Source organism: Protomyctophum bolini (assembly GCF_963924005.1).
Source record: "Protomyctophum bolini genome assembly, chromosome: 7".
NCBI lineage: Eukaryota > Metazoa > Chordata > Actinopteri > Myctophiformes > Myctophidae > Protomyctophum > Protomyctophum bolini.
The window spans coordinates 37,176,330-37,753,045 of NC_137868.1; the positions used below are offsets into that span (position 1 = coordinate 37,176,330).

At 43.0% G+C, this 576,716-nt stretch overlaps 25 protein-coding genes across 39 annotated transcripts; 10 read left to right on the top strand and 15 right to left on the bottom strand.

Annotated features, from left to right (window-relative positions):
- Positions 1-35,636: 35,636 nt before the first annotated feature.
- On the bottom strand, positions 35,637-43,602 carry tent5ba (terminal nucleotidyltransferase 5ba). The gene is made up of 2 exons (XM_080769107.1): positions 43,066-43,602; positions 35,637-37,674 (listed from the first exon to the last, which is right to left on the bottom strand). The coding sequence occupies exons 1-2, from the start codon at positions 43,219-43,221 to the stop codon at positions 36,646-36,648; spliced, it is 1,185 nt and encodes a 394-aa protein (XP_080625233.1). The 5' UTR covers positions 43,222-43,602; the 3' UTR covers positions 35,637-36,645.
- Positions 43,603-71,339: 27,737 nt separating this feature from the next.
- Positions 71,340-98,723, bottom strand: zdhhc18a (zDHHC palmitoyltransferase 18a). 2 transcript variants are annotated; one of them, XM_080768857.1, is made up of 10 exons: positions 98,012-98,723; positions 95,298-95,458; positions 93,378-93,527; positions 89,906-90,043; positions 89,225-89,276; positions 86,924-87,026; positions 85,957-86,069; positions 82,389-82,494; positions 79,034-79,107; positions 76,368-76,497 (listed from the first exon to the last, which is right to left on the bottom strand). In XM_080768857.1, exons 1-9 carry the CDS (start codon positions 98,272-98,274, stop codon positions 79,066-79,068), a joined length of 1,128 nt encoding a protein of 375 aa, XP_080624983.1. In that variant the 5' UTR covers positions 98,275-98,723; the 3' UTR covers positions 76,368-76,497; positions 79,034-79,065. The 2 variants fall into 2 exon arrangements, with proteins under 2 accessions (XP_080624982.1, XP_080624983.1); XM_080768856.1 differs by lacking the exon at positions 79,034-79,107 and having other exon boundaries at positions 71,340-76,497.
- Positions 98,724-100,827: 2,104 nt separating this feature from the next.
- Positions 100,828-109,427, bottom strand: pigv (phosphatidylinositol glycan anchor biosynthesis, class V). The gene is made up of 5 exons (XM_080768023.1): positions 109,010-109,427; positions 106,904-107,192; positions 106,053-106,260; positions 104,159-104,831; positions 100,828-103,449 (listed from the first exon to the last, which is right to left on the bottom strand). The coding sequence occupies exons 1-5, from the start codon at positions 109,076-109,078 to the stop codon at positions 103,192-103,194; spliced, it is 1,497 nt and encodes a 498-aa protein (XP_080624149.1). The 5' UTR covers positions 109,079-109,427; the 3' UTR covers positions 100,828-103,191.
- Positions 109,428-119,788: 10,361 nt separating this feature from the next.
- On the bottom strand, positions 119,789-154,635 carry arid1aa (AT-rich interaction domain 1Aa). Of its 8 annotated transcripts, none has more exons than XM_080769089.1 (23): positions 153,398-154,635; positions 150,170-150,394; positions 149,281-149,913; positions 147,689-147,784; positions 145,361-145,601; positions 143,178-143,267; positions 141,906-142,076; positions 140,635-140,974; positions 139,947-140,095; positions 139,390-139,472; positions 137,243-137,452; positions 136,851-137,055; positions 136,320-136,452; positions 135,190-135,359; positions 133,442-133,637; positions 131,160-131,288; positions 129,345-129,441; positions 128,499-128,789; positions 127,590-127,949; positions 127,004-127,229; positions 126,452-126,582; positions 122,726-124,509; positions 119,789-122,436 (listed from the first exon to the last, which is right to left on the bottom strand). In XM_080769089.1, exons 1-23 carry the CDS (start codon positions 154,367-154,369, stop codon positions 121,641-121,643), a joined length of 7,728 nt encoding a protein of 2,575 aa, XP_080625215.1. In that variant the 5' UTR covers positions 154,370-154,635; the 3' UTR covers positions 119,789-121,640. The 8 variants fall into 8 exon arrangements, with proteins under 8 accessions (XP_080625215.1, XP_080625216.1, XP_080625214.1 ...); XM_080769090.1 differs by having other exon boundaries at positions 135,190-135,353; positions 137,243-137,455; XM_080769088.1 differs by having other exon boundaries at positions 137,243-137,455.
- A 2,918-nt stretch (positions 154,636-157,553) lies between these two features.
- On the bottom strand, positions 157,554-168,435 carry gpn2 (GPN-loop GTPase 2). The gene is made up of 6 exons (XM_080768056.1): positions 168,379-168,435; positions 167,063-167,604; positions 165,873-166,029; positions 165,000-165,160; positions 160,091-160,221; positions 157,554-159,013 (listed from the first exon to the last, which is right to left on the bottom strand). The coding sequence occupies exons 2-6, from the start codon at positions 167,480-167,482 to the stop codon at positions 158,941-158,943; spliced, it is 942 nt and encodes a 313-aa protein (XP_080624182.1). The 5' UTR covers positions 167,483-167,604; positions 168,379-168,435; the 3' UTR covers positions 157,554-158,940.
- A 341-nt stretch (positions 168,436-168,776) lies between these two features.
- Positions 168,777-176,196, bottom strand: gpatch3 (G patch domain containing 3; the record flags this gene model as incomplete). Of its 2 annotated transcripts, none has more annotated exons than XM_080768081.1 (8): positions 175,948-176,196; positions 175,059-175,208; positions 172,032-172,498; positions 171,090-171,264; positions 170,675-170,734; positions 169,925-170,046; positions 169,079-169,206; positions 168,777-168,957 (listed from the first exon to the last, which is right to left on the bottom strand). In XM_080768081.1, the coding sequence occupies exons 1-8, from the start codon at positions 176,192-176,194 to the stop codon at positions 168,777-168,779; spliced, it is 1,530 nt and encodes a 509-aa protein (XP_080624207.1). In that variant the 5' UTR covers positions 176,195-176,196. The 2 variants fall into 2 exon arrangements, with proteins under 2 accessions (XP_080624207.1, XP_080624206.1); XM_080768080.1 differs by having other exon boundaries at positions 175,059-175,211.
- A 14,112-nt stretch (positions 176,197-190,308) lies between these two features.
- nr0b2a (nuclear receptor subfamily 0, group B, member 2a) lies at positions 190,309-191,589 on the top strand (the record flags this gene model as incomplete). Its single annotated transcript, XM_080768973.1, has 2 exons — positions 190,309-191,041; positions 191,348-191,589. Exons 1-2 carry the CDS (start codon positions 190,516-190,518, stop codon positions 191,587-191,589), a joined length of 768 nt encoding a protein of 255 aa, XP_080625099.1. The 5' UTR covers positions 190,309-190,515.
- A 3,481-nt stretch (positions 191,590-195,070) lies between these two features.
- Positions 195,071-208,265, bottom strand: kdf1a (keratinocyte differentiation factor 1a). The gene is made up of 4 exons (XM_080767132.1): positions 207,853-208,265; positions 205,974-207,121; positions 200,228-200,302; positions 195,071-196,158 (listed from the first exon to the last, which is right to left on the bottom strand). The coding sequence occupies exons 2-4, from the start codon at positions 207,037-207,039 to the stop codon at positions 196,082-196,084; spliced, it is 1,218 nt and encodes a 405-aa protein (XP_080623258.1). The 5' UTR covers positions 207,040-207,121; positions 207,853-208,265; the 3' UTR covers positions 195,071-196,081.
- Positions 208,266-211,096: 2,831 nt separating this feature from the next.
- On the bottom strand, positions 211,097-213,928 carry tpbg1a (trophoblast glycoprotein 1a; the record flags this gene model as incomplete). Its single annotated transcript, XM_080768311.1, has 3 exons — positions 211,097-212,090; positions 212,735-213,033; positions 213,908-213,928. 3 exons carry the CDS (start codon positions 213,926-213,928, stop codon positions 211,097-211,099), a joined length of 1,314 nt encoding a protein of 437 aa, XP_080624437.1.
- On the bottom strand, positions 213,532-222,544 carry LOC308318154 (transmembrane protein 222-like). Its single transcript, XM_080767574.1, has 6 exons — positions 222,415-222,544; positions 220,618-220,702; positions 220,255-220,286; positions 220,067-220,163; positions 218,783-218,913; positions 213,532-215,723 (listed from the first exon to the last, which is right to left on the bottom strand). Exons 1-6 carry the CDS (start codon positions 222,534-222,536, stop codon positions 215,636-215,638), a joined length of 555 nt encoding a protein of 184 aa, XP_080623700.1. The 5' UTR covers positions 222,537-222,544; the 3' UTR covers positions 213,532-215,635.
- Positions 222,545-226,875: 4,331 nt separating this feature from the next.
- wdtc1 (WD and tetratricopeptide repeats 1) lies at positions 226,876-244,703 on the bottom strand. Of its 2 annotated transcripts, none has more exons than XM_080767462.1 (16): positions 244,564-244,703; positions 242,282-242,435; positions 241,513-241,596; positions 241,344-241,390; positions 240,130-240,241; positions 238,002-238,189; positions 237,369-237,551; positions 235,210-235,304; positions 234,513-234,628; positions 233,707-233,782; positions 232,022-232,115; positions 231,737-231,907; positions 231,038-231,273; positions 229,983-230,154; positions 228,768-228,960; positions 226,876-227,676 (listed from the first exon to the last, which is right to left on the bottom strand). In XM_080767462.1, exons 2-16 carry the CDS (start codon positions 242,327-242,329, stop codon positions 227,479-227,481), a joined length of 2,013 nt encoding a protein of 670 aa, XP_080623588.1. In that variant the 5' UTR covers positions 242,330-242,435; positions 244,564-244,703; the 3' UTR covers positions 226,876-227,478. The 2 variants fall into 2 exon arrangements, with proteins under 2 accessions (XP_080623588.1, XP_080623587.1); XM_080767461.1 differs by having other exon boundaries at positions 229,983-230,157.
- A 557-nt stretch (positions 244,704-245,260) lies between these two features.
- cep85 (centrosomal protein 85) lies at positions 245,261-260,579 on the top strand. 2 transcript variants are annotated; one of them, XM_080768563.1, is made up of 15 exons: positions 245,261-245,372; positions 246,373-246,431; positions 246,584-246,715; positions 250,510-250,702; positions 251,337-251,943; positions 253,032-253,162; positions 253,547-253,664; positions 254,371-254,556; positions 255,083-255,235; positions 255,494-255,648; positions 256,057-256,174; positions 256,857-256,907; positions 256,996-257,103; positions 257,606-257,840; positions 258,334-260,579. In XM_080768563.1, the coding sequence occupies exons 2-15, from the start codon at positions 246,392-246,394 to the stop codon at positions 258,495-258,497; spliced, it is 2,391 nt and encodes a 796-aa protein (XP_080624689.1). In that variant the 5' UTR covers positions 245,261-245,372; positions 246,373-246,391; the 3' UTR covers positions 258,498-260,579. The 2 variants fall into 2 exon arrangements, with proteins under 2 accessions (XP_080624689.1, XP_080624690.1); XM_080768564.1 differs by lacking the exons at positions 245,261-245,372; positions 246,373-246,431; positions 246,584-246,715 and adding an exon at positions 249,025-249,308.
- A 3,921-nt stretch (positions 260,580-264,500) lies between these two features.
- LOC308318688 (NADH dehydrogenase [ubiquinone] 1 alpha subcomplex subunit 9, mitochondrial-like) lies at positions 264,501-265,652 on the bottom strand (the record flags this gene model as incomplete). The annotated part of the gene is made up of 1 exon (XM_080768312.1): positions 264,501-265,652. One exon carries the CDS (start codon positions 265,650-265,652, stop codon positions 264,501-264,503), a length of 1,152 nt encoding a protein of 383 aa, XP_080624438.1.
- Positions 265,653-269,413: 3,761 nt separating this feature from the next.
- LOC308318689 (fasciculation and elongation protein zeta-2-like) lies at positions 269,414-283,261 on the bottom strand (the record flags this gene model as incomplete). Its single annotated transcript, XM_080768313.1, has 9 exons — positions 269,414-272,091; positions 273,004-273,069; positions 273,857-273,932; positions 274,550-274,630; positions 277,495-277,757; positions 278,411-278,543; positions 280,105-280,221; positions 280,888-280,999; positions 282,606-283,261. 9 exons carry the CDS (start codon positions 283,259-283,261, stop codon positions 272,075-272,077), a joined length of 1,521 nt encoding a protein of 506 aa, XP_080624439.1. The 3' UTR covers positions 269,414-272,074.
- A 1,224-nt stretch (positions 283,262-284,485) lies between these two features.
- Positions 284,486-292,305, top strand: ubxn11 (UBX domain protein 11; the record flags this gene model as incomplete). The annotated part of the gene is made up of 14 exons (XM_080768314.1): positions 284,486-284,553; positions 284,667-284,707; positions 285,442-285,549; positions 285,665-285,765; positions 286,836-286,887; positions 286,974-287,053; positions 287,422-287,551; positions 288,271-288,488; positions 288,916-288,993; positions 289,389-289,515; positions 290,064-290,167; positions 290,350-290,417; positions 291,038-291,187; positions 292,140-292,305. 14 exons carry the CDS (start codon positions 284,486-284,488, stop codon positions 292,303-292,305), a joined length of 1,491 nt encoding a protein of 496 aa, XP_080624440.1.
- A 1,669-nt stretch (positions 292,306-293,974) lies between these two features.
- On the bottom strand, positions 293,975-329,202 carry LOC308318263 (kinesin-like protein KIFC3). Of its 2 annotated transcripts, XM_080767749.1 has the most exons (21): positions 328,874-329,202; positions 325,170-325,205; positions 320,993-321,156; positions 320,154-320,253; positions 319,584-319,741; positions 317,860-318,130; positions 314,095-314,309; positions 312,035-312,100; positions 311,812-311,949; positions 307,665-307,862; positions 306,752-306,925; positions 302,461-302,608; positions 301,808-301,938; positions 300,921-301,032; positions 299,679-299,860; positions 298,360-298,464; positions 297,641-297,771; positions 297,315-297,435; positions 296,806-296,935; positions 295,897-296,126; positions 293,975-295,602 (listed from the first exon to the last, which is right to left on the bottom strand). In XM_080767749.1, exons 3-21 carry the CDS (start codon positions 321,086-321,088, stop codon positions 295,477-295,479), a joined length of 2,832 nt encoding a protein of 943 aa, XP_080623875.1. In that variant the 5' UTR covers positions 321,089-321,156; positions 325,170-325,205; positions 328,874-329,202; the 3' UTR covers positions 293,975-295,476. The 2 variants fall into 2 exon arrangements, with proteins under 2 accessions (XP_080623875.1, XP_080623876.1); XM_080767750.1 differs by lacking the exons at positions 325,170-325,205; positions 328,874-329,202 and adding an exon at positions 321,382-321,444.
- A 2,011-nt stretch (positions 329,203-331,213) lies between these two features.
- Positions 331,214-342,504, bottom strand: ccdc12 (coiled-coil domain containing 12). Its single transcript, XM_080767790.1, has 7 exons — positions 342,328-342,504; positions 339,247-339,329; positions 334,420-334,499; positions 334,212-334,273; positions 333,881-333,915; positions 333,657-333,733; positions 331,214-333,036 (listed from the first exon to the last, which is right to left on the bottom strand). The coding sequence occupies exons 1-7, from the start codon at positions 342,409-342,411 to the stop codon at positions 332,957-332,959; spliced, it is 501 nt and encodes a 166-aa protein (XP_080623916.1). The 5' UTR covers positions 342,412-342,504; the 3' UTR covers positions 331,214-332,956.
- Positions 342,505-345,303: 2,799 nt separating this feature from the next.
- nbeal2 (neurobeachin-like 2) lies at positions 345,304-455,417 on the top strand. Of its 3 annotated transcripts, XM_080768903.1 has the most exons (59): positions 345,304-345,904; positions 367,966-368,054; positions 369,507-369,674; positions 371,777-371,858; positions 373,602-373,714; positions 375,086-375,168; positions 377,675-377,760; positions 380,700-381,048; positions 382,077-382,183; positions 383,724-383,810; positions 385,567-385,650; positions 386,890-386,988; positions 388,588-388,815; positions 389,253-389,725; positions 390,089-390,221; positions 392,192-392,311; positions 392,963-393,347; positions 393,944-394,026; positions 394,140-394,232; positions 395,025-395,205; positions 397,529-397,662; positions 400,077-400,236; positions 402,581-402,683; positions 403,695-403,848; positions 405,920-406,075; positions 406,972-407,131; positions 407,460-407,548; positions 408,140-408,297; positions 409,967-410,561; positions 414,096-414,289; positions 415,263-415,419; positions 416,014-416,157; positions 419,321-419,665; positions 422,918-423,067; positions 423,460-423,617; positions 424,699-424,823; positions 425,569-425,686; positions 426,571-426,728; positions 427,303-427,436; positions 428,310-428,417; positions 428,704-428,799; positions 430,397-430,521; positions 433,545-433,685; positions 434,878-435,008; positions 435,309-435,418; positions 436,731-436,848; positions 437,137-437,234; positions 438,829-438,942; positions 439,450-439,533; positions 439,791-439,900; positions 441,213-441,385; positions 445,624-445,718; positions 446,045-446,161; positions 447,204-447,362; positions 448,877-449,025; positions 451,813-451,951; positions 452,183-452,925; positions 452,971-453,192; positions 453,228-455,417. In XM_080768903.1, exons 1-57 carry the CDS (start codon positions 345,824-345,826, stop codon positions 452,288-452,290), a joined length of 8,691 nt encoding a protein of 2,896 aa, XP_080625029.1. In that variant the 5' UTR covers positions 345,304-345,823; the 3' UTR covers positions 452,291-452,925; positions 452,971-453,192; positions 453,228-455,417. The 3 variants fall into 3 exon arrangements, with proteins under 3 accessions (XP_080625029.1, XP_080625028.1, XP_080625030.1); XM_080768902.1 differs by having other exon boundaries at positions 452,971-455,417; XM_080768904.1 differs by lacking the exon at positions 383,724-383,810 and having other exon boundaries at positions 452,971-455,417.
- A 3,898-nt stretch (positions 455,418-459,315) lies between these two features.
- On the top strand, positions 459,316-476,286 carry nradd (neurotrophin receptor associated death domain). The gene is made up of 6 exons (XM_080767361.1): positions 459,316-459,756; positions 466,730-466,862; positions 467,502-467,867; positions 470,425-470,719; positions 471,969-472,108; positions 473,640-476,286. The coding sequence occupies exons 1-6, from the start codon at positions 459,718-459,720 to the stop codon at positions 473,960-473,962; spliced, it is 1,296 nt and encodes a 431-aa protein (XP_080623487.1). The 5' UTR covers positions 459,316-459,717; the 3' UTR covers positions 473,963-476,286.
- A 26,988-nt stretch (positions 476,287-503,274) lies between these two features.
- Positions 503,275-535,894, bottom strand: setd2 (SET domain containing 2, histone lysine methyltransferase). Its single transcript, XM_080769027.1, has 22 exons — positions 535,484-535,894; positions 533,080-533,201; positions 532,112-532,133; positions 527,440-531,527; positions 527,193-527,324; positions 526,616-526,744; positions 525,982-526,105; positions 525,788-525,865; positions 525,384-525,481; positions 524,475-524,619; positions 522,090-522,224; positions 519,874-519,993; positions 518,271-519,422; positions 517,755-517,803; positions 516,647-516,989; positions 514,460-515,321; positions 513,673-513,798; positions 511,388-511,524; positions 510,739-510,850; positions 506,668-506,742; positions 505,972-506,073; positions 503,275-505,064 (listed from the first exon to the last, which is right to left on the bottom strand). Exons 2-22 carry the CDS (start codon positions 533,106-533,108, stop codon positions 504,903-504,905), a joined length of 8,220 nt encoding a protein of 2,739 aa, XP_080625153.1. The 5' UTR covers positions 533,109-533,201; positions 535,484-535,894; the 3' UTR covers positions 503,275-504,902.
- A 4,759-nt stretch (positions 535,895-540,653) lies between these two features.
- On the top strand, positions 540,654-545,447 carry LOC308318295 (RNA-binding protein 12B-like). Its single transcript, XM_080767792.1, has 2 exons — positions 540,654-540,844; positions 543,123-545,447. The coding sequence occupies exon 2, from the start codon at positions 543,145-543,147 to the stop codon at positions 545,170-545,172; it is 2,028 nt and encodes a 675-aa protein (XP_080623918.1). The 5' UTR covers positions 540,654-540,844; positions 543,123-543,144; the 3' UTR covers positions 545,173-545,447.
- A 2,024-nt stretch (positions 545,448-547,471) lies between these two features.
- rbm12bb (RNA binding motif protein 12Bb) lies at positions 547,472-551,444 on the top strand. The gene is made up of 2 exons (XM_080768421.1): positions 547,472-547,610; positions 549,126-551,444. The coding sequence occupies exon 2, from the start codon at positions 549,148-549,150 to the stop codon at positions 551,146-551,148; it is 2,001 nt and encodes a 666-aa protein (XP_080624547.1). The 5' UTR covers positions 547,472-547,610; positions 549,126-549,147; the 3' UTR covers positions 551,149-551,444.
- A 2,342-nt stretch (positions 551,445-553,786) lies between these two features.
- Positions 553,787-559,382, top strand: gra (granulito). The gene is made up of 6 exons (XM_080767607.1): positions 553,787-553,949; positions 554,875-554,960; positions 556,186-556,241; positions 557,797-557,890; positions 558,191-558,300; positions 558,407-559,382. Exons 2-6 carry the CDS (start codon positions 554,876-554,878, stop codon positions 558,440-558,442), a joined length of 381 nt encoding a protein of 126 aa, XP_080623733.1. The 5' UTR covers positions 553,787-553,949; position 554,875; the 3' UTR covers positions 558,443-559,382.
- A 2,008-nt stretch (positions 559,383-561,390) lies between these two features.
- On the top strand, positions 561,391-566,285 carry upp1 (uridine phosphorylase 1). Its single transcript, XM_080768067.1, has 8 exons — positions 561,391-561,496; positions 561,945-561,983; positions 562,500-562,611; positions 562,736-562,894; positions 563,429-563,543; positions 564,287-564,496; positions 564,634-564,780; positions 564,946-566,285. The coding sequence occupies exons 2-8, from the start codon at positions 561,949-561,951 to the stop codon at positions 565,101-565,103; spliced, it is 936 nt and encodes a 311-aa protein (XP_080624193.1). The 5' UTR covers positions 561,391-561,496; positions 561,945-561,948; the 3' UTR covers positions 565,104-566,285.
- A 1,176-nt stretch (positions 566,286-567,461) lies between these two features.
- stmn2a (stathmin 2a) lies at positions 567,462-573,242 on the top strand. Its single transcript, XM_080767513.1, has 5 exons — positions 567,462-567,540; positions 570,653-570,748; positions 572,039-572,211; positions 572,360-572,551; positions 572,981-573,242. The coding sequence occupies exons 1-5, from the start codon at positions 567,522-567,524 to the stop codon at positions 573,038-573,040; spliced, it is 540 nt and encodes a 179-aa protein (XP_080623639.1). The 5' UTR covers positions 567,462-567,521; the 3' UTR covers positions 573,041-573,242.
- Positions 573,243-576,716: the final 3,474 nt, after the last annotated feature.

A 576,716-nucleotide genomic window follows, 5' to 3' on the forward strand; every position in this document is an offset into this window, starting at 1 on the left:
GTGTGCTATAGTATGCCGTACGGTAGGGGCTATAGCCCATGTTCAAAAATGATGAAAAATTAGGATAACATTTTTTTCAAAAATTCAAAAAACAATGGGCTATAACCCATGTTTTTTGAAATTTTGAATTTTCTTCAAATCCTCAAAAATGATGAAAAATGGCGTGCTATAGTATGCCGTACGGTAGGGGCTATAGCCCATGTTCAAAAATGATGAAAAATGAGGATAACATTTTTTTCAAAAATTCAAAAAACGATGGGCTATAACCCATGTTTTTTGAAATTTTGAATTTTCTTCAAATCCTCAAAAATGATGAAAAACGGCGTGCTATAGTATGCCGTACGGTAGGGGCTATAGCCCATGTTCAAAAATGATGAAAAATGAGGATAACATTTTTTTCAAAAATTAAAAAAACTATGGGCTATAACCCATGTTTTTTGAAATTTTGAATTTTCTTCAAATCCTCAAAAATGATGAAAAACGGCGTGCTATAGTATGCCGTACGGTAGGGGCTATAGCCCATGTTCAAAAATAATGAAAAATGAGGATAACATTTTTTTCAAAAATTCAAAAAACAATGGGCTATAACCCATGTTTTTGAAATTTTGAATTTTCTTCAAATCCTCAAAAATGATGAAAAACGGCGTGCTATAGTATGCCGTACGGTAGGGGCTATAGCCCATGTTCAAAAATGATGAAAAATGAGGATAACATTTTTTTCAAAAATTCAAAAACAATGGGCTATAACCCATGTTTTTTGAAATTTTGAATTTTCTTCAAATCCTCAAAAATGATGAAAAACGGCGTGCTATAGTATGCCGTACGGTAGGGGCTATAGCCCATGTTCAAAAATGATGAAAAATGAGGATAACATTTTTTTCAAAAATTCAAAAAACGATGGGCTATAACCCATGTTTTTTGAAATTTTGAATTTTCTTCAAATCCTCAAAAATGATGAAAAACGGCGTGCTATAGTATGCCGTACGGTAGGGGCTATAGCCCATGTTCAAAAATGATGAAAAATGAGGATAACATTTTTTTCAAAAATTCAAAAAACGATGGGCTATAACCCATGTTTTTTGAAATTTTGAATTTTCTTCAAATCCTCAAAAATGATGAAAAACGGCGTGCTATAGTATGCCGTACGGTAGGGGCTATAGCCCATGTTCAAAAATGATGAAAAATGAGGATAACATTTTTTTCAAAAATTCAAAAAACGATGGGCTATAACCCATGTTTTTTGAAATTTTGAATTTTCTTCAAATCCTCAAAAATGATGAAAAACGGCGTGCTATAGTATGCCGTACGGTAGGGGCTATAGCCCATGTTCAAAAATGATGAAAAATGAGGATAACATTTTTTTCAAAAATTCAAAAAACGATGGGCTATAACTCATGTTTTTTGAAATTTTGAATTTTCTTCAAATCCTCAAAAATGATGAAAAACGGCGTGCTATAGTATGCCGTACGGTAGGGGCTATAGCCCATGTTCAAAAATGATGAAAAATGAGGATAACATTTTTTTCAAAAATTCAAAAAACAATGGGCTATAACCCATGTTTTTTGAAATTTTGAATTTTCTTCAAATCCTCAAAAACGATGAAAAACGGCGTGCTATAGTATGCCGTACGGTAGGAGCTATAGCCCATGTTCAAAAATAATGAAAAATGAGGATAACATTTTTTTCAAAAATTCAAAAAACGATGGGCTATAACCCATGTTTTTTTAAATTTTGAATTTTCTTCAAATCCTCAAAAATGATGAAAAACGGCGTGCTATAGTATGCCGTACGGTAGGGGCTATAGCCCATGTTCAAAAATGATGAAAAATGAGGATAACATTTTTTTCAAAAATTCAAAAACAATGGGCTATAACCCATGTTTTTTGAAATTTTGAATTTTCTTCAAATCCTCAAAAATGATGAAAAACGGCGTGCTATAGTATGCCGTACGGTAGGGGCTATAGCCCATGTTCAAAAATGATGAAAAATGAGGATAACATTTTTTTCAAAAATTCAAAAAACGATGGGCTATAACCCATGTTTTTTGAAATTTTGAATTTTCTTCAAATCCTCAAAAATGATGAAAAACGGCGTGCTATAGTATGCCGTACGGTAGGGGCTATAGCCCATGTTCAAAAATGATGAAAAATGAGGATAACATTTTTTTCAAAAATTCAAAAAACAATGGGCTATAACCCATGTTTTTTGAAATTTTGAATTTTCTTCAAATCCTCAAAAATGATGAAAAACGGCGTGCTATAGTATGCCGTACGGTAGGGGCTATAGCCCATGTTCAAAAATGATGAAAAATGAGGATAACATTTTTTTCAAAAATTCAAAAAACGATGGGCTATAACCCATGTTTTTTGAAATTTTGAATTTTCTTCAAATCCTCAAAAATGATGAAAAACGGCGTGCTATAGTATGCCGTACGGTAGGGGCTATAGCCCATGTTCAAAAATGATGAAAAATGAGGATAACATTTTTTTCAAAAATTCAAAAAACAATGGGCTATAACCCATGTTTTTTTAAATTTTGAATTTTCTTCAAATCCTCAAAAACGATGAAAAACGGCGTGCTATAGTATGCCGTACGGTAGGAGCTATAGCCCATGTTCAAAAATAATGAAAAATGAGGATAACATTTTTTTCAAAAATTCAAAAAACGATGGGCTATAACCCATGTTTTTTGAAATTTTGAATTTTCTTCAAATCCTCAAAAATGATGAAAAACGGCGTGCTATAGTATGCCGTACGGTAGGGGCTATAGCCCATGTTCAAAAATGATGAAAAATGAGGATAACATTTTTTTCAAAAATTCAAAAAACGATGGGCTATAACCCATGTTTTTTGAAATTTTGAATTTTCTTCAAATCCTCAAAAATGATGAAAAACGGCGTGCTATAGTATGCCGTACGGTAGGGGCTATAGCCCATGTTCAAAAATGATGAAAAATGAGGATAAAATGAGGATAAAATGAGGATAAATTCAAAAAACGATGGGCTATAACCCATGTTTTTTGAAATTTTGAATTTTCTTCAAATCCTCAAAAATGATGAAAAACGGCGTGCTATAGTATGCCGTACGGTAGGGGCTATAGCCCATGTTCAAAAATAATGAAAAATGAGGATAACATTTTTTTCAAAAATTCAAAAAACAATGGGCTATAACCCATGTTTTTTGAAATTTTGAATTTTCTTCAAATCCTCAAAAATGATGAAAAACGGCGTGCTATAGTATGCCGTACGGTAGGGGCTATAGCCCATGTTCAAAAATAATGAAAAATGAGGATAACATTTTTTTCAAAAATAAAAAAAACGATGGGCTATAACCCATGTTTTTTGAAATTTTGAATTTTCTTCAAATCCTCAAAAATGATGAAAAACGGTGTGCTATAGTATGCCGTACGGTAGGGGCTATAGCCCATGTTCAAAAATGATGAAAAATTAGGATAACATTTTTTTCAAAAATTCAAAAAACAATGGGCTATAACCCATGTTTTTTGAAATTTTGAATTTTCTTCAAATCCTCAAAAATGATGAAAAATGGCGTGCTATAGTATGCCGTACGGTATGGGCTATAGCCCATGTTCAAAAATGATGAAAAATGAGGATAACATTTTTTTCAAAAATTCAAAAAACGATGGGCTATAACCCATGTTTTTTGAAATTTTGAATTTTCTTCAAATCCTCAAAAATGATGAAAAACGGCGTGCTATAGTATGCCGTACGGTAGGGGCTATAGCCCATGTTCAAAAATGATGAAAAATGAGGATAACATTTTTTTCAAAAATTAAAAAAACGATGGGCTATAACCCATGTTTTTTGAAATTTTGAATTTTCTTCAAATCCTCAAAAATGATGAAAAACGGCGTGCTATAGTATGCCGTACGGTAGGGGCTATAGCCCATGTTCAAAAATAATGAAAAATGAGGATAACATTTTTTTCAAAAATTCAAAAAACAATGGGCTATAACCCATGTTTTTTGAAATTTTGAATTTTCTTCAAATCCTCAAAAATGATGAAAAACGGCGTGCTATAGTATGCCGTACGGTAGGGGCTATAGCCCATGTTCAAAAATGATGAAAAATGAGGATAACATTTTTTTCAAAAATTCAAAAACAATGGGCTATAACCCATGTTTTTTGAAATTTTGAATTTTCTTCAAATCCTCAAAAATGATGAAAAACGGCGTGCTATAGTATGCCGTACGGTAGGGGCTATAGCCCATGTTCAAAAATGATGAAAAATGAGGATAACATTTTTTTCAAAAATTCAAAAAACGATGGGCTATAACCCATGTTTTTTGAAATTTTGAATTTTCTTCAAATCCTCAAAAATGATGAAAAACGGCGTGCTATAGTATGCCGTACGGTAGGGGCTATAGCCCATGTTCAAAAATGATGAAAAATGAGGATAACATTTTTTTCAAAAATTCAAAAAACGATGGGCTATAACCCATGTTTTTTGAAATTTTGAATTTTCTTCAAATCCTCAAAAATGATGAAAAACGGCGTGCTATAGTATGCCGTACGGTAGGGGCTATAGCCCATGTTCAAAAATGATGAAAAATGAGGATAACATTTTTTTCAAAAATTCAAAAAACGATGGGCTATAACCCATGTTTTTTGAAATTTTGAATTTTCTTCAAATCCTCAAAAATGATGAAAAACGGCGTGCTATAGTATGCCGTACGGTAGGGGCTATAGCCCATGTTCAAAAATGATGAAAAATGAGGATAACATTTTTTTCAAAAATTCAAAAAACGATGGGCTATAACTCATGTTTTTTGAAATTTTGAATTTTCTTCAAATCCTCAAAAATGATGAAAAACGGCGTGCTATAGTATGCCGTACGGTAGGGGCTATAGCCCATGTTCAAAAATGATGAAAAATGAGGATAACATTTTTTTCAAAAATTCAAAAAACAATGGGCTATAACCCATGTTTTTTGAAATTTTGAATTTTCTTCAAATCCTCAAAAACGATGAAAAACGGCGTGCTATAGTATGCCGTACGGTAGGAGCTATAGCCCATGTTCAAAAATAATGAAAAATGAGGATAACATTTTTTTCAAAAATTCAAAAAACGATGGGCTATAACCCATGTTTTTTTAAATTTTGAATTTTCTTCAAATCCTCAAAAATGATGAAAAACGGCGTGCTATAGTATGCCGTACGGTAGGGGCTATAGCCCATGTTCAAAAATGATGAAAAATGAGGATAACATTTTTTTCAAAAATTCAAAAACAATGGGCTATAACCCATGTTTTTTGAAATTTTGAATTTTCTTCAAATCCTCAAAAATGATGAAAAACGGCGTGCTATAGTATGCCGTACGGTAGGGGCTATAGCCCATGTTCAAAAATGATGAAAAATGAGGATAACATTTTTTTCAAAAATTCAAAAAACGATGGGCTATAACCCATGTTTTTTGAAATTTTGAATTTTCTTCAAATCCTCAAAAATGATGAAAAACGGCGTGCTATAGTATGCCGTACGGTAGGGGCTATAGCCCATGTTCAAAAATGATGAAAAATGAGGATAACATTTTTTTCAAAAATTCAAAAAACAATGGGCTATAACCCATGTTTTTTGAAATTTTGAATTTTCTTCAAATCCTCAAAAATGATGAAAAACGGCGTGCTATAGTATGCCGTACGGTAGGGGCTATAGCCCATGTTCAAAAATGATGAAAAATGAGGATAACATTTTTTTCAAAAATTCAAAAAACGATGGGCTATAACCCATGTTTTTTGAAATTTTGAATTTTCTTCAAATCCTCAAAAATGATGAAAAACGGCGTGCTATAGTATGCCGTACGGTAGGGGCTATAGCCCATGTTCAAAAATGATGAAAAATGAGGATAACATTTTTTTCAAAAATTCAAAAAACAATGGGCTATAACCCATGTTTTTTTAAATTTTGAATTTTCTTCAAATCCTCAAAAATGATGAAAAACGGCGTGCTATAGTATGCCGTACGGTAGGGGCTATAGCCCATGTTCAAAAATGATGAAAAATGAGGATAACATTTTTTTCAAAAATTCAAAAACAATGGGCTATAACCCATGTTTTTTGAAATTTTGAATTTTCTTCAAATCCTCAAAAATGATGAAAAACGGCGTGCTATAGTATGCCGTACGGTAGGGGCTATAGCCCATGTTCAAAAATGATGAAAAATGAGGATAACATTTTTTTCAAAAATTCAAAAAACGATGGGCTATAACCCATGTTTTTTGAAATTTTGAATTTTCTTCAAATCCTCAAAAATGATGAAAAACAGCGTGCTATAGTATGCCGTACGGTAGGGGCTATAGCCCATGTTCAAAAATGATGAAAAATGAGGATAACATTTTTTTCAAAAATTCAAAAAACAATGGGCTATAACCCATGTTTTTTGAAATTTTGAATTTTCTTCAAATCCTCAAAAATGATGAAAAACGGCGTGCTATAGTATGCCGTACGGTAGGGGCTATAGCCCATGTTCAAAAATGATGAAAAATGAGGATAACATTTTTTTCAAAAATTCAAAAAACGATGGGCTATAACCCATGTTTTTTGAAATTTTGAATTTTCTTCAAATCCTCAAAAATGATGAAAAACGGCGTGCTATAGTATGCCGTACGGTAGGGGCTATAGCCCATGTTCAAAAATGATGAAAAATGAGGATAACATTTTTTTCAAAAATTCAAAAAACAATGGGCTATAACCCATGTTTTTTTAAATTTTGAATTTTCTTCAAATCCTCAAAAACGATGAAAAACGGCGTGCTATAGTATGCCGTACGGTAGGAGCTATAGCCCATGTTCAAAAATAATGAAAAATGAGGATAACATTTTTTTCAAAAATTCAAAAAACGATGGGCTATAACCCATGTTTTTTGAAATTTTGAATTTTCTTCAAATCCTCAAAAATGATGAAAAACGGCGTGCTATAGTATGCCGTACGGTAGGGGCTATAGCCCATGTTCAAAAATGATGAAAAATGAGGATAACATTTTTTTCAAAAATTCAAAAAACGATGGGCTATAACCCATGTTTTTTGAAATTTTGAATTTTCTTCAAATCCTCAAAAATGATGAAAAACGGCGTGCTATAGTATGCCGTACGGTAGGGGCTATAGCCCATGTTCAAAAATGATGAAAAATGAGGATAAAATGAGGATAAAATGAGGATAAATTCAAAAAACGATGGGCTATAACCCATGTTTTTTGAAATTTTGAATTTTCTTCAAATCCTCAAAAATGATGAAAAACGGCGTGCTATAGTATGCCGTACGGTAGGGGCTATAGCCCATGTTCAAAAATAATGAAAAATGAGGATAACATTTTTTTCAAAAATTCAAAAAACAATGGGCTATAACCCATGTTTTTTGAAATTTTGAATTTTCTTCAAATCCTCAAAAATGATGAAAAACGGCGTGCTATAGTATGCCGTACGGTAGGGGCTATAGCCCATGTTCAAAAATAATGAAAAATGAGGATAACATTTTTTTCAAAAATAAAAAAAACGATGGGCTATAACCCATGTTTTTTGAAATTTTGAATTTTCTTCAAATCCTCAAAAATGATGAAAAACGGTGTGCTATAGTATGCCGTACGGTAGGGGCTATAGCCCATGTTCAAAAATGATGAAAAATTAGGATAACATTTTTTTCAAAAATTCAAAAAACAATGGGCTATAACCCATGTTTTTTGAAATTTTGAATTTTCTTCAAATCCTCAAAAATGATGAAAAATGGCGTGCTATAGTATGCCGTACGGTATGGGCTATAGCCCATGTTCAAAAATGATGAAAAATGAGGATAACATTTTTTTCAAAAATTCAAAAAACGATGGGCTATAACCCATGTTTTTTGAAATTTTGAATTTTCTTCAAATCCTCAAAAATGATGAAAAACGGCGTGCTATAGTATGCCGTACGGTAGGGGCTATAGCCCATGTTCAAAAATGATGAAAAATGAGGATAACATTTTTTTCAAAAATTAAAAAAACGATGGGCTATAACCCATGTTTTTTGAAATTTTGAATTTTCTTCAAATCCTCAAAAATGATGAAAAACGGCGTGCTATAGTATGCCGTACGGTAGGGGCTATAGCCCATGTTCAAAAATAATGAAAAATGAGGATAACATTTTTTTCAAAAATTCAAAAAACAATGGGCTATAACCCATGTTTTTTGAAATTTTGAATTTTCTTCAAATCCTCAAAAATGATGAAAAACGGCGTGCTATAGTATGCCGTACGGTAGGGGCTATAGCCCATGTTCAAAAATGATGAAAAATGAGGATAACATTTTTTTCAAAAATTCAAAAACAATGGGCTATAACCCATGTTTTTTGAAATTTTGAATTTTCTTCAAATCCTCAAAAATGATGAAAAACGGCGTGCTATAGTATGCCGTACGGTAGGGGCTATAGCCCATGTTCAAAAATGATGAAAAATGAGGATAACATTTTTTTCAAAAATTCAAAAAACGATGGGCTATAACCCATGTTTTTTGAAATTTTGAATTTTCTTCAAATCCTCAAAAATGATGAAAAACGGCGTGCTATAGTATGCCGTACGGTAGGGGCTATAGCCCATGTTCAAAAATGATGAAAAATGAGGATAACATTTTTTTCAAAAATTCAAAAAACGATGGGCTATAACCCATGTTTTTTGAAATTTTGAATTTTCTTCAAATCCTCAAAAATGATGAAAAACGGCGTGCTATAGTATGCCGTACGGTAGGGGCTATAGCCCATGTTCAAAAATGATGAAAAATGAGGATAACATTTTTTTCAAAAATTCAAAAAACGATGGGCTATAACCCATGTTTTTTGAAATTTTGAATTTTCTTCAAATCCTCAAAAATGATGAAAAACGGCGTGCTATAGTATGCCGTACGGTAGGGGCTATAGCCCATGTTCAAAAATGATGAAAAATGAGGATAACATTTTTTTCAAAAATTCAAAAAACGATGGGCTATAACTCATGTTTTTTGAAATTTTGAATTTTCTTCAAATCCTCAAAAATGATGAAAAACGGCGTGCTATAGTATGCCGTACGGTAGGGGCTATAGCCCATGTTCAAAAATGATGAAAAATGAGGATAACATTTTTTTCAAAAATTCAAAAAACAATGGGCTATAACCCATGTTTTTTGAAATTTTGAATTTTCTTCAAATCCTCAAAAACGATGAAAAACGGCGTGCTATAGTATGCCGTACGGTAGGAGCTATAGCCCATGTTCAAAAATAATGAAAAATGAGGATAACATTTTTTTCAAAAATTCAAAAAACGATGGGCTATAACCCATGTTTTTTTAAATTTTGAATTTTCTTCAAATCCTCAAAAATGATGAAAAACGGCGTGCTATAGTATGCCGTACGGTAGGGGCTATAGCCCATGTTCAAAAATGATGAAAAATGAGGATAACATTTTTTTCAAAAATTCAAAAACAATGGGCTATAACCCATGTTTTTTGAAATTTTGAATTTTCTTCAAATCCTCAAAAATGATGAAAAACGGCGTGCTATAGTATGCCGTACGGTAGGGGCTATAGCCCATGTTCAAAAATGATGAAAAATGAGGATAACATTTTTTTCAAAAATTCAAAAAACGATGGGCTATAACCCATGTTTTTTGAAATTTTGAATTTTCTTCAAATCCTCAAAAATGATGAAAAACGGCGTGCTATAGTATGCCGTACGGTAGGGGCTATAGCCCATGTTCAAAAATGATGAAAAATGAGGATAACATTTTTTTCAAAAATTCAAAAAACAATGGGCTATAACCCATGTTTTTTGAAATTTTGAATTTTCTTCAAATCCTCAAAAATGATGAAAAACGGCGTGCTATAGTATGCCGTACGGTAGGGGCTATAGCCCATGTTCAAAAATGATGAAAAATGAGGATAACATTTTTTTCAAAAATTCAAAAAACGATGGGCTATAACCCATGTTTTTTGAAATTTTGAATTTTCTTCAAATCCTCAAAAATGATGAAAAACGGCGTGCTATAGTATGCCGTACGGTAGGGGCTATAGCCCATGTTCAAAAATGATGAAAAATGAGGATAACATTTTTTTCAAAAATTCAAAAAACAATGGGCTATAACCCATGTTTTTTTAAATTTTGAATTTTCTTCAAATCCTCAAAAATGATGAAAAACGGCGTGCTATAGTATGCCGTACGGTAGGGGCTATAGCCCATGTTCAAAAATGATGAAAAATGAGGATAACATTTTTTTCAAAAATTCAAAAACAATGGGCTATAACCCATGTTTTTTGAAATTTTGAATTTTCTTCAAATCCTCAAAAATGATGAAAAACGGCGTGCTATAGTATGCCGTACGGTAGGGGCTATAGCCCATGTTCAAAAATGATGAAAAATGAGGATAACATTTTTTTCAAAAATTCAAAAAACGATGGGCTATAACCCATGTTTTTTGAAATTTTGAATTTTCTTCAAATCCTCAAAAATGATGAAAAACAGCGTGCTATAGTATGCCGTACGGTAGGGGCTATAGCCCATGTTCAAAAATGATGAAAAATGAGGATAACATTTTTTTCAAAAATTCAAAAAACAATGGGCTATAACCCATGTTTTTTGAAATTTTGAATTTTCTTCAAATCCTCAAAAATGATGAAAAACGGCGTGCTATAGTATGCGTACGGTAGGGGCTATAGCCCATGTTCAAAAATGATGAAAAATGAGGATAACATTTTTTTCAAAAATTCAAAAAACGATGGGCTATAACCCATGTTTTTTGAAATTTTGAATTTTCTTCAAATCCTCAAAAATGATGAAAAACGGCGTGCTATAGTATGCCGTACGGTAGGGGCTATAGCCCATGTTCAAAAATGATGAAAAATGAGGATAACATTTTTTTCAAAAATTCAAAAAACGATGGGCTATAACCCATGTTTTTTGAAATTTTGAATTTTCTTCAAATCCTCAAAAATGATGAAAAACGGCGTGCTATAGTATGCCGTACGGTAGGGGCTATAGCCCATGTTCAAAAATGATGAAAAATGAGGATAACATTTTTTTCAAAAATTCAAAAAACGATGGGCTATAACCCATGTTTTTTGAAATTTTGAATTTTCTTCAAATCCTCAAAAATGATGAAAAACGGCGTGCTATAGTATGCCGTACGGTAGGGGCTATAGCCCATGTTCAAAAATGATGAAAAATGAGGATAACATTTTTTTCAAAAATTCAAAAAACGATGGGCTATAACCCATGTTTTTTGAAATTTTGAATTTTCTTCAAATCCTCAAAAATGATGAAAAACGGCGTGCTATAGTATGCCGTACGGTAGGGGCTATAGCCCATGTTCAAAAATAATGAAAAATGAGGATAACATTTTTTTCAAAAATTCAAAAAACAATGGGCTATAACCCATGTTTTTTGAAATTTTGAATTTTCTTCAAATCCTCAAAAATGATGAAAAACGGCGTGCTATAGTATGCCGTACGGTAGGGGCTATAGCCCATGTTCAAAAATGATGAAAAATGAGGATAACATTTTTTTCAAAAATTCAAAAACAATGGGCTATAACCCATGTTTTTTGAAATTTTGAATTTTCTTCAAATCCTCAAAAATGATGAAAAACGGCGTGCTATAGTATGCCGTACGGTAGGGGCTATAGCCCATGTTCAAAAATGATGAAAAATGAGGATAACATTTTTTTCAAAAATTCAAAAAACGATGGGCTATAACCCATGTTTTTTGAAATTTTGAATTTTCTTCAAATCCTCAAAAATGATGAAAAACGGCGTGCTATAGTATGCCGTACGGTAGGGGCTATAGCCCATGTTCAAAAATGATGAAAAATGAGGATAACATTTTTTTCAAAAATTCAAAAAACGATGGGCTATAACCCATGTTTTTTGAAATTTTGAATTTTCTTCAAATCCTCAAAAATGATGAAAAACGGCGTGCTATAGTATGCCGTACGGTAGGGGCTATAGCCCATGTTCAAAAATGATGAAAAATGAGGATAACATTTTTTTCAAAAATTCAAAAAACGATGGGCTATAACCCATGTTTTTTGAAATTTTGAATTTTCTTCAAATCCTCAAAAATGATGAAAAACGGCGTGCTATAGTATGCCGTACGGTAGGGGCTATAGCCCATGTTAAAAAATGATGAAAAATGAGGATAACATTTTTTTCAAAAATTCAAAAAACGATGGGCTATAACTCATGTTTTTTGAAATTTTGAATTTTCTTCAAATCCTCAAAAATGATGAAAAACGGCGTGCTATAGTATGCCGTACGGTAGGGGCTATAGCCCATGTTCAAAAATGATGAAAAATGAGGATAACATTTTTTTCAAAAATTCAAAAAACAATGGGCTATAACCCATGTTTTTTTAAATTTTGAATTTTCTTCAAATCCTCAAAAACGATGAAAAACGGCGTGCTATAGTATGCCGTACGGTAGGAGCTATAGCCCATGTTCAAAAATAATGAAAAATGAGGATAACATTTTTTTCAAAAATTCAAAAAACGATGGGCTATAACCCATGTTTTTTTAAATTTTGAATTTTCTTCAAATCCTCAAAAATGATGAAAAACGGCGTGCTATAGTATGCCGTACGGTAGGGGCTATAGCCCATGTTCAAAAATGATGAAAAATGAGGATAACATTTTTTTCAAAAATTCAAAAACAATGGGCTATAACCCATGTTTTTTGAAATTTTGAATTTTCTTCAAATCCTCAAAAATGATGAAAAACGGCGTGCTATAGTATGCCGTACGGTAGGGGCTATAGCCCATGTTCAAAAATGATGAAAAATGAGGATAACATTTTTTTCAAAAATTCAAAAAACGATGGGCTATAACCCATGTTTTTTGAAATTTTGAATTTTCTTCAAATCCTCAAAAATGATGAAAAACGGCGTGCTATAGTATGCCGTACGGTAGGGGCTATAGCCCATGTTCAAAAATGATGAAAAATGAGGATAACATTTTTTTCAAAAATTCAAAAAACAATGGGCTATAACCCATGTTTTTTGAAATTTTGAATTTTCTTCAAATCCTCAAAAATGATGAAAAACGGCGTGCTATAGTATGCCGTACGGTAGGGGCTATAGCCCATGTTCAAAAATGATGAAAAATGAGGATAACATTTTTTTCAAAAATTCAAAAAACGATGGGCTATAACCCATGTTTTTTGAAATTTTGAATTTTCTTCAAATCCTCAAAAATGATGAAAAACGGCGTGCTATAGTATGCCGTACGGTAGGGGCTATAGCCCATGTTCAAAAATGATGAAAAATGAGGATAACATTTTTTTCAAAAATTCAAAAAACAATGGGCTATAACCCATGTTTTTTTAAATTTTGAATTTTCTTCAAATCCTCAAAAACGATGAAAAACGGCGTGCTATAGTATGCCGTACGGTAGGAGCTATAGCCCATGTTCAAAAATAATGAAAAATGAGGATAACATTTTTTTCAAAAATTCAAAAAACGATGGGCTATAACCCATGTTTTTTTAAATTTTGAATTTTCTTCAAATCCTCAAAAATGATGAAAAACGGCGTGCTATAGTATGCCGTACGGTAGGGGCTATAGCCCATGTTCAAAAATGATGAAAAATGAGGATAACATTTTTTTCAAAAATTCAAAAACAATGGGCTATAACCCATGTTTTTTGAAATTTTGAATTTTCTTCAAATCCTCAAAAATGATGAAAAACGGCGTGCTATAGTATGCCGTACGGTAGGGGCTATAGCCCATGTTCAAAAATGATGAAAAATGAGGATAACATTTTTTTCAAAAATTCAAAAAACGATGGGCTATAACCCATGTTTTTTGAAATTTTGAATTTTCTTCAAATCCTCAAAAATGATGAAAAACGGCGTGCTATAGTATGCCGTACGGTAGGGGCTATAGCCCATGTTCAAAAATGATGAAAAATGAGGATAACATTTTTTTCAAAAATTCAAAAAACAATGGGCTATAACCCATGTTTTTTGAAATTTTGAATTTTCTTCAAATCCTCAAAAATGATGAAAAACGGCGTGCTATAGTATGCGTACGGTAGGGGCTATAGCCCATGTTCAAAAATGATGAAAAATGAGGATAACATTTTTTTCAAAAATTCAAAAAACGATGGGCTATAACCCATGTTTTTTGAAATTTTGAATTTTCTTCAAATCCTCAAAAATGATTAAAAAAAACGGCGTGCTATAGTATGCCGTACGGTAGGGGCTATAGCCCATGTTCAAAAATGATGAAAAATGAGGATAACATTTTTTTTTTAAATTAAAAAACAATGGGCTATAACCCATGTTTTTTGAAATTTTGAATTTTCTTCAAATCCTCAAAAATGATGAAAAACGGTGTGCTATAGTATGCCGTACGGTAGGGGCTATAGCCCATGTTCAAAAATGATGAAAAATGAGGATAACATTTTTTTCAAAAATTCAAAAAACGATGGGCTATAACCCATGTTTTTTGAAATTTTGAATTTTCTTCAAATCCTCAAAAATGATGAAAAACGGTGTGCTATAGTATGCCGTACGGTAGGGGCTATAGCCCATGTTCAAAAATAATGAAAAATGAGGATAACATTTTTTTCAAAAATTCAAAAAACAATGGGCTATAACCCATGTTTTTTGAAATTTTGAATTTTCTTCAAATCCTCAAAAATGATGAAAAACGGCGTGCTATAGTATGCCGTACGGTAGGGGCTATAGCCCATGTTCAAAAATGATGAAAAATGAGGATAACATTTTTTTCAAAAATTCAAAAAACGATGGGCTATAACCCATGTTTTTTGAAATTTTGAATTTTCTTCAAATCCTCAAAAATGATAAAAAACGGCGTGCTATAGTATGCCGTACGGTAGGGGCTATAGCCCATGTTCAAAAATGATGAAAAATGAGGATAACATTTTTTTCAAAAATTCAAAAACAATGGGCTATAACCCATGTTTTTTGAAATTTTGAATTTTCTTCAAATCCTCAAAAATGATGAAAAACGGCGTGCTATAGTATGCCGTACGGTAGGGGCTATAGCCCATGTTCAAAAATGATGAAAAATGAGGATAACATTTTTTTCAAAAATTCAAAAAACGATGGGCTATAACCCATGTTTTTTGAAATTTTGAATTTTCTTCAAATCCTCAAAAATGATGAAAAACGGCGTGCTATAGTATGCCGTACGGTAGGGGCTATAGCCCATGTTCAAAAATAATGAAAAATGAGGATAACATTTTTTTCAAAAATTCAAAAAACAATGGGCTATAACCCATGTTTTTTGAAATTTTGAATTTTCTTCAAATCCTCAAAAATGATGAAAAACGGCGTGCTATAGTATGCCGTACGGTAGGGGCTATAGCCCATGTTCAAAAATAATGAAAAATGAGGATAACATTTTTTTCAAAAATTAAAAAAACGATGGGCTATAACCCATGTTTTTTGAAATTTTGAATTTTCTTCAAATCCTCAAAAATGATGAAAAACGGTGTGCTATAGTATGCCGTACGGTAGGGGCTATAGCCCATGTTCAAAAATGATGAAAAATTAGGATAACATTTTTTTCAAAAATTCAAAAAACAATGAGCTATAACCCATGTTTTTTGAAATTTTGAATTTTCTTCAAATCCTCAAAAATGATGAAAAACGGCGTGCTATAGTATGCCGTACGGTAGGGGCTATAGCCCATGTTCAAAAATGATGAAAAATGAGGATAACATTTTTTTCAAAAATTCAAAAAACGATGGGCTATAACCCATGTTTTTTGAAATTTTGAATTTTCTTCAAATCCTCAAAAATGATGAAAAACGGCGTGCTATAGTATGCCGTACGGTAGGGGCTATAGCCCATGTTCAAAAATGATGAAAAATGAGGATAACATTTTTTTCAAAAATTCAAAAAACGATGGGCTATAACCCATGTTTTTTGAAATTTTGAATTTTCTTCAAATCCTCAAAAATGATGAAAAACGGCGTGCTATAGTATGCCGTACGGTAGGGGCTATAGCCCATGTTCAAAAATGATGAAAAATGAGGATAACATTTTTTTCAAAAATTCAAAAAACGATGGGCTATAACCCATGTTTTTTGAAATTTTGAATTTTCTTCAAATCCTCAAAAATGATGAAAAACGGCGTGCTATAGTATGCCGTACGGTAGGGGCTATAGCCCATGTTCAAAAATAATGAAAAATGAGGATAACATTTTTTTCAAAAATTCAAAAAACAATGGGCTATAACCCATGTTTTTTGAAATTTTGAATTTTCTTCAAATCCTCAAAAATGATGAAAAACGGCGTGCTATAGTATGCCGTACGGTAGGGGCTATAGCCCATGTTCAAAAATGATGAAAAATGAGGATAACATTTTTTTCAAAAATTCAAAAAACGATGGGCTATAACCCATGTTTTTTGAAATTTTGAATTTTCTTCAAATCCTCAAAAATGATGAAAAACGGCGTGCTATAGTATGCCGTACGGTAGGGGCTATAGCCCATGTTCAAAAATAATGAAAAATGAGGATAACATTTTTTTCAAAAATTCAAAAAACAATGGGCTATAACCCATGTTTTTTGAAATTTTGAATTTTCTTCAAATCCTCAAAAATGATGAAAAACGGCGTGCTATAGTATGCCGTACGGTAGGGGCTATAGCCCATGTTCAAAAATAATGAAAAATGAGGATAACATTTTTTTCAAAAATTAAAAAAACGATGGGCTATAACCCATGTTTTTTGAAATTTTGAATTTTCTTCAAATCCTCAAAAATGATGAAAAACGGTGTGCTATAGTATGCCGTACGGTAGGGGCTAGAGCCCATGTTCAAAAATGATGAAAAATTAGGATAACATTTTTTTCAAAAATTCAAAAAACAATGGGCTATAACCCATGTTTTTTGAAATTTTGAATTTTCTTCAAATCCTCAAAAATGATGAAAAACGGCGTGCTATAGTATGCCGTACGGTAGGGGCTATAGCCCATGTTCAAAAATGATGAAAAATGAGGATAACATTTTTTCAAAAATTCAAAAAACGATGGGCTATAACCCATGTTTTTTGAAATTTTGAATTTTCTTCAAATCCTCAAAATTGATGAAAAACGGCGTGCTATACTATGCCGTACGGTAGGGGCTATAGCCCATGTTCAAAAATGATGAAAAATGAGGATAACATTTTTTTCAAAAATTCAAAAAACGATGGGCTATAACCCATGTTTTTTGAAATTTTGAATTTTCTTCAAATCCTCAAAAATGATGAAAAACGGCGTGCTATAGTATGGCATGAATTGAACAAAGGGCATTGTTCAATTCATCAAAACATTTAGAGACAAACAAATAGACACTTATATGTAGTTAAAGCAACAGAGTTAAGCAACAGAAACAAACAACAATGGATTCTACAGTGTAAAGACACCAATTTAAATGTCAATAAAGTTGAATATCTAATAATATCAATTTAAAATGTATTATCCAATACAAATTTCCTTACCATTTTTAATGTTTTAGTTTTGTATTGCTATTTTTATTTGCTAATTGTAGATTGACCTACTTTTTGTTTCTGGCATTCCGCTGCTTGTTTTTTTTTTTTTTTTTTTTCATGTGAAGTACTTTGAGTTGCATTTTATGTATGACATGTGCTATATAAATAAAGTTTAATATGTGAAGTACTTTAGTTGTCAAGGATGCAGACAGAGTTGAACCCAGGAGCAAAGTCACAACAAACTAGAGTATAATAATAAAGTATTTAATAAAGAATTACGAGATATCTTACACAGGGGAATGCAGGTAGGAATCAGGCATGAATCAGAATGACATCAAAGTCAACACATGAACAGGCAGGACATCTGTGACACAGGTTATGAACTGACAATGAGTGTTTGTACTGAGTCCAGTTTTATAGTGAGCAGGTTGATTGGAGAAGTGTTCACTGCTGGGCTGATTAGGTAGTTGACAGGTGTGTAAATGGAACTGGGTGTGCTGGAATGGGATATGGGAGGCCAGTGTGGAGACTGAGGGAGAGACAGAATGTGACAGAGTTGCATTTTATGTATGAAATGTGCTATATAAATAAAGTTTACACCACTGACTGTCCCTCCATATAAAATAAAGGCGAAAGTCACAAAAGAAAATTGATCAGTTACAATTCCAGACTATGAAGAATCATTTAATAAAGGAATACTTCCAGATTCAGTTAAAGATTAGCTACAATAATTGTGATATTAAAAGTTAAATGCTCGTCATATGACATAACAGAGAGGAATGGGCCGGACCCTGAATGGTGTAGGAGGAACTCCCGATGGTCCTCCAGCACCTTGATGTCATGACATGGGACTTGAACCGGCCAACTGACTGTAGCAGAGGCAACGGGCCAAGCGCTCCACACCATTACGCCACGGCACCTTTGGGCATTCGGCAGATGTCTCCGGGTGCTTTTGAGTTTTTATTTTTTATTCTAGCCTTGAAAAGTTCAAATTACTGCAGGATTGAGCTGTAGGAGGAACTCCCGATGGTCCTCCAGCAACTTGATGTCATGACATGGGACTTGAACCGGCCAACTGACTGTAGCAGAGGCAACGGGCCAAGCGCTCCACACCATTACGCCACGGCACCTTTGGGCATTCAGCAGATGTCTCCGGGTGCTTTTGAGTTTTTATTTTTTATTCTAGCCTTGAAAAATTCAAATTACTGCAGCATTGAGCTGTAGGAGGAACTCCCGATGGTCCTCCAGCACCTTGATGTCATGACATGGGACTTGAACCGGCCAACTGACTGTAGCAGAGGCATCAGGCCAAGCGCTCCACACCATTACGCCACGGCACCTTTGGGCATTCAGCAGATGACTCCGGGTGCTTTTGAGTTTCTATTTTTTATTCTAGCCTTGAAAAGTTCAAATTACTGCAGCATTGAGCTGTAGGAGGAACAGGCCTTGAACATGGAATGTCTGTACTGAAACCCTGATGATTAGACCACTGCACCATCAGTCAGACACTCCCAGGCAAAGTCTCCTGGTAATTTTGAAGTGATCTTTTGTTCGTTAGCCTTCAGTTAGTAAAGTTTAAATAACACAGCATCATATTAATCAGATCTTTCTTAGCGCTGTTGAGGTCTTCTTTTGTATGATAGTGTAACAGCCGGGAATCGAACCCTGGTCTCCCACGTGGAAAGCCAACATCTTAACCACTACGACAATTGGAGTTATCCTCCTTTCTCATCATTTTGGACGATGGGCTATAGCCCATATCGTACGGCAGGATTGAGCCGCTATAGCCCATGGTCCAAAATGATTAAAAACGAGGATAAATGCCAACACTCCGCAATTCCTCCGCAATTTTTCAAAAAAAATCTAAAACCGATTTTTTTTTTTTTAACACTCCGCAATTTTTCCGCAACACTCATTTTGCATTTGCTAATGTTTCTCATCCTCCGCAACATTCCGTAATTTGCTAATGTTTCTCATCCTCCGCAACACTCAATTTTTCCGGTAAATACAACACATTGAGCAGGGCACTGCAGGGAGTTGAACCCCGTTCCGGTAAACCAGAAGTCCGACACCAGTGCCTTAGCTTTTGTGTATTCAACTATTTGGGTAACATGTGAGCTTTATCCTCTAATTCATGGGCCTGGATTTTTTTTTTCAAAATTTCAAAAAACATGGGCTATAACCCATCGTTTTTTTCATTTTTTCATTTTTTTCAAATCCTCAAAAATGATGAAAAACGGCGTGCCATAGTATGCCGTACGATATGGGCTATAGCCCACGGTCCAAAATGATGAGAAACGAGGCTAACTTTTTTTTTCAAAATTTCAAAAAACATGGGCTATAACCCATCGTTTTTTTTATTTTTTTATTTTTTTCAAATCCTCAAAAATGATGTTAAACGGCGTGCTATAGTATGCCGTACGATATGGGCTATAGCCCATGGTCCAAAATGATGAAAAACGAGGATAAATGCTAATGTTTCTCATCCTCCGCAACATTCCGCAATTTGCTAATGTTTCTCATCCTCCGCAAAAGTACCGTTTATACGTGTGGTGGGGGGCTCAGAGTGCGTCCACTAATGACACAACCCGCCTTTGTTTTGGTGAGTAGCAAAAACGTTCTTTTTATTTACGCCAAAGAGGAGAGGCTGGTCTGATTTCGATTTGAGATTTAAAACTGAAAGTCCCATAGCCTTACTGTGCAGGGCAGAAGCGTAGAAGCAGTAGAAGCCTATGGACCAGAGCTATATGACTACATAATGTGTGGGGTTTTTCATGACTCTGAATCCATTAAAAGCATTACTTTTGCACAAAAAGCACTCAGGGTGACACTACAGCTCTTTTTGCGAACGCAGTGAGCACTAACTATGAGACCCTGCAGATCATGTCTGTCTGTGTGTCTGTCTGTGTGTCTGTGTGTCCCGCTGTTACACCACCCACCCGCCACCAGAGGGCGCAGCTGTATCACACACAAAACACACACACACACACAAAAAAAAATAATAATTTAAAAAAAAATCTTTAAAAAACCCAAATATGTACAAGCTGCCTTCGCTTCCTGCGTTTGCACATCTTACTTGTCATGATTTCTGGATACAAAAAGCGATCATATTCACCACAATTGCCCAAAAGATGGCTTATTGACATCCCATTCCTCCTGGATAGATGGTTGTGTTATGGCCTCTTGACATCCCACAATCACAATGGGAATGGCAATAGGCCTGCTTGATTGCCATTGTGTTTGTTTGATTGCCAAGTGTTTTAAAGTAAACATTAGTATTCTCTAAAATTGCTATTCAAATATTGTGACTAGTAAGTAACATTACATTGTTGAGCCAAGGCAATAGGCCTATGTTGAAAAGTTACAGAGAACATGCCATTACAATGGATGTACTTTGATTAACTTGTAAATGTAAAATAGGCTACTGTATGTATTTGGCATTTTGTATGAAAAAACAAACAAACATTAAAATAACAGTGACAGATGCATTAGGCCTATATGCAAATGTTCCAGATGAGTACAAACACTATATAAATGCACTATATAAATAAGATTTGTGTTGTTAAACTTTTTTTTTTGCTTGAGGCAGGCGGGCCACATAGAATGACATGGCGGGCCGTAGTTTGGTGACCCCTGCTCTAGTCTCTACAGGTATATAGCTCTCTGGTTCTGTCTCGTCTCTCTACAGTGTAGAGACAGATGGACAAGAGAGGACAGCTGCTGCTCTACCTCAGGCAGTGTGGCGTTTGGACGCTGGGTGGAGGGCTCAGGGCAGGACAGGAACAGGAGCGGGTGGGGTGGAGTGTGGACCACTGGAGGGCACTGCCCCCCTCGGTGGGTGCACTCCAGAGTAGACACTGCAGCCATTCAGCTGGCCTCAGTGCTCTGGGTATAAAGTTAGGATTGTTTGTCAGCGGCCTGCAATGCCAGGAATGCTCCTCACTGCATGGCTCCCCTCCTCTTAGGATGAGAGTGTGTGTGCGTGTGCATGTGCATGCGTGTATCTCTCTCTCTCCTCCCCCCCCCCCCCCCCCACCCACCCTCCCAGCAGTGGAAAAAGTTAAGTATAAGTATCACAATATAAAAATGCATTGGTGTTGTATTAATCTAAACAGTAAAGCTGTCAAATAATTTGGAGTAAAAAGTATAGTGTCTCTGGTTTTATATAATAAAGTGTTCTGGTGGAATAAAGTATAAAATAATAATAAAATGTGTAAGTACCCGAGTAAATATACTTAGTTACTGTACACCCCTGCTCCACAGAAGTGGGGCAGGATCCCCCCCCCCCCCCCCCCCCCCCCCCCCCCTTCTATCTCTCTGAAGTGAAATAACAGATTCTATTTCTCCCCTGTGAGCTATTTTGGTGCCCCCCCCACACACTCCCCCGGAACCCCCACCCACCCGCCCTTTCCCAATCTCTCCCCACCCTCCTTCCTTGCAGCACCCAATAGAAGGGGCTCTGTGTGTTTGTCGATAGCGTGCACTGCCATTTTCCAGCACGCTCCGTCAGCTCTCATGACATCACCCCTCTTCCATGCACCCGTGCTGAAACACAGACAGATTAGATAGATAACATGGTGCTGCTTTAAGTGGTTAATTCTGGAAGTCTTAACACGTGGGAAGGGTTTATTTTTTGGGGGGGAGGGGGGGGGGGGGACAGAGAAGTGTGATGGAATGTCTTGACAGTTTTGGCGCTGACAATAATAGGCTATGGCTCCCTGCAGCTGTACGCTGGCACAGATGAACCCACGGATTCCCTTCCAGACACACTGCTGCTCACCAGAACAGACCAGTCGCTGTCGGGAAGAAACCTCTCATCTCCATCTTTGTCTTTTATTCTTTTTGTTTTGTGAATTCACGCCCTACTTGCATCATCACACTAACTAAAGCATCCAAAGTAGGCTATAGCAGATCCACAAGCTCGAAACGGTTCAAGCTTGTGGATCTGCTACTTCTGCCGTTTTAGAATTGTGAAATCAGCTTCTGTGAATTCTGTCACAGTTTTGAAGACGGAGTTTTCAGACATACGGTAGGTTTCCACCCGACAGATATATTATACCATGTTTTGTTGTTTCACAGATAGTGCAGAGAAATCATACTGTTACCAAGTGGGATTGTAGGCCTATATCAGCTGTTTATCAGTGGAACAAAAACCAGGAGGCAGGCTTGCAGGTGAAAAATAAAAGGTGTTTCAGGCCTGGATAACATATATGAAAAACTGGACAACTTAGGAAAAGGCAACTCAAACATAACTTACAGTAAACAGCGAGGCACAGGTGTCAACATCTCCCCAATCCCCATGGCATTGGCAGCCTACTCTCAACTGAACCATTTCCCCTCTATATAGACTACTGACTCCACCCCTGGCTAAGTAATCAGCAAATCACAATGTACTAGCAATCCACCCATCAATCAGCTCTTCAGGCATCACACCCCACTACACAGGCTTCAATCAAGGAAGCTTCCCAATAACAGCATCTGCATAGATGAACACAAGTATTCATGTCACAGCAGAATGTGCACCTTCTGTGGGACTGAGAATCAAAAAGTATGATCATAGGGCATTCTTTACAAGAAAGGTAAAATATGGGGATAAGAGAGGTTTCTGCCCGACTGCAATGATATTCTCACTCTCAAGTCGTACTACTGTATAGTGACGAGCTGGGGCACAATGTGACCATGTGGGATCTGTTGTGACGCCATGGGATCCCTGCCTGTCACATTGCCTTCTTCCACTTCCTCTAAGACAGTAGTTTTCAAACGTTTTCAAGTCAAGGACCCCCGAATTGATACGTATTTGGCCCCTCATCTGAAAATGTATTGTATTGCCTTCCTGGCCTGTGCGTGCTTTTTACTTTATTCGTTTATTTAGTCGGGACAGTGTATATTGATGAACATGAATTACATAAAAAATGCAGTGTAAATATACCAGATTTAGCTAAACATGCTAATTTCCATCTGCAGTCCCCAGTGCGTGTGTGTGACCCCAATGCAACCCCAATCCGTTGACTGCTCAGTGTGAATTGTCCAGCTGCAGGGGTCAATGGGTCATGCTTATGAGTCAGACAGACAGACATACACACAAAGTGTCTTAAGGAGGCGGTGGCACCGCTCAAAAATAGGCTAATAGCAGATGTACAAGCTTGTAGATCTGCAATTTTTGAATAGCCAACATATACATGGATAAAGTGGTTAAAATTATTGTGATACTGTACGACACTACGTTAACTTGGACGCCCTGGAACACCTCCCTCAAGGACACCCCTGGGGGTCCCCAGACACTGCAGCTTGCGGACCACTGCTCTAAGAAACATTTAGCCTAAAACAGAAGCAGATTCGAGCCCTGAAACAATGTGAGGCATCTCCCTCCGAGTGAGTAGGCGGGGCTGAGCGATGTGAAGTCTGCTTCTGCCCATCCAGCACCTTTCGAGTTGCATATAATATAGGCAGAGTAATGGTAAATCATCAGTCCTCGTCAACGTGAGACGTCGGGACACGGGACCGCTCCCGTCACGTAAAACGGATGCCGCATGGTCATACTGACCTACTACCTAGCCTTGACGACCATGCAGTCTTATGCAAAGGTTAAAATGTCATTTAGATAGACAGATTCTGGGTTTGGTTGATGATCTGGCATCTTAGTTTGTCTAGTAGTGTGTATATATATTTATATATGTATCTATAGATTATAAATTGATATTATACTGTTTACATTGATGCTAGGTTATTGGGTTACCATTAGTAAGGCACAACACTGTCTATGAATTGGATGTATGTGTTTTATCTTGCTTACTGTAAATTGCTCTGGATGAAGAGCTTCTGCTAAATGCCTAAATTGTAAATTGTTACTCCTGTCTCAACTTGTCACCCGTTGGGCGCACCCTGATCATATAAAATAAAATCCACCATACTAAACTGTGTGATCAAGAACTTCTCTGAGCTACACTGTGGATGATCAAAATAGTAAAAAAAAAAAAAAGGCAAAGAGGTTTAGGGATAAGGGGTTTAGCGGTGACGAAAATGGAGCCCTTAGACTGTGAAGATGTCAGAATCGATAAATACATCTACGAGAGTCTAAATCATAGGCTACTGCAGTCCCATGAGGTGAGACATGTGTTTCCCCTTACCCCCCCCCCCCCCCCACCCCACCAAGATGATGTCACGTCCACGGACCCATGTGCTCACCAAAACAAAAGGCTTGATTAAAAACAGGTTCTATCTGAGAGGTCCAATTTGGTCTGGATTTGGGGTCTGTAATAGTTTGGCAAGGTTAGGCCTCGGAGCCGCCGTGTGCAGCAGACCGTTTGGAGGGCAGCAGCATGCAGCGAGGGACAGACAGACTCCCATGGATAATGGCTGGTGGGAAATTATAATGGCTGCCTTTTGGCTAAATAAAATGAAGCTAATGGTACAGGTACTAAACCAGGTTAGTTTAGATATGTGTTGTGGCAAGAAACCGGTGAATAGCTGTCATTACTGGGTTTCTGGGCTGTCATCAATCTATGCCCACACGCACGGTTGCACGCATGCACGCACGCACACACACGCGCGCACACGCACGCGCGCACACACACGCGCGCACACACACAGTGGCACAGTGGCACACACATTTGTCTTATTATACTTCTGAGGACACATCAACATTTTTGGAAGGCAATTTAGTCAAATGCATATTTCAATGTTTTGACCTTTTTATCACCGAAACAAATTATGTAACCTCTAAGTGCCTGATCCAAACCCTGACCAACTCGAAACCTTTTTCCAATTGTAAATCTAACTAAAATAAAAAAATCGAAAAATCTATTTGAACCATAATACAAAGATTTCTCTCGTGAGTGACGGCCAGGGCGAAAGTTGTCCTCTAAAGTTGTTTCTCTAATGCTGCTATATAGTCCCACACACACACTCACACTCACACTCACACTCACACTCTCTCTCACACACACACACACACACACACACACACACACACCAGATCTCAGCCCACACACGAGCACTTGCACGGTGAACACCTGAAATGAAACGTCTCAGAACAGCGTTTACAGTGTGTGAAGGGGCTGGTGGGAAATTAAATGTTATGGCTGCATGTCTACTGCAATGGGTGTGGTCATATCTTTATGTACGTCAATGGAATTAAATCTCATTCACTTCATTATAATCGTCTCTGTTCGGGTGGAAAAAACTGTGTGCCAAAACTGTTATACTTTTCGGTATTCAAATTCAAAACCAGTAAAATGCTACGAATGGCACTAGGTGTCACATGGACGGATCGCATCAGAACTGTGGACCTCCATGGGGACCTACCACGGGTCACGGACAAAGTCAGAGAGAGAAGGATGAGGCTGGTAGGGCACTGCGTCAGGCACACAGAACTTGAGGCAAGTAAATTGACCCTATAGGAGCCAACCCAGGGCAAAGCCAGGAGGGGAAAGAAGCGTACCACCTATGTAGACGTGCTGCGGCGCGACAGCTTGGCTGACAACACTGCAGAGCTCAAGAACCTGATGTTGGATAGGAATTTGTGGAGGGCAGCGATCCAGGAATCCCGAGTTGGTGTTGGCTAGACCTCACTCTCGCAGCAAGAAGAAGAAGAAGAAGAGGTTTCAGTCTTTCAGATGATATACAGTATGGAGCAGAAATGGGAGACAGGGTTCATGTATTTGTTAAAAGCCTTAAAGCTCTTTTGATACAATCACTGCTAGAGTGTTGGGGGTCTCCTCATCTTTCAGTAAAACAGAAATTACATTTTCACGTGGGACACCAATTTCATCCAATCAGAAGGCAGAACCATCATGTGAGCTTATGAGCGCGTTCGGAAAGACCGCACCGGAGCGCACTGGCCTATTAGTTTGCATTGCACAGTGGGCTCAGTGCGCTATTTCCGAACGCGCCCTAATAGTGTTCCAGTTCCAATATTGTATCCCTTCCAGTTTCACTCGTTTATGTATCCTGCATGAGCTCTCTCTCCTGGTTGGATTTGGAAATCGTATGCTGACCCCAAAACATAGGCCTATATCTTTATGTTTCCTTGAGGTAACATAAAGATAAAGACATAAAGAGGATCTCCCCATTTCTGCAGCTCTTGAGAGCTGCAGAAATGGGGAGACACAACAACAACAACAACAACAACAACAAATTGAAATTGGCAACATTCTGTACTACGTTTTGTTCCAACCAATTTAGACAAATATTTCCAAAGTACTCCATCTACATCATGTTATTATGATCGCTAATACAGATTTGTATTTTTATTACAACCTGACAAGGGTATTAAAAGACTTTCCAGTGTTTTTTTAAGCTTTTTATTCCTACTGTATAACCTTTGATTGAAAAACCTTGTAAGGGCTTAGGAGATGGAAGGTGCACGTCTCCTGTGTTTTGCAGTGCGGTCCTTTGTCAAATGTAATATTGCTGCTGTCAGGCAGAAACCTCCTATCTCCATATTCTAAAGTTTTGTCTTTTCTTTCTCGTAAATTCACGCCCTATAGGCCTACTTGATCATCCTACATCGTCACACAAAAGTAGCAACAGTAGCAGATCCGCAAGCTCAAAACGTGCCGTGAAATGACGTGTTTTGAGCTCGTAGGTCTACTACTTTGGCTGTTTTTGAACTTGAATCCTGAAAAGGTTTCCAACCTCTGAGGTTTCCAACCGACAGAGACGATATAATGTAACTGTCCTGAGGAGAAGCCAGTTGCTCCAGGAAACTGCCACTACTCGTGAGATTTAGTAGGCTATGGGTATACAACCTTTGTCTGTACACGGCTTTCCCAAGAAATGTGCATCCTTTCTTCCACTTTCATGACGCTCTGACAAAACCTTGAGATCCGCCTGTTAAATTGATGTACAGTATAACAACACACGCAATGCATGAACAGAATGTTGGACTTGGCGCCAAGACAAGCACGGTCAGAAGCAGTGACAGATCGTCCAGAATGTTATCCTGGAAGGAAAACGTGTATCAGGATGATCTATGAACATTTTCCCAGTGTGTTTACTTCTAAACCGTCGTACATACACCCCAAAATAATCACGCGCTCCGTTAGACTTTACTGCTCTCCAGACAGTTCAGCCTTCAGCCCAAGGGACAGACTAGCAGAGCTAGGGACAGACCGTGTCTTTAGTGTAGGAAAAAAGAGCAGTCTAACAGTAGAATGGATTATAGTTCTTAGCATAAAGGTAATAGTCAGTCATGCTCTCTAGGTGCATTCGAGCTGTTCTGGATTTCATTTTTTTTGCAGTGTGTGGCGGTGGGTAGAGGAAATCCGAATAGAGAGATCACTGGATGTGGGGTTGCCGTTTGAGCAGCAGAGCTGTCATCACCGTCCCTAAAATAATGACATGGCAATGGAACTAAATTTACATGGCCGGGAGTTATGAGCCTGAACATGGCTTTACTGCACAATGTGTGCCACTCTTGGCACAGCCTTCAAAGGATGAACCTGAAGCACTTTGAAAGAGTGCAAGTTCATACGTACGTACAAGTTGTCATCCAGAAAAGAAGAGAATAGGAGAAAAGAAAGTTATATTATTCACATTGTGAACTAGAATATGCTTTCATGAGGTAATATTATTACCTCATAAAAGACTCCCCACATCCAACTTTGACCATCTTACGAATGCGTGAGCATACATGAAAAATAAATCTACACTTTAAACATGCAGTGGGTGAGGGACTGACGGGGAAGGGGGACGGGGACGGGGGCGATGATGTGCGGAAGTGATTGTCGATAGATACACTCAAAATAATAATGGGGACAAACAGCATGAACAGTGGTTCTGTGGCTCATGTGCTAAAAGGAGAGAAAAAAAACTAAACAACGTAAATTCCTAGAAAGCGAGAAGCTATCGCGAGAAGCTATATGCCGCGCATTGGTTCCTATCGTAAAGGTGCTAAAGGTGTATCTGACCTTTGTCAGATGATGGTGATATCTAGAAACATAAGAGAGGTGCCTAAACTAAGCTGACGAACCAGAGGAACCTCTAAAGAGCCATTCAGGTGCTAAGATCATATCAATACTTACAGTAACAGTCCAACTGAAAACTGAGTAGGAGCCGGACATTTAATTTAAAAGATGTCACAAGAAACAATCATGAGACCATTAAAGCAGCACTATGTAACTTTTTACTAAATATATACCGTAGCAAATTACAGGGGGGAGTTTTCCCGGCCGGATGTAGCACGTGGAAGGAACACGTTATTCCGACGAGTTCCTTTCCCCTCCATCAGGCGCCCTGGCTGGCCAGGGAGAGGTAGTTTAGAGCAGGGGTTCCCAAACTTTTTTGGACCAGGTACCCCTTTTGGGGTAGATATTTTTCCAGGTACCCCCTCATCCTCGCAACACGGATAACAAATAAATGTATACGTCTAAATGTAGACGTTTAAATGTAGACGTCTAAATGTAGACGTATAAATGTATACAGACGTCTACGTAAATGTAGACGTCTAAATGTAGACGTCTAAATGTGTACGTCTAAATGTAGACGCTAAATGTGTACGTCTAAATGTAGACGTCTAAATGTAGACGTCTAAATGTGTACGTCTTCTCTTATGGGGGTCCCTGGCATATCTTTTCAAATGGGGGTCCACGGGCTAAGTAGTGTCAATTTGGGGGTCCTTGACATGAAAAAGTTTGGGAACCACTGCTTTAAACACTTTAGCACTTTATGAACATGAACAAAATAGATGGGTCCCCCCTGGAACTCCCTCAGGTACCCCTGGGGGTCCCCGGACCCCACTTTGGGAACCACTGGTTTAGAGCATGTTTTTTGTGAGGGTTTCTACCCTAGGGGACAAGGGGAGAACATACAAACTCCACACAGAAAGGCCCTTTCGCCAACCCCACCTCGGGTATGGGCACTGATGGAGTGGAGGAGAGAGCACGCCCCCAGCACCCTCAGCGTCCCCAGCGGGAATCGAACCCAGGACCTTCTAGCTGCGAGGCGACAGCACTACCGATTGTGCCACTGTGCCCCCACCTACAGTACCTGACCTTTGTCAGATGGTGGTGATATCTAGAAACATTAGAGAGGTGCCTAAACTAAGCTGACGAAACAGGGGAACCTCTAAAGAGCCATTCAGGTGCTAAGATCATGTCAGTCCAACTGAAAACTGAAGGGTAAGAGCCGAAAATGTCATTTAGAAGATGTCACAAGAACCAAACAATCATGACACCAGGCATTAAAGCAGCACTATGTAACTTTTTAACAAATATATACCGTAGCAAATTATGTCCCACAAAATTATAAAGTTACATGTTTAAGCAATAACAATCATCCTTTCATAATGTATGGGTCCCTGCTATATAGCTTGACAATATTACTATGTATAGGGGAGACAATGAGTTTCATCCTAGCATTTGCCAAGGCACCAATAAGGCAGAACTGCTGGTCAAACCGAAGACTGGCCAATCACAATGTGTCCTCACATTACAAGACATGCTTGCAGACTCTTGGGTAATGAAGTGAAAGACGTGGGCTGTCATGCTATTTGTGTCCAAAGTAACCACTGATACCTCAAACTAAGTAGTGCTGCTTTAAGTGTCTTTAGGAAGTTAAAAAAAAAGGTTCCTACACTTCTTTGAATGCAGTTATTGTGCTGTGGGATAGTGTCTGCACTGCAGTATAGCGTGTGCGTGTGCGTGTGTGTGTGCGTGCATGTGTGTATGTGTGCGCAGTGTTTTACAAACCCATGCCCAGGGGCCCACTGTCTCGTAATCTACCTATAGGCTTAACAGGTTCTTTGTACAGTGGCAGTGCTGTATAGCACAGATTCCATCCCAATGAACAGCTGAAGAAGAATCAGTGTTTTTGTGTGAGAGAGGGAGTGATACAGGAACCACAAGAGAGTTAATTCAGTTCAGAGAGGGCTAACTATAGTAACCTGTCTCTGTCTTTACTTTGTCCTACCTTGGTGTCACTGCAGTCAAACAGCAGGATGGATTATACATTCTTAGCATAACGGTAATAGTCATGCTCTGACTGTAATGGACTGTAATGGATTATTCTTTGCAGTGTGCTGCGGTGGGTAGAGGAAATCCGAATAGAGACAGCACTGGATGTGGGGTTGTCATTTGGGCAGCAGAGCTCTGTCATCACCATCCCTAAAATAATGACATGGCATCAACAAGCTCTGTGAGCTTGTAGATATGTCTATTAGCACAAAATAAGGCATTATGCTCTCATCAGCAGACCGGTACTTCAAAGAGAAATGGGAAAGAAAGAAAGAGGTGCGTACTCTCAAACATACAGTAGCATATTCTTGCAATTCCACAAATGTATCCTGTATCCTATAGGTGCTTACTCTCCTTGTTTGTGTTTTGGGATCCCGAGCTGAAAATGCATTTTCCGTTTACTTAAAAAAAAAACTGGAGAGACGGGGGGAGACCACTGTCATGTCAACTGAACACTCATTAGCAAAGATTATGGGAATGTACTAAATGTAGAGCGACTTATTTTAACATACAATAAATATCAATTGCAGCAAAAGGCGGCGAAAACACTGGAGCAGCTTGGAGAGTTTAAGTATTTTATTCAGGTACAAAAAACAATGAGTCATTATTATTTTAGCGTGTATCTGAATACAGCTTGAACTGTCAGAGCTGCTCCACCGTCTCCTTCTTCTGCAAAGTATTGTCCCTGTTCCTGTTGTTCTAAAATCACTTACAGCACCTTTAGACATGGCATGACGGGGTGTGCGGCGCGTTCGTGCGTGACTCGTAACAAAACGAATCATGCGCATTGTCCCCACCCAGTAATGTGATGTGCTCGATCGTCGTGTAAGGCCCTATGTCAGGCAGTAAGCTGAGAAAAAAAACAAAAAACATTTTGGTCATATGGCACATGATGGCAGTAACGCAGAAATGTATATTTTAAATATTGACACGAAACAACGTGGCTGTCATTTCAGGCAAATAGGGATTGCGTTTCCACCGGCAACATGGGTGGGAGAACAGGCCAGCCTTTGTTGGAAGCTTTAGTATCAGAGCAGAGAGAGAGGCCATTGTGCTTTTAGAAAACTCTCCTTATGGTTCATGTCCTCAAGATTGTAATGGATCCTCAGACCCAGTTTAACCAATGAAGCTCACTTCGGCCGACACTCTATATGCATTTCCATGGGTTCCCCGCTCAGTCGTTCAGTCTCAATCCTTTTCATGTCAAGGAGTCTCCCTCAAATTATTATGGATTAATCCCAGCACCCCATCTGAAAATATAGTGTGCCAGGGCTTCCCTCATACATACATAATATAACATTTGTTATATATATGGCCCGGGTGGGGGAATAGCCAATGTAAAAGCTTGTAGGGAGGGGACTGCACAGTAGTGCGTTTGGTCCGACATACCATTGGTCCGAACGACAACCTACCTCAAACCCTCACCCTAACCCTAACCTCCCACGGGGCAGCACATCTAAACCTAAACCTATAACCCTCTCCCGACCCTTAACGCACCTCGGACCAACCAATCAATGATATGCCTCCCCATTAGTCCAACATCCTGTTAGTCTGACTACGTGGCCGGTTAAGACTCACCCTGTGGCTTCTGCGTACGTTAGGGATAGGGTTAGTAATGGGTCAGACTAATGAATGACCGGAACAATGAGACATTACCTTAGGCCTGCTATTTTCAAATAGCCAAAGTATAATAGGGTTATATTTGTTCAACTGATTCGGATGCTTTTTTTATATGAACTAATGTTGCCGGGGGACTGAGCTGTGTTTAGTATGCCACCAGTAAACCGAGTAGCAGATCAAAGGCAGACCGCTCTTAAAGCCACACTGTGTGATCCTGTTAGTGTTAGTCCAGCTCTGAGACTAAGTTTAATCGGTTAAACTAACAAACATGGATTATTTAGTCTTTCTAGGTAGAGGTTGGTTTCAATACAAAGCAGCTCACAGGGTCCCTTAAGTCAATCCACCCTCCAATAGATGCAGCTGTACCACTGTCTGGTCACGGACAAATATAACGTCGCGACTCGCTTGAGTGTGGATGAGATGTTTAAAGAGGGAGTGCCACAATTTTTGTATTTTTCCAGTTTTTCATGTGTCTATGTCGTGACAGTACTTCATTATAGAGCACCGAAGTCCTGACGTAACTCGCTCATCCCGACGATTCCCCTGGTTCGCGGAAGTAATTTCTCTATGGAGAATAACATGGGGTGATCTTAATATCGTCTACTATAAGCGTTGTGGTCCAAAAATAAACAAGCTGTCTCGGCGTTATTGTTAGGGAGGTGTCTCTGTATCGTTTGCAACAGTCAGTCACTCATATATGATACAGTCTGCTTCTAGCAAAAATCTAACTAATTCAGCAGCAGTAACATTAGCGTTTTCTCTCAGTCAGTTGATTCTTCATATCCATATGAGTGAAGCGGCCGAGATGACATGTTTATTTTTCAAACACAGTTGTTATATGAAGCAATCTAAAAATCCTCCTATGGCGATTTCAATGCAACTAAAAAAATACATGAACCTGGGGACTGACGCCCTCTACTGAAAGTGACGTCAGACTTCGGTGCTCTATTAGACACCCTGGAGTAGTTTTTATGTGCAATGTTGTATTAACTTTGTATTTAGGGTTTTTTGTTTTAGGGTGGAAAAAAATCACGGCACTCAATCTTTAAAATATGCAAAAAGTAGCAGTAGGAGACCACAGAAACGTGTGTGAATCAGTTTTAAACTTTTAATCAGCCTTGCAGTTAATTTATTTTAATTTAAGAGAAGCAAATGTTTGCTTCTCTTAAATTAGCTCTCGTAGCCTGTGGCTTTTATTCGGTTTTAGTGAAAAGGAAGTTCCGGAAGATTGATGACTACAAAACAATACTACAACATGACGTAGCGATATCATCCACTCCCGACCGGATTATAAACCCGAAAAGGAATGCTGCCCAGGCAAAAAATGTCTGAGCCCAGATACAGCAACGTGCAGCTATCCAATCGCAGTGCGGGAGGCGGGAAGTGAGGAATAGAATTTCCGAGAAACCAAAATTTCTAAAATAGATTAAAAAATATTATTATTTGTCCCAGATTGTCTGTGACCAGCTGCGTCTATTGGAGAGTGGATTAACTTTCAAGGGACCCTAGGGTACCGCCGTCGAAATTGTAGGATTTGAGGCATTGCATTCTGTTCGACTCGCTTCCACAAATACACAATACAATACACAATACAAGCTCACAACCACTGGCAGAACAAGTCAATACCAGGTCGAGGGGACAGAGAGCATGAACCCCACCCACCGACCCACCCACTATACGACACGATGGTACGATATAATAACCCATCAAAGCTTGACATTACATGGCTTTAAAACAAACACATTCCGCAACTACGGGTCTTACAAGCCTCGGCTACTGCAGTTTTCTCACACAAATTCAAACCATTTGAGAGTTCAGAGTTCAGCACTACAGTGCACGGTGGACCCTAGCTCTGGTCCATATCCTTCTACTGCTTCTACGATTCTGCCCTGCAGTATAAGGCTATGGGACTTTCGGTTTTAAATCAGACCAGCCTCTCCTCTTTAGCATAAATAAAAATTACGTTTTTGCTACTCACCAAAACAAAGGCGTGTTGTGTCATTAGAAAGCCTACTTTCCTTAGTGGACGCACTCTGAGCCCCCCACCACATGTATAAACGGTACTTTTTGGCCAGAAAGGGATTTTCTTTCACCGGAGGAAAAATATTCTATATGAGGCAGTTCTCTGGGCAATATCGGTAGAGGGCGCATTGGATTAACAAAGTATTTTTTTTCCCGGTGGAAATCCCCTTTTGGCCAAAAAGTACCGTTTATACGTGTGGAGTATAAACAGAGAATAAAAAGAGTGCGTCCACTAAGGAAAGTAGGCTTTCTAATGACACAACCTGCCTTTGTTTTGGTGAGTAGCAAAAACGTTATTTTTATTTACGCTAAAGAGGAGAGGCTGGTCTGATTTCGATTTGAGATCTAAAACCATAGAAGCAGTAGAAGCCTATGGACCAGAGCTAGGTGGACCCACTGTTTGGCACAGCGGCCAAGTACAAGCTCTATTCAAGGGCATGATATAACATCACATTCTTGCAGGCAGTGACAGTAACAGCACTGTAGCCTACCTGTTAATGTTTTAGGGCAGCTGTTGTTGATGATTTTACCAGCATGAGACTTTATACAATGAACTGAAACTCACTTAATGCCGCAGAAGTTCCATGTTTAAGGTACTTCCAAAGTGTGTACATTGTTAAGTCACAGACACAGATGCATGGTTTTCATATTGTAAATATATGAACTTTGGCCAATACCGGCAGTATAGTTACACTCTTGCAGGCATCATAACAACTTGTCATGGCAGCTTGGCTACACCCGAAACAGACTTCCTCTTCCTCTTCAAAATAAGAGCAACTTGTAATGATTAGTCAACACTATTTGTTCCCCCACATTATCTACTTACAGGACGTAGATAGACATTTGTAGCACGCAGATAATGCTTGGAATGGGCTGCTGCCTGCTGCTGTACTAAATAAGAGGCAGGGTTTACAAAGTGCAACCAAGTAAAGGTCTGTGACGTGACTGTGTGATCGTGCGATCATCGGACAGCTGGGAGGCTGGGCCGCCCATCTCCCCCTGATGGAACGCACCTGCTCACAATACGAGCCGCTGCATGTGAGCTTGTATATCAGCTACATTTTCAAAATATTGTGTGTCTTTCTTATATAATATGGAATGCCGTGATCCCCCCCCCCCCCTCCTCTAAAACATGATCATTGGGTACTATGATTAAATTAGGAGAAAGAAAGATTATTATTATTATTATTATTATTATTATTAATAATTGTATTTATTTATGTGTAGGCCTACAGAAAGTGTTCAAATTATGTTTTTATGTGGCTAGACCCACCATTTCATTGAGTATGCCTGGATTGCCTGGTGGGTGGTGATGGTGGTGATCAGCCTGAACTGAAGCACCCACAGCTGTTGTTGTATGATAAAGGGAGAGGTGTGATAATCATATCACAATATCATCATATACTGTCATATATCACTGTCATTTTGATTGGGACTTTTGACCTGGGCCTCGATTGGGCATTTTGAGAAACCAAAGATACACAGGGAAGAGAAGACATTTTAATATTTAACAACACCTGGGGGTCTATTAGAGTAATGTTAACTCCATAGACACATACAAAACAGAAAAAGTATTTTTCTTTAAAATTACGGCATTTATTTGGCCAGATTACCTTTAATCCAGTAATGGTCTTGTTAATGTGTCTATTCGTCTCTCAGTGTTGGTTCAGTAACATGGGTCTACCCGTCTCTCAGTTTTGTTAATTTTTTGGTCAAAGAATTTACCAAATGGACCCGTTTTACAGGTCCATTAACAATCTCTGGGTTGCAAATGAAAAATTGACACTCGGGATTGGGGCTGTGTATTGTTCATTTTACAGGGAAGTATAGAGTCTTCAGAATATAGACTATTCAGAGGTCAGCAAAATAAGACAATAAAAAAACTGGGGTTTTGTCTTTTTTTAATCTCAACAAAAGGAAAAATGAATGCCTCTGTTCCTGAAAAGAGATTTGCGGTAATCTAGGAAACAACATGTCTTATTAAAAAAAAGCACACTTCTCACATTACACATGTGTTTATAACATTTCATGGTTGGTTTTTAGGCACTTGGAATCATGACAACATTCCCTTCTGAACAACAAAATACGTCTTTGGTCCTGTGTGTGTAATTTAAAAAAATAGTCTGGCCGCAGTAAGAAAATTCCTCAAAATTTTGTTTTTCCTCTGAATTTGACAAGTACAAAGCTTCATACGTCGTTTTTCTTTTACTTAAATACAAAAAAGAGAGAGAAGAAAAAAAGATTCTTGCTACATCTGAGAAAGGACCAGCTGTCTTGTTTAGCAAGAGGGAGGAGAAAATAAAAAAATAAACATCGGCTCAAATCACATATACAGCAGTATAGGATTGTTTCAGTCAAGTCACATTTGGCAAAAAAAGGATGCATTTCTCTTCTTTTTTCTGTGTATTTTCAGCTCCTTTTCGTTTTAATAGCTAAAGAGCAGTGCCACCGTTTGGCCAGATCCTCCTCTCATCACTTATAAGAAAGAGAGAGAGAGAGAGACACGGGGAGAGAGAGAGAGACAGACAGACAGGCAGACAGACAGATCCGCCTCTTGCCCCTCACCCCCCGGTGCCGCGCACAACAACACATGCTAGGCGAGGGTTCAGTTGCAGGGCAGCCAAGTCTGGTACGTGTTACCGCACGCGCGCACCAGCGGCGGCTGCACGTGCGCTATGTAATAGTTGCTGAAGTTGATGTCCTGCACGTAGGGCGCCGGCTGGTAGTAGCACGTGACGTTGGTCACTGTGGGGATGGCGTTCTGCTCGGCCAGCGCCCGGAGCGCCAGCATGGAGATGAGGCTGAGAGTCTGGCGCCGCTCGTGGCCCATGAGGCACACGGTGCTCTCGTTCACCACACGGTGCAGCGTCATCAGGCACTCGTATCGCTTGTGCTCCATGCCGGCGAAGTGGTTCTGCAGGTACGCCTCCAGCTTGCGCCGCTGCTCACAGATGTCGGGGAAGTCGATGAAGAACCGCGAGCACATGTAGCGCTGCAGCCGCTTCATCTCGGCCTCGCACAGCGGCCGGAACCCCCGCACCAGCAGGTGGCAGTACTTGAGCAAGCCGCCGCCGCGGATCTCCTCCGGGCTGCGCGTGGCGATGGTCCGCCGGCACAGGTGGCCCACGGCCTCCTGGAAGTCGCCGTACACGCTCTCCCCGAGCACGGTGGGGTGGAAGCTCTCCGACATGGGCGTCTCGGAGCAGCGGTCGAACAGCAGCAGCGAGTCCAGGCAAATCTGGAAGGAGTCCACGCTGAACTCGAACTGCCGCCGCAGCGAGTCCACGAACTTGAGCTCCACGTTCTTGCCCGTGTTGTTGGACAGCGAGATGAGGCTCCAGCGGTCCGTGTCGTTGCACACCTTCACCAGCTTCTGCACGTACGCCTCCCTGAGCGTGAGCGCCGTGATGCGCTCCTTGGACACGCCGGCGGGCAGGAAGTCCAGCAGGCAGTCCAGCACCACGTCCTTGACCAGGCGGAAGGCCTGGTCGTCCCGCAGCGACACGCCAAAGATCAGGTCCAGGTCCTTGTAGCCCAGCCCCGTGTCCTGGTGCAGCACGTGGCTGGCGGCCGAGCCGTTCAGCCGCACGTCGCGCACGCACACGCCCCGCGCCTCCAGCCTGGCGCGCACCACCTAGGAGACAATAGGATATAAACATGTATGAGAAAATGGGTTTCTCAAAAACGTTGCCGTTTCAAGGACCCCTACAGTTTTTGAGTGGTGCAACCACTCCCTATGTGTGTGTGTGTGTGGGTGGGTGGCTGGGTGAGTATGACCCCCCCTTAAGAATGTCTATGAGCGTTTATACATTTAAAAAGGGGACGGGGGGAGTTGGAAGGAAAGGAAACCTTTTTTTTCACATTCTCTTTTTTTGTCTGTTAAACTCAAAGAACTCAAGCGATCTGATCTGAACCCTTTAATTATACGACCGCAAAGAATGGTAAAAACCTGCATTCAGTACACTATACTCCAGTGTTTTATTTTTTACTCTCAACATTTCCCAACCTGCATCTTCCACATGGGCCTCAGTCTCTGTGCGTGCGTGCGTGCGTGCATGCATGCATGCGTGCGTTTGTCGTGTGCGTACAGTATGTGTGTGTACTGTAAGTGGGTGCTTGTCGATAGGTCGATAGTTTTGTGTAGGCAAAATCAATACCGCTGCTCACAAAAGTTCATTTCATCAGCGTTAGCTTCAGTCCGGATGAAGACTAAGGTCTCAGGACGAAGTGCAGCAGGCGCCAGGTCTGTCTATCTGTCCGACACCGGGGCTCCACCGGGCACGTCAGCGTCGCGCGTCTCCGTCACCGTCAGGGAATGTTCCCTTTTTAATCAATGAAGGGTGGCTCCACTGCCCGCGTTGCGTTGTGTTGCGTGACTGCATTCAAATTGCCCCGGTTCGTTTTTTGACGCACGCGACGGAGACGCAACACACCGCTGGAGCCCTGGTGTGAGGGTCCAGTACGGCCCCCAGGTCTGTCTATCTGTCTGGGGGTCCAGTACGGCCCCCAGGTCTGTCTACCTGTCTGGTGGTCCAGTACGGCCCCCAGGTCTGTCTATCTGTCTGGGGGTCCAGTACGGTCCACTCCCTGTATGTCTATCTGTCTGGGGGTCCGGTACGGTGGTCCGGTCCACTCCCTGCCTGTATGTCTATCTGTCTGGGGGTCCGGTACGGCCCACTCCCTGTCTGTCTATCTGTCTGGGGGTCCGGTACGGCCCACTCCCTGTATGTCTATCTGTCTGGGGGTCCGGTACGGTGGTCCGGTCCACTCCCTGCCTGTATGTCTATCTGTCTGGGGGTCCGGTACGGTCCACTCCCTGTATGTATGTCTATCTGTCTGGGGGTCCGGTACGGTCCACTGCCTGACCCACTGACTGCACTGCAGGTCCCCATGCAGACCCAACGTTGAGAACCACTGATCCACTACTGCTGGGCAAAGCTGAGAATGTGCCGAGAATGCCAACAGGACCCCTGGCACACCGACATGCAGGCAAAATATAGCAACGACATCCAAACATCCTGTATTCTGGATTCCCATCCAGTAAACTGGTCACGCTTAATAGGGGATAAAAAGTTGTTAAACCTCAATCCACTTTGGAAGTCAGTCCTTTTTAAAGCATTTGGCGAGAGATCCGAGTTTTCCGTCAGAAAACCCCCTGAAATCCAAGTAGCATGACATCCCCATATGCATCGACTGGCTGCAGCTCAAACAGTCAGATTCCATTGCATGTTTGAAGATAGATTTTTGTTATTGTATTTAGGCTATTTATTTTATTGTCTGACGCAAAAGCCTGAGTTGACTAGAATATGCAACACATAGCTAAGGTTAGCATGAGTGATATTTGTGTGAAAAGGTTAAAGATCTATGTTGTAATTGTAATCATTGCTATCGAGTGTTTGTTCAGTAACATGGGTCTACCCGTCTCTCAGTGTTTGTTCAGTAACATGGGTCTACCTGTCTCTCCGTGTTTGTTCAGTAACATGGGTCTACCCGTCTCTCAGTGTTGGTTCAGTAACATGGGTCTACCTGTCTCTCAGTGTTGGTTCAGTAACATGGGTCTACCCATCTCTCAGTGTTGGTTCAGTAACATGGGTCTACCCGTCTCTCAGTGTTGGTTCAGTAACATGGGTCTACCCGTCTCTCAGTGTTGGTTCAGTAACATGGGTCTACCTGTCTCTCAGTGTTGGTTCAGTAACATGGGTCTACCTGTCTCTCAGTGTTGGTTCAGTAACATGGGTCTACCCATCTCTCAGTGTTGGTTCAGTAACATGGGTCTACCTGTCTCTCAGTGTTGGTTCAGTAACATGGGTCTACCTGTCTCTCAGTGTTGGTTCAGTAACATGGGTCTACCCATCTCTCAGTGTTGGTTCAGTAACATGGGTCTACCTGTCTCTCAGTGTTGGTTCAGTAACATGGGTCTACCTGTCTCTCAGTGTTGGTTCAGTAACATGGGTCGATCCGTCTCTGGTATCCCGACCTAAAAATAAATGTTCTGTTTTCCGTCAAGAGATGGGGAGTACCCTGTTACTGAACTAACACACTCTATAGCAATGATAATTATCACAATTTAGACCTATTTAACACTTATTAAATACTCTACTGTACATGTAACAGCATTAACCATGCGTTTACCTGACTAATAAAAGCAACAGCCGGTTTCAGTTGCTCAATAAGTTGACTGAGAAAGCCACCACAAACTGAACACAAAACAAACACACAAAACGGAACATCCTTAGTCACCACTGCACTGCACTACTAACACCCCACACACACACACACACACACACACACACACACACACTCACTCCCTCACCACACACACACACACACACTCACTCCCTCACCACACACACATACCCTCACATCCACACCCACCCTGTCACTGTCTCTCACCGTGCGCACGCACACGCACACACACACACACACACACACACACACACACACACACGCACCCCCCCCCCCCCCCCCCCCCCCCACAGATGCAGTAAAGCTGTGTTGCGGTGCTGAGCAGCTTACGGTCAGTGTGGGTATAGTTAACACTCTCTCCCTTGGTCATCAGATAATAAGCTGGCTCTATTTTTACGTACGGGGTCAAGCCACACAGACGCAGACACACACAACCACATCTTGAAGAGAGGTGATGCATTGAAAACAATATCATATAGCCTAGTTGCTGTCGGGCAGAAACCTCTTATCTCCATATTCTAATATTCTTGATCACTACGAAAGCATAAAGAAATAGCAGATCCACAAGCTCGAGTTTGTAGATCTGCTAGTTTTGTCGTTTTTGTTTTTGAATTTGAATCCTGAAATGTTTTGGACGTTTCCACCCGACAGACGATCTACGTACCATTTTATCATAGCAGATAACAGCCTGTCACAGTGGACACTTTCACTGAAAGCCAATAAAAGTGTGCTCTGATTGGGTCCAAATTCCATTCTGGAGCGGGTATTACTGTCACTTATCACCTGTCCACCTGATATCGTCTCTGTCTGGGAAACCTCATATGTTCAAAACGTGTTACTTTTCGGGATTAAAAAAATTGCAAAAGTAGCAGATCTGCAACTTTGTGTGACGCTGTAGTATGATCAAGTTGATAATGCAAAAAGTTAAAATATGAGATATAGGAGATAAGAGGTTTCTGTCCAACAGCAACAAGCATGCTACAATATAGTGTGAATGGTGGTCACCGCCAAGCAGAAACCTCATATCTCCATGTTGCAAATTGTTGTTATAAATTAATGCACTGCTTCATCGTGACACACTAAAGTAGTGGAAATAGCCGATCAGCAAGATCTTCAAGAGCTTGTAGATTGGCCATTTTGTTTTTATAAATAATAAGGAACAGTGTTTGGGACACGCAAGGTTTCCACCCGACAGCAACGTGTGAGGACTCTCGGTTCAAGTCCAAACTAGAGCTCTGGCCTATAAACTTTGACAGACCTGCAGACCTTTCATCCTCCTCAGTCCTCACCCTCAAGGAACTCACTTTGAGACTGACAGGCCGATAAGCTTTGCCATAATTAGGCCACATAGCTCTGAAATGTGAAGCAATTAAGAACACACACACACACACACACACAGGGTAATCTTACGTCATATACAGTAGACTATGGCCAGGGGCAACTCCTTGGATTCCAGGACTTTTTTAGAATGTCAGTGACCCATTTAAACTTTGTTTTCCCTTTTCTTCCCCTGCATGCTGCTCGCTGCACGCCTGCCCTCTCTCTCTCTCTCTCTCTCTCTCTCTCTCTCATCAGGCATTTTGTTCAGACAGGGCGCATAATGTTCTCACTCACACAGGAGCAGACTGTAATGTTGCTGTTACAACTCTGTCTGTCTGTCTGTCTGTCTGTCTGTCTGTCTGTCTGTCTGTCTGTCTGTCTGTGTAATACAATCTCTTGGGCAGATGGAAAACTCTCTAGGCTGGAGGAGGAGAATTAGACGGATGGAGAGGTTTCTAGAAAACAGCTAGGGGAATATGGAACTAAGTCAGTCACCACACACACACGCGCACGTGCACACGCACATGCACGCACACACAGCACACACAGCACACACACACACACACACACACACACGTGCAGGGCTCCTCTCCGGCCTACGTTCAAGTCTCCTGCTTACTCAATGGAGCATTCATCTTTCCACAGACCGCAAACATGAGCCCAGCTATAGGCAGAAGTCGCTGTAGTATAACCAGTGAATCTTCTCCTCTAAGCAAATAAGTGAGCAGGGAAAAAATGACTGGAGAATAGATCAACTCACCGGTGACTAAGTATTCAAATATTAATGTAATGACCTAATGCTATTTCCTTCTTCGCATAACCTTTGATTGAATAACTGCCCATGTGTCTTTAGAAAGTGAAATGTGATCCAGCAGCATTTCAGAGAGTCCCATGGGGATGGGAATGGTATATAGGTGCTATAGTCTAGTGTGGGCCCCATTCCCTTGAAGATGTATAGGCCCCATATAGGGACTCAAATTGTTATTGCATAAAAATAAAGTTTATCATGCGTGCTTTCATTTCATGTAGGCTACATTATACATAAGTCCCGCTTCGATTTGATTAGCTATACTGCACTGGCAAGTCAAGTCTAAAATCGGACCCTTTAATAACACATAATAATTGCATCTAGATGGAGATGACAATCAAAATAATAATAATAAAAAGTATGTTTGTTGATAAAAAAGGAAACATTTTACGAGATGTGAACGAATTGACGATTTCCCCACAAAAAAGGTCTAAGGGGATAATAACTGTGAAGAGAAATGCTATTTATAAAGTTGCGGTTATAGGCTGAGTAACGTTAGTCAAAAATAGACATGATGCGTAACTCCGAGAATCAAATGGACCCGGCACGTGCAGTCCATTTGATTCCATTTTCTACACTCTCGCACTCGGAGTTAAATGAAGACTAAAAAGGATTTTTTTATGTGAATAGGCTATACAGTCAGTCGGTCCCTCGTCAGATTATAGCGTGGCGTATATTGCCCCTGGGAACGGACGGTGCATGTATGTATACCTGGACGATCTGCCTGGGTTGCATGGATAGCGTGGGGAAGTTTCCACGGCCGTGGATGGGGATGGCTTCCCCCAGGATGGAGTCCAGCCGCTGCACCTGATCCCAGGACAGCACGCAGAACCGCCGCGTCCCGTCCGAAGCATCACCGCAAGACATGGAACTGATGGAAGCGATGGGACCACAACTCAGCAGAAAATAAAATAAAAACAGCAGCAATCTGGTAGCGATGACAACAATATCCTCCTCTCCTCTCAGTACTGGAAATGAATGATCTTTGAATTGAAGTGTAAAAAACGCGAAAGATTTCCTGGGATTCTTTTCTTTTCTTAATTTCTTCCGTCGGTATGGTCAGGATGGTCCAATAATAAAAAATAAAAAATAAATAGAATAAAATATAGCTTCCCACCCCCGTTGCGTGAAACGCAAAATGACACCTAAATAATTAAGGTGAGAAATAGATGAAGCTGAGAATAAAGGGACTTGTTTAAGGCAGACAGTGGGTTGTTGTAGCTGCAGCAGGCTGTCTTTCTGGTCCGCTTGCAAAGAGCACATTCATAAAATCTGTCCAGAGCAGGAGTTTAAAGGGTCTCCGCCAGCACGGCCTCTCCGATTGGCTGCTGATTGTGGCTTCTGCGTTGACTGACTGTAGCCCCGCCTCTTTGAGTTCTCCCTTCTGTGTGCGCGCTGCAGCGTCCCATAGCTCAGAGGAACGGCCGGTCAGCTGGTTGTCAACTGTCAAGACAGCCATAGTCTTATTTCTGAGGTATCAAACAGTTAATCAAACGAATTGATTTATCAATTATGCTATTTTTAAAAGATGATTTAAAAAAAAAAAGGATTTGAGGAGAAATGTTCTTATACTAGTGGGGCATGTCATTATCTTACAATAAATGCACCACGTAGGCCTACTGTGTGTAGCCTACAGTGTCTGTAATCTACGTAACTCGAGAACCCTTCACCCCACCGACTTCAAATTCACGCGTTCCACACCACAAGGTGTGCAGTGCCAGGCCTTCGGATACATGGTTGTCCAGAACCAAAAAGTCTCTGTAGGGCTCTCCCAGTTGACCCAATAAGCCAAAGTCTCGACACCTGTGCAATTTCCAGCCTCTGCCTGAGCCAATTGATTGCCATGGCAACCCCACACCTGCCATTTGATTACTTAAATCAGTCCACTTTTCACAGTCAGTTTGCATTCTTCAGACACAGGCAGACAGACATGTGATACAGAGAACTCCATATAATATATGGAGCACTCGTTTTAACCGTCTGTCTGTGTCCCTTTTGTCCCCATATTATGGGACAAAAGGGACACAGACAGACGGTTAAAACGAGTGCTATGACAACGGGTATTGCATACTATAGGTGCCCAACTTGCATTGTTCACAAGTAGGCCGATGGCCGACAGGCACAGGTCTAGTAGAAGTGAATTTTCCATAATCCTATATTTGCGACCGAAGGTCACAGTTAACCATGGAATTGTGCATTTCCCGCCAGTCAGTCATTGTATCACTCAAAATCCCCATATATGGTGCCCAGGTCTCGTGACATCACATGACATCATCAGCGATGGAGATCCCATGATGTCATAGTAAATGCGACCTGCTGTCGCAATTAAGCACATATATTGAGATCCCTGATGTCACCAGTGGGCGTACCACGTCGTCACACTCATGTCCCCATGACTCAACTATAACCACATATTAAGGAGTGCAATGCAGCTATATGCCCAGTATGGAGTGTGTCCTCAAGGCAAATCAGTCAGCTCCATATATGGGCATACTGATGACATCAGGGATCTCCATATATGGGCATAAAAGAGACAGTGACTGACAGATAGACATCTCCATATATGGGCATAAAAGGGACAATATATCCATATTACCGGTATATGGACAAATCAGTCATATTGGCGGTGCGACATAGGTGTGAGGGCCACATAGCGGCATGAACAAGTTTTCAAAAAGAGAGGAAATAGCAGATCTACAAGTTCACAACGCGACGTGATACAAAGTGTTGTGAGTGTGTAGATCAACAATTTGGGGTATGTTTGTGTAGGCTAACACTGTTGTACGATGAAGTATAAAGCCTTCTAGATTAAAAAAGTGAAAAAGTAGTAGTAAGTAAAATAATCGATAAGAGATAGTAGGCCTATATATACTGGAGTCAATCATAGTGTGACCCAGTGTCCCTCTCGGCTATGGGATCTCACTGCTGAGAAGCAGTAGGCTCTAATAGTCAGGCAACGCCTTCAGTGTGACAGTATAGTTACACATCCTCCTCTCCTTTCCTCTACTATTCACATTCTACAAACTATGTTTAGAATAGATAGAGTTCAACAACTTGGCCCAATGTTAGGGAATTCATTTTTTGTATTATCAACACAATTAGTATCAAAGTCTAAGTCAAATAATCAGTCAAACGATTTCAGATAGCATGCAAATTATACTGTGATGTAATGTGATATTTGACAAGTCAAATATTCTTGTCATGATACATTTTATTTGACCTTTATTTACCCAGGCTGTGTTTGCAAAGTGGGAAGGCTCTGTTGCGGCTACGCCCTCGCAATCACATAGTTATGCATATATGCAAAGCTCCGAGGTCCCCAAAGACAACCATCATTTTCTCCTGATGGGAGACTTGAATGGTTAGTGGTGGAACTAAACACCTTGTTCCCCTTAGTGATTAAATGCCTTGTTCACGGCTAGTCCAGCAACTGTTTGTAGAGGGAGGAGGGGTGGAGGAATACTCACATTTACTTAACGCTCTCTCATGCACTTTGTGTTAAGTCTTATTTTGTCCAATCTGGTAGACTAGAGTATGTTATAAGAAGTCTGCACACCTGAGACTATTCAGAAGCTCCTAATCAAGGCTTTATTGATTAATAAGTGCATTTGAAAGCAGGACTTTAACTGAAACAAGAGTATTCCTGAGTCTCCTGCACAAGTAGTAGAAAGAAAACAACAAATGATCCGGGCACTCAAAGGTAAAAAGAGGAATAGCTTTTATTTAATTAAAAGGTGAAACACTGCCAACATGTTTTGACCATGCAAGGTCTTCATCAGGGCGAATACATACTATTTTTTTTAAATTGCAATAAAGTTATATTTATAGGGCCAACTATTGTGTTATTACATTGTGATATTACAAGGGACAGATGCCATTAGTGTAGTAGGCCTACATTTGACACACTGGAAGATTCGGTGTGCGTCACATGGAAACAGCAAAACAAAACAAAACCAATACAGACAGAGAGGGAATGTCATGCAGCATGCAAGGGCGGCCGGGCCTACAGGTGGGATTCGAACCTTCGGCCGGCTGCAGCGAGGTCTGAGCTTTGACATGGGTGAGCTACCGGGGTGTCCCATGACAGTATATATTTTGAAAAGTGACAAAGTCTCTCTACTCTTGCAAAATCAGTTTGCAATTGCACATAATCTCCAGTACATTGGCCTATTTGAAGTAGATATGGCATAGAGTCGACTACTATCATTGAAAATGAATGGCTGTGCCTGATACAGGTAGCCGTTATCGCTGCATTGTTGTTTGAGCAAATCAGTGGAAAGTTAAAACCCACAACCAGAGCAATAAACGTTTTGAATGTGATTGTGCAGGTGCCAGGAATGGCTCTTGATCTCTCTTTGATTAACAATTAAAAAGCCCCACGATAACACCCGATACCCAGTTTTCCATTTGCCTTTCCATGCAATGAGTTTGGCTGCATTATTGCCACTTTTCTTTCCACCCTGCCTCCTTATCGGGCAGATAAAAAAAGAAATTCCACCGGTGGGAAGAGAGGATTTGATAGCATTTATTTATTAAGTTCACCGAGGACATCTGAAACATAAATCTGAGAGGAGCCGTGATGTACACTACAGTAAAATGATGTACAGACCATGGAGCGTGCCGGGCTCACTTCCATGCCCTCTCTTCTGTTCTTCAGCTCAGCCTCAGAATCGAGAGCAAAAGACTGTTGTTTAAATCATATCTCACTGCTGCCTGGCTAATTGTTTGCGTGTGTGTGTGTGTGTGTGTGTGTGTGTGTGTGTGTGTGTGTGTGTGTGTGTGTGTGTGTGTGTGTGTGTGTGCGTGGTTTATTGGGCATAGCACTGTTAACGCTACTTGACCTGAGAATCCCAGTGTTTTATAGTGTTTAACAGACAGTTCATATCACACATGTCATGTCAGTGCACCTGTAATATTTTTTATAATTGTTCAAAGTTCATGTGCATGTTTGACTTGTGTGTCTCTCTGTTTAGTGGTGCAGTAGTAACACAGACAGACAGACAGACAGACAGACAGACAGACAGACAGACAACCATATATCTGACCGACTCAAGGCTGGGCACTGCACTCCATGTGGTGGTGTGGAACATGTGTGTGAAATTTGAAGTTGGTGGTTCTCGAGTTACGTGGATTACAGCGTACATACAGAGACGTGGTCCATTTATTGTAAGATAATCTAACTTGTTTTTTCAAATAACAACACTCCTATGATGCCACTTCTGCTATCCTTACTTTATTGTACAGCGACAGCAGTACATCATCCTGCTACTGTGATAAATCATTCTGTACATTGGTGTGATGTAAAGTTGTAAAATGTAAACCACCTCATTTCCACCTCATGTAAATCAGTGCTTCCTAATCGCCGGTTCTGGATCACGGGCCACTTGAAAATCTATAAAGCGTTCGTGGTCCACCCATCATGACCTCTTAACACGGCAGCCGAATTTAGTTCAAATGGCCGATATGTCCTCCTAAGTAGGATGAACGTTGTGGTTGTGGAGTTGGAACGCAGTTTCTAGCTAAAAGTATGAAGGACTAGTTAAGGATCAAAAAACTTGTGGAATAATTTTAGCAGTGGGAATAACATTAGTGTGATCGCCTTAGCGATCCCACAACAATGCATTATAAAAACCCATGAAAATTTACTAAACCCATAAAAAACCCAAAAATGTACCACTAGCAGTATCCTCATGGCCCACCGGTGGGACCATTGATTGGTTAAATCAGAGGTTTTCAACTGGTGGTCCGTGGACCACTGGTGGTCCGTGAAGGTATTGCATGTGGTCCCTGGCCATGAATTTAGTATGTTTTTTATCGACCACTAGTTGGGAAACGAACTAGTTCATTAAGTGACCTGGTGATGTATGACGACATCAATGTCAGTTACTGGAAAGTCGGATGTCAAGAACTTCCACAGAAAGGGAGTTTGAATTTCAAGGGAAAGTGAACCGGATTGACTGGTTGAGTCTATTAGGAAATGTCAAATGTGCCCATATAATCATGCAATCGCATGTGTCTGCTATCTATGAGTTTAATACGGAAGGTTAAGAGAACAGCTAGTAAGGGCAACCATGGGAAAGGAATAGCTCCGGACGACTAGCATATGCCAGTTAAATTACTGACTGTTAAGGGCTTGATTTAATTCACCTCAAATTAACAAATTTGATATTAATTTTAATATCCCCTCAACCAACTCAACAGTGGTCCCCAGGTTGATTCTTAGTCAGGGTGGTGGTCCCCAGGTTGATTATTAGTCAGCGTGGTGGTCCCTGGTTCATTATCAGTTGAAATCCCCTGGGTTAAATGAATACCTTATTACCGGTAGTCAGAAATGTAAACAGCATATGTGGTATACTTTCAGGCCAAAAGAGGACTTGTTTCCATTGTGATCCTATACAGTATGCAAAAAAAAAAGTGAATGACACCTCCTTTCAATGAGTTAACATTACCTCCCTTGTGGTCTACTGATGTTTTTTCAGGCCACAGGTCGAGTTCTACTGATATAAATAAAGCTGAAGGGATGGTGTTTGACGCAGAGGGCAGTAGGTGACCGCAGTATGGTGATCATTATGTATAACATGTTATCCATATTGATGACGTGTTTATCTGAACATGTTGACAGACGGCCTGCTCCAGGCTGCAGCAGCAGGTTGTACTTGTACATGTTTGGTTTGGGTGGAAAAAGAGAAGACGTACTCACATGTTTTACTTAAGTTAGAAGTAGCAATACTACAACGTAGAAATACAAGTAAAAACTAATCCTGTTGTAGGAGCCAAATGGGGTTTACATTTGTATTTCATGTGCTCTGGACTGGGCCAGGATTGGATAATTGATATGTAATAGATGTAGGCACCACATTGACACTTTGATGGTGGGAGTGTCTCTGTGGGTGACCTCCCAGGATTGACTTTTTGGGGGTCGCGATCAGCCGCTATACGTTTATTTTAAATTGTTTACTTGAGTAACAGTATTGGCATCAACATAGACAGTAACAATGTTTTGGGCTAATGTCGCCGCAAAATATGGATGCGGAGTCATAAAAGGTCATATGGACTTTGTTAGGATGGATGGCTTCAACTTGTGCAACACTGTAGGCTATGTTGTTTTAAAGTTGTGCAATGTGAGACAGGTATGCTAAATATGATGATGTCACTAATGGCACGTGAACATATAGTACAGGGGACTATTCCAAAGTTTAGGGGCAGCGACCGTGAAAGCTGAGTCACAAAGGTTTTTAGTATGTACATATGTACAGCATACACGACATAACACACGTACACACCAAAAAAACTTGACTCAGCTTTCTCGGTTGCTGCCCCCTTTGGAATAGCCTAGTCTCCCGTCCCACATTAACAACTGTAAAAGCATCTTGTGTAGTTTTAGATTGTTGTGTTGCCTATTCAAAAATAGCACATACAGTATACGTATAAGTGTGCAACGTGTCACTTCGTGCCACGCTGCAAGATTGTACTGCTATTTTGCCTAATAGAAATGTTCAAAACATTTCTAAAAACTAAATTGAAAGCACTGATTTAGGCATTCATAGAATTGGCCGACACTACAGACAAATTTAAATCAAATCTAAAGTAAATACTATGTCATTTATTTTTACTTGTATGATCCTCCTGATCTTTTAGTTTTAGTTCTTTTAGTTTACTGAGATATACTTATTTCTATTTGTATATGGCTATCACATTGTTGCTGCATAATGTGCTGCACTCTGTGTATTAAATTGAGAACGATATATTTTCTTAAACGCCATGCAGCGACACAGAGACCAAGACCTGTTTTTCCATGAGGGGACAATAAAGTGTGTCGCATATCATTATGGTGTGAGTGCGTGTATTTTCCGAAACGTCCCTAAAACAACATTGCCGTCTCACCTAGGTGACTCACAGGGTCCTGAGTGGCTGACCGCCGCAGCAGGGCCGGGGCGTGGAACACGGATCTCCTGTCTGTCGCCATGGAAGACCATTTCAAATCTTCATGATGTCAACATAATCCTGTTCCCTTGGCAACAGCATCCACGGTTGTCGGGCAGCCGGGGGGACAGAGGCGGCATATAGGTCCTACCAGGTGCCGAGGTGAGACACCTGCGTCACCGCGGCTATAAATAACCAGTCGCCATGTGGCACTTCCCCTGAATCTGAAACATTTCGAAATGGGGGGGTGGGGGGGAGAGTAAAAACAATAAAAGACGACTAAATGTCAAACCACTTGACATTCTCAGGTTCCCGTATAGCTCACTGCCTTGTGTATCAGTGGGAACACACTGCATGGGTTACTCTGGGTTATGGCTCCATTTATACGGCCCTGTGATGGTGGTCGCTCGCAGAAAAACAACCAATTTATTCAGTTCTTTTCAAACCTACTCCATTGTGCAACACGTTATAAATTTGACGTCATGCCAAAGGTCAAGACGGGATTGCTGCTGTCAGGCAACAACAACAGGTCCTACCAGGTAACAATATTGCTATCTTACCTGCTGTCTTATCTTCATATTTTAACTTTTTTTCGTAATTTAACACCCTACTTGATCATACTACAGCATCACAAAAGCAGCAAATCTGCAAGCTCGAAACTTTGCTACTTTTGGATTTGAATCCTGAAAATAAACCGTTTTGGACATGGTTTCCACCAGACAGAGATATGTTTTCAGTCTCAATCTCAAACATTTCCGTGTGAATTAGCATCTTGGTCGGGTGGAAACCTTATGTCCAAAACTGTTACTTTTCATGATTGAAAAAAAAAGCATCAAAAGTAGCAGATCTACAAGCTCACACTGCGTTTTCAGCTCGCAGCTCTGCTGCTTTTGCTGCTTTTGTGTGATGCTGTAGTATGATCAAGTAGCGGGTAAATTTACAAAAAAAACAGTTAGAATATGTAGATTTCTCCCCGACAGCAACAATATAAGCCCCTTATTACTTTTGCCAACTAATCTGAAGCTCCATTAATTGTGAGCTTTATAATGGATTAATCAGTATTCACACAGATCCTCCGTGTGAAGCAAAGTCCACATCCCACACCGGCACGTTGTGGCGGTCTAGAGACTCTCTAGACTGTGAGTCTAACAGGTAGAGCATGGAGGCTTTTGTTTGATCACACCTTGAATAAATTATGTGCGAGGCGGACCCCTAATCCTGTTCCAAACAAACACCAAACAGTAGGCTAAAGCCTGTTCCAAACACCAGGCTTATTAAAGCCTGTTCTAAACATCTCACCAAACATCAGGCTAAAGCCTGTTCTAAACATCTCACCAAACATCAGGCTAAAGCCTGTTCTAAACATCTCACCAAACATCAGGCTAAAAAAGCCTGTTCTAAACATCTCACCAAACATCAGGCTATTGCCTACAAATATAAGGCCTGTACCAAATGGAAAACAGCTATGAGGCTGAAGTGCAACGCTGAAACACTGTGCTGTAGGCCTACTGGTTCATCCCACTTTGCATCCTGTATTGATTAGTTACAAACGTTGTGTGTTACAGTGTTTGTGACTTCAGTGAAACAACAAAAACAAAACAATAAAGTAGCGTTACAGTATGGAAGCGATTATTTGTCTGTCTTCTTAGCTGTCCAGTAGTGGATGAAGTAGTCCAATTCTTCCTCAAGTAAAAATACAAATACTCTGTTAGTAAAAGGCCTGCATTTATTTGAGTAAAAGTACAAAATTATATTGGCAATTTGGCATCAAAATATACTTAAAAGTACGAAAGTAAAAGCACTCACATTTTTTCAAAATGTGTAAAAACGTTTCTCCCAGATAGGAGGAGGGGGAACATTGGCTGCATGGTGGACATGAACGTCAGAGAGCTGTAAAACCCAGGGCAGTAAATAGATAGTTACCAAACACAGAACACGCTCTCACAATGACTAATCATGCAGAAGGCAGATAACACATGTTCAACGTCACGCCTAATGGCAGCAGGCCTGCGGAAGGAAGGAAGGAAGGACACATGGACGGAACCACTGGAAGACACTGGAAGACTGTTTCTATGTTAAAGACCATACTTTTGCTTGTAATTGTACAAAAATGTTTTTTCCATCACTGCACATGAACGAAGGACGGAGGAGCGGACAGACGCACGCACTAAAAGGACTAGTTCACCATAAAATGAATTCAATTAATCAATTACACACTCCATGAAGCCTTGAATTGTTTTTGTCGCATTCCTGAGACAATAATTTGATAACCTGTGGAGGAGTCCGTTACTGACCAGTGACCAGCCACCTGGTCATTGAATTCTTGGCTCAGGAATGCAACAAAAGTGAGGGGCGCCCACTATGGCTGCCATATGATGTCACTGCTTAAAGCAAACAAGTCCATAGACTTGGGCGCCCGCTGGCCTAGCGGTCCAAGCTAGTGCATTCCACATAGACTCTGGCCTGACAGCATGTGTGTTTGAAACCCTGTTCATGACGACCTTTGCTGCATGTCTCTCCCCGTCTCTCTTTCCTGTCCATAGACTTGTCTGTTTTTGTTTAGTTTTGTTTTTGGGGGGTATGCTTAAAGACAAACATTAAAAGTCCATTAGACTTGGCTGCCAGCCTGCCACATGACGTCACTTACTCACTTCTTAAAGCCAGACGTTTGGAGGGGCTATAGCGCCCCTAAAAATAATTCAGGGCTTCATGGGGTGTGTAATTGATAGAAAGTAAGTGTTCTTTTTTTTAATGCATTAATGAGTTCTGTTTTTAAACCACTTAGAACCCTATGCTTCAGTTGACCGGGGTCCCACAGGGGTCTATGGAAGTTCATACTGAGAGACATATAGCTATCTTAGAATATCGTCTCTGTCAGGTGGAAACCTCATGTTACTTTTCAGGATTCAAATTCAGCAATAGCAAAAGTAGCAGATCTACCAGCTCAAAACGTGCCGCTTGTAAGTGCCGCGCTTCGAGCTTGTGGACCTGCTACTTTTGATGCTTTTGTGTGACATTTCAGGCTGGAGCATTAATCCACCATTCCTTCATGGGGTGAAAACAACACAGCTTAGACTGCCATTGGAATTTTCTTTTCTCTTTTTTTGTCATAGCGTGGTTTTAGTATTATAGATAGTGCAGGTAATTGCAACAACCACCGACCAAAATGAAAACGGGACCGCCAAATATTCTAAATTCTGACATTAATAATATTCTTTGAGACTGCACATCCGAGTTTTTCCATCATCAAACAAGGGAATCACGTGACATTGATCCCCTTCCCATATTCGCTCACTTTCGTTAATTATTTCTCCACTTTAATACTACCAATTGGTATTGTATTTTATATCATATTAATCGTTGATTAGTCACCTTTACAACGAGGTAGATTGTAAGGATCAGGTGTTCGTGCAATGAGCAACACAGCTAAACGCGTGGGTAGCGACTCCAAAAAATGTGCCCGACAGCAACAATATGGACTCTGACTCACATACCGTATGTCCTTACCGTTTAAGATGCTAATAATAGAAAGTATAAATGAGTTGTCTGTTTTTAACCACATATATGCTTCAGTTGGCCCCACAAGGGCTATGGAAGTTCATACTGTCAGTTCATAGAGTCATACTGTAGCTATGATTAGAATATGCACAGAGAGCAGCCATGTGTACAGTACTTATATGTAACTTAACCCTTACCCTGCTGTCAGCGACGGCGTTGCCAGATTTTGTTAGAGAAATAAGCAACCAGGTCTATGAAAACAATCTTAAAAGAAGAGGCCGCAAGAGCAGACGATGCACAGAAATGAGCACTATTGGCCATTATAAAATAGCCCAATACAAGCTCACAATGTGCCACGATGCGACACATTGGGAGCTTACAGATCTGCTACGGGACTTATTTTATTATAGTATTGCTACTTTAACTTGAGTAAAAGATCAGAGTACTTTCTTCCATCACTACCCTGCATGCTGTAAGAGTTGGGGTAATCTGAGTGCTGGTGTGGCAGCTGCTAGTGCTAGTGGATTGAGTGTCCTGCTGTGAATTAGAATTAGAATAGTGGTTTTCAACCTTTTTCATAGCAAGGCCCATTATTTATTCGGCATTTGAGCCGGACTGACCATCTGATGAGATTTAGCCTCTCAGACCCAAAACGAAGGAATATTTTGTTATTTTGGATAAGGTTTGTCCACAATTCCATATTGATGTGATACCATAGGAGAGATAACAGGCAAACATTGCCCAAGATAACAATCATTTTACATTCTCTAAATGTGTAGACTTCTTGTAAATTAAGTAATGCAGATGTTTAACATAATGAACCCTTCTGGGTTAACCCAGAAGGGTTCATTTGGTTTCATTTTACACTCTCAAGAGTTAAAGATCTATAAGGGTCAATTAGGTTACCAAATACCAACCTTCCATAATTTAGCTGGGGACCACCTGGGCCACTATTGGTCCCCAGACCACTGGTTGAAAACCACTGAATTAGAATAAAAGCAAGTACACACTGCAAATCACATACAGTACATGGTCTGAGACACCAGCACATGTCCAGGGAGACAAAGCTGAGAGTCTACAATGCCTCTGCCTCCGTCTCCCTCCTCCTGTACGGCTCAGAAACATGGCCGCTGAATAACATGCTGGCGGCCAGGCTCGATGGCTTTGAGCCCTCAGGAGGATCAAAGGCATCTCATGGAGCCAGCATGTCACTAATCAGACTTCAAGACTGCTAACCCAACAGCTCCCTGCAGCATCTCACCTTGCAGCAATGCGGCGCATTGGTACGGCCACGTCATCCGCCTGCCAGAGGATCATTCAACACGCACCATCCTGGCCTTCAAAAGTGTGATCATGTATGGCGTCAATTTACGAAAAAACACAAAAAGTTAGAATATAAGACGACGACCACATCATGTTGCTAACGTACTATGGGAGAAAGGGGGATATTTTTGTAACAGTACAATTGCACATATTACATGAAAAGTGTTCTCTGCGGTTAACACAGTGTCAGACTTTATTCATATCATGCTTACTCCCGTTGCTGCTATACGAAACCTTAACAGGAATCAATAAACATCTTTCTTATATCATCAATGTTTTTCTAGCCTGCATCTGTTTAGCAGATTGTCTCTGATGTGATGTGCGCTCTCTACTTGCGTGCTCCACTACCGTATGGTGTCTTCTAACGTGCGTGACGTCAGCCATCACTGAAGCCAAACGGTGACTTCATCAGAGAAGTCGACAACTTAAGTCCTTTCTGATTTCATCAGACTTGTTTGTCAACATCAAGTTCAGTCTCCCGTAGCGACGGGCGGCTGGCCAATGTTTTGCGTGCCAGTCGGTGTTACACCTGCCTGGCAAAGATGACCTGCTGGCCTGTTAACCCTGCCAGCGAATGTGTGATAAGAGACCAGCCTGCTTATCTACAGCACATGAGTCCAGCCTACACTAAAGGACAATGGTGGAGCACAGATAAAAGGACAACAACACTTTGTTACAAGTAAAAAAGGCCTGAATTCAAAATGTTACCCGAGTAAAAGTACAGAAGTATTGGCATCAAAATATACTTAGGCCTCCAGCACCCAATAATACAATTAACTTGTAACTAAAATTGACTAGTTGGGTCCAGGTAGAACTAACTTTAAAGCCCACATTGGCAAAACCAGGTGGGACCCACATGGACCCTGCGGACACTTGGGGCCCATATAGAGGGTAGAGCGTGTGACATCATCATCATACCGGGAAATGATGCAGGAATGCCCACTGAGTGGCAAAAAAAAGATATCTGGCCTTCACAGCCCATCCAAACAGAAAAGAAAACGCAGTTAAACTCACTTTGCAACTTGATTTGCCACCATCACCATCTATACATATGCATACAGTAGTTCAGCCCACCTTGAAACCATATTTGCCTATGAAACATATAGTGAATTAGAAGCATAAAACACTGAGAAATGGACATACAGTATACTCAAATAAAGTCAAATCAAAATTGTACTGCACGTAAAATGTACTCAGTTCCATTCCACTAGTGGCTGATAAGAGGGCCGGCCTATCTTATCAGCAGCACTGCACAGCGTGCGTCCATCCAGCCTATAGGAACAGAGGAACAGAGGTTATACGCAGAGGACCAGCTGGGCTGACGTCAAAGTGTCTCTTCTGGCCGCGTGCGTTGCGTGAGTTATTACAGTAGCACTGTGCTCTGCTCGGCGGAGCACAGCAGTGTTGTGTGCTCCTGGGGCAAAGTAAACACTGCAAAGCACACTCTACGTATGTGTGAGTGTGAGTGGCATCGTATTGTGTACTGTATGTAATGCCACTCTGCTACAGTGAGTGCGTAAAGCTCTCACATGGGCAGGTTGGTCAGTACATTGAAACCTGGGCCTTCAATTGGGGGTCCAGCAAGTTTTTTTTTCCTAGGATGGCTGCGGATTCGAGGAATTTTGGAGCGCTGTGATTGGTTGTCAGTGGAGTAGGAAGCACTGGGCTGTGTTTTGGACCACACACAAGTATTTATGCCTACTAGTACTGTGACTACTATGACTAGTACTAACCCTATCTCTAACTCTAACCTAAACATAACCACAAGCAGGGGAGCAACGCATCCCTCACCAACCTTAATCCAGTCTTTTTAATGCACCCCGGGCCATCACCAAGGTTCACAAACCTTTTCATGTGAAAGAGCACCAAAATAATATGTATTTTGCTGCAGAGCCCCATCTTAAAAATATTGTTGTGTCAGGGACAGCCAGAAGCATAGCATAGAAGATAGATAGATAGATAGATAGATAGATAGATAGATAGATAGATAGATAGATAGATAGATAGATAGATAGATAGATAGATAGATAGATAGATTCACAGACACACGTGCGGACGGACAGGGTGCAAAGTATAGTCTCTGCCATCCCTTCGGCCTGGCGGAGACAAATATAATTAAAGTGGTTAAAATGATTGTGAAGCTATATTCACACATTTTGTTGGGTACCCCCTGGTACTGAATTTGCACAACACTGATGACAGTGCTGTCAAACAAATCTATGAAGAAGTTTAAGCTTAATCTCTTTCTCCTGGTCCTTGGCCTAAAAACGTTGAAGACCCCTGATCTGGAACATACAAAAGGACCCCCACATATAGGTTACTAAAGGCCATTCGAATCAGTAACTGCCGCTTTACAATCAAACCACAACGACTTACTGTAAGTCACACTATAATATATTTTTAGTTGTCTACCATGTCATCATAATACGCGTGTCACCAGCAGATGTTAACTTTGGCTAGAATGTATTTCTGCATGTTCAGCCAGCTGGAGGCCTCGCTCATCTGACAAAATCAATTTAATCTGCTTGTCTTATTTCTCTCTGTCTGCTGCTGCATAATGTGAAGGGAAACCGTTGGTATTTTGAATGTTAGGAACTGCACTAAATGAACAGATAAGTCAAAAGGTGTTACTGAAAGGATACAGTACGTGCTAGCATGACCATCAGCACTATGAGTTTATTTGCATATAACATCAGCTAATCTTCCTGGGGTCCACACATAGTAACTCAACATGTCAATATGCTTTCTTTCAAAACATATAGTCTCTGTCGGGTGGAAACCTCATATGTCCAAAACTAAAATACTTTTCAGGATTTAAATAAAAAAAAATAGCAAAAGTAGCAAATCGACATGCTCAAAATGTGTCGCTTCATGACGCATTCCAAACTGGATCTGAACTATTGAGGCTTTTGTGTGACCCTGTAGTAAGTAGGGCGTTAATTTACAAAAAATAAAATAAAAGTTACATAAACATACAAAATCGGTCATAGTCCACTATTGATCTACTACATTCACAGTAGCAAGAAACTGTGTTCATTCAGTACCCGTGGCCTTGTCATCATAATACAGTGTGTCACCAGCCGGATGTTACTCTGAACTTATTTCTGCTGGAGGTCGAAAGTGAGTCTTCATTAAAAATGGTGGCTCAAGGGTTGGAAACCACTATCATGTGGGGTCATCTTCCACATGTATTGCACATGGTGATCATCATCCCCACGCCCCACGAGATCTGCAGCACAAGCACATGGTGGTAGTCTATTTAGATTACCGTACTTGTGAAGGAGAGAGTGTAGTAGAATTTGTTTTATCATTAATAAAATATTTGGGGAGTTACAATTAGGGAAAGGATTAGACATTCTGTGGTTGGGTTTAGGGGTTAGGAAGGGTTACACCTGATTTATACTTATAATGTCCTCACAAGCATACAGCAGCAATACAAACGGGTGCTTGTGTGTGTGTGTGTGTGTGTGTGTGTGTGTGTGCGTGCGTGCGTGCATGTGTGACAGAGAGTAAGGACGGACGTGCTCAGGCAGTGGCACAGACCTTTGAAGTTCAAAGGTCACATATACTGCAGTGTCACACTTCTAGTTACATAAGGATCTCTCAGCTCGACCGACAGCTGGTGTGTGTGCTGGTGTGTGTGTTTGTGTGTGTGTGCCGTGTGTGCTAGAAAGAAAGCTAGAAAGCAAGATAGACACAGTAGTCATAATAACAATGACTGGGGCGTCTGACTCACAACCAAGGTGTGAGGCGAGAGTGAAAGGCAATAGAGTGAGAGATGAGACACAATGTGCTGAATGTGGACAAATATATGGCTTGTGCCAGCGGGCCAGATAAGAGAGCTGTGTACTTGTCCCATAAATCAAAAGTGAAGCTGAAAGGTATAAAGAAAGTGAATAGAACTGGACTTTCTTGTGTTGTGTGTGTGTGTGTGTGTGTGTGTGTGTGTGTGTGTGTGTGTGTGTGTGTGTGTGTGTGTGTGTGTGTGTGTGTGTGTGTGTGTGTGTGTGTGTGTACACAAGGGTGTATGCAATAAGCTCATGTGCACGCATTTGTCTGCGTCATACTTGTGCATAAAGTGGAACTGGCAATTCGTCTCTGTCTGGATTATGTTCAAAACTGTATACTTTTCAGGATTAAAATTCAAAAATAGCAAAAGTAGCAGAAGTACTTCATAGCACGCATACTCGTATAGCCATGCTACAATGGTTTCCATTATACCATATTAATTTTCCAGGAATAGAAAGCCTGCAGTTTCTACAGTATCAGATTCAGATTCCCCATTGATTTGTTCATTTGAAGATTGAGATTACAGTAAGGCATTTGATACAGTCTGGAGGGATGCCCTTTGGTATAAACTATCTAAAGTAAGCATCAAAGGTAAATTTATGGATATAGTAATGAATATGTATAAAAATGTTAAATCGTGTGTTTTTGTTAATGGCATGAAAACAGTTTTCTTTGAAAGTTTAGCTGGAGTAAGACAGGGGGAAAATCTGTCACCATTACTGTTCTCATTGTTTATCAACGACCTGGAGGATTACCTTATTCACAATGGCTGCCAGTCTATTAATTATGACGACCCACTTATCGATAGCTATTTCCAGCTTTTGTTATTATTATACGCGGATGACACAATTGTCATGTCAAATACAAAGGAGGGATTGCAGAAGGCAATAGACCTGATGTGTGGTTTCTGTGAAAAATGGAAATTGAAAATCAATAGTAAAAAAACAAAAGGTCACAGTCTTTAGTCCTTAGTAAATGTAGATCATTTGATTTACCAGTAAATGTTGCACTAGATCTTTGACAAATTGGTCTCACCAGTCATGCACATGTGAAATCTGGGGGTTCGAAAAACTAGAACAATTACATCTTAAATTTCTCAATTATATCCTAAAAGTTAAAACAACTACCTGTAGCAATATGGTGTATGGTGAGCTGGGGAGGTACCAATTAGTATCGCTGTTAAAAAGAGACTTATCGGGTACTGGGCCCGGTTGATCGAAGGAAAAGAGAGTAAACAGAGTCGAATAATGTACGACTGCCTGCTTAACCTGTTCAACACAGGTGCCCATGTGTCACCTTGGGTTGGGTTAACCTGTTCAACACAGGTGCCCATGTGTCACCTTGGGTTGCACAGGTGAAGAAAATACTGGATGACTGTGGTATGTCTTACATTTGGTTGGCCCAGAAATGTAATAACATTGACTGGTTGAAGCGAACTGTTGAACAAAGGTTGAAAGACCAGTTTTTGCAAAAGTGGCAAAGTGAACTCAATAGTATGACATCATGTGACATCTATGTTGAATACAAACAAGAGTTCAAATTAGAAAAATACCTCCTATGTGAAAACCGTAAGTATAGACAGGCTATTTGCAACTTTAGGCTAAACAACACAAGAATTGCAAAGGTCATCGGTAGATATAAAGGACTGGAAAGAAGTCATAGGATTTGTAACCTATGTAATGAAGCCAGAATTGGAGAGGAGTATCATGTTTTGTTGGAATGTAAGAATACTGGCATTATGAATTTCAGGCAAAAATACCTGCCAATTATTTTTTTTACCCACCCTTCTATGTTTAAATTAATTGCATTACTAAAATCTGAAAAACAAAAAGTAATCTATAAATTGGGTGCTTTTCTGAAAAATGTTCTTCCACTGTACAAATATGGAAAGCCTTCCGATATGTCTATGTATATCGAGTAATCTGTAATGTATTGTATACTTTTGATTGTACTTACGTACGATGCTTAAAAGGTCTTTAAATAAATAAAGCACAAAATGCCTATGGGACAAATGCATTGCGATTCCTTTCCTGGGCCACTCGTTTTTCTGAAAGGGGGAGGGACTGCGACGCTCTATAGCGCCCTACCCTCAATGGTTGTGGGCTTTGCTTCCTCACCTCAGCCCTCTACCATATTGCCAAGTTTAGCAAAATACTACTGCACTGTTAAACCAGAACTGCTATTTTTGGCAGAAAAAAAAAACTTTTTTTGAATGAGCTGAGCCATTTTGGACTGATTGTCCAGTCATTCATATATAATGGTGGCATGTCAGATGGCGGATCGACTAATATTCATATAACTTTTATTTTAGTATTATATTTTTTATTTTATTTTGTCAAATTTTGTATCCCATTATTTCCCTTAATTTTTGTCTTGTCTTGTTGATTTCATTTCAATTTTGTGTCAACAGTATTTTGCTTTGTCTGTGTATTGCTTTAATGTTATTGCTTATATAATCTCTTGATCACTTTCACCTTTTCATGTAAAAATGGAACAGATTGTGGAGGGATTTTTTTTTTTTTATAAAAAAAAAAAATATATATATATATATATATAAATAACGGAGATTATACGAGGTTTCTGCCTGACAGCGATGTTATGCAATTTCACTAGTACATCCAGTGGGACATGGCCTGGCCGAGTCCCATCACCCAAAGAGTCACCACAAAAGAGCAAAACTTGGCAAAAAGATCTGTATTGTTATGTTTAGACTGTAGTGCTTGACGCCCTGCCCTGTCAACGTCTCCATAAAGAGCTTCCTTTGTTACTTTCTTGAGAACTGTGGGTTTCGTTTCCCTTGAAACATTGATGTGGGATGATAATGCTCCATTTGTCTGTAGACCAGAATCAGCTTTAAATGTTGTCACATCGCAGGTTTACAGGTGTATCACAGTATGGGTGAAATAACTGAAATTATTTATTTATTTATTCGGTGCATGCTCCATCCTATTGTAGAGAAACAGTGAGAGCGAGAGAGAGAGAGAATGAGACACTGCTATGGAATATGAATAAATATAAATAAATGAGATAGACACTATATGGAATATGCTACAGGCTAGTGATGCACTTTAGATTACTGTTTTTATGGTTTGAAATGTGGGATTTTAAGTGGTTTTCAATGTTTTGTATTTTGTAGTTCATGTGACGTGCAGCGTGCTACAGTATGTAATGTAGCCTATTGGTCTTATGTAATGTATTGGTGCTATATATGTAATTTATTGGACTTTTGTTTTATTGTGTGTTGCAGTTGCATAACCACTTTGAAGTGTTTTATTATGCTTGTATGTGTATATCCTGGGTTTAAGTTTTATTGTGTTTACTCGTATTTATTTTACCAAAATCAAATCAAAATGTTCAAATGAAACATATCTCTGTTGTCTGACTCCAAAATAGCCGATCTACAAGCTCACAACACGTCGCTTGGTACAGTTTGTGAGCTTGTACTATATGTTATATGTTTACTAGTGGTGGGAAAAGTTTTTTTCTTTTTTTACTTAAGTAAAAGTACCAACATTGCAATATAAAAGTACTCTGTTACAAGTAAAAGTCCGGAATTCAAAATGTACATTGAGTAAAAAGACATTTAGTAAGTATTCATTATGCAGAATGTCGCAGAATGTTACATCTTTTGAAAACGGCTATTTTCAAATGTATATAGGGCTGAAGTGGTTAATATATCTTTAATCTTAATCTTTATTTCAGACAGTAGTATTATCACATAAGATCAACGTAAAATAAATCACACCCGTGTGAGTGGTGCAACCCCCCCCCATATCTCTCTCTCTCTGTGTGTGGGTGTGGATGTGCTGAGCGTGTGAGAGCGGTTTTGCTTGTTTGATATTTTTTCTCTACGGAGAGTGCTTTTTCAAACTTTTCTGTTTTCTGTTTGTTTTGTTTTGTTTAGTTGTTTAGTGTTTGTTTTATTTTTGACCCAAGTTGTATTGCTGTTTTGTTTTCTGTGGGCCAGCGTTAGCTGGTCGGCTTTGTTGGCTTTTGTTTTAACACGAAAGCACGGTGTTAAGTCCGTGGACCCTCGTTTATATACATGGGATGCATTCCATAGCAAGTGTTACGAAAGCACTAATCTTAGCCCATATCCCATTGCAACACAACAGTGGTCCCCAGGTTGATTCTTAGTCAAGGTGGTGGTCCCTGGTTCACAATCAGTTGAAAACCCCTGGCGTAGTGTATTCTCTCCATGTCATTATGTCTAGAATGTGCTTGAAGCCCTGTCAACGCCTCCAGATAAAGAGATTCCCTTGTTTCTTTCTTGAGAACTGTGGGTTTGCTTTGCCTTGAAACATTGATAAGAGATGATGATAATACATTCTGTTATTTTTCAATTAGCTTTACATCGCAGGTGTAAACTTTACACCTGCGATGTAAAGCTAATTGATATCCACTTTACACCGTCCTTTACTTTCTTTACACTGTAAAAGAAGGTACTTTTACTTAAGTAAAAAAAAACTGTACCAAGCGACTCGTTGTGAGCTTGTAGATCGGCTATTTTCACTGCTTCTTAAACATTTATGTGAATTACTGGATTTTATTTTTTCTATTTCCTGAAAAATGAACATTTTGGAGTCAGGTTTCTGCCAGACAACAGAGATATGCATCTTGATTTGTTTTATTTGACCATTTTGATTTGATTTTGGTAAAAGAAATACGAGTAAACACAATAAAACTTAAACCCAGGAGAATATACACATACAAGCATAATAAAACACTCCAAAGTGGTCCTGCAACTGCAACACACAATAAAACAAAAAGTCCAATAAATTACATAAAACCAATAGGCTACATTACATACTGTAGCACGCTGCACGTCACATTAATTACAAAATACAAAACACTGAAAACCACTTAAAATCCCCAACTAATTTCAAACCATAAAAACATGCTTTCTGGTCTAGAGGGGTGGGCGCGCATGGAGCAAGCTCTGGAGAACTGTTTTTCAACTTTTTTGAGTGGTGCAACCACTCCAAGGAACAGCAATGTCCGTGTGGGTTAACCTATGTGTTGGTTAACCTGTGACTTTAACCTATGTGACTTTAATGAGCAACAGTAGGGGCGCTGTTGTGCCAGAAACAGAGAGAGAGAGAGATAGTGCTTCACTGTTGCCTGCTAATGAGAGAGATAGAGAGAGAGAGGAGGGGGGGGGGGGGGGGGGGGGGGAGTTGCACCACTCAGTTCACACGGGTGTGATTTTATTTTAATTAATGTTATATTATAATTAAAATCTCAGTGTTTTTCCAATTATTTGGGGTCCCACTAGCAGTATCCTCAAGGCCCACCCGTGGACCCCGGTCCACACGGTGAGCATCACATAGTACACCCACCCACACCATCCAGGGACACATTAGCACATCATGAACTCTATACATTCCATGCACTCACCAGCGCCACACTGCATGACATGACATCATGCGCACCTCGTTGAGGACTGCAGTGGAAACGAGCTGGAAGCTTTTTTTTGGCATTATCCTTTCGATCATGGTGGGCCAGATCAGATATACGTACCGGTATGTTACATGTGACATGTGTTATATCTCATGATCAATAAAGATAACAATCAATCAATCAATCAATTCAAGCCTGTGCTAGTGTATTCTCTGTATGTTATTTTAGAATATGCTTGGTGCCCTGCCAATGGCTCCAGATAAAGAGCTTGCTTTGTTACTTTCTTGAGAAAGTAATTCTACTAGTCAGTGTATTCTGTGCAGGTCTTTGATCTGTTTAGGGGCAAGCTAGGCCACTTGGCCTTTGGTCTTGTACATTTTTTGATGCCAGGGCAGGACATCATCTAGGCCAACTTCTAAAATCATGATATTAATACAACTGACATAATTAATTGATTTTAAGGTTTAAGCATTCATTTGTACTGTATTAGTATTACTGTATAGGCTATAGGGTGCTGGGTTGCTGCTTGCTCATCACTGTGTCCAGCCTTTATTGTTGCATAACACAACAAATGTACTTTCTTCAGCAGTACAATAACTCAGATGTGAGTGTATCAACTTGAAAATAAAGTTATTCAATCAGAGATGGACATTTAGACAGGTATGTACAGTACAGTAGGCCTTTTAACATAAAAATAAATAAACTTCACAAACAAAACTTTCATACAAAAAGAATTAACTACTATAAAAGGCCAGGTGAAAATAAGACAGTACATACCAACGCTGCTACGACGAGTGAATTGAGCAGGTACAAAACACAGGAGCTCTAGTCTGCATGTGTCATGAAATGTTTGCAATGGAATCTAATGCACTTCCTGAAAGAGGTCACACGGTGTGTCACATGACACAACTGAAGCCTATACTGCCTGCCATTTTATTTTTTCAAAATAAAACAGAAACATGAATTTAAATAACGTAACAGAACACAGGGGGAGTTAAGAATTCAGGATCTCAATAAAAGACACTGGTGATAGTAACAAGAACAATTACATAAATGTCAATTATTGTCTTCGCCAGGCCAAAGGCATGAATCAACCCTCCGAGGGCCTTGGCGCTATACACAAATCAAAAGGCCCAAGAGCAACACTTTCAAAATGTCATCATGCTTCATCTAGCATGTGACGTGTCAAACTAGGGGTTTTTCATGACGCTGAATCCATTGATCCATTGCAAGCATTAGTTTTGCAAAAAAACACTCATTGGGCTTAAAACGGCCATGCCCACTTGCCCAAATGTGCTGACATCATCAATTTGTTATGACGGCATTGGCCGTTGTTGTTAATGTCACATATTATGCCAATTATGAAAATTGCTCAACATATGCAAGGTAGCATCCGGGGACCCATACTAAACATTTCTAACATAAAACCTTGGTGTACTCAACATGTCCGGGTTCACAATGGGGCTCTATGGGCTGGCTACTAGACTAATGGTGGCCTCAGGGCAGATCATCTTTTGAGGGGCAGAAGGCCAAACTTAGGGGCAAAGGCGGCCTTCATAGCCTCTACAAAATTCCTGCCCTGATTCTGTAAAATCATACGTGCTGCGGTTTTGAGCGGCAGGCCGAATGGCTACCCCTGTTTTATTTCAATGTACAGATTCCATGGTTCCACGTTGAAATCTCTCAACGCCATGCTGAGTCGACAGATGCCGCCGGTGTTTGGAAAAAGCCGTTAAATGCAAACATGCTGCCTTGTAACTTTCTCTTGTCACCTTGTAACATGTGAATAACATGTGGGTCTCGTTTGGCTATAGGCCGCATAATAAAAAATAAGAAGGGAAGGGGAACGAACAGCCTCTGCATTTCCTCGAGCCATTTACCAGAAATCTGGTAAGAAATCTGTGTGTGTGTGTGGGGGGGGGGTTTAGAGATATACGTTTACAATTAGAAAAATATTCCCGGTTTGGGTGTGTAAGGATTAGACATATAGATGTTTGTTTTTAGGGTTTAGAATGATGCCTGATTTGTTGTGCGGTGGACCGTGGTGTCGTGCAGCAAAATAATTGCTGATCTAGAAGCTCAAAAAGGGGCTTGAAGATTAAGTGGCATTCATTAAATCACCGTCCTAAAACTAAGTATAGTAATACAAACCTGTGCGTGTGTGTGTGTGTGTGTGTGTGTGTGTGTGTGTGTGTGTGTGTGTGTGTGTGTGTGTGTGTGTGTGTGTGTGTGTGTGCATGCGTGAGTGCGTGTGCATGCTTTTTTCACACTAAGCTCTGATTTCATTCCCAGAAATCACCTCAACCCCCTCCTGCATATCCAGTAGCTACATGGAAGGAAGACAAACAAAGCAGGCTTCAGCGTGGAGGAGCGTCATGGTGAGCATAATTATACTGTAGCAGCACATTGGAAACACATTGATCGGAATCGGTCGGGGGTTCATTGTATCGACCCAAAGGAAAGCTCTGAGGCCTGGCATGCAGCAGCTTTTAGTGTACATAAACTACATAATACTCATGTACTGTACCTAAAGGGCCATTTCACTGCATGCTGCTGGAAGAAACTGCAATCACTCAGAGTTAAATAGTATTTGTAGCTAGATAACAGTAGCACAATTTTAAATTTGCACTCTAAGGCCAGAAGAATAACGAGTGTACTGGATTGTTGAATTCCTACAATAACCATGAAGCTTTGGTGTACTTGTGGAGGGGAGACACCCCATGTGGGCTGTCTTACTGAGACAACATGTAGTCCAGGAAGGAAGTGAGAATACTTTAGGATGCATGAAACAAAAGAAGAAGGGAAAAAAAGTCTTGTTTTAAAAGAAATAAGAGTGGTAGCAGTTTTCTAGGAGTTTGTTCCAGATATGTGGTGCAAGAAATTAGTTCATACAGCATCACAATCATTTTAACCAAGTATATGTTGGTTATTCAAAAATAGCAGGTCTACGAGCACACTGCGAGCGTGTACATCTCTACTGGCAGTCTTAATTAATCTACTGCCAATGACGTCTATATACAGTATGTCATTTAAAATCTGGCGTTTTCAGTGTTTACGATAGAGGGTACTCCTTCGCAACCTGTGAGTTAATCTACGGCTTCCAGATGAGGGGGAGATCAAAGCAAATTGATCACGAAGAACATTGTGGAACTACATATTGCCATATTGGTCCAACAAACCTGGGTTCCTGACATTCAGTTTTTATATTTTTTCGTAAACGAATGCTCTGCTTTATCATACTAGACTAGAGTGTTGCACACAAGTTGCGAAAATAGCAGATCTACATGCTCACAACGCCTTGCTACCGCTGTCATAAATGTATGCCAATGTACTGTTACTTTGACGATATGTGCTTTGTAAATGTGTTCACCAACGTCTGCCATGAGTTAAAAAGATGATCTGTGTTCCGGTGGAGGTGAGATTTACAGTAGGCAGCGGGTGTAACTGAAAGCAGAGGCAGCAGGGTGGCACTCATTATTACGAAGCACATGGCCAAAGGCTGTTCAGTTTGCATAGCACACATCCTAGAGCCACCAGCCGTGGCATGCATGCACATAGGCCTTATCCAATGTATCCTGACAGCTCGTTGCGGGTTCGAGTCCCAATCCTGACACACACACACACACACACACACACACACACACACACACACACACTTTTCTATACTGTACTGTATCTGTCCTGTGTCTCCTTCTTTACTGCTGTAACTGCCATTGACAATTAAATGTCCCCCACGGGATCAATAAAGGTTTGTCTACACGTACGGACGCACGTACACACACACACACACACACACACGAGTAGTTAAGTCTACAGTACATGTCTGGGCTAATCCCATGACTCAGAAGCCACTATGCATCTGTGTGTGTGTGTGTGTGTGTGTGTGTGTGTGTGTGTGTGTGTGTGTGTGTGTGTCACCGTGGTCCAGCCCTCCCCTCTTCTCAGACACACAACTTATCAGTGCTTTTATTGCTTTAACCTGGGCCATGACCGCATGACTGTGGGTTCATCCTGGCTGGTTTCATGGAAATCTGCCCATTACAGTTTTTGAGACACTGACTCAGCGGTCGGTCCCTTGGGCCACGGCCACTTCTGTTTTTTGGGGGGATACCTCTGAAGGGGGGCCTTGTGGGATGTCATCAGACCCGTCTTGAAGCCACTGACTTCCAAATCGACACACTTGCTTTCTCCAGCTAGACCTTTTCACCAGAGGTGACATGGCAGTGCATGTGCATGGCACACAGCAGAGCCAAACCCTCCAATGCAGTGGCTCTCAAATTGAAGGAGTTCCAAGCAGTCTAAATTAGTTGATGTATAGCATGAACATCAGTTTAACCACTTTGTACCCTTTATACTATGTTTGGCTATTTGAAAATAGCCAAACATTCAAGCTTGTAGATCTACAATTTTCTAAAAGTTTTGGAAAAACCTAGAAACTGTTTGAATACATGGCCTCTCAGCCAGGGTCATCCCAATCTGAGAACCCATCTGAAAATAAAGCACCCTCTTTTCCTTTGAATTAGTCAATAGTCTGATTGGAGAGACTATAGGGTCGTACAGACCAGGAACCAGCTGGGTCAGCGTCATTCCCATGATTGCTGGACTGAACAAATAAACTTTATTTGGGGAGCACATATACTTATGTAAAGTAGCCTAACCAAGTCGCTAACGATGGAAGTTGGAGATCCATGCCCCAACCGGCTATGTAATACGCGTTGTACCCGTGTCAAAGTACCCGTTCCACCCATCTATCTGTGTCCCTTTTATGGCACACTGAGCAATGCAAATTAATAGGTGAGTGAGCTCCGGTGCGATATTTCCGAACGTGCCCGGAGTGTGATGTCAGAACAGGCCAGCTCCATATGGACACTGGGCAGTGGGCAGGGGCTCTGTCCAGGCGCCTTTTGTGGACCCACGGTGGACAACCGTGGGTCCGACCGACTCGACACTGGGCACTGCACTCCATTACAAACGTACACACAGACAGACATACAGAGATGTGGTGCATTTATAGATAGAAGATACATGTTTGAGCAGCAGCCCTAGAAAGAGTCAAAAAGTGCTTAGTAAGGGGTTACTGTGCTAGCTAGCATGACCATCAGTACCATGAGTTTATTTGCATAACCTCAGCTAATCTGGGGCCACACAACATGAAAACATATATGACTGAACAAAATATGCAGACGATATGTACCGGTATACCCTTTTCTTGAACATACATCGTCGTTCATAGTCCACTATTGATCTACTACATTCACAGTAGCCAGAAACCGTGTTCATTCAGTAGCCTTGGCACACTTACAGTGTATGTGTGTCACCACCAGCCGGATGTTAACATTAGCTTGAACTCTGAACTTATTTCTGTCCAGCCAGCATGGAGGCCTCGCTCATCAATATTGTCTACTCTTCTATCCATAATGTGAAGGGAAACTGCTGGTATTTTGAATGTTAAGAACTGCACTAAATGGACAGGCATGATTTATCATTCCAAGAGTCACACCTCTCTCTCTCTGTTAAATGACCTTTCGACTCATTGAAGAATGAAGCCCAACTACAAGCTCACTAATCCAAGTCCAAGTTCCGGTGTCAAGGTCAGCCTCCTTACAACTGAAGGAGGCCTTGAACTGGTCAACATACATAGATATGAAATATTGGCTATAGCCTATCTATCTCAAAATGCACCACGTCTCTGCACGTCTGTACGTACGTCTGTACCCCACGTAACTCAAGAACTCAAATTCCACACACCACCACAGGGAGTCCAGAACCAGCACAAAAACCACTGCCTGGGCTCTGGACCTGATCACCCCTATATCTCCATATATGGAGCTGGCCTGTTCCGACATCACAACACTTCAACTTTGGCCATGCCTGACACCAATGTTGATTTCGTCGACTACCTTTTTCCACTGACGAAAACTAAGACTAAATATACTGACAATTTCATCAACAAATAAATACTACACTAAAATGTTAGGACAAGAGATCCACTATAAATCATTTTACAATTAGTTGCATGCTGAAAATAGACGATCTACAAGCTCACAACGCGTCACGCTGCGACGCGTTGTGGGCTTGTAGATCGGCTATTTTCAGCAAGTGAAAAAAAAACAGTCATTACTATGGCATCAAGGCCCGCCAAAATACATTTTGTTTGACTAAACCAACTGTAGATTTAGTCGACAAAAATCTTATATTTTGTCGACTAAAACTAAACTAACACCAAGACATTGCAGGTGACTAAAACTAAATTAATACTATTCAAGAGACTATGACTAAAACTTGCTGCCAAAAACAACACTGCCTGACACAGAACTCCATATATAGGAATAAAGGGACGCAGAGACACAGATACTGAAATCTCCATATTAAAAGGGACACAGACAGATGGGTGGAACGGGTACTCTGACGCTGGTACAACAGGTGTTACATACTAGCCAGGTGGGCCTTTGGATCTCCAACTTCCATAGTTACCGACTCGGTGCCGAGTCTACAGCCAGGCACTGGTCTAGTTTCAACTAATTATCCATCAATTTACATCTGCGGATTAGGGTGTGCCTCTCCTGTGGAATAGTCCCGAAAAGACTAGGCTGGAAGCATAATTATGCAAAATGCATCTTTAAGCAAATGCATAAAAATGGTTGTTGTAAGCTACATTGTAGATAATCTTCCCACCCCCAGAGGTAGATTAATATCATTCATCAGCATAGCTGTGTGGTGTTAAGTATGGAGGAAACCTCATGTTGACGTTTTCCTATTACAGGTGTCACTTATACTCACTTGGATTATGGATATAAATGCTCTTTCATATTGAAATAAAAACAAATAACGGAAAAGAGCCAATCTAGAAACAGGTTCACGGCATGACGCACCTTGATCCTAATGTCTATTTGCGGTGCATGACTTGTTTCCATAGAACTTTTATGGAATCCAAATGATGGAAATCAGTTGAGGTGACTGACTGAGAAGTTCATGCAGAGTTACACTAGCTACGATACGTATTTTCTAGTCCTATATGGTTCTTGCAGGAAATAAACAGAAATAAACCCAACTCACGGTTTACAAAGCTGGTGAGTTTACTGAGCAAAATGGTACAGTTCCACTGTTTGATATTCATTACAATCTACAAAATACAAAACCTCAGAAACAAAGACAAATCGCATATGCTCATACAAGCCCTGCTTGTAATTTGTAACGCACACTTGAGTTAACCCGTGGCTTTTAATTCTCTATTAAGGTGGGGTCCAGCCGTCCAGGCCTGGACAAATGAGGTGCCCGGTCACCTCATTTTTCCTTGAGGGGGTTCCAAATGGACCCTTACAGGTCTGCAACTCTGAGTGTAGAAATGAAACCAAACGGACCGTTTGGCTCAATTTCTACACTCCCGAGTTACAGGTGTCCTTGAAATAAAAAATAAAGTTTGAGAACAACTGATATACCGATACCGTAGATGCATAAAGACTACCACATAGTGGGTTTTCACAAACTATCTACAGACAAAGAAGCAAAGGGCCCTTCTAGACATATTGTTTGACATTTCTAGCATGTGGCGTGACCACTAGTGTGATCCACGATTGTAACGATGGTGGACTCTGCCCCCTTGTGGTACCTGCAGTGTACTGTCACAGCTGTGTACTACTAGAAGAGGATCACATTTCATGCCACTAGGCACTAGCATAGGCAAAGGTCACATCTAGTGTGACCTAACTTACTAGAACATTACTCTGGCTTCAAACATGTTATGTCCAGTGGTGGACTCACTGTACAGTAGTAACCAAGCACCTTGACTCAAGTAGACTCAAGTGCAATTTTGATACTTTATTACTCCACTACATCTCGTAGTTATTGGGGGGGGGGGGGACCCTGTAGAAGTTTTAGTTTAGATTTTAGATTAGTACAACACGCCTGAGGGCAGATTTTAAAAACGCCTTCTGAATTCAAAAATGTGCTATATTTTATTCCAAACAATTAAAATAAAATAGTGTTGCTATAGTAACATCTAAAATGACACAGATTACTGGTTTTAAAGGTATAACAGCGTAGGCTATAGGCTTTCCTATAGCCTACGTCATAAGTCATAATAATGCGTCCGCATCAGCTATCTTGTAAAGATTGTGAGAAACATTTAAATCTTTTGAAAGAAATGTGTGAAATGGGACAATTCTGAGTATATCTTGATGCCAATACCTTCGTACTTTTACTCAAGTCAAATGTTGAATACAGGCCTATATAGTTGTAACAGAGTATATACAGTGTTGTCTCTGTCGGCTGGGAACGGGTCCAACACCGTTGGAAAATAGCAAAAAAATAGCAGATCTACAAGCTCAAAGCGCATCGCGCCTCGTTTTGAGGCTTGTGGATCTGCTACTTTTGGTGTGATGCTGTAGTATCATCAAATAGAGCGTTCATTTGTGGGGGGGAAATTAAATCACAAAAGTTTAAATACGGAGATAACAGGTCTCTGCTCGACAGCAACGATATTCATATCGTGCTATTGCTATTCATACTTGAGTAACAATGCAGTACTTGGTCCACCACTGGTCACATCTAGCTTGTTTCCCTACTAAGTCCACAATCTAAACAGAATACAGTGCAGCACAGACAGTAGTACAGTGAATGTGCATCGAAATAAACAAAACAAAAATAAACAACGCTATACTAACTCGTACAATAATAGTTGAAATGAATAGAACACAAAGTCACTTATAAATACTGCAGTCTGGGATTTGATTCTTTGATTGGAAGCAAACCCTTTTGTTGAAATGAAGATAATTATGTAACATAATAGAAACCCACAGCGGTGGCAAAATGTTCATGATTCATGTGCCATAAATGTCACGACAGATTATTATCCACAAATACCTGAATAGTTCCACAGAAATTACTTTTCAACAAGTATTCTCTGCGTCATCGCAGCTCCGCCCCTCCCCCACACGATGCACCCTTTATGCCAAAACAAAACAGAAAGCCAGTCAGTGTTCAAATGGACGCAGCGCTTCTCAACGTCGGGTCCCAGTCAGTGTTCAAATGGACGCACCGCTTCTCACCAGTCAGTGTTCAAATGGACGCACCGCTTCTCACCAGTCAGTGTTCAAATGGACGCACCGCTTCTCAGCGTCGGGTCCCGGGGGGGGGGGGGGGGGGGGACCACCAGGGGTTCTCTAACGTTTTGGGCCGTGACCCCCAAAATAATCAAATTTTAACTGATAAATGTGTGGAAAATAGCTGATCTACATGCTCACAATCAGCTATTTACCAATGTTGCTCATTTCGTTCATTACTTTTGGTGTAGTAAATAATGCTCAAAAGTAATTCGTGTGCATATAATTATATTGAGTTAGAAAACAATGTTGCACATTAAAGTCATCTGAGGGTGCCCCCAAAATAAATGTGGGACCCCCTGAGTCCCAAAACACACATGTTGAGAACCACTGCCTTACAGGTCTGTAACTGAGACTGTACACGTGGATCCATTTGGTTCCATCTGCACATTCTCAGAGTTAAAGGGAGGATTTTACTTATCTATTTTACTTTATCCAAGTGTTCATTTAACTCAGTTACAGACCCTGTTGGACAACCCATTGAGAAACAGTACTCTTAACACACAAGACACATACAAAGAAAAAGAAACAGCAGCAGTGACAGTATTACAGCACGCTAAACCCGACTGCACCCATCCGTCCTCCTTTGACCTGAACGGCAACTCACTGGCAACACTGCTGACACGAGATCCACAAAATGACCACGCTGGGATGACCTGGATCCACAAGGCATGAGAGGACTAGAGCCCGACCAATATATCGGCCATCATTTGACCTTTTCCCTCGCTTTTGCGACGCGTTATGTGAGATTGTTGCTCAGGTATCATTTGAAGAATATTCCATAGGGCTCAATATAGAACTTAATATATTCGACAGGGTTAAATAAAATAAATTAGTACAAATAGTACAAACTTTACAAAAACCTTATGTTTTTCAAATTGATACCGAAATATCAGTCAATATATCGGTGGTCTAAGGACTGACAAATGTGACAAACTTGTTGGCCAATAGAGTGCCGAAGTCCTGACGTCACTCGTTCATCCCTTGGGTCATGGAAGTGTTTCTCGATGGAGAATAACATTGGGTCATCTTAGAATCGTCTCTCATAAGAATTGTGATCCAAATATAAACAAATTGTCCTGGCGATAGTGTCAGGGAGATGGCTCTGTATCATTCGATAGTCAGTCACACTCATATTTGTTTCTGGCAAAAAAAAAAGACTAATTCAGCGGCAGTAACATTAGCGTTTTCTCGTCGCCAGGACCATTCGTTTCTTTTTGGAACAAAAATGCGACCCAGGTAGGAATGTGTCACGACTTTGGTGCTCTATAATTTAGTGTATTGTTTTTACATAGTGAGAACAGTAGGACTTCCAAGTGACACCAAGGGCAAATACGAACACTGTTTCCTGACTCTCACACCTGCGTGTCCATGGTGGGTTTGCATAAGATTGGGGGACTGAACCCAATACTGTACATCACTGGCATCAAGCGGTTAAATAGATTTTGACGTTATATTACATCAACTCATTTTGCTTGGGGGAACGCCTCATTGACCAGAGGACCAATGATGTTCATAAAAGGTGAAGATGCTTCCTTTTCATTAGCCATAAACTGAACTTTGCACCCAGAGTCTGCAGCTAATGGGTTATTTACACCCCCCCCCCCCCTATCTAAGACTTTGTGCATTAAAAACAATGGGGGATAATGGACTGGTGCAGGAAACGGACGGTATGCCACCTTCTGAAAACTGGTACAACAGTTACACACTTAGCCCATTGGGGGGGGGGGCACTGTTTTCTTTTTTAGACGGAGCAGTAGAATCAATGCTCCGATGCCATTTCTATACATAAAGCACACACGTGCGTATCCGACATACGCCCCGGGTACAAATAACATGGTTGGCTAACGGACATCTGGGTGCCGACACGTCAGTGCAAATACTGTAGCATCTGCCTTATAAAAAAAAAGAAGGAAAAATAATAATAATATGGAGTTATAAAATCTTTTTGTGCTCGACAGCGTTACTAAGTTTTAACAACCCTCTTTAATTAACCATCAACTAACTATCAACTCAGCAGCAGAACAGAATCCTGAGGTATAAAAAAGTCGGCAGTCTGAATAATACAAAAAAGGGGCTCTCCTCACAAAATCCAGAACGGTCCCCTTGGTGACGACAATCAGGGTTGTTGGGGATTCAGCGCTGGAAAAATGGCTCTTTTCGACTACGAAAAGGATGAACCCAGAACCTTCCAGAAGCCATTTGTTTTCGATTATATAACCACCCTGAAGACGTCATAAAAACATTTTAAAAAGCAAAAATAGCTGATCCAAAAGCTCACAACGCATGTCATGACTCGTGAGCTTGTAGGATCAGCTATTTATGCTCGTTTAGAACTTTTTACAAGTACAAGTTGAGTTGTGGATTGTCCGTACTTGTCGGTTCTCGTCTCTGTCGGGTGTAAACCTCGTATGTCCAAAAGTGTTACTTTTCAGAATAAAAATACAAATAATAGCTAAAATAGCTGGCGTTTTGAGCTTGTGCACCAGCTATCTTTGCTACTTTTGTTGTGACAGTGTAGTAGTATGAACAAGAAATGTAGAAATACGGATACAAGAGGTCTCTGCCCGACAGCAACGGTCCTGAGAACCACATCGGAAGGCGAGCCACAGTGTAACAGAAACAAACCCAGAACCCGCGGATGAAATACATTACGCGGCAGCGGCGGCGACTCCTCAGCTCACTTGGTCTCGTAGTCGACGAGTCTTAAAATCTTCCGCCGTGACGTAGCTTTCCCCACCCCGCTCGCTCACTGCAGTGGGACAAAGCCCATGTCGGGAGCGTCCCCCAGGACCAGGGGGCCGCCGCGGTGGCTGAGGGAAGGGGAGGGCGAGGCCAGGCGGAAGGCAGGGTTGATGGAGTGCAGCGAGGCCCTGGTGTCGTCGGTCCTGCCGAGCTGGAGGCAGGGAGCGCCGCCCGTGTTTGTCCGGCAGCCCGGAGAGGAGGAAGAGGAGGAGGAGGAGGAGGGAGGAGGCTCCTCCCCAGAGATGGAGGAGACGGACTGGTCCGGGCCCAGGGGACTGGTCTTGGGAGCTCCGGGACAACACAGGCTGTGGACGTCGGGGGAGCGGAGCATCCTCTCCAGCAGGTCTTTGGTGCTCTGTGTGCACTGTTGGGAGGGAACGGGAGGTCAGAAACAGGAGAGGTCACGGAGGGGAAGAGGCGAGATGAGCAACGTGTGTGTTAAGGCAGCCGAGAGATGGAGTTTGTGTCTGTCACCACGATGACATTTTAACGGAGCATTCATTCTCCTACAGATTGACTTAATTTGTGTTTTTCGGAATTGAACAGTAGTGCAACATAATTATAGATTTTTTAGGTTTTGACAATTGACATAACTGACCATGCCCGGTACCAATAATAAAAATATACTAAGGCCAAAACATGCCATAAATATGTAATCTTTTTTTTTTTTTAAAGCAGTGGAAATTGACCGATGTACAAACTCACAGCGCATCGCGAGCTTGTAAATCTGCTATTCCCGTGGCTTCCGCCAATTTGTGAAAATGTTGAAAATTCATGAAAAATGGTAAACAGAGGAATTTATCAAAGTCTGTCGGGTGGAAACCTCATATGTTCCAAAACAGCTACTTTTCAGGATTCAAATTCAAACGCAGCAAAAGTAGCAGATGTATACAAGCTCAAAGCGTGTCGCTTTGCAACACATTTTAAGCTTGTGGATCTGCTACTTTTGATGCTTTTGTGACACTGTAGGTTTAATTAGGGCATTCATTTACAAAAACATTAAAATATGATGATAAGAGGTTTCTGCCCGACTGTAATGTTATACAGATGAATGGAAATTAATCTGATGATTATGCTCAAATAAATGTGATTCATCTTAAATAATTGTGATTAGTCGTCGATTGCATTACAATGGTGACAGTCCGAGGAACACGACAATGGCTGCAGCAGTGACACAGAGTTAGTGAAAGCACAGTGAAACAGCCAAGGGTGCTTTTGATGTGAATGAAGAAACCCAAGGTTAGTCCAGCATGGTGGTGGTGAGGAGGAGAACAATGGCAGGTGGTCAGTGGGTTAAAAGTTAAAACGAGGTTCAGTAGCACAGAGGAACAGTCAGGTAATGTGGGAAAATAACATTCACACAAGGCAGTGATGTGAGGGAGGACAGATGAGAAAATAAGAACTGGAGATTAGGAGAACGGAAGCCCTTTTTTCCTCCTTCCCTTTCCTGCATTTGCTCGAGGGCTGATGGCAAAAGACGGAACGGAAGGGAGTGTTACATAATATTAACAATGGCTCACCAAGCAAGACAGCAGAGGAGCAGAGAGCGGAGGATCACTGATCATGTGACTGCAGTCACTGCACACTAGTGTTGGGATCCTTTAGGATTCTGGCCATTCCCTGTTCCTAACAATTGCATCTTAGCTGTGACCTGAGATCAGATTCTAAAAATGTCTTCTACATCCTGACAGTTTTCTGAAAAAGCCATGTTTCCATGTCAGTCGTTCTTTGATTTTTCAAAAATAGCAGACCTACAAGCTCGTAGCGCGCTTGTAGATCTGATCCGACTTTAAATTAGACACACGTTCCACGCCACCACAAGGGGTGCAGTGCCCAGTGTCGAGTCGGTTGGACCCACGTTTGTCCAGAACCACCACAAAAAGGCCTCTTCCCGGGCTAGGAACAGGGCCCCTGCCCAGTGTCCACATATGGTGCCTGACAAAGAACTCCATATATGGGCATAAAAAGGGACACAGATATAATATCTGGGTGGGGCATGCATTTCCAGCTTGCATCGTTCCAAGTAGGCCAGTGCCCAACAGGCGCCGCTGTAGAGGCTCCAACGGGCACCGCTCTAGTTCTCTAAATATCGACATCAGCCGCTGAAAAGCCATAAGCTACCGGTTCCAAATGTGATGGAACCGATTCTGGTTCCTCACTGTTGGATCCCGTTCCGAATCCCAACCCTACTGCGCACAGGACAAACGTGTAAGAAAAGTGAAGCTTCATCCAACACTGAAGAGAGTGAGTCAATGTTAATGAGAGGCAGAGAGAGAGTGGAACCGTGAAATGAACCATGCACATTTCAGAAGCCAAATCACCCATCCAGACCACGGCCTCGTTCAGAAACCATCCACTACATCTCTGCCCCACATTGCCTTCCTTGTCGTATACATGTGAAAATGAAAAGCACCCAATGTGGTTATTTTGAAATACTCGACGGGATTAGAAATACCGTAGATCATCACTGTCGGGCGTAGTAAACCTTTGCATGTCCAAAACAGTTACTTTGCAGGGAAATGGGAAACAAAATAAAGAACCTGGGTTCCAATGCATCCAATGTGCAAGGGATAATTGACTGTCAGCCGCTCATTGTTGAGAAATAAAAACCTGACAGAACAATGACTGGCTATTAGACGGCTACATAATAATACATTAATTCATAAATGCACCCAGAGCAACAACAAAACAAAGTATTTCCTTACTTACGGTAATGAAAGTATTCTGCTATTCTTGCCACTTTGGAATTTGAACGCTGAACAGTTTTGGACAATGTGAGGTTTCCAACCAACAGCAACGATATATGGTGGGTTGACATTTACTGATAGTCATGCCACACGACAGATGGCGAGGAGGGGTGAGATGAGTGCGACGGGTTTGAAGCCCAACCCAACTCTTACCATATACCGTCTACACAGCAACAGTGCCCCCTTCAGGCTGTGCAGGACAGAGCAAAATCCTGACAGTTCTCCTCCTGCCAGGATGGAAGGCATTCATTCATTCATCACTAAAGCACAACATAGACCCAGTCTGATAGCTACAGCAGCACAGGGGCACACTGGTGGGCCGCGACGATACTGCAAGTGGGCCCCTAAATCATTTACAAAATACAAACATTTTAATGAAGATATAAACATAAAAAGGTAGGTTAAATGAAGGTTAAAAAAGGTTAAATCCCTATAGATGGTATGCGAGTGACATCATCATCATCATCATCATATCCGGAAGTTATGCGGGAACGCCTGCTTTCTGGCCTTGACAGACCATACATCCAAACAGGAAAGTCCTATTGGATTGCATTAAATGACGTTAAAACTCACTTTGCTACTCAATATGCCACTCACTTTAATGCATACCCTTTATATTCCGATAGTAGTCATTGCTATGGAGTATGGACTAGTGTTTGTTCAGTAACATGGGTCTCCCCGTCTCTCCAGCTCTTTAATAAACCGATTTTCAGGTGGGTTGTCAATTTCAGCCAATCCTTATCAGCTTAAAATGTAGTGTTCCTGTTCCAATTTTGTCTGCTCATTTCTTCCAATTTCATTTATTAAATCTGTATGCTGTGTGAGTTCTCCATCCTGATAAGAATTGGCATCCCGACCGGAAAATATATTTTCTGTTTATTAATCAACTGGAGAGACGGGGAGACTTATTGAACAATCACTACAAACACACTATAGCAATGGGTACTATCAGAATAGAGACCTATACAATATTTGTTTTAATTTAAAAACCTTAAAAATGGGTTAATCTTTGCGATACCGACAAATAGGAACTTAAAAGCATTCTACGTTAGTCCCATTCATTGATCCAAGTCATTACAATAAGCTTGCTCTGAAAATGCAGGCATCGCAGCCCACCCATCTGACCACTTAACGGCTTAAGTGGTCAGATGCTTCAAGGACACTTCGACACTAACTCTGGGGGAGCCCGGGTTCGAGCTGGCAAACTTGCGGTTACCATCCGGCCACTCTACCCCTGAGCCACCGCTGCCCCAAAGCTCTACTATTGTCAAAAGATTATACATTTTAAAACTTGCAAAGGGAGATTCTGCAAAAGCTTTTACTTTTGGCACTTAATGTACAATTAAAAATGAAAATGAATGCACCGATAAAAAGTGTACTCTAATGGATATTATGTATGATCTGATCTGAAAGATTGCGACGCGAGTTTGTAGATCCGCAATTTTATATGAACTCAGGCTTAACCCATTTAGGCCTGACCTCGAAATTAAAAAAAAAAAAATCTAAATCCTCCAGTTTTCTGAAATAAATATTTTTACGGTTTTTCAAAAATAGCAGACCTACAAGCTCGTAGCACGCTGCAGCTTGTAGATCTGCTATTTTTCAATAGCTAAATTATAACATAATGTTTTATGTTCCCGCCCAAAATGGGTTAATTGATATAACTCGCTCATTTCATGAAAAACCACGAACATGCTTTATTTTTTTATATCAGGAATCATTTTTGAAAGAACTTTTACATTTAATTCTGGAAAGAACTTGTTTTCATATTGATCATTCTAATCTAAACTAGACCCTCTGCTCCCGATGAGATTTACCAACACAGGCAAAAATGTTGCCAATTGTCTTACATTTATGTGCAATCAAATAAGTAAACTTAAAAACTGATTTTTTATTTTTATTCAAGACATTAAACACTGTCCTTAAATAGTTTGACGTATAATCTTGCATCTGGGAGCTGAACGGACTACACCCAAAATATTTCAAACGATAAGAGGTTTGGTGTGGATGACTAACACATTCAAAGCATTGTAAAACGAGAGGTGCTAAAGTGCTTTTTTTTAAAGAAAACAGTCATACCTGTTGTTCCAAAATACTATACATATGTGCCGAAACAGAGAAATAATCAACAGCATCTTTAGGACTTTTGTATACCCATTCAAACTCAGATCCTTACAACACATTACACAACTCAAACTCAATAAGAGGTAGGTCAAAGAAAAGGCACAAGTAATAGAAGCTAAAAAAAATTACAACTACAAGCTCATAGCGTGCCACTGAGTGGCGCGCTACGAGCTTGTAGGTCTATTTTTGAAAAATCGTTAAAATGTCAAATCTTTCGGAAAATTGTCATGATTTAGAAAACTTTTTTTTGAGTGGTGCAACCACTCCTACATCCAGCAATGTCCGTGTACCTGTTTGTTTTTTTTTTTTAAATTCGACGTCAGGCCTGAATGGGTTAAAAAACCTTACCGGAACCAGAACACCATTACCAGAATAATATACAATATATAGAATTATGATGTTTTAGGTATCATCATCCTAAAACGTTGTTCCTGCTTGTTCTACATACAACCAACCAGTTGAAGAAACCACTTACGGAAGACGCTTCTGAACATCAATTTACAATTAAAGCAATAGAACATGTATTCTGAAAAAAAATAAGAAAAACAGAGAAGACAACCAGGAGCTCAAAAACGAGATAAAACATTTAAAAAGGATACCGTGATGCTTCTAGGATAACATTCCTAGCAACTCAGACAAAAAGTGTAATAGAGGACATTAAACTAAAGAAGATCTTCATCAGTTCTTGACCAGGCTAGTCACAATTATTATTCACCTCATCACATTTATTCTTTTAATGGAAATAGATCTACAAGATCAAAACACAACACGTTTTGAATCTTTTTTTTTAAGTATAAAATAATTAAATATGCAAGTTATTTGTACATATCTGTGCAACTTGCCAACTTTGTAATTTGTATTCATTCAAGCGGTAATCACAGTTATTGACAGCGACAAGTAAATCGCCAAGCCAAAAGTCATAATTGTGCCCTGGTCAAAAAAATGCCATCTTTAATACATTAAAGGTTACTTTTAATTCAGCATCCTATGCTCCACTTTTTGTCTGAGTGTTTGGATCTTAATCCTCTTTTTTTGTATTCTGTATCCATGTATAAGCCTGAAAACTGTGAATCCATGCAGGGACACGGCTTCAGTGTGTTCTGGGGTCTAGCAGCAGATAAACGTTCAGGAAGAACCTGAACACAGACCAACCTACAGTACAGGGAAGTCTCTCTCTCTCTCTCACACACACACACACACACACACACACACACACACACACACACACACGCACACGCACGCAGGCAGGCACGCACACAGTGCGGCCGGGGCTGGGCAGGAGGACAGGTCACACACAGTACAGGGGTTGGAACACTGGGAGCTATATACCATCAGGTTAGTGGTGGGGGAGACGGAGAGGGGACCACAAGGTGTCTGATCCTACCATGTGAGTGTCGTTCTTGGCCATGAAGGGCGGCAGCTCGGCGTCTGAGCAGGAGGTAGTGGGGAGCGCCGCGTCGGGAGGCAGGAAGCCTCTCCTGTCGATCAGGCTGCGGGACAAAAAAAGGCCAGAAGAAGAAAAGAGGATGTCAGAGTGATACTGATACGCCCCCCCCCCCCCCCTCCTTGACATCCATTGTCCTTGAACCACTGATATTATAGCAACACACGTTTTTCAGAAAACCGTTAGGATTCAGAAGACATTTTGTAGAATCGGCCTCAAGTCTTAATGGGCTAGTTGCCATGGACATTCTATTCTAGACATTGGTACTGACCTTGGGAACATGGTACTGACCGTGGGGACATGGTACTGACCGTGGGGACATGGTACTGACCGTGGGGACATGGTACTGACCTTGGGGTGGGCCCACATAGTTACATTGGTACTGACCTTGGGGTGGGCCCACATAGTTACATTGGTACTGACCTTGGGGTGGGCCCACATAGTTACATTGGTACTGACCTTGGGGTGGGCCCACATAGTTACATTGGTACGGACCTTGGGGTGGGCCCACATAGTTACATTGGTACGGACCTTGGGGTGGGCCCACATAGTTACATTGGTACTGACCTTGGGGTGGGCCCACATAGTTACATTGGTACTGACCTTGGGGTGGGCCCACATAGTTACATTGGTACGGACCTTGGGGTGGGCCCACATAGTTACATTGGTACGGACCTTGGGGTGGGCCCACATAGTTACATTGGTACGGACCTTGGGGTGGGCCCACATAGTTACATTGGTACTGACCTTGGGGTGGGCCCACATAGTTACATTGGTACTGACCTTGGGGTGGGCCCACATAGTTACATTGGTACTGACCTTGGGGTGGGCCCACATAGTTACATTGGTACTGACCTTGGGGTGGGCCCACATAGTTACATTGGTACTGACCTTGGGGGCATGGACCCACATAGAGTTACATTGGTACTGACCTTGGGGTGGGCCCACATAGTTACATTGGTACTGACCTTGGGGTGGGCCCACATAGTTACATTGGTACGGACCTTGGGGTGGGCCCACATAGTTACATTGGTACGGACCTTGGGGTGGGCCCACATAGTTACATTGGTACTGACCTTGGGGTGGGCCCACATAGTTACATTGGTACTGACCTTGGGGTGGGCCCACATAGTTACATTGGTACGGACCTTGGGGTGGGCCCACATAGTTACATTGGTACGGACCTTGGGGTGGGCCCACATAGTTACATTGGTACGGACCTTGGGGTGGGCCCACATAGTTACATTGGTACTGACCTTGGGGTGGGCCCACATAATTACATTGGTACTGACCTTGGGGTGGGCCCACATAGTTACATTGGTACTGACCTTGGGGTGGGCCCACATAGTTACATTGGTACTGACCTTGGGGTGGGCCCACATAGTTACATTGGTACTGACCTTGGGGGCATGGACCCACATAGAGTTACATTGGTACTGACCTTGGGGTGGGCCCACATAGTTACATTGGTACTGACCTTGGGGGCATGGACCCACATAGAGTTACATTGGTACTGACCTTGGGGTGGGCCCACATAGTTACATTGGTACCGACCTTGGGGTGGGCCCACATAGTTACATTGGTACTGACCTTGGGGTGGGCCCACATAGTTACATTGGTACTGACCTTGGGGGCATGGACCCACATAGTTACATTGGTACTGACCTTGGGGTGGGCCCACATAGTTACATTGGTACTGACCTTGGGGTGGGCCCACATAGTTACATTGGTACTGACCTTGGGGTGGGCCCACATAGTTACATTGGTACTGACCTTGGGGTGGGCCCACATAGTTACATTGGTACTGACCTTGGGGGCATGGACCCACATAGAGTTACATTGGTACTGACCTTGGGGTGGGCCCACATAGTTACATTGGTACTGACCTTGGGGGCATGGTACTGACCTTGGGGGCATGGACCCACATAGAGTTACATTGGTACTGACCTTGGGGGCATGGTACTGACCGTGGGGACATGGTACTGACCTTGGGGGCATGGTACTGACCGTGGGGACATGGTACTGACCTTGGGGGCATGGTACTGACCTTGGGGGCATGGTACTGACCGTGGGGGCATGGTACTGACCGTGGGGGCATGGTACTGACCTTGGGGGCATGGTACTGACCGTGGGGACATGGTACTGACCTTGGGGGCATGGTACTGACCTTGGGGGCATGGTACTGACTGTGGGGACATGGTACTGACCTTGGGGGCATGGTACTGACCGTGGGGACATGGTACTGACCTTGGGGGCATGGTACTGACCGTGGGGACATGGTACTGACCTTGGGGGCATGGTACTGACCGTGGGGACATGGTACTGACCTTGGGGGCATGGTACTGACCGTGGGGACATGGTACTGACCTTGGGGGCATGGTACTGACCTTGGGGGCATGGTACTGACCTTGGGGGCATGGACCCACATAGAGTTACATTGGTACTGACCGTGGGGGCATGGTACTGACCGTGGGGGCATGGTACTGACCGTGGGGACATGGTACTGACCGTGGGGACATGGTACTGACCTTGGGGGCATGGTACCGACCGTGGGGGCATGGTACTGACCGTGGGGGCATGGTACTGACCGTGGGGACATGGTACTGACCTTGGGGGCATGGTACTGACCGTGGGGACATGGTACTGACCTTGGGGGCATGGTACTGACCTTGGGGGCATGGTACCGACCGTGGGGGCATGGTACTGACCGTGGGGGCATGGTACTGACCGTGGGGACATGGTACTGACCTTGGGGGCATGGTACCGACCGTGGGGGCATGGTACTGACCGTGGGGGCATGGTACTGACCGTGGGGACATGGTACTGACCTTGGGGGCATGGTACTGACCGTGGGGGCATGGTACTGACCGTGGGGGCATGGTACTGACCGTGGGGACATGGTACTGACCTTGGGGGCATGGTACTGACCTTGGGGACATGGTACTGACCTTGGGGGCATGGTACTGACCGTGGGGACATGGTACTGACCTTGGGGACATGGTACTGACCGTGGGGGCATGGTACTGACCGTGGGGGCATGGTACTGACCGTGGGGACATGGTACTGACCTTGGGGGCATGGTACTGACCGTGGGGACATGGTACTGACCTTGGGGACATGGTACTGACCTTGGGGACATGGTACTGACCTTGGGGGCATGGTACTGACCGTGGGGGCATGGTACTGACCTTGGGGGCATGGTACTGACCGTGGGGGCATGGTACTGACCTTGGGGGCATGGTACTGACCGTGGGGGCATGGTACTGACCTTGGGGGCATGGTACTGACCTTGGGGGCATGGTACTGACCGTGGGGGCATGGTACTGACCTTGGGGGCATGGTACTGACCGTGGGGGCATGGTACTGACCTTGGGGGCATGGTACTGACCGTGGGGGCATGGTACTGACCTTGGGGGCATGGTACTGACCTTGGGGGCATGGTACTGACCTTGGGGGCATGGTACTGACCTTGGGGGCATGGTACTGACCTTGGGGGCATGGTACTGACCTTGGGGGCATGGGCCCACACAGAGTTGCGCAGCAGTTTGTGAAGATGCTGTTGTAAGTGTACGGGTTCCCCGTCTCCTCTGCACCTCTTTTTCCCGACCAGGAGCCCTTTATCTGTATCATGGGAAACACGGCACGTTGTTACAGTTACGTATAAACAGTCTTGCAGCTGAACTAATCGATTTAATCAATTATACAAAATAATGGATTGCGTAAAAAGAAAATCCATTCATGATCTATACCGGGCTAGTCGTTATGGGTGAAGGTTTCATGAAATGTGTTCACTTCACTGCTTAAATGGGTAATCAATATGTTGATAGATAAAAACGAATAGGGAATCGATAGAATAATCACTCATAGAATAATGAAAAATCTTGAAACGGTCATAAAAAAAGTATTAACACAAATCTTCTCATCTGGGGGTCTCCCTAGCAAAAAAACATTTCAGGTGGGGGTCCGTGGCGGCCATATATCAATTTGGGGGTTCTTTGGCACGCAAAAACTTTGAGAACTAGTTTTTTAGAGGGCATTTATAGGATCGTCCTCAGGTCTAAATCAGTTAGGCCAGGCGACAGACAGATGAGCGAGTGCCTGCACAGAGAAGTTCAAACTCAGCGCCGTCCCAACTTGCATAACGGTATAGGGTGGGTACCAGTTATGAAATATTTTTGAAATGACAAAGTTGACAATGAATCAATCAATGACACATAATGAGTCAATATATAAATATATATATTTCACAAACGTTAACGTCCCAACCCATCTGTGATTTACAGAAACATAACATGCCAATATTTTTGTCCGCCATTAAAAGGTAAATAAAAGCCGTAGACTGTGATGCATTATGACACACTGTGCTGTCCAAATAAAGGCAGCATAGCATAAAAAAATATATCGAAAATAAAAAATACGTACAGTGTCATTGTAGGAGGGGGGTGGGGGGGCTGCTAACTGTCCCATGTACTTACGTCTTCGTTTGTCGTGAGGTTGGAGGCAACCAAGTAGGTATGGAATCCAGAGAGGCCCAAAACTGACCAGATGGAGAAGAAACAGATGACCAGCTCCACGACAGTGAAACAGAGATCGTCAAGGCAACGTACAACACAAACGCCTTGTGGCTGCATGACACAAACTAGTGGTTCTCAACCTTTTCAGGCCGCAACCCCCCCCAAAAGAATCATATTTGAACTGGAGATAAGCACTTGGAATGTATGAGGAGTTGAAGCATTCCATTTAGTTTGACTCTGTTCCACAGATTAACATTGTGAAAATAGCAGATCTACAAGCTCTAACAGCTTGAGCTTGCAGATTGACTACTGGAATTTTCCAAAAGTTTGCCTCCTTCACAATTTGGCCAATGCCCCCCACAAACCCCACCCAATGCCCCCACAAACCCCACCCAAAAAAAGAAAGAAGAAATCAGTGCGGTCTTGAGCCAGAGGTTGAGAACCACAGGTGCAAACAACACACAATCAGCCAGCTCTGTCTGTCTAGCCAGTGACATCGTATAGACGCCATATGGACGTGCCATGACAGAACAACACAACTGCCTCCGATAGAAACAAAAGCCATCTGCCTAAAAGCAGTGTGTGAGTGTGTGTGTGTGTGTGTGTGTGTGTGTGTGTGCGTGCCTCTAATCCTATTAGCTGCTGGCTTAGAGTGCTAAGGCCTGTTAGGAACGTATGGTCAACAGTGTTGCTAGTTCTGCACGGCTACACAGCATCTACTGGCTGATCATCATCATCATCGCTGTCGGGCAGAGAACCTCGTATCTCCGTATTTATTTCCAACTATTTATGTTTTTAAATTCCCTTAATTCGTCATACTACACTACAGTGTCAGACAAAAGTAGCAAAAATAGCCGACGTACAAGCTCACGCGACACAGTGTGTATAGTGAGCTTGTAGATCTGCTATTATTGCACACAAAAGAAAAGGTTAAGTGAAAGTGTGTCTGACTGTGGGTTTTATAAACATTGAATCAATGAAAAGTCTTAACAAGAGCTTGTGACAAAAATAATAACTACTTTGGATCCATTGGAACAGTTAACACCCCGAACGCCCGGGGGTATTTAGGACCATTAAGTCAGAACGCCCGGGGGTATTTAGGACCATTAAGTCAGAACGCCCGGGGGTATTTAGGACCATTAAATCAGAGCGCCCGGGGGTATTTAGGACCATTAAGTCAGAACGCCCGGGGGTATTTAGGACCATTAAGTCAGAACGCCCGGGGGTATTTAGGACCATTAAGTCAGAACGCCCGGGGGTATTTAGGACCATTAAGTCAGAGTGCTCGTCGATTTGCAGCAACGGAGCACATTTGGAGGTGTACCAGGCACCATCTTGGATGTAGCTAGATGTAGCTAGATGTAGCCAAAACACCCCCGAGGCGATCGACAACGGGAGGTATGATTAACACCCCGAACGCCCGGGGTTATTTAATCCATTAAATCAGAGCACCCAGCGATTTATAGCAGCAGAGCACATTTAGTGACGGACCGGATGTTATCCCGGATGTAGCTGAAGTAGCTAGATGTAGCCAAAACACTCCGAGGCGAACGACAACAACGGGAGGTATGATTAATACTAACGCGACTAGCGACGGGACTGCGATGGGCCACATAATCTTTGATTAGAATTGGACGGAATGAGTTATTCACGTTTTAAGATTTTCGATCTCATCCGCTAAAATGGGGGGGGGGGGGGAACATTTTCGATGACGTCCCACCGGGATGTTGCACAACAGACGCTCCCAGCCTGTGGAGCGATGCGATCGGTTTTGATATCAATAATTTATGTCCTTTTTTATCAATCTCCGTCCTGAGTGCTGGGCGTTACTAATTGATTGAACGGAGAACTCTGTCCTTGCCGCTCAGGGTGTTAATTCTAACGCGACCAGCGATGGACTGTCAAAAACCTAATCTTTGGTTAGAATTGGACGGATTGATTTAGATCAAGAGTTATTCGCGTTTAAAAAATTTGGTCTCATCCACTAAAATGGGGGGGGGAACATTTTGGATGACGTCCCAACCGGAAATGACATCGAATGTTGCCCAACAGGCGCTCCCAGCCTGTGGAGCGGTGCGCTCTGCTATGATATCAATAAAGTTCCGTCCTTTTATTAATTCCGCCCTGAGCGTTACTATTTGATAGGACGGAGACCTCCGTTTATGCCACTCAGGGTGTTGACTGTTTAGTTTAGGGATACACAAGGTTTCCACGCGACATCGATGACGTTAAGCAGGAATGTTGTCTGTACAGAAAGGATATCTGGCAGGACTCTCCGTGATGGCTTGGATAAGGCCTCTCCCTTCTTGGGAACCTGTGGGGAGAGAAAAGATTACAGGCAACTCACACACCTAAAACAGCCTCTCATTAAAACCATTAGCACCGTAAAAAAAAAAAAAGGAAAGAAAAAGAAAAACAACCTCAGTGTTCATTAACAGGGTTTCTGCAGGCTTTAAGACCTTTTTCCAAGACCATTATTATTATGGATGTAATTTAAGACTTAGCGGGAATTCATATCCGATATGAAGGAAAGTCAGAGTTCCAGATCTACTTGCAAAGTAAATTAATTTAAGCTATTCAAGGTTGAAAGTGCATTACCTACTGGTAATTGGTTCCATGTCATTTTGTAGTTTTGTTGTAGTGTGATTGTTATGTCACAAGAAAGTGACAAAGTGAAAAAATGTTTCTCCAAAACACGTGCAACTTCATAATCCAATCTATTTTTAAGACTGGACAAATTCGTATTTCCGATACAAGACCATTTAAAAAGGCTTGCATTTCAGATGATTGAATTATACACTTTTTAGGGACACCCAGAAACCCTGATTTAGTGGACTGGTTCCATCTGGACACAGAAATTGACAAAATAACACAGAGGGATCAAGTCCCAACGTGTGTGTGAGAGTGTGTGTGTGTGTGTGTGTGTGTGTGTGTGTTACGTACGCAGGGTGAGGTGAGTGACGACACACCCAAAGATGAACGACGTCAGAAAAGACAGAGAGATGATGAAGCTGTAGAAAAAGCGGTAGTTGCGCTTCCCCACGCAGTTCCCCACCCACGGGCAGTGGTGGTCGAATCGCTCTGAAGAGGACAAAAACAGAAGAAACATATTACACTGAAGAGATTAGGAGTAAATGTACAGCAGTAAGTGGGTAAGCAATCATCTCCCATACACCAGTATACTGGTATTATGTTAAGCACTTTAACCCATTTAGGCCCGAGATCAGATTCTAAAAAGGTCTTCTACATCCTGACAGTTTTCTGAAAAAGCTATGTTTCTATGTCAGTCGTAGATCTGCTATTTTTCAATAGCTAAAGCATAACATAATGCTAACACCAAAAGGGGTTGCCGCCCAAAATGGGTTAAACCTGGCATCCCTGTTTTGGGCATGTCAACATTTAAAAACAAGCCCAAATTGATTAAATCAATGAATTACCAGCTGCATTATTATTATTATCTGTGGGGGTCCGCTATAACTGCCTCGGTGTCAGTTTGTTTAGGGTGGAACCATTACCAAAATTCTCTAAGGCGGAACTATTGTGTTCCGAGTCGTTCGTATATATTTGCGGTGCGCACATACATCAGCCAATGAGAAAACCAGTTGGACTATAAACTGGTAGAAAAATTGCAGTAATAGAATACTACAAGCTCACAAGTAAGCAAGCAAGTAACCTTGTGGCCCATACAGTAGGACAGGTGGTTCAACATGTAGCAGGGATTTACTTCCAAACAGACCCTTGATTCCGAGTTAAGACTTAAGAATGTAATGATAAGAATTCATTCTAATCTTCTTTTTTTTTTTTACTTTCAGACCGTAGGACGTGTACAAACGTCATATCTCCATGGTTTTGACCAAAAGACCATACTTCTGTCTTCATTTCTGACTTCAACATGCCTCTCGTTTAGAATATTAATGCTTCTAGAGAGACGTTAGCGTAATCATCGCGAGGTAAGCAAGCAACATTATGCCACCCGGTTTTTTGGGGGGGAATGGAAGGCGGGGCTTTTCAGAGTAAAATCTCCCATATCTTCTGGCACTATAGCACCTTTATTTTGAAGAAAATCCCGGCACCGATTGCGTTTATGAATTGAAGAACAGAGATCCAAGATTAAACAACAGCAACACACTTTTAAAGGTCAATGTATAAACTCCAAAACAACTCTCACAGTACAAGTATGTATTCACTCTGTGTCCAAAATACTTTCAAGACAATGCATTTTCGCTCTATTTAAAACGTTTGCGGTACAAACAGTCTCATGCGTGAACAAGGAACGTGCCTGGGCGTGCACGTGTGGTTCAACACAAGCCGAGTTCATATGCACGCCCTGGCATGCACCCTTTTATCCCAGAAGTGTTTTGAATAGTACGATTGCATATAACGTGCTTTACTTTGAAGTACACAGACTCACTGGATACATTTACTCTGGAGTTAATGAGTACACAGACTCACTGGATACATGTATACAATTCACTTGGATTATACCGCGAGGGTTGATTTGGCATTTATATAAACAGACTTATGATATACAATAGTTTTGCCCCATTTTCTCCAATTGATCCATTACACTCTTTTTTCTGCAAATGATTCACTCACTGTGAAACAAAGAATGTGTAATGTGTACCAACTGCTGCTGCCAAGAACCACCCAAAAGCAACCCAATGTGTTTTCTTCAAAAGGTTGAAACGTTCAGTTTTTTTTCCCCCGGCCCTGCATTTTGGCAAACAGAAACACAGGAAAGCAGGGAGAGGTGACATGCAGCCAACATCCTCGCTCCTCGGCCAGTTGCAAGGACTATTTAGCCTTATTCAAGTCGTATGGGCTCTTACTGTGAGCCATAATTATTTAAAAAATATTCAAATAAGTAATATTTTTAAACATCTGAAAGGAATGTCTCTATGTGGCTGTAATAATGCCTGACATTTCCACCCTCACAGGTCAATTATCCGTTTGCCTGTTCAGGGGTTTCACCCGTCTTCCATTTGTTGTCAGACATGCTGCTCTGTTTGTATCACACATGGCCCTATCTTGATGCAAGGACTGGAGGGAACGAGGGAGAGCGAATGTCCTTAATATTGACACATTGTATCTTTGCAATGTGTGTATATATTGCCACCGCTCAAATAACAAAATGCTATTGCAATAGCAATTACAAAAATAAAACCCATTGTACAGTTCCGCAGATACTCTCCAGCCTATCAGCATTGAGTGTCCCCTCTGGACCAACACTATTGAATACACCTGGTGGACCAAGTACGCACGGGTCCAGCTTTATTGAATACACCTGGTGGACCAAGTACGCACAAGTCCAGCTTTATTGAATACACCTAGTGGACCAAGTACGCACGGGTCCAGCTTTATTGAATACACCTGGTGGACCAAGTACGCATGGGTCCAGCTTTATTGAATACACCTGGTGGACCAAGTACGCACGGGTCCAGCTTTATTGAATACACCTGGTGGACCAAGTACGCACAAGTCCAGCTTTATTGAATACACCTGGTGGACCAAGTACGCACAAGTCCAGCTTTATTGAATACACCTGGTGGACCAAGTACGCACAAGTCCAGCTTTATTGAATAAACCTGGTGGACCAAGTACGCACGGGTCCAGCTTTCTCAGCATTAACTCGCACTCTGTGACAGTGTGTTTCCGTGGACAGTCGGATTGCTGAGCAGCTGTTGTCAGAGCAAAACTGTTCCTTCAATTCAAATTCACAGTGTGAATCGAGCGATGCTGTGGCTGTGTGTGTGTGTGTGTGTGTGTGTGTGTGTGTGTAATTAGCTAGGAATGGCCCGACATCTGCAGGGGTCAATAGGTCGTACTCTCTGAACAGCAGGGTTAATAGAGGGTCGCAGGGCGCAGAACGACGAGGGCCCAAGAAATAATTCCCTGTTCATTTTCCCCATAGACTTTTCAAAAAGTATATATTTAAAGACGTTTACGCCACAGACAAAGCCAACTCTTGTTGTGACAAAACATGACAACACACACAATGTTTTGGGCAGATCATCAAATAATTAGTAAGAAGGAGATAAAAGGCAGCAAAAATGAAACGTTCATGGGGAAAATAAATGGGGAATTATTTCCTGGGCCACTCGTCGTTTCTGAAAGGGGGCAGGACTGCGACACAGGGACTGACAGACAGACAGACAGACAGACAGATGGATAAGGCCCTTTAAAGGAGACGGTGTGCACCGGTCATAAATAGCAGATCTACAAACTCAAAAGGTGCCCCCTTGTGAATCTGCTACTTTTTATGTGTGACACCGTAGTACGATCAAATAGTTCACGGGGAGAAAAACACAAAGTGTTACCAGTATAACTATATAGAATTATGGAGATAAGAGGTTAGTCTATTGTAAATGTAAACATTAAAAAAGTGAAGCAGCGTGCCAGTGTATGTTCATCTTACCCACACAGTTGTCACACAGGCTGCAGTGGGAGGTCCGCGGGGGCCGGAACATCTTGCAGGTGAAGCAGTATTTGAGCTTCACCACCTGCTGGTTGATGAGGATCTCCTTGGTCCGTGGAGGGGGCCGGTACGTGGACGACCCCGAGGTGTCTTCAGTTACAAATACAAAACAGAGGGGGACTGAGTCACAGGCTCCATAGCAACACAAGAAACCCACAAGAGGCAACCGACGTGGTTTCATTTCAGCATTGAGAAATCATCTAGTAGGGGATTCAAGAACAATTTAATGCACGTCAAAAAAGCTGTGAGTGCAGTGAAATCATACTCTTTGTGCTCCAAACTTTATTAATAAAAAATAAACTGACAGTTTGTCGCTGCTGGTTCTATTCCATAAAGTTTGGAGCACTGCAATCGAGTTGTGAGCCCCTCCCTTTCTTTAAATGCTCTGAGGGAAACACTTGGCCCCGAGTGACTGCTTCTTGACACTGACCGATAGTAATCTGCTTAGGTCAGCACCACAACGATGCCCCCCATATGACAAAGCTTTCTGATCCCATCTGTCCAACTAGTGCAGTCCGTCCCCCCCCCCCCGCTCTTCTTGAGTCTACTGCGTCACACAAAAACAGCATAAACACAAGCGCGACACGCTTTGAGCTTGTCGTTCTGCTACTTTTGCGGTATTTTTGGGGGTTTTTTGAGGGGCGACAGTTTTTGTCCCGACACGTCTCAATATTTGCCATTGACAATGAAAGGAGAAATTAGGTCAAATGTCCGGTGTCCGCCAAATATGATGTAAATCTTGTCCCCACACGTCTCATATTTGTGGGGGTGGAGAGGCACTGGGGAAATCTTTTGATGAATTAATTCAATAAGATTTATTTGTATTATTGCTCTTGTATTGCCATTGGAGACACTGGGGAGGCACTGGGGGGGGGGGGGGGGGGACACTGGGCAGACACTGGGGAGGCACTGGGCAGACACTGGGGAGGCACTGGGCAGACACTGGGGAGACACTGGGGAGGCACTGGGCAGACACTGGGGAGGCACTGGGCAGACACTGGGGAGGCACTGGGCAGACACTGGGGAGGCACTGGGCAGACACTGGGGAGACACTGGGCAGACACTGGGGAGGCACTGGGCAGACACTGGGGAGGCACTGGGCAGACACTGGGGAGACACTGGGGAGGCACTGGGCAGACACTGGGGAGGCACTGGGCAGACACTGGGGAGGCACTGGGCAGACACTGGGCAGACACTGGGGAGGCACTGGGCAGACACTGGGGAGACACTGGGCAGACACTGGGGAGGCACTGGGCAGACACTGGGGAGGCACTGGGCAGACACTGGGGAGACACTGGGGAGGCACTGGGCAGACACTGGGGAGGCACTGGGCAGACACTGGGGAGGCACTGGGCAGACAGACACTGGGGAGGCACTGGGGAGGCACTGGGCAGACACTGGGGAGGCACTGGGCAGACAGACACTGGGGAGGCACTGGGCAGACACTGGGGAGGCACTGGGCAGACACTGGGGAGGCACTGGGCAGACACTGGGGAGACACTGGGCAGACACTGGGGAGGCACTGGGCAGACACTGGGCAGACACTGGGCAGACACTGGGCAGACACTGGGCAGACACTGGGGAGGCACTGGGCAGACACTGGGCAGACACTGGGCAGACACTGGGGAGGCACTGGGCAGACACTGGGGAGGCACTGGGCAGACACTGGGGAGGCACTGGGCAGGCACTGGGGAGACACTGGGCAGACAGACACTGGGGAAATTGGTGTTAATGGGTCAAAAGCCCCTTTCTACCGGACGTATAGAAACGCCATCTATTCACATGAGGAGCGCAGTCAGTGCACCCCACTGACCCATGTGGGTTCGCGGCGGGCGTAATGTCCCCGCCCCTTTACTGTACCTATCTGCCTCTCAATGTCTGCAGCCTCGTCCGGCGTGGCCCTGGGCAGAATGCCCGGGTCCGTGAAGCTGGTCTGCAGGAGGGCGATGACCACGAAGACAAACAGCACCCCGCCGATCACAGGGATGAAGACGGTCAGGTGGTCCACCAGGAACGGGCAGCTGCAGTGAGACAAAAGACAATCCATGATCTTGGTTTGTTCTCTTCCTAGACACATTACATAGCTCTTCGTCTTCGTAGGTATGTTACATACATAACGGAGTAAACTGTTACTTAATGTACATTACCCCTTTTATAACACTCTGAGAGTGCACATACGGGTAACCAAGTGGTCCCTCGCGGGTGCATTTGATTATGTGCGCTCCCAGGTTTATGGGTGTAAAGAAGAAAGTTTGTGTCATATGCCCGCTGCATCATTTGTAGTTTACAGAAAAGGAAGCACAAAGATGGAGATAGAGCAAGGAGAAATGGCGCAGGATATAAACAGGTCAAAAGTTAATCTCAAATATATACACAATACAGTATGAATAGGGCTGACACCCAAAACATTTATATTCAAAGCTTTGTTCGATGGCACGAAATTCAAAAATGAAAAAAATATATATTTTATTTAAAATGTTTTTTCCCCCTTTTCCCATATTTTTTTTATCAAAATAGCTGATCTACAAGCCCACAACACATTGCAGCATGACATGTTGAGAGCTTGTAGAACTGCTACCCTTCAAAGCCATGTGCATGAATCGAAGCTTTGAATTCAGCTGATTTTTAGGGCTAGAAGTTTCGACTTAAAAAAAAACCAATCAAAAAGGTCAGCCCTAATGTATAATAGCATGAATGAAGCTGGCCTAGCGGACCAGGCAGTTAGGCTTATTGTAGCCTGACAGTGCGTTGCGGGTTCGAGTCCTGAGTCCGACGGCCTTTGCTGCGTATCATTTTCTGTGTCTCTCTCCTCGTTTCCTATCTCTCTTCGCAAGTAAGTAAGTAGCCTTGCTGAGCCATGAGGCCCGTAGGGGCAGGAGCCTATCTCCTGTTTCTGTAGCGTGAGGCAGCTTGATGTACAAGTACACCCCCTGGACATGACGCAGGGACTTACCCCCAATCCAACCCTTGATGCTGAGTGTCAAGCAGGGAGTCACTGGGTCCCATTTTGAGAGTCTTTGGTATGACCCGGCCGGGGATCGAACCCCGACCTCCCAGTCTCAGGACGGACACTCTAACCACAAGGCCACTGAGCTGGTCGCTTCACTAGTACTATCCAATAAAAGGCAGACAAAACAAACCCCTTCAGCAGCAGGTGAAGTACATGAGTCACAGCACTAGGACAACGGGACATTTCCGTGCAGAAGGTCAGAACTGTATTGCAAGGAAAGCCCCTTAAGACATTTTCAAGTCAAGAATAGAGAAAGTAGGGTACAACACGATATCCAGGATAATGGATAAAGATATTAACATTTAACACCCATTTCAAAATTGGCCTGATAAAACATCTATTAGGAGGCCAAAAGAGGAGGAAACTTTGTGTAATAGTGCATTTGTTGATGATCTGTATTATTATTTTTTTTTTTTTTTAGCTTTCGCCTTTTTTCTTTTTATTGATAGAGGGATAGATGAAAGTAGGCTGACAGGAAATGTGGAGAGAGAGAGATGGAGGGAGACACGCAGTAAAGGCCTGCGGCACACTGCCAGACTGGATTACCAGCCAAGGTGCCCAGACAGCTACGCCAGCCGCCCGGAATGACCTGTATTATTGTATGATTTTTTTTAGTGTGTGCTATGTTGATGAATCGAATACATAGTTACTGTAGGACCACACAATGGAAACAAGTCCTTGGGACATTTTTTTTAGCTTTAACGTGATGTTTGCATGTCTGACTAATAAAATCAGTGGTGCAAATAGCCTACATCATTATGGCCAAACCACACACCAATGGGTCGCCATGCAACTCGTTGCGAGTAGATGCACATTGGCGACCCATTGGTGTGGTTTGGGCGATTGAATTAATCAGCTTGGGTCGACATGCAACAGGACATATCACGCTGGGAGTCTGGGACGAACGCTAAAACCGTTTCGTGTCTTGACCCTTTGGTGTGGTTTGGGCTTTAGACTCAATAAATTGAGAAAGGACGCAATCATGTCAGATGTCACCCTCTGGGGGTCCTGGGATGCAAATGTACTCAGTGCTGTACTCTAATGTCGTTGAAGTAGGACTCATGAAAAGTTCATGGGACCCATCTAAAAGACCAGCTCTTTTTACATCACCTCTATTTACAGTACATAATCAAGTATTCAATCAAAAACATTGGTGTGTAATGTAACATTTACTCAAGTACTGTGCCCTTAATTGTGAGTACTTTTACTTCTACTCCACCAGATCTTGGGGGAAAATATTGTACTTTTACTCCACTACAAGTATTTTATAGAATTTTGTAGTTACTACTTTGTAGATTTTGATTACACTCACTTCAGCCATTTGAAAATACAAGCTCATGCGTCATACACAATTTAGAAAACTTGTGAAATGGGACATCCTGCATGACGAGTACTTTCTGTTAACTTGTGGTACTTTTAGTACATTTTGACACAGACAGTACATCATTCCAGACTTTTGCTTGTCACAACAAAGTATGTCTAGACTGCAGTGTTGATACTTTTACTTTAGTAAAACATGCAAGTACATTTTCCACCACTGATCATAAAGTTAACAACAACTCACTCGAACGCAAAGAAAAGGCCACAGGTGACGACAACAAGGCCCAGTGTGAGAGGCAGGACGCCGCTCTGCCTGGCCAGGATGATCCGTCCGTCGCAGTAGAAGCGGTTCTTCCCCGGGAACACTTCCCACTTCCTCCGCCCCGACGCCGTGGGCCGCGGCGGCGGCAGCAGAACGCCCTCCTTCCCCCCGGAGGAGGCTTGAGCCGAGGCGGCCGTGACGGTCAGAGCCCGCGGGTCGATCTGCTGGTACTCACAGCTCTTCATGGTTCGTTCTTCACGAAATGTAAACAGTGTCGGTGAACCAAAACAACACAGAACACAACACAGGGGAAGAGGTAGCTAAAAAGGCACGTCGATCTGATGATGATGATGATTCGCACGTTTTAGGATGACGACTCATCCACTCTATTAGTTCTATATTAAGATAATTAATGAATCAGGTTGGTTGTTGTTCAAAGTTAGCGTTAGCTTTGCAGTTAGTTCCCCATTCTGTGGTGGTTAGCTAGCTAGCTAGCCAGCAGCGAACCAGCCATTCCACCTCCCCGCCGTCGTCCAATTTGACCAAGCTGCTTTTCTTAACGACCATTTTTGGTGGTCGCCAGTCCTTTCATAACGGCTAATATGACTAAAGACAATTAGTAATTGTCCGACTTTTCGCAACAAAAAAAAGAAGAAAAGAACCCTACGGACGGGTCCTCCTTCCCTTCATCATCAGCAGCCAACGAATGAAATGAATGTCACGGGTTTCAGGTTGACGTATCCACTCCGTTGAAGGACGGTGTCACATTTTTCGCCAAGAAGAGCAGATCTAAAAGCTATCCACGCGTCGCACCCCGATGCGTCGGTAGCTTATAGGTCTGCTCTTTGGTAAGCGACACCCTCGGTCACTCACTGGTACTAGAATACACTTGACTACACTAATGACTATGAGATACAATACATCCATCCATCACAAAAAATCACCAATGTGTTTGTGAAGGTATCTAACTATCTAGTAGTACTGTAGTAACACATCTCACAAAGACTGGATAGGAGAATCTGTGACAGCTACATACATGCACAAATTTAATTGTAGCATGTGAGGGCTGAGGTGTCAAACTAGAGTTTTTTCTCATTGTATGGATTCTGGCTAGGCCAGAAATGGATTTGGACAGGCGGACGCCTGCCCTCGCCTTATTGTAGATACGCCTCTGCTGCATGGGGCCCCCAGTGGCCCCCGAGGGGTCATGAGTCTGAGTCTGAGAGAAATAACTTTGGGCCAAATTAAGCAGTGTAATGAAGCAGTAAAATAGAGACAAAGAAACTTCTATGGATGGACTTATGTTTGCTCTCCTGAGTCATTAATGAATCGCCCTTCCTCCAAATAATTTCAGACTGTTTTTAGGTAACAGCGAAGTCTGCATTCACAATATAGAATTGCTAAACAAAAGTCTGCAAACACCTAAATCACGATCCACCGGTTGAGAATCACTGATCTAGTATACTTTCCAGAGGTTACGGATCACCACTGACCTCTAAACACCCGGCAGGTTGAGCATCCCATTGAGTTTCCAGTGCCTTTTGGATTTCCATATCAAAAAATTGATCACGACAGACAGTGCTCATCCCAACTAGGTATTCCCTTGTTTTGTTTGATATTCAAACTGATTTCAAACGTACCTCAATTTAATTTCATGTTGCGCAAAATTACTTGATATATTCCAGAAGTAAGTTTGTGCAACATATATTAAATTGAGTAAATTGAAAGTTGAATTGAATTTAAATTACCGTCATTTTCACAAAGGGATGAATGTCCATTCCATGTATCCATCCATCCTTCAGTCTGAAAACATTAAGGATGCATTTTTTTCCAGTCCAGTTTTTATTTATACATTATGGATAATTCGTGTGGACTTAAACTGATATTCGTCTCAACTGCTCATCATACGTTTACAGGTTACATTATATTATCAAGAGGTGACATTGCCTGCGAGATATATACAAAACGAGTTCAAGTGCATGTTAATGCCACTGGGGGGCACTGTTGCAGTGGACTTAAAAGCCCTATCCATCCACATCACTTATTTTGCACTGCCTAAAACGTAATCTAGGCCACCTATGTTGACTAGGCAATATGAGGGGGGGGGGGGGGAGAATTGCCTTAGTCATGTCCATCTAATCTGCGGCAGAGAATCTACCTTTATTTATTTCTGCTCTTCTAAATGGAAGACGCTTTACATAGATTTTGCATTTACATTCACCCTTTCACACACCAATGGTGGCGGAAAAGATGCAAGGCACCAACCTGCTCATCGGCAGCAAAGGGGTGCAGTGTCTTCATACTTAGACAAGGACACTTCGACACTCTGGGGCAGCCCGGGATCAAACTGGGAACCTTCCAGTTTCCAATATGGCCACTCTACCCCTGACCCACTGCCGCCACTGCTGATTCATCCTGCCTATATGTCCTCAGCTCAGTCTATCAGAATGCTTGTTTTTGAGCTCTGTAGTCTGGACTCTGGACCATTACCATTATCTCATGAAGCCAGAAGCCCTTTACATCCATTATTTCATTTCATGTTCTCCCCCACACGATGGCCATATCCACCCTCCCAACATAACAGTGATCCCCAGGTTAATTCTCAGGATGGTGGTCCCTGGTTCGTAAACAGCTGAAAATCCCATGCTCTATACAGCAACGATTGCTATCAGTATATACAGCTATTTTATTTAACACTTATTTTAACGTACACAATATCACTTATTGAACATTTAAAAGGAGAATGTAGTTTTTAAGACCTGTGATATATAGCAACAGCATTCCCATAGCCTGTTTTTTATTTTGTATTAACCATGCAGTGCCATCTTGAATACAAAGGATTCATCAGAATATTGCAAGAATTCAAGTGTTCTTAAAAAGTCGTTATTGCAAACATAGTTCTTCTTCCCAGCACTCACATACACACTCTTTACTCAGTTTGGCTAAAATATGCAAATTGACTATATATACCTTTTTACTACTGCATTCAATACATCTCCATTTGTATATAAAATGCAATAAAACTTAATGTCAGAGTAGCATTTACATTACTGTCTTTGTATAATGAAAGTAGGACTGGGTGATAGATGATCTTTTTCCTGTTTCAGATTCTATAAAACAATTGGACCGTATTCAGTTTTGACATTGCACATTTCACCATAAACATTCTTTTCAAAGTCTTTAATTTGACCCATTAAGAACTGAAGCCGACTCTAAAAATGTCTTCTACTGTATATCCCAACAGTTTTCTGAAAAACGTACAGTACAGTATATTGCTATATGCTATCTCTTTTTCATGTCAAGGATCCCAAAATTATGTATTTGGCCACCGACCCCCATCTCAAAATATTTTGTTACAGGGACCCCCAGAAGCAAAGATTTGAGTAAAAAGTGTGTGAGTGTGTGTGTGTGTGTGTGTGTGTGTGTGTGTATGTGTGGGGTCGGGGTCCTTGTTTTAGAAAAGCATTTGTAGACTCGGCCTCAGGTCTTACTGGGTTGAAAACACATATCTACACAGTGATCCATACTACCGTACCTATCTCCAGTCAGAACAACTTGAATGCTACAGAGAGCCTGTAACTGCGCCTCGCAAAAAGGTGCGACAAGAAGCCAAAATCCCAAGTCTTGCTTAATTTGAAATTCCCAGCAGTGCACACAATCCAGAAAATAAAAGAAAAAAAAGTCTTACCTGACAAAGACCTGAGAGTCGACACGCGTTGGTCTTTTCGTTTGCCTTGGTTAAAGAAATACATATTTAATATATTCACCTGAAGACTAGTGGGCCCCATCTTGTGCACCGCCTTGCCTCGTATGACTGAACCTTCAGGACATTATTTGCTATTTTAAAAAACACTTTAAAATAAATAAAATAGCTGATCTATAACACACTGTGAGCTTGTAGATCGTCTATTTGAACTATTTTAAAATGTTTTTCAAAATATAGGAAAATAATAATAATCCTAAAAGGTTTTTCAGAAGGGTAAGGCGGCGCATAAGATACAGCCCAGAGTGCCTTAAGGCCAGTACATGCTCCTTTTCTCAGAACTCGTGCATCCTCAGATTTCCTGACTCTCCAGTAGGAGCATGTATGTATTGGCCTTTAGATGTTTTTCCTGGGTTTTTTCTGCACCACTGGGGGGGGGATACAAAATCATGTAATAAAATCAAGCACGATTTCTATATAGTTTAATATACCTTTCACTAAAGAACACCTATTGAATTTTCATTTCAGCTAATCAGCAAGCGAGACAGGCTTAGACTAATTTGATTTACAGTAGACTTATTTGTGCGACTGCAAAGGCGAAATGGAAGTGGGGAGGAGGCAGTACATCCTTTTATTTCTTGCTGATTTTCAGTGTTTCCCATGTACAGACTGTTAGGCTGAAGCACTTGAGAACTGTGCGAGTCAAGTTCAACAGTCTGTCTCTCAAGACACTAGATCCGTACTAGCCTGGAACGCATACCGTTTTTCGGGAGTGGATAACTTACTTCATGTAGTAGTCAGTGGTTTGTAGTCATCAGACCGGAACCACCAAACCGGAATCAGAATTGCCCCAAATAATTCCCTGCGGTCAAGGGCATCATCATTTTAGGGCCAGGTTTCTTGGAATAGTTTGTTTTGTATATCCATATTTTATTAGAACTCGTAGCGACTAGTGAGACTAAAAGCAAACAGGGAGGACCAAAACAAAGAGACACCGAAAAAAACGGAAAACCACCTTACCAGAGTTTCTTTTTTGTCTGACTTTCCGTGAGGTTAATCTGTGCCAGTGCGCCTCAAATGAGTGAGTTTCTCAACCAGCTAATCTGGACCAAATAATGGGTCGCAAGAGGTCCAATCAATGTTCCAAACAATCGATGTTTGAGACTGCCATGAAAATGTTTCAAAGTCTAACTCATCCCTAGTATGAAGTATGAACCTGGTTGAGAACAAAAGCCTTACCCAGTCCTACATGAAACGTATTGCATCCAGTGCACAGAGGGATCATATCAAGTTATAGGTCCATTTCACCAATTTTCAACCCATCTCCATAGGCAGGTTTCGGAACTAACCAATGAGATGCAGAGTGACTACACAGATCATTATGTGATCTTATAATAATGAGCAATAGACGAGGGAGGACCCATGAAGATACGGTTGAAAACGGGCAAAGTGTTCCTTTTTAAGTCCAAGGCAAGAAATTGCAGTGCAGCGCCAGCCCCAGCAGCCAGTAGGAGATGAAGTATCCCAGGATGCACTGCGTGGTCAGGGAGCACTGTCTCCAGTGTGGTAGCAGTTCAGTGATGGGGTTGATGAAGGCCGTGTGCTTCCATCCGTTCCTGGGAGTCCGCCTGTGGAGGAGCGGCTCGTTGAGCAGCAGCAGGTGGGCACTGATCCAGAAGGGGACGGGAGACGAGGACGCCATGAATCTGGTTAGAACCTAGGGGTTCAAAAAAGTGATATTTATCGGATAAAACTTACTTAACCCATTTTGACCTGAGATCAGATTCTAAAATTGTCTTCTAAATCCTGACCGTTTACTGAAAACTGAATTTTTCAAAAATAGCAGTCCTACAAGCTCGTAGCTCGTATGAGCTTGTAGATCTGCTATTTTTCAATAGCTATATTATAACATAATGCTAACACCAAAAACTTGATCATACTACAGTGTCACGCAAAAGCATCAAAACAACAAACATTAAATGCCATTGACAATGAAAGGAGCATTTACGTCATGTGTGTCTGAGCAAATGGGCTAACCACAGTGTGATGTACAATGATAAGAGCGCCCCTCACTTCACGTGTGTGATTCTTTTTTCTTTCAATTTGAATCCTGAAAAGTAACAGTTTTGGCGTTTTGGTTCAATATTTAGAGAGTCTGTTCCATAACAGGGGTCTACTCTCCTCGTCTCTCAAATATCTTCAATAAGCATAAAATACATTTTCAGGTGGTTGTCAATTTTAGCCAATCACGAGAGTACCTATTCATCATGTCATTTATCCATTATATTTGAACAACTTTTCACGACAGCGTTGTGCTGCAAAGTATAAAACAATACTGAAGTGCTTAATGGGTTAATCAAAATAAACAGTAATCTATAGAATAATCGGCAAGTAAATACTTGATAGTTGCAAACCCCGTTTCCTACCTGCACGTGCATACACAACGTTCCAAACCCCAGCAGGGCCGTGGAATGCACGACGTACACAAACACCCGCGGGTTGAAGAACCCCGGCGTGGGCTTGTCCAGCCGCCGTTTGGCGCCCGTCTCCCAAAGGCCCAGCCTCAGGCACATGTCCGGGTTGGCCTGGTAGTACCCGTAGGCCGCCGCGATGCCCAGGCTGGCCATGGGCAGCGCCAGCAGGAAGTTGGGTATCTGCCGCAGCTGGAAGTAGCGCAGGAAGCCCACGTCCCAGTAGACGTCCTGGATGTGGGAGTAGAGCAGCGGGAGGGGTCTCATGCACCACAGGGGCGGGGGTCCGTTCTGGTCGGGGAGGCGGTAGCCCTTCCTGCCGGCCAGCGACAGGAGAGCGGGCGGAACGCTCTCCAGGGAGAGGGACGGCATGCAGAACGTCTTGTAGCCGTAGTACTGGAAGGCGCAGAAGGGCAGGGCGATGACCACCGTTCCCAGGAGAGAGGTGAACAGGAGGCGGACGACGGTCCAGACGTAACAGAAGATCTTTCCGCCGTAGCCCTTCCCGGACGCGCGGCAGGCGCTGATCCGCGACATGGCGTGCAGCGACGGCAGGTACAACAGGAAGCCGATGTTCACCAGACCGTTGGATCGTGCCGCGGTGGCGATGCCGAGGGCTAGGCAGGCTCTGAAAGTTAGGGTGCAAGAGTTAATGCAACTCATTGATTTAATAGATTATTTAAACAAAAAAAGGTTATGGATAATTTAATCAAATTAAAATTATCAATACATATTTTGGCCATATCATAAATCTTAAATGTAAAAACAAACAACAACAACAACAAAAAGTCAAACAAGTTCTCATCTACAAGCTCATAAACGTGTCACATGGTGACGGGTTGTGAGCTAGTAGATTGCTTTTCATTACTTTACTTAAATGGCACCCTGGGCAAGACCTACGCTGAAAAGACTATCTAGTTGCGGGATTTTAGCAGAAGTATTGCCCAAGGAAATTACGTTGATGCTTTACAAATCAGTTTACATTCTCCGCGAATGAAACAAGTGTTTCATTCAGCGATTGGTCGGGAAAATATCGTATCCGGGGGAAATACATTTGACGGATGTTCCGGAGGATACATCCGCCGATAACTTCTCTACCTTACGTTGTGACCAGGCTTTTCTTTTCGCAGATAAGTAAGCCTGGGACCGAGGCTACTTAGCAACTATTTTGTTGCTATATAACCTTGTTCTTGGGCAGAAACCTTGTATCTCCATATTTTAACTTTTTGTGTTGTGTCGTAAATTAATGTCCTACTACTACAGCTTCACACAAACACATCCAAAGTAGCAAATCTGCAAGCTCTACAAGGTTTCAAGCTTGTAGATCTGCCATGTTTTTGGAAATATGAGATTTCCACCCGACAGTCAGAGACGATATAAGAAATGTGGGGATAGCATAGCTGCAGCCTAGCTCTGATCCATAGCTCTAATGCCTTCATTAGAGCTATGGAACTGTTACTTTTCCCACGCTCGCATAAATGCAGACCAGCCTCTCATCTGAAGTGTAAATATAAAAAACGTTTACAGACGCTACAGAGGAGAGGCTGGTCTGTATTTCATGCGAGGGCTAGAAGCAAACAAAGAGTGGCAGAGCCTTAATGCAACGACAGTAATCCTGCAGTGCTATGGACCAGAGCTAGCTGCAGCCCTATACCTGAAGGTGAAGCCTTTCTCCAGGAGGAACAGTGCTATGGACCAGAGCTAGCTGCAGCCCTATACCTGAAGGTGAAGCCTTTCTCCAGGAGGAACAGTGCTATGGACCAGAGCTAGCTGCAGCCCTATACCTGAAGGTGAAGCCTTTCTCCAGGAGGAACAGTGCTATGGACCAGAGCTAGCTGCAGCCCTATACCTGAAGGTGAAGCCTTTCTCCAGGAGGAACAGGCCGCCGAAGGTGAGCGCGGCGAACAGGCTCTCGGAGTAGCCGGCCAACATGAAGACGTTGGCAGGCGTGAGGCAGTAGAGCAGGCTGGAGAGCAGAGCCAGCCGTCTGTCCTGCAGAACGGCCCTGCTCAGGGCGTACAGCGCCACCACGCTCAGCAGGAAGAGGGCGCTGTTACCTGAGGAGGAGGAATTGTGATTAAAGTCCAATCAGGGGGTCTTCAACAAGGGGTCCGGGACCCCTAGGGCGGCGGGCCAGGGGGTCCTCAGAGTTGCTACAGGCCAGGGGTCTGCCAAATCTTTGTGTGATAGAAGGTTTTTTTTTTTTTACATAAAAGCTCACAACACGCCTGTGTCACAGACGTGTTGTCAGCTTGTAGAATCTAGATCAAAGTGCAGAGCAAAGGGTCAAGTTTACAAATGTCTGAAACACACACATTTAACATGAATCCAATACGTAGTGGGGGTGCCTGCTTCATCTCTCTCTCAGCCGAGGGGTCCTTGGTCTGAAAAATGTTGAAGACCCCTGGTGTAAATGTTGAAGACCCCTGGTATAAATGTTGAAGACCCCTGGTCTAAATGTTGAAGACCCCTGGTGTAAATGTTGAAGACCCCTGGTGTAAATGTTGAAGACCCCTGGTGTAAATGTTGAAGACCCCTGGTGTAAATGTTGAAGACCCCTGGTCTCAAGTGGTTAAACCGACAGAAAATTCCAATTATAGATATTCGGAGCCCACCCCTGGACTGCCATCACGGCACCCAACTTTTAGAAACCCCGGACCAAAAAAATAAACAAACATTGACCAATGAAACGTCACGTACCCACGGCCACGGCCAGCAGCAGGCGGCCCCGCACCGTCAGCCAGGAGCTCAGGGGCCACAGCAGGGTGTCCGCCAGGCCCCGCAGGATGACGGGGAGCAGCGGGAAGAAGGCGAAGTTGTGCTCGTACAGGTAGCCCCTCTCGGCGATGAAGAGGAAGTGCTCGGCGTCCCAGTGGGCCAGGCCGCCCAGCAGCCCGTCCACCGCGGAGTCCAGGTAGCGCGGCTCCTCTGTGCGCGGAGGGCTGAACGCGTCCGCCTCGTGGTCGGGGATGGCGGCGTTGAAGACAGCCTGGGAATAAATTTGAGTTGAGGGGTACTCTTTCTTATCGTCATACGTCACATTCCATGCTCGGCCAAACAAATCATGGACACAAATGTCATTCCGGCCAGTCGTGTTTGGCGTCTTCACTTTTCTGCCCTCACTTTTTGTCCTCAATATTATGTACTTTGCTCAGCCAATCAAATCATTGCTATGGGGTGATCAGCCAATCAAATCATCAGTTACTTTTCAGGATTCAATTTATTAATGGAAAAAATAGCAGATTGACAATCTCAAAACCTTCAAGCATGTAGATGTGCTATTTTTTGTACATTTTGTATACATTTTGACACACACACACACACACACACATATATATATATCCATCAGTCTCACGCAAAAGTAGTGAAAATCTACAATCTCACCGCAGTAGATATGTTACTGCGTTATCCAGGCCTTTGTCACTAACCACCTGGACTACTGCAATTCCCTATTTTCAGGCCTTCCTCAAACCGCAATAAACCGCCTCCAACTGGTCAAACATACTGCAGCTAGGGTTCTTACGAGAACCAAAAAATATGACCATATTACCCCGATCCTGGCCTCACTCCATTGGCTACCTGTGGCCCTTAGATCAGTATTATTTGTTTTTAAAGCACGGAATGGCCTTGCACCTGCTTATATTTCTGACCTTGTGACCTGACCTATGCGCGTTCTACTAGACCTAGCTGTACGTGCCCGTCGGCCACTGGCCTACTTGAAAACAATGCAATTTGGGAACCTGATAATACCATAGATATAGCATAGCATAGATAATACCCGTTAACTTGTCATAGCACCCGTTTTAACTATCTGTCTGTGTCCCTTTTGTGCCCATACTGTATGTGTATATGGAGATCTCTGTATCTGTCTGTCTGTCTGTGCCTGAACTTAAGAGTGCAAACTGAAAAGTGGACTGGTTAAGTAAGTAATCATTTGGCAGGTGTGGGGTTGCCCATGGCAATCAATTGGCTGAGGCAGAGGCTGGAAATTGCACAGGTGAGGGAATTTAGGCTGGTTAGGCCTAAATCCGACCGACTTGATACCGGGCACTGCACTCCCTGCGTGTCAGTAATCATTGCTAGTGTTTGTTCAGTACCAGGAGTCTCCCCTCTCTCCAGCTCTTTATATTCATGAACAGAAAACACATTTTCAGGTGGGTGACAAAATGTCAGCCAATCAGGAGAGAGTACAGACATGTATCAGCTTCATTTTTATAGTGCTCCTTTTCCAATCAGCTCATTTATTTTTATCATCACTTCCAATTTGACTTATTTAATCTGTATCCTGAGTTCTGAATAAAGATCTGGAGAGAGATGGAGATGCTATTGAACAATCATACTTTGACTGTGTGTGTGTGTGTGTGTGTGTGTGTGTGTGTGTGTGTGTGTGTGTAGGCTACAATGATCTGTACACCTTTACTATGCCTTACGCAATGGTGGATCTCGGGGGACCTTGAGGGGGTTCCAGGGGGTCCCACCGTCCCAGAACCATAAACGTATGTAGGTCTGTGCTACAAGAATAGAATAATACTACACAATGTGTGTGTGTATATAGGCTATATTAGCTAACTTTTTGGGGGGTACTCATTTAAATAAGTTGCGGATTCGGCAGCATAACATAAGTAGGCTACAAACTGGTTGAGAGATGTGATCCATATTTTCAGGTTTCAGGGGAAACTTATAGGCTACTATGTAAGAGTTCTGGTTTGTAGTGCGTACAAACACGGCATGGCTGATAAGAGGGAAATTGTCGCTTAAATAGTTGTATATAGCTATAAATAAAATACAACAATCAATCTATCTGACCTGCAACAGCAGGGACAGGCCCCTGGTGACAGTGGCGAACTGCACAACTGTTCTGACATCCATTGTCATTGAGGAGGTGACGCCGGGCGGCAGGAGAACATCAGGCGAACATCAGGAGAACAGCAGGAGAACATCGGGAGAAGTACGCCGGTGCCACGGGAGAACATTGTCGTTGCGGGCTAACAATAAACACTGAGCTAGGACATATGCTCCATGTTATTATTGTCCCATCATCATCATCATTGTTGTTATTATTATTATTATTATCTAACACCAGAGGTCCAAACTACTTTTAATCAAAGGAAGGCGGTGTTTGAGTTCATCTAAATTAATTGTACAGAATTACACGGGAGTGTAAACATTAAATCCATTATTATTTATGGCGAATCTCTCTTATTGATTGTGTGGTTGGTTTCGGTCATCACCTTCTGTTTTTGCTGCAGCGGCACACACACTTGATTTGATTGGTGGACGTTTTACTTCCGGTGTCATTTCGGGGGTAAGTTTCCAAATAAAAGCTCCTCAATGCGGGCACTTTAATCAAGAGTTTCTCTTCCACTTCTATTATTCTCTTAATTTTCACCAGTCTTCAATTTGGCGTCCATATTTTTGGGACTGTCTAGACAGAAATACAAAACATTCTGTTTTGTATTTCTTTTCAAAAAACAAAAACATTAGCCTACTCAGCTGTGAACACAGAAACAATCATGCACATTCAAATCACATCACTCCAAAATTAAATAAATACAAATATTAGCCTAATAATAATATAATAATAAATAATAATAATAATATTTAATAATACATATAGCTGCAAGCAGCGATAAGACCGGGTCAAGCCATGAAAGCAATAGCCCAAAGAAAAATCACACCCGTGTGAACCGAGTGTTGCAACTCCCCTCTCTCCCCCCCCCCCCCCATCTCTCTCTCTCTCTCTCTCTCTCTCATATTAGCAGGCAACAGTGCAGCACTGTCTCTCTCTCTCTGTTTCTGACAAACAGCGCCCCTACTGGTACTAATAGTCATATAGCCTACTGGTGCTCATTAACGTACACATAGGTGAACACAGACACACGGACATTGCTGTTCCTTGGAGTGGTTGCACCACTCAAAAAGCTATGTGTAATGCCCAGGATTCGAACGCGGGCCTCCCGTGTGAAAGTCCAACATCTTAGCCACTAGACGGTAGACCAAAGGGATATCGGGAGAAATTAGACTTTTGAGGCCATCAGGCAGAGGCGCTGAGCCACTGTATGCACAATGTGCCATAGATACACTTGAGAGAATTAACAAATGATTGCTTAAAATAGCTGGTTGGACACTGGAGGTCACTTAACTGTTTTGTTACGCTGATTGGTTGTCCATAAACGCTATACTCCCTCAGCCAACCATGCAAGAGCACTGCAGGGTCCAGCCTCCAAACAAATGAATGGAAATGCGATTTCAAGGGGGAGTGGTTAAGCAGGCTACGAAATTCTTTGATGTCACTTTCTTGACGTTGTCAAAAGTGTATCGAGAAAATCATATCATTGACTCATTGGGATATCTAAAGGTCAGAGGTCATTTAACGATTGACTGTGAACTTCAGTTCTTGAGCGATTCTCACAACCCTCTACTACCATATTGCCGAATTTTGTGGAAAACGACAACGCAGAACTGCCAAAACTGTGAAAAATGGCAGAACCCGTACAAAAATAATAAGGGGTCTTCGCCCCTTCAGGCTTGACCCCTAATAACTAAAACAACCATCATATATCCTCTAAGTTCCGCCAAACATTGTGTGCAGAGAGAGAGCAGAGTGTACACTCAGTGTATTGCACAGAGTGTTAAATAGGCCTACAATAATTGTATTTAAAAAATCCCACTCGTGTGAAGCGGGTGCTCTTATCATCATACATCATCATCACATTCGGTGCTCAGCCAATGAAATCACGTTCCATGCTCACGGACATACACACAAAGCTGTGCATATAGCCCCTCACAAAAGGTGTGGAGTTCTTGATTGCACCACCTGTCCATTGGGAAGATCAATTTTCATATCATATCATAATTTCTTTTAGTCCCAAATTGTGATTGGCCGTAATGAAATTGCATGAATGTACAAGAGTGCCACCTCCCTTCACACAGGTGTACAGTTTGATTATTGAATCAAGTACGTAATTATATGACGTCAGCAATCTCCTAATGAGGCAGTATATAAATCAATTTACAGTTCACTGCTTTTAATTTAGAGCAACATTTCTATTGTGCTGTATAGTACACAAGGAGGGACAATGCCAAGCAATGGAGGTACTAAGGTTCCTCAGGCGAGGAAGAAAGGGGACGAACAGAAACAGTTAGACGACATGGACGTCATGAAATACAAAGCAAAGATGGAGGCTATCTCAAAAATCAGGTCCCAACTCAAGAAGATCCAGGAATCAGGGGAAGAAGACCAAAGAAAACTATTAGTGGATATAGATGAGGAGAAATATCAAGTGCAGGTCGCAAAGGTCAAGGCTCAACTCCTGGACATTAAAGAGGCCATTGAGGAAGAACAAAGACAATTAGTCAACGTGGAGGAGAACAAATATCAAGCACAGGTGGAGGCCATTGCAAAAGCCAAGGCGCAACTGAAAAGGATCCAGGAGGCCAATGAGGAAGACCAAAGGAAATTGGTCGATTTGGAGCAGGCCAGATACAAAGATCCGGCGGATCACGAGGATAAGGAGATTCTGACGATAGCCAAGTCTAAGATGTTTTCTAATAGTGAACGTGTCCAGAAATTACACAGGGCACTCTTGCATACTCAGGTTCTGAAGGAGAGGGAAATACAGATTAAAACGAAGAAGAAAATACAGAAGAGACTCGCAGTGGAGGGGAAGAAAGAGGCAGAGGCGGAACTCAAATTATCTAAGGAGCTTCATCTTCAGCAGCAAAATGCAGCAGAACAACAACGTATCGATGAAAGACGATACTGTGACTACGTTTGTCAACAGCAAGTGGCTGAAAAACATGCTATGGCCCAAAAACAGAGGCAAGACGACCGCGATTATCAGGACAAATGTATAGAACGTGCTCTTGCAGAGGAGAACGAATTCCAACAATATGCAGACCTTGTGATCAGTACGGCAATAGACGACAAGCAGAACCTCCGTCCACTACTTGTGGCAGCCAGGGAAGGAGTTGGAGAAGGCCATGGAGACCTTTGGGGTGGATTTAGACCTAGTTACCAAGCAGTTACAGGTAATGAGTTGGATCATGTTGGTCGTGTCAAGGCACATGACTCAAAGGAAAATCTCTGTTTGATCCAGCCTTCAGTTACCCACCCGCAATGGAACAAGAGACTCAAACCTGGCAAGAAACCGGTCCCAAAAAGTATTCCAAAGGTCAGTGAACTGAAAAGTAAACTGAACTTGAACGGAGACCAGACACTGAAGTTCCCCAGAGGGTATACGGAAGTCACCACACAAATGGAGACAACCAACTGGGGATGGAAAAAGACCCTAAAACAAGTACCAGTTAGAGGTTTTAAATTAGATTAGGCCATTTTACGATAATGTGGGAGGAAGATGGATGAGAAGCAACCAGGACTCCTTTTTTCAGAGTAGCCAATCATTTCTATACCTTTTTCCTCTGGATTTAGTTGTTATACGAATTTAATTCCCCACACACTTTTGTTTTTTATACTGCTGTAAATCCATTCCCAACTGGCTCACCTGCCAGCAAGGCACCCTGACCAACCACTAGTGCAGCAACAGAGATCACCCTTCCCGCCAGGCTTCCCTCTCACGAACACAATTGTATGGACGCCCAGCCAAGCCGGGGGATCTGAATCCATAGTTCTCTGCGATGATGGACAGGAAAGTAACCCCTGTTGCCTCTATAGGCCTTTTACATTTATTTGCTATTTTATTATTTCACCATATTCTAGAAAGTCTCTAAGAAAACTACAACACGTTAGAACACCTTACACTTTTTTATTGCTTTTTTATTGTTACTACGCAGCCTTCAATCTAGTTTAAGTGGTCTCTATATATGGTAATGTTACTTTTGTGAAGCCCACCGTCCCACCCACAAGGTTTTACATAGGATTATTAGTATTATTATCACCGCGTGGCACTAGAGCAGCTTGGTGAGTGACTTCACAGAGGGGCACAAGACTCCATTATAAAGGAAAAACGACAATTTAGGCCCGAACCGACACTCCTGTCCGTCCTCTAGTTGTTATAATGCTCTATGGCTGGCCCACATACGTATGTTTCACTGGAACCGAGACTGTCCTCCATGAAGCCACACCATTATTAGACCATGTCTTGTTATATTATTGCAGTCCGACATACCCTTCCTCCAAGAAAGGCACGGGATCCCCTGTGGACTCCAAATCCTGTGTTAATGCAAAGGCGCTGTAAGTCGGCTGGTTACCAAAAGTTTTCATGTCAAGGTCCCCCAAATTGTATTTGTCCGCGTTGAGATCTGGTGACAGCAAGGCTGTAAGCACAATAGATTCAGTGACCCCTCATGCCCTGCATGTGCACAGGGGGGATTTCCAGGAGGAAATCTTCATCCTGGAAGGAACCACTCCCATCAGGATAGAAGTACTTTGATCATAGGATAAGATTTGCAATGACCCTTTTCCACAAGGACCCAAACCAATGGCAGGAACATGTCCCCCACAGCATATCAGGTCCAACAGAACCCCCTTGCTGTTGATGTTGTAATATGTTGGAGGCTTGACCTGCACCCCATAGTATATATGTACGAACTACAATAATTATTCAATCCAGTAGCTACGTAAATATTATTTTTTTATCAATCCTTATCAAAGATACTGCAGGTCCAAACAGACAGGATGTCATTAAGTTCAGCTCAGCTATAGTGAGTACATTGTCGCATAATAAAATCTAGTTTAAAGTCATGACCATAAAGGGGCTGCATGTTACACTCGGATCAGCTAACACAGGGAAGCTGTCAGAACCTTCCCTAAAACATCTGGGACAACGCTCCACACATCCCAGACTCTTCTCCATTCTGGCTCCCAAACTGTGGAACAAACTCCCCATTGCAGTTAGAACTGCAGACTCACTCCCAATCTTCTACCATAATCTGAGGACTCACTTTTTCAGACTTCACTAGCCCATAGCACTTTCCCTGGCCTTGATGACCGCGCAAGCTTGTGCAATGTTTAAAATGCAATTTAGATAGCATCTTATTGCGACCGTACGCAAAGGCTCAACTTATGTAACTTAGATAGCATTTTATGTCGACATATACTATATATTATTATATGCATAGTTCATTACGGTTAGGTTCCTATTAGCATACGTATGATTCATGATGACAATCTTTATGTATTTGATGTATTACCATGTCTTTTGTTTGTATGTCTTACTGTAAATCGCTCTGCAAAACCTGTCCGTCGATCCGTCCATCATCCATGTGTGGTTGTCAGTCCATCATGCCTCGTGACATGTCATGCCACCATATATGGTCGTCTGTCTGTTACGCCTCGTGACACGCTCCGTATGGCCGTCTCCATATATGGCTCTCTCCATATATGAAGATCACAACACTGACCTCATCGGATCCTGAATAGCCATACATGGAGAAGACTGGATCTACAGTAACTCTACATCTGACCTCAAACCCTTAGATCTCCATATATGGAGCTGACCTGTTCTGACATTCCATATGTTGATCCTCTCCTCCACCTCTTTCCTCTTTGATGTCTCCCTTTTGACTGACATCTGTCCATTCAAACTCTAGTCGGCCCTGCCCCAACGTCATTAGTGCAGCCGGAGAAAACTAGAGTTCTCAACAGGCCAGAGAATTAAGGCCCTGACCCTACCTGGGCCCTCATCAAACCCTGTACACTCAAGACACTGCCCCCGCTGCTACCCTTAGATCTCCATAAATGGAGCTGACCTGTTCTAACATTCCATGTTGATCTAACCTCATAAAACCTGTACACTCAAGACATGCCAAAGCACCTGCAGTGCTCGACGTCCAGCAGTCTGTCGTCAACCCAGGCGGATTGTGCAGGCAACCTCGTCCTAAAGGGCCATTTACTGCTGTAGACAGATGCTGGGTTCATTTGTAGACCTGACATCCTATGCTGTGTAGTTTCAATGTACAGATTTACTTTAATTTCTTTATTATACTGTTTAGAGTTTAGATTGATGATAGTTTCTTGGTTTACCTATGATCCTATAGATTACAATTTCTATGCATTTGGCACATGTGGTAGCCACAGTGGGCACCCCTCACACTAGTGAGGGGCTGGCTCCAACGTCTGGACCTCTGTCTACTCAGCTTTTTAATAAGCAGAAAATACGATTTCAGGTTGGGATGCCAATTTCATCCGATCAGGAGAGAAAACTTTGACCTTTGACATAATGTAAAATGCATATATTTACGTAATAAAGGTAGGTTTCAGATTACATACATGAGGCATTACCTCTAATCCACCCGACTGGCTTTCAATGGTGACTAAAGATATGGTTCAGTGTCGGGTGGATTAAAGGTAATGCCTCTATGTATACATGTATGTAATCTGAAACCTACCTTTATTACGTCACCATCGAGAGCCAGTTATACCCTGGCATTGATATCTTCATTACGTCACTCTCAAATGACGTTACGTCACTCTCAAATCTGAGTTTTCTCCATTGCTCTGTAAAGCAAATCATGCAGCTACAGCACCGGACAAACAACTTTACAAGTAACAAGTGAAACTGGAAGAAATGACAGAAATGAGCAGACAAAAGTGAAACTGTAACCCTGACATTCACCTGATAAATGGGTACTACTCTCCGGATGAAATTGGTTTACCAAGAAGCTGGAAGACCCCTAGCTTTGACCATATTTACTTACGCAAACAGAGCGTTCAGCGGTGCAAGTACTGCGATCGGCTATGTATGTATGTATCCTCTCTTGTCGTCACCATCAACAGCCAATAAGGGACCATTCATGGTGTAAAATCAATAACAGACACTACCGGACACTGTACATCAAAGTAGCTTATACAGGGAGTAGGGACTCTATGCGAACTCAGAGAAGCAGTCGTACCACGTCATGGCGCGCTTTGCATGCGCACAAGTAGGGCATACATGGCCTAATAGTTGGCATCTCGAGTGTATTTAGTGTGGTTGCCCTGTTAGGGCAACCACTCTAAATACACTTTAACCAAAAATATAAACTTCAGAAAATTCTGTGTGATATTACCTCGTGTCATCTTGTTTTCCAGGCGTGTGCTTGCTTGCTTGCAGAGATGGGAAATCCACCTGAATCACCAACCACCACCTGATTAAATGATAGCCCTTAGGATCACAACAGAGGACTACTTAATTCACAATCACAGTCAACAGTCGGGTCAAGTATTCAGGCCTGCAGTGCTTGTTCTCTTGGTGTGCACTTGTTGCCTACTTTTGGAGAATGTGGTGAAGGATGACTCATCCTAATCCGACCATATCAGCTTCTCTACAGACGCAGTGCCTGTGGGTTTTTTGCAACAGTGAACTCTCACATGTGCATTAGTCTGTAAATGAGGGCTTTATGCACGGCAGAACTACTAGAACATTGATTTCTGAAGCTGTTGGAGTTTTCTTGTCGACATTGGACTGTCATGTTCTTCTCACATGAGGAATTGTGCTTCTGTTTTTCCTCACAAAAAAAGCCTTCTAAAACCTAAGCTAACTAGCTAAGGTAATCTGAAAACCTCTTCTCTTCTTATTAAAATAAATAACAAAAAAACGCTGCTATACGATACACAGGTGGCCCGGAATGAAAGGTATAACAAGTACAACGCATGCATGAGCACCATGGTCATCAAATGTGAGCTTTTGACCACAATGACAACCCTATTTACAGTACGTGTTTTTGCAGACGTCGCGGTTCCTCTTGAAGGTAACCGGAACACTGGGCACCATTTATTTTAAATACTTGTCACATGTGATTGTATATCTCTACTACATTTCTTTCACAAATATAGGGGCCAAATACATACATAGGCTATAATATTTATATTTTAAATTTCATTTTCAAGGCCCAATATTTCTACAAATGCTACAAAACCTTTGATAGAGAGTCATGTTGGACCCTTTACCCTTCAACAGTTGACGGGTAAATTTAATTTGATTATTAACTTAATGGCCCAGGCACCTTGGCTAACCCAGCCTCCCAGTCAGGCAGTGTGCCGCGGGTTCGACTCCCGATCCCGACGGCCTTTACTGCATGTCACCCCCCCCCCCCCATTTCCTCAGCCTACTGTCTGTCCCTCCATAAAAAAAATATTAAATAAAAGGGGAAAGCCACAACAAAAAAAAAACATTTAAAAAAGGGTAAATTTAGGTCTGATGTGACATGAAATGTTTACATTATTTACAACCATTTTCAAAAAGCATACATTTATCCTGTGTTTTACAATTCAGACAAAAACTGCCAATTTAACGTCTAGGTCCCACGGTTGGTGTACCCTGGACTAGACCTGTATAAATGGAATAATTTGGACATACAAATCTTCTCTTCTGGGGGTCCCTGCCACAAAATATTTTCAGATTGGGGGTCTGCAGCCAAGTGGCTAAGGGGCAGAGAGGCCGGATGGGAACCGGGAAGTTCCCATGTTCGATACCGGGATCCCCCAGAGTTAGTGACAAAGTGTCCTTGAGCAAGTCTCTGAAACCCTAGAATTGCTCCCGATGAGCATTTCGTAGCTGCATGGTTTTCTTCTCCGATGGTGTATGAGTTTGTGGGTGAATGAATGTAATGCACAATCGATGTAAAGCGCTTTGGATTTTAAAAAAAGGAAAAAAAACACATAAATGCACCATTTAAATACAAATCATTTTGGTGGTCCTTGGCACTAAACAGTTTGAGAACTACTAAGGCATTTCTAGAATAGACCTCAGGTCTTAATGGTTTTGGTGAGTGATTCCGATTCTACGAAAGGACCCTTACGGGCCCATTTGTAGGCTGCATCAACAAGGATAGGACTTTGAGTTTAATTCAGTGTAGAAAAGATGGTCCCAGAGATATCATACTAGGATCCATGGCCTAATGCATGTCAAACTGGGGGTCCTTGAAATGAAAATGGTTGAAAACCACTAACTTTGACAAATTACATGAATACAGAACCTGACACCGGTGTTCTTTTCCACATCCATCCACTAGGGGACGCTCTGCTGCATTTCTTCTGACCAACCCAACAAAGCTATTTGTAGAACTCTGTAGATTTTGATTATGAATACAAAACATACAGTAACCATTTCAGCCTTATATGCCTACTTCAGCCATTTGAAAATTGCCGAACTGAGGATGCAACACATTGTGACCTTGTAGATCGGCAATTTTCTAACGTTTTACATTTTGTTAACGTTTTCAAACCAAATGGACCCGTTTGTACAGCGAGTTACAGAGCTGTAACTCCTTAAAGGACCTTGGGGGTCCCCAGACGCCGCACTGAGAACCACAGTACTAAGGTACTTTTACTTCTACTCCACTACATCTCAGAGGCAACATTTTTACTTTTACTTGAAAACTTCAGTTAATAGTTACTTTGTAGATTCTGATTATTACAAAACATACATTAACCACAACACTTTATACATTTTGGCCATTTGAAAATAGCTGATCTACAAGCTCACAATGAGTTGCGATGTTAACACGGGTGTGATTTTTTTTTATACATTTGAAAACTTGTGAAATGGAACATTCTGCACAGAGTAGGCTACTTTCTACTTCCGGTACATTTTTTTTGCAAATGCTTTTTTACTTTTACTCAAGTAGATACTTTTCCACAACTGCTAATTCCCAGAAATCCTCCTCTACACCCACTCAGCTACACCAGCCCACCAGGTCCAATATGCAAATTAGACGCTTGCTGAAACCCCAAACCACTTTGAACAGCAGTAGTGGGTGGGCCTGTGATGTTTTTCATATTAGAATATTATGAATATTCAGCACTCATTGAATATTCATAGAAATCAGAATTACTCAACAAGGGACCACTTTTCAGTTGTTTTCAGTATGTGGGGAATAACCATGTTAAATAACAGAGTATATTTGCATATTTCAGAACATGACTGTTGGGGGGACTTTTTGTTATTTTGTGTCAATTACCCATGTGCTTGTTTTGCAGTATGGCCTTGACACCCTGCTTAATCACACCTCTGCTGTCAGGCAGAAACCAACTTTGTCCAATATATTAACTTAAAAAAAAAGAAAAAAAATCTAAAACAAAACATGTTTTTAGAAGACCACAATAATCAAAGTTGGTATGGTGACTGTACATCGTCAGATACTTGAATGTGTCCTTATATTATCATCACTTTTACACAAATCCAGTGCAATATACAAGTTGAGTACTTACTACTGGACTTAGGTTTATGGCCATTAACATGGAGATATAGGCTTTTTCTCCGTCTGACATAAAACAATGATGGTAAAAACAGCCAACTCCAAAGTTGGAGTTAGATGGCCATATGGTTTTCAAAAACCATCGCAAAAGAGTTGTCTTGTCACTGCTGGCCCATACTGGTTTACCTTTGGATTCAGTAGGTCCTGGAATTATTTTATTGGAACATAATTAAACTTTATATGGGGCATCAAAAAATGTGTTCTTTGCAACTGTACATATGAATAGTGCGCTCAAGGTTTGTGGAAACCCACAATAATGCATGCACATGAAGTTATCCCATTGTGTCATTCCCAAATAAAACCTTGAAGATTTTATATTATTCTTGTAGCTGGATGAAATAAAGTACACCTTCATGCCCCAGAAACACGACCAGAGGAATGACGCCGTTAAACATCTTAGGAAGATTTAATGTACATTTAATTCTTACCACGTGGAACATATAGTATAAAGATTTTCATACTGAATAAATGATATTCATTGAGCCAAAAAAGGGGGAAAGGGAGGAATTTACATGATGTCTTTAGCTACATAAGTCTTGAAATACAAATATGCAGAGAATCCATATTAACCGGAGAAAAATTGTCAAACGTAACTTCATCTAGGGTTTATTTTTCATTTTTGTACCAGGAGATTAACAGGGTTCGAGCCGTGTCTGCCGTACTAAGGAGCTGTGAGAAAAGAGAGAGAGAGAGAGAGAGATGGACCGGAGGAAAGGGTCCATCTGCGCAGAAGGTGGTTGTGGGGATTGTAGTGGGACCAGGAACCAGAGTTCAGGAACCAAAAAGGCTTTATTTACGCCCTCAATATATGCTTCGTCGCGTGACGGAGTGTCGCACGCTGGAAAACGGCCTGACCTATTGCAAGCTCGCACCGCGTGTATAGGTCGGGCCGTTTTCCGGCGTGCGCCCCCCCTGCCACTGCTGTCCAACGAAGTACGGAAATCTGGCCCCTTTTTTATGTGGGTCCTCGATGGATACACATCCCCCGCCAGTAGCGTGTTTGTATAGAGGAAATAGTGACACAGACAGAGAAGAGGACGGACACAGAAAGAAGTGTAATGTACAACATCATATATACACCACAGCAAAGCTGTTATCCCAAGTTGAAAACCAGTCCTCGGGGGGTGTAGAGGGGGGGGGGGGGGGGGAGACTTCTTTTTCCGTCAAGGGTATCTCATACAATCAAGGGATAAAGAGAGGAGGTAAGGATTGTTGTCAGCGGCGGCAGCCGTGGGTATTGGGGGGGGGGGGGGGGAAGACCTTTTTTTGTTTAGCTTTTTTGTTTAGTTTTTTCTCTCTTGAACACCAAACTAAAAAAAGAACAAAAAAACGACCTCGAAACGTCTAGGGAAATCTGCGCCGTCGTTTACCCCTTCTCTGCGCGCGTTTGTGTATGTGTCTGTGTGTGAGAAAGAAAGAGAGAGAGAACTCGTGTTACAGAATGCTTACACTCAAAAGAGCAGTACGGTACAGAAAATGTCCTACAATCTACTGCACACTGCACAGGCCTCCCCGGTGAAGGTTGTCTGCTTTGAGCAGCAGGCTGTCTATCGTAGAGGCTGACTGGTGGGGATCCCAGTTGAACAGCAACCAGAACCAGTTGGCCACTCATCAGTTCTGCTTTCGCCTCGGAAACAGAAAACCAGTTTACAGACTCACTGTGCCCCTTCAAGGGGAGAGCTGGGGCACAACGTTAAGCCTCCCAAAACTCACTGTAAACGAGACAGCAACTTTGGTTAACAGTTTTCTCTTGTTTTTTTTTGTTTTTCAGCTATTTATTTTATTCATTTATTTATCTTTTTTTATTAAAAAGTACTTTTTACCCCCTTCCCCCCCCCCCCCCCCCCCCCCGACCTCCTCCTCCCCCCCACACACACAAGTGCGGCACGGTCTCCTAAACCTTCGCCGCTCTGCTCCGACATTGTCTGGTCGGCGTTTCGCGATCCAAGTTGATGTTGTTGTTGTCGTGTTGCGGCTGTAGTTGTGGGAGTCTCTCTGGGTGGTAATCCACTGCAGCTCTGTGTCTGGCCCGCCTCAAACGAGGACAGGCCTGGGGAGGGCTCAGAATGGAATCTGAAGGGTTTTGCATAAATTAAAAAGAGTCACTTGAGCTTTCCCTGCCCCTTTTTACACATACAAGCCAGGTCACCGGGGGGGGGGGGGGGAGAGAGAGACATGGGATGGGGGGGGCAGGGATTTTAAAAACCCCTAAAGGTGGAGCCTCAGCTCCCTACAGCTGTCATGACTGGCCGATCAGAAACAGTACATCACAGATGACGTGGGACACCAGTGAGTTCATTAGTGGGGACACGGAGAGGTCGAGGAGCCGGGACTCGTATAGCGTGAACTCGGAGTGGTTCTCCTCCACCTTGGCTAAGGCGTGCAGAGCCCGGGCGGCTCGCCGCATCATGTCCGGGCTGGTGGGCTCGAAGTGCATCCCCTGGAGGTGCAGCAGAGAGCTCTGGCTCTGCTGGAGCTGCGTGGCCGCCAGGCTGTCCTCCAGGAAGCCCAGCAGGTTGCCCACGCTGCCCTTCTGGACGGCGATGGCGCGCGCCGCCATGCCGTCGCCCTGGGCCAGGTTGGCCAGCAGCACCACCGCCATCTCCCGGCACACCGCCACCTTCCTGTCCCCGATCAGCCGCACCAGGATGCCGTACAGCTTCTCCAGCCGGGTGAAGGGCGGCGTGGCCAGTATGAGGTCCACATTGTTATCTTGGATGCTCAGCTTGCTGAGGGTCTCCAGGACCAGTCTCTGGGGCGACAGGGCGCTGTGCGGGCCCAGCGTGGGGAAGGGGTCCTGGGCCTCGGCCGAGGGGCACACGGCCCAGTGGAGGAGGCCGTCCAGCAGCGGCAGACAGATGCTCTCCGAGTAGATGGAGAGGTCCAGCTGGCCGGAGATGTTGGCCAGGGTGACCAGGGTGTTTTCCCGCAGCAGCTCCAGGCAGTCCCACCACCACTCGTCCCGCTGGCTCACGCCTTCGTCCGACTCCTCGTCCTTCTCGTACGTGAGCGGGGCCTGTTTCCGCTCGGGGTGCCTGTGGGGGTTAGTTATTGACATTGTGACATAGAAATTATTGCACAGGGCAGAAAAATGACTGACAATGACCAATGTACCAGTACACCAAAATATATAATGTACCATGGGCAAAATATGCCATATATCTAAATGATTAAATATGAGCTATTTCAGCTGAGCTATTTCCGCTATTATTGAAAACGTACAAACAACTTTCAACAGATTCATGTATACAGATGAATGGAAATGATTCTGACGATGAGAGAATAATTGCGATGAATGGTTAATGATGTAATAATTGTGCCTACCTGTGGTGGAGCAGGATGAGGCGGCTGAGCAGCAGCAGCAGCCCCGGGTGCTTGGACATCTCGTGGTCGTTGCCCGGGACGAACGAGAGGCTGCGGACGATGTTGGACACGCAGACGCAGCGGCGGGCGAGAGAGTCCTGCCAGTGGGCGAGCGTGATGAGCGGGCCCTCGTCTTTGCTGTGCGGCTCGTCCTCCAGGATGGTTCCGAGACGGCGCGACGAGGGCAGGGCCAGGTCGCTGCCGCAGAGCGCGGCAATGGCGCTGCTGCTGTTGTTCTCCTGTTGGCTTTTGGAGCTCTCTTTCTCAGACTGCTCCGGTTTCTTTTCCTCACCGTTGGCTAATGTGCTGGCCTTCTCTGATGTCGAGGCCTTCTCTGATGTCGAGGCCTTCTCTGATGTCGAGGCCTTCTCTGATGTCGAGGCCTTCTCCGATGTCGAGGCCTTCTCCGATGTCGAGGCCTTCTCCGATGTCGAGGCCTTCTCCGATGTCGAGGCCTTCTCCGATGTCGAGGCCTTCTCCGATGTCGAGGCCTTCTCTGATGTCGAGGCCTTCTCCGATGTCGAGGCCTTCTCCGATGTCGAGGCCTTGTCGGACACAGAGACCTTCTCAGAAGTTGAGGCTTTCTCGGACAATGAGGCTTTCTCGGACAATGAGGCTTTCTCAGATGTCGAGGGCTTCTCGGACGTCGAGGGCTTCTCGGACGTCGAGGGCTTCTCGGATGTCGAAGTCTTCTCGGATGTCGAAGTCTTCTCGGACGCTGAGGGCTTCTCAGACTTCGAGGGCTTCTCAGACGTTGAGGGCTTCTCAGACGTCAAGGGCTTCTCGGACATCGAAGTCTTTTCGGATGTCGAAGTCTTCTCGGACGCAGAGGGCTTCTCAGACTTCGAGGGCTTCTCAGACGTCGAGGGCTTCTCGGACGTCGAAGTCTTCTCAGACGCCAAAGTCTTCTCAGACGTCGAAGTCTTCTCGGACGTCGAAGTCTTCTCGGATGTGGAAGTCTTCTCAGACGTTGAGGCCGTCTCCGACATAGAGGGTGTCGTCTCTGACGTCAAAGCATTCTCTTGGGAAGCTGGCCGCTTTGGCCGTTCATCCTCGTCCAGACGTCGCTCCTTGGCCTCCTGGTTGCCGGTTTGGCCCGCCTCCGCTACTGCTGCTTCTCTTTCAGGTAATTTCCTCTTCAGCAATTTCATGGGGACCAGCATCCGTTCCCGGGACTCCAGGAAGTCCTCTCGAGGTTCGAAGTGGGTTTGGATGTGCTCCGTGGAGTCTCCGCCGCCAGCACTCCAGTGGAGCAGCCCGCTGTTGAACTCCTGCACCTTGCCCTGACGGCTGGCACGGTTGGCCGCAAACGGGTCCTTCTTTCGTACCACCTTGAGAGGGAGCTTGTCGAACTTGCTGGCCTGTTTGGGTCTCTCCTGCGTCGACGGCGAGGAGTGCGACTGTTCGGACGAAGACCCTTTCCTCTCCTCGTCCTCTGCCTTCTCCTTCTCTGAACGAGGGCCCGAGCACGGCTGCTGCTCCTCCTCTGTCTTCACACGAGGCTGCCCTTCGGCTGCTCCCTTTTCCTTCTCCTCCTCCTCCTCGTCATCATCATACTCCTCATCGTTCTCCTCCATGAGCAGATCCTCCTCGTCTGCGCTGTCCCAGTCACGGTTCAGCAGAGCGTCGGGGTCTAACAGCGTCCTCTGGCCAGGGTCTCCCACCTCGTACTCCCGCAAGATGCCGAAGATCTCGATTAGGCAGCGTCGGAAATACTCCACCACCAGCTCTAGGAAGCCAGGCAACTGTGGAGGTGAAGGAAATGACAGTAAGTATTGTTAATATACACATGGCTTAAAGCTCTGTCACTTGGATTCCTTATTAGAGGCCAGCATGTCTCTCTTTGCTAATTGTTATGCTTCTTTTAAGTTATGCTTCTTCTCAAACCTTAAAGATTATGCATTTCCTTAACTGTTATTTGCATTACGCATTTAATTTGTTATTTATATTTTAAAATTGCTTTATTCAAAATAAAAATTATCAAAATAATCAAAATCAGTTTGAGAGTCAAGTCAATCAACCCCACCCCAAAAGCTATTGTCCAATGCCAATCCAAATAGTTTAGCAACCGTTGCCAATAAGGATGGCAAGCTATTTTGCATGGCTGTGTTGTTGAACACATACACAGCTAAGTTACACGACTGACCAAGGTGATTGCAATAATACTAATCACCGTAGTCTTACCGTGCATTACATGAAAACACCTTTCGGACAGTCGTTAAAGTTGATTGAGTTTTTTCCAGTCATAGCCTATTGCAGGTCTGGTTGACTAGATTTTGAAGACAATTTGAAGCTCTTGCTACAGATTATTTATATGGATAAATCCTGTAATTTAACATGCATCTCAATGGGTGAGAAGGACAGCGCCTTGCCATTGCCGAGTGGAGTGGGAGGGGCTTAGCGAAGGGCTAATTGAGAGTTCACAGCACAACTAGAACAAAGATGGTGAATGAATTATTATAACTGCTCCCGATGAGAAGGTTGGTGCCTTGCATGCTTTCCTCCACCAAGCAGTGTACAATGTAAATGAATTAAGCACTTTGGAGAAAAATCGCTACATAAAAGCCGTCCATCTACAATAATCTTCATTACTAGAGGTGCGAGTTGGAGCCTCTACAGCGGTGCCCTACTTGGAACGATGCAAGTTGGAAATGCATGACCAGCCCCACTCAGATATTCCCTTTTATGCCCATATATGGAGTTCTTTGTCAGGCATGCCCAAATATGGAATCTATGCAGACATCAGAATGATGTCAGAACAGGCCAGCTCCATATATGGATTATGGACACTGTCCAGAGCCCGGGCAGAGGCCTTTTGTGGCGGTTCTGGACAACCGTGGGTCCGACCGACTCGACACCGGGCACTGCACTCCCTGTGGTGGTGTGGAACGTGTGTGTCGAATTTGAAGTCGGTGGGGCGAACGGTTTTCGAGTTACGTGGATTACGTACGTACCACACACACACACACACACACACACACACACACACACACACACACACACACAGAGACTTGGTGCATATATAGTTAGAAAGATGCCTTAACAGATGACGTCACACTGATAAGCATCAGTATGCCCATGCATGCCGGGGGCAGCACATGAACCCCACACATGCAATGGAAAATTGGTCACTGCACTCGCGTATAAAAATGCACCATCAAACTTTCACATACTGGTTTTCTCCCAGTGTGGAGGAAGAATGCGTAGGGTTTTTATTGTGATCTCTTGCCCTTGAAATATATAATCCTTGGTTCCAATGTTCAATGACACAAACAGAATTCAATCTTTATGTGTGTGACGATTCATCTACACATTAAATTTGTAATGGTGACAGACAGTCCCAACTGCGAGCTCTTGGTGGTTCGTTGCTGTAATAAAACATGGGTGTGATGGTGTGCCCTCCGTGTTGAGGCTGAATAATTAAACAGGGGTGTGATGTGTTCCCACCGTGTTGAGGCTGAATAATAAAACAGGGGTGTGATGTGTGCCCACCGTGTTGAGGCTGAATAAACCTTGCTGTAATAAAACATGGGTGTGATGTGTGATGGTGTGCCCACCGTGTTGAGGCTGAATAAACCTTGCTGTAATAAAACATGGGTGTGATCTGTGATGGTGTGCCCACCGTGTTGAGGCAGAATAAACCTTGCTGTAATAAAACATGGGTGTGATGTGTGATGGTGTGCCCACCGTGTTGAGGCTGAAGGTCTGGATGCTGTTGTCGTCGTACAGCAGGATGTTGATGGTGTCCAAAGCCCACGTGCTCTCAGCCAGCAGGCCAGACTTTAAGGACATCATAACTCGCCAGGCCTCTGGGGTTCCTGCAAGATGGAAACTCATTCAATATGCGCAGTGGTGGAGAAAGTACTACAACACTGTAACGTAGAAACACAAGCAAACCGGAATTCAACGTTTTCATATGTATAAAAATCTATTTGAAAATAGATCTTCAATCGCGACATATTGTGAGCTCATAGATTGGCTATTTTCAAATGGCTGAAATGCATATATGGCTGATTGTCTGTCTATATACACGTTTTAATAGCCATTTGTTGTCTGCAATTGACATATAAATGTTATATATATGTTAATGTATGTTTTGTAATAATAGCAGTTTTGGATTTACAATATCCAATGTCCGTGCCCTTTCCGTACAAATGCATTATTATAATATTTTTAAACTTTTTTCAGGAAAGAAAATCTAATATAAATCTAATATTAGTTGTGTTGTAGCCAACATACCGATCTCTTTGACGGTGAGTCGCCGTCGTGGTTTCAAGACGGGATGGGTGGCCTCCACGGATCCGGGAGGGAAAGGCATGTCCCGCCGTATGAGGGGCGACTGCACCGCGGGGGGCACTATGTGAGACGCGGGCACCGGGGGTCCGGCCTTCTGCATTCTGAAGGGCGACTTACTGGGCGACGTCCTGCTCTCCAGGGGCCGGGGCATGGAGGCCGGACTGGACACCTGTGTGGACAGGACAGATCACTGCTGTTACACAGGGGAATAATCACCTGATCGCAAATATCTTTGCATCCTTTCCATTCATCTGTATATATTCATCATGTTGTAATACATTTTCAAATAGCAGATCTAAAGGCTCTCTACTAGAGCTTGTAGATCAGCTATTTCCCATTAGTATAAAGTGATTTATTTATACGGCCTATTTTGGCCATTCATTAAATTAACCCATTAAACAGGGAACGCATCCGTGTCATTTTAGAGTTTTGCATTGGCTAAAATATTGAAAGTGTAAGAACGAAAGCATTTGTAGAATTGGTCTTAGGTCGGAGTCAAAGTCCATGATGGCGACAGCACCCCCCCTACCTGTGGAATGTGGTTCTGCACGCCCTGCGGAGACGGGTAGCTGCCGGGCTGCCCGCTGGCACGCGACATGGGCTGGCCTGGGGCTCCGGGGCCGTAGGGGGGCCCCGGCCGGGGGCCCATCTGAGGTCCTCCCCACTGGCCCTCGTGGTTCATGCGCTGTTCCGTGGGCATCATCTCCTCGGGGCGGTTCATGCCGGTGTAGCCGCCGGGGCCCGGGGGTCCCCCGGAGGCCCCCGGTGGGCCGCCCTGCCGGTTGGGGTAGTTCTGGAAGTTCATGTCCCGGGGGCCCCCCTGCCACATGCCTGGCCCCTGGGGGCCGTCGGGGCCCTGCTGCATCATCTGCGGAGGCATGTTGGGCCCCTGGGTGACCCGTAGGGAGGGTGCAACGGTTAATGGAAATTAACTAATTAAGGGATTAATTTATTTATTTAATCCATTATGAAAATCTATTGAAAATCTCAAATTCCATTCAATTAATAATCAATCCATATTTTTGCATCGTGTTGTGAGCTCTTATATCTAGTATTGTCACTATTTCTGCACAGTATACATATAGTATATTTATTATGGAGAGAATTACATTTCAGCTTTAGAGGTCAAATTGAAGTCTTCACGGACAACTGGTTTAGATGGATTTCTCATAGCTCATAAACTCGGTTAAATCTGATACATTAAGTATGTATAGTGATCATCAATAGAGTAGAGGTACGTATCTACAGTGATCATCAATAGAGTAGTTTGTATGTACCGCTATATTGTTTGTTTGTGTGTATTGTCTTTTCTTTTTCATGAATGTTTGATTAAAATTCAATAAAAAGTCAATGAAATAAACAAAAACCAAAAAAACAAGGGTAATGAATAGAACAATCACGGCGCTAATGGAAAATAATGGATTCTTTGCAGCCCTACCTGGGCGTTGGGTGGACCCTGGGCGCCCTGCATCCGCTCCCTGCCGAAGGGGAAGGGGAACTGGCCGCCGGGTCCCGGCGGGCGCCGGTCGGGGCCGGGGTAGGGCCCGCCGCTGCCACTGTACTGGTTGTACGCCTCCGGCTGGCCTGAGGGGGGCGCAGTGGAGCCTCCTTGCTGCGGCGGCTGCTGCTGTTGCTGCGGTGGCTGCTGTCCGCCGGGGAAAGGCCCGGGGTAGTCGCCCTCGTGGCGCTTGGCTGGCGGGTAACCACCTTCCACGGGACGCTTGTAGTTCTGCATTTGGAAAACAACAATAATGGTCCACAGTCAGGGAAATAGCAGAGGTTCCTAAAACAATGGGTCGGGGGCCGGGGCTAGGTTTTTCCTTTTTTTGGTCGCGACTAAATACCCCCCTTTTTATGTTTATAAAAAAAAGATTTTCACAAAAATGAATTATTATTTTCCAGAAATGTCAACAATTCAAAAAGATTTCTAAAGAATCAAGTCCATACAATAAAAAAAGATTGAATAATGAAAATACATCGTCTAGTGCTTAAGCGATCAATCGCTCTTTTGGGTCTCAAACTAAACCGTTTGGGGGGAAACCCCCTCTGGACAATAGCATCAGTTGACCCAGATTAAAACTCCATAAGCAGCACATGGGTAACCCAGCATCCAGTTAACCAGATAGCATCAAAAGGCCATTTGAAAAGGAAACAACAATAGTGCCAACACCAAAGGACGAAACCTATACTTGAAAACTGAATAGCTTCAGTGTGACATCATTTGTTCCCGGCGTTGGTGCGAGACGGGAGTGTGGTGTGTGTGTATGTGAGACGGATCGCTTACCTGTTGTTGTTGTGGGTACATTCCAGGCTGCTGATTGGGGTATGAGCCACTAGGGGGCGTGCCCTGGCCAGGGTACTGATTACCATAGGAATCATGCCTGCAAACAGAGGATCCCGTCAGCTTTCAAATATCAAGTGTTGCTCTACTTACTCACTGCTCACTATATGAGCTGCTCACCATGCTAGGGACTTACTAGGACCACTATATGAGCTGCTCACCATGCTAGGGACTTACTAGGACCACTATATGAGCTGCTCACCATGCTAGGGACTTACTAGGACCACTATATGAGCTGCTCACCATGCTAGGGACTTACTAGGACCACTATATGACCTGCTCACCATGCTAGGGACTTACTAGGACCACTATATGAGCTGCTCACCATGCTAGGGACTTACTAGGACCACTATATGACCTGCTCACCATGCTAGGGACTTACTAGGATCACTATATGAGCTGCTCACCATGCTAGGGACTCACTAGGACCACTATATGAGCTGCTCACCATGCTAGGGACTTACTAGGACCACTATATGAGCTGCTCACCATGCTAGGGACTTAATAGGACCACTATATGAGCTGCTCACCATGCTAGGGACTTACTAGGACCACTATATGACCTGCTCACCATGCTAGGGACTTACTAGGACCACTATATGAGCTGCTCACCATGCTAGGGACTTAATAGGACCACTATATGAGCTGCTCACCATGCTAGGGACTTACTAGGATCACTATATGAGCTGCTCACCATGCTAGGGACTTACTAGGACCACTATATGAGCTGCTCACCATGCTAGGGACTTAATAGGACCACTATATGAGCTGCTCACCATGCTAGGGACTTACTAGGACCACTATATGAGCTGCTCACCATGCTAGGGACTTACTAGGACCACTATATGAGCTGCTCACCATGCTAGGGACTTACTAGGACCACTATATGACCTGCTCACCATGCTAGGGACTTACTAGGACCACTATATGAGCTGCTCACCATGCTAGGGACTTACTAGGACCACTATATGACCTGCTCACCATGCTAGGGACTTACTAGGATCACTATATGAGCTGCTCACCATGCTAGGGACTCACTAGGACCACTATATGAGCTGCTCACCATGCTAGGGACTTAATAGGACCACTATATGAGCTGCTCACCATGCTAGGGACTTACTAGGATCACTATATGAGCTGCTCACCATGCTAGGGACTTAATAGGACCACTATATGAGCTGCTCACCATGCTAGGGACTTACTAGGACCACTATATGACCTGCTCACCATGCTAGGGACTTACTAGGATCACTATATGAGCTGCTCACCATGCTAGGGACTCACTAGGACCACTATATGAGCTGCTCACCATGCTAGGGACTTAATAGGACCACTATATGAGCTGCTCACCATGCTAGGGACTTACTAGGATCACTATATGAGCTGCTCACCATGCTAGGGACTTACTAGGACCACTATATGAGCTGCTCACCATGCTAGGGACTTACTAGGACCACTATATGAGCTGCTCACCATGCTAGGGACTTAATAGGACCACTATATGAGCTGCTCACCATGCTAGGGACTTACTAGGATCACTATATGAGCTGCTCACCATGCTAGGCATGTCAATATAGGCAATATATATAGACAATAGGTCACAAATTGGTAAAATACCCCTTTTTGTGTTGTAACATTATGTTATAATTTAGCTAAAATTTAGCAAAAATCTTTGAATATATATTCTTTCAAAGTGAATGTTTTTAACTCGGGTCTAAATGGGTTGAATGGCTGGAGAGGCCGTTCCGGCATACTGACCGTGGCTGTTGTGGTGGGAAGCGGTTGGGTGAATACATCCCAGTGGTGTCAGCGTTGGCAGCCATCATGGGATTTGGCTGTGGAGCCCCTGAGACCATACTGCCCTCTGGACCCATACCCGGCTCCGCTCTGAGAAAAACACAAAGAATATACACAAATTACACATCATTTTTAGTAACATAAACTCCAATGAAACAACAGACTACTAACACTTAAGTAATAATAAAACCAAATGCCCGACTAAACATATGCTGCTTAGAAAACGGCAAGAGAAAGCCATAGCTAGTATAGGATGCCATGAATGAAGGATAAAGTACAGACTTGAAGAATATAAATTACAAATAAGAAATGGGAGGAACAACAATCAGTTGTCCCTGTCCATGTTGTATCATTAGACAGAACGGTAAAATAAAATTGTAAAATGTGTCACTCTCTCACAAACCCCCGGTAGTACCTCCAAGTACCCCTAGGGGTGCAAGTAACCCCATTGGAGAAACACTGCGTTAGGACGCCAATAACTCTCATAGAGTTATAGACCTGGAAAGGTCCATTTGGTTTTTAACCCCATCACCAATTAATCCGGGGAACACCTGGAACCCCCTCAAGGACCACTGGGGGTCCCTGGACCCCACTTTGGGAACGATCGATTTATATACCTGTAACACAGCACATTGGGGATCTCATGGTCAGAATGTATTTCCCCACTTCAGCAAATACAGTAAGCATGTTAACACATTCAATGACGCACAGCAGGAGGAGGAAACGGGCTAGTTTTGTGCCCCGGGCGTTTAAGAAAGCCAGGAGCTGTTCCATTCTTAAGTGCTGACTACTTCAGTTTAGTAACAGGATGGAAAATTAAGACCAGCCACAAGCCAAAATTAGCCATATTTGTCAATTTCCAGTATTGCTGGTAAATGCAATGTACACTCCATAAGGGGCAAAAAACCCAGCAAAGAGTTATATTCTCAAAAAGCTTATTTAGCTTGAAACAAAATGGCTGATTAGTGTCTCAGGATAAAAAGTGTGCTAGTTCACTACTAAGGTCCAAGGAGCAAGTGAAATTTGCCTTTTTCAGGGAAAAATCCAAATGATACTTGCAACCAGGTCAGTGTTTGAGAATTCAAATGGACACTGAAGGAATCATAACATGCAATAGGACACTGAAGGAATCATAACATGCATTAGGATTCCGAAGACGTCTTTTGTTATGTGATCCTTTTGCATCATAGCTTATTAAATTATATCCAATTCACCCAATATACTGGTCAAATTCCCCTGGGCTGAAGTGACACAGACATTCATAGTGGTTGTAGTTCCAAACAGAGCACATGATTCATGTCTGATTTGGTTGAATTGGTAGTTTATACGAGGGAAGTTCCCGCCTTTTACAATATTAGCTAAATATAATTGGTTCTTTCCAAAATAATACAATAGAGTAGACTGTTCCTAGAGTGGTGAGTACACATGTGGTTAACACACAGTGTGGCATAATTATCGTGCCATGATAGGAGAAAATGTAAAAATAAAATAAAAAATCTCAAAAACAAAGAAGAAAAGGTGACTGTGAGCAGGCTCACAATGTGAGCTTGTAGATGCTATAATGACAATGCACTGTTTAGGAATTAGGTGGCTTAAATACATATCCATTATTTCACATCTGTTGCCAGTCGTTCTAAACCTCAGTGTTCTACCTTCTACTGTAGGACCTACAGTAGAACAACCCATCTCACCGTCACAGATGTTCTACTATCTACTGTAGGACCTACAGTAGAACAACCCATCTCAGTCACAGGGCATGAAATAAAGCGAAATAAAATCTCTTGACTGAAACATTTTGTCAGTCCAAGTCGTGAACTGTGATTTGTGAACAGCATGAAAGGAGTCCTCCAGACTGGTGTCAGGTGTCCTCGTTACAAAACCATGTTCTTGCTGTTCTACATGCAGCCAACCAGTTGAAGAAATTGCATAGAGGCCGTTAACCTTCGATTTTAAGAAAGATCCGAGACCATCAGGGCTTATGGAAGATTCTTCTGAACATGTATTCTATTGCTAGCATGACCACTTCAAATACTAAATAACGAATAATCGAATATACGCCGTAGATTGGCTATTTTTGGAGCACAACCTGGTTCTATAGAGTCTATCGTTCCATAGAGTATGGCATAGATATACGACATGGTGACTTCTATGAAATCCAAATGTCTGAAAACTGTAATCCACGAGGGGAAGGTGATCAAAACGTTTGAGAAACGCTGCAGTCTGTGGGTGAAATGTCGTCTTACCTCCTTTCGTAGCCTGGTCCATAGGGGTACTGCTGCCGGGGCCCCATGGGGCCCATGGTGCCCATGGCCCCTGGGGGCCCTCTGTTGAATGGAGGCTGTGGCTGTTGTTGTGGAGGTTGTTGCTGCTGTGGAGGCTGCTGCTGGTCCCCCACACCGCTGTTGGGACCCTGGCTGGCAGGCAGGAACTGTTCCCCTACTGCTGGGGCACATTTTGATTGATTGATGAATACCTTATTCGTCAGAAATGTAAACAGCATGTGGTACACAGTAAGACAATAAATACCAATCCCATTTTTTTTTAAACTTAAGCTAAAGTAGCAATGTATAAAAAGAACCACACCAGTGTGAAGTGAGGGGCGCTCTTATCATCATACATCATCTCATTCCAGCCAATCACAATTTGCGTCCTCACTTTTGTCTTCAATGTTTGTGTTTACACAAACCCTCAAACTACATAGGAGGAGCTAACGCCCCTCAAAAAAATAAGGCCTGAGTAAAAGTCCTGTAAATCAGCTATTTCCAAATAGAAGTATAAAATAGTGCTCGAGTTAAAGGAGAATTCCAGGTGAACTATTTCCTTATGTCAACTCATTATTTTATCCAATAACAATGATGTCTGATGTCATTATATCCAATAACGAGTGGTACAATTACATATCTCCATCCAGAGCGCATTGGTCATGTGCTAAATCGCTCATTTAGATCACTCTGGAAAATAAATTGCCTATACATGCTATGGATGTCATGTAATTTTTCACCTGTACCACTTGGATATAACACCAAATTCCTTTAATATATACACACACACACACACACACACACACGCACACACACACACACACACACAGGTATATACATATATAGTTTATAAAAAATATAATCTACAAAATAACTATCAACTACAACTCAACTGTCAAATAACTCCAGTGGAGTAAAACAAAGTACAATATTTGCCTTTGAGATGTAGTGGAATAGAAGTATAAAGTATCTCCACAAGGAGGAAAAATAAATAAAAACAATGTTTTATTGTCAGGATAAAGAGACGAGAATGGCCCAAATGCACACCAGGATGTGTGGACAGACACCATTTATTCATTACTTGCGTTAATTCCTTTAAGAAATAAATAGTGTCAACTGGACAACCGTTTTCCGCTTATTCTTGTTTATACTGTACCGGTTGGCACTTGGAGAATAGAACTGCTGTGCACAGCGATTCTTCTTTTTAAATGTGTTTTAATGCCCTTTAACCACTTGAACTCTATATACTTAGCTGGCCAGGGTCCCACTGGGATCTATATTGGAATACTCTAGTATTTCCCTCTGGACCTCAAATTTACATGCTCCGTTGTGAGTTAATAGATCTGCTAATTTCACTGAATGTTCGACACTAGGGTTCAAATGGTTCATGTTTTCCCTCTCACCTCAGAATTTTTTTATTTCTATAATTGCTTTCAACCATCATACAAATAAGGTTAAACTGACAATCAAGGATAATAAAACACAGTAAAGTTATTGACTTGTTTCCACTGTGGACCCCTTACACAAATTGACAGATATGACAAAAAAAATATGTTCATATAATCTGTCGGGTGCAAACCTCATATATCCAAAACAGATACTTTCAAATGCAAAAGATTGATTACCTTCGATTCATTTGTATGATCAAGTATGGGCGTTAATTTACAGGGAAAAGTTAGAACATGGAGAATTGGAGATAAGAGGTTTCGTATCTAAAACAGTGTGCCCACCTTTTCGCATGGCGCCGAAAGGGTCCTTGTTGGGTTCGTAGGGGCCCATGCGGCCCTGCATCTCTGGGGTGCTCATGCCAGACTGGTAGCCCGAGTTGGGGGTCATATTCCTCCTGGGGAAGGCAGGGTCACTACCGTCAGAGAAGGGGTCCTGCAGGCTAACACTGCTCCTAGGGGAGAAGGAGTGGCAGGTGGGGGGCCGGATGACGAGAGAGAGAGAGGATGAAGTGGAGGGTGTGTCAAATGAGAGAAAGACATTAGTCTCCTGCTATGCCTAATTAGAATGCAAGCCGTCCTACTCTGACATGTCATTCTAGTGTCACAAAGAGAACAGATGATGAATTAAAGCCTCGAATGAAAGTAATTTGTTTGTTAAAGGCAGTTCACAACAAGCACAATAACTAACAATATGTGAGCATCTACACTTGTGAACAATGGTTTGTGTAAACTGTGGCACCAAACACACACTGCACATAGGAGAGCCTATGTCAGAGCCCACATGGAGGGAGAGAGAGATCTCCATCTCAGTGGTGCTGAAAGACGCATGCAAAAGGATATATAGATAATATGACTGATAAAATGATTATGAATTATAAGGAGGCGAGATAGTTGTACTGGAGGGGTAATGCCAGCTAGCCTACCAGCTAGTGTTAGCTATCCATATTAATCGTCACCTCATCTCTGTTCATAACTAAACTTATCCCAGGGTGAGTGAGACCAATTGCATCCCAGATGTCCTCCTGTTGGATTTTGAACAGCTGTCAAACATTCATAAAATCGTTCCGGAAGCGATCCAAACGACATTGTTTACGACCATCGTCCGTAGTTATGGTGTTATCCACTTCAGATAGAACAATTCTTAATTTATAGTTATTGTTCTAGTTACTGTGCATGCTGTTATTCTTGTACTGGCAGTCTGGCACCGTCTTGTGTGATCGATCACGGGAGTATTGTCTTGGGTGCTATAGCCACTATCCTCCTGATTTACTATAAGGCTTTTATTATCCAAGTTGAAGCTAAATGCTTAAAGCGGATGCGCAGAACGTTAGATCTGTCTGACATGAAAAAGACCAGTCTCCCATGGACCGGCAATCAGTGTCGATGCCATGGTTCCGCGGAACGGGCCTCACCTGGCAGGTGGCATCGGAGGCATCTGGCTGTGAGGAGTGGAGGCCGGGGTGGGGGGCTTCAGGTCTCCCCCCTCGGCCATGGAGCTGCTGGTGGACTGGGGCGTCTGGGGGCCCTGCAAGGAGCCTGACCCCGCTGTGGAGCAGAGGGACGCTTCAGTTTGGCCAGAGAGAGGGAGAGCGAGAGGAGAGAGAAAGCATAAAGATCAAAGTGGCAGGGCTTTAATGACATCGCAACACGGCAGGTTGAATATTAAATAGAGGCAGGATTAGATAACTAGAATTTATAATAAGACCAATTATTTTTGCTTCTTGCAATTATCTTGTCATTTTCTGTCTTATCCATTGGTTTTCCATTTATTATTGTTCTTTCCTGAATATCTCTTCCTTCTTCATTTACACCTTGCATATTACTATTCAATCTATATACTTTCACTGTGTGCAAATAATAAACCTAAACGGGTGTCAAAGTTTGACTCTCAGTTGCATTGGAATAAGCATTAGGGCTGCATGTTGAAAGAGCAAGGCTCCAACCTGGAGAGGGCGGCTGGACCTTTGGCGTCTGGTTCTTCTTGTTGTCGGTGAAGATCTCGGGGGGCGGGTCCTCGCCGCGCTCGATCTTGCACTCGAAGGCGTACAGACACTGGATGTACTGCTTCTTCAGGGAGCTGGCGGCGCTGCTGGACGTGCCCACGTTCAGGGACGTCGCCAACTCACGCCACTTCTTGTTCTTGTTCACCTGGAGGAGGAAAACGGACAAGACAACTTGTTTAGCACAGAAGAAGGCACGCCTAGGGCAGGGCTTCTCCAAAAGCTCACAACCGTCACACAATGTGATGCATTGTGACCTTGTAGATGACCTATTTTTGGTCAATGTTCCCCCCAGAATAATTGTGCTGTCAGGTGGATTATGGGGCCTACAGTACCTGGGTCATGCCTCCGATGTCTTTGACCGACATGTAGAGCCTGAAGAGGTCGAGGGGTTTGCGGCCCACGGCGGGCAGGTTGGTCATGCCCATGGCCTTCTCCTCGATGAAGCCCAGGTATCGGTCCACCCACATCTTCCTCTCAGGCTCGGGCCCCAGCTCGTACAGGCGGACGATCTTCTCGTTGGTCGTCGTGGACGAGTTGGACTTCTTCTTATGTGGAAAGGAATGGACAAAAGATGCCCGCAAGGATTAAAGCCAAATAAAATCTCACAAATCCCAACTCCATATATATAATAGTAGAATACTTTCTTCTTCTTTTTTCCCCGGTGCATGGCATACTTCTCACTCAATTGGTACACCGTTAAAAACAACATCACGTACCTCATCACAACCAGTATAGTTTTCCTTTAATGTGTGTACAATAAAAAGGAGAGGGGGAAATAATTCTCATTGTCGAGAAACTATACATACATTATACATCATTAGCCAATGCCAGATTTTTCAGTCTGATGCTGATCTCAATTCTGGAGTCACAGACAGACCAGCTATTAACTACGATTTGACTGTGGTTTGGCACTGTGCTAGAAGTGGTACATATGGTTTCACAGTCAACCGTCTAATTCACCACATCCATCCATCAACTCTAGACACAAGGTCACAATATATTAGTGCAACTTTTTTTAGCGGTCATTTGATGCAGGGCTTGACAGTAAGGCTTGTCCGGGACAAGTACTAAATCTTCCCGGACTAGTGCATTCAAATTTGACTTGACCATTGGACGAGTGACTCCTGGTTTCGCTTTTTCTGTGACGCTCCTACCAGCCAACAATATTGTCCCGCATTATTGTCTGGCTTTCCTAATCATCACCTTTCCAATATTCTTAATAGCCCTGGAATGTCTGTAATCTTACATTTCATGTATTCCAAATACACAGCCATATATCAGTCCTATTAGAGCAGTTAGCAGACTGACCACATTGGCATGTAAACTTGTGACACTGCGTGTGTATTCACCCAGTAATTCATTCCTAAGACTTTGAGTCAGATATTGCCCTCTAGTTTCATATAAATTTGAATGATTATGTTCTGGCAAAAAAACACATATAAAATAAAATATCTCCACTTTTACATGTAATGAGGAAAAGCTAGAAGGAAAATATAAAATTCCTTTGGCAACAGTCTATGTTTGGGAAGCACAAACATGCGCCATATGTTGACAATTGAGAGGTGTGCTGCGATTGGTGTGTTGGTGTAATTGATCACACCACCTATTTTGTGTGCCCCATAAATTTGTGCTTCCTAAAGGGAAGTTTTGATATGTTCATCCCTGCACTCATTCCAGGCCGGAGAGAATGTCGTCTCGCAGCTCGTGGAAAAGTGGAGATATTTTACTAAACACACATTTACTGCCAGAACTTTCAAATTAATATGAAACTAGATCGCAAAACGACTCCAAGCCATAGGAATTAATTATTGGGAGAGTGTGCATGCAGTGCTACAAGTTTAAATGCAGACGAGGTCAGTCTGGTAACAGTGCACGGATAGGACCGATCTATGGCTGCGAATTTGGAATACATGAAATATATGTAAGATCATAGACATTCTCATCTAGGGCTATTAACTTGCAAACTATATATTCATCTAATATTCAAACATGTATTCACCAAGTGAAACCAACTTACAGTTAGTTGATTTAAAATGTAGGCTTATGTGTGTGCTTGTGCTCCAGTGGACCAGTGACTTTTGTGCCCGGACAAGTGAATGGGAAATTCCGAAGGACAAGTGCCTCAAAAAGTTAATGTCAAGCCCTGTGATGTGAGGTGTACTTTAATAGCGGTCATTCAATGTCATGTGTATGACTCTTATGGATTAAAGCAGTGCACGTGTCTTTCAATTACTGGGATAGCATTCGTCACATCAGAAAAGAACGTTTTGACGAAAACTTGCTTGGATGTTGCACTCTGAAAACAGCAGATCTACAAGCTCAACGCGCCCAACACATTTTCAGCATGCAACAAAGTATCAAATCAGCCAATACGACGCCATCAAGGCCTGCCAAAAGTTAGTCGGCTAAAGATATTTAGACTTTAGACTTAGACTAAAACATTACTCTGCTGTCAAAATTAACACTGCCATGGACAAACCTTTTTGGTCTCCGGTTTGGGTGTTCCAGGCCCGTCCACTTTGTTGTTCATCTTGTTGTTCATCTCTGGACTGGGGGCCATGCCTAAAACAAAACGAGGAAAGATTGTTGTACTACTATTATTAATTGCATTGACTGTCGCAATAGACATTCACACCGGCCAGCAGAAAACCACCTGCAGTCGCTTCAGTTCAGTGGTTTTCAACCAGTGGCCCTTGAGGGGATTCCAGGTGGTCCCCAGCTAAATGATGGTCTTTAACTCTTGAGCGTAAAATGAAACCAAATGGACCCTTACGAGTCCATTTGGTTTCATTTCACGCTCTCAAGCGTTAAATTATTATTAAACATCTACATCATATTTACAAGACGTCTACAGAATTAGAGAATGCAGAAGAATTGTCATTTTGATCAACGTTTGCCTGTTGTCTCTCCTAATGGTACCAACAGTTTTCGGCCTGAGAGGCTAAATCTCATCAAATGGTGGTCAGTGGCTCAAATGCAGAATAAATAATGCGCCATGTCATGGGAAAAGGGTTGAAAAGCACTGCTCCGACTCACCAGAGGAGTTGTTGGACATGTTTGGCCCCATGGTGAACGGAGGCCCACCCTGTGCGTTCATCATGCCGGGGATGTTGTTCATGGGTGGGCCGTACGGTGGGCCGCCGGAGCCCATCATGCCTGGAGCCATGTTGGGGTACCCAGGCATCCTGTGTGGACAGAAGTAGAAGAGATAGATGAGGAGTCAAACCTTGCCTTGAAACAGCGGTTATTCAACTTGAGATGGAGAGCACTGGAAAAAAGGATGCCATTAGCACTTTTTTCTATTGGATTTGGATGTGGAACACATGGACTGATGGTATAGCAACCATAGTGCACGAATGAACACTCTGATTGTAAAGAGGCTGAAGTTGCAGAAACAAGTAGGATAGTCCAATGAGGAAGAATCCAGCACTCTGTTTATGTTGTTCCCAGTGAGGCAAAATAAAATTACAGTACATTGTTGAGGCTTCTACCTCTTGACAAAATGTGGAGACCATCTCTCCGGCTCTTTTAAACCAAATATTTTGTTCCATTTTCTTTTCTTTGTAGATAGCTCTTGAATTCAGAGACCTCTGTTGTCAGACTATGTCTATATGCTCGTCAATCATTTGTTTAGTGTTCTTCTGCCTGTGGGGTCACTCTAAGCCCAAGAGGAACCACGATAAAGGTTTGTTGACATGAGGTGACGTAACCTAAAGAAACAGACCTGTTGTGCATGGAGTTGGTTGCGGCGTGCTGCATGACCGCTGCAGCGTCCTGGGCCTTCCTGTTCATGCCCGGAGGAGGGCACATCCCTGAGCCCACCTGAGGTGGCATGTTGCCCATGTTGGGGCCCATGTTGGGGCCCATGTTGGGTCCCATGTTGGGCCCGTAGGGACGCGTGGGCCCCATCTGGCCCGGTGGCATCCGTCCGGGAGGCATGCCTGCGTACGGTGGCCCGGGGCCCCCGCCCTGGCCAGCCATGGGGTTCATGGGGCCCATGCCAGGCCCGGCGTAGTTGGCGTTGGGCATGTTGCCGTAGCCGGGCTGCCGCGGGACGGGGTAACCTGAGGAGGACAAGGATGGCAACCAAAATATAACGGTGATTCTAAACGTTTTATTGGAATTCCTGTCATGATCGAGACTTGAATTGCATCCCCTCGTCGATTGGAACAGTGGGTCTGTCTATATCAGTGCTTCTCAAAGTGGGGTCCAGGGACCTGAAGGGGTCCTTGAGGAGGTCCCCAGCAACATTATTGATAAGTTAGGAAGCCTAATGTATCCTACAGGTCCTTAACTGAGAGTTGTACAAGTGGTTCCATGTGTACAACTCTGAGTTATGGGGAGGGCCTTGGAATTAAACCGCTTGAGAAGCACTGGTCTATCCGCTGAGTTTTCCATTGTTAAGGAGCTGTGGGAGGCTGACTCTTTTCCCTCCAGTGGGAACTAGCGGTGCGAGCTGTGCACCCTGAGCACACAGAGCCTCCGACACAGCGGCAGCTCTACTGACAGGAGGCTCTGCTACGTCAGCTGACTCTCTGCTTCACCGCTATAAATAGACACACTGGAGTCAGAGGGAGGGACGGGGCGATAGAATGGAATTCCTGCGAGGCAAAGAAACGCATACCATAGGCTACAGGAAGTGAGCAGGGGGGCAACTTTGCAGTCCAACAGACTGTTGATGTTTATATGCACGGGAAGTATTTATGAATTGAGCAAAAGGCGCACGCACACGCACACACGCGCGCGCAAATGTCAGGGTCATTTAAAATTCCACTCCACACCGTGTCAACTGGACCTCATTTGGCTCTGTACTTGGACCACTTCGTGTCCGTCTACTCTACACAAAAATCTCTCCCAAGCTTTTTCGATTTAGATTGTAGCCGATCTACAACAGCTTGTAGGTCTGCCATTTTAGAATGTGAATGCTGGAGTTGAAGTGGTGTTAATAAAAAGCAGGCAGGGGCACCCAGGCTGTTTTTGTGCCCACTGACTCACCTTGGGGGACGTACTGTCCTCCCTGAGGCCCGTAGCCCCCCATGGAGTTGTTTTGCTGGAAGGGGCCCATCCCGGGGTGCATCTGTCCACCTGAGGACTGGCGTGGCGACAGAGCGGAGGCCGACTGGGGAGAACCGTACGGAGGCATCTGGGGGTTCCGCTGCATGAACCCTGAAGCACACAAAGAACATCAATATTGACCCATTAAGACCTGAGCCCATTCTACAAATACCTTCTAAAATCAGTAGTTCTTCAAAAACAGCACATATACAAGCAGAGCGTCACTTTGTGCCACTTTGTGAAGCTCCACCTCCGCGGCTGACTGACGCGACGGACAGATTCCCGGAAACGCTCTGCTCCGCGTCAGTCAGCCACGGAGGTGGAGCTTCTTTTCCATCCACCAGCTGTCTAAAAAGCCGGAATGACGTTGGGCGTCAGCTTCCTCTGTCCGCGGCTGTGCGCGAAGGTGTGCCTGCACTGACACGGGACGCAATGCAAGCTCAAGCTTGCCAGCCAAACTATGACTTTGGAACAAAAGTTCTGAACAGCTCAATTCTTTCTGTAAGGGACGTGTATTGTCTAAATGTATTGTCAATGTGTGTGTTACCCGTGTCTTGGCGGGCCGCAGAGGCTTCCCGCCAGGAACGTATCCGTCTCTATGTTAGAACGTATCCGTCTCTAACATTACAACACAAAACCAGAAGGATATGATTCACTCTCTTACAGAAAAATTCAATCTCTTGACTGAAAGTTTAATGATGTTTAGGTAGTCTCTATTCCACAATCTCCAAATGCTATACAGTCTGGAACTACACCTCCCGAAATCTAAGTAAGGAAGCTGCTATTTCTGTTCACGAAAATATATACATTTTATTTTTTTATTTCCTTTTCTGCTAAGCAACAAGCTATATATGCTTAGATAAATCGAGGCTTTAACCTTTTGCTTTTATGAAAATGTCTGTTCATGGAAGATGCTTCTAAATTCTCTTGCTAGTTTGATCACTTCAAATACTCTTTCATCTTAAAACAACTAATAACCGATAATAACCGAAAATAGCAGATCTACAAGCTCATGACACGTGAGCTTGTAGAAACAAGCTGTCACAGAAGACAGCCGCTATGGAATCCAAATGACTGGAATCAGTCTTGGAACTTTAATCCATGTGAACGTTGCGATACAAACATCAAACTGATCTCAGGTCAAAATGCATTAACTGTTATGCCAACCAACTCCCTCATCTCCTGACTGACAATACCGTCAGCATACTGTACCTCTGTCCTGTGGCATGGGGGACTGGCTCATCGATGGGTGGATGGACCCATCCGACTGCACGCTCGACGGCCTGGGGGGTATCTGGGTCCCTAAAAGCACAGAGGAAATCACTTGATTGCGAGTACAGAACAGTGGTTCTCAAAGTGGGGTGAGCTTGTAGTCGTGTGTAGCAGTGATCATTTTCAAAATATCTTTTAAGATAATTTGCAATAAGAGTGAAACATTTTACAACACACATCTTGTGTGGTCTGTGCGCAATTAGGGGGGGGGATAATTTGACACAAAATAAAACGTTTGAGAACCACTGGAATAGAAAGCCTATCACGTTAGATGTTATGAACCTGATGTAGTTTGAGAAATATTTCTAGCCTGGAAATCAGACGAATACAGACACAATACAAAACAGGTAAAAAAAAGAATCCCTGGGGAGATTGGTCTGGCACTACGCAGTTTGAACTACATTGCACTCACCCCAGAGTTGTGGGTGACCAATGAGAGCCCAATATTCAAAGACTTTTCTTTGCTGTGATGTTGGAATCCGTTTGAAACAACCACCCCTTGGAAATAAATCCTCCTGGCCATGCCAGGCTAAAATATTTCTTCCACTGACACAGCGTCCTACAGAGTGCTTCTGAGGAGGCATTTGCAAGGTGCACGTTGTGTTGGAACAATTTGTTCATTTTTATTGAAGTCGGTTTTGTACACTGGTTCAAGAGGGTATAAATAATGGGCACTTACAGGTCTGTAACTCTGAGTGTTAAAGGTATATCCTGTGATTTCACTTAATTCAAATATCACTTGTTTTTTTTGTTTTGTTGTGATAATCCTCCCTACTATAGAGTGTGGTGACCATATAAGGAGTTCCTCCCTGTCCGCAGTTAAGCCCTGGGGGTCAAAACCGTAGGTTTCGTTTTTTGGCTAGGTGGCAAAGCCTTCATCCAATCAGGATAGAGGGGGTCCTTCCACCAATCATGATCGAGCGGGGGCGGGCCTTGGTGTGTGTGTGCTGCTGGCCTGTCGCGTATCACCCCACTGTAGTGCTTGCATGTGCACAACTGGTTACCGGGGCGGACCAGGTTTTTTTTCTCCCAAAATCACTGAATGCTCCTTTAACAAATGGAAGCGGCTTGCTTTCATTTGTACACTCAAGAGTTGAATTAAGACAATGTAGCTTGGGCTCCCAGTGTGGTTTATCAACATTTTAATTTCAAGGACCCCCAGCTTCATCGAGGCCACACAGACCCCCAATTTGATACTAATTTCTTCTTCTTTTTTCCCCATTTCTCTCTGGGACCTCAATCTACACTGTAAAATGGATGTTCACTTCCATTAGTGAGTGGATCAACCCCAACACACATTAAGGGTCCATTTGTACCGGACATTGAGAACAGTGGTGTATTACATTAGATACAAAAATATGTTTAAAAAATACAAAAATATTAAGAGAAAATATATGATACCAGCAAATATGTATCAAAGAAACAGAAACTGTTGCATAATAAAGCACCGATCACACCCAGTTCCTCTAATGCTTCAGTCTCAACAGACGTTCGCAGTGCACTTTTAGCAGAAGCTAGTGGCCTGGTAGTGGAGTGTATAAGTGGAGCATCAGTACTGCGCTCAGAGCTGATAAGACTTAATACAGTATGCTTCCACACAGGAATTTGACTTACTGGGTTTGAACACAATCTTTTTTCTTTCATTTTTTTTCATGTATTTGCCAAATCTGCCTCAGGAAGCTCAACTCACTACCAACTGGATTGGCGTTCTGGAGTACGGAAGTAGTACGAAATAAAGTTATTTATTTTATTTCTATTTCATAAAATGGGGAAATGACAGCAAGGCTGTGGGCGGATCTAGTAACTGTAACCAAGTTAAGACACTGTTTACTACAGAATATTGAATATTAAGTCTCACTTTTTCCAACATGTCTCTTTATAGTAAAGCATTCGGTGTCCCACACCCTGAATTTCTGCAGTATTTATAGTATTTTCTGCCTTAATATGATGCCACCCCCCCATGGCTAACAAAAGGCCATGGAGTATAGGTAAACAAAAGGAAATGACAAGGATGGATTAAATCCTTCATAATTATACTCTCATGTGAAAATAAAACAAATATGAAAAAAGCCGATATCCCATAATTATACTAGTGGCCGCAAGGCTGGCAGACTGGCCCCCACCTGGCATGTTTGCAGGCGATAAGGGCCCCGTGCGGGGAGTGCTGGAGCTGGCCGGAGACCCGGCCGGGGAGGGCGAGGGCCCCCCGCGGATGCCCGGCAAGTGGGGCGAGGTGTGAGGAGAGAACGGCGACTGAGCCGGGTTGCTCTGCTCGCCCTGACTGCTCGACACGCTCACGCTCACACCGGGGCTCAGGGCACCCTCTGTGCCCGTGGGGAGGTCGTCGATGGAGCCCGAGAGATCCTGAAAACCCAGAACGGGAGAAGAGAGAGGCCCAGTCAGCGCCGGTGGCTGAGAAACAAACAACAGACGGGTTGGTGGAATGCTGCAGCAGTGGTATACAGTAAAGCAAAGTACATTTTTACACTGCATGGTTTAAAGCAAGAGAGAATTCCATGACTAAAAACATTTGCAAGGCCTAGTCCCAATCTGTGAAACAGTGTTTCCTAAACAATTAGCACAATATGCAGAATACTTTTTCTACATATTTTGTTCTAAACACTTCTATTATTCTTTCAGTTTCATCTTAAAATAACTAATAACTGAAAATATTAAACACTTGAAGACAATTGTATATATAATTATTATGACATCTTAATTGGTTTTCTGGAAAATTACAAATGTAATACAGAAATGCATTGATATTAAAAAAGAAAATGTACTTTGTCATTCGTACTTAATACTCCTATGTTTATTGTTGAGCCCAAATAAGTACTATCAATGCAACGTTTTTCCTGTGTCCAAACAGTTTTAATCCCTGCCTAGATAAGAGTTAATAGTCCAATTACGTGTTGTTTTTTCTTTTGCATAGTTAGCATAATGGAATTCCTTTAGTTATTCAGACTCAAACCCATGGCACAGAGGCTTTTGCCCTTATTTATCTTTGAAGGGAAACACACACACACACACAGCACACACACAGAGTACACATTAGCGATGGGCGTTGCCATGGTTACCAAGGTTTGTAGGATGGGTACTGAGTCAGCATGTAGCAGCCCTGCCATGTGACTCCTACATACACAAACACACATGTAGAGATGTACCGATACCAGTTTTTCCTTCCCGAGTACCAATCCGATACTAGTGTAATTTAAACAAAGGACAGTGGTCCTCAAAGTGAGGTCCAGGGAACCTCAGGGTTCCTTAATTAAGGGGCCAAATGGACCCTTACAGGTCTGGAACTCTTAGTTATAGGGGTCCTTGAAATTAAAACGTCAAGAACCACTGATCTAGGAATAAATACAAATTCCATAAATAATAGTTAAAAGTACAAGATGGTAAGATAAATGTAAATAGTACAGTAAAGGTCCTTGAAGACTGGGCGCGTATTTCGGAAAACCGTGGGAAAAACGCAGCAGTGTGCAGGGATCTTTAGAGTATAATACAGTAGTGCTACATCAACTGAAGCAATCAAAATATATTACTAGTGTGAAATATCATGTGATAGATTACTTGGTATGGGAATGGCATAGCCATAGCATAACCAACATACTCGCCGATATCACCATTTTAGACGGTATCGGCAGCTTTTCCGATACTGGCATCAGGATAACTCTACACACATGCATACACAAACGCGTTTGAACTCAACTTAAAAGGCTACGTCTCATTCTGCTCTGCCCTAGCTCCAATATCCTCACTCTTAGGGCCGATTCATACTCCTGTTTCGGCGCTGTAGTGCCGAAATGATTTCGGCTCGTCAGAAAATTTCAGTAGCACCGAAGAGCCGACTTTAGGACGGTACCCGCCCCCCCGAACCTCAAATGACGTCAAATTGTAGGCTCTACAGCGCCGAACCGACTTTTATTCGGCTCTAAAATAGGAGTATGAATCGACCCTTACAAGGGTTATGCGAAGTAGAAAAGGACATATACAATATATATTAATGAAAGTAGATGTGTTGCAAAATTCGAAGGCTTGTGGATATATTATGCACACACTCAAACTCACTGAAATTTGAACGTGTAATATGCACACGTAATCTGAATTGTGACAAATCCAGTATTAATACCAGTATTCATTATTTTAGTTGTAGTCTTTTTAATAAAATGCCACTTAGTTTTAGTGGACTAAATCTAAATTTAATCTCATTCAGGACGGGAACCCTATTTGGTGTTTTACCCTTTCAGAACGGGGACCTCTTTTGGGGTTCTTGTTGCCATGTTCAGTATTATAGCAACAAAACAAGTTTTTCAGTATTAACTATTTAGCAGGCGGTTTTTAGAATCGGCCTCAGTCCATTTAAGAAAGCAAATGCATTCTCATCATCCAATCGCTAAGAAGCTAATCAATACTTGCACCCGTAAATTGAGATATGGGGTTGAACTGACCGGAAGGCTGGAGGGGCGGCCTTGACTGTCTTCTGAGCCCGCTTTGGGCTGGGCAGAGGACGGGGCGCTGGATTGGAACGAGTCTTGCGATACCTCCTGAAAGAACACACCATACACGTATTTGAAGTGCATTTGTGTACATGGGAACAAACCAAAACATGTGCACACACACCACATTAAAAATAAAAGTACAGGATCTGCTCCCTGGTAGGCTGATATCGATGTCTGGAATTTTGGAAAATCGTAATGATGTGTAAATAATGAGTGAGAATATTATGGCTTAAGTTGTCGTTTCCTAGTTCTAAGCACTTCTTTTCTTTTAAAGAAAATTGCATGCTGCAACATATGTGTGCTTGCTTGTAGATTACATTTTTTGAAAATCGTAGAAATTTTAAAAGAAAATGTATATTATTGTCATAATATCAATACTGAGGTATTTGGTCCAAAGTATGGTGATATTTGATTTAGAAATAATGGTAGTGGGTCTTGTCCCTCAAAAAATGCAATAAATATTTTGAACTGAAGTCTTGGTGTGTGCGACCCACTACCGTTATTTTGTATATGTTTTGAACGGGTAGTGCACCTACAGTCAGAGCGCGGTGGTCACATGAAGAGATATTTGATTTAGTTCATAATGCCCAAGCCTACACCCTGGGTGAGGCGACTTGAGGTCGCTATGTATGTTGGTAGGTCTGTCAGTAAGTCGGTCGGTGGGTAGGTAAGTATGTAGTTCAGTAGGTAAGTCGGTACTAGGGGTGTAACGATATAGTAACTGCATAGTATATCAATATGTAAACAACAACATATTGTATTGTTTTGCTATTCAAATCATCGCTATGAAATCGGTTTGCAATGCAAATAATTGATTGCATCAATACCAAGTACTTGTGCATTGTATATTTATCAATTTTAAGAAGGAAAAAAAAGGGGGAAATAATTTTAATTTTAATTACTTTTTCCATTCAATAAAATGTGTGTATTATCTGTGTTCATGTTAAGATGCAGGTTTGTCCATGTGTTCAAATATAATGTCCATGCATTTGCCAGAGAATCACTCTGTTTATAATATATATTTATCTTCAACCAGCAAAGATTCTCACGTCTCCCCCTTTCTCTGCTCCCTCCATTGGATCCAAACTCTGATGCTGGCCTTCAAAGCTTCCAAAGTATGGCATACCCAGATCTTGCAAGTCTGATCGGACCCCACAAACCTGAAGCTGTAAGTGGATTCACTAAAACACTGGGACAACACTCCACACATCCCAAACTCTTCTCCATTCTGTCTCCAAAACACATCGAATGTACTTCCCATTGCAATCAGAACTGCAGATTCACTTCCAATCTTACGCCAGTCTGAAAACCCACCTCTTTATCTTAGTCTATAGCATTTGCATTAGTCTTAAGACTAGCGTCTGCTAAATGCCTAAATTGTAAATATCCATTATTATATTTTCCCTTAAAAAACATGCACTGTCCACATGTTTTTTAATTTCTTTGCTAAATAGTTACTGTATTGATTTTAAATCATTAAATTGTATCGCCGACCGGTCGGTAACTAGGTGTAGGTAGGTACTAGGTAGTTAGTTGGGTACCTGCTGTGGTGGAGGGGGGAAGCGTTGGTAAGGTGACTGCTGTGATTGTTGCTGCTGCTGTGGTGCGTTCTGGGGGTATGAAGCAGGCTGGCCCTGTGAGTGTTGGCTGTGTCCAGCTGGCTGCTGTGTAGGCTGAGCAGACGTCTGCTGCTGCTGTTGCGAGGGGGGCTGCTGTGGCCCCTGGGCAGATCCCGGGTAGCCAGGCTGGGCCTGGGACCCGGCTGGAGGCTGGGAGCCCGGCGGCTGCTGCTGCTGCTGCTGCTGAGGGGACTGGCTAGGAGGCCCCTGCTGCTGCGGGTAAGCAGACTGGCCAGATTGAGGTGCTGAAGCCTGGGAGTAAGGTGGCTGTTGCGACTGGGAGGGCCCTTGGGACGGGCCTGGCTGTGGCCCCTGGGACTGTGGAGGCATGTGGGGCTGCTGATAGGGCTGCCCACCCTGACCGTGTGGAGCTGATGATGGGGAAGGGTGGGGCTGCCCTGGGTAAGGGGACTGCCCACCCTGTTGTCCAGGTGGGGGCTGGCTGTAGGGGGTTTGCTGCTGGCTTGGGTGAGGAGCTTGGCCAGGCTGGCTGTAGTAGGGCCCCTGACCCTGAGGCCCATACGCTCCTGGTCCCTGCTGGCCATAGGCTCCCATCTGAACAGAATATAACACACATTTTATATCCCAAGATGACAGATTGATCAACCGAGGCAGATCAAATAGATTTAGTAGCAGTCAAGATAGTGGGTTACTTTATATTACATTTTAGGGTTTGATATACTTCTACCGTGTCACGCACCAACGATAGCAGATCTACAAATGCACAACACTTTGTGATCAGCCATTTATAGTGTGTGACACTGGCGTACCAACTAAACTAAGTATAAATAATAAAACCGGCTACACCAACCTGTGGCCCGTAAGGCATGCCTCCCATGCCCGCGGTAGTCCGTCCCTGCAAACCCACAGGCACAGGGTACCTTTGAGGGCCCGGGGGGCCATAGCCCTGGCCGGGGTACCCAGGTCCCTGCTGAGGACCTGTGGGGGGTCCCTGCTGAGGCTGCTGAGAGTATGGACTCCCTGCTCCGTACGGCTGACCCCTCATCTTGGCCATTGGATCCATGGGACCTGGAGGCTAGAAGAAGGCAAGAACAAAAGACAGGAAAATCAAATCAACAAAACTACGAGATGTCAAGAGAAATGGACACTGACAAGTAATACGACTTTGATATTCAAAACCTCACAACTTCCCCACAACTTGGCCCATATAATATACTACTGACGTCCTCAAATTCTCCAGACTCAGAGTGGTGCATGTTAACTGAAGGAAAAGATCATGAGCAAAGTCCAAGGAATTACGTTTTTTTATTTGTTTTATTTTTTCACATTTCCCACGGTCATTAACCTGATTTTCTTTTCTACCTTACTTTGCCATAGTTTCGGAAGTCAACAGAGCTATATATATCTACTTTCGAATGGAGGGCAGTCTGCCCAATCTTAAACACATCCCAGCTGTGCTTCTGTTTTGAGTCGGGTCCAAGCTTGCTTTCCTTTTTTTTCCCAGAGAAGGCAGTTTTGGCTCTGAATGAATGACACTAGAAATGAAGGGAGTAACTCCATGCCACAGTCTGACAGAAAGCAAGAGGTAATAAAGCTCCAATCCAAGAACTCGCCATGCTAGCAATAGGCAAACTTTTAACAACTTAAACCCTTTAGACTGAATATGAGTTGCATCTCTATACTTGGTGCGCTCTTTTCCCCTTCACCAAATATCTTTGCCAAAAATAGCAGATCTACAAGATCACAACACATCGCACACATCACATTGCAAGCTTGTAGCTCTTCCATTTTTGGCAAATGTTTCCCCCCAGAATAGGGATGCTAGGGTTAACTTATGGGGAATTGTTTCGCCGATAGCGTGAATGAACCAACCTTTAGAACCCTCAGATTGTTATCACCTACAACCAAAACAGGTCACCTATCAGAGGCCAGAAAGACCATAACTATGCATATTTACAATTTTATTTCATTTCAACAAACGATCCATGTCATTTGAAAAACCTATTTGGTGTACTATTCTGAAATCTCTCAACGAGACGGCGGGTTACCCACCCCATGTGCACCTGATTTGATGCCCTGAGAAATGAGATGTCTTAGCTCAGCCGTGGCCTTTTACAAACAGTGTGCAAAATGCCCAACGTGGCATTTCCCCAGATCTGAGATAATGAAATGAAATAAATAAGAAACAGCACATGGCTAATCTGCATAAGACAGAGAGGAAACTCCCTTGGCGAGATGTGGACTGTCTTCTGATTGGCTTGGGGGGAGGAAGGTTGGTGGGTTCTTCAGTCACATTGTGAAACTTGTGTGCCACTCAATACTCAAGACACAGCAAGACACACACACACACACACACACACACGTCTCTCTCTCTCTCTCTCTCTCACACACACACACACACACACACACACACACACACACACACAGTACGACAACTTGTCAATATTTTAGACATTATATAGCCTCGCACTGTGTTACAAAAGTAATTATTGTAGTATAATGAATGCTTGATACGAATGATTGCTATAAAAATGTGATCAATTATGTTGTAGTTTTTTGTTTTTTTAAGCAACATAACTGATGTACAATCTTATCCTATACAGCAAAATTGAGCCAATGGCAATCCAACTGATGTACAATCTTATCCTATACAGCAAAATTGAGCCAATGGCAATCCAACAGTAATAGGAATAGGCTACCGTACTCCAGTTTGAGTATAAAGCCCAATGTTCTAAAATGTTACTTCTCTGCCGACATAATTGTTAGTGTAATTTCATATTATAATTATTTGACAAATAATATGCGCACGCACACACAAACACACACAGACACGCTTGTGTAAGAATTTGGGGAGCTGGCAATTGGTCTTATTTCAAAGACATAGAAATAATTTGAAAAATAAAATACAGATTTGTTTTTGTTTTAGATAAAAATCCACTCATTAGACCCATAAACTACCTTAATGCAATGCGTTTGGACAGGGTAGGGGATGGGGGAGCTGCTTGGTGCCTTCAGAGTAGAGGTGGAATAGTAAATGCATGTTGTGGTTTACACTGGGTGATGATGACTTTATGCAGTATGCTGCTGGTGTGTTCTTATCAGGCAACTGTTGCGTTACATCACATGTAATTATAAATGGCCATGAGCACCCGGTTGGGGAGCCAATCAGATTTCAGCTCGCATGTCAACCCAAGACCAACTGTCTCCTGGCTTTGACAGAAGCATTTTACCTCCACAATTCAAATCCCAGAGCAAAGCAATCTGCACACTGCAGTTCAGTCACACTCACATCACCACGACACTGTTTACAGCCATGTGACAGACGAGCGCCTGAAAAGGCGACACACGCACCGAATTAAACTACTCTCTCTCTCTCTCTCGATCGCTTCTATGATCATCTAAACATTTTCTTTTTTGGATTAGAATACCACAGACATTCAAGTATTCTGAGATTTAAGGATCTCAACTCAAGTCTTTGCTGTGCAGGGGTCTGATTTGCCATGCAATGCATTCCGACCTCCGACTAATACAATTAAAATGTCGAGATAAAAAAGGGCAAGAAAGCAATCCAACAGCGAAATATGTAGCCTGCTTTTAATCGATACATTTGGGTATACATCTTCTCCTCGCGTCCGATTATTGGTTACGGTCACATGTATAGAGTATTATGCGTTAAATGTTAAAAGTGTGTGTTGTTGCATACTGTAGGCAAGCGGGTCGCGGAAAAAAACAAGCCATTGCCCTACACTGTATTCACCCCCTTTCAAAGTCGGGCCTTCCTGACTCCCTCAATGTCCTTTAGTTCGATTTTACACATAATACACGCTCCGAGCGGCACTCTCCCAACGCCGCATTTCCTCGCAAACTACACAAAACAGCAGTTATTTAACGGTGTGTGTGCTTGAACCGAAAAAACAAGAGAGGCAGCCATTTTAGAGTCTTTGCTGAACCAACCAATAGACAATGGCTGGCCTGCTACGTTGTGAAGCAGCTATGGAGGTTAGAAGAGAACACAGCATTAAGGGCTGTGGGAACCCGTTGGTCCTGTGTTTTTAATAACGTTGGGCTTTTTTGTTACCTGGTTTCTACCTAGCGCCTGCCCGGCACTTCCCGGGCTCATGGGCGGCGGGTGGTGGGTTCTTTGTTGCCAGCCCGGGTTGCTGCCTCCATACTGGCCGCTAGTGCCCATGTCTGTTGGTCCCTTGCTAGCCCCCTCTTGGTTGCTATAGTCGCTAGACGGGTAGTTGGGGTAGCCCCGCGTGGAGCTCGGGGAGGTGAGGAGCTTGTTGAGCGTCGGGGTGGAAGTGGGCTGAGGGTTCCCCATGTTGTATCGCTGGTTGTTGTAGGGTCCGCCGGCGGCCGCGGCCGCCGCCGCAGCCATCGCTGCGGGACCGCCTGCTCCTCCTCCTCCTCCCGCTGCCTGCTGCTGCTGCTGCTGCTTGCCTTGCTGTACCCCGGCCGCCGGCGCCTGCTGCTGCTGGCCGCCGCGCGGGGAGCTCATGCCGCCGTACCCTTGGCCGGGGTAGGGAGTTCTGTTGGGGAATGGACTGTAGTTGTTGAACTGGTGGTTGGAGAAGTCGTGCGAGTTGGGCTGATACGGATCCATCATGTTGCTCGACGACTGCACGACTGGACCCGCAGCAGCTGCCATGCCAGGGCTTTGTTGTCCGCCATGTTGATGAAAAGGGGCCCGACCGTAGTGCTGGCTGTATCCGTACGAAGGTGGAGGAAAAGCGGACCCGTGGTGATGTACCATCCCCGGGTGGTTATTTCCCTCCGGTCCGATTGAATCATTCTGATTATTATTAGCCCTGGGCGGGTTCCCATTCCCGTTCTTCATCTCAGGTTCCCCTCCTCCCCCTGCATTTCCACCTTCGGCCCCGTCCTGCAGTTCACCCCGGCCCGGCGATCCGCTTTCTAATCCCGGTTGCTTTTTATCCTGCTGCTTCTCTCCCGGTACCGAATCCTCCTTCGGGTCTCGGTCCGGCTTTTTGAGTTCGGAAGGCGGGCTAGTGTTGAGAGTGGCGGCGCTGGCGACCTGAGCGGCCATGATAACCCCCCTCCTCTCTCCCTCTCCTCTCGGCGAGTCACTCACAATCAAAAGCTAGGCATTTGGAATATAAATAATTGTTTATAACCATTTATCCCGGTGCCGATTCATTCCCGCGCCTTATACCGGATCGAATCCGGCCGCCATTCCCGTTCCCGATCCCGTAAACGCTTTAGAGAGAAGGCTCGGTATCCATACAATGCGTAAAACCCGACACAAATTGTTGTGGGAGTTGTGTTACTGAGCCCGGGTAGAGGCAGGGAGAGAACCCAACCAACACGAGGCTAGGCGACATACAGCCATTTTACTGAGCCGCACGGGGGCGCGCAAGACACGGAGCGGACTACCGCTGGAAGCGCGGAGTGGATTCCTTCCTCGCATCACAATGTATGATAGGACTTCTTCACACATGTCCCTTTTAAAAATATATATGGAATATATATATATTTTCCCCTGCCCCACACACCAAGGGGACTCGTGTTGTTCCCATAACTGCGCGGAGTGGATTCCTTCCTCGCATCACAATGTATGATAGGACTTCTTCACACATGTCCCTATAATATATGGAATACCGGTATATATATATTTTCCCCTGCCCCACACATCAAGGAGACTCGTGTTGTTCCCATAACTCATTTATACTGTCCCAAAAATGAAGAGCACACTCTCATTAGGGCCACACATTAATAATTTGTTAAAATGTCATACAGACTGGCAAGTGTGTTGAGGGTCACACAATTAGACAGTGTGTTATTGATATTTATATAAAATGTGATGGAAACGTTCAGATAGAAGATTCGTTTCTGTGCTTGCGTTTATGACATGGATGTACACGTAGTCCTCTGAGCAGCACACACACACACACACACACACACACTGCAGGGTGTGGGAATAGAACTAAGAAGAATGAACTGAAACACTTTTGTGTACCTTAATCTGACTTGGTTTGTGTGTTGAGTTGTTTTAGTTTTTGTTACTGTACACACCATTGTTCTCCCCTAAGAGAAAGAATAATAGGAAATACAATATTTTGTAACATGTGTATATTACACATGAAATAATGATTATAGTGTAAAAAAGAAAACCAAAAACAATCCACCTCCAATGATTATTGTACTCAGATTGTAAGTGCAGGCAAAGCAAGGCAGCATAGATTTTTCAGAACAGAAGGGAGCCTTGCAGCAAACGAGAGAGAGCGACTACCAATGTACATTCTCACTAATTCCCCCCGCCCTCTCCTCTCTCTGCCTACCCACCCCCTCTCTGTCTGGCCACAGTCTACATCCCATGGCCCGGAAGAACGGCTCACACGGGGATTGGCTAGTTGGTTGTCAGGCAACCGTTGCTTTGAGCTAGTATCCCACGAGTTCACGCATTGTTTTTTCCCCTCGTTTACATATATTTGATCTAAAAACTGGATGTTTTAATACACACACATTTTAGGGCTGGTCTGGAGCTAGATTGGCAGCGAGTGAATTTGTGAATTGCTATGTTTTTGAAGAAAAGACCATGTACATTTGGATAGTATGTCTATAACCCAGTAAACCCACACATTTCTTATATACGGTAGCCTATGTCATATAAGAAATACTATGGGGTGTATGTAGGCCTACCACCGTATAATCTGTCATTTCTCTGACATCCGTGACACGGTGTCGGTGATAGTGGTTCTCAAAGTGGGGTCCGGGGAATTATGACTTTAAAAGATATATATATGTATAATTTTGAAATGTTTCAACAATCAATGTTGTCTAACTGGGAGTACCTTTCACAAAAATACTTTTTGATGGGGGGGGGTCAACGCCGGCCAAATACACATAAAATCTAGGTCCCACACAGTCTATGGTCCCACAAGAAAATGTTTATGAAACTGGTCTAATGGGTCTACTCTACTACGTTGGTTGTCAGCGGTTTGTTGCCCCGACAACCAACTAGCCAATCGCGGCCGCGCCCGACCGTTCCTCCGGGCGATGGGGTCTAGACTCTACCCTCTGTCTGTCTCTCACTCTGGTAGCAGAGAAACGCTCTCCTCTTGTGAGTGTGGGGGGATGGGCAGCCACAGACACACTGCTTTCTCCCCCCGCTAACATTGAACTACGCCGTGCCGTGCAAACCTGACCCTTTCTCATTCACAGTACATGTCTCAATAGTTGTGGAAGTGTCCCAGTCGAGGGAATGCAGGGGTTTTTGGTCAAATAACGCACACGGTTAGCTGCATTCTTCCAACAAAAGACAAATAGGGCGTATGCAACATTGAATGAGCATAGCAGGGCTGTGGTGATTACAGGGGGTTTGTGAGCTTTAAGAGCTAGAAAGGCAACTCCATGTTTACACTTTGTTTTTAAATCCCAACTTTAATGATCTGTCTATCTTTGTGATTCATATTTTTCGATTGAAGTGGGCAAGAAGCTGTCAGCTCTCTCACACACACACACACACACACACACACACACACACACACACACACACACACAGTCTGTCCCCCCCACACACACACACCACTCACTCTCACTCCCACTCTTCTTCTCCTGCCCCCCACCCCACTCGCTCGCTCTCTCTCTCTCTCTCTCTCTCTCTCTCACACACACACACACACACACACACTCTTCTCTCTCTCTGCCTGCCCCCACCACACACTCTCCTCTTTTGCTCAGACACCCACCTCTTCTATCTCTCATAGGCTCGCGCTACACACACACACACACACACACACACTTCTCTTCCTCTGTCTCACACTCCCTCTCTCCCTCACACACCACTCCCTCCTCTCTTTCCCCCCTCTCTCTCACACACACACACACACACACACACACACACTCTCTCTCTCCCCCCCTCTCTCTCTCAGTCTCTCTCTCTCTCTCTCTCTCTCTCACACACACACACACACACACACACACACACACACACACACACACACCTACCTCTAGGGGGCTTAAAAGGGAAAAAAAGGCAGGAAGTTGCAGTGAGGAGGCATACTTGATCACATGTACAAACATCGGAACACAATTTAACATTCTCGTGACACACCCCCTAATGTACTGAGCAGCAGATTGCAGCCAGAATACTGTGTGCACACAGTCCCACCGAGTCTTAAACCTGCACCATTTTACACAGCATAAGAGCCACTATCATTTACATAACATTTTATATTTCTCTCTCTCTCTCTCTCTCTCCATATTAAATGTGATCAAAATACAGCAAGAGTACATCTACATAGTACACAAACATATTTTATTTCGTGTTAGATGTGCTAGGTATGTCTGGACCTCGCCTTTTATAACACGATTATGCAGCATCTAAATATGGATTTTAAATGCCTTGGTTTCACAAGGTAGAACAGTCAAAATAAATAAACTATGGGTAACAATGAAGACAATAATGTGTTCTCTAAAAAGAGTTTTGAGTGTCTTCTAAAGACAGAGGGTCTTCCATCCCAGAGAGAGACCAGACACAGGGCCAGTTGTGCAGAAACACAGATTTAATGTGGCTTCCTCTCCCCGCCTGACTTAATTTTTCTGCTCTGGTCGCTGGGAAGAGCTGGAGTGGAGTTTTATGGCCCTGGGACCAGGATTTGGGTGCACATGTGCCACCTGCTGGATAGAAGATAGGCCTCGAACAGAGTACGCGTTTTCATCAAATTAATTTATTCTACTGCCACACTTATGTTGCTTCTTTGTACAACACTTTGGCATTTTATTTGTGATTCAGTCAATTTCCCAACTAAAATATTCACACAAATGGAACTTAAATGCTTACATGTGTGGGTTAAACACATTTTGCTAGCTGCCTAAGCGGAGAAAAAACATTCACTCATGCACCAAAAATCTTGAACGGGCTTGCCTGGTACAAACAAACCCTCCCCATAGTATAGTGTGTGGGGGAAATAAAATGCAGCCTAATGCTCTGAGGATTTTGGAATATATTTCCCTAAATAACTCTTAATTACTTAAGTTGTTCATGCTTGTTTTTTCCTGAAAATAGTTGTAAATTGATATTCAGATGATTGTACCTTGATTGTTGCTTTGCCTGTCTAATGAGCAATTAAACAGCAAATACTGATTAATTAAAGGGTCCTCACACACACACACACACACACACACACACCATATCACACACACCATATCCGAGATACATGTCTGAGGCCATAGATTGTCCGTCCGTTGTCCGTGGAGCTGGAGCTATACTTCCACAGACTGTCGTCTTGATAAATATGAATCCTGTTTAACGCAATGGATTAAAAACAACCATAAGAAAGCTCCTTTAGTATAAAGTATTTGGGTTTATTGATTACCGCTCCATGCTCCTATTTTGTCAAGACCACAAGTGAGAATTATTCATTAATATCCATGCCATAATCTTGTTATGCAGTTCTGGCAGCAAGGACAGCATTTGCTGAGCTTCCGTTTATCCTTGGAGTGACTGACTATTATGTGGAGGCCAGGGTTAAGGTTATGAGTGGTTGTTTGTTGCTAGTTGTTCTGTATCCTTGAAGGACTGGCAACATTGTTTTTCATCTCTCTGGGTAAAGCAGTGCTGGAGTTACCGTTGTCCCTTCATTTGTGTCCAGCAACTCACAGATCCATAATTTCCTCCTCGACTGTCTTTTCATTCTTTTCCACATATCTCTCCTGCACTCCAAGCGTTCTGGAGGTTACATAGTTAAAGAAAGTAGTAGTAAATTCAACAAGTAAAAGGTCTTTACACAAATAAACGATACGAAAAAGCGTAGTAATCGCCATGTTGTGGAAACCAAACAAAAAAAAATGGAAGAAAAATTAAGAAAAATTACGTTGCTTAATTGCGGAGTAATATTTTGTTGTGTTCATGAGACAAACTGTTAAAAACTAGAAATATTTTCGGACAAATTAAACACACACACACAAAAAAAACAGCCCAGTGTGTAATGATCTTAAGAATTCATGTTTAGGCTATCATTTGAATAATGTCGCCATTCTGGCAGTACAGTATTGCTAAAATACTGTGAAGCTTCAGGTTTTAATTAACCTCTTAAAGCAGGAAAGCATTCTGTGTCATTTTAGAAATGTAGTGTTGACTATTCAAAAATAGCAGATACAAGCTCAGCTTGCTGATCTGATTTTTGAGTGGTTCACCTATATGACGTTGGTTAATGAGCCAATGACTATGAGTACCACCAGTAGGGGCGCTGTTGTGCCAGAAACAGAGAGAGAGAGATAGTATTAGTGCTGCACTGTTGCCTGCTAATATGAGAGAGAGAGAGAGAGAGAGAGGAGAGGAGGGGGGGGAGAGAGGAGAGGAGGGGGGGGGGGGGTAGAGAGAGGGGAGTTGCACCACTCAGTTCACACAGGGTGATTTGTTTTTGGAAACCTTGAAAGTGTTGATTTTTCAGATGGGGTGTCCACGGCCAAATACATGCATTTTGGGGGTATTTGGCATGGAAAAGTTTGAAAACTACTGATTTAGAAGGCCTTTGTAGAATCAGGCTCAGGTCTTATTTTAATGAGTTAAAGTGGCGATGAATCATGGTCAAGTCATCAGACCAATTAGGGAAATGAGGTTCCCGAGCATAACTTGCTCTGAACATATGTACTATTCAACTAGCAACCGTGTTACGTATGGCGAGACATAACGTACTATATGTAAAAAGTAGAAAGCCATTAGTATCCACTGTACGTTTCCTAATGAGAACGGGCTCCAGTAGTGAATCATGGCTGAGTCATCACAGCAGTTGGGAAAGGATACGAGCCGAACTGGAAGTCTGCCCCCACGGCGGCTGACATCATGGCCTGCAGATTCCTCTCTTCCAGGTCCCCGAAGCAGCACCCGTTGGCTTTGTCCACCGTCCGCAAGACCTGAGTCATGCTTTCTTTATCCTGGAGATGGAGCACAGTGGTGGTGGAGGAACAAGTACTTTAGATTTGGTTTACTAAAAAGTAGCAATACCAGCAACAATATGAAGACAAATACTGTTATGAGTGAAAGGCCTGTATTCAAAATTGTACTTGAGTGAACATGCATTTAAGTATTGGCATCAAAATAATACAGTACCAAAGTAAAATTACTCAATTAAAAATAAAATGAGTTTTGTATGGTATTTTTGTATGTATCATATATGAAAAACTGTTAAATAAAACAATCTACAAACTCACAACGCATTGTTTGTGAGCATGTAGATCTGCTGTTTTCAAATAGCCCAGTTATAAATGAGGGCTTAAGTGGTTAATTTTGTAATAATAATCTAAACCTAGAAAGTAACTAAAATTGTCAAGTAATTGTAGTGGAGTGAAAAGTACAATATTTGCCTCTGACATGTAGTGGAGTAGAAGTATAAAGTATTTTTATTAGATTTTTTTGGCTTTTGTGCCTTTATTGATAGTTACAGTGAAGACAGACAGGAAAGAGGGAGAGAGGGGGGAGAGACACGCAGCAAAGGTCGTGCCTGGACCATTTTTTTTAATGGAAATACTCCAGTAAAGTAAAAGTACCTCAAAATTATATTTAAGCACAATACCTGATTAAATGTTAATGTACTTAGTTACTTTCCACCACTGCTGTATCTCACGGTATCAAAGATACCGTGAGAAAACTCTTTTGGTGTAGTCAATAAAATAATGACAACGGAAGGCAATTCCTTCCGTTGGGCTATTTCAGAATTTTGTTTCCACAGGCTCATATTGTTAAAATGCTAAACGTGTTGAGTTATTTATAGCGCCTCAGCTTCCGAGCCTGCTTGGCTCTTTCATGAATGATTGTTGTGTAAGGATAACCTGACCTTCATGTCTAAAAGCTTCCCTCATTAGCTGACCTCCAGCACTCAAAGAGGTGAGAGGTTCCTTCTTTCTTGTCGCAATACGCCTTTTAACTTGCACTTGTTAAATGCCATGATAAACCCCAAATAGTGTATTTTTTCATTGTAGTGGAAAATACTATATTGCCAATCTCTCCTTTAAAAACAATTATGACATAAAAGTTTGTGTTCACTGTTCTTTGATGGCTTCAACCTTCAGTTCTGATGAAGGGCTAAAGCAGCAATTACCAGTGGGCCCCCAAATAATTGACAAAAACAAGATTTTATTGGTAATAGATTGAAATCAATGCACTACAAATATTCTATAAATACCGTAGTTTAGATTAATGTTTTTTTATCTTTTGATTGTTTCAGTAAAGCATAGTTTTTATCCATCTCTAAAACTAAAACTGATTATATTTGCTAAACGGCTGTTATTTGACTACATATTTGCATAATGTTAAACCAATCATCCTGCTCATGCACGCAATAGCTGCCTCCACAAGATTTGTTCAGGTTGACGGTCCTCACTGAGCTACAAACTATTCTAGAACAGCAGTCTTGTCAAGTAAGCTAACAAAATAGTACTGTTTTTATATGGTACACTCCAGATGGTTGCCTGTACAGGTAATCAGAACACTCTGTTACTGCTTCCTTACTTTGCTTTCACATTTAGATTTTTTTAGTCCAGTGGGTGACACTTGACAGCACTAGTACCTGGCTGAAAGAGCTTCAGGCGGGGAAGCCTTATGAAACAGTAGAAAAATGAACTCCCCCCGTTCTATAGAAGACATGCTGCCTTCTATGTTATCCAAATGACTCAAATCAGTCGTGGTGACTGAGAACTTTAATGCATGGAATAAAATTAATGTTTTCAAACAACTGTACCAAAAGTGAACGATAGACTCCAGTCTATATACTCTAGTCTAGAGTATAGACTAGAGTAGGGTGATTCTCTGATTGTGTCTATTAATTTATTCATTGAGCTATAAGTAAATAAAACAGTAGTGCGTGTCCAACAATGGGTTTGTGTAGGTTTTCATTTCAATCAAACACAACACCAGGGGAGTTCAGTCATCAGCACGCAATGTGCTACAAAAGTAAAGACACCTGATGCTGGTTTGGAATTAAAGACTTCAGACACCCAGACCTCCATGGTAAATGACTGTACAACACTGGTGTAACAAAGTAAACTGTGTAATTCAACTGTGTAATTTAAAAAAAATATATATATTTATTTATCATTGATCCATTTAGTCCATTTAGACCTTTTAATTTGCATGATTTGCTTAGTTCATGAAAGAAATGAGGTCAAAATCAGGAATCATGTTTTACATTTAGTCAAGGATTATCTTAGTCTCTCTTAGACTTTGTATCTTGCCATGACTAAATTATGCAACCTTTTGTCATTAAGCATATTTGCATAACTTATTAGGTTGAAACATATAAATAGAGCGTCGCAGTCCCGCCCCCTTGTGAGACCCGGAAAAGAAATCCCTGTACATTTTCCTCATAGACTTTTCAGAAAGTATTTAAAGACGTTTACGCTACGGACAAAGCCAACTCTTGTCGTGACAAATCATGACAACAAACACAATTTTTCGGGCTGAACAAATAATTAGAAAGAAGAAGAAAACGGCAGGTTACAACACGTTTTTTGTTTGTTTTTCTTCTTTGTAATTATTTGTTTGGTCCACAATAGTGTTTGTTGTCATGATTTGTCACGACAAGAGTTCGCTTTGTACGACGCTTATAAGGTCTTTAAATAAATAAGTTTTGAAATGTCTATGGGAATAATGCATTGGAAACTATTTCCTGGGCCTGGCATCGTCATGAAAGGGGGTGGGACTGCGACGCTCTATAGCTATTCATATTTATGTTTTGCTTTTAATTTATTGAGAAGGATCATCTTACAGTCCAAGTCTGTTTAGATGTCCATAAAATAATATCTTAAGTTGTCATAATTAAGTCAAGTAACATTGATGACTTAAAAAACGGGGCAAGGAATCAAACATGTCTGGTCTGGCGACTTTTAAGTCTTCATGCACACAACTGAAGCTGAGGATGTCCCGGTCGTGGACACGATGTCAACAGAAGACCTGTTACCCTCTTGGGGTTCCTAGCAAGATGTCCCTGAGGGCAGTCACTACGCCACGACCAGTTGCCCCCGGAAAGATCTGAGGAAACAGCAGTCCTACCTCCACCACACCCGTAAAAACTAAGGTTATCACAATATCCCTATCTGGTCAGCATATAACTCAATCCTGGCATCTGAGAAGCCTTTGACAGAGATCTTCGTGCTTTGCATTTGATTCTCAATGTGCTATGCAAGTATACTTCTTTGCTCTTGACAAGCAAATATATGTATTCCCCTCTAAAAGCCAAGAAATCATCAATGGATGAATGGACATTACATGTTACAATAAGAATCAGATGCCTTTCTGCGCCATTGGGTGGATAATACAATTCACATCATGAAGGTCATTGGAGGCCTTGTGGACATTATTCGGTGGAGAGAGCAAGGTCATGACCATACTCAAAAAGCTGTCCAACCAGAAGAGGACTGGTGATGACTTTGGTTATGTTGATCAGCAACCAGAATGCTACCACTGAATGTTTTACCCTGCCAAGGGTAAAAGGCAAGGCAAGCCCTCAACTACTTATCATGTGGAAGACAGGACACCGATGGGAAAGTGCCGCGAAATAGAAGTTCCTGTCAAGTACCAAAGATGAGCTGAATGTTTATCAGCAAACCCCAGGTTTTCATAGTAACAGAAAGGTAAGATATCCACTGAAATTGTATCTCAACAGCTTGCAGGAGACTGACGTGGAAATGACTGCACAGCCTGGATGCTGTCGGAAGTGGTACAAAACTCTAGCTTGAGTCCACTGACACTGATGTGTGAAACTATACCATCAGCTATGCAATCTGGCATGGGACACAGGAAATACATATCCCACTGGAAACAGTAGTGCAGGTAGTTGGTACGGGGAAACCTTTATCAATCAGAGGGAGGAGGGTGTAGAAGTTGAAGGGAAACTGATAGTATAATATGGAGTTTATGATGATGTTCATTGATTAACCACTTCCTACGTTGAGTCCTTTTTTACTCTACACCAAATCACTTCACTGAAAATAGTTGATCTACAAGTTCACATTGTTTCACAACTTGAGTTGTTGTGAGCTTGTAGATATGCCATTTGCTGAATGTTTGCCCCAGAATAGGCATGCTAGGGTTCATGTGGTTAAATACCGGTAAGTAAAGTGATTATGATGATGATAATGATGACGATGATACTGAAGAATTGATATGGATCTGACAGTAATGATGATGATGATGATCATGAAAGTGAGTGAAAGAGAGAGAATTCTTCATTTTTTCCCACTGTATGACCTATTAAAAAAACAGTTAGGCGATTTGTCATTCTGTAGTGTGAATCTATGGTTGGTGTCATTGAAGGCTAATAACTGCAACTAAGCTACCACTTGGGAAGGGTTATCATGTTGAAATATTATCTAGGGATATAGACCTTTTCAAAATAACAAACTAGAATTTACCCCCTTGAGTTCCCCTGATTAGTGAAAATTCTGGCCTGGGCCCATGGAGTATTTTGAGAGTATACAAACGCAACGCAATTAATGGACCCTTGAGTCCATTCATATTTATTTTGTCCTGCATAATGCAAGCATTGTTGAGGGTGTATATAAAATATATATTATTGTATATTTCATTATTAATTTTTCAATGTTCATTACTGGTGTAATGTACAGTAAAGGTGGTTGCACACCGGCCGCGTTTTTGCGCCCGGTGTGTGGAGACCATAACTGTATCTTAATTGCTGTGCTGCATTTTCTGTCTGTACCTGCACATTGAGAGGGACAAAGGAGACCAGACTGTAGTCTTGTATGACCTCCACCAATTTCTCGTTTAGATGGCGGAACTTCTTGAAGAAGGGGTCTGTAGCCAAGTGGTCCACAAGATAGTTCAGGTCCATGACCTCCGTGTAGAAATCCAGGTTAAAGGCTGCACCACGGTAGAAGAAACAAAACGAACAAATACATTGACGCAGAACGTTACATTTCCAAAATGGACAGACACAGTGATATTACTAGTCAGGCTGCTCAGGCATATGAATTCAAACTTAAGAATTCTAATTCGAATGGAATGGAATGGAAATCAGTGTGTGGCGCACTTGCACGCACGCACGCACGCACACACACACCAGCCAATATGATCTCACCCAGTTTTAGGGGATATTCGATTTTTGTATTTGTTTCGATTCAGCTCAATAACAGACCGCTGTCTAATCAAAGGCTCAGAGCACCTGGCTGCGCTGATTGAATTTTAGGCTGTATGTATCCAAAATGACAGCCATGTTGTAAACAAACACACAGTCATTTACAAACAACATTGCTCTCGAGAATGTTTCTGAAAACCAGCGCAAGTTATGGAATACTTTTTTTTTACCGTAAGCAAGGAAATACTTGGTTTTATTGTTACTTTTGGGTCAATTTATCAATGTATATATTAAGAAGCCGTGTGATAAGCAGGAGAAGTGTCACCATGCCAGTAGTTGTTAAAAAATAAACCCCTTCAGGATGATTAAACACCTCGGCTTTCGCCTCTGTTTGTTCATCCTGTCAAGTGTTATTTCTCAACAACTACGTGGCGACAATTATCCTTATGTAATGGATAGAATAATCACCAACAACATAATGGATAGTTGAAGTCCTACCCAGTTTTCCATACTGCTCGAGCAGGTCCATCTTGGAGAGGACGTTGACATGTGGCAGCTCCACGTGCAGCATGGTGGACAGAGAGGTGCACAGCACAGAGATGAACTTGGCCGGGTCGGCACAGTAGTGAGAGTCCACCAGGTGAACCGCAGCCAGCTGAAATACAGGTCAGGACAACGTAAATGGTAAAAAAAAGAAATGGTGCATTTATATAGCGCCTTTAAGTGCGTTATAATGGGCATACATTCAACCATGCACACACCTTCACACACTAATGGCAGAGGAAACCATGTAAAGGCACCAAACTGCTCATTGGGAGCATTTAGGAGTTCAGTGTCTTGCTCAAGGACACTTCGACACTAACCCAGGGGGAGCCAGGATCGAACAGGGAACCTTCTCAATCCCAAGCAACCGCTCTATCACCTGAGCTACTGCTGCCTCGTTGCAAGGAGAAGAATAGGAATAATGTGTCTCAACCATATATTAGGAATAAATCCTCTAATTAGTCAAACTATTTTGTCTTCAAATAAAAACAAAGTATCATGCACGCTCTGCATATACAGACAGGGGTAGGAAATCTTAGGCACAGGTGCCAAGTTTGCCAACTGCCAACATTGGCACAGGGGAGTGATCACTGGCCTCAAGTGTGAGAGACAGCTTTTGTTCTTACTTCTTAGTTTAGTCAGTTAAATTAAGTCCACTAACATCTATATACAAATAATATCCTGCACATAATAATTCTATTCATTCAAACTGATAACTCTGGGAGTGGGGAGGGAGTCTGGGAGATAGGTGGGTTATTGCTAATGACCATTGCAGCCTGATGTGAAAGAGAGTATTTCTAAAGAAGAAGAGGAAGAAGAAGATTGTCTATGGACAATCATGTGGTGTAATAACTTAATGTTGACATGGCACACATCAAGAAAATGTAAACATGTCCCTTCATGTCAAAAAGGTTGCCAAATTCTGACAGTATACTGTAAAAAATGTTTAACCACTTGAAACCTAGCGTCCCTTTTCTGGTGAGGAAATCTGGTACATCTACAAGTTCACAATGCGTTGCAATATGGGACGTGTTGTGAGCTTGCAGATCGACATTTTCAGCACCAATACTAAATATCAGCTGAAAAAAACAAATAGGAGTCAGTCAAAGTTCCCCGACACATTTTTCTTCGGGAGAACCTCTCACCCTGATGTTCCACTTGGCCAGCTGTGAGAAGATGTTCTTCACAGAGTTCTGGTGGGTGTAGAGCTCCACCTGGCCGGGGCAGTCAAACAGGAAGTAACAGTCGGTGTGCTGCTTCAGCTTGCCCTCCAGCCAGTCCAGGTTAGCCTCCAGATACTCCATACAGTAGAGCAGCCCGCCATTGGGCCCCAGCTTCAAGCCATCCATCACGTCGTCCAGGGTGACCAGCTCCGAGATGTCCACTCCGCAGGGATACGGAAGCGTCTCGTTGGCAGGGTCCATGTTCACCACGACCACCTTGCGTCCCAGGGAGCTTAAAAACTCCTGCATCCCCTTGCAGTAGGTGGTCTTACCCGACCCCGGGGGGCCGATAACCACCTGGCCGAAGCGTAACATCTGGCCTGCTGAGGGCTGGTTGGACATGTTTCAAATACCAGGTCAATGTGTGGCTGGTGATAAGGGGCCAATGTCAGGTCACTTCTCCACATCTGAATGGATGGACGGATGGAGGTTGCTAGATGCTAGTGTCCAGTCCACGTTGTTACCTGGGAAAACCATAAGGGAAAACAGCCAAACCAAACGGTTTTATAAGTGACTGCAAAATCCTGGAATTGTTTGTATTTGTATCAAAAAGCTTTTACCAAGCTGCCATTGTCTATATTTCTAACATTGTTATGGTTTTAGTTTTTCCCAAGTTGCAATGTGACATATACCTGTGTTTAGACATTTCTTCATTCCTTAAATGTATACATTTTCAATCTACGAGCATGGTTCCAAGATGGATGAAAGATTCCGAGACAGAGTGGATTAAAACACCCTTTTTATTGAAAACGACGGACCTCCGGGTTTCAAATGCTTGCCAGAGAACAATCGGACAGGTGGGGCAGCAGGATAAGCACCTTAGATGTTGCATTTGTAGTTTTGTACATGTTTAGAGCTCTCCGGAGGCAGTGGGGTTTCGCTCTCACTGCCATGGGTATTGAGCTCTCGTAGATTGATGTCAGAATCGATAAAATACATCTACGAGTCTAAATCTTAGGCTAATAAAACTCCTTTGAAGTGAATTGAACTGGCACGTCTGTCAGTGTCAGTTTTAAGATCAGAAATGTAAGTTTTATATTAGTTACAAGCTAATAGTCAATACAAATATAAATAATAATTCGAACCCTGGCTTGGAACAACCGTTGTTACTGTGGTAAGTTTGACACAATTAGCTTTTGAAGAGCCAGGGGGATTAGAACAAATGAAACTTACTTCATATTATCATCATCGCATAGTATGCTTATTATCTCATTAGTTAACGGTATGTAAATAGATACCTGATAGCCGCCTGCCGCCACTACGTTTGTGCTGTTGTCTGTCGCACTACTTTGAAGAACTTCCGGGTTATTTTAATTTGTTTTCAAAATAAAATCAACTTCCAACAGTTGGAATGCTTAGAAATGTTTTGGAGTTATGAATAATTCTACGTGACTATTAATATTGTGCGAGATGCTTTACACTTGGGAATGAATATTAAATGGAACATTATGAAACAATAAATGATCAAATCTTTCTAGCTATTTAAAGCAGATAATTTAATCAAATTTAAAATAAAACTGGAAGAAATACGTTATGTTGAAAATATTTTATTATACAATTATAACAAAGAAATAAAGTAAAAAAAGACAACACAAAAATGTGTAGAAATATTAAATGTCATTTCCTTTTTATAATGTCATTTCCGTGGTCCGATACAGCCCCCTGGCTGCCAGCCTCTGAACTTCATGTTGGTGTTTTGTTGCCGTCTCAATACGCTGTCACCTTGATCGACGTCTTTAGGTGCATCATACACTGTAGAAATATGAAAGTCTTTTCTGGCCCTTTTCACTGAGAAGTTTAACTTCTCTCCATGATACCTGTATGAACAGAAGAATTTCATGCACACGTCATTAAATGTAATTATTACAAGAATGTACACAGACTCAATGCAAAACACCATCTTCTATTATTGCCTTACATTTCTTTTAGACTACTCACCCAAAACCTCTTTTGCATTTGGGATGCTGTCCGTCATTGTCCAGGGCTGCAGGGATCCCGACCTGACTGTTCCCCAGACCTTCTCCATCCTTCCATCCCTGCTTCTCCATCACTCTACGACCAATACCCTGACCCAGGACATCAACGACATAACATCTAAATCAGTCAGTGGTTCTTTATTATAAGGACCCCCATAACTCGTACAGTGTACACATGGAACCAAGTGGACCCCTAAAAGATACGTTTAGTTCCATTTGTATACTCTCAGACCGCTTTTCCACCGGTTGGTTCCCAATGGGAACCGGTTCAGTTCTTTTTGGTTCTTAGTCCATGAGCCAGACCTCTAAAATTGGAATTGGAGTGGGAAAAACTATACCTATATTAAATTGTTTATAGGATCAATATAAGTAAATAGTAATTTATGATAACCCTTCCACAGTAGTAGCTTTTTCATAGTTTCTGCATATTTTCTTAATGCATCATTTGCATATATATATAAAAAAATGTAATACAATAAAAATAATAAATCATTGTCTTCGTGTAAGGAATCAACTGGGGATGTTTCATGGTGATAACAATCTAATATTAGGTTTGGTTTTGCACACTCAATTCATAATTAATTGTCCAATTTTGGAGCTCTGGCTCATGGACTAAGAACCACAAAGAACTGAACCGGTGGAAAAGGGGTCTCAGAGTTGCAAACCTGTAAGGATCATACACACTCAGAGATACAGACCTGTAAGTGTCCATTTGGAACCTCTTCAGGGAACTACTGATCTAGTTCAAGCTCCAGGATCAAACTATAAGAATTTAGTCAAATAAACGGTGGTGGTCAGAAATCACTACCTTAGTAAATTTCTCAAAGCTGCCAATCGGTTGGCCACGGCCCGACCTGTCTTCAAGCCCATCCCTCAGCCTCTTTTCATAGCGCATGCGCACATAGTCGCGGGAGTCCATGTCACCACCATCTGTGGGGAGGGGACAATAAGCATAAAGGATTATTTATTTATTTGAATAGCGCTTTTTGAAACAAAATTATAAAAAGCATCAAACTTAACAACAATAAAAACAGAAAACAAATGTGGCAAACACAATTGAGGAAAAGGTATGTTTTCAGAAGTGATTTAAAAGAAGGCACAGGTGTTGCTGCTAGCCTTAGCACCTCGGGTAAGGTGTTCCAAAAGCCTAGATGCTCAGACCACAGAAACCTGATCTCACCTGGTAATGAGGCAAGTTTTATAGGAACAAGCAGGAGGGCCCTATCTGAGGATCTAAGGCTATACACAGGACAGCATTTGTCAGACAATATGTATCGTTGCTGTCGGGCAAGAAAACTCTTATCCCCATATTTATCTCTCACAAAAGCATCAAAAGTAGCAGATCCACAAGCTCGAAATGTGGCGCGAAACGAGATGTTTTGAGCTTGAAGATCTTCTACTTTGAATCCTGAAAAGTAACAGTATATGAGGTTTCCAGTAACATAGGTGATATACTTAAAGAGGAATCTGGCTACACTTTATAAAAGTCATCATTTCATTTGAAATCAATATTTGAAGTAAAAGATATGAAAACATGCAAACGTGACTTGTGAGTTACCTTTGTCATAGTAAACACTCATGTCAACGTCCCAGTCATCTGCGGTTTGCTCATCAAAATCTACAGGAAAGAATAACAAAGACATAAAATCAATGTACTTAGCAAATACGTAGCATAGCATGTACTATTATTATTATAACCGTCTCACACACACACAGTTTAAGTATACTTTAATTTCTAGAATAAACGTTTCACATCACAAGACTTTTCTTATTCTTGAACAGCAAAGAAAAAAAATCTTTTGGCATTTTTTAAATAATGGTATGGCCACATATTTGTTTTCTGAATGTGCATTATATGTTACACTATTTTGTTGAAAGGCTGAATTCTAACAGTTATAATTTTCCAGACGCAAATGTTATTACTCTTAAAACATGGTATAAAACGAGCAGGCTTGAGGGTTTGTGTTGGTCACCTCCTTCTTCTTCGTGCCAGTACTGGGCATCAGTGTAGAACACCAGGCCTGAGCCTCCCTTCTCCCACTTCAGCTCAATCTTCTCCTCAAACAGCCTCTCCTTGCACCTCCCCTGGCTGGTTACGTCCTCGTACAGGGCCTCATGGCGCTCCCACTCCTCACAGCGGTCATCGTCCTACGCCAAGAACAAGAGGAAACCCAAATGGAGATGTGAAAGCAAATGTAATGTATGTAAGTGTAAGAACGAAGATGCCACTTCTTCTGCTCAATTGCACATTATTGCAACATATTCACAGTATAAATGTGAAACTGAATCAGACACATATTAAGTACCGCCTTATTTAAAACACTTCTGGGGCTGCTTGACTTTGTGTATACCCGGCCTACAGTTTGATGTTGCTTTATTCAATATTTAATCACCCCGGTTCTGGTAACTGATATTGTCCTTTTAGTCAATGGTTTATTTCATTATGTTTTTCTGTAATGCAATGAAAGTCCTTGCATAAAATCCATAAAATCCTTGCATTAAATAACAAGGTCAACCCATTCATTAGGACAATATCGGCTTACATAAGAGACAGGAGAGGATCATGACTTATCTGTTTTATTGTTACTGTTTTATTGCTTTTACTTTTTTCCTAATAAAGTTGTCCTTTTAGATGTTCTCTCCCCTGGCCCCGCCCCCTACACATGTAAGTACTCAATAATAATAATATCTGGGATTTATATAGCGCTTTTCTTATTATCAAATGAATATCAAATACCTGAATATTGCAAGCAACTTAAAAACTGGGAAGCAGTCCTTGCAAGTCCTTGTAGATGTGAAAATGACCGAGAAGTGTTTTTAATAAAGTGAAACTTTGAATATATTGATACATGACAATGCCAAAGATATTGAGACATTAGACTATCCACATCTAACTTAAATGGATGTAAACCCACATCATCTGCATTAGACTGCCCATCCTCCTCATCCAACTGCTCCTCTTCCTCCTCCTCGATCTCAGTCGTTTCTTTGCCAACGTCACGTGGTTGCCGAGGTCCTGAGGAGGGTTTAGGGGCCACTCCGCCAGGGCCTGCAATTTCATGCCCCGCAGCAGTGAAGACATTCTCTTCCGTCTGTGGCATCGTGAAGGTGTCACGGTACTGGAAAGGGACATTTCCGTAGCGGCGGTTGCAGCTGGTCTTGGGGAACGTGAGGCCCAGCTTGCGGATGAGACGTGGAGGCAGACGGCACGACTGGATGAGCTGGAGGAAGACTTTGATGGTCGTGCCCACGTTGCCGTTCTCCATCAGAGACGGGGGGTTGAGCTCGGGTAAAGCTCTGAGGTCTGCCTCTGTGAAACGCTCCGTCAGCGATACGCGCCGCCTCTGTTGCAGTTTCGTTTTGTAGGGGAATAAATGCTCATCTGAAACAGCGATAAAAATATTGTGTTGCAATTAGTTCCTTTGTGAAGCACAAAATAAAAACTAGAGCCTAACAAATGACTGACAGAGCATCACACTTGCTGGGAAACATGTAATGTGATACTAAATTGTCTGATAATTTGAATATCTTAATATTGTAATATGACATACTTGTCATTTCCTGTGCCTTTACACACTTGTTAATTACTAGAATTTCGCCCGGCTGCGCCGGGCTCATCCCAGTGTCGTTGCAATAACAGAAAGTGTTTTTTATTTCTCATAAATACGCAAACATGGTGAAACAACTACAGTCACAGAGAGCAGTGGCAAGGTAGCTGCTGCCTGCTAACGATGCAAACAACAGCCTTGCCTGTCGTGTGTGTGTGTGTGTGTGGGGGGGGGGGATAGCACTAATTTTCGACATTTTACTGTGTCATAAATATGTACATCTGTAGCCTATATTGTGATTACATTTGACCGTACATTTGACTCTTGTGTTATATTCTTGTGAAATATTCAGTAAAGTATTGTGGTGAAATATTCACCCCAAGTTGATAAGATATGCAGAGAATATAATAGCAAGAAGCCCCAGTTTGAAATGCATTAGGCCACAGACCCCCATTTGATACCATTTGCTCTCTGGGAAAATCAGGGTCCATTTGGTTCCATTTGTATGCTCTTGGAGTATGATGACTGTGCTAACAGTATTATCATCAAATATGTCTCAGTTTGAAGATTGTGAGCTTGTAAAGTCGAACGTTCAACCTAGAGACAGTGTTGCCAAGTCTGATCATTATAAGCTACTTTGGACTTGTTTATCTATTGGTAGTCCTTGACATGGAAATGTTTGAGTTCCACTGCTCTGAAACAACATTAGACAACAAAGTGTGACAGTCAACACTATAATTGATTATTTTAAGACTAATTTCCGGACCATTTCTGATTTACCTACTTTGAACTGGCCTATTAACATTTTTATAGACCTGGTTGCTTGTTTCACTCTCACATCCACGATATGTGGCAACCCTGGTCCCTGGTTTGTTTTGCGTGTGGATGTTGTTTTGTGTTGCTTTAGCATCTTTAGCACAGTATCTATCACAGGGTGCAGCAGCTGCTGCTGTCATGAAAACGCAAGTTTCTGTCCCAGAAGCTCACGTTAGGTCTGCGCACACTGTACGTTGCTATGGCAAGCTGTCATCAAATGCTGCTAACGTTGTGGTCAGCACTGTTAGCATGTGTGCTATCAGGCAAAAGCTGAGATAGATATAAAACTACTGGCCAAAATGTCATACAAAACACAACCCCTCAAATCGGAATGTGATTGTGACCTACAGACCATCATGATTTGCTTGCTGGACCTATAAATAATTTATTTGCATTAAATTGCCACTCGCCTTAGCCTGCATGCCTATTCTGTGTCTCTGTGTGTGTGTGTGTGTATGTGTGTGTGTGTGTGCGCGTGTGCGCAAGACAGACGTGCGTGTGTGTGCAGGCTGAGAGCTGCTGACTGTGATTGACGTGTGAGCTGGATAAATCAGTGAGAGTTGGAAAAAGCGCACGCAGAGCCAACTCGCAGGCAGTGCCTCAGGCCAGATGCCTGAGAATCGGCACAGGATTCTCTGGGTCACCAGTGTTGGTGTGACACACACGGCTTCCACATTTAGCTTCATACTGGGTGAAAGTGGCGTTCCAAAAATTATTTTTCCCCTCGGAATTCTTATTCACAATGAGATGGAGTTGAGGTGTTTGTGTTTGCTTGCTGGAGCTATAATTAATGTATTTGCATTAAATGTCCACTCGCGCATCGAAGTAAAAAGCAAGATGGCCGATTGTGAGACTGAAAAGTAGCTGTGGGGGCGGGCCTGGAGGGCCTATGAGAACACGGAACAGTGTTGCCAGGTGGTGTTGCCAGGTTTGCGAATTGTAAGCGAGTTGTAGTGTGTGTAAGTAGCCTGGTTAAAAGGCCTTGTTTCTGCCCGTGTTGGGGCAACAGAACATGTCGACCAGTTTCTGTCAACCGCTTTTGGTCAGGTGACCAACTCCACAAATGTTAAATTAGATAGGAATTACTGATGATTACCAAAAATCACATAAATATTCTGTGAGTGCCAGTAGTCATCCCCACAATAATCATATTGACGTATTTGTTAAAAGGCAAGGTTATCCATAATCTAATGTGGGCCCTTCTCATGACGTAGTAATACTCCTTTAACCTTTTTGTCTACTATCTCACACTGCGGTGCATGCAACACATTGTGAGCTTGTAGATAGACTATTTGAAATGTTTCGAATGGGTTAGTTTTTACGACGTACCTCCCCGTTATAATGGAAACATAAACTACAAAACAATCACAGAACTCCCAAGAATCTCTAGGGTGCCAAAACGGTTAACCTTTCAGGATTCAGAATTCAAAACTAGCAGATCCGCTTGTCCTTGTCTGCTACTTTTGTGTGAGAATATACTGAATATAGTAGGATCAAGTATGGCATTAACGCACAGCAATGATCTCAAACTGGAGGTGTTTGAAATGAAGAAGGTTAAGTAAACACTGAACTATTAACCTGTTTGCTGTGACACTTTGATCCTCTTGATGACACATCGCCTGGCCAGCCAGTTCCCCTTGGGGTCAATCCACTGGTTACCAGCGTACAGTTTGAGCAGCCGGTCGGCATGTTGACTGTGGACTGCCACGATGCAGCAACACGTCTTCACTGCTGGACAATTGGGGGAGAAGTATGCAAATGATTTACTTTCAAAATGTCTTTTGAGCTTTTATAGATCTGCCATTTTCAAATAGACAACAAAAAATGGCATAATTGGTTATTGTATGTTCTGTGATAATAAACTAAATCTACCAAGTAACTTGTGACTAGAGCCACAGTAAGACAGAGTTACAACATTGAGGGGGCAGAAAACAAAAAACTTGTTTGTCACGTATGCAAAGCCTATAGACTCCAATACATTGGAACTTCCGGTTCAGGCCTTTGTCACTATTCGTCAATAGAAGTCTATGTAGAAGAGCCGCCATTGGACTGGCCCAATGAAGTGAACAGAGTTGTTGTAACTCTGTCTTACATAGATGATGTGCTGTTGTCTGTTGGTACATCACACCTACTACTGTTGAGATGATATCATTATGTACATTGGTGTGATGTGTATGACCCTTTTATTTGCCCAGTGCCCACTGGACGGGCAGAGTGTGACAATAGAATGACCATAGAAGACCAACATAGTATTGTATTGTCGCTCTGGATTAAGAGCGTCTGCTAAATGCCTAAATTGTATTGTTGTATCACACGTATGGCCGTCATGATCAACGCTATATTAACCACAGATAGAGTAAATACATGTACTAATGAGTCAATAGTCCGTTGGGTAAATTAAACTAAGTACATTTACTCATGTACTTTACATTTTGCCATTTTTTCTAACACTGATAGTTTTACGTACCTTCCACTGCTGATGTTGACTTTGTTTCAGGCGACCTGGAGCCCCCAGAGCTCTCTCCTTCCAGCGGGCTCTCTTTGGGGTCGTCTACGGGCTCTCTCAGGATCTCGGGTCGGTGTCGGTAGTGGAAACAGTGGAATCCTCCGCTTTCTATGAACTGGCTGAAATAGTTCCTCAAGGTGGCTGAGCGAAAGCTGGCAGGAATGTTACTAATGGCGAAGTAATACACAACTGGGTCACTGTCCGCCATGATTGTTTGTTTACAGCAGCAGCAGCGGCTACATACGTCATCAATGGGGCGACGCCGACGTTCTCGTATGACGTCAGATCCGTTTGCGTGCGTGCGTGTAAGGTGCGTGTGTGCAAAACTCTTCTGGACAGGTTTCAAGTTCAACATATTTCTCGAGTCGACTCTCCAACTAGCTCTGGTCCATAGCTCTAATGCGTTAGAGCTATGGACCAGCCTTTTCATTTACTGTTCTCATTTATTTTTAATAATTCTTTTTAATGTTTTTGTCTTTCCTAGAGGAGGTTCTTTTCCAAAGTAATTATTAAAAATAAATGAAAACAGTAAATATAAAATATCCAATTACTAAATGACATTTATGTTGCAACTTTCCGTGCTCATCCGTGCTGGGATGCGTAGACATATAGTACATAATTAGCCTACATACATGGCGGAATCCGTGGATATGCTCCTGCAGGAGGAGTGTAGCGGACCCAGCTGGCCTTTTAAGGATGAAGTCTGAACTGATGATTTTGAAGTTGCTTTATTCATAGATCAACGTAGAACTGGGACAGAAACAAAATACAATGTATCAATGGTCATAAATCACTACAATATAATCCATAAACTGTTCCAATCTCAGGCACAAAATACATTTTCCATGCAACACTAACGTACATTACACAATACATAAACAGCCTTCTGCATACATTTTAACAATAATACCAAATACCAATAACAGTGCAAGCAAATCAATAAAATACCTTGTCCCCCTTTCCAGCTAGGTGCTATATTCTGTGTGTGACATCAGTTCGTTCCATGGTTAGTTGGCATTTGACCGTTCCTTTGGCCTCCCTTTCCTTAGCCATCCACATAACCAACCAACTTCAGCCATACCATTTGTGTGCTGTCTGTTCCAAGTCTTCTCTGTACTGAGGCAGCATTTCCTTGTTTTTAACCACAGTGCCACAGCTGAGCTGAGTCCCAATCATCTGATTCACATCAGCTGTGATCAGTTGTTGGCACACTTCCTGTTCCAATGCCTCACAACACTGAATATATACTAAACAATAAAGTATTACCTGTGGGTCCGTTACACTCCCACCAAATCATACAGTGATTTAAAAGCAATGTACATAAATCACAAATGATTTAAAATTACGTGACCAGATGCATTTAAAATTCTTAGAATAGGTAAGAGTGAGTTGTACCATCTTTCTCCCACCTCGAGTACTCCATCTCCAATGAGAGCATGCTCAGCATTGACTTCCAGGAGCCTAGTGTCCTGGGCCTTGAACCTTCTAGCCATGGCTGGTTTCCCTTTGATGGGCAGGGATGCCTGCGCTTTGTCTGGTTGTCTTCGCACTCCTCTAGGCCTCCGTTCCCCTTTGACTGCTGCCGGGGAGTCTTGCTTGGTAGCCCCCTTGTAGGCCATCGCGGCCACTGCATTAGGCTCGGCCTCTCCGGCCTGCAGAGTACCAGCTCCCACCGAATCCCCTGGTGCCTTGGGATGTGAGGCCAGGGTAGCTGCACCCTGCTGGGCTGAGTCTTTAGGCTTCACCACTGCTGCTCCCTCCGTCACCTCCAGCTGCTTCTTGATGACCGTTTCTTCCTCACCAGCCGGCGCACCTGGGCCTGGCTGCTTTTGTTGAATCTCTTCATGCTGCTCCTTCATGGCAGTCAGGGGTTTCTCCTGCTGCTCCTTCATGGCAGTCAGGGGTTTCTCCTGCTGCTCCTTCTCTACGGCCGCCCTCTGTTGCTCCTGCTCAGCAGCCAGGAGCCTCTGCTGCTCTCTCTTCTCTGCAGCAGCCCTCTGTTGCTCCTGCTCAGCAGCCAAGAGCCTCTGCTGCTCCCTCTTCTCTGCGGCAGCCCTCCGTTGCCTCTCCTTAGGAGCCAGGAACCTCCTCTGTATCTCCTCTTGCCTCTCCATCTCATGTTGTCTTTGAACTTCCAGAGCTTTCCTTTGTTCTTCCTGCTCACGTATAATTTCGTACTCATGAAAATAATTATGCACTTCCATTCCGTAAAACTTTCCATTTACCATATTCTCAGCAACAACTTTGAAAAGATCTCTTGAAGCGCATTCACATATAGCCACTCGGCCTCGTAGACCATCAGGTGGTGTGATGCATTTCTGGATTATTTCACCATACAGTTCAAAAATGTCTTTACTCTTCTCCAAGGTGTAAAGGAGAAGTCTTGGGTCCCTCTCTGTAACGCTGGACCTTAACTGTTTCTTTACTATTCGTGCTGCCATTTTCCAATGTTCATATAGTTCAAAAATACTTTTCAACTTATGCTCAACCTCGGAATCTGTATCGTCTGCCATTTTGTAAAAGAAACGGAGAATAAACCTTAAATGGCCATAGAAAATAATTTAGCACAGAAAACTATATTTCCCTTAGACAACTACATGTATTATTAATTAAACAAAAATAATCTTGGAAATCATAAACATCTGAAAATGTAATTAAACAATCCTTGTGCAAATAGTAGCTTGTTCAGTTCCTTTTCCATATAGTTCATTTCCTGACCTTGTTCCTTTGAATGGAAGTTGTGTTTGTGTCTGTTCACCAGATCCATGTGCAGATGTCAGACTCAGAGTGAGAGAAGTCCATGTTTCCTTGCAGGTGGTAGATGATGAGGAGTCCAGTCGGGTAAAGTTCTACTGTAGCGGACCCAGCTGGCCTTTTAAGGATGAAGTCTGAACTGATGATTTTGAAGTTGCTTTATTCATAGATCAACGTAGAACTGGGACAGAAACAAAATACAATGTATCAATGGTCATAAATCACTACAATATAATCCATAAACTGTTCCAATCTCAGGCACAAAATACATTTTCCATGCAACACTAACGTACATTACACAATACATAAACAGCCTTCTGCATACATTTTAACAATAATACCAAATACCAATAACAGTGCAAGCAAATCAATAAAATACCTTGTCCCCCTTTCCAGCTAGGTGCTATATTCTGTGTGTGACATCAGTTCGTTCCATGGTTAGTTGGCATTTGACCGTTCCTTTGGCCTCCCTTTCCTTAGCCATCCACATAACCAACCAACTTCAGCCATACCATTTGTGTGCTGTCTGTTCCAAGTCTTCTCTGTACTGAGGCAGCATTTCCTTGTTTTTAACCACAGTGCCACAGCTGAGCTGAGTCCCAATCATCTGATTCACATCAGCTGTGATCAGTTGTTGGCACACTTCCTGTTCCAATGCCTCACAACACTGAATATATACTAAACAATAAAGTATTACCTGTGGGTCCGTTACAAGGAGGATTCTAAAAACGACTTATAAATCCTAAAGCCTTGTTTATAGGCCTACTTCACTGTGCAACGGTCTTATGCTGGAAAATAGCAGATATGCAAACTCACAGCAAATCTCATTCAAGACACTGAACTTGCAGATCTGCCATTTTTGCCATCCAAATGCATTATATGGTTAAATGGGCCCGAGATGCAGACATTAACTATAAAAAGTGCCCTTCTGGGCACAGGTCTCCACCAGGAGGATATGGGAGTGTGTGATGTTTGGCAAAATGTTTAGGAGTAATTTAAACATGTTTGTTTGGGTTTGTGTGTGTGTGTGTGTGTGTGTGTGTGTGTGTGTGTGTGTGTGTGTGTGTGTGCGTGCGTGCGTGCGTGGTCACCCATGGTGTGGTGTGTGCGTGTGTGTGTGGTGCCTGTTGTAGCGCTACCATGAGGCTGATTTGAAAACTGTCAAATGGCATTTCTTCCTCAGCCTATAGTGGGAATAGGCATGCACGGCTTGCCATGTCTTCCTTCTCAGAATGCATTTCTTTCATGTGGATTCCATGGGACAGTGTGTTCCTCTCCGACGCTGATGTGCATCACTTCAATCAATGTCCACAACTTGTTACAACTTCAGTTATGGTATTTAGCGTGCTGACTTCTCCTTGCAGAAGTTTCATTAAAGAGGATATTTCCAGAGCACTTAACCTGCCAGTTATAGAAAGAAACGTTGAATATGTATGTGTTTGGTTCCAAAACACCCCAGAGAATTACCTGCAGCAAAGTGAAGGCTCGTTTGAGAAATATTAAGAACAATCAAAGCATATTGATGTCCATTTATTGGAAACACCCAAAGTTGAGCTCTTCTATGATTAAACCGCCAAACGGAAAGATAAGGAGAGACTTGGAAGCAAAAGGAATGCCCATAGCAGATGTACCCATCATATAGGGATGTATGCAGTGGAATTAGGAGTCCTAATTGGCGGAGACAAATATTGGAAAATGGTCACAGGAAAAATGGAGAGACTGAATGAAGGACTAGTTGCACTGGAAAGTGTATTTGGAATGGATGGCTGGTGCAAGGAGAAGTCACCACGCTAAATATCATAACTGAAGTTGTGGACGTTGAAGTGATGCACATCAGCGTCGGAGAGGAACAGGCGCTGTCAGATAAGTTACGCGTGCATATCCACGGCTTCCCAAGCCGTGCATGCCTATTCCCACTATAGGCTGAGGAAGAAATGCCACTTGACAGTTTTCAAATCAGCCTCATGGTGGCGCTACAACAGGCCAAGTTGCATCTAGCACATGACTATAGAGATACTTGGTGGCGCTATAACAGGCTGTTCTGGAAGATTTGGAGCAGAGGTTCATCTTGGCATCTATAGGGAGTGTGTGTGCAAAGTTTGGCATCGACTGGGTTAGCGGTGCCGGAGATTAGCTGGTAACGGACGGACGGATAAACACACGGACGGAGTGCAAAACATACTCTCTCCCCATGCCTTCGGCCTGGTGGAGACAATTAGTAAATTACCAAAAGATTTTTGAAAGTGAAATATCCCAGTGCAGTACTTGAGTAGGCTTAAATGTAGGCTACTTTCCAGTTTCCACCACTAGGCCTAGGCTACTGAGCTGAGGTGAGGATTTGAGTTATAGTTTGTGTGTTTACATTGTCAGACTGGGCCAAGTAGGCCTATAGTGCACTGCTATTAGAGTTCATCATACCTAGATATGATCTTCACCTGCATGGGTTTATTGGATCATAAAACTACACTTCACTTCTGGATCGTGACATCATGCTTTAGCCTACGTATCCTGACTTGTGACTGTGAGTGCCCTGGTAACCCTGGTGCCCCTATATTTCTCTTCCTTTAAAAAAAAAGTATATAGCAGAACAAGTATTTGTGTGAACCAACCTAAGAAGACTAAGAGTGCTTATATACTGTAGCTGCCTACAAAATAAGTTAAAATTTGCTACATGTGTGCTTTACAAACTCACATACATGTGATACGTAGCCTATTATTTAGAGTGTAAAATCTAGATGAGTGTACAACTGCCTACAGTTAATTAAAAAAATATATGGAAGAAAACAAAGTGTCTGCCTGTCAAACACACAGTGACATTTTTGAGGGGTTCCAAGTTTGGACCCAACTCCTTCGGTCCAAACGGTTGCAAGAAGTTGCATGTGTAGCAGTGGCTCAGAGCCTCTGCCTGATGGCCTCAAAAGTCTAATATCTCCCCCAGTCCAGAGGGATATCCCTTTGGTCTAGTGGTTAAGATGTTGGACTTTCACGTGGGAGGTCCGAGTTCGAATCCTGTGCATTACACATGGTGACTCTTTGTGTGGGCCATTGAATTCCATGCGTTGAATCACTTGGGTCAACGTGCAACACCGCTGGGACAACGCTAAAACCGTCTCAACCCTTTGGTGTGGTTAGGGCTTAACAAAAAAATATTGCCTTTTCAGATGGGGATCTGCACTCTGCAGCCAATTACACATCAATTCGGGGGTCCTTGACGTGAAATTGTTTGAGAACCACTGGTCTAACTGTGGCAGAAGGTCAGAGTGCTGAGTGGCAGCAGACCAGCAACTGAAGGGTCCACACAAAAACATATCCTACCATAAGGGGGCGCCATTACCCCTAGGTTGATGACCTTGTGGGAGAGGGGACCAGGCAAGCTGAATCTTAACAATAGGTCAAGGCCAAGTGTCATGTCCTGGACATCATGCAAACACAAAGCAGGGCTGTTGGCCTGCCTATTACACCAGCAAGAGTTCAATGACTCCCAGAGGCTGGAAACTCGAGTTCACATATCCTCGCCTCATTATGGGGACATATAAAACTTGTTATTTCACTACAACTCTCTTTATATGCTTTGAACAATGATCACTCACTTGTTTGTCCTCAAGAGCTGTAGCAATTCTGTCCTGTTTTTCATATCTATTTTTGGCATTGCTATGCTATATTCTACTCAAAGGGCAGTGTTCTACATCACTGGTTCTCAAAGTGGGTTCCAAATCCCGGGAATATTACATTTCTTAGGATATAAAAAAAATAGCCGATCTTTGTGTGTCACAAAGCGAGGCGTTATGGTCTTGTAGATCATCTACAAAAAGAAGAAGAAGACACATTGTCTTTTATGGGGGACTCTAGCACAAAATCTTTTCAGACAGGGGTCCACGGCCAAATACATAATAAATGTGGGGGTCCTTGACATGAACTTTTGTTGTAGTAGAGAGACAGGAAAGCAAGGGCAGAATCCAAACAGGAGTTGGATTCAATTCAAACCCTCACCCAGTATTGTACCCCTACTAGTGCCTGGTCTGTGCACCCTACACATTTTTCATTCATTCATTCATTGACTTACTTACGTCTGCAAAGGTATTGATAATGCATAAAAGAAAAGTATTTTGAAATTTGAATTTCAGAAAGACGTGCAAAAAAACAGGACATTCCTCAGGTGACAGAAATTACATAATATTACACCATAACCTCCTTTCTGGGCAAATCTTCTACTTCCACCAGTGCTGCATGCATATAGCATTACAGCCCTTATTGCATTTACGGAACTAAAGGACCTTTTTATTTTTACTATCTGGGTAGAGATAAGCGTCTGTCCTCCGTGCCCGTCTCTGCCTGCTCCCAACTGCTATAATTATCTTTCCTTATCGTGGGCCTTTACAACTGTCAGGACGCCTCCCCGGGCCCAGGGGAGGTTACTATACTTACTAGTAGAGTGTGTAACTGTCAAAATGATCACGTCTCCCTATGCAGCAACAATCATTCTAATTCTGTTGTTTCAAGGACCCCCCCCCCCCCAGTTTGATATGCATTAGTACACAGACCCCCGTTCAATTTGATCTCTGGGACACCGATCTACATTGTGAAATCCTCAGTTTTCTTTGTGTATCGCACTTTTTTTAAATCTTTCTTGTTGATAATGATATAATACAAGTATACAAGTAGGCTACATAAAAATCTGTTATATATTAGACATAGCAGGCCTACACATATTGCACATGACTGTGAATCCACTGACTGTACCATTAAGTCTGTCAATAAGCTTATTCTACAATGTACGTGTTTTGAATACACACACACGCGCACATGCAGTCACGCACGCAGTCACGCACACGCGCACACACACACACACACACACACACACACACACACACACACACACACACACACACACACAGGCAAGTGGCAAGAGACTCAACAGCTACAGTATATACAGTTAAATTATATTAAGTGTTCATTTGCAATATGTGACAAAATATCCATCAAAAGAGTAATGTTCTGATCAACAGATCAAAACTTTAGGTCCTCTTTAGTATCTTGGGACTGTGTGACAGAGCATCAAATAGCATACATCTGATACCACCAGTGGTGGAAAAAGTATACTCACAACCTGTGTTGTGAGCTAGTATATTGGCTGGCTATTTACAAATAGCCGAAATATGGTAGGGCTGAAAGTGGTTAATGTATGTTTTGTAATAAATCTACAACTAGTAACTATAAGGTTTTCAAATAACTTTAGTGGACTAAGTGGAGTAACAAGTACAATGTTTGCCTATGAGATGCTGTGGAGTAGCAAGGTATTGAATATGGGAAATTGGGTCCTCAGCATTATATTTTTAATTGCAAAGACCACAGGCCTCTGAGAGTGTACAAATCTCATACATCTGGACCCTCACTTTGAGAGCTGGGGAAAGACACATACTGTAGTAGTAGAGCAAGCGGTCCAGAGTGGTTTGTAAAACATAGGGACACTGCAGACGATGACATTTTGCACCCAATCATTCGGCTATCAGGCCAAACCACCACAGAATCATGACCTTCACACATAATGTATGAAGGTCAAGGCAAAGTATGGTTTATTTGTAATCAACAAAAGTTGACCAATGTCAACCAGGTGTAGCTATATGATGAAACACATTTAGCATAGTACTTTAAAATGTTATTCTGTAAAGCACTTTGAGTTGCCTTTGGTGTATGAAATGTGCTGTATGAATAAAGTTGCCTTGTCTTGCCATGCCGTAGCAAAGACAAAGAATTTGAAATGAATGCATCAAAATAAATATATAAAACGTATGGAAGGTATTAAATACAAAAGACAACACTTTTGGCTATAGCATTGGCTATTTAAAAAAGATGTACAACAAGCTCACAACAAATGAGGGGAAAGACCTAATAAAAAGTGGTAAACTATTCCACAGCCTTGGGGCAACATTAGAGTAGCATTTAACTGGGTCTGACTGGGACAGAGGGGAAAACAGGCGTAGTTGGTCAGAGGATCTAAGAGGTGGCGGCCTGGAGGTGTAACAGGTATAGTTCTCTAAAAACCCATAATAAAACAGTCAACTGGATTCCGCAGTTGACAGGAAGCCAGCGAAGAGAGGCCAAGTTATGGGAGATGTGCTCCCTCTTCTTACTGTCTAGATTATTGTAGTGCAGAAACACACTCTGTACACCAGAACAAGATTATTCAACTCTGGGACTGTTCAAATGATGCTACAGCAGTGTTTCTCAGACTTTATATGTTTTTTATTTCAACAACCCCCAAAACAGAAAGAGACTTGTAAGCCGGGTCAATTTAGAACCCCCCAAAGAATGCGACCTTTGCGGAGGGCCCCTGCCTGGACCACACTTTGAGAGCCACTGCAATAGAGCAACAACCAAAAAGGCAGACACAATCGTTTTGGTGACTGGTGCTGCCAGTTGTGTCTCACATATAATCTCTTTATTGCGGTCATTCACCCGGGTGTGACCTTGACTCCACAGTGCTCTGTTTTCAATATTACAGAACTTGAATCGCTTTAGCAAAGGTGATAGCGTTGTAACATTGAGCTTCTTGTGGCGTATGTATCCATAGCTTTATGATTGTAGTATTGCATCCCCTGACATCCACAGAACACTAAAATATCATGACCAGAGGGACTCTGTGAGGATTCTCCATTTGTTTATTTAGCACAATAATAAAGTAATTAGCTTATCAGTATAAAACCTTGGTGCTAGGCACAGAAAAGATAACCAGGCAGATCAGCAACAGTGCTTAAGGAGGGGGACTTATGGCAAAGTAACAACCTCGAGGCAGAAAACCCCCTTGAAAACATTTCCCGTTGATGATGTAATGCTTAAGACCTCTATTTTTCAGCACCGCATCCAGTATGTCCCTGCCTAGCATACAGGATTAAACACTTGCAAGGCCTTCCCTTCTGTTCCTCGTCATATCAATTCTTCGATGACATCTACCGGTATACATTTATGGAAATAAATTTAAACAAGTTATGTTATAAAAAATATATATTTTCGTTTCAGTTTTCTGATCGTGGACTACAGGAGGCAGAGGAGAGAGCTTTAATCCCGTAAAATGAAGACAAAAATGTTCATCTATTTCTCTCCTCAGTGGGTTGACCAATCGATCTGAAATTGATGAGCGTTGAACCAATGGCATAATGCAAGGATTTATTAGCATTTCCAGTGATCTTTCACTCAATTAAGACTCCTTTTCCATTCACATTCATTGATCTCCTCAGAGGGTTGACCAGTCGATCTGACGTTGTACATGGGCTTTGATCATTGGCACCTGACGATCTGATTAATAAATGGGATTGGGGATGTGCAGTCTTTGGGTTCTGTCTGCAGTAGTTTGATGAGTGCACCGGTATGGACCAGTATAAATACAAAAATCTAAAACTGAATAATCTAGTTCTCCATTGATACACCCATTCAGTGAATATTTAAAGGGATTTATTTCACTTTCAAAAACATTTTGGGTCATTTTATCATCTACTCAGGCTTTTGTGAACACCCCAGAGATTTTGGTGACTCATACTACCCTTTTTCTTTTCAATTATTAAATTCAATTTAAAAATGAATTGAACATGGCCCGTATTGGGAGGGCATTAGTCACTATCAGTTAAAATGACCCACATTTGTTTTGTAAATGAAATATCCCTTGAATCAGTACCTACCAAGGTGTTACCATCTCTAGGATGGTTCAATGATTTTTTGCAATATTGTAAGACACCATGTTAAGTTTTAAGATGTATTTTTCTTTAGCATACAATTATGAATATACTGGTGACGTTAATGTTCCTCTTTTTTTTAGTAGGCTAAACATAACAGGTTTAACATAAACGGAGTCAAAGGACAGTATATTTAGCAGAGAAAACAACGAGGTCAAGGACTTGGTGACTGTCATGATATAACTAAATTCCCATTGATGATGTAATGTCTAAGAACTGTTTCTTCAGTTTCTCAGCCCACACAAGTCCCTTCATGGCATTATATAGGTTGAATTAATAGTTGCTTTCCCTCCTGTTCCTCTCCTATGCTGCCTCAGGTTAATTATAATCTTAGCTGACATCTGTGGCTACATTTTGCCATGTGTACAATAGTGTTTCTATTGAAACAAGTTATACCAGTGGCAACAACCCACAGTTAAATCGCTGAGTTATGCAATGTTCATTTTAACTTCCGTTTCCTGTGTCCACTGATAATGTATGGACTCACTGAGTCACAAAACACTAGTTCTTTTAGCACATAATGTGCTGTGATTTATAAATGCACATGAGCTCCTCGCACAGTTCCAATGTCATCATCGCGCATGCCGTATGCTGACAAGTGACAACCCAACAACGATCGGCCGGATTGTGACGATAGATAAACCTCCATTGACTCAGTGGTGGAAGAAGTACTCACGTTTTTTACTTAAAGTATCAATACCATCATGTAGAAATACTTTGTTACAGGTGAAAGGTCCATGTATTCAAAATGTACAACAAAAGTACAAAAGTATTGGTGCCAAACCATTAAAGGGATATTTCACTTTCAAATAAAATAAACATCAAAGAGATATATTTCAAAAGGAAATGAAAGAAGCCCCCTCACCAGTGTTAATGTTGTTGTATAAGACAAATACTAAAAGACCATAGATTTTGATATTTAGTCGACTAAGACTAGACAATTAAAGACTAAACGATTTCAGATGACTAAATAGGACTAAATCAGAATTTACTGTCAAAAGACTGTCAAAAGACTATAAGACTAAGATTTTGATATTTAGTTGACTAACACTAAACAATTTCAGATGACTGAGGTGTTATTCAAAAGACTAAATCAGAATTCAATGTCAAAATGAACACTGCAATATCAGTCACTAGAACCAACCAAGGACGAATGAATATAATCTATCATGGTTAAAATGGAGTTTGAAGTTGCAAACATGTTTGAAAGAAGTCATTGTGCACAATATACCATTTCACACGTTTCCAAATGCATAAAAATCCCCAATAACAGAACTACTACAAGCTCAAAACATGTGGCTTTGCGATGCATTGTGAGCTTGTAGATCGGCTATTTTCAAATAGCCATGGCCATATGTGCCTGGTGCACGTTTTTAAATGACCATGTGCGTACAGGCCAGGGCCTACAGTTGAATCTCTGAGATTGAGTCCTCTCCGATAAGGCGAGGCACGTTTATTTATATGTGTTTTACATAAAAGATTATATATTAAGACATAGAGAGAGAGAGATAAAACTTTAAAGGACTCCCTGCTCGCCCAGCAGTCTGCTGTCACCTAGGTGGATGCGTGCACGTGACCTCGCCCTCAGGCGTTACCGTGTGTGTGTGCGTGCGTGCTGTTAGTGCTACAGTGGTCAATGTGTGTGGGTGTGTGTGTGTGTGTGTGTGTGTGTGTGTGTGTGTGTGTGTGTGTGTGTGTGTGTGTGTGTGAGAGAGAGAGAGAAACAGCAGAGTCAATAGGTCATAGTCTCCAAATCAGTGTCAGCTGCTGGGGTGAATGGGTCATGCTCATATAGACCCTACACTGGCTCAATGGGTGGTGCTCATACATACAGACATACATACGAAGTCACTTAATGGAGGCGGTTGGCACAGCTCAAAAATAATCTAGGTAGTCAGTGATTCTCAAAGTGTGGTCCAGTGACCCTCAGTGAGTGTTCCTTGAGGCCTATAATCATTTATAGGCCTCAAGGAACACTCACTGAGGGTCACTGGATTTTATATTTTATATAGTGCCTTTATCCAAGGCGATTTACAGAGATTGTGCATTACATTCACCCATTCACACACACATTCTCACACCGATGCCGTACGAAACCATGCAAGGCGCCAACCTGCACATCGGGAGCAAATAGGGGTTCAGAGTCACTTTGAATTGCATCGTTATTGAAATGTGCTATAGGCCTACAAATAAACGTGCCTCGCCTTATCGAGGAGGACTTAATCTCAGAGATAATTAAAAAAAAAATGTACAGACCATTGTACAGTGCCATGTACAGACTTTATCCTCCAAATGAGTGAACGATGAGATTCCATGGCATGCCATGTTCTCCCTTTAAAGGACATATCATTGGTCCTCACTAATGTTCATGATAAAATACCAAAAAGAAATTCAACTCATAGGAGGGCCGGGGCAGTTCAGAAACCAATTTTCTTTTGAGTGGTGCACTCCCTTACGAAGCAATGTATGTCCGTGGGTGGCTGGCTGGCTGTGTCCGTCCCTGGCTGGGTCTGTCCGAGCACAAAAATTGCTGATTTTCACAACCACAAATGTTGGTTAAAAGCCCTAAACGGTCTCGCACCCCAGTATTTATCACTCCTTTTAAATCCATACACCCCACTGACCCCAGCCAGGTCCTTGAGGTCAGCTGACCAATTGCTTCTGACTATGCCCTCAACAAAATACAGGTCTAGAGGTGACCGAGCTTTCTCAGTGGCCGGCCCTCGCTCCTTGGGAGCCATATAACTGTATATATGGTGTGACAGTACAGTACAGTGATAATACAGTAAGTACAGGGACGCCCTGGGGTCCCCCACACGGTAACTCTGTCATTCCTCAACCGTTTCGGACGCAGGGCGGCTCGCCGGAACCGGGCCGGCACCCTGTGCGTGAACTTCCGGGGACCCCCACACAGAGTTGCACCACTCACTTCACACGGGTGTGATTTTTTAAAGAATATTTACATTTTTATTACCGTGAGAACGATGGCTTCCATTTTCGCATTGCAGCTTTTCAGGAATAGAAAGCCTGCAGTTTCTATTAGCTTGGATTCCCATCGATGATGTCACTGGTGGACGGGTATCTGAGCTGCCCACATCCCTCCTATGAGACACAGACAGACCGAGTAGAAAAACATTGTGCCGTTTTGGTTCATTAGTGAGGACCAATAATATGAAGATAGGGTGAAAAGTGGTCCTTTCAAGATATGTTTTGCATGCATTGATAGGAAACAGAGAGAGATGGGGAGAGACACGCAGCAAAGGTCATCGGGATCGGGACTCAAACCCACAACGCGTTGTCAGGCTACACTGGAGCCTATAGATATGCCATTCTGTAAGTAGACATTATCGTGCGTATGTATGATCATAGTGTCTTACAGTTTTCCATGAGAGATGACATAAGTGTCATGTTTATTGTGGCGAATCATAATTGTAGATTTGGAATAGACTGTCAATACATTCGTAAGTGTTTTGCCAAGGAGGCCCACTGGCAAGTTGGCAACCCACAGATTGGGTATCACTGAACATATATTTAATATTAAAAAAAGAAGGGTTGGCTATACAGTATGGAGTACAGTACAGTAAGGACTTAACTTGTAGGTCATTGCCCCCTTCTTGGCGTTGGCCTCGTTCCACCTCTGTCGGTGTGAGCTGGCAGTGTGCGTTGGCTGATTACCTCTGCAGTCCTTGGTAGCTTGGTACTGCCTGGGTTAATGACACAGGCTCAGAGATAAGGCCCACCGCACCTGATATCCAGGGCATTTCTCCAGCAGTTCCTCTTTCATTGAGGAAAGCTTATCTTACTTCCCAGGGATTGCTCATAGTCAGTTGCTCTGCAATACAGTGAGTTGTTTTTCACGGAGGAGTATTGACAAGTCAAGGTCCACCAAGGCTGGGGAGGGCTGGTCTTATAAATAGAGGCATCACAGCATACAGAGGCACCAGTAGCCTGCAGACGGAGACCTCAACATAGTGAGAGGACAGTAGCATTTGAGCTGAATTCAGAGTTTTAAACCGCAGCAACTGCACCGATCTCTACAGGCCTCGACATGGAGAAGGGGTGTCACTGCTCGGATCACAGCGATCAACACTCAAACGCCATCCTCTACAACATCCTGAGCCGAAGGGATAGCGGCACCTGCAATCAAAACAACAATAACTACAACTCAAAACCACACGGGTGCAATTGTGAGACGCGGCGGACAGTTTGTTTGAAAAGGCCGTCTGACATTTGCCAGGAAGCCTCTGCGGTCCTGGTTAAAACCATTCATTTCATGAAGAGCTTGCCCGCGTTCAACCAGCTCCCACCAAACGACCAGTTTTCGCTCCTCAAGAGCTGCTGGGCTCCGCTCTTCATCCTGGGTCTGGCCCAGGAAGGTGTGGACTTTGAGGTGATCGACAGCCCCGCCGACAGCATGCTGAAGAAGATCCTGCTCAACTGCAAAGAGAACTCTGAGACGCAGCCCACCATGGCCGGCGTCAGCAAGCTCAAGTCCTGCCTCAAGAAGTTCTGGAGTTTGGATCTGAGTCCCAAGGAATATGCTTACCTCAAAGGGACCATCATATTCAACCCAGGTTAGTGTTCATCTGCTGGTGTGAACGAACAAATTAATCTCGTCTTGATTTAATCCCTCGACAATCACTCAAGATTCTTTCATTTTCCTCCGTGTGCAGTATTGCGATTGATTCATTGACCGTTTTATAGACAAAAATCCCATTACATTGAGAACATAATTATATTTGTACATACAGTATGTCAAAAGGAAAACACAAAAAAGGCCCAATTGCTTCCTTTACGACCACAATGGGGGACGACGACATATTATCTTTGCACCCTATCAAATGTTTGGTCACTTACATATTTTGCCGTCTTCTTTCCAGACGTACCAGACTTGAAGGCGTCCGTGTTCGTGGAGTGCTTGCAGCAGGAGGCCCACAACGCCCTGAAGGAGGTGGTCCAGCCCCTCCATCCGTGGGACGAGGGCCGCTTCGCCCGCGTCCTCCTCAGCGCCTCCTCGCTGCAGAGCATCACGCACGGCCTGGTCACGGAGCTCTTCTTCAGGCCCGTCATCGGACAGACCAACCTGCTGGAGCTGCTGGTCGACATGCTGTTCTACAGATGATGAAGAGCATTTAAACGATGTCCATCGTGGTGCTGGTCACTTCTTAACCACTTAAACCCCCAGCATCCGTTATTGTGGGTAAAGCGAACCCCCACATTAACATAAAACAGACAATACACTAGCATAGAGGCCGCTCAGCCACATGGGGTTTAAGTGGTTAAAATGTCTCCCGGGACAGTTTCAAGAACAGACTTTAGTATGGGCTGAGAAGTTGAGAGCTTGTTCGGACAGTAGCTCCTCATGAAAAGAAGAAACTTGGGTCAAGTGTGGACTGCACAAATAAGCACTGATGGTATTGGAGAGACAAAATAAATAATGTGAACTGAATACACATTAACAAATTGTTTTCCGTTGCGGAAACAGAAATATGAATTAGGATTAGAATTAAGGTCATTGGTACATATTTCCATTTGCTGTGGCACATGTTCCAAAACGTTCTGCTCAGTACAAACAGACTGTATCCTAACACTGTGGATCAGGTAATGGTGTTATACTGAACGTACATTAGGTGTGCTTGAATGTTAATGTTTTGTAAGCATCTACGGAATCCCCCCTTTTTTTCAAATAAATATATTTTTGTTACAATAACTGTCTTTCTCAATGTTTGAAAACACATCACAGGGAGCCATCAGTAAAAATAATAACGAGATAGCACAGAATATAACAGCATTATATATCTTTGAGCGCATCCACATGATATTACTAACCCTCATTTAAGACACACTACATGGTGTGAACTAATACAAGTCAAAATGGCTAATTATATATTAGAGATTAGACTCTAATGGAAAGAAAAGTGCTCAATGCTTTATGCAAAAGGTCATGTTTGGAGATAATTAAAACTGATAAAAAGCCTTAACTGACTGGCTAGTTATTTAAAAGACAATATGGTTCGGATGCAGAACTATAGCAAAGTCTGGGAGGACATTTCTTTGTTTGCTTCTTTTGTAAACTCTATACATTATATTGAGTATTTGGGAAAGCCAATTTACAGCTCACTCGCATTCTTGAGAACCTCTATAGTTTAGCTCACACTGGCATGTAATCTGCTGCAACCGGTAGTCCCTCACTCAGCACATGTGTCAGTGTCACACACACACACACACACACACACACACACACACACACACACACACACACACACACACACACACACACACACACACACACACACACACACACACACACACACACACACACACACACACACAGAGTCAATGACACAGAGGTGAATGACTCCACACAAGACACCCTGCCGGCTGTGAGCTCAGTGTCATGAACTCCGCTATTGGCCTATTAACTGTCCTTGTATCAGACTGATACAGAAGCATGGCTGGAGAAAGGAAAAAAACACGCTCGGGAATATCGGCTAAAACACGATTTCGCATTAAAGTCGATTGTGAGGGCATTCCTTGGGAATATTGGCTTTATCCAAATGTGTCATTATTGTGAATGTGAATAGAAAGAGGTACTTTTTGTCTGCGTTCCAGTGATGCTTTGTCTCCCTCTTGAGGTGGTTATTCACCTGTGTTTGCTCAGTCTACCAGCAACGAACAGTGGCAAGCAAACCTGGGAGAGAAGAAAGAAAGAGGTTCACTTTAGTTCTGTTTAATCTAGTTTTCAAATACAACTAGATTAAACATAGTGAGCGGTGTGCTGTAAATGCAATGCTTTTACATGCAGGGGGAGAAACACTTCCATGCCTAATGAAATGTTTAAAAAGGAAAACTGCCTGACTAACTGGCTTCTTTAGATACTGTAGTGTTGTAAAAGAAAAGAAAAGAATGTTGATATATTTAAACAGGTCATTACATTTTGTCCTTTACCGGGGCTTTTAGTTGTGAAAGAGACAGCACTTTTGCATGATATCACATACAGGTAAAACAGGAATGTGGTAGAAGGGGCAGGGAGCCAGGAGCGTGGGGGGGGGGGGGTACTGCCACACACACACACACACACACACACACACACACACACACACACACACACACACACACACAAGACAGCAAATGAAGGACTGTGTATCAGGACTTTAAGACTCTGAAAAGAGAAGCTCACCCGAAATCATAGTTTGGAACTTTCTCCAGCGATTCCTTTTTGCCCCAGTGTGTGTAATAGAATGATGACAAAGAACAAACCCCAGGATTTTATTTCCTTTTCTTTTGTTGGAACCAGCCAAACGAGTTCCTCTCTTTTTGCTGATGGCGGAGAAAGCCTGCCTCCTGCAACAGGGTGACCTCCGGGGGGAAGAACAGAACAGCCTGACTGACAGCCAGCAGAAGTCTTAGGCCTCGTACCGGTTATACTTAGTCATTACGCAGTGGTGGAAAAAGTACTCACCATTTTTTTTACGTAGGTAAAAGTATCCATACTGCAATCGTACTGTTACAAATAAAAACACGGAAATTCCAAATGTACTCGAGTAAAAGCACAGAACCTATTGGTATCAAAATGTTCTGCAAAAGTAGAAAGTACTGGTTTTGCAGAATGTCCCGTTACACAACTTTACTTCAAATGTATACATTATTTTGAAAATAGCAGATGACGTGACACATTGTGAGCTCGTCAATCTGCTATTTCAAATCTTTGAATATATATTCTCTCAGAGCGAACGCTTTAAACTCAAATCTTAATCTGGAACTACATATTTTCAGATGGGGATCCGCGGCCAAATACAGATAATTCTGGGGGTCCTTGACATGAAAAAGGTTGAGCAACACTGACATAGAAACATAGGAAGATTCTAAAAAAATATCTTCTAAATCCTAACCTGAGGTCTAAATGGGTTAAATACAGGGCATTTTTTTATTTTATATTGTGGTTAAGTAACTGTGCCACTTTTACCTAAGCAAAAGATCTGAGCAACCTTGGCAGGGGCAGAACTGACTGACAGACTTGCCCTGCGCACCGGAAAATAGCTGATCGACAAGTTCAGCACATGTCATGTTGAGTCATCCTGAGCTTGTAAATCGGCTATTTTCTGCACGCTTCACTGGCACCTGATCAAGTATGAATCAGGGCTTCAATGGTGTCTGGAGCAAGAGGACAAGAAATCACAGGTGTTGCAACAACATCAACACACAGAGCTCTTTAGACAACACATTAGCTAGGGCTCATGAGGACAGCTAGGGATGAGGCTTGTTGTGTCAGTATGTCGTCTGTCCAGTCCACAATTCCGTAGACTTCATAAAAATATTTGTAATAGCTAAAAGAGACAAACGACTGTTACGACTGTGATTCCAGTGAGTGTACCTAACTAAGCTGCATCATATGGGAATAGACAAAGTTGAAACCTTATCAAGCGTGAAAGGGCCTTTCATACTAAAAAAAATGGATGGCAGACTTCACGACACAGCTAATAGTTCACCGTTGTAAACTACGGTATATAAGTTTCATAGCGGTGAATGGTATCGTTTTTTTATTATAATTATCGTGCTTGCCGCGACCAAAAACAGATGTGCAAATATTTTCTTCCTTTTTTTATTTTCATAAAAAGTAAGACTTTAAAGTGAATACTTTTTAAAGGTGACCCGATGCTGTGCGTAAATGGTCTAAACAGCCCAGTAACAATGACTTTAAAAAATATATATGTACATCATAATATGGCTTCTGAAAAACATCCTCAGACAAAACGACAGGATTAACCCTGCCGGTTTAAGGAAGTCCAAATGGAAGATATCATTCATCCCATACAAAAACTCACACGCATTCACTTGCATATAAACAAACTCAACTCACTCACTCTTAAACAACTCAGAACACGGACGGTAAAATGTTTTCATATCAGTCTCTCTATCTCATGGCCTAAGCTACAGTTGCATGGAGTGTTCACCCATTGCTTTTTACAGCACAGAGTGACAGGACACCGCTAGTAGAACAATTTAAAACCACTTGCAAAATAGCATGCAAATAGATGCAGAAAAAAAGATCAACTCTCTTATCTAAAAAAAAAAAAAATGAAGGAAAAACAATCCCTTTGTCGTCCATATGTCTGTGCAGAAGTGGACTATTTTGTAGGAGAGATAGGGGGCTGCCGGTCGGGGTCATGCAAGCATGACCGTCACGGAGCCACCTCTTGTGACACTACACTGTAGGTGTGAGTGAGTGTGACTCACGCAGAGGTCTGTGAATTTCAAGGACAGTTCGCTATAGCAGATATTGTCATGACAGGAGGACCGCAGAACGAGGCGGGAGGGAGAGCTCACATTAAAAAGAAACAACAGTACATGTGGTAGAAGGTGCTCCGGTCAGTAAAAACATTACACCTGTTTAAAGAAACAACAGTACATGTGGTAGAAGGTGCTCCGGTCGGTAACAACAGTACATGTGGTAGAAGGTGCTCCGGTCGGTAACATTACTCCTTTTAACGGGCGGCCCAGTTCAGATGACAGCAGAGGAACGAAGCCGGTCCATCGTCCAGCTGTTTACCATCACATGGTTTGTCCAGCTGGTTACAGCCTGCCCCCCCCCCCCCCCCCCCCCCTCCAGCTGTTCACAGTACATAGAGCAGGGGAGCGCCAGAGGAGTCTGTCTCAGTCTCATGGTGATAGGCCGTACTGGAGGAATAGTCTGCAAGGGAGGACATTAAACAACTATTAACACACTTTAAGCCCAATATACCTTTATACGACGAATAGCGAGAACACACAATCTAATATTAGCAAACGGCACGTTGCGAGCTTGTGCTTTTTTCCGTTATGCCACTTTTGGAAAATGTTGCATATGACATTCCTACATATTATGACATACCCAAAATAGGGACACTAGGTTGAAAGGACTTTAAGAACATAGAACACTGCACCCATTCTAAAATAACATGTTTGTGTATAGGTATTAGGTAATAATTATTATTTCCTCTTTTGACGATTTGACCCATTTCTACCCTGTATTGTTCTTTCCTCTCCTGCTCTTACTTCTTTCTCATGAAAACAGGGAATAATGAAGGAATTTCACACACTTCTTTACACCTGTAACCCTGTGATGTGACATTAAAAAAAACAACCATATCTCACAATTCAAAACAACGCATCATTCAGAAGTGTTGCTCAGTGGTGCGTGTAAGAGCATTATGACGACAGTTGCAGAGTTTTAACCCGAGAACACCTGGCACATTCCCAGGCCAAAGATTGTGAGAAGATAAACGTGGTGTACCCTCATTCAAAAGACAACGTAACCGGATACGCCTACCCTTTTTTTAACAGGGTTGCCACTGAACAAACGAGAAAAAGGCTTCCCGTTTGCACGGTTAGCTCGTCTCGTAACCCGAGTTGTTCGCTAAATTACTTAATAAACCACAAGGACATTATTATGTGGCAAGTATTTAATGTGACCTGATCCGCTGGTCTAGTGAGGGATGAAGTCCCCCATCTCTCCTCCTCCTCCTCCTCCTACTCCCCCCAGAGGGGAAACGGTGGTTTGGGTGATGGGTGTAAGGTGTTGGGTGGCAGAGGGGACTAGCTAATGGGAGAGGGTTTGCAATACTTGGAAGAAAAGAAAAAAAAAAGAGAGAGTGAGGAATGTGGGGACTTTACTCTTCCAGCAGTCACATCAAAGACAGGTATGCCACTGGAAAGCAGAGAAGAGTTGAGAAAACGCCTGCAGCTGCAGGCAGCCGGTACAATAGAGCGAGCATGAGGAGATGTTGGGTCTCTCAGGACTGTTCACTCTGAGAGGTTAAACTTGATTTATGCTACTTTGCATGCCGTAAATCTCTCTAGGTGACGGTCGTCCTCAGACGAGCCCCTCCATCGTTGCTTCCAGTCATCCCGGTTCCCCATACATCTGGCCAGCTCGTTGGTGCTTTGCGCTCTGGGTCTTTCTTAAATAGTAGATCTAATAGGACCATGATGGTAAAGCTATTGAGCTTGTTGATTCATTTTATCGTCACGTATGCTCTCCCGGTCTCCCAGACTAACATGCCTCTGTTCTACATTGGGACTTATGTGCCAACAGGTTTACCTGCTGTAAGTAAGCTTTGTCGAGCCATGTGGCCCATAGGGCAGGAGCCGCCTGTTTCTTTAGCGTGAGGCAGCTTGATGTACATTGGGTTGGACCCAATGCCTTTTCAGAGTCTTTGGTATGACCCAGCCTGGGATTGAACTCTGACCTCCCAGTCTCAGGGCCAACACTAACAACAAGGCTGCTGCGACCTACTGTAGCTACAGTTAAGAACGGGGGCGTCAACCCAACATTTTGACAGGGAAAAATCTGCAAATATTTTGTATTTATTTATAAATAAAGATTTCCTATCAGTTGACAGCTGCTGAATCTGTCTTGAGAGATGAACCTGACATCTGCATTTGACACATACTGTATATTGATGGGGGAAAGTAGACCCTTTAAGCAGGCACCATGCCTTTAAGAGTGTGCAGCTGCCCAAGCAAGGTCACAGAGTGACAGGGCGATTTCTATATAGTGTCATGGAAAAAGAGTGACACGTCAGATATCTCCAAGACCGACACGCGTCGGGACTGTGCTTCGAGGGGCCCCTCGATCTGCGGACTGATATGATCGAATCTGATTCGTGATGTATACAGGTCGTATCTGCTTTCATATGTGTCTTTGCTGTTCATATGTATATCACATGACCATTCAATATTGGGATAATTATGGGCAATCAATAAATGCCAGATCGTGTGAATCCATGATTTTAAGTGTACAGCCTGTTTATTGGACTATTAGATAACCCTCTCACAGGATGGCGCAACAATATTCATCAAAGACTTTGGAGCGACTCTTTTTAGTAATCTTCCACTTTACATTAAAGGGAAATACTGTATATTTCTTTAGATAATTTCAATTATTTCTTCCGTTATGGTTATTGAAAATGACACTTAGGTCACATTCTCACCTAATACTTCGGTAGACTCGGATGCGTATGGGCGGAGAAATGGGATTCTTGCATATTTAATTTGCTGCCGTTTGCCTTCACACTGCCATGATCCGCAGCAGGGCGGACCTTTATCAATGTGTTCCATTCATAAACTAACCTACACAGTGAAATCTATGGTGATAAAATTATACTCATAACGTGCATGTGTCTTGCCATCTGGGACTGGACCCCCTCCCCCCCCCCCCCTCTCTCTCTCTCTCACTATACGCACGCAGCCACGCACTGTTCTTTTGGGCATGGAGGCACAGCGCTGAGCCGCACTGATATAACAGACAGCAGCGCAAAATGTTTACAAGTTTATCGAGATGAAAGTTCCTACTCCCTACTAGTCCCCACACAGTGACAGCACTCCATGTTTACGGCACGCACAGACAGACAGAATATTCTGTAGGCTATAATACTATTACACTGCACTGCAGTGTTTATGTGTTTTCTTAAGCAATTGATTAATGTACTCGTCCTCATTTCGATCAGGGCTTCAGTCTCCTCATTCGACCACGTCTATCCACGGTAACGGGACATCTTTGCGCTGCGTAAAATATGCCTTCTCCGTCTCCAACTGTGTTCAGCTCCTCACCCGCCACATTGTTTGCTTCATTTCCTTTATTTACTGCGGATTGCATTCACACCTGCACCGAATCGTAATCAAGCGCGATTGGAAGCGAAGCGAAACCCCCGTTTTTGCTCGGAGTATAATGCGGTTCTTTGATACGCATTACGATTCGAATGAGCCTTCACACCTGCCAAACGAAGTGCACTTTCTGAAAATGCGCAGCAGGATTCGTTTTAATCACAACAAAGCTCTCTGGTATGAATGTGACCTTATTCACTAGCTGCTGCCACTCAACTTAAAAAAAAAAGACTTATTCTGTATCAATTACACACCTCATGAAGCCTTGAATTCATTGACATTTCTTTTTTGTTTTTGTCGCATTCCTAAGCCAATCATTTTATGACCGGCACTCAATGGAGTCTCTTCCAGTCAAAGTTTTGGCCTGGTAAAAAAAAAAAAGACTTAAAAAATAAGTATTTCTTTGGTTGAACTACTCCTTTAAGGGGCATGAATTCAATACGAACACATCACATATCAATTCTAATTAACTGTAGATGGTAAATGCATCAGCCATATATAGAGCCTTTTATCCAAAGCACTGTACAATGTGCGTTACATTCACCCACACAGAAACCATGCAGGGCAGCAACCGGCTCATCTGGAGCAATTAGGAGTTCAGTGGACACTTCGGTGGACGCTTGCTACAAGCCTAGTTGGCACATGTTAGAAAGAGGGAATGCTGCTCTTCTAACCTCTTTGACACACTCACACACACACACACACACACACACACACACACACACACACACACACACACACACACACACACACACACACACACACACACACACACACACACACACACACACACACACACACACACACACACACACACACACACACACACACACACACACACACACACACACACACACACCTTGATGAATGGCTTTAAAATGTAGCTTTTGTGTGGAGCGGGTGCTTTATGACACAAACTAGAATAATATGTTTGAACAATCATATAAAATTATCACATGTGTGCTGCATGTACGTACAATTTTTTTGTCATTCCTCTGTGTACAATATACATCACTAATGACCCGACGACCCCAATAAAGAAGAATGCGTTTGGCTACTGCGAGCACACGTTGTGGAATGAAGGGGCCTCCCTCCCTCCGTCCTCAGTCACTTACTTCTCTCACTGTAGTGTCTCATCTTCCTGGCTAGTTCATCCGACGACGTCTCCGCCGACACCTTGACATCAGGCACTGTGACGGGGAAGAGCAGAATCAGCTTTATTGTCACGTCACAGGTGTGACAAGGTAAAACAAATTGGGTGAAATTCGTTTTCGTGCATAATTCCCAATTCCCCGAAACCACCCTTAAGTACTCTCCGACACTCTGACCCGTCACCGTGAGTACCGCGAGTACCAAATGAATGAATTCAACGGGAGCAAGTCTGACCCAACACTGCAGCAAATCGCCAAAAACAGCTGATCTACAAGCATATTAATGACAACTGAGTGTAGCTCGGAGCTCGATCTGCCTCTATAAGAAAAAGGGAGCAAAATAAGTGGTTACTCAACAAAAATAAAAAGTACTCATATCGATACTCGGTATCAGCGAGTACTAAAGATTAAGTACTTGTACTCGTTCTGAAGAAAATGGTATCGGGACAACTCTAGAAGACAAAAAGTAGAATGATCAGACAAGAAAATCGGAAAGAGAAAAATCAACATATTTACACATTATAGTACCTGAGATAAGCTAAATATATGATATAAAAGGTGCGTGAGCATAGCAGTAGATGAATACTATTGTGCATGATATACTAGAAAATAGAAAAGAGACACAAAAGGTGCAATGAGAACACGTGTGAATTGTTTTCCGCTTTGTGTTAATAGTTTTCCAACCCATTTTGGGAGGGAACCCATTTTGGTATTAGCATTACGTTATGCTTTAGCTATTGAAAAATAGCAGATCTACAAGTGAGCTACGAGCTTGTAGGTCTGAACCACTGACATAGAAACATAGCTTTTTCTGAAAACTGTCAGGATGTAGACATTTTTAGAATCTGATCTCAGGTCAGAATGGGTTAAAAAAAAAAGCAGACATACAAGCTCAAAGTGCGTCACTTCATGCCACGCATCTTTGCACATCTGCTATTTTCCCACATTTCTGAAAACTCTCAAAACAACAACTGATTTACATACATGGCACTTGTAGAATTGACCTCAGGTCTTAATGGGTTTAATGTGCACCGTCCCTTCCAAATAAACTTAAAAATAACAAGAAGATGTGGGCATGACGAGCCGAGCAGTTTTAGATCGAGCGTGGTAGATGTGCGACTTTGGGCTGTCATAATACACTTTACGTACTTCTCCCCCCCCCCCTTCGTTTTCTTTACCGTGCCCCATGCACAACCCACTTTGACCAACTCCAATTGAACAATAATTATACGCTTTTTCTTCCTCCTCCGTGAAATCGGCAGGGATTTGCAGCTTAAAAAGTGTGCAGCAGCAGACAAAACAGCTTCAGCCGCGTTCCACAAGAAGAACAGAACACATGCATTAGTCATTATGTGTGAAGACATGTGACATGATTGGCATATCTGGTATGTTGGACAGGGTGGAGAGTAAGACTAAAGGTATTAAATAGTTGTACTGTAACTAGGCTTTGTTATGACACGGTAGGTAGGATATCGTATAGCAAAGTAACTCAAATGCCCATCCCTACTCCAGTGTCACAAGTCCCGTTCTGTATTTTCGAGGTGGCATTCTTTCATTTAAAGTACATACTAATGCCGCGTGTTCCATCTATTCATTTGAGGTCGGGGGCATAATCAAATTCATGCCGACATGCACAGGTTTGCGGTAGTTTAATTGATTACATTTGGTAACACTGGTTTCTTTCTAAATTGGTCTGAAAAAGCACCTATCAGGAGACCAGAAGGGGAGGTAAATGTAATGTTCCCATCTTTTTTGTGTACCGGTATATACTGTATAGTGTTTGTATTTGTTGTCGACATGTATTATTGTGTTAATTGTGTATGCCATGTTGATGGATTGAATACACAGGATGACTACAATGGAAACAAGTCCTCAGGATTTTTTTTGTGTTGTGTCAGTGTCTTACTGTATAACGTGCCGTTTGCATTTCTGACCAATACATTATTCAATCAATCTAATTTAGTTATGGGGCTCGCGGTGATTTCACCACAGCACTAAGCTGTCAATCTGTCCTCGATGCGAAGCAGCAAGCGTGGAAGTTGGATATAAGTAGCCTTTGATTAAAAAAAACAAACATAATGAAGTGACATTATTCTGGTAGAGTGTCTCAGCCCTGCGGTCGCTTTCTCGCCTTTAAGGTGTCTAAGTATGGTTAAGGTTATGGTAAGGGTCTGGGGGTGCTCACGATTGCACTCCCTTTACTGACACCATAGGACGGTTCAGTATCCACTTATTTCTCTACATTCTGAACCCATTTAAGACCTGAGGCCGATTCTACAAATGCCTTCTAAACCAGTAGTTATATTCCAAAATAGCAGATGTACAAGCTCACGGCGCGTCACTTGTACATCTGCTATTTTTTAATAGCCAACACAAAAATATAAAGTGACACAGATGGTTTCCCGGTTTTAATGGGTTAAATAAAAAGCTTAAAAAGGACCATTTCACCCATTTTCATTTGGTAATTGGTCATCACTAGGGCTGGGTATTGCCTACAACCTCACAATTGATATCTCACCATATGATGTATCGCGATACGCGTCAATTTTGAATAATGACCGCATGTCAATATGTCTTACAATGTTTACTTTTGCGGCACCACAGATTGCCAAAGTTTTGACAAATATACTATTAGAAAATAAAACATTCCCCTTAATCTAGTAAAAGGCTAATTTTATTGTATTTATTTCATTCATTTATTATTTATATCCTTTACTACCTGTTTATTTTATTTTATTGTTGCTTTTTTGTTGTTGTTTTGTTTTGTGATGGAACCGGGGAGGGTGGGATATATGTGGGGTTGTTTGTCTATAAAAATTGAAAATCTTATAAATAAACGATTATCAGGATGCTCATTATAAGATCATGTTCTGTCTACTCTGTCTGTGTCTCAGTCAGAGGGTGGGCTGTGGACAGGTCAGAAACCTGCCTACCAATCACACCATCAGTGGGCTGTGGACAGGTCAGAAACCTGCCTACCAATCACACCATCAGTGGGCTGTGGACAGGTCAGAAACCTGCCTACCAATCACACCATCAGTGGGCTGTGGACAGGTCAGAAACCTGCCTACCAATCACACCATCAGTGGGCTGTGGACAGGTCAGAAACCTGCCTACCAATCACACCATCAGTGGGCTGTGGACAGGTCAGAAACCTGCCTACCAATCACACCATCAGTGGGCTGTGGACAGGTCAGAAACCTGCCTACCAATCACACCATCAGTGGGCTGTGGACAGGTCAGAAACCTGCCTACCAATCACACCATCAGTGGGCTGTGGACAGGTCAGAAACCTGCCTACCAATCACACCATCAGTGGGCTGTGGACAGGTCAGAAACCTGCCTACCAATCACACCATCAGTGGGCTGTGGACAGGTCAGAAACCTGCCTACCAATCACACCATCAGTGGGCTGTGGACAGGTCAGAAACCTGCCTACCAATCACACCATCAGTGGGCTGTGGACAGGTCAGAAACCTGCCTACCAATCACACCATCAGTGGGCAGGTTTCGTCATTTCTTTCTTTTCTTTTCTATTAAAGGAGAATTCCATACTAAAAGGCTTTCTTACCTTTCTTTGTAGTTGTTACGTCCCCATCAAAGAGGTCCAGGTGTTATTTTGTGCAAAAGCTCCTTATTGGCTATTTCCCCTACCATAAGCCCTAAATGAATAGCATTGAATTGAATGGGGCTATGGGGTGTTGTGCTAATTTCCATCGCTCAAAATTATATATTTTTTGTATATATCCTCTCTTCATAATGTAAATAATAACCCAAGCGGCACACTTTACTACTTATTTCGATGGAAATAAGCGAATTAGCACAACACCCCATACATCCCATTCAATTCATTTAGGGCTTATGGTAGGGGAAATAGCCAATAAGGAGCTTTTGCACAAAATAACACCATTACCTCTTTGATGGGGACGTCACGTAACAACTACAAAGAAAGGTAAGAAAGCCTTTTAGTATGGAATTCTCCTTTAATGCATGAACAATGGCTTCTAGTGGAGCATGATGAGGCTTCCAGGAAGAGAAAGGCTATAGAATAGATTCTATTGTCTTGCAGGTAGGCAGGTTGAGCATTAGTGCAGACTAATTATTATGAAGATACGGTTGAAAGTGGATGAAGTGCTCCTTTTTCCAAAATGGAGGACCGTTATGTAAACAAGTCTTACAGTGCGTTTTAACAGTGGGAGAACAGTAAAAGATAATTATATATAATTATATATAATTAATTCTAATAATAATTATAATTATGGCGCTTTTGTATAGTGCTCAAAGCGCTTTAAATTGCTTAATTCATTCATACATTGACTTGGCGATAGAAACCTCTTAGTGGGCGTTCCTGCTGTCCTCGTATTGGTGGTATGGAGGGTAAACAAAGCAAATGATTGGCTATCTCCAAAGATAAAACATTTTCATTTTTTCGGGCGACGTTCCTCCGCCCACTATTACTATTGCCGGTAGTTGTCCCAAATAACAAATAAAATAAATATAATTCTACAAACTGTTCATACAATTTTCAATCAATCAATCAATAACTGTTTTTACGCTGGGAAAAGGAGCCATCTATATTATGGTCTGCTCACAAAAAAGAAAATCACTACTATGCTCATAGCCCATGAGCTGTAGTAGTGAATTCTTCATAGCTGCTTTACAAGAGGTAGCGCTTTTGCATTTATCAGTAGCCTAATGAGCAAAACAATTTGTGCAGTGCAGGACTATATACGAATCTGAAAAGGATAAATAAAAGTATGCTTTTCATCGTGTTTAAATTGATCCTCACCACCGGCTGTTGTTTGTGTTCATTCTATCGTCTTCATTTGCTGTCATTTTGTTAATCTTGTGGTGCCCATTCTGAACTTAGTGTTTTAACTAAGCACTATGTTATACTTTAGCTATAGAAAACTAGCAGATCTACAAGCTCATAGCGTGCCACCGAGTGGCGCGCTACGAGCTTGTAGGTCTGCTATTTTTGAAAATTCGTAAAAATGCGGCACAAATCTTTCAATATATATTCTTTCAGAAGACGTTTTTTTTATTTCGACGTCAGGCCTAAATGGGGTAATTGTTCTACTAAAAACGTGCCGTTTCGCACCACGTTTTGAACTTGTGGATCTGCTACTTTTGATGCTTTTGTGTGACGCTGCAGTATGATGAAGTAGGGTATTCATTTACTAAAGATAAGATGTGAAGATAAGGTTTCTGCCCTTCAGCTGCTATATGCAATGATGAATGCAGTGCAGTGTGCTATTGTGCGTTAAATACATTCATTCATTCATGGTGGCAGTGGCAGGCAGCAAGGTAAGGATGGGCCGATAATCGTTAGTATCGTGATAACAGAAACACTCACAATGATATCGTGGAGATTTAAATCTACCGTGAAATTGTCCTCGGTCACGCACTAGGAATGAGCTTTTGTTGTGCTGCAAATTCAACACGACTTAAACCCTCTATAGTTGAATAAAACCGACCTGTAGATCGTCTATTTTTGGCGAATGTTCTCCCCAGAATATGGATGCTGGGGGGGGGGGGGGGTTCAAGTGGTTTAACAAAAGTGCCAAGTATATATTAAGTATATTTGATTAAAATCGTTAACCATAATATTTTGTACCACAGCAATAGTGACATGTAGTCTTCATAATGGTCCCAACATGCCCTCCCTACAGCAGAGTGCGTAGGTGGAGTGTGAGTGTGTGTGACTTACTGTCGCTGCTGTACGTGATGGTCATGGTTTCGTTGCCGCTGTCAGGAAGGGTCCCGTCGCTCCGGCCGTTATTGTTGTGCCGCGTCGCCTGCGCCGCGCTCTTGTTCCTCTTGCCCTTGCGCGTGCTGATGCGGATGACGCCGTGCACCAGCTTGCACTCGGCCTCCTGCTCCTCCAGGTTGTAGTCCTGGGCGATGCTGTAGATCAGCTCGCTGATCTCGTTGGTCTTGGTCTGGAACGAGGAGTCCGAGGTGCACTTGGCCAGCTGGTCGATCTGGTGCAGCTTGTAGAGCTCCAGCAGCTTCTTGGTGATCAGCGAGTCGATGTCGGTGCCCGCGTCGCTCAGGTCGTCCAGGTCCAGGTCCTCCCGCGAGTACAGGCTGGTGTTGCTGATGGGCCGCTGCTGCGGGCTCTCGCCCTTCTTCCCGCCGGCGGCCGTGCGGCGCGGCGCCGAGTCCGGCGGGTAGTGCCTCGGATAGACCACGGTCTGGCCCCCGATGCGCACGTCCGGGTACCGGAAGCTGTCGCCGGCGAGCTTGGCGGTCTTGGCCGGCTTGCCGGACGGCTCGAGGGGGACGCCGCAGGTGGGGTTAGACACCGCCATGCCGTTGGCGGGGTGAGCCTCGCAGCCCGCCTTGGACGGGTGGTCCGTGGAGCTCTCGTTGACGGGCAGGCAGGGCTCCCGGCTGCCGTAGAAGCCGCAGGTCAGCACGCAGCAGATGAGCGCCCGGCAGCCGCTCCAGCCCATGGAGGCGCACGAGCCGCAGGCGTGTCTGCCGCCGGCCGCCGTGTCCGCCGAGCCGGGGATGAAGCCGATGGTCTCGGAGCCCCGGCCGTTGGCGTTCCGCGGGTGGTGCCCCCCCCCCCTGTGGCCGTGCTTGGACTCGGAGCAGTGGTGGGGGTGGTGGTTCCCGCCGGGGGGGTGGTGGTTCCCGCCGGGGTGGGGGTGGTCCCGCGTCCGCTGCTCACCGTGGTGGTCCTTGTAGGAGTCCTGGCTGGTGCCGCTGTCCCTGGACACGGTTCGACCCTGGCGGTACGCGCCACCCGCCCTGGAGCTGGAGTGCATTCTGGCGGCTGAGGGAGGGGGTGTCCAGGGGGTGGGGGGGGCCCTGTGTCGAGGCCCAGGGAGGGATCAGAGAACCCGAGACCTGGTGGTGTGGGAGCATGACGGACAAGTTGAACAGAATCTGAATACACTTTATTATCGTCACATCACAGCTTTTTACAGGTGTAAAGAAGTGGGTCAAAACATAGGAAGGAAACAGACCAAAATACATACATATACACATTTAGACAGCAAATATTAGGGACCAGGGACCCCCCCACCTAAATGGGGCTAGAACTAGGCCTAGGGACTATGAAATGGAAACAAGACAGCAAGGACTTTGTTGTGCTATCCCTTTGAGTGTTTGACTGTACTCTGTTGCGGTTTAAACATTCTTTCTAATAAACTATTCAATCAAACAAACCAACCTGTAAGGGCCCATACATTTCGTTTATTTTTTCTTTTCACCAGACTACACACACGCACACACACACACACACGAGGGGGATATGGGCCATGCAACTAACCTCCCATGACATGATGACATGTTGGAAGTCATCATGCAGGAATGGAGTGTAAACAACTCGGACAGAGTCACAGAAAAGCATTCCTAGTGTGTGATTTTCATCTTTCCCGTAAGTAGGATGTAAACGCTGTGAATGTGATAATCTTTTTTGGCCCGATCTGTCGCACCCATAAAGAGAGCTTAATTGTTTGTCTGCTAGCTAAACATCTGGGGGACACAAGGGAGAGGCTTATATTATAAGCAACAACAAAAAGAAAAAACAAACCACCATTCAACGCAACGCGTTGTTGACTGGATCGGAAACTTACCGCATACGAAGAAACTTTTTTGGGCGGTTGTTGTTTTTATTTGCTTCTTTATTTGTTTGATTGCTTTTTCAAAACCCGTTTTCAAAACTTTTGACCAGCGACAGAAAAGAAAAGAAAGAAAACCACGGAAGTGTCCGAGAGGAAAACACTTATTGTCTACGTTCTTCTTAGTAGTAGTCGCGCTGGGAAAGAAAGAAACACGGGGACGGCTTTCGACGGCTTGAACTGTCTGTCCCCAGAATGGTTGAGTTGTAGTTTTCTTGTTTTAGTGCGTGTTTTTACGCCCTCATCTCGTCCCGTTCGGCGTTGTGTTCCGTCTCCTTATGGTGGATTGTGATGTATAGTGTTGTTGTTGCAGTGTGTGTAACCTTCCTACCAGAAGTGTTTGGTTATTACCTGCGGCTACAGGTTATTCCAAAATCCTGCACCCACCCACACAGGTAAGGCATGATGATGATGATGACGGCATGACGCTGCTGGCTAGTGGGCGGATGCACGCACTGCATGCAGACTTGCAGAGGCTTGTTGTGGGGAGTGTAAAAATGTTGCGCGCACCGAAAACAGCGGATCTGCAAGCTCACAGCCCGTCACTGTGGCGACGCGCTGTGAGTTTGCAGATCCGCTGTTTTCGGTGCGCGCAATGACGCGCACCAATTGCGCGCAACCAGAACAACAGATTCAGAGTCGTTTTCCTTGAATTTGCCGATGGGTTCCCAGGTGAGCCGTAGCTTTCTTATAGGGTATATATATCTGTGGAGTGCCCAGCCTTCCTGGTGCCCACTCTTCCAAGCTGCCCAGATTTCCCTATAGTGCCCAGAATGTTTTGGAGCACACAATTTCCTGTTTACAAATAAAAGTCCTGTATTCAAAAATGTGCTCAAGTAAGTAAGTATTGGACAAATACATCTTAAATTGGGGATCCTTGATGTTTGAGAACCACTGGTTTAAACAACATGAAGAAACAATCCCAAATAAGCAACTACACTTTAGAAACAAGCTCCCAAAAAACATAACCTGTAGAAAAACAAGTCCAAAGTCACTTATAATAAGCAGACATGGCAACACTGGTTGGAGTTGGTAGTTTGGTACTCAAGGACACTTCAACAGTGAGTGTTGTTTATTCACTGACCCCAGAGGCATAGAGTGTAGCCGCTTGGGAATCGGAAGGTTTCCGGTTCGATCCCTAGCTCCCTCTCTGGGTTAGTGCCTATGGTTAGTGCAGAGGAAAGTGTCCTTGAGCAAGGCACTAGTGGCAGCCATTTGGTGGTGCCACAGATACAAAACCCATTTATGTTTCCCATATAGATTTCCAAGAATATTGATATAAATTATTTTAAGCATGGAACCAATAAGCGACCATAAAACATTTGATTCTGTGTCAAGAAATAGTTGAAAACTGCAAAGAAAAAGTATTTATTAAATACAGTATTATATATTATATTATTTTAGTCGATGTAATCCCTCCATGTGATGTGCGCCTTGGTCTGCCCTGGGGTCTCTTCCCAGTGGGACGTGCATCGAGGACCTCCCTAGGGAGACACCCGAGAGGCATTCTAACCAGATGCCCGAACCACCTAAGCTGGCTCCTTTCCAGGCGAAGGAGCAGCGGCTCTACTCCGAGTCTAAGGGAGATGACAGCCACCAGTCGGAGAAAACTAATTTTGGCCGCTTGTATTCGCAACCTTATTCTTTCGGTCAGGACCCACACTTCATGACCATAGCTGAGAATAGGAACGAAGATTGCTCGGTAGACAGAGAGCTTTGCCTTCTGGCTCAACTCTCTTTTCGTCACAACAGTGCGGTCTAACTCAGTCTAACTCATTAGGTTATGTAATGGTGATGTAAAGCAAACATAGACAAAACAAACATTAAACTCTCTTTATTGTTAATGGCATTTAATGTTTGTGTTAGGGACTAAACAAACGTTAAACTCTGTCCATTGTCAATGCCGTTTTTAATGTTTGTTTAACTAAAAACAAACATTAAACCTGTATATAATTAAATATAAATCAAATATTACACTGAATCAAAAATGTTATGGTCCCGATTCACCAGGAGTGTGTGAATGTGTATGCACATTGTAATGGTTTATACTATAAACCATTTACCATTCACTCACACAGCTGTTTCCTGCTAGAGAAGGTGATCGAACCAGGAACGTTTCAGGTCCTATAACCTTTAGACCACCGCTGTGTGTGCGTGTGTGTGTGTGTGTGTGTGTGTGTGTGTGTGTGCGCGTGCATGCGTGTGATGTGAGAGAGAGAGAGAGAGAGAGATAGAGAGAGAGAGAACATCTGCAGAGCCAGCAGGTGTACTTCCAACGGATATCTTTCATCCTGTCCTAATTTTTCCTGTATAGAATCATGCACTTAATCACCTTCCTGCTGCAGAATGAGGATAGCAGGCTCACCAGGTGAGAAACACAGCCTATGTGTCTGTGTGGCCTCTCTTTATTAGAATAAAAAAAAAAAATCCAACAGAACATTTAATATTGCCATATTTTATTGGATATTGACAATCTACATTATCTAAATATGAGTAAATTGTCAAATCTCCATCAATATTAGCTTCTTCACCAGCTGTGTCAATATTATGACAATAGTGCATGCACTGCTCAGTATTGTATCGTATAGCCTACATTTATCTCTATTTCATTTCTATATAAGTGGAACATATATACTCTAAACATTTCTGGGTCTATTTCCAATTGCTTTACATGAGAGTATCTTTATGGATTGAATATTAACGGTACTTTAAGCCTAACATGCATTATTCATACCATGGCATAGATGTGAAAATATCCTGCTGCCAATCTTCCACAATGCCAACTTAAACAAAGCTGAAAAACTAGGATTAGGTCAACTGTACTGTAACTGTATACACTTAAAAACTCTTGTCCACCATGGGTCAAATGCCACCATTTTTTCCTACTCTGTCTGTGTCTCATGGGAGGGATGTGGACAGTTCAGAAACCCATCCACCAGTGACATCAATGCGGAATCCAAGCTAATAGAAACAGCAGGCTTTCTATTCCTGAAAAGTTGCAATATGATAATTGAAGCCATCGTTCACGATAATAAAATGTATATATATATATTTTGAATCTTGTTTAAAATAAATCTGCCTAACGATGATGTCACTGCATGGTGGACGGGTTTCTGCAATGCACACAGCCCTCCTTAATTCCACATTCCCGTTTGTTCATGTTGTACCAGTTCCAGCCTCAGTGAGAGGTCATAGGTCATCATAGGTTCCCAAGGTGGGAGGTGGTCACCTGTTTGAGCTGTGTGTCCGTGGGCATCTGAACCACGCATGGGTCGGCAGGCACCTGTATCTGTCCCGACAGAGGTTTTCCGGAATCGCCGGTGCCACTGCCCTGCGGCCTGTCTCCTCCCGCCGCGTTCCCCCGGCGAGGGTCGGTGTCCAGTTCGTAGCGGTAGTAATAGCCCTCCAGCACGTCCTGGCACGAGTCTCTCATCGCCGCGATCCACTTCTTCATGCCGTTGCGATTCAGGTAGAGCACAAAGATGAACACCATGCCCACGAACCCCAGCACCAGCCCCAGGAAGACGTAGGACGTCTGCAAGGAGAGCTCGTCCATCTCCCCCTGGTGGTACGGAACGTCACATCCGATGGCCTGCATCCCGAGCCCTCGCATCTGCGCGCCCTCCAGCGCCTTGGGCGAGCCGCACCTCACGTCCTGCACGTCCGCCACTTGCGCCTGGGAGCCGTTGAGCCAGGCGACAAAGTCGCGGATCTCGCAGGAGCAGGCGTAGTCGTTGCGGGCCAGTAGGACGCGGGAGGAGCCCCCCAGCCTCCCCAGCTCCCGCAGCGCGTCGCCGTCGAACGTCCTGAAGGCGTTGCCCGTCAGGTCCAGCGCCTCCAGGCGGCCCGCGCCGGAGAAGGTGCCGTCGTAGACGCCCGCCAGGGCGTTGTCGGCCAGGATGAGTCGCCGCAGGCTGGGCAGGTGGGAGAACATGCCGGGCGGGAGGAACACCAGGCCGTTCCCGGACAGGTCCAGGCGGAGGAGAGAGCGGAGGCCGCCCCAGCGCAGGGCGGTGGTCAGGTCCGTCAGCGACGTGGCGTTGTACAGCGAGCGGCTCAGGTTGAGCTCCAGGAGGGGAGCGCCGGGGATGCTGAGCGCCGCCGGGTGGATCAACGCCAGCCGGTTGGCGCTCAGGTCCAGGAGGCGCAGGTTGGTCAGACTGGAGAAGGTCTGGGACATCACCTCTGTGATCCTGCATGGGGAGGAGATGGCACTATTAAGACCTGAGGCTGATTCTACAAAATGCCTTCTAAATCAGTAGTTCTCAAAAGCGCCAAGGACCCCCAAAATGGCCTGCAGACTACGCCATCTGAAAATGTTTTGTGCCAGTGACCACCAGAAGAGAACACTTTCAAGTTTCAAAAACAGCAGATGTACAAGCTGTGAGCTTGTATATCTGCTATTTAATTTATAGCCAAAGCCAAAATCTAAAATGACAACCGTTTTAATGGGTTAACCACTTATCCTCTATATACCTGGCTGTAGTTGGTTGAATGACAAATACCTAAAGTAGCAGATTTACAAGTTCACAACGTTTCACAAAGCATTTGTTAAAAAAAGTATCTGTCACATTGAAAGTGGTTGATATTACTCTGTTTGGAGCATAGATAAAAGTAAAGAAACAATAAGCAATAAAATAAGAATGCTATCTTATAATTATTAACACAACAGTTAATAATGAAAGTGTTGTACTAATTAGTACTCCAGGTCCACAGAAACACACTGTATGTATGATTAGTTTATTCAGATATGTATCAGGGAAGCTGATATTATCTCAATATGTTCAGAATCATAACATTGTGTGATGAACACGTGTATACGTGGTTCTTCTCTCACCCGTTATTGCTCAGAGTGATGTCGGTGACGTTCTCCAGGTCTGCGAAGGACTCGGGTCCGAGCCGGTGTATGTTGTTCCCTGTGATGATCACATTCCTGGCGTGTCCTGGAACACCGCGCGGGATGGCGTCGAGGTCCCTGGAAAGACATTTCACCGTGCGCGTGGAGGCAAAACACTCGCAGCCCAGAGGGCACTCCAAGCACTGGCACGGCACACCAAACAACACCCCCAAAATTATGCTAACTGACAAAAGACCCACTATGTATTCTAAACCTTTTGACAGCAACGGTAAAAACATCTTGGGAGGGGGAAAAAAACACACCAGAGAGAAAGAGAAAACAATAGACAAATTCAAGGTTCCGTGCAACTATCAAATGTATTTTAAGATTGTATTTTTGCTAAAGATGCAAAAACTGCTTTTTTTCTCTCTCCTCCTCTCTAATTCTGAACGAACCCACTGACAGGGTGAACAGAGCTCCTGAGCACCAGTCCTCCCATCTGCCCTACTGTGAGAATAAAGGTTACATTAAACTGATGGTAGTTCATCACGCACAATCTCCTGAAGGAATAGGTGTGTGTGTGTGTGTGTGTGTGTGTGCCTCTTAAAGCTACAGAACACCACTGTACAGCTATGTGGCTGTCCTGAATGATGTGCTTTGGGAATTTGTGATAACTCTATATATTATTGCTGCAATATATCGTTGCCGTCGGGGTGGAAACCCCCCATGTCCAAAACCGTCCTCTGACAAGAAGTTTGAAAACTGCATCATGACAGAATTTTCACACGGCACTCTCGTTTACTGAGGCGTTTCCTTTATTTAGACAGTTCGTTGCCTGTAACGCAGTCTCTCAAAGGAAAGAAGGGCCTTTAGAGAGACTACACCTCATGAATACACATCAAATGAAACGACAGTCTAATAAATACTTAAATAAACATTTCTTGGGGGTAGATATCACACACAATAAATATTGATAATGAAATAAAACTTGTACGCATATTGCTTGATCCCACAGGATTCAGACTAAATGGCATTTGTGCCATATATAAATTATATACATATACTTGGCCAGGCCAAGGGGAAGGAACACACTTGTATAAAACAATATTTTCATGTGATTCTTGCATTACTCTGGTCTTGAATAGGGCTCATATATTTGACCACATACTGTACCTCATGTACCCCAGCAACCATCAAGGCAAAAATAGCATAGTTAAAACTAAGGTTAGGATTATATACTCATTGACAAGAGAATCACATTCATTTGCGTTGAGAATAAATAATGCTTTTGGAGCCAAACCATTGCAAAACTTTGTTTTGTTTGTGTATGTAAAAAAAAAAAAAAACTCTGTCACTGTATATATCTACAAATGTGTCCAGAGGACACTAAAAGCACGAAACAAACTTGGGAAGAAACACAGTACATTAATGTGTCAGTGTGGCTCAACTATGCACCCCTCTACAGGTAGGTTGGCTTGTTATACGGAAGCATTGGTGTACAGCTGGCTGCTATTGCATCTTACACATACAGTACACGTTTTTGTACATTTATATACAAATGTCCATATTGTATGTAGGTGTATGTTTTTATTTTAATGTTTAATGCTGCTACAATGTCAGAGGAGCTGAAGAAAACAATACTTTTATGCTTATGTACTAGAACATAAGATGTAACAATAACCTTATTGGAGGCGTTTTACTTAATTATTTAGCTTCACCAGATAGATTTAGACGAAGATGCTAGGTTCACCGATTACCTGGTTGGTACCCGTTTGAGTGCCTACAAGGCTCTCTCTGCACTATATGTGATTATTTACCTTTGTTTATTGACTTCAGTTCAATAAACACATTTATGTCGCTCTGGATAAGAGCGTCTGCTAAATGCCTAAATTATACCAGACTATTAACACATCAGTGTGTCAAACTGTCCGTCCGTCTCATTTTTCTAGAAGCTATAAAAGTGTTCTTTGGGTTCATTAATAAACACATACTTCAAAGCCATGATGGAACAGAGTTTACCCCAAAAAAGGTCACTCAGACTGTATCCCTGCTTTCTTAAGTTTGTCCATAACAAACGCAACGTACTGGTCCATCCTCGCACTACATGACATCACACACCCGACCGATCACTGGAGATGACGATGAAGTTACAGTCCTACATTTGGTTTACTTTACACCAAGAAGTCGCGTCTTTACATAGGGTTGGGATCGGTTACGGTTCCTACGGTTCCTATAAACGTCTTACGGTTCCAATAAACGTATGTCAAGAAAATAATTAACCACCCAATTTTTTTAACGGTTCCCTTTAACGATTCCTATAGTTTGTACACTCTCAAGAGTTATGGCGGTGTTATGAGAGAAAAGAAGATCACGCACACTATCTTCACTTATATGGCAAGCAGTTCATTAAGCTGAGTTACAACGCTTCGGTCTCATGATGACCTTCATCAGGTATCTCAGACAAGGTTGTGAGACCAAAACGTTGTAACTCAGCTTGCTGCCATATGTGCGGGATCTCCTTTTCTCTCATTATTCACACTGGTTGCCTGCTCCGACGCACCTGTCCCTGTAGGTGTGCAAAATGACTTTATTTCTACTATTTCTAGATTAAGAACTTTGAGAACCACCTGTATAGCAGACGTGAGGTCCACATACCAGCTCTGACAGTGTGATTAAAAAGAAAAAGTTACGGAAACTGTTCCAAATATGATGGAACCGAGTTGAATCCGGAATGTTCCGGATCCCATCCCCAAGTCTTACAGCAGTAGAAGGGCAGACCTTTGGGTTCAGCAGAACTGTCCATGAGGAGTCCACGAATAGAGGAAAGGTTTCATGAGTGGTCCTGATCCTCTGGACACCCCCCACCCCCACTCGACCTCTCTGTGTCCCTGACGAGGAGGATTACTGGAGGTTGAACGTCAGTATGAAGGTGGTGAGGACTCCAGCAAGCATGAAGAAGGGGAGCCAGGTCTTGAGGAACGCAGTGCAGCTGGAGGACAAGAGAGAGTGTGATTGGCCGACCGACCAGATTAGGATTCAATTGACAGCTTCTCATATAGCAACATGAGGAAAAGAGGAAAGCACTTAAAAGCATTGCTTTGGTAGCATGGCTGAAGCCCTGAATCGCTAGCCACGCCCATTAAAAAAAAGAAAATTTCTGAATAATGAAGTGAAACAAAAACTGCCTGGCTATTGCATTGACACGTATTTCCAAAATGGGTCCTCATTGCAAAACAAATAAGTAGCTACAATAAACCTATAAAATAGTTAATGAACATCTAATAACACTAAAATCAAAATCAGCTTTATTTTCTTTTTTTTAAGTAAGAAAAGTGGGTGAAATTCATTTTTGTGCATAGATCAAACCTTCATTAAATATAACTAAAACAATAAAACAAGCCTACATGTAAATGTCTACATGTTTAATCACATGTATTACACTTCAAGTACTCTGCTAGCTAAGCCCAGAAAAAAAGAAAAGAAAAGGAGAGAAGAAAAAAGGTACTTTATGCCCAGAAAGCCTCCATCAAAAAGAAAGTCCTTCGGTTGGCTCTGTTTGGTGCTTAAAGGTAGATTGTTCCATAATGGAATCCCCGAGGGCAGAAAGAAATCATTACAAGCTACAGTTTGTGTGAGACGGTGTTGGGTGGAGGGGGAATAGATGAAGGGCTAAAAACATTCTCCCCTTCGATTCCCAGCACATTTATCATGTACTTAGGACAGGCAAGGTCACAGGGAGTCTGTTTAGTTCTCCCATGGTCCAGTGTGTCTCTCCTCTCTCTCTCCCAGAGGCCCCACCCAACCCCCCGCTGTCCTACCGTCATCCCCAGCCCGTCCTGTTGGTCTTTGCCCAGCAGAGGGAGCCCTGGTGGAGAGGTGACCTCCAGCAGTGACACTTGGAGGGGAGCACTTGTGTCAGTGATGAATTACCCCCCCCAACCCCCCACCTCCTCTTTAAAGACTGGGTGCCCTGGACCTAGAATGCAGAGGCAGCACAAAGTGTGACAACAGTGTTCTCTATGTGGGTCAACAAAGAATAATGAGGGGGTTTCTCTGTGCCAGATGCCCACTACACACATCTAGCTGGGGAGCTACTGAGTAGGACTGGTGGAGCTCAGTCTGTGGCACAACTGTAAACTGTACTGTGATGGGAGCAATCGTCTTACGTTCTCAATTACTGTGAAATTACTGTTCTCAATCTCAAAGTGGGGTCCAGGGACCCTCAGGGTTCCCTGATGAGATTCCAAATGGACCCAACATTCAGCGTAAATAGCTGATCTACAAGCTCACAAAGCGACGTGCTGAGAGCTTTTAGATTGGCTATTTGAACTATTTTTTGAAAAAAAAAAACGTTAGGGTGACCAGATGCTCCCCTTTGCGTGGGACAGTCCCTCATTTCCAAGACTTTTCAGGTCTCCCACAAATTGAGCCCTGTCCCACATTGTGACTGGCAGGCATCAGTGTCCAAACGCCCTAATAGTTAGTCCCCTAATAGTTGGCTTTCTGTTGTAAAGCTATCTCTTTAAAGAGAGAATCCAAAGGGATTTATAATAGCAAAATTATAGGCAATATTAGTAGAATATGACACAAAGGAATTTAATAGCAACTTAAGGTGCTTTTCAAAATCTTTTTCTTTTCGTTTTATAACAGTATGGGTGTCAAGTCACAGATTCATAGAAAAATTTAAAATTAAATATCAGACTTTAGTATCAGTGACTAAGGTAAACAAACATACTGTATGAATCACAGAGATCGTGGGCAGACATAATGAAAAGACTGTTATTGTGCAAAACATTTTCTCCCCTTCAAGTCCCAATTTAGTATAGCCAATTCCCAATTCCCCAGCCTCTCTACAAGTACTCCATCTCTGCTCCCCCACAATCAGTCATTGGGAGGGTGAAGAAAGCCTCAGGTCTCCTCCGATAAGTAATACGTTTCTAACCCCGTCCCATCCCATTTGTCCCACACAATTAAGCGACACTTCTGTTTGGATGTACTGACCATTGATATTAATCACAGAGCCATTTGCGGTGTGTTCGCAAAAAAATTAAATAATTCAAAAGAAAGTTTGAAAAAAGGGCCCATGATGCGTTCATTTGTTATGCTCCATTGAAAATGCTATGATGGTCTCCACTGAAGTGGAACGATACAGGAAGGGAGACAGAGGCATCCTAGAAAAGGCTCTAACATGGGAGTGGATGGGAGTTGTGTTTTTGCTTTCATTAGGACTTCATAAGAATCATAGGTTAGCTAAGAGTGTCTTTGGCGTTGTTGGCGCTGTGGGCTTATGAAAAGAAATCATCCAATGTCGTCATTGGCAGGGAATGTTAAAGATGGAGTGCCACAATTTTTGTATTTTTCCAGTTTTTCATGCGTCTATGAGGTGACAGTACTTCATTAGACACACCCTGATTCGTTTTTATGTGCATTAACTGTGTATTAACTTTGTATTTAGGGTTTCTTCTTGGAGGGTGAACCCTTGACAGTCAAACGGGCCAATGAAATAAACAGTAATATAGTGGCATCACACTATCAGCCCCTCCCCTAACCCCCCCCCCCTTTTATCATACAACTACAGCTGTGGGTGCGGCTTCAGTTCAGGTGGATCACCACCCACCAGGCAAACCAGGCATACAGTACTAAATGAACTGGTGGGGGTGCCCACATAAAAACAACATTTTAACAAATACTGTACACTTTTTTGAAAAAATTATACCTCCTTATATAACAATAAGACCTGATGATCATGTTTTAGGGTGGGAAAAAAATCACGGCACTCCATCTTTAACAATGGATTTAATGGATGAGTTGGATGGGGAGTTTCTACCTGACCAGAACCATAGAGTATAGACAGAGTTACGCAAACACCGTTCACTTCATGGGGCCAGTCCAATGGCGGCTCTTCTACATAGACTTCTATTGGTTTTGTTAACCAGAAGTTTACGGAATGCATTGGAGTCTATGGGCTCGCACGAGTACATGAACCACGTGACCGGGCTGTTTTCTGCCCCCTCAATGTCGCAACTCTTCTATTAGATGGCTCTGTACCTGACGTGTTGTCCATGGATGAGAGCCAGCACACAGAGGTTGAGCATGTTCCAGGAGGTGCTGTTGTCGTAACACATCAGGTTGAGGGCCATGGCCACATGGGAGTGGCAGTTATCACAGCACAGGTTGTGCTAAAACACACAAATACAAGGGATTCAGCATTTTCTGTGAGAAAGATGTCCGGAAATCATCTTAATGAACATAATAATAATAATAATAATAATAATATATACGATTTATATAGTCATTCTTTTCCTACGATAATAACATAACATAGCATTGATTTCTCCAGCAGAGTGCAGTGTGCAAAATCAGTGGCGATTTATTTTCTATATTGTTTTTCATTCTGTTTTTCTTTACTCTGCTTTCTCGGTTTCTCCTCGCCATTTCGCCATCTGTTGAGTGTGATGAATGCATTCTAACTGTAAATCTGTACACGATACTATTGATATAGCTCCACCCCACCATCACCACTTCGTTGACACGTTTTGGTGTCAACGAAGAGAGCCATAATAGTCGTATGTTGCAATAGTTTGTTTTGTTTTAAACCAGAAAGAAATGCAGACATAGTATTTAATCAAGGCATCAATAATGATGATAGTGCTTTTCAAGGTACCCAAAGTCGCTTTACAGAACAGAAGTAAAAACAATTTTATTAACATGTGGGTATTCGTATCGTATCAGTGATTCTCAAACTCTGTTTCTTGGTATGTGGGTATGTGGGTATGTGGGCCCCCCCCCACCCCAAACACACACCTCACATGATTTTGGGGGGTTCCCAGATGACAGCGAGGTGACAAATAATAAAAAATAAAGAGAGAAAAATAAACTACTATTTAATTCTATAAGAACTAGGGATACATAAACATAAAAATTGCAGATGGAAAATAAAACACCCGTGTGAACTGAGCGGTGCAGGCTGTGTGTGTGTGTGTGTGTGTGTGTGTGTGTGTGTCCCACGCTGTGTGCACCGCTCAAAAATAGCAGATCTGCTATTTTCACAGCAAGTCAAACTAAATGTATTGCCTCAACTTTTCTTGTCAGGGAGCGGGGTCCCCAGTTCAAATATGATTATTTTGGGGGGTTTGCGGCCTGAAAACGCTGAGAAATACTGCATTAGGCCACCAATCTGAGTTACTGACCTGTAAGGGTCCATTTAGTTCCCAAGTTTCCAACTATTTCGCTGGGCGACACCCTGGACATTAATGTGTGTATTGGTATAGACAACGTTTCTGGTTCATGGGATATGATCATCATTATTATTATTAATTATTATCATCATACCGCTCTGCATTTGTACTCCTCAGAAGCATCGTGCACAGCTTTGTCCCACGTTGCAGGCCCGTTGCCACACACCTTGTCCACGTCAAGTTTCCAATACCTATACGGTATGAATGCTTATTACACCATGTTCAAAAAGCTAATTATACCATGTTGTTACTCCACCGATATTCTAAAAATGATTAACTCACTTTGTTGGTTTACCGAAGCCCATGCTATCTTCCTGGGGGAAAAAAGAAAGGAAAAGAAAACATTTGGACTCATTGCACTGAAAATGGCACAATTATGTGAAGCGCCACACTGTTGACTGCATATCAAAGGGTGCAAAATCAATTGCGTGTACAATCCATCTATTTCTAAATTGCACAAAGAACTTGACAATGAAAGTAAATAAATTCCTGGCGCAAAGCAACGCGTTGTAGACCTGCTATTTTCACTAGTTTGGGACCCGGGCAACCATCTAATCTCTCTTTTGGGTCACAGGCTGAACAGTTTGGGAGCCAGTGCTCTACACGCATCTAAAGAGGGATTATGTGTTGAAATAAGATACTCACAGAGACAAAGTATGAGCCTGCAAAATCCCGAATGACGCCCGAGGAGGTGCATATACCCATGTGACCAATGAAAGGCAGCAGCCACCTGCAATCACTCACACACACACACACACACACACACACACACACACACACACACACACACACACACACACGTGAACAATCTAATCCACACTGCCATGGATCCATAATTACAACATAAACATAGTTGAATCTATTTGTAAAGGGTCAAATTCACACAGTTTTAACAAAATCCAGCACTATGCGTTTCAAGTTTCAGTCCTCACTGTTCACTCACTTTATCAAAGTCAGTATGAGTATGACCCCCTGCAAAAACAATGCTGCCCACCCATGTGACCCCTATTGGTTCCACTTACGGATCTGTAACTCTGAGTGTACAAATGGAACACCCTTATGCGTCCATTTGGTTCCAATAGCACTCTTCTTTTTTGCTATCTCTGGGACCCCAATGTTCAATGCTTTAAAATCTTCAGCATTAATTGCAGGAGAACCTCTGTTTACACTTTGTTTACAGCATACAAATATGTACACTGTCAAGAGTTACAGACCTGTAAACAGTCCATTTGGACCCCTGGTGGTCCCTGTACCCGATGTTGACGAACACGAACAGTGATGTATAATCAATACAAATTACAAGCAAGGTTTTCATTATAATCTCACAGCATGTCTGCTGTGGTTGTAAAGCAGAGGTTATCAAATATCCTTTTAAACTTTTAAAGGACCCCACCCCCCCACTAACCTGACGCTGCCAGATCCAAAAAGCTTGCTACACAAATTTGTTTCACAGCTTATTTGGATCTGGGATCGCGGAAGCAAATTCGATGACGGGGCTGTTCCTTTTTTTCAAGATACATGGTAGATGATTGGATGGGAGCGTCTGTCTATCACCGTGTGGGCGTGCAAACACAACCAATCATATCGACGTGTCTATATACCGTCACATCCGCATCCCGCCTTTAGCTCACGCTGATTGGTTCGGTGCGAAGCAGATCTGACTCAGGGCTCAACTCTGTCAGAGATCCCAGATGAGTGTTGTGTTGGGGAATATGTTTCCGCAATACCGCCCTCATCTGGCAGCGTCAGGTTACCCCCCCACCCCCATTGTCACTGATATACTCCAGCCAGAGTAGATTTGTGTAAGAAGTGCTGCAACTTGTTTTTGATCTAAATAGTTTTGCAGAATTACAGTACATTTCAAGCACAACTCAATACAAAGACTGTTAACTGTTAGTGGACGACCCAATAAAGCATTACACTTGTTTACAAGAGGGTCCACCTAATTGTTCAACTCATCAACACATTTAGAGACGTATAGGAAATATACACTTCTAGCCAAAGAACAGAACAAGAATTCATCATAAAGGAGGTAAAAAGGGAAAATAAACATATACAGTGAGGGGTAAAAAGGGGTGGGTGGTGCTGGTCATTGCTGCTACACAACCTGATATTAAACAATAGTTGAAGGGGCACATTGATTTAGGTAAGGATATACATGCAGCACATGTTCATATGTACACATACATGCATGTTCAGATGTTCTCATCACACCATGAATACTTTACAATAGTTATGAATTTCTACAAATTCTTTATTTTTTGGGGTTATAAAATAGCCAATTTAACATTGAGGTGACCACTCTTCCAAAAACGTATAGCCCTGAAACAATACTATCATAAGCGTCATGTGAACCATGGCTACCTAACAAGCTAGTAATACATCCTAGCTATCTAGCTTCTAGCGTACAGCCACAGAAGTAAAATCATATCGTCTACTTACGATAAAATGGGAATGGGTGTCCAGACGATACAATATGGATAGCGACAGTTTTTCCTGTCAAATTTATCGAAAGAAGCTTGATAATTCATCATGATGTCGATGTCTTCTGTCTCCGCCGCCATCACTGATGTTGACAGCGTGACGTCACGTGACCTGACGTGACGTGACGACGACACAGAGAGCTACGTCACTAGAACGCAGATCTGATCTATGTTCATGGGGGCGTGTGAAGCAAGCAAGTGTTTAAACCCAGTGTTGCCAACTCTCCAGTGACGGAAGTAGCTAGTGGCTCCTCGAAAAGTAGCTAAAAGTCGCCAGGGGTGGGATATGCGCGCGCGTAGCGCGCGCCGCCCCTAGCGACTTATTTGCGTCCCTAGCGACTTTTAGGCGCCCCTAGCAACGAAAATATGTAGCCAGCCCAGAAAAACATTTGTCATTTATGTGCACTTAGTTTGTATCATCTCTTCATTTGATAACACATCGTTTAAACTCATTGTAATATAAAAAAAACATACCTCAATTCAACTAATGTTTAGAACGCTATTTTGTTCCGATCCATACAGGAATTAGAAGGTTAATACTTTATGCATCCGAGTGTGTATTTTATTTTTACTAGCAGACTAAACTGAGCTGCCAGTGCTTCCTCCTTTCTTGCTCTGTCGAGCTCGAGGGGCGCGTTCGGAAATACCGCACCGGAGCGCACTCGCCTAGGCAGAGCAAGAAAGGAGGAAGCACTGGTAGACAGTCTGTGCAGTGTGCACATAACCGAGCCGAGGAAGCCACTGAGCCTGCTGTGACCTGTGAGCCAGACCAGACGCGCCGACCACTTTTAGTTTTGCCAATTTAGTGGATTTGAGGCTGAGAAAAAAAAAAATGATTTTATCTCTGGCGCATATCTGGCGCCTGTCAACACGATTTGTCCCCAATTCACCAGGGGAAAAAAGCTAGATTTCTCGCCAGAAGCTTTTCACTAATTCAGTCGCTAGGGGGGTCTGGAAAGAAGCTAAATATGACGACAAATCCGCTAAGTTGGCAACACTGTTTAAACCATACTGTTAAACCTTAGCGTAAACGCAGTGGTTAGTGGTACTCAGGCCATTACCAGGGACCCCCAAATTAAAGTATATTTTAATTTGGCTCTGGTCTGAAAAAACGGAGTGGTGCAAGTCCCCTCTCCCCCTGCCTCTCTCTCTCTCTCTTTCTGTAATTAACACTAGGCAACAGTGCAACACTATCCCTCTCTGTTTCTGGCAAAACAGCGCCACTTTTGCCCCTACTGGTACACATAGTCACATAGCCACACACAGTCACATAGATTAACACGGACATTGCCGTTCCTTGGAGCGGTTGCACCACTCAAAACATGTGCATGTGTCAGTCTATGGGGGTCCACGGACACCACTTTGAGAACCATGCACCGCTCTAGATTAAATTGATGTGGAATCACTATCAAACTACTTTCAGAGCGATTTAACACAAATAATAAAAATCACACCCGTGTGAAGTGAGGCACTCTTATCATCGTACAACACAAGACGCATTCAATGTTTGCGTTTACACAAACCCTTAAAGTTGGACATAGGCCCTCAAAAATAATTAGGCCTAATCAGTTACCCTACCTTTAATCTGCACACTAAAGAAACAGAGCAGCTGTTGTCTTGTAGATCTGTTCTTTTGGGTTTGTGACACCGTCGTACTAGTATTAGTGTGTGACTATAGCTGGGTCACCTCAGAGTCATTAGTATACTATGTGGGCCATGAGATGAAATCCTTGTCACATTGCCCTGTGTAGTGCACGGTGATGTACAGCGCACACACATTTAAAACCAAATGGTCAGCGAAACGAAGAAGACATTGATAAATGAACGAGAAAACAGCTCAAGGCAGGGACATTCTAACCTGAATCAAGCTATAGTCTACTCATGTTAGGGAATTTCTATACTATGCTGTGATATGCAAGGTTCATATTTTACATTGTGTATGTATTTATAATTTGGATGCTGAAGCTGAATGATGCTCAAGGGATTTAAACACCTTGCGAAATAGGTTAGAATATTAATTCCGTCTGCTTTGATAGGGAAAGAATGAGGGTCTACTCTATAAGCTGCCTGAAAGTCATCAAAGGAGCTTGTTGCTTCCACTGCCTGCTCTCGCTCATGCTAGATTAGTAACTTAGAACCAATGTTGGCATGCTGAATAAATAGTGAACATGCAGACTGGTCTGTCACCTTTGCTCCTTACACCACCCTACAATAAAATACAAAGAGTGAAAATACAATGTTTAACAATCTTTCTTGTTTTATTAATTTGCAGCAAACTTCATAACAGATATCCTCAAAGAATAAACATAATATCTCCAATTATCTTTTTTTTAACAAAAAAGAAAAAGTCAAACACGCACACACGCACACACCCACACACACACACACACACACACACACACACACACACACATGGAAGCCTAGTGTTACACCGAGGACTCAAGCCTTACATTTACTCTATTTTTGGGCCAGGACGACCCTGTGAGCTGTTACATGGGCAAAAGATAGAATAGATCTTCTGTCCCATTCACCCATAACTATGGCCAGAGACCTCCAGAATAGGGCCGGGCAATTAACCAAAAACATATCCAATCCGACATTTGGAACCAAATATGGTCATCTATTTAATCTTGTAGGTTAATCGAATAATCGAGAAACAAGTCATTTTTCATCATTATACATTTTAATTTCTTATAAATCAACGGAACGGCACAAAGCTTTAAAAAAAAATAGACTAAATTGAGTCTAGACTGATTAACCACCCATTATACTTTGTAGAACAATGGTGGCATTCAACAATAGCCAATGTGAACATGTAGATCTACTATTTTAATGTAAAAATAAAAATCATCCATGATTCGCAACCGAGGCAAAAAACTTAAAATAAACGTGATATTGGTTTTGAAGTCTAATCGCCCAGCCCTAATCCAGAAAGTAGACCTCATCCTACTGCAGCAGAAGACTAGTGCCACAGACAGCTACCAGCCCGTCTCTATCCAAAAATAGTTAGATTTTTCTCCATGGGAGAGCTGAAAGTGCATTTATGTTCCTAGTTCCCACTTTGCTATCAATTAGTATCTATAATGCTCCTACGTGTCATATCAGGACTCATGCTTCTCTTTTAGCTTTTTTGTCTTTTCCACTATGAAAAGTTAATCCTAACCTGAACCTTTAAAAAGATAACCCAGAACTTGAAACCTTCCAGAACCTGCAAAGTTTTGCCAGGGTTTTCCGTTAACGTTATAACCAGAACCACCCGTGAAGACGGTGGTACATCATGAAAATAAACTCATGAAAACATGCAAAAATAGCCAATCTACAAACTTACATTACATTGTGCTGTTGTACATCGGCTATTCTCGCAAATGTTTTAAACACATTTATTTGTGTTAGTATAAGTTCTGAGTTATGGCTTCCCAGAACTCAGGGTAAGCACTACCTCCCGAGCAGGGCCCAGAATTAGGTTGTGAGAACCTTATGTGAAACTGAGTCGTAGCGTTATGGAAATACATCCAGAACGGTAACCGGAACAGTCGGCACCAATACCTACTCAACCAAAGGCAAATTCCGGCGGGCTCAGAGCGGTCAAGAATTTCTGGCCACAGAGCGTTCCGAGAAGAAAATGTATTTTTATAGATAGAAAGATGGTTACTTTGTGTTGGTTATTTGCTTCAGTGGAGGGAGTTTATTGAGTCAATGCTATGTATGGCCATATTATTTGGTGTCCTGTTGTATTAGCCACTCTATCTAGTAAGAATGCACTGCAAAATATAATAACGTAAACTTTATACCTCCATGGTCACCGGAATTTGACTGGGGGCGAGTAGGTATTGGTGCCGACCGTTCTTGTATTCTCCAGAACTAGTGAAATGCGTTTCACAGCGTGGTAAACTTTATTTCTTGTGGTCAAAAAGAGCCATTTACTCTATGTGCCCCATCACACACATCACATCACATCGACTTTCATTAAGATGACTCCTTCCCAGAAGACTCCACAGTTGGCAAGGAAATGCAGCTGACAAGTAGTCTACGACATGCGGAAGTACAAACCTCCCTCTGACCACCGTTGAACAGTAAACATAACCCAAGCCCCTTCACTAAAAGAATTATAGAATGCCAGAATTACATTTTGACAAAACAAATGCAACATTAATCCTTGGCCACTTGAAATCTCAACAAATTCACACTTTTGGACAAAGAGAAACCACACGTTTCGTCAGACAGAGCCATTAGAAGGAGAAAAAAACAAAAGAAAAAGTGCCGTGATCTTAACACACAAAACACAAAAACAATTATTGTTTCAAGACTTTGAGAGTGATCTTTCTTATCCTTTTTTCTTGGCTTTCCTGTGAACTCATCCTCTGATCAACGTTCCATGAAGTGAAAGCAGACTCACCTTTTTTGGGGGAGGGTGGGGGGGTCGCTCTGCAGACACAGTACCATCTTCGAGCCCTCATGGATCCCCCCACCCCGCATGCAGAGGACATTTCCCCGTGACTGCGGATGAGGCCACGACACTCTGACCTGTATGGTCGACCTGCTGCGAGGGGGGAGAGGGGCTTTCAAATCTTGTTGGTTTTCTCACCAACACAAACCTGAGGAGGGATTTGAGGAGTGATGATGTGGTGGAGGGTGCTCTTCGTCGTCGCTGGAGTTGTTGCCCCACCCACAACCTTTGCAGGGTGAAGGAGATGCTGCTGTTGGTTGTGTTCCAAGGGGATGGGGGGGTGGGAGGGGCGAAAGGGTCGTCTCCTCTAAGCCCCACTCACTGGGGGGGGGGGGGGGGAGGAGGTTGGTGCATAGTGCAGAGATGTGACATGACATTCACTCAATCGATGTTGCTTTCGTTTCGAAGGGGGGGGGGGGTATTTAACATTGAAAAAAAAGCTATGGTGCTTGTCCCCCTCTATGCGCACGCATGCACACAAGTCACGACACACTTAACGTGGGTGGGGTGGGGGAGGGGAGCCGGGAGAGTGCTTTAGCATCCTACCTCCATTCCTATAGTCAGGAGTTTATTCATTTAGCTGGGCCGGCACTGCACCTGACCCTCTGAGCTGTCCTCGTCGTCGGAGCCCTCGGGCCCCACGCCACGCAGGCCTGTGATACGGTACCCCATGTTGAGCAGCATGACCTCCAAGGGGTCGGCGTTCATGCGCCTCTGGTTTGCCTGTGCGGCGCCCTCCATGTCCTCTACCACCCGTCCGTTCTCGCTCTCCGCCTGCACAGTGGAGGGAAATGGACAAAATGGTCATACAATCCAATCGTTTTCAGCTCGAGACTCCAAAGTCAAATTCTGGTGTATTCCAGGGACCCAAACTTAAATAATAAACATAAATAACAGACCTTTGCTTTAATGACATTTCTGAGACCATTCGTGTTCATTGAAGATGCTTCTAATCATGTATTCTACGGCTAGTTTGGCCATTTCAAATACTCTTTAATTAAGTTACACTCGAGGGTGTGCTTTACCGCCATTAATGAACACAGAAGTGCATTAATGAAAGGTCAAGCACACCCTTGTGTAATATTGCGATTATAGAACAATTACCCTAAAAGAATACCATGTTAACTCAATTTCATTAAAACTAAGATATTTGCTTTTTGATGACAGATGTACTGTAGCCACTACGACCACAAATGTAAGAAACTCGCTAGCTTAGCAACCCAGTCAGCTGTGCTCTGGGAGAACAGAGCAGCTGATTTTAATGTTTTTGATTATGTGTTCTATCATACTCGTTGTTGCTTTCTCGAACAACCTGTTGTATAATTAAGCAATAAGCTTATTGCTTTTCTAAAACGGTTACAAACATCATAGGCATCCGTCCGTCAGTGATGACGATGGATTGCGCCTGAGTGGTCATGTTTTCTTGCAGCGACGGCTGTGGCTGGACAGCTGCTTCAGGCAGTTTCCTCTTCTGTCTCTTTGCCTGCAACAAGGAGATGTGTCTCTCCTCGGCACGGCAGGTTCCTGCAGCGACAGTCTGCCTCACAAAAGTAGCTACGCTTTGCGCCGACCAGAGCGAGCCACATCACGTCCTTGTTTTGCTCAGCAAGTAGCAATTGAAGGTGTGGGTTATTGGTGAAATTTACGTGACGGTAACCAGCCAATCAGAATCAAGTATTGAGACTAACCGTTTTAGAATATTAAAATAACTGTTATTAATAAACAAAATAGCTGAAAATAGCTTGTAGATCTGCTATTTTCGGTGCACAACATGCTTTCAAAGAAGTCATGCTGGCTTGAATCCAAAATAAATTAAATCAGTCATGGCGACTGAGAACTTTAACCCACTCTACAAGCTCGCCTACCTCTGGTCTGGGGCTCCATAGCCGAACCACCGGGTCGATGCCACTGGTAGCCAGGAAGCAATAGCTGGGATGGGGCTGCAGACAGTTGACAATGGACTCATCCCCCTGGAGGATCCTCACCAGATTAGTGGTCTCCTTCTCCCAGATGAAGAAAGAGCCGTCGTCTGAGCCACTGACTATGTACTGGCCTTTGCTGTGGAGAGAAGCCCAATTACACAACATGCCCCGCCACAGCTTTGCAGCATGGATCTAATATATACTGTAGTTTTATTGTAAAGGCTACATTACTAGGATGTGATTTAGATTATGTTCCAAATATGCGTCAGATTGGCCTAGGGCAAGGAAGTCCAATTTCTTTTCAAAGGAGGCCATATTTGACACAGTATGAAAATACCTTGTGGCTGACTGCATCTCCTGTCAGACCATAACAAAGTCATATAGAAATGCATTGCCTTACAACAGTAAGGCAATTTTAATATCAACAGTTGGTAGTGCAGCCAAATATAAGTCACACACTGCTTGTTCAAATGGCAGTGTTGCTAGTGTAGCTACGAACAGCCGTCTCTTGGGGTCTAATACATTTATTAGGTAGGAAGCTATGGGCCATTTACAATTTGCCCTGTGCCACAATTTCCCAGGCCGGACTTTGGACATGTCTCGCCTAGAGACACGAATGGGATAATAATAATGTTATGGTGAATATTTATTTCCCCTTTGGTTGTGTGTGTTCAAATGTATTTTACAGGATTTTAGTGGACTTAGAATAGTATAGTTACCCCAATTCATGGGGTTAAATGCGAACTGCTGGGGTGCCATGTAGTGGAGGAGCATAGGGAGAGATAAAGGTAATTTCGTGCCAATTCGTCTAAAAGCGCCAAATTTTGCACAGATGTAGCCCAGGGCATGCTCAAATGATTTAGCTAGGGCGCCCAGTGGCCAAATCCATATGGCCACCATTAACAATTTACAATTTAGGGATTTAGCAGACTTAATCCAGAGTGATTTACATTAAGCAATAACAAAAAGCATGGCATACATCATTCACAAGTAAGTGACCCTGAAGGTCGCCGGCTCGGGCACCCTAGCTAATTAATTCGAGCATGCCCTGGGCTACATCTGTGCAAGATTTGGCACATTTTACGATAGTTAGGATTCATTATGGATTTATTACAAAAAATAAGTCTATAAAGTGGCAGTGTTCCTATGTCCACTGACCTCCCGAAGAAGTTGGCCTCTTTGATGTCTGTGGTGGTGTTACAGTGGCCGCAGTAACGGTGCTTATAGTCGAAGCTGCGCTCCCTCAACACAATCTCGTCTTCTGGGGTCGACTCCTTCCGGCTGAACTGGCTGGCGAAATGCACCGAACCGCCGCCTGACTTCTTCTCATCTGCTGGGGACACAGAAAGCAGGGGGCGGACTTGTACGTTTTTATTTTTATTTTGGCGTGGTGTTGGGTATGGGTATACGGTTTTTAAAAAGCTGTGCAAACGCGTTGGGCAGGCCCTCTAGTGGGCTGTTTACACAGACTCAAATATTAGATACATATAGGTATGGTTGAAAACCAAAATTATTGATAAGAGATTTTTCAATGGATTCTGTTACTATTGGGTGTGCTAAATAAAACTAAAACGAACAACCAGAAAGGCATCGTTTTCAAGATGGCGTCCACGTTGGTTAAAATGAGCTAAATGGCTATAAACTGGGATTTAATATGAAAAGATCATAACAATTATGGACTTGGTAATATTTCTTTTTTATTTTGGCATGGTGTTATGTATGGGCATATGGTTTTCAAAAACCATCGCAAACTAATTTGGCTCGCCCCCTAGTGGTCGGTTTGCAATTAAAACCACCATTAGATAGGTATCTCGAGAGGAAGAAAGATTCTGCGTCACAGAAGGGGACGTTCGGTAGGCCAATCAGAGGCAATGTAAATGTTTGTTTTCTCATGCCAATAAAGCTAAACCTTTGTATTAAATTGAGTCCTGTAAAAGACGCTGTGATTGACCAGTATTCACTTGAGTATAACATGTTAAAATAACATGTATTTATTTCATTATGTCTGCCCATGATCTCTGTGATTTATACGTTTATTACCTCTGAGTCACTGACACTAAAATCTATTTTCTTTCCCTATGAACCTGTGACTTGACAACCATACTGTTATAAAACCAAAAGAAAAAGATTTTGAAAAGAAAAGAAAAGAACATGTAAATACTAAATAGGCCGTGATGTTAGTGTGATGATAAGTGTATAGTGCACAGTCCCACCTGAATCCGTCTTGGAGAAGAGGGCAGCCTTGATGTCTTTATCCAGAGAGTCACAGGCACTGCTCTGGGCCTGCTCTGGGAACTTGCCCTTGAAGTCATCCAGACACTCCAGGGCCTCGGCCACGTACTTCAGCTCAAACAAGCAGCGGGCCAGCCTGAAATGGGCCTTCAGGTGACCGGGGTTGAGAGTCAAGGCCTTCAGACAGTCCCTGAGAGCATCGTAATGGTCGCCATCCCTATGAAGCGTGCACAACACATCGTGCATACATCATACACAATTTTTTTTCTCATAATACACTAAAACATGACCAGGCTAGTTGACACTATTTATTTCTGTTAGCAATGCTAACAAGCAAGAGGTCTCCCCGTCTCTCCAGCTCGTTAATACAGGTGGGTTGCAAGTTTCATCCAATCAAATTAAAGTTAAATTTTAGTGTTGCAGTTTAGTATTTAGTGTTCCAGTTCCAATTTTGCTCATTTATTTTTTTCATCACTTCAAATGTCACTTGTTTATCCTGAATAAAATTGATTAAACCCGACCTGAAAATATATTTTCCGTTTAGTGTTTACTAAAGAGCTGGAGAGATGGGGATACCTGTGTTACTGAACAAACTGCATAGCTCGTCAATAAAGTGTTCTCAATTGAAATGCCCATGTTAAGGCACAGTAGATACTAGATATACATGAATCTAGGCCTACCACTTGCGCTTCATGTAGGCAGCAGCTCGGTTCCCGTACAGCATGGCATTACGGCTGGCCTGGTGAATACCTAGACTATAGAGCTGGATGGCCTGAGTCCACTGCTGCCGTGCAAACGCATCATTAGCCTGCTGCTTGATCTTCTCCAGGTGAGGAGGGAGCTCACTAGAACTACAGGGAGAAGAGAAGAGAAGGAAAACAGAAAGAAACGATAGGCTTATGTTCAGTCATCAGTCATTATGTGGTTGTAAAGCAGAAATGAAGGAGGTAAAACACAGCTGGTACCCAGAGTAGAGCTTGCTTTCAGGTAGTCTCAGATGGCTGGCTGGCAGGTGGATTCCATTTGACACTCCATTGGTTGTCTTTCCATTCTGCACATCTGACGGGATAGCAAAGTAAAATAAACTTGTAGATCAATCACCATTTGAATAAGTCCAAGAGTGAAAGAAATAAGGAACAAATCTATTCCCATTATTGTCTCCACCAGGCCGAAGGCAGAGTATGTTTTGCACTCAGTCTGTCCGTGTGTGTGTCCGTCCGTGAACAGTTAATCTCCGGCACCGTTAACCCGGTCGATGCCAAATTTTGCACACACACTCGCTGGATGTCAACGATGAACCTCTGCCCCAGAATTTCCAGAACGGCCTGTTATAGCGCCACCAGGAGGCCGCTTTGTGCAAAACAAGTTTTTGGACAGTACACATACAGATTTTGTCCAAACATCACGCAAATTGGTAGTGCTCAGTTTCAAACAGAATGCTGCAAATCATGAGATCGTGTGATTTCCGTGGAATTGTGCACACACATTCCCACTAGGCAGAGGAAGAAATGCCACATTCAACTCAGCCTCATGGTGGCGCTATAACTGGCCGAAAAGTGTTTTTACCTCTAACTGCACGTATCTGTGGATAACTTTGTATGCCAACTCCCTAGAGGCCAAGGAAAAACCTTTGCCTGGAATTTTTCACATCTGCTCCTTTTAGCGCCACCAGGAGGCAATATTACTCCTTTTATCCAAATTTCACGCAAATCGGTACACATGCTCTCCATAGTCATGTGATCAAGACGGGTTTGTTTGATTTCTCATAATCCACCCTCATTGGCTACATTTGGCTTCTAAACTTTTCAGGAGTAGGCCGCTTTGTACCCGTTTTGTACAAATCGCCACAACTACTCAACGCAGCGTCCGATTGTGGTGAAACTGTGCATGCATATTCCCACTAGGCTTTAGAAGAAATGCCACTTGACAGTTTTCAAATCAGCCTCATGGTGGCGCTACAACAGGCCAAGGCGCGACACACAACACACACACACACACAACTTTGTATCTATCTATCCATCTATACATGCACCATGTCTCTGTACGTATGTCTGTAATCCACGTAACTCGAGAACCGTTCGCCCCACCGACACACGTGTTCCACAACCCCACAGGGAGTGCACAGTGCAGTGCCCGGTGTCCAGGCAGTCGGTCGGACCCACGGTTGTCCACAACCGTCACAAAAGGCCTCTGCACGGGCTCTGGACATCAGATCACAACATTCCATATTTGGGCATGCCTGACACATAACTCCATATATAGGAATAAAAGGACACAGAGAGACAGATACAGAAATCTCCATATATATAGGCATAAAAGGGTGAAGTCTGTCCGTGTCCCCTTTCCACCGTGGAACGGGTATTCTGACACGGGTACAACGGGTATTGCATAACCGACTCGGTGCTCTACAGCCGGGCACCGGTCCAGTACTTCAAAAGGAGACCCGGATGGCTGGCGTAGACGTAGGGGCACCTAGGCTGGTAAACCGCAGGTTCGAATATCGATCCTGACAACCTTTGCGGCGTGTTACTCCCCATCTCTCTCTCTCCCCATTTCCTGTCAGTCTACTGTCCTATCAAATAAAAGGCATAAAAAGCCCCAAAAATATCTTTAAAAGAAAAGCCTTTGACCCGGGTGGGACACAACATACCTGTTGATGATTGGCATTTCTTTGGAAGCAAGAAGGTGTAGGGCTTCTGTTTGAAGGTCAAGTCAAATAGGTACACCTAGACACCGTGGTGGAAGAAGTATGCAGATTAAGTAGCAGTACCACAATCACAATGTAAAAATACTTAGTGGGTGAGAGGTTCTAAGGGCCCTATTTTCGTCAGTGCCTTACCCCTTATCCCTAAACTTTTTATCATGTTGAAAAACATTTAAAAATTGTTCAACTAGCTGATCTACATCGACACGTTGTAAGCTTGTACATTGGCTATTTGAACTATTCAAAAATGTTTTTCAAAATAGTAAAAAATATATAAAAAAGGCAAATAAGTTTAGGAATATAGGACCCAAAATGTCCAAAACAGTTACTTTTCAAATTATTTTTTCAGTGCGTTAAAACGACTATATAAAAAAATAGAGTATGATTTTTCAGGATTCAAATACTAAGATAGCATAAGTAGCAGATCTACAAGCTTGAAATGCCACAAAGCGACACTTTGATGCTTTTGTGTAGGGCATTCATTTACCAAAAAAGAAACCCACAAAAAGTAAAAATATGGAGATAAGAGGTTTCTGCCCGACATCAACGATATGGACTTGACACAACTTTATGAACTTTCATGTGATACGATAGTAGATATGGATATCACTTTTTATATTTGTAAGGTTTTAACTTTTTAATTGTGGGTTGTGTGTCTGCATCTTATTTGTGGTTTTATGCAGTTTTACACCTACAGTCTCAATATAATTTTGTTGAATGGCTGCATTCTGATTCCGATTGGCCAACTCTACCTGCTCTCCGCCCATGTTTACAAGCAGCTCCGTCCCATCGGGGCTGAAGGTCACGTAGGTCGCCACCAGGACCCTAAGGCGGTTGTTGTAGTCTGGGAGTTTCACAGGGAGGTGGCCTACGGCACAGGGGACATAAATCATAGCGGATAGGTATGGTAAGGTCATTTTATTTATAAAGCGCCTTTCAAAACAGTTGTTACAAGGTGCTGTACAATAAAATAAAAGGAATAAAACAAGAACATCTCAATCAAAAATAAACCAACAATGAAATAAGAAACAGAGCAGCAAAGACAGTACCTAGAAATAGATAAAATAGAACAGTACATAGAAATCAACAAAAGATTGACGCAATCACTGGAGTAAACCAAAATGTTTGCGGTACAAATGAATTTTTAGTAGCTTCTTAAAGATGTCAACAGGACTATGATATCAAAATTACAGGTCCAACAGTTGATTGAACTAATCAACATAATCGATTATGAATCAATCGACTTTAATGAAAGAAATTGTAGAATCTACATATCTACATATTCATACTTGTTGTTTTTTCATAAATCAAACGCCCAACTTGATCATACTACAGCGTCACACAGTGTTGAGCTTTAATCCTAAAAAAACTGTTTTGGACACGATGAGGTTAACTTTCCACCCGACAGAGAGACATTATAAAAAAGGCATACACAGCAATGTTCCACACCTGCAACGTAATACTGGCCAGCTCCATCTGGGATGGGCTTCTGCCTGTCACAGAACGTGTGCACCGCTGCAGACGTGCCCTGACTCGAGGCCTTCCTGCATGAGAAGGAAGACAAACATGTCCTGTTCAATGGTGCCTGATAGCAGCATACGACATCAATATCCACGATATCATACGATATCCACGATGGCAATGTTCTGAACAAGACTGTCTGTCTGGCCAAAGAGCACTTTGAGCATAAAGTGTCCCTATTCTGGGAGCGAGTAGTTAAGGAACGAGACCAAAAGAGGAGTAAACTCACCTTTCCTATAGAAAAGGTGACGACGTACACTTTTTCTTTGTTCATAGTGTGCTAATTCTTGGACCTTATCGAGACAGACTGAAGTACAAAAATGGCAGCGTGTTCAGTTCACCTTTTCTGTCTTTAGTTATGCTTGTACACGCGTTAGAATTTTCCACTGGCATTGAAAAAGTAAACACTCTCAGAATGAACACTGGTACGTTAGTGAGCTAGACAGCTTTTTGAAGTTGCTCATGAGGATATTCATGTGATGATATAATTATAGCTGTCAGCCAGTTCTCCATTCTTTTTAACCCAAGCCTTTTATATATATATATAAATATATATAGAATATATATATTTTTTTATTGTCACAAGCTTATTGAGCAACACTTGAAGAACGACTTGTCATCTGTTTAGCTGACCACGCTTGGTCGTTTTGTAGCCTTCTGCACTGCTACTGTGAACAAGGCACAAGATCAAATGTTATATTGTCGATGTTGGGTATAAAACTGTCCAACATCGTTCCTTTTTTATTCTTATTTGTAAAACATTTTAACATTGTGAAAATAGCCGATCTACAAGAGCTATTGTCGCTCGTGTTCGCCAAAGTTGGGCATTAATCGGCAAAAAAACATTGCAAACTAGAAAAAGTGCTCTTCTGGGCACAGGTCTCCACCAGGAGGATAGGACTTGTAGGTGAGATGTTTGGCAAAATGCCAATCAGTGTAGAATCTGAGAAATCCAACAGACTCGTCTTGATCAGATGACTACAGAGATCATGTGTACCGATTTGCGTGACATTTGGATGAAATCTGTGCCACTAACATAAGCAATATGTTTTGCAGAAATCGGCCTCATGGTGGCGCTATAACAGGCTGTTGAGGAATATTTGGGGCAGAGGTTCGTCGTTCGGCATCCAGGGAGAGTGTGTGTGTGTAAAGTTTGGCATGGATCGGGCCAACGGTGGCGTAGATTAGCTGGTAACGGACGGACGGAAGGAAGGAAGGACGGACGCACACACACACGGACGGAGTGCAAAACATAAAAAAAAAAAAAAAAAAAAAAAAACGTAACGCAACGTTATCTTCCCCCTAGTTCTGGCCAGATGACAGCGTTCTGGAGCGGGCAGCGAGGACTGACCTGTGGTTGTGGATCATGTGTATGTCGTAGAGCAGCGAGGACTGACCTGTGGTTGTGGATCATGTGTATGTCGTAGAGCAGCGAGGACTGACCTGTGGTTGTGGATCATGTGTATGTCGTAGAGCAGCGAGGACTGACCTGTGGTTGTGGATCATGCGTATGTCGTAGAGCAGCGAGGACTGACCTGTGGTTGTGGATCATGCGTATGTCGTAGAGCAGAGAGGACTGACCTGTGGTTGTGGATCATGTGTATGTCGTAGAGCAGAGAGGACTGACCTGTGGTTGTGGATCATGTGTATGTCGTAGAGCAGCGAGGACTGACCTGTGGTTGTGGATCATGTGTATGTCGTAGAGCAGCGAGGACTGACCTGTGGTTGTGGATCATGCGTATGTCGTAGAGCAGCGAGGACTGACCTGTGGTTGTGGATCATGCGTATGTCGTAGAGCAGTGAGGACTGACCTGTGGTTGTGGATCATGTGTATGTCGTAGAGCAGTGAGGACTGACCTGTGGTTGTGGATCATGCGTATGTCGTAGAGCAGTGAGGACTGACCTGTGGTTGTGGATCATGTGTATGTCGTAGAGCAGTGAGGACTGACCTGTGGTTGTGGATCATGCGTATGTCGTAGAGCAGTGAGGACTGACCTGTGGTTGTGGATCATGTGTATGTCGTAGAGCAGTGAGGACTGACCTGTGGTTGTGGATCATGCGTATGTCGTAGAGCAGCGAGGACTGACCTGTGGTTGTGGATCATGCGTATGTCGTAGAGGCGTACGAAGGGTCCGTTGGCTCCCACGGCTAGGTAGTTGTTGTCCTGTGGGTTGACCGCCAGACACTTGGCCTCCACTAGCTGACCACAGAACTCCGTCAGGTCGATCAGCACCTCGGATCGTTTGCTGCTTTCCCTCAGGTCATACTGCCTGTGTGGGGTACAGCACTAACATTTATTTCATGTATATCATCGTCATTGGGGAGGACAAAATAACCTTTGCTCCAATGTCATTATTTAGTAACGAGCTTGTGTTAATACTTTTCATTGGTTAAATAATTGTATTTATAAAACAATTACACCCGTGAAGTGAGGGGCACTCTTATCATCATACAGATCTCATTCTTGCCAATCACAAGTTGCGTCCTCACTTTCGTCTTCAATGTTTGCGTCACGCCATGTTTGTGTTTACACAAACACTCGAAATATTTTCACTCAAATATCTTTTGACATACGTGAAATATGAAGATAGAAGGTTTCTGCCCAACAGCGACAATATTCACCCTGCTCCAGGCTACTACAACACCCAGAATTCAGCATGAAGGTCAATGACAGTTTGACCTCATCGTCTACCGAAGGGTCTATCTTTCAGTGTTCTGACCTGATGATGCCGTCCTCCGCGGCGCTCCAGAAGGTATTGGGCCACATGGGCGCGGTGGCGATGCGCTTGACCCTGTTGGTGTGGTCAGAGAACATGTGGATGGTCTCTTTGACCGTTAGGTCGTGCACGTGGACCTTTGTGTCCGCCGCGCCCGTCACCAAGATACGGTCACCAGAGTGAGGCAGGAACTGCACGGGCACAAAGAGATGCCGGGAAGACCAATCCAATTACAGTTGCAAAGCCAGTTTGTTGTGCACGGAAAGAATTTGGCTTGGCAAAATGCTCACAAGGAACTCATATTACATGAATATATTGTGGTAATAATGACCACCCTCTTAAGTGCTCAGTGGTTCTCAACCTGTGGGTCGGATCTTTTGGGGGGTGTTTTCAACCCAACTCTGCGGTTTCCCTTTCCGTGATGCGATGGCTGAGAATAGAGCACCGAAGTCCTGACGTCACCGCCAGTAGAGGGCGGCGTCAGTCCCCAGGTTTGTGTACCTTTTATTTGCATTGTAATCTCCATAGGGGGGTTTTAGATCACCTCATATAAGAACGGTGTTTGAAAAATAAACCGATCATCCCGGCCTTTTCACTCATATGGATATGAAGCATCGACTGAAGGTGGAAATGTACAAATATACCCAAAGAGTAACAAAATAAGCGTTAGAAATGAGCCAAACAACCCAGAGACTACATTTCCAACAGACACTGAATGTTAATTACGTTTATTTTAATTTTATTGATATTTAATGTTTCGTGGTTAGTACGAGTCGAGTCACCACCAGCTGAGCTTACGTCAACGAATATTAGCAGCGACATTGCCTTCAGTTCATATGTAGTTTCAAGGCTTTTGCGGCCACATTAATTCAATTTTCTCCAGAAACTGGCTGGATCAAATATGAATGGACATCATTAACGACGCACAGCCATTCCCCTGACAGAAAGGTGGTCGGTTTATTTTTCAAACACAGTTCTTATATGAAGTGACCTAAAATCGCCCTATGGAGATTTCACTGCAAATAAAAAAATACATGAACACGTGTATTGGCGCCCTCTACTGAAAGTGACGTCAGACTTCGGTGCTCTATGTCTGACATCACTTTCAGAGATGCTCTATTATATAGAGTCTATATAGAGCATCGCAGTCCCGCCCCCTTTCAGAACGACGAGTGGCCCAGGATATCACGACAATAAACACTCGATCAAATAATTAGAAAGAAGAAAATAAGGGCAGGGTACAACACTTTTTGCTTTGTTTTTCTTCTTACTAATTATTGGATCGGCCCAAAACAGTTGGCTTTGTCCGCGGCGTAAACGTCTTTAAATAAATACTTTTTGAAAAGCCTATGGGGAAAATTAATGGGGAATTATTTCCTGGGCCACTCGTCGTTCTGAAAGGGGGCGGGACTGCAACGCTCTATACATGGACAGCGGACACACGACAAACACAACCTGCCCACTGCCCAGCATATATATACACACACACACCGGTATGCCTACACACATATAATATATGTGTGTAGGCATATATATATATATATACCTACCTACACACACACACACACACACACACACATACTTTCTGTATGAAAATAATTATTAAGAAGAATTATATCTGTATTACTGCATCAAAAGTAATCAATAAACTATATTTGAAAAACTGGTCAAATATTGGCCAAATTGTCAAAACATATTGATCTAATAATGATCTACCAACTCACAACGAGAGACGTTGTGAGTTGTGGGTTCAAATATGATCACGGCCTGAAAAGGTTGAGAACCACTGCTCTAAGACAAAAACAAATGTGAATTGACCAATCATGGACATGGACCCCATTAGACCACAGACCAATCTGACTTCCATTACAGTATGTATGTTGTCTTAAGTGTGTGTCTTTGTGGGGCGCCGATAGTCGAGTGATTAAGGCGTGTACCACATAGGCTCTGATGCCTGGCACCGAGTCCCGGGTTTGATTCCCGAGCCCAACGGACCGTTGCTGCATGTCATTCCCCAACTTTCTCCAAGAGAGTAGTGTATATACTGTACATAGGTGGAATTATATGTTGGTAATAGAGACAAACTAGGTAGGCGTCGTGAAAGACGCCTCATTTGGCATGCACATGTTACCTTGACAGAGAAGATGTTTGCTGCATGGCCAGTGTGCATAGTAGTAAGCTTCTTGTGTTTTAAGGGGTCCCAGATGATGGCGTGCTGATCATCCGAGCCTGAGGCCAGCAGACTGAATGCAAGCAGAAAGAATGGCTTAAATACTGTACATTTCAGGACAAATTGTGCTGTGGCACTGAAATCACATGCAACCCATTTCTGGGGAGAACATTCTGAAAATAGTTGCAATGAGTTTGCTTGTAGGTCACATATTTTCAGCAAAGAGATTTAGTGGAATAGGGAGGACCAAGTATCGATCCCTAGTCCAAGAGTTAGAAACTTTAAATCCCTATTCGAGTTCCGGATCAGATTTGGAATTTGGGTGGTAAAAAAAAGGAGAAGACAACATTGGGATCCGAACTGTGTTGATATTATTATCTCAGCAAACATTATGTCAATATTAATAAGAAATAAGTGTATGAAATAATATTTTAACACCCAAAATCCAAATCTGATCCACTCGGATAGGGATTTAAACTTTATTTTTTTAACTCTTGGAGTCTTGGGCCTGGGGGATTCCAGTCAAAAAATAATATACAGTAGGGTTTAAGAACTTTAAGTGGTTAATGCATATACAACTTTAAAACCACTTAAACCGTGATGACGGTAATAAGGGCTGCATGGACATAAAGCTGGATGAATACACTATTTTACTTTTAAGTTACCTGATCCCGGGATCAGTATCACAATTCTTACAGACAGTCTCTATACAGGTCCATTTGGCTCAACTCAGAGTTAAATGAAATTTTGAATAAACAGGTTTCAAGCTTGCAAGTGCGGTGTGAGCTTGTAGATTGGCAAGCACAGGCAGTGGTATATAGCCTACTTCAATTATGACGATATAGTGTAAAACTCACTCTATACAGTTATAACTAACTACATTTCAACTGGTAAAAGAAAAACAAAGTGGCACATCAGTATTTTGTACAATGATCCAATCTGTCATTGCTGCCATCTAGTGGACGAGTAGATGCTAGCACATTAATAGTGATTATAGACCGACATAAACCTACCCAAGCAACGGAAGGACTATATAATGATTAAGATAAACGTGTGTTTTGTGTGCGCGCGTTTGACTCCCCCACACAAGGCACAAAACAGACTCTGTCCAGTCCTTAAGCCGTAAGACAATCAATTGAAAATATGGGACTCATGAGTTTCTGTTGTATACTTACTCTCCTTTCTCGTTCCATTCCAGGCAATTCACACACCCAGTATGACCCTGTCAAATACAGTCAATACAACAAGTTAGGAGAAAGGATTTTTTGTTTAGTAAAAAGGACTCTCGCTTTCCCCGCACACTCACAGGCACATGCTCAGGCACACAGTCACACACACACACACCTGAAGCTCAGCTTCCAGCCCCAGTCTTTTGATGAAGGGCTCAGTCACATGATGGAACCGTTGGAAGCCCAGCGCTCTCTTGTCCTGGTGACGTGAAAACAAAGGTTCTTATCAGCTCCTACCATCACTGCTAACAACCGTTTGTTAATTGTAATGGGAGGAAAAAGTTTGAAAATAACTGTGATATTGATTTCAATATCATATTTCCCAGCCTTAGTACTGGGTCAATAGCGACTGGACAGCGGGTGCCCATCTAACACATAACCTTTTTTTATAATTAGGCGGGATGATTTAGATCGCAAGTTATTAACGTTTTAAGATTGTCGTCAGCTAAACAGGGGGGAAATATTTTCGATGACGTCTCACTGTTGCGCAACAATCGCTCCTAGGCTGTGGAGCGATGCGACCGGTTTATCTCATCATTAATCATTAATCTCCGTCATTTTTATCAATCTCCGTCTCCGGCACCAGACCCGGACGGACATCTCCGTCCTGGGCCCCCAACCTGTTTAACAGTCTATGCCAAAACAATGGGACATTTTTCATCTTTGTGCATTTTTATATCAAAAGTCCATAAAATGATAAAATCCAATTTGAATGACTTCATTTAAAACGAAAATGTGCCGTGTGATGATGTGTCGATCCCCGCATGAATAAAAATGAATCTTGATTTAATTCACCCGTTTGATTCCCATTGCTGCACGTTTGCCCTAGACCTTTAAGCCCTGTGACCCTTAGCCTTTGTAGTTGAGAAAAGAGCCCAAGTTACCCTGATCTGCCTGTGCAGGATGTCTCTAGTGATGTTCACAGAAGACATGGCCTCGCTGCAGCTCACACAGTATGGCTGGAAGGGAGGGTCCGGGTGGGGTGGGTGGTGGGTCAGAGATCAGATGACATTTACTCTGTTCTTCTGTGGTAAAGAGCTGCAATAAAAGTTTAAAACAGAAAAACACCACACAGAGAGAAGCACCATGTCAAGGTTAATAATTATTATGCAACTGTAAACTAGTTATAATTGAGCAGTAGTGGACAGCAATTAAGTGAATTTACTTGAGTAACTGTATTTTTGGATATGTATGACTTCGCTCCACTACATTTCATTCAAAGACAATTATGAATTAACCACTTCTATTTCAAATTTAGTGAAAATAGCAGATCTGCAAGCTCTGTTTGAGCTAGCCGCAATTTGCAACTCTAGATATTTTTATAATGGTATGAATCTAGAGTTGCAATTCCCTCCATTGACTCCCCATTCATCCAATTTGCGTTTGCGATCTGCTTGTATTAAACTATGTTAAACTCACCAACATTGCAGCTCTAGGCCAAGCTTGAATTATCCTCAATCTGCCGAGCTTTTGTTTCATAAAAATCCACTGTAGACATGTTATGAGCTACTTTCTGTCAAGAAATTCTATGCAGGTTTTTTTGAGTGGTGCAACCACTCCCCTGCGGAGCCATGTGTGTGGCTGGCTGGGTAGCTGGCTGGGTGGGTGGGTATGAGCACGAAAATAGCATGTTTTTCACCACCTGTGCGCAACCTAACAAACACACATATTAACTGTATATAACTATATATGATGATTTTGGGTGTGCCAGTACAGTGACAGTACAGTAGAGGGTACAGTAGAGAGAGCCCCACACGGTAACTCTGTCATTTCTCAACCGTTTCGGACGTGGGGCGGCTCGCCGGAAAACTCCAACACTTAGAAAACGGTGCAGGGCCGGTGGACTTTTATGAAACAAAAGCTCGGCAGATTGAAAGAGGATAATTCAAAGAGCTGCAATGTTGGTGAGTTTAGCGTCATTTAATACAAGCAGATCGCAAATGCAAATTGGATGAATGGGGAGTCAATGGAGGGTATTGCAACTCTAGATTCATCCCATTATAAAAAATCGAGAGCTGCAAATTGCGGGCGGCTATGTTTGAGCTTGTATATATATATATATATATATATATTTACTATAATTTTATAGCAATACGGTTATTAATAAAAATATGGTGTAGTCTCATTAGTTTGTAACCTATACTTTTGAATATGTAATATGTTACTTGAATACTTAAAGGACCACTTCACCACCTTCCAACCTATCTTCATATAATTGGTCCTCACTAATATGATAAATTACCACATTTTTCCTTCTAGGGCTGTGGGCAGTTCAGAAACCCGGAACTTTTCAGGAATAGAAAGCCTGTGGTTTCTGCTTGGATTCCCCATAGATGGATGGGTTTCTGAACTGTCCACATCCCTCCATGAGACACAGATATGAAGGTAGGTTGAAAAGTGGTCCTTTAAAGTATTTTAAAAAGGAAATACTAATACAAATTTGACAGAAGAACACCTTTCACTTGTAGTCGAGTATGTATACTGGGGGGGGGGGGGGGGCGGGGCTGAGTACTTTGTCCACGACTGTGTATTTCCAATTAGAATAGTGATAATAAACTCACGGATTTTGAGTCCAAATAATACACTGTAAAATCCTGTAAATGCATCAATTTGTAACTCTGAGAAACTAACAGTACTGAGGAATTTACTGAGCACTTTCGCTGAATTCTTGATCTATCCTGATCATAGATCGAGGCGACCGAGCAGCAGCTGTCTGATCCTAATCATTTACGTTAGCCTAGTCTCAGAGTCACAGCACTGCAGCCTTTGACACTCAAAAACCCAGATGACAGTTATGTTGTTAGCTCGTATAAATGATGAACACAGACACGCAGAGGGAGCTGTCTGACTGACACGAGCTGCACTGACCTGACTGACGCAGAGTCCAGCTTTACAGGTTTTTGGGAGGCGAACCCAACATGTAAACAAACCCTCAGCAGCACTCTGTTGGCATGCTAGCATGCTAACTTAAGCTAGCTGGCTGTAGTCCAACACTGTATGCCAGGCCTCCAGTCCAGTGTTGTTATGCTAGCGCATTAGCGTTAGCATGCTAGCTGCACAGATCAACCACAACCATAGCCATGGCTACCACAACCACAACCATAGGGCTGCACTTACACTCATTGTTGGTTATCGGTTCGATTCCGACGCTTATATGAGCACTCACCGCGGTCCTTAAGCTTGCGAGGTCGCTGTCAGAACATTTCCATTGAATGCAGGTGGCACAAGGAGGGGACAGTTTGTTGACACGGTGCTCCTCTCGGTCGCTAATGCCTTCTCTGAAGAGCAGAAAGCTGGCTGGCTGACAGCCCGAAACACTTCATGGGGTATTTATTTTTGCCTCGTTAAAACGTTTTTATCACGTAACGTAACCCATCAAGTCGGGGCACAAATTGATATGTATTTGGACACGGACGGACCCCCCGGGCCCATCATGGAAAAGAAATAATAATACAAAAATAATATATATATATATATATATATAATATATATATATATATATATATATATATATATATATATATATATATATATATATATATATATATATATATAATATATATATATATGAGAGAGAGAGAGAGAGAGAGAGAGAGAGAGAGAGAGAGAGAGAGAGAGAGAGAGATTTGTGAAATAATGGTAATAGGTTTCCCTATGCAGAGGTCTCTTCAGTCCTGGGCGGGACTTTGAAATGTTCGTCTGTTGTCAAGGTGCGTTTGTTTATCCTCACTCAACTGCCAACTGATCACGTGAGTGGGTGGACAAGAGCTGCTTTGACCGCAGTGCGGGACACGCTGGACAATGAAACAAACACACTGGCTGTTTGAAGAAGAGTGTGTGCTTTTTACAGTTGGTGTCTTGGTGAGAACAGAAGAACACACAGAGAACAGAACAGCAGCTGCCTGGCAATCACTCAGCTCCCGAGATTTTTCTGTCCTTTTAAGTTTTAAACCGTCATTCTCGTTTTCATGAAAGGTAATGTAACATTACGTTTCCATAACGATTACCAATTAATTGTGAACTTGTGGGTGTGTTTGTTTGCGTCTTGGTCTAAAAACAAAAAAAATGTAAACGTAGAAATGTATTAGCCTTGGTTTAGGTCTAAAGTAATCGCGTTGACTGTAAAATAAAAGCTAAGACGTGGGTTAAAACGGAACAATAAACACGTATCTGTTTTAAAAGAGCGTTATTTCGTCAGCGAAGTTTAAATCGAAGTCCACTGAGCCCGACATGTAAACAACGAGCTTTAAGCTCACGATGTGACCCGTTCAATAACTTTTATCCAGCTAGCATTTGTTAGCCGTGTAGCACTTTAGTGTTAGCACTGGCAGTGGCAGCAGTAACTGACTGGCGTTAACAAAGACATGCGATGATACATTTAAATCAACGTTTTCATTGTGTACCTCTCTACCAGTGTGCGTGGTAGTCCGTTGGATCTATTATAGGAGACACTAGCATGCTGATTGAATGTGTACTGATTCTCTGATGGGACCGCAAGACGTTTGTCAACAGATTATGTAATACGAGTCAATGACATGACATGTGCTCTTGGTATTAATGCTGCCTGCTGTTGAGTGTTGGCCCACCACAAACATCTAAATCGAGGACGTCTGTCTGATGTTGTGAGGTCAAATAAGTTGGGGTTGATGACTAAATCTCGGTACCCTAGCTGTTTCTCAAGGTCGGGTGTGGGGACCACCAGGGGTACAAATGAACTCGTTATTATGGGTCTATTACATAACACTGATTATTAAAATAGTCAGTGTTATGTAATGGACCAATTGCAGATCATCAATGCTAGTTCATGTCAAACTGGGAGTAAAAGGTAATATTTAGTTATATCTTAGTTAGTTGATATGATCTTGCCTGGTTGTTTGACCCTCCGTTCAAGTATCGAAACCAAACAATCCAAAAGTATTGTTTTGTGCCTCTGTCTCTCAATGCAGTCTATATAATTTATTGTCCCTCTTCGCAGTCAGGTGACATCGTGTGAAATGACCGCCCCACAGAGATACATGGAAACCAAGCCGACAGGTATATTTAAGTAAATAAATATTTAGATATGTAGTGTTAATTATTAACAATCAATGAGTGATTTGCAGACATCTGCTGGAAATGCCATTTAAAAAAATATATATAATAGTGTGATTGGAATGACCAACTGTGTCATTGTGTCACATTTCTAGTGCGGTTTTGTGACTTGGAGTGGCAGACGCCAGCGGTGTCTGAGAAGTACCAGAGCCGTCTGGGCAGACGGCCTGGGACGGCGGACAGCGGGGACACTGGTCTCGGCGCCTCGACATCTGACAGCACAGAAGGTGACATGTTATTATTGCTCTGAGCCTGACTGCAGCGTGTTGTGTGTGTGTGTGTGTGTGTGTGTGTGTGTGTGTGTGTGTGTGTGTGTGTGTGTGTGTGTGTGTGTGTGTGTGTGTGTGTGTGTGTGTGTGTGTGTGTGTGTGTGTGTGTGTGTATATATCGTTGGCTTGGATTGTTTGTTCCTCACTCAGCACTGCTTAATAAAAGTCACATTTAGACCATGATGACACATATTCTCTGTTTACTTGTATACCGTGGCTCATCGTGGACTGGTCATATTATACACTGCAGTGGTTCCCAACCTTTTCCCCCCACTTGGAGACCCCCTTTCTTAAACTAACCAAAGCACACGCACACCCTGTAAGCTTCCTGGATTGGCTATTTTTTCTATTTCTAAAACTCTTTGAATATATATATATATATATACATATATTCTTAAATATTTTGAACTCCCTCCCTGCACCCCCCCATACAATGACTGACATCACAAAATTGGGATGCCAGTTTGAAACTTAAGTGGATGAAATCAAGTTCTGGCTCATTTTGTGAAACATGATCCCAAGGGGGGCCCCTGACCCCTGACCCCCAGGTTGGGAAGCCATGTAGGAAGGTTAGACAAAACAGCTGGCTTCCCCACACAGTAATTGCAATTACTATGTAGTTGTTAGTTCTTCAGGTTGTGTGTGATTAACTTTTAAATGGACAGTACACTATTTAAATCTTAGGCTATGGAAGGGAGGGGAACATTCTTGGAATGTCTTGTCTGGCCCTGCATGCAGACAGTGAGAAAACACACACACACACACACACACACACACACACCTCCCCTTCTGTGTTGTGATTGGAAAAAGGGAACATCATCTTCTGGCCTGTGTTGTTGTCCCTCTAACTATTTATAAAGTGAGAAATGTGCTCATGATCCAGGCATGCTCTGGAGATTTGCAGAGGTAGATTATATACCGAGCCAAAAATGCCCCCATCGCTCTATGGTTCATACCTCTGGTGTTTATAGTCTAATTAGGTGGACGGGGTGTGGGGTAGAGCGGATGCTAGGATTGGATGGCTAAATGGAAACTGGGAACCCTTGCCCCTTACCCATAATGTGACCGGTTACATGCAGAGAGTGTCTGTAATGCCAGGCTTTTATAAATGGGAACAGGATGAGTTGAATGTGGAGTCAAATTAAGGTTGCATCAGTGCGTCGTTTTTGTTAGTGTTTTTATTACGGGTGTTTGTGTACCGGTATGCCTTTTAGAGAACTGTTTCTTTTACAAGGCGTAGTTACGTTTTGTTTTTTTATACCGAACTGTCAAGAACGCTCATGTTGCTGTTGTAGCTTGGTTCTCGGGTTGTAATTGATAACTGCGCTTAGCAACACAAGTCTTGAGTCTTACTTTAGCTTTAATGATGGGCTGTGTCTGAGGCTGTGTGGTTGTACACGTACAGTGCAGTCCAGAGTTTGAACTTTTGTGTGTAAGCGGGGGTAAACACATTAACCCTGACGTCCATATTTTGGGAAAATATAAAATGTTCAAGCTCACATCAACTCACTTTCAATATTTGTTGTACGACTAGGTTTATGTGGTTATGTGCAGTCAAAATATTGTGTTTAACCACTTGAACCCCAGCATCTATATTCTGGAGGGAATATTAGCCCAAAATAGCAAATCTGAAGCTTGCAACGCTTTTAGATCGGCTAATTTTGGTGTACAAGGAAGCAGAGCCAACTCGGGTCTGTTTTACGGAGTCTTGATGGCTTAAGTAGTGAAATAATAGTTTAAAAGTCTTATAGGCTATACTTTATATAAGTTGACTGGAAGATGTGCCAGATTGCTAGCTGTTTCCTCACTGACAGAGTGGTTTAGACTTGTTCCAGGCAGCCAGCCCTATAAATCAGTTGAGCCTTGGGGCTCCTTTTGCATTTGAGTATTTTGTTTTTGTGCATGGAAACTCAATGTCGTTGCCAGAATCGTCTTGCTCATGCTTGCTAATTGTTATTCCTCCCAGTAGTTGCTAAGCACTATCTGTCGTGGTCTGAAAGAACCCATACAAAACTCCTGTTCACTTCACTGGTTGTTTTTGGAGATACGCACACAGATTACACACACACACACACGTGTGTGTGTGTGTGTGTGTGTGTGTGTGTGTGTGTGTGTGTGTGTGTGTGTGTGTGTGTGTGAGACGTGTGACTGGGAGGGGCCAAGGTGCTTAAATAAGCGGCTCCCACAGATCCTGTCTGTAACTTGAGCGCTGGTGGGCTATAAATACCCCTAACCTTTCCTCTGTGTGCCTGTTTGTGTGTGCGGTTGCTCAGTGCTGTGGTACAGGGTGGACTGGTCATTCTCTAGGACAATACTCCGTTGGGCACGCTGCCCCTGCCTGCCCACTGTGACTGGCAGTCAGGTTTTAGCTTTGGGCTTCCCTGCGTTTCTTTCGGTGCCGCCCAGAAATGCAGAGGGAGGAATTCTGTGCCGACTCAAAGCATTCTGGGGCTCACCTCCCCACCTCGGATGCAAGAAAATGCCACGGCTAAGTTTACTAACGTGTTGGAGTGAGTGTCTGCTGGTTAGAAGTGTTGCGCAGGTCCGTCAGGTTTGTACTGCTGTTTTTAAGTGGTCGTTACATAACAATGTGAGTGTTTGTGCCATGGTGGCAGGTGGACCTGAGCTGTTTTTGGCTTGGCTTTGCTGTATGCTTCAGGGCACTGAGTGTGCACTGTGCAGTCACAGAAAGTCGACTGTAAGGCTCCATATTTTATGGAAATCGCTTGTGTGTGCCTGTCTAATCTTGTAAGGTGTCAAGGAGTTGTCCCGTCATGCACTATTAGGGTGAATGACCCTTCAGGCAGCAAAAAGCCCAACCATCACTTGTACTGTGTAAATCACAGATGGTGATACTGGTAATACAGGTCTGTACATTTGATGCATTTAAAGTGGCTACCTGCTGAGTTTATTTACATGGTTTGATTTCCTAGTACTATTGGTCTACTTCTAGGTCATGGTCTGGTTTGTTGCTACTTGCTAACCACTTTATCCAGTGGGTCTAGTCTAGATCTAAAAGCTCACAATGCGACGCATTGCAAGCTTGTTGCAATATTAGCTGAATGTTCACCCCAGAATAGGGACACTAAGTCCATACACTCTGCTGTTGCTACTTGCTACTACGTCCACATAACCACCTGAAAATAACCACCTGAAAATAGAGTGAATGGACTGCCCTGCTACTATACATAGGCAACCTGCTCTAGTTTTGTTGAGCAATGTGAATGTGTGTCTACATGTGCGTACCAACTGTACCAATTGATTTATCTTGTTATACGGAAACCCTTGAAGGACCACCCATTTACAACCTGTCTTCATATAATTGGTCCTAACTCCTGAGTCCACTCCTCACCCTAATGCTCATTATAAGATGGTATCATGTCATCTATACTGTCTTAGAGGAGGGCTGTGAACTTTTCAGAAACCTGCCTACCAGTGACAACATAATCTGTAACCTGGTTAATTAATGCAAGAACAATGGCTTCTTTTTTTTCCTGCTAACTTTTCAGGAATAGAAAGTTCCTACTGGCTTTGCACCACTCAGTTCACATGGGTGTGATTTGTTTTACTCTTGTGTTGTTGCACCCCTCTTCAACAGACCTGGAGGAGACCTGTGTTGTTACAGGCAACAACGCCTGTGTTCCTCGCTTCACGTTTGCAAGGCCCTTAAGTGCTCCATTTGTTTTTCAATGTGCACAGTTTGCAAGAAACACTCCAGATTTTGACTCTTCACTCCCACTTTTGTCTGTTAGATTTCTGCAGCACGCGTAGCAGCCCTTCCTTCCAGCCCATCCGCAGTCAGATCCCCATCCCTACCGCACATGTCATGCCGTCCACGGCCGGAGCACCGGCCTCCAAGCCTCAGCCCCGCATCCCAGAAGAGGCCCAGGCTGACCATCACAGGCCTTCCTCTGGCTCCAGAACCTCCAGCGGTGCCAGCTCCAAGTAAGCCTCTCGCCAAAAACAAAATCTTGTCGATTGCCGATTTTATTATTTAGCGGCATCCTTCTCATTGATCTAATTGATTTCCTAGTACTATTGGTCTACTTCTAGGTCATGGTCTGGTTTGTTGCTACTTGCTAACCACTTTATCCAGTGGGTCTAGTCTAGGCCCCCTAATGTCTCCCCCCTCTACACCAAATATCTGCGCTGAAAATTGGAGCTCTAAAAGCTCACAATGCGACGCATTGCAAGCTTGTTGCAATATTTGCTGAATGTTCACCCCAGAATAGGGACACTAAGCCCATACACTCTGCTGTTGCTACTAGTCCAAATAACCACCTGAAAATAGAGTAAATGGACTGCCCTGCTACTATACATAGGCAACCTGCTCTAGTTTGGTTGAGCAATGTGAATGTGTGTCTGTCTACATGTGCGTATTTAACTGTACCAATTACTCTTGAAATAGAGCAAAAATAGCCTGTAAATTGGCAATTTTTTAACGTGTGTGTGATATTAAATGCTTAGCCTGTTTTGGCCTTGGTACATTATTTATTTTGATTATCAGTACCGGCCATCGTCAGTCATTTATTTGTGTGACAAAATCATTAACTACAAATTTCATGATGGTGACTGACAGCCCTAGCTCCAAGTCCTCTCTCTCCAAATCGGCGTCCTCGCCCAACCTGGACGCGCAGTCGGGCGTGGGAGCGGATCCCCTGGGGCCCAAACCAGACTGCCTGAGCCGGTACCGCAGCCTGGTCAACGGCCTGGACCACTCTCTGTTCCCCGCGGGCGACCAGACGCATCTCGGCGAGGCCCAGAGGTTTGACACGCCCGCCATGGAGCCCACAATGAACCAGTCGGCTCTGCTCGGGAGTCTGTGCCCCGACGTCCGACTCAGGTTGCAGATGACCGGGCTTGACTCGACGGAGTGTGTCTCGGACGCGTACAGAGGAGCAAGCATGGAGCATTCCTATAAGGTCCTCCCCGAGGCCAGGCCGGGACCGTCTGACCCCGGCTGCGTTCAGAGAGGCGGCCACCCCGGCGTGGCTGCGTCGGCCGGAGTCTATCCGGGCTCCCTGGGGCTGCAGACACAGGCTCTGCTAAGGGACCACGCAGGGGCCAAGGGCTACGAGGCCTTGTTGCAGCAGGACAGATGCGGGGTTGAGCTGCCCAGCTGGCAGCAGCAGCAGCAACAGAAGCAACAGCTGGAGAGCCTGCGTCTGCAAGTGGAGCAAATGCAGGTGTGTTGTTGCACCACGGCACAGCAGAGCAGGACATTAAGGTTTAGACTACTAGACCAGTGGTTTTTAACTTAAAAAAGTTTTTATAAAAAAGTTCATATAAAGGTCCATTATTTATTCGGCATCCACACCACCATTTGATAAGATTTTGCCTCCAAGACCCAAAATGTAGAATACTGTATTTTCTTTTTGTGATTTTCATCCACAAAAGATAAAAGGCAAACGCGGATCAAAATAACAATTCTAATTGTGTACAGTTCTTGTAAATGAAGTAATGTAGCCTAGAACCCCCTCAAGTACCACTGGTTGAGTGAGAACCACTGTACTAGACTACTAGAGCAAGAAACGCCAAGGTTTTGGTTCAAACTGCAGGCAAATAACGGATTTGTGTCTCAAATGACTCCAACATTGTGATTTAGATCTGAAGATGTAGATCTGCTATTTTTAGTGAGTAACACTGTCACATAACATGACAAAGTAGAATTCAGACTTTACTGCCCGAGTGTCCACACACTTTGGACATCAGTTTTTTTAAACGCATTTCAAACCACTTATACATGTGGTTCAAATGTTATTGGTTAATGTTCAGACCTAATAAAAAAGATTCCATTCTGACTTGGACTGCGAGGAAGAAGTTACACATCTAATATGTTCAAACGCATGTACACTAGTCTTAACGATTGCTGTGGCGTGTGTGGGTATAAATATGCTTAATAATAATCAGTATGTTTGTATGACAGTGTCATATTGTCAGTCACCGAGTGAAATTCCCGTCATACATTAACCTTTTACTATGAACGTGCTCGTACTCTCCACTACAGCATGGGGGAGTGAATACACTAACCAGTGTATACACTATGCAAATGTGCTTGTAATGAATGAATCTCTTGAGGCCATTCACTGTGGGTTTTTACTTTACATTCTACATTGATGGACTAAGTTATCAGTCGCCACGACTGATTTCAGTCATTTTTTATTAACTAATTAAATTATTAAATGGGTCAAAGTAGAAATACATGTTCTATTGCTTAATCCCTGCACATGTACTGAAAATGCATGTCGTCTTGTTGTTGTTTTTTTGTTCATAGTTAATGAATGCTGGGGTGGGCCAGTTCTCTTCTGTGTACGCCCCCTCCCCACACTTGGAGTCTGGAAAGTGGGACTCTCTGGTCAAAGCCAACGAGGGTTTGTTGAAGGAGAAGGAGCTCGTCATAGAAAGGTAAACGCACTACATTAGTGAGAATGAGCCAATATTTACAGATCTCCAAATATTATATTGTCATTTGTCGCTGTCCAAGACGGTTACCTTTTTAGGAAATGCCTGCATTCAATGCACTGTAGTTATATATTCACGCTAAGCTCTTATTGCTTTTTATTGATTCAATATTTACAAAACCCACAGACAAACGTAACCACTTTCAATCATTGGCCAAAATAGCTATTCTTGCTACTTTTGTCCAAAAATGTTTGGCTTTGCTCTTTGTCCGTTTTACTGTTTATTACAAAACATACGGTACATTAACCACCGCAACCCTATTTAAAGATCTATAAATGCAACTTTGACTTGAAAGTACATTTTTTTCCAACCCTGGTTGTGTTGCAGACAGAAGCAGCATATGGGCCAGCTGGAACAGCGGCTGAGAGAAAGCGAGCTGCAGGTCCACGGAGCCCTCCTGGGGCGCGGCGCGTCCTACGCAGACATGTGCATGCTCCGCCTGCAGGTGAGCTGCAGCGTGGAGTCGGGTTAAAGTCATTTGGGTTCCATAGAAGCCAGCATGTCTTCTATGCAAGCATGTTGCAGAGCAAAAATAGACGATCTACAGGCTCTCGGCGCATTGAGAGCTTGTAGATGAGATATTTTGGGTAATTAATTTAAGATCGGAGCATTTGAAGTAGTCAAACTAGCAAAATGTTCAGAAGCATGTTCCATAGAATCTTAATGTCTCGGATATACAGTAAAAGCATATCTTTCACCTGGTTTGCAGTATGTGGAACAGCAGGACCCACATTTACAAAACATACGGCCTATTTAAATAAATTGTGAAAATAGCCGACACATTGTCAGATTGTAGATCGGCTATTTTCTAGACTAAAATTCCGTTGTTTGTCAAATGTCTACATTGCAATATTAAAAAGAAAAATGTAAGTTGTATTTTGAATACTGAAATATTTTTGTACTTTTCAATACTTCAGAGTTAGAGCCAGTACTTTTAACTCAAGTACTTTGTTGAGAAACGTTACATTTGTGGCATAATATTTTGACATGGAGTGTACTTTGACACTAGCTCAGGGCTTGTCCACCACAGAGTACAGTCACACGTGCAGAACAGCGTGTGCGTATTATTAAACACAGGCGTCAAAACGAACGGCGCCGGGTGGAAAAGTTCACGGTAACCTTACCTCTCCTCTCGCCTGGTCATGTTACAGGAGGCTCAGCGGGAGAATGCGTTCCTGAGGGCTCAGTTTGCTGAGCGGACAGACTGCGCGGCTCAGGAGAAGGCCGAGGCGGAGCGGCGGTTGGGCTCCGTGGAGGCGGAGACGCGCCGCCTGACCGACAGCCTGAAGGAGAGCGCCGACCGGCACGTAGAGGAGCTGCGGAAGCAGGAAGAGAGGGTCGGCACACGTCATTTCAACTGATATCATAGCGTTAAACCCATTAAAGGGGCATTCCACTCACAACAGCTCTAAGGTATATTAATGACATAGTAAAATGTTGAAAATGAGTGGAATGCCCCTTTAAGACCTGAGGCGCGATTCTACAAATGCTGTTCTGACACTTTGAAGATTTTTTTTAAATGATAAAAAATGGAAGGTGTACATTTAATCCCTAAATACAAGTATTTATGGGAAAATGTTTAATTGATTTTCTTTCCGTCTCTATTCTTCACTTTCTATCCCCGAAACAAATGTGACTGATTTGAATAGCGATAATAGCCGATCTACAAGATGCGTCACATTCTATGCTTGTAGATCGCTTAATACTTTTTGGAAATGTTCACCTATTATGACATGGCCAAAATGGGAACTGAACCCATGAAGAACCTCTCGTTACGCTATACACCAGATTGACCGTTTGTTAATGCCGCTGAGAGCACATGACCGTTGGCCATAACGCCGTCGCTTGGCTGTGCGTTTGCAGATCCGCAGTCGGGACAAGCACATCAACAACCTGAAGAAGAAGTGTCAGAAGGAGACGGAGCAGAACAGAGAGCGGCAGCAACGCATCGAGACTCTGGAGAGATACCTGGCCGACCTGCCCACCATGGAGGACTACCAGCGGCAGAACAAACAGGTCCGTGGCTCTGGTGTTCTCTGGTCGCTTCCGTCGTCACGGATTGCACCCGGGTGTTCTCTGGTCGCTGTGTAAATGCACCATTTACCCCGTTAATGAATGCAGCCGTTCTCGCTGGCTGCACTCGGGACAGCAAGAGTTGTGCCGTTCTGGGATCAAGTAGGGCTTTAATTTACGGGTGGGGGGGGACCACAAAGTTAAGTTATGAGAGGTTCCTTCTGCTGGACAACAACGAGACTGAGTGATTTGTGTGTTCAGCTGCTGGACGTGGAGCAGCGGGCGGCCCACCTGCAGGGCAAGGTGAGGGAGCTGGAGGTGTGTCTGGAAGAGGCTCGCTCACTGACCAGAGAGAAGGACTCGCTGCTGGACGAACAGAGATGCAGGGAGAGAGAGCTGCTGGCCACCGTTACCAAGTACAAGAACACACACAAACACACACACACACACTTTAGCAATTTATTCATGTCCACAAATATTAAGGTACAGTAAAGTTACATTCACAAAATCATGATGTGTCTCTTCATGATACAATAAGCATATCACACTCAGTACTCTATAGGTATATATAAGTAACCGTGTGTCCTGTAGTGGCTACCAATTATGGCAGAGAAGGCACATCCACTCAAATCCATTTATACAGTATACCGTTCAGTAACGGTGCGTCTTGAAAGATCAACCTATATACTTCTTTGACTGGGGTCCTCCAGGGTTCTATCCTTGGGGCCCCTCCTTTTTTCCCCTCTACACCAAATCTCTTTAAAAGAATCCTTGAAATGAAAACATGTTGCGGCCCACTGGGTTAAATGCAACTGTTGTTTCAGTTTGCAGGAGCGTGTGCAGGAGGGTCTGGAGGACGGAGCCCGGCTACCCTCCCTGGATGTGGAGACGCTCCGAGCAGAGAACGCTGTCCTGAGAGAGGAGCAGCACAGACTGAAGAAGGTAAGAACGCTGTCCTGAGAGAGGAGCAGCACAGACTGAAGAAGGTCCGACCACATAAAAACTAGTTTTAGTTGACTGAATATCATATTTAACTAAATCTAGAGGTGATTTTTGCAGATGAAAATGTATTTTGCTGTTGTAAGTTGTAACGCCTGATTTTTACAACTTTGTTGCATGCTGAAAATAGCCGAGCTACAAGCTCACAACGCTCCGCAACTTGTTGTGGGCTTGTACATCTGCTATTTTCAGAGTGCAACCAAACATCAAATTACTTAAATGTACTGGATCTCACTAGTCCCGCCTTAACATTTTAGTCTAGTTTTAATTTGTTGACGAAATTGTCAATATTTAGTTTTATTCATAATCGCTTAGTTTTCATTCTTTTTTCAGTGAATTAACACTGTCGATGAGCAGCTCTTCTCTCACAAAAGTCTATTTTCAGCTTGAAGTGCTCCACCCCTTTAAAAAAATTAAAAACTCTGAATGCAGAGAGTGCTCAAACACGGTGCTCTGTGTTGGGAAGAGGCCTGCTCCAGCGCTTCTTTACCATAGAAATGCAGAGCATAAAAGTACTTCTGTGGACCGTCACTGGACACGGCCGCTTAAATGTGATGCAATAGTTATATTATAGAAACCACAATGCTTTTCCAAATAAATGTAGCCCTGATTCCTCTCCTTGCAGGTCATTGAGAAACAGCTGAGGATGATGGAACAGCTTGGGGCTCAGATCAGGGTACGTATTGTATTCTTCCATGTGAAGTTCATCTACATTTGGTATGAAGTATGACCATTAAAATTGGTATGATTGTGCATTTGAGCAGAACTTGGAGGAGCAGCTTTCCCAGGAGGAGATCAGCTCCCATGCTCTGAGAGAGGAGGTGAATGCCAAAGAACAGAGTCTGCAGCAGCTCCGCACCGCTATGAAGGAGGTGAGATAGACGCACACACTCATGTTTGTATTACTTTCTTTGTGAGAACATAAACATTTCAGAACGGCAATTTTATGAATGCCATTCATACAGTATTTAGCTATTTTCGGTGCATGACACCTAGTATAAATCAGGCAATAAATCTAACCCTAACCCCGGCTTAAACCAACCTCTAAATGCCCATTTCTCTTATGAGGACCGGTCAAAATTCCCTCACAATGTTCATTTTAGACCTTACAGGCTCAACTTATGCAATTTAGACATGTAGAGATAGAACTCTATAGTGTATACGCATAGTTTACACTTACACTCTTTTTATGTATTTGATGTATTACCATGTGTTATTCTGCTTACTGTAAATCGCTCTGTATTGCAAAAACAAAAAATTAAGTTGGCTATACTTCTGGGGGCACTTGGCCCTCAAAAATACAGTAATAAAATTATACACGCATACATACACATGAACTATGACACTGTGTTGACCTTGACGTGTGCATTTCAGCTGTCGGGGCAGAACCAGGAGCTGCTGGACCAGAACCTGACCCTGCAGGAGCAGATGGGAGACCCAGAGTGGAGGAACCTGAGCAGCACCATGCAGCCGAGCGGCGCCCGCCTCACCCAGAGGCTGCATGCAGAGATGTCGTCCTGCCTGGGTGACCTGCGCTCCCTGTGCAACGTGCTGACCCAGCGAGCCCAGGGACGAGACCCCAACCTCTCCCTGCTGCTCGGCATCGCCCGTAAGTCACTCCTCCATTGAATGTTTTTCTCCAAGGACACCTTAGAGAAGAAGGGAGATGAAGCACTACATTAGCCTCGCGTTGCGTTACGCGTTGTATTATCACACAAAACATTTGGTGGCCCCCTGTAGTAACTCTGCTACATTATAGCATTCAGCCACTGACTAGACGTCATGGTTTACTGTGGATTTTTCAAACGGGTAAGAGGTGTAGGAAGCACAAGTCGTTGTAAAATCACAGTAATCTTGTCACATGGGTTCTTGCTTTCCTACAAGAATATCATACATATTCCATTGGCATACCCCAAACCGTTGCGTACCGGCTTTGATCACCATGGTCGGTGTCATTGTTGATTGATTCAACTACCAGGTCAGACTTGACTTGGACATTTATGCGTCTGGTACAGCCCTGATATGTTCCAATCTAAATCAATGCTAATAAGATTAATAAAATATAGGTAATCAATGAAGTGAATGCTGTGTTCTCTCCGCAGCACCCCCTTCCATTGAAGAAGGTGTGGAGGACTGGCTGAGTCCAGAGGTGTTGCAGAAGAAGCTGGCAGACGCCCGGCTGCTCCGACAAGACGTGGAGGAACTGCGTACCATAGTGTCTGACCGCTATGCACAGGACATGGGAGAGAACTGCATTACCCAGTAGCCCTCCTTCCATAGTGTCTGACCGCTATGCACAGGACATGGGAGAGAACTGCATTACCCAGTAGCCCTCCTTCCATAGTGTCTGACCGCTATGCACAGGACATGGGAGAGAACTGCATTACCCAGTAGTCCATCCTCCTGGTCCTGGAAACAAAAAACCCTGTCGACTCAAAGCTCCTCCTAGAGCAAGTGGTTCTCAAAGTGGGCTCCAGCAAAAAAGAGTTTAACATGCCGTCAAAATCTGTTTTAACAACTTTAACACTATATGCATCGGCTATTTTCAAAAACATTTTTAAAACATTTTAACATGCAACATAATTTGTGACTGTCCCAGTCACACAATATTTGGGGCTTGGGGTTCTGTGGCCAGGTACAGATCCTTGACATGAACATGTTTGAGCATCACTCTTCTAGAAGAATGCCAGTGACCAGTAAATGAATGACGGACAGATGACTTGATTCTGATTTGGGACGGAACAGAGGCTCAAAATGGGACGTCTCATCATCCACTGGTCATTATCCTTGTCACAATGCTAAACTCCGCAAGATTTGGCAATCAGTGGAAGCTGAACTCTTAATACTTGATATTTGTAGCAGTATGTAGGTTGTGTCTGGGGTGTTGTTTTCATTTTTTTTATTCATTGTCATGACATTTTTGTGTCTGTTGGCAAACACTCGTCCACATTGTTCTAGTGAGCGGGCATTTGTGCAACTATGAACCTATGTAATTTATTTTTAACCTTACTTTCCCTCTTAGGGGGAAGATAAACCAGGATGTGGTTGACAATCAACTGAAGATATTTTGATCTGTATTTTTTTTTAGTGACTTTCGGGCCGTTTCGCACACCAAGCACGAGAACTATAACCAAAAAGTAGATGGCGGAGTTCACATAACTATAACCAAGACGATGGTGAACAATCTAGTTATTGTTGTAGTTCTAGTGCTTGTTGTGAACGGCCCTAATGGACCGGGTAATGTTACTGACGAGCCATTATTTAAAATGGTGGGCACTGTAACGGATTGTGATGTCGATTGGAGTAACAATGGTTCAGAGTACAAATCCTCAGTGTCAATGTATCCATTTGTAACTCTTGTTTAATTTAACTCTGTGTGTACAAATGTACAGTCTCAGAGGATTTTACATATTGGGGCTAGAAGACTAAAGCAACTGACACCAATCGGCCTACTGCAGTTGTGTGGTCAAAGGGACCGTCCGAAAACGGCTCTATGAATGTCGATTCTTTATTTTCTTTCTTTTAGGCTCTCTGAAAGTCAACCTGTGCCTTTTCTGTGCTGCTGTTACAGCCACAATATCAATGCATTTAGACCAAGTCACCACAAAGCGCTGTACCCACCACCGTTTCTCTTTTTCACGTGATCTTACTTGGTCTATCGAGCAACAAAACAATCAATACATTCCTTGCCTTTTGACTGTTATGGCTACTTTGTCTTGGCTTGGTGACTTGGCTAGTTAAGGCCTTTACACTGTTGTAAACCAGGTTACTGAATGCTTTCCACTTAAATTAGTTGTAGCAGGCAGGTTTATGTAGATTTGGCAGAATGGTGGTTCTCAAAATGGCGTCTGGGGACCCTAGGGGGTTCCAAACAGACCCTTAAAGGTCTGTAACTCTTGAGTTATCGGAGTCTTTGAGATTAAAACATTTGAGAATCACTGCTCCAAAAGCATGGCAGACTTTGTCAAGTTTGCAGCTAACGTCCAGTTTGATAGACACTAATGACTGAACGATATAGCGTTCAATCATTAGTGTCTATCAAACTGGATGTTTGATAGACAATGTATACATTATCCTGGCTGCAGTATTGATTTAAGTTTTTGTTTGTGTTCACAAGTGTAATGTACAGCATTTGTTGGTCCTAATTTATTACTGTAACATCTCACTTATTTAACAAGCATTACATAATAACCTGCAGATTAACAGGAATACCAAGTTTTCTTTTTTAGAAAGCCAACTACTGCATGCTCCAACATCTCAGATCTTTCTTTTGCTAAAATGGAAAAGATGTTTATATTTTCATATATATTTTTTGTTTTTGACTAGAAATAAAAAAATGTTTTGAATACTCTTGCCCATTCGGTTAAATATATTTCATTACATTTATTTCTCTTCTCTGCAGAGGAGGCCTAAGCTATGTTTCACCTATTTCAATTGAAATGAGGCCTGACTAGTTGCGTGCCAGTGGTGCGTGCACACACCAACAGCAGATATACAAGCTCCCAATATGTTGTGCTTTCAGCTATTTTCAGTGCACAACAAATATGAAGTCGGCACACCGTGCCAAGGATTGCTGGTGTGAGCTAGAAACGTAGGCTACTTGAGATGGCACAGTGCCATTGATTAGGTATTCCTGTTGAAGTGGTGTGCCCTTGCATTAGCTATTTAAGAGCCTGAGAGACATGGGGACTCCTTTTACTGAACACTCCAAATACTATCAGAAGAGCCATTTTACACAAATATCAGACATACCCTAACTTGATTTCCACAGGACAGTCTGACATGTAAAATTACACAGCAATGCATTTCACTTTAGCTACAGTTAGGGACTTTTTTGGCTATGGCAATTCGCAAAATGGTGAAGGCAGAGGGATGCTAGTCTGACAACATGGTAGTGTCTAATTGCCATACAATACTAGTGGTCTTTTTTCCCCCGCCTGCACATTATGACTGGCCCACCAATGAAAATCTAAAAAAAAGAAGAAAAAAAATCTGGAAAATGAAATAAAAATAAATAAATCTGAATGAAGTTATCTTTAATTACATTATTATAAGTAATACTATTAGAGTTGTACTATTACTCGAACGAAAATAAAAGCTTGGGGGGGGGGGGGGAGATGCAATGCAAATGAAAGACATATACTGTGTATCCCTATTCCCTGACATAATTTTATAGCTAAACGGACAGAATTCTATTTTATTTGAATGATGAAACCCAGCTGCCATTAATAGTTGGAAATGGAAATTGCGGAAATGGAAATTGCGGAAATTGCAATTGCGGAAATGGTGGAAATGGAAATTGCGGAAATTGCATTTCAAATTGCGGTAATTGCGGAAATGGAAATTGCGGAAATTGCGGAAATGGAAATTGCGGAAATTGCTCTTCAGTTATAGCTATCTATTTTCAGGTAGATTGTTTTATTTTACTCAGTCAGCCATATCACTACTCATTTTTTTTCATGAAAAAGGTCATAGCTGGGTAATCTATTTTCAGGCAAATTGTGTTTATTGTATTTTATTTTACTCAGCCATAACAATTTATTTTCTGTTAACCAACTTGCTGACTGGCAGGCAGGCAGACAGCTACTCATAGACTGGCAGACAGACAAACAGCTACTCATGGAGAATTGGACAGGCAGGCAGTCAGACAGCTACTCATAGACAGGCAGACAGACAGCTACTCATGGAGAATTGGACAGGCAGGCAGACAGCTACTCATGGACAATTGGACAGGCAGGAAGGCAGACAGCTACTCATGGACAATTGGACAGGCAGGAAGGCAGACAGCTACTAGTGGCCCTAGTGGTGATTTGGTCTGTGTATAATCCACTGTTAGTGTTTTCCAGTGCTGATGGTGGGACTGGCAGTAGAGATTGGAGGTGACACCTGGGCCAGTATAAAAGGAGAGAGAGAACAGCCCACAAGCTCTGTTGCCATTGTAACAAACACCACATGCTGCTGAGACCCTGTTTTCTGTTTTCCCAGTGAAACAATACTAGACAGACAAAGTCACTAGTCAGATAAAGTTGATAGTCAAAGTTATACTTTAAGCAACTCAACTCATATAAACCACTGTCCAAGTATCCCAAACCATTTGCCTGCATACTGTTTATAAATCAATACATTGAAACTGGGACTCAACTGACGCAAATTACAGCAATGTTGCAATGAGCCATTTACACGTCACATCTATAACCATAAGTGTTCACTTCGTAAATGTGTGTCAACCCCCATCCTCTGCCAGAGAAATGCCTGCTGCCTCTTAAGGTTACATTAGCCTATATCCTTATACTACAAGCTTATACATCTTTGGGGTATTCCTGAATCTTATGTCATATTATGGTACATAATTATGCAATTCTTAACCCATAAGACACAGTAGGCCTACAAGAGGAAATATCAGATTCCACTAGAAAGCTGAAACTAACTTCATATACCTGACATTATTACATTCAATCATTCCTGATTTTTATATAGAAGTGTATAATTGTAAGTATCTAAAGGGGGATTTTTTATTTGATTTTACGTGGAATCTACTGCATCTTTTTGATGTGTACACACAGCAAATCAGAAATGGTGAGGCTGGTGAACTGGCAGCATTTTGGATGTCGTATATAGACATGGTTGACATTGTGCTTGGCTTGGTTCGTGCAGCTCGGGAAGGCAACTGGGACTTACCGGTACATCTCCAATCAGTGCGTGCCATGATCCCATGGTTGTTTGCATATGACTGTGTGAATTATGCACGACATTTGCCTATGCACGATGTAGCATTTTCGCTGGATTGTCGCTGCACAATGGTGTCTAAATCTCTACATTGTGAAAATTTTCCTGCACTTAGCATGATATTTTATTTTGGGGGTTTCATTTGGAGGCAAGTTATGTGCAATATCCAGGAGGGGCTGAAATTCCCAGATCTGGACAGCTTGTAATAACGTAGCCCATGAATTTAAGTCCCTCGGTTCTACTAATGGGGCCATTGGAGATTCCAAAGAACTGTGTACAACACAGTCAATGGACTGGTTTCTGATCTGGTTCCATGCTTGCTTGCTTGCTTGCTTGCTAATGCTTGCTTGCTTGCTAATGCTTGCTTGCTTGCTGACTAACTGGCTTGCTCACTGCTCTGTCTGAGTGGAGAAACAAATCTGAGCTCCAGTCAAACTGGGGATTAAATAGGGCTGGCTTGATTGCAGGATGATTGTCTCCAGGTGGTGTCCACCTGCCAGGCAGGAGGCCCAGACACGCCCACTCCCAGAACTAGGTCAGACTGTGAGATGCTCAACAAACATCTAACATAAATTACTATCAGTGAAATGAAAGATATTAATGATATTTACATGTGAAGTTGTGAACAGTAACTTGTAACTTTCTAGGGTAATTTCCCAGGGGTGGGGGATCATTCTATGCCATACTTACCTACTTTTTGTTTTGTTTAATAATTGTTATATTTCAACATCAGGGAGTCTTTTGGGTACACTGTAATGCTAAATGCAAGTCTCTAAGTCTAAATGTAATATGGTGGGAAATACAGCCCATTTTGTGACCAAAGGAAAAAACGAAAATACTAATTTGACCAATTTTTTAAATTATTACTCTTGTATATCTTTATTCTAGATTCCCAATGTTTTATAATTCAGTCCCCATCAATTCCAGGCATAGTTTATTATAAGGATATTATATGAAAATGAATAAAAAAATGAGAATTTCGGTTATTTCTCATATAAAAGTGGTGGTAACAGGTAGAAAGCTACCAAGTTGGTAGTGCTACCAGGCTTAAATGATACCATGGGCATGTGGGAACATAAAAATCATCATTGGAATTTGCCACCAGAATCTATCAACCCCACTGGCCCATGTACTAGTTTGTCTACTTTCTACTCCGATAATTCCAACTACTGTGAAAAATGTTGACAATGATATTTAGATGCATTTATTTTCGACCACATGTATTTCCCAGTATAAAAGCTGTTGTCCTGCTCCTGCAGCAGTTTATGGAGACTCATAAGGAGAGCTCACACTGACACTCACCAGTCACCATGAAACATGAGTAGGCCTGCCCTATAGCATGGTGAGGACATGGTGGTGGGGCAACACATGAGTTGAAGTAGAAACAAGCAGAAACAAGCAAGGCATGGCATCTCCCCCTCCCCCAGAAGATCATCCTATAGATAGATCAACAGCCTATATATGTATTTATGTACAGAATAAAGATAGAACAGTACACTATTGGCAGCAGCCAAGTTGACACTGTCGTGTCTTACAGAGCAGCTTAATCGGCAACAGTCTTAGCTGGCTTGGTCTCGTCCAGCTCAGCCTCCAGGTAACGGAATCGACGGTGGCGACGCAGGACCTCGATAGCCCTCTGCTCTACAGTGGAAGGGACGATGCCGAGGTCTTCCAGACCTGGCAGTCCCGGGTACTTCATGTCTGTTGTGTGGAACCTGTCTACTTTGTCTGGGGTGGTCCAGGGCTCAAATGGACTCATCGCAAAAACATTTGCAAGAAGGTGGTAAAGTGGCCGTGGTAGTGGGTAGGCCACAAAAGGTCTGTGTGCGACGGCATAAATATACTCCACCAGGTCATGAAGCAGATAACGTTTGGGACCAACGAGGGCATAAGTCTTCCCGTTGGCATCTGGGTCTTTGACGGCACTGACGATGGCCTTGGCTACGTCGACCACATGCACAGGCTGCTTCACTGTCTTCTTCCCCATGGCGATGAGAGGCACAGCTCTGCCGAACCAGCGCATGTTGGCAAAATGATTGAAGAATCTGTCCTCCCTTCCAAACATCTCAGAGGGCTTCAGGATGATAGCGCCAGGAAACTCATCTCTCACAGCAGCCTCTCCCACAGCCTTGTTCCTCAGATATTTGGAAGGGCTGCGCATGTCTGCGTTCAGGTGGGACATGTGGATCAACTTTGTGACGCCAGCCTCCCTGGCTGCCTTGGCGATCCGCTGAGGGATGGACACGAATACGTCCTCAAAGCGACAGTTCCTCGTCTCCCACTCTCTGCCCACCAAGTTGATGACGACGTTAGAGTGTTCCAGAGCCCTCCTGATGGAGTCTTTGTTCTTGGCGTCCCACTCCATGAAGATGATCTGTCCCAGGTCTCCCATGGGCCTGAGGTACATGAGGTCATACTGATCACACCGGTAAGGGATTACAATCTGAGAGCCCATGCGGCCCAGTCGGTTGACCACATATCGACCCAGGAAGCCTGTGGCCCCAAACACTGTGGCGAAAACTCCACTGGAGGAGGAGCGACCTCCTTTCCCTTTGGGTATAACGGTGTGGTCACTGTGGTGGATCTTCCTCTGTTGGACTGTTGCTGGGATGGCCGACAGAACCACAGGGGAACAGGAGCTTGTTATCTTAGTAAAGGCACTCGCAGGACGGCCGACTAGCACAGCGGTCGCCATTGTTACAACTACAAGTGGGGTGGACCTTGGACGAGACAACTTTAGACGAGACAAATTGTGATTATCTCCAGGGGGACAATTTGTGTATATCAAATTGCTCTATATCACGAAGAATATGAAAACAATATACCGGTAGTGTAGAAAAGGTAAGTGGTTGACTAGGACCAGGAACATACCAGTGTGTCCAAATAGAATTTGGACACACAATCTCCCTGTGATACAAGGGTTAGGATTTTGAGGGACTGTCAACAAGGGTGTGGAGACTAGTAATGTGTCTGAATTCCATACAGTGTTGCAAGGTTATTCTGGAAGACCCTGTAGAAGGGGAAGAGACTTAGATAGTCTGGAGGTTCTGCAGGAGCTCAGTCTAATGTATGCAATCAGTAGAAAGTGTACTATACAATAGGTCCATCTGACTTTCTCTTGTTGTCGTGATGTGGTCATGATGAGTCATCCCATGCCCATTTTGGGATGGATATACCTGATCATGGTTAACTGTCCCAAATATGGAGTTCTAGATGGGTCCTAGACTCCTAGGGCTGTATTTTGCGTGTCTTAAGTACCAGGTCTTATTACTTAACTTAAGACTTGGAGGCGTGGTCAATGCTCTTTTGCCACTCAGAATAGCCAAATGGCATTGATCACGCCTCCAGGTCTTACGTTAAGTATTCTACAACAGGTCGGTTCGAGGAAGCAATCTGATTGGTTGAAACAGTTTCTAGCCGTGGATCAAACCAGCACTGTTCACCACCTAAAGAATTCAGCCGCTCTGTTTTCCCAGAGCGCTAGCAAACTCGGTGGCTAGGCTAGCTAGTTTCTTGGGACATTTGTCTATGAACGGGATCCCCCACCCACTCGAGTCAAAATAAAAACCCCTCAAAAATAGCCGATATACTGTACAAGGACACAAAGCCGGCAATGTTGAAAATGTTGACCCCAATTATTTTGCACTCTTGTGCTCCTCACATAACTAAACCTGTATTAAGACGGAGACAACAGAGACAACAGAGCTTCTTAATAGAGGAATATGGCACAGTTGAGAAGCAGGAGTTAAACTATTCATCTGGTGTCACCGTGTCAGTGACGTCAGATGTGGAGTTGCTGGCTAGCTCCATATATGCATGTCAGTGTCGTGATCTTCATATATGGAGATCCAGGTGATGATAGTCAGCTCCACAGATCCATGTGTTGTACCAACTTGGTTCATTTGCAAGTGTGACTCTTTTTTAATTGACGTTTTCAGGCATGAAACAACAGATCTTCTTAATACGGCACAGTTGAGAAGCACGAGTTAAACTATTAATCTGGTGTCAGTGAGGTCAGATGTAGATTTGCTGGCCGGCTCCATATATGCAGATGTAGGTGATGATCCAGTCTTCTGGATGTACAGTATGTATGGCTATCAGTGTCATCATCTTCATATATGGAGATCCAGGTGATGATAGTCAGCTCCACACATGGAAAGAGATTCATGTGTTGTACAGTACCAATTTGGTCTGAGTCGCGTCAACATGAGATTGTCAAAATATGGTTCTTATATGGAGCGTGTCACGAGGCGTGACTCACGACATTCCCATATATGGGCTTACTATTGATAACATCAGGGATCTCCATATATGGGCATAACAGGGATTGTAGGTGCGACGAGGCGTGACGTCACGAGGGGTAATGGACTGCAACCATATATGTTTTCATATAGTAATTATCTGCGACCTTCAGTGGCAATAATGAACAGCTGAGGCCTTCTACCCGTAACAGAGTATTTGTCATATAAAATACTACGTCTATAAACCGTCACGGAGAACATCGTACTGACAGCAGAAAGACTCCAGGCGCTGAACCCAGTTGGCCAGCTGCTGGTTCTGGGCCTCCAGCATGGAGATACGACTCCTGAGTGAGTCCTCGTACTTCCTCTTCTTCTGCCGAGACAGTTTGGCCGCCTCCTTGTTCCTCTGCAGACGGAGCTGCCTCTTGTGTGGCTCTTCGGTCGCCGTGGCGGCAGGCCGCGGGGGACCGAGCATCGCGGTGGACGTCTCAGGAAGACCTAAGCCGCTCACTCCATAGGCAGACGTGTCAGCGTGATACGCCACCTGGTCGGGTGACATCATGTGCAGCATTTGCATGCCGCCACCAGCACCGTTTACGTCATGAGTGGCGTAAGCAGGAACGATGGCGGGGTGGTAAGCGGTTGTAGGAACAAAGGGTCCTCCTGATGATGACAGAAGGACATTATTCCATGACTCATAAGGTGGTGCCGTCTTCTCCGCTGCTCTTCTTCTCATCTTCCCTGTAGGAGGAAGAGGTGGCATCATGTCACCATTCAAACAGATCTGCTGCTGCTGCTCCATTCAACGTAAAGTATATGTAGTGAAGCTTGGGTGAAGCCTGGTAGAGCAAAATAAAAGCTTTACAAATTAGTAGAACGCTTTCAACTGTATCAGATCAGGCAGATCAGAGGTCCATGGATGCCCACAAACTCTAACTAACATCCTGAACCAGTTATCTTGACCTTTATACTGTAGAGAGCACTGCTCTGACATCATGCATAAACCATTACCATGTATGCAGTACTCCATAAATGGAGATCTCTCTCCTCCTTGTCCCTTGATGACCATATATGGATATCTCTGATGTCATCACTATGGCCCTCATTCTATCAATGGAGTGTAAATATGGTAATTCATGTAATTTAATTTGTATGTGTAAACTTGAAACATTATTGTACTGGCTGGCAAAAGCTCTCTTTTCTCTTCATCTTTATCAATTTTAGTATAACTAGAGCAGTGCCCGTGTTTTGATGTCAGAACAGGCCAGATCCATATACAGTATGTTGATATAGGGGTGATCAGGTCCAGATCCCGGGCAGAGGCTTTATGCCTTTTATGCCCAATTGCCCATATATGGAGTTCTTTGTCAAGCCGGCCAAATTATGCTTTTGTGCTGGTTCTGGACAACCGGAAATGCATAATACCCGTTCCACCTGTGTCTGTGTCCCTTTTATGCCCATATATGGAGATTTCTGCATGTATGTGTCTCTCTGTGTCCCTTTATTCCTATGGAGTTCTGTCACAGGCATGCCCAAATATGGAGTGTTGTGATGTCAGAACAGGCCAGCTTATGGAGTTCTGTGTCAGAAATGTTCTTCTGCTCCGCGTGGTTCCATGTCACACAGTCAGTCACACTCACATAACAGGTCGCATTAAAGAAAGATGAGCGGAGCGGCTGTGAAGAACTACAGCAGTATTGCTGTTTTAAAAATATAAGATTTTTCATTCTCTGAAAAATGAACATTTTGGAGTTAGGTGGTTTCTTCCCGACAGCAGAGATATACAGTATGAGCATATCGGTCGGATTGGTTGTTCTTAATCTGGACAAGCGTGGATGCGTCTGACTTCACGCCACGTCCTCCTCCCTCCTCCTCAGTGATATGTGCGTTGAGTATGACAGCGACCAGTCAGGTGGTTCTTCAGGCGAGTGAAGGGCCGATGCACACTCACTCACACACTGAGAATTCATGCATCTATATCCATGGAGCTCCTAGCAGAAGTTCAGGAGCTAGACCAAACCTCCAATGAAGATACTCCCCCCACCCCCCAATACGGCGGATCACTGTGCCCGGGAGCCACGGCGGACCCCCGAGCTTCAATAATAATAATAAACATTCTTGCACATTTAACAGCACATATTCTCATTATTATTCTCAAAGTCAAATTAGTAAGTAAACAAAGAAGAGTCGAAATGTATCTGATAGTTGTTGTGAATCTATATATTTGATATACTGTATGTACAAAATAAATAATAAATCAAGAAGCAGAGAAATAGCCTGGTCGTATGACTCGTATCACATTCATTGAAAAAATATGTCAAAAATGTACAAAATTTCAGGCAAAGACAAAGGCAGCTTGAAATCTGTATGGAAATACGTACGACAATGTCAGCTCATTGTCCATACAGTATAACCTATAGCAGATCAGGCAGGTCTACGCTATAGGACCAGGCAATGTGGATAAAATCAAATATCACAATAGCTATATTTGAGCAAATACATCGATATCGGCATTGCAGCCATAATATCCATTTTCTTTATATAGAAAAGAATAGCAGATCTGAGCTTGTAGATCAGCTATACAACACTTTATGCCATGTCACGATACTACGATAATCCCAAATCTCCAGATCATATCTCGTCTCATATCACGATATGGATATAATTTGGATATATTTGTGTCATTTCAGAATATCGATAGAATATATTGCCCAGCCCCAGTCTACGCTAGAGTTACAGATTCATTAATTTTTTCAGTGAGGATAACAACAGTGTTTAGGTCATATTTAGTATAAGTATCAACTCTAAAATGCATAGTTAATAATCAGTGCTACAGTATGTGGTTTCGGTCACGATCCCATGACCATAACTAACAGTCTCCACCATCTGATAATAAATGCTAAGACCACCGTTTCTCAAAAGTGTGGTCCGGGGGGACCAAATGAAAGGACCCTTATGGGTCTGTTACTCTGAGAGAGTGTACAAATAGAACCAAATGAGGGTCCATTCGGTTCCCCTTACGGGTATGTAACTCTGAGTACACATATTGAACGAAATGTTCACACTTTCCTGTTTGAAATACAGGGTTTGCCATATGAATACCCTTTTGGGGTATTATTAAAAGGTATTAATATTATCATAATTTTATACCTTTGCTATAACTGGTATCCAGTGAGAAAGGCTTACGGTTTCCAAACATAGTTATGGTCTCCTATATGGTTAGTCTAAATATTTCTTGAAGCATTTCCCTTTTTTTCGTCTTGAAGGATAATGAACACTGCAACAATGGGAACATTTAAAAACACAACAGGTCGACGACTACACTAAGGTCTGCACAATCGCCGCGTTCGACACAAAACCATATCAAACCAAATGAGGTATAGAACAACAACAACAACAACAACAAAGGAGCATGTTGAGGTAAAACCACACATCCAAAGAAATACATTAAGTGTGCTTAAGTCTGAAGAGAAGACAATACAGTTAGTCCTTTCAGGGGCGTCATGCCTGGAATCCAGACAAGTTCAAGCTTCCTATGTGAAAGGGGCGGTGTCTCAGACACCCAGGGGCCAAGGATTCTGATTGGTCTGTGGGCGGGACCAGACCAAACCACTTCCACTTACTGTGATTTGTTGAGCACTATCCACTATCGACAATGACATTAAAACAGTTCTACAAGAGAAGTTAAAATAAAAAAATCACACCCGTGTGAAATGCTCTTGTTATCGTACATCAATTTATGTTATCATTTAACGATGATACAATGTTTAAAAAAACATACATACATACGTACATAAAAATTTATATTTAATATAAAAAAATATAGTGTCAAATTTGTCAATGGCGTTTAAAGTTTTATTTACGTCATATTTTGCTCTTATCATCATACATCATCATGCATCATCTCATACACTGGCCATTGGCCAATCAGAATGCCTGTTGCCTGTGATTGGTTAGCTGATTTGCTCGTTTACATATGACGTAAATGTTCCCTTCAATGTCGATGGCGTTTAATGTTTTGATGTTTAATTTACATCATATTTAGCGGAATTCTGACGTAATTTCTCTGTTCATCGTCAATGGTAAAACGGAATTCTCTCACCGTGATCAATGGCAAATCTAGAGACGTGTGGGGACAAAAGCTGTTTATAGAAGGGACTGGCGCCCCTTAAAAAAACACCTGTGTGAAGTGAGGGGCGCTCTGATCGTCATACATAATCATATATCATCAAACATCACATTCCGTGCTCAGCCAATCAAATCATCACTATGGGGTACACACAAACACACAAAGCTGGGCATAGAGGGGGCTAGCGACCCTCAAAAATCACACTAGTGTGAAGTGAGGTGCACCCCACTTCTTTAAACAAGCCATTTAATGTTTGTCTAAAGTGCTCCTTTAAGCAAACATTAAAACATTAAAAGTCCATAGATTTGGCTGCCACATGATGTCACGTGGGGTGCTGTTTTTTAAGGGTCGCAACTCTCTAGCCCCTCCTATGCCCAGCTTTGTGCGTCTGTGTGTACCCCATAGTGATGATTTGGCTGAGCACGGAATGTGATGTATGATGTTTAATTTACGAAAGCCAGACTTTGGAGGGGCTAGTGCCCCTCAAAAAGTAAAGTCAGCTGAACAGAGCGAATCAGTCTGGATTCCAGTCTGGATTCCAGGCTATTGGGTCCCAAAGCAAGTGACACCCCCTATAGAGTTGACATTTAACCTCAAATTCTGTTCATGCATTTTTGAAGTAGGCCTTAAGTGATCACTTTATTTCTCTGACATGACGCCCTTTCATCTTGGTTTCTGACCTGGAAGACGGTCTCCTCAGTCCTGAAGTCGCTCTCATCATGTGGGAATCGGCATCATCGCTCGCTTTCACCTGGGACAGACCACTGGCAGCAAACAAACAGGACAGTTAGCAGAGCTGAGAGCTGCGACTGATTAGAGCTACGTACTGTAGGAGAATTATAGACGGAAACATCTATCAAAAATCTATTTTAAATTAATGTATTTTGCGACTGCAATCTAAACTGGCCGAGAGCTGCACACAGACCACTTGAGAAGCAGATCGAGGGGAAAATACTGGACTTTAGAGATCACAGGCATAGGAGTCAATGCTAAACAGTGTTAAGGGAAGACCACGAGGAAAATGTCAACAAGCAATGAACAGGTTCACATCACAAGAGAAGTTAGTGAAGTTAGATTGTTTTATTACAACAACCAGTCCACTTTAACTGTGATGTGGACAAGTGAGTCATCAGTAGTCTTGTGACACACAGACTACCATGCCCTACAGGTACTGTGAAGGAACCAAGGAAGGAAGTGAAAAGGGGCACAGGCCAGGATCAGATAGCAATGATGCAGACTCAGTGGCCACTGGCCAGGAGAGGGCGCCAGAATTACACTGCAATGTGTCACAAACCTCTGCATCCATCCACTGCTCTTACAGCAGAGCTAGAGAGCGCAAAGCAGTGAGACATTGGACAAATTAAAAAAGAGAGAAAAAGAGAGAAAGATGTAACCAAAGTACATGAAATGGGTGGGTGGGATGGTAGACTTCCTGCTTGATGTGAAACCATTAAACACTAGAACCCTAGTGTCCATATGCCATTCATTTATTTCATTGTGTGTCTCATTGCTATTGCCGGTTGTCATGTCGTTTGAGGAAACAACCCCCCCCCCCCCCCCCACCCCCCCAAAACCCCACAAAAAGTTAAAAGTATGGAGATAAGAGGTTTCTGCAATAACAATATACAATATATATACATTCTACTGATACAGTATGCGCCATAAGCTGGATTCACCTTTGAGAATGTAGTCTGTTAAGAGGCTGGGAACCTTGTCACTGTCCTCCAGCATCGCCTGTAGAACTAAAACACAACAAAGATTACGGGTGATTACGGGTCTGTTAAAGTAGAAGTCGAACTGTGGAGCCATTAGTTTGACTCTGTTCCATGGATAAATATTGTGAAAATAGCAGACAAGCTCCCAACGTTAGCCCCTGGGAGTAATAAAGTATTAAAACAGTCTGAAAAGTCCATAAATTGTCACTTCACTGTCATAAAAAATTGCTATAGTGTGTTTGTTCAATAACAGCGGTCTCCCCCTCTCTCTCCAGCTCTTTAAACAGAAAATACATTTTCAGTTTTGTGTTCCAAAGTTGTCTACTCTTTTTTTTTACAGTGATGAAATTGGAAGTTTCATCAAAATTTCACTTGTTCATCCTGTATCCTGTATGAGTTCTCTCTTCTGATTGGTCCAAAGAGCTGGAGAGGCAATATGTAGAATTATGATTATTGTTCCAATGCATACAGCAAACCAGTTGAATAAATTGCAGATTGATGCTTTAACTTTGTGCTTTTATGAAATATCCATTCATTCATTCATTAGGGTTTTATGCAAGATGCTTCTGAATCTGAACATGTATTCTATTGCTAGTTTGCTCATTCTGTTCCGGATGACCGGATCCCAAGTAGTGTATATTTGTACGTCTCTAAATGTTATGATGAATTGAACATGGTGGACCCTATTGTAAACAAGTGTAATGCTTTATGGTGTCGTCCACAGTTAACGGTCTTGTATCGAGTTGTGCTTGAAATGTACTGTAATGTATAGGACTGATAACTGTATATAGTTAGAGGAGATACCGGTACTCACTCTGGGTGAGAACCTGGAGGTCTTGTATGGATGGAGGTCCTGCTTTCTTCTCGTATGGGATGACCGTTGTCAGATACTGAGACACAACACAGAAGGACGAGGAGTTAAACTCTTAAACACTACATACCTTTTTTACACTGGGGTCCCCCAGGGACTAGTCCTAGCTCCTTTTATCCCTAGAGTCTACACCAAATCTCTTAGTTGAAAATAGTGAATCTATAACGTTCACACGGCCCAGGTTGGAGCGTGTTGTGAGCCTGTAGATCGACTGTATCTGCCACTGTGTTGCCTAACCTCAATGTGTCGACGTGGCATCAGGCACACAAATATCTGTCAGTTCCATATATGGATATATCCATATGCATATATGATATACTGGGCATAAAAGGCACACATGTCACCAAACGGACAGCTACAGAGATTTCCATATATGGGCACAAAAGGGACAGAGGTATACTACGGGTAAGCTCACAAAGCCCCCAAACCTCTAGAAGTTTGAGAAATGTGGAATATCTTTTAAACATTTTAACACTAATCTTGTCTGGGTCACGGGTGTCGCTGGAAACACATTATTTACAGATGGGGGTCCGCGGGGGGAATATACATCACTTGGAGGTACGTACATGGCATGAAAAAGCAAGAGAACCGAACCACTGGGTTAGTTAGTGACGAAGAAGAGTAAGGAGAAGTAACCTGTCGTTCATTTGCCCCACTCCCAAAAGTTTGCCGGAAGCCATTTTGAATGGCGGCGGAGAGCCCATCCATGCTGAAACGCTGAAGAGACAGGAAATAAGGAGGAAAGCAAAGCAAGAATAAGGAATGAGATAAGAGCAAAGTGGAAACGTGCAGGCAGTGGTGGAAAGTAGCTAGCGCTTCACTCTGATTGTACCCCTTCCTGCCACCTTCTACTCCACTGATGCTAGCGAGTCATATTTTTCTTGACCACAATATTACGAATTTAGATGTTATCTAAACAGATATATATATATATATAGTTTTACATACATATTATTATTTTGATAGTCTATTGTTTAGACTGATGATATCTTCATTGTTTACCTGGTATCCTATAGTTTCAATGCACATATTATTTTTGATTGTACATTGTATAGACTGATGCTAGGTTCTTGGTTTGCCTGTGATGCTAGTTTACCACTCATGAGACAGCGTTTTAGGGGACTTTAACCGGCTAATTTTGAAACCACCTCCCAGAGTGGCAAACTTTGGAGACGCGACTTTGTCGTCTCCGTGTGTACAACGAATGTCACCTGCTGAAACAGTTCACGCCATAGTCCCCTCACCCCTCCAATCTAACCTCACGTCACCAGACTTTCCACCTCCAGTATCACAGCTACCGGTATTTCATATTTGCACATAATGTCTATAAATCTCTTCTCTGAAAATAGCCGATCTCCAGCCAGTGCATGAGCTTGTAGATGAGCTATTTTCGGAGAACAGATATAAATGATGGTCTGGAAAGACAAGAAAAAGACGGATGATCTACATTATTGTTAGCCTACTAATGGTGTAGTACCAGTAAGACGCGCAAACGCAGGAAGCGAACGCAGCTCGTACATATTTGGGTTTTTTTAAGATTTATTTTTAAGTTAAGTTATTTTTAAGTTACGTTTTTTTCTTAGCCATAACCATATAAGGAGTCCCCAAAGCAGCTATACGTCCAAATATGGAGTGTGTTGCATCAATCACAAACAAATCACTCAGCTCCATATATGGGCACAAAGGGGACACACACGGACACACACACGGACACACACACACACACACACACACACACACACACACACGATCTGCTAGGTCTCTCAAGTGCTCAGTGCGTTCGCAATAAAGATAGGCAGCACAGCCACCGTTCAGGCATGCATGTGTGACTGCGCAGTGCACACTGCATACTGTTTCTAATTCCTCTTTTTCATACTTTTGTATAGCCTATGTGCAATGTTTAGCGATGTGCAGGCAGCAGGTGGAATCAATCAATCTATTAAAGAGCAATTATCTGACATTCAGAGGTGTTGCGCTGCTGCACACAATACATATTCAATCTCCAAAGTCAAACTCATATTAAAGTTCACAATGCATCATGCCGCCCCTCGTTGTGAGCTTCAAGATCTGCAAATCTCATGCTTATGTAGGCTATACATTACTTTGTAGCCTACTTCTGGCAGAAGAGAATATATGAGAATATTAGTAGGCCTATGTAAAATCATTACAATTGTAATGATTTGTAATAAAAAAGAAAGAAAAACATCAGCTACAGTTGATTATGCCCATGCCTACTGAATGATTATGCCACAATGCCACATATAATATATGCATTTTACAGGCCGTGCATAATATATAGCCCTACACTACACGCAGCTTTCTTTGGGTGTCCGGAGCTCTACCGCTCTCGTCTGGACTACATGCATAATTAACATAACCGCAATGTGAACACTCAAAACTTAAATCCCGTTTTCAAACTTGAACGGGTAACAGCCCGAGCCGTTCTCGTGTGGAAGGCCTCTAAATCGCTCTGGATAAAAAACGTCTGCTAAATGCCTAAATTGTATTTTAAATTGTAAGTACTGTACTTAAGTACAATTTCAATGTGCTTTTACTTGTCTTGTCACTTTATACTTCTACTCGACTACATCTCACAGGTACTTTTTAATCCACTACATTTATAGGGACGGCTTTAGTTACTAGTTACTTTGAAGATTTGGCTTACAAAAAATGTAGTATTACATTTCCAAATAGCCCAAGTATTCAAATAAGTGATTAATCATCAGTTATTATGTAGTGTACAAATAGGAGTAGTTTAACTTTTGCAACTTTAAGTAGATATTAATGTACTTATGTACTTTGACTAAAGAACATTTTGAATGCAGGACTTTTCTTTACAACAAAGTATTTTACAGATTGAAAGATTAGCACCACTGTGTGCAGGAACAGAACAGACGGATACAAAGAACAAAAGAAGGAACCGAGACGAGGAGATTTTTGGATCAGTCCGAGTGTAGCAGGAAATGTAAAGAAAATAGTGTGCAAGAAGAACTTGAATGTGAACTAGTGTAGCAACTGCGTGTCCCAGATTGCTGGTAGGGTAGCAAGAGGTGAGTTTGTTACTGGGAGGCCTCAAAGTTGAGCTTTACCTGGATCCCCTTAATCGTCCCCTGTTCATATCATTGGTCCTCACTAATGCTCATTATAAAATGGGACCATTTCTGTCTACTCACTCTGTGTCTTATTGGTGGACTATAGACGGTTCAGAAAATAGATGATTGTATTCTCCTCAATATATTTTTGATATTCATCAAATATCTTCGGCCAAAATATAGCCGATCTACGAGCTTGTAGATCGGCTATGCTACCCCCAGAATATGTATGCTGGGACTACAGTAATTATGCACCCACAGAGCATATAGAGCACCGAAGTCTGACGCAATTTACACATTCTTACCGGGGGTCCCTGGAACAATATATTTTCAGATGGGGGTCGGCGGCCAATTACATTATAGTTTTTGGGGTCGTTGACATGAAATAATTCGGGAACCACTGATATAGAAACATTAGGTTTTTTCAGAAAAAGACATTTGTAGAATCTGTTCTCAGGTCTAAATGTTAAAGCAAAGCGGTACACTGACCGATCCGAGTGTGGGCGTGGCTCTCTCCACACGCTCCGCCCCGCTCTTCGTCCTCTTCTGCTTCCTCTGCAGCTCCCGGTGCTCCTTCTGTCTGTTGTGCACGGCGATGAGGACGGAGATGAACGCCTCCTTCACCTCCTTCTCAAAGTCCAGCTCGTCCCGCAGGGCCAGCTGTACGATCAGCTCCTCGGAGAAGCTCCTGATGGTCGCATCCACGTCTTCCAGGTGCTCGTTGAGCTCCGCCAAGCTCATGGCCCTCAGCTCTGGTTAGACACACACACACACACACACACACACACACACACACACACACACACACACACGCACACGCACACGCACGCGCACGCGCACACGCACACACACACACACACACACATACACACTCGCGCACACACACACACACACACACACACACACACACACACACACACACACATACACACGCGCGCACACACACACACGCACGCACACAGGGCTGTCACAATCATGACATTTTACGTGGCCATTGAGCATTGGAAAATTGTTAATCAATTTAAATTGTAAATACTGTAAACGGCGAGGTTCTCGTATAAGCATGGAAAGAACTAGCATATTATGTATACATATTATCAAATACATCAATAAATCAACATAATAAATTCATGTTGTATTTCTGTTTGCCTTTTAGGCTTCGTGAACAAACCTTTCACAGGGCAGATATGACAAATACAAAGACTGACACGCTTTATTTATGTATTTATTTAAATTGCAAAAATAGCCGATCTACAACCTTACGACACGTTGTAAGCCTGCCTACTGGTGATGTATGTCACTGGTAGGAAACATTCTGAACTGTCCACAGCTCTGACTTGTCTGTTTGTTGTTTTCGTCACCAGTTTTTGTCTTGGAAATCATCAACGTGTTGTTAGATACTCACTGTCCTCATAGCAGTGTGTGTTACTGGAGGTGAGCAGGTCCAGGCTGAACACAGAGAGCTCCGACTGGGACGGGTGCTGATCTGCAGCCTGCTCCACCGAGTCCTGCATCAACTCCTCTATCTCCTCAATGACCTATGACACGATTTACAGTATATTCAATCCACACGTCCTTACGTTAACTTTAAACCTTACCCTACCATGCAGCATGACAGCAATTTCTTTGAATAAAATCCCAGTAACACTAGAGCGGTTAGCGGTACCCGTTTGGGACTGGGCCTACATGGAACGATGCAAGTGGAAATGCATGCCCCACGCACGTATTATGTCTGTGTCCCTTTTCTGTTCTTTGTCAGGAATTGATTGATTGATTGATTGAAATATTTATTAACAGTTTGCAGAATTACAGTACATTTCAAGCACAAACTCAATACAAAGACTGTTAACTGTGAGTGGACAACCCAATTAAGCATTACACTTGTTTACAAGAGGGTCCACCTTGTTCAATTCATCAAAACATTTAGAGACGTACAAATAGACACTTCTATATAGTCAAAGAACAGAACAGGAATTCATCATAAAGGAGGTAAAAAGGGAAAAGAAACATACAGTATACAGTGAGGGGAAAAAGGGGTGGGCGGTGGGGGGGATTCAGATTTTTACAGGTGCCAGTTTCGAATTGCAGCCATCCGTAGGTGCCCTTTGAGAGCGGTTTTGAAGGAGTCAAGGGATTTGCATGTCTTAATGACTGTTGGTAGGGCGTTCCACATTTTGGTGGCATAGGAGCGAAAATAATTTGGTGGTGTAACGAATCTTGTGGACCAGACCCATTGCAAGATGCTGTACTCTGTCGTCGACCCTAAGCCATTCCAGCCTGTCAAAGTGGGCAGGGGTGAGGCCTAGTAGTAGCCTGACCAGTTTGTTTTGGGAAGTCTGGAGCCTAGTTTTAAGGGCCTTTGAGGTGCTGTGGTACCAGGAGGTGCATGCATAGTCAAAGAAACCTTGTTTTTGTCGACCAGTGAGGAGATCCTGTAAAGGAATCTTGTTCTTTGGTTGACTTTTTTGATTATGTTGGTGGCCATTTTATCACCGGAAAGATTGGCCTCCAGGATGGTAATTTCATCTTTACGTGTGATAACATTGTCACCCACTCTAACCAAGAAGCCATTTGCCTTGCTGAGATTACTATTAGATCCAAAGTAGTCTCTCAAGACAGACTGTTGCTAAATATTTGACGATGGGATTCTCAGATTGGATCCAAAGAGAATGGATTCAGTTTTTCTCAGGTGTAAAGATAGTTTGTTATCAGCGAGCCAGGTGCAGATTCTGAATGCCCAAATATGGAGTCTATGCAGATGTTAGAACATCATTGTGATGTCAGAACATGCCAGCTCCATATATGGAGATATAGGTCAGAGGCTTTTGTGTTGCTTCTGGACAACGGCGTATCCGATGAACTCGACACTGCACTCCCTGTGGGGGTGTGGAACGCGTGTGTCGAATTGGAAGTCAGTGGGACGAACGGTTCTCGAGTTACGTGGATTACAGACATACGTACAGAGATTTATAGATTATTTATTATTTAGTCATATTTTGCTTAGGTCCAGGCTTGCCCTAGTGGTTAGTCCTAGATGCTAATATAACATAACGTGTGTGTGTGTGTGTGTGTGTGTGTGTGTGTGTGTGTGTGTGTTACCTGCTCGGCGGTGAAGAGGGGCTCGTCATTCAGACAGGACACGATGATGGAGTGCATGTCCAGCTGCTCCCTGAGCTCCTCGTCGTCTGACAGATCCATCAGCTCCTCACATACTCTCTGATGGGACAGGATGGGGGGGGGGGGGGGGGGGGGTTAATCATATGTCACTAAATCCTCCTGCTGTCCTGATGGCACAATGAATGATTGGGATTTATATGAAATGAACAACAGAGAGGGGGGGGGCAAAGAGAGAGAGGAGGGCAGAGAGACAAAGAGAGGAGAGAGAGGGGGTGGACATTAAGAGAGGAGAGAGGCATATAGATAGAGAAAGAGAGACAAAAGAGAGAGGAGAGAAGTGTGATGGTTGCTACTGTATTGCCTCATTTAATCTCTGTGGTAGGACGCATGAAACAAATCAGATCTACAAGCTCAAAGCGTGGTGCAGAAGCAACGTGTTGTGAGCTTGCAGAGCTGCTATTTTCGACGAACGCCACTGGTACGACGGAGCATATCGTTGCTGTTGAGCAGAAATCGCTGATCTCCATATTCTTACTTTTTGTGTTTATTTCATAAATTAACATCCTACTTGATCACACTACAGCGTCACACACAAGCATCAAAAGTAGCAGATCCGGAAGCTCGAAGCGTGGTGTGAAGCGACACATTGTGAGCTTAATCCTGAAAAATAACAGTTTTGGAGGTATGAGGCTTATATTTGTATATATATATGAGGTTTGTATATCATCTCAGCAGAGATGATATACAGTATGAGGCTTAACTGACCGTTTGCTGTGGCTGGCTGAACATGGCGGCGAGGTGGAGGGCACGCGCCCGCGACCGTTTCCAGTCCAGCGGCATCACACGGCCAAAGTTGTCGGTCAAATCTCTCCAGAGTCTGCGGGGGGGTTAACAAAAGCCACTGAGCCAGGCACGCACATTTCATTTCTAATCTGTGATTTGAATATACAGTTACAGATGATGCGATGCGAGTGCGAAATCAAATCAAAGGAATTAAAAGGTTTAAACTAAAGTATATATATATACAATCACAAAATCTGTACCTTTACAGTAACAGTATATCTATAATGTGTAAAACTTTTGTCGTTTTTTGGACATTGTAAAAAGGCTTCAATATCTGATGTGAGGCAAACCCTTTACTTGTACATTTCAAACTTTCTTTTTCCTGCCTTGATCTCCTTGCCCCCCTCTTCCTCCCTTTCTTTCTTCTTTGAAAAACAACACTATGGGAACTAAGTTGGAACTATGATTCTGATTCTTTGTGCTGTTAAACACTGCTGATACTGCTGTGTCTGGCGCCACCTGCCGAAGCCAGGCAGTTATTGCTTTTGTTTACATAGTAATGTTCAGGTGGAAAATAACTGTAAGTACTGTACATAAGTACATTTTTGAGTACTTGCTTCTGAATAATCAAATATACCTACTGAATCCAGCAACTTAAAATCTGTCTAAGTCTGGGCCTCTGGGGTGCACACAAAAGCCCAAGTAGAAGTTAACAAAATGACCCCAGACGTGTGTTTTCAAATGAAATACACCTTTACAGTAGGTATTGGCATTGGTGTCTAATAGACACAGTCACAGGCTTTAGCTGTGTCTTTCAGAGAGTATGCTCCGCTCTCTCAGATGCCAATTGTCATTGAGAAGTAGCTGCAGGTAGCAGCATGTCACTCTGCTGCAACTGAAGCATCTAGCCATGGACACCGACCAGCTACCTGATACGTACACATGATGCCAGCGGCTGATCATGTTACACTAGTGACTACAATTTACAATTTAGCAGACACAACACTGTCCTGGGACAGATACGTAGACTCAGACAAATATTATTGACATACATTAACTAGTAATTAAATGCAGCTCCACCTTTACCAGCTGCAACATTAAGCATCACTATGTAACTTTTTTTATGAATAAAATGCAATTCTGTCGAATCTGTATTGTCTCCCTGCTCTTCTATGTAGACATTTAGATTGTGTAAAAGGTCATGTTTCAACTATAGACACAGGATCTGATGTGAATTTTGACCTTCTATTTATCCTGACTGAACAAGCAGGCAGGTTCTATGGTAAACAATTCAGCAATTCAGCACAATTCAGTACTTTTACATTTGGTTGGCACAAACTTTCTACATTTACATATTATTACTTAATACTTAAATTAGGTGGTTCTCAAAGTGGGGTCCTGGTGGTACCTCCAGGGGGCTTTGGGGAGGTTCCAGGGAGACCAAATGGACCCTTATGGGAATGTAACTCACAACAAGAGAGTGCAAAGGGATTGAAAATGTACACACTTACAGCGTCAGTAGCCAACTCAAAAGAGTTTCAGCATAGCTCTGGGCCACAGCGTTAGAAGAAGGATAGCTCTGGGCTGGCTATGGACCAGACCAGAGCTAGAAGGAGTTAAGGAGAACTCCTCCTAACGCTATGGACCAGAGAGCTAAAGGGAACAACAAAGTGTCATCATATTCTATACAGTACACTCACTGGTCTCGTTTCAACAGCGTTTCCTCTGTGATGAGACTCACAGGAGCGGTGCTGATGATGAGATCATCACCATCATCATCATTAGTGAAGCACACGGACAGCCTCCCGTCCACGTCGGTCACCACCATCATGAGCTCCTCCGTCGACTTGAAACAATTGTCCATTGTTTTGTTCCTCTCTTCAAAATCCGTATGCTTCAAGTCCAGCACGTCCATTAGGTCCACGACAACTTCTTCTACTCCGTGTTGTTTTTGTTGTTCGGTCAGGCCGACGTTTTGTTCCATAATATTATCATCATCATCATCATTATCCCGCCGGAGGCGCTCAGAACAAGAGCCGGCGTGCAGTTTGAATCGGCTCATGTCGTTCCAGTCGTCCTCGAGAAGAGGAGGCGCTGCTAGGGGAGCCGCCATGGTGGCTGCTGCCTGCCTGCCTGCCTGCCTGCCTGGGGTGGGGGCTGAGGCGGTGGACCCACCGTGCCGTGGCCGTGCAGTGAGCCACCCGGAGCGGACTGGACTGGCTGGCGGGACCGTCACCGGTGGCCTGCCTCCCACCTCCCTCCCTGCCTCCAGACGAGTTGATGATGATGATGATGACGATGTGCCTCTGCTCTGCTCTGTGTCGATGGAATGGAATGTGACGAATGTCACCACCATAGATAGAGTAATAAAATGTCACACGCAACACATGCGTACACATCCATCCCATAGCCCGGGAGGAACGGTCCGCGCTGTGATTGGCTAATAATTGGTTGTCATAGGCGATAGCATTCCCCCCTCCTAATTTCTTTCATATTTTATAAATACATTTAATTGGAGTTATTCATATTTAATAATATAATAATTATTATATTTAATATTGTATTTATTTAATAAACAAATAAATCTAAATAATTTTAAGAATAATGTCGAATCATAATATAAGTCGAATTTTAAATATAGCCTAGGCTATATATACTTCATTGCTCTAGACATAATTATTTATTTAAACCGACCGGCGTAATCTCGCAAAAGAAAGACTGCCTTTACCCGAACAACCAATTTACTTTAGCCATTAGCCAATAAGGCTTTTACAAACTGGCCCCATGAGTAAAAAGTATAAGTAAAAGTATTGGAAATACTTCAGTAAAGTAAAATAAACATAATAGTTACTTTACACTACTGCTTTGTAGAGCATAACCCATCCTAGGACAGAATGTTGTTACCAGGGTGGAGGAAAAGAAGTACTAAGTAGCAATATAGCCGAGTCAAACATTAAAAAGGCCTTATAGCTATTTAACATTTTACACAAGTACAAGTAGTAAAGTAGCTACTGTAAAATAAGCTGTTAGAATATATTTTTAAATACAGCCTACCTATATTTTCATGCCAACTTGGCATAAAAAATAGCTTAATATAGTCCTTTGACTTCGGTACTGTAAATAGGCCATATTTGTATAAAGAAATGTGTAAACAGAGCTGCCACATTGCAACTTAGAAAAGCTAGCTTTACAAAACCACAAAAATGTGCCTTTAAAAAAATCAGCATTATAGGTACACATAACACATGTCTTGGTATAAAGGTAGCTGCAGGTATAAAGCGACACCTTGTGGAAAAGACAGGACCTTACCATCAGCATTTCATTTCCAAAGGTTTCACAGGTTACCAACGGCAACAAAGTCCAAACAATCATGATGTGGTTGGTGCATGCATGGGTATGGACAGAAAAGCACAGCACAGGAATATAATCAACCAGGAATTCATATTGTTTATTTAGCTGCAGACCTTTTCACATGGACTGAATACAGTAGGAACTTGAAGCTAAATATTTGACAGAGAACCTTCCTGCGTCGGTGCTCTCTCAGTCAGGCGGTCAGGACAAGTCAGGTCAGGGCATTGAAATGAGTTCACCTCTGTCCATGTTGAAGAAAACCAGGCGTCTTCCACTCCAAGGCTCCCAGGAACAAGGGTAGGCTACTTGTGTGGGGGGGAAAATTAACTTTACAATTAAAACGTGCAAGAACTAAGGAGATGACATATTTAGATTAAAGTCCACAAGTTTGTCATTTTTTTCCCCCACAGAGAGAGTGGAAGGGTACCGTTCAAGGACAATCTTACCAGAAGTAGGTCTTGCACCTTATTACAAGTCAAATCTTTATACCTACCAGCGCTGCAAGTATTCATTATTTTCTTAGCAATTATTTTTGATAACTTTTTTGATTAATGGAATAGTTAATCTAGAAGCATTGCCTGTTTCAATTGTGTGTCATTGTAGTAAAACTGTAAAAGCTATTCTAACAGTCAGTATGCAGTGCCAGTTGGTGCCACAGGGTGGTGCACTGCTCCCTTTTGTAGTTGGCTGCCAAATAAACAGTTAACTGAGCTTAGTGACGTTCATCTGTGTCTGTGTGAAATACCTGGACTGACATCTATTCTGTGTGTGTGTGTGTGTGTGTGTGTGTGTGTGTGTGTGTGTGTGTGTGTGTGTGTGTGTGTGTGTGTGTGTGTGTGTGTGTGTGTGTGTGTGTGTGCCTTTTTAATTTGTCACAGTGTCCTGCAAAACATGTGAAAATAGCAGATCACGCATAACAAATCATGTTGTAAGCTTGTAGATCAGTTCTTAACATTTTTCCTATAATGACATGCCCAAAATGGGGATCGATTATTAATCGATTATTAAATTAAATGATCAATTAACTCAATTACATTGATTAACTATTGAACCCCCATACCAACCAAAAATGGCTACACTGTATAATGAAGAATTTCCCCCATGTTTTCGACCATTTGACTTTGATTGCGAAATGTCTTGTTGATGAGCAGTTTAGTGACTGCTAGTGCTGCAATCATATTTCAGAATATGAAGAGATAATTTCTGGCCGACACCCTCCCACTGTGTCCCAGCGGCCTGATGACAATGTCTCCACGTCAACATCAAAATCTTTCTCCAATACACTCAGTAACGGTAAGGTATTTTTTATAACTAACGTGTGAGAAGTGTTCAATGTAATCCTCTCTACTAATTAAATCATAGAATACCTAGACCTTTTTCATTTTGTGTATTTGTGGTGGTCACCCAGGTATTCCACCGAGTGACTATGAGCTGATGTCGTCCATGATGCAGCGACTGGCCTGTCTGGAGAGAACGCTGAAGATCCAGGCTCACCAGATAGAACACAAGGTGAGTCTCCAATACACGTCAGCACGAGGTACAGTCAGACATCAAGGCTAAAGGGATAACACAAAAGAAAAGTATCCATTGTGTTCCGCAATCAGTTCATCAACATAGCATAAAAACAACATAATAATACGTGTATGTCATCAACTAATACAAATATTATTATATTAATATTATTTACAAAGGAGTAAAAGGAGAAATGTCAGCAATGAAGTGAATGACACCTCCTTTCTCTGGGAAATTGCATTGACCTGCCCTATTGGTTTCCTGATAGATAGTTTTTCAGGTTATACTGTATACAGTTTTGAAAGAAACCAGTGATTCACATCTTTTAATGGATGGTGTGGTGTCAGGGCATTCCACGTTTGGGTGGCAGAGTAGTAGTTTGTTCTATATTTGGGTAGTATAGCCTACCCGGCCGTTCAGACTCACAGTAATTCTGCCGTGATCTGTATACTCGGTCTCAGTTCTTCAGACTCAACCTCATGCTCCAGCATAGGGGTCTTCAACGTTTTTCAGGCCAACTAAGGACCACTAAGCTGAGAGAGAGATGAAGCTCACTACATATTGGATTCATGATAAATGTTGGCTTTCAGACATTTAACCACTTAAACCCTCAATACTTATTACTTTGTAAACATGACCTTCTTTGACTCGGTAGGCCTGCCAACTACTTTGTCTCTTTCTTCGTCTACACCAAACCTCTGCACTGAAAATAGTCATCTACAAGCTTGTGGTTTAGATTGCATGCTACATAGACAGATACATAGCTCATCTTTTACCAGACATCTTTCAATGTACAGAATGTTATTTAGATAGCTGCAAAGATCCGTGGGACTGGAATACTTGAAAAACAGGTGGCGATCCGAGCACTAAAAAAGGTAAAAATGAGAGGGTGGATAAAGTCAAGGTACTTTATTTAGAAAAGTTAAAAACAGCCAACATGTTTCGACTCACAGGTATGTGAGTCGAAACTCACAGGGCAGGTATGAATGTATGTTATTGTTAATTGTAAAGTTGATGTATTTTAACTGGCAATATATTTTTCGATAATCCTATTTTGTCGCCTCAAGGACAAAAGGATTTCTGTTCTGGAAGAAAAACTGAGGCTTCTTAAAAACACAGGTACCTCCCAGCAATTATCCAAGTAAATACTGTATATAAACATAATTTATTTCTTTAGTCTAAATGATTCATCTGTGTTCATTTAGAGACAGCTAGTGACCTGCCTGACAGAGACAACCTCGTTAACTCATGCAGCCGTCTGCAGACCCAAGTACATGAAATGGAGGTAAGTTCAACTTCTTGAACCCTAGCGCTTGAACCCTAACCTAATCTACAAGCTCACAACGGGTCACAGCACCACACGCTGTGAGCTTGTAGATCTGCAATTACTAGTGTATATACTATACAGTTTACAGTATAGCCCTAGCTGGACGCCGGTAGTAAGGTTTTTAGAGGTTGCGAGAAATAATATTATAGATATGATTTATTTTCTTTCACAACAAAGCATAGAAACTACAAAGAATATAATCATTTTTATATTAATAATAATTGTGGGAGGTCTACGGCCAAATACATATTAGGTGGCCCTTTAGTTTTAAGACCCACTACAATGTTGATTCACGCCGTGTTTAATGTGTGGTTCCTCCGTGGCAGAGTTTTCTGAGTGAATATGGCATGATCTGGGTGGGCGATGGAGACAGCAGTAAGACCAGTGAAGAGGAGGGAGAAGACCATGAATCCTTCCAGAGACAGAGCTCCTCAGACAGAGACACGTGGCAACCAGGTTGGGGCACCAACCTCTCCTTCCTCTATATCAGGAAGCCAACAAAACATGGTTTCAGGTCACCCCTGTAAATAACTTTTATATCCAAGGCACCCCTGAATTTAATTGATACTTTATAGAACCATTACATGAATATGTCATATTACGTAAATAAGTACTGTAAATCTTTCCCCCTTAGATACAGTATGTGTCAGGGGGAGAGAAGAATAGTTTCCATTACGAGTCACGACATATTGAAAATAACTCCATACTTGACATTTAATTTAACCACTTGAACCCCAGCATCCCTATTCTGGGGGGAACATTCACCAAATATAAACTCACAACGCGTGAACTTGTAGATCGGCTATATTTTGGCGAGGAGGTTTGGCGGTCCATCTTACTAAAGTATAGAGAGTTTATAGTAAGTGGTTAAACTGAAGTGATATTGATAAATTCCAAATATTATCATAGTATTCTGCGGCACCTCTAGACTTGTGTCACATCACCCTAGGGTGCCACGGCACCCATTTTGACAAGGTTTTCTTTTCAAGGACCCCCGGTTTGGTACGCATTAGGCCACGAACACCCCATAACTCTGAGTGTTACAGACCTGGCTGTAAGGGTCCATTTGGTTTCTGAGCTCACATAGCGCGTTGCATCGTGATGAGTCGTGAACTATGTATATCTGTACAGTACAATAATTGAGTAAATGTACTTTGCACCACTGCCCCTTGCAGCCTCCTCCGTGATCAGGAGCTTCCAGATGAACTTTGACCTGGTGGTGCAGAGCGTCCAGGAGCTGAACATCCTGGCTGGGGAGGGGACGTCCTTCGTTCAGGCCACAGCCAGGGGGGCACACCTGGCTCAAAAGACCCCTGTCCCGCTCAGGCTCTACAGCAATGGCATTGTGATGTTTGACGGACCCTTCCGCTCTTACCAGGAACACAGCACCCAGGTCGGTTTGTTCAAATATGTCAACTTAAATAGCTCTATATTCTGCTGATACAACTGTTTGTTCAGCAAGAGGGGTCTCACGGTCACTCCAGCTCTTTAGTATGAAACAGAAAATACATTTTCAGGTCGGGATACCAATTTCATCCAATCAATTCAGGAGAGAGAGAACACATACAGGATACAGGATTAGCAGGTTACATTTTAAGTAATGAAACAAATAGATGAGCAGACAAAATAGGAAAAGGAACACAATGAATCTGATAAATGATCTTTGTAGGGTTCTCTCTCCTGATTGAATGACAAGACATTGGAGTCCCACTTGAAGATGGTTCTTCTGTTTGTTTTAAAGAGCTGGCGAGAGAGAACGCCCTCACATTGCAAGCTTGTAGATCTGATCATGAACATCCAGCTGTTCTCGCTCTTTGCAGCGGTGCCTGCAAGACCTGATGGACGGATATTTCCCATCGGAGCTCCAGCAGAGATTTCCGGACGGAGTGCCTTTCGAGGTGCGTACTGCAGCTGTGTGTTTGTGTGGACATGACGAGACAGCACGGCACGAGTGCGGACACCTTGCTGAAGTGTTCTCTGTCTGAACATGTGACATTCCATGGGGCGGGTGGTATGAGGTATGAGGCTCAAAATGTCCCACAAGATGTTCAACTTGCTGCACAAAATCACAACTTACACAAATATGTTTTTTCCCCCCCAAATGTTCAAAATGTTTTAAGAAATAGCTGGGGGAAATGGGCTATAAGAGGTATGGGCTATAAGAGGCCCCCAATATATATTGTGTGCGTGCGACGTGTGTGTGTGTGTGTGTGTGTGTGGGGGGGGTGTCTCAGCTTTTGTCAGATGTAAAAAGGGTGGTCTCCAAAGATAAAGGGTTGATTGCTTTGTGCAGGTACATGACAGACGGGAGGAGACATTTATTTTTAGGAGACCTTGGGCTGAGTTTCCTGGAAAAGGACAGTCTGTTGATGGAGCATCAGGCCAAGAATCATCCAGTACGGTTCCCTCTGAGATACCTGGTCTGTACTTTTACACCAAATTGGAAATGTGGTACTTCTATGTATATACTGTAGTCGACAGAGTTCTATGTCAAGTACTGCATCATTCTTGTCTTTTTTATTATTATAGTAATTTAACTATTTTGTAACATATATTGTTTCGAAAGGCTCCCTTCCTTCCTTCCTTACTTATTTCTAAAATACTTATAAATAAATATGGATTATAGACCGGTGCCCTTGGTCTAGTAGTTAATGTTAATCTATTTAACCTACCTGAGGCCGATTCTAAAAACGCCTTCTAAAAAAACCTTCAAATTATTATTAAAAAAACAAAAACTAAATTGTGTTGCTACATGTAGCAACAACTATTGAGACACAGAGCCTCTGTGTTTGCCTATCCCCCTGATTGATCAGTTAATGTAGTATTGCCCTAGTAAGGATTAGCAGATATCAGCCCTAGAGTTTGTCAGTTTTATCACTCCTCTCATCCAGGCAAATACAAGCTGGGTATAAGTGAAATCAAATGTGATAATGTGATCTACTTTTTCTTTTTTTTTGCCTGTACACAGGCAGGAAGACCACTATGGATCAGTTCCTCAACATGTTGCCCAAAGTGGTGGTGAAGGCTGGCAGAGTCATTGATATCCGGGACTCAGTCCAGGCTGTTCTGCAGGTGAGGCCAGAGAACATGGATGCCAGGGAATCTCAAGGCTGTCCTACATGCCGTCTTTGCCCAATACAATACACATTTACACATAATACATAATTTAATTTAATTAATACACATTCCTGCTTGTCATACAGCCTCTGCCTCATCTTTCACAGTCTGATTTCCACTTCATGTTTTCAATACAGGGACAGTCTGACATCCGCAATTCAGTGATTCTGGTAGAAACTCCAGTGCTGCAGGCCATGAAAGAGAGGTACGCAGGAATGTTAAATATCAAGTCCAGAAATTCTACATCATATTCCATCAATATGAAGTAGAAAAGGATGGAACATTTTCTAAAACGGCGAAAAGGATGGAACATTTTCTAAAACTAAATCAGAGTGCAATGTACCCTGATTCCTTTTGTTATTTATAGAAAATGTACCATAGATTTTGTACCTACAGACCCAGTTTGGCCTTCATAAATGTCTTCTAAATCCAGTTTTCTGAAAAACTTGATGTTGCTATATCAGTGGTGCTCAAACTTTGTCATGTCAAGGTCAAAGCAAAGATATATGTACTTGGCCCCCCCATCTCAAAAATATTTTGTTCCAGGGACCCCCCCAGAATCAAATATGTGAGTTGAAAATGATTATAGATCTGAGGCCGATTCTACAAATGCCTTCTAAATCAGTCAGTTCTCAAAGGACCACCCAAATTGATTTATATCTTTTTACAAGCTCACGAGCTTGTACAGTATATATCTACTATTTATATATAGCCAACACAATTCTTTTTAATGACACTTTTTAATGATTATTTAATTGGTGACGTTGCAGTGATGACGTGGACATAATGTAGAAGTGACCCCTGTTCACCTTCTCTCTCACGCAGACTGGAGATGTGTGACAGTGAGCGGCCTCCGTCAGCTCGTGATGTCACCACACTGAGGGTGAAGTCAGAGGACGGGGAGAACAGTTACATACTGAAAATGCGCTTCTCGGAAACCATAGGTCACCTTCGCCAGTATCTGGACAGACACCGGTGAGACGACTGGCTGGACTGTCCAGGACAGTGCTTCTCAAGCAATTTCGAGGACCCCCAGTTTGATATGGTTGTTGTTGGGCAGAAACCGCTTATTATATTTTAACTTTTTGTTTTATTATCATAAATGAATGCCCTTCTTGATCATATATCAGTGTCACACAAAAGCATCAAAACTAGCACATCCGCAAGCTCGAAACGAGGCGCGAAGCTTTTTGAACATACTGTATGGGGTTTCCACCCGACAGAGACGATAATTATGCAGATTAGGTCACAGGCCCCCATAACTCTCAGTTACAGACCTGCAAGGGTCCGTTTGGCTCCTAACTATCAGTAATATAGCTTTTGGGGGTTTTTTACCCCCTGGAACACCTTCAAGGAATATGCACTGGGGTCCCCGGACCCCGCTATGAGAACCACTGGTGCAGCACTAAACATTGAGTTGAGCTATAATGAAAGGAAATACTAACACATATCCCACTTTCAACCTGGCATTCTTATTTTGGGTATACTATAAAGTCATTATCATAGGTGAGTATTTTTCAAAACTGGCCAAATAGCAAAGAAAAGTTCAAAATGTGATTCATCATACAACAGAAGTATACTGTATACCAGTGGTTCCCAACTTCCCAAACTTTTTAGATATAGACCGCTCAAGACCCAAAAGAGCAATTGAGATGTCTGCCCAGGACCCAAGCTAGTGAAAATAACATATTTAAGCTCACAACGCGCCGCTTTGTGAAGTTGTAGATCAATGATTTTCACTAATAGACATTTATTTTCTTTTTTTCATGACATTTTTGCTTTTTTGGGAATGTTTTTTAAAATGATAATGTAGGAAAAATACAAAATAAAGAGACCCATAAGACAGTGTTTGGGAACCAGTGCTGTATAGGAGTTTATGTTCATGGAACTCAACTGTACGCTCTCACTCGTCTCGTCTGTGCCACAGGGGGGCAGGTGTCATGGACTATGACGTCATCAGTGTGTTCCCACAGCGCTGCTATGACGACAACCACCACACACTCCTGTCCTGTGGACTCACACCTAATGCTGCACTGCTGCTACGGACCAAGATCAGCTGTTCACAGACAGACAGACAGACAAAGAGACCATAATCTCCGGCCTGGCGGAGATAACGAATGGGGGGGAAGGGAGGGGGGGGGGGGGGGGGGGGGGAAGAACCTGGACTTAGGTGGTGTACCATTTTCAGCGCTTATTTTCTTTTACAGTTTAAATTATTCAATGAACTGTTTTCTCTCTTTAAAACAAATAAAAATACATGAAATGCTCCTTTAATCATCACAAATTAAATGAGAGAGGTTGTGCAATTTACCTCATGCACTCTCAATAACCTACAGGGTGTTTTGTGCTGTAACTTGGAGGTATGTATGGCTCAAACGTGCTTAATATCTCTCCCTGGCTAGCAACAGGTGAGAGATGCACTAAAACTTTACCTTCAATTACTAATAACACAAAATACTCATGTACAGAAATTATATATCCTTCAGTAACAACATAAATATCAGATTGTTTCAACATGTAACATGTACACACAATGACTAGTAGGCACCTTGTGGCTAAACTAACCATCCACTGTTATACAATATACAGTCTCACTCACCGCTGATCAATGAATGATCTGGCTCAGACTGCAATCACCTGGCTGGTCGGTGATTGGCAACATTCGCTCAAAACTGCTCTACAAAAGTTAAAATGACACAATATACAGATCAAAAGCTGTCCAACAACATTTAGAATGTTGGTTTGGAACTGTAATCTTACCAAACGGATTGCAAAGGATTCTCTCTCTGTGTTTGTGTACTACAGCATAGGAAGAACCACCATGTGTAGTGTTTCATTTCATTGAACTGATTAAGTACTGACAGGAAGTAGCATCACTGGTAGGCTGGACATAAACTCTTACTGATTGTCAAACTAGGGTGGCAGTCACAGAGCCAGGTAATTTTACCCTTTTGCTGAAATATGCTAGACACCCTGGTTTGTATGTTTTTAAATCAACTGAAAATGAACTTATTTATTCATCCATCCCATTCATTATTTTAAATACAGGCTGCTGATTTCAAGCCTGGGTTACACCCATAGAGTAGGTTACACCTTGCTGTGTAATTTTACATGTCAGACTGTCCTGTGGAAATCAAGTTAGGGTATAGTGTTCAGTAAAAGGAGTCCCCATGTCTCTCGGGCTCTTAAGCCCTTGTTGATTTTTATGAAGTCTGTGTTGCTCATCAAGAGAAAGAGGAGGCAAAACTCATACATAACATTTATTCAGAAAAGTTTGCTAGTCGCTACATTATTGAATCAAGTGCTAGCTTTGATCCAATAAGCTGACTGGGTTAATACGTTGATTAGAGAAACAACATGATGGAACAAATCATCTTTTTTTTTTTAAATGATATTCATTGCCGAAAGCTACTGATAGCTCTAAGATAAACACCCTACTCTTTCACTATAAAGTGCATCCCCTGTCCTTATAGACTAGTAGTGTCCAGTCATATGCCATGGAGGCCTGAGTGTACAACACGTTTTCATTCTATCCAAACACTCCACCAGGTCCACTGGAGTCCAACACGGTTCTAGGCCCCCTCCTGTCTGTCAGTTTTCCACTAAATATCTTAACCGAAAACAGCCGATCTACAAGATCACAATGTGTAGAGATTAAGGATTCTAGGGTACTTCATATGGTTAACACCACTTTCAACGAATGGGTGAAACACTGCATGCACTTGACCTCCATGATACATAACTGGATACACTGACACAGACTAACATGGCCCTACATTAAAGGGCAATATTGCACAGTTTATTATACTGTCATTTAGATAAGAACCATACTCTGTTTCACACAGGGTTACCACTTCCTCTCAATAACGTTCCTGTTCTCTTAGTGAGTGATGAAGGCCCATCATAGAGAAAGAGAAAAACGTCACAAAACTACAGAGCGCTGTGCGATTATTTTGTTTACATGTTAAGCATAATGATGAAGAGCCTGTCCTCTTGCTACTTGACAATCAAATGCCCTACACAAAATATTCCATATTGGATTTGAAGCACACAAATCACACACAGTTATAGCAAATATGATTTGATTAATACTGCGAAAGCACAAAACGTAAAGGTGGTTGCACACTGGACTGTTGATTCTGTGGCCCTGGGCTGAACCAACCTGAACATGAAGCAATTATCAGCAATTTGTGAGAAATGGCTTAAGACAGTAGTTTTAAACTGGATTGGCTTAGAACAAAAAGTTTACCTTCTCCATGAAATCATAACCCTACAGTGTTGACTAATCTGGTAATCTGGAACAGCTAAGCCATGTGTTTATTCCTTGCTCTAGGAAATAAATATGCCACAAAAGCGAGGGTGAGGTCATTTTTGTTGAAATTGCGGACAAATTGTCCCGTGTTACCAGATTTGACCTGTCTAGTTTGTTCTTTAGTCTGTGGTGATGTATGAATATGACGTATGTCCCATGACACACTTTTGGCTCATGATGCATGGTTTGAGAAACACTGCCTTAAGAGATGTGATGAGAACTCCTGGCTTTTGTCCATTTGATAGGAAATAGGAAAACAGCACTCGTGACTCTAGGAAGTATCAAACATGTTTGCCGTGGGTGCGGCTGAGGTCATCTTGGCTCTCAAGTGTGAAAGGACAAATGTCAGTGCATGCAGATCAGCCAATGATAAAGAGTTATTAGCGGGAAGGAGCATGAAAGTCCCATTCTGTGATCCTCTTAAATACCTAATCCCAAATGTGTCCATTTGGAAATGAAAATCTTGATGTTGTGGAGACCTCCATGGTTGTAGCCCTTGAGCAACAGTTTATCTGATTCCGCTGATAGCTTTACGAGGTTCCCTCTTAGCTGCAGGGGCACGCATAAGACCGCAGAAAGCTACTAACAGCTGTGTACATATCATAAAGACCGCTGTCAACAAAATACAATCCAGCTTGTGTTTTCACCAAAAAGCTACTGTATATTATGAAGTATTTTGTATCTATTGTATCCACGGCAATCTTTCTTATGGCCACAGCACTCAAGGTGTAGGCCAGCACCGGTTATGCCTGAATTAAAATACTTGCACACGCTGGTGTTGAATGTAGTAAAAAGCAGATATACAAGCTCACAACTTGTCACATTCGTGACGCATTGTGAGCTTGTAGTTCTGCTATTTACTGATCAGGACAGCGGCACGCAACTACTTAAGTATAAATGAGGATTTAGAGGAGAAACACTGGTTGGTTGTGTGTGTGAGTCCTGGGTGGTTTTAGTCACATTGACCTCCCCCGGCTTCGATCTTCCTGGCTGCAGGACCCAGCTCCACCTTGCACACTCTCTGGGCAAACTTCAATGAGCATAAGGTTTCTCCCACGTTACTCTCCAAGGCAGATACCTGGGATACAAAAGACCACATAGAAATGAGGAATTAACACATGCCTTAACCACATGAAGCCTATAGCATCCCTATCCTGGGAACATTCAGCGGAAGAATACTGACATGAATGAGATTTTATCCATTCCACCATCTCCTCTTATGCATCTTAGAACAAACTTCATTTACATAACAAATCTTATCTCGTCCATATTTGATCTGTGCGTGCACAGTTGCACACACACACACAAACACACACACACACACACACACACACACACACACACACACACACACACACACACACACACACACCTGCACCACCATGGCTGTCTTGTTGCCTCTGCCCAGAGAGTCTTGCAGCAGGTAGGTGAGCCGGGAGTTCCTGAAGGGGACGTGTGTCTGCCGGCCCCTCAGGGCTTGGATGACGTCTCCCAGGGCCAGCAGGGAGCGGTTGATGTTCTGAGCCTCCTTCAGCCGCTCTCCCTCAGCACCGGACTTCCAGACCCGCTCTGAGCCGGCCAGGTCCACTAGGTTCAACTTACCTAAAATATGAAAGAATGTAATACAAACAACAAGAAATTACTCAAGTCATTGTATGTCCCATTTTGGGGGCGGGAACCCCTTTTGGTGTTAGCATTATGCTATGCTTTAGCTATTGAAAAATAGCAGATCTACAAGCTTGTAGGTCTGCTTGTGGGTCTGCTATTTTTTTTAAATCAAAGAACGACTGACATAGAAACAGAACACAGCCTTTTCAGAAAGCTTTTGACTCAGGTCAAAATGGGATATATCAGTTTGCTGCATATTGTACCTCAGTGGGGCTTTCTGTAGTCACGGTTGCGGCGTCTAGTCATGGTGCGGTGGGGGAAACACTCTGAATGGGTTCAATATTAGGCGGTGGAAAAAGGAACTGAAGCGGGTCAACCCCGGATGGAAAAGGGGCCTGTCTGAGTACTTAGTGCAGCAGTCACTACCCGTTCACTGTCAGAGTACTTGGAGGATAGTCTATGACGGCAGTCAAATATGACGACATAACTTAGCAGGAGAGTTCAGACAAAGGGACAATACACACACACGTATAGACAAAATGGTGGAGTCGAAGCCGAGACACACACAAACACACAGTTCTGGATTTATATACCGGTAGTTAGAAAAGTCTTGAAAACCATTGCAAATGTATCTTTCGGATAACCAAGTGGCCATGCCCAGAGTGAGACTGACCAGTGGTTTTGGCTCCGCTGGCCAGGTCCGTGCCCAGTACACTGATGCAGAGCAGAGCGTGGGAACGGGAGCTGTGCTGGTTCATCTGAGTACCGAAGGTGATGCGGTTCCTGCGCGCTGTTTTTAAGAGCTTGGAAAACACAAAAACACAAGAATGAGTCTTCACTGTTGACTGTCTTATCCTGATTTAAACTTAGTTGTACGAGAGTGTCCAGCACAGAAAATAGCCAAGCTACAAGCTCACAACGCAAGCGACACCTTGTGAGATTGTAGACTGGCAATTTTTTCCGCCACTCTCGTATGGCGGAGTACAAATTAGGCACCAGTTGCCCTTGAGCAAGGAAATTTCCCCCAAATAACTCAAGCTGAGCTGCTCAGTGGCCATCAGCAAAAACTGGTTGTACTGGACAACTCCCATAAGTGAATTACAATAATAAACAGTGTTGAGTGATGAGTGTAAAGAAGGGTATTGCTGTGTTAAGAATTAGGCCTACAAACGTCTGTGTTACCTTCTTGATGTGCTGAAAGCTCTTGACCTCCACCACCCTGAGGCCTGGAACATGCAGCTGGCCGGTTCCATCTGGGTTGATCTTTATGTCCAGCTTCTCTCCGTCTTTACTGAGCAGGTCTCTGGAAGCCAACAACCAAACATATAAAAGATGTACAACAAAATAATTACCGCTATCACTTTATTATTATCTCTTGGTCAATAAATCACTTTATTGGCCAATTGGGTTTGCATTTACACCGTCACAAGTTGTCATATGGGCCGCCTGGGTAAATTTAAATGTTATTTATGCTCTTTATCAGGTAAGACATAGATTGTATACCATACCTGAGCACCTCATTGTAGATCTCCACAGAGTTGACACTGACCGTGTATGACCACATGTCCTTCCTGTCCTCCATCTCATTGAACAGATATTTGAGGGCCCTCTGGTTGATGCCAGGGTTTTCCACACTGCCCTGGTAACCACAGAGGGAAGAGTTATCCATTTGACTTGCGGGCTGCGTTACGCCGGAGTCACTCGACACCAGTGACGTAGCGTGCCAAAAATAGCCGCTCTAGTCTACACTTGTAGTAGCTTGTAGTAGATATTTTATCTTCGGCCTTAGAAATGGGCCTTCATAGAGGACTGACTATACTACTGTACTGCCAGTGGGAGGTCTCTGCTGTCTGTGTACTTGTGTAAGTTCTCTTGAGTTAAACGTCCAGACAGGGCCTCCTCTCAGCTGAACCATTATAAGTCTGTCTTTTACAAAATACAGGATGTGATGTGACTAGGTCAATTTTATTATTATACAAAAGATTTAAAAAAAAAGTTACAACTTTTCATCAATTAAATATGAAGTGCCGTGATCTTTTTCCATCCTAAAAGATCACCAGGCTCCACAGCGCGTATTGTTCTATGACTCTCTGTTATTCTATGTTGTTGTATTGGCTCAAACAGCGTTCCACAGCGCCTAATGTACTATGACTCTCTGTTATTCTGCAGCTGCTAAACAAACTTTTCATTGTCTTACTGTAGGATCATAATATGTGAAGTAACGCACCTCCATGGTGTGGGTCTTTCCAGAGCCAGTTTGTCCATAAGCAAATATGCAGACATGGTAGCCGTCAATGCAGGAAGTCACCAAAGGCTCAATCTCCTGAAATACCTGAAATACCAGAAATAAACAATATTTTAAAATCTTTTAGACATGTAGCTCACAGGGATGAGCAGCATTGGAACCGATACAAATCTAAGACGAGACAATATTAACTATTATATCAATTATGGATTTATTCATTTGTATGGGTTGTATGCCTAACAAAATGCACCTGGGGTATATTTTGATTGTGAGCTTGTACTAATCATTTCCCACCAAGTTTCAAGAAAAAAGACACGAACCCATTCTCAATTCTGACCTTTCATTTATATGGTGACCTATACCTTGTGGCCTGGCATGGCCAGACTAATCACTATGTGTAGATCTGGAATCTGGAATCTCTGTGGAACCTGCATTTTCAAGGGGCGGATAAAATAATGCCTCTGGTGATAAACTCGCCCCATATTTGCATACCAGGCCCTGATTGGTCCCTCACTACTTCGGAGGGAGGGACTTCTGGAGTGAAATCCAATCACAACTGAGCGGTGCCAGACCAAATCTGGCAGATTCGTCTGGTTACCAGGCTATGGACCTTTTATTAGACCCAACAAAGGTCAAAAAGCTCATCTGTTCTCAAGTTATCTTGCTACATACAGCCATAAAATACATAATGCATACAAACAAGACTGATTACAATACCCTGCCATTAATTGCTGCAGGCAGTCATTAGAAACAATGAAAGTCAAGGGAGACAATAAACAATGGAGGTCATTACAAGAGTTGACAAATTAATAAGTAGAAGCTGCTGCTTTAGAGTGCCGTGATTTTTGTACTTTTTCAGTTTTGTATGTGTCTATGGAGTTAACATTACTCTAATAGACCCCCAAGTGTGGTTATAATATTCAAATGTCTTCCCTGTGTATTTTTGGTATCTTCCTGAAAGCTGAAAGCCTTCGAGTCAAATCATAACCTAACCCTACTCCCCCATTATCATACAACAACAGCTGTGGGGTATGGGGGGTGGTGCTAAGGTGAAAACCAGGTATACTTAATGATAAAACATAAAAACATAATTTTAACACAAATCTTTAAAAAAAATCTTTAAAAAAAATCTTCCTCCTAGTATAATGGATGATCATATTTTAGGGAGGGCAAAAATCACGGCACTATCTTTAAGGTCGACACACTCGATACAACTCAAATATCAGCACATAAGAACAGATTCCAGCTACTAACAAACAGAATGACATTTGTTATTAATGTAGATTTTATTTGTCCAGTACCTCTTCTTGGGTGGCCTGTGGGTGGAAGACCTTGTCCAGTTCAAACACACGTCCCTTCCCTTTATTCATGACGGTGAGAGCAGACTCGTTGTGGGGGTCCGTGGTCACGACCACCGACTGTCCTTCCTCATGCTGGTCCTCCTTGAGCACAGGCTTCACACGACACAGCACGCGGATGTTGCCTAAATGGTAAATGGCAAACGGTACATTTCTATAGCGCCTCCTATTCGCACTCACGCACACACGCGATATATCATCGCGTGTGTGCGTGCGTAAAGATCGCTTTATACCAATATGAAACGGTTTACCTAAAAATCTACTTTTAGCTCAGGCCCGGTTGCTAGGCCCGCCCACACGAAACCTGCATGCACATTGCATACGCTGCTGTTTTAATGGCGATCTTTAGACACTGTTTTCTCTGAAACTACGGCCCTGTCCATGGTGATGATCAAAGTCAAAGTCAAAGTAATACGATTTGTCACAGACGTTACAGCAGTGAAATTTGTTCTCCGCATTTGACCCATCTCTTGGAGCGGTGAGCTGCAGCCGTGCCGCGTTCGGGAATCATTTTGATTAGTACCTATTTGACCCCCCAATCCATTGATGCTGAGTGCCAAGCAGGGAGGCATTGGGTCCCATTTTTACAGTCTTTGGTATGACCCGGCCGGGGATCGAACCCCCGAACTCCCAGTTTCAGGGCGGACACTCTGACCACAAGGCCACTGTCTGGTCTAGAAAGATAGACATTGTGTGCTAAAAACGGAAGTGCATAAGTAGTAATCTCCACATCCAGCGGCAGCCAAGCAATCATTAAGGGCCACACGGTGGCAGTGAAAGACATTTTTCTCACTGATTGTGAATGAATACAAGATCATATCATTTGGCCAGTGTTGTTGAGAAGCACAGCTCTACAGGACAACATGTTGAGAAGCACAGCTCTACAAGACAACATGTTGAGAAGCACAGCTCTACAAGACAACATGTTGAGAAGCACAGCTCTACAAGACAACATGTTGAGAAGCACAGCTCTACAGGACAACATGTTGAGAAGCACAACTCTACAAGACAACATGTTGAGAAGCACAGCTCTACAGGACAACATGTTGAGAAGCACAGCTCTACAGGACAACATGTTGAGAAGCACAGCTCTACAAGACAACATGTTGAGAAGCACAGCTCTACAAGACAACATGTTGAGAAGCACAGCTCTACAGGACAACATATCATCTTCTTTTTCCGTACCTTTGAGTTCTACCAGCTGCTCGTGGTACTTCCTGCGCAGCGCCACTTCCTTCCTGTACTTCTCCAGTAGATCTTTATTTGCCTCAGACATCTCACTGATGGCTGCCGAAATCTGCAGTCAACAAAACAAAGAAACTGATCTGTCATTGGCATTGTCCCTAACTTTATTAGCAATATAACTTTAATAGCCAATAATAATAATAGTATAACCATAGTCAATTCCAATAATACTACAATAATATATTCACAATATTTCTTATGTAAAGTAAGGTTTTCAAAGTAAGCTTTGAAAACCAACGGTTAACGAGCCATGTGGCCCATAGGTCAGGTATCCTTAGTGTGAGGCAGCATTGGGTACAATCTCAGAGCGAATACTTTAACCACAAGGCCATTAAGCAGGTACTCCCTTGAGTGAATGCTTGTTAATATGAAATTGTACATTATACAACAATATATAAGAAGTGATATATTGGAGTTAATTTTCCTGTTCTTGTGCAGCGGATATGTCTCTGTTGCTGGCATTCAGTTCTTGTGAAAATTTAGAAAATGTTGAAATGTTAAAAAAAAAAAAAAAAAAAACTTTTTCTGCCTACAATGACAGAAATAATGACAAATCACACCCGTGTGAACTGAGTGATGCAACTCCCCTCTCCCCCTCTCCCCCTCTCTCTCTCTCTCTCTCATTAGCAGGCAACAGTACAGCACTATCTCTCTCTCTCTGTTTCTGGCACAACAGCGCCACTTTTGCCCCTACTGGTACTCTAACATAGTAACATAGTCCCATAGTAACATAGTCACATAGTCCCATAGTGACATTGCTGTTCCTTGGAGTGGTTGCACCACTCAAAAATAGGTATGCTAGGTTGATACTGTGCGCAGCAGCGGACCTGTTTCTTGGCATCAGTGATGGCTGCTCCATAGAAGTCGGAGAAGTTTCGGACCTGGCTCCTCAGGCTGGCGTAGTCTGTCTTCATGGAGCGCAGGGTGGGCGGCAGTGCTGTCAGACGCTTCTGCAAGCCTGTCGTCCAACACACAGTTACAGTACGCCTCGTTTATGTTTTGTCGTGCAACAGTGTCGCGCACCCAACATAGATCTAGGAAGCAGCTAAAATGTACCCTTACGGTATAAGGGCTCAGTGGTCTATATTTTTACACTCAAAGAGTTAAATTAAGACAGAGGATTTTTACTGTGTACTGAAATAATATACCTACCAAACCTAGCCTGGATCCAGCCCAAAGACCCCGCCCACTCTCTTAGTGGACTGCATCTCTTGTAGCTTGTCGTCAGCAGTACTTGCGCGCTCGCTCTGCTTGCGCACAAGTAGGCCATTTATGGTATGCATACAGTATAGCCCAGTGTGATAGTGATATCATAATAATAAAGTAAAATGATCTACAGTATTATGCAATAGGACAACAATTGTGCTGTTTGGCTGAAATGTAACTACACTACAGAGGGCCTTTACTCACAAGAACTGGTCGCGCAGGTCCTGGAAGGGTTCATTTGGCTGAAATGTCACTACAGAGGGCCTTTACTCACAGAAGAACTGCTCCTGCAGGTCCTGGAAGTGTTCGGCAGAGCAGCCAGCCGCCGCCTTCACAGCCTCCTCCTTCCTCTCCTCCAGGTGACTGATTTCCTTCAGCAGCTCCTCCCGCAGTTTACAGATCTCTCGTTCGTACGCTGCAATCTGGGAAACAAAATCACTTTATTGATCACATGAGGAAATGTAACACTGAGTTGTTAGTGTGCCGTAGAAGAGTGGTTTTCACCAGGGAGGCCCATTGGAAAGCAGAGGAAATAATTCCAATTAAAATCATAAGATCATTGACAACCATATTTTGGGCATGGCATTATCCCTTTTTAAAAAGTAGCTATTTTGGGGGGTTCCTAAAAGCTAGCAAGGTTCACGCTGCTTAACTGGACTGTGTAGAACAGAGGTTTCTGGGAAACCTCTGTTACCTAGACCGTGACTGCTGTCCATCGATTGGCTAACAACAGCGATCGGCTACATTGATTGGCCAAATCCAACTCATTAGATTTGGCTTTGTGGATTTGTCAAACTTTGTGAGTCATTTGTGCCACTTAACCAATATAAGCAGTAGAACACACATTAGGACTCTACTTTTACAAAGCAAGACTCGTGTTAGAAATGTTCTGCTGGAGCTGGGACAGCCGGACGTATCAGCATCCCAGAGGAGGATGGACAAACAACGGTGCAGTTGTTACAGTTGGAGACAAGGTGTACAACTTTGTAAATGATGATGACACGGGTCAGTTTGCTGTGAGGGTTTTCAACATGTTGTCTTTACGCTGGAGGAAGTTGCCCCCGGTGACAACCAAAGAGGTTCCATCCTCAAGCCGGCTCAGCTCAGCTGTTCTGGTTGAAGATGTCATCTACCTCTGGGGAGGGAGAGCGACGGACTCATTTCAGTACTACAACATGCTTAATGCATATGATGTGGACACCAACAGATGGTTTAAACCCAGGGTTTCTGGGTTATTTCCAGCGAGGTACTACCACTCGGTCTGCGTTTCGTGTTTATCCATGGAGGAGAAACCGATATGGCAAACTGGACTAATGACACCTACAAGTTGGACACCAGCACAATGGTCTGGTCTGTAATTAACACCAGAGGAACTCCACCCCCTGCTTCAAAAGGTCACTCTGCCACCATCATCGGAACAAAGATGTTTGTTTTTGGAGGCGAAGGGGACCAGGATGAGTACTACAACATCATCAGAGTGTTTGACACAGAGACCAATCAATGGCTTAACACACCTTCTGCACAGCTTCTTCCAAAAGGGCGCAAGTATCATTTATCCTTTGCCTACAATGCGGAGCTGTACATATTTGGTGGCCACAATGTGCATCTGTCCAACTATAGGAGCTTCACTGATATGTGGAAATTCAACCCAGAAACCTTCTCCTGGAAGAGGGTTGAGCCCGAAGGCACTTGTGTCATGTTTGGGATGTGCTGTTGTGTGGGAGATCGTGTCGTGTCTCTCTTTGAAAACGGTGTCCTGAGAATCTTGGACTTAAATCCTAGTCTGAAGACGTTGTGCAAACTAGCAGTTATTCAGCATGGTTTGGAGCAGGCGGGACTCACACATGATGTCAGGTGGGAACTGGCAGCCATGACTAGGAACAAAATAGAACATAAAACATACACTGAACTAACAAGAGACTTCCGGTTGAGACGCCAGCAGGATGAGAGCATAGTGAAAGAGCTCCCGACAAGAAATTGACAGAACCCCGTAAACGGCGAAATTATTGAAAAGAGAGGGGCAGAAATTGCTGGTAACAAAGGCTGTGGCAGAAGATCTGACCAAAGGCTTGGCCGTGACTCTGTGGTCCAGGCACCTCCTTGGCTGGTAATCCAGTCTGGCAGTGTGTCGCAATGTCTTGCTTGGGTCCTGTAGATTCTAAGGATTTGAGATCGGTGGAGATACCGTGTGTGTTTACTGTCTGTCCCTCCATAAAAAATATAAAATAAAGACGAAAGCCACAAAAATCATTAAAAGAAGATCCGACAAATCCTGAACAAACAAGACGAAAATTTGAGAATTGATTGATTGATTGAAATATGTATTAACAGTTTGCAGAATTACAGTACATTTCAAGCACAAACTCAATACAAAGACTGTTAACTGTGAGTGGACCACCCAATTAAGTATTGTAGTCTGATGAGGTGGTAACCAACCTTTTCAAGCCCAAGAGCCCATTTTATTCCCAATTGTAAGCCAAGATCTACCACTAAAACGTGTTAGAAAAAACACTTGTTTTTTTGCTATTTCTGACAGGCTCAATGCATGTGCACACATCCACACAAAGACTAAAGCTTAAATTAGAATAAATACTTATAGTAAGTTATATTATCAATGTCAAATAATATTAAGACAAATGTATTAGAAATAAAAAATATTAGGACAAAAATACAAATAAACTTCTTTGTTGAGTTTTTTTTTAATAAAACAAAATGCAAAGGACATGAATTGCTTTTACAGCACAATATTTTGTTTCTCATTTCAATGAATATTCACATTGGCAGATGTTCAAATGACATAGGCATAACATGACCATATATATTTGCACAGATATGGTGACATACTCTCAGGGTCAGCCCACCTTTAATGAGACTGCTGTGACTGCACTTTATCTGCAAGCGTTTTGAAATCTGGTTCATATTTAGTGATTGCCAGTCTGAGGGTGTCATTAAGATGTCATACGAGTTCATGATAGCGTCCCCGACACGTTGAATACTTATTTTTAAAGTTCGAACGCCAACTTTTAACCAAACGTGGGAGAAACACTGTGCACGGCTGCACGCACAAATAAAGAGTGCACTCGCGCACGCACATGACGACAACATTATTATCGATCAAAACAATCCTTAGCGTTGCTTACAAAAGCATGTGTTGCACAGCATGAATGATAAGTAATCACCGACCTGGCTGGATAAATATCAGTGGTCCATATCTATCAGTGGTCCATATCCATTGTGTGACCTGCTTAACGAGCAACGGTAGGCAGCCGAGTAAGTTACCAGTTTAGTAAATTAATAGTCTACTGTAGCTGTGTGTCAGATGTTCTGTCTGAAGTAGTCAAAGCTAAGGAGAATGTTACAATTTAATTCACAATCGAGCATCTTGCCCTGCATCGAATATCCCATGATAGAACAGCAGGATAAAAACGGATAGTCTGTCTATCATCCATGCATCCATGAGCTAAGCGTCAAGCCCTGTCTAGGACCCACTTCCTTAGTTCCTTCAAAACTGTGGCTTTCTTGTTCCAATAGTTAGAATCTTCAACTCTCACTGTGTCATGTTTTGACAGCGGCACTAAACATTTTGACACTTTGTCATAGTGATATATATCCAGCCAGGTCGGTGATTACTTATCATTCATGCTGTGCAACACATGCTTTTGTAAGCGACGCTAAGGATTGTTTTGATCGATAATAATCCGTCATGTGCGTGCACGAGTGCACTCTTTATTTGTGCGTGCAGCCGTGCACTGTGTTTCTCCCACGTTTGGTTAAAAGTTGGCGTTCGAACTTTACAAATAAGTTTAGTATTCAACGTGTCGGGGACGCTATCATGCTGCGTTCACTCTGACGCTCTGTGCTGCCTGCGAGGGAACAACAGACACACAGGACACAGCACATGAGCACAGAGTGCTAAAAGGGGGAGGGCCGAGGGCGGTGCGGTGGAAGCAAGGGGAACAGATCTTCAAGCTAAAATGCATCGAGCCTCTACACGTTGTTAGCTTGTAGATCTGCTCTTTTTTGCGAACGACATTCTGCTGTGTATTGGCAGTGATGGCTGGCTGCCCGTCAGTCTGACACTTCGGGATCGACTTGAAAGGTTCCCGCGAGCTACTGGTAGCTTGCGAACCCCTGGTTGGTTACCCCTGCTGTAGCACTTGCACTAGCCTCAATGACCTTACAGGTGTATGCAAAGGCCCAATTTATGTCATTTAGATAGCATTTAATGTAGACATAGCACTAGTGTATACTCATAGTTTCATTGTGCACAATATTCTACTGTTAGACGGATGCTAGGTTCTTAGCTTGCTTATGATCCTTAACTTTTATGTATTTGATGTATTACCATATGTGTTGTTCTTGCTTACTGTAAATTGCTCTGGATTAAGAGCGTATGCTAAATGCCTAAATTGTAAATTGGTATTCCGGTCCTACAAATTGGTGAAGACTGAAGACGTATGTTACCTGAATAATTGTACATACTGTTTTATGCTACTTTCATACGACTTATCATTAAAGGGATGAATACAAACAACCCAACGCTATATTCTTCAGTCATTCATTACCTTGTGCTGCAGATTACAACTGTGTTCATCCGACTTCCTGATGTGCTCCTCCAGCTGTTTACATTGCTCATTCTGATTGGTCAGCTTCTCTGACAAGTGCTCGTTCCGCTGCCTGGCCTTGGCCAGCTGCTTCAGAGTGGCAGGTGCATCCACCTCCACCGTCTGAGTCACATACTGCAGTGGGAGAGATCCAAAGTTGTTTTTAATTGTTGATTAAATACCATAAGATTTTAGTCGGCTAAAATGTATTCTGGCGGGCCTTGATGGCGTCGTAATGGCTGATGTGGGAGCTATATTCAGTCATTTTCTATTTCAGTATTTCTGTTATATATGTAATGCATTTCTTATTTTTAGTTTAATTTGCTTTGCTTAATTGGTTTGTTTACAGCCATTATTTCTGTTGCAGCTAATGCTTTTGTTTTGAAGGTGATGGGCAGTTCTGGGGGCACAGCTGAGGCTATTTAATTAAGTGAGCACACAGGTAGTCAGTGAGCACTGGGAAGGTCCATGGTTTTTTACCAGCAGGTTAGGGAGAGCACTGTGACATGATGACATCTTGTACTGTCTGTCTGGAGAAGCAAAATAAAAACACCATCAAATGTTTCTGCCCTGACTGGACAATGGTCTTATTCCCTACCAACTGCGTAAGCCTGGTGCTTTTAGTGGCTTTTAAGTTTTATTGTTCATAGTGTTGATTAGCCACTACAGCTGATTTTAGACTTGCTATTTTCAGCATGCAATTCTCTCTCTACACAGCCTTCACCACTTGACCCGGCCTACATTTCTACCTTTCTTTATTAAGGAAGATGAATTAATACGTCAACATGTTCTGGTATCATTCTAGAGCGCGCCACTGATATATATACCATCATCTTTATTGACAGATATAAAGTCAGTATAAAGTTATAATAACCTTGACAAGCGGCTCCTTGCCTCTCTCTCTGTCCAGCTCCAGCTGTAGCTCCCTCACGCGTTCCTCGCGTGTCCTCAGCTCCTCGGCTCTCCTACACTCGCTCTGCTGGCTCTGGCGCTCCAGGTAGGAGAGCTCCTCTGCTCTCTGCTGCAGAGACGACTCCAGCTGCTGCACCCGGCAGCGCAGGTTGTCGTTCTCCTGTCCGATGACAAACAAGAGTCTCTAACAGCCCATTGAGACCTGGAGCTAAAAACGCGTCTGTGTCACAATAAAAAAGAAAAGAAGAAGCGCTACGTGGGTCCTTTATGTAGAGAAAACTGCAGACAGGTTCTCTTTGGAGAGGGTTTCATAATTATAGCAAAGCACAAGATTTCTTAAAAAGTTCTATACCTCAGAGTCAATGTCACTGTGGAAGGAGGTAAAAGGTGGCGAACTTAAAAGGCAGCAAGGCAGCTCTGCCCAGTTCAAGTAGAAAAGAAATCCTTTATTTCATTTTAAAAGGGTTAAAAACACGACCAGCGCGTTTCGGCTTTCATCAGGGTCAACTGGGTCTGTGTCACGTTTATCGTTTAACCGCCTGAAAACGTGTGCAAGTCTTTTAATATATATTCTTTCACGGCAATCGTTTTTAACTCCCATCTTTGCTTCTGGGGGGTCCCTGGTGGAACAACATATTTTCAGATGGGGGTCGGCGGCCAATTACATATAATTGTCCTTGACATGAAATACTCTAATCTGTTTTTCAGAAACAATTGTTATGATTTAGAAGACCTTTGTAGAATCTGCTCTCAGGTCTCAATGGGTTTAAATAAAAAATGTGAGGAGTACTATTTTTGAGTGGTGCAACCACTCCAAGGAACAGCAATGTCCGTCTTCACCTATGTGACTATGAGTACCAGTTCGTCTTCACCTGTATGTGACTATGAGTACCAGTAGGGGCAAAAGTGGCGCTGTTGTGCCAGAAACAGAGAGAGAGAGGCAGAGGGAGACATGTACCCCTGAATGCAGCCCGCAGATCGGGGCGGGGCTTCTCCTAGGAGGAGTGGGCGGGGTTATGGAGGAGGAGTGGGTGGGGTTTTGAGAGGAGTGGGTGGGGTTACACCCAGCCCCTTGAGTGAAGGGTACAATACTTATTCATTATCAATGTTTATAAGTTAAATACCGAAATTAAACTAAAAATAATTATGTATAAATTAGCCTATATTTTATTTAAGACATAGTAAAAATCGCTAATCAAAAAAATCATAGGCTACTACTGATTAAAAGTCTTGGTAATAATGAATGTTTATAGTTTAATATAATATAATAATACCGAAATTCTTTATAGGCCTAAATGGTAAATGGTGCATTTATATAGTGCCTTTATCTAAATAAATCTAAATCTATCTAATCTAAATCCTGATATAAAAAGCTTGTTTCATGGTAGGCCTACAATGTCTTATAACAATGGAATCAGCATGATATAACGTAATAATGGAAAATTCCATACAGATTATGACATCAATAGTCCAATAATAATAATACTAATACTACTACTACTACTACTACTACTAATAATAATAAAGTTGTGCAATTGCTATAGTCTGGCAACCAGATTATTGCCCACTCACAATATGCTGCGTATTGAGATAAACACACACGCACGCGCACACACACACACACACACACACACACACACACACACACACACACACACACACACACACACACACACACACACACACACACAAGCTGTGCCTATTGTAGAGCAGCTGTATATCAAGGTGAGTTACTGTACCAGTGCCAGTGTCTGTTTACTATGACAAATGAAACACTATAGTCTGTCTGTATACACTATGTACACTAATGTTTTTAATGCGACTGTACATTTTTTTATTGTGTTGTGTTATGAATACAAGGGACCTCAGACATCTTGGCACCTTTTTTGGGATGACTGGATCCTTGATGAGTACCTTCTAATTCTAATCTTCAATATGATTTAATTTATAGCACTCTGAGAGTCCCTGTGAGTGACAAGTGCAATACAAATAAAATATGAACAACAAATTACCTCTTATAGTGACTTATGTACTCACTGTATAATGGATTTAATGCATTTTAAGAGTGACTATAAAGCATTATAAAATGATTGCAATGTCTTACAACTATGATATTTAACATAGATAGAAACTGTCATTACACAATGTTTTGTGTTATGAGTGCGTATAGAACTGTGTTATATGCATTTCATGATGCATTTATACTTGGCCTTATACTGATTTATAACACATTGTTGTCGTGGATGGCTAGATGGCAACCACAAGGTTCCCAGTTCAAACCCGGGCTAGAGTTAGTGTCGAAGTGTCCTTGAGCAAGACACTGAAACGTTAGTGCCTTGCAGTTTAATTCCTCATGTGTAAATGGGTGAATGTAATGCACAATCTATGTAAAGAGCCTTGGATAAAGGCGTTCTATAATTGTACATCCAGCCAATGTGTTATAAATCATTATAAGGCCAAGTATAAATGCATCATGAAATGCATATAACACAGTTCTATACGCACTCATAACACAAACCATTGTGTAATGACAGTTTCTATCTATGTTAAATATCATAGTTGTAAGACATTGCAATCATTTTATAATGCTTTATAGTCACTCTTAAAATGCATTAAAATCCATTATACAGTGAGTACATAAGTCACTATAAGAGGTAATTTGTTGTTCATATTTTATTTGTATTGCACTTGTCACTCACAGGGACTCTCAGAGTGCTATAAATTAAATCATATTGAAGATTAGAATTAGAAGGTACTATCAAGGATCCAGTCATCCCAAAAAAGGTGCCAAGATGTCTGAGGTCCCTTGTATTCATAACACAACACAATAAAAAAAATGTACAGTCGCATTAAAAACATTAGTGTAGGCCTACATAGTGTATACAGACAGACTAAAGTGTTTCATTTGTCATAGTAAACAGACACTGGCACTGCCGCACTGGTACAGTAACTCACCTTGATATACAGCTGCTCTACAATAGGCACAGCTTGTGTGTGTGTGTGTGTGCGTGTGCGTGTGTGTGTGCGTGTGCGTGTGCGTGTGCGTGTGCGCGTGCGCGTGCGCGCGTGCGTGTTTATCTCAATACGCAACATATTGTGAGTGGGCAATAATCTGGTTGCCAGACTATAGCAATTGCACAACTTTATTATTATTATTATTAGTAGTAGTAGTATTAGTATTATTATTATGGGACTATTGATGTCATCTGTATGGAATTTTCCATTATTACGTTATATCATGCTGATTCCATTGTTATAAGACATTGTAGGCCTACCATGAAACAAGCTTTTTATATCAGGATTTAGATTAGATAGATTTAGATTTATTTAGATAAAGGCACTATATAAATGCACCATTTACCATTTAGGCCTATAAAGAATTTCGGTATTGATATTATATTAAACTATAAACATTCATTATTACTAAGAATTTTAATCAGTAGTAGCCTATGATTTTTTGATTAGCGATTTTTACTATGTCTTAAATAAAATATAGGCTAATTTATACGTAATTATTTTTAGTTTAATTTCGGTATTTAACTTATAAACATTGATAATGTAATAAGTATTGTACCCTTCACTCAAGGGGCTGGGTGTAACCATAGGGGGTGACCCCACCCACTCCTCTCAAAACCCCACCCACTCCTCCTCCATAACCCCGCCCACTCCTCCTAGGAGAAGCCCCGCCCCGATCTGCGGGCTGCAATCAGGGGCTTCTCGAGGGAGAGGGGAGTTGCACCACTCAGTTCACACAGGTGTGGTTTTTCCACCACTGCTCAGCCTCACATTCATGAGCATAGAGCTGGACTAGTGGGAGGGTATTATGGCCTTACCTTCATGAGCATAGAGCTGGACTGGGAGGGTATTATGGCCTCACATTCATGAGCATAGAGCTGGACTGGGAGGGTATTATGGCCTCACCTTCATGAGCATAGAGCTGGACTAGTGGGAGGGTATTATGGCCTTACCTTCATGAGCATAGAGCTGGACTAGTGGGAGGGTATTATGGCCTTACCTTCATGAGCATAGAGCTGGACTAGTGGGAGGGTATTATGGCCTCACCTTCATGAGCATAGAGCTGGACTAGTGGGAGGGTATTATGGCCTCACCTTCATGAGCATAGAGCTGGACTGGGAGGGTATGGCTGACAGCTGCTGGAGCAGGCCCTGCGTCACGCTCAGACTCTGCTTCAGGCTGTCGTTCTCTGCCGACAGACACGCCGCCCGCTTCTCTGAGTCCGTCGCACCCTGACGACATACAGCACAGCACACACTCAACAATGACATCCTCCCATGAGCACCCTGACGCCATACTGTACAGAGACATACTTACAGAGCCAGTTCTCAGCCGGGACAGCTCCTCTTCGCGCTCCTCAATACCACTCTTCAGATCGTCGATCTGCAGGGGAAACGACCAGTGGTGGAAAAAGTCATAAAATGTCTTTACGTAACCTATTGAGACCTGAGACCAGATTCTACGAATGTCTTCTTAAATCCTATCCTATAGAAAACCTATAGGCACTCGGTGGCATGCTATGAGCTTATATAGCATTGCATTAGCTTGTATATAATGGTTAAATTGGTTAATGGCTAAATGACACAGATGAGTTCCAGGTCTTAAAAGTATCAATACTGCAATGGAGAAATACTCTGTTACAAGTCTCAAACTCAAGATTTACTTGAGTAAAAGTACAAAAGTATTGGCATCAAAATGTACTTAAAGTAACAAAAGTAAAAGCACTACAGAAGGTCCCATTGCTAGTTTATTAACTATTATTTTAACTGTTAAATAACAGCTAATGATTCATGATTACAAAATTACTAATAAAAATACTAACTATTATTATTAGGCTACTATATGTGCAGCTTTGGGACTGCAACAGCGACTTCAGAGCCCACAAAATTGCACCCGTGCGAACTGAGTGGTGAAACTATACTTTTATTGTTATAATATAGTTACTGTGTGTGTGTGTGTGTGTGTGTGTGTGTGTGTGTGTGTGTGTGTGTGTGTGTGTGTGTGTGTGTGTGTGTGTGTGTGTGTGCGTGCGTGCCGACACACACACACACACACACACACACACACACACACACACACACACACTAATGGGTCATTACTGTATCACACTGAGTACTACTGTGGATTGTTGACAAGACCATTTTGTAGTGATGGGAGACACATCTGTATTGGCTGATATTGGCCTTAAACCGATATATTCATAATCGGTATTGGTAAAATAATCGGTTTTAGCAGATTTTTTTTTTTTTCTATAATAATAATAAAAAAGCCTGAAAAAGCCCTTTGTTATGATGCAAATTATATCAGTGTTGTCTGGGGAAGCTTTAAAAAAAGTCAACAAGTTGGAACATTTAAATTCAGTTTATAAGCCTTTTTCAGAATGGCATTACCTGCTGCTTGCCATGCGTTTCAATTAAAATCCTTCCTAACTTTACAGCCCTGCTGTGTGTGTGTGTGTGTGTGTGTGTGTGTGTGTGTGTGTGTGTGTGTGTGTGTGTGTGTGTTGTGTTGTTTCCTTTATCCCTGATTTATGTCTGCTGCCCTGTGTCCGACATGTCAGCTGTACTGTATGTAACGATGCTTTGCCGTCCATGCACGTTGTAACTGGCTGCTCTCCCACTGTCAAACTGCACTGGCAGTGTTTATGTCCTTTGTACAGTAACAAGGTATTTCTGTACTTCTCATTATGTGGACATAAATAAACATTTCAAGTGTGTGTGTGTGTGTGTGTGTGTGTGTGTGTGTGTGTGTGTGTGTGTGTGTATAGTCTAGGTCCAGCTAGTCTAGGAAAATTGGCCTCAGATCCTGTGCAGCAGGGGCGTGGCCCAGTGCGTTGCGTTTCAAATGAAATGCGAATCAAAATACAGGGGCGGGTTCCACATGGAGTGGGCGCTACATCTAAATAAGACGGAAGGGAAACAATTTCTCCTTGAGCGGTGGTGGCCTACTACAATTCAATTTGGAATTGGATTCCCGTCGGACTATTTTCATGGTATGCACAGTGCTTCAGACCGGAAGGGGGAGTGTCCGCTCAGATTCTGAGCGCAACGTACTTCCCTCACAGGGATACGTTCCTTTTTTCCCCAGAAGTCTTTCTCGCCCGCCTAGTGGCGAAAAATAAAACTTCTGGGAACTCAGATTAAGGTCCAGCAGACTACTGTACATAAGATTACTACATTACTAACACCTCGTTATGTCAAATGGACATGACATGGGCTATATTTGCACAAGATAGGGTCCATATGTGACTCTTTGAGATTGAGATTGTACCTTGTTCTAAAATGCACTAATAATCACAGACATGTATGAACTGAACTGAAACACATTCAAGTGATATTTGACTTAAGACAATGAGACCGTTAGAAGAACAGGAACACCTGCTGTTGGAATGCCTGGATGCGAGAGTGTCTCTCCTGGTCCTTCTGGTCCAGTTGGGACCGCAGAAGATGCAGCTCTCCCCTCAGTCGACTGCGCTCTCCCTGGAGTCCGGACAGGGACTCTACCAGCCTGTGCACCCCTGCCCGGCCCCCAGCATCACCCTCTACCAGCCTGTGGACCCCTGCCCGGCCCCCAGCATCACCGCTACACTCGCCTGCAGGAACACAAGCAAAGGTAGTATAGCATCAGCAACTGGGACTTTGGCTCCTACGTTTTGATACTGTTCTGTAGTGAGGGATTTAGGCTATAGCAGAATCACTATCTGCCTTTATTATGTATATAAAAACTGTTTTACAGCCTTAATTGCTTTAATCCTATGATTTCACTCAGTCACTCACTCACTCCTTCTCATTCAACCATTCACTGATCACTGAGGCTGCACTCACACAATATCAGACACCTGTCTTGTGTCTGTCTTTCATGTTCAATGGCCGCTCCAATTTATTTCCAATGGAAGTCACATGCCAATAATGATCCATGGGGAGGAATTTGTTTCATTAATGCTTGTATACTTCATTGTGTGACACCAGATATAGCCAATCTACAAGCTCACATGTCGCATAAATGAGTCTTAAAGTACTGAAGTCAGTATTTAAAAACATTTTTATTATTATATATTATTATATTTACTCTTTCTTTTTTATGGCGTGGCTCCATCAATGAGATCAACTGACCCAGTTTAGTAGGTAGGCTACTGTAGGCCTATACAGTATGTAGGACCTGTAGGTGTGTGTCTTGTCTTCCTTGTCTGAAGAAGAGCTGCACCACCAGCCTCGAAACCTCCAAATGGTGGCTCGATCCAGTCAAGTGTGCGAACTCTATTCTATTTAGAGTGTAAATGGGGCTTCACTGCAGTGAGGTGTGCTGTGCCAGTAGTATAGCGCAGGGGAATGGGAGCACTGGGAGGCGCTACATGGATGGGGGGGGTTGGGTGGAGTGGGGGTGGTGAGCGACCGTGCTATGTGCACACACCGGAGAGGTTCACACACAAACGTGATTCACAGAAACGTGGGAGCATTGAAAATGAGGCACTCCACACGGGATGTGGGCATATTGTGCATTTTAAAACAGGTGTCTTAAAATAGCGTATGGGAATGTGTTATGTCTGTTGTTGTAGAGATGGACAGCGTGATGTTGGCTAATCAAACATGTAGCCTAATACATGAGTAACAACAACACGTAAGATTTAGGCTAAGGATAATCATACTATAATTAACTCAATGTCTGAATGAATGTCAGAAACACCGCCGTATCTCCTCACCGCCTGCACCAATCCCTCCCACTTGTCACACAGGCATTGACCATAATAATATGGAGGTCTTAACGAAGCCCTTTTTCCAATTTAACAAATTATAAATCAATCATTAATTTATTAGTGAATTAAAAATGCGAAAACACACCCTGGGCGCAGTACCCCCGGCAAGTATTTTTCTTAATGAACGGCAATTAAGGATTTATGCGGGGGCTCTCACAGTCACAACGGGTAAAGGCTAGTAATAATAACAGAAGCTAATCAAACAATAACTTAGGCTAATAAAAAGAATAATATTATGTAGGGTGGACCCATCCATCCATGGTACACAAAACGCCAGGATAACGCTCCACAGTCCACACGTCCCCAACTCTTCTCCCTTTTGGGTCCAAAACTATGGAATGCAATTTCCATTGCAATCAGAACTGCAGACTCACTCCCAATCTTCCGCCGAAAACCCACTTCTTCAGCCTCTGCGACCTTAGAGGCGTATATGCAAAGGCTCAACTTATGTAATTTAGATGATGGAGACATAGCACTCTATAGTGCATAAACTGCATATACATAGTTCCATTAGATATTCCACTGTTAGGTTCTTAGCTTCCGTATGATTCTTGATGATTTATTTATTTATTTGATGTACTAGTCCTTACCCGTTCAAATATATGAACACCAAATTATGTACAGAGTGGGTACAGCGATGTACTAACTAGATCATATTGTTGATGTATTTGAGGTGTAATCAGTCTGGTGTCAAGTATGTATGACTGATGTAATTATTTATGATTTATGATGATGATTTATGATAATTATTATTATTATGAACCTCCCCTCCAAGTGTTGTAACTGTAGCCCTTACGGTTTCTGAGAGAAAAATACTTGAATGTGAGTTTTTCATTTTCCCATATAAGTCGATGGGAAATTTTAATTAATAATAATATATAATATATAATAGTAATTATTCAGTTTATTTAATTATTAATTAGAAATGTGTTAAATTGAAAAAAGGGCTTCGTTAAGACCTCAGTAATATTATGGTCAAATGCCAGTGTGACAATTCACAGGGATTGGTGCAGCCAGTGAGGAGCTACGACAGTGTTTCAGACATTCAAACATTCATTCACTCAGACAGACAGTAATGTAGAATAAATTGTAATTGTACTCTCTGGAGTTAAATTAACACTAATAATTTCACTGTGTAGTTTGGGGGTCCCAGAGACAAATATTCATATCAAAGGAGCCAGTCTGTGGTCTTTGTATTCATTAAAAGGGGCGCTCTCATCATTATTATCATCACACATCATCTCATGAACAACTGAACTTATGTGATTGGTTGGTCAAATTGACGTCATATTTGGCGGACATTTGTCCTAATTTCTCCTTTCATTGTCATTGGCAAATAAGGGACGTGTGGAGACAAAAGCTGTTTATAGGAAAGGCTAGCACCCCTCAAAAATCACACCCGTGTGAAGTGAGGGGCGCTCTTATCATCATACGTCTTCAATGTTTGTGTTTACACCCTCAAAGCTGGCCATAGGATTGAAGCGGTTGAGAATGACGGGTGTACTGTGGCCAGCACGTCTTTGCCTCATAACAGCGGGAAGAAATCACAAAGCAGGCCTGGGGCTATTTATAACACAACACGGAGCACGTGGACTGGAGACTATAGCATGTGCCAGAGCTTGTATACGTAAGTGCACTTTACTGGGGAAAGAAAACGGCTCTCTCAGGGATGTTTTATTCATGCCAAGAGTCGCTCACCAAGTGCCATGCACACTCATTGCCGATCCATGTATCTTTATATGCTATACATTATAAGACAGCACGCCTGAGGTCCCCCCGCTTAAGACCCCCCCCCCCACACACACACACACACACACAGCATGATGTGTGTGATGTGAAGGCCAGCAGATTCACAGCATGATGTCATCTCCAGTGCCAACTTGATTTATACCACGAACCTTGCAAATCGAATCATTCTGCTCATCTGCCTCTGAGTTTGTTTTTTTCCCATACAAACCTCCAAGCACAAGTGGACCAAAAGTGAAACGTGGCACACGTCCTCAATAGACTTACTATTACTGCCACAAAAGGCTCTGGTCAGGCTCTGCCAGTGGACCTAATGAGCCTAAGTCCGATCACCGTTAGAATTCCCGGTCTCTGGGCAAACCCACAACTGCCATTTGATTACTTAACCAGTCCACCTTTCAGTTTGCACTTTTCAGACACAGGCAGACAGACAGATACAGAGATCTCCATATACAGTATGGGCACAAAAGGGACACAGACAGACGGTTAAAACAACGGTTAATGCATACTAGGTTCCCAACTTGCATCGTACCCAAGTAGAACATTTGGCCGACGACGGGCACAGGTCCAGTAATATATAATACATTTATCTATCTATCTACCTATCTATTTGTTTAGTAATCCATGTCCCCTGCATCCTCACCTTGGCTCCCAGGGCTGGGGGTGGTGTTGGTTGAGTGTTCTTGCTGGCTGGTGATGGCCTCCTCCAGGCTGGTGATGACACTGCTCTTGTCTTGTAGCCTCTGGCGGTAGGAGGCCCTCAGGGCCTTCATCTGGCGCCGGTGCTGCACGCGGTGCCTCTTGAGCTGGACGCGGTACTGCTCGGCCCGATGCTGCAGCTGCTGGTAGTGGGAGTACTGCTCCAGGAAGCTCAGCAGGTGGGACATCACCGCCACCAGGGGAGACTCGCTCAGCTGCCAGGGACAGACGTTTTGTTTTGCCAAGGAGTCAAACATAGAAACTCCCATTTGCAGTGACAAAGCAACACACACACACACACACACACACACACACACACACACACACACACACACACACACACACACACACACACACACACACACACACACACACACACACACACACACACACACACACACACACACACACACACACACACACACACACACACACACACACACACACACACACCTCTTACAATGTACAATGTACGTACCACTACCACCTCACTCTCTACACCTAACCTCTGCTGAAAATATCTAAATATCTATACAATGGTCTACACTGTAGACCATTGTAGCTGTAGCCATTTTGAAAATAGCTGATAGACTCTACAACTTCAACCCAGGCAGCCATGTGTACTTGAACTATGTAGGACTTTGTTCTGTCTTGATTGATTGTATTGCGCTTTGATTCTATATGTTTGCCATAATACCGTACAATTGTTTCAGATGTTCTAGTGTCTACAGTAAATGCCCAGTGCTAATTTGTACCAGTTTAGAGTTGTATATTTGACTTGCTTTGCAATGTAGCGTATCATCATTCATATGGTCTATTGACTAAATGTCAGATGTTAGATTACATTTCTCATCTTGTTAAAAGTACTTGTGTCACAAAACGGGGTCCGAACGGAGGCGAGGAGGACAGCTGGACGCTGTGGAGACCTTCCAGGGGCTCAGAACAGGAATCACTGTCTGCAGAGCAGTTTCATCAGGGCCAATTTTCAACGGGCGAGCTGTCACTGTTTAAGCCTCTCTGTCTTCCTATCGGCTGTGCTTTGAGCGGCAGGCACACAGTAAAGTTTCTTAGCAATTTTGTTTCTAGTATTTAATATGGTCCTTTGAGCTGGAATAGCTGACATCAAGGTGTGACATCAAGGTCTTTTGGCATGGATCGGGCCGTTGGGCGGTTTGCAGCCAATGGGTCAATTGAGGCAACACGCTACGGGCCCCAACTCCAGCATACAGAGTCTCTGTCTAACATAGTAGAATCACTGAGGGAAGCTGAAATGGAGGACAATGATCAATTGGAATTCATTATGAGCAGAAAGGAATTCAATAAGCAGAATGAAAGAGCTTGATAGATAGGAGAGACAGGAAAAGACAAAAGTGGCAGTGGCTGAGGGGTAGTGACCGGATAGGAACCGCAATGTTCCCAGTTCAAACCGGGCTTCCCCAGAGTTGGTATCCTTGAGCAAGACGCTGAACCTCTAATTGCTCCCGATGTGCTGGTTGGTGCCTTGCATGATGTTCCAGGGGGTCCCCAGCTATTCAAAAATAGTCCATTTACAAATGGGAGCCGTTGGGGTTTTCAACCTCTAGTAGGCCTACAAATATTTTCAGATGGGGGTCCACCGCAAAACACAGCCCTAGACAAGCACTGACTGTGTTAAGAGGTTTTCATTACCTTCCCTGATGTTTCCAGCTGCACATGAGAAGCTCTCTTCTTCTCGGCCTCCTGCTTGAATGACAGAAATGCAGCTAGAGGAGTGCATGCTGGGATATCTGGCAGGCCGTCCTCGTCGTCATCACTGAGAGACGGGCCGTCACTGTCACTGCTGCTACCTGTCAAACATACTCGTGCAGTCATTCACTCATTTGCATAAATAATCTACATTGTGACCATACAATCTATAAGATTCAATTCATTATAGCAGAGCATAAAAGAGTACTGAGTGATGCGAGTGCCATATTCGACTACAAATAACAGCTGACAACTGGTGCATCCCTGGGAGGATGAACACTGTTAAACCCATGCATGTTACATTAGATGACATTAGATAAAATAACATTTTGAGCTCAGCTATTTCCACTATACTTGTAATGTGTGCCTAAAAGCCAAACAGAAATGTAATTTTTATTCACAATACGTTCAATGACAGAAAAACAATGATTTGAGAGTCAATTAATGGTCAGGGTAAAATATCCTAATGGTGACACAGCCCTATAGTTGAACAGTGTGATTGGTTGAACTCACTGGAGTCGTTGAGCCTTGCACAGGGTTTCTTGCCCGTCCTGGGGGTGTGACCATTCCTACTCTTGCTCCCAGTTTCCATGGTAACTCGTCCTCCTGGCTCCTGATGACAGCGCCAGACAGTGGAGGAGGAGGGATATATTTTACATATCACCATCATTATCCACACAGACATAAACTTGATTCATACGTCGTCATGCAACGAAACGAGACTGCCTGAATGGTTATTCCTCCTGTGAAGGGATTAGTGAGTGGTGCACGCGAATCCCATTCATAAGCCCTGAGGCCGATTCTACAAAATGGCTAATAAATCAGTAGTTCTCACTTTCAAGATTTAAAAGAAATATTCTAAAATGTACAAGCTTGCAGCGCGGCACAAAGTGCCACGCTGTGAGCTTGTATATCTGCTAAGCCTATTTTTTTATAGCCAGCGCTAATATCTAAAATGACACAGACGCTTTCCCGGTTTTTGATGAGTTAAAAATGTACATTTATATGTTAGGTTACATATTTAGCTCAAGCACTCACCCAGAGCACTTCACGGAACAATAGATTGTCATGATTACATGCGGTAGATACTACATAAGACCACAACAAGGTCATAACTTGTAAAGTGGCTCTGGATAATTGCCTAAATTGTACGTAGGTATGTGTTAACATGTAACGTGATGCTCGGATAATATTCCTCTCATCTTAAAGAGAGGTCAGATAGAGGTGAAGTGCTGTTACGAGAACAGGATCTAAAGCCACAAGGGAGGGGTTTCCATTATCAAATCTATTGATGGTGACAGACACCCCCTGCAAAGTGAGGGAGCCCCCGCCGACTGAGGCTATAGACATACCTCTGAGGAAGCTCCACACGCCCCCTCCTCCTCATCCTCCTCCTTCTTGAAGACCGTGTAGAAAATGTAGACTAAAAGGGAGTAGAAGGCGTACATCTCCTTCAACGTGGAGTCACAGCACCGCCATGAAATAACCAAAAGACCGCTTCACACCTCCTTTCTTGCTGCAGACAATAAAACAATGTAACTTGCATTTTCATCCTGTTAATTCGGCAGCACCGTAAACGTCCTGCGAATTTGATGAACGACAGAAGAGAGCCACAAGTGCATTCGACAGACGGATTACACTGCCCCACTGATATATAAAGCCGCCTTCATTTTCCCCTTCATTCATTTAACGCTCAGTGCTCTCCAGCATTCACGTAAGCGTCCTGTCCCCAGAGCCTTACCTGTCACGAACCTCCCATCCTCAGGTAATGTCAGTCCAGTGCTCCATCTTGCATTTGTCTTTTCTGCTCTGTTGTCAGTGCCAAAACCCCGGCACCATGCAGCAGCAGACCCTCTCCTCTCGCCTGCAGCAGCATTCCTGCTCTGCCTGCCTGCTCCTGTTAATCTCCCCTCCCCTTCCTCTCCACTCTGCTTCATCCACAGGCTGCTACTACAGCGGGCATGCTCAGTGCAGCAGCGACTGATTGGTGGTGCGGAGGGAGGGCTTCCACTGGCAGTGGAGGAGATGAGGCAGGTGAGGGTCGACACAACAGGACAGTAGATGTGGACCAGGACAATACATTACAGACTTAACATATTTATGCCTTGTGCGATGCGTGTGTGACATTGACACTACTGACTCAAGTTTTGTGGACATGGTAGCTATGGACCAGAGCTATGGACATGGTCACTTTAATCTATGGACAATGTGGTTTTTAGATTGTGAACAAATAATAATATAATTGGAGCTCCTTCAGTATAGGGATATATATATATATATATATATATATATATATATATATAGTGTGTGTGTGTGTGTGTATTCCCTATACTGAAGGAGCCTGCAGCATCAACTCAGATTTCAGAATCTCTCCAAGGAGAATTAATGACCATCTTGCAAGATGTGCCCAAAACATCATTTTAGTGACAGATGATATGATCCAATACTAAACAGTGGTTGGCAGAGTTGTACCATAAGGAATGTATACTGACTTTACTGAGATATCAATAGATATTCATGGGATGATGGGCCACTGCACAGTGCAGATCTTTACCTGATTTTGAAAGTGTTGAGGCTGCAGAAAGCAGGATGGGGAATGAGAGGAGGTGACACAGCCTGTTTAGAACCCTGAGCACAGGGATACTCTCACACAGTCAAACCGAGGAGCTTCATAAATAATGTATTATGAGGCTGGGTAATTAATTGAAACCAATATTTAGAAGGTTTAAAAAATATATACAATATTATTTTCTTATCTGGCTACATCAACGAATCACAGCAGAATTTAACCAATTTCAAGTTTCAAGGAATTCCTTCCAATGTTATCGTACCGTCCTGTCCTATTTCATTCATAAATGTTACAGTGCAGAGGTTAGATGCTCTTGAAATGCAGTTTCATCTCAATTTAATTATTATTCATTCATTCAAATATGTAGCCCTGGTCCAGTGCTTACAGCGACTCGCTGTAAGCACTGGACCATGGCTATCAAATATGCAACATGGTAAACAACATTGTTATTTTTCACTCAGGATCTTTCAGTGTAGTGGAATATGCTGCTGCTTGTCATTGTAGCTGACTGATCAGGGGCTCATTTAGACCTAGATTTGAAGTACTGAAAAGGTCCTCGGTGACCACGCATACTGTACTAGCACTGGGACCAGGATTCCATTTGGGCCAGAAGTCCAGTGGTCCTTCAGAACACTGGTCCAGTGGTCCTTCAGAACACTGGTCCCAGTAAGTGCACCAGTGGTTGTTTTTTTCTTCATTGCTGGCCAAGCCCTCTTCATCAAAGAACCCTGTGTCTTACATCAGACATCAGCAATTAACTTCTAAGTAGGCCTAGAACCTAAAAACTAGCAGCATCCATTTGAGTATAATTTATCAAAGATATTGTGCTTGTGTAAACAAAGAAGTTGACAATGAACCAATATACAGAATTTCATTACACGCTAAACACAACTATCTGTTTGCAGAGATGTGCAATCTAGAATGTGACATGATAATAATCACGTCACATGTGAAATTCAAAGAAATCACCTCATGGTGCTTTCAGTGACGCAGAGCCTAGGTAAAGTACCTGTTTCAATCAACCGCGGGTTAGATCTCCTATTTTATACTATGTCAGACGCTGGTGTTGCCTGGTGAAAATAGCCATCTACAAGTCATAACTGAACGTGTAGATCGACTAATTATGCAATTTGATGTATACGTTTAAAGCACTATATTCTGATAGTGATCACTGTTTGTTCAGTAACGGGGTCTCACATCTCTTTGGCTGTTTAATAAAACATAATACATTTTCTGTTGGGTTGCGAAATTTCAGACCATGAGCAAGCAAGTAGCCTATTCATTTATCAGCTTAACATTTCTTTGTCATCACTTCAAATTTCTCTAATTGAATCTGTATCTTGCGTAAGCGCTTGCTCCTGACATTGGTATCTGGACCTGAAACCGCATTTTCTGTTTTTTATTTTTCCCGAGAGACATGGGGACTTTACTGAACACTCCAAATACTATCAGAAGAGCCATTTTACACAAATGACACAGATATACCTTAACTTGATTTCCACGGGACATTTCACTTTAGCTACAGTTAGGGACTTTTTTCAAAAGAATATCACAGACACATACCCTAGCTTACTTGACAGTCTGACAATCCAAGAGATTCTGTTGGGTTTTTAATTTCAAATCAAGCGCTGGCATTGATAAACTTTCACAGAAAAAGAAAATTGGCATCTCCCCCTAACAAAACCTGCTCTGCAGAAAAACATAAATTGGGCAATTTAAATCCACAATTTCAGAGCTGGGGGTCAATAATCATCTCACATTTTACAAAAGGTGTCCTGCTGCTGGTCTTGTCCAATAAAACAGTAATAAAAAGATAAGAAAAACAAATTTTTGAACAAATGTCCACTCTATGCAACTACCCTCATTCACAACCAAGTTGCCACTGAGTGCCGAGTACAAATTTGGAGCAGTTCTTCATGAACATAAAGACTGGACTGAGGACAGAAAAACACCACAAGACAGCAAAGTGGAGAGGCTTGAAAAGGCACTTCAGTTTTGGCCCCTTTTTCAGCTGTTTCCCTATCAAAGTGATGTCATTGCTTATCAGGAGATATCTTAACTGAAGGCGCTATGGTATTGAGGGATATATGTGTGTCAGCATTTAGTACATTTATTAAAATAATAAATGTAATAATTGGTTATTTTATTTTATTTATTTTTAATCTAGGGGTACATGCTTCTCTGCAATTCGATTTCCCAAAATGTAGCAATTTGGTGCAGTCTAGCCATGATTTCATAAGAAAATAATCAGATTGACAGGATGTGCAGTTGTAATTCCTGTAACAGGGCTCCCACACATTTTTACCAATGAATTTCCAAAAAGAAATGCAGAATATTTAACCCCATTTCCAGGCCTATAACAATCATGCAGTGCAATAATGGGTGTTACTGCAGCCATGTCAAGGTTTTCATGTTTCTGTATGTGTCCTTTTGGGGGCGCTCGTGTTCTATGTGTTGAGGGTTCTCAATTATGTGTCTTGGTTGCATCTGTGTTCTGATAATTAAGCTTGTTGGTTACACCTGTTTGTGAGTGAGAGAGAGAGAGAGAGTGCACTGTGCAGATCACATGAGAGAGAGAGAGAGAGAGCTATCTTTGCAGAAGGAAGAAAGCAGTTGGAAGGAGTAAAGTAAACTAAGAGAAGTGAAGTGAACGAAGTAAAGTGAACTGTAAAATGTAAAGCAGAAGAAAGTTAAGTACAAGAAATGAAGTAAAGTAAAATAGAGAAAAGAAGAGAAAGACTGAAGGATCCAAGTCGACCCCCGATTCATGTGCAAGCAGGCAAAGTGGTCAGTATTGTATTTGTTTGTGAAGGTTTATCGAGTATTATTGTGAATGTAACTATTTCCCAAGTTAATGTTTTGTGTGTTTTGTTTTGTACCGTATGTCAGTTCTACGGTGTTTACAGCATGGTGTTTTAAGAACATGGTGTTGAATAAACAGCAGTAGCGATGGAACTCACTGCGTTGGTGAAGGCTCCAAGATGTCGACAGAACGCCTGGAAGACAAAGTTACACAGCACACACTGAATGAGGAGGTACAGTTTGGACTGGTTGCGATTAGTACAAGCCAATTAAGGAGCAAGTGGACAATGCTAAAAAAGCAAGCTCGTTGAAGAAAGCGTCTTGAAAGTAGCACAAGGTTTCACTGCCTTTTAAGTTTCTACCGCACCAAAGTTTCATCTGTTTCTCCTTAAAGGAGAACTGACACGCCCCTCGGGAGCTAATAACTGCTATCAAACAATGCTATCATGATTCTGACGTCAGACTGGCGAAAGCTTTCCCCAACGACTTCTATGCGGGCTCGCCGGGCTTGGTGGCCGTGGTAGCATAGCAACTTATGCTACTATTTTGGTGTCACATTTAGCTTGAATACTGGGTGAAAGTCTCATTCAAAAAATTAATTTTTCGCAACATTGTTCAGGTGAACTGTGTGTTTATGCTTGTTCATTGTAATAATCAATATCGCTATGATTATTTTATTTATCGCCGCGTCGCTCCGCATGACAACATACAGTCTAGCCCGTCTCAGATGCAGGCTGCACACACACGGACGGACGGACGGACGTATAGTCTCTGGTCAGGTCCCCGCATTGAACTGGGCATGTGTGTACGCACACACACACACACGCAATGGCACGGAATCTGCCTCGGGCGTCTGTAGCTCTCTTCCCCGCTGTCATGCACTATAGCCGTGTGTGTGTGTGCGTACACACATGCCCAGTTCAATGCGGGGACCTGACCAGAGACTATACGTCCGTCCGTCCGTGTGTGTGCAGCCTGCATCTGAGACGGGCTAGACTGTATGTTGTCATGCGGAGCGACGCGGCGATAAATAAAATAATCATAGCGATATTGATTATTACAATGAACAAGCATAAACACACAGTTCACCTGAACAATGTTGCGAAAAATTAATTTTTTGAATGAGACTTTCACCCAGTATTCAAGCTAAATGTGACACCAAAATAGTAGCATAAGTTGCTATGCTGTGTGTGTACACACATGCCCAGTCCCCCGTAGAGGCTCATGATCTCGTCCGCAAGACTATGCCTCGGCATAGCGATATTTATTATTACAATGAATACAAACATAAACACACTATAGTTCACTTGAACAATGTTGTGGTAACTAACTACGGTATTACAGAGTGAGAGCGAGGGTGTACATGTCAGCCTGCGGCTGAGAGGGGAAAAGAACAGTAGTCGCGCTGCTCTCACAGCGGCCAGACAACAGCAGACCGTCCGTAGTCGCGACTGTCGCGCTGCGGGGCTGAGAGGTCTCAGAGCGGGCAGACAGGGGTGTTGGCGACCGGGGGAACATGGGACTCCAGTCCAAAATTTGCGCTTGTGCTGCAGTTCCCCTAAAAAACCCCACGCCAACCTCAATTGCATTCAAACTAAGCATTTCTGGCGAAAAAATAATTTTTTTCAATTACATTTATAGCCAATATGACGCTAAATGTACCGTCAAAAACGCTAGCCTGACCTATAGCCACTTGTTGCTAGCGCCGTAGCCCCGTTTCAAACTGTTTCAAACTGTTTTCAGTCAGACCACGTGATGTGCTGTACCACCCATATTAATTTCGGGGCATGTCAGCGGACCTTTAAAGTGACACTGGACATTTTCTTCTTGCCAATTGAATTAAGACAAAAAGGACAATGAATATAGTCTGAATGAAGAGACTCAAGTGAAATCACTTTTGAAGTTGACTAAAAGGTCCAAGATATTTTTGAAGTTTATAATTTTCATTATTGTGTTCAAGCTCATAAATGTGTGTTTTGCATATTTAGACTTTAAACTTAGACTTTAGACTTTTTATTTTGCTTTGCTACAATTCATTGGGATTTAAGTGATTGATGCCACACTGTTTTTGATGTGCTTTTTATACAAGGTTAAATATTTCTAAAGGTGTACATTTACATTTCATATTTATTTACATTTCAACACAACTTTTCACTACATAAGCACCTAACATGTCACACACAAATGAAAACCTTGACAATTCTGACGGTCCTGATTCGTCCCATCAGTGCATTCCAGGTATTTGATACCTGGAACTAGATAGGCCTAGTCAAGTTCGGGCGTCTTCCGTCCGAGCGCTCCGCCGGGGCCGTGACCGACCCCGGCGGGGCCCGTCCGAGGACGTGACCGACCCCTGGCGGGGCCCGTCCGAGGACCTCACTAAGCCATCCGATCGGTAGTAGCGACGGGCGGTGTGTACAAAGGGCAGGGACTTAAACAACGCGAGCTGGTGACTCGCGCTTACTGGGAATTCCTCGTTCATGGGGAATCTGCTGCATTATGAGTGATAGTACATTGTGAGAATCTATTAAATTATCATACTACTCACCTTGAAGAGTACATTAGTGGTGAATGAATGAACGTAGTCATTGACGCTCCTATATATGTCCATAGGTACGTCCACCTCAAGGTACCGTATGTTTACTGTATGTCCTCCGACCATGATTGGACCACCCCATTGTCCGTCCACCAGCAGCCTGGCGTGTAGGATCACCGTCTGTAAAGACTACTACTGGGAATTCCTCGTTCATGGGGAATAATTTCAATCCCCATCACGAGCGGGGCTCAGCGGGTTACCACCCAGCCATGGCTTAATATATATATATATATATATTTTAAGATATTTTTTTGCGGCTTACGCCTTTTATTGGTTTTTTGAAGGGACAGACCGTAGGCTGACAGGAAACGGGAGAGAGATGGGGGAAGACATGCAGTAAAGGCTGTGTCGGGCTCGGGAGTCGAACCCGCGGCACACTGCGACTGGATTACCAGTCGGGTGCCCAGATGGTTACGCCACCGCCTGGGCCGGTTTAATATATTTTAATAAATGTCCTGGTCAACTCCCTGGTCAACGTATCTAGAAGTATTTGCAGTTACACAATGTAACAACTAACAATGTCCCGAAGGGTAGACGCACCACGCACGCTGATCCGCTCAGTGTGGCGCGCGTGCAGCACCGGACATCTAAGGGCATCACAGACCTGTTATTGCTCCTTCTCATGTGGCTGAACGCCACTTGTCCCTCTAAGAAGTTAGTCGCCGACCACACAGCTGCGAAACTAGTTAACAAGCTGGAGTCCCGTTCGTTATCGGAATCAACCAGACAAATCACTCCACCAACTAAGAACGGCCATGCACCACCACTATTAGGCAGTAAGGTGGACGTGGTACACAAAATCCCCCGCGGTAATTCCCGCCACCTGAAGAACATTTGGCGGCGGATTATTCCAACGGTAGTTGACCACCAGAACTCCATTTTGGGCATTTTGGGCATCTTCGTGACCTGTCACCTGGACGATTCTGACGCCCCCTATACGCCCCTTCAGGGCATTCTAAGTTGTGGTGTGATCGCTTTCGCTCAGGATTTGGGTATGAGGGGCCTAATAAGCGCCGTAACATGGGGTGGCCCTGCAATATGTAAAAATAATAAAAGTGTATACACTTGGATTAAGAGCGTCTGCTAAAGTCTAACCATGATTTCATAAGAAAATGATCAGGTTGACAGGATGCGCAGCTGTAATATTAATGTTAATATTACATGTAATGTAATTCCAAACTGAATTCCCAAAAAATGTGCAGAATATTTAACCCCATTTCCAGGCCTATAACAATCATGCAGTGCAATAATGGGTCTCTTACTTACTTCTATTACGGATTAAGGTGGACGTGGTAGACGAAGTTGCCTGGGGTAATTCACGCCATTTGCAGCACATTCGCCGGCGGATTGATCCAGCGGTAGTTGGCCACTATTATCCCATTTGGGGGCGGGGCACCATGTTGACCTGGGCCATCTTGTTGAACTGGGCCATCTTGTACGATTGTGACGCCCCCATCGATCCGCTCAGTGTGGCACGTGTGCAGCCCCGGACATCTAAGGGCATCACAGACCTGTTTTTTTTTTTTGTTATCAAATGTTTTTTATTAAGACAATAAAATCACAATAAGACACATTATCATAAATGACTAAAGAAAACAAAACGCATATAAACAACACACATCACAGACCTGTTATTGCTCCTTCTCGTGTGGCTGAACGCCACTTGTCCCTCTAAGAAGTTAGTCACCGACCACACGGGGCCGCGAAATTTAATTTAAATGATTTGTGATCATTGACGTCCGAAAAGATGTTCATAACCTCGTTCACCTGAAGGTAGTCTACAGTATGTTTACGTTCACACCTTGTCCTACGGCTATCAATGGACCTCCCTGTCCGTGCACAACTGCACAAGCAGCCGCGCCAGGCTCTCCTTTTTCCGTAGGATCTCTTTTTCCGTAGGATATCCTTTTTACCTTCAAAAATCTTGTCATCGTCAAAAGTTAGTCGCTGACCACACGGGGCTGCGAAACTAGTTAACAAGCCGGAGTCTCGTTCGTTATCGGAATCAACCAGACAAATCACACCAACTAAGAACGGCCATGCACCACCACACAAATACTAAATAATAGGACTGGGGGGGTATTGGGCCGTTCCATAAATGCCTGCAATATGTAAAATAAAAAAGTGTATACATGTTTCCTTAGATATTCCAGTTAGGTTCTTAAGCTTATGTATGATTACAGATGACTTTTTTTTTTTAATGTTTTGATGTATTACCATATTTTTTGTTCTTGCTTACTGTAAATCACCCTGGATTAAGAGCGTCTGCTAAATGCCTAAATTGTAAAGTACAAGACAGAATGTTAACAACATTGCAAGAACTTTGTTGGTGCTATCCTATTAGACCAAGTGTTTGACTGTATTCTGACTACTTTTTCACCAGTGAGGGGGATAACTTTGTAATATGCTATTGGCTGTTTGTATTATTTTTGGAAAAATATAAAAAGATACTCCTGTGGAAAGGCTATATTATTTGACTTATATTGACCCTATAAACAATTTAGTATTATTTAGTATATGTAAGGTTTTGCCCACTCAAATGGTACCTCGTCAGATAATCCCCACATATCCTACAACAACTAATGTGAACAGACTTTACTGTAGTAGCTTCATAAATTATATTTGTACTGCTGAAATGGGGCGAGTCATCTTGTTACCCTTTTGACCTTCAAAAATTTTGTCATCGTCAAAAATCTATTAAATCACAAACTCAACATAGATTGGATTATATTAGTGGTTCTCAAAGTACATAGTAATTTATAAGACGAGGTCTATAACTCTATAACCAGCTTCAAATCCAATATGGAATATTTTGTGTAGGGCATTTGATTGTCAAGTAGCAAGAGGACAGGCTCTTCATCATTATGCTTACATAATAATCGCACAGCTCTGTGTAGTTTTGTGACGTTTTTCTTTCTCTATGATGGGCCTTCATCACTCACTAAGAGAACAGGAACGTTATTGAGAGGAAGTGGTAACCCTGTGTGTAAATGACAGTATAATAAACTGCAATATTGCCCTTCAATGTAGGGCCATGTTAGTCTGTGTCAGTGTATCCAGTTATGTATCATGGAGGTCAAGTGCATGCAGTGTTTCACCCATTCGTTGAAAGTGGTGTTAACCATATGAAGTACCCTAGAATCCTTAATCTCTACACATTGTGATCTTGTAGATCGGCTGTTTTCGGTTAAGATATTTAGTGGAAAACTGACAGACAGGAGGGGGCCTAGAACCGTGTTGGACTCCAGTGGACCTGGTGGAGTGTTTGGATAGAATGAAAACGTGTTGTACACTCAGGCCTCCATGGCATATGACTGGACACTACTACCGGTAGTCTATAAGGACAAGGGATGCACTTTATAGTGAAAGAGTAGCGTGTTTATCTTAGAGCTATCAGTAGCTTTCGGCAATGAATATCATTTAAAAAAAAGATCGTTCCATCACGTTTCTCTAATCAACGTATTAACCCAGTCAGCTTATTGGATCAAAGCTAACACTTGATTCAATAATGTAGCGACTAGCAAACTTTTCTGAATAAATGTTATGAGTTTTGCCTCCTCTTTCTCTTGATGAGCAACACAGACTTCATAAAAATCAACAAGGGCATTAAGAAAATCGAAATTTTACTTCACAATATAAAAAGACACAATAAGACAGTAGTAGTTTACAACTCATGGGAAGCAATTTGTACTGTGTACACTGTTGCAGTCAAACGGTATGTGGTGTGACACTGAGGTCTCTTGTTAAAGGACCACACCAGTCTAATGTGGACTTTCAGCCATTAGCAGAATATAGATCTCAACTAACATTTTAAAACGTCATTCACTGCCAAACACGCTGCGACTGCTATTAGGTAAATTCACTTTTGAAAATAACTAGCCGTTTATTTGATCTACAATTACTTTATTACTACAGCCACTGAGACAACTTTTATTTAACAATAGTGAGTGTCTAGGTACATTCTGTAATGCTTATTGACAAACACACAGTATTAAAACCCTTTTGGGACAAATTGTAAAGGTTTATGTAAACTATGTGTTCAATATTAGCAATGGCATGTAACACTGGTATGGTCCTTTAAAGGTTTGTAGAATGAATACAAAGTTGACGACAAAGAGACAACTTTAAAAATGTTGATCGAATACAGGTCCGTAGTTTTGCTCAGAAAACATTTCCCATGTTTCCAAATTTACCTAATGACTCTGTTATAGACACCCTTCTGACTCCGTTACCAACCTTGAGGGGTGCGATCTCGTGTATTTATGATGAGATTTGTTGTTTGCGCCCAGAGTCTTTGGATTCCTTAAAGGCTCGTTGAGAGGTGGATATAGGAGAGGAGATAACTGAGGAGGTTTGGGATACAATTCTACATCGGGTACATGGGTCCTCTATTTGTTGCGAGGCATGCTCTTATTCAATGTAAATTACTACACCGTGTCTACTACACCAAGGCCAGGTTGTGTGATAGATGTCGGCAAGCTCCCGCAGACCTCATCCATACGTTCTGGCTCTGCCCTTCTCTACACAAATATTGGACCGATATCTTTCATTCCTTATCAATGATAGTCGGGCAAAGAGTGGAGCCCACACCTTTGGGGGCCCTGTTTGGTGTTTTCCCCTCAGTACCATCGCTCTCTAAACCAGAGAGGGATGTTTTGGCCTTTGTCACTCTGTTAGCTAGGAGACTAATTCTGACCAACTGGAAATCGCCCACTTCCCCTTCTCACACTCATTGGGTTAGGGACACCTTGTACTGTGTAAAACTGGAGAAGATTAGACTCTCCTTGAATGGTTCTTCCGATTTGGGTTTGGGAGGATATGGGGTCCATTCATTAATAATTTGAATCCGTCTCTGCTTGGGGATGAGTGAGGTCTGCTGGACTTTTGATTTAAAAGTAGCTTATACTGTGATTGGATTGCTGTGATGTAATGCAGATTATGGATGTATCATGTACCTATGATTGTTTATAGGATGTTGTGTACTGTTGTTTTGTCTGTTTTTGTCTGCCAACTTTTACTGATCCTGTATTTAAGGTCTGTTTGTCTTGTTTTCTGTTGTCCTTTTTCTTTGGGGTGAAAATTTAATGTGTTTACTCTTTTATGTCATACTTGTGGGGTTTATTTAAGAGAAGCTGTTAATGCCACCATTTATTATTTTTCAAACTCAGTATTTAAATGCTTCTGTGAAACAAACCAATAAAGATAATAAAAAAAAAAAAAAGATGTTGATTGAATCACTTCCCAGTGCAGTTCTACCAAACCAAAGTCTCTGTTGTGGTGCCATCCAATCATTTGGATGGCATATGCAGGATTCTGTGGCCTCCATGGCCACCACCGTGAACCGTGAATCTAGTCCGAGTCGCCATCCACCGTTCCTACTGCTCCCACTGCGTCAGCCAGCTCCAACTCACTGCCTTGCAGACGGTCCCCTGCAGACAGACACACACACACACACACACACACACACACACACACACACACACACACACACACACACACACACACACACACACACACACACACACACACACACACACACACACACACACACACACACACACACACACACACACACACACACACACACACACACACACACACACACACACACACACACACACACACACACACACACACACACACACACACACACAGGAGTGGGTGAATATCCAGTGCAATGCTCAGATTCATCATGCTATTGTATTGGGATGATGATCTACACATTATGGATGTGAAAAGGGGGCTTGGTGAGAACATGTAAATTAAAAGGCACCTCCCATCATAGACATCTAACAAAAACACGATCTGATCATACAGTTGAACCAGCTTTATGTTCGGCTGGTTTGTTGCCATATGTCAGAGGCCTATTTTTAGAACTTCCATTTAGATCATTCAACAGTGAGGGGAATCACAACAGTGATGTTAACAGGTGGTTTGGAGCCTCCGCTGAGTCTGGAAATCACCAAGCAATTAACCTAATAATGCATGCATAGAGCAGCACACTGATAACATGCCAAAGCAGCAGACAGTGGGACAGGCCATTACTCACGTATTAGTTCTGCGATGGCTCTCTGCGTTCGTCTCTCAAGCTTCTCCAGTTTTTTCGCAACGTCTCGCTTTAGATCCCTACGTCCATGATCACAATGTCAACACACAAAGCTTGATTTATACTTGCTTGTACGATGGAGACCCATGCCATAAAATAGCAGGGATTAGGAAAATGTATGATTTTGATCAATCGTGTGCAAAGAAAAACAAATGAAAACAGCTTACCAATCTGGCTTTCTAGGAGCAAGGTTAGCCAAATCCTACAAAAGTAAGGAGGACACACAGTTGTGAGTGGGGAACCAACTCAGTGTGGGCTGCATAATATCCCATTCTGACCTGAGATCAGATTTAAGACGGCTTACTAAATTGCACAGTATTCTGGTGAAGCACAGAGGAATTATTTTTTATTTCTAAACATTAGCCTCCCGCTGCCTGTCCTGTACTCCCAAATGAAGAGCACAGCAAACATATATAATAAGTAAATAAATGACTGTCAACATGTTATATAGTCCAATCATGTGAAGGACAATCGGAAATAGGCTAAAAGACTGCTTACCACTTCTTCAATGATGGGCTCTGGATTTGCTGCCTCAAGCTGATCCTTAACTTTTTCTTCAACTGAAAACAAGAATGAGCAAATAGACGCACGACACATGAATAGAATCAATCAGATGACACATGGGTTCTTCATATGTTTCAAGTTCACCACCAAAGACAAATAAAACACACAATACTGCTCCGAGATCCTGTCACCATGAACTAACCTGATGCAGGCTTGGCTTTGGGTACTTGGCACTCCTTCAGCTCTTCATCCTCTGGGGTGTAGTTCCGTAGTTTCAGCTCTCTGAGAACATAGAAGGCAGTTATATAATACACCACTGTTCTTCAGTCTTATTTCCATGTCTTTGTCGGTAGGAGTCCATCCATACAATAAATCCATCGATACTTGCTGTAGGCAGGACATTAAGAGCAACAGAGATTGTCCATATACATAGTCGTGGCTAAAAAACTACAGCCATTGTAGCACTTAACAGACATGATACCATTGGTGTGGTCGACTATCATCATATCAAGTGTTTTTTTGTTTTCCATGGCAGCATTTCATCTTAAAACTTTATTTTATGTTAATGTCTCTCACTCACTCAACAGTATTTATGTTCCTTCCTTTTTTTATAATCTGTTCTATTCTTAATTAAACATATTTTACAAAAACAAAATACAGCCATTGTAGGCAGCAAAGCTCCATCCATGTTAATGTGACAGAAACATTTGAGTACTGCATCGTGATCAAAACATGTCAGTGTTTATTGACAGTTACTGTCACAACTTGACAATTTTTTTTAAAAATCCACAACGTTTTACCGTGGAGAATTAATTGAATGGCTCAACCAAATAACCAACAACATTCCTCCTGTCTGGCCTCACTTTTGTGCCCCTCTTCACCGTCCTGTCCTCACTCCTCAGAACAAAAGCACAGGCGTACATGATTGAATAAATCTTTGGACAATGCTGATAACAAAGTATACAACCAAAGAGCACAGATTCCCATGCTCTGCTGTACCTGTTACTAACTGCAAAATGTAACATTTTTAGGAAATGAAAAATACCGGTATACATTTTTCAGGAAATGAAGAAACCTTATATATATATTTTTTTTTAAAACAAAGCAATACTGCCTCATCAAAGTTGGTATTGTGACTTTATGTATTGTCAATTACTTGCATGGGAGTGGGAGAGGTGGTTGGAGTTAGTTGCTTTAGCAGACAGTTTGAGGATCCAAACTGTCTGTTAAAAGGTTAAGGTTTTGTCCGAAGCGCTTTAATACTTTTCATTGGTTCAATATTTTTTTTTAACCAATACAAAGATGTAAATGGTGTTCAATAGCACTGAGTTATGCAAAGAAAACATTATTTCTTTCCAGGATTCAAATCATTTGTGCCGCATTTTGAGCTTGTGGATCTGCTACTTTTGATGCTTTTGTTTGACGCTGTACTGTAGTTAGTATGAGCAAGTAGGGCATTGATTTGAAGAAAAAAAAAGAAAACCCCCAAAAAATGAAACGAAAGAAATTCAACTATGGAGAGGTTTTTGGCAGGTATATATATACACTGAGCACCAGCAGGTGGCAGTGTAGTCAAACGTTCTCCAGAGATCAGGAGACAGAAGGGCCCTTTACAGCTGCACCTCTTGCATCTAGGATGGGGGCTGTTAGGTCTTTAGTTTGGACCCAGGGAATAAGGCTCCCTTTTATCCGTGTTTAGAACACATCTCATTAACACCATCCACCTGCTCTGTGGGGTTCGAGTCGAGATCGGCAAACAGCTGAGGAATGTCTTTTGCTTTGTGCTTCTATTATGTAATCTTTCATCGCCAGTCTTTTTTTTCCCTTTTTTTTACACGGTGGAATTCCTGCCGAGTCTGGGTGGTGATGGCTGTGTAGATTTGTTCCTCGAGCCCAGCAGAGACAGACAAGAGTTACAAGGTCACATTTGTCAAGGGAACCTCCAGCGTGGCGTGGAGCAACTGTTATTATGCTCTATACGATTTGTGTAGGGTTTATTATTAGTATGTTCATTATTTATGCATTTATTTGTTTTGAATTCTGCCTCGGGGAAGCATTGACACTTGCAATGTGTTGGTAAGTGGTCTGTCACTGTATAATTGTTTATAGGGCGTGCATAAGGCTATTCATAACTACGATTCTTTTTTTCTTTTTTGGGGGGGGATGGGGGGGTGGTATTACTCAGTGGCTTCTTTGTCATGGCTTTTTTTGTCATGTTTTTTTAAGATATTTCCGTTTTATATTTATATTACAGAGGAGGGAAACGGGAAGGCTCTGGCCTTCAAACGGGGGATATTGCAACTATGTTGTGGACAGCACTAACTCCCAAGGTCGGCCCTGAGCAGTGATTCAATGGCAGTGTGGCTACAGCGAGGAGGGCAATACTCTGGACACAACTATGAAGGCCACACACAGACAGAGTGGTGCCTTGTATGGGTACGAGTACAAATGCTAGTCATGTTCCTCTCTTGGCAGAACGCGGCCATGTCTCAACTCTACACAGACATCTCATAGCACCTCTGAAGTCTCAAAGACAGTGATACCAAACACCGCCTCTTCTTATACCACTTCAGATACGTTCAGAAAAGCTTTCCTTATGTTAATTAAGCTCCTATTTGAACACGAAAATAGAACCTATTTTAGAAACAGTATCTGGAATAAAATGTGGAAAATAAACATTATAATCGAAAATGTCATGATACATAAAATAACGAGACAAGAATGATATATTATTATAAACAAATTGCATACAGTATATCATGTATAATAAATAATATAATAAATATCATGAAAAATCAATCGACACAATGTGTTTTCACAAGTATTAAAAAGAGATGACAGATTTTGCCAACCTAATCTCTTCAGGAAGGATTTGCTCAAGGGCATGCTAATTGTGGTTGTCCAGGGAGCCCAGATTTTCTCTGCCAGCCTGCCTAGGTACTCCATCACTCCTAACCTCCAGCCTACCGCCGCCTCTTACTGTTGAAATCTGCTGCAGATATTATATCATTATTATTATTGTCCATTTTTATGGTGAGGCCAGGCTCTCTACAATAGGCGAATAAAGGCGGCGCTGGAGCGACTCAGATGAAAAGGGCTCACATTTGTTATTTTAATAGCAGGGTCAGGATGACCTGACAAAGATCTGAACGTTGTCTTTTTTTATTTTTTAGTTATTAAAATGAAAGGCTCCAATGGCTCCAATCATGCAGTCCAGCGCCTTCTTTATTCAGTTATATACTGTATGGCCAGTATGTCTGCCCCCTCATAAAGTAGAACATACACATGCAGTATACATGCATGATGTCATGAAACGGAAGCAGCACGGTGTGTGCGCAAAACACTCTAGTAACTGGTGAAGAGTGTGGATATTGGGACTGAAATTCTCTTCATTATAACATACATGAACATAGTTCATGTGAAGCACTTTTGTACTTGCAGATTAAGTAGGCCATTTATGAAGAGCACCATTTCCATTTAGCCAAATGAGGCATAGACGTCACCAGAGTCACCACGTTAGGAAATTAACACACGCAGACAGGCTGTATAGTGTGGCTTCACTGAACACCACACACATAGGGCCCTATTTTTGCCCTTTATGGCTTTATCCCTAAACTTCCTTTTTTTTTTTACTGTTTTGAAAACATAAAACATGATTATTCATGTGGCATCAGCCTGTGGGCCTGAAATACTTTATGAATAAAAAGCCCATTGATTCCCTCCCTGTGTTCTCTCATGTTGTTTTTCAAAATATGTTAAGCACTTCACCGTATTAATGGAAATCAGAGCCAAGCCAAGCAGTCTAGAAGAGGGTCTCTGTGAGTGAGTGTGTGTGTGTGTGTGTGTGTGGGTGTGTGTGTGTGTGTGTGTGTGTGTGTGTATGCGTGTCCAGAGCTAATCTCACAAACCGATCAGCACATTTTTTGTGAATGCAGCCATTAGGCCATGGAAATACATTCCTTTATATTTACTGTATACTAATTATACTGTATGTGTTATACTATTTAACATTTCAAACTTAAAATGTATCCTAAAAGTCATTCAAGTCAATTGGAACATGCCGACATCAACTGGCCACATGATATACGAGATCCATGTTAGCCACGCCGTTAGTAGACCCATCTTAGAGACAGACAGGTGGTAAAAAGAGAGATGACCTGACCTGGACTGTAACCTATGACCTTGCGATTAGGTGAAAACACTATGTGGCTCAGCAACCAGAACACAGAGCTCCCATGAAATGTTAATACTCTGCAGCACACGACACCACCTGTCTATCTTACACTCACACTTTGCTGTCGGTGCAAGGCTGCCACCTTGAATTAGTCATTGCTAACACGACGCACAACACACCCGTCCTGTACACATCCAGGCCACTACCAATCCATTCTGTCCACAGACTCCACACACACACACACACACACACACACACACACACACACACACACACACACACACACACAAACTCAGTGAATTAGGCCTCGCGCAAGAGATTCTCGGTCCACAATGACACAGTCCCATCCTGTTAGACTAGAGGGAGTGTCTCTGAGGGCATTTGGCGCACACAGTCATTAAACATAAACAATGGAAAAGGGCTCCTGTAGTAGGATGAGGGAGACGACTGCCCTTTTTCCTAGCGGCTGGCTTAGAAACAAAGCCCAGTGGTCTGCAGGATATTTGAGCAGCTATTAACACAGTGCTGTGATCCAGGACAGAGTAAACACAGTAATGTGTGTGAGAGAGAAAGAGAGAGAGACCAATGCAAATAGTTTGCATCATAAGTATACTGTAGATGATGGCCGATTCATACAGATTGATGGCTTTATTCACAGTACGGAAACTCAGAAAAATCAACCCTGTTCCAAATTAGAAATAGCTTGAAGTTGATTTATCACCACGTAATGTGCAGTTTGAAAGAAACAGCATAATGTCTGTCAAATGAATCACACAAAAACTGCCCATGGCCTGGTGTGTAATTGACATACTTAAAAGCCCCGCTGCGTGCGTTTGTATAATGAGACAAACCTACCTATGCCTCTGTTCTTCCTCCACGACCTCTTCTTCTTCCAAGGCTCTCTTCCGGTCAGGCTCGCCATCCTCCAACTCTCTCCCCTGTTTGGAAGTCAATACAACATGGGGGGGGGGGGGGTTAGCATTGCTCCAACAAATCGTGTTCATTGCAGTAGATCTCATAGATTAGAACCAGGAACGTTAAGTATTTGCATACCGTAAGTAAACAGAGAAGCACAACCTTTATGGTTGGTCTGATTTGAGAGTCAAATTAGAGGGAAATTATAAATTTGCATTTTTGTAAATTTTTGTTCAAAGCAGTATTTTAGCTTCAGGGATTATTAGACCAAATCAGGTAAAACCAGGCCCCACTAGGATTGGTTCTGAGGTTCTGCAGGGAAAATGTGTGGCAGGAATTATGGCTCAGTGTAAGCACAAAGTAGGTCATGCTCAGCAGGTTTTACCCAAAATGTACTGGCTACAGCAAGCTGGTGAAGATGTTTTAGCACTCACCCCAAACCCTATTCAATAAAATAAAACAATCTGAATGTCAGGGGACTTCTCAATCACAGAAATGCATGCTCAGTTTCCATCTGTTGCCACAATTCCAATCTCATGCTCATTTCAAGAAATAAGACGTTCCCAATGCAGCCAAAGCCACTGAGCTGAGTCCTCAGCCTACACGGTACTGTGCACTGGTAAAAACACTGAGCTGAGTCCTCAGCCTACACGGTACTGTGCACTGGTAAAAACACTGAGCTGAGTCCTCAGCCTACACGGTACTGTGCACTGGTAAAAACAAATGTGTAGAAAATAAGGAACCCCACCCAACTCCCCGTTTTCCTGAAGAGCCTTCCTGTCCACCTGCGAGAACAATTCAGTTGACCGAGTCATTCTTCAAGAAGTACAGTGCAGCAGGAAAACAGCAACATCAACGTCATTCACACAGACACAGCTAGGCCCAAAGCAACACGCTCTCTCATCTACAGCAGCTTATTTCACTGGTTCCAAAACCACAGTCACTTTTTTATGGGTCCCTTTAGTTTTTGTTTCCTACATTTCCTTTCAATTATTATTCTTTAAAAAAAAACAAGCTTAAAAAAGAAAAAATGTTCATGAATTTTAAAAACAATCATTGCTTTTTTCCCCCCCAGTAACTTCATGAAGAAATAAAAGAAGATCCCAACGGTGCCGCGTTGTGAGCTTGTAGAAAGCTTGGAGCAAGGTTTCCTGTTCAAGGGGTAAATAAATGATCGAAGGACTCTCAAAGTGTCGCAGAAGAATAGGCTGAAGTCAAGGTGAGAAGTGAGAGAGAGAGAGAGACCAAACTCAAAGGAAAAGAGGCCGCTGCCGCTGTTATTCCTTTGTTTGCCGATGGGTACTAGTCTACTACCCAGATTGGGCTAAACCTAACCTACTCTGCATGACAACTCACATACAACATGACCAAGTGAAAAGCTGAAGTGTTGAGGTTTACTGGTAACACACAGGATAGGGCTGTTTTCACTGCATAACATGCTTTAATCATAGAAGACATGCTGGCTTCTATTGAATCCAAATGACTGAAATCAGTCATGGCGACTGAGAAGAACTTCAATCCATGAGAGCTGCATTTGAATAGACCTATGTATATTTAGCAGGTGTTAGATAGTTTAACTACTGTGCCTTTTGTCTTCATAAACTTGTGCGAGTGTGTAGCCAAAGGCAGTTTGTTTTGTTGGACTGTAATTAGAACTGCGTTTTTTTCTGAGATATATACCGATATATTACATTATTATATTGAATTTTATATTGAACTCATTGCTGAAAGAAATAAGAAAACAGTGGTTTTTCTGGTGAAAGTAGATGGTAAGCCCCCCTCCCCACTAACAGCGTCAGATCAGTAGTGTAGATCAGATATTTTTGATCGTTTGTTTGGCCAAAATACGGATGCCAGAGTTAATCAGTACTAATATATCAAATAGATTTTGTTTTATTGATCTGCAAACATCAATCGCCAGTCATAGACGTGTAAGGCCATATGTTCAGCAGCACACTGAAAGTTATTAAATGAAGAGTCAAGCCGCTTCCAGACAGTCGCTTCACCAAGATGCAAGATGCAGCCACGCTGGGCAAGACGCCCGCTGTAGAGTGCATTGCTGGAATTTGGCAGAAGTACTGCTGAAGGAAATTACGTTGGCGCTTTACAAATCTGTTTACATTCTCTATGAAACAAGTGTTGTGATTGGTCGGAAAATATCGTATCAGGGGGAAATACATCTGATGGATGTTCCGGCTCTCTCTCACCAGCATACTGCCTCTCTCTCACCATCATCCTGCCTCTCTCTCACCAGCATACTGCCTCTCTCTCACCATCATCCTGTCTCTCTCGCCATGTCTCTCTCTCGCTGTCCTGTCTCTCTCTTCACTGTCCTGTGAGGCCGTCTCTCTCTCTTCACTGTCCTGTCTCTCTCTCACCATCATCCTGTCTCTCTCTTCACTGTCCTGTCCCTCTCTCTCACCTCTCTCTCTCTCTCTCTCTCTCTCTCTCTCTCTATGGAGAAAGGTAAATGCATTAATGTCCAAAAAAAACTACAATAATGATGAAGCTAAGCTAGTGTCCCATTCAGGCACTAGAATGGGGCCAGGGTGTCTGATCGGCTGGATACACAGGATGAGGATAGGTGGGGACTAGGGGACATCTGGGCACCTAGATGTAAAATTGGCTATTTTGTCAAAAAATGTTTAAAATGAAAACATGGTGTGAAGTATATATGATGTGAAAATGTGCGGTACATCATTATTATCATCAGACTTAATTTTAGCCTTCAACTTCTTGTTTATGCCCTAAACAGACTGAATATTCAGGTTTTGTAGCAATTGTAGGAATATTAGACCTTATGTATTTCACTTCTTGCTCGTAACGTTGTTTTTATATACAAGTACAAAAGAAGCATTGAAACAGAACAGAATAATGGTAGCACTAGAAGAAAACTACCGGTAGCTATAACAGGATAGCTAAGTAGCTAGCTGGCTAACTGTGTAGGTAAACACATGCTTCTCTTCCGAGTTGTCGTGTCTCGTTATTCGGACATAGAATCCCCGCTCATTGAATGTGTACCTGAGTGTGTCTGCTTTTCAGGGCTTTCAGCCTCTCCTTTCTCTTCAGAGCTTGTTCCTGTAAGGATCCGACGTTTTTCTCCATGTTTATCTCTTGTTCACGTTCTGAAGATGAAGAATCTGTTGTATCGCCAATCCATTGATCTGGCCTGACGATTTATTTTCTATGGAAGGTCGAGTGCATCGATTCTGGTGGCATCAGAGCTTAGAGTAGAGATCAGATCAGAGCCATGGGTGGCATGTTGCCAGGTCTTTGTTGTTTGTTTTTCCTTTCCTTTTTTTATTATTTTTTATTTTTTACATTTAGCAGAAACAGGTCTCCACGTCCCCTGCTATCTCATTCATATAGGATGAGGATCTAGGTTTCATAGACAATTTAAGCCAAGGAGTGCATGCTTCTCATGACCACGTTTCCTTTTCAGTCAGTTTGTGCATGACTTAGGTTACATGTTCTCATTTTATTATTCTACATTAATGTAAATGTAATGCATGAGCTGAAATGCCACCCTCGCCCATAGTCGCCCTGGCAGTGGCTGTCATCATGCCAGTGACAGAGGTCCTGGTGAGGAATGTAGGGCATTGCCATGGCAATACAGCTGCCTTCACGGTCACTGTGTGGCCATCCTCCTAGTTGACCAACAGGAGCCAGCAATGGCACAACCAAGCTGGGTTCAATAGGACATAAACTTGTGTTAAAAGATAGAAAAGTGGTGAAAAAGTAGCCTCTCTGGTTATATTTTTTTTTTTATGAAGATAAGCGGCCTACCTAAGCATAAAAGCATATACAATCATTATAGAAAGGCACATTTCTCAATAATTTCATTGAATTGTAAATAGTAGGCTAATGTTCACCACTTCATTTTTGCTATAATCATTTATCAGTTAATGAACATTTTATAATAATAATAATCTAATTCTTCAAAATAACTATAGCAATAAATTAGTAAAATGTCAAATATTTACCTTTGAGATAGTACAGTAGGCCTAAGTACAGTATTGGAAAAAATACCTCAAAATTGTACTCGATTACTTTTCACCGTGATGTATTGTACAGCATTTGGCATGGCATAGTTTTGTGTGGACAGAACCACAATGAATCACATGAAGAGGACATTGTTGGAAGTTTACACTAACTTGCTACCAATACAAGTGACTCAGCATCACTCATCAGTGTGTAGAACCTTTAGAACTCTTCACTGTGGAATAATTACATGCTGGTACATTATAATTTGTGGTCATATAAACGTATAATGCTCACCTGACATTTCTACACTCAATTGTTAATACACTTTACAAACGTCACACTTTATAAGGCCTACTTATAAAGTATATATATTGTCTTACTTAAAGGGGGAATGTCAGCGGACCTTTAAAGCAGCACTATGTAACCTTCCTCTTCCACCCCGGATTTGAACCTGCTGGTTTCCATTTCTAAGAGAGCCTGCATGCCTGCTGGAGGGATACATTTATCATCATACGTACCATACAAATTAAAATGTATTAATTAAAAAAAGCTACATAGTGAGGCTTTATAATATTGAATCTTTTATTTAATTAGTATGACAGTGTACATGCTTTAACCACAACCCTAATAGCTCAGTTCTCAAACATGTTCATGTCAAGGACCCCCAAATTGATATTTATTTGACCGCAGACCCCATCTGAATTTTTTGTGTGCGCCAGGGACACCCAGAAGAGAAGATTTGTGTAAAGAAAATACTATCAAGATGTAAATAAACAGCAGATATGTCGAACTGCAAGCTTGTATATCTGCTATTTTTGAATGGCCAACGTATAAAATATGGACAAAGTGGTTAAGATGATTGTAATCCTGCGTTAAAACATTTTTCTGGGGATCCCATGTGAACACCTCCCCCCATGGACCCCTGGAGGTCCCCGGACCGGACATTGAGAACCCCTACACCCGTATACCTGTGCCCCCATGCAGGGCTCTGTACTTGGCCTCCTTCTTAAATCTTACACACACACACACACACACACACACACACACACACACACACACACACACACACACACACACACACACACACACACACACACACACACACACACACACACATACACACAAAAGCAATGACAATTCAGTAACCTATTATAATACTTATATCAGAAATAACAATTCTTCTACATTATCTAATCTAATCTGTTTACTTTAGACTCCTTGTAATAAGGCAGAAGATGTTTAACAATAATTTAACCCTTGAGAGCGTAAAATGAAACCAAATGGGTTTCATATTACGCTCTCAAGAGTTAAAGATCTATAAGGGTCCATTTGGTTACCAACTTCATCCTTTAGCTGTGGACTACCTGGGATCCCCTCAAGGACCACTGGTGGTCCCCAGAACACTGGTTGAAAACCACATTATACATAATGTATATATTATAAAGCATAATGAGAATCATGTGTTCTTATAACAATTATTATCTAGTCTTCTTCAGGGTCGCCAGTCGCCACAGTTGATCATCTGTTTCCATCTTCTGTTTCTGCAGCTTCTTTTAAGACTCCTGGCCACCTGGAGGTCCTCTTCTCCTCTTACCTGGCAGTTCCATCTTCAGCATTCTTCTCCCAATGTACCCCTCGTCCCTCCTTTTCAATAATATTATATTACACTATAGCCAGTGTGTTGTTCACACATTATTCAATTGTGTGTGTGTGTGTGTGTGTGTGTGTGTGTGTGTGTGTGTGTGTGTGTGTGTGTGTGCGTGTGTGTGTGCGTGCGTGTGTGTGTGCGTGTGTGTGTGTGTGTGTGTGTGTGTGTGTGTGTGTGTGTGTGTGTGTGTGTGTGTGTGTGTGTGTGTGTGTGTGTGTGTGTGTGTGTGTGTCTTTAAGAGTATATCAGCCCTACCTGTGTGTGTGTGTGTGTGTGTGTGTGTGTCCATGTAACCTACCTACAGTCAACGTGTTGCTCACTCTGTCATGTCAACAGTCAGTGGTGCGTGTCTCTTGTGTTGCTCCCACAGGAAGAGAAGAGGGCAGCGCTCGGCGCAGAAAGCGAAGGGGAGACATATTGTTGTCCAGGGAGAGAGGGAGAGAGCATGTCATATTATTATGAGTAGTTGAACAGCTAGTAGCTGCCTGCTGTACTGTACACACTGAGCGGATAGCAGCATCTGTCGCTTCCGTGGGAACTCTCTAGTCTAGAATACAGTCGGTAAGCAAAGAGCTGAACGCGGACATGGCTCTTTCTGCACGCTTGCCTGTGTTTTCTCAACGGGCCTGATGATCTCCTCCACTAACATGTTTCCTCTTCTGACCCGACGATTATTACTGTAACTTTAGTTGGGAGCTTATTTATGGACGATGCACTTTGGGATTGTGTTGTGTTGCGTTTACACGGTTTTCGGAGCGGACTGTGGCTCGCATGGACATGTTGTTGCGCCCTGGCTGCCGCGTATCTGCTGGGAAAAAAACAATGCATAATATGAACGAAGTCTGAAAGTTTAATGGTTTTCTGAAAACACGAGAAACAGGATCAATGAACAACAACCACAAGGGCGGAGGAGGAATGGCATCAAAGGAGCGGCTGTACGAGCTGTGGATGTTATATTACACCAAGGTGAGTAGAGAGAGTATGGCTAGAGGCGCGGAAGGAACTCCGCCTGACAGACACCTGTTGTTGCGCGCATCGTGTGTGTGTGCATGTATTCAAAACTCACGAGACCATGCAATGTAAGGTAAAGTGTGTCGTGTATAAAAGTTATAATTCTGAAAGCGACCAAGCAGGCTTCGTTACATGATTACATCAGTCCACCGCAGCTGTAAGCGAACATATTATGATGACTAAAAATGTATCAAGGAAGTAGTTTAGTCTATTGGAGTAGTGATGACCACAACACTGCCATTTAGCCGTGTTTAACTTTTGGCAGTAATATTAAATGTAGGCTAATAGTATTTTACGTGGAATGCGTTTTAGAAAGACTTGGAGGATCTTGTCTTGGAGTGTACCTGCGATACGTCACTGTGGCACTTCCTGTATGAGAAATGCTCTGTTTTAGTACACAGCTATAATATTATCTTATCTTACTAGTTTTCTATATTCCAATAACTTTATAATTGAGCTACTTAGCGTAAACCTGTAACACATTCGTTCCATTATGTCCTGATATCTTGCATTTTGTTTTCAAAGGGCATGCAGGCCTTGGTTTACAGGATTACATATTATTCCAACTAACCAGAAACCACATGTCTAATGTGCATGCAGTCATGCAACATATAGGATATAGCCCAAGGCATTTCACTGACTGACAGGCTGCAGTTGCTGTAGCCTACACTGCTGGTTAGATAGATGCTACCAAAATGTCTAATGTAACACTACTGAACTAAATTGTGCACAGGAGTGCATAAGGTCACAGGTGTATGCCTATAGCTGCTACTATTATGGCAATATTGCAAACGGTGTTCCCCCTGTCGTGGGTGTGTCTAATACATCTTTGAAAGGTGAACAACAACAAAATGTTGTCAACTATTGTAAAAAGTCATCTGTCATGCTCTTTGTCAGTGGCATTTTTGTCCTAACAGATTGCTTGCCTATGATTAATACATTATTTATTGGGCTTGCAATCTGTTTCCTCAGATGCCCCAGGACAGGGAAAAGTTACTGGAACTATAAAAGATGTTTAACCTCCTTTTTATTTTTTAATCTTTTGCTCAGCGTGCAGCCCAGCTGTTCTAAACAGGTTAACTCAGGGCTGAAGCTGATGGACCTGTTCTGCTGACGAATATCATTATAGACAAACGCACATCTATAACCTTTCCTTTGTGTATCCTGTGGGTGTGGGATTGTGTGAAAATGTGCCTGAAGAAGAAGTTGTGTCTGTAGGTAGGTACTGACAGTAACAGTCTGTGACTGTCAGACTTTGCGCGGTGCCAGTCTGTAGACTTGTGTGTACACGTGGTCACTTCGTACTGTACTGGGACCCTGGTGTCGGTTAGCCTAAGATTTAAACTCTCGTAGATGTATTTATCAATTCTGACATATATTGAAACGGTCAGAATCGATACGAGAGTCTGTTGTGAGATAGTTGAGGTAGTTGTGCGTTCCCGCACAACTATCCTGATTCCTTTGCTGTCAGTGTCAGTGGGGGTGCACTAGTCACTGAAATAGGATACACCCTGCCTTATATTAAATGAAACACCACCACTACCTTTTAGCCAATGTTTATTGTGATGAGGATTTAACTATTTAGATTTAGATACTCTGTCTGAAGCTGACTTAAGCCTGAGTGTCACTTTCATTGGCCAAATAAGCATGTCATTTTACTTGGTGGTAGCTCATATTTACATAAAAGCACATCACAATTACAGAACAGAGTATAACAGATGTAATATTTAATCTCTATAGGCGAACAAAGGAAAATAAATCAGCACTAAGATTGTTCAAACAGAAGCTTATACAGTAATCTAATCCATCACATACCAAATTGCAACAACAAAAGATGGTTTTCTTTGAAGCATTTCCTCATATTTTTGGAATGTGGCGTATGCAATAGCATTGTGTCAATATAACACTGATATGAACTTGGCTCTAAAAGGGTGCAGAAATACTTGGTTTTTCCTGTTCTACTTATGCTAACACGAGACCCACGAGTCTCACAATCACACTTACGTACCAGAGCATCTCCTGTGTGTGTGTGTGTGTGTGTGTGTGTGTGTGTGTGTGTGTGTGTGTGTGTGTGTGTGTGTGTGTGTGTGTGTGTGTGTGTGTGTGTGTGTGTGTGTCAGCCTTTGGATTTGACGGCTGTCATTGTCAACCATTTTTCTGAGGTCAGCCACATCCTACTGACCTGTCTCATGGAGAAGTGTGACATTGTAGCATGCCAACTGCCAGGGAAAGAAAGATTAGCAAATGGCTTGCATTTACTGCCAAACTGTAGTAAAAGATGTCCCAGACTCGGCACCCCACCTTATACTTTCAGATTGAACTGGAGAATATGTTGATACTTCTATTCTAATTCTAGTAGTGCTGATCAGATGAATATGTCAGGCAAAGCTTGGCCAATCACATCCTGAGGTCACGTTAGCAAGGGTTGACACTAATGGTCTCAGAGGCACTTGCCCGTCGGGCCCACATGCCCATTACAAACGATATCTGCAGAGTGGCGACAGTCACTTTGAAAGTCTAAATGAGCACAACTGCTACTTGCAAAACAGTAGCATTATTTGTTCTTTCATGATTAACCAAGAGTATTTAATGAAGACTGTTGCTTCCCCATTCAAACGAACTTCCCGTCAGCAACCTGAAAGCAAACTCCACTTACCCGAACGTTCTATTCACTTGCCACAATCTGTGTTTTGATGACCACTCGCCCACCGTTGTCCCATAAGCCAATGTTTTAGAATAATGTTATTATTATTATATTATTATTATTAATATAATTCGATATTGTCATCCAATGAGACTAGATATTGTCTGGGATTGATATGGCTAATGGCATATGTGTATACTGTATGCATTTTGGCATATATTATTATGTACTTATTTCTGCTTTGCAATATTTGCAGAAATATTGGATCAGGAGTTAGAGAGGCCATCTTGGAATCTAAAGGTTCCTTGTTTGATGCCCAGATCCTCCTCACTGCTGTGTTTGAAGTGTCCTTGAGCAAGACGCTCCTGACTGCTCCCAGTGAGCAGGTTGCATGGTTGCCTCTGTCTCGTAGGGGTGTGAAATATGAAAGGGTGAATGTGTATGCGCTTTGGTGCTATAATATATATAATTTTACCAGTGTAGTCCAGTGAAACTTCCTATGAGCTAGCATAAGTGGTTTGACATTTAACACATTTACAAACAGGCTCTCTCAAATGGTCTCAGGTTAGTCACAAAGAGACTGGTTGTGGTTGCTGTAGAAAATCAATAGAACTGAGCAAGGAGTCAGGATTTGTGCATAATAACCAAGACTCTACACCTGTTTACCAGTCAGCAGTGACAGATTTGCCTGAGACATACTCTTTGTTTGAGTTGTATAGAAAACACACCCAGGCTTTTGCCTACAATTCTATAACAATGCATAACACATAAAGATGTTAAGACGGTCTTACATAGGATTGGACGTTTTGGGTAAAAATAGTGTTCTGTTAATACATGGATTATGATGTTTTAAGCCACTAATGTTAACCATTTTGTCCTTGAACTATTCACATTATGTTGGCCCTAGTTTCTTTTTTTAAGCAAGAGATTCTTCTGTTTGTTCAGCTTATTTTCTTTTCTTGGCAATTTGTAGTTCACTGTGACACGTGAGTAAGATCCTAGGCTGATGAGTTATGGTTGACCTTTGAGAAGATTGAATGCAGTAGGAGGGTAATGGAGATAATGCACTGCTTACTTGTAGACTAAACTCTGATCTTCATCATCAATATCTCTGCCAGAGCTTACTCTGTGCCAGCCAGGCACCACTTTAATCATCCAGTTAAACAGTACTGCGTTTATTATACGATATCAATTGGTTGTAATTAATTATTATAAAATGTTACTTTACATTGTTTGGGTACAGTTCTCTTTTTGGAACATTAAAGCACAACGTGCTGTGGCATGTCATAGATAAAGGAGCTTTTGCTTCCTTCGATTGTGCAAGAAAATCACACACACCCATCGCAAGAGGTTGAGATCAGCCTTGATTCAAAACTAACGAGGAAACATCTTCTGGCCATTGACATGAAGATATAGGAAATATTCAAAGTATTGTGACAAAAAGGTATCGCACCCGTTTAATATGGTAAATGTTTAAAATAAACCAGAGTAACCTAACAAAAATTGACAACTAACTATGACATTGACACAGTATATTTTCTCATTATTGTACAAGATGTCAGTGACTTGTGTGAGTCACTGGAATCGTAATGTTATTAGCAGTTTAATCACTAGATAATTGATTGATGCCCTGTTCATTAGTATAGTTTCATTCCTAGAATTGTTTTGATTACTCTGCCATGATAGAATTGATTAGAATAACATTTGGTTTTAAGATGTGTATAATGATTTAGATTCCTAAATTCACAATATTCCCATTATAAAACAGCACAGAATCACATCAAAATAATATATAGGACAGGTCTACTCTGTATATTCAGTAATTGGAAATTACAATTACCAAATGTATTCAGATTACAATAATCAGGTTTATTTTATTTGAGATTACTAATACTAATATTTGAACAGCACATTACAGTACAGTACCTATATCGAGTATTTAGAGATTTATTTCATCATGCAGTTCAGTTGAGCAGGACGTGCAGATAACTTTGTTTAGGTGGGGTTACAGCAGCTGGGTCAAAGCTGCATATCTCAAATCTGCAATGTTCTTTTTCATTCATTGTAAAAATAAAGTTAGACAAGTTGGGACACATAAGAGAATCTGAGCTGATCACAGGAGAGGAGGAGAGAGAGAGAGAGACAGGCAGACAAAGAATAAGGGTTGAGTTGAGTGAAAGAGAACACAATTTAACTTCACTTGTCAGATCCTGTCTGAAATCTCCCAACATGCACTGCTCGTGTTGGACCTGTACCTGTTTGTTAGTTTGTCCAGTTTCCCAAGGAGCTTACTGCGGAAAGGGCCGTGTGTCAATTATGGAAACCACTTCTGTTGTCAGTCCTTTCAATTAATTTGAGGCAACCAGATAAAAATCTAAAAAGGGTCATATTAGGCTAAGTAGGCAACTAGCCTAGTCCTAGAAGATCTCACTCCACACAGTTAAAGGGGCATTCCATTCATTTTCAACATTTTACTATGTCATTAATATACCTTAGAGCTGTTGTGTGGAAATAATAAAAAACCTCTCCCCATTCTGTTTCCTAGAACTGGAGGTCTGAAAAAAATCATTAACATGGTGAATCACATCTTGATGACACGAAAATGATTGGGCCGAATTTTTTGTCCCAGTCCAGCCCTGATTTTTGCTGACCAACCAGTAAGAGGTCACGCTGAAATGTTGAGAAGTTAAACTATTAATCTGGTGTCAGTGAGGTCAGATGTAGAGTTGCTGGCCGGCTCCATATATTCAGATGACTAGAATTTCGCCCCCCTTCGGGGGGCTCAATCCTAGTGTCGTTGCAGCGCAATATGGGAAGAAGGAAATTGCGGGAATTGACAGACTCCACTTCATGTTTCAGCTGTGGTTTTAAACTCAGTAGTGTGCCCTGCACACAGCGCACACTCGCAATTGCAGCTGGAGGGCGACGCGACACACACACACACACACACACACACACACACACACACACACACACACACACACACACACACACACACACACACACACACACACACACACACACACACACACACACACACAGAGCGATGTGTGGATAAATCACTGAGATTTGGGAAATGTGTTCAGAAGTACAACGATTAAGCACGCACAGGCAAATGTCAGAAGCATCTGTTTCGGTTTCCAAACAGGAAGTTGTAAATGTGCTTATTAGACGGAGGCAGCGTGATGCTGGCATCTATTGTGATGCCAGCATCACCACATTTCACATAGAAATATAAGCACCCATTTACTCGCTTAGCGGAGACTGTGGGGTGGTAGAGGACATCTCCCCGGACGCGTGGGTATGTCCAGATAGTTGCCTTGCGGAGGCCTCTTTGTCCAGTGTCCATTCTGGGTCTGGAAACGGCACTTTTTTGAGTGTTGACCCCAATAGAAGGTCTGCTGGTCTGAATTTTACACCTCTCCCGCTTAGCGGAGACTGTGGGGTGGTAGAGGACATCTCCCCGGACGCGTGGGTATGTCCAGATAGTTGCCTCGCGGAGCCGTCTTTTGTCCAGTGTCCAGTCTGGGTCCGGAAACGGTAATTTATTTTGCATTGACCCCAGTAGAAGCTCTGCTGCTCTGAATTTTACACCTCTCTCGCTTAGCGGAGACTGTGGGGTGGTAGAGGACATCTCCCCGGACGCGTGGGTATGTCCAGATAGTTGCCTCGCGGAGGCCTCTTTGTCCAGTGTCCATTCTGGGTCTGGAAACGGCACTTTTTTGAGTGTTGACCCCAATAGAAGGTCTGCTGCTCTGAATTTTACACCTCTCCCGCTTAGCGGAGACTGTGGGGTGGTAGAGGACATCTCCCCGGACGCGTGGGTATGTCCAGATAGTTGCCTCGCGGAGGCCTCTTTGTCCAGTGTCCATTCTGGGTCCGGAAACGGTACATTTTTTTGCATTGACCCCAGTAGAAGCTCTGCTGCTGTGAATTTTACACCTCTCCCGCTTAGCGGAGACTGTGGGGTGGTAGAGGACATCTTCCCAAACGCGTGGGTATGTCCAGATAGTTGCCTGGCGGAGCCGTCTTTTGTCCAGTGTCCACTTTATAAAGTCCATGCACTCCAGTGAATAGCATTTATCCATTTAGATAACTTTTTTATGTTATTTAATTACTTATTTTTACACAGAAACATAATGTGTGTCTTTACAATAACTGTAATGTAATAATAATACTAATAATGTAATGTAAAAATTATTTAATTAACGAATTAAATAATCTTATTTTATTCTGAAAGCAACCGGATGTCTTAAATCTGCTAGCTGTCAGACCGGAAGTTCTAAATTTGCTCATAAGACGGAGCCTTAGACGGAGCCAACTCGCAGGCAGTGCGAGAGGCTGGTTACAGGATTCTATAGGTCAGCCGTTTTGGTGTGACACACACGGCTTCCACATTTAGCTTCATACTGGGTGAAAGTGTCCTTCCAAAAATTATTATTTCGCTCGAAATTCTTATTCACAATGACATCGAGTTGAGGTGTTTGTGTTTTAGGGTAATTGTTGCATAAGCGCTATTTCGCACTATTTCTCCCTCCCCTCCCCTGTGTCTGAAGCAGCTAGCATGGAAGCTATATGGATTATGGAAGCTGTCCCTCCGATTGCACACAACCATGCCGTTATCCACGCGTCCATCCGATTGCTTTTAATGTAAATGTCCCATCCACTGAGCAATAGCGATATAAGCGCCTTATTCATTCATTCGATTCATTTGGGTGTGGGGCTGTGCAGTGCTGTGGGCAGCCTTTCTGACGGAGGCTCGGAGCTGCTGCTGCTGACGCTGTTCGAGTCGCATGGAGCAGTATAGAGTAGGCGTGGCGCAGCATTAGAAGGGCGCAGCAAATGCACGACATTGAGGGGTAGAAACCATCCCGGTCGCGTGGTTCATCTAACGCGTGTGTCACTGTGAAGGACTGGCCCCAATAAGTGAACGTAGTTGGCGTAGTAGACGCCAACATGACGATTCTGACGTAGGCTGGTGATGTTGAGCAACAATGGCGTGGTTGACAAAAGTAATGTTTATTCAGTAATTAAGACATTTCTTTCAATGAAATGTAGCCTATATGTATTCTGGGAGTGTGCCGAATTTATTTTGCATATAGAGATGTGTGGTGAAAGTGTGGTTGGGTCGGAGAAAGCTGTTGGATAAACGGCCATGTGCTTATGTACCCCTGTCTATTAGGGTAGCAGGATTATTATGATTATTATTATTAGTATTGTTATTGTGATTATTACATGGATTATTGTTGTGATGTGAGCTTGTGGCTGACTCACTATCTAGAAAATAAAAACATGGCACTTCATTTAAAATAGGTTACAGACCCCTGTTATATGCGCTTGTTTTGGGATTATTTTTAAAGACCTATTTACTTGTTTCTATGAGACATGGCAACGCCAACAGCGCAGCGAAAGGCATCCACGTCTTTCTCTTGTGAAATGCTGAGATTAGAAACGACCATAATTATTTCATTTCTCAACCTTAAAAAAAAAATAAAGACATCTCCATAATCCTTGGGAAGTGTGTGTAGCAAAAGTAGTCGGCATTGTCATGGTTGAAAGTATTCATGCAACACTGACGCTGTAAGCTGTGTGATGCTAACGCGCTAACACCGTTAGCATGGTCTGTGTTGGTCAAAGGAAAAAGGATAGATATGAAACTACTGGCCAAAGTGTCATACAAAACACAACACCTAAAATCGGAATGTGATGGTGACCTATTGAGCACAAACAGACAATCATGATTTGCTTGCTGGACCTATAATTAATTTATGTGCATTACATTTCCACCTCGCACATATAAATCAAAAGCAAGATGGATGCTAACGCGCTAACACCGTTAGCATGTTCTGTGTTGGTCGGAAAAAGGATAGATATGAAACTACTGGCCCAAATAAATGTCATAGAAAACACAACACCTAAAATCGGAATGTGATGGTGACCTATTGAGCACAAACAGACAATCATGATTTGCTTGCTGGACCTATAATTAATTTATGTGCATTACATTTCAACCTCGCACATATAAATCAAGCCACAGTGCAGTCAGAGAGTAGTTCACAGGTCACACACAGGAGCAGTGAAAGGGGGAGGGGCCTTCGGATGGCAGTGTAGAGTAGGCACGACATTGAGGGGTAGAAACCATCCCGGTCGCGTGGTTGATCTAACGCGTGTGTCACTGTGAAGGACTGGCCCCATTAAGTGAACGTAGTTGGCGTAGTAGACGCCAACATGACGATTCTGACGTAGGCTGTTGAGGTTGAGCAAGAATAGCGTGTTTCAGAAAAGTAATATTTAAACAGTAAAGAAGACATTTTTGGCGAATGCAATGTAGTCTATGTCTTTTGTGGGAGTGTGCAGGTTTTATTTTGCATAGAGAGATGTGTGGTGGAAGTGTGGCTTGGTCGGAGATAGAGCACGAATGAACGGCCAGGTGCTCATGTACCCCTGTCTATTAGGGTAGCAGGATGTACCGGTATGTCAAACCATGTAGGGTTGTATGGTTTGATGAGGTCAGTGTCGTGATCTTCATATATGGAGATCCAGGTGATGATAGTCAGCTCCACAAATGGAGATTTGTTGATGTGTTGTACGAACTTGGTTCATTTGCAAGTGTGACTCGCATCGCGGCAACCACACTGGTTATCATGAAACTGTCACGATATGATATGGCCATATATTGACGGTCCCATATATGGGCTTAATGTTGACGACATCAGGTATCTCCATATATGGACATTCCCAGCCCTAATACAATCCCTGTTACCAATATGGACTTTTTTTTTAAATGTTTTTTTGTGGCTTTCGCCTTTTATTTATATTTTTTTATGGAGGGACAGGAAATGGAGAGAGAGATGGGGGAGTGACATGCAGTAAAGGCTGTCGGGATCGGGAGTCGAACCCGCGGCACACTGCCAGACTGGATTACCAGCCAAGGTGCCTGGACCGCTGAGCCACGGCCCAGGCCCAATATGGAAAATTGACGTTTTCAGGCCTGAAACAACAGAGCTTCTTAATACGGCTTCTTGTTGGACTGACAACCATGTATGGAGAGATGAGCCATTGATCATTTGTTTGAATCAGCTGTGTGGTGGGAGATCTTGTAGGGAAGTAGGCAGACTTAATATGAATAATAATACTTTCTGTTTTCTGTCAGGTTGTGTTCTTACGTTATTATTGACTGACACAGATCACTCAAATTAATTGAGTGACTAACAACAGGAAGTGATGCCCATAATTCATGCAAGGCCTCATGGGATTCTGGGACACTGGAAGTGGGAACTCGTGGACGGGGTCCAATGTATGGCAGCTGTAGTGTTGGTCTCTCCCAACACCAGGCTAATTTAATTAGTGGTGGGTTCAATTAATCCATATGGCAATAATCGTATCGCATTCCTTGCCGAGAAATAATCGTATTATATCGTACCATATCGATACGGCATTATTTTCTCTCTTGCTTTTTGGTTGTAAGTTATTTTTCAAATTGATTGTTATATTTCAAATTTCTGACAATGTATTTGTCATAAATTGTGGTCTGTATCGCGATATCGATCGTGAGGTGACGCATCGATCGTGAGGTTGTTGGCAATACCCAGCCCTAATGGTAATTATTTGGAATGAATGCAATATATCAATAATATATATATTGTATCGTGGCCTCTGTATCGTGATACATATCTATCGTGAGGTTGCAGGCAATACCCATCACTACTGCATAGGGATTGAAGGTGTGCCAGTTATGTGCAGTGCTTGAGTGAAGTGAACTGTGAAACCCTACTCTACACTCAGCCTGCCATAGCACATGGTGTGTAATGACATGGCATTGTTAATGTAATGTTATGATTATTGGCCCACTGATTAGCTGGAAAGAAAGCTTCATGGTCAGTGTGTCAGCATGCTGTGTGACGTGAACACAGTTGAACAGATTCGTATTGCTGTTGTGATGCAACAACACGTCACAATTGAGCTTATAGATCAGCTATTCTTGGCAAAGAGATTTGTTGTACAGTTTGTACAGTACAGTGGTGTCCACTCCAGGGACCCTCATGGTTGTCATACTAGATCTGGTCCCTCTTCACGTGAAACTATCAATAAAGGCAAGAAAATCAAATAATAAATAAATGAATCTGTGTGCCTTTGGTTAAACCGTGAGGAAGTTACCCAGGGACTGTGACTTTTGGAATGAGCACTCGCCACTGATGGCAGTTTCAGCGTCCATTGTCTAGGAGAGAGGAAGTTAAACGAACCGCAGAGAAACGTTTAACCTTGAAGTCATAATGCTAGGCTTCTCCTGCTCGTGGAGTCGGGTGGAAGTGAGAGTGGGTGAAAACGAAAACTCCCATAGAACAATAGCAGACACAGTAGCCTTAATTATTGGGTAACATTTACTTCTAGTGGCTGTGTTAATGGAACAAATAACAGCCTGCATTGTGGTACAGATGGACCACAGTGACAAGTGACAACCCCCGCTGTCACTCTGGAACACGGCTGTGAAATCACATCCTGTAAAAAAGGGTAAACAGAGATCAGGGCTGTGTTAACTGTAACTGGTCACTGGTGCTACCGTGCCCTCTGCCCTGGCATATTGTTGTCAGTCTCTTGAGCCGTTGTTCCATTATTGACTGAATACTAGGCATGTAACGATTCACTCAACTCACGATACGATTCGTATCACGATATGATTTTTCACGATATAAAAAAATATATATATTTCAAAGAAAAATTACAGTTTTTTTTTTAATTTTATATAATTTATCTTCCCCCCTGATAATTTTTATTTACTACATTGCAAAAGAAGTAGCATTACTTTTGACAGTGCAGAAACATAATTGCCTTCCTTGATGAGCATCAACGACCATCATCACCTGGGCACAGTCACAGACACACACAGCTCCCCTCTACAGTGCTCTACTACTGAAAGTGACTATCATTTCTCTCCAAAAGCACTTAAATATGATGGAATATGACTAAAGCTCACATTTCACATCACACTAGCCCCCCTAAGTTTTTTCCCTTTTTTTCTTTTCATTTTTTCAATGAATCGATTCGAATCGATTGATATCGTCAGGATTAATATCGATATATATCGATATACGATATATCGTAACATGCCTACTAAATACGATATATCAAGCATTCAAAAGTAGCAGTTATGCAATGCGCCAGCCAAGAGCGTCGAAGACAAAACTCCACAGCTGTTCATGGCGTGGAAAAACATGTATTAAAAATATATATATTTCATGTTTTATTTTGATACTGTGTAATAGTGCAGTAAAAGTCCAAGTCCAGACATGAATGTGCATGTGTTAATACGTTTTTATTTAGAGGAATCCTATAGAAGTGAATGTATAGTGTGTGTGTATACTGTAGCTGTGGTGCCGTGGGCACACTGGTGTGTCAGTCCAGTTGTGAGTGACAACCACACGATGCAATATATACAAATATATTAAAATCGGTAGTCTATTCATTCTTTTTTTTTAAATTCATATCAGCACTTTGAGCTCACCCATTTCCCAATACAGAGACTAATTCTATATTCTCCCCCTGTACAGTAGATTGGCAGATGCAAGCTCTTCCAAACATTACCTGTCAGCAGATGGGAGGCTAGATGAAAGGGAAATTATGGAAAGGTTTCATACGAGAACAAATTATGTTTCAGCGACTGACACCATGGCGTCTGATGAGTCACTGTCAGGACTGTCGGGAGCAGCAAATTGGCCTAAAGGGAGGCTTTATATTATCCTGCTACCCTAATAGACAGGGGTACATGAGCACCTGGCCGTTCATTCGTGCTCTATCTCCGACCAAGCCACACTTCCACCACACATCTCTCTATGCAAAATAAAACCTGCACACTCCCACAAAAGACATAGACTACATTGCATTCGCCAAAAATGTCTTCTTTACTGTTTAAATATTACTTTTCTGAAACACGCTATTCTTGCTCAACCTCAACAGCCTACGTCAGAATCGTCATGTTGGCGTCTACTACGCCAACTACGTTCACTTAATGGGGCCAGTCCTTCACAGTGACACACGCGTTAGATCAACCACGCGACCGGGATGGTTTCTACCCCTCAATGTCGTGCCTACTCTACACTGCCATCCGAAGGCCCCTCCCCCTTTCACTGCTCCTGTGTGTGACCTGTGAACTACTCTCTGACTGCACTGTGGCTTGATTTATATGTGCGAGGTTGAAATGTAATGCACATAAATTAATTATAGGTCCAGCAAGCAAATCATGATTGTCTGTTTGTGCTCAATAGGTCACCATCACATTCCGATTTTAGGTGTTGTGTTTTCTATGACATTTATTTGGGCCAGTAGTTTCATATCTATCCTTTTTCCGACCAACACAGAACATGCTAACGGTGTTAGCGCGTTAGCATCCATCTTGCTTTTCATTTATATGTGCGAGGTGGAAATGTAATGCACATAAATTAATTATAGGTCCAGCAAGCAAATCATGATTGTCTGTTTGTGCTCAATAGGTCACCATCACATTCCGATTTTAGGTGTTGTGTTTTGTATGACACTTTGGCCAGTAGTTTCATATCTATCCTTTTTCCTTTGACCAACACAGACCATGCTAACGGTGTTAGCGCGTTAGCATCACACAGCTTACAGCGTCAGTGTTGCATGAATACTTTCAACCATGACAATGCCGACTACTTTTGCTACACACACTTCCCAAGGATTATGGAGATGTCTTTATTTTTTTTTTAAGGTTGAGAAATGAAATAATTATGGTCGTTTCTAATCTCAGCATTTCACAAGAGAAAGACGTCGATGCCTTTCGCTGCGCTGTTGGCGTTGCCATGTCTCATAGAAACAAGTAAATAGGTCTTTAAAAAGAATCCCAAAACAAGCGCATATAACAGGGGTCTGTAACCTATTTTAAATGAAGTGCCATGTTTTTATTTTCTAGATAGTGAGTCAGCCACAAGCTCACATCACAACAATAATCCATGTAATAATCACAATAACAATACTAATAATAATAATCATAATAATCCTGCTACCCTAATAGACAGGGGTACATAAGCACATGGCCGTTTATCCAACAGCTTTCTCCGACCCAACCACACTTTCACCACACATCTCTATATGCAAAATAAATTCGGCACACTCCCAGAATACATATAGGCTACATTTCATTGAAAGAAATGTCTTAATTACTGAATAAATATTACTTTTGTCAACCACGCCATTGTTGCTCAACATCACCAGCCTACGTCAGAATCGTCATGTTGGCGTCTACTACGCCAACTACGTTCACTTATTGGGGCCAGTCCTTCACAGTGACACACGCGTTAGATGAACCACGCGACCGGGATGGTTTCTACCCCTCAATGTCGTGCATTTGCTGTGCCCTTCTAATGCTGCGCCACGCCTACTCTATACTGCTCCATGCGACTCGAACAGCGTCAGCAGCAGCAGCTCCGAGCCTCCGTCAGAAAGGCTGCCCACAGCACTGCACAGCCCCACACCCAAATGAATCGAATGAATGAATAAGGCGCTTATATCGCTATTGCTCAGTGGATGGGACATTTACATTAAAAGCAATCGGATGGACGCGTGGATAACGGCATGGTTGTGTGCAATCGGAGGGAAAGCTTCCATAATCCATATAGCTTCCATGCTAGCTGCTTCAGACACAGGGGAGGGGAGGGAGAAATAGTGCGAAATAGCGCTTATGCAACAATTACCCTAAAACACAAACACCTCAACTCGATGTCATTGTGAATAAGAATTTCGAGCGAAATAATAATTTTTGGAAGGACACTTTCACCCAGTATGAAGCTAAATGTGGAAGCCGTGTGTGTCACACCAAAACGGCTGACCTATAGAATCCTGTAACCAGCCTCTCGCACTGCCTGCGAGTTGGCTCCGTCTAAGGCTCCGTCTTATGAGCAAATTTAGAACTTCCGGTCTGACAGCTAGCAGATTTAAGACATCCGGTTGCTTTCAGAATAAAATAAGATTATTTAATTCGTTAATTAAATAATTTTTACATTACATTATTAGTATTATTATTACATTACAGTTATTGTAAAGACACACATTATGTTTCTGTGTAAAAATAAGTAATTAAATAACATAAAAAAGTTATCTAAATGGATAAATGCTATTCACTGGAGTGCATGGACTTTATAAAGTGGACACTGGACAAAAGACGGCTCCGCCAGGCAACTATCTGGACATACCCACGCGTTTGGGAAGATGTCCTCTACCACCCCACAGTCTCCGCTAAGCGGGAGAGGTGTAAAATTCACAGCAGCAGAGCTTCTACTGGGGTCAATGCAAAAAAATGTACCGTTTCCGGACCCAGAATGGACACTGGACAAAGAGGCCTCCGCGAGGCAACTATCTGGACATACCCACGCGTCCGGGGAGATGTCCTCTACCACCCCACAGTCTCCGCTAAGCGGGAGAGGTGTAAAATTCAGAGCAGCAGACCTTCTATTGGGGTCAACACTCAAAAAAGTGCCGTTTCCAGACCCAGAATGGACACTGGACAAAGAGGCCTCCGCGAGGCAACTATCTGGACATACCCACGCGTCCGGGGAGATGTCCTCTACCACCCCACAGTCTCCGCTAAGCGAGAGAGGTGTAAAATTCAGAGCAGCAGAGCTTCTACTGGGGTCAATGCAAAATAAATTACCGTTTCCGGACCCAGACTGGACACTGGACAAAAGACGGCTCCGCGAGGCAACTATCTGGACATACCCACGCGTCCGGGGAGATGTCCTCTACCACCCCACAGTCTCCGCTAAGCGGGAGAGGTGTAAAATTCAGAGCAGCAGACCTTCTATTGGGGTCAACACTCAAAAAAGTGCCGTTTCCAGACCCAGAATGGACACTGGACAAAGAGGCCTCCGCGAGGCAACTATCTGGACATACCCACGCGTCCGGGGAGATGTCCTCTACCACCCCACAGTCTCCGCTAAGCGAGTAAATGGGTGCTTATATTTCTATGTGAAATGTGGTGATGCTGGCATCACAATAGATGCCAGCATCACGCTGCCTCCGTCTAATAAGCACATTTACAACTTCCTGTTTGGAAACCGAAACAGATGCTTCTGACATTTGCCTGTGCGTGCTTAATCGTTGTACTTCTGAACACATTTCCCAAATCTCAGTGATTTATCCACACATCGCTCTGTGTGTGTGTGTGTGTGTGTGTGTGTGTGTGTGTGTGTGTGTGTGTGTGTGTGTGTGTGTGTGTCGCGTCGCCCTCCAGCTGCAATTGCGAGTGTGCGCTGTGTGCAGGGCACACTACTGAGTTTAAAACCACAGCTGAAACATGAAGTGGAGTCTGTCAATTCCCGCAATTTCCTTCTTCCCATATTGCGCTGCAACGACACTAGGATTGAGCCCCCCGAAGGGGGGCGAAATTTTAGTTATAACAATTGCTCCACTATGGTTTCAGCTGGAGTTGTGAATCTGTGCTGCCTGCTACACCTGCCCCGCACCAGTAGGCCTATGCATGGTCTGCAGTGCAGTGCAGGGAGACGTTGTCAAATGCAGCTCCATTGTATCCTGGTAGGCAAATTAGCCATCTCATCATCATATGTATTATTGATGGACTTCAAACTCTGATGAATAAGGTGTATAGTGGTGGAGCAGCTGGTTTCAGAACCAGCTGCTGTATACAGTAGAGACTATTTTGCAAAGACATGAATATAGGTGCCGTGACATTTGAGGAACAAAAATGTCCTCAAACTGGGGTCCTCTTTATCCATATTTCAAATATTGGCTATTAAAAAAATAGCAGATACACAAGCTCACGCTGCGAGCTTCGACTTTGACCATTTTCAAAAATATCTTGATTGTGTTTTAATATTTTAGATTCATTTAGCATTTTCTTAGACCAATATTCTCCTCTGGGGATCCCTGGTACAACACATTTTCAGATTAAAAAATATATATCAATTTGGGGGTCCTTGACATGACAATGTTTGGGAACCACTGTGTAGAAGAATATATGGAACCATAACACTGCCTACCATGAAGAGCCCTGCGATAGCAACCCCCCCCCCATCTAGCTCCCTATCTCTCCTGTTTACTAACAGAAAGGCAGACGAGGAAGCTCAAAGTGCTCTTTGTAGTGAGTGGCGCAGGAAGCTGAAGCGCGACAGAATGTGAAGCAGCGGAGAGAGAGAGAAAGCGGCACAGCTGCACGACACGGCAGCGAGTAACGTCGCTGTCGCCTGGAAACCTTGTACTGTATGTCCAAAACTGTTACTTTTCAGGACATAGGGGGGGGGGGGGTGTGGTTGGGTGGAGGCGCTGCTGTGTTCCAGTGTATCCAATGTAGTTATTTATTTGTCACACTATAGCTTACTTAATAATATTTTTTCATTGGTTCAGTGCTTATAAAAACCCACACACTCTTGAGTCTTTACGATGAAGGCCATTAATTTACGAAAAATGAAGTGAGGGGCTCTAATATATTAAAGTCTAACTCATGTTGATTAGGTGATGTAAAACAAACGGTGCCAACACAAACGCCATTAACAATAAAGAGACAATATGACGTAATGAGGCACATTATGACGTAAACTTTCCCTTCATTGTCAATGGCATATACAAAACAAACATTGAACTAAAGACAAACATTAAACCTGAGTATAGGAAAGGATAGCGCCCCTCAAAAAGTGGAAATATGGAGATGCGAGGATCCTGCCCGACAGCACCAAAGGGAGAACGACAGAACGTCAACATGAATGGGCTTTGATAGGCATGGTGTGACTGAATAATGCTTTATTTGGCATTGTAAAGGAGAGAGTCAGGAAAGATGGAGACATGTAGCACAGGTCATAAACTGGTAATTATTTTGACATGCCCAAAATAGGGACACCAGAGTTAAAGTGGTTAATTATGCCAAGAAGTAGTTCCTGGAAAGGTGTTGGTCAACTGTCATTTCATACAAGAGGAGTTTGGGGGATTTTCTCATCCATTATTTGTTAAGGGAACTGGTGTAATACAATACTATGCCAGGTGTCTGAACCAAATACAATAGACACTATTCTAGCTGTTTCCCTTAGTTGTACTTCAAAGTTATCCATTTAACTTGCTTCCTATAACTATATTATCTGCAATAGTTAATGACTTGTGACATCAGACATTGTGAGAAAAACAATCGTTGATCGTTTGAGATAGGGGTCAGACGTCAGAGGCCAAATACATATAATTTTTGGGGTCCTTGAGAACCACTGACATAGAAACATGGGTTTTTTCAGAAATCTGTCAGGATTTAGAAGACTTTTTGTAGAATTGTTCCCAGGTCAAAATGGGTTAATATAGGCCGCAGGGTTCAAATCATGGGAAAAAAGTAGCGGCTTATAGTCCGGAAATTACGGTACACAATATCAAAGAAGTGATAGCAACAATATTAAGAAGGAAAAATGTATGCATCGACATAACACGTTGAGGTGCTTTTGGAGGGGCTTTGTGCATGGTTCCTGGTTCTAAATATTCTATACATATATCTGTGTATGTGAGCAGTATGTCATCTCATCTGATGTCTACTTTGAAATTGTTCTCGCACAGTTTTTCAGGCTTCAGGCTTTCATAATGATTTTGCAGAGGGACACTAGTAAAGTGTGCTACGTACATGACATTTATTTATTAATGTGCGTTTAGACCGTGAACTCTGGCAGACTGAATATTACAGTGATGCTCTCACGCAGCATGTTGTCTCTAACAACACTCTGGCTATGTGTCATCATAACCCCTCTGTGATTGTGCTTAACCGCAGTGCATTGATGATAGTAGATTCAGTTGTTTACAGAAAGTATTATGTTTGAAGACGACAATGAAATAGAAGGGGTGTTGCAAATATTTCCCCATCTCCCTGTTTCTCCTACAGTAGTTAAGCCATCATTTCATGCCCGACTTGTCCAGATTCTGCGACATGAAGCAATAGGTTGTTTGGCAATTTCCCCTTTTCACAATCCATGGGAAGGCTTTTTATGTACGTCTATGTACAGTATGATAACAATCATAATTAGCTCAATAAGCATCTGTGTAGAAAATGGCAGTGGCTAAGGAACCTAACAATTAATTGACAAAGAAACGCTGTATTGAAATAATTGAACCTCATTCAAATGCATGGTTCATGTACGTATCTCCAGCTGAACAGGACTTTATTTATTTAATTACATTAGTGTGATAGACATTATAGAAAGGGTAAACAAGGCATTGCATTCCACATCGTGGTTGTGCGTGTGCGTGTGTGTGTGTGTGTGTGTGTGTGTGTGCGAGAGAGAGAGAGAGAGAGGGGGGTGCTGTAGGGTCTTTCCTGCCATCTTCGTCGACTAACAGCTATCACTTGAGAACCAAAATAGAAAGGGGTGTTGAGGAGTTTGTGCACTGAGGAAATGGGCTGAAGTGACTTGGCATTTCCTGGTCTCTCACTTGACACTGGGACACATCGTGCAAGAAGACAGTGAAGACGCTCATGTGCTGCTGACTGAGGCATGGTGTCTGTCTGTGTGCAGGCTACACTCCTCTGAGACTGGGTTCTGACTGAAGCATAGTGTCTGTCTGTGTGCAGGCTACACTCCTCAGACTGGGTTCTGACTGTCTGTCTGTGTACAGGCTACACTCCTCTGAGACTGGGTTCTGACTGTCTGTCTGTGTGCAGGCTACACTCCTCTGAGACTGGGTTCTGACTGAAGCATAGTGTCTGTCTGTGTGCAGGCTACACTCCTCAGACTGGGTTCTGACTGTCTGACTGTGTACAGGCTACACTCCTCTGAGACTGGGTTCTGACTGTCTGTCTGTGTGCAGGCTACACTCCTCTGAGACTGGGTTCTGACTGAGGCATGGTGTCTGTCTGTGTGCAGGCTACACTCCTCTGAGACTGGGTTCTGACTGAGGCATAGTGTCTGTCTGTGTGCAGGCTACACTCCTCTGAGACTGGGTTCTGACTGAGGCATAGTGTCTGTCTGTGTGCAGGCTACACTCCTCTGAGACTGGGTTCTGACTGAGGCATGGTGTCTGTCTGTGTGCAGGCTACACTCCTCTGAGACTGGGTTCTGACTGAGGCATGGTGTCTGTCTGTGTGCAGGCTACACTCCTCTGAGACTGGGTTCTGACTGAGGCATGGTGTCTGTCTGTGTGCAGGCTACACTCCTCTGAGACTGGGTTCTGACTGAGGCATGGTGTCTGTCTGTGTGCAGGCTACACTCCTCTGAGACTGGGTTCTGACTGAGGCATGGTGTCTGTCTGTGTGCAGGCTACACTCCTCTGAGACTGGGTTCCCTCTAACCCACCTACCTACAGCATCATGCATCATCCATCTTCCTGGACGAAGACCCATAAGGGTCGAAACGTTGTTTCCTTATTCTAATAAAGTGTGGGAGCTCAAGAGTGGTGTGCGGACTTCCTACCTTTTTCATATGTACGTATTGTTGTTCAGCACCTGACCTGTCGAATCTTTCGAGAGCTTTCCCTCTGGATTCTATATCCCTGCCTGTACCCACTTTGGGAACCACTGGCTTAAGCCCAACACACACCGGGTGCGCAGCGACACGGCACAGGCGTTGCCGCGTGGCAACGCCTGGAAAATAGAACAGTGGCGTATCGGAGCGTCAGGCGAGGCGTGAACGCGTGTCGGACGCCGCCGGTGTGGGATAGGTTCATTGAAAATAACGGAGGCGGCTGTTTTGACGCGCGGCGTTCGCAGTAGGGCTTGAGATTGATTTATTCAACTTCCGTGACACTTCTGTAGAAGAGCTTCACGTGCTCGCACATGAGTTGTGATAGCGCTGGTTTAAAGGGCCAGCCACCTCTCCATCTCACCACCACGCTGTATATTCACAGAGCTGCCGGTGTCGGAAACCTATTTCCTTCATAGGGCTGTGTGGGAAGATGCTTCAAATATACATTGCTCAATTGGCACAGTTTATGGGAAGTGACAAAATGACCATGTGTTATATCATGTGTTGTTTATGTTATTTGCGTGTCGTGAGTAAGACCTTCTGTCTGCTGATGATGGCAAACGCTCGGATTCTCCTCCCAGTGCCGAGTGCTCGGCGGAAAGCAGCAGTCACACCACCAGTGCAGCAGGAGTACTTTCAAAAACCAAAGCTGAAAGATTTCAGTTTGCTTTTCACCCACCGGCTCATATAGTTTCTTTCTGTTTCTTATCGGACGCTGCCACTGCAACATCTGTAGTACACTTTCATTTCCCTGTGTGCCAGAATATTGCGTGAGTGTGTTAGGGTGATAGTTTAACATCAAGTCGTGAGACCGGGTTTCACCTTTTCAGTTTTGGAGCGGTGCCTAACTGCTCCAATGATTGGCCGCGTGTGTATGTCTGTATTTTATGTAAGTAACAGCTGCAATAAAGCTGGGTGACCTAAAGTGGCACTGTTGAGTTTTGAGCAGCCAGGCTATTCACAGTTTCACACTGAGCACTATAACTTAAACTAACTGCAGCCAGCAAGCGGTGTTGTTGTTTCATAAATAAAGAAATTCGATATCTGAAGTGCCGAATCTGCTTCACAAGAAACCTATGGACTGTACAGTATGTCTACAAGCTCAAAGCCCATGCAATGCGTGGTGTGAGCTTTTGATTGATTACTTTATTAACAGTTTGCAAAAGGTGCAGAGGTACAGTTAAACAATAATGGTCAAAGGATGACACAAAAAGCAGCTTGGACTCCTCATGCATAGAAGGGAGCATGAGGTCAGAGATTGAAGATGCTTTTAGTTTAAAAGTTGACCTGTCCTGCTCATGTTTTCTCTGCATTGCTATCACCCGCAGGTTGGTGTGAGGCTATGATGACCTTTGACCTTTGTGCTGCTATAGGAGGGGAGAACAAGCAGCAGGATATCATGTTGCACTGCTGAAGCATCACATACAGTAGAATAGATGCTGTGATAATGTACATCAATGGTTTTCAGCCCTTTTCATATCACGGACCGGTCCATATTATCTGTTCAGCATTTGAGCCACGGACCACCCTTTGGTGAGATTCAGCCTCTCAGACCCAAAAACTGAAGAACTTTGTTATCGTCAGATAAGATTTTGTCCACAATTTTATGCTTTATTGATGTGGTACCATAGGAGAGACAACAAAAAAAAGACCTTGTCGCAACATCCTGTTTCAGAAACGGGCCCTGCCTTTTGACATTTAATGCCACCACTGTGCTGTTGAACTCAGTGGCTCAGGGACAGACTTTGTAAAATAATAAGAACATGCGTGCACTCACTCACATGCGCACACACACACACACACAGGCCAGTTGTATACATGGGCCTGCCGTGCACATTCCTCCCACGGTGCACACGACTGGAAGGAAGCATGCGATCACCTTTAACTGTCTGCCCCCTCACCCCCCCCCCCCCCCTCCATTACAGAAAGATGTGGCCTACCTGCAGCAGTGGCTGGAGGCGTTCGTGGCGTCCTTTGAGAAACTCATTGACGTGCAGTCGCTGGAGCCTCGCAGGTGAGCGGCGTCTTGAACATGTATTTCTTTTTTACACACTTTGCCCCAAGGCTCACCGGTGTCGGGTGACATTTGACCTTTAACCACTTAAGCCCTGGTGCCCTGCTGCCTTATAGACACATTCAGAAACACTAACATTACAAAGATGCTCCAGAACATCGGGATGAACCTGTGTAGTTTATGGCTGCTCCAACAGTAGGGATGAACCTGTGTAGTTTATGGCTGCTCCAACAGTAGGGATGAACCTGTGTAGTTTATGGCTGCTCCAACAGTAGGGATGAACCTGTGTAGTTTATGGCTGCTCCAACAGTAGGGATGAACCTGTGTAGTTTATGGCTGCTAAAAAATTAAAACGGAATGTCAAAATATCCACCGCGGTGGCTGAGACCAGAGCCATAGAGTAATGGTTGAGACGAAGCAGTGAAAGGTCCTGAAAGATACATAACGTCAGTCTTACCCAATCTTTCTGTTTTATGAACAGCTGCATTTAAATCTTTGTAATGTTAGTGTTAGTAAAAATCAGGTAAAAGAGTAACATTTGAGGCAGACTAATCAGTCACTCTACCATTCACTGTAATAGAAGGAAAAAAATAATAATCGAAGAACGACTGACATAGAAACATATATAAGGCTTTAACAAATTGTTTATTGCCAAACCAACTAACGGCCTGTGTAAACACCCCCCCGTCCCCACACACACCCCTGTTATTTTTCCTGCTCTCCTTATCTTCTTTTTTGCTTCTTTCACCTTACCACCCACCTCTCTCTCCTCATTTGGCCCTCCAATACATTTATATACAAACTTTAGTTACTTTGTAGATTGAATATTATTACAAAACTTACATTAACCTCCACAACCCTATTTGAAATGAGCCGATCTACAAGCTCACAATGCATCGCGAGCTTGTAGATCTGCTACTTTCAACAGATTCCTAGACGTTTTGAAAACTTGAAATGCGACATTCTGCGAGAACTGCGAGAACTTTCTACTTTTGATTCTAGTACATTTCGACGCCATTACTTTTGTACTTTTACTCTAGTACATTTTGAATTCCGGAAATGTTACTTGCAACGGAGTGGTTCTATACATTGTATACAGGTAGTATTGATACGTGTACTTAAGTAAAACATTTGAGTACTTTTTCCCACTCACTGCCCTCCACTCACCTCGTACTCCCTCGTACTCCCTCCAAGCTGGAGGAATGCAGCTCCGAGAGAACTAAAAGTCATTTTATGCTTGGTTGAGCAAGTCTAAAATCAGTCATTACGACGCCATCAGCGCCTGCCAGAATACATTTCAGTCGACTAAATCAACCGTAGAGTTAGTCGACTAAAATCTTACGATATTTAGTCGACTAAAGCTAGACTAACGCTAAAACTGTTTCAGTCGACTAAAATGTGACTTAAAACTATCAAAATCTAAATCAACACTCACCTCTACACTCCCTCCAGCCTGGAGGAATGCAGCTCCGAGGTGCCCCTGCTGCCCAGAGAGGTGCTGGTGTTCCTCAGCACCCAGCTGTGGCACAGCGCCCTGCACCTCTCGGGGAGCGGAGAGCGCCGTGGGGGGAGCGGCCCCCACCCCCTGCTGCTCATCAAGTTCTTCATCATCATCTGCAGGTGAGCTGCTTATACCTACGCCATGCGGTCTCAACGAGTCACACCCATGGATTAAAGTTCTCAGTCAGCATGTCTGCTACACAAGTGTGTCCTGCACCAAAAATAGGCCATCTACAAGCTTACAACACGTCGCAGCGGGTGTAGAGTAGACAGCTTATTTTCGGTTATTACTCATTTCCGTCTTCCAGAAAACCCCCATGATCTCAGATATTTCCTAACACCGAAAGGCCTATTCATAGTCTGGATTTTCGGTGGTGAGGATACCACCGCTCCGGTGGTGAGGTGACCACCGGAGCTGTAATAACGTGGAGCGGTGGTGAGTAAAAACAGAGAGAAGGCCTGAGAGAATATTAGAGAGAATATTAGACTATGAATAACACTTTAATCTGCAATTTCTTCAACCGGTTAACTGTATGGCTACCATAAACGTCACAGTTTTACATTATATTGTGTTAAGTGTGTAGGACACAGACACACAACGCTAGTGGCTCCTTTAGGACTTGGCCTATAGCAACATTTTTCGAGTCTCTATTTGAGCGAGGTTCCGTGGCATCCAGGCACTTTTATTGGTTGAGATCTACACGCTACTATATATTGGTTATTTGATTGGTTCAGGCTACGTCGCAGCGCAATGACAGACAGACAGAATGTGTGTGTGAATGGGTGAATGTAATGCACAATCTATGTAAAGCGCCTTGGATAAAGGCGCTATATAAATGCACCATTTAAGTACTGTACCTAAGTACAATTTTGAGTGTTTCCCATTTTCAGTTCTTTTACTCCACTACATCTCAGAGGCAAATATTTACTCCACTATAATTATTTGAAAACTTTAGTTACTACCGGTACTTACTTTGTAGATCTAGATTAAACATTCATTAACCACTTCAGCCCTACAGTATATACATTTCGGACATTTAATAGCTGATCTACAAGCTCCCGAGCTTGTAGATCTGCTATTTTCAAAAGAGTTTTTATACATTCATTTATTTATTAATTTGAAAACTTGTGAAAAACTTTCTACTTCATAACTTGATAATCTTTACTTAAGTTACTCAAGTACATTTTTAATTCCGGACTTTTACTTGTAACTTTGTAACAAGTATTTCTACATTGCAGTATTGATAAACATTTTGTTTTTCCACTACTGGCATTTGGCCATGGAACCCCATTTGATTGATGAAAAAAAAAATCTCTGGTACACCAATATCTACATTCTACACTATATTAGTAGTGTGCCTTTGGAACCAAATGGAACAAAATTCAGACTCGTAAGGGTCCATTTGGTTCTACTTGTACACTCTCAGAGGATGTTAGGGTTCATTTGGTTACCCTTTTATACCTTTTTATATTTTACACAGAAGCAAAGTGATAAAAGCTTTTTCACACGAGAGAGCAAAGACGGGTCAATTTGGGTCATACAGACATACATACACCTGCTGGTTTTCTTTGTTCATTTGCCCTGACACATTAGAAGAACGTGCCATAAATAACTAAGCCTCCCTGGCCTCACAGCGAGTCACTCACAGCGTGAGGTGCTTCTCCTGCAGCGAACAGCCTCTGGCGTTGTGCTGCCCGCATGCCCTAAGTGACCTCCACCTCCCCTGGATGCCTGCCTTAAACCCATTTTGACCTGGGAACGATTCTACAAATGCCTTCTAAATCCTAACAGTCTTCTGAAAAACCTATGTTTCTATATTAGTGATTCTCAAACCATTTCATGCCAAGGGCCCCAAACATTATAATGTAATTGGCTGCCGACACCCATCTGAAAATATGCTGTTCTAGGGACCCCCCCCCCCCTCCAGAAGCACATATTTGAGTTAAAAATGTTCACTGTGAAAGAATACATATTCAAAGATTTGCACGCATTTTCACGATTTTTCAAAAGCTCACACAGTAACACGGCACAGAGTGCCGCACTAGAAGCTTGTAGATCTACTATTTTTCAACAGCTAAAGTTCAAAATAATGGTGGTTAAAAGCTATAAGGTGACACAGATGCATCCTCGGGTCTAAATGGACTCTAGCTACCAGTAGACTTACACAACATATTCTAACTAATCTACCAATCTATCACGTTTCTGTCCTTCTACCTTGCAGGAATATGGAAAACATCGACCAAGACAAAACCCCTGGCTTTGTAGTTGAAACGATCAAGCTCTTGAGCTTCTGTCTGAACCAGGTAAGGCCCGACGGAGGAGATTATAATAACTAATAAATAATTAATTATAATGTACTCGTAGGGATCGACGAGTCACCGTGATTTATAGCGCTATACTTTGGCCCGGCGGGCCTCCTATTTATTCCTACCAAGCGGTGATTATTTACAGCCCACAGCCCGTCCTGACAAACTATGCAGACGTGCAGTATGATTTACAGTATGATTTACAGTAGTGGGGATGGAGATAAAGACTGCCTGCTCTCAGTCGTACGACCATCTATTCTACTGTGGCCAGTGGTGGAAAGTAACTAAGCACGTTTACTCAAGTACTTATACTTTTACTCCGCTACATCTCAGAGGGTCACATTACTCTTTGTAGATTTGGATTAATTAATATTACAAAACATACATTAAGGGAAATTGAGCCAATGCTTTACAATGGCGGCGGTGTTGTGCACGCTATTAACACTACGACAAGCGATTACACTTTTACTAACAGCGTATCTCTACATTGTGGTATTGATACTTTTACTTAAGTAAATGATGTGAGTACCACCACTGACTGCAGTAAAGTGTGAGTGTGAGTGTGTGTGTGTGTGTGTGTGTGTGTGTGTGTGTGTGTGTGTGTGTGTGTGTGTGTGTGTGTGTGTGTGTGTGGAACAAAGAAGCAGCTCAACTAGTTCACACAGCTAAAAGAGAAGTAGGCCGTTCATGACCTTTCTATTCATTGTTTATTGGAATGTGTTGCCTGAAATAGAATTCGGTGTGGTCACTATGACTTTATTCTGCCTGCATTTCAAGATTTCAAAATAAAGTTGAATGTACTCGTTTTTTCATACATATAACGAGTAGTTATGATCTTATATGATATTAAAGATGGAGTGCCGTGATTTTCTTTCCCCCCTAAAACATAATCATCAGGTATTATGATTATACTAGGAGGAAGATTTTTTTTCTTCAAAAAAGTGTACAGAAAGTGTTAAAGTGATGTCACCAACGTGGTGGTATTTTGATTGGGCCTTTTTACCCCAAGGCATTCAGCTTTCAGGAAGAAACCAAAAATACATACACAGGGAAGACATATATGAATTATTATAACCACACCTGGGGGTCTATCAGAGTAACGTTAACTCCATAGACACAATACAAAACAGAAAAATCACGGCACTCCATCTTTAAGTTATGCACGTGTACAGGATACAATATTATTATATATTTTTTCTAGGATGGCATCTTGAACTTGAGCTCAGCTACACTGTGTCTGGGAGAAGGGCTATAGTACGACAGCGCGTCGTCCGAAAGTCAAAGAAAACTAGCGCTAGTTTTGTTTAACTTTCGGACGACGCACTCGTTAACGCACAAAGCTATCGGCGCGGACAGTCCCTTGCATAGCAGCACCTCAAGGCCTTGTTTTAACATGATAGCAGAACGTCTTAACACATTTTGTGCCCAAAACGTTTAACGTTTTTTTTATGTCAAAAGGTGGGTCTAAAAGTGGGCACCCTGGGTCGCCATTTTGAAAGAATTAAAGGGCACATAATGTGTTAAGGACACAGGACGTGGAGTGAACCAAAACGAGTGCTCCTGCCCGCGTGCATGCCGTCCCAGGAAAACCGACAATGCAATACGGGACCAGCCATGTTTGCCACAGCCACACGACACCGCCGTACGACGACGTGTATGCCGTTCTTTACTCGACCGTTACTTCTTGTGCTGTAATGATGTTGTATTGTTGTTGTTGTTGTTGTTATTATTGTGTTCCAGTTAAAGAAGGACGCAGAGGATGAGTCGGGTCTGCAGTTGGTGGTTCAATATGGACTGCTGCTGTGTGAAAGTCTCTTCGACCCTTATCAGACATGGAGGAGACGACTGGCAGGGTGAGAGACACAGAGACATAGAGAGATAGAGAACAGGAATGTGCGTGTGTGTGTGTGCGTGTAGGGGGGGAGAGAGGGAGAGAGAAAGAGAATATGTAAGTGTATTTGCGTGCGACCGTGCATGTGGCTTTACCCTACTACACTCTTCAGTGGGGTGGAGATCGCTTGAAGAATGTGTGGGGGTTGGAGTTAGACTTGCTTTACACGCACGCACACACACACATACACACACACACACACACACACACACACACACACACACACACACACACACACACACACACACGCACTCATGCCCACGCTCATATTATGGTGACATACCCTCAGACTGTAATGAGGAGAGTTACACAAAGCCTGCAGAAATCACAAGCCACGGTCTCATTAGTGCTGAGCCTCTTGGAGCCAAGCAGGACATGCTGCATTATTGATGATACTTACCCATAATGCCTAGCCCTAGTGCATGGAACATCACTGGTGGATTTGTTTTACCTAAGTAAAAGTATCAATACCACATCACATGGATGCACCTGGGACGTGTCCTCAGTGATGTATCCCAAGGTCATCAGGGATGCACCTGGGACGTGTCCTCAGTGATGTATCCCAAGGTCATCAGGGATGCACCTGGGACGTGTCCTCAGTGATGTATCCCAAGGTCATCAGGGATGCACCTGGGACGTGTCCTCAGGGATGTATCCCAAGGTCATCACCTGGGACGTGTCCTCAGTGATGTATCCCAAGGTCATCAGGGCTTCGGGTCTCCTCACTCAGGTGACCCATCCAGGGTGATCAAGTCTCGACTTAGGTTCCAGTAGATACCCACGATCAGTCCCATTAGGGAAAGACCAGGGTCACACAGTCCGCCGCTCCCGAACTATACTCTACCGGGACTGGGAGGTCTGGCGCGTGGAAGGACTAGGCTCTGTGGGTTGACTCCTGTCCGGACCCCTCCTAAGTCTCACCAGGTGCAGCCAGGACCTGTGCGGTGTGCGTTGCACCAGACTCCCAGCACCAATACTTTTTTATTTATTTGTAATAAATCAGTGCTATTGAACACCCTTTACGTCTGTGTGTGGGTTTTGCAAATATTCAACCAATGAAAAGTATTAAAAATGCGCTTCTGACTAGAAGCTAGTCCAGTCCTAACTCCATTGGACATACCTTCCTCAAACTGTCAAGCGGTTTGTCGCCCATTGATTAGAATGACGAAGTCAGATGGGGAAAAAAGACCTATCTCCGCAATAATGGAAAAGAAACTCCTAACTCCACTTGAGCTGTATTTGCACACACACACACACACACACACACACACACACACACACACACACACACACACACACTGACTTTGTGTGTGTTGTATTGTGTACTTTGTAGGGAGGAGGTGAGCCTTTTGGAGAGGAACAAGTACAAGTTCTCGCCTCTTCCCGTGGCTGAGGAGCTGCCTGCCCTCTTCAATGGTGAGTCAATGCTTCTGTTCCTCTCCTCTCCTCTACCCTCCTCTCCTCTCTTCTCCCCTCCTCTCCTCTCCCCTCCTCTCCTCTCCTCTCCCATCCTCTCCTCTACCCTCCCCTCCTCGTCTCGCCTCTCCCCTAATTTGGACCTTACATACCAGAAGAAATCTAACAATCCATGCCCTTTCATGTCTTCTGTTTCCATATAATAACTAAAAAGCACAGAGATACCATGGACTTTGAAACAACAGGCTGCACATTCCAGTCGTCCTTTCCTCTACTCAATACTTCTCTTTATCACAGATACTAAGCTCCCTATTTTTGTCAGTGCCTTACCCCTTATCCCTAAACTTCTTTGCCTTTTTAATATTTTGAAAGCTTTTCTGAATAGTTCAAATATCCTATCTCACAACGTGTCAATGTAGATTTGCTAGTTGAACTACGTTGCATCTTTATTCAAAAATGTAGATATCTCAGCCTGTGAAAGAAACTTATTCTACGGAGGCCAGAGTCTATAGTCAGCTGAATTTGTCTGTTTTCTCCTGATACAGACCCAGTTAAACTTACTTCACACTTCAACTAAATTAAGCTTCAACCAAACTGGTCTCTTATCTGAACTATGTCCTGATATTCCCTAAAATATGTTCAAATAATGTGTCATTATACTATGACCAATTACATGTTACTCCAGGTTCTGTGGAGTTTCAATGCAAAACAGAGGGTGTGAGCCACTTAGCAGTACACAGGATGTGATGTAACAATACAGTACTGTTAGTCCATTTAGTTGATGTTCTTATAATGAGAGAGCAGGAAAGGCCTCACTTATTGCTCAAGGACACTTCGGCAGTGGTAGAGGAAATGGCTGTTGGACAACCCCCCCCCCCCCCCCCTCCCCCCTTTTGATCGTTGAGTCAGTTGGTCTCAAAGTGGACTACGGGGACCCCCAGGGGTGCTTGTTGAGGGGTTTCCTGCAGGGGGGTTCTATGGGGTTCCATGGGGTTCCCAGATAAATGTGTTGATCTAGCGTCAAAATCAGTTTAACCACTTCATTTAAACTTTTTACATCAGCCATTTAAAAAAAAAGAAAGTGGAATATTTTAACTACACAAATCTTGTATGGGGGTCTGTGGCTAAATACATGTGAATTCGGGGGCTCAAAATGAGCCTGTACAGCAGCCAGTCAGTCCTTTATCTTGATATAGAAAAGAAAAAAACATATTAAGGCCGCATTTCTAATTATCAGCTTTCTATCACTAGAGTCCAAATGCTTCTATTAATAGGAGCCCATTTGATTAGCATGTGCTGATCTGTAAACCACTGGGGAAATCTTTGCCGTGACTCGTTTCAGTATTTCCATGGATTAGGAATATTACGCCATAATACTCTGCAACAAGCCTTATATCAGAATGTTGAGCATGTATTTGTGCAATACCTGGCCAATTAGAAAGGCTTTTGTTGCTTGCTTCGTTTGCCACACACACACACACACACACACACACACACACACACACACACACACACACACACACAGTAAACCGTGATGCTGGCAGTCATGCGGAGCTGTTAGTGTTGTAACCATTATGTGCCCCACCAATGGTGACTGCTATAGAGCGTCGCAGTCCCGCCCCCTTTCTTGACGACACCAGGCCCAGGTGTCCCATAGACATTTCAAAAAGTATTTTTTTAAAGATGGTTACGCCACGGACAAGGCCAACTGGAGTCGTGACAACTCATGACAACAAACACAATATTTTGGACCAATCAAATAATTACAAAAACAACTAAAAAAGTGTTGTAACCTGCCGTTTTTTCTTCTTTGTAATTATTTGTTTGGTCCAAAATATTGTGTTTGTTGTCATGAGTTGTCACGACTCGAGTTGGCTTTGTCCGCTGCAATACTTTTTGAAATGTCTATGAGGAAAATGAACGGAGAATCATTTCCTGGGCCCTGGTAGGGGCGGGACTGCGACGCTCTATTGCATTTGCAATTTGCAACTGGCTGCCTGGCAGAGCCAGTTGGCAGCAAGCAAACGCCAAGGGGACACGGATGTGTGATTAGGCGTGTCTCAACCACCCCTAGCGCTGCTCTTTTGATACATTTTATTTGACGGTCTGGAGGCATCTTTGTGCAGTGTACAAATGAAATTGTACACTGTACACTGTAATTGAGTTATGAGGGTTCTTTAAATTAAAAAGTTTTGAGAACCACTGATCTTAGGAATAAAAATAAAACAAATCCAATAATAGTTATTACAATGCAGCTCCAAGTTAGTAAAATAATAATGTAAAAAAAAAGCGTATAATAAAACACATCAATTGAATCATTCAAAAGACAAAATAATTGATGACTAACTGACATATCATCATGTGATATATGACATCGTATGGGAATGGTGTAGACTGGCATACTCAGCCGATACCAGCATTATAGGCAGTATCGACAGCTTTTCCCGATACTGGTATCTGTATCAGAACAACTCTATCCTAACATCTATCCTCTCTGTCTCCACAGAAAGCCTGCAGGAGAGTGAACAGATCCCAGACCTGCTCACACTGAGGCTGGTGCATCTGCAGGGGGCAGTGATCAGCGGAGGAAAGGTACTCTGTCTGGGACCCAAACTAGTGAAAATAGCAGATCTACAAGCTAACAACGTGTCTCTTCGTGCCGTGTTATGAGCTTGTAGATCGCCTATTTTCACAACTTATGGACTCATTTCATTGATGGTATTTCTTAGATTTCATTTCTTCATGGAATTGCGGGAAAAGAATCATTGAATTTTGTTTTACATTTATTTTTTGCCTACTTATGAAAACTATGGGGACTCATAAAAATGAGTCTGTGGGACTGGGTCCCGACCCAGTGTCTACAGGGCGCTCGGGCGGCGCAGGGCCCAGGGGGGTAAAGTACCCCATCCAACACCGCAGGGTCTAGGGAAGTGGTTCTCAACCTGTGGGTCCCCACATGATTTATGTCCCCAGTGAGGTGACCGTGAGTTAGCCTGCCGGGGCCAGACTCATAGTGCAGATTCACTGACGCTTTCAGTGAATCCGTGCTATGAGTCTGGCCCCGCCAGGCTAACCGCGAGTGACAATTTAAGGACTTTAGTACCTCAAAAGAAAATTAAAAAAAAAAAAATGACTGCATCAAAAGTAAGTATGTAAAAACTGGTCAAACATTGGCCAAATATTTGTCAAATGATAAACTCAACTCCTACTGTACATTGCAAGTGCTTGGTAGGGGGCTCCCCAGTATATGATTACTTGGGGGCTCTGGAGCAGGAGGGAGGCACCTTACTGGTATCTGAGCCAGTGGGGTACAATTACCCTGGCATGGCACGACTAATATCACTGTGTAGATATTAGTCTGGAATATCTGTGTGGAACTTGCATTTCCAAGGGGTGGGTTAAAAAAAGGAAAATTTATTTTTTGCAATGGCAGCTTCGTCTGGTTTCCAGGCTAGGGTACAATAGCAGTGGCTATATTGTACTTTGAGAACCAAATATAGCAGTGGCAACACAGACATGCGTGGGGAGGACATAAAGGCTTATTGACATAAAGGCTAATTTGGGACTGAGGCAAAAGAAAGTAAAGAATGCATTCTCTACCTCTTCTATGTCTATCTGTGTCTCTATGACAATGATTTAACATTTTGGGCATACAACTGTCTTTATTGAGCCCCAGTTCCTAAGATCAGTCACATTGTCGACGAACGTTTCCTGGTTCGATTCCTTTGGAGCGACAGAACAAATCTGGGTGGTACATGGAATGAACGACCTTCACCCCTCTCTCTGCCCCGTCAAAGTGCCCTTGAGCAAGTTACTCCATGCAGACCGACCTGCTCCGGTGGCGTTGCTCAGTGGAAGACTGTGGTTGTATTGGGCATTTCATAGCTTTTAATGTGTGGGATTATGAAGGCATGGCGTTGCTGAAAAAGAACATTCGTGCTCACGGATGAATAAAGGATGAAAAAAGTTAAAGTAGCCCAAGGTCAGAATCACAGTGCTCAGAAAACATTGCTGTTATTCTAGAGGGCCAGATAAGAGGAGCTCCAGTATTAGAACAGGACAAGAGCTAAGAAAAGAAGATAATTTGTTTTTCACCACAGGACCCCAGTGTCTATATATATGTATTCTGGGCATGTTAAAGTAGGCGAACAGTTCAAAAATAGGTGATAAAAAGCAGATACACAATGCAAAGCGTTGTGATGTGTTGTGTTGTGTTCTTTTTATTTATTTATTATTATGTTTTTTTGTGGCTTTCGCCTTATTTTATATATTTTATGGAGGGACAGACAGGAGGCTGACAGGAAATGGGGGGAAGACATGCAGTAAAGGCCGTCGGGATCGGGAGTCGATCCCGCGGCACACTGCCAGACTGGGTTACCAGCCAAGGTGCCTGGACCGCTGAGCCACGGCCCAGGCCCATGTGTTGTGTTCTTGTAGATCAGCTATTAGAGAGGGGGCCAAGTACAGACCCCTGGGGGACCTCGGTCAAGTATATAGTGTTGAGACTGACTGTACATTAGGTACTTATTGAAGGGCTACCTGTATATGCACACAGAATAACTCTTCCTACTTCCTACTTCACAGGTGTTAATGATGATAGAATTAAGCCCAGCAAGCACGGTCAGGAACTCCACGAATTAGTGACGTCTCGATCGTGGCCAGATCATGTGAAACCAAGACTAGTCAGATCTGGGCCCAGAATATCACCTGATTTCAACCAACATACATTTTACCCACTAAGACGGACGATGAATCAGAGAGAGTCCGATCGAGGCCAGATCAACTTAAGTCATATCATAACTAGTCAGTTCTGGCCCAAAATAAGCTATATTATTTAAACTGGTGAAGACGTCCTGGAAATGACGTAAAGATCATCCCCATATGGGCTGTGATCTGGCCTAGTCCTGAACGTAAAGATCATCCCCATATGGGCTGTGATCTGGCCTAGTCCTGAACGTAAAGATCATCCCCATATGGGCTGTGATCTGGCCTAGTCCTGAACGTAAAGATCATCCCCATATGGGCTGTGATCTGGCCTAGTCCTGAACGTAAAGATCATCCCCATATGGGCTGTGATCTGGCCTAGTCCTGAACGTCACCATCATCATAACGTTATCATGACGTCATTTGGCTTGTTGGGAGGCTCTGTTCCATTTAGTGTGCATTGGTTCTCAAACTTTTAATGTCAAGTACCTCCAAATCTCTGAGAGTGTACAAATGGACAAATGGATCGGAACCAAATGGAAGGGTCCATTTGTACACTCTCAGAGTTACACACCCGTACATGGCCATTAGGAACCCACTCAGGGACACTTTGAGACCCACTGGTGTAGCAGAGTGTTTCCAGTGAGCCGACATGCACAATAGCAGCACCCTGACTCTGTTTGACCAGAATGGAACAGAGCCTTCATTAGTATCAGTGGTAACACCTGTGAAGGAAGTAGGGATCCTTCCCTATGCCCAAGTTCTTTTCAAAATGTGTTCGACAACGAGTCCCTTACCCTCTTCACCACACAAATCTTCTCTTCCAGAAGAACGGCCTGCTCGCCATCACCCCTCGCTCCGTCAAGGACCTGTTCTCCGTCCTGCGTGCCTGGTGCTGTCGTCGGACCTCTCCTCCGGAGGAGGAGAAGGAGGAGGAGGAGGAGGAGCCCAAGGACCCGGCGCTGCTACGGCTGACCCTGCAGTGCCTGACCGCCATGATCCACCTGCTGCACTCCAGCAGCCCTGTGGAGCGACAGGTGGAGATCAGGGTCATCCTGGACGACTTCTTCCAGCTGCTCAACTGGAACCGGCCGCCGCCGCCCCTCGGGGGAAGCGACGAGGCGGACACACGCAGCTGGGAGGACAGCCTGGTCACCCTCCAGAGACACATGCTGAGTAAGACGGAATCACCAACTTTTGGAACGGTAGTTCGCAAACATCTCCATGTCAAGGACTCTCAAATTGATGTTTACCCACGATAGAAAAGGCTTTGTAGAGGACCATAAGAGAAGATTTGTTTTCATCTTTCTAATTTATTCAAAGATTGCCAAGATTAAAACATTTTAAACTTTTTGTAGATGACTATGTGTAAGACGGGGTCAAAGTGTTAAAATTATTTTGGCAGGTCTTGCTGGGGATCCCCTGAAATCACCCAATGTTGCGTGGGGGGTCCCCGGACCCCACTTTGAGACAAAAGGAATAATAAACTAAATACAGTACAGTAATGAAGTACAGTTTCCATCAGCCCTGCAACACTCTCACTGGGTTTATTTCCCAATAAAGTATTGCAGTGACTGTTGGTATACATGTGATAGGGTTGGCAAAGCTTCCGTCGTTGTCAAAGTGCATTCTCTTCCTCCATCAACGCGTTTCAGGCCTTTCAGCAAGCGTTGTGGTCAGGTTTATTTCCCCCCCGACGCTGTCAGATAAGTGTGAAATCTGCCAATATGCATGTGTGTGCCAGGACGACTCAATTGTGTGTATATATAACATTTATTTAACCAGGAAGTCACATTGAGGTTACAAACATCTTTTACAAGTGAGACTTGGCCAAAGACAGGGCCAAAGCAGTATAGAAACTAACATAATGAAAGCATGCAATGATTGCAGAAATGTGCAGCGGTTACACAAAAACAAAGAAGAATTTAAAACTAAAACTAAGAGATTTTGGTGTAAAGGCAGTGGGACAAAAGATTAGAGTACAGCGTCAAGTCAATTCAAGTTTACTATAAATAGAGGGTTTAAGTGGTTAAAATCTGGTGTTCCAGTTAGATTTGCCTCCAATACCAAGCTCCTTTTAACAGAATCTCACCTGGCCTCAGGTTTTAGAAGGCATTTTTATAGATTCTGGTCTCGGGTCTTAAAGGGCTAGTGTGTTTCAACTGGTGAACACATGTATGTTGTGTGCTTGTGGCGGTTTGTAGCTGCCGTGCCGGAGATCCTGCAGTGTTCCGACAGGCCCGTCCTCCAGGCCGTGTTCCTCAAGAACAACTGCTTCGAACACATCCTCCGACTGATCCAGAACAGCAAGGTAACAGAACCCCCACACTCCACAGCACGGCCACCTCGCTGTAAACTCCACATACGGCCATGTTTCTGTCAACTCCATTGTTTTATCCATGTTCCTTAAAACATGTTACTTTTCTGCAAAAGTAGCAGATGTACAAAGCTTGTGATGTGGATCTGATACTTTGGTGTGACGCTGTAGTAGCGTTAATTTACGGAACCTCCCTTCCCCCCCCCCCCCCCCCCCCCCACACACTCTGTACCCGACCGCAACGGCGTGACAGCATCGCAGAACCAATGCAAAGACTTGAGGTTGGGTCCTTTATTTGGGATGGTATCAGGAATGGTTTTCTTTTTTTTTTTTTTTAACATCTGTTTATTATGATTTTTGGCATAGAAACAAGAGACTTACAATAAATTGAGACAAAACATAACTCAAAGAAAAAGACAAAAACAATAAATAACTGACAAGGCTGATGACTACACGGCACTCCGAGGAGGAATGGTTTTCAAAGGCCGCAGGTTTGCCAGCTAGTGGTAGTTTTCCCCAGTATTCAAGCCCATTCATTGAATTTGTGTCCCCAGACATTATCTCTCTCTCGCGCGCGCATGTGTGTGTGTGTGTGTGTGTGTGTGTGTGTGCGCCAAGTACTTTATATACTAGATTGCATAATACACACAGGTACACCAAAAACACAACATTCTTTGGTATACTCTTGTGCAATCTGTATATGGGTTGTAACAAATTCATGCAATGTATTTATTGTTAATGTGTGTGTGTGGCTGTGGGGGTGTCTAATTTATTGTTTCAACAGTTTATTGCTTCATCGCTGTATGTATTGTTAATCGTTGTGTACTGTATAGTCTTTGTTTACTCTTTTAATACTTTGTTTCTGCGACACCCTGAATTGACCCCCTGGGGATTAACAGCGTGTAATCCTATCCTGTCTGGCTGTAGGTTGATACTGTATGTGTCTGTCTGTCTGTAGGTAAAGTCTGTCTGTCTGTAGGAAAAGTCTGTCTGTCTGTCGGTACAGTCTGTCTGTCTGTCTGTCTTCCAGTACTGCCTGTTTCTGTATGTTACTGTCCGAGCACGTGGTCTGCTGGCTGGTCTGTCGTAAGGCTGATATATCCTTCCTGCGTGTAATGTCATTAAAAACAACAACTATATTCCTGTCATGCTGACTGCCTAATGTTACGTGTTACTGCTGTCGGTACACCGCGCTGCACGTACGTCGTCCTGCATCCCACCAAACGGATAAATTACGCCTCATGCGTATGAGGCGTAATTTATACTTTGATCGGAAACAGTCTGTGTACAAGCTCACAATGCGTCCCGCTGTGCCGCGTTGCCCGCATTGTGACCTTGTACATTGACTGCTTTTCGGTGCGAGGCGCGACGCACGTTCTGAGAATAAATTAGGCTTAACGTATAGCTTTGCAACTCTCAATGTTAACCATGTGGCTCTGTCTTTTGTGATGAATTGTGTCTGTGTGTGTGTGTGTGTGTGTGTGTGTGTGTGTGTGTGTGTGTGTGTGTGTGTGACTGTGCGTGTGTCCTGTAGCTCTATAAGAGCAGCAGGAGTAGAGCGGAGCGTGAGGGTGTGTGTGACCTCACCACACGTTTACTCACTGAGGTGGACGTGGACAAGGTATACTTTCCCTCCTGGAATGTCAATATGCCGTAGGTCTGGTCTGTCTGGTGTGTCTGTCTGTCTGTCTGTCTGTCTGTCTGTCTGTCTGTCTGTCTGTCTGTCTGTCAGCAGGAAACTCAGTCTATGCCCCTCCCGTCTCACTGCGAGTCTCGGTCCTTTAGACAGGAAGCTGTATGCACAGGAAGCTGTATACACAGGAAGCTGTCGGCACTCACTTGATGCATCACTTGTAAACCGGTGCAGGTTTTATGAACGCCATTCACTTCTCTGTGACCTGGCTGGTCTGGTTTAATCTGCTTCTCTCTCACACCTACTCATAGACTACCTCTCTCTCTCATACACGCACGCACACACACACACTCTCTCTCTCTCTCCTCTTCTGGACCATGGCTCACTTGAAAATCGCAGACCCACCACCAATTATTTGGGGGCCCACGGGTGGGTCCCGACCCACAGGTTGAGAAGCATATACCTGACATTCAGAATTAGAGGCTGAGTTTCCTGTTGCAAACGGGGGCATAAGTTGGGTTTGTGGTGCATGGGGGGGGAAGTGAGGGGGTTGGGTTTGTGGTGCATGGGGGGGGGGGGAAGTGAGGGACAGGGTCATTTTTCCATGCATGTGTCACATGGGTTATTCTATCTCTTGTATCCAGTGGTGTCAGACTGTTATCATTGACATGATTTACTCCTTGTGTTGTGTTGTTTGTTTGTTTGGTTTGACTGGATCCAGACTGTTCTGTCTGGATGCATGGCATGCTAATGGGCGTGGTCGGTGTTGTTTGTCGTCTCTGGTTGACCTTGATTCATTTTTTTCCCTTTAAAAATGTGTTTATTGATTGATTTTGAGAGCAAATTTTGAATTAGTTTTAGTCAGTGTTTTGAATGAAATTCCATTTAGTTATATTTAGTCATCTGAAAGGTTTTAGTTTTAGTTTAGTTGTCGACAAAAATAATATTTTGGAAAGCCTATATGGCATCGTGATGGCAGATTTTATACTTGGCTGCATGCCTAAAATAGCAGATCTACAAGCTTGTAGATCTGCACAATCAAACATACCGGTAAAATTACGTCTCTTTTAGTTCTCTTCAGTACTCATAGTCTCTTCACTAGTCACTCCCTAACATTTTAGTCTATGAATATTTTTAGTCTTAGTTTTAACATTCGTTTTTATTTAGTTTTCGTCAGTGACAAAAGATAGTCGACATTTGTTTTTTCATAGTTTTAGTCTACAAAATGAACACTGGTTTATTGGTTATGTTTTTGGCGTCTACATGCAACATGACACTGCTAAAGACATGCCTTGGTGGAGTTGAACGACTTTATTACTTTCACCCCCGATCTTTGAATATTGTATGCCGTGGGACAGACATGTCTTCTCTGTCTGAAGCTGCAGAACACTGCATGATGTTTGATTGGGGACTTTCTTTTTCATTTCTTCAATCCGGTGAATGGCACGGCGGTTCTTCACTCTCTGCACAATGTGGATTTCTGTCTTTTTTGGGGTCTCGTGTGGTAAGGCACGTGATCGCCATTTTATCACAATTCTTGGGCCACGATTACATTTTTCATAAGATCACGATTCTTTTAACATGCTGCGATTCTGCAAGTCATTGCAATGTGTATTGCTTTTACACTTGTGTTGATTACTAACCATAAATAAACTTAAATCAATCCATTAGATTTTTCATAATTAATAATAATAATGTTTTGTGTGTATTAACTGTTATTATGTATAACCCTCTCCACATGTAGGTATGGAAGAAGGGATCAGACAGTATCACGGTTCACGCGTTGGGAGTCCTCACAGCTATCATGAGTAACTCCCCGGCTGCTAAGGTGAGGCCCTGTTTTATGTACTACATTATGTTCTATAATGTATATTCTATACGGCTAAATGTATACATTGTTTGATTAGTAAACCTTGGACATTTTTTATTTATTAATTTGGAACGAGGCCACGCAGACATTTTAACCTCCCTTCTATGCTTCTTTCTTTAACCCACTAAAACTGGGAAAGCATCGCTTTTGTTTTTAGCCAAAGTGCATTATTTTATACTTTCAAAGATATATTTTATTTTTGAAATATGACAATTTGTGCAAATCGTATGTATATTCTTTTAAAGTGAAAATGTTTAACTCAAATCTCAGCCAAATACAAATACTTAATCTTTGACATGGAAAATGTTGAGCACCACTGATATAGCAACGTAGAGGCAGATGCAAAGATACAGTCTACCATTCATTGTCTATGGAAGCCAGCGACATGAAGCCACGAAGCAAGTCCGACGTTTGTAGCTGCTGCAAAAGATGCAAAGATGCAAAGCTACAAATTTAAGTTGAGCTTGGTTCAACTTCCAGATGCAAAGATATAAAACCAATCCAAAGATTTTTTCCGCTTCAACCCGGAGCCTCCCAGAGCAGAGCCAGATGAGCCTAGGTTAGGCTAGCAGCTTGCATGGGACATTGTGGTCGTAGTGGCTAAATCTGGCATAAAAATAATTATATTTTTTCTTCCTATCGAATAACTAAGTTTGAATTAAGTTGATGTGTTTTTTTGGGTAACTGGATATGGGTAATTTGTATGATCGCAATATTACACTGGCGGGTGTGCTTTACTGTGATTATTGGCACTTCAGCGATGCTTCTGGAACTCTCCTCTCTCTGACAACACACGATGACGTCAGCGGCCGCGTGAGCCACTCCGATACAACACGACAAATACTGTATGCTGTGTATCTTTGCATCTTTGAATCTTTTGCATATGCTCGTGTGAACGTGCCATTTAGGATTTAGAAGACGTCTGTTGAATCGGACTCAGGTCTCAATAACATCCAATAGTACAGTATGATACAGTATTTTTGTATCGTTCTGACATGAAATACTTTCACTGTTGAGTGATAATTTGACAACGGAAGCACATTTCTTCCGTTCATCTGGGAAGTTTCACGGCGTGTCCCCCTTCCATCGGATGGAAGTATGCCAGTCAGCCAGATACATTGTCCCTATGGAGCGGCCTGTATTTTCCCCCCCACGCCGACCTATATTTCTGTCTGTTCCTCTCTCTGTCTGTCCCAGGAGGTTTTCAAGGAGCGGATTGGCTACTCCCAGCTGTCTGACGTCTTGAAAAGCCAAGGTCAACCAACCAAGAGGCTTCTGCAGGAGTTAATGAACATGGTTGGTGTCTCATTATCTGTCCTGATTAGCATTGGGGTGGTAGAAGTCATTAGAAACGGCACATTTGATTTGCCGAGGGAAGGAGCTGTGTCTGATTTAGCCTCGGGGGACGATGGGGATATTTACGAGCGTACATTAGACTCAACCACTTCAGCCCTTACTTTATCCTATTTAGACCCGGTGCAACCTATACGTTGTTACTTACTGTACATACTGTACCTTTGAATCTGGGAGCTACCTCGGCGTCTCATTAGTTGTTGCTATACATGTAGCAACAGTATTATTATTCTTGAGCTATGTAAAAAGATCACGTTGAATAAAACCTTTGGAAACTGTGAACACTATTGAGAAACGTTTGCCTATAATGTCATGCCCGAAAAATTAAATGGGGCCACCAGGGGTGAAAGTGGTTAATTTCTATTAACATAAGGTAATGCAATACAATACAATCAAATAGTAGCCTACACTGCAGCATCTCGTATGGCTCGCAATTAATGCAATCAGACATTGAACATGCAGCAGGTTACAGGGGAGAGTCCAGTTGCAACATTTAGAACCACGTGATAGAATTCTACTGATTAATGACGGAACTGACTAAAAACAAGGATGGAATTGAGTTAAATGGAATTAGGCTGTGCTGTTGTTCCAACCAGCTTACCTCATTCCTCAGTGTTAATTGTATTAGGACCACTGTTGACCGGAAAACATCGACTGTTCAGCCCTTTGAAGAACAATACACACCGTTCCACTCTGGTTTTCAACCTCAACCTGTCTCTCAGGCTATGTTCAGACTCACTGGTATACAATGGTATACATGGGCTTTTTGTGTTATCCTTTTAACATCGATGTATAATCGTAGTATCGTACTGCTGTACAGTTTGCAAACTGTTAAAAGCCCAAATATCCGGACTCTCCAGATTGAGGAGAGAGGTCTCAGTCTGGACACTGAGCGTAAGTTAACCCATTTAGGCCTGACCTCGAAATTTAAAAAGTTTCTTCTAAATCCTCCAGTTTTCTGAAATAAATATTTTCACGATTTTTCAAAAATAGCTAAATTATAACATGTTGTAACACCAAAAGGGGTTCCCGCCCAAAATGGATGAAGCATTATGTGTTGCTAGAGTACATGGTTACTAGGGTTCTCCCGATCCGATCACGCGATCGTAAATTGTGGCCGATCACGTCATTTTCAAATGATCAGGATGGATCGGGAGCCAACAAAACGTGATCGGTACATCCCCTAGTATCAATATTATATCCCCATGATTTTTTTAATTTATATCCCCATGATTTTGGATATTGTGATATGGCATAAGTGTTCTATAATTATTATTTTTTTAATCGGTATATCGGGCAGATACTCAAAATCAAATCGGGAGCAAAAAAAATAAAGTGATATCCGATCACATATTTTTTTTGTGCTCCCGATCCGATTCCCTATCCGATCCCTAATCGTTACCACAGCAACCAATAATGAATAGGTTGAAGATGTCTGAATACGATAATCAGATCTGTTCACTTAACAAATAACAGCACCCAGTATACCCAGTCCTGAAGATCTCTCTCTCTCTCTCTCTCTCTCTCTGTCTCTGTCGCCAGGCGGTAGAGGGTGAACATGCCCATGATGCCCACCACCACCACCACCACCACCACCTGGGCATCAGCAACGACCAGCCCCTGCTGCTGCTCCTCCAGTGGCTCCCGGAGCTCTCTGGCCAGCGGGACCTCCAGCTGCTGGTGGCCCAGTGGCTGGCCACCGTGTGCGGGGGCTCGCTGTCCTGCCGCACCGTGGCGGTGGAGGCGGGCCTGGTGGGCGCTCTCCTCCAGGTATATATATATATAGGGCTGGCTGTCTGTCACCATTTACGTTGACCATTATTATTATCATTATTATTTTATTCTTTATTTACCCAGAGAAGTAGCTGAGCACAGGTGCTCATTTTCAGTGTCATTGCAGTGTAATGCAATAAGGTTACAATTTGTATTGTATGTTTGCCTTTTTAAGGCTTCGTGATCACAAATTTGCTCGGGGCAGATATGACAAATATCTTAAATTATACAAAGAAATAATATTTTTTTGCATTTTCTTTCTTTCCAAAACATTTTCAAAATAGCATAAATAGTTGATACACAATGTATATACAAAATGTGTGGACATTCTTCAACATGGAAACGATTGACAATTATGCAAAGAAAAAATTGCGATTATCTCAAATAATTGCGATCGTGTAATGATGTGACGTGGCCTATACCGTACCCTCCAGGTCCTGTCCCAACCCCGGTGTCTGGACCGACAGTGTGCAGACGCCCTGCTGGGACTGCTCCAGTCCCTGGGGTCGCTCTGCCTCCGTCCGGAGGAGCTGAAGGGCCTGCTCCGGCTGCTCCGGGTGGACCGGGAGGACGGCGGCGAGGCCAAGGGAACGCACCCCTACTGCACCCGCATCATCCGCGTGCTGTCGGCGATGGCGGCCCGGGACGGCCGGGACAGCGCCCTGCAGTATTTCGACCTCACGCCCCCTATGGCGGGCATCATGGTGCCCACGGTGCAGCGGTGGCCGGGCGGCGGCTTTGCCTTCCACGCCTGGCTCTGCCTCAACACGGAGTTCCCCACCGCCTCCTATGGCCTGCACGACTTCTCCTCCTCCTCCTCCTCGCCCAGCTCGGCGCCAGCCAACACGGGCACGACGGGGCATCAGTACAACATGGGAAAGGGGCCTCGCAGGAAACAGCTGTACAGGTACAGTACCACACTGAGGCGGGTGGCGGATGGAGACACACGGGATGTAAATGTGTAATATAGTCCCGAGCGATTACAGATTTCTGGGTCCCGTTCTACCACACATTACTATTGTTTTGACCATTTCTTTGGTTAAAAGGTCCAACATTTTCTATTTTTCTTGCACCCACGTGCACGTATTATATTGTCTCCCGCGGAGACAGTGGAGCAAATCTGCACGCGCCAACAGATCTGGTGTAGCCAGGAGCGTTTCGCACACGCATTATTTCCGAGGACTGCGCATACGTCACACGCACACTCACTTTGTGTAGCTCTGCCGTAACTGTCTTATCGTTGTAAAGCGGTTTGGGTTTTCTGGTGTAGTTTCTTTACAGCCAGTGGTACCGGACTAGAGGCCTTCTTCACCACAGAGGGTGTGCTGGTTGTAGCTGTGTGCACCAAGAAAGACTACATGGCTGTACCGCTGCCAGAGACACCACTCAATGACTCTTGCTGGGTAAGATGTATTTAGTTCAACAAGAAAGTAAAAAAAGTACGAAATACGAATTTGTTGAGCCACACTCTTGTGTCTTGTGTGTGTGTATCTAGCATAGCTTTGTTTTGTTTGGCTTCTCCCCTGTGCTCTTGTGTAGCCAAGGATTGTGAAATTGAACTGAAGTCAACTGAATTCAATATTTGAACACTGTCATATTGTGGAGCTTGAAAAAGGATGCAAGTTGAGCCGTGACCGCATGCCACCCGTCCTGTTTTTCCACCTTTTCACAAAATGCAAGGTTTTTGTTCAGATAATGAATACAAGAGTAAGCTGCGTGCAACCTTTCAGACCTGTGACTTTGACAGAAAGCTAGCTCACCGCCGGCCCTCTACACGGCAAACATTCCTCAGCATTACATGAGCTTTAACTGTGCATATTTGGAGTCTGAAGAATCACAATCAAGTGAGGACGTCTTTATTGTCCAGTTTGTACATTTCTTTTTTGGGAACTGGACCAAAGCGGTTTGAACCGAGTCCGACCAACAATTCCATCCATGAAGGCCTATTCATAATCCCGTTTTAGGTGAAAACGGGACTATGAATAGGCCTTTAAGCTGAAAAGCAAGCATCACTCACAAGACTGCCTGATCACATCAGGTTTCTAGAACGGTCCAAAAAGAACATGCATACACTGCAATACATTGCGTTTGAAATTGCTCCTTATAATTTTGGATAATCTGTACCGCAGTTACCACATCGATAGAACTGCGCTCTGAAAGAAGGTCAACAGGTTTCGACTTGCCCACTTTACGCCTCCCAACTGTTATAAAGATTAACAATCTGTTTAAAGAACTATTGTACAGTATGGGTGTGATGCTGTCGTCGGTATTGCTTGCGTGTTTGTTTGTGGTTGTGAGTAATTATGTATGTGTATTGTTGTGAAGGTGTTTTGTTGAGTGTTATGTGGTCTGGTGTTGCATTTCTTTGCTAATTATTGAGTGGTGCAGCCACTCCTAGAACCAGCAATGTCCGTCCGTCCCTATGTATGTTTAGAGTCCCAACAGCGGGCGCTGTTGCACCACTCATTTCAGACAAGTCTGATTTTTATGCTGCTATAACACAATCTAATTTACACTCTGGGATTAATAAAGTGTATCTCATCTCATCCGAGTGTGGCTACAGTCGTTGTAAACAATAGGTGTGTTTGATGACGTGAGTGTGTGACACTCTCAGTGCGTCAGTGCCATACGCCTCATCCTTAAACTACAGAGGGGGGGGGGGGGGGGGGGAGGGGGGTTGCCTTTTTTACTATTTTGAAAAACATTTTAAAATTGTTCAACTAACCGATCTACATCTACACGGATTGAGTTTTACATCAGCTATTTGAACTATTAAAAAATGCTTTTCAATATGGTAAAAAAGGCAAAGAAGTTTAGGAATAAGGCGACGAAAATAGGGCCCTAAGGCGCGATTCATACTCCTATTTCAGAGCCGAATAAAAGTCGGTTCGGCTCGGTTCGGTAGAGCCTACAATGTGACATCATTTGAGGTTCGGGGGGGGGGGGGGGGGGGGTCGACTCTTCGGTGCTACTGAAAATGTCTGACGAGCCGAAATCATTTCGGCACTACAGCGCCGAAACAGAGTCCCAGTGGGACTAGAAATGAAAAGAGGAGGACATTTGAAGATTATTAACAGATTTGTGTAGAAAGGATTAAATACGTGACATGTCTGTCCCATATTGTGTGGACGGACTGATGGACCACCTTCTAGAGCCCTGCTCTTATCAGGGTGAAAATGGAAAATTGGCAATAGTTCAATGTTCAAGGTGGTTTTCAGACACTGTAGCAGCATTAGTGATATATTATTATTTAATTTTTTTAAGGTAAATGTTATCTCATTTTCACATGGTCAGGTTATCTCAGCTGACAATGAGGGAAAGAAGATAGAATGGAGTATAATTATCTGATGTCTCTCTACTCTGTTCTTCACAGCATTCGGTGGACATTGTACACATCCCCGGACGTCGGCCCTTTGGTCAGAACCTGGTCACCATCTACATCGACGGAGAGCAGTGCAAGACCGCCCAGCTGCGTTTCCCTTCCCTCAACGAGGTAAATCAAACCCCCGTAGAAAACGGAACAGGCCATTAGGTTAGGCCATTAGGTCATTAAAAGTTCCCTTTTTAAAGGATCTAATTTCCATTTCTCTTCTATCGTTGCCCCAACTTCTCCTGTCCCACACCAACCGACGTCTGCCACTTCTGTTTTGTTATTTGACTTCCTCTCTCCCAGTGGTGTAAAGTAACTAAGTACATTTACTTAAGTACTGTACAATTTTGAAGTACAGTACTGTATTTGTACTTCTAGTCCACTAAATCTCGGATGCAAATATTGTACTTTTACTCCACTACATTTATTTTAAAACTTTAGTTACTTTGTAGATTTGGAAAACATTCAGCTCTATAATACATTTCGCCCATTTGAAAATAGCCAATCTACAAGCTCACAATTCGTCGTTATTGTGAGCTTGTAGATCGGCTATTTTCAAAATATTTTAATACATTTTGATAACTTTAAATGAGACATTCTGCATAAAGAGTACTTTCTGCTTTTGGTTTCGTTAAGTACATTTTGATACCAATTATTTTGCTCAAGTACATTATTGAATTCCGCACTTTTCCTTGTAACAAAGTAGTTCTATATTACTGTATTCATACTTTCAACAAAACAATTTAGTACGTTTTCCACCACTGCTCCCTCCAGCCGTTCACCTCCTGTTGCATCGGGTCGGCCGGCCACCGCACCACCACCACCACCACCACCACCACCTCCCCCACCCTGCCTACGCCCGCCTCGGCCCAGACGTCGCCGGAGTTCGCCTTCCCCGCGGCCCCCCACGGACACGGCCACAGCCTCACCCGCTCCCAGTCCTTCCCCGCCACCTATGCGGGGGGCGGGGGCGGTGGCGGTGGCGGGGGCCTCTGGAGGGGGACGTCCCTGCGCGAGGCCCCCACCGTGCACACCATCCCCGCAGGGCTGCAGGACACGGAGTGGGGCATGCCCAGCTCTCTGGACGGCCTCCTGGGCACGGCCTTCATCTGCCACGAGGCCCTGACGCCCGCCATCACCAAGGCCCTGTACACTGCAGGTGAATGAATGAATGAACACACCAGGGCCCTGTACACTGCAGGTGAATGAATGAATGAACACACCAGGGCCCTGTACACTGCAGGTGAATGAATGAACGAACACACCAAGGCCCTGTACACTGCAGGTGAATGAATGAATGAACACACCAGGGCCCTGTACACTGCAGGTGAATGAATGAATGAACACACCAGGGCCCTGTACACTGCAGGTGAATGAATGAACACCAGGGCCCTCTACGCCACAGGCAGAGCCATAGAGTAAGACAACGACAACTCCGATCACTTCATGGGGCCAGTCCAATGGCGACTCTTCTACATAGACTTCTATTGGTGAATAGGGAAACCGGAAGTTTACGGAATGGAAAAGTCTATGGGCTCACGTGAGTACATGAACCATGTGACCGGGCTGTTTTCTGCCCCCTCAATGTCGCAACTGTGTCTATACTCTATGGCTCTGGCCACAGGTGAATGAATGAATGAACACACCCGGGCCCTCTAGTCTACACATTCATGGATTGATAAATTCCTCTTCTGTGTTTGACACAGAAGCCTGCTGGCATTAGGTATGAAGTGTCTATGCATTCTGTCTCTGCAGGCCCCAACCATGTGTCCTTGTTCAAGGCTGACGGAGAACTGTCCGATCTCAACAGCAAGCTGCTGCTCTACTATACGCCACAGGTGGTTCAACCAAACGCAGAACAAAGGCATTGTAAAATAATAGTAACTAAAACCACAGCTAAATTAATATTTGTGTGTGCGTTTGCGTGCGTGTGCGTGTGTGTGCGTCTCAGGCCTTCAAGAGTCAGATCTGTGTGGATTTATCTCCTAATCACCAGTACGACGGCAGGCTGACGGGCCACAGGGTGGTGAACTGGGACATTAAGGTGAAGCTCTTGAATACTTCCTTTACTCCAGGGGTCTTCAATGACCCCTTGGCCGAGAGAGAGAGAGAGAATCCAAACACCCACAATATATTGTATAAAATTGTGTTGCAGATGAAACTGTTTGGGCATTTTTGAACAATGTTGCCTGTAATGACATGACCAAACCAGGTACACCAGATTAATTTCCTTCATCTACCTATCTCAATGGTTTGTATTTGTAAAAGTTAAACTGCATTTGTATAGAATATTTAACGCACAGGAACAATACATCTGCTTACTTAATATAACTAGTTGAAGAGTCTGCTGGCTTTACAGGCTTTCTCCCTATCTCCTATTCAGAAAAAACACCCAAGGATTTATTGATTTATTTATCAGCTATAAGTATTCAATTAATCAATGTCTTTGACTTTTCTGTTGACTTTTCCATTGACAATTCAGCGGACCAATGAGAGTACGCAGGCTAGTGTGGGTGTTAGTATTAGTATTAGCTCCATCCCTCTTGGGAACTTGTTCCAGGCTTTCTCCATCTGGTCCGAAATCCTAGTAGGAACAAAGTTAAAATGATGTGTCTCCACAGCGTCCCTCAGAATGAAATTACTTTGACCTTCGATCTTTACTTTTCTGAAGGTGATCAAGTGTGTGTGTGTGTGTGTGTGTGTGTGTGTGTGTGTGTGTGTGCGTGTGTGTGTGTGTGTGTGTGTGTGTGTGTGTGTGTGTGTGTGTGTGTGTGTGTGTGTGTGTGTGTGTGTGTGTGTGTGTGTGTGTGTGTGTGTGTGTGTGTGTTCTCTGCAGGACGTGCTGAACACGGTGGGGGGCATGGGGGTGTTGCTGCCCCTGCTGGAGCAGGTGTGTGAGGCAGAGCAGACGGACAGCGGAGGAGGAGGAGGACAGGAGACCACCTCTGATCTCCTGGGACCAGAGCTCACCACCTCCAGGGGACCTGCGGCCATGCTGCTGCCCCTGAAGTCCTTTGGTTAGTGCTGTGCTGTGTGTTCTGCCCCTGAAGTCCTCTGGTTAGTGCTGTGCTGTGTGTTCTGCCCCTGAAGTCCTCTGGTTAGTGCTGTGCTGTGTGTTCTGCCCCTGAAGTCCTCTGGTTAGTGCTGTGCTGTGTGTTCATGCCCCTGAAGTCCTCTGGTTAGTGCTGTGCTGTGTGTTCTGCCCCTGAAGTCCTCTGGTTAGTGCTGTGCTGTGTGTTCTGCCCCTGAAGTCCTCTGGTTAGTGCTGTGCTGTGTGTTCTGCCCCTGAAGTCCTCTGGTTAGTGCTGTGCTGTGTGTTCTGCCCCTGAAGTCCTCTGGTTAGTGCTGTGCTGTGTGTTCTGCCCCTGAAGTCCTCTGGTTAGTGCTGTGCTGTGTGTGTTCTGTGTCTGGTTAGTGCTGTGCTGTGTGCTCATATCACCTTCTTTAAGGGTCCTGAATTTGTGAGAGTCCTAACCCGACAGTTAATATACATCGGTACATATTTTATTAACCACTTTCAAGCTGGCTGGCATCCCTATTTTGAGCGTGTCATTCAAATAGGCGAAGATTTCCACAAATATATATATAAAAGTTGTTTTTTGAATTGGGCTTAATAAAAATAAACAGTCAAATAATGCCTGATATATTCCTCTAGACAATTTATCCGTCTGGCTTTGGTGCTTGTAGTGTGTGTGCTGTTAGTGGAGTGACGGCTTAAGTAACAATTAAACATATATGGTTATGCAAACCCTGCTGGCATGACCAATTACTGTATGTTATTTTGACATTGACCTTGTCCATGACCATGACTGTTATACAACATGATATGATCCGAGGGTCCGGTACTTAGAGATTACAACAATGACCATGACCATTTAAACATTTTGACCAAAAGTCTAATCCTCTCTTTGAGGAAGCCTACTGATAATTCCCACTAGGGATGGGGATTTGGGCATTATTTTGTAAACATGTTGTGAATGTAGCTTTATCTGTATTATTTATCTGTGGTTAACCGTAGCATGACGTCGTATTCGTATATCTACAGTAGATGTATAATGACTGGACACACCAACTGCATCGTTGAGTTGTACAGTATGTTGTGCAACTGATGTCACTACTGTACTTGAATGCAGCAGGCATGCACACAGAGACCACAAATTGAACGTTAGTCATCACCTGTCCTGGAAATGTTTTCACAGCCTTGTGGTTTCCCAGCTGTCACTTTTAACAGCTACGGTTTGTTCATATATAACAATGCCAAGCTCTTCAAAACTAAAGTGAAACTTGGCTGGCATTTATTATGAAGAATACAAAGCCACCTCTTCCCTTGCCTTTGAAGTAAATATAGATTTCGTGGCAGCTTTTTTATCAAACACAACTGCGGCTCTGGACCCAGTAGTGTGGTTCATGATATACTCCGTCAGAGACTGACTAATGAGCAACACACACACACACACACACACACACACACACACGCACACACACACACACACACACACACACACACACACACCGTGACGGAGATAGTGTCCTCTATCAGGACACGAGGTGTCCTGTAGTGCAGCGTAGTGTTGATTTTGACAGCAAATGTTTATTTAGTTTGAGTAATAGTCTTTTGAATTGAATTCTTTAGTCATATTTTAGTCACCTGAAATGTGTTAGTCTAGTTTTAATTCACTAAATATCATCAATCTACAGTTGATTTTGTCCACTAAAATGTGTTTTGGCGGGCCTTGATGGCATTGTAATGCCTGATTTTACACTTTTACACTCTGAAGATAGCCGACCTACAAGCTCACAACGTGTCGCAGCTTGTCTTTTAGTTCTACTATAGATCTCTTCTCCACTAGTCCCCTAACATTTTAGTTTAGTTTTTATTTGTTGACAAAATTGCCATTTTTATTAGTCTTAGTTTAAGTCATTGTATCTTACTTTATATTTCGTTTTGGTTTAGTTTTCATCAGTGAACTAGATAGTTTTAACCCATTCTGACCGGGCACCCATTTTGGTGTTAGCATCATGTTATGCTTTACCTATTGAAAAATAGCAGATCTACAAGCTCATATCGCGCCACCGAGTGGCGCGATACGAGCTTGTAGGTCTGCTATTTTTGAAAAATTCGAAGAACGACTGACATTTTTAGAATCTGATCTCAGGTCAGAATGGGTTAATCAGACCAGTGTGTGTCCAGTGGAAACCTCGCATGAATCTGATCTCAGGTCAGAATGGGTTAAATCACCACCGGTGCAGAGCTGCTGCTCGTGGCTTTAGTGTACACTGCACAGCATGCGGTACCGTATAGATCTGGTCTTGACCTCTTGACCCTTATCTGTCTCCCAGAGGGTCGACTGGAGAGGAACAGCATCGCGGCCTTCCTCCTCCTGGTGAAACACCTGATTCGTAACCACCCCGTCAACCAGGAGAGTCTGCTGCAGTGCCACGGCCCCAGTGTCATAGGAGCCATGCTCGGCAAGGTAACGTAGCTCACGTCACTACAGCAAAGCACTGTCACGTGTGTTTTTGTGTTGCTTCGTGTGTCCTTATGTCCATATGTCCCTATGCCCCTATCCAAGGCGCTTTACATAGCACTTTTCATAGTGCATTACGTTCACCCATTCACACACACATTCACCAACATTGTAATCATGGGTAATGGGTAATTATCAGCTCTATTTGTCACTGGCGTCATTTCTCATATTTTACTGTAATTTGTTCCGTCTCCATGTTTACTTGTCTTGTACTGTATTGACATGTCTGGTTTTGTATGGATAGTTATATCACCTCTTTTTAACCGCCTGCTTAGGGAATAGATGGAAAGTATAGCGTATGGCTAACTGGCCCATTTACATGGATGTGAAAGCTGTCAGGTTGATTAATGTGCACTTAATTATAAATGAAGAATATAATTGGCAGGTTCTCTCAGAGCCACACTGTGAAAAGGCAGTACAACACAACACAAGCAGGCACATACAGTATGGTGCAGTGGTGTAAAGGAACTACATTTACTCACAATGCTTGTAGATCTGCTATTTTCAAAATATTTATTATACGTTTGAAAACTTGAAATGGGACATTCTGCACAATGAGTACTTTTACTTTGGTCCAAAGTACATTTGGCAATACCTACTGTACTTTTACTCGAGAACATTTCGAATTACGGACTTATAACAGAGTATTTCAATATTGCAGTGATACAATTGAGTACTTTGTCCACCACTGGATATTTGCAGTATTACATGCCAGAGTGTGTATCCTTGTGCAGAGTCTCAAACAGTCACTGTTTATAGATGTGATATGAGGTGGTCAATGCACAGAGGACACAGTACAGAGTCTCAAACAGTCACTGTTTATAGATGTGTGATATGAGGTGGTCAATGCACAGAGGACTGTTTCTAGATGTGTGATATGAGGTGGTCAATGCACAGAGGACACAGTACAGGCTCCCAGAAGCGTCACAGTGGGGCATTATTTTCAGAGGAACAATTTAATGGGGTTCCAGCAGGATATGTTGGTGTTTATAAGTCTGAGGTGGGGCATCCTGTGAGGAAACTCTTTTCTAACAACCACACACACACACACACACACACACACACACACAAGTGCATGCACACTTGCGTGGATTCCGCACACACATGCACGCACACACACACACACACACACACACACACACACACACACACACGTACAGTACAGTACATGCAGTGGTGTATAGTATGTGCTCAACCATGTTCATGAATGGGAAAAGAAACGTAACGGAAAAACTTCCTACTGTATATACACAAATTCAAATTACTTGAATTTACTATGATGCACAATGCACAACCCAATGAAATCCCTATACCTACTGTATATAAGTAAGTAGCCTTGCCGAGCCATGAGGCCCATAGGGCCTATCTCCTGTTTCTGTAGCGTGAGGGAGCTTGATGTACAAGTACACTCCCTGGACATGACGCTAGTATGTCGCAGGGACAAGATTAAAAGCTACTGGGTTGTTGCAGCAGCCACTGATATGGAGCAGTGGTTCTCGACGTGGCGTCAGGGCAGGGGACCCCCATGGGTCAATGGTCATTGAAATGGTTGCAGCTGGTCCCTAGTCTAACTCATTGATACAGTAGTTAAGAACCAAATTATACCCTTACCGGTCTGTAGCTTTGACTTGTGTACAAATCAGAGAGCGTATACAAATGGAACCAAATAGACTCTTACGGGTCTGTAGCTCCGAGAGTGTAGACATTCCACTACACTCTTAGAGTCTGAGGGGGGGGGGTCTGTGAGCTAATAATGGATACCAAACCGAGGGTCCTTAAAATTTAAGAAAACATTTAAGAAGCAGAGCTATGGAGAATGTTTGGATCCTAACGCAAAGCTGGTTGAGAAAGCACTGATCTGGAACGAACCCCTAACCCACTGGTTCCCAAACACTGGTTTGGGACTCGGGACCCATGTGTGGGTGGCAGACATCATTTTATGGGTCCCTTTTTTTTGTTTCAAAACCTTTTCAAAAAACATTCCCAAAAAAAACAACATTTTCATGAATCAAACAAATTTGGGTTTGATTCCCCGGCAGGGGGGTGTGTTCTCTCCTTCGCGTCATCAGTGCCCATACCCGAGGTGGGGTTGGCAAAAGGGCCTTTCTGTGTGGAGTTTGCATGGTTCTCCCCGTGTCCCCCATAGGGTAGGTACAATCGTGGTCTCTCTAAACTGCCTGGTCAGCCGGGGCGGCAGATGGAGGGGAAAGGAACTGGCTGGAATAACGTGTTCCTTCCACGTGTTGTGTCCTGATGTCCTGTCACTTCATGTGGGTCGTGTTGCTGCCGGTTGCAGGTTCCAGGCTGCAGGGTGGTCCCGTCAGTTCATGTGTGTTGTGTTGTGTGCTGTTGCCGGGCAGGTTCCAGGCTGCAGGATGGACATGAACGTGCTGATGTCCTGTCAGTTCCTGCTGGAGCAGGTGAGCTCCGAGGGGAACGCTCCTCTGCTGCAGCAGCTCCACCAGCACCTCCTCTACGACTTCCGCGTCTGGACCAACAGCCACTTCGCCGTCTGTCTCGGTCAGTTTTTTTTAATACCTTTAAAAAAAAAAGGAACTGCATCAGAAGCAATCAACAAACTGTACAAAACAAACGGGTCGAGCATTGTCAAATTGTCAAATAATATAACAAAGAAAAAAAGAAATTGAGAAAATAGCTGATCTACAATCTCACAATGCCTCGTGTTCCGGCTTGGTTCAATGGAACCATCGTAGTTTACACTAAGTTCCAATTTATTGGTATCCCAAAAAAGCTGGTGCCTTTTTATATGATGATGTACGTATGATGACGTATAAACACAGTAGCCACAGTAACTGTGTTGCTACCAACTAATAGACACCCCAAATTGTGCAATACATTTTCTGCCATAGTGTGTTTTCTTTTCTGCAAAACACACTTTTTGCGCCAGTACTACTCCTGCAGATTTTGTCCAAATCTCACACATTGGTACACATTATCTTTGGGGTAATGTGATCAATGTTAGCCGGTGGAGACCTGTGCTCTGTCTGAGCAGCACACCTTTCTAGTAATTCTTATGCATACCGGTATTTATTATTTTCTTGAACTCTTGTTATGGAATCTTTCGGAGAGCACTTATAACACTATGGCAGTTAAACAACATAATGAGACAGACACAATTCAGAGTTTCAGAGTATCTTGTATTCTAATACGGAGCCAGCAATGAAGCGTTGCAATGGAACACCATATACTGACTCCACACAACTCAGTCAGACTTCAGCTTAAATACAATCCTACCCCCCTCAGGGAGTAGGTGGGTCTTAACAAATGACACAAGTCACAGGTCAAATGTCAGTAAAGACAGAAAACAGCTTAGTTTCCCATGAGTTATTTGATCTCCTTAAATGTATAACTTAGGTATTCCACATTTCCTCGACACACATTTTTTCCAAATAAATCTGATTGTACAGTAGATCAACGCTGAGAGCATCTCGTTCCACGTCATCCATCGACATGTTCTAGATGTGTGTGTTTTCTTGTCTTGCCACTTTCAAACTGGCATCTCTATTTTGGGAATGTCATTGTTGCCGTACAGCAAGGAAATTGGGCTTTAGTGGTAACTTATTTTCCGCACCCGCTATAAAAAGACACCTCTGCCATCAGTTTCACTGTGTTGTCACAATGTTGTTTACTTCTTCTTACTTCTTGCTGGAGCACCTGCACTTTGCTAATGTCTCTTCTAGATAGATGCAAATTATGGTCTCAACAAAGATTGAATACATTAGTATTTGCAGTCCCGACTGGGTTGACTATTAAAGTCATTCTGCGTTCCCAGGGTTATAATTATGTATAATTATGGATATTTTTAAAAAGCAGACTAAAAACACACTTGTTCTCCCAGGCCTTTTAAATGAACCTCCTTACCTTGGAGAAATGGTTGGACACTGAAATGGTTGAACAATGTGCTCCTTCCCTCCGAAACTGTCCTTCTGTTTTTCTGGGGCGCTAGCCCCTCATATGCCCAGCTTTGTGTCTACCCCATAGCGATGATTTGATTGGTTGAGCAATGTTTGTGTACCCTATAGCGATGATTTGATTGGCTGAGCACCTACAGACACAGAAAGCTGGCTATAGGAGGCAGCATTCTGTGTCTGCAGAGCCATTGAAGTACGACAGAGTTGGGACATCTCCGTTCACTTCATGGGGCCAGTCCAATGGCAGCTCTTCTACATAGACTTCTATAGGTGAAGAGCATTGCGAAGAGTGACAAAGTCCTGGACCGGAAGTTGCCAGAATGCACTGGACTCAGGGCAACAGCCCAGCTTTCATTATCTTAAATCCCTTTATTTTAGATAGTTTCTTTTGTAATAGTATAGCATAAACATTACAGAGACTTTAGTTGTCACTGTACAATACTTTAAAACAGGTGTCATGTTGCACACATGCCTAAAATTGGTGATATTTGCCGCCCTCATTGAAAACAATATATATTGTATTTCAGAATCCAGCTTGTAAACTCTCCAGGGCGGCATGAACAGCACTCGAGCGCTGTTTTCGTAACTCTGGCGTAACACTATAACTCTGTGTCTGTAGGTGCTCAGCCAATCAAATCATCGTTCAAATCATCTCTCGGATGTCCACTGACCATACAAAACGCTCAGAGCCTCGACATGCTGCCGTTAGTCGAACAGTGTAAATATATGGCGCTCCCAATGAAAACATACAGTCACGTTTGTAGCGCAGTGGAAATACATGGCGCTCATATTGAAAACGGGGCCCTGAATGTGGCTTTTCTCATCTTTTCAACACGTTTTCACCTAACCCAAGTTATCCAACCCTATCGAAAGAAAATCCCTTGAAAATAACGTGGATTTTTCCCCCCCTTTTGTTTTCTCACCGTATGCAGGCCACGTGAAATACCTGTCGTCTGTGATCAGGGAGGGCAAGCAGCGCATGAGGAGGAAGTACGGCGTCCAGTATGTCCTGGACAACATCCGGACCTACTACAGGTGAACCACATTAATACTTAAGTAAAAGTATCGATACTGCAATGTAGAACTATGTTACTTGAAAGAGAATTCCGCACTAGCCGTTTTTTTTTTCACACCTGTGTGAAGTAAGTGGTGCAACTTCGTGTGGGGGTCCCCGGAACTTCCAGACCCGCAGGAACGCGCCCAGGGTACCAGGCCTGGTTCCGGCGAGCCGCCCCGTGTCTGAAACGGTCCCTGTACTGTACTGTACTGTACTGTACTGTACTGTACTGTACTGTACTGTACTGTACTGTACTGTAAACTGTACTGTACTGTACTGTACTCGGACAGACACAGGCAGCCAGGGACATACCCAGCGACACACAAAGCTCCGTAATGAAATGGTTGCACCACTTAAAAATAAATAAATCTTAAATAAAAGATATAGGGCGCTGGTCCTTTAAGAAAAGGTAGATATGGCCTTACACCAGCTGTTGTCTTTGCGGAAGGGATACAACAACAACATTCCATGGACTAACTTTTCATATCGTCTAGAAAAGTTATAAACAAAAAATATATATTGTTTTTGCAGGATTGAATAAGAGATCTAGCGTAAGGCCACGGAGGGCAAATCTACTCATTATGCAGAATGTCCCATTTTAAAAAGTTCAAAATGTATTTAAAAAACATCAGACCTGTCTGAAGTGAGTGGTGCAACAGCGCCCCCTGTTGGTACCCTAAACATACACAGGGACGGACGGACAAAGCTGGGCATTGGAGTGGCTGCACCCAAAACTCCTGGTGAATCATGACCTTAATATTCATTATTATTATTATTCTTTTTTCACAGATTAAAATTATGGTCATGATTGACCAGGATCTTGGATGGCTTTGATTCTAGAATATAGAATATTTTTTTGTAAATCTCTATGAATGGCCCGATTTTTCAGTTGAACCAGAAAACCACAGCCACTGCTATGCCCTTTAGAGGTATAGAATTCTTGCACAAACCTCGAAATAAAAAGCTTTCTCTTTCTTTCCTTTCCTCAGCCGAGAGAAAGATGGCAGCCCTCTGTCGGAGGAGAGGCAGACGGTGCAGGAGGCTCTCTTCAACCTCCTGAACGACTTCCTCCTGAAGTCTCCTACCAGCGAGGAGCTCCACAGCCTCATGGCCTACACGCTGTCTGTGGGAGAGGAGCGGCAGGTAGCGCGCGCGCACACACACACACACACACACACACACACACACACACACACACACACACAGCCTCATGGCCTACACGCTGTCTGTGGGAGAGGAGCGGCATGTAGCGCGCACGCATGCACACACACAGCGCGGTTGCGCAACCCGGTCTAGGATTGCTAAAGAAGGAAAGGCCAAGCCAAAAAAAAAAATGAAATCAGCGATCCGGTTTGATATCAATAATAAAGCTTATCAGACGGAACATTACGGCAGAAGCAGCTTCTGGTTGGATTCCTTCTGACGGAACGTTCCGCCACGAGCAGTGCTAAGGTTGAACACCTTTTTTGAATAAATACATTTATAATTATCTTCCTCCTATAGTATAATCATAGTACCTGATAATCATGTTTTATTTTGATTATTATTAAGCTTTGACGAGATACAGGCTTCATGAATAACCAATAATGATCTGTAAAATAAAAAAACAATCGGTGATCTGCAGCTACTCAGTCGGGGGTATAAATAAACTGAATGTTGGATGATTAAATGTCATTGAGCTTTATGGGATTACAGTCACACTGAGGGGGTGTTTTGTTGTGCCTCTTGTTGAAGGCATGAATGTAACGTCATAACAACATAACAACCGCCACCGCAGGGGGGAAGGCCGTTCCATATTGTTATAGCAGAGTGGAGAAGGCATTTGGTGTTTTGAGTCACTTGAGGATTTCCAGGGCGTGGCTTGACAATACACTCTGGGTGATTCCACCCAAGGAATTTATTTACAGAAGGAAGAGACGCTGACGTTTATGGACACGCCATGACGCTTTCATGGACACTTCCATGGAAGCTTCATGCACCAGAAGTTCCATGAAAATACATGGCAGTGAATGGAGCCGGCTGGACCAGCTCGTGAACAAACACTATTTCTGAACAATTGAGACTTTTGTCATGTAATCGGTTCAGGAATATAAAAGAAGACATATCACAGGTTGTTTTTCGATCACTTGCTTTTCGATGTGCACAGCACATCATTTTATTGAGGGTCTAATCAGCTGGCAGGCCACGTACAAGCTCATAGCGTGCCACTCGGTGGCGTGCTATGAGCTTGTAGATCTGCTATTTTTCAATAGCTAAAGCATTACATAATGCAACACCAAAAGGGGTTCCCGCCAAAAATGGGTTAAGATCTGCTGGACAGCTGGGTGTCAGTGTGCATCTTCTAGTTGTTGCTGCAACTGTTGCACGATGGCCTTGTACTCCATGTATGTCCAACACTGTCTGCCAATCCAATGTAGTTATTATTTAGTCACAAGCTTTTGTTAATACTTTTCATTGTCAAAGTATGCATAAACCCCACAGAGAGAATGAACCAGGTTTGCAAAATAGCTAAAGTGGACGATCTACTGTACAATGTCACAATGTTCTCTGTTCTCGATGACAATCTTGTGCGATTTAGTTTTGCGGTATTCATTTTGTGTGGAAAATAAATATGGAGACACAAAGTTTCCGCCCCGACAGTGAGGATAATGCTGTTGATGATAATATTACAGAAGAACCATGCACCATATTATGGTGCATGGTTCTTCTGGCTCAATTCCACTCCACTCTGTTCGCCTTCATCAGTTTCTCTGTGGGAGTTCGGAGCTGTCATCACCTGACCTTCTCAGCTCACCACTCATTACTCCCGAAATCACTCGTTCCCAAACACTGGGTTGGGACCCATTTGTGGGTTGCGGACACATTTTCATGGGTCCCCTTATATATTTATTTCTTTAGTAAATTTCATGAAAAAATCCCAAGAAATTCCATCAATTAGAAAACAAATGTTTAAGAAATAGTGGAAAATTGACAACGCTGTCCCACAACCCAGGCAACCATCTAATTTCTCTTTTGGGTCATGGGCTAAATAAATGGTTTGGAAACCACTGTCTGCACCTTTGACCCCTAATGTCTCTTTGACGAAAATAGCCAACATACACCTCATTCAACACTCATGTATGTCTATATCACTGCTCCCCCCCCCCCCTTCTCCTTCTCTCACCTTATCTCTCACGGCCCCTGAATCCTCTCTCTCTCTCCCTCTCTCCGTCAGGTGGTGCGTGCGCTGGACGTGTTGTACAGCGTGGTACGGAACAGCCCGCCGCGGGAGCAGGTGCACGCCGTGCTGCTGGAGTGGGGCGCGGAGCAGCTGTACTGTCTGCTGCTCAGCCCCAGGTTCGGAGACGAGGCCCGGGAGAGGGTGTTCAGGGTGAGAGTCTGATCACTGTACTGTACGTCACGTCACGTGTCATATCACGTCACATCACTGTACTGTACTGTACTGTACCTGCCGCCGCCCTTCAGCTGCACAGGCACATCACAACCTGTTCTTAATTTAAAGGTTAAATAAAGGTTCAATCCATTTGGTTCCGTATTTACTATTTACACGCTTGAACGTCTTAAATTGTCTGAATTTCTGTAACTTAACTTGATTCACTGACTCGAGTGTGTTTATTATAAGTGAGTGAAAAATAACTTGCGTAGTTTGAGACGTACTGTATGCGTAAGAAGCAAAATCCTTGGTTGGCTATAAGTAATGCTGTTTCTATTTAAAATCTTTTTAAAATAAATTCAATTCAATGCATGCCTGAGGAAGGTCTCTACACCAGGGGTTCGGACATGCTTTGCCCCCTCCCAACGCCCAATACAAACTGACTGCAAAAATAACCTTAATAATAGAGAAAATATATCATAAATGAATACTGAAACCAGATATAATCATTAAGGAAAGTTTATGCATGTACTATGTGTACTATATAAACTCTTAATCTCCATTTTCCAGCCATTCAGTTGCATTTTTTTAAAATATATATAGTTTGTTGACCCCCCCAAAATAATTTGGCGACCACCACCCATAATTTGGCGACCCATGCGTTGAGAACCCCTGCTCTACACAAACGAAACGTTGCTTCGCTTTATTAAAATGTCTCTCGTACCGTGCACGTTGGCAGCGTGCAGGTTTATTGTTTTATTGTTGACGTCGCCAGCTGCTCTTTGCCTACGCACCTGCTTTTTAATCTAGTTGTGAATCATTGAACCAGGGGCTACAGATGAAAACACTGCCAAGTAAACTTAATGAAAGGAACATGTCCACATTGTCTCCAGGTGATGAAGAAGCTCCTCAACAGTGACCGGGTGTCAGAGCGCACCAAGCAGCGCATCAAGCTCAAGGACTTTGGCTACCTGGGCCTGGTCTGTTTCCTCGGGGACGTCCCGGTAACCATGGCGACCGTGCGCTGTCTGTACGAGCAGGTCCTCGCTACGGGTAATTGAAAACAGACCTTTCGTCCGCGAGGACACAGGTCTGTAGACCTACTAGCTTGCGCCACATATTGTGAGCTTGTAGATCTGCTATTTGTCGCATGATAATTATATATAGGGCTCAAGTGGCGTGTGTGTGTGTGTGTGTGAACTGAAATACTGAGCTTGTAGATTGGCTATTTCTGAAAGAGGGTTTATAAGCTGTTAAAACATATCTGTTCTAGTGTTTTTTATTCACAAATGTATCGAAGGTTTATCGCCTATTGTTTGGCAGACAGTTCTGAGACAGCATTAATAGTGTTTTCTGTCCCCATCTGTTCGTCCCTCCTCAGATCCCAACCCTAACTTCAGAGATCTTCTGGCTGTGGCCTATCTGTCCCACAGAGCTGAGCTTGCTGTCCGTCTGGATGTCTGTCGTAAGGTCTGTCAGTCCAGATCTTTACAGGCTGCGAGTTTAGACACATGCTGACTTGCTGAGTTTGTGTGTCGTGTACGATATAGACAGTGTGTACTGTCCTGTCTGCTGTACACAGGATGTAGACAGATCTGCGCCTTCTCAGATACGGCCCGGGAGGGACATCTGAATTCAAGGGCCTTCACAGTATACGTCCAATACAATGTTTCTGAATGATTGTTTCCACCAGTTTTAGCCCCTGCATTGAATTGAGATGTCACAACAAACAAAGTTTAAAGGTTTCTAGATAAGAACAGCAAAGTGAACTTATGTCAGATATAGACTCGGACATATATCTTGCTCACGTAGAAAGTAGAATCTAAATAGACCTTGTTGTTTTTAGCGCTGTATATTTTAAGCATGAGGAGCAGACTAGCGCACCGTGAGCTTTTTGTTACGCTGATTGGCTAGTTGAGTCTGTCTGTCGAGGCTCAAAGCAACCACTTACCGTCCAGACAGACCGCGGGGAGGAAGCGCGAGTGGATCCATGTTTTCAGTCTGTCCAAAGCCAGGATAATATATGTATCACTGATCACTATGTGTGTGTCGTCTCCTCAGCTCTTCCATCTCATCTACTACTCCACTGAGGATTATGTGAAGCAGCTGGCCAAGCAGCCTGGGTGGCAGGACGTCCTGACCAAGCTGTACATCAAGGAGTCTTACGCCAGCAGCCTCGTGACGGAGACCCCCCCTGTCCACAGACCCCCTCTCCACAGGTAGGCCTGGTACAGTCATCCCACTACCACAATGCTGACCTAGCCTCATGTAGCCATACTAATTTCACTGCGTTTTATAATGGATAATATTAGTCTCGTACATCCTCTCAGTGTTAGATTTTTTTCTGCAATGTCCTGCCCCATATTTGCATACTGGGTCCTGGTTAGTTATAGCCTACACTGGAACTCACCTATGCTTTCTATGGCATAGGCAGCTCCCGGCATGATCCGCGGGAGAATGTAGACGCAGCTGTGGGACATGAAACTAATTAGAGCGACAGAGAGAGAGAGGAGTGTGTGTGTGTGTGTGTGTGTGTGTGTGTGTGTGTGTGTGCGTCAATTTAACAAAGGGGCAGACGATCAGAAATCAGCAGAGAGTGATCGATGTTTGCGCTACTAGTTATTTGAAATAATTGCCATTATTTTTGCATAATAGTCGGTCTTTCCCATTCATCTGTGAAATGTATCTGTTGATATTATTATTATTATTATTATTATTTACAATTTTACAGATTATTAATGCAATTATTAAATGTATGGCCTGTTTAGGCAGTAGTACAGTATTTATTTTGATTGCCTAAAAGGATAACAACCAGCTCAGTGGCCTTGTGGTTAGTGTCCGCTCTGGGACGGGTTCGATCCCTGTCCGAGTCATACCAAAGACTCAATGCCTCCCTGCTTTAGCCTGGTTAATAAACCAGACTAATATCGCACGGACCGCGGGATATTAGTCTGGGGAGGCTCAGCTTGGATTTAATTTCCAGGGCTGCGGGTTGAATCATTTTCTCTTTGACGCAATTGGTCAGAGCTACTGTCAGTCAAAGGTCAATCTTCCGCCATAGTTTGAAAACCCACCTTTTCAGACTCCATCATGGCCCATAGCACTTACCCCACCCCCTTAGATAGCAATTCTGTAGACTTAGATAGCATTTGATACAGACTTATAGCATGTTATGTAAACAGCATAAGTGCATTGTATGTAGTCATAGCACGTCATAGTACATAATGTATATCATAGTAGTATAGATGTATAGCTTATATGTATAGTTTCATTATAGATATTCCACTGTTACTTTCTTAGCTTACGCATGTTTCATGATAAATGTTTTTATGTGATGTATTCCCCATGCTTTTTGTTCTTGCTTAATGTAAGTCGCTCTGGATTAAGAGCGTCTGCTAAATGCCTAAATTGTAAATTGTAAATTGTAAGGTCTCAAGCATTGAAAGTCACTGTACCAAAGCCCGCCCATATTGCATACCGTGTCCCGATTGGCCGCCCCATTTCTCTGGTGTAGGAAATGGGCGTACAATTGAGCCTCTCCAGACCGTAATCCACCGGCAGGCCATTTATTTTTTGCCAACGGCTGATTCGGTCTGGTTTATTAACCAGGCTATCCCTGCTTGGCACTCAGCACCAACATCAAGGGTTGGATTGGGGTAAATCCCTCCGACATACTAGCGTCATGTCCAGGGGGTGTACATCAAGCTGCCTAACGCAAACAGGAGATAGGCTCCTGCCCCTATGGGCCTCACAGCTTGGGCAAGGATTACTTAAGACAAACAGAAATGTGTTCCAATGTTCAATCCCAAAAAAAAAAAAAAAAACCCAGCTGAAATCATTCATCGCAGTTATTTGTATGACGACTAATGGTGACAACCGCATCCACAGGGAGCAGAACCTGGCCATAGAGGACGTGAGCGCCGACATGTTCCCCTTCCCCTCCTCGCAGGACGACGAGGACTTGGAGGAGGACGACGACAGCGGCAGCGGACAGCGGGACATCTCGGAGGGCTTCTCTGACCTGTCCATGTCTCCGCCTAACGGAGGCGGAGGAGGAGGAGTCGGCGGCGGAAACCTGAAAAGCTACGCGCTCCAGTTCAAGTCGTTCGACTCCATGGAGCAGGAGAGCTGCTCGTCCTCCTCCGTCTCGGCCACGGTGGACATCCCGACGAGGCTGGACGAGGAGGGCACCTACCTCCCGCTGTCCCCCTTCGGCACGTCCCCCTTCGACATGATGGAGCTGGGAGCGGGGGGCAGCCTGGGGGGCGAGGGCGGCGGGACGGGCCCGCACACGCCCACGGCGGGCAGCCAGCCCGAGACGCCGTCTCCCCTGGAGCACAGCAAGCCCTTCCCCCCCGCCCTCAGGGTCCGCATGAGCTCCAGTCTGTCCAACGTCCTGGACGACAACAGCTGTGGGACCGGCGACCCGCCTGGCGGCGGTGGTGGTGGTGGGGACACCATCTCCAACACGTCCAACCCACAGGTATAGTCCCACTTTAACCACTTAAACACGTGATGACCCGAGACCAGATTATAAAAATGCCTGAGTCTGGCAGTGTGCCGCGGGTTCGACTCCCGATCCCGACGGCCTTTACTGCATTTCACTCCCCCATTTCCTGTCAGCCTACTGTCTGTCCCTCTATAAAAAAAATAGGCGAAAGCCTAAAAATAGGCGAAAGCCGCAAAGGAAAACATATATAAAAAAAGGATGCCAAAAGTAAATAGAAAATAGAAATTTAAAATAGAAAATAGAACAGATGTTTTCCGTCAGACAGTAGGGCTGGTCTCAGGCCAGTTCAATGGCTAATCCAAGACCTAGATCTTGAACTGTGCATATAATCAAGTGTTAACAGAGGCTGATAGAAATGCTTTTTATAATTGATCGTTTGCCTGTTATCTCTCCTATGCTACCACATCAATACAGCATGGAATTGTGGACAAAATCCAATCAGACGAAAACAAATATTCTATGTCTTGGGTCTGAGTGGCTAAATCTCATCGAATGGTGGTCTGTGGCTTAAATGCTGAATAAGCAATGGACCTTGATATGAAAGTGGTTGAAAGCCACTGGTGTAGAGAGAGAGAGAGAGAGTATTGGATTGGCATGCAGCACATAATGGTCCGACTGGCCTGGGAATTAGTTGCTGTCAGCCATTTTATTAGAGCCTACAGTACGGTACGTGCCCTAACCCTTCAGCTGTCGGGTCACCCAATCAAAGTTTATTTTTAGATACATTGAGAAACAATGTCTTGTTTAGGGCATGTGAAACTCGTTGCCAGTCAAAGGTCTAAAGAGGTATGTTGACAGTGAATACAGAGCGTTCAAACTATGCGTTCATCCTATACCCAGTTTCATCAATGCATTTACAAAATAATTTGCTAGGCCAATATTATTTCTGGCAGGCCCGTTGTGGCCCAGAGCATGTTGGCTACCACTGACTTAAACCCTGTATACTTATGGCTTTAGACTACAAGAACTAAGCAAACCATATACCGTAGCATATGTCATGGGTTCTGGCTTTGTTTCCATATATGCAGCTATATGTGTATATATATATATATATATATATAGCTTGGTTTCATATAGGGTTCTCAGAACCTGCTCAAGAGGGACATTTCACAGCGGGAAGAAACTCCAGTCACTCAATGTTAATAATATTTGTAGTAGATAACGGTAGCACAATTCGAAATGTGCACCCTATGGCCAGAGAAATAATGAAGTCTGTGTGTTTGACTAGGGTTTACTACAATGGCCATAATGCTTTGGTGCACTGCCTCACCTTGTGGAGAGGGGGGGGGGGCTGTCTTACGTGAGACAACATGTAGTCCAGGAAAGAAGTGAGACCAACGCCTGTGTCATCACAGGCATTTTGAAATACTAAAATATCTAAAAAAAAAAAAAACACATATTGCACACATAAAAACCTCAGGAATGTTCTAAATCTTCTAAACGTAAGGGTTGAAGTGCCCTTTAACCCTGGGTTCTGGCTGGGGTACCTCCTCTTTCAGGGGTGGTTAGTTATAATGAAAAGAAAAGAAAACATCACATGCATGACGCAATGCATGTCGGACCAACGCATGTCGGGAGCGATGGGTGATTTCCACATGTCGGACCATTGGTGTGTCGGATAAGAGTGCGCACCCCAAACTTAACTGGTCAGGAAGAAGCATTTGTTTACTGGCGTCAGTGCCTTAGGCCCTCATTTATCAATGGAGTGTCAAATCTGCCTCAAATTCGAGCGTCGGTTTTGGAGTGCGCTCACGTCGGCACTGCAATTATGAAGTGATCGCAAACAGCTGATCCTTGCTTAATTTCATTCCTAGCATTGATAAATGTGATGGCTGAAATCAATCGAGCCTCGTTTTTGCAATACGACCAAACAACTTATGGAAACCATATAGTTACATGATGAAAAAAGCCAAAAGTTTCCCCCGCTTGCCAACTTGCAACTTGCAAGCCCAACTCAATGGTGTGTTGTATCTTAAATAAATAAAGAACAAACACCTGCATTAATTAAATAATAGCTGTAGGCCTACCCTACACGTTGTCTGTTTCCCTCTCGCCTCACTTGCCTGGCTGTCATGTCCACACACGCACGCACCTCAAGGCTACATGACACATCACAGTTGCATCGCCATGAAGGGAATACGTTTGTAGGCTACTATATTAATTGTACCCATTCGTGCGCAGTGCTCGTTAAAGCAGTCATGTAGGTAGGTGAAGGCGATCCCAGTGAAACGGCTCACTGCTGTGAGTGCTGTGAGTGATGCCTGCACCCACGTTATTAATGAGAGATAGCCTGGCAAGGCAGTCATAATCAACGCTTATGGAGTGATTGATGAATGAATCGTAAACATATGGACGAAGGCTGGTATGTGCTGGATCCGCTGTTTAAACAGCCACACCCGACGCCCCGACTCCCAAAAGTGATCTTGCATAAGACCACCAGATCTGCCTTTTTGACTGTTAAAGCACTTATTTAAATGGATGAATGATTAAGCCCCTTACGCCTATAGGCCTATAGCCTACAAATGCGAATACGCTATATTGTCATTGCCACTTGGAAATAAAGGCGTGCAGTCAATTTATGCCTAAATAAAAATGTAGGCGTCTGATGTCAAGGCCAGTAAAGCACTGTTTGATTAAACATAAACTTGTAATATTGTAAACATGTATTGTTTTTAATTGCGCGATTTTACCAATTTCAGGTGATACAAAGACACATCGTTGATGTTTTCCTTTACTTCTTTTTGTATGTACAGTATATACATAGGCTATACAGTTTTATTATATATTAACATTTTAGGAGTGAATACATACAGTATGTTTAGATGCCTGTGACAGCCTGTCAGCTGGTCAGCCAATGCTGCTCCGCTTTTCTACAAATATCTTAGCCGAAAATATCTCCAAGCTCACAACTTGTTGCGTTGCAATGCGTTGTGAGCTTGTAGCTGTGCTATTTCTGCAGAATGTGGAAATATGTCATTTTTGTTGACATACCGGTAGTAGCAAAAGGATCATGCCAAAACACACTAGACACAAGAAGAGTCGCAGGGCTGCATGATATTGAGTCAATAATCATCCTAGTGTGATCATGATGTTTATGTTAAAAAAAACTATTAACTCAAACTGCAGAATATGTGTCGCAAACACAGTATTTTCCACCTGATATTTAGGCCTGCCATTACACAGAATACTGGTGTTACAAAGCTTTCTTTCTATAAATATATGTTGAAATTGCAATATCTTACAGTATGTATACACAATATTGTATACAAGACTTTATTTTGGATATCATTTAGATAGTACAGGATACTGTACTATCTAAATGACACATTCTCGATAAAGAAATGCTGTTTTAAGATTGTGGTCGGCGGCCAATCACATAAAGTTTGCACTAAAAAAACACTAACATAGAAACATAGGTTTATCAGAAAACTTTTTTAGAATCAGTAGATTGGGATGATGATGATGATGTTTGGGTTGTTTTTGGGTTGGGGGATGTGTCGCTTGCAGCAGACGCCGGAGGAGGAGCTGTGCAACCTGCTGACCAACATCGTGTTCTCGGTGCTGTGGAGCGGCAGCGTCCCCACGGAGGGACAGGGACAGGAGGACGCCGTGTGGAGGGACAGGGGACAGGTCTTCTCTGTCCTCACCAAGCTGGGCTCGTCCTGCCAGCTGGTCCGACCGCCAGACGACATCAAGCGCAGGTCAGTCGGCGCTGACGGTCACGTCCCCACGGTCAACAGGGGGTGCTGTTAGGAGGAGGAGAGCGTTCACACATTGAAGCAACCATAGAGTGCTGAGTTAAAGCTCAAACAAAATAAACACAAATGCATCCATGCCTTCAACTACACTCTATATAGAGTCTAGACATTGGCCATTAAGCAAATTACAGGACACATACTTACTTACTTACAGTTGTAGACAAGTGAAATGATTTTGGCTTCAAGCCTTGTTTTAAAAACACCCATGGCATTCACCTCCCTATAACCAATACCACAGTTTGTAGTGTTGGTTGTTATAGATTTAGTGATACCTTGGTACTGTAGTAACCGTTCTCCTATCTGTGCGTGCATGGTGCGTGTGTTTGTACTGTACTTAAGTACAAGTTTGAGGTATTTGGACTTTACTTGAGTATTTCTAATTTCCAGTACCGGTACTTTTACTCCACTACATGTCAGAGGCAAATATTGTACTCCACTACAATGGTTACTTTTACATTGTAGATTTAGATTATTATTACAAAACATGCGTTACCCACTTCAGCCCTACAGTATACATTTTGGGCATTTGAAAATTGTGAGCTTGTAGATCTGCCATTTTCAAAATATTTGAAAATTTGCGACATGGGACATTCTGCACAATTCAACACCAGTACTTTTACGTACATTTTTGTACTTTTTTCTTGAGTACATTCATTTTTAATTCCGTACGTTTACGTGTACGTAACGGAGTATTTCTACATTGCAGTATTGATACTTTTACTGAAGTAAAACGTTTGAGTACTTTGAGCACTCACTGTGTGTGTGTGTGTGTGTGTGTGTGTGTGTGTGTGTGTGTGTGTGTGTGTGTGTGTGTGTGTGTGTGTGTGTGTGTGTGTGTGTGTGTGTGTGTGTGTGTGTGTGTGTGTGTGTGTGTGTGTGTGTGTGTGTGTGTGTGTGTGTCTGTCTGCGTGGTCAGTCTTTTGGAGATGATGCTGGAGTCGTCTCTCTCAGACCTCAGGGACTGTCAGGGCGTGTCGCTGCCGTTCTGTCCCAGTCTGGTCAGACTCCTCAGGTTGCTGCAGGACTTCCTGTTTGCCGAGGGAACCGACAACCACGCTCTGTGGAGCGAGAAGGTACTGTAGCACACACACACACACATACACGCACATATATATATATATATTATATATATATTATATATATCAGCATGAGTTTGTGGTGATGTATTGTAAAGCACTTACTGTAGCATTCTTTGCATTCAGTTACCAAGCAGGTACATTTTAAATACCACACAGTTACCAAGCAGGTACATTTTAAATACCATACAGTTACCAAGCAGGTACATTTTAAATACCATACTGTACAATGTACATCAGACCCATTACATCAAGGCCAATAGACTAATCATTGGTTTGGACCAGTACGTTAAAACTGTGAACCGGTCTGGGTGTGGACTCCTGTCCTTTGATGTTATAAATGGTAGCTTCCTTCATGTCATAATATGCTATCCGTAATAATAACTTCATTTATATTGTATGTATTGTATAATTGTAGTATTTTTACAACTCCATTTGATGCAGGTAGAGCTGCATTTTGAAATGCAAATATCTCTGGTTTGCCTGGGGGTTGTTTGGAGGTCACGAGGTGGGGTCAGGTGTTTGTTTGGTTGACGGTTGGTGTGTGTGTGTGTGTGTGTGTGTGTGTGTGTGTGTGTGTGTGTGTGTCAGATATTCGAGGGGGTGGTAAACCTGCTGGACAGGCTGCAGGCGTGGCACAGCGTCCCTGGCAGTCCAGGGAACACGGAGCTGAGGGAGATGGCTCAGATCGGCCTGCGCATCATCACCGGATACATCCAACAGCAGCACTCCCAGGTCTGTCTATCGCAGTGGTTCTCAACCAGTGGTCCTTGAGAGGGTTCCAGGTGGTCCCCAGCTAAATGATGGAACCAAATGGACCCTTATAGATGTTGAATAGAGGAAAGAAGCGCTGCCTTGGTCCTTTGTAAAAAAAAAAGGGGGTCCAAGGCACTCTGTTCCAGTCAAGTGAAAACAAGCCTTTATTTGTATGGCATGGCAAAGATCCTTATAGATCTTTAACCTTTGAGTGTAAAATGGAACCAAAATGGACCCGTAGTCTACCCGAAGTCTACACAATTATTGGGCTTGGGCTTGGTCGGTGCTTGGGCTTAAAAATGGTTAACAAACATCACCTCAAGATATTTCTAAACGTATTCATAAATCAGTCCATGCACCCAAAGGCACTTCAGACCTTCCTCAATTCCACCACGACTACTTACCTCCTCCTCCGCCTCACCTCTAGCACTGAAACACCAACACAGACCTCAGCCACCCTATCTTCAACTATCTTGTGTCCCACGTGCCTCTCACAAACCCAAACCACATGTGCCGTCCGAACGAAAACAGACTGCCGCGGGCCAATATTATTCAAATTAATTAGAAATAGCTCATGGACCAGTCTTTCCTCCCTGTCGTCCTTTTTTGATAAAAGCCTGTTTAGACATACCAGGCCTTGTAGGGATGTGCGTACACAGACACCGCAGGCATTCCTAACAGGGAGTGTTTCTCTGTATGAAAGGGCAACTCCTCACAGAGTATTTATGACTCCTGCTGCTACCACCACTCTAGCATTGTGGAACCATGTGGTCATAAATAACAACTTCATATGAATTTCCATCATGGCTTCTTGGCTGGGATTTGTGTGTGTGTGTGTGTGTGTGTGTGTGTGTGTGTGTGTGTGTGTGTGTGTGTGTGTGTGTGTGTGTGTGTGTGTGTGTGTGTGTGTGTGTGTGTGTGTGTGTGTGTGTGTGTGTGTGTGTGTGTGTGTGTGTGTGTGACGTCCCTTCAATAAAGACATAAATTATTAAATTGAAAAACTGTGGATGTCACTCAGGGAAGGGAAAATCTTACAGCTCTTTATACAAGGGGAGGGTAAAAGTGATTTATACTTGCTTTGTCGGGCACCAGAAATAGCTGATGTGAGCTTGTAGATCAGCTGTTTTTGGTACGCAACTATGTATAAATTACACTGGAAACACTAATATTCACACACACAACATAAATCACCATTACTGTATTGTGTTAGTCTGCTTGTGTATCTCTTGGCGAGGATTATGACTAATCTTTCTTGAGTCAAACCAATCTGATGATCATCTTATTTATCTCCCTGGAGAAGTGTTACACTCCAAAGTGCAGTGTATAGTAGTTACAGTAAACGGGAGGTACAGGAGGAGGAGGAGGCAGCAGTGGCCTAAGGGTTTGAGGGGGCGTGCTTGTCACCGAAAGGTTCCCGGTTCGATTCTCCGGACCGGCAGGAAAACTCTCGGTGACGAAGTGAATGGCCACCCCTCTCTCTCTCTCTCTCTCTCAACACTGCCCAAGTGCCCTTGAGCAAAGCACCGAATGCCTCAACTGCTCCGGTTGAGCTGCTCAGTGGGGAAACGGTATAAAACTGTGGTTTTAGCTCCCAGGTTTAACTCATCCAGTGCCACAGGTGGATACCAGTTTTGGCCCTCGTTGCCACCGAAGTCCATTATAAATAAAATAAAGAATTTGTAAAACAAAAAAAAGACAATGTGTCTGTTTTCTGAAATTCCTCTGATTCTATATCAGTGGTTCTCAAACTATTTCATGTCGAGGACCCCCAGAATTATATGCATTTGGCTGCCGATCCCCATCTCAAAATATGTTGTGCCAGGGACGCTAAGATATGAGTTAAAAACGTTCGCTGTGAAAGAATATAATATTCAAAGATTTGAGACACATTTTCAAAATACCAGATCTACAAGTGTGCCGCGCTACGAGCTTTTACAACAACTAAAGTTTAAAATAATGGTTAAAGTGGTTAAAAGATAAGGTGACACAGATGCGTCCTCAGCTCCCAGGTTTAAGGACATATAAAGGTAGACGTCCCTTTCGGCTCTGGAGCGTATGTGTAATAATTAATTCCCGAGATTCCTTGAGAACAGCGCGGAAGCATGAGTGTGCGTCACAGAGCGCATGTTCGGGTCTGATAAGTGGAAAAGATGCACTGTGATTGGCCAGTAGTCACTTGAGTGGCAGCGTGACGTAGCATGCCTTCCACCGTTCCACTCTTCCGCCGTACTTCCTCCCCCTGTGTAAATTCCACCGCACTCCTGTCGACACACATGGCTCCAACGAACTGCATCTATTTTTTAAATATCTATGGTCTGTGTGTGCAGGGAGTGGCTGGAAACAGAGCTCTCATGCTCAGCTACCACCCTGGGTAAATAAACCATTAAGGAATGCCAGCGGGGGCATTGTTTAACGACTGTTAAACAACGACTGTGTCTCCTTCTCGTTTTGAGCACTCCAATGTATTGGCATCAAAATGTACTCAAAGTACCAAAAGTAAAAGTAGTAAAACAATGTTTTGAAAATAGCAGATCTACAAGCTCACAATGTGTCACTTTGTGAGCTTGTAGATCTTGAGCTTGTAGATTTTTATGGAGTAAAAGTACAATATTTGCCTCTGAGATGTAGTGGAGTAGAAGTAAAAGTACTGGAAGTACTCGGGTAAAGTAAAAATCACACCTGTGTGAAGTGAGGGGCTCTCTCATCATCATACATCATCGTAAATCACATTCCACGCTCAACCAATCAAATTATCACAAATGTCATTCCGGCCACTCACAATTTGCGTCTTCACTTTTTCTGTCCTCACTTTTGGCTTCAATGTTTGTGTTTAGACAGACTCCGAAAGCTGGACATGGAAGCGGCTAGCGCCCCTCAAAAATACCTCAACATTGTACTTAACCCATTTAGGACCGAGACCAGCTATATCAGCGGTTTTCAAAATATTTCAAAAATTATAAATGGCCGTTGAACCCCACCTGAAAATATGGTGTTCCAGGGACCCCCTGCAAAAATACTTTTGCTCTGAAAGAATATTGAAAGATTTGCGCCACATTTTCACAATGTTTCGAACATAGCAGATATACAAGCTACGACGTTGTATCTTTAAGTAAATGCGTTCCTTTCCACCGCCGTCCTGCAGGTGTGTGTGATGGCGTGCGTGAAGCTCCACAGCCTCCTCCAGACCGTGCTGTGCCTGAGCTGGGAGGAGGTGTGCTTCCTGCTGGGGCGCCTGGGCGCCCCCCTGTGGCCCGCGGGCGTAATGGCGACGGAAGACGCCGCCACAATGTTGATGAACTGCAGGAACTCTGAGACCTTCGGCCAGCTGGTGCCGATCGTCCGCACCCTCCTGGATCAGCACGCCGACCCCATCACCCTGCACAAGCTGCTGCCCAACCTGCCCGTGACCAACGGCAGTGCCACTTTCGCCCAGGACCTGCAGACCTACTGCCACACGGCCGAGTGGCAGGGCTTCTATCAGAACCAGGTCAGTGGCTCCAGTCCATCCCACCACTCCCTGCTAGATGCCGGGTCGTCTCGCATTGCCAGACTGTTACCTCTCGCAATTTCCAAAATGCTTCCATCATTCTGGAGCAACGGAAGTTCTATCACGAGTAAGATTTTAAGCGGAAGTGGAGCCTCCTCCTCACTTCCGTTTTGTCTTCACAGTCGCGCAAATTTATCCTAATATATAAATAGAAAGCATCTAAGCATATATAGCGTGTGGCTTAGCAGAAAAGGACATTTAAAAATCGCGACCCCTCGGGGGGTCGCCAAAATTATTTTAGGGAAAAATGTAAATTAAGAGCATGCATAATTAAACTTTCCTTAATGATTATATCTGATTTCAGTATTTATTTATGATGTGTTTTCGCTATTATTAAGGTTATTGTAGCTGCCAATTTGTATTGGGGGTGGGGAGGGGGTCGGGGCCGGGGTCGCGAGACATGGCCAAAGCATTCAACTATACCCCCCTTATCTACAGTAAGGTCAAATAGACAAGGGGTTTTCAACTGGTTGTGAATGAGGGACCACCACCCTGACTAAGAATCAACCTGGGACCACTGTTGTGTTGGGTGGGGACATGGGCTAAGATTAGTGCTTTTGTAACACTTGCTATGCATCCCATGTGTATACATCCCACTGTTTCTCAACCAATGGTCCATTGATGACTACTAATCATTTCCTCAACCAGACAATCCGCTGCACTTCCCCCTCTTGAGATTCTAACTCCCTTTTTCTGATGAATTTCTTGACCTCCAACATGTCCGTAAATACATGGTCAGTCATCATAGATGGGACACCAGGTCATTCAGTTCACTGTTTCTCAACTAGTGGAAAGATTTTTTTTTTTTAAATCAACAAATCCTACATTACTAAATGAATGGTCGGGGACCGCACGCAATACTTCCACGGACCACCTGTTGAAAAGCCCTGGTATAGAACCACTGCAGATCACGCACACACGTCACCGAGTTCGTCAGAGTCAAGCCACGGGAAGGTTGTTGCTACTCGACTTTGGAGTAGCAACAAGGATAGGATAGTGATGTCATTATGAACCCAGCACCGCAGCTTCTAAAAGGATAGGATAGTGTAAAGGGGATTTTTAACCAGACATTTCTCTTCTGTTTCAGAGCTGTTTATTTTGAAACAGTAGGGCCAGTAGTTCTACTACGCGCCGTCTGCCCACACATTCATGTGTGATCTGTTCTGTGTCTCGTTGGCGTTCAGCTCCACCTCCCTCCTGGTGGAGGACTAACACATCTAACATATTTTCTACGTAAAAATAATAATAAAGAAAAAAAGTTTAGTCAAGACAAAAATATCTCAATCTATATTTTATCTGACATTCTGTGTGTTGAGTTTATGAGGATAAACTCAAAGTTATGAGTTATGGGTTTATAAGGATGAGTTTATACTTGGACTCGGAGTAAAAGAGATTGGGTTGAAGTGGTTGTAAACACAGTCATGCAGGCCCTCTGATCCGCCGGTGGATTTATCAGCGGAGGCTCTGGTTGACAGTGCATGCTCATAAATCTGCTCTGTTTACATTGCCTCTGTATACAGATCCCACAATTTGTTAGCCTGGGCCTGGCATATGTTTGGCAGATGCTGCAGTTTCATCCTATGGCCCTGTATTTACTTTGCGTGCGTGCGTGCGTGCGTGCGTGCTGATTCAGGTTAGACATAATGTTTAGCTGTCTGTCCTGGTCGGTTGTCTAGTTGTTTGAGTAGTGTGACTGTGTGTGTGTGCGTGTGTTCAGTTGTTTGAGTAGTGTGTCTTTCTCTCTGTGTTTGTCTCTGCTTTAATGGTTGCTGTTCTGCTCCCTCCTTTAGCGCACTGCTGGCTAATGGCCGTGTGCGTCGCTCGCTGAAACTTAACTGATTTGAGGCGAGCGACACGGTTGTATAACTTCACCACTTTTCAACCTATCTTTGATTGATTGATTGAAATCTTTATTAACAGTTTGCAGAATTACAGTACATTTCAAGCACAAACTCAATACAAAGACTGTTAACTGTGAGTGGACGACCCAATTAAGCCTTACACTTGTTTACAACAGGGTCCACATTGTTCAATTCATCAAAACTTTCATGTAATTTTCAACCTACCAGTGACATCATCGATGGGGAACCCAAGCATAGTCAGTTACTTTATTGACTCAAATGTATAAAACATTGGGTCCAAACAACCGTCCGAAAACCCATGAATTAAAACGTACTTATACAAAAAATACATTCAAATATACAATACACAACACAAAATCCTTTTACAACAGGAGCTTTCTATTGCTCCAAAGGTGACAGGCAGGCATGTAGCATACGCAAAGTATCTCTGCTCAAATCAGTACACTCATGTCCATATTTCACTATGGTGTCTTGTGTGATGGTATGTGCTGTTAGTTTTGTGTATATATATGCTGTTGTTCAGGTGGTATGCGACTCAATCTTCCCATTTCCACACGCAGTCTATGAGCGGACAACCGAAATCGTGTGAAGGTTATCCTCAAATAGTCCTCAATGTAAGGTGTATACTGCTGGTGCTGGTATATAGAGTGGATGGTGGACAGATAGATCCGGATTGATGGCTTGGTATGTCTTATATCTTGTTCCCTCCCTCGGATTGTAATTTATGAATCATGTCCCCTTCGGTCACTCTCAATGTGATCTCGTTTTTCCATCATCTCAGATAAATGAGAATACATGACGTGGTTCTGCTTCTTTAGCAGTTGAAGAACGTACCACAAGGGGTCATCAAGCATGCCATTTCACTGCTGTATGTTGGTGAAGAACCTGTCTTGCTTTTCTCTCACCAAAGCTTGCAAAGAAGACAAGCTCACTGCGACGCATTGTTAGCTTGTTCAAATGTTGTTTCAAAATGTTTCATACATTTGTAAACATGAAATGGGACATTCTGCATAAATAAACCGTTTTTTTACTTTTGCTACTTTAGTACATTTTAATGCCAATATCTCTGTACTCAAGTACATTTTGAATTCCGGGACTTTTGCTTAACAGTGTATAAGAGTATAAGCTGCAGTATTAGTACTTTTACCTAAGTGAAACATACGAGTACTTTTTTCCACCACCGGTGTCGTGTGGTTCAGGTTCAGGTTCAGCCCACCATGGACTGGACACGTTCGGGAGGCACCACGACCTCATGTCCAACTGTGTGTGTTTGTGTGTGTGTGTGTGTGTGTGTGTGTGTGTGTGTGTGTGTGCGCGTGTGCACGTTCAGGTCCAGCCTACCATGGAGCAGTATGAACTGGACACGTTCGGGAGGCACCACGACCTCATGTCCAACTTCTGGAACTCCTGCTTCGACGACCTGATGAGCACCGTGCTGAGGCGAGACAAGGACACGTCGGACAGCAAGAACAAGTTCCAGGTTCGTGCAGATTTGAGTCGTGGAGCACAGCGCTCCAATGACCGGCCACGTGTGTCCCTGTGTATCTGTGTCCCTATGTATGTGTGTCCCTGTGTATCTGTGTCCCTATGTATGTGTTTGGGTTATGAACAGTACTGCGGGGTGACCTAAAGTGGCACGGTTGAGCAGCCTACAGGGCCTTTCACACTGTCAGCCATAGCGATAACAGTAAAAGTATAACTAACGACTAGAAAAAGTGCCCCTTGGGGCACAGGTCTTCTCCACCAGGCCAGGTCACAGTAGTGTTTACTGTGTGTGTGTGTGTGTGTGTGTGTGTGTGTGTGTGTGTGTGTGACTGTGTGACTGTGTGACTGTGTGACTGTGTGACTGTGACTGTGCGTGTGTGAGAACAGGAGGCGGTAGTGGACCCCTACCTGAAGCGAGTGCGCAGTGAGAACACCAGGTACCATGTCTGGCAGAAACAAACCTCCAACCACCAGGGGGTGGTGTGGCGCCACTGGAAATCCTTCCGCAGGCTTCTGACCAGCGAGCGAGGGGCTTGGGCCAAGAGGTACGAACTCGTCTGCTCCGCTCTGCGTCAGCCAGAGTTTAGCTTCCTTCTCTGCAGAGAATGTATACCTGTGTTTTTTTCTCTCCGTCTGAGATAAGAGAGAGGAAGTTTGCTCTCTAAATCACTGTTTCCAAACAATGGGTCAGGACTCAGGACCCGTTTGTGGGTCAACACTTGAGTAAAAATCCCATTTTCTTTTTCTACAAAAATAAAATTCAAAAAAGTATTTCAAAAGATTTTACCCTCACCCAAAACATATTATTTTAAAATATATATTAATATTTTTTTACATTTTAAACAAACAAACACATCTAAGACATTCCATAAATAAAAAATAAAAAATTAAGAAGTAGTGAAAAATAGCCGATCTACAAGCTCACAAAGTGGCGCGAAGCTACACGTTGTGAGCTTGTAGATCAGCTATTTGCACTAGTCTGGGTCCCCGGTCAAACATCTAATCTGTTTTGGGTCACAGTTGAACCACTGCTCTAGAAAAACCACAGAATACTCTGTGAAATTGTATAGAACTGTATTCATAATATGAATACAAAGATGATATATTATATCGTCTCTATCGAGTGGAATCTGTGTGTCCACGACAGTTTACTTTTCAGGAAATGGAAAGAAAATAACCTGTTCCAATGGATCCAGTGTCGTTATTAAATTATCACAACTTAAGCAGCTGTACAGACATTGGTTAAATATTTATACATATTTGTAGAACGACTTAAAAACGTACTCACTTACACGTTCAAAAATGTTGCAAACATAGCAATAATAGCCGATATATTCTACAAGCGACAATTTTCGCTACTTTTTCCGCAACAATTTTCTAAAGAAAAACATAAAAAGTTGAAATATGGAGAAACAAGGTTTCTGCCACAACAGCGACAATAAACACAGCAACAAAACGCTCCCATGTGTGTTGTTGTCGTTGACTCCATAAAGTGCAGACTAAGCTAGTAGTAGAACACAATGCGTGCATGCTTCTTCTCCCTCGCGGCTGTTTGCTTCTTCACAGTGCTTCCCACCACAACATGTACGCACTGTAATTCTTCTCCTCGTCGCGTGGTTATCCCAGGGTTCAGCCGGAGGTGAAATGGAAGCTGTCCAACGCCGAGACCTACTCAAAGATGCGCCTGAAGCTGGTGCCCAATTACAACCATGACGCTCACTCTGACGCCAGTGCCCTGCGGGACAACTGCGGTACGTCTTGCTTTATTGTGAACCTTCTCTATTACATCACGTTTTAATAGTTAGGCCTGTCTCTACTCTCCAATCTCCTTTTAACTTTCCTCTTCTCTCTCTCTCTCTCTCTCTCTCTCTCTATTCTTCCCGCTGGAATTTCCTCTTGCCTCATAATGTGATCTCCTATGATCAGAGGAATGTTGTCTGAACCCTGTCTGTCGCTCTGACCATTGTATTCCCCTCCCGGGCCCTCCCCCAGTGGTCGTCACTGGTTCTTCTCTAATAATGGTGACCTGACACTGTTCCTACAGTTACAGTACCAGTACATGTGTTTCCATTCACTCTGGTACAAGGTGAAAGTGCTGGTTATATTGTGCCAACGGCATCATCATCATCACAGTGTCCCAGGTTCCAGTTCAGATTCAAGGACCATCAGAGCACTAGAACTGTAACTGTGACTATACAAATATATGCGACAACACAGACACTTAGTGTAACAACATAACATCCGGTCGTGGATTTATGGCTCTTCAAAATAAGGGTTGAACGGGGGGGAAATCCTGGCAGTACGAGGTGAATTAATTAATTAATCCTGGCGGGGGCGTGGGTTAATAGAATTCATATTCACCCCGAATAATAGGCTTATGTATTAAATGAATTGAATAAGACTATTTTTTTCTCTTCACCTATAGTTTGGGTTGTTTCGTTAGTATTGGTTAACTTCCTATACTAACCTTGCTTTAAACCTTGTGTTGGTGTCCAGGAGTGGAGAGCCTGAAGCTATCTGAAGCTCTGCCTTTCTCTGTGGCCAAGGAGGCCAAAGTGAGTGACATGGAGGATGACCAGTTAGGAGATGAAGACCTGGTCTTTTTAGAGAATAAGTAAGTACAACAGCCCTCACATGGTTATAGTAATAACACAAATAATTTTGTACATTCCATATCTGACCATGCATTGAGCATATTTTAACCTTTTAATAATTATCTTTAATTTTGTCCTGAAGGATATTCGTCTTCACAGTCTGTTAAAAAAACACCCACAGCAAAACAACAACAACAGTACAACACACAACACAGAAAACATATCACCAAGACAATACAGTACATACACATCCCCACTGTACACAGAACCATCCTATTTGGTTTGTTTGTTGCCGCGATGGCTGAGAGAACAATTTTGCCTATAATGACATGCCCCAAATAGGGACACCACGTTCTCTGCATTGTTCTGATGTTGTGCTATTCGGATCTATAGCTGACCGGGAACCCTCAGGGGTCTATCCTTCGCCCCCTTATTTTTGCCCTTTGCACCTTATTTTTGCCCTCTGCACCAAATCTCTTTGCCGAAAATAGAGGGTTTTCTTTTACACTGTGTGGTTGCAAGGTGCAAAGTTCAGTGACGTTGAATTGAAGTGATCTGAGCTGATCCAGGTGTGCATGGATTATAATGTTCTCAGTCGCCACGACTGACTCCATAGAAGCCAGCATGTCTTCTATGGGAGCATGTCGCTCACCAAAAATAGCAGATCTACGTTGCGTTTTGCTCATCTAGTTGTATTGTGATTAAAGAGTATTTGAAGTGATCAAACTAGCAGTAGAATAACGTTTAGAATCATACTCCATAAACGTCTCAGAAATGTCATAAAAGCAAAGTTTAAACCCTCAACCTGTGATTTCTTCAACTGTTTGGCTGTAGGTTGAACAGCAGCAACAACATTATGTTTAGAATGATTACTACCTAAACATCCTCTTTAATGTTCCTCCAGGGTGGAGGGAGAGGAGGAGAACCAGAAGGAGAAGCTGGTTCTGTCCGAGGAGTGTGACCTCATCACCAGCATTGCAGTGGTCTCGGGCCGTCTGGAGGTCACCACTCACCACCTGTACTTCTACGACGGCAGCGGCGAGAAAGAGGAGACGGAGGAAGGTGAGGAACACGCATTTGGAGAAGTCGATTTAACGCCTGAAAACCCCCATAAAGTTGTTGAGCGGAGTCCCTCGGGCTGCTATACTAGTCTTCGCTCTACACTTAATTATCGTCTAAACTTAATTATCGTCTAAACTTAATTATCGTCGCGGAACATAGCAGATCAACAAGCTCTTGTCGATCTGTTATTTTCACACAAAGGTTTCCCCAGAATACCGATACTGGGGTTTATGTGATTCATCTATTTGACTATCATTCGAATTAATCTCTCAATGTAGAATTTACAATTTAGGCATTTAGAAAATTGCTTGAGCTCCAGTCAATAAACAAGGTAAATAATCACATACCGTAAATAGATTGTAAATAGCATCTGTCTTAACAACATGCCATCTTCTAATCTACAGCACCTGTTGTTTACATGCTGTTGTCTTTTTTTCTCTCTTTTCTTTTCTCTATGTCTATGAACTTTATACCTAAATGTATATATTTACTACTCTGTCTCAGTTGACCTTAAGCAAACATGATTCATGTCTGAACGCAAAGAGTTGTAATAGTTCCACATGTGTTGGTTCAGGGATGGGGTTTGACTTCAAGAGGCCTCTGTCTCAGCTGAGAGAAGTCCATCTGAGACGCTACAACCTGCGGCGCTCCGCTCTGGAGCTCTTCTTCATAGACCAGGCTCACTACTTCATCAACTTCAGGAAGAAGGTCAAAACAAGCATCCATGGCGTGTTGATGCCCCCATTTGTCACTTTAACCCCTTTTGAGACCTGATAAAGTGTCGTCTTAAACAGTTCTCTGGAAAAACCTACGTTGCTATATCAGTGCTGCTCAAACCTTTTCATGCCAAGGACCCCTAAAATGATATGAATTTGGCCGCGGATCCGCATCTAAAAATATTTTGTTCCAGGGACACTCAAAAGCAAAGATTTGAGTTCAATTTTTCACAAAAAATATATATATTCACAGATTTGCACAGATTCATTCGATGAAAATTCTACAAGCTCAACACGTTATGTGTTGGTAAATCAGCTATTGACCAAATGTTCACCCCAGCTAGATACAGTAAGTCAGTGAACTACACAAAATATAATATATAAAAACGATGTCCCAAAAATGGCATGAAAGTCAACTGGGGACTAGACAGTTATTTACTAACAGAGGCAGTCCTACCATAGAGTCTATAAGGCAGAATAAGCACAAAACAACGTAAGATTTTAATACAAGGTACAAAGGCATTACACGATGTATAGAGACATAACTGTTATAAGAAATCCACCTGGTGACAGGAATAACTAAGGCCTGGATATTTAATGACCAGAAGTATCTACCGTACTGTATGTCTATATTTTTTTTTTGTGGCTTTCGCCTTTATTTTATTTTTTTATGGAGGGACAGACGGTAGGCTGACAGGAAATGGGGGGAAGACATGCAGTAAAGGCCGTCAGGATTGGGAGTCGAACCCGCGGCACACTGCCAGACTGGATTATCAGCCAAGGTGCCTGGACCACTGAGCCACGGCCCAGGCCTCTGTATGTCTATCTGATTGTGTCAATGGAATGTTGTTGTTTGTGTGTCTAGGTGAGGAACAAGGTCTATTCTAGAATCCTGGGTCTGAGGCCTCCCAACCTTTTCTACTTCGGCTCTCGTTCCCCTCAGGAGCTGCTGAAGGCGTCTGGACTCACACAGGTAGGTTATTGTACTGTACGCTCCACGCACATAATACTCCAACATGTACAAACAATGTACATGAATTGTGTCAAATCACAACAAGTTGTCTCAAGACACTTTGTGTAGAGCAGAGACCCGACTGAATTTTGCAAAAGTTGAAATGGGAGAGAACTTTCAACACCTACTAATATTTATCACTTTAAAAATAAATAAATGATAGGTCTCTGTCAGTAACTGTAGACAGCATTACATTACTTGTCTGCGCAAACATCTCCAACTAAATTTTGATTGTCGTTCTTTACAGAAATGGGTGTGCAGAGAAATTTCAAACTTTGAGTATCTGATGCAGTTAAACACCATCTCTGGACGTACGTACAACGACCTGTCCCAGTATCCTGTGGTAAGTACCGGCTAGACCGGCTATTTTCAAATGGCCGAAATGTATATAGGGCTGTAGTGGTTTTGAAGTTTTGAAATTTGGAAAGTACAAATACTTCAAAATTGTACTTAAGTACTTAAATACATTACTTTACACCACTGGACACGAAGTGTTTTTGACGACAACAACTAAACCTTCTGCCTCCTTCCCTCCAGTTCCCCTGGGTTCTGTTCTCCAGTTCCCCTGGGTTCTGTTCTCCAGTTCCCCTGGGTTCTGTGTGTGACTAACTAAACCTTCTCTCCAGTTCCCCTGGGTTCTGTGTGTGACTAACTAAACCTTCTCTCCAGTTCCCTGGGTTCTGTGTGTCTAACTAAACCTTCTCTCCAGTTCCCCTGGGTTCTGTGTGTGACTAACTAAACCTTCTCTCCAGTTCCCCTGGGTTCTGTGTGACTAACTAAACCTTCTCTCCAGTTCCCCTGGGTTCTGTGTGACTAACTAAACCTTCTCTCCAGTTCCCCTGGGTTCTGTGTGACTAACTAAACCTTCTCTCCAGTTCCCTGGGTTCTGTGTGTCTAACTAAACCTTCTCTCCAGTTCCCCTGGGTTCTGTGTGTCTAACTAAACCTTCTCTCCAGTTCCCTGGGTTCTGTGTGTCTAACTAAACCTTCTCTCCAGTTCCCCTGGGTTCTGTGTGTCTAACTAAACCTTCTCTCCAGTTCCCTGGGTTCTGTGTGTGACTAACTAAACCTTCTCTCCAGTTCCCTGGGTTCTGTGTGTCTAACTAAACCTTCTCTCCAGTTCCCTGGGTTCTGTGTGTCTAACTAAACCTTCTCTCCAGTTCCCCTGGGTTCTGTGTGTCTAACTAAACCTTCTCTCCAGTTCCCTGGGTTCTGTGTGTCTAACTAAACCTTCTCTCCAGTTCCCCTGGGTTCTGTGTGTCTAACTAAACCTTCTCTCCAGTTCCCCTGGGTTCTGTGTGTCTAACTAAACCTTCTCTCCAGTTTCCCTGGGTTCTGTGTGTCTAACTAAACCTTCTCTCCAGTTCCCTGGGTTCTGTGTGTCTAACTAAACCTTCTCTCCAGTTCCCCTGGGTTCTGTGTGTCTAACTAAACCTTCTCTCCAGTTCCCTGGGTTCTGTGTGTGACTAACTAAACCTTCTCTCCAGTTCCCCTGGGTTCTGTGTGTCTAACTAAACCTTCTCTCCAGTTCCCTGGGTTCTGTGTGTCTAACTAAACCTTCTCTCCAGTTCCCCTGGGTTCTGTGTGACTAACTAAACCTTCTCTCCAGTTCCCTGGGTTCTGTGTGTGACTAACTAAACCTTCTCTCCAGTTCCCCTGGGTTCTGTGTGTCTAACTAAACCTTCTCTCCAGTTCCCCTGGGTTCTGTGTGTGACTAACTAAACCTTCTCTCCAGTTCCCCTGGGTTCTGTGTGTCTAACTAAACCTTCTCTCCAGTTCCCCTGGGTTCTGTGTGTGACTAACTAAACCTTCTCTCCAGTTCCCCTGGGTTCTGTGTGACTAACTAAACCTTCTCTCCAGTTCCCTGGGTTCTGTGTGTCTAACTAAACCTTCTCTCCAGTTCCCCTGGGTTCTGTGTGACTAACTAAACCTTCTCTCCAGTTCCCCTGGGTTCTGTGTGACTACGTGTCTCCGGTTCTGGACCTGGATGACCCAGCGGTGTTCAGGGACCTGTCCAAACCCATCGGAGTGGTCAACTCTCGCCATGCACAGAACGTCAGAGAGAAGTAAGTACAGCACTGAGCACTTCACCGGTTATGGACAATATGGGCCCTATCTTCTGCATTTCTTTGAGTGGTGCAACCACTCCAAGGAACAGCAATGTCCGTGTTAACCTATGTGTGTGACTATGAGTAGCAGTAGGGGGAAAAGTGGCGCTGTTGTGCCAGAAACGGAGAGAGAGAGATAGTGCTGCACTGTTGCCTGATAATGAGAGACAGAGAGAGGGGGGGGGGGTTGGGCAGGGGGAGAGGGGAGTTGCACCACTCAGTTCACACAGGTGTGATTTTTACTATTTGAAGAACATTTAAAAATTGCCTGAACCCTTATTATGCCTACATTGTTTCGCAAAAACATTGTTGATCTACAAGATCCTAATGTGTCGTCGTAGATCGGATATTTTCACTATTTTTAAATATTTTTCAAAATAGTAAAACATGGCTAAAAATATAGGGCCCTATGAGTAAAACCACACTCCTGCGCTGCCTACGGAACTCTCCTCTCGGCTTGTTCCTGCAGCAACGCAGGTGTGCAATTAATGACCCTCTCGTATAATATTGCTTAATTCTAAGCAACTGCACCCACGCTTTACTGTGAGTCACATAGTTTACCATTATATGCTACTAGAATTTCGCCGGCCTTCGGCCGGCGAATCCTAGTTACATTGCAGCGCAATATAAGAAGGAAATTGCGTTGACAGAGTTGACAGACTCCACTTCATGTTTCAGCTGTGTTTTTAAACTCAGTAGTGTGCCCTGCACATGTAGTAACGGATGGGTTATAAATTATTATAATAACAGAAAGTGTTTTTTATTTCTCATAAATACGCAAACATGGTGAAACAACTACAGTCACAGAGAGCAGTGCCAAGGTAGCTGCTGCCTGCTAACGATGCAAACAACAGCCTTGCCTGTCGTGTGTGTGTGTGTGTGTGTGGGGGGGGGGGGGATAGCACTAATTTTCGACATTTTACTGTGTCATAAAAATTTACATCTGTAGCCTATATTGTGATTACATTTGACCGTACATTTGACTCTTGTGTTATATTCTTGTGAAATATTCAGTAAAGTATTGTGGTGAAATATTCACCCCAAGTTGATAAGATATGCAGAGAATATAATACCAAGAAGCCCCAGTTTGAAATGCATTAGGCCACAGACCCCCATTTGATACCATTTGCTCTCTGGGAAAATCAGGGTCCATTTGGTTCCATTTGTATGCTCTTGGAGTATGATGACTGTGCTAACAGTATTATCATAAAATATGTCTCAGTTTGAAGATTCAAAAAAACATATTTCATGTGTGAGCTTGTAAAGTAGAACGTTCAACCTAGAGACAGTGTTGCCAAGTCTGATCATTATAAGCTACTTTGGACTTGTTTATCTATTGGTAGTCCTTGACATGGAAATGTTTGAGTTCCACTGCTCTAAAACAACATTAGACAACAAAGTTTGACAGTCAACACTATAATTGATTATTTTAAGACTAATTTCCGGACCATTTCTGATTTACCTACTTTGAACTGGCCTATTAACATTTTTATAGACCTGGTTGCTTGTTTCACTCTCACATCCACGATATGTGGCAACCCTGGTCCCTGGTTTGTTTTGCGTGTGGATGTTTTTTTGTGTTGCTTTAGCATCTTTAGCACAGTAGCTATCAGAGGCTGCTGCAGCTGCTGCTGTCATGTGGAAGCAGGAGGGAAAAAGAAAAAAAGACGAAAACACACAGCATTGCGCGCCCGCAGATCTGCCCTTAAACGGCAGATCTGTCGTTTTATGGATCATAGAACGAACGTATGCTGTTAGCTTGTTGCTAACGGGACCCCCCCCCCTCTCTCTCTCTCTCTCTCTCTCTCTCTCTCTCTCTGACGTTCTCTCTCTCTCGCTCGCGCGCGTTACTCTAACACGTCTTTCTGTCTTTCTCTCTCTCTCTCTCTCTCTCTCTCTCTTTCTCTCTCTCTCTCTCTCTATGTCAGAAAGCGTTGTCAGTTTACTCACAGCACAGCACCGTCACTCCTGTCAGTTATTTCGTCGTGTATTGGTAGCCTATATGAGCCCAATATTGGCGTTACGCATTTCACTTGAATAATGTTGTGTGCGCACGTGCGCACGCTGAGAAAGACAGTTATTTAATGAAACTGAAAATTATAACGTGCTGCACTGCTGTCTCGCCGCCGTATAGCCATTCCTGTGTGTGTGTGTGTGTGTGTGTGTGTGTGTGTGTGTGTGTGTGTGCAGGCGTGTGTAGTCGGCATTGGCTGGCAGGCGAAAATAGCAAAAGCTATACGTGTAATGTAAATATTTCGGCACAATCCAAGTAGTGACAATGAACAATGTTGATTTAACTAAGGGATTCGCTGAGTGTTTTATTTTGTAAATACAGGGATTTAGAAGGGATAAGCAAAATAGTGAGCCTCTAATTTCTCCCCTTCCTTCTTTCTGTTATCCTGTGAGGGCCCTAAAAAGCAAGATGGCTGATTGTGAGACTGAAAAGTAGTGTGGGGGCGGGCCTGGTGGGCCTATGAGAACACAGAGCAGTGTTGCCAGGTTTGCGAATTGTAAGCGAGTTGTAGTGTGTGTAAGTAGCCTGGTTAAAAGGCCTTGTTTCTGCCCCTGTGGGGCAACAGCATAATGTCGTCCAGTTTCTGTCGTCCAGTTTCTGTCTACCGCTTTTGGCACGTGATCAACTTTAGCTTTGTATAAAGAGATTGGTATCCTTAATGTGGCGCAGTGTTGACCAATGGCGCAGTGTTGGCCAGTGAGATTCCCCGGTTTTAAAGGAATAACAACGTTCCCAGGTGGGTATAAAACGTTGTTCTCTCTCTCTCTCTCTCTCTCTCTCTCTCCCCTGGGCCTCTGTCAGGTACGAACGCTTTAATAAAACGACTGACATTTTTAGAATCTGATCTCAGGTCAGACTGGGTTAATCAGACCAGTGTGTGTCCAGTGGAAACCTCGTATGAATCTGATCTCAGGTCAGAATGGGTTAATAAAACGTTGCTCTCTCTCTCCCCTGGGCCTCCTTTCAGGTACGAGAGCTTTGAGGATCCGACGGGCACCATCGATAAGTTCCACTACGGCACTCACTACTCCAACGCTGCGGGGGTCATGCACTACATGATCCGCATGGAGCCCTTCACGACGCTGCACATCCAGCTGCAGAGTGGCAAGTCAGTGAGCACACACACACACACACACACACACACACACACCCTTCACTACCCTGCATATCCAGCTGCAGAGTGGCAAGTCAGTGAGCGCACACACACAACACACACACACACACACACACACACACACACACACACACACACACACACACACACACACACCCACACACACCCTTCACTACCCTGCATATCCAGCTGCAGAGTGGCAGTGAACACAGCAACACAACACCCCTCACAGCACCGCTGGGTGTGTGGACTTGAGTGTAAATACACACATTTTAACCATGTATTTATGTCCTCACAAAGGAGTTGCATTCAAGGACACAAATATTATAGGTGCAGTAGGGTTACATTTACACAATCATGGCATCATCACATCACGCATCACTACATCATTTTTAAGCAGATAGGAGAGGCTTGCAATGGACAATAGGCCGCTGGCTTTCCTGCGTTTCGTCCTTTTGATAATGGTGTGACACTGCCGGTATTATAATGTTTATTATGAATAGAGAGTTCAAAGTCAAAGACATGTCACTACAGCAACACTACAGAACACAACGACAACACAGTGCAACATGACACCACACCACAACACAACTATACATACACAGCCCGGCACAACACAACACACCGGACATTACACAGCACACAACACAACTTAACACAACGTTACATGACACCAGGTGTGTGTGAAGGAAGTAACTATTAATGTCAACATGGTTGCCATGAAAAGGGCCTATTGATTATTTTATTATAATATTATATTAATGTTTTTCAATGTTTTCCATTCCAATTGGCCCCATTGGCGCTCCCTTGTGGCCACAACTTTGAAAATCTATGCACTAGCAAGACAATACAACACAGCATGACACAACACAGCATGACAATAAGACAACAAGACACTTTAAGTTTAATAGAATGACATACCTGAGTGTAGGATATCATACTGTAACGGCATAATATGATAGTGTGATATTTGACATGACACTGTTTCTCAACCTCAGGTCTGTAACTCTGAGGCTTTACAAATGGACCCATACCGGTCTTAAATTAACTCTTAGGATTGTACAGCTGCAGGATTGGGAAATATATGACTATAATATATCCGTCTCATATATAAGACATAACTTGTGTGTGTGTGTGTGTGTGTGTGTGTGTGTGTGTGTGTGTGTGTGTGTGTGTGTGTGTGCAGGTTTGACTGCGCAGACCGTCAGTTCCACTCGGTGGCTGCGGCCTGGCAGGCGCGCATGGAGAGTCCTGCCGACGTCAAGGAACTCATCCCAGAGTTCTTCTACCTGCCAGAGTTCCTGCAGAACATGAACGGTGAGGAAGCAGCTATAGGGTTGTTGTCACAATTATCACATAATTGTCGAATCGCAGTTATTTTACATAATCATAACTATTTTGTCGTAATTGTTTCCATGTTGAAATATGTTAATCTAACTGTAAATGCACCACGTCTCTGTCTGCGTGTGTGTGCGGTTGTAATGCACGTAACTCGAGAACCGTTCATTGTTTTATTACCTTTTGTTTTGAAAGGTCATTGTATTTGTAACACACACACACACACACACACACACACACACACACACACACAGAGTTAAGTGGTTGTATTTGCTGCAGGGTTTGACCTGGGCTGTCTTCAGATGTCTCAGGAAGCTGTGACTGATGTTCTGTTGCCTCGCTGGGCCTCGTCCAGAGACGACTTCATTAGGAAACACAGAAAGGCTCTGGTGAGTTCACGCATACACTCAGACACACAGCCAGGGGCCACAGTGTTCATGCAGACACACAGTCAGGGGCCACAGTGTTCACGCAGACACTCAGACACACAGTCAGGGGCCACAGTGTTCACGCAGACACTCAGACACACAGTCAGGGGCCACAGTGTTCACGCAGACACTCAGACACACAGTCAGGGGCCACAGTGTTCACGCAGACACTCAGACACACAGTCAGGGGCCACAGTGTTCACGCAGACACTCAGACACACAGTCAGGGGCCACGCACGGCACCACGCCGGTGGCTGATGGGACTGTGCAGGGGCTGCCTAACCCAGTCGTTCCCAAGCACTGGGTCGGGACCCATTTGTGCGTCACGCACACATTTTTATGGGTCCCTTTATTTTTGGTTTCCTACGTTTTATTTTCCCTGCTGTCGGGCAGAAACCTCTTCTCTCCAGATGTCTCCCATGCAGGACCCAAACTTTTCTGAAATTCCTTTAAAAAATGTTTCAATGTTGAAATATATACTATAATGTAAGAAGAAAAAAAATCTCGAAGGAATATTTTCTCGCAAACTATACAAATTGGGTCCATGGCCCAAAAATGGGCCTGAGGTTGCCGCAACCCAATGTTTGTGAAACCCTGGGGTAGTGCATCAACCTAATCATGTTCCATGTCTCTCTCTGCTCTCAGTTCCTATCTAAATAAAGCAAAAAGCCACACACAGTGAAACAGTGTCATTTTATTGGCCAAGTAGGCTTTAAAAATATGTTTGGTGGTGGGGTTTTTCCATGCGAGAACAGTTTACATATAACATCGCAAGATTACAATAGGTGATAAAACATTTATGATGAATAAAACTAAAAAGAAAGAGAGAACAGGACACTTTTATACAAAACGTTCTGGGGGTCTTGTGTCGTTTACATTACGAAGCATATAAATCCACGTGTGGAGTGTGGTGAATATACAGTGGGGTAAGCTGGCTGCTCTGGTGGCTTAGCGTTAGTGGCCAGTCAGTGTACTGTACGTGTCACAATGGAATCCAATACGCATATATGCACACACACACACACACACACACACAGGCCAGGAACAACTCTGCTCCACTCCTGATTGGGACACACACACACACACACACACATGCCATGGAGGACTTGACTCACAGTCTCTCTCACACACACACACACGCGCATGCATGCATGCACGCACGCACGCACACACACACACACACACACACTGTAAAGTGTAGTTAGCGTCAGTTAGCGTGTATGCAATTTTTTTTTTTTTGTGTGTGCACGCATGTGCGCGCATGTGTGTGCAGGAATGTGAGCATGTGTCCAGTCACCTCCATGAGTGGATCGACCTGATCTTTGGCTACAAGCAGAGAGGGGAGGAGGCGGTGGAGGCCCTCAATGTCTTCTACTACTGCACCTATGAAGGTAATAAGTACAGCAAGCGACGTGTGCGTGTGTGTCTGGGGGGGGTATGAGACATATGAGATACAGTACGTGGTATACTGTAGGACGTGTGTGTGTGTGTGTACATTTGTGTGTGCGAGTGGCCAGGGATATGAGCGATATGAGATGCAGTCCGTGGTATTTTGGTTTCATGTTGGTCCTGTCTGACCCTGTCCATGACGTGGTGGTATAGTGAGTGTTGTGTTTGGTTTTGTTTTCTGACCCCGTCTCTTCGGTTCTCTTCCTGTGACCGTGACTCTGTCTGTGTAGGCGCCGTGGATCTGGACGCCATCGCCAACGAGAACGAGCGCAAGGCCCTGGAAGGGATCATCAGTAACTTTGGCCAGACTCCCTGTCAGCTCCTCAAGGTCTGACTCCACTCTGCACGCAACGCAACACCCTCTGACTAGAGTAGCCAGTGGTGGAAAGGAACTCAGTATATTTACTTAAGTACCGTTTTGAGGTATTACTTAACTTTAGTATATCAAAATTTCAGTACTTTTATTTTACTCCACTACAATTATTTGACAACTTTAGTGACTAGTTACTTTGTAAATTTGGATTATTATTTACGAAACATACAAGCTTGCGCACAAGTAGGCCATGTGTGGCCCTACTTGTGTGCAAGGCGCAAGTTGGCACGTCTTGTGTCAAGGACCCCACAGTTGATATCGTTGCTATTATTGCTGTCGGGCAGGAATATGTCCATATTCTAACTTTTTGTGTTTTTTGGAAAATTTAAATCACACTACAGCGTCACACAAAGCTTCTAAAGTACCGGTAACCACAACCACAAGCTCGAAGCGCGGCCCAAAGCGAATAGTTTTGAGCTTGTAGAACTGCTACTTTTGCTATTTCAGTCGGATAACTCACAAATAGATTTAACCAATATTTATTATTGAATGAGAATACAAGTGTATACCCCCCGCGACCCGACTACGGATAAGCGGTTGAAGATGGATGGATGGATGAATACAAGTGTGCATATAATATTCTATCTTGGCGTTCGGCTCTGCTACATTTTTCTCCCTGCTCAGCACAATTAAACACCATCATTAAACATTAAGTACAGGGAGATAGATACAATAACAACCCCACATGGGGAACAGAAATGCAAACACTGAATACACCTACATAGTAATGCAGCATATTAACCCCTCAAGTATATTTATGCGCCCTTGAGCACAGCATGAAGCCGCTCGAGTATATCTGACTGAACGAACTCCACAAGCTATGTATCATTTTAGAATTCTGAATTCTGAAAAGTAACCGTTTTGGACATATGAGGTTTCCACCCGACAGAGACGATAATGTTTCCATGGACGCCCATTGGAAAATATTCAGGGAGAATGGTCAACATTTGTCACAAAAGCAGATCTACAGTCTACAAGCTCACTACGGGTCGCATCGCGGCGCGTTGTGAGCTTTTAGATTTGGCTATTTTCAAATAGCCTAAAATGAAGAGGGCTTATAAGCCCCTCAAAGAGACCCCCGGAGGTCGCCAGAGTCCAGCGGTTTGAAGGCTCTACATCGGGCTCACAGATCAATGTGTTACTGTTTATGAGGATGGCCGTGACTCTGGCATCTGTCCTCATGCTTCACATTACTTTGGTAACACACGCATGCACACCTCAGTAGTGTTGTACTTGTGAGGACAGTGATTTTATTCTTGCCATTTTCAACCATAAGCCTAAAGCCAAAAAATAGCAAAAGTGAAAATCAGGCATAACTTTGACTCTAATCCCCAAACAGAGAAGAGAATATGTAATGTATATCTAGCGTGTGGTGCTGGTGGTGGAGATGTTTGTTGAATGCTGTAGTAGTGCTTCCAGATGTGCAGAGTTCAACATGGTACTTTGAGTTCCAACCATGCCTCCATCTCTCTCACACACACACACACACACACACACACACACACACACACACATCATGATGTCTCCATCCATGTGTTCCACCACACAGGAGCCTCACCCTCCCAGAATGTCCACTGAGAACGCGTCCAGGCGGCAGGCCCGCCTGGACACTCTGCCCCCCAACCTGTTTGACCACCTCAACCAACTGCGGCCCTTTGTGGAGGTACAGTATACAGCTCTCTACTAGCCCACAGGGCTTCTCAAACACATTTGTGTCAAGGACCCCCAAATTAACATGTATTTTTCCACGCAGAATGTTCAGAAGCAAAGATATGAGTTCAAAAAGTTTTAGCTGTGAAAGAAAATATATATTCAAACATTTACAAATGTATTTTGCTGTGGAACCCATCTGAAAAGGTTTTGTGCCAGCGACCCCCAGAAGACAAGATTTGTGTAAAAAAATATATACACATTTTTACTCAAGTCATTATCAGCTTGCATTCCATTCTCTTGCATATTGTACGTTTTCAAACACTTGATCAAAAGTACCAGATGTACAATGTAAAAAGAAATACTAGCTCACAAGCTGTGAGCGTGTATTTTTGAATAGCCAACATATAAAATGATTGTGACGTTACATTAATTACTTGTGTGTGTGTGTGTGTGTGTGTGTGTGTGTGTGTGTGTGTGTGTGTGTGTGTGTGTGCGCGTGTGTGTGACCCCCATGCAGGTGGTGAGTGATGGTCTTCCTCTGGTCCAGGCAGTGGTCTCTAAGACCCTGAATCGTTCCATCATCCAGGGGTCCGACGTCCTGGTAGGCTGGAGGAATTTCATTTTTTTCCATGCATTTGCAAATTAAATAAAAATATAAATCTTCAGGATTTCAATTTCAATCTGTTTTTTTTATACGACAATATATACTGTATGCAATGTGGCCCTCTGGAGTGAGTGTGAAACTCTAGTGGCCCTCCCCATCTTCAAAGTTGCCCACACCTGTGACAACGTATAGGCGTCCAAATGGGTTCATGTGACAAAACATTTGGTTCCTTCCACTGTGTCTTTGCCGTCCAGGTGACCGTTAGCGCCAACGGCTTGATAGGAACGCACAACTGGCTGCCCTTCGACAAGAACATCGCCAACTACTTCACCTTCACCAAGGACCCCACGGTGACCAACCCCAAGTGAGTGTCACAATACGTCTCTTTAGAAGGACAAACTATGCACACCTGCGAGGGACAGGTGCGTCGGATAAATGAACTGGAACAGTAGGGAAAACAGATCTTAACTAGATATGCACTCTATCGAGCTGCCAACTTGTGCCATGCACACAAGTAGGCCATAAATGGCCTACTTGTGCGTAAGCAGAGCGCGCAAGTACTGCCGACTTCTACGAACTTACTCTCATAACAGTAAAGATGACAACAAACAAACAAACTTTTAAAGAAATCTGACATTAATACAAAATACAATTCTTTTGCTACATCAACCCACCCACCCAATATTAATTTTTCAAAGATAGCATCCGTTATCCACTATTTTGTAAATGTTTTGGAAAAGTTGTAACGTTCCAATGTTCGATTTAAACACAATTAAATCGTAAATCGTAATTATTTGTGTAACAATGAATCGTCAACTTGTGTAAGGAGGGACATCCCTAGGGGAGAGTGGTTCTCCCGTTCCACTGAGGAGTGAAGGCTCATGTCGTCATGTTAAACACCAGGCCATATAGCTCCATGCCTCAGATATCTGTATCGGCCTATCTTTCCAGCTCAGCAAGGATTACTGGTGCTTGTAGTACTTCAAAGCTGTATTTAATTTAATCCGTTCTAAAAAAGAAAATAACTTTTAGCAGATGGTTTTAAATGATCGTTATACAGCTTAAACCTGCAGTAAACCCAGATCACATAAACACGGTGTAAATCACAACGCAAACCCACTTGAACTCTCACAGAGTATGTAACTCTTAAATGTCACCACGCGTATATGTTGCAAATAGGAAAGTCCTCCCTCTCTTGCCCTGGTTTATAGCAAACCATGCCTAAACTTTGCCCTCTCCTTTACCTTTCCTCTCTGTCCCTCTATCTCTCTGTCCCTCAAAAATGTTTGAAATTCTTGTAAACAGCGTTTACAACAAGAAAAGAGTACAATGGACAAATAGTAGTAATAAAAAAGTATTAATAAAAACAAAAAATGCCTACAAATGTTTTTTTGTGGATCTGCAATACTTTTGACGCTATATTATGATATGAACTGTCTGGTGCTGGGACTCTGGTGCAACGCACAGGTCCTGGGCCTGTTGAGAGCAAGAGTGGACCTGGTGAGACGTAGGAGGACAGGAGACAACCCACAGAGCCTATAGTCCCTCCATGCGCCATGCGCAATTGCACCACTCAGTTCACACGTGTGTGATTTTTTTTTAGTTATGATATAGTAGTAGAGTGTTGTCTCAATCCAACTGTTGTCCTCCTGTCCTGTTCTGTGTGCTTCAACCAGAACACAGCGCTTCCTGAGTGGCCCCTTCGCTCCGGGGGTGGGCCTCAGCGCTCAGGTCCTGGTGGTGTCCAGCGACGGCCGGCTGCTGTTCAGTGGAGGACACTGGGACTGCAGCCTGCGAGTCACACTGCTGGGCAAGGCCAAGATGGTGGGACGGATCTGCAGACATATAGGTGAGTCCAGTCGGAGCAGTGGCTTTCATTTTTGGTTTTTGAGTGGTGCAACCACTCCCTTACGGAGCTATGTGTGTGGGTGCGTCTGAGCACGAAAACAGCATGGTTGTTTTTCACAACCTGTGCGCAACCTAACACACACACAAACACACACGCACATATTAACTGTATGTGATTTCGGGTGTGCCAGTACAGTACAGTGACGGTACAGTACAGTACAGTAGAGGGACCCCCACACGGTAACTCTGTCATTTCTCAACCGTTGTCACTTCACTGTCATCAGGGGAGCCCTCAAAAATCATGAGGGGACCGCCCTGGGAGTCCCGACCCACAGGTTGAGAACCACTGTATTAGAGTAGGACCGAAGTCTGACACCACTGCCACTAGAGGCCGCTGTCCCCCTGGCTCAGAGAGTTATCACAGACATTATCAAATGAAACTCAATATCATAAACTAGTCACATTCCAGACAGAATAGTCTGTCTGGAATGTGTTCTTATATGACGCGATGCTAAGATGACCCTATGGTATTTTCAATAGAAATACTTCCGTGACCCAGGGGATAATGGAGTGACGTCAGGAATCCGGACGATGCTTTATTTCAGCGTTGATGCTGAAATATGCAAGAAAACTTGTCAACATCCTTTCAGCATCCTGTCAGCTGTTTACATCACTAGCACATTGAAAACAATCAAGTAACGAATACAAAAGCCATGTGGATATTTTCTGTTGGCTGGCTATAAGCAAACTCACAGCTGTTTCTGTGATAGTTTGTTGTTTCCCGTGGAAAGGGAAGTTCACAAAGGTTGAACCATTAAGCCCATGTGTTACTGTTTACAGAATTAGGTGTGGTTGGGGTCTTATTAAGTCACAATGATTGGCGTAACATCCATGACAGTTCTACCTCATTAAGTCACAATGATTGGCGTAACATCCATGCTACCTAATTTTTCATTTTATTTAGCTGATGTTCTGATGTCTCTCTTGATACCACTTCACGTGATACTTAACCCATTAACACCGCCCTTTCAGATTTTAGCATTGGCTGATCAAAAGTAGAAGATATACAAGCTCACAGCGTATATCTGCCCTCGGCTGACCAGGGGGAGGCAGTACAGAGACCAGGGTTACTGCATGTTTTTTGTGAGGGTACCTACAGAAAGGCCCTTTCCAAATTATGATAAATTGGTTAAAGAACTAAAAAAAGACCTACACAGATGGGATCTGCTGCCTCTGAGTCTGTCCTTATTTGGAAGGATAGAGTCAGTTGGAATGAATATTCTGCCAAGACTACTCTTCTTATTTCAATCTCTCCCTATTACAGTGCCACAATCGCTTTTCAAATTACTGGCAAAATTGGAGGCCTAGAATTGGACTGAAAATGTTGATGTCACCAAAGGAAAAAAAGGAGGGCTGGGTCTACCGAATATGAGAATGTATTACTTGGGCAGCTCAACTCAGAGCAGTGGTGGCTTGGGTGTTCAGAGATGAATGTATTACTGCCGCAGCTCAACTCAGAGCAGTGGTGGCTTGGGTGTTCAGAGATGCGGAGACAGGATGGGTCCCTATAGAACAAAACTCAATACCAGGAATAGCACTATCTACCCTTCCATTTCTCAGCCAAGAGTCTCGGAAGAAGATCCAAATAAATAATATATGGGTTAAACATGCATTGAAAATCTGGGTTTCAGTACAAAAACAGCTAAAGATAGCCACGGCCCTATCAAGAGCCATGACTATAGTAGGCAACATAGAATGTATTCCTTCGATATGGGACGGAGCATACAAAAGATGGGCAGAAAGAGGTTTAATTACAATCAACCAATATTGTTTGATGGGAATGTATTTAAATCTTTCTCACAACTCCAAGACAGGTATGCCCTGCCGCCAACAGATTTATATAGATATTTACAAATTAGAAACTATATTATAAGAAATAAAGACTGGCAGAATTAAAAGTATACCAAACAATATGGAGCAACATTTCATTGAAATCTCTGAACAGTAACACCCAACACACAAAAATAAAGTATCACTTATACAGTATATAAAAATTTAAGGTTAGATATGTCTGATAATACTCTAATATTGATAATATTAAGGGACAATGGGAAATGTAGTTGAACCAGGGGGGCAGTCAGACAGATATTTTGTGAAGCCACTAAGGAAATGAAAGTTCATATAATGGCCTGTTGTGGCGCTGTCATTGGGCTCAAAAAAGCCTATAGCCCCATAGAGGCCCATGTATTTGGGCCCAACTTCACCTAGACTGTATTACCTTAATAAACATGGTCATGAATACTTTCTGCTTCCAGTCACTAGTTTAAAGTCTCATTTCTAATGTCATAATATTCTTTTTGGAAAATTATGGTCCCATGTATTAAAAAAATGACCATAAAGTCGCGCATGTTCTGAGGGGCGTGGCTACCGTTACAGTCTATGAACGGGATCCCCCACCCACTCGAGTCAAAATAAAAACCAACGAAGAAGAAGGGGGGAAGTCCCGCCTCGTTGTCTGGGCCAGCCAATGGCCAGCTGGGCCCAAACGGATCTAGAAAGATGGCGACTTCCATTGCAAGGACTGACAGGCTTCATTTTACGTTCATGTTAGACCCGCGGAACGCTTTGTCCATATTTTTTACAGTCTATGAGTTGAACGTTATAATAGAGGATGATATATGGGAAGATATATGTTCTGGCTGTCGTGGAGGACTACAGAGCCAAATATGGAAAGAATTTGACTGGAAAGCGAAAATGAGGTTCTTTAGGACCCCTTTGACAGCCAGTACATATAAACCCAACTCCACTGATGAATGTTGGAGAAACTGTGACATGATTGGTGACCATACCCATATATTTTGGGACTGCAGAATTAGATAAAATCTTTAAAAAAGATATTTCACTGAACTCAAGGTCATCATTATTAGATAATAGATATACAGTATATGAACAAGTGTTCACGAAGGACCAGTGCTATATAATAAATAATACATATTCTGTTAATAGTGGCAAGAAAGATTGTGACACTTAATTGGATGAAACCCAACCCCCCTACTATGGATCAGTGGCGACAAAAAGTTAAACAAATATATAAGATGGAATATATGACAGCCCAGCTTCAAATGAAGCTTCCTAACTTCAAAAGGAGATGGGAGTTAGGGGCAGAATATCTGGAAGCAGATTCTACAAATGACGCTGCCCAGATACCCTAAATTAAAAACCTCCCATATCACAGTGAAAAGTAAAGGTGTAATTATCTCCAAGGCACTCGCAAGGCAAACAATACTATTATATATATTACTATGTATTTTTCTTTTCTTTTCTTTCTTTTGCTTGTAATTGTGTAAAATTGTGTTTACTTTTACACTTAAAAAAATGAACTGAGAGAAAATATGTTCTGTAATATGAAATTAAATTGCCTGTAAATGATTTTATAATGGCATTAATTTAATGGCAATTAAGTACAAAAAGAAAAAAAAAGAAAGGCCCTTTCACCAACCTCACCCAGGGTCTGGGTACCAAACCCCCCACTAAGGCTATCCAACGTTGAAGCTGCCACTACCTACTGGAGAAATGTGGAAATTGCAGCACTTTCATGGAGGTGGACGGACGTTCATGACGTCACGTGCGTAACCGTGCTATGCTAGGCTAATACTTCGGCTCGCTCGAGCCATTGAGTCATAATTGTACTTCTGGCAGTCTTCCGGGTGCTTCAAAACGCCACTGAGCAACTGAAATGAATAGCGGGGGGGTGGGGCGGGGCTAACACTTACGGTTCGGTCTCTATCCTTTTATTACTCTATGATAGGTACTGATGACACTGCTATTTATTACTCTATGATAGGTACTGATGACACTGCTATTTATTACTCTATGATAGGTACTGATGACACTGCTATTTATTACTCTATGATAGGTACTGATGACACTGCTATTTATTACTCTATGATAGGTACTGATGACACTGCTATTTATTACTCTATGATGGGTACTGATGACACTGCTATTTATTACTCTATGATGGGTACTGATGACACTGCTATTTATTACTCTATGATGGGTACTGATGACACTGCTATTTTCATCAAAGAGTGTTGAGGGGGGAAAAGAAGGGGACCTAGTATAGCCCTCCCTGGGGGGATAATAGACTAATAATAATAAAGTAATCCATGCTGCGCGTGTGTGTGTGTGTGTGTGTGTGTGTGTGTGTGTGTGTGTGTGTGTGTGTTCTCTCTGCAGATGTGGTCACATGTCTGGCCCTGGATCTGTGTGGCATCTACCTCATCTCTGGTTCCAGAGACACCTCCTGCATAGTGTGGCAGGTTCTACAGCAGGTAAACACACACGTTTGTGTTTGTGTGTGTGTGTGTGTGTGTGTGTGTGTGTGTGTGTGTGTGTGTGTGTGTGTGTGTGTGTGTGTGTGTGTGTGTGTGCGTGTGCGCGTGTGTCTTGAGAGATTTCACAAAAGCATAAAAAGTAGCAGATCCACAATCGCGTTTCCAGTTTCACGATCTGCTACTTTTACTATTTTTGAATTAGAATCCCAAAAAGTAACAGTTTCGGACATAATGAGCTTTCCACCCGACAGAGACGATAGAGTAATTTAATTTAGATGTACATACTGTAAATGTAACTGTGTGGTTTTTCTGTGGTCCTCCAGGGGGGCTTCTCCAGTGGCCTGTCTCCTCGGCCAGTGCAGGTCCTCTGTGGACACGACCAGGAGGTCACCTGTGTGGCCATCAGCACCGAACTGGACATGGCTGTCTCAGGGTCAAAGGTGAGAGACCGTGCATGAGGTTATTATTAAAGGAGAATAGAGTCTGCACACACTGGTGATGCTGGAAAAAGCTCTGTTGTATAAATGAAATGTACTTACTTACTTAACCCATTCTGACCTGAGATCAGATTCACACGAGGTTTTCACTAGGACACACACTGGTCTGATGAACCCATTCTGACCTGAGATCAGATTCTAGAAAAATGTCAGTCGTTCTTCGAATTTTTCAAAAATAGCAGACCTACAAGCTCGTATCGCGCCACTCGGTGGCGCGATATGAGCTTGTAGATCTGCTATTTTTCAATAGCTAAAGCATAACATGATGCTAACACCAAAATGGGTGCCCGGTCAGAATGGGTTAAGCCCGACACACACCGGCTGCGTCCCCCGCGCGGCGCCGCGCGGCGCACACAGCCGCCTCCATTATTTTCAATGAACCTAACGCACACCGGCTCCGTCCGCCGCGCGGAGCCGAGCCGCGCCGCGGCGCGCCGCTGACGGTCGCAGCCGGTGTGTGGTGGGCTTTACTTGTATCAACGTTTCAATCAATTCAGATCTTCGTCAGGACATTACACATGGTGTATGTGTCCAGATGAAGGTCATGTACAACAATGTCCTGATGTAACTGTATACAGATTTAGTGCACACATTTTAGATTAAAATTCAGAAACAAAAAGTATAAACCACAGTAACAAATACCAGTGCAGAACCAAATGAATCGTTGCTCTTCTATTATTCAGGACCCCTTTTGGTGTTTTAAGCATTATGATATACTTTGTCTATTGCAAAATAGCAGCGAGCTTGTAGATCTGCTATTTGTCAGTGGCGCAAATGTGGCGCAAATGTGGCGCAAATCTTTGAATATATGTTCTTTCAGAGCAAACGTTTTTTTACTCAAATCTTTGCTTCTGGGGGGTCCCTGGAACTACATATTTTCAGACGGGGGGTCCGCAGCCAAATACAGATAATTATTTTAATCATTTTTATCCCCCCCCCCCCCCCCCCTCTCTCTCTCTCTCTCTCTCTCTCTGACGTGCGTCAGGACGGCACGATAATCATGCACAGCGTCCGAAGGGGTCAGTTCCTGCGCTCGCTGCGGCCTCCCGGTGAGAGCTGCGTGCCGGCCTCCATCTCTCAGCTGCAGGTGGGCATGGAGGGACACGTGGTGGTGCAGACGTCCCTGGAAGTCCCTGGTGGAAAGGTACGGCTCTCCATATCAGTCCCATACATTCAGTCAGTGGTGGAGAAGGTAACTTAACCCATTCTGACCTGAGATCAGAATTCTAAAAATGTCTTCTACATCCTGACAGTTTTCTGAAAAAGCTATGTTTGTATGTCAGTCGTCCTTCGATTTTTCAAAAATGGCAGACCTACAAGCTCGTAGCGCGCCACTCGGTGGCGCGCTATGAGCTTGTAGATCTGCTATTTTTCAATAGCTAAAGCATAACATAGTGCTTAGACCAAAAGGGGTTCCCGCCCCCACAATGGGTTAAGGACTGTACTCGAGTACAATTTTGAGGTTATTTCTACTTTACTTGAGTATTTCCAATACGTTTTACTTCTACTCCACTACATCTCAGAGGCAAGTATTGTACGTTTACTCCACTGCATTTATTTGAGAATTTGAGTTGCTAAAGTTACTTTGATTATTATGACAAAACATACATTAACCACTTCAGCCCTTTATACATTTCGACCATTTGAAAATAGTCGATCTACAATGTGTCGCGATGCGACGCATTGTGAACTTGGAGATCTGCTATTTTCAAAATAATTTTATACATTTGAAAACTTGAAATGAGACAATCTGCATAGTGAGTACTTTGGTACTTTTAAGTACATTTTGATGCCAATACTTTTGTACTTTTACTCAAGTACATTTTGAATTCTAGACTTTTACTTGTAAAGGAGTAGTTCTATATTGCAGTATTGATACTTTTACTTAAGTAAAACAATTGAGTACTTTTTCTAGCTCAAACACCTTTCTCATATTTCTTGTCTGAAAATGTAAAGTACAACATACCAGTGCCAAAATATTATGTATAAAATAAAATACTGTGGTTTACTATTTTCATTTTCAAAATACAGTGAGTACACTTGCAGCCAGTTGTATGGCCCAGTTCTAATTGAAAGAGATTACCGGCGGTAATACAAAATGAAAAAGATGAAAGTGAAAGTAATTTAATATAATAATTGGATAGTGTAATTGGCAGGTGCGGCTGCGTACTGCACACTGATGAGAGTGATGTGAACAAGTAACTTCCTCTGGGATGCATGACGTGTAACAGAGATTCATTCCTATTTAATTCTATCAACTTGCTGGTTCTTACACATTACATTACTTACACAAGTCTGTTTTTTTGTCTATTTTCTTTTTTTACCCAATGCATCTTATCACAAACTACATGGGCATTTTCAATGCCTATCAAGAAACACATTTCAAATTAATCAATCGTAATATGAGATAAACATTTCAAATGCCATACATGTAACAAAAATACTGCCTATACATATTTTTTTTAAATACTGCCCATCTCTTTAAAAAAAAATTTTTTTAATCCAGTAAAAGAAAGTCGTGGCCCATAAAGATTGGTCCGTGACCCACAAATGGGTCCCAACCCACTGTTTGGGAAACAGTGGGGCGTTCATTTACAAGAAAAACAAAGTCAGAATATGAGAGAGAAAAGGTTTCCATGTTGTTACTTTTCCTTCAAGGGGAAGTACTCGCTCCACGTGTACTCTGTGAACGGCTGCCTGCTGTCGTCTCTCTGCATGGAGGAGCAAGTGACCGCTCTGCACCTGGTGTCTGACTACGTCCTCATGGGCACCTCGCACGGCAAGCTGCACATACGAGACCTCTACAGGTACAGACACACTGTTAGGGTGATAACCAACACATACATACGAGACCTCTACAGGTACAGACACACTGTTAGGGTGATAACCAACACATGCATATGAGACCTCTACAGGTACAGACACACTGTATAACCAACACATACATATGAGACCTCTACAGGTACAGACACACTGTTAGGATGATAACCAACACATACATACGAGACCTCTACAGGTACAGACACACTGTTAGGGTGATAACCAACACATACATACGAGACCTCTACAGGTACAGACACACTGTTAGGGTGATAACCAACACATACATACGAGACCTCTACAGGTACAGACACACTGTTAGGATGATAACCAACACATACGAGACCTCTTCAGGTACAGACACACTGTATAACCAACACATACATATGAGACCTCTACAGGTACAGACACACTGTTAGGATGATAACCAGCACATACGAGACCTCTACAGGTACAGACACACTGTATAACCAACACATACATATGAGACCTCTACAGGTACAGACACACTGTTAGGATGATAACCAACACATACATATGAGACCTCTACAGGTACAGACACACTGTTAGGGTGATAACCAACACATACATATGAGACCTCTACAGGTACAGACACACTGTTAGGGTGATAACCAACACATACATACGAGACCTCTACAGGTACAGACACACTGTTAGGATGATAACCAACACATACATACGAGACCTCTACAGGTACAGACACACTGTTAGGATGATAACCAACACATACATACGAGACCTCTACAGGTACAGACACACTGTTAGGATGATAACCAACACATACGAGACCTCTACAGGTACAGACACACTGTTAGGATGATAACCAACACATACATATGAGACCTCTACAGGTACAGACACACTGTTAGGATGATAACCAACACATACATACGAGACCTCTACAGGTACAGACACACTGTTAGGGTGATAACCAACACATACATATGAGACCTCTACAGGTACAGACACACTGTTAGGGTGATAACCAACACATACATATGAGACCTCTACAGGTACAGACACACTGTTAGGGTGATAACCAACACATACGAGACCTCTACAGGTACAGACACACTGTTAGGGTGATAACCAACACATACATATGAGACCTCTACAGGTACAGACACACTGTTAGGGTGATAACCAACACATACATACGAGACCTCTACAGGTACAGACACACTGTTAGGATGATAACCAACACATACTTATGAGACCTCTTCAGGTACAGACACACTGTTAGGATGATAACCAACACATACTTATGAGACCTCTACAGGTACAGACACACTGTTAGGATGATAACCAACACATACATACGAGACCTCTTCAGGTACAGACACACTGTTAGGATGATAACCAACACATACATACGAGACCTCTTCAGGTACAGACACACTGTTAGGATGATAACCAACACATACATATGAGACCTCTTCAGGTACAGACACACTGTTAGGGTGATAACCAACACATACATACGAGACCTCTACAGGTACAGACACACTGTTAGGGTGATAACCAACACATACGAGACCTCTTCAGGTACAGACACACTGTTAGGGTGATAACCAACACATACATACGAGACCTCTACAGGTACAGACACACTGTTAGGGTGATAACCAACACATACGAGACCTCTTCAGGTACAGACACACTGTTAGGATGATAACCAACACATACATATGAGACCTCTACAGGTACAGACACACTGTTAGGATGATAACCAACACATACGAGACCTCTACAGGTACAGACACACTGTTAGGGTGATAACCAACACATACGAGACCTCTACAGGTACAGACACACTGTTAGGGTGATACCCAACACATACGAGACCTCTACAGGTACAGACACACTGTTAGGGTGATAACCAACACATACGAGACCTCTTCATCGTCTGACGTCATTTGCCATTGAACTTGGTCTTGGCCTGAAAGTTTGTACGGAACAAAATTGGTCATAAAACATCCACAGACTTGGCCACATGCATGCCGTCACGGGCGGAATACACAAGGCCAGATGTTGGAGGGCCTAGCGCCCCCCAAAGATATATCTAATAATAATAATAATAATCTATAATATCTATAACCAGTAAGATGCCCTGAGGGTGAGAAGCGTGCACGCATCCGCCCGGGTGACGGCAGACTGCTGGGCGAGCGCTGATGCTTTGGCATGGTCAGATCAACATATGGACTGAATTCTGTACTGGCCATATATGGAGCGTGTCTTGAGTGTACAGGGTTTGATGAGGTCAGATATGGAATGTCAGAACAGGAATGACAGGTGGGGTAGGACCTATTCTGACCTGTGAGAACAGGTCAGCTCCATATATGGACATCTAAGGGTTTGAAGTTTGGCCAGATGTAGAGTTGCTGGCAGGCTCCATAATATGCAGATCTAGGTGATGATCCAGAATTCTCCATGTATGGTTATCCAGGGTTAGATGAGGGACACCTGTTGTATATAAGTGGCAGATAAAGGACGGGAGAGAGACAGAACAGGTATGGAGTCTGGACTAGTATTTTCAAAAACCACACTCGGCGTCAACTTTTGGCGTCTTCACTTTTCTGCCCTCACTTTTCTGTACTTTTGTCAGCCAATCAAATCATTGCTATGGGGTGATCAGCCAATCACAAGCCAATGTTTGTGTTCTCACAAACCCGGAAAGCTGGGCATAGGAAGTGGCTGGAACCCCTCAAAAATGTCAATAAATGAACAGTTTTCTGCCTTGGTTTGTGTGACAGCCTGAGTTCGGTGGAGGCGCCGCCCCTGGTACTGAAGGTCCCCATCAGGAGTGTCTCTGTCACCAGAGAGAACAGTCACATCCTGGTCGGCCTGGAGGACGGCAAGCTGATCGTGGTGGGGGCAGGGAAACCAGAGGAGGTGAGGCGTGCGTGTGCGTGTGTGTGTGTGTGTGTGTGTGTCACTCTGAATAATCACATGCTAACAACTTAGAATAAAGTAATTCAGATTACAATCTGTCCTTTAAATCTATTGTCATTGAACCTGAATGTTAGGTTTTTTTTTAATGTGTGTGTGTGTGTGTGTGTTGTCTTCACATGGCCTTAACCTGTCGTCGTCGTCGTCCCCCCCTCCTCTCTCCACACCCCTCAGGTGCGCTCAGGTCAGTTCTCTCGACGCCTGTGGGGTTCCACGCGGCGTATTTCCCAGGTGTCCGCGGGAGAGACAGAGTACAACCCCACTGAGCATGCTGGGAAATGACACACGTGGCTGTGATTCTCTCGATGTGACTCGACAGGGCCTCTCTTTTTTACCACTCTGTCTCCCCGAGTCCACAGCCTCGTCAGAGCTCTCTGGGGGGGAGAGTGACCCGGCCCGTACACACACTGTGCACTTTTGTTTTTCTGACTTTTGAAACTCTCCAATCAGCATCATTCCAAAGAACGGCCTTGTTGTGTTTTGGGGGAAATGGAGGAGAAGGTTGTTATGAACCGCTGTTTGACAGTGTGTGGTTGTTGAGGCAGCCACTTATGGTGCAGAAACACCATGATTCACTGTGGCGCAGACAGACAGACAGCAGAATGATTCACTGTGGTGCAGACAGACAGACAGACGGCAGAATGGACTCACACAGACAGCCATTCCCAACCTGTGGGCCCCTGTGAGGATATTGCAAATGGGACCCCTAAAATAATTTACACTGGCATTTTATTGATAATATAATAACAAAACAAAATTGTGCGTGGTATTCAAAACACCTGGAAAAAGAAAACTATCTGACCACTTAACACGTTCAGCGTTCAGATGGGTGAACGCTTTTGACATGAGAAGTGGGCCCTGGTCCAGAAAAGGTTGGGAACGGCTACCCTAACCCGCTGGACGTCTTCTCTCGTCAGGTCCCGTCCTTTTACCCTAACCCGCTGGACGTCTTCTCTCGTCAGGTCCCGTCCTGTTAGGGTTGAATGTGTGCGCATGTGTACTGTGTATGGCCATGGCATCTCCCAACCCTCCTCGAAACTAACAACTGAAAATACTGGAGCTATTTCCATGCTGCAATACTGGTAAACACCACTAGAGGGGTGTGTGTGTGTGTGTGTGTGTGTGTGTGTGTGTGTGTGTGTGTGTGTGTGTGTGTGTGTGTGTGTGTGTGTGTGTGTGTGTGTGTGTGTGTGTGTGTGTGTGTGTGCAGTATGTGCAGTATGTGCACGTTTACTAATGCCCTTTTGGCCCTAAGCAATCTTAATGTTAAAGCAAAAACTGCTTTAATGATGAATACATCCACCTTTTTAAACTGTAGAATCTACAGTTTAAGACATTGGATATAATGAACCTTGTGAAGAGATGTCTTCTGTTGCCTTACATGGAGGAGAACATCGCATTGTTTGATCCCTATAAACTCACTTTTTTGTTTTTTCAATACTATTGACTATATTAGTATACCGGTAGTCTAGATGTTTTTTAATTGAAACTGAAAAGTGCCTTTTGCATCTGTGTATCTCCAGCCATATGCACGCAACCATCTCCACTGTATATCTGTTTTATACTTTCTGTCTCACAGAGAGCTGCTCTGATCTCTCTCGCTTGCATATTTACATACTTTTATTCTACTGTACTGTATGTCAACGAGGACTCTGCCCTCCTCCGCACCAAAACAATGTGTACATTACCCTGCCTGCGTCATTGTTAATTAGCCTAATGTTCTCTTAGCTGTTCGCTGAATGCATGTGATTCGTGTTAGTTTTGCGAAGCACTGAGGAGGGACTGTGAAGTATATGAACGGAGAGACTGTCCAGTGAACAGAGGAAGGAATGTTCCTCCTGCCAGCTCATCGCTCCTGCGGCCGGAGTGACTGAATTGTTATGCACTGTCATGATGGAGGGGAGACAAAACTAAGGGAACTGTTTGGGGCAAATGCAATACCAACCCGTTTCCCCTCCATGTCTCTATAGGTAATGCACAGAACAACCCAAGTGAAAGCATTTATGATTTTCTTTTTTTGCTGTGCATCCCTGTGAAAGTCGAGCACATGTTTTACGACCTTTTATTTTGATCACCTAAAAACCTCTGGTTTTTAATTAACGGGTTAATATGCATGTTCGAGGTGTTCTGTGCAAAGAAGAAATGCTTTTTATTTGTGTGTAAGCAGCTGTTCACTTGCGCACGCACACACACACACACACACACACACACACACACACAATGACTAATACTTTTTGCAAACCGTTACCTGTACAATATTGCTGCATCTCCTTGCAATACGTGTTATTATGATATTATTATGATTTTTATTAGGTCATAATTCTGGCTTGCTTGTTTGATTATCACACAATTCAGTCCATGACCACTGAATGGGTCAGGGTTCTGCATTCTACTGTATGTGCTGTATATATAACTGCTAGACTATGTTGGCCAAGTGTCTTAAAATTGTTCCATTCCAACTGAAGCCATAAGTTTACTTCATAACTCCAGCGCACAGCGTTGTCCCTCGTAGAAGATCTATCGTTTCCGACGAGCGATCAGTGCAGTGTGGCAGAGAATGGATCCGGCTTTAATTAGCCAGGCCAGCACTGTCTTGAAATCTGACTGGTTCCCACTTCCTTTTAAATCACAGTTTTAGCTTTGTATTGTTTGTTCTTTGAAGATGTGTGAGGAAAGAAATGCACATGCTTTTTCAAAATGAAACTGTCTGCCTACTTTTTTTTCCTTCTCATAACCAGCCAGCAGCTATTTGATACTGCTGATGTCTGTCTGTCTTGTCTATGCGGTTCCATTAGCAGTGCTTTGGGCAGTTAGTTACACTTCATTGGAACTGGTTTTGGAAGATATCAGCCGCATCACACGATGCTGTTCATTAATCTGTATCTCACAGTAAGTAATTAGCCTTCCATAGCCTTGTATTGAGATTCCCAATAGTTGGGAACCAACGATTCTCAAGTCATGTGTCGCGTAGCACAAAGCCTATCGTAGTGTGATGTACATCTCCTGGACATGATCCTAGTTTGTCACAACAGTCTCTCGAGACAGACTGTTGACCCTGTCAATTCAAAGGAAAAGAGGGCACTGTCTTTCCTTTATTTTGGGTTAAACCCCAACCCACGATGAGTTCTCATCGTTTGGTCAGATTGGTCACAACCTGAACCCACAATGGACTTCGATCAACAAATGTTAACCAACAATAACAAAACATTCTTTAGTTTTGGGTCTGAAATCTCATCTAGTCTCTGGAGACAGACTGAAAAGAGGATGCTGTTTGTCCTTTGTTTTGCCAATAGGTACCCATATTGAATCATCAAATGGTGGTCCGTGGCTCAAATGCAGAATTAATAATGGACCTTGATGTGAAAATGGTTAAAAACCACTGACTTAGAGGATTTAGAACTCTTGGTGCTATAAGCCTCCCAATCTCAGGGCAGACACTCTAACCACAAGCTGGTATTTGTACCCAGTGTGCAGTTGTTTTCTGTATATATATATATAAAATCTGATTTGTTTCTTAGATCTGATCTTTAGGTCTGAGTGTCCACACTGATATTTGTATGTGATCAGATCGGAATTGTGTGCTATGGTAATGACAAACAGAAAATAGCTGATCTATAAACTCACACAACGCATGGTGATATTGAAGATCTGGACGACACCGTCTAAATTATAAATCAGGCCTCAGTGTTTGAGTGTCCAGAATCTAGACTGAAACACATCTTTAGGAATCGGATTTGAATAGCATTTCAAACCACCTAGGAGGAATGTGGTTCAAAACGGATGAGCAAAATCTGTTTCCACATGTGTCTTTTTTTACTGTTCCGACCTGACCTCCAATCTGCCAGTGTTCGCCAGGATTAGATACACATTTTCTGTTTATTCTTTCAAAAGATTTTAAATAATTTCATAACAATTTGAAACAAAAAAAATCTCAGAAATTCATAAATGAAATAACTTAAGTAGTAGAGAGTATTTTGAGCTATTTTCACTAGTTTACGGCCAGGGAGACATCAAATTATCATTTGGGTCTCAAGCTAAAGAGTTTGGGAACCACTGTAAGGCAGTCAAAAAAGGAAACACTTCATCAAATCAGACTTTGAAAAGTATCAGAATGTTGATGGTTGTTTCCCCAATCTTCTTTCTTTTTTTTTTAAGTTGCTGAAATCCATCGACATGCTATTCCAAACACCCACAGCCCACATCCTGAGCATGATTGTCCATAATTGGGTCGAAAATGAAGATTGATTCTTTCACGAACCGCATGCTGACATTCTGTCCCAGGACAGGCCCGACTCCTCCGCTGTAGGAACTCTCCTCTCCTCCGTTGGCTTGCACCTATAGTGTGATGATGCGTTTTAACCCTGTCGGGGGTGGAATAAGAGGTCACTAGCCAGCAAGAGCACATTTTACTTGAAGAGGAGTCCTTTGATCCGATGGTGGGTTGAACATCCTGCCAGCCTTGTCGTAAACACCTCCAGGGGTAGCATAGAGGAAAGAAGTAGGGTAGGGGGTGATAAAACCAGCTTGTAGATCCACTCCCCCCCCCCCCCCCCCCCCCCCCCCCCACCTACAGTCAATCCAAGAAGAGAAAGAGAATGGGGGAAGTGAGGGGGCTGAAGGATGTCTGTGCTCGTCCACAATGGTAGGAGGAGTTGACACCTCGCTCTCGGTTGTTCTGCGGAGCAGGCTTCTCCTCCTCTGACCCTGCAGGCCCTGGAAGTGGAAGGACTCGAGGCTGCATGGGAGATGGAGGGCTAATGTACGCGTGAGCTCTCGCAATCTTGGGTGTTGTCTTGAGTCGAATGTGCCAATAACCACCAACAACCCACAAACCCAAAACCCTCCCTCCACTCTGACCCCCAACTCTCTCTTCCAACTCTCCCTTCCACCCCCTATAGCAGCATCTGAGTATTTCCTGGGCCAGAGCCCAGAGGGCGAGGAGGAGATAATGACTTTTTATGGCCACCTTTCACTGCACTGCGAAGTTCTCACCCATGTACGACCACGCAAGCGCGCTCTCGCTCAACATAATACAGTAGCTAGGGTTAAGGGTTCTGCATGGTCATCTCGCTCAACATAATACAGTAGCTAGGGTTAAGGGTTCTGCATGGTCATGTCCTTTTACAGTAGCTAGGGTTAAGGGTTCTGCATGGTTGGTCATGTCCTTTTTTTTAAAGACATGAACAAGTTGTTGTGATGTACCTCTATGGACTGATTTGTTTTGAACCAAACGTAATGGCTTATTCTTTGCGGTGGTTCAGCGGTTGGCATGGGTGCCGAACACCAGTATGGTCCTGGGTTCGATCACACTGAGCACGAAGGTGATTTGAACCTTTCTGTGTGGAGTTTGCATGTTCTCCCTGTGTTCGCTTGGGTTTCCTCCTTCAACAAACACATACATGTTAATATGGACATACTCTAGTCTTGAGCAAGGCTAGAGTGCCTAAGCTAGAGCTAAAAGGATAACAAAAACCATGATGGCTTGTTTACATTATGGTCTTATTAAATTCATCAAGACATGTAGACACAAAAAAGCTGGTCTCTGGGTGCTGCTCAGTGACTGACTGCTCCTAATAATTCATTTGGATCCATAAAGTCTAACTGAACTTGTGTGACCGGGCTGCAACCCTTATGCCTTTGATATACCTTGCAGTGATGTGTAAATCTATCCTGATGTGTGTGTGTGTGTGTGTGTGTGTGTGTGTGTGTGTGTGTGTGTGTGTGTGTGTGTGTGTGTGTGTGTGTGTGTGTGTGTGTGTGTGTGTGTGTGTGTGTGTGTGTTTTTCAGAGAAAGAGAGAGAGACTGTAATTAAAAGGGAGATTGAAATATAGTTGTATGGAGTAGTGGGTCACATCATGAGAAGTTCCAGAGTGTTTGTTTTCACAATGATATACATACTCAGCTAATGGCAGTGTTATAGGCATGTATTGTATTAAAGCTTTCTCAACAGTATCCAGACATATAGCATCAACAATCTAAATAATTCATTATTGTAATAAATTACTTCAAACCATATAGGAATTGAATAGGACTAAGAATAATGTTGAAGTTGAGTTGCTTAAACACCACTAATCCTATATGGTACACTGACTGAAATTCAGTACACAACTTCAAAGTTAAAACAAATTAAATAGTCAAGAAGCACTAAGAGAACTAAATACTAGAATGTATCTAAATTATGGAATGTGATATACTATCGTTCTGAATATAACAGACTGAATGACAGATCAGAGACATGAGCCCTTGTTTCAGCCTATCTTGCCTGTCTCCCATCTTCCCCTGGCAGCCTTTGAAGTGCAACTATAGCATTGTGTCTGAGAGAGAGAGAGAGAGAGAGAGAGAGAGCTCTTCTCCATTGGTTTCCCTGTGAAGTCCCCCCGGCCCCCCGCAGTGCATTCTCTGGGATTTACAAGGTGTGCTATTCACCCTGTTTGTTTTCTGACCCTTTGAATTGCAGAGATCAAACATGAATGTGATGAGCATCTTGTAGGATTCATGAGATGGCTTCTGTTTCTGATAAGAGCTCCTCTCCCTCGCGCGTGTGTGTGTGTGTGTGTGTGTGTGTGTGTGTGTGTGTGTGTGTGTGTGTGTGTGTGTGTGTGTGTGTGTGTGTGTACGTGCTGTGATGTGTTGAGCAGGGAGACAGGAGAGACTGTTGTGATAAGTATAAAATGTCCATAGGATCTGTGGGGGCCTATATGCACAGGTCCCATAGTGGAACCCCCACTTAGTCACTTTACATTCACTTTACATGGGGTGAAAATTCACCTTTCAGTAGGCCAATGGGAGAGGAAATAATCACTTGTCCCTTAGACAGCTCACACCCCATTATGAATTGAATAGGAGTCAGGACCCGAATTTGTGCCATCCTCTTTATACTTAGACCAAGTGTTTATTCTGTTGCTGTTTGCATTTCTGTCTATTAAGTATTCAATCAATCAATCATGTGTGTAATATAATACATAAGGCCATACCCCCCCCCCCCCCCATCTATAGTATGTCACTAGATGGCCAATTATCATTAAGCAGCTTTTATAGTCCATATGGTTGGTTGGAGAAATCCCAACTATCATGACCACATAATTGAGAGCCTGAATTACAGGTTAGGTCGTTTATTCCAGTGAGTCGACTCGCTGTGCTATTGTTTGAGAATATTGCCTCAATATACAATGTCTTTGTATTATTATTGTGCTCGTCACGTCGTGTCGTCGGTCGGAGCCAATCAGAGTGAGTTCTGAGGTTCTCCGGGAAGGCGGAGGAAAGAAGGGCCATCGAGTCCTTGGACTCACTCTGGGGCAATTTTAGCGCATCTGTTTTAAAGCTGCCTGCCGCAGGGAGGAGGTATTCATTTGCATTTTGCAAGAAGGGGACAGGACAGAAGAAACTTTTTTTGTCAGATCAGTACTGTAGGGACTCGGGAGTGAAACAAAGAAACAGATGCGCCAGTTGTTACTGAAGGAAAATGCTGTGTGTGTACACAGACATTCCCGTTTAGGTTAAACGACTTTGATTGGATTTTACCGGTGGTGGAACCGTCCCGTCATCTGAAGTTGGCTGTGTGTGTGGCGTTTCTTTCTATGGACTTGCAGGAGCTGTTTAAATGCAATTCACCTTTGTGGCGTTCTGAGGAAAAGTGTTGATTCTTTCTGCCAAAGATCGCTTCTTGCACAGCCGCACCACAGGGAGCGCTCCGTTTGGATCAGTCACCATGACTCCGTTCATCTTCTGCACGCTGTTTCTGCTCAAAGTAAGTATAGGACATTCACCAACTGCTACATTATTAATGTTCACACATGACACATCAATACGGATATTTTACACATTGCAGCTCTACAATCAAATTGAAATAGGGAAATTACGCTCTTTTAATGGGGTGGGAGAAAATACCGAAGAGTTTTGTTTTTGTGAATAACAAGGACCGCAAATATAGTTGAATAAAATTCCAAATCCATTGAAATGAACTTTTTTCTGGGAGATGTGGCCTACCATTTAAGTCAACATTCCCCAAACTCAGTACGTTGTGAAATTGTGTAATTATGGCACGTTGTCATATAAATTAAAACATGCCTCATTTATATTGAATATAATATTTAGTAGTAGCTTATCATGTGCACAATTACAAAATTATATACCAGCTGCTTTTTTACTGAGCCATTATTATAGGCATTGAATATAATATTTAGATCGTAGTTTATTATATGTGCACAATTACAAAATTATATACCAACTGCTAAGCCATATAGGCTACTATTGAATATAATATTTAGATAGTAGCTTATCATATGTGCACAATTACAAAATTATACCAGGCTGCTTTTTTACTGAGCCATTTATTATAGGCTGCGTTTCCCCTATAATCCCTTCTCCTTGTAGGTAAGCTTATAAAACATGCATGTACAGGTAAAGTTGGGTAATTTACAGAATCAGTTTCCATCAGAGCAGCAGGATCAATTTTCATTTAATACTCCTGTCGTTGGGGGGGGGGTTTAAGTGTTAGACATGAGAGAAGACATGACCCCATGCAGAAAGACAGGGTTTTACTTTACACACCTCGGCCCTATAGCTGTGTGTAACTATATGTAGGCCTATGTGTGTACTGGTAACGGTGGTCTTTGAAGCACCTATTATGGGTTTTAAAACTTTTAATAGCGCCTTTGATAGCATATTATCACGCAGGAGAAGTAAGTGTGAAAAGACTACCTCCTTCTCTCCTGCCTTTTCCACACAGTCACAGACAACAATCTGAATGACACTTATCTCCTCGACAGGCTGCCTCTGGGGCTTGTAGTCTCGTTTTAACACGTCCTTGAGAACCAAACGTTTTCCCCCACAGATCAAAGCGCTCAGATAAACCTTTCCCATTAGATTACACACAGTGTAACGCCATTCAACCCTAATCCCCAAGATCACTATCTGTTTATATATTCACGGGTGTATAATAGCAACAACCCGTACTGTATTTCAAGCCTCTTTTTTTGGTCGGATCCTAATCTAAAAGTTTATCAACCTCCCATCAGCTTGATCCCCCCTGAGCATTTTGAACCCTAAAATGTTTATTTTCTTGAGTCACCGCGTTTAAGTTTATTGTAGCCTGCATGCCCACACCACCACCCTGATTTAATGTTATGAATCTGCTGCTTCTAACATCTTGTTGTATTTCGTTTACCAACCGTGCACGATAGGCTGCTCCATGTTGGCACGTTCAGGGCTTAAGGCAATTCCTGGTGAAAAATGTGGCGTGGTTTTGCAGCATTGCTGGGGTCTGGATATCCGGAGCAGAGCAATTATCTTCATTTTCTTATGGCCTGTGGTGGTGGGAAATGGGGCCTAGTTTTCTAACGTACCCATTTGAATTTCCAGTTAGAAGTGGAGTTCTTTAGGGGTTGTGGGGTTTGGTGTGTGTGTGTGTGTGTGGGGGGGGGGGGGTCCTCAATGGGGTCAATATTAAGTCACAGCTCTCACAAGGAGACTTACTTGAAAAATAATAATACTTATTTGTATTTTTATCTCTGGAAAATTTGACAAATTATTTAAAGGATAATAATTTTACACTCTGGGTCGTTGCTGCTCCTTGTTTCAACAGAAATATCACAATGTGATTTGTAATTTGTTTGCCAGTGATGTGCAGCACATGTTGGAGTGGAGGTTTCATCTGTAATGCTTAGTGCTTATATGGAGGCAGAAAGCCATGGGGGTCAGTCAGTGTGCAGAGAGACAGACGGGGTCACAGGGACAGTGAGAGAGACAGAGATCAAATGAGACAGAGAGACTGACTGAATACAGACAATATAGGCCCGGAGAGACAGAGTAACGCTTATCGGATTCAATTACTTATACAGAAGGGACATTGCAAAAGATAGAGTTATACAAAATTAAGGGACAGTTAGAGTTAGATAGACACAGAGATAAAATGAGACAGACTTGAGTGACAGCGAGCCCTGCATGGTCTTTCATGTTGATGTTCAGATCAGATTCACACCCCTGACTACACATTCACCTCATCACGTCAAACAGGACCTGTTGTGTAGGGCCTACACAACAGGTCCCTGTAGGCTGTGTGTGTGTGTGTGTGTGTGTGTGTGTGTGTGCATGTGTGTTGAATGAGTGACTCAGGCAGCCGTAGTGTTGAGGGCCATACATACTGTGTGGTGGTGGTCCCCTGCTCTCTTCCCACTAACCCTGCAGATTGCGGCTGCTGAGCAACTGCTGCCCTGCCTCTTTTTTTTCCTCCCATGGGGCAGATAAAATCTTATGTGTATCATGGCTTCTTCTTTATAGTTCTTTATAGTGGTTAACTGTTTGAGCGGTACTATAATCGCTGTGCTAAGCTAATGATTGTTTACATATTTCCAATCACACAGAAGGGCAGACTAGCAGAACGAGCACTGAACCGTACATTTGTGTACGAAATAGATAAATAATGTTTGATTAGTAGCTAGTAGCTACAATCATTAAATAAGTGGAATTGATTCTGACTCATTCAAATGTGCTCAGTTAGATATCGTATTTCACTGCTCAGTAGTAAAAGGCTTTCCTTTTATGTGTATTCCACATTGGATAGTGCGCCAAGCAGATAAACTTTACTTAAGGTTTGCACATAGTATAATTCTGTGCTGTGCTTTGTTAATTAAGCAATATGTTTCAGGAATGCCAGAACACATTACACTGGTTTTTAGTCCCTTCTCATTTTTTCTCTTGGTAACGACACAAATTGATTTCAGACTCCTGCTTCTCATATACAAAGCATTAAATGCTCGTGTGCTTCTTACGGAATGCCATGTCATCCTCCAGCTGTAGAAAGAACATATACGGTCAGAGCATTTTCTTACAGCAGTGGCGTTCAGTTATGTTTCATAGAAGGGTGTGTGTGTGTGTGTGTGTGTGTGTGTGTGTGTGTGTGTGTGTGTGTGTGTGTGTGTGTGTGTGTGTGTGTGTGTGTGTGTGTGCTTCCATTCCAAACTGAGTGGTTTGGAATCAACACAGAGGTGAGAACAAATGAGTGAAAAAATCACACTGCTGTTCAGCAGGGTTAGATCCCCCACAGAACCATTTTGTAACCCATGGCAGGGAATTAAAGTGCATATTAATTTATTCAGCATAGCCAGCGATCTACCCTAATCCCCTGTTCTGACAAGAGTTCCGTTCGCCACAGCTGAGAGAGAGAAGAGAGACTTGCAAAAGGAAGGCAAAGGTATAGGGTTCGAATCGATCCAAAGTTAGATATAGTGGGTTTTAAGCCCTGAAACATCAATGGGTACAGAATATAGATACACAGACTAGACATTTGCAGCGTTTCCCCCCCCCCCCCCCCTTTTATGGAAGTATTTGTGCGTCATTTTTTTCTTGTAAAGCTTTTACAAAGACTCCAAAAACCACGTTATAAATGTAACGACTCATGAAATGCAATTTCTCACTCTTGTTTACATCGACGCCCTGTTATTCAAATTGGCCCCATGCATAATGTTCAGTCGGTGCAGTGAATTCGTGATCTAGTAATACCATGCCATACCAGTACATAAAAATTAATGGAAATTACTTTTTACAATTTTACTTATTAATCAACACAGGGGTTGCTGACTGTTACAACTCTTTCATTTAATGAAACGTTAACGGTGCAATGGAACATATTTGATTGGTGCCATTCTTAACTTTCTTAAAGTCATTAGGCTTCTGCATTGCGTCTCTGTTACCACTCTCTTAAAATGCTGCCATTTTAACTCTATACTTGGCACCGCTGGATGAAGTGCCAAGGCTGCTGGCAGCTCCTGTTGTTGAGCAGAGTTCTCTCAGTCAAACTCATGGATCTAAAGCAGACCTGGCTGGCCTGGCCCAGACTGCCTGGAGATAAATACAAAACAGCCAAGCTGCCACCGCCTCCAAATATTTATTAAAGTGCAGATATAGAGCTGAGGGGTTTAGCTATTGCTTTCTGAGGAGGTCCATCTGTCGCGTGGAGCACGGCTAGCCAACGTTAGCTAGATGCGTCCGGGCCCCGGCGTATGGCTCCAAGGCATTATGACTCAAGCTTGAGTTGGAGTTATTGCATAATATTTGTGCAAATATATCAAAATGGCAGTTTTACTAAAAAACAACACCGATGTGCTCTCATGCAGGAACTGGGGCCTATACTACAAATCAAATGGCACTAGCAAATATCAATGATTTGTATTCCGTCTCTCCGATTTCTTTTTACAATTGCAAAGTTCTTTTTAACACAGATTACAAAAAAACGTAATGCTGTGTTGTTCACACATAATCACAGATTACACGCATTTTTCAGAAACGTACAAACCAGATTTATTTTGTCATCGGTTGTACTGCTGGGCATGGCCAGACTAATATCTCAATCTGTCGGGGGGCAATTTATTAATAAAAAAAATACCCTTTTTTTGCACTGGCAGATTGGTCTGGTTTCCACCAGGCTTATACTTTGGTCACAGACCGCCAGCTCCATGCTGCCTCCCAGTTAACTGCCTGCTGGGACCTACAACCCTTAATGCTTGTGATCTGGGGTGCTATTGGCCGGCTCCCAGATATCATCTGGGCCGTCTGTAAAGTGCTGCAGTAAAACTGCCTGTTGTTGTTGGAAAGAGGCTGGACTTGGTTTCTTAGCCGCTTCCTCTCTAGTCCATTCTGACCTGAGATCAGATTCTAAACATCTACATCCTGACAGTTTTCTGAAAAAGCTATGTTTCTATGTCGATTTTTCAAAAATAGCGGACCTACAAGCTCGTAGCGCGCCACTCGGTGGCGCGATATGAGCTTGTAGATCTGCTGTTTTTCAATAGCTAAAGCATAACGTAATGCTAACACCAAAAGGGGTTTCCGCCCAAAATGGGCTAGTATCAGCATGGTGGAAAGATTTCAGAGTGTTGAGACTGGAGGGCTGGCATGAGTCCGTGTGTGCCTGCCTGTGTGTGTGTGCGTGCGTGTGCGTATTACGTGTGAGTGCGTGCGTGCATGCTTGCATGTGTGCGCGCGTTGGCATAGATATTTTTTTTACTGAAGTATCACATAGGCATGGGTTAGGTCAGGGTTGAGGTTATAGCTTTGAGGTCGGGGTAAGGAGATATGGAATGAATGTAAGTAAATGCAATGGCCACAAAATTGACACACACACACTTGACACATGCACAAAGTGTGTGTGTGTGTGTGTGTGTGTGTGTGTGTGTGTGTGCGTGTGCGTGCGTGTTCTTGCGGTGGGATCAGGGCGGGGGAAGGGGGCTTCATTGCAGGCTGTACAGGTTACCACATGCACGCTGCATGCCTGTGTTCCCTGGCAGCAGACTCACTCCAGAGACAAAGAGAGACATCAGCGCGTTGTTTGCTTGTTACTTTTCCCTCTAGCCTACAGTCAGGAGGCTCGCTGTTCCACATCTGTTTGCTCTCGTCAACCCCCGGGCACATTACTACGGCCCAATCTCCCCTTAATGTGTGCATGTTTAAGATGCCGTCGTTTTTAGGGCCTGTGGTGGGGGGTGGTTGGATGGGTGGGGGGGGGGGGGGGGGCATAACACTGACCTCCACACAGACACACACCTGCAGGGCTGGGACTTGAGGGGAGGGGTGTGTGGGGGGGGGGGGGGGGAACTTCAAAGGCCCCCCGCTCACCCAAACAGATACTCACATGCTGGGCAGACCCAGCTAACTGACACCCTGGCCTGGGGCTGAGACAACCTAGCTCCTTTATGTGTTGCGCTCTGTTTCTGAAGATGACAACATGCTCAGTACACACACACACATCACACAGCACACATGCGTGCACACTGCACACAGTGTTGTGTACACACACAACTGACTGTACACAGTCATTGATACACACATTTATTAGACTGTACATGCTGCATGCATGCGCACACACGCATACCCACACACACACACACACACACGTCAAACTCAAATGTCATTCACGGTAGCGATTTGGAATGTGTCCGTGTGGGAGGGAGGAAGCCGTACGTTTTCCTTCTTCCTTCCTCCTCTTCAGTGTGGGTGTTTTCATGTCTTAACTCTTTCCACTGGCTGTAAGGCCGTCTGATTGAAGCCAGCCATTCCTGTCAGGCCTGATTCATAAACTTTACTTGCATGCTGGTGAGGTTGCATGCCGTACACTATAGTGGATATACAAGCTCACAACGCGTCACATTCGTGATGTTACGACGTTGTGCGCTTGTTATTTACTGAGCCCGACAGCGGCGAGGCCGAGTATATAAATGAGGCTTCGGGCACCCACTCTCCTGTACAAGCCCTCAGGAATGTGTGACCTGGTCGTCCCACTCAGACGGGGCTCTCCATTTCCCCGCTGCAGATAAGACATCGGACCGCGTTCTCGGGGTGAAAACTGAGGCAGATTAAAAGATATAAAAAGGGTCCATTTTCAATCCACCCACTCCGTTTTTTTACCCCAACGGCGAGGGAGTGGGCCATCTGCGTGTGTGATTTCCTTCCCACATGTGGTCCAAGGCACAAAAAGTCCCCCGAACAAAAGCAAAATCTGTTCTGTAGAATAGGGCCTACAAACGACACAGCAACGTGTTTTCCCCGAGAAGTGGCGAGGAGGGGCTTATTGTTTCTTTGTGTGCCATGCATTCACGTACAGTAAAACAAAGAACACTGGTCTCAAATGGTCCAACATGCCACGATCACACAGCTACCGGTTTAGCCATAATGTCTTAGTTATACATATTTTTTGCATGTAAGTTAACTTGCAGCTTTTCTTGCAGGTTGCTCTTGCAGATTCCTGTGCCAGTCAGAAGTTCACCACGTCGGGTCAGTGCTGCAGTCTGTGTCCCGCTGGCTTCCAAGTCGAGGTAGAATGCGGGAAAGAAGACACCAAGTGTGCAGCATGCCCCAAGGGTGAGTAATTATAATGTAATGATACTTGTACCTATATACAGAATACAGAATACTTACCTTATCATTATCACTGTCATGTCTCTCAAAAAGCTTTAGTTTCCACATGACTGGGAGCTTTTAGACATGTCCACTTCACTTAAACACTCCCTGACGCTCAGAACGGACGTCCAGATTCTTTGGAGAAGCCGCTGAATATCCAAAACTATCCAATATCCAAAACTATGGCATGAACTTCCCATTGCAATCAGAACCGCAGACTCACTCCCAATCTTCCACCGTAGTCTGAAAACCCACCTCTTCAGACTCCATCTTAGCCCCTAGCACTTGCACTAGCCTCGACAACCTCACACGTGTATGTAAAGCCTAAATTTATGTAACTTTAGGTAGCATTTTTATGGCATAGCACTCTATAGTGTGTGTGTGTGTGTACTCTTAGTTTCACTGTACAGATATTCTACTGTTCTTCTAGGTTCTTCTTAGCTTGCTTGATCCTTGATGACTACTTCTATGTATTTGATGTATTACCATGTGTAGTTGTTGCTTACTGTAAATCGCTCTGGGTTAAGAGCGTCTTCTAAATGCCTTAATTGTAAATTGAATATCCGTGTTGAATCTCTACTCCCGTGGTTTTCCCCACAGGTACGTTCTCCCCGTCCGAGGGTCTGTCTCCGTGTCTCCCGTGCGCCCGCTGTCCGGTGGGCCTCCCCGAGGTCCACCTCTGCTCCGCCGCGCGGGACACGCACTGCGAGTGCGGCGAGCGCTTCTACCTGTGGCGGGACGGCGCGAGCGTGGAGGGCCTGTGCGCCCTGTGCTCCAGCTGCAGGCGCGGGGAGGGCGCGGTGCGCCCGTGCGACGCCTGGGGCAACACGCAGTGTCGGCTCTGCGCGCCGGGAACGTTCTCCGAGGAGCACAACCACTCCAAGGCCTGCCAGACGTGCACCCGTTGCTCCGACAGCGAGGTGGAGATCAGAGCCTGCATACCCAACTCTGACACCCTCTGCATGGGTGAGTTCAACAGCTCTGTGTGTGTGTGTGTGTGTGTGTGTGTGTGTGTGTGTGTGTGTGTGTGTGTGCGTGTGCGTGTGCGTGTGCGTGTGCGTGTGCGTGTGCGTGTGCGTGTGCGTGTGCGTGTGCGTGTGCGTGTGTGTGTGTGTGTGTGCGTGTGCGTGTGCAATGTTAAAAAGTAAAATATCAATACTGCAATTTAGAAATACTACAAGCTCGCAATTGTGAGCTTGTAGTATTTCTAATGCTGTTCTCAAGTGATGTTTTGTAGAAGTAAGAGTAGAAGTAGAAGTAAAAGTACTGGAAATAAAAAAAGACCTCAAAAATGTACAGTAAAGTACAGTACTCAAGTAAATATACTTAGTTACTTTCCACCACTGGTGTGTGTGTGTGTGTGTGTGTGTGTGTGTACTTGTATCGCTGCACTCGTGAGGGTCTAACGTCTCCACCACAAGTACAGTAGAGTTTGAGAAATAGATATTGTGATGAACACTGCCTGGCCCTAACCCAAGTGCATTGGATGAACATTGCCTGGCCCTAACCCAAGTGCATTGGATGTTTGGTGGTTACAAAAAGACATTTTGAGTTACGCTTACAATTAGGGAAATATTCAGGTTGGGGTTTAGACATTTCGAGGTTAACCTAACGATTATGTTTAGGGCTTAGGGTTTGGGATACGCCTGATTTATAATTGACTTAGTTACACATTTGTGTCGAGCACCGAAAACGATGAGGCGATGGCAAATTATTATAATGGCATTCATATGGCAATTTTTACGAATGGCATTCGTAAAAGTGGATACACAAGTCTAGTAATACAGACGCGTGTATGGAGGGAGGGACACACACACAATGGGATGGGATTTTTGTGCTGCGGCTATTCAAAAATAGCAGATTTATACACAAGCTCCCAAAGCTTGTACATCTGCTATTTTTGAACATTTAAAAAAACAATCTTGAAAGCGTGAGAACTATACTGATTTAGAAGGCATTCATAGAATCGGCCTCAGGTCTTTAAAGGGTTAAAGAAACATTGCAGGGAAAAGTAGCAAAAGTCGTCCCAGATGAAAGGATGTACATGTGGTCAACACCTGCACCCACGCCTCAGCTCGCTCACTAACACGTCCGTGCCCTGCATGGAAACCCGAGAGAACGCAGAGAGAACAGGCCTCTTTAAGTGCCAGAGCCCAATTGGCGTGAGCTTGACAAGATCTTTAGGGCAAAGCTTCCCCCCCTGTCACCCCCCTCCCCCGTCACCCTGACGGCTCCCCAAATGGCCCCTACACTCGCTCTCCAGGAGTGAGCAAGGTCGTCGGGCACGCACGCAGGGGGCGCCACAGGTCGTGACCCGCGCAACCCCAGAGAGGTCAGCGTAGTCCCGTGGCGCGTTTGATCCTAAAATAGGCCAGGACCGCAGGAGGGCAGATGAGGATGGAAGAGGCTAGGCTAGGGCGAGGCCTCAACCCCACAGGAGACCCCCGCTCTGCCTGCACACTCTGTCCCTACATCGGCCATGCTGGCTTCTGTGGGATTATTTCTGGCTGTAATTTACGCAAGGCCCAAATATGTTGTTCACACACACAGGGTGCACGTGCTGCGTGTTCGTGGCCGTCTCCGGGCGGGAAACCTTGCATCTCCGCACTTCATCTTCCTCTTTTTTTGTAAAGTGAATGTCCTACTTCGTCATACAAGAGAAGAGAGTGTCACATTAAACATAGCGATGCGACGCGGTGTGAGCTGTGCTTGGTGGGAGCTTAGTTTTCGCACATGTGTGGAGTCTGTGTACATTTTGGAAAGAGTGAAAGTGATTAAGTGTGTCTGTGGGGTTTTAGAAATATTATCGAACCAATGAAATGTACCAACAAGAGCTTGTGATTAAATTACTCCACCAGATCCGTCTTGAGTGACAGGCTGACAGCCAGGCAGCGCTGTTAGGAGGCAGGCGGGCAGATCGCAACATTACACAAGTGATCCGTTTTTAACATAATAGAGTTCAAGCTCTATTATGGCAGGCATTACTTTGTATTTTAGAGTTCCTCGTATGAATGGAAACGCCAATTTCGTATGAATGGAAGCATTGGAAGTTGTCAGGTTGTCACTTGTCAGTTATAAAACTTGTAACGCTCTGTTAAGAGCCAGGCAGGCTGATCGCACAATCATTACACAAGCTTCCGTTTATAACGGGTATTATTTTAATACAGTTATATTGGTTCGTATTTTAACGCGATTGGAAATATTTAAGAAAATATACTTAGTTACTTTCCACCACTGGTGTGTGCGTGTGTGTGTGTGTGTGTGTGTGTGTGTGTGTCCCCGCCCCCCCCCCCCGTCCCCCAATTTCCTGAAAAGTGACACTTCCGGGGCATATATACTGTAAATCGTAAAAGGTTTCCCGAGACAGCGACGATGTGTATTCACCACATCGCTCTACACGTTTACCTAACATGCCTTCATCTCTCTCTCTCTCTCTCTCTCTCTCTCTCTCTCTCTCTCTCTCTCTCTCTCTCTCTCTCTCTCTCTCTCTCTCTCTCTCTCTCTGTCTTTTCCCACCCCTCAGACAGGAAGCTGCACATCCTGGCTCGCCCCGCAGAGTCCGACGGCTCCCGTGAAGGAGTCGCTCCTCGCTGGCCAGGCCTCCTAGACGAGATACTGGACCTCGAGGAGGAGGGAGGAGAGGCCATGAGCCCGGCCCCCGGTGGTGGTGGCGATGCCGGGTCCCCCAATAATAAGCACACCCCGTCGCAGGACGGCGAGGCGTCCGGCAGCAGCAACAACAACCTGGCCAGGCTGGCCTACATGTCGGTGCTGGCCGCGGTGGTGCTGGGCCTGTTGCTCTACGTCGCTTATAAATGGTGAGCGTCTCGTCCTTAGTCAGGGAGCGACGGATCCCTCCTCAGCCCACCAGCGTCTCGTCCTTAGTCAGGGAGCGAGGGATCCCTCCTCAGCCCACCAGCGGCATCTGTCCGGTGGTCACGTTTTGTGCAGTGAAATCCTGCGTTTGTTTAAAGCCCATTGAGACCTGAAAAAAACCTATGTTTCTATATCAAACCTTTTCTTGTCGAGGACCCCAACATTTTTAATTGGCCACCGAGCCCCATCTGATATTTTCAGATGGGGTTCGGTGGCCAATTAAAAATGTCCCCCCCCCCCCCCAGAAGAAAAGATTTGAGTTAAAATAGTTTGCTGTGAAAGAATATATACAAAGATTTGCACACATTTTCACGTTTCTTTGTGTGTGTAAAAGAAAAATGGTTAAAAGCTAAAGCGACACATGTGCATTCCAGGTCTCAATGGGTTAACTCTTGGAATGAACCACTTAAGAACCCTGCTGTATACTGAGAGCTTGTAGATCTGCTATTTTCGCCAAATGTTTGCCAATATTGTCTGATTGTTGGCTTATTATGACATGCCCCGGAATATGGACACACATGGTTGACGTGGTTCGACGTGATCTTTGTGATCTACTGGCGATGTACCTTTTGGGCACCCTATAACTACAAAGGCGACGTGGTGCCGATGGGGAAATGTACTGTCAAAACCACCAAAAGTGATTGAATCGCCAGTTAAACAAACCAGAGTTTTCTCTCTTCCAAATCTTAATGGAGGCAAGTTTGTCAAGCCACAAATTTTCCATTGTGGTGGAGCGGAGAGGGTGGTGTTCCCCAGTATGAACCTCACACAAGCAAGGGTTTGAGGGACTTAGTGGGAGCCATCTACACTACAGTATGGAAATGGGAGGGGGGGGACGACAACACATCGTGAGCTTGTATCTATTTTTGTTATTTTGGGGATTTCTTCAATGTAAAGGGCTGCAGCCAGATGCAAATGGCTGTGTGGGTGTCCTTGGCATGGAAAAGTTGATTGACTCACTCAACACAATTTAAGTAATCTATGCCAAAAATATGAAAGCTGTGATCTGGTTTTGTTCTCTCATCACTTTCGAACGAACAGCAACGGTCCGCATTCTCATAGCCTTTTCTTCAACATAAACAATAGTTATGTGACTAGAACAGCCTTCATGTGTAGTTTACTTGGACTTTTGTGATTTTCCACTGGCGCTGGCAGTTTTCATCTGACAGTGTTTTGCTCCGTTCTCCTCAGCTGGATGTCGTGTAAACAGAAGAAGGCTTTGTCGAAGGCCCGTGTTGAGCTGGGAACATCTCCAGAGGGAGAGAAGCTCCATAGTGACAGTGGCGTTTTCCTGGACTCCCACAGCATCCAGGACAATCAGCCCAGCAAAGGTACTACATTATTACATGTATTATTGTCACACTCGCCTTACACAACTTATTTCAAAGTGTCAATCTGTGCCCTTGACGACTTTCACGACTTTGTCATTTGTTTGGGGGTACAGATGACCCTCGATTATACTAACCGTAGGTTGGTGTTTTTTCCGTAGGAGACGCAATCCAAAAAATTACCCTCCATTCACTCCTGTTATAACCACAATCTTTGCGCCGTTTTTCTCTGAATCCTTTCTCCATCCGCACCTGGATTGGCAATTAGCCGTATTTGGACCGCAATGAAAAATCTTCGATGCCCCGCTGTTAGCATATTAGCACTTCTAGCAGCACCGAAGGAGTTACAGTAGACTGACCATACATCCTCTTTTCCCCGGACATGAACCCTTTTGGGGGGGCTGTCCGGGTTTTTTAAAATAAATTCCTTCAAATGTCCGGCGTTTTGCGTGTATCTGTGCAGAGACCACTCACAGACCATTAAAGCAGAATGCACGTTCAATGGTTCATTTGGAAAAACACTCTTGAGTGGCGGACTTCCAGCCCGAACCCCGGAATGTGTATTATTAGTCATAACTCAACTCTGCTCTTCTAGCCTGTATGCGCTCTGTTCAGATCAAAGCAAATTAGGCTCTTTGCTCCCAGCTGCAATGACTGAGCTCTCCTCTCCGTGAATGAATGCAATGCCAAAATACGATGCCATTTCACCATTGAAATGCAGAAAAAGTAGGCTACTCTTTTAGTCGTGACCAACGAGAAGCAGATTGTATTGTCTGTCGGCCCTAGCTGGAACTTGTGTCTGTTGCAAATAAAAGTTCTGACCTGCCACTGTCAACACAGTTGAGGGATACTTATATCCTATGGCAAAGTAAATAAGTGACATGGTTACCAGCCGTGTCACCAGCCACATCCCATACACTAAAATATGGCATTCATTTATGAAGAAATCTAAAAAGATGACATATGGATATAAGTTCTCTGCTTCAAACTAAGGACTACAGGACCTCAGTGTATTTTAAAATGGATAAACATTGAAAAAGTAAAAACCCAACTCATTTTATTTCACATCTTTGAATCCCAAAAGGTTTTCCTCTGGCATTAAATGTCTCATTCTTGTGTGCAGTCATACTCATAACTCAATATGCGAGTTGAGATAAATTCACCCTTTATTGGTCTTCTTAGTTCACAATGGTGAAAATGTCTTATTGTTCCACAACTGAATTAACAGCGTGACTCATACAAAGCACTTTGTTGTTTTCAAAGTCGCTTTATAAATGAATCTTATGATTTTTTTTTCTTTTTTAAAACAAAAGTAAGCAGACATTTTATCCAATTTCTTTTTACAGAGATTGTTTTTATATTTTCTCCCACAACTCCCTTCTACCCCAACCTCCCCATTCACCCACCATCCTTCCCCAAGAGGCCAGACATATAAATAACAATATATATATACATGTATAAAACCAATAAGTTGGGTACATAATTTAAGACGGACACAAAGTCTTACGACTATTATTGCGTCTTATTTCCACAGGCAGCAGGCGGGACAGCAAGCCGGACAACCGCCTCTACGTCAACCTTCCGCCGCACAGGCAGGAGGAGGTGGAGCGCCTCCTGCAGGAAGCGGGCGGCGCGTCGGGCTGGGGCTGGTGGCAGCTGGGCTCGGTGCTGGGCTACGAGTCGGAGCAGCTGGAGGTGTTCGGGCGAGGGGAGGCGCCGGCCCGCACCCTGCTGTCCAGCTGGGCCCAACAGGAGGGCTCCACGCTGGGACTGCTGCTCTCGGCGCTGGGACGAGTCGACAGGCCCGACGTGGCCTCGCTGCTCACCTGTCCCACGCAGGGCGTGTCGGTGGTCTGAGGAGCCGCGCACACACACACCCAGACAAGACTGACATGAAGGCCCCTTTTCCACCGGGGTTGAACCAGTTCGGTTCTTTGTTTTCCCCGCCTAATATTGAACCAGTTCATGGTGTTTCACCGCTGAAAATGAATTGGTTCAGAACCCTAAAAGTTGGTTCGGAACTGGAACCGAGAAATGGCCGCCGGTTCTGTGAAAGCACCATAAGGTCCAAGAATCTAGAACGGAACCAGTTCTAGAAAAAAAGTTCCTTTGGTGGAAAAGGGGCCACAGACTTTAACAGTGGTTCTCAAATGTTTTTATTATTGTTTTTATTTCAACGACACCCGTAACTCTGAGAGTGTACGAAATGGAAGCAAGTGGACCCATACTGGTTCCATTCATACACTCTCAGTGTTACAGACCTATAAGGGTCCGTTTGGAACCCCCCTCGAGGAACGCTGAGGGTCCCCGGACCCCACTTTGAGAACCACTGCTGTGCTATAAAGACAAGTACGGGAGGGAAACACCCCAACTCCCAAACCTCCACTGGAAGGACTAAGGAGGCACTCTTAACGTCAGCACCCTGGCGACCTTTGAACTCAAAGGAGGCCGGCAGAAACGGCGTTCCTGACTCTTTCCAGTGAAATGCTTTTTTTTGTACTACCACGGTTTACAAAGGGAATTAAAACAATTTTTTTGTTTATCTGTGCCCCAGACTGTGCATGTCAATATGCAAGTTATCATGGAGAAAGCCAAATGAGATGGCATTCTAAATGAATTGACGTGATCGTCCCTATCGAGTGTATTTGCACCAGCGAGGAGGAGGTTATTTGATCGATCAACCCAATCGTTCTCACCGACAATCTGATTAGACAGGAGGAGGAGTGACGTTCTTCAGTTCTACACCAAATAAAGACATCCACCCGGGCACCCGGTCCACGGAATGTGACTAATAATGTAACTACCCTGTGTTATCCAATACTAGGGTCATCAGGTTCTGCACCTTCCATCACAGATGCTTCAATGAATTAGGATTCAAGATGAAACCAGAACCGCCTGGGCCCTAGCCCTGATGTGACCCGCACTCACCTAAGTAGGCCTACTGTAATTAGTTGTGATCACTACAAGGACACCTAAGCCAGAGGTCCATAGTCAGTCACTTGCCATGGAGGGACATGTGTGTACAGGTTCTAAACAAAACGGAACAGAACGTACTTCTATAAGCCTCCACACAGAATGTGAATATCTTTGAAATGAGGTCAATTTCTCATCACAAATAAGAGCAATCAATCTGTATGAGATGAATGAGGCATCGCTACCAAAGAGCTTGATGTGAAATATTCGCGACACGTTTTCTGATCGTTTAATATTATGATTTCCCAAAAAAGGTATTCCTTCGTACACCAGGCCATTTCACTAATAATTTGCAGCCGGTAGAGCTAATTAGTGTACTCCTACAGTGTGATGTACGACCGGAATGAAAATATGCACACTCAGCCTTCCGTGGCACATGACTAGACACCTCTGGCATGATGTCAGCGTACGCCAAGGAAAAGCATACATGTTAAACCAAGCATGAAAGCTCTCTGAATTCTTCTCTGATGATGCCGGTGGCTTCTCTTCCTCTTTATGGGACCAGATGTTATCTATTGTACAGATAACGAGTACTCGTTCGTTTCAGAGCCAGGCCACGACTTCATATAGAACGCGATAGACTCACTTCTCTCTATAGAACACACTTTAGATTCTTACCACATGGTCTCTTCTCTTTAACACTGTAACCCTACATCATTCGTTAACCGGAGTCCCCTAGATCTATAGTCTGTTACTACACCCTCCTTTTTGCCTCGTCTACACACCAAATATCGTGGTTCAAGTGGTTATTGTTTTCACTTGGTGTCCCGAGTATTCTGCATTGAACAGAAAGAATGACAAGGATACCACGGGAAATTAACTTCCTGGAGGGACAACATCGATGTTATAACCACTTTAGCTCTACAGTATAACTTTGTCATATGGCAAATAGTGGAATTAGCCGGGCTACAAGCTCACGTTGCACTGTGATGCGTGGCCGTGTTGATCTTGTAGATCGGCTATTTTCTTTATTTTTGAATTCATTTGAAATGAAGTGTTTGGAAATGTTTTGCCTATAATGACATTGCCCAAAATATGGACTCCATGGAAGATTATTTATCTGCGTATACATGGTACACCATGGCTCCCAATCGTTTTATCTAATGCCAAACACGTACGTTTTGTCTATATTCATAATTTGTATGTCTTGATGTGTTTTTATATGTTTTTATTCCAATTAATAAATAACATTCACAACTGAATCTGAATATGTGATTGCTCAGCTTATGTTCAGTTTGATCACAAATCGATGCCGTTAAGTAATCTGCACATAAGCCTTAAGTAACATGCTGTTGCTGTATAATGATTGGTGTTCAACTTGAGGGAATCAAATTGGGTTTACACAGCATTGAATAAACAGCCCTCGCCATGGATGAGTTTATAATGTCTGAGAAAAAAGTATTTAAGCCTTAAGTCATTTGTGACTCACATCAAAATTCACACTGACTGTTTGGTTGCGTGGAGTTAGAATTCCATGCCGCAAAAACTAAAAGGAAAACAGATGAAAGTCTCTGTTTGGCTTCTGACTTTCTGACACTAGGGCATTGTGGTCATCGCTATGTTTTATGTTCCCCAGGTTCTGTGTTCCACACTCCCTCCACCCCCCAAAAAAGGTTCTATTTTCCACACTCAAAATAATTCTATGTTCTCCAGGTTCTATGTTCCCAAATCCCCATCCCCCAAAAAGGTTCTATGTTCCCCGCTTAACCAAAAACATTTCAATGTTCCCCACTCAGAAAAGTTTCTATGTCCCTTACACAACCAAAACATTTTCTGTTTCCCACTCCATTTCCCTCACTTTTTCATGGTTTTCGATGATGAAAAAAGATGAAAACCACTTAAAATGACATGCTATAGTATGTTGTCAAAAACCATGACAAACGACATAATATAGTATGTAATTTGTCATAGTTTTCATTATTTCTCTCATAATTTGTTATATCGTGAAAACCATGAAAAACAACATATCGTCGAAAAGCATGATTTTCATAATTGTTTTATCATCGAAAACGGTGAAAAACAACATACCGGTACTATAGTATGTCGAAAAACGACATAGGCCTACTTAGTATGTCGAAAAACGACATACGGACGGACGGAGTGCAAAACATACTCTCCCCATGCCTTGGGCCTGGTGGAGACAACAACTGGGACACTTGATAGGTCGTACAGTGAGGAAATACAGTCTGACTTGGCAAATTCCATTCCCTATCCAGGGTTTAGTGTGTTAGAACATTTCCTATCCCAAAAGCGCTAAGGAAAACCAGTTAAGAGGTACTTAAGCAGTTTCGAAAAGATAAACCCCAGAAGAAAGAAGTTAAGAAAAAAAAAGGTTTCTGCACATAAAAAAAATTCTTGGTCTTAATGTATCTCCTCAGAGTGTGCATTATTTCCATTTGCACACTTTTGGTAGATAAATGAACACTGAGACTTTACTGTGTGATTTCTCTGAGAGGCGTGATGTGATCCGGGCTCCCTCCTGCGCTGTGCTTTGCTCAGAGCCCAAATCTGTTAATGATCTCTCTTGCCTTCACTGCTAAGTGAGAGCAGGCTGCTCACAGGGGCCCGGGGCAGCGCTGCACTGCATGCCGTCACGCACCCCAGCCGGGGCTGCTTAACTGCGGTTTAGAGCGCACAGCCATGGGGCCTGTGGTATGCACATGCACTGGGAGGCAGCGGTGGAAAGTAACTAAGTACATTTTTACTTATAAGTACTGTTACTGCACTTAAGCTCAATTGTGAGGTATTTGTACTTCACTTGAGTAAGTCAATTCTCCAGTACTTTTACTTCTACTCCACTGCATTTCAGAGGCACATATTGTACTTTTACTCCACTACAATTATTTGAAAACTCTAGTAGCTATTTACCTTGTAGATTTTGAATTAGTATTGCCCAAAAGTACATTTACATTACCACGTCAGCCCAATATATATTTTGGCCATTTTGAAAATAGCCGATCCACTTGTAGATTTCAAAATCTGTTTCATACATTAACTTGTGAAATGGGACATTCATTCTGCATGATGAGTACTTTGTACTTTTGGTACTTTAAGTACATTTTGTATTTGTATTTATAGTATTTATACATTGCAGTATTGATACTTTTACTTAAGTAAAAAACAAATAGAGTACTTTTTTCACCACTGCTGGGAGGAAGGAGGGGGCTGGGCCAACGAGGAATATAGGGGAATCAGATCTGGGTACTCTGTGTCTCTCTCTCTCTCTCCCATCTGTCGCCTCTCTGTTTCCCACCCTCTCCTATACCTCTCTCTTCCTCCCTCTCTCTCTTTCTCCATCTCTCCCTCTATATATAGAGTACGTATATGTGTGTGTGTGTGTGTGTGTGTGTGTGTGTGTGTGTGTGTGTGTGTGTGTGTGTGTGTGTGTGTGTCAGGGGCCTTCCATCATTAAACCGGAGTGCCTTTTAATGAAAGCGGTCGCTCACTTTGATTGCCTTTATGGCTGTAGAACATCTGGTGTGGCAACATGTGTGCCTTATGTGGCAGTTGCACCATATGCAACACTTGAAAGGCTAAAGAGTGCAAATGCCATCTGAATTGTAGGTGTGCTGTTTTTTTAGAGATGAGTTTTTAATTACGTATAATTACACATCTTTATTAGAAGGCACGGTGGAAGGAGACAGGATGAATCAATAAAATAAATGTCATTAATGTTTGTTGCCATTTTGTGATATTTACGTTATTTATTTTGGACATGGGTGCTGTAGTTCAGCCTACTGTGGAAACACATTCTGGAACCTTTTACTTTGAAATGTTTTGTAGTTTCTGAGTTATTTAACTTAAACGCCCAATGCATTCTCTATGGCAATAGCACAAACTTTGGCATGATACTAGTCCTACATACTTACACCTTGCACGAGCCAAGTAGGCTATAAATTCAACATTGCACAAAGAAGTTAATATCACTTTTCTCTCTGCACAAAGCCACACAACGTCAAAGTCAAACGCATGCCAAAGTTCCAAACATTCAGCAGTCTCAGCCCACTGTCTAATTCAATGTCTTATGATTATGAATATAATGAAATGTAAATGTGTCTTATAAATCCATGGGGGTTAGGCACTTTGTGTGCAGAACACGAAAATAAAATAATCAATCAAAAATCAATCAACAATCAATCATAGCAAAAAGAGTTGAAAGTGAACAGCGCCAACGTTGTCCAGTTGAAAATGAACTACGCCGACACGCCATCCATACGACGTTGATACGCCGTCTCTCTCTGGACGGCGTATCAACGGCGTATCAACGTCCGCTCTCGCCGTCGAACAGTTTTTGACTATTTTTGTGTTTTCAGACAGTTGAAAAATGAACTACGCCGACACGCCGTGCACACGACGTTGATACGCCGTCTCTCTCTTGGACAGCGTAGTAACGGCGTATGGACGTCCGATCACGCCGGTAATGTAATTTCCTCAGTGATAGAATGAATAAATTACAGCTCTTTAATGGATTTAACAGATGGAATGAATTATTAAAACTAGGCCTAGTCTTTAGTGGATTTATTTGATACAATTAAGCGATGGAATTAATAACTAAATGTTTTTAGTAAAGAAGTCAAATGTAAAAAAACATTTTAATATATTAAAATAGCTTAAAACGTGACAAATGTATTTGTTTGTGCTTGGTGCTTTTAGGTTTGGTTCTTCGTCGGGTCTGGATCTTTAGTCCACTGGTAACGTATGCGCCTTGTTAATATGAGGTCCGGGGTTCACCTCCCAGGATCTCTCACACTTAAAGACTTGAGACGGTAGACCACTGTTAATGAACTCAATTAGAACCTTCAATGAATTGCGAAAGTTAAATGTTGTTATCTAAAATGCCTAACAACACCAACGACGGAAGCATCTAGCTGCCCTCTGAACACTAGCCGCTTTACACAGCGAGTTAAGCCCGACACACACCGTCTGCGTCCCCCGCGCGGCGCCGCGCGGCGCGCACAGCCGCCTCCATTATTTTCAATGAACCTAACGCACACCGGCTCCGTCCGCCGCGCGGAGCAGCGCCGCGCCGCGCCGCCCGGCGCGCCGATAGAACACAGTTCTATTTTCCAGGCGGCGCCGCGCGGCGCCGCGCAGCAACGCACCGCGCCGCACACGGTCGCAGACGGTGTGTGGTGGGCTTCAGTTGTAGTAGGCCTAGGCCCTACATAAGAAATGCATGCATTCGTTATTTGATCCCTGCGATTAATCTAACTGGTGTCATCATCATATACATTATTACAGTCACCAGGGGGCGCTCTGTACCAAGACGATAGTCTGACGACGAACTGGAAGAAAATGTATGGTGTGTGGTCCTGCTGATTGAGCTGAGCAGGGGCCTGGAGGACATCAATCCATCCATGGGGAGGTCAGAAGGTGAAAAGGAGGAGGAAGCAGCCATGGCGTCGCATTCCCCTCAGCTGTATGGATGTATTGTGACAATCGCAATCCACTGACTCTCTGGAGTCTGGAGGTGATGGAAGGAACCCATAATCAGCCACACTCAGCGACAGATGGTCCAGGCGGTCCAGTGGACACCTCAATGTTAAATTAGCATCCCCAAAACGTAAGTCTATGCTTTGGAAAATGGTTGAAATAATAAATGTAAAGTATATGATTTGAACATGCCCATGTATGTACATCTTTAAAACAACTTTATTGACCCTTAAATTCCTTGTTTATCCCCGAAATGACTGCACATCACGGTTTTGTATTTTGAAGAAATATAGGGCGATAAAACATATAGTGTATTTGGCCACTCATTTATCAAAACAATCAGGTGCCCCACTGTACCGTTATCCACCATCTAACTGTAAGACACATGTAATCAACATGCTTCCTATATGCTTATACATTTATTTTACGTTTATCCTTTCATTCATCGTTCATCGTTTATTTTGATTCATCGTTTATCCTTTCATTCATCCTTTCATTCATCGTTTATTATATTAACTACATACTACATACGTACACCTAGAAATCCCATTCAAACCTATTTAGGTTCATCTTAGGGTGGACATGTTTGCCTGAAAAGGAATCTTTGAAATGTGTCATAGTTTTAGAAATATAGTGCTTTCAAATTTGAGACATTTAACATGGGGCTCAATCCTCGACATTAATGATACTTGATAACTTCTCTCTTTCAATTGCTTTATTTTCGCAAAATGTATCAAAGTACAATGTGCATGCACACAATATGTAAATAAATATATGTGTTACATTTTCTTGCATAAACACAAAGAGCTGTTTCCATAACTGCACAAATTATTGCACATAACATGAGTAGCTGTTATAATAACATAATAACATAACATGAGTAGCTCTTTGCCTGCCTGCCTGCCTGCCTGTCTGTCTGTCTGTCCATGAGTAGTTATTTGTCTGTCTGTCAATGAGTAGCTGTCTTACTGTCTGCCTGTCTATGAGTAGCTGTCTGCCTGCCTGTCTATGAGTAGCTGTCTGTCTGCCTGCCTGCCTGTCCAATTGTCCATGAGTAGCTGTCTGTCTGCCTGTCTGAGTAGCTGTCTGCCTGCCTGCCTAATTGTCCATGAGTAGCTGTCTGTCTGCCTGTCTATGAGTAGCTGTCTGCCTGCCTGCCTAATTGTCCATGAGTAGCTGTCTGTCTGCCTGTCTATGAGTAGCTGTCTGCCTTCCTGCCTGTCCAATTGTCCATGAGTACAATGAGCAGCTGTCTGCCTGCCTGCCCAATTGTCTATGAGTAGCTGTCTGTCTGTCTATCAGTAGCTGTCTGCCTTCCTGCCTGTCCAATTGTCCATGAGTAGCTGTCTGTCTGTCTATGAGTAGCTGTCTGCCTTCCTGCCTGTCCAATTGTCCATGAGTAGCTGTCTGCCTGCCTGTCCAATTCTCCATGAGTAGCTGTCTGTCTGTCTGCCTGTCTATGAGTAGCTGTCTGCCTGCCTGCCAGCCAGCAAGTTGGTTAACAGAAAATAAATTGTTATGGCTGAGTAAAATAAAATACAATAAACACAATTTGCCTGAAAATAGATTACCCAGCTATGACCTTTTTCATGAAAAAAAAATGAGTAGTGATAATAATAATAATAATAATGAATCCTCCAAAATGATGAAAAGTGGCGTGCTATAGTATGCCGTACGATATGGGCTATAGCCCATGGTCCAAAATGATGAGAAACGAGGATAACTAAAAAAAATCAAAAAACATGGGCTATAACCCATCTTCGCATGGAGACAGAACTCTGCACCATGCATCTCACATGCCTTTGTGGCATAAACATAAAGACAAGGATGTATAAACCGAATGTTGTAGGTTAAAAAATGAGTCAATATAAAAACTGAAACAACAAATCACACTCTTCATTAGGAGTGAAATATTGGGTAAGACTAAGATAACAGTTGTAAAAAGCCCCTTGCTGGGCTTGAACCTAGAACCTTCTGTTTGCGAAGCCTGTGTCTTAACCGCTACTACAACTTTGCTTATACATTAGAGACAGGTAGGCCTACAAAGGTACAACCTTGCAAAGATGCAAAATGAAAAAAGAATAACTGCTCTTTGTAATACACATACAAACTTGGAAAAACATCCTTGATGTAAGAGTGAGCTAAATATTGTATAAATGTCCGTACTAGTAGGCCTACTTGTGTGCAACAAGCAAGTAGGCACTCGATAGGGTGCATTTCTAGTTTATTTTGCCATAACACCCACATTTTACTGTGTGGAAACACCGGGGGGGAAATACCCCCCCCCGGCCCCACTGTACTGCATCCCAGTAGACCCAGGGTAACAGAGTACATCGATGAGTATTGGCTTCAGAGCTTGGTTACAGCTTGGTCCCCCAGGCTGGCCTTGAACCTGCTTTGGCTATGTACCTCGGTACACAGTCGCATAGGTAGCCACGCTAGAACTCGATCACCTAGAGCACCTCCACAAAATACACTTGTTCCTTTAGGGCTTTTATGTCTAAAGTGTGCATTGTTTTTTAACCTAAAGAACCTCTATATTCTGAAAGGTGGGTTAAGTCAGACATTCTCAACTGCATCAAGTTCGAACCTGCTGAAGATTTAAAGGTCGGTCCCTGTTTCAATCCTGGATTTAGGCAGTTCAAATGAGGTACAGAAAACCCTTCGACTCTTTGGCTGATCTCACGGAGTGAAAAACTTTATGAGTTTACAGAAGAACAAAAGAAACAAAAAATAAGTGTGAATTGTCTGGAGCCAGTGGCTCAGTGTGTTAGAACGCTGCCACATGATCGGGAGATGGTGGGTTCAAAGCCCGCTCAGGTTCAAACAAAAAAATAAAGGGGCCAATCCCACCCCATTCTTTACTGACACTTTGCATTCCACACTAACATCAACTCATCAGGGTTTCAGTACAGACATTCCATGTTCAAGGCCTGTTCCTCCTACAGCTCAATGCTGCAGTAATTTGAACTTTTCAAGGCTAGAATAAAAAATAGAAACTCAAAAGCACCCGGAGACATCTGCTGAATGCCCAAAGGTGCCGTGGCGTAATGGTGTGGAGCGCTTGGCCCGATGCCTCTGCTACAGTCAGTTGGCCGGTTCAAGTCCCATGTCATGACATCAAGGTGCTGGAGGACCATCGGGAGTTCCTCCTACAGCTCAATGCTGCAGTAATTTGAACTTTTCAAGGCTAGAATAAAAAATAAAAACTCAAAAGCACCCGGAGACATCTGCTGAATGCCCAAAGGTGCCGTGGCGTAATGGTGTGGAGCGCTTGGCCCGTTGCCTCTGCTACAGTCAGTTGGCCGGTTCAAGTCCCATGTCATGACATCAAGGTGCTGGAGGACCATCGGGAGTTCCTCCTACAGCTCAATGCTGCAGTAATTTGAACTTTTCAAGGCTAGAATAAAAAATAAAAACTCAAAAGCACCCGGAGACATCTGCTGAATGCCCAAAGGTGCCGTGGCGTAATGGTGTGGAGCGCTTGGCCCGTTGCCTCTGCTACAGTCAGTTGGCCGGTTCAAGTCCCATGTCATGACATCAAGGTGCTGGAGGACCATCGGGAGTTCCTCCTACAGCTCAATGCTGCAGTAATTTGAACTTTTCAAGGCTAGAATAAAAAATAAAAACTCAAAAGCACCCGGAGACATCTGCTGAATGCCCAAAGGTGCCGTGGCGTAATGGTGTGGAGCGCTTGGCCCGTTGCCTCTGCTACAGTCAGTTGGCCGGTTCAAGTCCCATGTCATGACATCAAGGTGCTGGAGGACCATCGGGAGTTCCTCCTACAGCTCAATGCTGCAGTAATTTGAACTTTTCAAGGCTAGAATAAAAAATAAAAACTCAAAAGCACCCGGAGACATCTGCTGAATGCCCAAAGGTGCAGTGGCGTAATGGTGTGGAGCGCTTGGCCCGTTGCCTCTGCTACAGTCAGTTGGCTGGTTCAAGTCCCATGTCATGACATCAAGGTGCTGGAGGACCATCGGGAGACGGTGCTCTCTCCCCCTGTTTCCTGAAAAGTAGCATTTGGGGGTTATGTTTGAAAGAACCCTGTCCACCTAAAGTTTTACAGATAAGAATTAGGTCAAACTTTTAAAAAGAAATAGCAATGCATTTTGGCCCATCATCTGACAGAATAGTCTGTGACTATATGAATTTGACAATGAAAAACTGCAAATTGCGGAAATTGAAAATTGCGGAAATTGCGGAAATTGAAAATTTGGGGAATTGGAAATTGCGGAAATTGCGGAAATTGAAAATTGCAAATTGCGGAAATTGCAAATTGCGGAAATTGAGGAAATTGGAAATTGCAAATTGCGGAAATTGCAAATTGCGGAAATTGAGGAAATTGGAAATTGCAAATTGCGGAAATTGCAAATTTGGGAAATTGAGGTGGCCCAAAACTTGGTTGGAAAGTCCCTCTTTTATGTCTGGCTTCCAGGCCAGTTGGAAAATGGCACACTGGAGAGGTGGTAAGAGTATGTTAAATTCGACATTTTCATGGTAAAAGATTAGCTGGACAGGGTTCTTTCAGACATAAGCCCCAACCGTTACATCTCAGGAAACAGGGGGAGAGAGCACCGTCTCCCGATGGTCCTCCAGCACCTTGATGTCATGACATGGGACTTGAACCGGCCAACTGACTGTAGCAGAGGCAACGGGCCAAGCGCTCCACACCATTACGCCACGGCACCTTTGGGCATTCAGCAGATGTCTCCGGGTGCTTTTGAGTTTTTATTTTTTATTCTAGCCTTGAAAAGTTCAAATTACTGCAGCATTGAGCTGTAGGAGGAACTCCCTATGGTCCTCCAGCACTTTGATGTCATGACATGGGACTTGAACCGGCCAACTGACTGTAGCATAGGCAACGGGCCAAGCGCTCCACACCATTACACCACGGCACCTTTGGGCATTCAGCAGATGTCTCCGGGTGCTTTTGAGTTTTTATTTTTTATTCTAGCCTTGAAAAGTTCGAATTACTGCAGCATTGAGCTGTAGGAGGAACTCCCAATAGTCCTCCAGCACTTTGATGTCATGACATGGGACTTGAACCGGCCAACTGACTGTAGCAGAGGCAACGGGCCAAGCGCTCCAAACCATTACACCATGGCACCTTTGGGCATTCAGCAGATGTCTCCGGGTGCTTTTGAGTTTTTATTTTTTATTCTAGCCTTGAAAAGTTCAAATTACTGCAGCATTGAGCTGTAGGAGGAACTCCCGATGGTCCTCCAGCACTTTGATGTCATGACATGGGACTTGAACCGGCCAACTGACTGTAGCAGAGGCAACGGGCCAAGCGCTCCACACCATTACACCACGGCACCTTTGGACATTCAGCAGATGTCTCCGGGTGCTTTTGAGTTTTTATTTTTTATTCTAGCCTTGAAAAGTTCAAATTACTGCAGCATTGAGCTGTAGGAGGCACTCCCGATGGTCCTCCAGCACCTTGATGTCATGACATGGGACTTGAACCGGCCAACTGACTGTAGCAGAGGCATCGGGCCAAGCGCTCCACACCATTACGCCACGGCACCTTTGGGCATTCAGCAGATGTCTCCGGGTGCTTTTGAAGTGATCTTTTGTTCGTTAGCCTTCAGTAAAGTTTAAATAACACAGCATCATATTAATCAGATCTTTCTTAGCGCTGTTGAGGTCTTCTTTTGTATGATAGTGTAACAGCCGGGAATCGAACCCTGGTCTCCCACGTGGAAAGCCAACATCTTAACCACTACTACAATTAGAGTTATCCTCTTTTCTCATCATTTTGGACCATGGGCTATAGCCCATATCGTACGGCATACTATAGCACGCCGTTTTTCATCATTTTTGAGGATTTGAAAATAATGAAAATATGAAAAAAACGATGGGTTATAGCCCATGTTTTTTGAAATTTTGAAAAAAAAAGTTATCCTCGTTTCTCATCATTTTGGACCATGGGCTATAGCCCATATCGTACGGCATACTATAGCGTGCCGTTTTTCATCATTTTTGAGGATTTAAAAAAAATGACGAAATGACAAAAACGATGGGTTATAGCCCATGTTTTTTGATAAAAAAAAAAAAAAAAGTTAGCCTCGTTTCTCATCATTTTGGACCGTGGGCTATAGCCCATATCGTACGGCATACTATAGCACGCAGTTTTTCATCATTTTTGAAGATTTGAAAAAAATGATGAAATGACAAAAACGATGGGTTATAGCCCATGTTTTTTGAAATTTTGGAAAAAAAGTTATCCTCGTTTCTCATCATTTTGGACCATGGGTGTTACACCCCCTAGTCTAGGGTTAGGGGAAGCAACATAAATGTAGAAAGACAATTGAAATAAAACGGACTGTGCATTTATTTACAGACCAAAATCATGGATATTTACAACAATATACAATAACCCAAATTAACCTGAACTAACAAAACACAACACAAACATAACAAACACAAATCAAAACAGAACTCAAAACTTATCCCAAATAAAGAGCTTGACAGGATGGTCACAGGTTGTGGTGATGTGGGGAGAGGACAGGGGGACCGATTCCCTGCTGCCCTGAAGCTGACAGTCCTCTGAACAGAATTGTTTGTCACTGAGCTTTATAGTTCGGGTGTGGCCACCACCCAATCCACTGCTGGTGTCATAGGGCTCATCAGAGCCGGCCAATCCATGGAGAGGACTAGTTCCCCACAGCAGCAAGCACTCTCCAGTAATCAGTCTCATGATGACACAGGTCTCCTCCTCCTCTCATCAACACTCCACCTCAGAACAAAGGAAACAACAGATAATACCAAATACAAAATAACCTAATTATGGCTGGCCGTAACAATGGGCTATAGCCCATATCGTACGGCATACTATAGCGCGCCATTTTTCATCATTTTTGAGGATTTGAAAAAAATGACGAAATGACAAAAACGATGGGTTATAGCCCATGTTTTTTGAAATTTTGAAAAAAAAAGTTAGCCTCGTTTCTCATCATTTTGGACCGTGGGCTATAGCCCATATCGTACGGCATACTATAGCGCGCAGTTTTTCATCATTTTTGAAGATTTGAAAAAAATGACGAAATGACAAAAACGATGGGTTATAGCCCATGTTTTTTGAAATTTTGAAAAAAAAAGTTAGCCTCGTTTCTCATCATTTTGGACCATGGGCTATAGCCCATATCGTACGGCATACTATAGCGCGCCGTTTTTCATCATTTTTGAGGATTTGAAAAAAATGACGAAATGACAAAAACGATGGGTTATAGCCCATGTTTTTTGAAATTTTGAAAAAAAAAGTTAGCCTCGTTTCTCATCATTTTGGACCGTGGGCTATAGCCCATATCGTACGGCATACTATAGCGCGCAGTTTTTCATCATTTTTGAAGATTTGAAAAAAATGACGAAATGACAAAAACGATGGGTTATAGCCCATGTTTTTTGAAATTTTGAAAAAAAAAGTTAGCCTCGTTTCTCATCATTTTGGACCATGGGCTATAGCCCATATCGTACGGCATACTATAGCGCGCCGTTTTTCATCATTTTTGAGGATTTGAAAAAAATGACGAAATGACAAAAACGATGGGTTATAGCCCATGTTTTTTGAAATTTTGAAAAAAAAAGTTAGCCTCGTTTCTCATCATTTTGGACCGTGGGCTATAGCCCATATCGTACGGCATACTATAGCGCGCAGTTTTTCATCATTTTTGAAGATTTGAAAAAAATGACGAAATGACAAAAACGATGGGTTATAGCCCATGTTTTTTGAAATTTTGAAAAAAAAAGTTAGCCTCGTTTCTCATCATTTTGGACCGTGGGCTATAGCCCATATCGTACGGCATACTATAGCGCGCAGTTTTTCATCATTTTTGAAGATTTGAAAAAAATGACGAAATGACAAAAACGATGGGTTATAGCCCATGTTTTTTGAAATTTTGAAAAAAAAAGTTAGCCTCGTTTCTCATCATTTTGGACCATGGGCTATAGCCCATATCGTACGGCATACTATAGCGCGCCGTTTTTCATCATTTTTGAGGATTTGAAAAAAATGACGAAATGACAAAAACGATGGGTTATAGCCCATGTTTTTTGAAATTTTGAAAAAAAAAGTTAGCCTCGTTTCTCATCATTTTGGACCGTGGGCTATAGCCCATATCGTACGGCATACTATAGCGCGCAGTTTTTCATCATTTTTGAAGATTTGAAAAAAATGACGAAATGACAAAAACGATGGGTTATAGCCCATGTTTTTTTAAATTTTGAAAAAAAAAGTTATCCTCGTTTCTCATCATTTTGGACGATGGGCTATAGCCCATATCGTACGGCATACTATAGCGCGCCGTTTTTCATCATTTTTGCGGATTTGAAAAAAATGAAAAAATGAAGAAAAACATAACAAACACAAATCAAAACAGAACTCAAAACTTATCCCAAATAAAGAGCTTGACAGGATGGTCACAGGTTGTGGTGATGTGGGGAGAGGACAGGGGGACCGATTCCCTGCTGCCCTGAAGCTGACAGTCCTCTGAACAGAATTGTTTGTCACTGAGCTTTATAGTTCGGGTGTGGCCACCACCCAATCCACTGCTGGTGTCATAGGGCTCATCAGAGCCGGCCAATCCATGGAGAGGACTAGTTCCCCACAGCAGCAAGCACTCTCCAGTAATCAGTCTCATGATGACACAGGTCTCCTCCTCCTCTCATCAACTCTCCACCTCAGAACAAAGGAAACAACAGATAATACCAAATACAAAATAACCTAATTATGGCTGGCCGTAACAATGGGCTATAGCCCATATCGTACGGCATACTATAGCGCGCCGTTTTTCATCATTTTTGAGTATTTGAAAAAAATGACGAAATGACAAAAACGATGGGTTATAGCCCATGTTTTTTGAAATTTTGAAAAAAAAAGTTAGCCTCGTTTCTCATCATTTTGGACCGTGGGTTATAGCCCATATCGTACGGCATACTATAGCGCGCCGTTTTTCATCATTTTTGAAGATTTGAAAAAAATTACGAAATGACAAAAACGATGGGTTATAGCCCATGTTTTTTGAAATTTTGGAAAAAAAAGTTAGCCTCGTTTCTCATCATTTTGGACCGTGGGCTATAGCCCATATCGTACGGCATACTATAGCGCGCCGTTTTTCATCATTTTTGAAGATTTGAAAAAAATGACGAAATGACAAAAACGATGGGTTATAGCCCATGTTTTTTGAAATTTTGGAAAAAAAAGTTAGCCTCGTTTCTCATCATTTTGGACCGTGGGCTATAGCCCATATCGTACGGCATACTATAGCGCGCAGTTTTTCATCATTTTTGAAGATTTGAAAAAAATGACGAAATGACAAAAACGATGGGTTATAGCCCATGTTTTTTGAAATTTTGAAAAAAAAAGTTAGCCTCGTTTCTCATAATTTTGGACCGTGGGCTATAGCCCATATCGTACGGCATACTATAGCGCGCCGTTTTTCATCATTTTTGAGGATTTGAAAAAAATGACGAAATGACAAAAACGATGGGTTATAGCCCATGTTTTTTGAAATTTTGAAAAAGAAAGTTAGCCTCGTTTCTCATCATTTTGGACCGTGGGCTATAGCCCATATCGTACGGCATACTATAGCGCGCCGTTTTTCATCATTTTTGAAGATTTGAAAAAAATGACGAAATGACAAAAACGATGGGTTATAGCCCATGTTTTTTGAAATTTTGGAAAAAAAAGTTAGCCTCGTTTCTCATAATTTTGGACCGTGGGCTATAGCCCATATCGTACGGCATACTATAGCGCGCAGTTTTTCATCATTTTTGAAGATTTGAAAAAAATGACGAAATTACAAAAACGATGGGTTATAGCCCATGTTTTTTGAAATTTTGAAAAAGAAAGTTAGCCTCGTTTCTCATAATTTTGGACCGTGGGCTATAGCCCATATCATACGGCATACTATAGCGCGCAGTTTTTCATCATTTTTGAAGATTTGAAAAAAATGACGAAATGACAAAAACGATGGGTTATAGCCCATGTTTTTTGAAATTTTGAAAAAAAAAGTTATCCTCGTTTCTCATCATTTTGGACGATGGGCTATAGCCCATATCGTACGGCATACTATAGCGCGCCGTTTTTCATCATTTTTGAGGATTTGAAAAAAATGAAAAAATGAAGAAAAACATAACAAACACAAATCAAAACAGAACTCAAAACTTATCCCAAATAAAGAGCTTGACAGGATGGTCACAGGTTGTGGTGATGTGGGGAGAGGACAGGGGGACCGATTCCCTGCTGCCCTGAAGCTGACAGTCCTCTGAACAGAATTGTTTGTCACTGAGCTTTATAGTTCGGGTGTGGCCACCACCCAATCCACTGCTGGTGTCATAGGGCTCATCAGAGCCGGCCAATCCATGGAGAGGACTAGTTCCCCACAGCAGCAAGCACTCTCCAGTAATCAGTCTCATGATGACACAGGTCTCCTCCTCCTCTCATCAACTCTCCACCTCAGAACAAAGGAAACAACAGATAATACCAAATACAAAATAACCTAATTATGGCTGGCCGTAACAATGGGCTATAGCCCATATCGTACGGCATACTATAGCGCGCCGTTTTTCATCATTTTTGAGGATTTGAAAAAAATGACGAAATGACAAAAACGATGGGTTATAGCCCATGTTTTTTGAAATTTTGAAAAAAAAAGTTAGCCTCGTTTCTCATCATTTTGGACCGTGGGCTATAGCCCATATCGTACGGCATACTATAGCGCGCCGTTTTTCATCATTTTTGAAGATTTGAAAAAAATGACGAAATTACAAAAACGATGGGTTATAGCCCATGTTTTTTGAAATGTTGGAAAAAAAAGTTATCCTCGTTTCTCATCATTTTGGACGATGGGCTATAGCCCATATCGTACGGCATACTATAGCGCGCCGTTTTTCATCATTTTTGCGGATTTGAAAAAAATGAAAAAATGAAGAAAAACATAACAAACACAAATCAAAACAGAACTCAAAACTTATCCCAAATAAAGAGCTTGACAGGATGGTCACAGGTTGTGGTGATGTGGGGAGAGGACAGGGGGACCGATTCCCTGCTGCCCTGAAGCTGACAGTCCTCTGAACAGAATTGTTTGTCACTGAGCTTTATAGTTCGGGTGTGGCCACCACCCAATCCACTGCTGGTGTCATAGGGCTCATCAGAGCCGGCCAATCCATGGAGAGGACTAGTTCCCCACAGCAGCAAGCACTCTCCAGTAATCAGTCTCATGATGACACAGGTCTCCTCCTCCTCTCATCAACTCTCCACCTCAGAACAAAGGAAACAACAGATAATACCAAATACAAAATAACCTAATTATGGCTGGCCGTAACAATGGGCTATAGCCCATATCGTACGGCATACTATAGCGCGCCGTTTTTCATCATTTTTGAGTATTTGAAAAAAATGACGACATGACAAAAACGATGGGTTATAGCCCATGTTTTTTGAAATTTTGAAAAAATAAGTTAGCCTCGTTTCTCATCATTTTGGACCATGGGCTATAGCCCATATCGTACGGCATACTATAGCGCGCCGTTTTTCATCATTTTTGAGGATTTGAAAAAAATGACGAAATGACAAAAACGATGGGTTATAGCCCATGTTTTTTGAAATTTTGAAAAAGAAAGTTAGCCTCGTTTCTCATCATTTTGGACCGTGGGCTATAGCCCATATCGTACGGCATACTATAGCGCGCAGTTTTTCATCATTTTTGAAGATTTGAAAAAAATGACGAAATGACAAAAACGATGGGTTATAGCCCATGTTTTTTGAAATTTTGAAAAAAAAAGTTATCCTCGTTTCTCATCATTTTGGACGATGGGCTATAGCCCATATCGTACGGCATACTATAGCGCGCCGTTTTTCATCATTTTTGCGGATTTGAAAAAAATGAAAAAATGAAGAAAAACATAACAAACACAAATCAAAACAGAACTCAAAACTTATCCCAAATAAAGAGCTTGACAGGATGGTCACAGGTTGTGGTGATGTGGGGAGAGGACAGGGGGACCGATTCCCTGCTGCCCTGAAGCTGACAGTCCTCTGAACAGAATTGTTTGTCACTGAGCTTTATAGTTCGGGTGTGGCCACCACCCAATCCACTGCTGGTGTCATAGGGCTCATCAGAGCCGGCCAATCCATGGAGAGGACTAGTTCCCCACAGCAGCAAGCACTCTCCAGTAATCAGTCTCATGATGACACAGGTCTCCTCCTCCTCTCATCAACTCTCCACCTCAGAACAAAGGAAACAACAGATAATACCAAATACAAAATAACCTAATTATGGCTGGCCGTAACAATGGGCTATAGCCCATATCGTACGGCATACTATAGCGCGCCGTTTTTCATCATTTTTGAGGATTTGAAAAAAATGACGAAATGACAAAAACGATGGGTTATAGCCCATGTTTTTTGAAATTTTGAAAAAAAAAGTTAGCCTCGTTTCTCATCATTTTGGACCGTGGGCTATAGCCCATATCGTACGGCATACTATAGCGCGCCGTTTTTCATCATTTTTGAAGATTTGAAAAAAATGACGAAATTACAAAAACGATGGGTTATAGCCCATGTTTTTTGAAATGTTGGAAAAAAAAGTTATCCTCGTTTCTCATCATTTTGGACGATGGGCTATAGCCCATATCGTACGGCATACTATAGCGCGCCGTTTTTCATCATTTTTGCGGATTTGAAAAAAATGAAAAAATGAAGAAAAACATAACAAACACAAATCAAAACAGAACTCAAAACTTATCCCAAATAAAGAGCTTGACAGGATGGTCACAGGTTGTGGTGATGTGGGGAGAGGACAGGGGGACCGATTCCCTGCTGCCCTGAAGCTGACAGTCCTCTGAACAGAATTGTTTGTCACTGAGCTTTATAGTTCGGGTGTGGCCACCACCCAATCCACTGCTGGTGTCATAGGGCTCATCAGAGCCGGCCAATCCATGGAGAGGACTAGTTCCCCACAGCAGCAAGCACTCTCCAGTAATCAGTCTCATGATGACACAGGTCTCCTCCTCCTCTCATCAACTCTCCACCTCAGAACAAAGGAAACAACAGATAATACCAAATACAAAATAACCTAATTATGGCTGGCCGTAACAATGGGCTATAGCCCATATCGTACGGCATACTATAGCGCGCCGTTTTTCATCATTTTTGAGTATTTGAAAAAAATGACGAAATGACAAAAACGATGGGTTATAGCCCATGTTTTTTGAAATTTTGAAAAAAAAAGTTAGCCTCGTTTCTCATCATTTTGGACCGTGGGTTATAGCCCATATCGTACGGCATACTATAGCGCGCCGTTTTTCATCATTTTTGAAGATTTGAAAAAAATGACGAAATGACAAAAACGATGGGTTATAGCCCATGTTTTTTGAAATTTTGGAAAAAAAAGTTAGCCTCGTTTCTCATCATTTTGGACCGTGGGCTATAGCCCATATCGTACGGCATACTATAGCGCGCAGTTTTTCATCATTTTTGAAGATTTGAAAAAAATGACGAAATGACAAAAACGATGGGTTATAGCCCATGTTTTTTGAAATTTTGAAAAAAAAAGTTAGCCTCGTTTCTCATCATTTTGGACCGTGGGCTATAGCCCATATCGTACGGCATACTATAGCGCGCCGTTTTTCATCATTTTTGAAGATTTGAAAAAAATGACGAAATGACAAAAACGATGGGTTATAGCCCATGTTTTTTGAAATTTTGGAAAAAAAAGTTAGCCTCGTTTCTCATAATTTTGGACCGTGGGCTATAGCCCATATCGTACGGCATACTATAGCGCGCCGTTTTTCATCATTTTTGAGGATTTGAAAAAAATGACGAAATGACAAAAACGATGGGTTATAGCCCATGTTTTTTGAAATTTTGAAAAAGAAAGTTAGCCTCGTTTCTCATCATTTTGGACCGTGGGCTATAGCCCATATCGTACGGCATACTATAGCGCGCCGTTTTTCATCATTTTTGAAGATTTGAAAAAAATGACGAAATGACAAAAACGATGGGTTATAGCCCATGTTTTTTGAAATTTTGGAAAAAAAAGTTAGCCTCGTTTCTCATAATTTTGGACCGTGGGCTATAGCCCATATCGTACGGCATACTATAGCGCGCAGTTTTTCATCATTTTTGAAGATTTGAAAAAAATGACGAAATTACAAAAACGATGGGTTATAGCCCATGTTTTTTGAAATTTTGAAAAAGAAAGTTAGCCTCGTTTCTCATAATTTTGGACCGTGGGCTATAGCCCATATCGTACGGCATACTATAGCGCGCAGTTTTTCATCATTTTTGAAGATTTGAAAAAAATGACGAAATGACAAAAACGATGGGTTATAGCCCATGTTTTTTGAAATTTTGAAAAAAAAAGTTATCCTCGTTTCTCATCATTTTGGACGATGGGCTATAGCCCATATCGTACGGCATACTATAGCGCGCCGTTTTTCATCATTTTTGAGGATTTGAAAAAAATGAAAAAATGAAGAAAAACATAACAAACACAAATCAAAACAGAACTCAAAACTTATCCCAAATAAAGAGCTTGACAGGATGGTCACAGGTTGTGGTGATGTGGGGAGAGGACAGGGGGACCGATTCCCTGCTGCCCTGAAGCTGACAGTCCTCTGAACAGAATTGTTTGTCACTGAGCTTTATAGTTCGGGTGTGGCCACCACCCAATCCACTGCTGGTGTCATAGGGCTCATCAGAGCCGGCCAATCCATGGAGAGGACTAGTTCCCCACAGCAGCAAGCACTCTCCAGTAATCAGTCTCATGATGACACAGGTCTCCTCCTCCTCTCATCAACTCTCCACCTCAGAACAAAGGAAACAACAGATAATACCAAATACAAAATAACCTAATTATGGCTGGCCGTAACAATGGGCTATAGCCCATATCGTACGGCATACTATAGCGCGCCGTTTTTCATCATTTTTGAGGATTTGAAAAAAATGACGAAATGACAAAAACGATGGGTTATAGCCCATGTTTTTTGAAATTTTGAAAAAAAAAAGTTAGCCTCGTTTCTCATCATTTTGGACCGTGGGCTATAGCCCATATCGTACGGCATACTATAGCGCGCCGTTTTTCATCATTTTTGAAGATTTGAAAAAAATGACGAAATGACAAAAACGATGGGTTATAGCCCATGTTTTTTGAAATTTTGGAAAAAAAAGTTAGCCTCGTTTCTCATCATTTTGGACCGTGGGCTATAGCCCATATCGTACGGCATACTATAGCGCGCAGTTTTTCATCATTTTTGAAGATTTGAAAAAAATGACGAAATGACAAAAACGATGGGTTATAGCCCATGTTTTTTGAAATTTTGAAAAAAAAAGTTAGCCTCGTTTCTCATCATTTTGGACCGTGGGCTATAGCCCATATCGTACGGCATACTATAGCGCGCAGTTTTTCATCATTTTTGAAGATTTGAAAAAAATGACGAAATGACAAAAACGATGGGTTATAGCCCATGTTTTTTGAAATTTTGAAAAAAAAAAGGTTAGCCTCGTTTCTCATCATTTTGGACCGTGGGCTATAGCCCATATCGTACGGCATACTATAGCGCGCAGTTTTTCATCATTTTTGAAGATTTGAAAAAAATGACGACATGACAAAAACGATGGGTTATAGCCCATGTTTTTTGAAATTTTGAAAAAATAAGTTAGCCTCGTTTCTCATCATTTTGGACCATGGGCTATAGCCCATATCGTACGGCATACTATAGCGCGCCGTTTTTCATCATTTTTGAGGATTTGAAAAAAATGACGAAATGACAAAAACGATGGGTTATAGCCCATGTTTTTTGAAATTTTGAAAAAGAAAGTTAGCCTCGTTTCTCATCATTTTGGACCGTGGGCTATAGCCCATATCGTACGGCATACTATAGCGCGCAGTTTTTCATCATTTTTGAAGATTTGAAAAAAATGACGAAATGACAAAAACGATGGGTTATAGCCCATGTTTTTTGAAATTTTGAAAAAAAAAGTTATCCTCGTTTCTCATCATTTTGGACGATGGGCTATAGCCCATATCGTACGGCATACTATAGCGCGCCGTTTTTCATCATTTTTGCGGATTTGAAAAAAATGAAAAAATGAAGAAAAACATAACAAACACAAATCAAAACAGAACTCAAAACTTATCCCAAATAAAGAGCTTGACAGGATGGTCACAGGTTGTGGTGATGTGGGGAGAGGACAGGGGGACCGATTCCCTGCTGCCCTGAAGCTGACAGTCCTCTGAACAGAATTGTTTGTCACTGAGCTTTATAGTTCGGGTGTGGCCACCACCCAATCCACTGCTGGTGTCATAGGGCTCATCAGAGCCGGCCAATCCATGGAGAGGACTAGTTCCCCACAGCAGCAAGCACTCTCCAGTAATCAGTCTCATGATGACACAGGTCTCCTCCTCCTCTCATCAACTCTCCACCTCAGAACAAAGGAAACAACAGATAATACCAAATACAAAATAACCTAATTATGGCTGGCCGTAACAATGGGCTATAGCCCATATCGTACGGCATACTATAGCGCGCCGTTTTTCATCATTTTTGAGGATTTGAAAAAAATGACGAAATGACAAAAACGATGGGTTATAGCCCATGTTTTTTGAAATTTTGAAAAAAAAAGTTAGCCTCGTTTCTCATCATTTTGGACCGTGGGCTATAGCCCATATCGTACGGCATACTATAGCGCGCCGTTTTTCATCATTTTTGAAGATTTGAAAAAAATGACGAAATTACAAAAACGATGGGTTATAGCCCATGTTTTTTGAAATGTTGGAAAAAAAAGTTAGCCTCGTTTCTCATCATTTTGGACCGTGGGCTATAGCCCATATCGTACGGCATACTATAGCGCGCAGTTTTTCATCATTTTTGAAGATTTGAAAAAAATGACGAAATGACAAAAACGATGGGTTATAGCCCATGTTTTTTGAAATTTTGAAAAAAAAAGTTAGCCTCGTTTCTCATCATTTTGGACCATGGGCTATAGCCCATATCGTACGGCATACTATAGCGCGCCGTTTTTCATCATTTTTGAGGATTTGAAAAAAATGACGAAATGACAAAAACGATGGGTTATAGCCCATGTTTTTTGAAATTTTGAAAAAAAAAGTTAGCCTCGTTTCTCATCATTTTGGACCGTGGGCTATAGCCCATATCGTACGGCATACTATAGCGCGCAGTTTTTCATCATTTTTGAAGATTTGAAAAAAATGACGAAATGACAAAAACGATGGGTTATAGCCCATGTTTTTTGAAATTTTGAAAAAAAAAAAGTTATCCTCGTTTCTCATCATTTTGGACGATGGGCTATAGCCCATATCGTACGGCATACTATAGCGCGCCGTTTTTCATCATTTTTGAGGATTTGAAAAAAATGAAAAAATGAAGAAAAACATAACAAACACAAATCAAAACAGAACTCAAAACTTATCCCAAATAAAGAGCTTGACAGGATGGTCACAGGTTGTGGTGATGTGGGGAGAGGACAGGGGGACCGATTCCCTGCTGCCCTGAAGCTGACAGTCCTCTGAACAGAATTGTTTGTCACTGAGCTTTATAGTTCGGGTGTGGCCACCACCCAATCCACTGCTGGTGTCATAGGGCTCATCAGAGCCGGCCAATCCATGGAGAGGACTAGTTCCCCACAGCAGCAAGCACTCTCCAGTAATCAGTCTCATGATGACACAGGTCTCCTCCTCCTCTCATCAACTCTCCACCTCAGAACAAAGGAAACAACAGATAATACCAAATACAAAATAACCTAATTATGGCTGGCCGTAACAATGGGCTATAGCCCATATCGTACGGCATACTATAGCGCGCCGTTTTTCATCATTTTTGAGGATTTGAAAAAAATGACGAAATGACAAAAACGATGGGTTATAGCCCATGTTTTTTTAAATTTTGAAAAAAAAAGTTAGCCTCGTTTCTCATCATTTTGGACCGTGGGCTATAGCCCATATCGTACGGCATACTATAGCGCGCCGTTTTTCATCATTTTTGAGGATTTGAAAAAAATGACAAAATGACAAAAACAATGGGTTATAGCCCATGTTTTTTGAAATTTTGAAAAAAAAAGTTAGCCTCGTTTCTTATCATTTTGGACCGTGGGCTATAGCCCATATCGTACGGCATACTATAGCGCGCAGTTTTTCATCATTTTTGAAGATTTGAAAAAAATGACGAAATGACAAAAACGATGGGTTATAGCCCATGTTTTTTGAAATTTTGAAAAAAAAAGTTAGCCTCGTTTCTCATCATTTTGGACCATGGGCTATAGCCCATATCGTACGGCATACTATAGCGCGCCGTTTTTCATCATTTTTGAGGATTTGAAAAAAATGACGAAATGACAAAAACGATGGGTTATAGCCCATGTTTTTTGAAATTTTGAAAAAAAAAGTTAGCCTCGTTTCTCATCATTTTGGACCGTGGGCTATAGCCCATATCGTACGGCATACTATAGCGCGCAGTTTTTCATCATTTTTGAAGATTTGAAAAAAATGATGAAATGACAAAAACGATGGGTTATAGCCCATATTTTTTGAAATTTTGGAAAAAAAGTTATCCTCGTTTCTCATCATTTTGGACCATATGTGTTACACCCCCTAGTCTAGGGTTAGGGGAAGCAACATAAATGTAGAAAGACAATTGAAATAAAACGGACTGTACATTTATTTACAGACCAAAATCATGGATATTTACAACAATTTACAATAACCCAAATTAACCTGAACTAACAAAACACAACACAAACATAACAAACACAAATCAAAACAGAACTAAAAACTTATCCCAAATAAAGAGCTTGACAGGATGGTCACAGGTTGTGGTGATGTGGGGAGAGGACAGGGGGACCGATTCCCTGCTGCCCTGAAGCTGACAGTCCTCTGAACAGAATTGTTTGTCACTGAGCTTTATAGTTCGGGTGTGGCCACCACCCAATCCACTGCTGGTGTCATAGGGCTCATCAGAGCCGGCCAATCCATGGAGAGGACTAGTTCCCCACAGCAGCAAGCACTCTCCAGTAATCAGTCTCATGATGACACAGGTCTCCTCCTCCTCTCATCAACTCTCCACCTCAGAACAAAGGAAACAACAGATAATACCAAATACAAAATAACCTAATTATGGCTGGCCGTAACAATGGGCTATAGCCCATATCGTACGGCATACTATAGCGCGCCGTTTTTCATCATTTTTGAGGATTTGAAAAAAATGACGAAATGACAAAAACGATGGGTTATAGCCCATGTTTTTTTTAATTTTGAAAAAAAAAGTTAGCCTCGTTTCTCATCATTTTGGACCGTGGGCTATAGCCCATATCGTACGGCATACTATAGCGCGCCGTTTTTCATCATTTTTGAAGATTTGAAAAAAATGACGAAATGACAAAAACGATGGGTTATAGCCCATGTTTTTTGAAATTTTGAAAAAAAAAGTTATCCTCGTTATGCTCGTTGCAAGAGCTGTGTAAAGGCCAGCCAATAAGAAGACAGGGTGTGTGTGTGCGTGCGTGCGTGCGTGCATTTGCGTGTGTCTAGCCTAATTGCACAAATAGCAGACCAACAAGCTCACAAGGTATCGCAGAGCAACTCATTGAGATCTTGTAACTTTAATGTCAGCCCTGTAATTAAGCCCTTATATGTCTCAGCTGTGGAAGTAAAAGACTTCCAAGTTCTATGCCAGTACTATGACTGGGATATTTCAATGGTCCTGGATGGGGGAAACTATGCCCGAACAAATTGCTCTATCGCAAAAAGTAAAAGTCGAATGCAAATATTTTTTTCGCTGTGAGTGGCCTGAGCTATTGAGGTACACCATGTGCGATTGTGGTGTTGGTACGATTGAAAATGTGGTTATAAGAGCGAGTTAAGAATTGTCAGCGCGATAATTTCCTCGTAAGAATTATACAATGGAGGTCAATGAGCAGATTGACTGTTTTTGTGTCACTTAAAAGGCCGTAGTTCACATTCTGTATGTCTCTGTGCTTTGGTGGTCACATTGTGTGAAAGAGGACATGTGTGGCTACAAAATGACCAAAGAACATGCGTGTAAAATGAATACTTTGGCCGGGACGACAATTTGTTTGGTAAATTTTTAAGGAAAGAAATTCAGTTTCCACACTCTAGTCAAAGAAGCCCCGCACTCTAATTTGGCACTAATTACGCGAAACGGCCTGCGATTGAATTGCGATTCCGGAAAAACCGTTTAACGTATTCGAATACGGTTTGAACCACGAAAAAGTCCAGAGTCGTGTGAGCGTTCTAAAGTTTAAATCACGTTTCTACGACAAAGTATGCCAGAGTAATGAGGCTGCAAAAGTGAGGTTGATTTAGAGATAAATCCCATACATTGTCAATGGGAGGAAAAAACTATAAATAAAGTTAAATATATTAAAAAGTATAAACTTTTTCAAAACAACTTTTTCACCAATGAAAGTTCAAAGATAGATGACTATAACCCATCGTTTTTTTATTTTTTCATTTTGTGTCTGTCTGCCTGTCTATGAGTAGCTGTCTGACTGCCTGCCTGTCCAATTCTCCATGAGTAGCTGTCTGTCTGTCTGCCTGTCTATGAGTAGCTGTCTGCCTGCCTGCCAGCCAGCAAGTTGGTTAACAGAAAATAAATTGTTATGGCTGAGTAAAATAAAATACAATAAACACAATTTGCCTGAAAATAGATTACCCAGCTATGACCTTTTTCATGAAAAAAAATGAGTAGTGATATGGCTGACTGAGTAAAATAAAACAATCTACCTGAAAATAGATAGCTATAAGTGAAGAGCAATTTCCGCAATTTCCGCAATTACCATTTCCGCAATTTCCATTTCCGCAATTTCCTCAATTTCCATTTCCACCATTTCCGCAATTTCCGCAATTACAATTTCTGCAATTTCCATTTCCGCATTTCCGCAATTTCCATTTCCACCATTTCCGCAATTTCCGCAATTACAATTTCCGCAATTTCCATTTCCGCAATTTCCATTTCCATTTCCAACTATTAATGGCAGCTGGGTTTCATCATTCAAATAAAATAGAATTCTGTCCGTTTAGCTATAAAATTATGTCAGGGAATAGGGATACACAGTATATGTCTTTCATTTGCATTGCATCTCCCCCCCCCCCCCCCCCCCCCAAGCTTTTATTTTCGTTCGAGTAATAGTACAACTCTAATAGTATTACTTATAATAATGTAATTAAAGATAACTTCATTCAGATTTATTTATTTTTATTTCATTTTCCAGATTTTATTTTCTTCTTTTTTTTAGATTTTCATTGGTGGGCCAGTCATAATGGTCCCGTGGGCCTGATGTGGCCCGCGGGCCTGAGGTTGAGTATCACTGGCCTATACTGTCACTCTGGTCACACCATAATGATGTAATGACAGTCCTTTATTATTATACCCCCCCCCCCCCCCCCCATGCCTTTTTGTACACTCACACAATCCCCAAACCTTGTCAACACATGCCCCAGACAGATCTCCAGATGGAGGGAGGTACTATAGTACAATGATGGTTCCCAAACCTTTTATCACAGTGGTTTTCAACCATTTTGATACCAGGGCCTTTAGTCTGCATTTTAGCCACAAACCACCATTTTAAGTTTTAGTTTGTTTTGCTTTTGTCCACAATTCCATGCTGTATTTAGGAGAGATAACAGGCAAACGTTGATCAAAAATAACAATTCTTCTACATTTTCTAATTGTGTAGATTCTTGAAAATTAAGTAATTCAGACAATAATTTAACTCTTGGGAGCATAACATGAATGGTTTCATTTTACACTCTCAAGAGTTAAAGATCTATAAGGGTCCATTTGGTTACCAACTCTCCATCATTTAGCTGGGGTCCACCTGGAACCACCTCAAGGACCACTGGTTGAAAACCACTGTATTTAGCAAGACCCAAAAAGGAAATTAGACATTTGGGACCCAAACTAAAATAGCAGATCTACAAGCTCACAACGCAAGCATTTTAGTTTTTATGGATGATTGAGTATTTTTTAAATAATTAAAAACAAAATGTAGGAAACCAAAAAAATAAGGACCCATACCAATTTGTCCGCGAACCACAAATGGGTCCCAACCCACTGTTTGGGAGCTAGTGCTGTAGTAGGACATGCCTCCTAACCTCCTGTCCTACTTTGTCTTCTGGTTTGCAGGCTCTGGCATGGCAACAAGTGTGTGTGTGTGTGTGTGTGTGAGAGAGAGATAATGTGAGAGTGAGTGCGTGTGCGTGTGTGTGTGTGTGTGTGCGCACGTGCGCCAGTTAGTTCAGCAGCCACTACCAAAACAAATAAAAAACGAATAAGAATCAGATTTATACAAAATGTTTAATTATCCTTTTTAAAATGTTTGTACACTCAGTATGACAATGTGCTTACACAATACTTACAGAAAAAAGTGGGGTGAAACTTCTTTTTGTACATAGAAAAAAATAGAATAAACAAAACAAAACAAAACAAAAGAAATAAATCCTCATCCTCCACCATCAATGAAATCAAGTCTGTTCATTGGGGGTGGTACTGTGGGGTCTTTTTTTTACTGCTTGATGTGGGAACTGCCACAGCGAGGAGGGGCTGAGCTGGTGATATGGGAGACCCTCACACCACCACCACCCACCCCTCCTACTCATCCCCCCCCCCGCCCAGTGTACAGGTTAGTTCTATGACACATTATTTACATGTTGAAATCAATGAATAAGTCTGTTTTACAAAATCTTTGCTTACACCCCCCCCCCCCCCCACCCCCACCCACACACAAAAAGAAAACATGTGTTCAATATATTCACATATAAAGCAATGTACATACTTGACAAAATGATCAACAATTAATGACCCCCCCCATGCTTCAGGAAAACAGTAACTTTGACGGCATTAGGACAAAGCCTCTGCCTCAGACCCAACCGTTGGTGCCAAGAGGTGGTCCAAGAGTCTAATAGAGAATGTGACACACAGTAAAAAAAAAAAAAAGAAGAAAAGTAAAGATAGTAGTAAGAACAAGTATACATGAGATGTTCAGAAACAAGTTAAAATCACAATGCTACGACGGACCACCTCCTCACATGATGAGGAAACGGCGTCAGGAACAAGCTTTGAGGGTTAAAATACGTTATCATTGCCGTCGGGCAGAAACATTGTATCTCCAGATTCCCCCCCCCCCCATAAATTAATGCCTTTATCATAATAGCGAAAGTAGCGAAAATGTCCAATCTACAAGCTCGTGTCTCATCATCACGCCTTGTAGACGGGCTATTTTCTATTGTATATCTTTTACATTTTCAAAGGGAAACAAGATCTTGTGTCTAAATAACCACTTCATTGGATCCATTGGAACACAGTTCTTTTTTTTTTTCCTTTTTCATTTCCTGAACAGTAACGGTTTTGGACAGGTTGCCGTCCGACAAGGACAACACGTATGGGTTGAGTCGGGGCAAAACAGACACACTGCAAACGCACATGTGATTGGAGCCATTTCCAAATCCTGCTCATATCATAGCAGGACAAGTGATGAAAACGATGTGATATTGAAGCCAGGTTGAGGACATAGCATACTTGGAGAGGGAGAGGTTCTTGTGAAAATGCAGGAATTTCCGATACGGATGGCGTGCCGACCCCAGTCTACATCATGCATTCACAGAGCAACACAAGGCCCCAAAGACTTGTGGGTTGGAAGGCATGGGAATGAGACTGGAAGCCTCGATTTCCACAGCCCAGCTAAAAAGCAGCACCAAATAGATAAAGAGTCCATGGCTATGGGTTAAAGAGCACACAAGCAATGTCCAATGGAAAACACTAAACAAAACAAGTTTCAAACTTGATCCATTTCTAAAAGTGGAAAGTACTGAGAGCATTTTAATATTATTTATTAATTTATGTATTATTATTCCTAGGTGATTCCTCTCATTAATCCTTCACAGGCAACAGCAGAAGAAGTTTAAAAGCGAACTTGAGCTCGATCATCTCAGGAACATTTTTAAGATCCACCCAAGAGAGGGGAAGAAAAACACTAAAAACCAAACATGGTAGTGAAAACATTGAGTCTATGTAGCACCCCTAGGTGTCAACCTCTCTGAACAAATTCAGTGACGCCGACATTGACAGCCCAAATTCAGTGACACCAACATCGACAGCCTTGTAGTTTATGGGCCCGTAGCAGGCCGGGGACTGGGGGCCCCCGGCCTGAGAGCTTTCATTCTATGGGCAGCAGTTCACAGTCTTCTGTCATTACTGTTAAGTATGAAACTACGCCACCCATCCTCTGGTTCGAGACAACAGGTGGTTCAGACTGGCTGGTTCATACTGGAGTGAGGGTAAAGGCATTCTGTGTAGGCCCTCCTCCCAGTTGCCCTGGGGGGGGCGGGTGGACTCGCTGTGGCTACACTAACTATTCCATCTCTAAGTCTTCCTTGGGCCGGTAGACAGTGCCGAATCGTTGCATGTACTTCTTGATGTACTCCTTGGTCTTGTGCTTTACGTTCTCGTTGCACTCGAGGTCTTCGGGGTTCTTGCAAGCCTTCAGTTCCTTGTTCATAACGCCGTGAGTGAGCTAGGAGAAATGAACAGACACAGACGCAAAGAGAGTTATTACTAGGGCTTGGCAATTAACCAAAAATGTTCTCGCAATGTTCTCACAATTAGATGAGCTATTTGGCATTTATATATATTTTTTCATATAACCATAATCGAGGCAAAAGCTTGAAATAATTGTTATGTTGATTTGAAGTCATATCACCCAGCCCAGCCCTAGTTAAGACATTTTCCTGCCTGTCAACATAATTTAGATGTACAAGGGCAGCTAAATCTGAAAAGTGGACATTTGATAGCGACAGCTTTCACTACTGTTGGGTCAAGCTCCATAAACAACCGATGCCAGAATGTTAAGCATTCACAGAATGTCTGTGTTTTGATGGGTATGAAGTTACAATTTGTACCATGCACAGTTTACTTGGGTCTCTCCCTCTGTGTTTATTGTGCCCCTATGCTCAGTGTCCAAGTGACACTCAATATAAACCGCTCCCTGTGGGGCTGTGACCGACAATTCTCTGAACCGCCAGGGACCGGGGAAGAAAAGAGGCCGTTGTCCTTTGAAGAAACGCTGGTTGAAAATGTTGGGAACTTACAAAGGAATGATTAAGGCAAACAGAGGGGAGATGCTAGTCTGGATGTACAATGTTTCCCAAGTGTCTCGTTCAAAAGAACGAGTACAAAAAACATTGTTCGGCTGAAGAAAAGAAAGCGTGGGAGCTCAAGTGTTTTGGTCTGGTCTGAGGAGAAGCTTTTGGAAATGACAATACTGTCTTTGAAGTTAAGTGCTAACCAATACTTTGATTCCATGTTCTCTGGCTAGCCTGAGACTTTGTACCCCCCAAAATGTTCCCTTTGCTGAGGAAAAGTGTCTCTTTGCAATGTCTAAATATGTGTGTGTGTGCCTGAGCGCCAGGAGTCAGTGTTACCTTTCTGGCCAGATGTTTGAAGTCATCCGTGTTGACGATGCGTCCGAGTTTGCAATCTGGCTTTCGGTATGGGTTCAAACAATGCACGATGAACTGAGACATCTGAGGATTGCACACGCACACACACACACACACACACACACACACACACACACACACACACACACACACACACACACACACACACACACACACACACACAAAGAAAATGTAAAAAATTAAAATAAATCTTATCTGTGCTAGGAAATATGACAGTAGGTATATTGTTAAATGGCCAATCTGTAATCAATACATATATTAGCCACTACAAGGCTTCAAACAAGTATGTGTATCAGCATTGGGAATAAAACAAGAATGACCCAGTCATAACTGGTGCAGAAAGCTCTCGTTTATGAACATCTACTCTACAGTATAATCAGTTTGTGTGCCTCAGCTTCATGTTGCGGCATTCAGACTATGGGTTTTATGTCGTTCAGACTATGGGTTTTATGGGTACGTCTCCTATTGGCTTAGACGCAACCTAGAGACGAGGCAGCCAATCATGAAAAATTGTCTACTACAGTTGCTACTAGAGGTAGTAGCAAATGTAGTGGCAAAAAAGGAAAATTGGTAGTTGTTCTGACATAATGGTATCAGTTCCAAACGGTTCTATTCCATATTGGTCAGGCGTGGACAACGCTGCTCACAGACACTCACCTCTTTACGGAAAGTCTCTTTGCTCTTTTTAGCCAGTTCACTGGAAGTGTCTGCCTCAGCGGTATGAGTAGAGAACTGTAAAAAACACAACATAAAAGGAAAACCCCAATTAGTTCCCTCACATCCCACAATGTAGGAAAACACCAATTAGTTCCCTCACATCCCACAATGTTCAATCCTCAGGGCGTCCTGCTGAAGTCCCCTTGTGTTTCTTTTCCTTTAAAAGGTCACATTTGACACCAAAGCATGAAAACAACACAATGCCAAGTGAACGCAGGTGAGGTGAAACCCTACGGGCTTATAATAAAATATTGACACATAAGACAAACAAACAAACAAAAAAGTCAAGTCAACTACATACTGTCTTGTTCACATTACCAGACTGGCACGGATGCTCTCGAAAAGCAAATCCCTTTGTCCAAATCTACTTTCAATGCCCCAACAATACCCTTTATTTCAGCAATCAGCAACAGATGGAACAATATAAAAACAATGGTAGTCATTATGCAAACAGAACTGCTCTGAATACTGTAGAAAAATAGCATTTCTGAGCAGCAACGGCAGGCAGCAGTGACTTTACAACGCCACCATTTAACTGCAACGTGGCGAGACTCCACAGTTCAAAACGGACGGGGAGCGAAGAGTCCACAGCGTGACGCCGTGCCCAATTTCCCCGGCGGCTCAACGGAAAAAAAATGGCAGCTGGCCTCTCCTCCCCGACAGGCCCACTTCCTGCCCCATTTATTTGATCTGCGGAATCTGTGTTCACCGGTTGGACTTTTATCACTATGAAATGATGAGCTCCGACAGCAGCCATCAAGGTCAATGGGGCGGCCAGTGGAGCGAGCACCTGGCCACCAGCCACCCCCCCCCCCCCTCGGCTTGCAAGTGGAGATATCCTGCCTGGAGGCTCCTGAGCACCGACAACAAAGGCCCGAGCGGCAACAGCTGAGCGCTTATATGACCACATCTCAGCCATGGATTCACATTCACACGTTAACATCTCCACACCCAGTGGTGGAAAGTAACTAAGTACATTTACTTGAGTACTACAATTGTATTGTATGGTATTTGTACTTTACTTGAGTGTTTGTTTCCAATTTCCAATACTTTTACTTCTACTCCACTACATCTCGGTTCCAAATGTTGCACTTTTACTCCACTATATTTATTAGAAAACTTTAGTTACTAGTTACTTTGTAGATTTTGATTATTATTGCAATAGCTAAATTAACCACTTCAGCCCTATATACATTTCGGACAGTAAACACTGACTGCACTGCAGTCGCATCTGTTTTAAGTCACTATGGATAACAGCGTGACCTACAATGTAACTGTAGGTCATCCTCAACTATGTCATTTAAATGACTGAAATAAGCTCAGCAAACAAATAGTCCACAGCCTAGTTGTCTAAAAGTGGTGGACTAGAGCTGCTGTCATCTCTCTCTGACTAAAGTAAACCACGGCGAGGTACACATTTTTTTTAAATCCATCCTGGAGACAAAAGGGACACAAAAGACAAAGCTCTCCCAGCTGGTTGCTATTATCATCAAAGGCAGGATCAAGATGGAGTAGGAAAACAAACTAGACAGAGAGGAGAGAGAAATGAGTTGGCCCTCCCCTCTGTATGGGACAGACAAATTAAATAAATCATATTGCCAAATATCAGATAAATATTGCAATTAACGTGATTAATTAAAATTACAACTTGTTATTTGTGCCATATAATTAACTCTAATAAAATTACAGATTTACACGCACGTGAATAATGTATACTAGGACGGTGTAGAGATCCAGACACAGGCTCCCACCCCAAACTGAGCCAGGCAAGTTGAGGTTATGTTATTGGTGCACCTGCAACTCTTGTCATTTTGCTATACTGCACACTGCACAGCCCAAGTAGATTGCTCGACACATCGCCAACATCTACATTCTAGTCTTTTTAGCAAGTGCTCCAAGTCTCCAACTGATTCACAACACTTATTGAAGCATCTTGGCATTGCACTGCACTGTTCCTTTTTTTCAAAACCAGGGCCACAGCTGAAAGCAATCACTTGTGCAGAATCTTCAATTACCTCCAGGGAACAACCACTGTAATCATGCTGTTCATCCAGGGACAAACATGCTGGGAACCAAAATGAAAAGTAACAAGGATTTTGTTTGTAATGCCAGATGAGGTACGTGGCCTGTCACTTTGTTGCCTGACAAGATCATATTTAGACAGCACAGGATACAACAGAAGTACCTTTAAATGATGGTCACTTTTTGGTTCTTAACATTATGAAGTGACAGAATATAAATTAAGCACAGTACATATAGTCTATGTTTGAGAATGAGCTATTTATAAGTTTGCAAATCAATGCAAGCCTTGAGTACTTGTAGCGATGTAGTGGCGAGATTTTCATGGCCTCTAAGCCAATGGCAGACTAGCCCTATACCGCCAATTGGACACTAAGCCCCCGGCTAATGAGACACTATGCCCGCTCTACTCTCCCCCACCGCACCATGACTAGAGACTGCAAATGCGACTACAGAAAGCCCCACTAAGGTACAATATGCAAGAGAATGAACTTCAAGCTGATATATATATATAATGACTTGAGTAATTTCTTGTTGAGTGGTGCAACCACTCCAAGGAACAGCAATGTCCGTGTTCCCGTGTTTGTTCACCTATGTGTTGGTTAATGAGCATCAGTATATGACTATGAGTACCAGTAGGGGCGCTGTTGTGGAAAACAGAGAGAGGGATAGTGCTGCACTATTGCCTGCTAATGAGAGAGAGAGGGTTGCATCACTCAGTTCACACGGGTGTGATTTTTTATAATGGCATGCTCAAAATTGGGACGACAGGGTTAATGTGTTTTATCATGTAAGTCGAGGTTTAGACTCATATCAGTCCCAGCATTATTAATTACCGGCGTTGGTCATTGGCCTGTGAATATTATTCAACATTAATATAATGTAAGACATATTGATTTAAAAGTATTATACCAAGATAGTGCGGTAAATGTTTGATTTCAAAGGCTGCTCCCTCTGAGAAGCTGAATATGATTCCGAGGGACATAATGCAGTCGTGTAAATGTATTTTTTGCAGGTTTTTTTTTAAAGGCCGCTGTTGTGACTGAAACATGGAGCTAAATAAATCAATTCAGATCTCCAGGGCCCAAGAGGTCAAAGCTTTTTTTTCCTTTTTTCTATGTCTTTTTTTGCAGCTTTCGCCTTTATTTTATATATTTTTATAGAGGGACAGACAGTAGGCTGACAGGAAATGGGTAGAGAGATGGGGGAGTGACATTAAGTAAGGTGCCTGGACCGCTGAGCCCCGTCCCAGGCCAAGGTCAGAGCTTTTAATCCCTATCAGAGTTGATCAGATTTGGATTTTGAATGATTAAATCAAACATTTCTTATCGACCATAATGTTACTATGATAATTCTATGATCACAGATCAGATATCAAAGTGCTGTTTTTTGTTGTCGATTTATTTTTCCCCTGAACTCTAGGGCCAGGGGATTTGATTCCCTGCACCACAGAAGAGATAACTCAGTGGTGGCTGTGTTCCTTTCTACAGGCTTCTCACACATTTCTTACCAATGAATTTCCAAAACCTTTACAGAATATTTAAGCCAGCTTCCAGGCCTATCTATAACAATCATTTAGTGCAATAATGAGTCTCTTACTCCTATGTGCAATGCCAGACAGAGAATGAATTGCATTTTTATAGCGCTTTTCCAAAGTGCTCAAAGCGCTTTACAATGGTTCATTCATTCATACATACATTGGGAGGTGAAGCGGCGAACAGTCGACGCCAGCGTCCTCACTTCCCACATTCACACACCAATGGTGGCAAGCTCACACCAACCAACTCATTGGAGGCAATGTAGGGTTCAGTGTCTTGCCCAAGACACTTCGACATGTGGACAGGAGGAGCCAGGATTCAAACCGGCGACCCAGTGATATTCGAACCGCCGACCCAGTGATCATTGGACGACCTGCTCTACCTCCTGAGCCACAGCCGCCCTAACAGACGGGTCCAGCAAACCACGCCCACTGCTATCCTCTATAAAGCTCACCTTGGACGGGTTTTCGTCATAGGTGGGCGTTCCCAGGTCCATCTCAGCCTCGTGGTCCATGCTGGCGTTGTCACTGCTGCCTTCCCATGCCGGAGGGTCCCACTGGGTTTGTCTGGGTGGGAGGCACAGAGGGAGCATGTGTATACACAGTATATACCCTATACAGCGGTGAAAAGTAACTAAGTACATTTACCTAAGTACCATTTTGAGGCATTTGTACTTTACGCGAGCAAATATTGTACTTTTACACGACAATTATTTGAAAACTTTAGTTACTAGTTACTTTGTAGGTTTTGATTGTTATTACAAAACATACATTAACCACTTCAGCGCTGTATACATTTAGAGCTTTTGAAAATAGCTGATCTACAACTTAAGCTGACAATGTGTCACGATGCGACGCATTGTGAGCTTGTAGATCACATTCTGTATTTTCTACTTAACGTACTTTAAGTACATTTTGATACCAATATTTTTTAACTTTTATTCAAGTACATGAATTCCGGACTCCGTATTTCTACATTGCAGTATTGATACTTTTACTTAAAGTAAAAATTGTGAATACATTTTCCACCACTGATACTATACACACACATCTACACACACACACACACACACACACACACACACACACACACACAGTCCCAACCTGGTGAGAGCATGATAGTAGTAGATCTTGCCCTCGGGGTCCCGCGCTACCTTCCAGCCGGGTGACAGGACGATGGTTTTGGGTTTGGGCGGAGAGGGAGGAGGCAGGTCGATCACGTTGTTGGGAACAATCATCTCCTGAAGAGCACAAAGAATGGAGGTTGTCACCCAAAAACAATACAATCGTTTCACCGAACCTATAAACCTTCTACTACTTAACTTAACTACTTATTTTACCACACTTCCCCCATGGGTCAGTACCATAGAGTTAATAATAGGGACGGCACAGGAACTCCCCTCCCATCCACTTGTATGGAGTTGCTCACCCAGCAGTTTGGGCCCATCTACGCCATAGAATTGCATTAAATTCAAAGGAGCTTTCATGAACACACCGGGCCGAAAGTATGAACGAGCACCGCGAGTCGTGTGTGTGTGTGCGTCCCGTACGCACCCATAATGACCTATAGGCACAGTTCTGCTCGAGCTGCACTACCTACGATCGGCCAGCAGGTCCATTTGGCTTCAATGCTTCCTTTCGGTGGCATAGAGAGTGTATCCGTCCATAATCTCATCTGAAATGAAGCCATTCCCTCTCTCTGACAACTCTTGCACTAATGCAGTCTCATTATGCACACAGGCAGGCACCCCCCCTTGTGGCCAGGCTAAGATACACATTTATCCTTCTATTAGAGAAAGTTGACACAGTATAGTGTGTTTGTTAACAACAAATAACCCTGCTGACCCTAGTTGGGGTACATTTTCAAAAACGTAAAAGAATAGCTTCCCTTTAAGTGGTAAAGAGAGAAGTCTCGATATATTTCTAATACATTGAGGTGGCACATTATGTCTCTTCTCTTCCTTGAGGGAGTTCCAAATGGATCCTTATAGGTCTGTAACTCTGGGTCCATTTGGTTCCATTTGTACACTCTCAAGAGATATATATATATATATATATAGCAGATATACAAGCTCATAGCTTGTAGATGTGCTATTTTTCAATAGCTAAAGTATAAACGCTAAGGTGACACAGATGCAGTCCAGCTCTTACTGGGTAGTTAAGTGCAGCTACTCCACACACGTCAGCTGTCAGAGAACAGGGGGAGATAGTGTACAACTCATTTTGTAACGGGTATAATCCATCTCGCCCTCGTTTTCTTCCGCCGACCTCATGCCGACCGCTCGGTGCGGCGGTTCTTGTATTCTTTATTTTGTTTTAGTGAGAAAAAGGTTAGAAATAAGTTCAGGGTTAGGCATAGTTTTACTGAGGTTAAGTTTAGGAATAGGGTAAGGTTTTGGCATCATTTTACTGAGGTTACGGTTAGGCATAAGGTTAGGTTTAACCGTTTAAGCATAATTTACTTAGGTTACTTTGTTGGTATTCACTAATTTCCATAACAAAGTGCCATGCCACACTGGCCTAGTCCCTTGCTGCAGGCCTCACCATACTGCATGCTCCATTATGTGAAAGGACGCATTTTTATCACCACTGTTTCGCAACGTCAACATTCCACGGAAGACACCGTTCTCCTCACATCAGAATAATATCACTGAAATTGAAAATCTGTGTTTTCTAATTTCCCTTAAAACAAAACACTTGTGACAACCACATTGCAATACAACTATACAAAATCTCCTATACGAGTACTTTGTGTGCCCTCAATTCCCAATACAGAGGCACATTCTAATAGTGTAAAATATACACATACCTTTTAACCACTTTCAACATGGCATCTTTTGGCTATTTTGCACGGATATGAATTCACGTGTGCCTTCAGGTTTTTACTTGCCCTACAAAACGTTTGAAAATCACTGAGTTAAGCCTGATTTAAACTAGCTTGCACGTTGATGTTGCATGCCGTAAATGGAAGTGAGCTTGTACAGTAGATCTGCTATTTACTGAGCACGACACAGCAGTGGTTCCCAAAATGTTTAGCTCGAGGCTCAAAAGAGAAATCACTAGACGTTTGCCCGGGACCCAAACTAATCAAAATAGCAGATTTGCAAGCTCACAATGCGTCGCTTCACGCCATGTTGTGAGCTTGTTGATCACCTATTTTCACTAATTCTTATTATTTTAATTTATGGAATTCCTTCATTTGTTTGTTTTGTATAAAATGTTAACGTCCCTCCAAAAAAGGTTTTTCTAAAAGTGAAATAAATATATTTATTTTTTAAACGTAGGAAACAAAAAAGGGATTTTTACTTGAGCCATAATCCATAAAAATGTGTCCGTGACCCACAAGTGGCTCCCGACCCACTGTTTGGGACCCCGTGCATTTACAGTACCTGCTGGACAGTCTGAGAGGTGACGATGGTGGTGACCGTTCCTCCCTGCTGCACCAGCACCCCCTGCTGGTGACCGGCATACAGCGGCTGGCCATGGAGGTAGCTGGCTGCAGGATCCGTGTATGCCTGTAGAAAGAAACGGCACAGTTAAAGTAGCAGTGGTGTGAAGTAACTACGTACATTTACTCAAATGCACTTGACTGCCTGGTCCTCGCTGGCCATGCTTCACATTGGCCTTGATTCTACAGCGCACCAGAGTACACTTCATTTGACTGTAATGGTACTTATGTGCGGCCCACACAGAGTACAAAACTGTGATGCTGGCCTTCAAAGCAAATCAGCCAACGCAGGGAAGCTGGAAGAACCTTCACTAAATATGGCAGACAACGCTCCAAACTCTTCTCCCTTCTGGCCCATTGCAATCAGAACTGCAGACAAACCCACCTCTTCAGGCTCCATCTTAGCCCGTAGCACTTGCCCTAGCCTCGACGACCTTACAGGCATATGCAAAGTCTCAATTTATGTACTTTAGGTAGTATTTTATGTAGACATAGCACTGAGCACTCTATACTAGTCTATATTGTATACTGTATAGGCATAGTTTAATTATCCAGATATTCCACTGTTAGACGGATGTTCTTGATGACTATTTTGTATGTATTTGATGTATTAATACCATGTGTAGCCCTGTTATACATGTCACCTGTATAGTAGGAGCATTGGGATGTCACCTGTATAACAGGAGCATTGGGCTGTGTGTAGGCAGCAGGGATGTATAATATATCACCTGTATAACAGGAGCATTGGGCTGTGGATGTGGGTAGGCAGCAGGGATGCTGTAGATGGCCTGGCACGGCTGGCCCTGGTAGTAAATGGCGGTCTGCGCCTGGGCCGCGGGCGAGGGCGGCGGGGCGTACTGCTGCTGGGGCGGCGGCTGAGTCTGCACCGTCACCGCCTGCTGCGTGGCGGGGTCCCACAGGGTGGTGTACCCGCCCTGCTGCTGCTCCGCCCCCACCTGAGGAGGCACGGCCTGGGGCGCCACGGAGAGGAGCGCCACGACCCCCGGGTCCTGGGGCGCCATGTTGGGTTGGCCGTACGGCTGCGGAGGAGCACCCACGCCGGGGGGCTGCAGCTCCAGAGGGGCGGCGGCGGCCATGTGCTGCTGAGGGAGGCTGGAGATGGCAGCGGGGGCGCCTTGGGAGGTGGAGGAGGACGGGGAGGGAAGTCCCAGCTCAGAGATGAGAGGCTGGGGAGGAGTCTCCTCGTAGCCCGCGTGTGGGTCCACGGGCGGGGTGGGGAGCAGCACCTTGCCGATGTTGGGGTTGGTGGGGTTGACGTAGGTCTGGATGGGGTAGCCCTGGGGGTAGTGGATGAAGCCGGGGCTGGAGGCGTAGGCCTGCACTGCGGGGTCGTAGGCCATGGTCTGTAGCTGCTGCTGCTGCTGCTGGAAGTGCTGCTGCTGTTTCACGGCCTCCCGCTGAGCCACCTCCTGCTCAAACAGCTTCCTGCGCTCGTCCGTCGACAGCTTGTTGCGCTCCTTCCCGCTGGCCCCCGCCCTGCTGGGGGTCTCCTTGCTGCCGGCCCCTGCCCTGGGGGTCTCCTTCCCACTGGCCCCTGCCCTGGGGGTCTTGCTGCTGGATGAGTCGAACCTGAACGAAATAAATCGATCCGATTACGTGACAAATAAAGAGTAGTGGGCGGGCATATGTCAATTTGGATATGTCCGTCTTATTTTTGTTCCGCTAAAAGTAAAACTCAAATAACCCAGAGACCTGAGACCCCAGAAATGTATGTAATTTGCCGCCGACCCGCATCTGAAAATATTTTGTTCCCCCCCCCCCAGAAGCAAAGATATGAGTTAAAAACGTTTGCTGTGACAGAATATACATTAAAAGATTTTAGCGTTGTCTATTCAAAAATGGCAGATATACAAGCTCACACAAGCGTCACTTCGTACCGCACTGCGAGCTTGTACATCTGCTATTTAAAAAAACAAAAAATAATCTCTAAGATGTTATAAGACATTTTAATCAGCCTCAGGTCTTAATGGGTAAAATAAATAAATAAATGAGTAAATTCATTGCTTCTGAAAATAATCATGAGATGCAGCCCTGTTCCTATAGCCGGCCCACAGGTTTTCCATAAGTCAGGGGGGCTTTCCACAATCTGAGCTTGTAGATCTGCTATTTTCAAAAGAGATTCTTTATACATATGAAAACTTGTGAAACGTGACATTCTGCATAATAAGTACTTTCTAATTTGGTACTTTACGTACATTTTGATGCCAATACTTTTGTACTTGAATTCCAGACTTTTACTTTTACTGAGTATTTCAAAATATTAATGACTTTTCTTTTTTGGTATTCAGACAGCCAGCAATGGGTAGAACGCTCCCAAAAAAATGCAGTCTCTGTGACACATCTAGGGGCCACAATCTGCATCTAGGAGCCAAAATCTGCATTTAAAGATGTTCCTAGCCTGAGCTAACTTGTTAAGTTTCTGGTCTATAGGGGTGGGTCGCGGCTGAGATTTGCGCGCCCTGGATGGATCTCACCGATCTGTCGGTCAGCCCTGGCCACTCCTCTCCCACCTAGTGAAGCGCTACGTCACATAATTTGGAGCGACACCCACCCGGAAGCGTTGACTCCCACTTCTAGACCAAGGCAGCCAATGCGTTCATCCAGGCTTTCATTTTTCGCGCAGACGAAATGAAAGCCTGGGTATCGAGGCTAAGATGTTCCTACTTCCTAGAAGCTTTGTCGAACCCGGGTTGACTAACCAATGTCGAACCCGCAATGACTAACCAATCAGGATGTAGACAGGCAAAGCGACCAATGACAAAGCTTTTTACCCATTGCTGGCTGTCTGAATAAAAAAATAAAAAAGGCATTAAAATGTTGACATATTATTGGTAATAGCAGCTTTAAGTCAAACCAAAGTGAACTGTAATGAAGTAAGTAAAGTGCTTCCATACCGTTCCTCAGCTCTTCGGCTGCTCCTCTCGTAAGACGAGGGGGGTGAGGCGGAGCGCCTGCGCCGGCGCTCCGAGCTGCGTTGGGGCGTTTTGTCCCCGGTTCGATCCCGGTCGCGATCTCTGTCCCTGTCTCTGTCTCTGTCCCAGTCTCGGTCCCTGTCCCTGTCTCTGTCGTGGTCCCTGTCTCTCTCCCGCTCCCTGTCGCGCTCCCGGTCTCTGTCTCGCTCTCGCTCGCGGTCCCTCTCTCGCTCGCGGTCCCGCTCTCGCTCTCTCTCCCGCTCCCGTTCCCGACTGCCAGAGGGGGTCCGCGGGGTCAGGGGCGCTTCTCGGTCTCGACTTCGATCTGCAAAAGAGATGATCAGGCCATTTGAGAGGGTTAAGCTGTACGTTCAAACCTGGATAGTTAGAGCGGCGCAATTACATGCAAAGCCAATGCAAAGACGAGAAGTTGCGCGAATGGGACGACGCGAGCGGCCGGCTGGTTATCTTCACCCCAGCTGGATAAACCAACTGAAGCAACCTTCGCTTGAACGAGTATCCGGCTATTCAGTGAGAGCCCTAGAACATTGTCATGTGAAGTACCCCCATATTCATATACGCATTTGCGGATCCCCCAACTGAAAAAAAATTGTACCAGGGACCCCCAAAAGAGAAGATTTGTGTTAACTGAAAATGACAATCGCATCGCTATTTTCGAATAGTAATTATACAACAGGGTTAATTGTGATGCTATATAAGTTAACACATTTTGCTGGGGAGTGCGGACCCCTGGAAATCCTTCAAGGACCCCCTGAATCCCACTTTGAGAACCACTGACCTAGAACATTCCAGAGCACAGTCTGTTTAGTCTGTTGTTATAAACGCTTGGGACATTTCTGTTGAGCTACTTTTTGACCATTTGATTTGAATGTGAAACATGAAAAGCCTGCAACTTTGCAAGCCACTGGCTGTGGGATAAAGGAAATGCACACATTGCTGTGTAGAGCAAGGAAAGATACAGGCATATTGTTGGATTGTTGGTAGCATAGTAAGGGAGTAATTGTCACGTAGGCATGTTTGGGGAGCCATTCACTCAGTTAAATTCAACAATGACCAGAGATGAACCCACCATTTGTCTCCTTCTCCACCTGGCTCTTCTTGGGTATCCTGTACACCTCCTAAAAGAAGAAGCATAAATTACAATTAAATGCAAAAGTCACAATAACAATGCACTACATTTTATGTTCTATCTTCTATGTATGTTTAGGCCTGTCACAATTATGTTTGCTTAATCGTCATACATTTTTAAGCATTTTTCCAAAACAAATTGGAATTTTTTTGGAAAACTTTTTTTTAAATGATTAAATGTGTCAGTGATTTCTTTGTATATGTAACTTATTTGTCATATCCGCCCTGTGCAATTTGTGATTACAAGGCCTAAAAGGCAAACAGAAATACAAATTGAAACATTTAGAAAAAACAATTAAATCGTTAATCGCAATTATTTGTGTGACAATTATTCGGCAACTTCATTTTGTAATCGTGACGGCCCTATGTATGTTATCTGTCTATAACTTATATCAATAACAAAAAGATATTAGTAGAAAATGTGACATTGGGTGTCAGTGTGAGTATGTATCCTTGCCTTCAGATCCTTCCAGCTATCCAGGAGTCTAGCGGCCAAGCCACTGATGTCCACGTTGCTGATTGGGAGCTCCTGGCTCCTCTCGCTCTCCACGTCGGAGAGCCCTTCTTCTTCGTCCTGAGAAGGAGTGCTCACTGCCACGGCCTCTCCCACTGCAGCCACTGTGACCTCGGAGGCAGTGCTGGCTTCTGGGGTAGTGCTGGCTTCTGTGGGGGTCTCGGAGTTGGGGGGCACCTCAGACTGCTGCTCGGAGTGCTCGATGCTTGATGGAGGTTTGTCGGCTTCCTTTACCTCCGATGTTGCATCCTTGGGCTCTGCGGGCGGCTCAGCTGTTGTTTCGTGAACGTCCGTTTGAGCGACCTGAGTCTCTGTTTCCTGGGCTTCAGTGCAGGTTTCTTCTCCTTCAGCCCTTGCCTCCTCCTCCTCCTCCTCCTCCTCCTCCACTGCCCGGCTGCTCTTTTCCTCCCCGTTCTCTTGCTCCCCCACAGTAGTCACCTTTGCGTCCTCATTCGCCCCCTCCTCCTGTTGCACCTCATTTTTCTCCTCAATTACGCCAGCATCCCCGTGCTCTACCTCCACCTCCTCTGTTTTGTCCTTTTCCACCTCCTCCTCCTCCTCCTCCTCCTGTGGCTGCTGAGATGGAGGCTGAACACTGCTGGGACAGATTTCGGCCTCTTCCCGTTTCTCCTCCTTCATTGGCTCATCCGACTGTTCCTTTGCTGGAGTCACAGTGACTTCACTCACCAGCTCAGTCTTGGCCGGTTTACCATCCGGCAGCCCGGAACGCGATTCATCCTCCTCCTCCTCCTCCTCGTCCTCCTCTTCCTCGTCCTTCCCCACGTCGGATGCTTTGCTGGCGTCGGAGAGCGCGCTGTCCAGGCTGTTTTCACTGATGATCTTGAGGCGGCGGTACACCGCCCGCTTGGGGGTGTCGCCGTCGAGCTCCGGGCCGAGTCTGGCGGAGGAGGAGGAGCCGTCGGGAGTGTTGAGGGGCGTCTGGGCCCGAGAGGTGCTCTCGCTGGAATAGCCGTCCAGCTCGGCCGGCTGAGGCAGAGCGTGTGTCTGGGCCCATCGCTGGATGAAGGTCAGCACTCGACTCTCCTCCAGCATGTTCTTAGTGGAGATGGGCAGCACAGACAGGGTCTTCATAATCTGGAAACAAAAAAAAACAGTCAAAGAGCAGTCGGGGAGAGCTTCAATACCTTATGTGGAACACAACTGCCAATGTTTGTTATTGTACAATTCATTGTAACAAATTCTTTGGTGGATTTAGGGGATTTGTTTTGCCTACAATGACATGCCAAAAATGAGGGACATCAGGGGCTGAAGTGGTTATAGTAATGAACTGAAGCCATTTATAGAGGATATACGCATGCATAAAGTGAGTGGCAAATCTAGTGGCAAAGTGAGTTTAACGTCACTTGACGTCTTTTTAATGGAATCAGACTTTTTTGTTTAGATAGTATGGGCTGTCAATGCCACTCAGTAGGCGTTCCCCGCATACCTTCCGGGTGTGATGATGATGATGATGATGTCACGCACATACCCTCCATTTACTTTACAGGATAGTTTTAAGACCCTATCCTGAACCTTCAAATCTCACCTCGAACTGTAGTTTGATGTTGTTGCCCTTGGCCTCCGACAGCTCCACCATGAAGATCCACAACAAAGACAGGCCGTGGTGGTCCAGGAACTGCTTCAAGCACGACGGATTCTGGGTATCCTGGGTGACCAAACGCATGACAAGTTATATCGTGTGGAGCCATTTAGTCATTTACTAATAAGTAGTATTGATTGATTATTTTCTTCTTTGAGATTACATTAATGGTAATTAATTAATGAATTAGCTTTTGTTAGTATTCCGTTTTGTTTGTGAATTGAGTGGAGTTAACACTGTGGGAACCCGAGGTTATATAAATAGGTAGGACCAGCAAGTGGGCACATAACGGGGGGGGATGCATTACTTTAGTTGTAACCACCGTGCTCTGACTTCTGGCGCTCTATCCATTTAGATCAGGGGTGCACACACTTTAACCACCGTGCTGACTTCTGGCGCTCTATCCATTTAGATCAGGGGTGCACACACTTTGTTGACGACTGAGAGCCACTTTTAAAATGACCAGTTCAACTAGATCTACCCACAAAACAAATATTATCCCGTTGCTGAAATTTGTTTAAAACTGTACCTGAGGGGGCTGATGGGATAGCGTCGCGGGCGTTACATACAGTACAGACAGACAGTACAGTACAGCAAGACAAGACAAACACACATGGAATGGAGAAATGGAGGGGAAAATGGAATTGGTAGGGTGTTTTTTTGTTCGTAACTTTGTAATGCTACTGACGTTTGTGCACAACAATCTTGAAAACAAAGTATTGCATTGTGGGTTTGAGCTGACAAGTCACCTTAATTCAAGTGTCAAGTCCTATTTAAATTAAATATATTCTTAGGACCATGCCATGCTGTGATCTACCTGCACAGCCTTGTGATCTACTGGTAGATCACGATCTACCTTTTGGGCACCCCTGATTTAGATCAACATAAAAAAACGGTATTGAGTCGCACACAAGAGGCAGGAGGGAATTTTTACTTTTTTTAATTTTCTACGTCACAAATGGGTTGACAGACGTTTCGGCTATCCAGCCTTCATCAGTTTGATGAATTCACTCTTGCCAGTGTGTGCGACGCAATACCCTTTTTTGTCTTCTTTTGATGTTTGAGAAGTACAACATGAGAATTATGGATACACCACATGCATACACCACATGGCCATCGTTCATGTGACCCTTTCATTTCAAGTTTGATTATTGATACACTCCATGTTTGGCCGTGGCTGCATTGGGAAAGCCTTATCAGTGTTGGGCAGTAACAAGTTAGTAAAGTTACTAGTAATAGATTACTGTAACATTACTGTACCCAGTAACGAGTAAAGAAGGTATTACTCTGTCAAAAGAGTAATATTATACCATATTACTTTGTAAAAGAATAGCACATATTACTCAGGATTTGTTGGCTACCATTTCATTTAAAAGGTCAAGAGAGATGCTGCTATATTTTATAGCCTTTTTGGCTGATTGGTGATTCTTCTTATTATTATTCAAAACAATTTAATTCTGTTCTAAAAGAAGCTGACTAAACAGATTGTGTTGTTGTAGGATCCCTTTTTTGCGGGTGGGGGGGCAAAAGTAATATGTAATATAATATGAAATATAATATATTACTCTAGATTCCAAGTAATAAGTAATATAATTTTTTAATGAGTGATATGTAATAACGTATTACTCTTAATTCGTTGCTAATTCTTCTATAGTTTATCCATTTCTTTATCCCACTACATGCTGCTAAACAACTCTTCGTAAACACCATGCAATGCATCTAGATAAACTGGAATCATGCATGTAGATACCCTACTGGTTAGTGGTGGGTTCAATTAATCGATATGGCAATATCTCGATATAACTGTATACTCCTACTCCAACTCCAGATGACATATAACACATGGTGTAGGTGCAATGCACAATAACGCCACAAGGTGGCTTTTATTTTTATTTAAAGTGTTTTTTTATTGAATTTGTGCAATACTTAAAAGGTTTTGCCTTTGCTGCAGAATAACTAAGAATAGCTCTTGTAGTAAATTCACGGTCATTATTTGGAATAAACGTAATAATATCGTATATAGATATATACTGTATGGTGTTGTGGCCTCTGTACGTATCCATCGTGAGGTTGCAGGCGCTACACACCACTAGTACTGGTTACATTTTTCTGGTTACAACTGGTTACAACTTTCAGGAAACTCAATGGTTTGGATCCCTCACCCGAATGAGCTTGAGGCAGGTGAGTTTCTGCTCTATGGTCTCCACGCGGACCATCAGCCTGCACAGAGACACCACCTGTTTCTCGTCGTACAGACCCTCGCCGTTCTCCAGCAATGCCTCCAGCTCTTCATCCACCTGCGAGGGACCAGAGACATAGCAAAAGCTTAGCACAGACATGGGCAACCTGGAGGCCCAAGGGCCACATGCAGCCTTTTCTGAAAGGCCGCATGTGAAAAAGCTCTATGTCAGTCGTTCTTCGATTTTTCAATAGCTAAAGCATAACATAATGCTAATACCAAAAGGGGTTCCCGCCCAAAATGGGTTAACGTGGCCCGCAGGTTAATATCGGAACACGGCTATAGTATTGACTTCAGCTGTTACAATTCCAAACATGCACCCACTTTAATTACTTCGGTCTATATTAGTAGCATACAAACTAGTTGCGACTGTAGGTCACAGTTTACTATGAAAACCTGCATTTTTGTAATTTTTGTTTTACTTTACAGGATTCCAATTAATAAATAGGAAAAAATTGACTTGTTGAATGAGTAGTGTCATTGGCGTGATGATCAGGTTTGTAACTCTGGTTACAGATGTTAAAAAAGACAGTTACTTGACTTTCATGCAAAGTCATAACTCAAATAAATCAAACAGAACAATATGGATAAGTAAGAATTAGTTGTACCTTTGTCAACTCAAAACTGTGACAGTTGATATGAAATCATTTGTCTAAAAACACTGATCACAAATGACAAATCTACTACATTCTGCAAGCAGTGGGACGAAGAGATCACTCACACAGGAAGTGACCTTAAAACAACCAGTCTTTTGTGTTATTTGCCGATGGTTGCAGCCACTGCACATCTCAGAGCAATTAGCTCCAAGTCAGACCAAAACCCACCCAGTCATTAAAAGAACCTGCAGCTATTCCTTATTATCAGCACTGCAGGTTATAAAGCATTCCAGCAAATGGTGCATTTATATAGCGCCTTTATCCAAGGTGCTTTGCATAGATTGCATTTACATGTATAGATTTACATGCATACACCGATGGCGGTGGAAACCATGCAAGGCACCAACCAGCACATCAGGAGCAATAAGGGGTTCAGAGACTTGCTCAAGGACACTTCGACAATAACTCTGGGGGAGCCCGGGTTCGAACTGGAAACCTTGCGGTTACCATCCGGCCACTCTTGGCCTCCAAGTATATTATTTACATCGGCTGGTTGATCGTGAAGTGCTTTTTGCTTCAGACATTCATATCGTCCACCTTACAATCAGTCAGGTTTACTGGTTGAATGTATGTACTTGTAAACCCCAATGAATCATATCAGGGAAGCGGTGTGAATTAACACAGGAATGGCCATGGCACTTGGCAGCATAATGGTACAGGTGTAGTTATCCGTTTTCACATTAACACACGAGGACCCGATTCTTTAATGTATTCTACATTATAATGAATAATAATTCAGAAAAACTTATGTTGCTACTGTGTATCAGTGGTGCTCAACATAATTTCATGTGAAGGACCCCCAGAATTATATTTATTTGGCCGTGGACCCCTATCTCAAAGAATTTTGTTCCAGGGACCCACAGAAGCATAAGATTTGAGAAAATAAAATACTACAATAGTGGTTTCTCGGTTTGAATGTGTTAAGTACTCGGCTACTACTATTTTTCCAACTACAGCTAACAGGGCGAGATGAGACAACCGTTTTGAGAATGAGCTCGGGAAGACATACCAGGAGATACATGACAAGATACAGGATAACATCTCCAAGCAGAATGAGAAGACATACCAGGAGATGCATGACAAGATACAGGATAACATCTCCAAGCAGAATGAGAAGACATACCAGGAGATACATGACAAGATACAGGATAACATCTCCAAGCTGAATGAGAAGAGCAGTCCATCAGGTCTGATGAGGGTCAGAGCGACCAAAACGTATCTGCATTAAGGGCCTTTCAAACGTGAAGCGATATAACGCGCCTATAGTTCATTTTCAATGAGACCTGCGTTTTTGCGCGGAGCAGTCGCGGTGCGACAACGCAAGCGTACTTACGTGAGCGCGGTCCCATGAATTTGTTGCGCGTGTGCTCGTTTCGTAATTCGTGCACGCGCCCGCGACTCACCAGACCTGGATTCTGTTTAGCTTTTCTTTTTTTTACGCTCGCGTTGTCGTGCCCCTCTTCAACAGACCTGTAGCAGACCTCTCGTTGATCCAGGCAACGTGTGCGTTCCTCGCTTCCCGTTCAAAAGGCCCTTTACACTTTTTTCTTTTTCTATAAGTGAAAACAACTTCCCCCGTTTTTTGTTCTTCTCAAGGTCCTTTATATTAAACAGCTTAAGAAAAACTGCTATAAATCTAAAACGTGACTGACCGTAGTGAGAGCGCTGACTGGTTCCTTCTTTCGAGGGCGCTCCTTCTTCATCTTTCCTCCAGCTGCTCGGACACTGACTCTGTTCTCCCCACCCAGGAAGCCTCTACAGCTGGGAGCTCCACAGAAGCACTTCTGGGCCTCTTTGCTAGTGGGTACATGGATTAAAGCAAAATAAAATCTCACGAGTGAATTCAAAATTGTGTTAGGCCTAGTCCTGCTATGAAGATTTGACGGTGAGAAAGGAGCCACCACACTGTGATTCATAAACAATTAGCACAAGACATAGAATTATTATGTTTTTCTAGAAATACATCCAACCAGTTGAAGAAATTGCAGATTGATGTTAAAGTCATCCATACCAGTAACCAGTCCTGACCAACCAAAATAAAATAAAATAAATCACACCCGTGTGAAGTGAGGGGCGATCTTATCATAATACATCATCTCATTCTGGCCAGTCTCAATTTGCGTCCTCACTGTCCCGTCCTCACTTTTTATCCTCACTATGTACTTTGATCCGCCAATCAAACACACAAAGCTGGGCATAGGAGGGGCTTTGGAACATGATTGAACATGTATTTTATCCTAGTTCAATCACTTCAAATACTCTTTCATCTTAAACTACCGATTAACCGAAAATAGGCTATCTACAAATTTACAACACGTAAGCTTGTAGTCGATGGCCTATATTCTGTGCATAGCAGGCTTCCATAGAAGGCTATGGAATCTAAATGACTGAAATAGGTCGTGGTGACTGAGAACTTTAATCCATGTGGGAATGACCATCATCACCAGCACAAACATAATCCAATTTCAGAACTCCTTAATAAAAAGGACAGTTGACATAATATATACAAAATGCAGAGTAAGGGATGATATGAACACAAAGTGATGATAAAGAAGACCAACCCGTATCTCTGGAACTGGTAATCAAATGTGAGTTCTGTCGCCGCAGAGACTGCCTTGGTGGTGAAGAACCCGATCCGAAGCTGGCCATTGACGGTCCACTAAAAGGAGAGACACAAATCCATCAGATCATTTAGCTAGCAACAAGGTGAACTGAACATCTATAGTTGCAATAATATCCTTTTAGTTGTTATCATGTTACCAGTAATTGGTAATCGGACAATTCTCAGTTTTGGTCACCCTTCTGGACATACTTGGAAAGACTCTATATCTTTCTTATTATTGCGTTTGTTGGCATCTTTTGGTGTCTGTGGTAATGTCATCGTAGGTGTTTATTAAGAATACAATTGAAGCAAAAATATATATTAGAATTTACAGTGATTTTTTTACGGAGATTTACAGCATACCTTTTGCGTCTCACAGTTGGGCTCACAGCTGTGGTTCATAAAACGAGAACAATTCCCCTTCAGCGTTGCGTCAATAATCTGAGGAGACATAATAGAGATGTGTGCTGAAACCACCTATGCTGTATGCACCACGACTCTGACCACAATCAACTAGGTCTGAAAAAACAGAAGATAGTCCTCCATGTCAAGCTCACCTCATTGTTCTTCAGAGCCATGAAGTAATAATGGATGTTCTTCATGCGAGCATATTCTTTCACCCTCGTCCTAAACTCCTTATGATCCAGCACCTCACCACAGTACTCCAAAACAAAGGTATTTCTGAAGAAGAAAGAAAAATCAAAGCACAGATGTATTGCCAATCTTACCTTTACAACCCCTGAGAATGTTTTCTTTTAGTACTTATTAGCTGTGACTGTGACTAGGCAGCTTGTGTACAGTATAACCCACAATTATGCTCATCACGGAATAGGATAATTACGTACTGTATCAGTTTTTGAAGATTGAGATACTTCTGCTTAAAATGGAGTCAAGAGACAGGAAAGAGTGGCTAATGCGTAAATCTGAACGAGGGGCATTAAAACAAGCCTGTGACTATAGTTCTAACTGTGTGAGCCACCAGGTCACACCTGGTATCATTTAAATACTTAAACCCAGTTTAGACTTAGTAAACTGGACCCGAGTTGGCGCTCTCTGTAGTTGGGTCGCTATTTTCATTCTAGACCAAATGTCCTACTACACATTGTGAGCTTGTAGACTATTTTCAGCGATCCCCCCCCCCTTAATGCCCCTTATGTGTTTCAAGTGGTTATGGATTTTGAACAGACTTACGATATTAGGTCTTTAGCTGCCCGTAGTCCCCATCCCTTATCTTCAGTCAGAATAACTTCAAAATCAGCATGCTGCCTCATCTGGAAACGCCGGTTAGCGCAGTACGATCCATTCACGCACCGTGATGAGCTAAGGAGGAAATATTTCAAATGAGAAGAGAAAGCAAAGACACATTCTGTTCATCATGACCTTAACCCATTTTGACCTGAGATCAGATTAAAAAAAGATTCTTCTACATCCTGACAGTTTTCTGAAAAAGCTATGTTTCTATGTCAGTGGTTCTTCGATTTTTCAAAAATAGCAGATCTACAAGCTCATAGCGCTAGATATGCTATTTTTCAACCAAAAGGGGTTCCCGCCCAAAATGGGTTAACCACACCAAATCTCTTCACCTATTTTTGCCAAATGTTTGGTGCCCAGAAAGGGACTATAGTGGTTTGCAACAAGGTACCGGTACATAACCGTGTTAGCATTTCATCAACACATTCACAGGTTTATCAGTTGATATTGCGTTTGATATAATGACTTCTTACATGATCTATTTTAGCTTTATGGCAGGTATTTTGTAACAACTCACCACTCAATCATCAACAAACGATTGAGGCAGTCCTCCCCACAGGCGAACACTCCTTTGGATCGCTCTTCTCTCGAAAGTACGCCACATTCACACTGCATTCGCTTGATGTCTCTGTGAGATTTGCTCTTCTTTCTGCACATGAGAACATTCAACGGTCAACGATCGAGCTTGGGTGAAAATTTTGTTATGTTATGTAAAAAAATTAAGCCAAGTCTCTTAAGCCAATTAAGCCAAACCAATGCCATACCTCTCAGTCAGATACAGGTTCTCCTCGATCAGGTCAAAGTAAGGCGGCATCTTCTTTGACTTGGACTGCTCTCGCCACTTGCTGGAATCTCGGAAGTCCACGAGATTGAGTAAAGGACGCAGCAGCGGCGGCGCCTCAGTCTTGACGGCGGTTTCCTTGGACAAATCGCTTTCCGCTTGGCGATCCCTCTTACCAGCAGGCCCGGCTTCCGCCTCGTTGTCCGAATCGGACTCGATCTCTGGGCGCCTTTTCTTAGGAGGTCCCCGGCCTCGATGGGGCCTGAGGTTGTCCTCTCTCGGGGGCTCTGGGAGAGCGGAGCCCTCGCTGGAATGACCCCTGCTGTTGCTGCTTATTTCATAAGCTTGGACAAAAGGCGACGACGACCCGAGAGGTCCATTGCATTCTACAGTGATTTTACCATGACTGCTGTCCTCCCCGTGGTCATTAGTCAGGGAGTCGGGGTGGACTTGACAAACGGGGTCTGGGTAATGTTGGGGGACATGGAGGTAGGCTTGTCTGCTGGTTTGAAACACGGGGGGCTGACAGGTCCAGGAGGCGTTGCTTGGCCGGAGCTCCTGTCCCAGCGGAGAGGTTATTATGATGTGTCTAGAGTTCAGTGACTGTGGCCCGTAGCTGCTGTCAGGCTGCTGGTATGTACTGCTGGGCTGCTCCAGTTGACTGAACCCGTCTTCTCCGTCGATATCCATATCGACAGAGAAGTCTTCGTGTTGGTGGGGGAGGATCCGACCATGGCTGCCTCTCGCGTCATGCTGTTTCTCCGTGTAGGAATTGTCAAGGCTGTGGAAGGGACCCTGGTTCGCTGGTTCACTGCCCTTTGGTCTTTGGGCACTGTTATAAGGATCCTTATAAGGCTGGGCGATGGAAACGGCGGAACCTTCCGACTGACTAGTGCTGTCAATCATATTACTCTGGGACTGACACATGCCGTCGCGTGGCATAACGTTTTCGTTCATCCTAGCACCACTGGCGTCCTCGAAACTCACAGGAACAGCTCTATGCCTTTGCTGTGGACATACCGGGTCTTTACTGATGTTCAGGTCAGATGCCTTATTGTGTTGCTGCTCTAAGCTGTTCATTTGACTGCATACAGAGGCTGCCGTGTCTTGTGTGTCCAGTGTTAGTGAAGAATTCTTTGGCACTACCACGACTGAGTGCAACCGTTTATTCGCATCTCCGCAATCCGAGTCGTACTCGGAGTCATCACTGTCACTGCCCTCACTCGGTCCTGACCCGTCCTGACTCAGCAACTTTCTCTTAACTGGTTTGTCCTTGACAGCGCTCTCAATGGATGCTTCTTCAGCACTGCCACCATTCCAGCTTTCCATATTTGTGACTTTGTCTCGTGAGGTATCATTTACATGCAAAGGATCTTCCACGGTTCCATCACCAGGGGGGTTCGAGAGAGATTGGTCATTGGTGGTGCCACGTGTGTCTGCTTGTGAATGCTCACTTTGGTCTTTGTGTGCACCTTTCAGAGAGGACGGGGAAACAGCGGTGAACTTCTGCTCAATAGTCTCTACCTGCATTACTAACTTGGAATGTGTCTGGGCTTCTTGTTGTACGTTGTTAACAGTAGGCTCGCACAGTACTTTTTGTGCTGTATCGCTGTCCCAGTTGTCTTGTCTTGCAATATCCCAGCGTGATTTTTTCGAGATATTCTTTCTTGTGGTTGAATCCGTGTTGTGCTGTTCACTTGTAGGTGGCAGCTGGTTCTCAGGATCAAGGTCTAATGAATCTGATTCGAGAGGCAAGGTTGTGCAAGACTGCATGTTGATAGTCACATATTTAGTAAATTTGTCATGCTCTGATATAGTGTTCTGCTGCTCAAGGTCATTGACAGGGAAATCTGCCGTACCAATTAATGAATTTTGCTCCAATAAACACTGACCAAGTTCCTTATCTTGGCTGGCTGTTATATCATTACTACTGCATACATGTAAGCTAACTGTTTCAGATTTGGCCAGTGGTAGAGGGCTATCCTTGAAAACACAAGATTCTACTGGGACAGCATTTATAATAGGCGGGTGACCACCACATTCTTTCTTAGAAGTTACAACAGATGCATTTATATTCTCAGTTTCAAGACTAGAGTCCGTTTCTTGTATCCTTTTAGAAGACAGTTCTTGCAAATTCACATCAAGAGATGAGACCGCCTCCTTAACGTCACTGTTGCCTTGTTCTTTCCTCTGGCGTGAATCATCTAGCTGGGATTCAGATTTTTCCTTCCGGTCTCTTGAGTGGGATTCAGTGGAGATTGAATCTGTGTGCATTTTATTAGGACTGTGAAACATGTCCTTTGATTGTCTATCAATTCCACTGACTTTCACGGATGACTTGGAGGTGGTGGTCTGCTTTGAGTCGGGCTTACTGTTTTTCTTTTGGGACTTCCCTTTGTGATCTGCCTCAGAGTCACTGGAGCTGCTTTTGTGGTGTCGCCTCTCGGATGTTTGAGAGTGACTTGAATAACTGGATTTAGCACTGGTCTCAGACTTGTGATGGGTAGTAGATTTACGGTGATTAGACTCAGGTTCAGGGGAACCCTTATGTTGAGAATCAGGGTCAAACTGTCGCCTTATTGACCTCTCAGACCTCTCGGATTTAGAAGACTGTGTTCTTTTATCCGTTTCCGGTGAGTGTGGAGAATCTATACATTTTGTGTCCTTCTCAGATTTGAAGTGAGAAGATGATTTGGATTCTTTCTGCGAGCTTGAGCGTGTGGACGATCTACTAGAGTCGTTCATTCTGGTCCGGTTCTTCCTGTGATCATCTTCAGAGTCAGAACTGTCCCGGGTTCTCTCTGCCCGGGAGCGAGAGCTCCTTCTATCTCTACGTGGAGAGCTCCGGTGTGATCGGCGCTCGGTGTCGTGATAGTATGACCTATCGGACCGTGACCCTCGATCGCCTCTGGATCTTTCTGATCTGGAGTGGGACATACTTGTCCGAGAACCTCTTGACCGAGACCGCGATCTAGATCTGGACCTTCTGCGATCTTTGTCTGAGCGAGAGGAACGCAAAGACGTGTGTCTGGAATCCCGGTCTGATTTTGGGCGACTAGAAGACCTGTCGCGGTTCCGCTTGGAGCAACTCTTTTCTTTTTCATCAGTATTTGAGCAACTTTTTTCTTTTTCATCAGTATTTGACCCAGAGGAAGACTTTTTCAACTCCTTGCCTGTCTGTCTGTCTGTCTTGTCTGGTGGTGCTTTATTGTTAGGGTTGACTGATTTGTGGCTGGAAGACATCTGGCCTGAATCTCCATCAGATTCTGAACCAGCGGGAGCGCTATCAGATTGGGACCTGGTTTTCCTTTTAACTACTGTGATATCTTGTTCAGTGCTACTGGAGCTCTCTCCATCTTTTCCTGAGTGGGAGGAATCAGTTGGCTTCTTAAGGCTGGGGGTTACCCCGGCCTCAGAGGACTCTGTGTGAACTTTTTCAGAAGGGCTGTCACTGATAATGTTTTGAGGCTGGGGTGAGGGTAACTCCACTGAGTCCACTCTGCTTCTACTTGAGGATTTTATTGAAATCTGTGGTGGAGGTGGAGGAGGTGGTGGAGGTGATGGAGGTGGCTCTTGTGGCACAGGACTAAGTGTCGGTTTCTCTTCAGTAACTGAGACACTGAGAATCTGCTTCTTAAAATGTATCTTTCCCAGGTCAATTTTAGGTTTAGGAGGAGGTGGTGGTGGTGGTGGCGGTGGTGGTGGTGGAGGTGAGGCGACTGGCATCTGAGGCAACTGAACCTCTGCGGTCAACTTTGATATTGGTGAGGTTGACTTCTTTTGCTCACTCATTTTTTCCACACTTTGCACTTCTGGGGCTTCAGGGGCTGAGGTTGCAGCTGGCAAGGCAGAAGGGAGATCAATTGGAGACTTTTCGGGGCTGGGGGGGACGAAGAACAAGCTCTGCAGCGGCTTCTTTGTCGGAGCGAAGCTGAAGGACACTTTCTGACGACCCTGCTCCTCAAGGTTCACCTTCATCTTGGTCCCTTTAGGCAAGAGATGGCTGGACAGCATGACTCTGGGAGTAAGGCTTCTCGTTAGAGCTGCCTTGGTGAGGCCTTCAACCGTTACCTACAACATAGACATAGAAACATTACCAAAACTGTTAACTAAAAGATATGGATGTTTTACTTTTCAGTAGCAATTACATTTTTTGTTCATTTCAGCCATAACATGTCACTAAGGCCTAAGCCAATGGTTAATACAAAAGGGTGACTTTGTACAATATAAGCAGAAAGAAGCCCAGGTAAAAGCATTAACCCATTTTGGGCGGGAACCCCTTTTGGTGTTTTAAACATGTTATAATTTAGGCATTTAGCTATTGAAAAATAGCAGATCTACAAGCTCATATGAGCTTGTAGATCTGCTATTTGAAAAATCGTGAAAATGTGCCTGAAATCTTTGAATATATGTTCTTTCAGAGCGAGTTTTTAACTCAAATCTGTGCTACTGAGAGGGTCCCTGGAACAACATATTTTCAGATGGGGGTCGGCGGCAAATGTCATATATATTTGGGGTTCCTTGACATGAATATGTTTGAGAACAACCGACATAGAAACATGGGTTTTTAATAAAACTGACAGAATTTAGAAGAATTATTTTAATTTCGACGTCAGGCCAAATGGGTTAAGGGCCATGCATTTTTGTGAACTTACCGAGGTACTACTCCCCTCCTCTCTGCCGGTATTGAAGAGGAACATAGGAAGACAAAATAGAGATTAATTAGAGCATTCATAAGGCTCTTCCTGAGTGTAAAGCTTTGCAAAAATAAACAAAAACTAAATTTTTAGGCTTAATTTACTGGGTGTAAAGACATGTTGCAAATTAATCCATCCACCAAACTCTCCACCAATCCACGTATTGTGGATAATGTCTTATTGATAAGACATCATCATACACTTTGAGGGTTGACCCCGCCCCCCTGTGGTTCCGAACGCGCCATTGGAGGGGTGGGTGGGTTGAGAGTAAAAACAGCAAGTTTGCTGAGAGGTGAACACCGCTTATCACCACTGCTCAGTGATGTCATTTTGTACTAGTGATCCACCCACCCAGTTCTGTGGGTGGATGGATTCGCATCTCCGAACAGATTGTATAGTCTGAGGTGCAACAATTCCGTAGTACCGTATATCTGTTGACCCAACGAGAGCCTTTTGCAACCATTTGCTGGGCATCTTTCTTTCAGATTTTTAGGTGCACAGTTGTCACTAGGCTTTTTTATTTTTTATTTTTATGGTCGGACTATCTGTAAATTGCATTAGTTTGGATGTGCAAACATTTCATGTACAGCATTCACTGGACTAACTCATTTTAAAGAGTACTGGTATGTTCATATGTGTAATATAACGTGCATTCAAAATGGAGCCGATACTGGTCAGCCAGGCTCTGCCACTTCATAGGCAGAAAGTTAAAAAAAAAATAGAAAAAAACACGCATGGGAATTCACCACTAGGAATGAAGACTAAATATAGACGATGTGACTGAAATAGTAAAGTCTTACAATGGATGGAGCTATGCAAGACCTTGGCCTACATAATAGAATCAAAGGCTAAAATTGTGATTCTCAAGATCAGTGTGTGTGTGTGTGTGTTTGTGTGTGTGTGTATGACTATGTATATGTATATACCTGAGCTCTGACTTGATTACAGCGTCCATTGCACGACACGTCTATAGTTAGAAGGGTCGTAGAGGCTGCTGACCGAATACAATCCAATTCAGAGAAGTGAGCCCTCCAAACTGATGACACACCTAAAAGAAAGAAAGAGAATCAAATGAGACTGGGTCATGTCAGCAGCTATACAGTCAGAAATGGCATGCCAAAGCTTGAATGAAAGCTAAAAATACAGTTGTAACTAACTATTTATTACAGTGTGGGGTAAGTCACTATTGTGACACAATCTTTTTTATTTATTTTACAAAATGACACAATGTTAGAGCCAGGTGAAGGTCTGAAGGAGCAAATCTTTGAGAATATTAATGATGGTGCAGGGTCAATCCCAAAACGCAAAGACAGGCAATAGATACAGGTACTGCTACTGCTTAGTATGGTCTGTGCGGTGGTAGTAGCAGTATTTATTATAGTTAATTGCCTACTCTGATTAGAATCCGTTTGCATTGTGTGTGTGTGTGTGTGTGTGTGTGTGTGTGTGTACTATCAGTCCAAGGGTCAGCCCATAAGAAAACACATGTGTCATGCCTCCAACTGTTGGGTGGTGTCTTCTCTTGAGCCTACTACACAGACAGTGTTATCTATTGTTTCAATGAGGCAGAGAAAGCCACTGCACCTCCTGATTGGACTTAAAGCTACACCCCCAACACACACACACACCATGCTTGTTAATAATCCTACATTTTCATTACATATTACAGAAAATGAGAATGAGGACCTGAAATGAATCCTTTACTTCCAAGATAATTTAGGTTGTACTCGACAACCTGTCCTATATAGTGCTCCACTAAGTGGAATAGAAACATGGATGCATGCAGCCAGGGAAACTGCCGAGAAGAGAACAACAGATGCCATCATCGGCACTCAGAGACTGGGTGACCAGGCAGACAGTCTGGTGGTGATCTGATTCTGAACAAAGGCTCTTTTTTAAATAACTGGTTGACTTGAAACAGCCAACAACTGCACACTAATCAAAGAAACCAAAACAAAGTGACGGAATTTAAATAAAATAAATAAATAGGGAAGCTGTTCTTCACAGCATGGCCCCGTGTTCCCGAAGAGCTAGCGAAGAAGACGAGCGAGGCCTTTTAAAAGTCGACTGATACTACTTGCTAATAACAACACGCTTAAATGTTCCAGTAAACCTCACTGTTTTTGAGAGTGCATTTTTAACAAGGATTGGCTAGATGCAGCCCAAAGAGTCTTCCTGCAGTTGTCGGGCATTTAAGATCTGATTATTTGGATTAACAATGTTAAAATGGTTTGGTTATTGCAGATCAGATCAGCTAAGCTAACTAGCTAACTAATGTTAGTGACGTTAACAGGCAACAGCCAAAGGCCATCTTTAAATACGAGAAGTGAATTTCCTTTTTTGTGCTAGTGTCCAGTACCTGGATTTTTACTGATTTTACTGATCGTGTGCGTTGCACACATGTACACAATATTGTACATGCTTAAATATTAACATGAAATATTGTGGATATTATGCGGATTTCGTGTTTTGGGTCACATCGTTTTGGTTAAACGGACACCTCGACCTCATATTTGGGGTGGGGGAATTCAACCATTCATTGTGGTTGTTATACTATACTATAGGCGGTTTTGACAAGGAGCCTAATTATTCCATGATTATTATTGGCCAAACAAGAATAGAATACCTCGATGATGTACCTCATCGATCATATTTCATAATAATCTGTATCCACGTTCAGAGATACATTTCATCCCGTTTTAATTAAAGGGGAGATGGTCATCATAATAAATATTGCATAATGCCTTCGACAGGTGAGAATCATGAACATTAATTATGATGTTTACTGAGGTGAACAGCATCGGAGTCGTTTCAGACGATCCCAAGACTGCCTTTGCTAATAAACATTGACGTACGAGGCTCGAGCCTTTCGCTGGACAAACATGACGGAAGACGCGAGCTTTATTCTTTTGAACATTTATCGTTTTTACTTCAGAAAATGCGTCGTTCTGTATCGAACGAAAGGCTGGCGTGACTCGTGAGGAAGAGTATATTATATTAGCCACTAGCCCACTACTTAGCATTACCCTGCTAGCATCCGGCACGGCAGTGTGAGCTAGCTGTGTGGCTAATGTTAGTTTCATTGCAGGATTGGTTCATTTGCACTTGTCTTGCAGTTATGATAACTGCTGTTGCTTCTTGGATGGCTTTTACTTTCTGCCAATTTCACGGACAAGGCGGGAGGATTTCACAAAGGACCCCTGTACCATCACCATACACCCGGCTTAGCCAGCTAGCATGCTTAGGCAGTGTGTGTGTGTGTGTGTGTGTGTGGGGGGGGGGGGTACTTAAAATATAGCAAAACAAAACGATCGATCGACAGATACTCACTTTACTAGGTGCTTTCGGTCATAATAAGGCTCCCCCATCTTCAATGCCACCATCAATCGGCCCGCTGGAACACATCAAGCAATGTATATGCCGACGTCAAGTGATCCATACGGGCTTGAATGTGGAGAAAAGGTCCTCGGCTCACTGCTTCAGCCAGGCTGAGCCAGCTGCTGCTCCAATGTTGCAAAGCTAAAGCTAACCCACAGCTCAATGATGGCAGCCAGTTCAGGACTCCAATATAATAATACATACATGCAGCAACTTAGCAAGAGTTTGCATCCCACTGTGTGTCGTTATATGTTGACTTTACACTTCATGCGCCGGCGAGGTTCCTTGCTATAACTTTTATTATTGCATATTAACTTTATAGAACTCCCCCCAGACAGCAGTACAACTCTTGCTGCTGCTATGCACTACTTCAGCATCACATGATGAGTGGGGATGGCAACAACATACCTGGCGCCAACGCTAAACGGTGTTCAATATTATATTATACCACTTTGCTTTTGAACTGTGCAGCTCCTCGAAGATTAGACAAGTTACAGTAGGCTGTTGGCACAGCACATATAGTCTACTGTACTGTAAAACTGATTGAGAATGTAGGATACACATATGCTCTCTGCAATTTCACTTTGCGTTTGGCCCATGAGTCAGTGAGTGAATCATGAGTGTAAATATGTAAGTACATTTTATTTACATAGCACTTCTCACAGAGATTATAACTCACAATTGATTTACATACAGTGAGATTAAAAACAAAACAAGATTAAAACAGAACATCTATCTATCTAAAACCTTTGGGAATGTTGAAATTGACCAAATAGTAAACGACAGTGTGACTGCAAGAAAGCCTGTCAATGCAATGTGTTGTCTAAATTAACACAGCAATTACTAAATCAGATTTCTGAAATAACTTGAACATTAAGCTGAACATTTTTGCTCTAGTTGATTATGATTGATATTGTGATAGCACATTGAGATTTGTTTCAGATGTAAAGTGCAATATATTTTATAATATAACTATAACTATTATTATTATTATATACAATCAGCACTAAAACATTTTAGATACATAAATAATAGATGGATGGACGGACGGACGGGCAGACCAACATTTATTAACCTTTTATTAATTAGAGAACAGAGAAGTAGTAGGCTAACAGTAAATATATATAAAAGATGGTATGAAGGTGACTTAACAACCAACCTGACCTTCTGTGCCCCAATAGGTGGAAGTAGAGGCGGTAATATTATGTAGAAGTATCTCTGCAAATATTACGTTAAAATGTCCCAGCATATTTTATACTTTTTGAAATATTATAACATTTATTTAATAATAATAATAATAATAATAATAATAATAATAGAATTCAATAAGGATCTGATCTAGCCAATATACAGCTGACAAGATGATTAATGTCAGGTTGGTCACAAGAAGTCCGAGATCCACATTGGAGCCATACAGTTCCCATGTTTATATTAAATGCATGCAATATCATAATTAACCCTTATCATAATATATATCATAATTTGTTCTATATCATAATTAACCCTTCATATTATTACAGCCGTCTGTGCATGCAGGGATCCATGCAGTACACATTGGCTGGTCTTCTGCTGCCTGTCCAACACCTTATCCTTGCCTAAGGACTACAAGTACTTTTGACAAAGAATCGTGGATGACCTCTATATTGTGATGGCGAAGCAATACAAGTTCACTTCTGCTGTGTGTGTGTGTGTGTGTGTGTGTGTGTGTGTGTGTGTGTGTGTGTGAGTGTGTGACTGTGTGTGTGTGTGTGTGTGTGTGTGTGTGTGTGTGTGTGTGTGTGTGTGTGTGTGTGTGTGTGTGCGTGTGGACGGTTACACCGGTCTCTAGAATTCTGAACTGCTGATGCAACTGTATCCTTTCACACCCTAGTGGCAGTGCCGTTTGAGTTCGGAGCCCTGGGACCCGATGTTAAGCTCTTTGCATCCTACACCTGCTGCCAAACTCATGCACACCATCAGGGCTTATTCTGGTTGTCACAGTCCTGTGCCCATAATAGTTTGCACATGTTTATAGTCTATATATGTTGACAATGAGCATCTTGCTATGTTGGTTTTCTCTGAAATTTCAGTGAGAGAATGAATTAGGATTTCTTAGCCACCATGATTATAGTTATTAGTGGTGGTGAAGTCAGCTATGCAGGCCTGGAATTTCACAACTTGTCCACTTGGCCTTTGGTGTTTTTGAGTGCTCAAAGGTCAAATTCCAGGGCAGCAAGCCCATCAAATTAAACAATTATTTTAAGTCCACAAAAACAATGAAGCACATTTTATAACTTTATTAATTTCTATGTATTAAAAATAAAATGATCCATAACCATTAATATTAGGGGCGACTTCCATGACATTCCTGGTCGCTCTCAGCTCCCAGCACCATCCAAGGGGAGCAGTGGAGATCATGGACACCTACAAGTATTTGAGTGTTCACTTGAACAAGGAACTGAACTGGACTGGATTGACTATGCTGACTATGCCCTCTAGTCTACACAGTATGGGTTAGGCCTAACCGTTAGGCAAGCAAGCTGTCCTTCCTGAGGAAGCTCAGGTCCTTGACCTTCAATGTGTGCAATGGGATGTGACGTACCAGTTTGTAGTAGTCAGTGCCCCGTTTGCAGTTTGCAGTGTTAGGGACACTGGACAGAGACTGAACAGAGGCCCCTTCTCCACCAGGGTTGAACCAGTTTGGTTCTTTTTTCCTGCCTAATATTGAAGCAGTTCAGTGTGTTTCCACTGAAAATGAATTGGTTCAGAACCCTAAATGGAACCAAAAAATGACTGGTGGTTCCGTGAAATCACCAAGGTTCCAAGAATTTAGTTAGTTTGGTGGAAAAGGGGCCAGGCTGTTGAAAAAAAGACAGTGTGTGGAGGTGATGACAGACGAGAAGAAGATATTATCCAGATTCCTGGCCAATCCCTACCCCCTCCAGAAGGAGGTAGCCTAGTGGTTTAGCCCCAGGGGTTCTGGAATCCTCCCCACACAGAACAACAAAGCTTGAATACATTTAGTTGGTTATACATAGATTACATACATTCGTTTTTGACAATAACGTAATATGAAAATCATGCTTTTCGACAACATAGGCTACTATAGTATGTTGTCGTTCATGGTTTTAAATGATAATAAAGAAATTATGTGTTTAGTGGCTTGAGCAACAAGTTGAGAGTGAGCAGCCGAAGTGAATATTGGAGCAGTACCATGAAGAATACAACCACTAATCCACAATGGTATCATTATATTATGACTGCAGGCAGTTTATGAGACACCGATTATGAGATTATGATACACATACCCACCGCAGGTACACTAGGTATGACAGAGTTATAAACCATATCTTTAGAGAGTGAACAATCCTAAAGTCTCTCAGTTTGCTGTGGTCAGTGAACTCCAACGGCCAGCAGATGGAGGCCTTGCTCTTGGGGTTGAGTTAAATGTAGTGTTATGAACAACATTCAAGATTCAAGAAGTTTGGAGGAAAATAGGCCTACAGGTCAATACAAAACTAAGATGATAAAACCAGAAAAAGCACAAAGACTTGTCTTCATCAGGGTCCTCTATTTTCAATTCATCAGAACATTTACAAATATACACAAAAAACTAAAAGAAAGAAATTAAGAAAGAAAGAAAGAAAACATCATGAAAACGGTTAGAAAAAATAATAATATAGGGAGGGGAGAGGGGACGATGTGATGAGGTCAGCACATCTCCATTTGGGCACATTTGGGCAAGTGGCTATCGCCTAATTTAGCCCAATGAGTGTTTTTCGTGCAAAACTAATGCTTGGAATGGATTCAGAATCATGAAAAACCCCTAGTTTTGACACATTACATGCTTCTTAAAGCATAATTCTAATTTGTTATTTTTTTGCCTTAGGCCTATAGGTTTTTAATGGTACTCCTCCTTTCAACCCCTGTATTCATCATGATCCATATTTTACTATTTTGAAAACATCTAAAATAGTTCAATTAGCCTATATACAAGATCACAACGTGTCGATGTAGATTGGCTAGTTGAACTATTTTAAATTGTTTTTCAAAATAGTGAAAATTGGCAAATAAGTTTATGCATAAGTAATAAGTAATGGGTCATGCAAGACTGAAGTGGCCATTTGTCCATCAGTCGACTACTCGACTTTGAGGCTTAATCAGGATTTTGGTCAGGACTAGACAGCTGTGGACATTGCTCTTGTCTTTATGTTTTTATGTAATTTTGTTTTCTTTTCTGGTCTTTGTGTTGTCAAATGTGTGTGTAATATTTGTTGCATACAAGGCTGCTATGTCGCAAGACAAATTTCAGTGCAAGCTGATATTAAAGTATATCAGGACCTGAATGGAAACATGGAAAAGAATGTGGTGATCCCTTTGGAAGTGTGTTTCACTGTACATTTCTGCCAATAAAGCCATTTCACTGACGGTAACCGGCGATAAATATAAATTTTTCTATGCTCATTTTAAAGAAATGTTTAAAGGGAACATGAGAAAAATAAAGGGAAGCTCTGCACACTCAGATCTGCGCACAATCAATGTATTTATTTAGCAAGCTTTCGGTCTACTGACCTTCTTCAGGCATGAAAGAAAGTTAAAGGCAAAGCATAATGAACATTTAAAAATGTTGCCTATATAGGTTAATGTTAATGGTACCACAACTTTCAACCCCTGAATTTACAATGATCCATAAAAAAAATTCATTGACAATTTTAATGTGTGTTATTTACACACACACACACACACACACACACACACACACACACACACACACACACACACACACACACACACACACACACACACACACACACACACACACACACACAATCAATATAATTCTGGTCTTCACAAGGAGTGTTTCCCCAATGACATTTAACTCAAACCTGCATCAAAGGCGCCATCTCCTGGTCGTTGGAGAGCACTGACAACGACAGGAAAGTGACAGGAAGTGATGGGACCCGAATGGAAACAAGACTTTCTTTCTTTCTTTCTTCTGAAATCCTTTTGGACCAAAATGCGTGGCTGTACCTTGTGCTGTTTGCATTTTGTATATTGTCGAATAAAACATTTGGACAAGAAGCACCCGCCCCATACGTAGCCTCGGTCCCAGGCTTACTTATCGCCCCATACGACAACCCCCATGCAAACGCCGCCCGCATTCCCGTTCAGAAAACGAACACACCCTTCAGTTTCACTTCCGCCTTAGCAAGCTTTCGTCTTTTCTCTTCACTTGACTCGACGGCTGAAGATACACACGTCGGGAACAGATTCACCTTAAAGAACTGACTGATTTGGGCTAAGTGAGAGTTCTGCCTTGGTAGTCATTTTTGTGTAAGTGTGACGTTATCTGAGTTTAGCGTGGTTTAACTACAGGCTGTTTTTGTGTTTGTTTTACACAGCTCGGCACAGCTGAGCTAGGCTAGCTGCTAACGAGAAGCTGAAGCCAGGCCTTGGAGCCGGAGGCTAACGTTAGCCGAGCTAGCGTAGGTACTAGTGAACGAAGATATAAGTGGTGCAAAATATTTGTGTGTATATTGTCATGATGTCATCCACGCATTTTCAACTGAAAAAGGGCGTCAAATTGTGTCGATTAGCATTACCATTTGCATTACCATGAACAAGAGTAGACAGTTGGTTGTACGTCTACGTACCACGGTGTCTTGCTCCGAAAGTGACCGACCTACAAGCTACTGCAAGTCGTCTGCAACGCGTTGTGAGCTTGCCTTGTAGCTCTATTTTTGGGGCGTGTTGAATGTACAGTTGTGAGTGTGAAATGACGTAACTACGAGTACGAACCCATAATCGTTTTTGTACACTATTGTTGACGTAAAGTTGGTTTTGCAGAGTTTTGACTGTTGGTTGGGGTCAATTGTGTATTTGTTTTTAATTATGCGAGTACTGGTTGTCAGCTAGCTGGCTTGCCAGTATATCCATTGGTCGTTGTAATATGTTGTAATATGTATTGTACCTTTAAGCACACTGTGTTAACAGTGACAGGATAAAACGGCTGCAGCCATGTTGTTTTGCAAAAAAGAGGCGAGTGTGTTGTCGTGTGTACATTGCTATGACGGATCCGTGAAGAGACCCCTCCCTTTATTTTGTTGATGATTAATCTGACAGCACAGCAGTATTGTATTTTAACTGTGCCATTATGGACCTGAGCTTCTGTGCCACTAGTAATGCTGGCCTGCAGTAATGGTTGTTGGTTTGTCAGGGGAAGTAGTGTGGAGCTGGATTCTTAAATGAAAAGTGGTTTGCTTTGTTAACAGTCAGTCACAGGTGGGACTGCAACAGTTAAAGAAAGTGTAAATGGTGCATTTATATAGCGCTTTTACGGAGATTGTGCATTACATTCATCACACACACATGCTGGAGAAAACCATGCAAGGCACCAACCTGCACATCGGGAGCAATTAAGGTTTCAGTCTTGCTCAAGGACACTTTGACACTAACTCTGGGGACCTTGCTGTGTCCTATCCGGTCACTACCCCTGAGCCACTGCCGCCCTAAAGCCTATATCTATTCTACGTCCAAGCATAGACATGGTACCGCCTCTGCCTCTGATTGGCCTACCGACACTGCTGTCTTTCCCCCATGGTCTCACCAGACTGTCCTCCGAGACGCGAGGTTACTCCGTGGTGGGAAATAATAGTAAATAAGAATAATAAAAGTACAAGAGAATGGCAGCTTGGCATGCACGACAGTAACTTGTAGAAGAGGCATTGTTTGTGCCGTTTGCTTTGATTGAATAATTGATTGAACATGTATGTATTTGATTTGGCTGTGTTCTAAAGTGTTAGTGTTGATGATCGTGTATTAATCCAATTAAACTAATACTTTACTAAAAAAGATAAAGATCAAGGGAAGAGTACTTTTTACAGTAAAAGTACAATAACGTTTCAAGTTTACACATGTATACCAATAAAGAGGCCAACGGCATAAACAACATTAATTTGCCTCTTCTACAAAAATAAAGCTTACTGCTGCGTGTGCCAAGCTGTCATTCTCTTGTATTATATCGTACTTGTATTTATTGTATTGTATTTATTTATTTCCCACCATGGAGTAACCTCGTGGCAGACTAGCATGTATCTTCCACCTCGGAGGAAACTCTTGTAAGGCCGGCAGTGTCGTAGGCCAATCAGAGACAGGCGGGCGTTACCATGTCTATGCTCGGACGTAGAAAATATATACGCACCCCTAAAGTGTCATGGGTGTTTAGCAGGCTGAGTCAAAAGCAGGATGTCAGAAATTTTGTCCTCAGTATTTTGTGTGCATGGTCTTATAAATGTTCGCATAAATTGAACCGGTGCGCCCTGAACATGTGTACACCACAGTACAGTAGCTTTGTTTCCACCACAGTACAGTAGCTTTATTTAAATACATTTTAAAATGGGAATCATGTGTTGCCCATTACAGCCATACAGCATGTTTGGGGGAGATGTTTTTCTGGATGTTCTCGTAGGTGTCTGTTATGGCCATATTAGTGTTTTTGGGCCAGTGATTGACTTATGGGTCCAGTGGCATCATGTTGGTATGCCAAGGAATTTTAAGGTGAGCTAGAGATGCTGTCGGCAATAATGTCATTCTGTACCCCTCTGTTCTGCAGGTGCTGTTATTTGTGCTTTGGCATGGCGGTGGTCATCCGTTTACAGGGACTCGGCGTCACAGCTGGTTCTGAGGACATTCGCGCTTTCTTCAGAGGCCTCAAAATCCCAGATGGTGGGGTGCATATTATTGGTGGGGTACGAGAGGAGGCTTTCATTATCTTTGCCTCTGATGAAGATGCAAGAAGGGCAATGGTTCGGTCGGGGGGTTGCATTAAGGGATGCCCAGTCAACTTGCTACTGAGCAGTAAGTCAGAAATGCAGAGTATACTTGAGGAAAGTACAAAAACTGCAGAGCTGGAACTAAAGGGGTCACCCAGGGAAACGTCCGGGTGGCATGAAGAGGATGTTTTTGGAGGGGATAGGAGAGCTGACAACATGCTGTCTAATAGAGGAGGTAGACAACCAGGTCATTCTCATGATAAGGCACGCCAGAATCTGAGGTCTCCATCAACCACTGATGATGATGTGTACGTGTTTCTAAAGGGGATGCCTTTCGAAGTGACTGAACAGGATGTCCGTGACTTCTTTCATGGGCTACTTGTCGAGGACATCATCTTAAAAAAATTCCAATGGGGCCAAAACAATGGGTATGGTCTAGTCAAATTTGCCACTAGAGAGGATGCAAGAGGTGGCCTGATGAGAGATAAGCAATACATTGGTCCAAGGTATGTGAATGTTCAGCCATCACGTCAAGAAAAGTGGCTTCAGTCAGGTGGAAGTTTGGAAGTGGGTGTACATGGTAATGGCAAGTTTGGAAGAGGGAGATCGCCGACTCACAGTCCAAGGTCAAGATCTCCTTTGGCCCTGCCAACTCGCAGTCCAAGGTCAAGATCTCCTTTAGCCCTGCCAACTCACAGTCCAAGCCGGTATCCACAACCCCTTACAAGGTCAAGATCTCCTTTGGCCCCACCTACTCACATTCCAGGATATAAACAAGTCCGTACAAGGTCAAGATCTCCTTTGGCCCACAGTCCCAACTCTTCTTCCAACGAAGATCTTTGTGTCGTCATCAAAAGTCTGCATGTTTCAGTGGAAAAACGTGACATCAAACAATTTTTCAAACACGCAAGACTGGACGATGACCAGATTCTGTTCGTACTTAACAAAGGAGGGAGATCAAAATGCATCTTTGTGCTTTTCGACAGTCTTGGGGAATACAGTGTGGCCTTAACTCGCAAAAATGAAAAAATATATGACAGAATTGTCTCTGTCTCCCCAATCTCACGTAAGGATATGATGTCCATCCTGGAATCTCATGCCGAGAACGAGGGGCCTCTGGAACAACAAGCCAATCCTTGTGATTCTGAGAATGTGTGTCTCTATCTGCGTAATATGCCGTTTGATGTACATAAGGTAGAGATCACGGACTTCTTTTTTGGGTACAATATTACAGAGGACAAAGTGTGGTTGCTGCGGGATCATAAAGGTGCCAGTCTTGGAGAGGCTTTAGTGGTCTTTCGGTCTGCGGGAGAAGCTATGAGTGCTCAGTCTCTGAATGGCCAAAGTTTTCTTGGGACGGAAGTCATGTTGAAGTCCATAGCACTGTCTCAGATGCAGGAGTTTGGTGTTGTACTCACAGCAGCACAAGAGTCTATACTAAGAGAGGAGAGGTACTCTGCCAGGAAAAGTGAGGGACCTCATTATCCTGGTGACATGGCGGTTCAAAACTTAAGAATGCCCACTGATGGTAATGGGGCAATACAGGTTGATGTCCATAGAGGGGGTGATCCTTATGCAACAGGATCTTATGCTACACAGGGCGGAGGTAACGGAGATTTTGGGCCGCCTGCACCCCAGTTCGATGGACCCACATGTGTGAAGATAATGAACCTGCCGAAGCGAATCCAAACGGACGAAATCTATGACTTTTGTTATGGGTATTGTGTGATCCCCGGATCTGTGACCTGTGGGCTCAGACGTATCCAAGGGAGCTGGAAGCAAGTCGCAAACGTGGATTTTGAGTCACGAGAAGAGGCGCTTAGAGCAATAAGAGAACTGAATTTAAGACCAATAGGTCCAAGGAAAGTACAGTTGATGTTGAAGGAATAGTTTTTTGACTGAAAATAAGACATTTTCACATCATGTAACATGCCCCAAACTGGTTGACTTTGGACTTGATGATATTCTGGGAAACCGCTTCATCACCCTGTGCGTTTTTGTTTTTTCCTCTACCATAAATGTTTAGTTTTGGTTTTAAATTAGTTTTTGTTCGATTCAATGTTGGGGATGACCTGAGCTCAAATCTTATTGAAAGATGTTTGTTAAAACATTTAATGTACTCTTTACTAATCTAATTGCATTTGATAAAAGTACATAGTGTTGAACATCTGACTCATGTATTCATTTAGATTTAAATTGACTTGTTACCCCATCAAGGTAAGAAATCTCTAAAGTGGTTGAGCCTACTGATTAATTTTGGTGTGTTACTTATAAGTTATCTTTTTCTTTACCTCAATATAATGCAATTGCCCTGGACAGCGGATGAGTTGATTATTATAAATAAAAGGCATTTTTATTGCATTATAAAAACACCATAATGACAAAGTAAAAATGTCATGCGTTTTCTGAATGCTAAGTGCTTCTTTTTGGGTTCTGGTTAGCTACCCATAGTTATATTGTGTACACTAAATGTTTATTTTATGACACTTGACTGACAGTCCCTCAAAGAAAGAGCACAATGGATAATATAGCTCTGTAACAAGTAGGCCTGCCATTTCTTGATGGCTCAACTAGAATAGGGAAGACATTAAAATATTAAGAATGATGTGCATACTGTCAAAAGTAAAGACATTGAGTTTTATAAGAAACTTGGAATTGTGTTTTTGCAGATGAAACAGTCAAGTAAATTGATAGGCTGACTTAAAGTCCAATATGACAATTATGGCTTATGGGACCACCAAAACCCAAAGATAACCTTTTCTGTCATCACTTGCTAAATCAGGTTTTAAATATCTTATTTCAAATCATTAGTCTCTTACTATTCATTATCCTTAATATTTATCTGCTATAATGTGTGTTGCTGGTTATTGATCATAGAGCATAAGCAGCTGTAATTGGAATTTAATTCTTATTTGGCATGAAATGAAATTGAGAATTAATGCTTTTTTTTTTTGGACCGGAGAAAAGCTGAAAAAATTGTTATGGTATATTTTTGTGCTGAAAACTGACATTCACTGGTTGATTTACACCACTGGCCCTCTATGCTGTCAGTTCAAATCAAATGTCAAATTCACCAAAATTGACATTCATTAAAATAACATGTTACTGAATGTCATAGAAATTGATATGTACTAGTAATTTACATCTAAAATTGCTAAGAGGCAACTGTAAATTGCTGATTTTATCCTGTGACTACCCAATTTGGGTTGGATCATTGGGTGTGCTCAGTGCTCACTCACTATTGTACTGTTGAGGCTCATTCATATTCTGGATTTTCGGTGGTGAGCTGCTCACACTGGAGCTGAAATAACGTTGAGTGGTGGTGAGTAAAAACAGAAGGGCTGGGGTGGTGGTTCGCTCTTCACCGCGGCTTGTGACGTCATGTAGTTCGGTGGTCACCTAACCACCGGTGACCACCGAACTACAACATGACGTCACGAGCCGCGGTGAAGAGCAAACCACCACTTCAGCCCTTCTCTCTGTTTTTACTCACCACCGCTCAACGTTATCTCAGCTCCGGTGGTCAGCTCACCACCGGAGTGGTGGTCACCTTACCACCGAAAATCCAGACTATGAATAGGCCTTTAAGGGTTATTCAAGCGTTATTCATCACCTCACCACCGAAAATCCAGACTATGAATAGGCCTTTACCCATTTAATGGCCTAGATCTGAAATGAAATGATCATTTAATTAAATGCAGGGGTCATCGCCATGCTGGCTTGCGGTGGACATTTTTGCCATTTATTTTGGGTCAAATCTTAGATTGACTGGCCTAGAACTCAATGGTCCATTTGGTTCCATTTGTCAGTCTCAATAAAACATTTGAAAACCACCAGCAGTAGTTGGACTCCTAATATGCCATAGTTTCATAGTAAATCATTGTCATACATATTCTGGAGAAAGCCCATGGCAACTTGACATTCAGTAACTGGGTCCTATGATCAAAATACGAAGAAAATCTAACTGGTGACCCCTGATACTTACATAGCCAAAATTGAGACGACGCCAGGCGGCCAGGGTCATCTTCAGAATTAAGAATCATCACTGTTCGCCACGGCACTCAGCGCTTCACTTCACATTCCAGCATGGTAGGTGGCGGTAATGCTCCTAAAATTGGCGGAGCTATTCTACCGGCGGAAATCCAAATGAAGAATCTGCTTCAGCGTCAGCGAGTCAGCGAGAGAGAGAGGGAAGACAAGACATCAAGACAATACACTCTGGGTCCCATTCACCATACTGGCTTTTTATTGCTATTTTATCCCAAACAAAATCACTTCACTTAACTTTCCGGCTCCGAAATACACGGTCTCTTGTGGTAGACCCTTGAGTAAGTTTTGAGTACGTTTTGTCGTTAGCTGTGGGTACACTGTGGAATGAACGGTTCATTCTCGAGCTAGCCGCTAACTGCTAGCTAGAGGCCTTGGAAAGCCATGGAGGTGTCGCTTGCAAATAACATGAGAACAAGAGGGAGGCTCGCAGCTCACTTTAAAATGCTCCATGCTATTTTAGCCACACAGCATCGGCACGACGTTTCGACCACCTTGCGGTCTTTTTTCAAAGTCAGCTGGGAAAAATCAACATACAAGCCAAATTGTAAATGTATTTTTTTTGTCAAGCGACACTGTATTATGGATTCTAATTTAAGCTCTAGAGAACGCTAATGCAGGTAGAGAGTGCTATCGTTGTTGGCTAACGTTAGCTTAGCTGTTGTCTTCTGAACGTGAGTTTTCTATTATCTGATTCTGAAGTCTGAACCATTCGCATCCATTGTGGTTTTAAATGGCTGGTGGTGTATTCGACATTATTCGCTACCTGTCTTAATTCCACAAGACTGAGATATGACTTAATCTGATTAACTGCCTCTGGTACTGCTGGCATGCAGTAAGAGTTATTGGTTGATCAGTGCAGGGAAGTGGAGCTGGATTCTAATGTCTTGCTTGGTTCTTTGTATTCTGTGTTTGAGATGCAAGTGATGCCGTTGACAGTGGTTTTGTGTGTTGGCTCCATGGGTTGGCTCCCATGATCCCATCAAGTATATTTGCAATGTGGTGCTTCTTCCTTGGAGAGATGTCAGTTTCTCGTGAAATCGCAACTACACTAAAAGATTGAATGTAATTCTAAACGTGTGTAGAGGGCATTAATGTGTATGGACCTGGTGTATAAATTGGTTCGTCAAAAGTGGCCAGGCCACTTACATGAAAGAGAGGTAGTTGTCCTTTATTTATTTATTATAAAGCTCGTGATTTTTTTTGTGGAAATTATATATATATATATATTTTTGCTGTGGGTGTTTTTTCAGGCTCTTCCTAACGAGAACACTTGCTCTTGGTTATGTGTGTTCCTGTTGATGGCCATGTTAACGTTTTCTGTTCTGGACCAATAATTGACTGCATTTTGGGCGCAACCCAAAGCATCACATTGAAAGACTATCACAATGATGAAAGAGATGAGCATGGACTTTTGTATTTAACTTTTAATTGAATTGTTCATTGTTTGTACCTGAGATTGCACACTAATGGCACTATTAATCTCAGTTAAACCCATAAATTGCATATGCTTAAAAATCGAGGCATTGCCAAGGAGACTATTAAATCCCAGAGAACAAGGGAGTGAGCTATGTGGTTGTTAATGCTCATTATCATACTTCCCTAATGTTTTGATATCTGCAGTCTTATTGCCTATTTTACAGTATTTCAGTGGTGTACCAGTTTGCCATGTTATGATCACACACTGTAAACTAATGGTTCAGTGGTGTCATGATGGAATGTCAAGGAATTTGAAGGTGAGCCAGAGATGCTGTCGGCAATAATGTCATTCTGTACCCCTCTGTTCTAATCTGCAGGTGCTGTTATTTGTGCTTCGGAATGGCGGTGGTCATCCGTTTACAGGGACTCGGCGTCACAGCAGGTTCTGAGGACATTCGCAATTTCTTCAGAGGCCTCAAAATCCCAGATGGTGGGGTGCATATTATTGGTGGGGTACGAGAGGAGGCTTTCATTATCTTTGCCTCTGACGAAGATGCAAGAAGGGCAATGGTTCGGTCGGGGGGTTGCATTAAGGGATGCCCAGTCAACTTGCTACTGAGCAGTAAGTCAGAAATGCAGAGTATACTTGAGGAAAGTACAAAAAATGCTGAGCTGGAACAAAAAGGTTCACACCGGGAAAGGTCCAGGCGGCATCTAGTGGATGTTCTTGGAAAGGCTAGGAAAGATGACCACATGCAGACTCCTAACAGGGGACATAGCCAGTCAGACCATTCTCATGATGAGGCACGCCAGAAGCTGAGGCCTCCACCAACCAGTGATCCTGTGTGTGTGCTTCTGACGGGAATGCCTTTCTTTGTGACTGAAAATGATGTACGCAACTTTTTTCATGGTTTATCTGTTGAGGGTATAATCTTTGGGAAAAATCAACGTGGCCATAACAATGGGGAAGGTTTCGTCAAATTTGCCACAAGCCAGGATGCAAGAGATGGCCTGATGAGGGATAGGGAATACATTGGTCCAAGGTTTGTGAGAATTAGGCCAGTAACAGAAGAAGTTTGGCTTGAGGCAGGTGGTAACTTTGGAGTGGGTGAAAACGGTAACGGCAAGTTCAGAAGAGGGAGCTCGCCAACTTCCAGTCGAAGGTATCCACAGCCCCATACAAAGTCAAGATCTCCTTTGGCTCCACCAACTCACAGGCCAAGTTATCCACAAGCCCGGTCAAGATCTCCTTTGGGCCCTCCAACTCACAGTGCAAGGCAACCACAAGCTCGTACACGGTCGAGGTCTCCTTTGCCCCCCAGACCCAACTCTCCATCCAATGAAGAGTTTTGTGTCATGTTGGAAAATCTGTCGCATGCTGTGGAAAAGCGTGACATCAAAGAATTTTTCCGTTATAGACTGGAGGATGACCAGATACTCTTCCTACTTGATGACCAAGGAAGAAGAACAAGCTCTCTCTTTGTGCTTTTCAACAGTCTGAGGGACTACTGTTCAGCCTTAACACGCCATAATGAAAAGTTAAATCACAAAAATGTTCACATCTCTCCAATTTCACGCGAGAAGATGATGTCCATCCTGGAATCTCACACCGGGAGACCTGGTCAAGGAGGTAATGTTAATGACTCTGAGAAGGCATGTCTCTATGTGCGTAATATGCCATTTGATGTACGTAAAGTAGAGATCATGGATTTCTTTGAGATGGGTTCTGTTGGGTTCAATATTACGGAGGACAAAGTGTTTTTGCTGCGGGATCATAAAGGTGCTGGTCTTGGAGAGGCTTTAGTGGTCTTTGAATCTGAGGAGGAGGCTATGAGTGCTCTGCATTTGGATGGGCAAAGGTTTCTTGGGTCAGTAGTCATGTTGAAGTGCATATCACTGTCTCAGATGCGGGAGTTTGGTGTTGAGCCCCCAGCAGCGCAAGAGTCGATGGCAAGGAAGGAGAGGTACTCTTCCAGGAAAAGTGATGGACCCCATTATCCTGGTGACATGGCGGTTGGAAACTTAAGAATGACCACCGATGATCTGCAGGTTAATATCCATAGACGGAGTGATCCTTACCCAGGCGGATCATATGCTTCACAGGACGGAGGTAACGGATTGAATTATGGAGACTTTGGACCGCCTTCACCCCAGTTCGAGGGTCCCACTTGTCTGAAGCTAGTGAACATGCCATTGAAAATCAAAATGGATGAAATCTATGACTTTTGTTATGGATATCGTGTCATCCCTGGATCTGTGACCGTACTACATGACAAGAATGGAATGCCAAATGGTTCTGCGACTGTGGTCTTTGATTCCCGCCAGGAGGCGCTTACAGCAGTTAAAGAACTGAGTGGAAGACCAATAGGTGCAAGGAAAATACAGTTGATTTTTGTTTGAAAAGAAAGCGCTTTTCACATGATGTAACCTGTCCTAACTTGTTTCGGACGTAACATGACCATATTTTGAAATATAAGCTTCACTTAGGCTTTTTTCCTTTTGCTCTACATGAAATGTTATATTGTGATTAGACAACATAGTGTGACTAGTAAATGTGTTTTGTTTTGAGTGTTCTACAATGACATAATTGTTCAGTTGCTTTCTTCAATGACCTCAGCTTTTACGGGGACATTTATGTAATTATAATTTTGTTAATGTAATAAGTGATAAAACCCAGATAAATGGCATGCTGTTGAATTAAATGACTTGTGTATGCATCTTTATTTAAATTTAATTGTATGTATTGTTTGATCATTTTCCAGTTTACGCAACTGTCTAGTGAGTATTTTTTGTGGTTTCTCTCCAAATTCAAAAGTGCTTCTGTTTTAGGAAAAATAATGACTTTGAGATATTGTAAGAATCTTTATTTAAATTTAAATTAATTGTCCTCCACCAGGTAAAATGACTGATGTTGAACCAACTGATTTATTATTTGCAAATTATTTAACAATTACTTGACTCTGATGTCGCAGGATCCAGTTAAGTCTGATCTAAACTCATAGCGGCTGCATCGTTTGCTCATGCATTTGTACTTTTCTTCAGATTTGTTTTTAACTTAAGCTGTATGAAATACTTTCCATTAATATAGTGGTTGCAACTCTATTAATTGATTGCCTGAGTCCCGTTAAAATTGAAGTCGTTCTGGTCATTTTGTGGGGGGCACAGGGGCCACGCATTAAAAGTAAATTAATCTGCAAAATTTAACATTTGTATTGTTGACCTATTTCTAAAATATTAGTGCAACTTTCGTTCGTTTTTTACCCCTCTATTACACGGAACTATGCTTTTTGTGTCTATCACTATGCCCAAAAATAGTTCCATGTGATAGAAGGGTCAAAGTTGCGTTAATATTTCAGAAATAGTTAAACAATACAAATTACGTTAGTTTTGTGAATTAATTTACTTTTACTGCGTGGCCTCAGTGCCCCCCACAGAACTGGAACTACTTAATATTGACCAAAACCAGAGCAGAACTCCCACCCCAGACTCGGTCAATCGATTTTATACGGTTGCAACCACTATTAATGGCAAGTATTTCATACAGCTTAAGTTCAAAAGATCTGAACTATTCCTTTAAAATGTGTATTTTACACAAACTATATGGTGTAGAAAAGTGAGAATATCAAGTACCAAAACGGTGTGGCAGGTACTTGTACTATTTATTTTGTTCCTAAGATTAATTGAGAATGGTGAGTATTCACATGAATGTACAGGCCTACATTACAATGATTATGATAGGCCCACCTAAAGTAAATTATCTGATCACCATTGTCCCTGTGTAATTGTCCACTAAACTTGGCTTTTTAATCACCTTTTATATTTATATATACATTTTATAGTATGTCCCTGCAACATATACTAGTGTCATGTCCAGGGGGTGTACTTGTACATCAAGATGCCTCACGGCACACTAAGGAAACAGAAGATGGGCAATGGGCCTCATGACTCAGCAATCGGCTTAGTTATATTTATTTGCTAAAGAATTGTAAATACTGAACTTCAATATAAATATCCTTGCATTCTTATTAGGCTCTGGTTGGAATGTAATTCCTATTATGGTGTTACAAACGGCACAAAAGTACTATAATTATCTGTTATCACGAGAAAAAATGTCAATCAATCCGGATAAATCTATTATTTATAGCAGTTGGATCTTGCGTTCTTTGAAAGAACACATTTAAAGTCAAGGGGCAGTTTAAATAAATTACTGTCACATTCGCATACCTGTGCTCTTAATCGTGTTATTTTGAAGTTCACCAACCTGAAGTTATGTTTTTAAATGTAGGCCTATTAATTTGACGTAGAGTTCGCTAGGGGGAGCACAGTGGTCTATCAAGAACATTGGATCATAGCCTTTCTACGTATATGATATCTATGCATTGGACAGGAGTCATTTTGCCTTGCAGTTTAAACATCCGGTCACTCGAGCGGATACGGAAATCCATGGTCCTGCGCATAGCAGGGACCTGAGGTTAGTCCTTGGAGTATAAGGGTTAGTCCATAGAGTATATATACTCTAAGGGTTAGTCCCATTTGCCTACAAAAATAAATAAATTATCAACTCTGCCTATTCCTAATGGCTAAAGAAAAACAAAAAGCTATACATAAACAATTACAAACTATTCATAAAGGCTAAATAATGTCACATTGTATAATTCTTTACATAAAATGTCATGTCTATGAATTGATTGCATAGGGCCTAAATGGAAACAAGACTGCAAAGACCTTTTTGCTGCTATCCCTTTTGGAATAAGTGTTTGTAGTCTTTCTATTTTTACATTTATGTCTAATGAACTATTCAATCAATCAAAAATGACATAAAATGTGATAGCAAAAAATACTAATATCACTGCTCTGGCAGATTCGTCTTTTATAGGCTTTATAGGTTTATAGGCTAAAACGATGAGATGACAAAAATATAACTTAATATAAATTGTAAAAAATAAAATTTATTTTGAAATTCAACGGCCGGAGTTCAGATCCACATGCTTTTGGGGACTTGACGCAGACTCAGACAGATGACATGACACAGGTGCTCCATTCAGCACTGATGTGATTTATAAAGTTGTGGAGCAACACGCCGGAGGCTGCCTGTCCTGTCCTGACTGTCCTGTCCTCCTGCCTGCCTGGTGGTGCCCGGCGTCCGCTGCAGCATCAACAACACAAACCGAACAACCAGAGGCGCCAGGTGATCGATACAGGTGATTGGAACACACAGAAGAAAAAAATTGATTACGATTTACGAAGATTAGTATGATATTTTCATACTTCAAAAAGTGTCAACAGAATAAATTGTCACGCCACCCGTGACCGGCGGCTGCTAATGGGGTTAGCTTAATTTACAGGACTCCATCACGCGAGAGGGTGTCGCTTGTGTCCCCCACCAAAAAAGAACTGAACAACAAGTTTGATGCGCTGTTACAGCTGAGACAGATCAGTTCTGTTTTAACAAGCGACATTGTGGTACTACTTGTTGCTGGTATTAATCATGTAGACTTGTCACTGATGAAGATATAGCACTAGATAAGCAGTGATTAGTGAACCCGTTGTATTTCGTCGTATGACGGCGTTGCGCTCCGAAAATAACAAATCTACAAGTTTACACGTTTCGCTTGGACGCGCTGTGAGCTTGTACTATTGTCTATAAAAACCTACATCGACAGGTTATTAATATTATTGCCACTCGTCGGACGTTTCAATGACTTGTTAGACAAACGCGAGCATCTAATCTAAAGCTAAAGTAGATCATTGCAGTTTCATGTCGAGTGTAATCGATTCGAGAGTCTAATGTAAAAGATGTTCTCGCATAAATACAAAATGTCCAAATCCTGTGCATGACTCCTTTTGTTTTAAAAGTTAACAAATACTGATATAATCGAAATGGTAACCATCATATCCAACTATTTCAGAATAGAAACATTCTTGAGAGAAAGTATTTTTATATACCCGGTACACAAACATGTTGCTGAAGAACATACCTTCAAGCTAACTTCAAATTAAATATAGGTCCTGTCTATCTGATGGTGACCAAAGCACTGCCATGCCAGCACTGTTTCACATCAGTGCCATGCCATAATAATCACATGTGATATGAAACATAATAGTCAAAATCCTAATTTTCTTCAGGATGGAGGTGACCAGCCGTAGAATCCTCCAGAAGCACCTGGAGCCTGCAAGGCCCCTTCGGCGCGGTAACGGTGTCCCTTCCCTTGGTAAGAAGTTTTTATGGTTCAGCTTTCTTCTTCTAACCTTTGGCAGCATTTAAAATACAAACATACAAGGCACACAACAACATGAAATGCACACAACAACAACATGAAATGCAAATGATGGGGATTGTGAGCGAATTGGAGTGTAAGGTGGTTCCTGGTATGGAGGAGAGCCATCCTGGTTGTGTGAATTCACATTTTCATGACACATTCAATTCACATGACCAGGATGTTTTACCAGGCTAGTTGTTGAGGAGAGGAGATAATAAAAACTGAAAGGAATATTATAACTACAAGCTTTGATGGACATGTGATGGTACAGTAGCTGATAGGGTAACCGGAATGCTCACCTCAAAACACCCTGGCCCTATGTTTTCCCCCTGCCGACCGCTTGATGGGCTGGTTTTTGTATTGTTGTATTTGTTATTTTTGTTTTACTGAGGATAAAGTTAGAAATAAGTTTAGGATTAGGCATAGTTTTACTCGGGTAAAATTTAGAAATAGGGTTTTGGCACTGTTTTTACTGAGGTTAAGGTTAGGAATAAAACCAGGTTTAGGCAATTATGTTTAGGAATGCCAGGTAGAGACATTTGGAGTTTGCCGGAATGTTTTGAGGCGAGCGTTCTGGTATTGAACTATGCACGTGACATCATTGTACCCAGAAGTTATGCAGGAACGCCTACTTACTGACAAAAAAACAACATCCTGGCCTTGACAGCACATGCATATAAACAAAAGTCCTATCTGATTGTATTTAACAATGTTAAACTCACCAACATTGCAGCTGTATGGAAATTATTTATTATCCTCTTTCTCACTGCAAAGTGTTTGTTTCATAAAAATCTACTGTAGACAAAGACATGTTCTGAGCTACTTTCTGTCAAGAAATTACATGCAGTTGATTATATTAGTGTTTGGAAGCACTCATTTTCAATAATGTCCTGCTGTCTGCTGCATTATGTGCAGTTTAGAAACTGTTGGTACAAAGGGCTATTGAGTGATTTCCAACGAGTGCTTCCGAACTCCAGTGTTCCATACTGCTCAAAGTATTGTCACTCAGTCTAGATGGGGGGGTTCGTGTCCCGTTGGAAAAGTGATGCATGATGTGCAATGTGCATACACTATTGATTCGCTGATGGGTATTTCTGACTGATAGTCACACTAGTACAGTACTATCTATAATGTATGTATGTATAACTAATTCACCACTCTACTTTGCTTTCTTCAGACCCTATGGGGGATGCTGACTCCTATAAACAAGTGTTTGAAGAGGCAAATCGACAGGTGAGTGAGTGTTTTCCTTTAAATTGTGCAAAGCATAATAGCTGTTCACATGTGAATGTTAATAATGATATGATCTTAATGTGATTAAGACGTTACAGGAATCAACATGGTGTGGTAACTCCCTTTTTTGATAATGTTCTAGAAACCAATTGTCTCATCACATGTTTTACAGAAAAAAAGGTACAGGATTATAGTTTTCAGGAAAGGTAAGAAATATATATATAGAAAAAATATAGCTGCAAGCAGAGGGACCAAGCAATTACCGTAGTTCTTTTAGGCTGTGCCTTTAGGTCACCCAGCTGTATTGCAGCTGTTCGTACCCCAAACATACAGACAGACGAGGCATGAGTTATGCCTGTTCAATGTGCCTGTTATCGCTGCTTGCGTACAAACTTCTCTTCAACTTCTCTTCAATATTTGTCCATGGAGTGTCAGGCTGACAGCGTGTAGCGGGTTTTGCGTCCTCAGTCCTCACCGTTTTTCATAGCCCTCTACCACAGTGGTTTTCAACCCTTTTCATATCGGGGTCCATTATTTTGCATCGGCTATTTTCAGCACAGAACACGTACGACGAAGAATAAATCGGGCAACACTGCGCTTCACTCACTGTGGAAGAGAGATGTCTGTGTTCTGTGTCTGCTTGCTGCGTGCATGAGTGAATCATCATGCAGTAGATGCGCGCTCCAGTGACTGCTGAGAAAGATTAGTTCATTTGTGTCGGATAAGAGCATATTGGTGGGTTTTCCGCTAGATATTAAGGCATGTTTAGGGTGTGTATAGTGCCAGGGATTTAGCCTGGAAGGCTCTATGGAAACACTCACTCTTGAACGAAGTTGAACGTGAGTAAATGATGTTCACACACGCCAGAAATGAACGTGTTCACAATGACGTTCACTAAGCAGAAATATAGTACATTCCGTTCACGTTCACCCAAAATATGAACGCGTTCCTGAACGATCATTCATTGAACGCGTTCAGGAACAACACTGTCACAGGGGCTCAAAAATGTGAATTCAATAATTAATTAATAAATAAATGTGCGCGCTACACGCGTGTGGGTGGGCCTGGCTGATGTATTCATCTCCTGGCCTGATTAGGTTCACCAGTTCGGATGTGCTGGGGACCACCTGGAACCCCCTCAAGGACCACTGGTGGTCCCCGGACCACTGGTTGAAAACCACTGCTCTACCATAATATTGCCAAGTTTCGCAAAAACCGACGGTTCAGCCAGAACTGCTATTGCTGGCAGCAAAATAAACGGAAGAACAATCTGGACAAATAAAATAATAAGGGATCAAGAAGTCCCTTTGGGCTTGGTCCCTTAAAGAAAGAACAAGGAAAACACGATCAGCTGCTTAAGCTATGGTCAGAGCTTTCGAAAACACAAGCCATTGCGTCAAACATTCCGAATGTTATCTTATGGGGCTGTGAGCAGTGATGACAAGGTGCCGGTTTTTCTGGATGTGTAGTACCAATTCGAAAGTCGTTTTGTACTAACATTTTCACTAACAAAACACACTGTTTTGGTTTTTGTTTTCTGTTTATATTTTTGAAGGTTGAGCAGTTCTGTAGGATCCTCCAGCTGGACAAACAAAATCAAGATGAGCTGTGCTTACATGTACCTGTCCCTGGAACCAAGGATAAATCGGGTAAAGTTATAAATCAAACTTTTTATGTGAAGATTTTGTAAATGACATACATTTGCTTTTGTACTTTTGTACTAATTTAGACATTTTGAACTGTCCATTTCACCAGGCACAGTACTACAACAAAACATAACAATGATGGCAATATATTGATAATAGAGATGTAGTACTTTTGTTATCTTTTGTATGATACATTTCACACAATTACAGGAAGAGTGCAAATTAAACATTTTCGCCAGTCAAAGAAGTTGAGAAGGCTTTGATAATATATTTATATTGCCATGTAAAATATCTTTTGAACAGGTCATAGAATATCTTACACCAGAGATGTTTTGATTGAGCTGGGAAATTGTCCTGAGGCCAACAAGAAACCAGAGTTCTTGCCTAAGCACCCTGTTGTATTGGAAAAGGCTGTAAGTTGAATACATCTAAAACAATAAACTAATGGTAGCCATTGCTGTCCAACAAGTAACCAATTTGTTTTTAATGGGTTGTCTTGTTTCTTATTCAACTTTACAGAGAGCCTGGGCTCCTCTGGCTGAGGAAAAACAATGAATTTTAGTTCAAATGTCAAAGCTGCAATACATTGTTTAGGACAAGGACCACTTCTACCAGTTTCAACTTCTTCAAATGATTGGTCTTCACTATATTGCTCATTATTATGGTACTATACCCTACTGACGCACCTGCCAGTGAAGAGCCCCCACCCGGAGGACGCAAGCCCCCCCCCCAAGCGACTGGCCAATGTTGAAGCTGCCCCACTACTGGCCAGAGCTGGAACTGCAGGCGGGCGTTCTTTTTGCATGTAGCACGGGTAAACCCTGCACAGCTGGGGTTTAACACGGGGCACTCGTTACACTTCGCATTTGGACACCACTTATGGTGTCCAAATGCAGATGTACATCGAGAAAATGCAGAAGTAGAGCGTTCTTCCAGGTCCTTCAAACACCACTTAGCAACTTGGATTGAAATGAATGGTGGGGGCCGGGCAGTCCACCCTCTAGTTTATATACTGTAACTATGGGCATCAGCCTTCCTCCCACCCAATACGCTCTGCTCACAGACACTGCTGGTAGGGTCTGTTGAAAGGCACCGCCCCAGCCCGTGGGAGTACGTGCCTTCACAAATATATCAACCTCCCCACCCAGCTTCCCTCCCTGAACACGCCAATTGTGTTCAACAAAGCTGGATGTACCATGGTGGTTTTGAGGTACTTTACCACAGCGCCACCAGAGCACCTGCAGCTTTATTCATTATTGATGTAAGAACAATTGCTATTATTTCAGCATGCTAACTTACCAGAAAGAGAGGCTGTTCTATTAGCTTGGAATACGAAAGATGGATTATTGCATGAAGATATAGTTGAAATGTGGTGAAGTGTGATGTTTTTACATTTGTTTGTAATAAAAAAAAGGATTATTGTTTTGTTTTATTCTATGGTGTTTCTTTATCATTTTGTGTTTTACAAGGGTTTTGACTGGGCACGTAATGCACCCTCTATTTTGAGTTTGTTTGTGTTTGCTTTGCATTTTAAATAAAAGTGTTCCTTTGGAAAGCCATAGTGATGGCTTTTCCTGCAGAGAAGAAATAGCCTACACTGGTCATTATAAAATGCTGAACTTAACCCATTTCAGACGGGAATGTATCTGTGTCGACAAGCTCATAGCGCCGCACCAAGTGCTGTGCTACGAGCTTGTACATCTAGCTATTTTTGAATAATCTTGAATCTTTTAATATATATATATATTTTTTTTAAATATATATATATATTCTTTCCCAGTGAACGCTAATAGATAAAAAAAATATTTTGTAATGATAATTAGAAAGGACTAAATAAATATAACTTCAATAAACCCCGCAGGGAGACCAAATACTGTGCTGTCTTTACCTTAAAAATGAGTGAGTAGCCCTTTAACTCTTGAATGACAGCCATTGTACCATGAAAAATAGAAAGACCTTAAAAAATGATTTGGAGGCAGATGAAATAAAGTTCTGAGAAAAGTTTCAGGTTTTAAGTTTTTTTTATTAGGTAATAGGTATAAAGTCAATTTACATTGAGAATGTGCTACACGGTTCATATAATAGTATAATTTACATCATATAAAATTTAGAATAATGGCTCCAAGATGGAAACTGAACTGAACTGCTCTTCACAGTATGTCCCAGGCATTAATAGTGCAGATCACGTCAGATTTGTTGATATTAAGTTCATTGGTTGGAGTCGGAGATGATTAATGTCGGATGACAAGACCAGGGTTGGCGGTCTCTCATTAGTCCAACGCATTGATGTTGAGGATGGCGTAGCGACGTAGAGTTCATCTTCCTTGGTTCAGTCATTGATGGCCATAGACCGGGAAAGCACAGAGGCTGGCGTTGCTATGCGACCTGCTAAAACATTCTTTCCCTGCACTTCCACTAGGCCAAGGCCAAATACATGTAGTCTCAAATCATGTATGGCAAGTTTGTGGCTGGAGGCAGACAAAATGGAGACTGAATAAGGAGTCAAAAAGATATAAGATATTAAATCTGAACCTAGTGTCAGGAAATCCATAATATAAATATGATAAAATAATATAAAGGATAATATAGGGCTGAGATGATTAGGCACGTCGCACGTGGATGGTTACATGACATTAATAGGATAAGAGGAACAACCCGGAGTAAACAGGCAGTAGACTAAGGGTAAAATGATGATATGGGAGAATGAGGTGACAATATGAATGACCTATATGGCATGGGCCAAAGTTCAGGAGGATATGGGACATTGAACACTGGGCATTAGTTTGTAAACAGATAAATACATGCAGACCTATCTATGAACTCAAGACATCACTTGTTATGGTTTATTATTTGATAATGTGCAACACTGCTCTAAAATTCTTGTGATTGATTATTCTAATTGATTGCAACCTGGTGATCATTGTGGCTGGGACTTAATTGTTGGGTCACAGCACCTCCTTTTCTGTGTGCTATCATGTCATTATTTTATATTTACCACCAGTGCAGTGAGTAGTGACTCCCTCTTGGGGTGGACTAGGGTCCTTTTTAGTGTGATTGATATTTCATTGGATTTCTAATTACAAATTGCACAATGTATCATCAAGCTACCTAGGTGCATTGAAAAGGTTGCAAGAATATATAATCTCTGACATGTAGCCTACGTGTGTTTCTGCTTTAAAATAGGCTGTCAGTAGCCTAAATACAGTTATGCAGAATATAGCCTATGCTATGCTGCATGTAGTACTGAGGTTTTAATTGTGTGCCAGAATGCCAGTGATCACCCTCCTCCCCTGTGCCAAAACTGCCAATGTTGGCACACGTGCCTAAGGTTGCCTATACCCCTGGCATGAAATGACACACTCAGAATCCTGCTGAGGCTCCCGAGGTGGACATTCTGGCCACTGCTGGCCAGTGCAGTTTCACTGCAGACTCGGTCAGACCGCATGAGTGGGTAGCAGTTTACGTGACATCGTAACATCCTCCTGACGTCAGCATATCCGAAAGGGAGCAGAGGAGATCGCGAATAATTTGGACGGTCAGAGGGAAAACTACCGTAACTGAATAGCTATATTCTCGTCATCAGTCATCACAGGATATACAATTACCAAGGTAAATGTGTAGCCTTCAGCGACCATGACCATTGTTGCATGTGTATCATGTTAATATACCGGTGGTGATGACGTCTGTGTGCGTTATTAGCCAGTTTAAATATCGTCTAGTCTCCTGCATGGGTTTTTGTCCAAAATATATTATATTATATTTAGATAGCGTGTAGCCTTGGATCTGGATCAAGAAAGACTATCGTTATGTATTTTACATTTGCATATCTTTCATAGATAACGAAACTAGGTCTGACTCGATAAACTAGATCATTTATCGAGTCAGACTTTTAGACATCTAGTCTAGATGTAGGCAGCAGGCTACGATAGTCGAGCCAATGGCAATGCTGACAGCGACATCAATGGAAAAAGATGAATGGCAATCATGTAGCTTATCGGGTTATCGTTTTCGATTTTCATAATAACCTGAACCTCTGACTGCCTGGTCTAATTTCCAGGAAAATGGCCTCAAATGATGATAAGCAAAAGTGCAGTAGGTGAGTGAGTTTCATCTTGTTTCAAGTCAAGGTTTAGGTTACCGGTATATGCGGGCTTGATTGAACTTTGATATTTCACTTTTTATATTGTTTGTGGCTTCATTGCCTCATCATGTGGCACATCTGTAGGGTACAGGTTAATTTTTAACATTACAAAACTATCGGGCGTGTCAGATATCAAGACAATGGCTACTTCCTGCTTGTCTGGAGAGGAGACTGTAGCAGACGCAGTTGAGACGAATAACAGTCTAAGTCCACACTAATTATCCACAATGTATATGATTATGGATAAGGGGTCAGGGCAGCTAGGCCTTTGGGGGGGGGGGGCAGCACATTTTCTATAGCATCACAAAAAAATTAACATATTTTATATTTTGGCAATTCAGAAATTGCATATAGCCACCACATCAATTGGAGTGAGTTGAATGAACCACTGATGTACACATGAATCCATCATGTCATGGGCATGTTATGTTTGGCGGGTGAAATGATATTGCTTTTTCCCTTCTCTTTAAGTCTGGTTCATGTACACAACCCACACCTGGACAACATGAAAGATGACATACTTTATCACTTCAATCTGTCAACCTCCTCTCACGACTTACCAGCTATGTTTGGCGATGTCAAAGTACTGTAACCGTAATCATCTTTTACTGTATTCTACTGGAATAAAGACTCCCTCCCATATAGTTATCTGAATTGAACCATCTTTCTTTGTCTTTCTGTTTCTTGCTTGTGTCTGTTTCTTTCAGTTTGTGTGTGTTGGGGGAAGTCCATGGAGGATGAAAGCATTCATCGAGTATGTTGCTGGTGTGCTGGGTTTGGAGGACCCCAAATCTGAGTACCCCAATATTTGTGCTGGGACAGACCGCTATGCTATGTACAAAATTGGCCCTGTGCTTTCTGTCAGTGTACGTATGGACAAAAAAACTCATAACTGTATCAGGATGGTTTCTATCTTGTGACATCTTCAAAGTTAATGTTTAGGCTATTCCTTCAATTTTTCACCAGCACATTTGGGGCTTTGTTATTGGAATGAATGAATGACTAAAGGCCTATTCATAGTCCAGTTTTCGGTGAGGAGGTGACCACCGAAAACTACAATATGACGTCACGCCGCGGTGCTCACCGCTCACACAACACATCTCTCTGTTTTTTAATAACCAAACGGTGGTCACCTCTTCACCGAAAACTGGACTATGAATAGGCCTTAAGCCCTATATAACAAGTAATGCAAAGTTGTTATAGCTGCAACATCTCACAGAGACACTAGGCTTCTGGGGCCCCTGAGCTCTTGGGTCCTTGGGGGAAATCACCCCTAATAATACTAATTTAGTTACCTTTAAAGAATAACTGGTACACATTGATAATTTCCAAGGGACACCAAGGCAGATTCTAAGTGCTTGTAGGAAACTGTCTGTGACTTGTCTGTGTGTTTCTTCCAGCATGGAATGGGCATCCCATCCATTTCCATAATGCTACATGAGCTGATAAAGCTCCTTCATCACGCACGTTGCACAGATGTTGTAATCATACGCATTGGGACCTCAGGTGGAATAGGTAAGCTTCACATTTGTATAAAAATAAAGATTCTCATGCACACAATAAACTGCAAGAGACATTATTGCATGCACATCACGGCAAGCAATAAACTGTCAGTGCACCGTGCTAGTTACTGGTGTCCCATAAATCAGGTGGTGTGTCCAGTTGTGCCATGGAGGCCTGAGTCTATGCAGGTTTTCACTGGAAGCGAACACTAAACTGAATTCATTACTTGGACGTAGAATATAATCAGGTGTTAACTACCCTATACTTAATTAAATGGAAGCATTGGAGGCCCTTAATTTCCTTTTTTCCCTCTGCCCCAAATCTCTTAAAATAGCAGGTGTACAAGCTGACTTATGAGCTGCTATTTTTGACATTATGCTAGACCCCCATTTCCCATTGATTACCCATATTATGAAATTCCTTCTGTGCGTGTGTCTCTCTCTCTGTGTTCTCTCTCAGTTATGCCACAAGAGGGAGCTCATCTAGCTTGGTCCATTTATTTTAAATTCACCTATTATACTGTATATTGAAAGATAACTATTTTGTGGTAATTCATTTGAAAGAGATACAAGAGAGTGTAAAACATAAACTCCATAGAATCTCCATAGAGATTCTCCATAGAATAACATTGTGAATCAATGGCATTGATTCACAATTTGACAGAACCACATTATGAATGATTAGTGTATAAAAATACGATAATCATTATCAACAGTAATCAAGAGTAAACAGCATAGAAAGTTTTTGTTTTTCAGGTCTTGAGGCGGGCACTGTTGTGGTCACCAACCAGTCTGTGAACTCCAACTTCCTGCCCAAGTTTGAGCAGGTGATCCTGGGGAGGACAGTGGTTCGCAGCACCGACCTGGACCAAACCCTGGCTGAAGAGCTTCTCCAATGCAGTGAGGAGCTGAATCAGTTTGACACGGTCATTGGAAACACCATGTGCACCATGGACTTCTATGAAGGTTTTACTAATAACTGCTATATTGATTTGACCCCGATGCCCATTGATTATGACGTCGTATATTATGGCCCTTCCACATTTTGGCATTAACAGCCCTAGTAGAGAGGCTGAACCCTTGTTTGTCATTTATCTACACAGGCCAAGCCCGCCTCGATGGAGCGTTCTGCGCCTACACTGAGAAGGACAAACAAGACTACTTGGCCAAAGCCTCTGAAGCTGGAGTCTGCAACATTGAGATGGAGTCTTCAGTCTTTGCTGCCATGTGCAAACTCAGTGGTGTACGAGGTAAGACGAGAGAGCATTTAAGCTCTGTTTTTCAGCTTTAAAAAAGGCTCTATACGTGTCGTGAAATAGCTAATGCAAGTCTGTCTCTGAAATCGTTGGGAAGCCCTGGACTAGAGGAAACAGGTGCCGTTGAACTGTTGTCTCCTCTCTTGCTATTACTCGCAGCGGCTGTGGTGTGTGTGACATTACTGGATCGCCTGAAGGGAGACCAGCTGAACGTCCCTCACGAGGTTCTCAACAGCTACCAGCAACGTCCTCAGATCCTGGTCAGCCGCCTCATTCAGAAGCAGCTGAGCGCATCTGCCAAGTCTTTGTTACACTGATCTACTTGTGTAATCGTTTCCTGTGTTAAATGGCATTTTTATAATGCATTTATTTCCCCCACTTGTAAGCACTGAGTAACACAATCTGTTTAAGAGTGGGAACCTCAATGTTTAATTGGCGATTTCTTTCCTAAATGTGAAAAAATATATATATATTTGGAATAGCTAGTCAGGTGCATAAACAAGAAGTTGAAGGGTAAATTTAAGTCTGATGATGATGTACCGTGCATGTTCAAATCATGTTTAATTGACATTACTTAATTACTTTACAAATTCTTAATTTATTTACATAAAGGAAAGAAATAGCCAATTCAACTGAGGTGCCCACTCTTCTGTATCCCTTAAAAATGTAAACACATTCCTGCTGATATAAAAATCACAAATAATATATATGGGCTAATGTATATAACTCAGGTTCACTTCAGAATATTATGTTATACAGTCAGCAACCACATTAACCCTGGTTGCCCTATCTTGGGTATGTCACTATAGGTGAAAAATGTCCAGAAAATTTGAGAAAATAGCAGATCTATAAACTCCCAATGTGTCGCAATGCAATATGTTGTGAGCTTGTAGATCAGTGTTTTTCCCACTCTTTGTTGTACGACAAACAACGTAGGGCTTAGGAGGTTATAGAGTCTCTGCTTGTTTTGTGTGTACACTGTACAGCTATCTAAAACAAAACGAATGTAAACAAGCTGTGCAGTTCCTATACTATTCACCCTGTCACAGTTTGATTCAGAGGCAGCATTAAAGTGTTATTTATTATTATTATCTGACTTGTATATCACGTCTTACGTTACTGCACTATTATGTCACTGAACTTATCTGAGATCCTTTTAATTGGGCATTAGATGCATGATGATGAATTCAAATCTATTTAACTCTACCTCTATTTTTATACCACGTGTGACTTATACAACTCATGACTACTGCTGCGACACTCTAGTTCAGTGGTTCTCACACCTTTTCATTTCAAGGACCCCCATAACTCTCTCTCAGAGTAACAGACCTGGCTGCAGGGTCCATTTGGAACCCCCTCAAGGAGCCATGAGGGTCCATGGACCCCACTTTGAGAACCACTGCTGTAGAGATTAATGAAATTGTTTAAATTGTGTCAAAATGTGCGTTGCTTGTGTGGGCCTGTTAAGGGAAATGTTATTGAACTTCTATAAATGCTAATAAACAACATTATGAAGTCAACGTTTTTTGATTGATTGAAGTTTTTATTAAGTGCAGAATGGGTACATTTCACATGAAAGCACAACTCAATACAAAGACTGTTACTGTGGACGAGACACTGATAAAGGATTACACTTTGTCAACAGGGTCCACCCTTTTCAATTCAGAACATTTAGAGACGTACAAATACATATTTTCTGTGTGTACTCAATAGGTTAACCACATGAGCGGTATATCGCTATAGTGTGCCTATTCTGGGTCATAATAGGCAAACATTCTGTGAAAATAGCAGATCTATATTGTACAACGCTAACCATGTTGCATCATGGTGTGTGTGTGTGTGTGTTGTGTAGCTCTAATTTCACAAACTACTTTGACCGATCAGTGCCAATAGGCCTCAGAAGTATACCTTCCCAATGTCTTCTCCACGTTTTATAGCCCTACATTTTGAAACTTAACTTTTCTATATTATGAACTGATAAATTGGATCCACACACAATACATGTGCATGGGTATATCATCTATAGACTGAATCCCTTTTTGCTAACATGTAGCCCCTTTCATGACATGAAATGCAGCTCAAAGTTCTCTACAGAGCAAGAATAATGCACAAATGTGCTTTACAGGACAATGGAAAAATAATAAGGCAAAAAAGAAAAGAAAGACCATATCATTACAGTATCTAATATACATTAGCTTATAGCTGTACAACTTTGCTTATGGCTGACTATAGTCAATGATAAACACAGTATAAAAATAATCCTGCACAATTATTTGTAAAATGACTTATTATTCAATATTGAGTCAATCTGATGGCGTGGTCTGCAATGAAGAACATATAGCTTTATATGTTATTGTTTGTAAAGACATTAGCTATTAGCCTATATACCACTCATGGCCTAGGCTACTACCAGATCCACAATGAGTATAGGCTATATAACTATAAATTATAATTCTCAATAGCCTCATCTTTGTGCTGTGCAGGGAAGGTTGTGGACTGTGGAGGTTGACAAATCTTCGTGCGTAATGTGCGCGTCAGAGGGACAGAGGAGGATGTGCTTGCTCTGCGCGCTCCCGCACATAATTAAAGCGCCGCTCCCGTGTCCCACCTCTCCTCCTCTCATCATCTGAACCCAAGCCGCTCTTATTCGCTGACTCAGTGCCTTAAAACAGCATTACCGTCCCGTTGACCAGACCTACCGACCGAGCCCTCTGCTAAGAGATACATCAACAGCCATGGCAAAAACAGCGACCGGTAAGAATACAAAGAACGTTCTTATTATATTACAATTCCAGCGAAGGGTGAAACTGCGCTGCCGACCATACCGGTGGCACCGATGTCGGCCCTGTGATGAATGTTCCTCGATCCTGCAGATTTTTTCCCCCTTTATTTGAAATTGGATCTCTGGCTCCTATTTAATATCTATTTAATATAAATAGATGTACCGTTTCGGGTTTAGGAGAATGGAATTGGCCAATGCAAAAATATATAGCCGAGCGTCGTTCCTCATGCTGCCGCATAAAATATAGCCTAGTATTATCCGACTTAAATTTAGGGTAAAATTACCCAAATTAAATAAAATTTGTATTAATTGAATGAACGCTTTGAATTAAATTCAAATGTTACATTTTGCATGTTGGTGGATTTTGGACCGGTCCTGTTTTATAATGCAAGTTAACTCTGCACCTGCGTGTGAAAACGGCGGCGGCCCTTGCTCAAAGCATCATAATGCAGAAGGAGCGGACCCCACCCTAGATGCTGCTCTGCCAAGCGTTCAGCCCACACGCCTCGGCTCGCACGGAGACTTTAATCTCTTTTAATGGAAATTAATGCAGCCATAGTCTACGTTTCTCTGCCGGTTTGTATCCCAATGGTACATTATTGTAAAACAATTTAAACGCATTATAGGCTAGTGGTTTGCGAACCTTTACATTTCAAGGACCCCCCCCCCCCCCACCCTCCCTTAAATCTGACAGTATACAAATGGAATCAAATGGACCCGTCTGGGTTCGTTTGTATACTGTTAGAGTTACAGACTCGTACGGGTCAATTTAGAACCACATAGCGGAACCCTGCATGGGAGTTCCTGGACCCCACTTTGAGAACCACTGCATTAGGCTAATATCATCGTCAATCCTTTCATGAGAGAATGCCCATACCAGTATATTTGGTTGTGGCTGCAGTCTGTTCTGTCTCTTACAATAAGGTGACAGTGTATAGTCGAATAGTGAGACCTTATCATGTATTTGACAATAATATCACACACTGAATGGAATTAAATCATGTGAAAAGCCCCTTTATCTTTGTCATAATCCAGGTGTATAGCAGAATGGATTTTCTGATTTTGATATATGGTCCAGGACATATACTGGACCTATATAGGCCTATACTAAGCCTATAGTCACCAATATAGCCTATGATAGCGGTGGTGTATATAGCCCCCCCCCCCCCCCCCCCCCCCCCGTAGCCTATACGTGACTCATTATTTAGTTTCCTCGCTCGGATCGAGTCCTCAGGTTTCGGTTATTTATCATCTGTGGACATATGGAACTGCATGCCTACATCAATGTTACATGTGAGCTCCTGTCGGCCCTCGTGGATTACAATATGGTGGGTCTTGTCTTGTTGCTTTCTCCCGTGGCAGGTTGGTAACCACCAGGTGTATAGGATGCAATAACAGGCTATATAGGAGACAGGCCATCCCTGCAGCAAGGGGCCTGCTTCTCATGTTCGGCCATTGCAGCAGAGAAGGCTAATCAGTATTGACAATCTGTAGCCATCCCTGGATGGAGCCACCTCGCTCTTTGTCTCTTTGTCCCTCTTTCGGACACTTTGTGAGCATGGCGCACGTACCCGTCGTGGTGGGTGCAGGGCTTTCAGTGTTTGTTTGTTTCCCACATTATAATAGTGATGCCGTATGTGTAGAGTAGACTATACAGAATGTTGTTCAAAAGGATTTAACATGCGACACTATCCATCCATCCATCCATCTTCAACAGCTTATCCGTAGTCGGGTCACGGGGGCAACAGCTCCACCAGAGAGCCCCAGGCTTCCCTCTCCAGAGCAACATTAGTAACTTCATTCTGGGGGATCCCGAGGCATTCCCGGACCATTTTTTTGGAGATATGATCCCTCCATCTGATCCTTGGTCTGCAAGGATTTGTATTGTATCTGGCCTAGCAACACTAGGCCAGATACAATAATTAAAAAAAAGACAAAAGAGAGAAAGAACTGAACCGATTGGTGATTTGTGAATTCATGAGACATACAGTAAGAAAGTGCAAATAAGCTAACTAAAGCTATAGATAATGTAATGGAGCAAAAACCGATGTTAGGCCTAATGAAAGTATCTGTTGTGGTGTGTGTGTGTGTGTGTGTGTGTGTGTGTGTGTGTGTGTGTGTGTGTGTGTGTGTGTGTGTGTGTGTGTGTGTGTGTGTGTGTGTGTGCACGCGCGTGCGTGCGTGCGTGTGTTTGTTATATGCAACTGCATGTGGAGTCACAAGCTGACCTAAAATCAATTAAGAATTGAACAGGAAGCAGAACACCTAGTATTCTGGCACACACGCAGCCAGGCCAGTTGGCCGCCAGTGTTACCTTCTGAACCACGTGAACCTTAGCGTCTATATTCTGGGACAAACATAGGGCCAAACTAGCAGGTCACATGCGTTGCAATTGATTGTTTGCACAGAATACATTTGGTGTAGAGAGGGAACAAAGTAGGAGAATTGTCCCTGGGGGACACCGGTCAACATAGTATATGGGTTTAAGTACCGGTTAAATGATCTCATGGTTACGATGACTCCAGGCAGCGAGGCACTCTGCTCCCTTTTATACAGATGGACCTCTACAAATTGATGAATGTCTTTGGTCTGATAACAGCCATTAAAGTACCATTAAGGTACGATTGATTCGTCTGTCCCTTTAGAGAGATATCTTGTGATCTTGTCAATCAATCCTGATCAACAGCGTTGTTGGGTATTAGTGTAATCTATCAATAAGTAATGGCCAAATCAAAAGGGCAAAGATCTTGTACTACTGTAATACTATGTCCAGTCAGTGTGTCTGTCTAATGTGTCTATGGATTAATTCCCAGCAAAACGTGAACAAATTCCATTCTGATGTGTTGTTGATGACAGAATTACACCGTGAATGTGTTTTGTGAACGCATGCTCTTTTGATCTGGCAATATTCCAAATGCTTTTGAGAAGCACCTCAGCTAAGCGCATTTTGTGATAAATGAGTCAGCTAGAGAGCCGGGAAGTCTTATACAATACCATCTGACATTTAGTGAGTCAAGCTGCTGTATTGATGAAGGACCCTCCGTGATGGTAGATTGTCTTGTGTCCCTTTGTTCCCATCCTCAGCATACAAGGAGAAGATGAAGGAGCTGTCCGTCTTCTCTCTGCTGTGCTCCTGCTTTTACCCAGAGACACGCAACAAGCTGGTCTGTGAGTTTGAAGGTGAGGAGGAGGCCCCAGTCATCTTGCAAAGTCATAAGTGCCTTTTCTCTCTTCTGCGTCAGTTGTTAAAGCATGCGCTGCGGAATCTAAATTTAACTCCGGAGAGAGTGAAAATGGACCAGTGGTCCATTGAGTTCAATTGACACTCTGGATAATGCAGTGTGGTTTGCACTGTGGATAGACTCATATGCAGCTCAAAGAAGCACACAATAAAATCCAGAGGCTTTAACTCCTAGTAAAAATAGCAGACCTATTACAAGCTCGTAGCGTGCCACTCAGTGGTGCGCTATGAGCTTGTAGATCTGCTATTTTTCAATAGCTAAATTATAACATAATGTTTAAAACACCAAAAGGGGTTCCCGCCCAAAATGGGTTAAATGAACACTGAGGATTGACAACTGACAACCATGACTTTCATCCATGACGCTCAACCAGGTGATTACAAAAATGTGCACACTGTGCAAAAAGATAACCTAATATTCATATTACCTCATATTTTCTATTTCAATTTCTTACTTTGTTATTTTATTGCGTTCATTTATTTGACGGTGATTGTCTGTACACACTGATGTGACAGAGTTAACCACGTTTCCCTCTCTCTGTATTCCCTGGGTGGGCGGCTAGTTAACAAAAGAAACAAAAGTGAACAAAAGATGTACACAACAAAATATAATCAGCAATCCATCAAGTCAAAATCTTTCACTGATTTGAGAAATAATTTTAGACAAATTTGTCACATGGAGAGAGATAACATGAACCTCCATTACACTTTCCTGGTGACACTTCTCACCGTCAAGTGAAACGAATCTACAGCCACACTGCAACCAACAGGAGACCACAGTACACAATGTAATAGTCGGTGATTACAAGATCAGTTCTCGACATGTACTATGGTGTATACCAGGGGTGCCCACACTTCAAAATGACCAGCTCAACAAGATGTTGTTGAAAACATTATATTACCATTGCTGAAAATGGCTTTGGAATAGCGGCACTGGCATTAAAATGCACTTGGAATGGGAAAGGGGATAAATGGAATAGGTATAGGCCTAGAGTTTGTTTTGTATTTCATTTTGTAATCTACAGACATTTGTGCACAGCAACACTCTTGAAAACAAAGCATTGCATTATGGGTTTGAGCTGACAGGCCCTTTTTTATGTCAGTCAATCAATCAAGTCAACTTAATTCAAGTGGCAGATGCCAAAAATTGATATACAGTACAATACAAGTACAGTACAAAATTGACTTTCCTTGATAAACAACGTGACTGCAAATTCTTTGCTCTGCAGACATGGAGGTGAAGCCCATCACCAAGCGAGCCTCTGGCCAGTCCTTCGAGGTCATCCTGAAGCCTCAGTCTCCAGTGTCAGACTCAGCCCACAACATCGCCTCGCCCCCAAAGAGGGCCATCTCATTGGAGGACATACAGAAGAAACTGGAAGCGGCCGAGGAGAGGAGGAAGGTGAGCGTAGGCCACAAGACAGAGAGCGGCTCTGATTGCAACCCGAGTACCTGACTGATCGACTGTTAGCCTGTCCATCTGGCTTGATTCTAACTCGCTCGCTGAAAATAATGTGTTGTTCACTTTAAAAACCATCGATTCATTTCAGAGCCAGGAGGCCCAGGTGCTGAAGGCCCTGGCCGATAAGAGGGACCACGAGAGGGATGTCCTGCTGAAGGCCATGGAGGAGAACAGCAACTTCAGCAAGATGGCCGAGGAGAGGCTCCTGATGAAGATGGACCAGATCAAGGAGAACCGCGAGGCCCACCTGGCGGCCATGATGGAGCGCCTGCAAGAAAAGGTGAGTGGTTTCCGATCCGAAGACATCTGTCGCACTGGCTTTCTATAGGGTGAAAGCAGATCGGCTCAGATGAGGATCGGTGGGAGGATCTGGTCCGACTACCCGCCTCATGTCTATGTGTAGATAAGACAGGCAGTGTCATTTATATTGTATTAGAATGTACGAGATACATTCTAATGCAGTAGTACAGTATGAAACGGGCCTATACTGTAGGCACAATAAAACAACACAACTGAAAGATAAAACAGTATACACTATACCTGAACTTGATAATAGGAAGAGTGAATAAAATAGGGATTTATAAAATCAATCCTTTTTAATGGAGACTGGAAAAAAGAAGATCTTTCTGTGTTTCGATTGGACCGTACGTAGCTGTCGAATTCAGTGCGGTCAATCAAGTAAATGGTTCACCCTGTTTTCTTTCCACAGGAGCGACACGCCGAGGTTGTGCGTAGGAACAAAGAGTTAAGGGAAGAGCTGACAGCGTGAGCCACGTTCAGTCGCTGACCTCCATCTTACTGTCCATCTAGTACGTTCCTCCAGCCCCCAGCCCACCCCTGTCACATTTCAAGAGCAGACCCCCAAACCTGGAGGTGGAGGACCTCACCACACCACAGCTCACAACACCACACCACACCACACACACAGCCCCCCACCACCCCGACTACACTCACATTCTCTATCTTTATTATCGGTGGATATGACGCTAGATAAACACACACACACACACACACACACACACACAGTTACACACACAGTCACACACAGTCACACACACACACACACACACACACACACACACACACACGCGCGTGCGCGCACACACACACACACACACACACACACACACACACACACACACACACACACACACACACACACACACACCACTCTGAGAATTTGAATGGATTATAGTGAAGTAAATAGTGAGGATATGGTTATTTTGTAAATACTTTTTTTGTAATTTATTTATTGCTCGATCTATCTATCTATCTATCTATCTATCTATCTATCTATCTATCTATCTATCTATCTATCTATCTATCTATCTATCTATCTATCTATCTATCTATCTATCTATCTATCACAATGATGGTAGACAGACAGGGGTGTCATACAAAGTGATCTAAACATACCCCTCGCTGTACAATTTCAAACGTCGTGTTTGTCATTGACTTATTTTTTTCAGTTCTCTGAAATTTGAATCTGCAGCCATTTTTATTTTTTTATTTTTCTTGTGAAAGCCTTTTCGGTGTCGTGAGTCGGTTGGTAGACTGACGTTGGCGGTGTTTCCTTTCCTCGCAATGTCATGACGATGTTTCTGTGTCTTTGTGAAGAACGTTAAAATGGTCGGTGTGTAAGCCTAGACTCCAGACTCCGCGAGATATCACACACAAGCATCCCCAATGCCTCTTATCTCCTCATACAAACATCATAATGTACACTCTGGCCAAACGCACGCTTTTAAACTCCCGCTAGTAAGACGCCAAACCCACAGTATTTTACAGTGTCCTAATGACTAAGGCTTGATAATGAATTTGAATGGTGCTGTATTGTGTGATTAAAGAATGTGCTTGCCCAGTGTGGACGCAGCTGTTTGTACACGCTGATTCCTTCCCCCCCCCCCCCCCCCTCCTTTTTCTTATGACCAAACCAAACGCCACTCTGACAGACTGACACCATGTACCATCTGGCTGATGGAGGCAATCTTTAGCTGGCATCGGTGACTCTGTTCTGTACACAGTATTTGGAGATGACCCTCCTGAATGTTCTGTCACGATACTGATACCGGCGCACACAGTGTCTCGGGGCAGCGGAATGTGCTAGTTTTCACCCACCTTTAATATTGATAGTGTGATGTGTGCGTCCGTGTGGCTGTGTGTGAACGTGTACTCCCGGTGAGGCATCATTGCAGTCGCGTCTCTCTTTAGGGAGGCCTTTAGTGGAGGACGGATGCGAGGATGCTTCACGTTCAGCACACTGAACTGCAACTACTACTTTTTAATATTACAGTACCACAGATATCTGTCTAGATCTGCCTGCATCCTTCTGCTGCCTGTGTTTCTTCTCCTACATATTTCTCTGTGACAAGCTTTGCTGAATTAATGCTTATTTATTCATACTCCGTTGTACAATGGAGTCACGCAGGCGAAAACAACAGATCTACAAGCTCACAATGCATCGCATCGCGTTGTAAGCTTGCAGATCTGTTTGTTTTTCGGCACACGACTCCGCCATACGACAAAGTATAAATCAGGCTCTAAGGTTTGGGATTCTGTGAACATGGCATGCAACCATCTCATACTTTTCTGTGCCAAAAGATGAGGAAAAATTATGTAAACTGCCAAATAAAGAGAACCAATTACCTACACGTTGCTGAGAATGATGTTTCTGTTGTTCTTAGGACAAGGGATCTCAGCTGACATTTTGACAGGTAAACACAGCTGATGGGTCATAACATTAATTATATGTGTGTGTGTGTGTGTGTGTGTGTGTGTGTGTGTGTGTGTGTGTGTGTGTGTGTGTGTGTGTGTGTGTGTGTGTGTGTGTGTGTGTGTGTGTGTGTGTGTGTGTGTGTGTATGTGTGTGTGTGTTTCTTGTGCCACTGCCAGCAAGACATTAACTTGAAAAATCAATCTGCTGTAGTTTGTAGTGTAGTAACAAAATAAGCTTAGCATTTCTAAGCCATCTGCTGGGTGAAGCAGTAAATGTAATTCCCCCTCCCCCAGGGACCAGAACAACACAAAAGATTAATATAAAACAAGAAATGACGAAAGTCATTATATATGAGCTTGCATTCCATTCTCTTGCACATTGTACCTTAGTGGGGCTTTCTGTAGTCGCGTTTGCAGTCTCTAGTCATGGTGGCGGTGGGGGAGCTCGAGGGCTTAGTGTCCCATTGACCGTGGGGCTTAGTGTCCCATTGACTGTGGGGCTTAGTGTCCCATTGACTGTGGAGTTTAGTGTCCCATTGACCGTGGGGCATAGTGCCCCATTGACCATATAGGGCTAGTCTCCCATTGGCTTAGAGCCAATCGTGAAAATCTCGCCACTACACAGTGTAAGCACCAAGCCCCCACCCCCAGGGAGGCTCTCCAATGTTGAAGCACTCTGCCCTACTGCCGGTTAGAGCGTGAACTGTTATGCAAACCAAAATTTGGTTGGTCTAGGCGCGGCAATTTTCCACTCGTGGCAGGCATCTCTTCCTGGTTTTTCGACAGCTGGTGGATGTAAATGAAGCTCCACCCACGCAGCAGATTGCCGCGTCGGTCAGAAAATGGGAGTGTGTGCTTACACTGACATTGCTACTAGTACTCTGGGCTATCATTGATCAGCTCAAGCAAGCTCAAAAAAGTTATCATGGTTTTTATTCTTTAAACGCTTGAAAAATAAGCAGGCACACCAAATAGGAACTTCCAGTATAGTCTACTAAATTACATTAGATCCATTCATCCAAGATGAACGATGAAAGTGTCACGATATCTGTCTGTGGTGTACTCTTATTGTGTAGTTGTGTTCCTAGTGTTTCTTGTCTGCTCCATTTGTTGTTACCTGCCTTGTCTCACCAGTCTGCATTGTATTTCACTGTAACCTGTTTAGTGTCAGCCAATCATGTGTTGATTGTAGTTATGTTGCACCTGTGTCTAGTTAGTCTTTGTGTCTATTTATACCTCCCAGTGTTCAGTGTTCCCTTGTCAGATTATAGTTTGTTGTCATTGTCACAGTGTCCTGCCCTTGTATGTCCTGTCTAGTTGTGAATAAATCTTCATTCTACTTTATCTGCCTGCCTGCCTGCCTGCTCTTGGTTCTGCATTTGGTCCATCACATCACACCGTGACAGAAAGGCTGCCGGGTCACAATCACTTTGGAGATTTTCATACAAGTGGAATGTAGAAAAGTTAGTTTCCTCTCTCTCCCTACTGCAGACTGTCCAGTGTCCACCGGAGCAGAGGGACACTCACTAGTGAAATCAGTGTTAGGTTTGTAATTAAACACCTGGCAGGTGGTGGCTACATTATTGCACCCCACTGCTGGAATGAACCCAGTACTGTATGAATCATCCTGCATAGGACAGACATGTCTGACATGTGTCCACTAGGTGGCAGTGAAAGATTTATTTGTGGCTTTCAGAAAAATGAACCAGGCTCAAGTAAGTCTGTGTCAA

Coding starts and splice junctions, on each gene's coding strand:
- tent5ba (XM_080769107.1), bottom strand. CDS start 43,221: ATGTCTTGCGGTGATGCTTCGGACGGGACGCGGCGGTTCTGCGTGCTG. Junction 37,675..43,065: donor AACCCAGGCAGATCGTCCAG/GTATACATACAT, acceptor ATTGTCTCCTAG/GTGGTGCGCGCCAGGCTGGA.
- zdhhc18a (XM_080768856.1), bottom strand. CDS start 98,274: ATGAAGAGCTGTGAGTACCAGCAGATCGACCCGCGGGCTCTGACCGTC. Junction 90,044..93,377: donor CCTGTGTGACAACTGTGTGG/GTAAGATGAACA, acceptor TGTCCTCTTCAG/AGCGATTCGACCACCACTGC. Junction 89,277..89,905: donor CGTCACTCACCTCACCCTGC/GTACGTAACACA, acceptor CTCTCCCCACAG/GTTCCCAAGAAGGGAGAGGC.
- pigv (XM_080768023.1), bottom strand. CDS start 109,078: ATGACAATGGATGTCAGAACAGTTGTGCAGTTCGCCACTGTCACCAGG. Junction 104,832..106,052: donor GAGAAAGGCTTCACCTTCAG/GTATAGGGCTGC, acceptor CCTAACTTTCAG/AGCCTGCCTAGCCCTCGGCA. Junction 103,450..104,158: donor CGTTGTGTATGCACGTGCAG/GTAGGAAACGGG, acceptor TTGAACCCCTAG/GTTCTAACCAGATTCATGGC.
- arid1aa (XM_080769083.1), bottom strand. CDS start 154,369: ATGGCCGCTCAGGTCGCCAGCGCCGCCACTCTCAACACTAGCCCGCCT. Junction 149,914..150,169: donor GCATGCCTTACGGGCCACAG/GTTGGTGTAGCC, acceptor TATTCTGTTCAG/ATGGGAGCCTATGGCCAGCA. Junction 128,790..129,344: donor TGTACCCACAACAACAACAG/GTAAGCGATCCG, acceptor TTCCAAATGCAG/AACTACAAGCGTCCCGTGGA.
- gpn2 (XM_080768056.1), bottom strand. CDS start 167,482: ATGTCCAACCAGCCCTCAGCAGGCCAGATGTTACGCTTCGGCCAGGTG. Junction 166,030..167,062: donor TGGCCAAGTGGAACATCAGG/GTGAGAGGTTCT, acceptor CCTGTATTTCAG/CTGGCTGCGGTTCACCTGGT. Junction 165,161..165,872: donor CGAGCAGTATGGAAAACTGG/GTAGGACTTCAA, acceptor ACCGTGGTGCAG/CCTTTAACCTGGATTTCTAC.
- kdf1a (XM_080767132.1), bottom strand. CDS start 207,039: ATGCACTCCAGCTCCAGGGCGGGTGGCGCGTACCGCCAGGGTCGAACC. Junction 200,303..205,973: donor CATCACGTACAGCAGCGACA/GTAAGTCACACA, acceptor TCCCCGTCACAG/TGCCTGATGTCAAGGTGTCG. Junction 196,159..200,227: donor GAGACACTACAGTGAGAGAA/GTAAGTGACTGA, acceptor CCTCCCTTGCAG/ACTATTCCTCCAGTACGGCC.
- LOC308318154 (XM_080767574.1), bottom strand. CDS start 222,536: ATGGCGGCGGAGACAGAAGACATCGACATCATGATGAATTATCAAGCT. Junction 220,703..222,414: donor ACACCCATTCCCATTTTATC/GTAAGTAGACGA, acceptor GAGTGATTGCAG/GTGGCTGCTGCCTTTCATTG. Junction 220,164..220,254: donor GGCTTCGGTAAACCAACAAA/GTGAGTTAATCA, acceptor CATACCGTATAG/GTATTGGAAACTTGACGTGG.
- wdtc1 (XM_080767461.1), bottom strand. CDS start 242,329: ATGTCTTCTGTGAACATCACTAGAGACATCCTGCACAGGCAGATCAGG. Junction 237,552..238,001: donor GCGGAGGACGGCATCATCAG/GTCAGAACACTG, acceptor TACCCCACACAG/GCAGTATGACCTGAGGGAAA. Junction 227,677..228,767: donor TATGGAGCCCCAGACCAGAG/GTAGGCGAGCTT, acceptor TCCACTGTGCAG/GCGGAGAGCGAGAACGGACG.
- cep85 (XM_080768563.1), top strand. CDS start 246,392: ATGACCGCCCCACAGAGATACATGGAAACCAAGCCGACAG. Junction 255,649..256,056: donor CTGCTGGCCACCGTTACCAA/GTACAAGAACAC, acceptor CTGTTGTTTCAG/TTTGCAGGAGCGTGTGCAGG. Junction 257,104..257,605: donor TCCGCACCGCTATGAAGGAG/GTGAGATAGACG, acceptor TGTGCATTTCAG/CTGTCGGGGCAGAACCAGGA.
- LOC308318263 (XM_080767749.1), bottom strand. CDS start 321,088: ATGTACGCCTTCTACTCCCTTTTAGTCTACATTTTCTACACGGTCTTC. Junction 320,254..320,992: donor CGTGTGGAGCTTCCTCAGAG/GTATGTCTATAG, acceptor CGCTGTCATCAG/GAGCCAGGAGGACGAGTTAC. Junction 301,033..301,807: donor TCACTGATGCCAAGAAACAG/GTCCGCTGCTGC, acceptor TGTTGACTGCAG/ATTTCGGCAGCCATCAGTGA.
- ccdc12 (XM_080767790.1), bottom strand. CDS start 342,411: ATGGAGAAAAACGTCGGATCCTTACAGGAACAAGCTCTGAAGAGAAAG. Junction 334,500..339,246: donor GAGGAAGAACAGAGGCATAG/GTAGGTTTGTCT, acceptor CTATGTTCTCAG/AGAGCTGAAACTACGGAACT. Junction 334,274..334,419: donor CAAAGCCAAGCCTGCATCAG/GTTAGTTCATGG, acceptor TCTTGTTTTCAG/TTGAAGAAAAAGTTAAGGAT.
- nbeal2 (XM_080768902.1), top strand. CDS start 345,824: ATGAACAACAACCACAAGGGCGGAGGAGGAATGGCATCAAAGGAGCGG. Junction 407,549..408,139: donor GTCTGGATGTCTGTCGTAAG/GTCTGTCAGTCC, acceptor TCGTCTCCTCAG/CTCTTCCATCTCATCTACTA. Junction 449,026..451,812: donor CACATACGAGACCTCTACAG/GTACAGACACAC, acceptor TTTGTGTGACAG/CCTGAGTTCGGTGGAGGCGC.
- nradd (XM_080767361.1), top strand. CDS start 459,718: ATGACTCCGTTCATCTTCTGCACGCTGTTTCTGCTCAAA. Junction 466,863..467,501: donor GTGTGCAGCATGCCCCAAGG/GTGAGTAATTAT, acceptor TTTTCCCCACAG/GTACGTTCTCCCCGTCCGAG. Junction 467,868..470,424: donor CTCTGACACCCTCTGCATGG/GTGAGTTCAACA, acceptor CCCACCCCTCAG/ACAGGAAGCTGCACATCCTG.
- setd2 (XM_080769027.1), bottom strand. CDS start 533,108: ATGGACGCTGTAATCAAGTCAGAGCTCAG. Junction 532,134..533,079: donor GTAATCAAGTCAGAGCTCAG/GTATATACATAT, acceptor CAATACCGGCAG/AGAGGAGGGGAGTAGTACCT. Junction 519,994..522,089: donor CCTGCCTCAAGCTCATTCGG/GTGAGGGATCCA, acceptor TTGGTCACCCAG/GATACCCAGAATCCGTCGTG.
- LOC308318295 (XM_080767792.1), top strand. CDS start 543,145: ATGGCGGTGGTCATCCGTTTACAGGGACTCGGCGTCACAGCTGGTTCT.
- rbm12bb (XM_080768421.1), top strand. CDS start 549,148: ATGGCGGTGGTCATCCGTTTACAGGGACTCGGCGTCACAGCAGGTTCT.
- gra (XM_080767607.1), top strand. CDS start 554,876: ATGGAGGTGACCAGCCGTAGAATCCTCCAGAAGCACCTGGAGCCTGCA. Junction 554,961..556,185: donor TAACGGTGTCCCTTCCCTTG/GTAAGAAGTTTT, acceptor TGCTTTCTTCAG/ACCCTATGGGGGATGCTGAC. Junction 556,242..557,796: donor TTGAAGAGGCAAATCGACAG/GTGAGTGAGTGT, acceptor ATATTTTTGAAG/GTTGAGCAGTTCTGTAGGAT.
- upp1 (XM_080768067.1), top strand. CDS start 561,949: ATGGCCTCAAATGATGATAAGCAAAAGTGCAGTAG. Junction 562,612..562,735: donor CTATGTTTGGCGATGTCAAA/GTACTGTAACCG, acceptor TGTTTCTTTCAG/TTTGTGTGTGTTGGGGGAAG. Junction 564,781..564,945: donor CAAACTCAGTGGTGTACGAG/GTAAGACGAGAG, acceptor TATTACTCGCAG/CGGCTGTGGTGTGTGTGACA.
- stmn2a (XM_080767513.1), top strand. Junction 570,749..572,038: donor GCTGGTCTGTGAGTTTGAAG/GTGAGGAGGAGG, acceptor TTTGCTCTGCAG/ACATGGAGGTGAAGCCCATC. Junction 572,212..572,359: donor CGGCCGAGGAGAGGAGGAAG/GTGAGCGTAGGC, acceptor GATTCATTTCAG/AGCCAGGAGGCCCAGGTGCT.